At 37.0% G+C, this 576,716-nt stretch overlaps 1 long non-coding RNA gene across 1 annotated transcript; it reads right to left on the bottom strand.

Moving 5' to 3' along the window:
* Window positions 1-125,670: 125,670 nt before the first annotated feature.
* On the bottom strand, window positions 125,671-489,459 carry LOC124509956 (uncharacterized). Its single transcript, XR_006961547.1, has 4 exons — window positions 489,353-489,459; window positions 488,472-488,509; window positions 483,404-483,451; window positions 125,671-125,793 (listed from the first exon to the last, which is right to left on the bottom strand). It is a non-coding gene; the product is annotated as an uncharacterized LOC124509956 (long non-coding RNA).
* Window positions 489,460-576,716: the final 87,257 nt, after the last annotated feature.

The raw sequence follows: 576,716 nt of genomic DNA, 5'->3' as shown, positions 1-576,716 counted from the left end.
TATGTAAACTACTTAAGAGAGTGATTTTTTTTCAGCATGTGTAATTCTGATTAACAGTGGAAGTAGTAGTATTCCCTGGACTTCATTTAACACAGAGTACTCTGAATTGGCAATCAGAGAACTGAGGTTTATATCAATCATGGCTCTGCCTGCCCCCTATCAATATTAAACTTTGATAAGGTACTCTAATTGGATCTCAAATTTCCCATGTGTGAAATGAGACAAAATAGTTTGCCAAGATTTCTAAGGTCATGAAGGCAGTTACAGATTCCTCCTAATTCCTAAGAATTTAGACAAGTTTTATATTCTTCCCCACCTTGAATCTTTTCAAGGGAGGGCAATATGTTCATGTCTCTCATTTCTTTATTTTTAAATTTTTTTTAATGTTCACTTATTTTTGAGAGAGACAGATAGAGTGTGAGTGAGTGAGGGGCAGAGAGAGACAAAGACACAGAATCCAGAGCAGGCTCCAGGCTCTGAGCTGTCAGCACAGAACCATGTCTCTTTAGAAATGTTTCTTTAGAAATGGCTGCTGCTTGTGATTTCCATCCACTCTCAGAAAAATTATCAGAAGGCCAGGTATACAGCCTAACATCTCTAGAGCAAAAGACACGACGAAAACACCTTTATCCAAGAAAGGCTCTGATTCCTTTATCTTCCCTTCTGGATATAAAAAATTCCTTCTAGACAAATAAATCTACCTTCTTCTTATAAGATTCTTCCATTTATTTTTCAGATTATAAGTACTTAATACAGTGGACAGTTTTACATAAAATTTTCCCTGATTGCTCATAAATGATTTGGGAAATATTACACGTATGAGCATCTTATTTTAAATATTTGATGCATTCGTCAAAAAACCATAATCTATATTTTCAAATCACATTTTCAATAAGATCATTTAATAAAAGAAAAACAGTTCCCCAAATAGTTTCTACCTTTTCTACCTTTTTCATGAGTCTGTTTTTGCAAAACTTTGCATAACCATTTAGAATCACAGAAGATTAACAACATATTTTGATAGAAAGGTATCACTGCTACTGATAATGGTGATAATATGACTCTTGTTTAAATTTTGCAAAATAAATAAACAGTATTCTCCATCATAATATAATGAATACTTACTATGTATAAGGCACTAACCTAGATTCTGTGAGGGCATTGTTTACAGTTCTGAACACTTTACTATCCTGTGATGGTATGTAAATATTTATAAATAACTAAAGCAAAATGTATGTGACAACTCCTATTATAAAAGTCAGAATCAGCAGGTTTATAACATATAGAAAATAAATGTCTTGTGACTTATCAGGTGAGATTTTTTTGGTAAGGACAAATTGAATCTAGAAGTATGTTAATTTTTTAAGGAAATAGAATATAAAAATTCTTTTTTTTTTTTTCAACGTTTATTTATTTTTGGGACAGAGAGAGGCAGAGCATGAACGGGGGAGGGGCAGAGAGAGAGGGAGACACAGAATCGGAAACAGGCTCCAGGCTCTGAGCCATCAGCCCAGAGCCCGACGCGGGGCTCGAACTCACGGACCGCGAGATCGTGACCTGGCTGAAGTCGGACGCTTAACCGACTGCGCCACCCAGGCGCCCCTAGAATATAAAAATTCTTATCAAACTATAACAACTTAATTTCCTCAGATTTCTTGTGTGCTGGTTCCTTGTTCCAAAACTCCCTGGAAATCTTCAAATGCTAGTATTCACAAAACAGTCCGAACATCTTAACTCTGGCTATTTAGTATTGTTATTTATTTTCATTGCAAGGTAATAAACAATTTGGGGTCAAGGGAGAAGTAGATTTAGGCCACTAAGCAATTTGTCCTTCATTTCCCAACAGAGTTGTTGTGATCTTTTCATAAGGATGGCACAGCCTCTGGTGACATCTGGTCTCCCTGTGATTTCCCACCATGCCCTTCAAATCAATTGAGCCACTTGTCTCTACATTTGGTATCTTCAGCACAGTTGCTAAAACATAGTTGTAATGCAATAGAGGCAAGTGTAGTCATGTGTGTGTGTGTTTCTTATTAAGATCTAACCCACATAATTAAAAAAAAAATAAATTTTATGGATGGTATTTTCCATCACATATTTTCAATTAATTATTGTTTGTAGAGGTAAATCTTTCAATATACTCAGATTTCTTTTTTAATTCAATGAGTTTTCTTCTACTAATTGATTTTTTTTCCTTGATTTGGATATAGAAAACCCAATTAAATGCAAATAATTACAGATTTCTTCTTTTATTTCTAAGAATTCTCTTATCCTATAATGCAACATTTCCAACAACAATGGCAACACCTTTATTTTGTTCATGACAGTGCTTTTAAAAATACACAAATAAAATCATGTACTAATATATTTATAGAAGTAGAATGCAGATAAGAAAGGAGATAGAAAATTTGAACTAAATTTGAGGTGAGCCAGTCCATTTAAGGATGCTCTAAGGCACAACTTCCACTTGCTTCTCCATTGATCATTCCTAGTTGTAAAGGATGCTGCAAAAGTTTGCTTTTTACGTAGGTTCATAACTGTTCAGAATGAGATCTGTTTTGTTTTAAGAAAACAAAAAAACATATTGGGTAGGCAAGTAGCAGTCTATGCAACAACTGCGAAAACAAACTAAGACTTGAAGTCCTATGATTTCTACAAATAAATTTGATTTTTAAAAACTGCATTCAGGAATTTAGTATCAGAAGTAACCTTTCTTCTTGAATCAGCTCTCCCCTATGGAAATATTCAAAGTATGTTTAATCAATAAAAATTCCATATTTAAAAATCTACCCAAAGTAAATTTAAAGACTTTGCAAAATAGATGAATATTAAAATGTTAATGCATTGATTTAATGTTGCTCATGATCTTAAGGGTAATCCTCAATTAACTAAATTTCCTGCATTTTTAAGCCAATGTAAATAGAAAGTTAGATAAGTGCTATTGATTTTATTTACGTGGAAGATGACTTTCAGAATTATTGAAAGAAAATAAATGAAGAAATTATCTGTTAATCTGAAAGTTTCATAGAAATCAACCATAATACTGTAGAGAATGTTTGCCTTTTTTAGGGATAATAGTATGATTATTAGTAAACTACATAGCTATAGGTCTCTTTTTGTCAAAGATCTTTAATAATTATAGTTCCTCCAAAGAAAATAAATAATTAAATACAACATGTCCACAGAATATCACAATCTTCTCTTTCTTTTTTTCCCCCTTCCACTGCTATCTTCCAAACTGTATGGAAATGTATCTACAAAAGTAGAAATTTTATGTCTGTGAATTTTCTGTTGTTCCATAAAGGCAGAATGGAATTCGTTTTTTTGAACATTTACTTTTTGAAAGTCACTTGGAAATTCACTTGGATCTCTATACTATAGAATTAGAGTTAGAGGATTCTTCAAAAGTACTCCTCAAAGCAAGAAATAAATAAAATTAATTTTTGGCTATAACCAAAATTAAACACATTGTTTGTAAGACTGAAGATGATATGTTGCTGAATCAGACAGGGAAAATTAAAATAATACATTATAACAAGAAAAGACAATGAGCTCAGAAAAGACTGGAAAATCTACCTGAACTCAGGGCATTTTAAGAACCAAATGTAGTTTTATGCTTCATGACTAAAGTGGCAGCACTCCCCATATATTTGCCTACCTATACCAGTATGCATACACAAGTATTAATGTGTGCCCTTTCTCACTATCCTCTTCTAAATGTGTGGACAGTACTTACTTTCATGTTTGTGGCAGTAAAACATAAGATATATCTAGGAAAATTTTTGTTTTTGTTGATATAAAGTGAAAACAGTTTTAGTAGTATCTAGCTATGAGTTAATTAATTATAAATAATAAATGTGTCAGAACTGAGAGAAGTCTACTAATGGCTGATATTCAAAATTTAAAGAATAAAAAGTAAATAGTTATGGTTAATTGGAACCAATGGAAGTCTGAAAAGGCAATGAGTCCACAAATGTTATCAAAGAGAAAACAGAATCATGCTACAGAAAAATTCAGTTCAACAGATTATTACCTGAGTGTGCAGACAAAAAAAAAAAAAAAAATTGAAGGTTGTAGTATGAGGATCATTCCACTGACAAAGCAATTGGAAAATACTTCATGTTTTCATAGCATTTCTATTGAAATTTAACAAAACTTCAGAAAATGACACAGATCATGGTTGTATTGATTAGTAATTTTTTAAGTATATACTGATTACTCAAGAGTAACACATGATATTGGATATTTGTAGCATCCTGAAAGATCTCTCCTAGTCGTCACTGAACATTTGGCATTATCTTTTGTAAGGAGATATTCACTTTATTACTTTTCTATTTGATTCTCTTCCTTTTTCTTATTTGTGGGAGTAAATCATATATTCTTAATATTAAACCTTTTTTTCAGATATATGTATTACAAATTTAGTCATAAACTGTGATTTGCTTCTTTAATAGTGAATTTGATTAAAATTTTTTTTAAATTTCAATAATTTCTAATTTACTAACTGCTTTCTCTATAATAGGTTCTTCCAATCCTGGCTTCCCTGGAAGCTCCAAACTCTACTTTTTATCTCCAGTCTAGGAGGCCTGCCACATAGCTTAGGTCATTATGTATACAAACTTTATCATTGAAAACTAGCAAATTTCCTGCATGGAAAAGTAGCATAAAATGTAATGCTTACCCTAATGAGTTTTTCTTCTTTCTGGAATCGACTATTGGCTATTCTCTAATATCATAAAATAATGAGTGAGCAGGAGTGGGAGAGGGGCAGAGAGAGAGGGAGACAGAGAATCCAAAGTAGGTTCCAGGCTCCAGGCTGTCAGCACAGAGCTCAACACAGAGCTTGAACCCATCAACCATGAGATCATGACCTAAACCAGAGTTGGATACTTAAGCAACTGAGCCGCCCATGTGCCCTATATTTTTTTAAAATTTTAATCAGGTTTCATATTTCTTGAGAATATGATTAAAGCTATTTTGGCATCATCAAAAAAAGCCCTACTGTGATTATATAACCCAATTACATATCTTATTCTGATAAAATTTTCAAGTTTTTATTGTAATATCAGTGGTAGGTGTTTGTTTTGTTTATTTAATCTATTTCTGGAAGAGTATAACTTAAGAGTGTATATATACTGCAGTTCCTAACAACAACCACTAAAATAATAAGACAGCTGTGAGTCTACAGAGTCCATAGCATATGAATTTGAACACTAAAAAATATAACTTTGATTAAAACAAAATAAGACAGGAGAAAAGTAAATAAAAACAAAAATAATAAGAAATACAAGAAACAAATCGCAAGATGCTAGATGTAAACCCCAAAATATCTATAATTACACTAAATGTAAATGAACTAAACATCGCAATTAAAAAACAAAGATTGTCAGACTGGATAGAAAAGCAAGATACAACAATAAACCAATTAGAAAATATGCACTGTACATATGTAAACATTAAATAAAACAAAATTTATAATAATATATAGAATGAAAACACTAAACATAAGAAAGAAAAGTAGATTAATTGTTGTAAAAAATCTATATAAGAAGAATTAGAGACATGAGACAGATTTTTATAATGATAAAAGATCAATCCATGAAGACACAAAAATCTTATATATATATATGTGTGTGTGTGTGTGTGTGTGTGTGTATAAAGTTTATTTAAAAAAATTTTTTAACGTTTATTCATTTTTGAGAGACAGAGAGAGACAGAGCTTGAGAAGGGAAGGGCAGAGGGAGGGAGACACAGAATCTGAAGCAGGCTCCAGGCTCTGAGCTGTCAGTACAGAGCCCGATGCAGGGCTTGAACTCATGAACTGCAAGATCATGACCTGAGCCAAAGTCGGACGCTCAACCGAATGAGCCACCCTGGCACCCCAAAGTTTATTTTTAGATAGTGTGAGCAGGGGAGGGGCACAGAGAGAGAGAATCCAAAGCAGGCTCTGCATTGTCAGCATGGAGCCTGATGTGGGGCTCAATCCCAAGAACAGTGAGATCACGACCTGACCTGAAACCAAGAGTTGATGCTTAACCAACTGAGCCACCCAAGCACCCTGAAGACATAGAAATTTTAACTTTAAGTGAATCTAATAAGCAGAATTTCAAGACAGATAAATTAAAAACAGAACAAAAGGGTGAAATAAAATCATGAATATATTTAGAAAATTTAATACCTTCCCCCCAAGTGAGTGAGACAATGCACAGGAAAAAACTATTAAGAACATGGGAAATTTGAACACCATGAACCAATTTGATTGAACTGACATATATAAAACTCTATACTCCTAAACTGCATAACATTAAATATTTTTAAGGGCACAGAGAATATTCAATAGGAAAGACTATATGCTGGGCAATAAAATATTACATAAATTTCCAAGTATTACTATAACTTCTCAACTAACAGAATGATAAATCATAAACAGATACCTTGAAATTCCCAAATATTTGAAAATACATAAGCATTTTTAAGTAAGCCATAGATCAAGGAAGAAATCACAAGGAAATTAGAACATATTTTGAACTAAATAACAATGATATTGCAATGTAAAACGATATGGCATGCAGTTAATGTTTCACTTCAAGGGATTTTTTTCCTTAGAATGACTATATCAGAAAAGAAAAACATAATTTCAATAATCTAAACATCAAATTAAAAAGGTCGGAAGAGATGATCAAATTAAGCCTTAAGTCAGTAGAAGGAAGGAAATAATATTGATCGGAAATCAACAACAGCCAAAAAAAAAAAATCAATGAAGAGAAAACTTGAATTTTGGATTCATAAATACATAGCAACTCTAATGAGGAAAAGAGGAAATAATCACAGTAAACAATTCAGGAATAAGAGAACATACTTTAATGAAAAATTCCACCATCATTAAAATGATAATAAAGAAACTTAAAAATAAAAAGAAACGAATACATAAATGGACTTATTTCTGTAAAAAAAAAAACTGCATTTATAACCACAACTTTAACAGAGAAAACATCAGACCCATATGGTTTCACTGATTAATTCTATCAAACATGTAATAAAGAAATAGTTGTAATCTTAATGGAACTCTTTCAGAAAATTGAAGGGGAAGATTTCCTAAAACATCTTATAGGGCTAACATAAGTCTGTGCCAAAACCTGACAAAGACACCACATACATGCATGCACACGTGCATGCGCACGCACACACACACACATCCTTCGTGAGTATAGACGTGAATATTTTTCATTGACTTTTGGCAAATCAAATGCAGCCATATATAAAAAGCAATGTATCATAAATCATGAAAAAATGGTGTTTCTTCCATAAATGTAAGGTTATTTCAACTTTTAAAAAAATTGTAGGTGTAATAGTAAAAGAATAAAAATTAAAATTATATGGTTGCTTTGAAGATCACATGCTTGATTTCAAGAATTGCTATAAACCTATATGAAACAGGAAAGTGTGGTGATGGTATAATATAGATAAGCAGATCAATAAAACAGAATAAGATCCATAGACACATAATCTTATCAGAAAAAATATAATAATATAATCTTGCCCATTAATTTATGATAAAAACATCAAGGCAATTTAATAGGCAAAACATATTTATTTCAACAGATTTTACTGGACCAACTGAATGAAGAAAAAAAAATTGACCTCTGACTTACAGAATACTCAAAAATTAATTCTGATATATCATAAATCTAAGCATAAAAGCTAAAACTATAAAATTACACAAAGAAGCTTAGGTTAGTACAGAAAAAATCACTAACTTTTCCACTCTGAACAAGTCTAGCTCTGCAAAATTATTTATTTACTCAAAATTTAAGACATCTCACCAAAAATTATTAAGAAAATGAAAAATATTTGTAACTATAGGAAGAGATGAATGTTAACCAATCATATCTCTTACAAGATATGCATGTCAAGTCATTATGTGGTACATCTTAAATTTATACAGAGTTTTGTCAATTCCATCTGAATAAAACTAATAATAATAACAAATAAAATTTCATTAATTCTTGGGGGAAGAAAAAAATGAAAGTGCAAAGCTAAAACTTGAATAAATGGGCTTAAATATCTATATCTGACAAAGGACTTCTATCTAAAATATATGATTCCTACAATCCAATAATAAAGTAGACAATCTGATTAAAAATGGACCAAAATACTGGAATGAACACTTAGAAAGATACACAAATTCCTAGGCACAACATGTTCAACATATCATTAGAAACTGCCAATTAAAACTACCAGGAAATATCACCGTTGTCACTCTAATGGATAAACATTCAAAGACTGACAAAACTAAGTGTTGGTGAAACTATGAAACAACTAGACATCTGAACCTTGTTGGATGGAGTGTAAAGTGATACAACTATTTTGTGAGATCATTTGACAGTTTATTCTAAAGTTAAACATATATACACCCTATGACTGAGCAATTGCTTCCAAGTATTTGCCCCAAAGAAATTCAAATATATATCCACAAAAAACTTGTATTAGTATACTAAAAACAGCTTTATCCCTAATTGCCAAAAACTGGTTAGAGCTTACCTTCTATCAGCAGGAGAACGAATAAACAAATTTTGCCATCTTCATAAAATGGAATACTACTTATCAATACAAGGAACAAAGTGATGATGCACAAAAGAACATGAATGAATCCCAAAAACATTACAGTGAGTAAAGTAAGTCAGATGCAAAGGAGCACACAACATAAGATATCATTTAGATGACTTTGTAGAAAATGCAAAACTAATGCATTGTGATAGAAAACAGGGAAAAAGGTCATTAATTAAAAAGGTCATGACAAAAATGTACATTGGTGAACATGTTCTATATGCTGATTAGGCTGAGGAATGTATATGTATAATGTACATGTATGATATAATTCTATATGTTTGGCAATATAAAATCATGCATTTTTAAATATAAATTATATCCAAAAAATAATAACAACATTATGGGTGATACAGCCAAAAGTGAGAAAAACACCAAATGCAATCAAAAGGTACAAAGAAATTACATGGACAAATTAGATGAAATATGGTGTTTTGTGAAGAGAAGATATATTCAGAGTTAAAAGTGTTTTAGATATATGTCTCCTTTTACCTTTTATAATATAATTTAGTTCTCTTTTGAGTTGGATGCTCCACACCAGAGTTCAAGTTGTTATTTTTTTTCGAATATGATTTCACACCAGAGTTCAAGTTGTTTTTGTCTTGAATATGATTTCTCTGTTACATGGATTATTCAAACAAGTAAGATAAAATTCTGCATCAGATTTGGGTAATAGTAGGCTATACTTGGTAAAAATAGGTAACTAAGATCATAAGTTAAAATTTGAACACTACACGGTATACAGACAATATTCAACGTTCGTTCACTTTACAGTGTGACCATGCCCTTCTCTACACTTTTTTTTTATGCTACCATCCTATACCTATTTCATGGCACAATAATTTTATATTAGACATGATACGGAGATGGCATATATTCAAAGTTGACTAGTCAACGTGAGGACTTATTAAAAGAAAGCAAAATTATCTGACAAGAAGAGATTTAAGACATTACAAGTATCTAACTTGATTGGAAATTTATACTCTGGTCTTATATTTTCTTTCTAATCTATTTCTCTCCACTTCCCCAACATCTGCTTCATTTATAGTTCCTATCGCTTTCCACAAACACTCCCAGCTCTATCCCATCTTAATGAATTTGATCACACACTATCTTCTACAGAACCCTTGTACTTTATCTGAACTCCCATAGCATTTAAAAGTTAGTATTATTATATTTAGCTTTAAACTATGCAATATTCACCTATGATGTCTGGTGTCTTACCTTGCTATTTAGATTTTAAGTTTTTTAGACCTTTGTTAGATATATTTATAAATCTAAGTTTTACCGTCCAAGTATTTAATAACAGAAATAACTGACATGTTTTTATTTTTACTCATTAGAAGCCAAACCATGGTGCAATACAGGGGGTACAGCATCGCAGTAGGAGCAGATGCACATATTATAGACCTTTCTCTGTCACATACAACAAATGAGGACTCAGTAAAATAATTTCAAACCCTATTTTCTGTTTTGTTTTACTAAGATGTCAGCAACAATACCAAATATTCCTATCTCACACATGCACATACACTCACAAAAAAAAAATGCTTGTAAGAATCACATAAAATATGTGTTTAGAGAATTCACATTTTATGAAGAAAAGTGATTTTAAATAGCAGTTGATTGAAAGAGAAGAAAAATAACAAAAAGAGAATGTGGAGGGAGAAGAAAGGAGAAGAAAAGGAGATAGAGAAGGAAAGAGAAAATAGAGAGGAAAGAGAAGGCCAAAGAGAAGAAAAAAGTAAAATTTTCTCATGAAGTTAATATATAACATTCCAAAAAAAATTAGAATTTCAATGGAATTCGATAGACTTAGCATTGTTTAGTCATTCAAGATGCCAAATCATCACAAAGCAAGTAATAGGATGAATATGTCTGCCCCCCCTTTTTTTAATTTAGCAGACTGTGCCATACATTTTCTCATTGTATTACTTTTAAAATCTAACAATCCTGGAAAACATATACTTTAGTTTTGAAATATACACTCAGTGTGGTAGGCAGGATTGTCCCCAAAACTCCCACCCCCAATTATTCAATCAAACACTAGTTTGAGAAGAGTTTTTGTAGATGACAGCTTTCACAATAGGGAGAGTATCTTGGCTTATTCAGGTGAGCCCAATCTACTCACAATGAGCCCTTGAAACAGAGAACTTTCTCCAGATGGAGTTAGAGAGATGTGGTGGAAGAAGCAGAGAAACAGGACTCAAGGAGAAATGGGACACTCAAAGCGTGACAGGAACTAGACACACAGTTGTTGGCTCTGAGATGCAGGGGCTGAAGTGCAAAGGCCAGTAAGAGGCCTCTTGGAGGTCATGGTAAGCATAGGTAGAAATGCTCAGCCTCAGAAAGCAAAGACTGGCCCTTTATCTGACATCCAGCAAGGAAACTGAAACCTCAAAGACCGGAACTGCAAGGAACTAAATTGAACTGACAACCTGAATGAGTTTTAAAGAAAAATTTTCAATAGAGCCTCTCCTAGGGAAAGCAGCCTTGTGGACATCTTCAATTTAGCCCCATGAGACCATATGAAGAACAATGAGATACTTAATGGGTGTTGTTTTAAGAAACTAGATTTGTGATTGTTAAGGAAGCGACAGAATACTAACACACTTTCTTTTTTCTTTTAGTTTAAATCCAAGTTAGTTAACATATAGTATAATAATGGTTTCAGAAGTAGAATTTAGTGATTCATCACTTACATACAATAATACACTTATTAAACTAGCTTTCTAGACTACAAGTAAAAAAAAAGTTTTAGAAGGTCTAACATAAAATGTTTTTCTAAAATTTCCAAAACACATGTTCTAAATTTTGACTAATATAAAACATCCATTAGTTCAAAAAAGGTACACTTAGTTTTATTCCAAAATAATATCCACGTTATTTCTGTTCTACTCATTTATATGGGTGTAAATATAACTTCATTCGTTAGAGAGAGAAGAAATTGCTTGATATTCCAATAACTGCACTGGATCAACCATTACTATTTTACAAGACATCATCATATCTTATAAAATGTAAACAAATAATGTGAGGAAGCTCATTGCATTTGCATCTTAGAAAGCTACATGAGCCAAAGACAAGACATTTTAAAATAGTTTGCCTGTTGGGTCAAAAAGGCATGTGGTTATTCTTGCATAACATGGAAAGGCCATTATATAGATGGAGATAAATTCTTTCAATGTGAAAAACATGCCACGTGCCATGTGGCTGTTGAATTCATGATCCAATTGTAAAACCTATTGTGTGTGACAATGTGGATGTTTCTTTCCAGGTATTTAGGTAAGACTGAAATATTTCTCTTCAGTAATTCCATCTCCTTTCTGGTCAGTAAATCCGTTTTACTTACACAATTATTCTTACCTTTGTAGTCTTAAAAATAGAACAAAACATTCAGACAATAGCTGGTGTCCATAGCCTTTGGAGCAGCCCCCTACATACAGAAGCATGCCAAAATAGTATTACACCCATCTGGGTTTCAGAAGAGTCGAAGAGATGTGGGCCATGCACATTTGACAAAACGATTTGATAAAACAATAATACATTACAGAACAGTCACATAGAGTTATTTTTAAATGTTGTTTCATTTTAAAACAAGGCCATCAATTGAAAATTAAAATATTTTACACATCGAATGATTTCTAAATATCATACTGAATAGATATGCTGCAGATGGTTTAAATTATTTCAAGCCCCTTCTACCAACACCTGCTAAATACTAGCTTCAGAAGAAAAATCACGTTGTGTAAAACTAATTCACCATGTGATTCCTATGAAAAAACTCTTCTCTCTGTTATATGAAAAATATTTTACTTTTCATTTACTTATTATTGTAACAAATATCGAGTTCCTTTATCTGGGACAGTGTTCTTGGTGTACGGGTCGCAACAAAGAACAGATCAGGTGAAGTCCATGAAGAGTGATTATAACACCAAAAGTGAGTGAGCTATGGGTGGTGATAGCTGTTACTATTTTTAGTTCAAGTGTTCACAGAAGAAGGATGTAGGCATGAGAACTGATAGAATGAGTCATGAAGATATCTGTGGGTAAGAGTTTCAGCCACCAGAGCCCGATATGGAAGTGTGATTGGCTTGTTGGGAGATACCACAAAGTAAACAATGCATGCTAGTGAAGAAGTTGAAGGTCATGATAAAAGACATAGCCAGAATTAGATTACATAAGACCTCCTAACTATCATAATGATTTAGATCTCTATTATAATTTTTTATCATAAAAAGTCATGGCAAGTGATAAACCACTTATATTTTAAAAGCATTATCCTGACCATCCTAAGGTAAATAAATTGGTGTGAGAATGGAAACAGTGAGTCTAGTAAAGTGGCCTCTGTAATAGTCCAAACAATGAGGATGGCATGGAAAAGCATAAGAGCTATGGAAGTGCTGGAACACAGAAATATTGGGGAAATATTTTAAGGAAAGAGTAAGAGTTTCTGGATTAGATTTAAGGAATGAGAAAAAGAAGGGTTCAAGACAGTCACTAAAGTGTTTTCCTTTAGCAATTCGGTGAATGGTGGTGCACATGTCTATGTTGGGGAGTGGTGAGGGACAGTGTGTCAACAAACTATTTTTGGATTTGTTGAATTTGAGATACATAACAGACAACCAAAAAATATATCAAGTTCAAAACTACATATATGAACGCTGATCTCAGGAAAAAAGCTCTGACTTGAGATTAAATTGAGGAGTCATTAGCCTTCAAATTATAATAGATTGGGGCTAGATGACTTACAGAATAGATCTGGACAGAAGTGACATGAAGTCCAAGTTGTAAGTCATAAGACATGATAATATTTAAAATGCAGAAAGTGGTGAAGATATCGTTCAAATCAGGAAAGAAACCACTGCTGAGGTAGGAGAAAAGCAGGAGTGTGTGTTCTCCCATAACAAAGTGAAGAAAGAGTTTCAAGAATGATACAGTGATCAACTGGATATTTTTGAGGGTAGAGTAGGTTGAAGACTGCAGACAGAATTTTGGATTTGGCAATGTTTGAAGTCCTCATTTAAAAGGACGCAAGAAAAGAGGAGGATAAGGGAATACAAATAGTGAGTGAAAGGGCTAAGGATAATCCCAGTGAAATGGTAGTTGATGACGGACTGTAGTGTTGCACACATCAAAGGGGCAGTGGTTTGCTAGGGACTGGGTGGTAACAATGGCCTGGGGTGGCAATGGTACACAAGGGGAGTCTCTACAAACCTTAGTCCAAGTAATTTATGATAAGGGAAGGTATTGTTCAAAGAAGAACTTAAGAATACAAGGAAATGTGAGTTCCTAGAGAGCTCATAAAAGGTTTTGAGAGGATAGGAAATGGGTTGAAATCAGGTCAGTGTAGGGTGTGAATCTAAGGATAAAGGTCCAGGTGATGAGAAATGACCTAGGAAACTACGACTTTTTGAGATGATTAAGGGAAACAGCGTTAGATGGCATTATACTGCTAGAGATGATTATTGTTTTAATGGATAATGAATTCTAATTCCACTTGGGAATTATCTCTTGGGCAGTGTGTAGCATCACGGTTGGAATTGCTAGTAAGGAAGGAAGGATGGGGTATAAAGTCTTTCCAGGAGTATGGCTAGTTCTGCTGAAAATAATATTGAAGCCAACTGAGGGTCTCTGAAACAACTTTGTAGAGAGACGATAATTATTTAAAGTGTGTGTGGGTGAGTGTGTACATGCACACTTCTCTCCTTATTTGACAAATATATTTTGTACATTTTCCATGTGCTAGATTCTGTGTTGGGTGCTAGAGATGTAATAATGAGCAAAGGTGACATACTTCCTTTAATATTACAGTTCTTCATTTTATCTTCATTATGGCCTAGATGGATTTCAAGATTGATCTATTTAGGTTAAAATGCCTAAATAATATGTTGCCTCTGAAAAATGTTACATTATCCACTTTATTCTCATTTAAATTAATCTTAAAAAATACAATCCCAAAATAACATCTGACAATTTTTTATCTGGGAATAAAAAAATCCTACTTAGTAGTTTAGTTTTCCATTAAATTGTATGTACTTAACATAGAATCAATATCTTAAAGTCTCATGTTAAGTTTTGTGCTTATGATTTCTCTTAGCGTTGTTTCTTAAACGTCTATAAAATCTCTCCACATCAGAAATTGCACAGAATAATTAAAAAAAAATGAAATTCTGTTTAGAGATTCTGATTTATAAATAAAAAGACACTTACTCATTTGACTTTCCTCTAGCTCCTGGGAGTAAGCTAATTCAACAGTTTAAAACATTCCCTCCAGGTATCTAATCCTTAACAAATTTACTTAAGAGATTTCCTATTTGACATAATAACCTTGCAAAGAGACAAGATTGCTTAATTTAGGTGGGTTTAATTACATTTATCACCACAATTTTGAAAAAAGCATTCCAAAAATATTGAATATCTTACACCTTGGCTCTTTGAAAAAATAATACAATGCTTCTATTAATTCTGAGTCTACACCAATGAGGCCTACTATTCACAACCCTTAATTATAAGAATTGATTCATACCTACAACAATATAAAAGGGAATACAGTTCTTTGTTTTTAAATAACTAAAATTTAGTTTTCTCTACAGACCCTGAAATATTTTCTATTATGAAACTCTGACACTATTATTATTAAGAAGTAAAATGTGTAAAAATAAGCGGAATAAACCAAACCATTCATAATTTTGAATTCGTCATGAAATTTTTGTAAATCAAAAAGAAAAATTAAAGGCATTTCAACGCTTAAGATCTTTTCCCTAAAATGGCAAGCAACTGGCATACTCAACATGTCAGATTTACATGGAAAGGATGCAGGAGACATTTGTAGTAAATTGGATGTGATCCGGACCACAATGACCTTAATTGAAATTGAAAAATTCACAGGAGACTGATTACAGAAGTGGGAAGTTAAAGATATGGAAATTACACTTGATAGACATGACACAATTTTAGCTAAGAATGAGAGCACTAAAGGCTATAAAAATGAAAAGTGATGGCCTGGAAAATAAGCAAGGAGCATGCAGCATCCACTGCTTTTTTCTAGATATAGGGATTTTTTTTTCGTATGGAAAAATTATTATTATTGCCCTGATTTAACTCACTGAAAACCAATGTTGTATTAACACAAAATGTAGAATTTTCAAGACATCTGAAAATGACTAACTAATTAAAATTCATGTGAATACATTTTAAGAACTTTCTCCATTTGGAAAACTATATTATTGACTACTAATGAGGGAGGAAAAGGAAAGAATTTAGTTCACAAGTTAGCGCCATTTACATATCTTAGATGTTATATATTCTCAAAATATTTATGATTTGGAGGTGAGCTCAAGTTTATACTGTTAACTTCTTGAAGGTGATCGCAAAATCATGTATAATTTTTTTAATACCAATTCCCCAAACATCACTGATGATTCTTTAGTCTAGAGTCTTATATCTTCTCCATTTGGCCTTATATGTATAAATGTGGACAGCTCAGAACTTCACTCAGGGCTCTTCTACATTTATTTCTCTTTTCCAAGATCATGTCATTTTTTTGTCACGGATTCTAATGCTTTAACTTATCCGTTAAGTCCAAGACTCTATGTACACAGTATACAATAGCCTTCACTATCTCCACCCTGGAAGTCAGATCGTTATTTCACAGTTGATACTGCCAAAGAGAATCGTATTTTTTTTCCTCATCCCCAAAACCTGCTAGCCCTCCAAATCCCGCTTTTCAATAGATGGCATCATATTCAAGTACCTGGTATAAAAGACTATGATACTTTGATATGTTGATATCTTTCTTTCTATCACAGTCCGTATTCTGGTCATTAGCATGTCATATCAGCTCTACCTCCAAAACATTATATAAAATTCAAATTCTCCCTATCTCTTTTTAATTCAATCCTCCTTGCAGTAAAATGTAGACCATTGACATTTAAATAGAAACACAACTTATCACTAGGAAAATCAAAGTTTCTGCCTAAAGACCTACAACTTGAACCTGTGATCAATTGATTTCAAGCAGCATTTATTCAGTAATTAAGTACTGGGGATTATAGAAATAAAATAAATATGACATTTAATTTTTTTCAAAACTTATTTAACATCAACTGTATGAAATCACTATTAAAAACACAGTGCTTACAAATATTAACTCTTTTAATCCTCATAGGATTTTGCCCCCCAAAATTGGAATAAAGCTCCTAACCTACCAGACACATATATTTTCAAAAGCTAAAAGATAACAATGAAAACGATTATTGGCAAAGGTAGAATAAAAAGATGATTTCATGTAACTGTGGAGGAAGTATAAATCAATCCAATAATCCAGAATACAATCTGGTCATGTATACTAAGGGTTACAAAGTCTATCATGCTCTTTATCCAAAGATTTATATTCCTAGGAATATATCTTAGACCAATAAGTAGAATTTTGAATAAAGTTTTACAAACAAAGGTGTTCTTGCAGCACTATAATATCAAACATAAGACTCAAATGATGTCCACTAACAAGACAGCTGTTATGTACATGATAGGATAGTTATGGAATATTTATATGAATAATATTAAAAAATTATTTTAACACAATATTAAATGAAAATTATAATTCATAATTATATAAACAGTATCATCTATATAATTATTTTTAAAAGTTTATATACAAATCACTAGAATAGAAACACCAAAAGTACATTAAAGTGCTACCTTTATGGTGTAAGCATATAATGTAGGCTTATTCTGTAAGGCAAGGGGACACAAGAAAGGGGGAATAGCAAAGACGCTGAAGAAATGAAGTTGTGAAGAGAAAGAAATATAGTGTTAAACAGAAGAAACTAAGGAGTTCACAGAAAAACAATTACTTGTAATGTGGAACAAATTCATTTACATTATATATCAACATTGACTATAGACAGTATATAAAAAACCGTATCTCATGCAATCCGTACAACTGTTAAAATTGATGTCCTTTTTGCCACAAAAGTAAACAATATTCTATATCATCATTATCTAAAATAAACATCTTGGACAAACTCTCTACTCCAACAAGAAACTGATCATTTTTTTTAGAAAAGAATTAACCTTTCAAGTAAAATGTAGCAGAAAAAAGATGAACCAACTACCCAATCATCCCATCTAAGAAACTGCTTAACCTAAGGAAGAAGCAAAGACTCTTGGAGGTAATTCAGAAAGACTTAATACAGACACTCTAAGGAATTACCCTAACATCCATTCCACACCCAACTCACATGAATCAGCTTAGAATATGTCATAGATACTTCCTTTACCCTTTTTAAACTTATTCTTCTTTCCCAGGAGCCCAAATTTCTGCAGCAAATATTTTGTCTGTGGGAGCATGTAACATTTGCTAAGTGTATTACAAATTAAAGTGAACAGATATCCCACAAATTTGGGAACTTTGCAACTGTGAAAAAATTTAAGGGGTGTGGCACATTTCATGGTTTTTTTGTTCTCCCCTGAGTGAACGCACCAATTCTTTTGTGAATTAATTTTGTGTCAGAAATGGAGATAAGACAGCAAAGCTCAACATAAACTTCCTTTTAATTTAGGTCATAAAATCTACTCCTAAAAATAATTTCTTTTTTGAGAGACAGAGTGCGTGTGTGCAAGAGGGGGAGAGGGGCAAAGGGATGCTCAGTGTGGAGCCCAACATGGTGCTCGATCCCATGACCCCAGGATCATGACCTGAGCTGAGATCAAAAGACAGACACTCAACCAAGTGAGCCCCCCATGCACCCCCAAAATGATATATTTTTAATAAAAATTTAATACTAACATTGGTAGAACTTTTATTTCGATGTGTTAATAATCAAAATGTAGGAGTAACAGTAAAAAACTTGTAGCAAGTAACATTGAATGACATACAATTGACAGAATAATCAATACAAGTGATAGTTTTGTGACTAGTTGAAAATGTGATAAAATAAACAGAACATTATCCTCCCAGGCTCTAGTAAGAGTTCTAATTTTAGGATGCGAGCTAATAGGTTTTAAAATAAAAATAAATTGTGTTATGTGCAGAATAAAAAGCAACAAGATAAATTAATATGTTCCTCTATTAGAAAGACACATGGTGAGGAAACAAAATCCAATGTAAATCCTCTACAAAATTGGACTTAAGTTAATGGACATGTAAAAAAGGGCCCATCTAAGTCAAAAATCAATATGCTGAATTAAGCTGTTCCTTCCAGTCTGTTATAACTATAAAAGTCAAGTATCTCCTTCAGTTGAAATGCCTCAATTTCACATTAACTGAAGAAAAGTTTATATTGGGGAAAAACAGAATCAGTTGAGGAAAAAAAAATACTTTAGGATAAAATAAATAGTAAATGTTAGTATAGTTATAAAGATATATAAACAGATACAGAAATACAGAGATAGATACATGTTTAGTCAACAAATACTGAGTTAAAAAACAATTTTTTTTAACATTTATTTATTTTTGAGACAGGGAGAGACAGAGCATGAACGGGGGAGGGTCAGAGAGAGGGAGACACAGAATCTGAAACAGGCTCCAGGCTCTGAGCTGTCAGCACAGAGCCCGACGCGGGGCTCGAACTCACAGAGTGCAAGATCGTGACCTGAGCCGAAGTCGGCCGCTTAACCGACTGAGCCACCCAGGCGCCCCAACAAATACTGAGTTTAAATGACCTATTTAATAACTTCTTTATAAAAAAAAAAAGGCAATGGAGTCATGATTAGCACAGTATATTCAGCTTGCTGGTTACTAAGTCACTTTCAATTTTTTTCTCAAATGTTCTCTATTTTTAATTACTTACAATTAATATCTCCAAAAGTAGACACTACTAAAATTTAACTCCATCCATTTTACTGCTTATCAGCCCGTTGGATGCTGGATGAGGAGGAGGTATGTAAACGCATGATTAAAGGGAGTTTCTCCATTACCTCCACTCTCCATCATTATCAGTATTTGCCATGCCTCCCTTTCATTAATATGAAAGTGAACAATTATTAAAAGTTTCTCAGAAATGTATCTCTACATAAATACATAAATAAAACTTATTAATAGGTAATTTACATTCATTCTTGTTTCTAAAGAAACATCATTATTCCTGATCTCTTTTTTATTTTAAGTTTCAAAAATTCCATCCAACTCTAACCATGTTTTAATATCTTATAAACAGGCATTCACTGTATAGACCACCCAGCCTAATTTATTACAACTGATTTAAAGCAACAGACTTGCATGACAGAAAATTTTGTACCACCCATTGTATTTTGGATTAATGTAACACCAGAAATCCAACCTGAATGTCTGTCTCAATCCCACATCAGGTTCCCTATTCTCTAAATTTTCCAGATATATTTTTCCAAAGCAAATAACATGCATTAACAGAAATGAAAGTTGTCTTAATTCTTAACCTACACTGTGGATCTCATTCCTTCCTTTCGTTATGAACATTATCAATTAAAATTCCATCTAGGTCTTGAAGATGTAACCCTTTCCACATCATGGGCTCTTTCTTCCTTACCTATAATAGAGTCATGCCTACCCTAACTTAACAATATCTCCCTTTATCCATATCCTCTTCTCCTAACTTCTGCACGAACTCCTAAAATTGTAGACTCCATGCAACAAATGTTATTTCCTTGTTAACAGTGCAATTCGTTTTAATGTTAAACTTCATCTGTGGAATTAATTTTTATCAATGTTCTGCAATAAAATACGACATATATGAGAAACCTGAGCCTTGAGATACCTGTGGACTCTCTCCAGCCATATTAACAAGAAGGTACATGGCAAATACAGGCTAGGCAGGCTATACTCCTAATTTTTGAATGTGCAGTTATTTATCTGAAGCTTTCAGATTAATGGTTATACCAAGAAGTTTATATTATTTCCTCTGAAACATAAATCATATAAACACAAAAAACTGAGGTACTTTTTCACTCACTTCTTTCACTGGCAAACTTTTTAATTGATGATGTATACCATCTATCCCAATTTCTCACAGTCCTTGTTTCTTTACCCTCTGTAATTTGACTCTCAGTGAATGCCTCTACCAGCGATGAGGGTGAGGAAGGCTCCACTGACTTCCTACTTTACAAATTTACCTTTTTGAAAATTTCTCCTCATTTTGCTTCCACGAGACTGGACTCCTACACTACATCAACGTTCCTTCTACATCATCACTCACCTCCTCTCCCACTCCACTTGTCCATTATACTCCTTGAAAAGGAGCATGCTTCAAGGCTGTCTTCAGCACTCTACGTCTTAATCTACATTTGTTTTTCAGAGATCACAACAAACTTTGCAGCTTCGCTTTATCACTATTCATGTGACATATAAATGCATATATATATGTATGTATGTGTGTGTGTGTATATATATATATATATATATCCATAAACTTGTGCCTACATACAATTGCATGAATGTACATATATGCATCCACATATATTTCATGTGCATAGGCCATTTCTGTCATTCATGCGTATGTAGGATATGTGGTATATCCTACTACATAACTGAATGGTATATGTCTCTCCTGAGTACAATGATCTAACAATCTTCTCTATGTATTTACCTCAATGCCCTGTCATGCCAAATATTATATATTAAAAACAAGATCTATTATAATTTTCCTCTCATGGAACTGCCTTTCTCTGTCATCTTTTAGTTGCATTTAGCTCATCTGTTTTTTTTTTCCATAATGCAACCAATGATTTCATAGCAGCACTTCCTTTTCTTTTTCACCACAGCCTAATCTAGATTTTTAAAAACCAATGTCACCTATATTTACAATTTCTAATAATAATTGTCCATAGTTTCATAATGGGCATTGTAATTTATCCCTATTCCTCATAAAATATAATTAGGGCACTCTGAAAATAATTATAAAAAATAAAATAAGTATTAAAGTGAGCAAATGGAATTTAAAAGCATTATTTTTCTGACCACTCAAATCTCAAAGTTGTATATAGTCTTCACCTTTTTCACAGGAGCTAAAGTAGCAAGACAATTTTTGTTTACCTATCCCTCCCCCCCCCCACTGGGTTCACTTGATTTCTAAGGCAGTGGTAATATCCCCCTCTCCACCGCCTGAACTGTGGACATAAAATGAGGGCTTTCAAAATCTTACAAGCATTTCCGCAATACCTAAGATATAGATATGACTATATCTTTGGATCGTTGGATATTCTGAAACTATCTGCTTATATATTATAGACCTGATAGAGAAAAAAAAGGAACAAAAAATAAGACATTTTATTTGCATGGCAAGACCTGCCATTTTTTTTCTCCTGTATTTCTCTTACAAAAAGTCCCTCCTCCTACCTGAAAGATGATTTACATTAATTTCTGCATTATGATTATATTATCTGTGACTAACATATTTACCTAGTTAATTTTGGAATGGCCTAACTACAAATATATCACAATGTCCATTTTGATTGATATTCAGAATCACATGAAAGTAAAAACAGACACATATTTCTCATCTCCAAGTTCTAATTTCTTACATTAGACAAGATTAAGATTTGGAGAGTTGACCTAAACTACCCATATTGCAACATAAAAGCAAAATGATTTCACGTTTCATTTAGACTGCCACACAATGAAGACTTCTGTATTGACTGATAATAAACACACTGAAAATAAAAGCAAAATGCAAATATCTTCTAAAAGATGGTCCTGATTATAATCTAGATAGTAAAAATAAAATGAAAAATGAAAAAGAAAATGAAAAAATTCAGTCAGTATGAACTGACTTGTCTGAGCAAGTTCAGGGAAGGTAAATCTCTAGTCTTTTAGGTTTTTTTAAATTGTGTTTCCTCCATACTAAGCTGATTTTAATAAAACCACTACAAGGGGCGCCTGGGTGGCGCAGTCGGTTAAGCGTCCGACTTCAGCCAGGTCATGATCTCGCAGTCCGTGAGTTCGAGCCCTGCGTCGGGCTCTGGGCTGATGGCTCAGAGCCTGGAGCCTGTTTCCGATTCTGTGTCTCCCTCTCTCTCTGCCCCTCCCCCGTTCATGCTCTGTCTCTCTCTGTCCCAAAAATAAATAAACGTTGGGAAAAAAAAAAAAAAAACACTACAAGAGATATCCCACAATCATTATGATTATTTTTGTTCCATCCTCTAAATCTCTTTTTCTCTCATCGTATGTTTATCTTCCTTTCATTACACGTATCAGAGCACAGAATGTACAATCTATAATAAAGATGTCGCTGTCAAAGGCAACATGGGAAAGATTCTGGAAGAAATTTTAAGATATTCTATTCCTTCTTTATATAGGCTAAAAAAAATTAAGGTAAATTCATTTTTAAAGATGAATCATGCTTCCTTGGGATCATCACTCAACCTCAATTTCATGGATAAAAGAGCTAATTCAGCATTACTGAATGCAATATCAAGAATTATACATCAAGAATTATCTGTATAGGGGTGCCTGGGTGGCTCAGTCAGTTAAATGTCCTACTCTTGGTTTCAGCTCAAGTCATAACTTCACGGTTCAGTGAGTTCAAGCCTTGTGTCGGGCTCTGCACTAACAGTGCAGAAACTGCCTGGGATCCTCTCTCTCTCCCTCTCTCTCTGCTCCTCCCCTGCTCATGCTTGCTCTCTCTCACTTGATCTCTCTCTCAAAATAAATAAGCTTTAAAAAAAAAGAATTATCTGTATAATAGAAAAACTATTGAATGAATTGGCAAATGTTATATAAACCTTTATTTAAAACAGCTACCTGTTTAAGGGCTATATACCTCAAGGAATATTAATTTAAATGTTTTAAAGAACACAGTTATTATCAATTTGAAACTTAGTGTAGATGAATATATAAAGCTTATTTTTATATGTACAATAAATATTTCACATCTTCTTGCAGCTCTATAATTTCACAGAACTTGCAGCATTATTACAATATGTGGATAAACATTAAGAAAAAATAATTATAATTGAATGTAGATTGCAAGAAATAAAGGCTAAAAGGGAATGGTGTTCAGTATATAAACAGATACTAACAGGAGATGTTTACTTAATTTTATCTAGGCAATATTGCTCGAAATTAAAATTTTAATGAATGTAATTACTAGTGCACAAGCAAAAGAATATTAAATACGGATATAATATTTCATTAGAGGTTTTAAATCAGTTCCTTTTTTATTTTGCTGTATAGTCAAAAAATATCAACTCATAAAATATTGTTATTAAAATAATTATTATCTCTTTTTATGTAGTTAACAACTTAATCTATATGCATAAAATATTACAGAATAATTAAAGAAGTTATAAATGTTCCCATGTGCTAAGTATCAGCCAAACTGAAGAAATTTAATAACAATTCATTGCCTATTTACTATTCTATTATAAATGGAAAAAGAAGTTGCTTATAAAACATTAAGATTCCATTTTCATCTACTACAAAGCTATGAATTTCCATATTTAAAATAAAGTCCTTTATAAAAGAGGATGTCAGCAGTTATTCAGCATCAAAAGCAAAAGATATTTCAAAAATTTGAACCTGTCACTCTTGACCTATTTTAGAAATACATAGGGCTTAAAAATTGTTCAAAAGGATTGCCTACAAATAAAAGAATATAAACCTGAAATGTGTGGAAACAAATATTTTCATATGATATATGAGAGCAGGTCAACAAAAGAGAAACTAAATATTCACTGGTATTCAAAGGCATTTAATAATATACCATAATTTCTCATAAAGTTGAAACTACTTATAGAACAGAAACTCTTATATGTGTATTTGCTATGGCTTTCCAATTTGCATCTATTAGACAGTTAGATCCTTAGTTTATGTTAATGTCTACAAGAGGCAGCAGTATTACCTCAAGACTTTCTGAAACTCATTTGCAAACTCTTCTCATATAATAATGTAGATTCCCAGGCCTTACGTGGAAAGTCAAAATACCTGGGAAACAATGAAATGGCAAAGGCACCCAGTTCCCTTTTACAGGCACCTGAATGTCTTAAAACTCCATGTACTATGAAGCAAACTAAAAATCAGGTAAGAATGCAATTAAAACTTTAGTCACTTGTTATGTATATCATCAGCATGACCTGTATTACCTTGCTATGACATGTAATCAATTAATAACAAACATGTCATTTTGTGATACAGAAAACAATATCATATTTTATTAAAGGAAATATTTTATTAATAGTGATATTAACTATTAATAATATTGATGGTAACATTATTAAGTTGGATACATTTGCTTTTCAAATTATGCTTATATAACATCTTTTAAGACTATAATGAGGGGGGCACCTGACTGGCTCAGTCGGTTAAGTGTCTGACTTCAGCTCAGGTAAGGATCTCACAGTTCGTGGGTTCAAGCCCCGCGTTGGGCTCTGTGCTGACAGCTCGGAGTCTGGAGCCTGCTTTGGATTCTGTGTCTCCTTCTCTCTCTGCTTCTCTCCGCTCACACTCTGTCTCTGTCTCTCTCTCTCAAAAATAAACAAACATTATAAAAAAAAAGACTATAATGAGATGTGGGACACCTGGGTGGTTCAGCCTGTTAAGCATCCCACTCTTGATCAGGAGATCAGGTCATGATCTCCTGGTTTCATGAGTTTGAGCTCTGTGTGGGGCTCTGTGCTGGCAGTGGGAAACCTGCTGAGGATTCTCTCTCTTCCTTTCTCTCTGCCCTTTTCCAACTCTCGCTCTCTCTCTCTCAAAATAAATAAACTTAGAGATTATAATGAGGTATAAGGTAGTGCTTCATGATATTCAACCTTTATCCTTCATTAGTAGTAGCAAACATTCACCCAGCACTTGTGTGTTCACATTGTTCCAGAAGGCCTACAAATAGCGACTCTTTTAACCCTTATAAGCCTTATCGATTATTTTACAAATAAGGAAGGCACATAAAAATAAGTCCTCTGCCCAACATCACATAGCTAGTATATGACAGAGTAAGGATTCTAACTCCAGTGGCCTAACTCCAGAACCAGACACTCAGGTTAATTACACAACCATGACTTTTCTTGGTGTTTTAGAGTGTTTAACTTTGGATCAAGTGGATTAGTATATACAAAAATAACTGCCACCTAGCAAGCATCAAGTCAAAAAAAACTTTTTTTTTTTTTTCCTTTCTGTTCTGGGCTGCACATTCACCTTCACAGTAGGATGCAAGTTTCTGTTTTCATCTTCAACACAATCTCTCTTCATGACGCACATATGGTATCTTTTCCATAGGAGGCTCCAATTCAAGACTTATCTCTGAATAAGTACAACAGTAAAGAGCATTTACTACCTGCTGGTAACTTGGCTCCAAGTCAGTTTCCTTTCATACAAAGAAGAACACAGGCAAAGATTTATAACAAATCATCTTTATCTCCAATTAATCAAGGCTAGGCATAATTTTTCCCTCCACTTTATAAATAGCAGATGTAGATTTAAATGAAAACCAGATCCCTTTTTTCCATTTTTTAAAAATTAAAAATACTAGGGGCGCCTGGGTGGCGCAGTCGGTTAAGCGTCTGACTTCAGCCAGGTCACGATCTCGCGGTCCGTGAGTTCGAGCCCCGCGTCAGGCTCTGGGCTGATGGCTCAGAGCCTGGAGCCTGTTTCCGATTCTGTGTCTCCCTCTCTCTCTGCCCCTCCCCCGTTCATGCTTTGTCTCTCTCTGTCCCAAAAATAAATAAACGTTGAAAAAAAAATTAAAAATACTGTGGCACCTGGGTGGCTCAGTCGTTTAAGTATCCAACTTTGGCTCAGGTCATGATCTCACAGTTCATGAGTTCAAATCCTGCATCAGGCTCTGCATTGACTATGCAAAACCTGCTTGGGATTCTCTCTTTCTCCCTCTCTCTCTTTGCCCCTCCTCCACTCACGCACACTCTCTCTCTCTCTCTCTCTCTCTCTCTCAAAATAAATAAACTTAAAAAATATTAAAATTAAAAATACTAAGGGCATGCCAGATAGCAGACAATTTGATAGTAACCCCAGAATTAAAACTGGATATTTCGTTTTTGACAAAACAAGATGTCTGGCTCTTTGTGAGATTTTAAAATTTACAAGACAGATGAAGAATGAACGACAAAATGGATAATAGAATAATGCACTGAAGTTAACTAGTCTACATGATGTGGAATTGTACCAGGGATTGGTACTTTGGCAGGATAAAATACGGTATTTTATGGGACATTTTCCCTGATACTTGATAAGCAAATCACCAACAACAATGAAAATTTTACACTTAAAATAACTGCTGATAATTTATTTGCACAAAGGTAATTGTCCTTACTAAATACAACATTCCAGATAGACTATGAAGATTTACTAAGTGTCTTTTCCAATATTGAAAATGATTTGCCGATTTACTTGTCTATTCTCTCCCAATAGTCACCAGCTTTTCCAGGGGCATCAATTAGCATTTCCATATTTCTTTTCAACGGACTCTGACTGTCCATGCTTGGAGATCCTTTCCAAGAGCAAATGATCCCTCTGGATCCTTCAGCATCTTAAGGCTCTAGACAACCACCACTTTTTATTTTTAAACCTTCCTTTCAGCGATTGCACAGCACTAAAGTTAATGGCTTGCTAAACTCTTGAATACCATTAAAAGCAGGAGTCTGCACATTTGTCTTTTAACTTTGTGTCTGTTCTACTTTCCATTCTTCTTTAAACATTTGTTCTCCTGTAAAGGCTCAGTAGGGAACTGTTCCCCACAGACTCAATCGAGTATTCACTTTCACTGAGCTTTCTAGCAGCAGATTTAATACACTTATTTTGACAAAATTAGGATCTTGGAATGCGTGGTGAGCTCTCAATGTGACTAACAACAAAACAAAAAACAAGCCAAAAAGATAAAATAGATCCTGTATTACCAATCTTACAGATCTAACATCTGTCAGGTATTTCTTAATAAATTAGTTTTAAAGAATCAAATGTTACAACTCCATAAACAAGGGAGAAACTCCAATATATCCCCTTCATATGAAAAATAAAAATAAAAATGCCCTCTATAGTTTTTATATCTCTGCCCATTTTGGAGGAGAAACTTAAATAACAAAAAACATTCTGTATTAAAATATTTTAAATTAATGACCATACCTAAATTTTTAATGATAGCGTATATCTAAAAGCCATTCAAATTCAAGAAAAATGGGTATTTCCTACACCAGGTTAATACCATGTTAATATAAGTCAAAGCTTCTATCCTAAAATATCAGCACTATTGATAACCAGCCAACAATATATTGAGTGTTACATAGAACATTTCCAAACTTTCAACTACTGATACTTGAAGGAGAGTGTGTAAACCATACCACGTCCAAACACACACACAAGACAGTAATGATAATTCCTTGTATTAAAAGTAGTGTTGGAACATACAAATAAACATATTGGAATCAAATATAAGAAATGAGTACACAAACACAGAATCTTAATTAGCAGGCTAAAGAAGATAGTACACCGTAGCTTGTGTCATTATAAATAGGACCTGGTTAGTACCAATGAACTTTATGGCAACATGATACATAGGGCCTTATGAGCAGTTTCAACTGGACTCAACACTGAGTTAGTAAGAGTTTTTAAAACCAAACATCATGTTATTTTGATATCTTCTCTTGAATGCTGGATGCATAACTAATGAAACCAATTCAAGCAGAGGATGTGCAGTACTAAGAATGAACTGTAAGAAACTATTCATCTCATCAGTCTTGATACAAAATCACGTGGAGAAGAAAAGGCCAAGTCAAGGCTGTTCTATTTGCACTATAAATGATTTGATCACTTTAAAAAAATGGTAGGGGATGGGTGGATGTGGGTCAAGGGGAAAAGGGAACATATAATAAATCTCAAATGCCATTCATGAAAGGTTTTGATTCTAGAGTTATTGCTTTATTAAACATTGTCTACCTTCTCCATACTTCTACACAGAAAACAAATACGACGTAATACATGACCCTGCGATTCCATCACAAATCTCACTAAAAATGTCATCCAAGAGTTTGAAATGATATGATTTCATTTGTTACTTCTAATTTGGATTCCTTGCTAAAAATTTATTTCAATAATGTTATTTTAACAATGTTTTACCACATAATAATTAAAATATGCTGTCTAATAACGGTAGATACAACTTTTTAAATTGTAAAAAAGTCATGAAAATTAAAACTCACTCCCTGTGTTTACGTAGGACAGATAGGTTTTGAGCACATTATCATCACACTATGCACTGGAATATGTCAATGACACAGTTGTAAGTGATGAGATCTTCAACTGTTAAACAGTCTGACCTAGCAAAGTGCTTCCATTTGTCATAACTAAAAGTCCTTGATAGTGGAGATGGAGCTTTAGTCTGCAATGGTATTCAAATTCTCTGTTCATAGTGCCCAAATGCAGACATTCCCAAACAACTAAGCAGCTGGTATCATATAAGAAATACCATATACTTCTAAGTGTGTTAAATCCATTTGGTTGTTGTACCACTCTTCAATTTACACCAAAATGTATGATCCCCAACACACAATCTATGTGAATCAAATAAAGAGTAGCAAGTCAAATCAGACATATCTTTCCAAAAGTATATTTAAATGCTACAATTAGTTGCAGAGGAAGCCTCTGCTTTAAAACAAACCAAAATGCATTATTTTCTTGACTGCTAGGGACAACTGATTCTTTTTCTAGAGTTCAGGAAAGGCTGCTCAAGGAAACAAGGGTAAGGCCAAGCAGAGGGTAACTTGGGTTCTCCTTTATCATCTATTTGAAATTTTGTATAAGATTTTGTTTAGGAAAGAAGAAAAAATTTCTATTACTTGAATGTAATGTGAAATTTTCTGCATTATACCACAAATTGTATCACTACCTTCATAAAGACTGGAGAGGAGACAGAATAAAGCAAAGACTAGTCAATGAGAACAAGAATTTAACCTAAAATTATAGAGATATACAAACGGTCGAGTACACAATGACTCAATTTCCTGAATAAATGGGAAATTTCAGTCGTCATTTCCTCATTGTGTAATTTCACTCTTACTTTTACCGTAATCCACCTTGTCTCATTAGAATATGAGATATAAACAATTAAGACTACACCTGCCTACTAAGAGGTCATTCATTGCTCTTGCCAATGAAAAGGCACTAAATCTGTTGGTGGTCTAAATCTGTTAAAAACTTCCTTAGTAGTAATCTGTTAAAGGAATCAAGTAGATCCCATTCATACATGATATCAACACTGGGATCTGTTAATATTTTATAGCTATCATTGTAATAAGACCCTAATTCTCCAATATTAAAATAACTTTTTTCAATTTAACAAATCATTCTCTTTCAAAATAAAATAACTGAATATCTCATTTCTATCATAAGCTGTGTAGGCAGGAAGTGCCACTGTACTCCGTGTTCTACTGAATCACAGTATTGTACTCTAAGAACTGTCAACATTATTTTAATTTTCCTCACTGAAAAGTATTTGAAAATGTTCATGCTCTTATAAAACAGTTGTGAATATATTCTAAAATATCCCATTAGCTTGTGGTAAATATGACTCTTAAACCATAAAGTTTTATTTTTCACCTGAGGAACTGCTTTTGAAACTGAAAACTGATTCCATATACCACATGCACTGGATTTCTGTAGCAAATGCTTTGTGGCAATGAAAACTATTTTCTCACCCTGAATGACTGTGAACTTCATACAGAACTGAGTTAGCAAGTTTTAAAGACAACACACTGAACACCTAACCAACCAAGTTTATTACAGATCATAGAGACTTCTCAGGATTACAGGCATTAGTGCGGCCAGAATGAGATAGTCCAACTTGGGCAATGGTGTTCCATCTACCTAAATTTTTCATGTGGTTTCATTTAACTATGTAGCCTTCCTTTGCTGTATTATTCTGTTGTGATTTTATACATGATAAACAATTGCTGAATTTACTGATGGGAAAAGTAAAAACTGAGTAAACACCCTGTATCAGTGTATCAAATACTATAGAATCATTGAAAAGAAAAGTGGATTTCAGCACACATTTAAAATAACTGCAGCTATATTTCAAAGAAAGTTTTAGATAAACTTATTTCAGATGTCAAAAATCATGGAAAGCATATGGAGCAATTTTTTTTTTCATTTTCATCATTCATACCATGTCTTCTCAAATAGCATGCAGATTCTTAAGATTAAGGAGAAATAAACTCTTAAAAATATAATCAATAAAATGTGTTTGTTTTAAATTTTACTTATTTAATCTGAGAGAGAAAGAGAGAGAGAGAGAGGCAGACAGAGAATCCCAAGCAGGCTCCATGCTGTGTGTGCAGAGCCCAGTGCAGGGCTCAGACTCACAAAACATGAGATCATGACCTTAGCTGAAACCAACAGTCGGATGCCTACCTGCCTGAGCCTCTCAGGTACCCCAGTGAAATTTAAAAAAAAACAAAATTACAAATAAAAGGTATAACTTAATACCAGTATATAAGAGGCAACATATAAAATGAATAATTCTGTATAAATTTTTATTTGTAAATGAATAAACTAAATTGATTTTAATAACTTAAATGCATCAACTAATTCAATACAATAGCTGAAAAAGTACAAATGTACTAACAGATTGAATTTAGGAAATAATAAGGTCATTAAAGAAAATTCTGTCTTCCCACAGTGTCTAGCCCTTTATCCCCAATACACACACACACACATTAACATCCATCAAAAATGACCAGGACTGGATAGATTTTTTTTTAATTTTTTAGATTTATTAATTTTGAGACAGAGAGAGAGAGAGAAAGAGAGGGGGGTGGAGACCATGGGGGGGGGACAGAGAGGGAAAGAGAATTCCAAGAGGGCTCCTTGCTGACACAGAGCATAGCCCCACAGGGGCTTGAACCCACAAACCATGAAATCATGACCTAAGCCAAAATCAAGAGTTAGATGCTTAACTGACTGAGCCGCCCAGGGGCCCAAGACTGGATACATTTAATACTATATTAGGTCAGGCTTGTAAAAAAAAAATACATATATATATATATATATATATATATATATATATATATATATAGCATTTCTATCATTGCATTACATTTTCTAATATTTTAGCAAATGGTGAGAAATTATAATGAATTATTTTAATACCAAAACTTGATAAAGCTGATATGTATATACACATATATATATATATATATATACACACACACACACACACACACACTTGATAAAGCTGACATATGGTATATATATGACATATATGTGTATATATATATATAAAACATATTTCCAACTAAGTCTTTACAAACATAAAATAATATCCTGAATGCACCAACGCATTAATAAAAATAAAACATGACCAATATGTCTTAACAAGGAGTATAGAGGAAATAACTTCTATTTCTCTATCCCTTCCACCTTTTTTTCTCTGTTTTCATCTTTGTCTTTCATGTTAAAACCTTTCTCAGATATCTAGGGACCCACATATCTTCCCATATTTTAAGGTAGTGGTGAAAAGCTTAAAGGAAGCTCTGTGTTGCAGAGAAAGGAGGTTTTAATTTGTTGGAATTTACTACAGAGTGATCCTACTGGGCCAATCCAATGAGGGGAACACTGAACAATAGTATATTTATATTGTTTCTTTGGGACTAGTTAAATTTCCCAAGGGAAAATCTATCAATTCCCTTCCTGGAAACCACCACAACTATGGAAACCTAACAGTGAAAGAGGAATAAGTGATTCATTCTGCAGTACATAGAATAGATTTGGTTTTCCTTTCATATATGGTATCACCAGCTCAAATTCAACTTGGATCAGCTACTCCAGAAAATAATCCTCTAGTCTTTTGCCAGCATTTGTATGGGTGTGGGTATGGTTGTGGGGGTGTGTGTGTCATCTATGAGAGGTATAATACTAGTGGTCTAGCAACTTACTAAACAAAGATTCAATTGATATATTCCTGTTTATATACCCACATTCACCCCTCATTTTCAGAGAGCCTTAGCACCATCACTCCTGAGTATCTGGTGCGTTTTAAGAGCAAACATGTTGGGGTTTTTGTATTGCTAGCTTTATTTCATGCTCTCCAGTCATCTATGTCAGTTACAACATATGCTTTAGAATTTCACAGTCCAAGATTTTGTTGCTATTTTCTCCTCTTCAATTTCCTTTATCTTTGTGGATTTGATTTTTTTTTTAAATCTACCTAATGGTATTTAGTAGTTTCAAAGAGTACAGAGCTTAACCTTTTTTGAAACCCCCTCTATAGATTACGTTTGACTCTTAATATGGTAAGCCCATACATGGAAATATCTTGAGAATCCAAGGGTGTTGGCCAAATTCTATGCATTCTAAGCATTTGAAAGTGTCTATTATTTAAGTAAAAACAAATGAGTAACATTCATGTAAATAATACTGCTTGTGAAAAAATGTCAGTAGGGTGATGTCACTAAGAATGAAAGTGTAGGAGCACTGAAGTTCCACTCCTCCACTGAAACAATGACTGATCTGGCAGAAACTGTCAGAAGAAATTTTGTAGAACATTGGGAATCTAATAGGAATCTTAAAACAATCAGAGGGGTGCTTAATAAAAAGAGCACCGGCTAGATTTTGTTTGTTTACCTGCCTAAACATTCTCCATCATCTAGTTTAGTGATGGCCATACAGATGGCAGCATCTCTTCTTCGTGAAGCTTCTTGGTTCTCTTGGAGCATCAGTATAAGAACTCAGAGCTTATTTTCAAATAATTATGATTACTCATTGGACTCTGTCTTGTGGCTCCCCAATGAATCTGCTCAAGGACTTGCACTTAATGCACCTCGTTTGAAAACTCTCTTGGGGCTGGAGAGATCTCCCTGTGGCATTTGCTGAGCAAAGAAAGGCATATACTACTTGCCACTTGATACAAGCTACACTGTGGGGGCAAGCAGCAGCCCAGAAAGCCTAGGAAAACAGTAGCTAGGAAAGGAGATACACTAGGAAATAAAGTTTTTAGAGAACTCCTACACCAGGGATTCCAGAAGGGCCAGCACATACTCAGAAAAGATCTGAGAAGACCTTAAGTTCCACTTCTGGCTAAACTCTAGTCTCCAGTTAAGCAAAAAAATGAAGGTTAAGGCAGAATTGTAAATGGTCTGGCTAAACACTGAATGAGGAAAAAAAAACAACTGATGAAAATAGCTTAAAACTTCCAAAATTAGGGGCGCCTGGGTGGTTCAGTTGGTTGAGTGACCGACTTCGGCTTAGGTCATGACCTCGCGGTTTGTGAGTTTGAGCCCTGCATTGGGCTCTGTGCTGACAGCTCAGAGCCTGAAGCCTGCTTTGGATTCTGTGTCTCCATCTCTCTCTGCCCCTCCCCCACTCATACTCTGTCTCTGTCTCAGTCTCAGAAATAAACATTAAAAAAAATTTTTAAAAACTTCCAAAATTGGATGAAAGATATGAATATATAGACCCAAGAAGCTGAAAAAATTCCAAATGGTATAAAATAAAAAATATCCACACCAAGACATATAATCAAACTATATAAAGACAAATATTTTCAAAAGCAGCAAGAGGGTGGCTCAGTTGGTTAAGTGTCCGACTTCAAATAAATTAAAAGTGAAAAGATGTAAAATTATATCCCATGCAAATAGTGACCAACAGAGAGCTTATATAGTTATACCAATATCAGATGAAATACTTTAAGTCAAAAATTGTCTAAAAGACAAAGATGACATCATATTTTCATGAAAGGGTCGGTCCATCAAGAAATTATAAACTAAATCTCAAAACAGTGCCCCAGAATATATGTAGCAAATACAAACAGAACTAAAGAGAGAAATGACAGTTCTATAATAATAGTTGTAGACTTCAATGTCCCACTTTAATTAAAAAAAATTAATCTTTATTTATTTTTGAGAGAGAGAGACAGAGTACGAGCGGGAGAGGGGCAGAGAGAGAGGGAGACACAAGATCCAAAGCAGGCTCCAGGCTCTGAGCTGTCAGCACAGAGCCCAAAGTGGGGCCTGAACTCATGAAGCGTGAGATCATGACCTGAGCCAATGTTGGTTACTCAACCGAATGAGCCACCCAGGCACCCCAATGTCCCACTTTAAATGGACAGAAAGAAGTTCAACAAGAAAGGAACTGAAAAGCTCTGTAAACTGGACCTGAACAGACAAATACAGAACACTCCACCCAACAACACCAAAATATGCATTCTTCTCACTGCATATGGAACATTTACTAAGAGAGGTCAAATGTTAGGCCACAGAACAAGTCTCAATAAAATTTAAAAGATTAAAATCATACATAGATATTTTGCAATTTTATATGCAAATACATTTTATAAAATGTTGATCATTAATTCTATTATTAAAATTGAACTTATTTTAAATAAAATATTTAGTCATTCCTCAATATTCATCATCAAGTGGCATTTTGAATGAGCAGTGGAACTTATGACACATGTCTTCAGCAGCCACAAGAGAATAAATTTCTACCTCTGCCTGCCACAATTTTAAATGTTTACATAGAGGTCTTAGCTGGGTTCAATCCAGATGGTCTCAACCACACATTGCTCTCCCAAGACTTCATCCATGAAAATGGGTCCAGTTGTGGGAACGGTGGGCAGAATGTACATTCAAAGAACAGGAGAGGGGCAGGGAGCCTCTGAATGCCCAGGTACAGCTCGCGGGTTGATCAGCAGTCACATCCTCTCCATGACCTCATCCAACACTCAAGAACTTACCTGACTTATCTAACGTGGTATGTTTTCCTTTGTGTTTTATTTCTCCATTTGATACTATTTAGTTGTTTTCTCCACATCAAATTGTTAGGTCTATAAAGTAAGGATCAACTAATATCACCATGTTCCTCCACAAGTGTGCCTGACCTAACACAGGTGCCATCAGTGCATGAGAAACAATCACTGTTCCGAAGCAACTCTCAATCTTTAGAAGATGGATATTTGAGGGGCACCAGGGTGGCTCAGTCAGTTAAGCGTCCGTATTCAGCTCAGGTCATGATCTCGCGGTTCATGAGTTTGAGCCCCGCACCAGGCTCTGTGCTGACAGCTTGGAGCCTGGAACCTCTTCAGATTCTGTGTGTGTGTCTCTCTCTGCCCCTTCCCCACTTGCACTCTGTATCTGTGTCTCTCAAAAATAAATAAACATTAAAAAAAGAAGATGGACATTGGACTAATAGCATCACAGCACACCTGTAATCAGTGCTACAATGGAGAAACTTTTATAAGAAAGAGAATAGAAAACTCTATCTGGAGAGATCACATAATACTATTTTAAAGTATTTGCTTTGAGGGCATCACAGGTGTTTTTCAGTAGGCAAGATCAATAATGATGTTTCAAGGAGGGTGTTTTCTCTGTAAAGACTGGGGATGTTGTTTGAGGACCAACAAATGCTTACACATGATACAAATATAGACATATGCTACCTATAATTACATATATTTAAAGCACAAAACATGGGGATGGGGTAAAGGATACATTCAAAGAAATAGGTAAAATTTGGTATGTATGATGGAGAGGGAGAAACAGGCAAAAAACTATAAAACCTCATAAGGAAAAGGGAAAAGACTCCATAAGGGAAACTTAGAAGGAATGATCAGGAAGATGGAATAAAATAAAAATTGCTTAAGTACAGTTCACTACAGTCATCTCAAAACAAATATACCCAAAAGCAGAATTCAGGATAAGCCACAATCCACCTCCCACCTATTCCTCCCAAGTCTACTTCATATCAGAAAACAGCACTGCCATTCAGCTGGTATAGCCAAAACCCTAGAAGTCATCACTGAAGACTCTCTTTCGGCCCCTACATCCAATCCATTAAAATCTTACCAGTTCTACGCTCATATCATACCATCAATGTGTCCACTTCTCATCGTCTCCAGTGCCACTCCCCTACTCAAACCACCTTCAGCTTTCATCTAGTCCTCTGCAATAGCTTCCTATGTGATCCCCTTTTTTCCATTTTTGCTTTCCTTAAATACATGTACACAGTAAAAGAAATAATCTTTTAAAAATCAAATCAGATTATGCCATTCTTCTACTCAAAAAATTCTAATTGCTCCATATTTCATATATAACACAATCTACCTCCTTATAAAAATATGTAAGGCCTTTCATTACATGGTCCTATAAATTTCCTAAATAAATATAAGCAGAAAAAAAAGCCCACATGATACAGTATATATTGTGATTATAGCAGAAATAGAAGTAGGGGGTGATGGTGAAAGCATACTAAATCCTCATCTTCCATAGAAGATGCCAGCAGGTAATATTTAACCTCATTAAATAAAAAAGAATAAAATTATATTTAGGAGTACAAACACTAAGAGAAACAAATAAAAATATTTGAAAGTTTCAGCAAAAGACCACTGTTTTCTACTGTAAATTATTTAATAAATGCAAGGTGATTAATAATACTTAATTTCCAAGTGGGAAGTAATTCCTTAGGTTTGAAAATATACCACAGTATAGAGCAGACTGCCTCCTACTTCATTTTGCAATGCTAGCTTCCATTTATTATCACAAACTGATATAGAAAATAAAATCGCAATTTTATTTATAAAAAGATGATAAATTTATAATGCATGATTAACAACAACAACAAACCCACCAGCATTTAAAAGAATAATGCATAGACAAATTAGGACTTACTCCACAAATGAAAAAATGATTTAATCATTAAAACATTGACAAAATTCCTTTTATTAAAATATTTAATAATTAACTTTATGAAGAATCATTAGAAAGAACCTGATTTAACACCCATACCTGAGTAATCTTTAAACAAGACTGACTAGAAAGTTTCTATACCAATTAGTACCAAGGAAGAAACCAAAGGTCGAAGTCTACTTTTCATACACATTTATTAAGGAAACAGGCAGGGCTGTCATTATTCCTTCTGATGCTGAACAATGATGTGGACTTTCTAACTAATGCAATGAGAGAAGGCAAAGAAATTAAATTACAAAATCCTAGACAAAAGTAGAGGGCAGCATTATTTTTTTTTCTTTTGGGAAATGATGAGATTATATCACTAGAAACCCAAGAGACTCAACCAAAAATATCAGAACAATTAGAATCCAACAATAAATAATTTTCTTTTTGCTATCATTAACCAAAAAGATGGAAAGAGCAAAAATCAGCAAAATTATAAAATGTCACAGAATAAAAGCAATAACAAAACTCATGTGGAATCACTACACAATTACGTTCGATGGCAAAACAGGACCCAAATCATGGAGAAATGGATCATCTTCCATTACGTGAAGACCTATTATTATTAAAACAACAGTTCTTCCCAAATTAATACATGAATTAAATTGCAATTGCTGCTTCTTGGAAGTGGGTGACAGGAATTTGACAAATTGTTTCTCTAAATATGAGTCTCAATCACAGGACTCTCATTTCCCTGGATGGTGATCAGTTAAAAAATGAGCTTATGAATTGTTGCTGGTCAGTTAGACGTGAGAGAAAGCCTGTTTGGGCAAGACTTTTGGGAACGTATATACTGTTCCTAAGACATGGGGCGGGGGGGAACAGCCTCAGCCCCATCTTCCTAGGGATATTGCTTCCAGATATGAAGCCTGGAACTGGAATGGGTATTATCCTGAAAACCTTCTGAAGATGAAGTTAACAAATAGGATGGGAACACGAAGAAAACATGGGTACCACTGCTGATAAAAAAGAATAAATCTCCTTATCTTTTAGGCCAGTTTGAGTCAAGATTATTTGCTACTTAAAGCATCTCAAAAGACATACTGAATTGCAGATTTGAAAAGCAAAGCAATACAAGTAAATCTAAACAGTGGACCTGAAATTTGCTAGGACGCGATCAGTCAGAAAGCTCTGTACGAGATAAAATAGATCGTTATAAAGGCAGAAAATGTTGAAACACGACTTTGAAAGTAGCTACCAATAATACAGTATAATTGAGGTCAATACATATTCACCCAGCATAAGAAGCATAGTATTGTGTAAGCTGTACAATTTTTTCTAACATCTCACATTTCTTCTTTTATAGATAAAGTCAATCGTGCACATTTATATGCCATGAGATACCAAACACCTACAGAAAAAAGTGTGCTACAATACAGAAAATAGTACAGTATCTCCAAATTGTGATTGCTCTTCCTTTTCCTCTCTTGATTAAAAACAAAACAAAACAAAACAAACCCTTGAGTATGTTTTCATATGATATGTATTTGAGATGGGGAAGGGGTGAACTGACATGGGATTTACAATGTGAATAAGGGATTGCATTAATGTGTGGAAATCATACATACCTTTATGAAAGTTCACACATGGGATCTCAATTAGAATTTGCATGGCTTGTCCTCAACATGTTCATCAGTGTAGCATATAAATATATTTTCTGAAGAAACTACAAGTTAAAATATTTTGTTTTCACAAGATTAACATAAAACCACTGGGTTACTATTTTTACTATGGGAGGGTAGAAGGCTAGTCCTTAAAGCAGCTACATACAACACTTGGCAGAAAAATTATATTTCCAGAACAATTAAGACATTGTCGCCTTCAATCACTTGCACTGATGAATCTTTGTGAATGCATGACTCTGTTTCAGTGGAAATGCAACCCTAGTAATAAATTCTCTGCCTGAGGATGATAGATTATAGAGAGTTAATTATTAGTTGATTCTTTTTTTAAGTGAAAATTGATTAGGCATCCTTGGGAAAACATACTAAATACTTAGCCAAAATTAATTTGACTTACAATAAAAATGTCCCTCCAAGCTTAACCGGCATTATAAATCGGTAAGTATTCAAAGATACTGAGAATAAAAGGCACATTAAAAATAAAAGAAAGGGGGGTGCCTGGGTGGCTCAGTTGGTTCAGTGTCCAACTTCAGCTCAGGTCGTGATCCTACAGTTTGTGGGTTCCAGCCCCATGTCAGGCTCTGTGTGGACAGCTCAGAGCCTGGAGCCTGCTTCAAATTCTGGGTCTCCCTCGCTCTCTGCCCCTCCCCCACTAGCACTCTGCCTCTGTCTCTTAAAAATAAACATTAAAAAAATCATAATAAAAAAATAAAAGAAAGGTATACAAATAGCAAAATAACAGTGATCAAAGAACTGGAAAGAGATTCTGTATCATTATCTTTTATCTCTGCTTCTATAATAAATGATAAAGAAGCATTTAAGATTTTAATTCCAAAATAAATATCCTACCTTAAAATGACACAGTGCATATTTTATATATAGGTATATTGCAAAGTTTTAAATGACCTGAAAGTTTTATTGCTTTGTTTGTAAAATGATTGGAATAAAATTAAATTTCAGCTGTGAGCTTAATTCCATTGTCTTTAGTCAAGTATAGACTCTCAGGACTACATTATTAGTTCAATATGTTAAATGAATATTAAAAGAATAACTTAAAAAAAAACTAAAAACGTGGAACTCTAAAGCATAAGCTAATGCAACCTGAGGACAGAAAAACGCACAGCATAAATGTAGAAAATCCTTTCACTCCTCTCTGCTCCAGTGAAGCCTAAAACGCCAAGAAACAAAAACTGAGTTATCTAAATATAAAGTAATATAAAGTTCCATTGATATTCTGAACTGCTATAGTTTGCTAATAATAATTTTATTTTAAGAAGTATTCTGATAAAAAAATTGGTAAAACTTTTACAAGTATTCCACCCTACTGATTCCCATAGAACTAATAAGAGTCTGTGCTGGAAAAGTTTTTAAATTATGAACACTTCTTTGTAGTAGAATTTTCATTTTTAAGCTAGTTTGCATAGCTTATTTCCCTTAGCTCTTATGGAAAACGAAGTGTTTGCTTTTGGTATCAACTGCCCTGTCCAGTGACAAAGTCCACGATTCTGTGAGCTCTAACAAGTTAAACATTTGGCATCTCATACATATATCCATGGACCAATTTTGCAGTGTTTTGAGAATTAATGAAGTTTCTAATGAAATGAAAAGACTATGCTAACATGAGGAATTAACTATTATTTAAAAAAAAATTTAACCAAATATTTACTTCAAATTATGAAGACTAAAACACCAAAGCTAAATATGATTTCACAGTTTCTTTTATTTGTAATTTGGGGCCTCTTACAAAGTTACCCTATAATATAACAATCCTTGTCATTTCACTAATTCAATCCCTTTGACTGTTTCTTTGGTGCTACCAAATAAACACTATACATCACATCACACTCTTTTACTATTTTAATTAATGATGCTATGCCAGTGTTGGTTAAATGCTTTCAAAAAGCCAAACCAAACAAGCACATATGGTGATATTTGCTGTATCTGTGTACAAGCAACATCTAGTAGTAAGCTGGAAAAACAAACATACACAGAGGACAGAGATTCAGTGACTGATGTGTACTAAAACACATGTGCGGCAGGGTGTTGGCAGGGCAATCTGTCCAAAAAATGATGCACCTTAACAAGAAAGTCACTATGAATATGTTACTGATCTCAGTAGGAGTTGACATCGTCACAAATCTAGTCCCTTCATTAAAAAACAAACAAACACACCTCAAAGTCCTTGCCTTAATATGAAGATCAGTAGCAGTATTTTTGTAATAATAATTTTAGCTAAAATTATTTATTATCTGTCAGCCACTGAGCTAAGCACTCTACATGTATTGCCTAATTTAATGCTCACAGCAGTTTTCTGAACCTGTTCTGTTACCATCTTCATTTTCCATATGAAGAAAATGAGATTGAGGGAAATTAAATAATTGCTCAAGGTCATGCAGCTATAAGAACACAGAATAGAAATGTAAAATTGAAATGGAACGTCATTAAAAAATAATATGTCAAAAATATGATGCTATTAAATTTCAATAAAGCCTAAAGAGATCTACTGAATCCAATCAAGCCTTGCAACTTTAAATAGTAACCAGGAAACACTGAGAAACCTATCTCGATGGAAAGAAATATATTACAGTTCACCTATTTACAGAGCAGTTATTAAGAAAATAAAAGAGTCATCATATAATATACCTCTCTGGTGAGGTAGGGTCATCCTGAAATCATGTGGTGTCCATATGTTGTGCCCTCACATAAAGTCTACGCTTGATACACAATTGTATGCCAATCCAGATCTTTAACCCTCAATCTGAGACAATAAAATTAGCCCTAATAGTTGAGTCAGTAACCTTTCAACTTTGAAAAAATAAAGACTTAAATAAAGATGAAAAAGCATGTCAAGTCCATAATGCAAATATTTCCATGTAAGAGTATAAACAAAATGTGTGTATTTATGCACAATGTGGCAAAATTAAAACAAATCCGGCATGTTAGGGCATCTGAGAGATTGGACTCGTGACTTTTACTTAAGGTATGGAAATGACTTTATATTTCTTATTTGATATTGAAAGAGGTAAGGCAATGGGTCTAATTTTGTAAACGATATTAGAAAACTTAGAATTTACTGTCCCAAGTTTAATTTATTCAATTTAAAAGACTTGCCTAAACGCTTAGGTAAAGTTTCCTTGTAAGAACCTATTTGGCATTTGAAGTACTTAAAAAGAAAACTGAAATCATTAATGTGTAATGCAACTTTAAATGTTATAGGCAATATACTCAAGATTATGAATAAGACTACTTATTAAACCAGTTCAATTTAAATAAAACATTAATCAAGGATCAATAAAAAGTGATTGTTCTACTGTTTATATAAAGATTACCAGATTTATAAACAATGTCAAAGTAATGATCAGGTAAGGACTGAAAAACAAAAAGAGTAAAGTGGTATAGCTTAAAGCCATACATAAGTAAAATAAAACTCTATAAGTATTTAAATAAATTAAAAAAATAAGAAGGGGGAGGGGGGGGAAATACAAGCAAAGGGTACAAATAGAGAAAATAATGAAATTATGGATTACAATCCAAACATACTAATAATTAAATTATCAATAGCATAAATACTCTAATTGAAAGGCAAAGACTATCAGAATAGATACATGACCCAATTACATGCCATTTACAGGAAACTAAATATAAAGAAACAGGATAAAAATAAATAATGAGGAAAAAGAAATAGCATGCAAATAGTAAGCATAGAAGTCTGGAGGACCTACACAAAACACATATTAAATGTAAAGGCATAAATATTTTAAAGGTAAAAATGATAGAAAAAGATATACCATGCTAATAACAGTGAAATAAATGCTGTAGTTGCTTTATTAAACAGTGTAGATTTCAGAAAATAATTAACAGGGGTTAAAAAACAGACATTTCATAATGATAAATTATGTCATCAAAAGAACCTAATAATCCTAATTTTTCCCACTAATAACAGAATTCAAAATACATGAAGCAAAAAGTTTTGTTGATTGTTTCTTTTGCTGTGCAGAAGCAACTGCACTACTAGGTATTTACTCAAAGAATATAAAAAGTACTAATTCAAAGGGATACATACACCCAATGTTTATAGCAGCATTACCTACAATAGCCAAATTATGGAAACAACCCAAGTATCCATCAGCTGATGAATAGATAAAGAAATGTGGTAGAGGGGAGCCTGGGTGGCTCAGTTGGTTAAGTGTCTGACTTCCGTTCAGATCTCCTAGGTCCTGAGTTCGAGCCGCATAGGGCTCTGTGCTGACAGCTCAGAGCCTGGCACCTGCTCTGGACTCTATGTCTCCCTCTCTCTCTGCTCCTCCCCTGCTTGTGCGCTCACTCGCACTCTCTCTCTCTTTCAAAATAAATCAACATTAAAGAAGATGCAGTATATATATACAAGGGAATATTACTCAGCCATTTTAAAAAGAATGAAATCTTGTCATCTGCAACAACGTGGGTGGAGCTAAAGATAGAATTATGCTAAACAAAATAAATCAGTCAGAGAAAGGCAAATGGAATTTAAGAAACAAAAAAAAATGAGCCAAGGAGAAAAAAAGAGAGGGGGGCAAACCAAGAAATAGACTCTTAACTATAGGGAACAAACTGATGGTTACCAGAGGGGAGGTAGGTGGGAGGGATGTGTTAAGTAGGTGACAGGGATTAAGGGGTACACTTGTCAAGATGAGCTCTGCTGTGTGGGAATGCTGAATCACTACACTGTGCACCCAAAACTAATATTACACTGTTAACTATGGAATGTAAGTAAAACCGTAAGAAAAAAAAATAAGCATAGGGGTGCACGTAAAAAAAAAACAAAAACAAAAACAAAACTATCGTTTGCATAACATGAGAAACATGGAATCCATGGGAGTAAATCTGAAAAAAATGTGTGAAACCCCCCACATTAACAACTAAAAACATTGCTGAGAGGAATTAAAGGCCCAAGGAAAGAGGGAGATAGACCTTTGTTGTAGGTCAGAAGACTCAAAATTGCTACAGTGTCAATTTTTCCTTTGTTGATTCCTTGACTCAATGTAATCACAATCCAAACCTCAGCAGATATTTTTTTTTATTTGGTAGAAACTGGAAAACCAGTACTAAAATTGATAAGGAAATGCAAAGGACCTAGAATATCTGAAGAACAGCCAAAATAATTTTTTTTTAAAAAGCAAAGACAATGTTGTGTTTGCATACAGATAAACAAATAGACCAACACACATGCACACAAATGGACAATTTTTGACAAAGTTGCAACAATAAATCAAAGAATATTTTTTTTTTCAAAAAAAGGCTCTAGAACAACTGGCTTTCCATAGTCAAAAGGAAAAAAAAAAGAATTTTATACTTCATACCAAATACCAAATAAAATGAATGTGGTAATGGTTTCACGGCTGTACAAACACATAGTAGCTCAGCAAATTGTACATTTAAATTTGTAAGGTCTATTTTTTTTTATACTTTAGTAAGAGAAGGTGAATTAATACAGACATCAGATTATTTATTATGGGAAAAGGAACACAATCTAATTTTCTTCTAAATCATTTGTAAAAAAAAAAAAAAAGAAAGAAATTAGAATGAAATCTAGAATTTGAATACAGAGTTAATAGGAAATAATTTAAATTGAATAAACAATAAATAGTGAAAAGCTACAGGTACATATATTTCCCTAAATTTATTTATTTTCCTTCATAAAATATATTTTAGCCCATATATTTATCTAAATATATGTTGCATCTATTTCCCATGTTATGTTTTCTTTCAACTCTATGATTTTATTTTAACAGTTTTATTACACTATTCACAAAAGAGAAATAAGCATTTTAAAAACTATAAAAATACAGAAAACTTGGAATAATATAGCATAATTTGGAATATAGGAAACCCTTTACATCTACACAAACATCTCAACATTTCAAAATTTTTTGAAGTTTGTTTGTTTATTTATTTACAGAGGAAGAGAATGCAAGCAGGAGAGGGGCAGAGACAGAATCTCAGGCAGGTTCCACAACATCGGCACAGAGCCACAAGCGGGGCTCAATCTCACAAACCATGAGATCATGACCTGAGCCAAGATCGAGAGTCAGACATTTAACCAACTGAGCTACCCAGGTGCCCCAAACATCTCAACATTTTAAAAGAAGAATTTAAATAATTAAGAGCTCAAAAGTAGACCTCTTAGGAATTTATTTGTATACAGTATAGTATATAGTATGAAATAGAATCTAAAATATTTAATTCTAATCATCATATAATAAATTCTCTTACATGCTTGTCTCTATTTCTACATTCTTCATTCTGTTCTATCAGATCGTATACCTACAATTGTATCAAATGTCTTATTACTATATGTTTTTATAAAATTTCATAGTAATTAAATTAGTTCCCAGTCATTGTTCTTTTTTCAAAAAATTACTTGGCAATTTATTTACCCAGATAAATTTTGTTGTATAATTTTCAAGCTTAAAAAAGCACAACTTTGAATTTTATTAACTTTAATTAGTTAAATAACTAAATAAAAAGGATTGACATATTTATTTATCATGTTTTGTTTTCCTAATCTGGAGCATCAATTATTGGGGTTGTCCTTCATGCATTCAATGAAGTAAAGCCAATTTCTTCATATTGTTGTCAATTCACATATAACTACAAATAGTATTAGTAAACGTGCTTGCATATCATATTTAATAACATTGAAAAGAATGGTTTTCGCAATTTACCAAAACTAAACCCACTACCAACAACAACAAATAAAGAAGGGTGGGTTATCTTTAGAGAACAGAAATATGCTTCCTATGCAAAACCCAATTCCAGAAAGTTCTAAAATGTTCTTTTAAAAATAACAGTATTATTGGAATTATCTGTACTAAATTCTGTATAGCAAATTACTTTGTAGATGAAATTTATTTTATGTAACTGTACATATACTGGCATGTTTATAAAGAAAAACAAAATTAGTCTCTTTATTGCTGTCCCTTATGTATCTTTGTATCTCCCAAGGCCCTTGTGGTAGTAATATAACCTAAAAAAAAAAATGCACAAATTTTTTGTGATTTTTTTTTTTTGTTCAAAATATATAGCCCTCTCTGCCATGGAGATAGATAAGGTTAGGGCAATCTCCTCTCTGTAAACTGCCTCCTAAGAAAGTAAATTATCTACTAACTGTAGCTACAACAGTTGCAAGAACAAAATGTGTAACTCTGAAAGGCCCCATTGCAGTAAATGCCCTCTAAACACTGAGAAAAATAATTGCTTAGTGACTGATCAGGTAGGGTGTAAGAAAACATTTCACTTTCTGAATGTGAAGTTATAAAGTTTTGATCCTGTTCCTTATCTTCCCCAGTGACTCCAATAATGTGGTTTCATCTCCAGTAGAAAGGAGGCTAACTTTTTTCCATCTAACCTAGAATATCTTCAGCTATTTCGTACAGAGTCATCTTGCTGTCATTCAATACACAGAAGCAGATGTCCTTTTGCTCCTATTTCCCACTTTTCATTGTCCCTGCTGCAAATTTTTCAATGATTCTTTTTATGGGCTCAAGACAATTTCATTCTATCAGCCTTTTCTTTTTATGAGCATTCAGGGACTACAATAAGACAGGGCACAGTGTAAGGAGACAGAAAGTAAGGCATTATGTTCTGAGATGTGAAGTCAACAATAAGGTGAGAAAGAGATAGAGCTTAGGGAAACACTCTAGTGCTTCCAAGAAAAGTAGAATGGCAGTTCATACATATTATTTAGGAAAACTTTCTACTTATAGAATAAAAAGAAAAGCAAGAATTGTGAGCAGAATCATTAAAGGCTGGCACCATCTTCCATCCAATTCTATGTCTCCTTATTCCATAACAATAGGGTCTGGAATTGAGCATATACTCATCAAGCTACAGACAACATTATCTAACTTCTCTTTCAGCTGATGATAGGGATATAATAAAGCTCTCAACGATGATATGTCAGTGGAGATGATGCACGAGTAACTTGCTTAAAAGAAAATTACCTGACCTTCACTCACTTGCTCACTTTCCCTTTCTCTCAGACTGAAACATGGTGAGGTAGCTGTACAGCTTCGACTTGACAGATAAGGAAAATGTTATTTGAGATGAACAGACAGAAGGAACCTGGGTTCTTGAATGGTCTTGTCGGGTACAGTCCCCATCAGTCTCACTAACCTCCAGACAACTTTGGGAGAAGAACGAAATTTCTATCTTATTTAAGCAACCATATTTGGGGGTCTTCATCAGCCTGGTCTTAATTAACCCTAACTGAAACTGGGACTTACGTACAAACCTGACATCTAGTTTAAAATGTGAAAAAATACTACTGTGCTTACACTCAGATTGACAGTGAGGATACATTCAAGAGTGACTAAAAAAGAAAACAAAAGGGGGAGTATGAAAAAAATTGTTGGCAATCCTCTATCCATGAGAAAAACGTTTTAAAGGTTTAATACCAAAAACGAAAGAAAAAAGCCAAATAATTTGTATATGTTATCAGAAAAATATAAAATAAAAAGTTGGACTGTAAGACACAGAAAATAAAACATGCAATGCAAAGTGACAGACGGGTACATAAACTGAGGTGAAAGGGACGCTAACTAAAATAAGCTGAGAACACAAAGAAATGAGAAAGTGTAGTGAGAAAACACCACAATTTTAAATCAGATTTCAATCTGCCTATTGGAAGTTTTAAAGAATTAGAATCTCCTCACAGAAAATACAATCAGTTGTGCAGAGCACAATGGATAAGATTAAAATGAGGGAACAAAATAGGCATTTTAAAATTTTCCAAAATAACCATAAATATACAAGAAAAATATCGCTGAGCTGAAATAAAAACGTATGGTGGCAATTTTTTTTTTGAGATACATGTTTAAAGAATAAATTTCTACAAGGGTTTAAAAACAGAGGGAAAAATGGGCTATTTACAAAGGAATGAAAACTAGGCTTAGGCATCTTATATTACATCCAAATGAATAAAAAAAACAATAATTAAATGCTGTTCAACAGGCAAAGAGAAGAGATTGCAAAAAACATACTCAATGAAGTCATCATTTTTCTGTGAAGGTACTGGACTTAAACTCACTGATATGTAAAGTCTCAGAAAACATACTATGCACTGATTCTATGAAAAGTACTTGAAGAGTTAATCCTGATAGTCTTTAGATGAATCAAATAATAGATTTTAAAAGACTAATCATTTATACCATGTAAGTATTTTTAATTAGGGAAAGAAATAAAAGAAGTAAAAGAAATGAGATGAGGATGTGTACTTTCAGAGCAAAACATTAGTAACAATAGGTAGACAGTAGAAACCAATGCTACCTGAGAAAATACCCAAATCCTAAAGTCCTAAAGGAAGCATAATGCTCAAACTAATATAGGGGACATCCAAAGACATCTTTCTATCCATGATGTTTCCTCACAAAAGACATCTATGGTAACTGTGCATGCTTAGAGAAGGAACCATACATATCTGCAATGCTGGCAATGTTTTACCTCTGTGGATGGGACCTGGTCACACACTGTTCACGTAATGTTCCAAACAGACTGAGTACTCAGGTAGCCCATGTGGTTCCCCATAGACAAGTCATAAATAAATAATAACTTAAAATCTTGCAAAATGTATTGTTTTCTACATATTTGCAAGAACTGCTGGGAGCTGACAAACTAAAGATATTATGTTAACTCTTAAGCTAAAACACAAAGTATCTCTAAATAGATACTGTGAATTTTTTATGTAAATGATATAAAAGAATTTCTAAGGCTGAACAAAAATAATTTTTAAATGTATCAAATAATCTATAGAATTAACAAGTTTTACAAAACAGAAGTTCAGGGAGAATTAAGTTTCCAAGTTTGCATAAAGGGCAGCCAAAAGTTAAAGATTTATTCTTGGATGTCATGTGATTAGAGTTCACTACCAGGAAAAGAATGTTACACTGATCTGAAAGTCTTACACCTTCTGTTATTATATTTAAAATTCTAGACCACTCCCCTTCTTGAGGCACTCTTTCCCCTGGTATTCTGTTACATCACATCCTGTTGGCCTTCCTTTCTTCTTTACCATCCTTTCCTTTACCTTCCTTTCTTCTTTTGTTTCTTTCCCATCTTCTCAACCAATGGCTAATAACTATGGCCTTGGGCTAAACGTAGCCTGTTTTTGTAATGAAACAAGTTTCATTTAAAATAAATAAACAGCCTTGCTTATGTGTTAATATATTGTCTATGGCTGCTTTCATGCTACAATGGCAGAATTAAGTAGTTACAACAGAGACCACATGACCTGCAAAATGTAAAAACATTTACCATCTAGCCCAATGCAGAAAAAAAAATTTACAAGTCCTGCTCTTCATTAATACCATTCCTCAGTTTTGTCCCAAGCCTTCCTCTCTTCTTATTCTGTATACTTCTCCATGTTCATTTAACCGACTCTACTCCCTTCATTTCTTCCACCTCACAAGCGTGTAGCTACAAGCCAGACCTTTACCCTTAACCTCCAGATTCCCGTGTCCAACACTCTTGGGCATATCCACCTGGATGTTTTCCAGTTCTCTTGTTCTTGGTGCATACAAAAATAAATCCATCATCCTCTTTCCACCAAATCCTCATATTCTTGTTTCTCAGCAGATGTAGCCACTGCTTACCTGGTCTTTAAATAAGTAATTTGAGAACCTGTGCTGACTCCTCCTCTCCTCCTCCCCCTCCTTTCCCTCTTCCTCCCCTTCCTCCTCCCCCTCCTCCCCTTCCTCCTCCCCCTCCTCCACCTCCTCCCTCTCCTCCTCCTCTATCTCCCCCTCCTCCCCCGCCCCCAGATCATACATTCACTACAGTATGTTGCCGTATTACCTCAAATCCTTCTGATTTTCCTCCATCGATCCCTCTAGTCCCAAATACCATCATGCCTTCTCTGAATTACTGAAACACTCCTTAATTGACATGCATATGGTCTTCCTTCTCTCTAATCCCATCTTTACACTAAACCAACATTATTCTTTAGACATAAAGACCAAACCAATTCTGGTGTTCTACTATAGTCTCCGATATCTAATAAGTGATCAGTATTTTTGCATGCTATGGTAACTACAATACCATATTGTTAAAAGGAATAGAAGAAATAATAAATAGATGTGAGTCCACAAGCTCACTTGTGGACAGAGCGCAGAGAAGGATGGTATAAATCGAAAACTCTCATTTCAGATTAAAAAATATATATCATTTAAAATAATATAGCAGAGATTCCAAGCAGATTAACAAATCTTTTTTTAATGCTTATTTATTTTTGACAGAGAGAGAGAGAGAGAGAGTGAGCATGAGCGGGGGAGGGGCAGAGAGAGAGGGAGACACAGAATCGGAAGCAGGCTCCAGGCTCCTAGCTGTCAGCACAGAGCCCGACGTGGGGCTCGAACTCACAGACTGCAAGATCATGACATGAGCTGAAGTCAGACGCTCAACTGACTGAGCCACTCAGGTGCCCCAAATCTGCTTCTTATTCTTTCTGGACACACAGCTAGACTATATCCCCCACCCCACCTTTTCTTTTCTTTTCTTTTCTTTTCTTTTCTTTTCTTTTCTTTTCTTTTCTTTTCTTCTCTTTTTTTTTTGCTGATTTTTCAGTTATATTTGGATATATAAAATATTTCTAATCAGTAGAATGTGAGGGAATGAAAATGGTCACTTCTAGGCCTCACCTTAAACACTTTCCATTTGTAAGCTTCCATGCTCTTTCCCCTTCCTATTTGATGCAAGAAAAAATGGCAACTTTGGGATATTCATGCTTAAGATGACAGAGGCAGAAAAAGAAATACCCCCTGAATTTCTGAATCACCACTTAACAAGAAAATATCTCTTATCAAAAACATTGTGGTAGGGGGTGCCTGGGTTGCTCAGTCAGTTGAGTGTATGACTTCGGCTCAGGTCATGATCTTGCGGTTCGTGAGTTCGAGCCCCACGTCAGGCTCCATGCTGACAGCTTGGAGCCTGGAGCCTGCTTGGATTCTGTGTCTCCCTCTCTCTCTGCCCTTCCCCTCCTTGTTCTCTGTCTCTCTCTGTCTCTAGCTCTCAAAAATAAATAAATGTTAAAAAAAAAATAAAAACACTGTGGTAGGCTGAATAATGATGCCCCAAATATGTCAGGCACTAATCCAGTTAACCTGTGAATGTAAGCTTATACTGCAAAAACAACCTTGCAAATATGATTAAGTTAAGGTTCGTGAAATGCAACCTTAGCCTAGGTTATCTAGAGGGTAATCTAGGGGCCCAAGATAATCACAATGATCCTAAGAAGGACACAAAAGGACACAGGGTCAGAGCAGAAGACAATGTGATGATGAATGAAAGGAAGAAAAAGGAAAGTGACGTGGGACCATGATCAGAGAATGAAACAGTCTCTAAAGGTAGAAAACATTAGGAGCGGATTCTCCCCTAGAGACTCTAGAAGGAACCAGAACTGCTGACACTTTGATTTCAGTCCTATGAGGACTCATTTTTGATTTCTGATCTTTAGAATTATAAGAGAATGGATTTCTGTCATTTCAGCCACTTAGTTTGTGGTAATTTGTTGATTTGGGCAACATAGGGTCCTAGCTGACTCTACCAGGGAAAGATCAGAAAAGGGTTCTGAGATGAAACTAGATGGAGACAGGGTATAAGGACATTTGAGGATATGGAGACAGCAAATGCAAATAACATTTTCATAAAAAGTGAAGACTGAATGAAAGAAAATAAACTTAAATTGATGTGTTCTAGAGCATATGTGGACTCTGAGGATTATCTTTCATTTGAGACGGACAAACAGATGATGCAGGGCAGAGTGGAAATGACTGGAAGAGAAAAGTCCTTGAAAAGGAGGAAGGGGGTCTGACTGGAATCGAGTGAGAATACACTGTCCTTTGATGACAAGAGGGACACTTGCTCTTCTTCAAGATTGCAGGAGGAGATGGGTGCAGTTGCTTACCGATAAATAATTTGGTGACGGCCTTTACAAATGAGAAGTTCCATTTTCCCCATGAATAAAAGAGCATCAGGTAAAATTACACATAGAATAAGGAGTGCGATGAGTTATGAAAGAATAGGAATTTCATGAGTTTACAGAAAATTTAGTCTTGTTTCAAGTTGATGATTATGCATTTCTAATGATATCAACAGGGCTGTGTGTTTGTGCTGTTTTGTTTTTTCCAAAATATTTAGTAACACGGATGTAAGCATAGAGAAGGTATAAGTTTGGGCTCATGGAGGGCTGCTGAGTGAAGAGAAGAAAAAAAGAGAAAAAATATTTGAGAATATTTGCAAAGCAGCAATAAGTGATAGAAATAAGACATAATGATCATCACAAATGATGGGACTCCAAACCAGAAAAGAAGAGTAAACAGGAGTGGGTGGTGGACAGAATAAAAACGGTATCCATAAATTCAAGATGTCTATAGAATTACTGAAACAAAAGATCTTCATTGTCAGATGTCTCCAAAGAGGACCTGAGCTACAGCTGAAGATTCAGGAAAAACAAACAAACAAACAAACAAATAGGGCAAGACATGGCAGCTGACAGGGTATGTTTAAAGCTTACACACTCCCAGTAGGAGCCTCTCTCAATAATGTGGGGTGGAGGACTTTGAAAGGGAATTTTTGCACCCAATGTTAGGACCTAAAATAAAAACAGTGAGTAAGAGCCAGAGGCACAGAAATACAGTCTACTACTACTCTCTGATTTCATCTTAACTTTCTCTAAAAATTAGAAATACTTATTCATGAATCCATATGCTCACGTTGGGATGATTACAATGTAATAAACGGCCCATCTGGCCTCTCACACTGACATTCAAGACCTTCATAAATTTTCCCTGCTACAATATCTGTTCCTAAACCTTTAATGAGAAACCCTACTTGTTAATGCACTCAGAAAAGAAGCATTAGCCAAGTTTGCACAAGTAAATATAAAAACAGAATGAAAATATAAAAGCATTATTAAATATAATGATCAAAGTATCCCCTCCCTAAAGGAACACTGACATTGGATAAGAAAAGAAAAAAAAAAAGAGTTTATAATTATACAATTAGACAAGTGAAAATAGGCAAAAGAATTATTTAAGAGTACCTCATGTTTTGTTTTTTTCTTTTTATTTTGAGATAGATGCTAGAAGTGTTAAATAGCACTCATTTCATCCATTGCATGCTAGGGATGTTATTGCCAAAAGAATTTTAAAATTGAATAATTCACTGACTTCACCTCCCTGACCCTATGTAAGTACCTGATCTTCAGGTAACAGCACACCAGTCCTGAGTTATTTTTTGTGCATCAGCTCAGCAACCAAATAATGACAATAAGTTCTGCCCATTTTATTTGTAGGAAAGTAAATGCACATCATGGAGCCCTATAATAATGATAAGTTCTTCCTATGAGTCTCCTAAGGAAACAGTAACCAAGATATTACAAACAGGGATGAGTACGGAGAAGGGGAGAAGAGTAGCTCATTTTAAAATACAATGAATCACAGTGCCTGGGTGGCTTAGTCCGTTGAGCATCCAGACTCTTGATTTCAGTTCAGGTAATGATCCCAGGGTCATGGGATCAAGCCCCACATTGAGCTCCGTGCTCAGCATGGAGCCTGCTTAAGATGCTCTCTACTTTCTCTCTCTCTTCCCACTCTGTCCCTTTCCCCCACCTGCTCTCTCTAAAAACTAAGAAGAAAAATAAAATAAAGTAAAATAAAATAAAATAAAATAAAATAAAATAAAATAAAATAAAATAAAATAAAATAAAATAAAATAAAATCAATCACTACTATATTCTACTTCAGAAACTGTAAGTGATCTAGATGAACATGGGGGGAAAAAAACCTTTGGTTCTGAGCCATTCAAGAACTGGAAATATGTCAATTTACGACATTTCCATGAAATAAAGAGAGTGTTTGTTGTTATTTTCCTCCATTAATTCTAAGCATTATTTACTTTTTACTTAATTTTACCATAGGAAATAACCAAATAAAAAATAGTTTACTAAAAGTCAAATATAATTTTTCTAATACTTGAAAACATAAAGTAAGGAGAGCAGGGAAGAAAATGTGCAAGGAAACACAAGAGGAAATGGTTATCAAAAAGGGTAAAGGTAAGGGGCTCTTGAGTTCCTCCATTGGTTGAGAGACTGACTCCTGATTTCAGCTTGGGTCATGATCTTATGGTCATGAGATAGAGCCCTGCATTGGGTTCCCATGCTGGGCGCAGAGCCTGCTCGGGATTCTCTCTTTCCCTCTCCCTCTGCCCCTCCACACGCATGTGTGTGCTCGCTCTCACTCTAAATAAATAAATAAATAAATAAATAAATAAATAAAATATTTTTTTAATAAAGGGTAAAAGTAAGTCTCCTGAGTGCCTCTTATATCAAGGTAAAAGCAAAGTGAATATGGACAGCAGACATATTCCAAATATATTTATACTAGATAAGTTCTTCCTTCCCCTCTATTTGCATTAAAAACTTATGTCCATGCATTACTTACTGGAGGTCTCCAATTAATTCATAATATTTAGTGGAGTACTGAAGTTGTTCCTACCTATAAATAAATGGTACTTGTGCCGTTATGCATCCCTGTAGTGATATATCTGAACAAGGTAAAGATCCGCTTGAGATCTTTGAGATGCAACCCCCACCCCCGCCATCCTCACAAAGTTTTTATTCCCTCTTTTCTCCTAACTATCCTTGGCCTGTTGGCTATATAACTCATCTTATCCCTCCCACTCACCAAGAAACTGGTGATAGCTCTAGATATTCATGCTACCTAACAAATCAAAGTCAGTTTCCCAGGCCCATCACCACCCTGGTGGCCCAAGGTCAGGTAACGTCCTTGAAACATGCTTTAAAAATCCACCTAAACTTAGCTCAACACAGAGACCTCCAAAAAATCACATTTAGGTGAAAGATTAATGATATAGATTATTTAAAAGGATTCTTGAAGAATTTTTAAAATGGGTCAGGGCTGAAGAGTGTGTTTCAATTTTAACCATATACACAAAGCAAGAGAAAACTGAATTACAACAGAAAAATCTTGAAAATGATATGTAGATAAATATGTAAACTAAGAAATCACCCATTAAAATAGGTTATATGAGAAAAAATATACATTATGTACAAAACTAGGCCCTAGAAAGAAAAAAATATTAAAAAGTAAGTCAAATAATTATATCCTAGCTTTATTCAACATTACCTATCAAAGCTTGAAATTAATAAAATAATAGCAATGTACTAAATGAAAGTCTCTTACAAATAGAAGTTCTATGCTAGCATTTGAAAAAGAGCCCAAGATTATACTTAAAGCTGAGATCAGAAACAGAAGTTTTAATAGATCAAAGTAATATCTTCTATTTCATGTCTCTCTGCAGAACAATTAAGGATTCTGTTATTAACCATCTGCTAGGTTGGGGCTTTTTTAAAAATGAAATTAAAAAGAACAGGACATACCATCTCATGACTGTATTTGAGTCATCATGTGTAGAGTTTGTTTACATCAGAATGACAATTTTTTTTTTTTTTTTTTGCCAAAGAGTTATTAAAAGAGGCTTTTGAAAGAGCTGGTACATTATATGATGTGCTCAGATAAGGTAATGGAATGAACCAGAAAATCTCTCATTAGATAAGGTTCTGGGAGCTGAGAATAAGATGGGCATCATTTAAAATGTCCAAAAAGCTAAAACTAAGATACAGCAGTACATTACACAAGGGTGGCCCCTCTCCTTGATTTTCAACAAAGTTGGAAACAATTAAGGGTTAAATATTTAAGCTTGAAAAACTAGGCATTTTCTGTCATAACTGGAAAATGCACTAGTTGGGAGAAAATTGTTCCTAAGATTTTGGAAAGCAACCTATTTGTTTTTTCCAATGGCAACCTTTATGGAATTTTCTGGAAAACTGCTTCTTGCTTTAACAAAATATTTTTAAGTAATAATACACCATATGCCTTGGGGGAAAAAAGAAAAAAGAAACTAATGAGAAAAGAAATCCATCATTTGCATTTTATTAATAGAGAGTTCAGAGAAACATTTACATATCCAGAAAAGAAAAAAAAAAACCCTTTAAACAAAACACATAACCACATTTGGTCAGGTAACCAAAAAATGTTTTTAAGTGTTTGTTTGTCTGTTTGTTTGTTTTGAGAGAGCGAGAACATGAACAGGGGAGGGGCAGAGAGAGAGGGAGAGACAGAATCCCAAGCAGGCTCCACAATGTAAGCATAAAGACCTACACAGGGCTCAAACTCACAAACCGTGAGAACATGACCTGAGCTAAAACCAAGAGTGGGAGGCCCAACTGACTGAGGCACTTAGGCACTCCACCGATTTTTTAATCTTCTGTTCTCTTCTCCTCTGCTCTCCTCCTCCCCTTTGAAATCAGGGGCAGCTGTATGTTAAGTTTCATTCTATTCCATAGACCTTCATGATAAATGTGGAGAGTTTATATAGAGGCAAGTCACATTTAAAATTATTTGAGATGTCTCTCTACTCCAATTCTGAAGGTAAATGCCTGGAATAAAAATTGAATGTTAACTTCTAGTTTAATTGGTAGATTTCACTAGAGGAACAATACAGAATCCTTTTTTTTTTTATGCACAATGCCTTTTTTTTAATTAAAAAAATTTTTTTTGTTTATTGATTTTTGAGAGAGAGACAGAGACTGAGCATGAGCAGGGGAGGGGCAAAGAGACAGGGAGACACAGAATCAGAAGCAGGATCCAGGCCCTGAGCGGACAGCACAGAGCCTGACATAGGGATTGATCTCACAAACAGCAAGATCATGACCTCAGCCAAAGTCAGACGCTTAACGGACTGGGCCACCCAGGAGTCCCATATGCACAGTGCCTTTGTATGTCACTCTCTGTTCAGAAAACAGAATTATAAAATGTAACATCCATAAGATATCCCAGAGAATTTCCAGCCCATTAAAAAGATTAGTCTCCATTAAAAGATTAGTATAGCCGAGTGTAGGAGAGCCTAATCCTGACTCCTACCCCCAAACCAGATACCGAACAGCCCTGAAAAACTAAGATACTCAAAAATGCCATAGGTCTATTTGCTAGCCAATTAAGATTCAACAGAGAAGGAGTATTTACTCTACTAGAGAAGGGAGGAAGTACGTTATAGCTTGGCCACTTTCTCTCTGAAAAGCAAAACAGGGAAGGCTGCGGATCCCATAGTCCTGCTTGTGGACTTCTTTCTATTTTCACTGCTGGTTTCATTCCTGCCTTCCACTGTAACAGCATTCCAACTAGTTTTAAGTGTTCACTTGCTTCAAGCTCATGCACCTTGCTTGTTGACCTGAGTCCCTTGATCTGCAGCAGAACTAACTTACTTTTTTGAGATTTGCAGACGATGGCCTGAAGGAGTAAAGGACCTAACCTTCCCAGAAGACAGGGCCTGACTACATTTGAAAACAGCTGTGGCAGACACCAGCAAATCAATTCAGGGTCATGCCACATACGACTGGCTGCCTGGACACCTGCTTCTCCTGCATGTAGTGCTCCTCCCCTCGCTTTTTCCCATGGCTTCTCTTTAGAACTTTCAACTTTGTCTGGACGGGGAGGATGGTCTTTGAAACATTAGTCCACTATCTTCCCAGGTTGCTGGCTTCCTGAATAAAGCCAGTTTTCCTTTCCCACCATCACTTGTCTTTTTATTATTTATTTTCAGTCAGTGAGCAGCCAAACCTGAGTTTGGAAGCTATTCTTTGTCTGGTAACCCTACCATGTTCAGTGTCCATAAGCTGGGAATATCTCTGCTCCAATTTCTCCAAAAAGTAAAGCTCCTCTCACCTCGTGGGGAGTGGGAGAGGGTAGTTGCTTGGCTGCATGGAAAAGGGAGAGCATTGGAAATCTAAGGTTTTTGTTTACAGACTTCTGAGTAGTCTCACCTATCTGCTGCTCCCTGTGCCCTCTGGAGTACTTGTTACCTCTAAGCACAGAATCCTTCAAAACTGTCCAGGAACATGTTCCCCCACCCATAGGATCCACGTGTCCAAACTCTGACATAGACAATGCATACTGTTTTTATTTTGGTCAAATATTACTTCTCCGTTCTTTTGGAGAATATTCAGATTTAGACTCCTTTGCTGTCTTTCCTGTTATTTTTATCCCTGTTGCTTAATACCATTCTTGTTTTCTTATTATTTTCACTGTAGTAGAGTTTTTATAAGGCACAAAACATATTCATATAAATTACCAAATTTAATATTTTTCTCTTAAATAAATGTGTATTTTTTAAAGCACAGGCATATAATTATATGTGAACATAAAATTCTATGAAAACTATGTCTGTTCTGGCTTCCACTGTTTCCTCATCACCTAGAACAGGGCTTAATCCATAATTACTTTTGCATGAATGCACATACACACATATCTACAAAACATAATTTCTCTGTGAAGTATTTTAACATGGCAATTCTATATCATGTTTTTATGGATATTTAAGTTGCCATTAAAACATGTAAATGCAGACTAACATTACTGCTAAAAGCAAACCTATATTCTATACAAAGATTCAGAATTAGAAATGACTGCAAAAATGTGTGTATGCATATATATGCACATAGACAGATATATAGATATATAGCTATATCCTCTGATTTAAATTAACAACAGCTTATTCTTATGTTTATCCTTAGCAGTTTAGCTCAACTATTTCTGAGCCATATAAAAAAAAATCAGTCCCAGAGACAGAAAACTTGAGCAATGCTTGTGGTTTGACATAAAAAGTGGACCGTAAGTCACACAGTACACCATTACTCTATGGCAGATAACCGCCACGTGTATTTTAGAAAGGTCCTTCATATACTTTGACTACATAGACTCTGGTCTATTACATAAAATATGCCCAAGGTCAAGTCCAACAGGGAAAAATTAGAACGTATGCCTCTTTCATCATTGTTTAAAAAGTTTAAAAATCCTCGGAGGCACCTAGGTAGCTCAGTCTGTTAAGCATCAGATTGTGGCTCAGGTCATGATCTCATGGTTCATGAGTTCGAGCCCTGTGTCGGGCTCTGTGCTAACAGCTCAGAGCCTGAAGCCTGCTTTGGATTCTGTGTCTCCCTCTCTCTCTGCTCCTCCCCTGCTCATGCTCGTTCTCACTCTCTCAAAAATAAACATTAATTTTTTTAAAGTTAAACCCTCAAAATATTGCATTTATTTTTTCAATTTTTTAAGTTACTGGAAATATATACTACAGTCCAAACTGAAGACCAGTTCTTCCTTTTTAGTATTCTCTTCATCTGATCCATAACTTTCTTTCCCTTTTTTTACTCTTCTGCCTTCTGGATTCCTTCCCCCCACCCAGCTTTCAAAATTGTTCCTCCTTTTTCTTTTCCTTCTGTCCTTTTTCTATTCCCTCTTCCATTATTTTGCAGTGATGAACATCTTTTGATCATTGAAAGCTTGAGAGTCATGCTCCAAAAATTATATTCCTTTTGTGTTTTGGACATGCCTGATTTGTTGAAGGTTTATTACTTTAAGATGAAAAGGCATTAAAATGGCACTATTCAAATAAAGTTTGAGTCACCTGAGACTCAATACCCTGAAAGAATGGGGGTGGGAGATTGGGAAGCATTTAGGGAGGTACAGTTGTGTTGGGATTAAGAAAAATCTATAACAGAATATATGGGATTAATCTTAATGCCATTCATATTGTACTATATAGCTAACTACCATGAGGCACAATTAAATGGAAATGTTTGTCTGTCTCTTTCACTCTCCACATATCATGACACACACGCATTCTCTGTTTTTCTCTCTGCATCTCTACATGTATACGTAGCATAGTGGTGAAGATCATGGGCTGTTTCGTCATAAAGATACAATTTGGATCTTGACTCAGCTATTGAGTATTCAAGTCAACCTTGAGCAAGTGACTAATTACTCTAAACTTTAGAACTCCTTTACACAATGAGAACACAAATACCTAATTCTCAGGTTGTTGTCACAGTATTTAATTAATATATCTAGCTGTTGATCTGGCATAGGACCTGGTAAACACTCAAGGGTGGCAAAAACTGCTAGCTATTCACCAAAATCCATGTTCTCTCTTCCTTCAGACCAGAGCAAGACCACAATGGCTAGCTGCCTTTGAAGATAACAGAGCTATGTGGTGGAGCTATTTTGAGAAGATGGGGAGCAGAAGTGATATGTGCCATTCTGGCCAATAAACACCTTGTATGTATCATTCTCTCTGCTCTTTCTCTTTCAGCTGGTGATGAAGCTTGACCTTAGAAGCTCTGTTTATTCTCTTCTTGCTCCTTTGAAATGTATGTAAGTCTTCTCCCAGACTCTTTCCAGTGTTATGACTCAGAAAATATCTTTCTCAAAGACCTCTGAATACGATCTTTGAAATATAACAATGGAAGGAGATAACACCCCTACAGAACAATTACTTTGGGAGGTAGGTAGAAAGAGCTAGAATGTTAGGTGTTTAATTCACTCATTGCTGCTTATATTCAAGTCACACAATAAAGAGGTGAACTCAAGAGAGAGTTCCTGGTTTGACAGCAGAGGTGAAAGAGAACAGAGTCCTAAATTTCAGGATCTTTAAAATCTGAAAAGTAAATTGTTTCTGTAGCGTAAGAATAGGAAATAAGACTGAAAGAACATTTAAGTATTAAAAAATCCCTTTGATTTTAATGTTTATCAGAGGAATGGACATATGAGGCATAGCCTATTCAAATGAACTCAACTACCATTTAGTTAAGAAAAAAATAAAAGAAGGAAGGAAGAAAGGAGGTGGGTAGGAAAGCAAACTTTCTATTGTGACTAAGCCAGAGTATATTCTTGGAGTCCAGATACAAGAAATTCTATACCAACTCTGAGAAAATCATATGGGCATGCTGACAAGAACCAACAGGAAACATTTTCATATTCCTCAAGCCAATATAATACTGGGAAGGGTCTTGGGATTTTGACCTAGGTCTGTGCTGCATCCTTCAATAATTCATTTAACTGTCTTTGTTTCCATTTCTGTACTTGTAGTGAATGTTGAAATTGATCATTTAAGCTATTTTACATGATTTTTTTTACTTAAACACAGTCTAATAATGGCAATAAAAATATGACTAAACTCATAGGTAGGAACTCAAACCTTACAGTCAATTATTTTAATCCAGTTCACTTGAAATTTAAAGGACCTCTGCTCTCTGGCAGGCCACTTTAGCCAGGTGAAAAAGCGTTGACTCACCAGCATTTGAGCTCCTCATGAAGATAAGGGGATAAGGAATACACAGAGATGGAGGCTTTAAACAGATATATTCTATACTATTAAAAAAAAAAGCTTTTAGAATATTTTCAAAGCTGAATGGTGTAGCAAAATATTTTTCCTTTGTAGAAGAAACCAGCAAGAACAAACAGTATTTCTTTGTTCATTATAACATGACATTTGTATACAGACCCTTGCAGTTGATTAGAGTAGTGCTAAATTTCAAAGAACAGCAATCTAGTTTTTATATAGTTGAGTGGCCTAGATATTAATAAGGATATACATACTAATGATGATGAACCAGCTGTCCATGGAAAAGCTGATTTAGAGCATATCCAGTTTTATCATTCTGACAGCTCGCACGGGAAAACATACCATATTCATTCCCCTTCCTTGTGCTAGAGTCAAATTAGAATTTCATTTAAAGATAAGGAGCCAATATCATACCATTTTACATTCTCATCTTTATGACCTACTTATTTTTCATACTTGCTGTTAAGAGATGGGCATTCTTCAATGTCAGAAGGGAGTGGTTTTATTTCTCTCTATATTTTCTGTTTTAGTGAACTTTTGAAAAAAGGCATTTCTTCCGTCTATCTCAAACACACTTTAATGTATCTGAGATCATAATGATCTTTTTTTTTTTCTATTTAAGCATTTTTTTGGTTGTGGGCCTCTTTTAGCATTTTCTTATTTCTTATCAAGTATGACTTCATTATATTTAAGCCCTTATTTAATAAAGTGTCATTCATTTCTAATTAGTGGTAGATGATTTCTAATTTGAAATAGATAATATATGCCTCTGTAATATTTTAAATGACTATAATAACAATTTGATCAGAAGAACTAATTATTAGTCCAACTTTTTAATGCTCTCTTTGATAACAACTGAATTAGACGGGATGGAAATAAACAAACTGATCTGGGTAGGGAGATCAGAGAAAAAGAGAAACAGAGTTAAAATTTCATACATAAATTTTCCTTGGAAAATGCCATCATGTTAGTATTAATGATACTTGTAACAAGGGCAAGGTAAAGCTGTGAAATTTCTGCTGAGTTCATAATGTCCTTTCTATTGTCCGCTCTTTTTCAACAGGGTACAATGCTCTTGAGAAACCTAAGAGCTTATATTTTTTTCATGAAGGCAATGCCCACCCAACCTGCTCTGCAAAGTGTCCAAGAACACATGCTACTAATGCCATGCGGTACACATACACGATTTGCTGGTGCACAACTCACAGGCAGAGAAGCAGTGGAACATATGTGATCCTCTAAACTCTTATGGTCTTACAGCTTAGGCTGGGCACATATGGTCTGAAATCATCATGGCCAACAATCCTGTTGATAGAGATCCCAAACCTGTAATGGTCTATACTTTTAGTGGAACAGATGTGGGGGTTGGGGGTAAGGTGGGAGACAGGAAACATTTATACTACAAAGGAACAATAGGAAATGGCCTTATTTAAAAGGTAGAGTCATGGAACACAATAGCTGGAATTGACCTAGGCTTTTTGTTGAGCTAACATACCACTGAGCCACTCTTGGCTAACTTTGCAAAGTAAGGAGGAAACAGCATCTAGAGCTATCCAAATTGGTCTTCTCACAGCCTCACAAAAATATTCCTACCTGTCTCCTGTTTCATAGGGCCCTACTGTCTGCTAGAGAAGTCACAAGTCAATGATGGTTGTTGCATTAAAGCACTGTAAGTTGTTACTTCATACAGGTAATGTAATAATTATAGTCATAGTCATAATCATAATCCTCATCATAAAGTATATACAGTGTTTATTGAATCCTTACCATGTACCAAGCACTATGCTAAGCACTTTATGGACATTAAGTCATTCAATTTAATCCTTCCAAGAATCCCATATGACAAACATTGTTATTAGCCACAAAATATTTAGATATTAAAATGGGAAAATTAGGGGCACCTGGGTAGCTCAGTCAGTTGGGCATCCGACTTTGGCTCAGGTCGTGATCTCACAGTCTGTGGGTTCAGGCCCCACATCGGCCTCTATGCCGAGAGCTCAGAGTTTGGAGCCTGCTTCGGATTCTGTGTCTCCCTCTCTCTGCTCCTCCCCTGCTCATGCTCTGTCTCCCTCTCTCTCTCCCAAAGGTAAATAAATTTAAAAAGTAAAAATTTAACAAAGGGTGCACTAGTCAATTAAGCCTTCACCAAAATAACTTAATTTAAAATGGAGAATTTAAACACCATCACTTTTTGGATGGGAAAGACATCTGAGTGGGAAATACACTTTCTAGTTTTATCCAACTCATAACCAATTCTTATTGCTTTTTACTCCTTTGAAGAGGCACAGATCAGCTGGCTTTCCAGAAATATACTACACTATCTGGAAATCCAGGTGTGAAGAACAAATTTCTGTGCCCTGGATATTAAACAGAGATGGCCTCCTTCATAAACTAACCACAGCCAATTTACGCAGATACCCACTGCAGAAACAGCACAAAACAGTATAAAGTAAGCATTCTTGTCTTCCATTTCTAGCAGCTCTGTCTTCTGCAAATACATAATTCATGCAGCTATCAGGTCACTTTCTTGTCAGCGTCACAAAGGAAAGTGGGAAGGAAGGGCCATTTTCATACTAATCAGTCAGAGAATATTTTGCAATACATTGTATTTTGCAAATACATTGCAGCCAAGTGCAGCTCCCTCAATGTGCACACTTCCTGCAAAAGCCTCAATGTCTTATGAGTTATTAAAGCATCAAGACTAAATTGGAACGTTGGCATTTTTAAAAGTAGACTATAAAAAATTACCATTCAATTCCCTTTACCCTTTTCTCCCAGCCATTACTTTCCCGTTAAACAACCTGAGGTCTCTCTAATAGGCCTCTCCTTCCTATACTCTCCTGCCACTTTTGCAGTAACCACTTTGGAATCTTGAAGCTGAGACCAGTCACCTTTATTTGCCCTTCTCTTATCCAGCAACAGATCGCTACTTAATCCCCATCCATTTTTAAAAGGAGTTCACCAAGACGTTTCAAGTGGAAGAAAAGAATACTGAAGAGTCTAATGGCCCTCAAAGTACTATTTCCACTGCCAGTTTTCACCGCAGAAGCACAGGAAACACCTCAAAGTCCTGCAAAGAGATGGGTACAACCTCGTGGACAACTGTTGGGCCAATGCTTTGGTTTTCGGCGGTACACAAACAGAAAGGTCCTGGGCAGCAAGTAACAACATGAGATAAGAAAAGAAACCCTACTGGGGTGCCTAAGTGGTTCAGTTGGTTAAGCATCTGACTCTTGATCTCAGCTCAGGTTTTGATCTCAGGGTATGAGTTCAAGCCCCACATTGAGCTCCATGCCCCGCCCCCCTCCTCTCCGCCCCCCCCCCCGCCAAAAAAAGAAAAAAAATAAAAGAAAAAATAAAAGAAACCCTGGTACTTTAATTTCCTAGTCCCCAGGTCAAAGAAACCAAATCAGTGAGTCAGACCTAGTCAAGCTTCTATAGCATCTATTTTGGTTTTTATTTTTGACACTATGAGGTGTTCTTTTTGCAGCCTAATTTCATTTATTCTGTGTGCCTCAGGGAACAGGACTCCTCCCAATTGCTTTGGAAAAGGATGCCATAGTTTAATAGATGTCACTAGCACAGAGGAACTTTCATGATGTTGTGACTAAATTTTTCTTTTCTTAATTGCATACCATTATTCCTAATTATGTTTACTGGTATGGTGCTAAGTAATTATGCTCCCTTCTTCCTGTTAACACCCTTCAGATATTAGAAGCAGTTTTGTCCCTCATTAATTTTAGCTGAGAAGGCTATGTATATTTAATTTTGTATTATTTTCCAGATTTGTGTCAAATTTTCCTCCTCTCCCAAGATGTTTTGCTCCCATACAAAGTGCTTCTCTGTCTTTTAGAGTACGTAATGGTCATCCCTCTGATCTCCTTGGCCCCCAGTCTTAATGGGGATTGGCGTTTCACTTTTCACTTTGTTACCTAATCTCTAGCAAAAGCCTATCCTTGTCTCCATGGTCTTTTCTACAAATTATCCCTGCCACCTCTTACCTGCAACTGGGTTGTCTTCACAACCTCCCTAAGTGTGTTGAGGCTGCTATAACAAATACCATAGGCTGGGTGGCTTATAAACACCAGTAATGTATTTCTCACAGTTCTGGAGCCCAGAAGCCCAAGATGAAAGCATCTGGCAGATTTGATTTCTGGTAGAGCCTGCTTCCTGTTTCATAGTCTTCTGATAATGTCTTCACATGGCAGATAAGCTAAAAGGCTATCAAGGGTCTCTTGTATCAGGGCACTACTCTAATTCAAGACCTAATCACCCCCTGAAGACCCCACCTCAAAATACCATCATATTGGGGATCTAGGTTTCAACATACAAGTTTTGGGGAGACACAAATAGTCTATAGTGCATCCTGTTCAGAAAACTGTCCTCCTCAATGCTTTACCTCTCTATCCACATGTGTATCGTTATGTTCTGGGCCCCCTCGGCTCTTCTATCTTCAGTTCCAACCTGCAGATAAAGCTCTCTCTTCTGCCAGGGCTTTCTGACTACCTTCATGCAGCTACTAGACAGTCTAAAAGTGCCTGATCTTAGGCCCAAGCTTCTTACCTTTTGTCTCCAGCCCTGAGGCTTCTTTGTTGGTACCTAAGTTCAGAGGCCACAGGATTCCCAGTACTCACGGGTGATGTGCAAAGAAAGGGGTGAGTTAGCACTCCACAGTGTAAAACCTACACCAGTGGGGATAGAAGCTGACAAATAAACCCTCCCTTCCTTCCTCCCCACCAGCCCCCAGCCTCTTGGACTGAGAAGTAAGGGGTCTCACTTAGTGGAGCCCAGCTCAGGAACACACCTTCGCCTGGCTCTTCTGTTGCTCATCCCTACTCTCCTGCTCAAACTCCTTAAGAAAGTAGGATCAACGAAGCCATGGCTTCACACTGGTCTTTCAGGTGCGCCCAGGCTAAGACAAGTCATTTGTCATCCTTCATAAAATTACTTCAGGAAAAAAGAATAACTTACTCAATTTCACCACTCTCTACCTGTATATCTTTCTTTGGTTGATTCATTCAAAAATATTGAAGAATGCGGAATGTAAAAGAGGAACATTAAGGGGAAAATTGCAAAGAGAACACCAGAAAGAGAAAGGAGAAAGCAAGACAGATGAAATGCACTGTACAACTTCACACAGTGTACAGACTATTTGCTATCTTATTTAATTTTCACAATAATCCTATGAAATAGAGTTCTATGAAATAGAATTTGGCCACATGCTTGAAAGCATAAAGGCTGAGTAGCAGACTCTTTCTTTTCATGAAATTGAAGTTTTCTAATACAGACTACTTATACCCTTATAACCTGTATTAATTATCTTTGCTGCACAATAATATCTTTGCTGCATTTAAATAAATATCTTTGCTGCATTTAACCCTCAGTAGGTTAAAACACATATTTACTATCACATGGTTTTTGTGGGTCAGGAATTGGAGCACAGTTAAGCTGGGCCTTCTGCCACAGGATCTCTGAATCAAGGGGTCACCAGCTAGGCTATGGTCACCTTAAGGCTCAGCTAGAGAAGGATTTGATTCCAAGTTCACATGGTTATTGGAAAGATTAAGTTCCCAATGGGCTGTTTAATTGAGGGTCTCAGTTTCCTCCTGACATCTGGCCAGAAGCCGCCCTGAAGTTTTTGCCACCTCAGCCTCTCGAGGACGTCAGCTTGCTATATCAAAGTGTACAAGCTGAGAAGGCAATGGAGAATCTGCAAGATGGATGCCAAACAGTCACTTTCTAACTGTTTTCTAACCTAAGCATGAAAGTGGCATCCATCAATGCTGGTGCGTTCTACTGGCCAGAAGCAAGTAATTTAAGGGAAGAAGATTCCACTAAGTCACGAATGCCTAGGCAGGCAGAAACCTTTGGGGCCATCTTAGAAGCTTTCCTGCTGTGCATTTCAATTTAGTAAACAAGACACAGCAAAACTACAAAATGAAGAAGGAAAGAGAGGATACAGTTCTAGGGTACAAATTATAAATTATATGCTATAATATTTAACATGACTCCTAATTTACAGTCAGTTTTTCTGAGTCCATAGCTCCTTCTCTCCCTGCCAAGCCACATCACATTTCTAGAGGCAGAGTGTTCTTACTGTTGAGACTTGTTAGAGAAGGCTAGGCAGGAATGCAGAAGTCCTTGGCTCCAGGCTGGAAAGTTTGAATTTATGTCAGCTTAGGGATTTGGCAGTCTCTTAATTCTTTACTTTAAAACTGGTGTATTCTCAAGAGATCTATATGGTGAATTGCTTGCAAAAATGTTCCCAATTCTCCACCCCTTTGCTATACTCTTTGCAATGTGATTGAATATGGGCTAGCCTTTTGGCTTGTTATAGTCAGTAAAGTGCAAAGGAAGTGACCACATGCTTGTTGAGCTAAACCTTAAGCAGATTTCCATTCTTTCACTCTTCCTTGAACCCAGAAACCTGCATGAGAATAAACCCAAGTGTGCCTATGGAGGTATGGGAGGCCATATCGAGCAGAGCCAAGTCAGTTCAGTTGTCCAGGAAAGATGCCCTACATGATACAGAGCCCAGCAAAGATCCACAGAGCTACCTAGCTGACCCTACGCTGATCAAACACACAAGTGTAAGTCTTTCTCAGACCAGCCCAAGTCACTAGAAGAACCTTGCAAACTGGGAGACTCACAAGAAAAAGTGGTTGTTACTGTAAATCACTCATTTTGGAGTGGTTCATTCTGTAGTAATATTTAAATGATATTCAGTAAGGTAGTCATAAAAAAGGTCAGTTTAGGAAGGAAAAACTGAAATCAAGCCATAACTAGAAAACTACAGTGTGAGTGTGAAGTAATAAGGCCCTAACCTCCTAGCAGCAGTTAGGAGGCATCCAACATTTGAGAGACCAGGTTTTAATAACAGTCTCTGAAATTAAGTTCAGATGCCACTGAGTATACAAGGGACCAGGGCCTTAAAAGCTGAAAAGAAAATGTTCCTGAAGACAATTCACAGAGACCATCTTACTCCTAGCCTCACTTTATATTTTGAAATCAATAGTAAAAACAACTGTATTTTAGAAAAGACATAGAAGCAATTTTAAAGGAAAATCACAAAGAAGACACATTTTTCACAGTATCTGTAGGTAGCCTCCATAATACATAAAAAGGGCACCCCTACTAGGTATGTGACTGGTTTTCTGTGTTTTCATACAATAAGAGCCGTAATTGAAAGAGGATACCATCGAAGAGGAATTGGAAAACCAGGACAGTCCTAGAATTAGTCTCAGGTGTAGAAGGAACTTGAAGAGTCATTTAACCAAACAGGTTTTGTTAAACAGATTCCCTAGATGATATTCCTTAGTGAATGTAAGAACTTCCGTTGGCCACCTCACCTGATTTGGGCTCCACATGTCAGCTTTTTCTTACATTTAACCAAATTCAACTCCTCATAACTCCCATTCATTTATTACTGCTCCATCCCCCAGAGCAGGAGTACCATGAATGGGACCCCTCTTCTCTGTCATTTTTTTCAAATATCTGAAAGCAGCTAGTGCAGGCCTCCAAAGTCCTCTCCTTTTAAACAAACTCCCTTCCTTACCTTGCATTTGACCAGTTCTAAGTCCTCCCAATATTCTAGTGGATTTCCCATAAGTAAATTCAAATTAAAATGAAAATAAGCAAAATAAAAAATTGTAATGCAGTGTGTAAAACTCAATAGTCCAGTTCATACTGAACTTGAATAACTAAAACTCCATGTCTTTTCTCTAAGTAGCCCCATCATACCCTCCATTCTGATGTTCTCCAACCTTTGTGCAACTTGTACTAGGGAACTAGATGAACTGAGATAGAGAGAGAGAGAGAGAGAGAGAGAGAGAGAGAGATTCCCAGAATGAATGTACTATGTCTGTGTTACATACATATATATAATTTTTATCTGTAAAATTAGACCACAAGTACCAACTGTTTGACCCCTATTTTCAGTCTCTCCTTGCTTCTAGGTAATCACGAACATTCTTTCAGTTCTAAATAAATAAATAAATGTTAACAGGTACAAAGACTATAAAGGAGACTTATAAAAAGTCTCCACAGTACTCCATCGGCTGGCACTGATCCATCAGTAAGAACTCTGGGTACAGTTTACCACCTATTATGAAACCACCTAACTGTGCCCTTGTTCTCTCCATTTGTGCCAATCTCACAGTCGGTGATGTTAAGTCAGTGTCGATATATACCTTGCCTGCAACACTTCTATGACTGACTCCTCTCTAATATTTAAAAACATTAGAATGACAGGTGCTGATTTTGTTCTTCATCCATAACATAAAAGCATAAAACTCTACTCACTAAACAGCTGTGTGAGTTTGAATAGAATCTTTCTTTTTTTTTAATTAAGTTTCTTTACTTATTTCAAGAGAGACAGAGACAATAAGAGTCGGAGGAGGGCAGAGAGAGAGAGAGAGAGAGAGAGAGAGAGAGAGAATCCGAAACAGGCTCTGTGCTACCAGTGCAGAGTCCAACGCAGGGCTTGAACTCATGAAACCTTGAGATCATGACCTGAGCTGAAACCAAGAGTTGGATGCTTAACTGACTGAGCCACCGAGGCGCACCAGAATCTCTATTTTCTAATCACTGATACTTTTAAATTTTCTGTTGTATCTTTTTTGTTTATATATTTCTCAAGTGGATTTTCATTTAACTACTAATCCTATGACCTCATAACTATCATCTCACCTCTTTACCTTTTGATGTGACCCAACTACACTGAGAAACTTCACCATTATTAATGTTCCAACCCTGTGTTCATTAATATGATTTTCTTCAAAATCGTGTCATTTGTAGACAGGATAGATTCAAGCAGAATGATAGATTCAACCAGATTAATGAGCCACAATCCTTAAGTAAAATAAAAACCAAAATCGATGATGGAGCGGTGGGGGAGTGGGGGAATGATGGGAATGACTTTGACTAAGTTTTAATAAAACAGAAATCAACAAAAATCAATAGATATTTACTAAATGCCTACATTTCAAGGCTGTTAGCTAGGAACTTTAGAAAACATACAATATACAAGTGCTGCTTTGTTAGAAAAGAAAACACATAACCATGTGAAGTAAAAAAAAAAAAAAACCAAAATATTTAAATAACAGCACCAGACAGTTATAAAAGAGATGTCATAAGGCAGACATGATTCATTGCCAGATGAATTATTCAGACAATAAATTTTACAAGAGTTCAGAAGAGGGAGGGATCACTTTGGGCTGGGGTGGTCAGGTCCATGAAGATAGATGCTAGCTAGGACTGAAGCTGGATAAACAGTTAAACTTCAGACAGGGAAAGGGCAGGGGGAAGGCACTGTGGGAATTTGGCATAGCTTCTGTAAAAGTATTTGCTGGAATGAATGGAGTGTTAGTCAAACTTTTTTTGGAATGGTTTTTAGAAACTGTCAGAAAGAAAGAGGAGTAGTCAGTAAGTTCTTGGAGACGCTGGTGACATATTTTTGGAAATAAGATTGAGAAAGCTATTTGGAGAGAGGTGATGATTTGTGAAAGGGCTTCGGATGCGAGGAGGCAGGGAACATGAGCTCCGGCAAGGAGGGAGTCTTGTCAGCAGTACAGTGTGGAGTAGCAGAAAATGAGAGAATGGAAAATGAAAGAGACAGAAAATGCATCTGGGCTGGCACTAAAAAATGGCCAAAGATTCTTCTACACTTTATCTTTTATTTGCTCAATAAATATTGAACGGGAATTGCATAATTCCTCATTCATTTGGTTATTTATAGTTATAGACACATGAGACCATCACTTGTGGATCTGATATGATGGATCCCCCATCCGTGGAACCAGTTAGTGAAATATCTGTGAGACCAGGACCAGCAAGATTTCCTCTTCCCTAGACTGTGCAGGAGGCAGACGGAAGTCAGATAAGGATTTAGAATCAGTCACTGATAGTGGCAAGGGCCGGAATGAAACACCAAACCTAGCGCGAAGAGCAAAGTGAAGGGCAGGAGAGCTGGAGAAACCACTTAACAACAAAGGACACCGGTGTTCCGAAGAAAAATGTGGAGTAGGTGCTGCTATCCACAGCTGGCTTTTATGTCACCACAATGGTGTAAAGAGCCACGAACGGGAAGACAGTGTTGCTCGCAGGGCAACCTGATTTTGTGACCTTTGGATTCGGATGATACTACACTCAACCACAGAACGTCCACGGCCCACCTCTAAGATACACGCAAACCCCTTGCTCCGTCTGCACAGCTTCGCTCACTGCGCCCGAGGCTGCCTCAGCATTCTCACCCTGCATTCACTCAGAGGCCACCACGTTGCTTCTTCCTCTCTCTCATTTCCCACGTGCTGCGAATCCCTTCGGACCTAATCCAACCTCCCTCCAAGCTGCTTTCCCCTGAAGCGAACTCTGCTTTCTCAAAGGTCCTTCTTGCACAACTTGTGCCCATACCACAAATATGACACGTTTGCCACGGATCCTAGGTTACTCTTAGTATGTATGTATTCAGTTGTATGTATATTGTTAATTAGATTGTAACTTCTTATATGCATATCTCCGTACATATATTTACATATGCACCTGACTAAATGTCTTTTCTCCTACATATATACAGTGTGTAATGCATATCTGATAAGCTTTGTGTATACACATAAACAGGTGCACATGCATGCAATAAAAACACATATCAGTTCTAATACATCACGCAAAAAGCCCTGTGAAATGTCGAGTAGCAAAATATGTTTTAAAGCAAATGTGTAGATTCAAGATTTTTTTCCTTAGCCTCATTTCAGTAGTTCAATCATAAATAATTATTTATATGGTGAAGCAGGTAGTCCACAATTAAGTGTTCATGAAATTACTTCCTTTACCAAGTGGTTTCTGAAATGGCACTCCTGTTGGTCTTTCCCTAAGATACCCCACAAACACATTTTAGTTACTAGATTCCAGCTAAGAAAATAAGCAGGTTTTCAATCAAGATTCTTAGAAGTATGTCTCCCACTGATGAATAAATTACTAGAGAGGACAATAACAATTAAATTCCCCACAGTGTACAGAAGTTACTAGAAGAATGATTTAAATTACTGGTAAAAGATTTTGTATGAAGAGCTCTGTAAACACAAAGCAGAGATGATCTAGATGGTGTGTTTTTAATAATTAGGTGTACATTATTTATTTTTCATAATATATGCATATACACATTTTCCCAGTATGCTTATTATTCTAAACCAAGCAAAAAAACAGACTAAAAAATTCAAACAAATGAAAGCCTTTGTGTTAAAGAAGGTAACACTAACAGAGGCACAGGAATGTGCTGGCATGTAGCAGGCTTGAGGCTGTCATATCATTTTTGATGTAGAACAGATGAAATACATTTGACCACAATGCCAGGGAACCTACCACTTATCTTTTAAATATGTTTCTACATCTACAAAGCACTAAAGGAAGCTGATTATTTAAATGATAGAACTAATGTAATTGTTATGTAAATGTTATATCTAATTATCTAAATTATAACCAAAAAGAGAAAATTAAAATAGTATTTTTTATATATTTGAGAAAAACTGAAGCAATGTAGTACATGGAGAAATCCTAAGTGTAATGAAAATAAAAATGTCTACTATAGAAAACTTATTTTATAATAATAAAGGTATGACAAAGAGAGTAACATTTTTTAAATATTTAACAATTGCATTTCCAGGTGTGAAAGATAAATTTTAATCACAAATTGCGCTAGTTCTCACTATAGATGGCACGTAAAAGGTGATTACTGCAACTCCCTATATAACTATAGGGAGAGATATGAAGCCAGACAAAGGAATGTAAATTCACAACCGGATTCTGACACAAGAATATCTAGCCTGAAAGAGATCTCAACCTTCCTGTTGTAAAATTATGCTACCATGTTTTCTTCTTCTTACCACTGGGAGTTGTGTAAGAGTCAAATGAAATAATTTAGAGTGTTTTATGCATGTAACATAATTGTTTTTGTCATGGACAATTTTAATATGTCTCAGTTTGTTGACATGACACAGCAGAAGTGTCCCCTGACCCTTGTTCCTCTCTCTTTTCCCTGGAAATACATTTTTTTTTCTTTCAGTGATTACTATCCTGGGCCCAGGGGATAAGACAGGTAATCACAGGCCCTGCTTTCAAGACCTCTCCAACTGGTGGGAAAGGCAGAGAAGGCAAGTTATTCACTAGAACTTACACTCTGCTTTCCAGACTGAGGCACTGCCCAGGGAGGGAGCTGCCTAGACAGAGCTACATTTCCCAGCCCCTGTTGCACTCAGGTTTGGCCTAGTGCAGGGTCAGCACTAGGGTGATGCAAAATTTAAGGATGCACTTACTCTCGCAGGGTCTTGTTAGCTCTGACTTATGCAAACCTAAGAGAATGTGCAGCCTTAAATATCATGCCTCAGGTGGCTCACCTGCCTGACCTGAGATTAGCTCTCACCAATAGAATATGAGAAATGATATATGTGACTTTTGACCAGAGTGTTTAAAAAGTGGGTTGCCCTGTCCACTGTCTGTATGGTAAGTGTGTGCTTAACTTTTAAGAAATTGCCAAGCTGTTTTCCACAAAGGCTGTACCATTTTACATCCCCTCCAGTAGTGTAATAAGTTCCAGTTTCTCTACATGTCTATGGACACTTGGTACAGTCTTTTTAGTGTCGCCTTTCTAGTAGGTGTGCTGTGGTATCTCACTGTGGTTTTAATTTGCAGTTCCCTAGTGACTGATGCTATTCACACTCCTTGCACTGGATTTTTCAAGGCCACTAATTAGGACCTCACCAGTCACTTTTCTGATATTATTAGTCTGAACATTATATTTGCTACTTCTAGGAAGACTGTGTGTTTTCTTTTTTAAATTCATTTTTAGTATTGACTCCTAGATCCCTTTTAGGAGGACTGCTTCGCAAAGGGCTTCCTCTATCATGAATACTGTTTCTTCTTCTCTCTAATCACTGGACTCTTTACGGTTTACCGTGATGTTATTTTGTCTGCATCAGGTTTTAGGTTCAGCTTCCAGAGCATTCTAAGCAGCAGTATTCTGGTGAGAAGGGTACACTATGGGTTCTGTCCTTGTGGGCAGCGGTACAGCAGCAGGCAAAACGCCACTCTCCCAGCAAAGCGCCAAAAGGAAACCATTTTTGTTTGCACATCTCTTTAAATTTTCCTAAACTCTATGGCAGAGAGAATCATCCCATCTACTTAGTGCCTTCTCATATTCTGAAGCAAGGGAGAATGGGCACACTGTCCTATTTATATCTGTGACAACACCTTTTCTTTCACAACTAATAGACTCTACCTTTTACCTAGTCTTCTCTGGGTCATAATTTCAATGATTTACCCATTTATTTGGTCAGTTAAACATTAACCAGGTCTTTGTTTTATTTAGCAAATTCACTAATTTTTTGCCTCATTTTTGTTTCAATTTTCATATGGCAGTAGTTCTTTGAGTATTTTCCACCAAAGGTATACTTTGTAAAAATTCTCAAGTTGCATTTCTAAATTGTCTTACATTTGCTTCTCTTGAGAGTTTGAGGATTATCACATTTTCTCTTTGCAATTCTGTCATCAAGTTTGAAAACCATATTCTGGTTTCCAATGTTGCGGAAGAAAAGCTCACAGCTGGTATGATTCCATTTTCTATTGTAATATGCTCCTTTATTCTTACAATGTTCTTAGAATTCAGAAAATATTCTGCAAGAATTACTCGTTTCTTCATTAATCCTTTTTAATCCACTAATAAGATCTTTTATTCTCACAGGTGATCTCAAGCATTTCTCCTGTAATTCCTTGATTAATGAATGCTTCCCAATCTTTGCTTTCTTGAATTAATTTTCCATGGTGTATCCTCCAGTATCCATCTTTTCAATTAATAACAAAAGATTTAATATTAAATATTTATGCACTTATTTTTGTGTGAAGGCAAGGCCATACCCTGAAGTTAACTTTAGTTTGTCATTTGTTCAACCTAATTTACAGGTTTAATTAACTATTCTTTGTTTGTGACACACTGTAATCTCTGGCTATACTAGGAAGACCCCTTCCCCTCACTGAATTTATTTTACTTTTTGTCCTAATTCCCCACATTTATTCCTTCACCACTTATGTAACTAGTCTAAAGCCTTTTGTGCCTTTCCTTTTTATTATTCTATGTCCTCATAAAACATTACATTGTTTTTATGTATTGTTTTTGTATATTTTTAACTTGCATAAATTGCATACGTGCATTTAACTTGCATACGTGCCTCAGACCATTCTTTCTTCCAAAAGGATTATTTTTTATATCTGTGTTATTTTGTGTGCTTCTAGTAAGTGCTTCAGAAATGTGTACCTACGACACTGCATTATCACCAACACCAGAGACAGATACCAGGATTGCCTACAACTTCCTGCTTCTAAGGAAAGGCTGTAATGAAATCCTCCTGTGAATTACTTATATGGACCTGTGAGAGAGTTTCCCTTGACTATATACCCAGGAGCCTGCCTGACTGTTGGTCACAAAGTATGCATATGCCTGATTTATTACACTCAGTTCTGGCAGATAATTCTCCAGAATGACTTTTCTAGTCTACCTCCCCAGTAGGATACCATGAGGATTCCTACAATCCAACATCTCTTCCGACATTTAGTGTTGTTCTGATTTATAATGTTTACCTACCTGATAGATGGAAAGTAATAGGTCATTCACACTTTAATTTGCAGGGGTTTTTTTAAGTGAGTATGAATTTAAGTATCCTTTCAGCACTGTTAGTGATTTGGTTTTCCACTCTATGAACTGCCCATTTGTATCATTGGTTCATTTTTCTACTCAGTTTCCTCCTTTCTTCTGAAGGATATGTCAAAAAAATTAATGTATGAAAGGAAAATAACCTACATAAAATAAAATGTACACCTAAAATATATGTACATACAAGATGAAAAATTTAAGAGAACAGTTGTACAACACGTCATGGCAAGCCTCCTAAGGAGAAAAAAAAAAAAAAAAGGATATGTATGGGGCAGGGGAGCGACTTCATTTAAAAAGTGAAATTCCAAGTCAGAAGGAAACTCCAATATTTAGGCATGTGAAAATTATTAGTTCTAGTTTGTTATCTGAATAAATGACCTCACCGCAAAATTATTTGCTAGAGGGAAAAAAAATCAAATTAAAAAAGGAAATCTGCATATGACACCTCAGGTTATAGAAAATGTTTTAGTGGCTATTTGTACCTTTTAGGTTTAAATTTCCTTCTAACCAAAAATCAACAACTGGATTTTATCTGGTATATTCAAAAGTTATTAATACTATCCTCTCCAAAAAAAAAAACAAGTGAAATTTAACAATCAATGTCAACAAAACAAAGAGCAGCCATTCTGAATTCTACTTTTTGCACTTTCCCATTTCCTCTCATTTGATTTTGTGCCTCTTCTTCAGGAGAAATTACTCTTTTTTAAAGCATCTGAATGATCTTGCTTTCTTCTTTTTAACTAAGGAACCTCCTTGTAAACAAGTACTCAAATAGGAAAGAAGTATGTGGGCTACAGGTAATATGCTGTATCCATTGAACACTTACAAACTGACACTTATTTGGAGTAGGACAGTTCAGGTTTCATGAAACATGGGGTATCTGCACGTTAATGTCCCTAAACCAGTCCCTCCACTTATGCAATGTGAATTGAAAACACTTATCTCAGCTACATTATTTTGGCAGTAAGATAATTAACACAAGGTGTATTTCATATTGCCTCCCTTCTCAAATTTTTGAATCCTCCCTTTTTTCCTCCTTTTCAACCACTGGCCTCCTATGCTACAGAAGGTGAAAATCATCGAACACTAACACAAGAAGATAGATGCACTTCCTTGCTCCCATGTTCGCTGCGGCATGGCTTAACCACAGCCAAGACATGGGTGTAACCTGTGTCTAGCAATGGGAAAATACAAGGTGGTATATATATATATATATATATATATATATATATATATACATATACATATGTATATATACACACACACACACACACACACACACACACACACACACATGATGGAACATTATTCATTCATTAAGAACAAAAAAGGAAATCCTGCCATATATACATATACATATATGTATATATATACACACACACACACACACACACACACACATGATGGAACATTATTCATTCATTAAGAACAAAAAAGGAAATCCTGCCATTTTCAACAGCAAGGATGGTCCTTGAGGGTATTATGCTAAGTGAAATAGATCAGACAAAAAAAGACAAATAAATGTTATAATTTGTATCTTTTTTTTTTCTCTCCTCTTTATGTCATGGTCCTTTTCCCTCTGGCTGCCTTAAGATTTTTGTCTTATTAGTTTGAAAATTATATGTCTAGGGTGTGTATGTGTTGTTTGTTCATGTTTTTGTATTATTCAGTTTGGTGTTTCCTGAGCTTCTTGGATCAGTTTTGTGGCTGTCAATTGTGGAAATTTATTGACCATTATAACTTGAAACGTTGGTTCTGTCAGTTTTGTTTCTGGAAATATATATGTATATTAGGTTGTTTGATATTATCTCATAACTCTTGAATGCTCTATTTTTTTTTCTTCACTTTGTACTTCAATTTGGGAAATTTCTTCAGATTGCTTTTTAAATTCACTGATTCTACCTTTGACTGTTTCAAGTCTACAAATAACCCCTCTCAAGCCACACTTCCACTCTCTTGCTGTGTTTCTGGTATCCTAGCATTTTCTTTCAGATTACCTTAAATTTCTTATCTCTATGATGAACCTACCCAGCTGATCATGTGTGTTGTCCACTTTTTAACTAAATAATGTATATATATTAATAATAGTTATTTTGGGGCATCTGGGTGACTCAGTTGGTTAAGCAGCTTTTGGTTTCAGCTCAGATCATGGTTGCAGAGTTTGTGAGTTTGAGCCCTCTTATCTGGCTCGAACTGGCAGTGTGGAGCCTGCTTGGGATTCTCTGTCTCTTCTCTCTGTCCCTCACTCACACACACACACACACACACACACACACACATGCTCTTTCCCTCAAAATGAATAACTAAACTTAAAAAAATAATACTTATTTTAACTTCTGTTTAATTCCATCATCTATGTTACATCTAGGTCTGGCTGTAAATTGTTTTACCTCTTAACAGTCTTTTCTCTTGATTTTTCACATGCCTTTCTTGCTTGTTGAAAGTAAGATATTTTGTATAGGGAAATAGAAACCAATTTAAAAAAATAAAATTTGAGATTCCTTATGCATAAACTGTGACCTGAGGAATATATTTAACCTTGCTAAGCCTTATTTTATCAGTGTATAATATGGCCATAATACTAACCATACCAAAAGAGTGTTCACATTAAAATTTTAAAAATCAGACATTGTAGGGGTACCAGGGTGGGTCAATTAAGCGTCCAACTCTTGATTTCGGTTCAGGTCATGATCTCATGGTTTGGGAGTTTGAGCCCCATGTCAGGCTCTGCACAATGAGCACGGGGCCTACGTGAGATTCTCTTGCTTGCTCACCCTCTGCTCCTTTCCCACTCATTCTTCAAAATAAACTTTAAAAAAGTATACTAAAAATAAAAAATAAAAATCAGATATTATAAAGTCCTTAAAATTATACCTAATATAAATTTTCAATAGATTTTACCACCAGTATTATTATTAGCTGGTTTCATTATTACATGAAAGATAGTACTTGTCAGATTATGGATATCACATGTATTACAAAACTAATAGTCTCTGTAAAGCATGAGAACTTACTTTTAAATTATTCATGACCATGACCTGTACTAATTTTTTTCCCTAGAAAACAATTCTATGTGTTTTACCAAAGGTACATTGCATCAGGTGGAAATAAACAGGCAAAGACGACTTTACTCAAGACTATTGCAATTGGGGAGAGACTGAACCCAACTCTGTTGAAAAAAAGGCAGGGAAGTTTTTGAGTGTTGAGTAAGCTAGTAGAAAAGTACTGGAGAATATTTGTGGGGAAGTTGTCAATGTGACCAAGTCATTTGTGTTTGCTAGTTGGTGCTTATGACAGTTAGATTCCTATCTTTTCACAGAGACTAGGAGATAGGGGCCTTACCTTTCCTGATGATTACATTTCAAAAGGATGGTTCTCAGGTCTCTGTGAAAGATACCCCTAGGTTTTAGTACTTCCTCAAAGGAGCAGGGAAAGCATTTATAATCGAAAACTTTCTAAAGTAAATGCTCTAAGGAAAGGGAAGTAAGGAACCTACAGTCAGGAAGAAACCTGCCTAAAGTTTAGACAAGCTGAGGGGGAACATTAAGGCCAACTTTGTCAGTATTAAATACAGGGATATATCCCAACTACTCCATTATTCAAAATATTGTTTTTACTTAAGTTATATTTAGGCTCCTGAGATGAGAGCCATGATAATTATATTACTGTGTAAATAACAATCCCCAAACTCAGTGCCTTAAAACAACAACTTATTCTTGCACATGAGTTAGCTGAGTGAGACTGGATCGAAGCTGTGAGTTTTACTGAAAATTGGGTCCAGGCTAACGAGGCAGTGTCTACCCAGGAGAAGGTCTTCCACATGTTATTGATGGAAGTGTGAAGATTAGCTCCCTGTGCATGCACAAATCAAGTTTCTACTTATGCTAATGTCTCCCTAAATTCCCTTTAAACAAAGCAAATAACGGGACTGATCTCAAAGTCAAGGATCCCAGAAGTATAGTAGGACCACAGAGGGGGGAGTGAGGTGATGATTTGCTGTACAGTAACCTAAAGTAGTATAAGAAGTTTCTCAGTTTCCCCATTTTTATCTCTGGCCAGATCCTTTTAGAAGATATAGTTATGATGGCTTCCCACATTTCCATATTTACGGTTTGATCCATTTGTTTTCATTCCTATTTATTAATCTCTCAGCATGTGACAGGTATTGCTTTCGAGGCTGAGCATACAATGGTAAGCAAAAACAGACATGGCCTATGCCCTTATAAAGAACACTACTCAGTAGATGCTACAGACTATGTTTATGCTTCCCAGAATTCAAGTACTGAAAATCCCCAATGTGAGGGTATTTGGAGTGAGGGCCTTTGGGAGGTCATTAGGTTGTGAGGGTCCTCCTCATGAATGAGATTAGTGCCCTTATAATAGAGACTTCAGAGAGACCCTTTTCCCCATTTACCATGTGAGGACACAGCAAAAAGACAGCTGTGGGCCCTCACCAGATACAGAATTTGCTGGAACTTTGATCTTGCATTTCTCAGCCTCTTGAACTGTGAGAAATAAATTTCTGTTGTTTATAAGCCACCCAGTCTATGGTATTTATATTATGGCATCCCAGACTAAGACAGTGGGAAAAACACAAAAAATATACAGAAATTCTTAAAATTTTGACTGTGAATGACATCATGACAGAGCAATGTCTGGTGCCATGAGAGATTTTAATGCAAGAATTTAACCTACTCAGAGATCTAAAGAATCTTTCTGAAGTGATCATTTAACTGAGACCTTAAATTCTAGGGGGACATAAAGTGAAGAGATCATTGCAAAGACATGGAGAAAAATAAGTGCTCCAGATAGAAGACATAATACATGCAAACGCCAAGTACTATACTTTATAGGAACTGAAAGTAGTACGTGAAACTGGGGAAGAGATGTAAAAGCAGGATTCTGGTTTGGACAAGTGCTGCCTAACAAAACTATCATGGCAGAAATTTTTGTGGTTTTAAATTTTCTCATAGCTACATTAAAAAGGTAAAAAAAGAGGGGCACCTGGGTGGCTCGTTTAAGCACCTGACTTCGAGTCAGGTCATGATCTCTCAGTTTGTGAGTTGGAACCCCACATCAGGCTCTGTGCTGACAGCTCAGAGCCTGGAGCCTGCTTCGCGGATTCTATATGTCCCTCTCCCTCCCTCCCTCCCTCTCTCTCTAAAATAAACATTGAAAAAAGTTTTTTAAAGGTAAAAAAGAATCAGATATAATAAATTTTAATAATATATCTAAATGAATATTTCTAACATATTACCTTTTTAACACATAATCAATATAAAAAATATTAGTGGTATATTTAATAATGCTTTATATTTTCATGTAAAGTCTTGGAAATTCAGTATTTTACATTTACAGCATATCTCAATTTGGACTAGTTCTGATAGGGAAAAACCTGATATATGATGGCCAACAGGACTGATAAGGGAATTTTCAGTCCCTGCCTGAAGACTTCCCTTCTGGGTTCTTCTTCCCACCCTGCTTGCCTCAGGTGCAAAATTACTAATACTGAGGAAGGTGGGAGTAAGGGACTGTAAATTGTCCCCTCTGTTGATGCTCTGGGCTCAGACCGCTGGAGAATGATCTCCTCTGAGCCCACCGGTGTAAAATAAACCTCCTGCCTTCCAAGATCTCCGAGTGCCTCTTGGTTCTTCTGCCGAACGATCCAGACCAGTTTCCGTAATGGTTCTATTTCAAACCAATATGCTAGTGGCCACCATATCAGACAGTGCTAGTCTAGACCATCAAGTAACTTTCAGGCAATTCTAAGGATAGTGACATATGTCCTAGTAACATTGACATTAGCACTGAATATTTTAAGTATAGTGTATGTGGAGTACAGGGATGGAAGTAGCATGATTAAATCTTAAACAGATCACTAGCTTCAGTGAGGATAGACAGAAGCAAACAGTTTTGAGAGATACATACATGGTAAACCTGACCTACGAGGGATTAAACATCAGAATGCAGTAAATAACCCTTAATTTCCTGAACCGTTTAACAAAAATAAATGAAGATGGTCATGGGAAGAAGATGGAAATAAGTTCAATTTCTGACATGCTGAGTTTTGATTACTTTTAAAACATTTAAAAAGAGAGAGAAAAAAATTAGTGGCTGGCTATACCAGTTTTAGAAGAGAAACAGTGGGCTGGAGAAATAATTTTATAAGTCACTTCTCAGTGACTGGCAAAGCCACAGGCATGCATCAACTAGCCTAAGGAAAAAGTATAGAGTAAGAACAAAGGAAAAGTTGACTTTAAAAAGAGCTTAAGTGTTTTATATTGTTTTCTTGTCTTCAGCTGCTTAACTAGAAGCATTGTCTTGAATTAGCATTCTCATTAAATCTCCTAGGGTAGAAGCACATAATTCTGAAATGGGGAAAAGAATGAAGGACTCTGAAATGCCATTCTGTTGCCTTCCTTAATGGGGAAAGACTGAACGTTCGGCATATGGCTGCACCCTCCACTTCCTTCAAGAGTGATTGCTTATAACTAGTCTCAAAATGTTCTCAAACAAATACAGAATAAATCTCCCGGCTAAGTGCTTTTTGTAGGCTAGGTTAGAAAGAACAGAAAATACAAAATGATTGAAAATAATGGAATTAAGAAGGAAAATGATAGTTTTTATGAGTATTAATACTGAAGTGTGAATGGGGATATGTATGCCTTTATTTTTTGGCAAAATGTAAGTGAATAAAACTCAGGCTACTTAATTTCCATAAATTTCAGCCAATGTGATTCGTTTCTTCTTTGAAAATTATAAACTCCAATATGCCTTAAAAAGATGGATAAATCTAGAGGAGATGATAAGGGGCAAGACTGATGTCCAGACCCCTAGGCTACCTTCCTGGAGGTACCCCATAAAAGATTTCATCTTGCCATGGGGATGATTTGGGGAAATATGGGCCATGAGACTATGCTCTCCAAGCTCAGTTGTGGCATTTTCCCCAACCACCAACCACCATTGTGGACCCTCCACTTTTTGTAGGTGATTGTTTTCTGTTATCATTCAGATTGCTTCAGATAAAAATGACAGAACACCTGACCTAAGGCAGCTTATCAATAATGGGAATATATTATTTCACTTAACCGAAAATTCCGGCAACAGGATTGGCTTTAAATACAGCCTGATCACTGGCTCAAAAATATCATCAGGATGTGATTTTTCTCAGTTTCATATCGTGGATACCCCATTTTCAGATCTGCTCTCTCTAAATGGGTGAAATGTTATTGCAGAGACTTCCTGTCATCTTGGCTTCATTTTCACAGGAAGGAGTTAAGCTTTTTCCCAGAAACATGGTGATAAGACTGCTGGCCAGTGCAGAGGGCCCCTTAGCATTTGAAATTTACAGAGGAACTGTTAAGACTCATTTCATTTTCATTCTCTGTTTCACAAAATCTTATCCTTTTGTACTTAATAATACTATAAGAATATATAAGGGGAATGACTTTATGACCTGTGCTATAAACATACTGGCTTATTAAAATACCTTCATTTGTTTCTTTAAGCATGGTACAGGCTAAAGGAAATTAACATTTTATCATTATAAATCTATCACTGTGAGGTATGTGAGGTGTGGTCAAAAGTTAATGACACTATTATTCAGATGTGCAAAGAAAATGTAGCATGTCTTCCATAACTGCTCATCTTTTTCTCACAACTCTCTACCATTAGAAAAAAAAAACTTAAGCTCCCCAATTAATATTATCCCAGCACCTTCACACTTAAGTAATCTATGCTGTGAGTCAGCCAGTTCAGCCTTTTATTTTTTTAAATCTCCCTCATCTGCTTAGACATGGCATCGGAATGCACGGGAAGAAGGTCGCTATATAATCTCAAGCAGTGGGAAAAAGTAGGTGTTGAATTCCTGAGTGTTTTCTGGAATTTCAATGACCTGTTGAAAGATCGTCCTTGTCTAGTTCCACAAATAGTAACAGTAAGGCATTATGGTCCTACAGTGCATGCCGCTTTAAATAAGGGTTAAGATCACTTCGAGAGAGTCCATACCGCATAGCATTTACTTCCAGTCACAAAGCCAGGCAAGCAAGGCCACCTCCTTGTCCAGATTCCAGCCACTCTGTAGCTGCTTAATGGCCATTTGGAAATTCTGCACCTTGCGTCCAACACATGCTGTCACAGGAAAGCAGGAAAACCATCTCGGTCTTACCTATCTGGACACCACTCAAGTTGACAAAGGACACATATCTCCCAGAATTCTACAGAGAGCAGTCATAACCCCTTTTTTTTTTTTTTTTTCAGATTTCCCTTCAAGTTACTAACAGTCCTCACTTCCCATCCCCCATTCAAAGAACTTTGGATTAGGGCTGTGTCTTACGCATCTCTTTGCCTGCTTTGCCTCAAAATGGCTACTTTATCCCTTCCCTGAAACTACCTAGCTAGAAGGCAATGAGCTCTTCACATATTATTTCTCTCTCAAGAATTCCTATCAGATCATACGTTCCATTTTCCTTGGTCATGTTCAATCTTAAGGGTGGTGGAGCCATCCTTTCCAAATTGAAAGAAACATATAATTACTCCATTTGATCTTCTTCTTAATCAAAAGAAAAAAATCCTTTCTTTCTCAAGGCTGTATCTCAACAGAATTTTCACAAAAATGATAATAAAAGAACAACTCCATTGTTCTTCAGATTAACAAAGTCAGATGGTTTATACATATACATACACATATACACATATATACATCATATATATCATAATGAAATATATATTATAAATATTACACATAAATATTATGTGTATATATGTCCTTATATATTCATATATATATATATATATATATATATTCATACAAATACACACACACATTCATTTAAGCTCTTAACGTCCTTTGGAGTTACTATTCTAATTTTATACAGAAGAATCACAGAAAAACACAGGGAGTTTGAGAATCTCGCCCAAGTTCCCCAACAGTTGACATAAAATTGGAATTCTGAAACTTAAAACTAAAGCTATTAGTTTCAAAGTTGACTCCTCCTCTAAACTGCAAAATTTATACAATGACTTTTCCTCCTAACACCATGTGGAAGTTTTTAGGACACCCTAGCTAGGAATGAAATGTGACCCAGGGTACAGAGAAGTGGTTATGGTTGAACTTTGCAGACTCATGTGGAGACTTCAGGGGGTTGATGGCTCTGAAATGGGTCCCATGTCTTACACTCAGGGAGGCCTGGGAAGCTTTATGACCTGGCCTGCATAACCAGGCAATGTGCTTAGAATTCTACTCAGACTACCTCCCAGTTAAATCTTTCTGCCTCTAAAGCCAGTGTTTTTCAAACTGATGTGTTTCTCAAACAACCTTCATGATTCTGTCATCTCTTTATTGGCATAAATTATCCAATTAATATTTTTACTTAAACAGCATTTGTATATTTGAACAAGTTTATTTTTAAGACAAATATCACTACCACCAAGGGAAAACTGGTAGCATTTACCATAAATAGAAGATAACCATAAATAGAAATACAGAGAGAAGAATATTACATTTAAAAAGCATAAATTAAAAAAAAGTAATAAAATGATTTCTTTATAATGTATTTTTTCATTGAGAAGAATACAGCTGCTTATAATCAGCCATACATTTATATTTGCTTAGAATTCCTTAGTTTTATTAATAGTCCTGCATTACTAAGAATTTATTACCCTAAAATGTTGATCCCAACCAGAAATCTAACATAGAGAAATTGCTAGATTTAAGCCACAAATCTGATTCTTCAGTAATCTTCTCCTGCACTCACATTATCCCCACTTACAAAACCCCTCAAGTCTTTGCAACTCTGCACTGGAGCCTACTGGGTGCCTGAGTTCATGGCTAAAGTGAGGATCTTTCTCCTCCAAACAGGCATACCTCTCACTGCCCGGGCCACACAAAGACACCACAACATCCCACCTGGGAAGAACATTCTCTGGTTTTCTGGCCTGCTGTGCTCCATTTCTAAATGCTAGAGTAGGTTTAGAGGACAAATTCTTAGCTAGACGTGAAATACAGCACTAATTTGGGCCAGAGAATGGTATATGTAAGGTAAAGAGCCCCAGTGCTTTATTGTGACAATCATTTCACAATATATATGTGTATCAAATCATCATGTTGTACACTTTAAACTTACATAATGTTATGTGTCAATTATACCTCAAAGATGGGGGGGCAAACAGTATACCGAATAGCTAATAAAACAGAATTAGGATGTTTGTCATACTACCCAAATTACATGGTCTATAGCAGTGTTGGTTATTCCAACTAAAACCTACTGAAGATTGTATACTTACGGACAATTAATGTTTTCTTTTGGAAATGTATGTATGCATATTTGTACAATTAAATTGATTCCACTTAAACTGGGGAGAATGTTTACTCTCTACTTCACAGTAGTGGCATCACAGATGTTAAAGGGAACTGAACCTGGCATAACAAAGCCCCACCCTGGAATGTTCTTTTGGTCATGGAGTGTTATACCTCACTGGGGATTGTCCAACTATGGCCAGTGTTCCCTCACAGAGCCTCCCACATCCTTCTTCCTACTCTGCACTCCATTACCAAAGAGTAAGATGAACTGAGCCATTCTGACCTTCAAGTACTTAAAATTGGTTGCTGAGAAGAGGAAGTAAAATGGATTGTACCCCAAGGCCAAAAGCTGAGGATAGGGTTTTGCTCCTGGATCAAGTGAAGATGAAAACTTGAGGAAAAATGAGCCTTCACTAGCAGATGCCCATGAGCGATACAACCTATGAATGGCTAACATGCTTTCCACTTGAACTACTCTTATGTAATATACACTCCAAACAAAGTCTTCCCCTTTTGGGTTATGTTAATCATCCCCCAAGTTTTCAGTAAAACTGAAGACACTTGAGACACTGTAAAGAATTAAGTCTATCAAAACAAATGTGGCTTGGCCCATATTCAATCACCTGCCATGCGTTCATGGAGGCACAAAGATTTCAGTCTAAAGTCCAACATAAGTCAAGAGGAGGAGAACTGGGATGGGTGGAAAATGGCCTGTGATATCAAACTGTAGTTGTCCAGGGCTCAAATGCTGCCCACATTTTCCATCTACAAAGGGTGAAAGGACCCACAAGGAGAAGGGAGTTGTTGGAATGACAAGGGAGATACCATGATAGTGCTAAATAATCCACTTTTTAAGTTTAGAGTGCTATATAGCTGCTTTGGGTTTTTTTTTTTTTCATTTGTTTTTTGTTTTTGTTTTTTGTTTGTTTGTTTTTTTACCAGAAACAAATTAGGATGTCTGTTCTCTTTCAGGTCAAACAGGTTAACTGTTACATAGTAATACATAGGAGTAACTATTACTCCCTGCGTCTAAGTTGATAAATTCAATTTGGCCTTTACATCTTGCTAAACAAGGAACAAATTTGTGTGGACTGCAGCAAAATATACTTGAGGCGAACTTCTATGAGGTTGATAACTTATAAAAGAAATCCTTCAAACATATTCAAAATTATCAGACATTTTAAGGACTGACTGAATTCTTAGAAATCTGAGACATTCAAACTTCTGCATCACAGGAAAAGAGTAGAAGTAACCTATTGATGAATTTTTTTAAATAAACTTTTGATTTGGTATTTAGAATACATTTATTTTTATCAGACTTTAGTGAGAAAGTAACCCAATACATCACTTTAATGAATTTGTGGCTATAATTATAAATATATGCTATTTACAAACTATAAATTTAATATGTATGATGCAATATGAATGTAATATGGGAATTCAATTTTCAGTGTAATTTTATTTGGTTAGTACAGTAACAACTAAATTCCTGAGATATCAACAGAGCAAAACATTCCAGCAGGCATTTTACTGTTCTTAGCTTTCAGCTGTTGGGAGTTTGAGTAGCAAGTGAACTGTGAATAAATTTTTAATAAACTTTACATTTAGAATTAATACTGAATTTGCTTGAGTAAAATAACAGAGATTCAGTATAATGCAAAGAACCTCATAAAGAGTCTCACTCTTTTATTAGCAGTACATAAAAATATGCATCAAGATATCTATGCAGACAAAACAACCCACGTTCCCCCTCGTGATCTGCCCCTGCCCACCCACAACCATAAGACTGTCTGAGCAACAAAATCTGCTTGGCTCACCTCACTGCCACCAACAAGACTTCTGTGTTGTGAAGTATCAAACAAATCTATTCTCTGAGACCAAGAAGGCAAAGCCGAAGCAACTTGGAAACTGAATTTGGAAAGAAAGCAAAGCCCCCAGAGGAGAGAGAACATATATGAACTTTTTCTTTTTAAACTTCTGGCATGGTCAGGAAGAAAAAAAGCAACCACCAGGGTATCATAGAAGAAAGAAAGATTAATTAACAAATGTATAAAGGCCAAGTTTAGGATAGAGTAAGAGTTTAAAATTCTCAAGAGCCCAGACATAAAGGAGGTATCCACAGTTATTCGCCAGCTCTTTCCCAGTGTTTCACTAACGCTCATGAGAAATACCGGAGGCAGAAGACCTAAGAGTGCCGTCCTCATTCCCTGGAACAAAAACACAAAGCTCCCCAAACTATATCCTTCTTGCATACAAAGCAGTAACAGTAAGCTACTGGGGGAAAGGCAGGAAAACTCATGGGCTGTGGTCCCAGAGAATAATCTACTACCTCCTGGGGAGGAGTTTCAACAAAAGCTTCCTGGTGCTGGTGGAGCAGGCAGCAGATCCAGGCAAAGAACCACGGCTGCTGAGCAAACAGTAAAACAAAAGTTGTCTGCTGCAGGCGGGGGGGGGGGGGGGGGGGGGGGGGGGATATGTATATTTGCAAATACATCTGAGCAAAAGGATCTTCCTAAGAATATGAAAAAAGCTCCGACAATGCAATTCAATAATAATAAGACCATCAATCCAATTAAAATAGTGGTCAAAAATATTTGAATACATATTTTATCAAAGAAGATACATGAGTGACAAGCACACGAAGAGATGAAGAGATGCTCATCATCATTAGTCATTAAGAAAATGCAAGATACACTATATGCCTCCTAGAAGGTTTTTTAAAAAGATTAACTGTATCAATACAAGGGTTTTAGCAAGTGGAGATTCTATACTCTGCTGGTAGAAATTTAAAATGGTACCATTTGGAAAAGCTTTGCAATTTTTTATAAAAGTAAACATAGAAGGTCCAATTCCATTCCAACATATTTATCTGTATAATGAAAATTTGTATCCACACAGAAAGGCCTGTATAGCAATGTTTATAACTAATTTATTTCTAATTTCCCTAAATTGGAAATAATACATAGATCCATCAACTGGTCAATGTATAAACACATAGTAGTATATCTATCCCATAATAATACTTATTCAGCAATAAAGAGAACTACTGAATACATTCAAATATGTGGAAAATCTCAAAAGCATTGTGCTGAGTGGAAAGTGTTAGAAACCAAGTGCCACCCACCTGATAATTCCATTTATAAGACATTGTGGGAAAGGCAAAGCTTACAGGGACACAAGTCAGATCAGTAAGGGCTGAGAATATAGGAGTGCTTTGACCACAAAAGGGACATGAGAGGACATTTTATAGTGGGTGAGACATAGGTAACTGTGTAATTACTCCATACATTCATCAGATTTCATTAAACTGTACAGGTAAGAGAGTAAACGTTTTAGCTTATGTAAATTATTCCTCAATAAACCTGAAATCGAAAATTAGAAAAGCATCAGCATATGGGACCAGAACAGAGAAGATGTGTCAGGTATCACGAACAGCACAGACAAAAATCCAGAAGTGTGAAACCAAGGCACGTTATGATGCTTCAGCCCACCTAGTGTGGCTGGAGAATGCAGTGTGAAGATGAGAACAGTGAGGGAGCTTAAAAAACTTGAGAATTCCAATATTGGCGGCCCTCAAATGCCACGTTGAGTAACTCGGGGACTTCTGTATTTGCCAACGGAGTTATAAGCAGTAAAGAAATATGAAATAATCTGTATTTCAGAACAGTCACTTAAGACTGAAGCATGGGAATAAATTTAGGAAAACAATACTGAGTCACAAGTATCAGTGTAAATTAGTGTTTGACTTCATTTTTGATGTTTGCTGACAACTTTCAGGTCTCACCTTCCTCTCTTCCCTCTTCCTCTTTTCACTCACATCTGGTGCCAGCAGAGGTATAAACCATGTGAGTAAACCTGCACTCCTGCATGGAAACTCTGGCCCCAGCCCCACCCCCTCTAAGAACAATAAAATTAGGTCTCCTTTCCCTGCTCTCTGAAGCCATTTTTGTAGCACTTGGGAACCTGCCTCACTCTCCTCAGAAAGCCTCATTATGTGAGTTACAACCTTCTCATACCCTCTTGGCACATATTTCGTAGTTCAGTCTCCACAGTCAAACCAAAGTTTGAGTTGGGGGGTTTGATTCTGCCCACCACGAGGGGACCAAAACCTAGTTAAGAGACCGTTGTTGCATTCCAAGTGACTATAGTGGAAGAGGATGGGTAGGTAGAGGGCAGAGTTCAGAGATGCTGAAGAAGCAACACAGGGAAAGCAGCATGGGTACAACAGAAACTTCCAAGAATGTCTTGGGCTGAGAACTCCAGGTTGAATATTATTTTATTTTCAGATACAATAGCAAAGGATGAGGAGCATGATGATATTTAATTAAGTCTGAGACATTCTGAGCTTCAGGGGCCCATGGGATCACTAAGGGGAGATATATAGGAGGTAACTTTATGTTACGGTCTATAACCAGTTAAGTCTGAACACTGTAGCAGCTGGCCCCTGCCCACCTCTCAGATCCCATCTGTGGCCAATCCACTCTTCAGTCACTTCCTTTCATCATCCCAGCTTGTTTCAGATCCTTATGGCCCTTTCGTACATATGCCCTTGGGAATGCTCATCTTCACACTCCTGTCCCTTGTCTTCCATCTCAGTTTAAATATAACCTCCTCAGGAAACTTTGTTATAACCTGTATTTTCTCTCATCATCCTTTTCATCTCCTTTAAAATATTTATCTTAATTTCTAGTTGCTTTGTTTTTACTTAAGCATCACAAGTTTAGCAATCATTGTCTAGTTTAGTTACTGTGGTATTCTCAGTGTGGACAGAAGGCCTACAACCACCTGGTAGGCTTTTGATAAATATTGGTCGATTGAATTAGTATTAATATTTGACACAGAGCCTAGCTGATACAAGTAATGTAATAAATTTTCAATCAGATTTTTTGTATCCTAAGATAAAAGAGGACTTATTTGTTTCTTTTAGATTAAGGTCCATTTTGATACTCAAAAGGTTTTATAAATCACATATATATACAGAAATCCAATAATGTGATTATCCTTTAATTAATAATAAGTCCTGGTCTAATGGATATTAGTATGAAACTTTAAAGAAATCAGTGTCAAGTCTCCTTAAAATTTAAGTTCAAATCCTTGGGCTATAACTCTCAGCCCAGGGCTATATATAAACTTGAAATCATCCACTTGCAACATTCTGAGACAAAAACTGACTTGGGAAGAATAATTCACACTTCTAACCTAACAACAAGATGAATCTGCTCTCTGAAAAGCAATCACAGTTTGGCCATAAAATAACGGTCATTTTTGAGGGTGCCTTTATTTTTTCATGTCTAATATTTCAAAATATATTGCTTTCCAAATAACAAAAATGCACTAATTATTTTATGATGCTTCATAACGTTTTATGCTTTCTTCCAGACACAAATCTAATTAGTACATATTCCTCAGGTCTAAAGTAAGAAACTTTATTAAACACTTTCAAACTTGTTCCTGAACTAGTAGAATAGCGAGCCAAGTGAATTTCAAATGACATTAAAAATAATCACAGCAAAAGGCTTGAGAAAAGATGACACAGTCAGCTTTAAATATGTATTTTCTTACCAAATGCTAATCACACTTGCAAAAGTTGTAGAAATGCTTATTTGGTATCATTACTTGCTTGAACTACTTACTACATTCTTGAAGGTAATTAGTCCTTCATAAAAATGACTTCCACATATTCTTCTATATTAAGAACAGGTGGAATATACTTTTATATCTAGAATTAAAATTTAAAGAGAAATCTCTCCATAATAGCTAAGAAACAGATGCAGCACAACTACTGTATTCCATAAATACATTGTTTTCATTTTTAAATGAGTACCCGAACAAGAAATAGCATAAGTAATCATTTAAAAAATCACGGTAGACTTCAATGGCTCAAAAGAGGGTTAAGAAATTCTAAATAACCATAGGTCTTGTCACTTTTAAAGATACTTGGGTTCTCTGACATCTTACAGCATATCTGTTCACCTGTCCATCAGTTCAGATGGTTTCATTTCGGTCTCTCATAAGACTAATCACTTTGTATGATCAAGAGAGACTTAAATCCACTAACATATTGTTTTCAATAGTCCTAATTCTGCAATAATTAATCATACATGCTAAAACTTAAGCACACATTGAACATTAATCTCTGAACACATGTTCTCTACACACAAAGATCTCAGAGAGGCAATTACAGAAGCACCTAAAAATAACAGGACAGTTAAAAGTTAATGAAATCAGAAAGAATATGTATAAAGGTTAGAAAGGATTTAGAAGTTGAGAAAGAAAAAGCATAGATTAAGAGCAATGAATTATTCGGCTAGCAGTTTCCTTTGACAAATGTAATTGGGTCTCAGCATCCTTAAGGATTTACAATGAATTCATTAAAAGTTAGTATAAAAACAGAAGCAAAGGCTGAAGTTCAGATTCTTTTTAGAATGTATCAATGAATCAGAAGTCTTTCTTAAAATGCCTTGAGGAGTCAAAAGTTCTTAATTATATTGATTATTTATTCGTTCTCCATTGGCTCCTTAAATTTTGAGAAGATATTTGAGTAGTGTAAGCAGCAACAAGAATTGAATACAATACCCGACTACTTATTTGGAAAAGTTTCCTTGTATCACTGTCTTATATTTTTCATCTTAATTCTATTTTATGTGCTTTTATAACTTCCTCTGATTGCCAACAAATAAGCTAATGAGATTTTAAAATATAATCCATTTAATTTGCTTATTTTCCTACACATTTCCCTTTCTATTTCTTCTTTTTTACAATTATTTACAGTTCTTCTAATCTTGTTTTATTAAGCAATTTGAGTCTAAATATTGTTTGAAATAGATGAGTCAGGAGAGATGTTCTCATTTACTCTATAGTGAGTTCCCAGATGTTGTTCCCTCCTAGATAGCTCCAGGCAGACTTGTGAACTATTTCTTTGTCAACCACAATGTTTCTTCCTCATTTTTTAAAAATTTCTCATCCCCAAATCTTTCATACTGATAGTTCCAGTAACATTTGTCCCCACTGCAGAAACAATGGCCTCCTGCATCACATCATCACTTACATATGTGATACCCTCATGAAAGTGTAAGTAAAAAACACCTAGTAGAAAAAAAAAATGTTACTTTTTACCAACTATAGCTACCTTAATGAGGAAAACACAAAGGTTTTAACCAAAGGAACTAAATATGTCCTAATGACTAATTTTTAAAAAATCAATGAATCATTTAAGAACTGTTGACGTCTCTTAGGTGTGCAACAGAATGAGGGGAGAGGGGGTGAACACGGAAGTTTAGTGTTGATGAGGATGCTGAAAACATGACTAGTATTCTATCTCCAATTCATCTACCTACAAGATAACTCACACACACACTCCTCGGATGTGTTTCTGCATTACTAACAGAGTAAGCAATTACACCATAAACATTATCATCCCTGTGCCAGAATATCCTATATGCATGCTAGTCATGTTGTGAGACAGTGAACATTATTTTGTTTGTGTGGGTATTGCTGTTCTCTAAAAGAATCAGCTGAACCAAGAGTATATTCCACTAATACAGAGGGATAAAAGATTACAAGAGAGTGCCTGATATAGTCGGAGCAGTGTCTGAAACACTTCTCTCAGTCTAGTTAGAGAGCTTTGATTTCTGTTGTAGGATATGAGCCCTTATATTCAGTTGTCTCCAAGTGGGATAAAATAAAACATTTCAAAAATTATCAATGGACCATCAACCTTCTGTTCAATGCTCTGAAATATCCAAATGATAAGAGTATTTGAACCAAAATCCATGCTTCTTAAGTCACCTATGTGGTACATTACCAAGTATAAACATAAGAATTCTTATGTTATCCATTAAAAGTTTCAACAAGTCTCTGTAAAAGATTAAACTCACATCAACAATAACAACCTCCCTCCCCCCCCCCACCTACCCCCCACCGCCAATGTTTGCAGATTTTCTTCAAAATCATTTAACATTATGCCAATTCAGGGTGTCTGACTTCAGGCCTTTTGAAATAAATGGCATATTTTTGCATATAGTTTCCCAGAAGTAATTATATTTTTAAGAAATACTTTAAAATCAAGTGAAATATTTCACATTCTCTTGGATGTAATTAATTACTGTCTGGATGGCATTAGCTTTGAACACTCCGGGGCATCATTTGTGAAATTACCATGACAATGCATCATTCCCATGTTAGTGACATGAGAATATTAATGTGTTTCTGAATGTCCCTCACTAACCTGGGAAAGCAATTATTCAGAAGCATGATTTAGAAATATATATAGGACTTCAGCATCGCCAAATGTATTGTTTCTGGAAAAAAACATCACTCAGATCTAAGCTGAAAGTTTAATTGTAAAATCTTGAGAAATAAAGAGCAATCACTGGTATGTTTTCCAAATATCATCGGAACTAGTCATAAAAATGCCTTCTGACTTTATGAACAATATATACATGATCACTAAGTTTTACTACAACCTAACATCTGCCCACAAATTCTATTTTCTGTATTTTCATTTGTTTACATGGTATTTTCATAAATTATAGAAACGTCTTTACAAAATTAGCACTTATCATTTAAGAAAAGCTCTTTCAGACTTATCACGTAATAGCATAATACCCAGAGAAGCACAGAATTCTATCACCACACTTGTATCTTATTATCATGATTTTTGTAGCAAAGATGACCCAATCTTATTAATGGAGGTTTTATGTCATATCACTTTTCTTAATGATGCTGTTAGTGGGAAATGAATTTAGAGTTGTTCGAAACTTTATGAACAGACAAGATTTAAAATTCATCCTTCAAATGCAATAAAATAAGATGGTCTAAATGAAAATAATTAGAGTATATATTTTTAATTTTTAAGCAATATACTGAAAACCATATAGGTTTGAGTGTCCAGTGCTTCTACAGCCTCCACCTATTACAGATAATGACTTGACACAACTGGTTAATAATTTAAACCTTTTATAGAGGCTTCCCATCATTCAAGCTGAAAATACTCAGACTCAATATTTCTGACCTTTACATAAAAGTAGAAACAGGGGCGCCTGGGGGGCTCCTTGGGTTAAGCATCTGACTCTTGATTTCAGCTCAGGTCATGATTTCACGGTTAGTGGGACTGAGCCCTGCCTCGGGCTCTGTGCTGACGGTGGACAGCCTGCTTGAGATTCTCTGTCTCTCTCTCTGTCTCAAAAATAAATAAATAAACTTAAAAAAAAAAAAGTAGAAACAAGAGTAGATGCTAATGCCATATGGTTGTCCACATACTTCAGGTCAGCTATAGTCGAAGTAAGCATGCAGAGAATAACCTCTAGACAGAGCATGAATTAAGAATAAGACACTTCTGTGTAGGCCTAAAGTTTCCTCTGATTAGCATGGAAATCATAGGCAATACGTACTCTTTTTAGGGTTTTTATCATTTTCAAATGAAATAACATATGAAAGCACTTGATAAATGCTGAAAATGCAGCACAATATAAGGCATTACTATTTACATTCTGTGATTAAAATATATTGAGTGAACATCAAAATAACATGTATGTACTCCTGAACTAAAACTTGTTTGATATAGAATTTATGAAAAAGATAAATCAGACACATTTATTCACACATACTTCTATCATCTTCCACATTTTCCAATGAAAAGAAAAATAACTCATAGAGTGCATAGAGATGTGCTGTAATCACATTATTGCATTTTATTGATTACTGTTGATATTTTCAAACAGCAGAATCTAAATGAGCCTAATTAAATAGAAAAGGGCTCATGGAACTATATTAAGTAGCTTGAGGACTCTCTGAGAGGTCAGACAATTTGACTTGCATACAACCAGCTAGAAATGCTGGCTACCCTAATGTGCAAGCACAATACAGAACTGTTCTATAAACCACCACCGCTCCACCCCCGCGGTTCAGGACCTATGGGATCTGGGACTGGGTAACAGAAATTCACCAAAGCTGCCTTGGGACAAAAGGATGTTACAGCTATCATGCTGCCAGAAGATCAGGTTTTCCAGTATGTGACTGAATCTCCTTGCTCACTTCCTTCTCAACGTGTGCTATAAGCAAATTTACACACGGGATCTGATATACTCAGTCTACACTGGAGTATATAAATCCACGCTTTCTTTGCCATTTATTTACCTCTTACTCTGTGCCAGATACACTGGTAGGCATTGGTGATAACGTGGGAATAACACAAGATCCTTGCCCTTGATAAGCTTACAACCTAAAGGAGAGCAGTATGTAGTAACTAAAAGTGAAAAACTTCACATGAGCATAGAGCATAAGAGACAGAGAAAATATCAGCAAAACCAAAGGGGTGTGTGTGTGTGTGCATGCAAAAGTATCTTCAATACTTACTATTTACTAAAAGTACTGAATATTAAAAAAAACACACAAACATATGTATTTTTTACTGGAGGGAGGGAGGGAGGGAGAGATGGTGGGGGAGAGAAAGACAGAGAACGCACAAGAGTGCAAGTGGGGGAGAGTGGCAGAGGGGAAAAAGAGAACCTTAAGCAGGCTCCACAGTCAGTGCAAAGCCAGATGTGGGGCTCAATCCCACGACCCTGGGATCATGACCTAAGCTGAAATCACGAGTCAGATGCTCAGGTATACTTAACAGTAACTGATTGTAATCACAGACATGTTATATTTATGTGCATATAAAAGGCATACAGATACAACCAGGAACATTGCAAGAGAGTAAATTATCAATGTAATTAAACAAGGTGTTTAATAACTCATGCTTTATATAACATTTTAAAAAGAGCAAAGTTTTTTTAAAAGTACAAATCACTTAAGTTCTTCCAACACATTTATTTTTTAAAGATGGAAAGTTTTGATTCTAAATGGGAAATGTTTACAGCAAGATCATCTGTCAGTAAAAAAAGAGTGAGCAATAAAAGAAAAAATAATTATCTTATGAACTCAGATCTTACCACGTGATAAAATTTTTCCATTGGGAGAGATACAATTTGCTGACATAATGAACCATCAATTTTGCAAAGATACAAAAGGATCTTCTTGTAAGGTAGTATAATTTTAACAAGCCATCAAATCTAGAGTATTTGTAGTGAACATAATGAACTCATTAAAAAAAGAAAAAGTTAAAGAGAAATGGAGAAGGAAGAAGAAGAAAAGGAGAGGAAAAAAAAGCAGCTTCTGAATTCCAAAATCAGGAGAAATGGATTTTTAGTTAACTCTGCCTTCCACCTTTGCTTTCTGTCCAGACATATTTTAATGGGCTCTCTTCTAAGTAGCAAAGTCTCCCAGGGCACCAACATGTTGCAGCAAGTTGAATAAAACTTTCAATTCATTCTTGGCTCTAATACCCAATACAGTTAGATGAAATATCTATTACATCTCCCGGAAAAATCTGATATTCAGTGATTTTTAAAGTGACACTTAAACTTTTTTAAAAAGTAGAATATTTCCCTTGTGTTTTTCCCTGACACACAGGTCTGAAGTTTTTGTCTTTCCTGATAAAGCCAGATTTATAGGCTCATTTAAAATGTTCTTTGACTTTAATCATTCTTCATTTTTGGCAAAACTGTAGAGTTGACTATGAATGTAGCACTTTATATTTCAATTAAACACAGTATGTTTTCAGAGGCCATGAATGCTCTTTGCTCCTTAAATCCCCAGTGGGTTTAAAAAGCATATGAAAATATATCTGTATGTTTATGAGAACAATTCAGGCACTGAAGATTTTAAATTTGCTAGAAAGGTATATCACTAACCAAAACACATTAGCTATGAATTTAGTTCCTAACAGTTCTTCAATAACATGTTTCTTATATCGCTTTTATATAAATAACATATAAATGTCTTCAAGATTGCACCTCCAAAAGACACGTTAGAAAATATTCATTCACATCCGTAAATTATAATCTTTGTGTAAAATTTTATTAATTTCATGTAAGTAGGACAAATAAATCCAATTTTATAATATTTTTTAAAAAATTAGAATTCAAGGTTATGAAAGAATTTGAATGATTTAACATTTTGCCTGTTGTCCTCCTCACTCAATTTCTTGAATATTTAGAAGTTGCCTTTATCATTACTTATTGGTTCCTTTTCTTCACCGTGCCTACCATGATATGGTTTTCCCTATAGAAAGGTAAAAAAAAAAAAAGCCAGGCGCCTGGGTGGCTCAGTCAGTTAAGTGTCTGACTTGCTTTCAGCTCACATCAAGATCTCAAAGTTCCTGAGTTCAAGACCCATGTCATCTACACTGACAGTGCAGAGCTTGCTTGGAATTCTCTCCCTCTCTCTCTGTCCCTCCCCAGCTAGCATGCTTTCATTCTCTCTCTCTCTCTCTCTCTCTCTCTCTCTCTCTCTCTCTCTGTCTCTATCTCTTAAAATAAATAAACTTAAAACAAAAAAAAGGTAAGAGGCAAAGTGGAGACAAAACTGTGCAGTGGTAAGAAGTACTGACCCTACTAGAACCTTTTTATTACAAAAAACTTTTAAAAACAGACCCTCATTTCCTTTCTCCAGAACTATAATCTCCAAGAATAATTCTTTCAAATTGTATAAAAGTAAGTCTTTGACTACGGGAAGCTAATACTAACTTGAGATAAGAAGATATGAAAGAGCTCATTAATTCCCTTATGGTCCCTTATGGTCATTGAACTTTAGGCATATTTATTTATTTATTTATTTATTTATTTGCTAGAAATAGAAAATATAAAAAAGAAATTATCTCAATGTTAAACTTAGAAAAGTTTCTTCAAATTAGTAAAATGCTTACTTTAAAAGACATGCGTGCTCTCTGGTTCCAAGCGAAATGAGACTGTTACCCAGAAAGCAACTGAGTTATTCAGGATGAAAACTAATAGGGAAATTTACAGGGGTTGCTGGTAGATCAAAATTTTACTCTTGAATCCAATTCCAGCAGACCAGAATCACTCACCCTGCTTCCAATTCTGCATTTTAACTATTTTATTTCATTTTATTGTTATTTTTTATTTTTTATTTAAGTAGGCTTCACACCCAGTGCAGAGCCCAATGCAGGGCTTGAACTCAAGAGATTAAGACCAGAGCTGAGATCAACAGTTGGATGCTTAACCAACTGAGCCACCCAGGCGCCCTGCATTTTAACTATTTTTTAAGTAGAAAGGTATTTAATAAACTAACTAAACTATTGTTATAACCTAACAATAAGAATAAGGAATGAACAGGGAATCCATGCTCTAGGCAAATTTCTTGTTTCTTCTTCTGGTTTGAACTACTAAAAAATGTGAATTTGTATCTCTTTTCCCCAGACACCCTCAGCCTCAACACACACATAGTATGATTGATAATATATACACTATGAACATTTGAGACTTACTGACATTAAGTCTTCAAATAGAAAACCAAGGAATGGTTCTGAAGAGTACAGAATAAAAGAATTTTTCCAGGACCTTAAAAAATAATAATGCATCTGTAACCACTGAACATGCATGTATTTACATGACAAGAATATGTGATAAGCACCAGGAATACAAAGACCAAAGGCACAATCCATGAACTCAAAGAATTCATGGTCTCTTGAAGGAGACAGACAAGTATCCAGTAATTACACTGAAGTGTAGCCAAGTGTTATAAAGGATACAATCACAGGGAACTATAATGGTACAGAAAATACTTTATTCCTATGAATGTGTCTGCTTGCATACTCTTTGACTTTTAGCAATCCAAGTGGTACTGAATGACCTGAACTTCAGTATGCCTCTTACAGTCATAATTATCAGTTCTATAATAACCATTTCCTACCAGTAATGAAATTTCACCAAGCCTTGCTTTCCAGCCTTGACCTGCATGGATCTGATTGCATAACATCATGACATGCTCTGACTGCTCCATACCTCCTTTTTTTATTGCCTTGGAATATGGCAACAAGCAAACCATAAACTTGAGGGAAGTAGGGTGGCTGAGGATAAAACAAGGTCTACATGGGGCAGTCCAGAATGACTGGGTTTGTTTGATCAGGGGAAAACATCAAGCTTATAGATTATAGAAGAGGACTGAGTAGTCTAAAGTGAACGTGGTTAGGAGCAGTTACCTCAAAGGAAGGAAAGGGTTGCTGAGACACAGTTTTGTTTAGTTTCAAACTTGCCCCCATACTGTGCTATTATCTATGTTTATTAATAATGAGGATTATGTGTAAGTGGTCTTGCATTTAAAAAATATTAACACACCTGATATGTTAATATTTGAGTTTATTTATTATTTATTTTGAGACAGAGATAGAGAGGAAGCAGGGAGGGGGAGAGAAAGAGAGAGAGAGAGAGAAAGAGAGAGACAGAGAGGGAGAGAGAGAGAATCCCAAGCAGGATCCTCACTGTCAGCACAGAGCCTGATATTGGGCTCAAATTCACGAACCGTGAGATCATGACTCATGAGCCGAAGTCAAGAGTCAGACACTTCAGTGACTGAGCCACCCAGACACCCCTATGTTGATATTTTTTAAATGCAAGACTGCTTACACAAAATCCTCATTTACTTGCAATGTATTTATGAGGCAAGGAGAGGACCTACAGCCTGAATTTCTCCCAAACAACTGATTGTTGTTAGAACTACACAATAAGAATTACTATTAAACTCAAAATGTTATCTGATATAATAATACATTATCACATAATTATCTTTATTAGACTAGTTACTAAGTTACCTCAAATGATCATAAGGGAAAGGGGAAAAGAGCTAACACATGGATATTGGTTCCTCACAGAGATTTGAGATAGAGACAAAAAGGATCGTGGGAGAACTGGAGTTCAAGCCTCTGAAGTTTAAAATATCTGGGAGTGTACAAAAACAGTGAGAGGGAGGGTATTTTTTGCCACAAAATAATGAGACATTTAATTTCTACATACTATTACTTCATTAGACATTTGGGGTAAAAGCCAGACCATGAAGTCCTTGGCACTATGATTTTTCAGTAAGTGAGCAGGCCTCCAAAAGGTTTCAGTAATTAACAGAGTCTTTTCTCCTTGGGTCATTTCTCATTTGCCCCTTCCACTGCCAGAAAGAAATCCCAAGAAAATAACCTTCTGGCCTCAGATAGAATTATGAAGGTGAAGATCAGAGCCCAGAATTCTTTTCATTTTCATTTAAACTAGTTCTGAGGCCCTAATTACAAATGTTTATTGTTATCCAATCACTCTTCCTATTAAAATAAAGCTTAGATTCCAAGTTCAAGATACTTTTAACGTATAAAAATACCTGAATAAGAATGATCAGTTTGGAAGATGGCAGAGTAGAAGGACGGTGAGCTCTCCTGGTCCCACGATCAAACTAGGTAACACTCACATAAGTGTAAATAACCAGAAAACAACCTGAACACTGGCAGAACAAACCCCACAACTTAAAGTAGGGAAGAAGCCACATGGAAGGAGATAGGAAGGGTGAAGACGTGGTCCATGGCCGTCCATGGTGGGGAGGGAGGTAGCAGTGTGGAGAAGGGAGGAAAACAGACTTTCACACCAGGAAGCCCACAAAAAGAGGACAAATCCCCATAATATTTGCCTCTGAGGGGCTGAATTTTGTGAGTTCTTAAAACTAGCTGGACTTAAAGCTGGAATTTTAAAAATTGGCGGGCTCAGCTCTGGGAGTGCCCAGGGGGTTTTAGGAAGCAGAATCCTTGCACTTAAGAGACAACATGACAGGAGCGCCTGGGTGGCTCAGTCGGTTGAGCATCTGACTTCAGCACAGGTCATGATCTCACAGTTTGTGGGTTCGAGCCCCGCGTCGGGCTGTGTGCTGACAGCTCGGAGCCTGGAGGCTGCTTCTGATTCTGTGTCTCCCTCTCTCTCTGCCCCTCCCCTGCTCATGCTGTCTCTCTCTGTCTCTCAAAAATAAATAAATGTAAAAAAAAAAATTAAAAAAAAAAAAGAGACAACATGACAAATGGCCCATGCAGATGCACCTTATAACTAGCAGTTTGGAAAACACCAGGGGCAGACCAGAGGGACAGTGGTTTCTTCATCTCAGACCGTGGGTCAGAAAGACAGGGATCATGGGAGACAAGGAACAAATGTGCTGGCAGGTGACATTTCCCTCCCCTTCCCCCCCAAACAATGGCCAGCTGTGGCAACCAGTCTGGTGCCAATACTCCTTACCCCTTACCACTTGCTGGCCCCAAGCCACCACTGCCCTTGTTGTCTCCTAGCTTCAGCAGATCTGCCTTTCCCAGTCACACTCTCCTCAGTCTGGGCACTGTGGACCCCTCCGCAAATCGAGTGGCTTTGCCAACATCACATCTCCTATTTTGGGCGGGGTTTGGGGGGCCTTAGTTCCAGGGGATCAGAAACAGATCTTGTTTTGCAAACACACATTATTAAAACATACCTTACCCCTGCTGGGAACCAAACACTGCCCACAATCGGCAGAGAAAGCCTTTGCAGACAAGTGGACTGAAGGAAAAAGAAGCCAAGACTCAACGGCAGAGCACACACACCACATAGGAGACACTCCCTCAAGAGCCAGGCCCTAGGGAACCGGCATCACTGCAATGCAGGGCACCACAGGACCTCTTCTTCCTAAGGCTATTAGTGTGAAGAGCAAGAGAAGCAGCTGACTTTTCTAACTCACAGAAACACATACATGACAGCAGACAAAATGAGGAAACAGAGAAACATCTCCCAAATGAAAGAACAGGACCAAACCACAGCAAGAGACCGAAGTGAAATAGATACAAGTTATACGCCTGACAGGGAATTTGAAGTAATGATCATAAAGCCAGTGGATTTGAGAAAAGACTAGAAGACATCCATCAGTGAGACCCTTAACAAAGAGATAAAAAGGAACCAGTCATGGATCAGGAACACAATAAAAGAAATTAAAAATACATTTGATGAAAAAAATAGCCGGCTAGATAAAGAAGAGGAATCAATTAGCAACTTAGAACACAGAGTAATGGAAAGTAACCAAGATGAGTAAAGGAGAAAAAAGAAAATTATGCAAATTGAGAATAGTTTTAGGAAACTCAGTGACTCCATCAAATGTAATAACATCCACATTAAAGAGACCACAGAGGAAGAGAGACTAAGGTAGAAAGTTTATTTGCAGAAATAAGAGCTGAAAGCTTCCCCATAATGCAGGGAAGATCAACGAGACACCAGAGAGCGCCTCAAAAATTCAACCCAAGGAGTTCTGCACCAAGACACATAGTAATTAAAATGGCAAAAAGTGGCAATAAAAAAAATTTTAAGTCACAAAAGAGGACAGTTACATATAAGAGAAACCCCATTAGGCTATCAGATGATTTTTTAGCAGAAACTTTGCAGGACAGAACAGAGTGGCATGATGTATTCAAAGAGCTTGAAAGGGAAAATCTATAGCCAAGAGTACTCTATCCTGTAAGGTTATCATTCAGAATAGAGAGAGAGATAAAGAGTTTCTCAGACAAAAAAAACCCAAAAAAAACAAAAAACAAACAAAAAAACTGAAAAGGCTTATGATCACTAAACCAGCCATACAAGAAATATTAAAGGGGACCCTTTCAGTGGAAAGGAAAAACCTTAAGTGGCAATATGAAAAATAAAAAAACACAAAGACAGTGAAAATAATATTTCTGGAAAAAGCAGTCAAAGTTCTCATAAAATAAAAAGGATATAAATATAATACTATATACCTAAAACGTGGGGGGAGGGGGTGGGGAGGGACGAAAGAATGGGTTTTAAACTTAAGCAACCATCAATGTAATATAGATTGCTACATACAGAAGATGTTCTATACAAACTTAATAATAATCACAAATCAAAAACCAGTAATAGAACAAAAACAGTAATACATATGCAAAGAATAAAGAGAAAGAAACCCAACTATATCATTAAAGAAAGTCAACAAAGCATGAAAGAGAGAAAAGATCAGAGAAAAGCTATAGAAACAACCAAAAAACTCATAACAAAATGGCAGTAAGTAAATATTCATCAATAATTACCAAAAATTTAAATAGACTCAGTGTCCCAATCAAAAGACACAAGGTGACAAAATGTATAAAAAAGCAAGACCCATCTATATGCTGCCTATAAGAGACTCATTTTAACTAAAGACACATGCAGACTGAAAATGAAGGGATGAAAAAACATTTATCATGAAACTGGATGTCAAAAAAAAAAAAAAAGCCAGCCTAGCAATAATTAGATCATACTAAATAGACTTTAAAACAAAGATTATAACAAGAGACAAAAAGGACACTATATAAAGATAAAGGGGACATCCAACAAGAAGATACAAAAACTGTAAATATTTATGTACCCAACATGAAAGTGCCCAAATATCTAAAACAGTTAATAACAATCCACAGTAATACACTAACAGATGACATTAACACCCCAGTTAAATTAATGGACAGATCATCCAAATAGAAAGTGGAATGATTTTCCAAACAGAAAATGTCTTTGAATAATACATTGGACCTGATGGATTTAACAGACTTATTCAGAACATTCCATCCTACAACAGCAGAATACATAGACTTTTCAAGTGCACATGTAACATTCTCTAGCATACATCACATATTAGGCCACAAACCAAGTCTCAACAAGTGTAAAACACAAACAAACAAACAAAAACCACGAAGTCTTACCATGCATCTTTTCTGACTAAAACACAATGAAACTAGAAATAAACCAAAAGAAAAAATCTGGAAAAACCACAAATACATGAAGGTTAAATAGCATGCTATTAAACAATGAATGGGTCAACCAAGAAAACAAAGAAAAAATCAAAAATTATATGGAAACAGAGGTGCCTGGGTGGCTTAGTCAGTTAAGCATCTGACTCCTGACTTTGCCTCACATAATGATTTTGTGATTCATGAGTTCAAGCCCTGTATCAGGCTCTGCACTGACAAGAGGCTTCATGTGCATGTGTGCACCCTCTATCTAAATAAATAAATAAATAAATAAATAAATAAATAAATAAATAATTTTTTTAAATCATATGGAGACAAATGAATATGAAAACACAATGGTCCAAAACCCATGGAATGCAGCCAGAGTGGGTCAAAGAGGGAAGTTTACAGCAATCTAGGCCTACCTCAAGAGGCAAGAAAAGTCTTAAACAAGCCAACCCTACATCTAAAGGAGCTAGACACAGAACAAACAAAACACAAGCCCAGCAAAAGGAGGGAAATAATAAAGATTAGAACAGAAATAAGTGATATAGAAACTAAAACAATAAACAAAAACATAAGACTGATCAATGAATTCATGAGCTGCTTCTTTGAAAACATCAATAAGGTTGATAAATCTCTAGCAAGTCTCATTTACAAAAATAGAGAGAGAAAGGACCCAAATAAACAAAATCAGTAATGAAAGAGAAGTAGTAACACCACCACAGAAATACAAACAATTGTAACAGAATATTATGAAAACCTATATGCCAACAAATTAGACAACTAGAAAAAAATGGATTAATTCCTAGAAACATATCACCTAGCCAAACTAAAGCAGGAAAAAATAGAAAATTTGAACAGACCAATAATCAGCAATGAACTTGAATTGGTAATCAAAAAAGCTCCCAAAAAACAAGAGTCTAGGACCAGATGGCTTCACATGTAAATTCTACCAAAAATTTAACAACAATTCTATTTTTCTCAAATTAGTCCAAAAACTAAAAGAGGAAGGAAAATTTCCAAATTCATTCTATGAGGACAGTATCACCCTGATACCAAAACCAGAAGACACCAGAAAAAAAGAGAGCCACAGGCCAATATCTCTTACGAATATAGATACAAAAATCGTCAACAAAAATATTAGCAAACTGAATCCAATAATACATTAAAAAAAAATCCATACACCACAATCAAGTGGGATTTATTCCCAGAGGCAAGGGTGGTTCAATATGCACAAATCAATGTGATACGTCACATCAGTAAGCGAACAAATAAAAAAAAAGTATGATCATCTCAATACATGCAGAAAAGCATCTGACAAAGTACGATATCCATTCATGATATAGATGCTCTCCAAAGTAAGTCTAGAGGGAACATATCTTAACAGAATAAAGGTCTAATATAAAAAACCCACAACCAACATCATCCTCAATCATGAAAAACTAAGAGCTTTTCCCCTAAGTCTTGGGATAAGACAAAGATATCCACCTCTCACCACTTTTATTCAGCATAGTTCTGAAAGTCCTAGCCACATAATTTAGACAACATAAAGAATTAGAAGGCATCCAAATTGAGAAGTAAAATTCTCACTATTTTATGACATGATGCCATATATATGGAAAACCCAAAAAAACTAGTAGAACTAGTTAAAAATTCAGTAACAATCCCAGGATACAAAATCAATGTCTAGAAATCTACTGCATTCCTATATACTAAAAATGATGCAGCAGAAAGTGAATTTAAGAAAACAATCCCTTTTATAATCACACCAAAAATAAACAAAAAAAATGTTTAGAATAAATTTAACCAAAGAGGTAAAAGACCTGTACTCTGAAAACTATAAAATATTGATAAAAAAAATTGAAGATGATGAAAAGACATCCCGTGTTCATAGATGAGAAAAACAAATATTGTTAAAATGTCTATACTGCCCAACGTGATACACAGATTTAATGCAATCCCTGTGAAAACACCAACAACATTTTTAACAGAATTAGAACAATCATAAAATTTGTATAGAACTACAAAAGATCTCAAATAGCCAAAACAATCCTGAAAAAAAAATGGAGTTATCACAATTCCATATTTCAAGTTATATTATAAAGTGGTATACATTAAACTCTATGGTACTGGCATAAAAAATAGACACATAGATGAATAGAACACAAAACCCATAAATAAATCCACCATTAGATGGTCAATTAATCTTTGACAAAGGAGGAAAGAATATGCAATGGGAAAAAGAAAGAAACTGGACCACTTTCTCACACCATACACAAAAACAAAATCAAAATGGATTAAACACCTATATGTGAGCACTGAAGCCATAAAAATCCTAGAAAGGAGCACAAGCAATTATGTCTCTGACACCAACCATAACAACATTTTTCTAGTTATCTCTCCTGAGGGAAAGGAAATAAAAGCAAAATAAATTATTGGGACTACATCAAAATAAAGAGCTTCTCCACAGCAAAGGAAACAATCAACAAAACTAAAAGGCAACCTATGGAATGACATATCTAATAATGGGTTATTATCCAAAATATATAAAGAACTTATACAACTCAACACCCAAAAACCAAATAATCTAATTATAAGTGAGCAGAAGGAATGAAAAGACATTCCTCCAAAGAAGACATCCAGATGGCTAACAGAGACATGAGAAGATACATAACTCATCATCAGGGAAATGCAAAACAAAACCACAATGAGATAACATCTCCTATCTGTCAGAATGGCTAAAATCAAAAATACAAGAAACAACAACTATTGGTGAGGATGTGGAGAAAAAGGAACCTTCTTGCACAGCTGACTGGAATGCAAACTGGTGCAGCCACTGTGGAAAACAATATGCACATTCTTCACAAAATTAAAAATAAAATTACCCTATTATCCAGGAATTGCACTACTGGGTATTTACTCAAAAAAACACATGAGCACTAAAAGGGATATATGCACACCTGTTTACTGCAGCATTATTTACAATAGCCAATCTATAGAAGCAGTCCAAGTATCCATCAATAGATGAATGGATAAAGAAGAAGTGACATATGTCCATATATACATACTCACATGCGCGCGTGCACACACACACACACACACACACACACACACAATGGAGTATTACTCAGCCATAAAGAAGAATGAAATCTTGGCATCTGCAACAACATAGAGCTAGAGAGTATAATGCTAAGCAAAATAAGTCAGTCAAAGACAAATACAATATGATCTCACTTGGGTGTGGAATTCAAAAAACAAAACAAATGAGCAAAGGGGAAATGAGAGAGAGGGTGGGGCAAACCAAGCAACAGACTCTTAATTACAGAGAACAAACTGAGGGTTACCAGAGGAGAAGTGGGTCGCAGGATGGGTGAAATAGGTGATGGGGGTTAAGAGTACACTTAGCATAATGAAAAAAAAAGAAGAAAAAAAAAGAACAAGCAACTTACTGTTTCAAATTTAACGTTAGCTTCTGTGGTAATGTCAGTGTTTAGCTATGCAAAGTGCTATTAAGTGTGAGTTTGTTACAAATATTTCCTAAAGGACAGAGGAGAAATACTAAAATTCTTCAAGCTAGGAATCTAATGGAAAGGCTTTTACTTGCTGATCAGCTTCAGGTATAAGCGTTTTTTTCCTTAGTTAATAATAATAATAATAATAATAATAATAATAAGCTCCATGGTATTGGCTTCAGAATTGTGCTAAATATTAAAAAATAAAATTAAGAAAATGAATAGTTTGATGCAAATACAGCCTTCAAATCTCTGTAGGAAGCTGAACTCAAAATCAAGACATGAAATCATTTAGGGGACATTTCTGACAAGGGTAAACCTTCAGGACCACAATTCTCTGACAGAAAGAAGCACCAATTTCAATTTGCAAACATCCACTCAGGTGTGAAATGTGTCTTTCTCCCAGAAACCTTTATTTCAGTGGTACAGAGCTCAGGCAGTATCCTGTATCCTGGCATCACCCCAAGCAAAACAATAAAATGTGTGCATGTTCTCTATTTTAAATGTATCCAGCCATGACTACATTAATTGTGAAGCTTCAGTGACTTTATTTTAGCTTTGAATATTTTCAGGTGTTTTCATTTGGCAGTTCTTATTAGTGATATACTTAAGCATAAATCATTGAGAAATGCTACTTTCAGAGAGAAAATGGCCTGAATATCTCACATATTTACTCAGCAGCCAGTTGACAGGTCTAGTAATTTCATTGGTATTTACTGTATACTCTTCTGCGAAGAGACAAAATAAATTTGTTTTCCTCATTCACTATAGTTTTATAAGAATGCAGTCTTATGAAATAATTCAGAGCAGTTCATGGCAAAAAGTACAAAGGAAAGTAAACCTTCCTTACTCGGGCATATTAACTCTCACACACAAAATGATTAGGTAAGAGTTTATATTCAAGGAGAGGGTGAAAGAGAAACAATGCAAATTCACAAAGTGTCCCAAGTTGTTGGGTGAATAACAAAAAAAAAGGGGACAATTTGTGGGGTAAATAACAGAAAAAGTCAATTGTATCATCCCATAATATAATAAAATATGATATAGGAAAACAAAGTAGTATTGCAAATCAGAAACCCTAGGTTGGATAACAGCTTCAACACCATCTAGAAGGACCTGAGAACAGCATACAACTTCAGTTGGGTTCAGCTTCACTATTTGTAAAATATTAAAGTATCTGTGTTTTAGGGATGCCTGGGTGGCTCGGTCAGTGAGCATCCAACTCTTGATCTCAGCTCAGGTCATGATCCCAGGGTCATGGGATCAAGCCCTCTATCGGTCTCTGTGCTGATCATGGAGCCTGCTTAAAAGATTCTCTCTCTCTCTGCTCCTCTCCCTCACTTGCGCACTCTCTCTAAAATGACTGATTGATAGATACATAGGAAAAGTATCTGTGTTTTAAAAAAAATATAAAGCTTAAGGGTGCCTGTTGGTTGAGTGTCCAACTTTGGCTCAGCATGATCTCACAGTTCATGAGTCCGAGCCCCACATCAGGCTCTCTGCTCTCAGCACAGAGCCTGCTTTGGATCCTCTGTCCCCTCCCCTCTTTCTGCCCCTTCCCTGCTGGTTCTCTCTATATCTCAAAATAAATTAAAACACTTGAAATATAACATAAAGCTTAAATGATTATCTGAGCGCTATGGCCTAGAACATAATAGTCTCTCAATTAAACACGAGTAATGAGTATTTCACTTCTAATCTTTTCTGATTTTATTTCATTTTTCCCCTATTTCAGTAATATGCTAGGTACCAACCAATGCACTTAAGGTTAATAGCTGTACATTGGAAACAACTACAAACAGGACCCTACACATGTTTTGTGTCATCTCTAATCATTTTTTCCTAAGAGTTCTCAAGTGAATTATAGTCACTCATTCCTGTCAATTAGCTTAGATCTTAAAAGTATAGTGTTTATACTTTTGTAAAACTTGCCAGCTGACTAGGCACAGAAGATGCTATTTGATTGCAGAAAAGTACAAATCTTCATTTAAACAAAGAAATAGTTCAATGAATATTCTAATATTAGCTTCCTATTAATAGGCATTAGCCAAGCTACTGAGCCACATAAGATAATATATCTGAGGGAGGAGAAGGGAAGGCAGGAAAGAAAATCAAGCAAAAGTCAGGATTCATGTATATGATTATCATAGGAGACTATTTTCAAAATGAGAACACTTAACACCCAGTCTACGATTAATAGTTACTCTTTAATTATTGAAATTATCTTGGTATTATGGAAAGAGCACTGGATTTACAGCTAGAAGATTCATTTGAGTCGAATGTCTTCTATTATCACCATATATACTTGGTCAAGTCTCTTAATATTTCGCAAAGCAATTTTTGTCATATTCAAAATGGTAATAATTGCCTGTCGTGGGAACCTCTCAGAGTTGTTATATAATGTAAGATATTGTGCGTGAAAGGCATGTGAAAAGGCTTTGTAAACAGCAGGCAGTGTACAACTCTAAGTAATTACATTACTGGTATTGGTGCTGTGGAAGATCTTGCCCACAGGAAAGATGGAGAGGGCTCCTTACACTTAGTGAGTGGACATCCACACAGGAAAGCACCACACAATGGATGAAGAATGAACCCATGTGGCCAAGCCTCATCCTTTCATTTTCTTGTTCGTGAATTGAGGATTACGGTGGTTACTTACTAAGGCCGTAGGTTGTGGGTGAAATACCACACTCTAATGGTCTAGCCAAGTACAAACACTCTCCTACAATGCTCTCATTTTACTGTTCATTTCTACAACCAGCATTGACCTCAAGCAAAATGATGAAGTACTTGCCCTTAAGTGACTCAAATCTTTTTCCACTGGAGGTGAACAAGCTGTCATACCATTCCTAGATCCCGACCTTTCAGTAATCACTCTGTGTCCCCACAGTCAAAAGTCTGCCTAGTCTTCAGTCAACATTTATGGAACACCTATTATAAGCCAAGCACAAAAATGACCAAAACACCTGCCCTTAACATACCCCAATGAAAGCAGAGAGGTACCTGATGTTCTAGGCTGAGGAGACTTAAAATCAAAACTAGATTTCTTGAGCATGACATTAGAATATGATACCATCCATACAAGACCAAGTCTTTTCTGCTCTACTTCTCTGATACCCTTTCATAACAAACAACTCTCCAGCCTGTGTTTCTTTATACTTGTAAGGAATTTTCAGTAGATGTTGGGTCCCATTTTAGCCATAGGGACATGTATTCCTGCTATTAGAAAAATGTATTTGGATGCCATGGAGAAAAAGAATAATGTAGATGGAAAAGATCTGTAATAATATTTAAATGGCTGGTAGTGACAATCAAGGTAGGTTCTCAGTCCTAAGAAGGAACAAAATGTCTGGGAAAAGCATTAACGCTGATAACGTGCCTTTAGGGACATATTTTCATTTCATAAACTTAAATTTTGCAAACAAACCCGAAGTTAGAAAGATACATTGAATTCACTAATTTTTTATTCATAGGACACAGGAAAGAAGAATTCTGGATAGAAGTATCTGAGTTTCTTTAGTCATCACCAACATGACAACAGCTCTAGACTTTAATTTAGCTACTATTTAAATGGCAAATTTCAGAAAACTGTTGTATTATACAGAGAAATACAGGAAAGGAAATATTTCAGTGTGAATTTCCCAAGGACTTATTATACTAGAAAGGCTGCACATTAATGGATAAATGTGAGAAATTAGGGATGGATCCCAAGTGACAGAATGATTTAGGAGAATACTAAGCTGCTTTAAAGCTTCATAAACAGTAACAGCAAAACATAGGAGCTGTGAATCTTAAGGGAACTAATCCAGTGTCATGTGAAGAAAACTTTAGCATAAAAGGATACATAAATAGCTAATTAATCATCTTTGATTTAAAAAAAAAGATTACCATAGAATTCAAACGCTTGTATAGATTTATTAAAGGATTGTGTTAACTTCATTGTATTAGTATATATATTTTGACTTTATTAAAAGATTAAGATCTCAAAGAATATTGATGAAAATTAGCCAAGCATATTAGGCAAACCTTAAATATATCATAACCTAGACTTTAAAAAATTAATTTATCTTCATGCATTGGTATACTGAGGGCCATATATATGAATCTATGTAGCTTTGCAAACACATATAAATGCAAAAATTAAAAACAAGATTTGTGATCAAAATATTACTTTCAAAGTATTTGGCATTAATTCAATGGAATTTTGAGATATGAATGATATATTTACTAAGTAAATCTATTTACTACATTTGCTCATTTCCTTCCTAATTTTAATGGTATTTTTTGTAAAAAAAAAAAAAGGAAATATATGTTCTTCTTTCATTTTATTTCCTTATTACAAACAAATTAAGATATAAGATTTGGTTTCAAATATAGTTTCACATAACTAGGACTATAAACATAGCAAGGAAAGACAGACTATTGCTATGGACTGTAACAGTTAAGATATATAGCTTAATACAGATGTAATGAACAAAAGAGCTGTTTTAGAATCTATACCAGTAGGGATTATTCTAGCTTGTTTATTTTGTTTCCTTTTTGTTTTTTTTTTTCACTATATATATTCTCCAATTCTTTCTGAGATCAAAAATATTTTGAATTATAATTGTCCACAGAATTTAGGAATAATTCTGTCTTCGTCTCTCAATGTGGAATTCAGATCAGTAATGAAAATTTAAGTGTTGTTGTTTTTTTTTTTTTACATAAAAAGCCCATTTAAGATTTTAGAAATCCAAATTTCAACATTCCCCATTTTGACGGATTCTCATCTTTCTTCTCAAAGTTAGGAGGTGAGGCTTACTGACCATGAGTCATGATGGAGGTGTAAGCCTGTGAGGCTTATGTGGTCTGTAGCTGTTCCTTTATGAAACTCCTGGCTGCCAACATTTGTAGACTATTCTGGTATCTGGGGCAGACTGATAAATGGCAATCACTTCTATTGTCCTACCTTCCCACCCCTCAAAATAACCATTACTTTAATGTTTCAGCTCTGCTTACATGTGAATAGCACGTCTGATTTATCCACTCCCTTGCTTCTGCCAACCTCCTCATTACCTGGACAGGCAAAAACATTCATGTCTATTCCATACCATTCTCAGGCCCAAGGGAAGCTTCATAGGAACCTTGTGCTTCTATCCTGTTAGCTCTTTCTCTCACATTAGAGCTGCTGGACAGGTCTATAAGGCTTCTGTCTTCACGCAGCAAAATCCCAGGATCTTGATACCTCCTTCAGCTCTCCGACATATATAACCTTTTTCTATTTCCTCTCTTCTATTCCCTGCCCTCCACCTCAAAGACAACTGGAGGCAGGAAAAGCAGTTAGCTTACTTTTTTCCAAAAATTCTCTTCCCAATTCCTTCTCCTCCTCTTCCAACCTGAAACTCAGTCATACCATATTCTGTGTTGTAGAAGGGGAAGCAGCTTTCTCCTCTTTTCATATGATCCCCAATCTTTTTTATCTCACACTTGGTAGTGATTTACTTTCTCTTGACTTTATTGAGGTACAATTTAAGCACAATAAACGGCTTGTATTCAAAGTAGAAAGATTTACCCATGAAACAATCAAGCGGTGTTTTCTAAACAACCCATCCATAATCCAGCCTTTTTATGTCATTGGTCAACATGAGAGTCATTCCGAGAATAGAATCCATCATGGAATGTCTTATATATTAAATCTTTCACGATATTATTTCTGGGCATCATTCCCTCTAGATAGTGTAAAAATGTTTTCAAAAAGTCATTCATGTTCTAAAGGTTTCAACTGCTTGGGTTTTACCCTTTGGGCAATAATCCTCAAAACATTTCCTAAAATAAACCGGACAAATGAATTCATATGTTTTCAGTGTAATCACAGCACATCTGTGTGTTCTTTCCCATATTAAAGAAATATGTTTGAGGAAGCAATTCTACTCAATTTTTTTTATAATCAAAAGCTAATTATAGCCAAACAGTTCAAGTTTCTTCTATATAGAATTCACAAACAGTTCTAAAAAGGTAAAGTACAAGTTCTTCACATCTAGGATTGGGATCATTAATTTTTACTTTTGTTCTCCTAATGAATTATTATTAAGTCCTCAGAAAATTAATTCTGTTTCACCAAATAGTGTTACTCAATGGTGATTACGAACTATGTGTGTGTTTGGTTAAAGAGGCCAATGTACCACAAAACATACTTTACAAAGAGACCATGCTTTTGTTTTTGCTTTCAACATCTAGATTACAACTATTACTTTACGAGAAAGAAATTTTTCTGAAAATTACGTTACCTGAGCTCAAAAATCTTTGTGTGATGGAAGAAGTATTTATGAAATCTAATCAAAATTAGCCCCAAAATATGGTTAATTGTCACTGAAATCTTACATTTGTCTTCATTTTACTGAATTTACTCTTGGGGACTGGAAATCAACAGAACAGGAATGTAGTTAATGACCAGTTTACTTCTGGTCTCTAAAATTTCTAAAGCATAAGGAAATGAGTGAGGAGTGAGGTCTCCTGACATAAAAATTGACACCAGTTCAGGAAGGAATTTTTTTTAATTCTGAAATGTCAATTTACTTGCTACATATATGGCTTTTCAGTCCTCATAGCTCCTAATGTAAATATTCCTTCTGTTGTGATTCCCCCGCACCCCAAATTAACAATTATTTAAACTACTGGTCAGTATTCAAGTGTCTCTGAGCTTACTGTCTGAGATTACACAACTACTGCTTGACCTCTATCCTCTAAATATTTGTACCTTTCGAGTTGAGTATTATTTATCTTCAATATCAGAGAAGATAGATAGGAAGAATAGGTAACAGACACAATTCAGAATCTTATTCTCTGATGAACATTTAAATGATAATGATGATGGTAACTACCATTTATTAAATACTTATAATATTCCAAGAATTTGTCTTACTTCATTTTAACCACAATCCAAAGAATTAATTTTATTCCACTTACCTTATAAACAAGATAGAGAAGGCTCAAATAGCTTAAGTATGTTACTTGGTGTGTATATGTTTGAACCAGAATTTAAACCCAGACCTACCTACAGATGTCCATAAATTTGTTACTGGGAATGCTATATATCTTCTCCCAGGCTAATTTTCCACTTTATTGGTGTTCATTGAAAAGGAGAAAGTCAAACTTCATGATTAGACTTATAATCTTTTCACTCAAAGCACAAACTCTTTAAATTTGTGATTTTACTTAAGAGAATATTTCTGGAAGGCAAAATTTAAAATTTCTAGGGTTTACTTAAATGATATCTGTTGAATATTCTTTTCCTGCCCTGCATACCACCTCATATACCCAAATTTAGTCTCCTCGGAAGCCTGGTAGACACGCTTTAAAGCATAACATGCTTAACATCTGGAGCATGCGAGGCACCAGGTCTCATTGACAGAATAACCTTTCCTTCCTGTGAGCAGTGACATGAGTGACACAGACAATACTACTGGGAATGCTCCATGCAAGATAGTTGGCACATTTTATTCTTTGGAACTGAAAGTCTGTAACATAAGGAATGATATAAATGTGAAGGGCACCATAAAATTCCTGGCTGTCTTCTACAGTGAGAACTTTGTTCTTCAGATAAACCTAATAATGAAAAGTTGCATACTAGAAAGCACTTCTATATTCTTTCCTAATACACAAACCATTAGTCCTTCCAAATATATGCATGGCAAATAAACTTTCCTTCTATTTATTTAATATTGCTAAGATAAAACAAAGGAAAAGACTTATAAAAGAGACTAAAAAAAATGGCTGATACCCACAAACCAGTTTTTCTCATGATGAAGCAATGAAAAGGAATCTTTATTCCTCCATAATTTATAGGAGAAAAAAGTGCATGTTTCTCATACAGGCCATGACAAAATAAAAGCCAGAAAGGCAGAAAACCAGCTAGCCTCCTGACATTTTACATCACACTCAAGAGGGATGGCTTGAAGTAACATACCTCTGAAGAAAGAAACTGGAAGAGTTCTACCACATGTTCCCTGGCTAAGAGATGTATCTTAGGATACGAGACAGAGAAACTTATCCAAAGTAACTGAAGACATGATACCTCCAGCAGAGGTGTTTTTATTTTTGGGGGGCGGAAGGAAGCAGAAGAAATAGAATCAATACTGCCCTACCTAGGGAAAACCAGTAACACATGAATTCAAGTTAATGGAGACCACTCCTTGACTCCTATATCCCTTTCCTTTTGTCATTTGGAATCCTGGAGAAGTCTCAAGTAACCTAATGCACTGGGACAGAGCAGTAGAAATGCTAGATGGGAACATGCATAGGAAGTCTACAATGTTTTCTTTCCCCTCCACAGCTTCCTAACCTCCAACAGTTGGGAGAAGAAAAAAACTTAAACTTTAAATGAAGAAGGAGTTTATTTTTATTTTATACTGAACTATATATGATAACTGCTAAACTGGTAATTTTCTTATAGAATAACCAGAGAGTTGTTGATTATCTGCAAGAGAACCCCCAACTACCACAACCACCACCACCCCAAACACAAGCACTGGGTATGCCCAAGGGCAGAAAAAGAACTAGCCACAGTTAAATGAATTAAAATGGACCAGAAGAAAATGAAAATATTTTCTGCCTATAAACCACATGTCCTGTTATTTATACTTGTAAGTCTTGAACTGCCTTTAGGACATTCTTAAAGCCCTTTAAAGTCTATCTTTTTTGGAATCCTCTGTCACACAGCTGTCATCTTTACTTTTGGGGGACATTCTGCCTAGAGATGCTTATTCTGAACTGGGGCTATACCATGTTTTGTCTGTATCTTTGACATTTCCTATTTTATATATCCCAGGTGTCATGACTTCTGAATGGAAGAGTAGCCAGCAAAACAGGGAACAAAATTTAGCTCTGCTGCCAATCTTGTTCTAATTAGACATCTACAGAGCTTCATGTTACATTGAGGGAACTGCCAGAGGATGGAGGAAAACCTCTGCCCTGCAATCAAAAAAAGAAATTAAAAGGAGTCTGTGGGGGCACCTGGGTAGCTCAGTCAGTTAGGCGTCTGACTTCGGCTCAGGTCATGATCTCACAGTTTGTGAGTTTGAGCCCCTTGTCAGGCTTTGTGCTGACAGCTCAGAGCCCGGAGCCTGCTTCGGATTCTGTGTCTTCTTCTCTCTCTCTCTGCCCTCCCTGACTCATGCTCTCTCTTTCAAAAATAAACAAACATGAAAAAAAAATTTTTTTAACTCATTCACAGTTACACAACTTTTCTTGTTTCAGGAGAAAGCACAGTTACATCCTTTGAGACACATCTATTTGGAAAGAATAATGGGAAAGTAAGAAGTTAAAATGAAACTCAAGGCACCTGAAGCCTGCCCTAGGTTTGTCCCTAATTAATTTTCTGACCTTGGAAACCATATAATGTTGCTATGACTCTCATTTTATTGAATCTACTTTTATAAGATTATTCATATCCTCTAGAAATGAAGAAATTAAACAGTTCTTACACTCTCAAATTAGGATAGGTATATTCAATCTTGCCCACTTCATAAAGCTATTATGAAGGTCAGAAATACATGTGAGCAAACTTCTAAAGGTATGAAGTGCAAAACAAATGGTAGTAAAGGCTAAATTCTCAATAACATTTTGGATACATTTTGCAAATGCACTTCACAGGACTTATTTTATTAATCCTCACAATAATGCAGGCCCAGTACTTTCACAATCCTAATTTCACAGAATACAGAACTATATTAAGATGACATAAACAATAAACAAGTTGTCAAGTAACCAAAAGCAGCAAGCCCTAGAAAACTTGACCCCAGAAATATCTTTCTGAAAAAAAATAGTATATTCAAAATTTGAAGTTAGGGCATTAACTGAATTTAAAATGCATAAAAATTTAATATACCCTTAATATTTAACAAAGAAATCTGTGTCCTTCTTACAGTCAGCTACATTTCCTTTGGAGTATCAAATGACACAAATGAAAATAATTGTGTGTTCATTAAGGGGGCAAACCATAAATTTACTATTTCCAAATCTGTAATATAAAATATAAAATTCCACTATATCTGCAAAAAGAGTACTAATGATTAATACAATAGACTTGATATTGAGAAATGTGAAAGAGGGGTACATCAACCATTTGCACAATTCTGAATTTGATCAGAGTAGTTAGTGATGTGGAGGATGTCAAACCACAGGAAAGTAGGAACTGACAAATCCAAGACCAGACATCCTGCTGCTGCTATTGGCCATAAAGAGTGTCCATATTCTGATATGCCAGTATCAGAGTGATCTTCCAGAATGGAAATACAGATGGTTCTCTTTTTTTATAGAATTATGATTTACCTAATGGGTTATTGCCATACTTCCTCAAGCTTGGTTTGGTAATGTTTACAAAACCTTCTAAGGATTCTCTTAAAGGTCCATAAACTAGTAAACCAATCCCTAAATGACTCCTTTCATAATATTTTGCAAACAACTTGACTAAATTCCTTCATTTCTTTTCCTTACCACTTATAATACCAGAAAAATCATCTTCAAAAGATTTTCACATTTTCAGAAAGAGCAAAAGCATCATACTTCCCATCTGATGAAGAGTTCACAGACCCGCAAAAAACGAAGAGCTGAGAACAATGGCCTGCTGTTTTGAAAATTGTTTATGAACCCCAAACAAGGACTACCATCTGATCTTGTCTGCTGTAGTGGGTATTCTGCACAGCTCTGATACAATCCTGGAGTTCTTTTTGTAACCCTTTCTTTAACATTGATCTAGAACACTGACTTTAGTCCCATGTATTCTTATACAATCCATGTGCATATGGTTGAAGGCATTTAGTAAACCCTGATTGAGTTGAATACAGGTTATCACGACATTACAGTAAGTACCAAGAAAACTCAGTAAGTACCAATGACACCAATAATAAAACCATGCCCATGAGGATAATGGAATTATCTATTTGCAGGTCAGTATCTTGATTTGAATTAGAGGAACATGGTAATCCTATTGATCTTGACTCACTTGGAAGACAAACAAAATTAACAGAGCACAGAAATTGGATTGACTTGTTTAAGTCAACTTAGCACTTCTTACTAAAATGTCAAATACAGTATCTAAAAGTTCTAAAAATCCTGTGATTTTCTTTGTGGATTTCATTTCATCTGTGTTACTAGTTTTAGGCTCATAATAATATTGTAGCAGTTGGAGATGGGTTATTATCACCCAAAATACATTTCATAAAACCTCTCTGTGAAAGTTAATTATTAATTGCCAGAGACTTATTACCTGGACCTTGTTGTTTTATATCACTCTGAAGGGAAAAACAATATATTTTATAAGTATATTTAAATTTAAGTTTCAAAGGAGTTTTCAGAATAAACAAATATAAATCAACAGATTTCTTCAAAGTAGCATTTAAGAATTTTTGTATCTCTCCTATTGACATTGAAAATATGTGTGTAACAAGTGGTGAAGACCCAGAATAGTACAAAAGCCCAAAATGTAATTCAGATATTAAAGCTCTCAGCCACAGAAATACATACACCACATAAATATTAGAAAGAGTTATTAAAAGACTTCCCACTTCATTCAGAGGATATAGCTTCCCCTTACTTCCTAATGTAGAGAGGAGAAACCATGTATCTGTAAGCTCTATGAGTGAACTGGCAGGACATGAACTATTCAACTGGCTGATGGACCTATTCAGATCCTGAACCTTTATTCTCACTCCAGTCCTCACACAACCAGCAACAACACATTGATTAGAATAAAGCCAACGTGAAACTGGTGAGAAACCTGGGAAACGAAGATTCTTATTCTCCTTTGTAATAAAAGAGGGTCCAGTGACACTTTCTCCAAGAGAAATAAGAGACAACTGCTGACAAATGTCCAAGGAGAAATAAATAAACAATATCCTAGTTGGAGTCACAATAAATTACTTTCACAAAATCACTTATGGACAAGCATGCTGTAATAACCCACTTGGTTTCAGAGTGGTTTTTAAGGCAAGATTATGATGGAATGGAGTTGGAACATGAGAGAAATAAAATGGAAGTGAGTATAATGGAAATAAGGGAGGTGAAGGGGACTCCTGAGTTTAGATAAGATAAATAGGCCTGACTTCAGGAGATTATGCATGTGTGTGTGTGTGTGTGTGTGGGTGGGGGGGGGGGTTGTTTGTTTGTTATGGGTTTTTTTTGTCTACTTTTTTTTTTTAATCATAATGGCATAATGAAATCTTTTTTTTTTCCTTTATTTTTAACATTATCAGTTCTTGTTCCGAAAAATACTCGTACATTACTTCAGGAAAATGTGCAGCATCATTGATCACCTAAATAGAATCAATGAATATATGCGATCTAGGTCAATGCCTTTGACATGTAATAGATGCGAAACTAAAGCCCATCTACTAGGCTTCTGACATACCATTATATCAGGGGAACTTCGCATACCTAAAAATCCTGAGAAATGTTTTCTTCTAAAGCTTAGAGTTTCTATGTTTCTATGTGTACTTTCATATATCATTTGCAATCATACCATATGCTATATATATATATATCTCATTTATTTATTCTTCACAATGGCCTCATGAAAATGACTATTAGAGTTTTATTATTAAACAAATTAAAATTACAAATGTACTTATTCAATAAAAAACAGTTGACAATTTGCTAAAATGAAACTTTCTCTTAGGTCTGTAAAATAATTTTCTATTTTAAAAAGAAAAACATTGGACACCTGAGTGGCTCAGTCAGCTGAGCACCTGACTCTTGATTTGGGCTCAGGTTCCTGAGATGGAGTCCCACATCAGACTCCACACTGAGGGTGAAGCCTGCTTAAGATTCTCTCTCTCTGTCTCTCTCACATTCGTGCTCTCTCTCTCAAAAAATAAAATAAAAAAATAAAATGAAAACATAGTCATAGATATACACATCTCTTTTCTCCTATGTCTACTGTTATTCTAACTGCTCCCTTCATCTTTGACTCTAAACTCTTTCCGTGGACAAACAATATTTAATTCCCATGAATTAGGAGTCAGTACCTCTTTTAGAACATTAATATTTCCTATTCTATTAGTTAAGTTATGAATGATGTAACCTGGTTATTTTTATTGTAGTTGATTTGTTAGCAGAGATATTTTGCTACACAATATATAAAATAACCTCAGTGTATAAATAAAACCAAATAAAAACCAAGGAGAGGAAGAGAGGAAATGTTTTGGGAGCTGGGATTTGTGTGTGTGTGTGTGTGTGTGTGAGTGTAAGAATGTAAGTGTTGGTATGAGAGTGAAAATTTAGACATGTTCCACCTTTTGCATAGCTTAGCAGAAATAATAACATTTCTCTGCAAGAATGTCTTTTTCTTTTAATAGTATCTCCCAACAACCATACCAAACTTTCTCTTAAACATCTTTGTGTTGCCATCGTGCTATTTTTTCTTCACATAAAAAATTCATTGTATTAAGACTATGTCTCCTATATTGCAGATGAGCCCATATCTATAATTCTATTACAAAAATGCACTGGTGTTTTTATGCCAGTGGCTTTTAGATAATTATGTTTTTAACACAAATTTATCAGCATAACAACCCATTCCACAAAATAGAAAAGAGGCAATATTTACATCAATGGTGCTTTGAAACTAACATTTTCCCTCAGGGATTCATAGCCACATAGTCTCTAGTCTTTTCTCTTGACAGGTTATAAATATTCTCAGAAGTAACTGTTTTGATGTTGCCTTAAAAGCAGGAGGGAGAAAGTAAAGAAAACTGGGACTACATGCATTTTCACATAAATTTCTCTATCACATTTGACAGTTTAATTATATTGTTGTTATTTGCATTTCTCATGTTACTTCAAACTTTAGAGTTCCAGCTAATGGATTTCCATAAAGCAATACTTCATAGTGTTCTTTGTTGAATGAAATCTTATCTTAGTTTCTTGTTGTGCTAGATAAATTCAATCAACAACAACCATATGTTAAGAACTTTGAAGTTTGTTTGTTAGAATCAACAATTTCTGAAAGCCTTAATGCTTGGCTATACATAATACATGCCCTCAAATAAAATAGCATTCCATGACAGAAAGAATTTAAAAAAAATGACTATGGAAATTTACTGCGGGGCGGGGGGGGGGTAAGATTGCGTTCATATTTCCACACAATTTGGAAACACTTGTATACATTCCCTCTGTAGCAACAATCACCTAAGGATTAGAAAAATTCCTGCCATGTCTCACCTCTTCTCAAATTTTCCATACTGGAATCGAAATATAACTTATAGAAGTATGAATTATTTAAATATTATTTTGTGCACTTTAATAAATGCTGACTTCCATCAGACTGCAATTAATACAGTAACAGTTTAGTCTTGTTAAGGGTTAAGTAGAATCACCCCTAAGTATCTGATGGAACAAAACAGAAGAACCTAATCTGAACTGACAAAATTGCATTATTTAGTTTTACTCTGTGATCAGCCATGCTAACTGCATTTTCACCATATTTTCCTATTTTTTTGTGTGATATTGACAACACGGTAGACATCTAAGAATAGGGCCTTCCAGGTCCTTTTTTTCCTACCAAGAAGAAAATACCAGGTTCTAAACCTTGAGCATGCATTTAGCACCACCTGGAAGACTTGTGAGAACAGATTCCTGGGCCCTGTCTCCGAATTTCCTGAATCATTAGCTCTGGTTCAGGGCCCCAGAAATTGTATGTCTCACAAGTTCTCAGGTGATGATAATGCTGGTCTGGGGAACCACACTTTGAGACAACAGAATGAGAGGAATCCTGGGCAGAGAACTGGACTCTTCCCAGAAACAGTTTGGCTAATTTCCTGTAGGGGAGGAAAACCTTCCCTCATCCCTTCTAGATTGTTTAACTGGTCTAATAATTAAACTGACATAAAGCCAATTGACAGGAGAAAATTTTAATTTCATACACACAGGAGCTCATAAAAATAGGGAACAAAGAAGTGACCAAAGTTAGCAGTTTTTATACTTTTAAGACAAAGAAATGATAAATTTGTTGAAGAATTGTTAAGACGAAAAAGTTTGCGTTTGGGGTAGTTTATTAGTGAAGTGACAGGCTCTGTTTATGTGGCCTGCTTGGTCCGGAATTCCCCATCTCTGGTGATAAGGATGTCTTCTTGACCTCCTGCTATGAGAAAGGGTACCTTTCCCATAGGAGATTTATTTCCTGCTTTCAGCAGGACAAAAGAGGGTCAAGAGTGTTCTTTTCTGGCACTGGCTGTTTCTTAAGTTAAACTTTAATTCAAAATAATCAATATGCCAAAATGGCATACTTTGGGGTGATATGCCCTGAATCCCAGCATCCCTCATGCCAAACTAATTAAGTAGATCATTTTTATTAGTAACTGTGTTCTCCCACCCCTTAAAATGACTCCAAAGAAAACTGAAAAATCAAAAATTTTGTTTTATTAATTCAAGAGCTCAACATTAGTAAAGAGACAATTCTCTTTTCATGACAGAAGATCAGAATAATTTTTTGTTTATTTATTTTTGAGAGAGACAGAGCGTGAGCAGGGGAGGAGCAGACAGAGAGGGGGAGACACAGAATCTGAAGCAGGCTCCAAGCTCGGAGCTTTCAACACAGAGCCCAAAGTGGGGCTTGAACCCACAACCCATGAGATCATGATCTGAAGTTGGACACTTAACTGACAGAGCCACCCAGGTGCCCCCAGAATAATTTTTTAAAAGAATGGATGGATGGAAGGAAAAATAGAAGAAAGGAAGGAAAGGAAGAATGAATGGATGGAAGGAAGAAATCAGGTAACTTCCAGTTATCTCTAGGGAGCCAGTCCATCTTATCGTTACAAAAGTTAGGGTCATACTTCGCTTTTCTCACTCTAGCACCTCATTGTAGGTATGACAGATTATTCAGAACCTTGTATTGTTCAGGCCAGGGATGGAGTATCTAAGGAGGGAGGGAAAGAAGAGAGAATGAAGTAAACAAAGAAAGTAGCTTCAAGGGCTTTACAGAGAAAGTGGTCTCAAATAATAATGAGAGCAAATTAAATGCAATTTCCCCTAAAAGGACAACTTAGGAAGAACACCACAGAATCTGCCAATTTTAATAATTTTACAACATCCAATATATTGTCCTCAAATACTTTTATCTTTAAATTCTCAGCTGCCACAACTGAGTGGTCAATTAGGATAATTTGTTGATAGGATCATTAGTAATTTCATTTGGGGGACTCTGGTTAAGTTCCTAACTCTGGTTAAAGTAAGAGATTTCTAAAAATCTTATTTCAAATGAACACTCCCATCAATGACTACCTATGAAACCAGTCAATTTTAAATAGAATATTTTTGTAAGTTTAAAACATTTTGCAGGACACTTTCCTAACTATTAATCTTGTTTCCTTCATGAAAGAATAATTGAAACAAAAGTACTCTAGCTACTGCAGATAATGGTTGCCTGGTGCAAAGATTGAGCAATCTCACCTTAAAATGGTGTTTCAGACATTACTGAAAATATGTAGACATTTAAAGCAGATTGCCACAGAAACCAGACTCTATTAGTGAACTCCCTTCCAAGCCACAGTACTTTTTCAGACCATAGTAATAAAATGGAATGTAGTATCACCCACCTGTTGGCTGTTTATCATGTGCCCAGCATCCCCTAGACTTGACACAGTGCAAAGAATGTAAAATGGAGTCTCACACTTAAAAAGATAACCATCTATGGAGAAGACAAGGTAACTACATAAAATCAGGAGGGAAAAGGTGCTTACGTGTCATAAAAAAAAATAGAAGTGGAAAAACTGGTATGGGTAAGTAAGAAAAAAACCTCACTTTAATTTGAAAGAACAAGCCTCTGGGACACAGCTGGCAGGGACTGAGGGGTGTTCAGGTGAGATGCAACCCTACTCATCTGAAAGGATGGCTCCACTGGGGAGCTAGCCCACCATTACACCAGTTAACGCCATGGTTTTCCCACCTTGGTATCTCATCATAAATATGGAATATTATTCTTCAGTATTGTCAGGCTCTAAGATGTTAATGGTGGAAAAAAATAAGCTCCAGATAGAACTTAATATTAGAAGTACAGTGAGACCTTAAAGAAAATTTAGGTCTTTGTCGTTGAAAATAACAACTATTCAATATTAAAAAAATGATCCCTGTGTAGTTCAAATTAAATATATTTGTGTTTCTTTATTTTTAGAGCATATGCTACCTTCTTCTCAAAAGCCTGTGCTTAGACTTTGCAGGCCTTATGCTGTGTGTTTGTTTTCTTGTCGAGTGTGTTACTATTTTGTCATGCTTTGTTTTGGGCAAGGTATTGCCTATTCATTTACATTGTGAGTATTAAAATAGGTTTGTATAAACTACATAGCTAGCTCAAAATTTATTGGCAGAATTATTCTTTCTGGGTCATCAAAATGTAAATACCTCTCTGGATCCATAATTGTACAAGTGTGCATGTGAGAAAATACACACTAATGTGACTCACTTTTGATGATGTTTAAGAAGCAGCTGTCAGTCAGTCTGGCTGAGCACCTGGAAGTTTCTATACAGATGAAGAAGTCTGAATAACCATTGGATATTTTTCACGGAAATGTTCTGCAGATGTTGGCAAAGAGATAGAATCCCTAGAAAAGGACAAATGTGCATTTTCAAGTGCATGTAGAAAGATGAGGCCTCCAGCAGGCATAGCAATGAAACAGTCTTTCAAAGAAATAACACTTCTATTAGTTCTGCCAAATCCAGGGAAAAAGTGAAAAATACCCAGTAAACAAAAATTTAGCTCCTAAAATGACGTTCTTTAAGCATCTCTTCTATAGGATATGCATACTTTGTTTAGAAAAAACTATACAGAAGCTAGAAAAGAAACAATATGTGCCTACATATTGGCATTTCAAAAACAGAATCCATAGGTTTTAAAATAAATTAGGAAATCTGTATATTTCCAAATCAGCTCATCACAGATATTTTAGAAGCTGGAAATCTTCCAAAGAAACATATTTCCAGAATATATGATGATTTTACGTAACTTATTCTAATGCAGAATCTGAAATTAAGACAAATATATTTATTACTAAATACTATTGCAAATGTTAGTGATATACATGGTTCCAATACCATCACCAAATGTCACATCACCAAATCAGAATTTAGTTAATACAACATACCTGTGTATTATAAAAATCTTTTACCTAAAGTATGAGACAATTTCATTTTGGCTGATTATAACTTGGAATAATGTAAAAACATTTAAAGACAGGTATCGTGATTAATTTCTACTCTCTTTTATTTACTGGCTATGTAGTCATGTGGAAATCACTTCAGGTACCTGAGCTCAAATTTCTTCACGATTACACATTAACAGCCCCTGCCAGCCCTATTTTTTCAAGCATGATTTGAGATAATAGATGCAAAAGTAATTTGTAAAGTGTAACACACTAGTCTAGTTAAAAAAAAAAAAATCAGTGGACTTAAAATCAGAATGGCAGGTTCAAATCCCAGTTCTTTTAACTGTTGTGTGAACTTGGAAAGGTCATCATTTCCCTTCAAGCCTATGAGCTTCTTTGATCTTCCATACCTATAGTTCTCAAAGTGTAGTCCCTAACGTACAGCATCAGCATCACCTGGAAACTTGTTAAAAATACAAATTCCCAGGTCTTCCCGCAGACCTCCTGAATCAGAAATTCTAGGGGCAGGACCATCGTGCTGTGTTTTAACAAGCGCTCCAGGTGATTTTAAGGTATCTTAAAGTCTGAGAGACGGGGCGCCTGGGTGGCGCAGTCGGTTAAGCGTCCGACTTCAGCCAGGTCACGATCTCGCGGTCCGTGAGTTCGAGCCCCGCGTCAGGCTCTGGGCTGATGGCTCGGAGCCTGGAGCCTGTTTCCGATTCTGTGTCTCCCTCTCTCTCTGCCCCTCCCCCGTTCATGCTCTGTCTCTCTCTGTCCCAAAAATAAATAAAAAAGTTGAAAAAAAATTAAAAAAAAAAAGTCTGAGAGACACTAAACAATGGAAACAAAATGAAATCTCAAAAGCTGTTGTGAGAATTGTTAGAATCCCTTAGGATATATATGTACATATATACATACTGGCCCACATATAACACTCTGCCCACCCAGACTAATTAAATCAGAATCTCTCAAGATACAAACCCAAGAACCAAAATTTTTTAAAAGTTCACAGTAATTTAATTTAGGTAGTGCTAGTTATTTCCAGAGATGTTACAGGTGTTCAAACTGCCTGGGGGTTCACTCTAGTTACTTTCAACTGGCTACTGCAGTTATGTCCATTGTCCAAGGTCATGGATTCTCTGGAATTTGTGTATCCAGTATTTTTTGCCAAAATAACCAGTAAACTGTATGAGGAGTCTGAGGATTGTGGAGACAACAGTAGAGCAGAGTAGTCCCCCTTAAGTGCAGGGGGTGTGTTCCAACACCCCCAGTGGATGCCTGAAACTGCAGATAGTACCAAACCCTATATATCCTATGATTTTTCCTATACATATTTATGATATAGTTTAGTTCATAAATTAAGCACAGTAAGAGATTAACAACTACCAATAAAACCATTATAAAAATGTGCTGTAATAAGGTATATGAATGTGGTCTCTCAAAACACCTCACTGTATTCACTCTTGTGATGTGACTGCCTACATGATGAGATGAAGTGAGGTGAATGGCGTTAGCACTGTGACATAGTGTTAGGCTACCAGTGACCTTTTGATGATACCTCAGAAGGAAGACCATCTGCTTCCAGACAGCAACTGACTGCAGACAACTGAGACCATGGGAAGTGCAGCCACGGATAAGGGGGCTACCATAGTTTAAGTGCAATGCACAGCCTTCCTATCCCCTACCCCTGTCAAATTAACCACTGACCCAGAACCACACAAGAAAACGGGATTCTTCTCTCCATAGCTGCTTCCACCATTTTCTTTAGCAACTCAGGCTTTGGGACCTAAAAATTCAGACAAGCACTTTTGATCTTCAAGGAGTGTCTACTTCCGTTATGGGATAAAACTCCTATTAGACAAAGAAGTATAAAGCCTGGGAAGAGCAAGCACATGTTATCACACAATAAATTATGGTCAAACTCTAGTGTAGGGTACACTAGTTTAAAGCAAATACCTACAGAAATTTTGTTTTTGTTCTTCATCTAAATATGCAGAATTTGACCCAGAGCATAACTGAACAGTCTGAATGTCATACTGGTTTTTAAATTTTTTTGAGAGATGGAACACACACACATGATCAGGGGAGGGGCAGAGAGAAGGGGGGATAGAGGATCCAAAGCAGACTCTGTGCTGACAGCAGAGAGCCCAATATGGAGCTCGGACTCACAAACCACAAGATCATGACCTGGGCTGAAGCCAGATGCTTCTGATATCACATATATATTAATCTGATATTATATAAATGCCATGTAAAACTTAACATAAAATTGACGGCACTTATTTTTTTAATGTTTGTTTATTTTTGAGAGACAGTGAAAGACAGAGCTTGAGCAGGGGAGGGGAAGAGAGAGAGAGGGAGACACAGAATCTGAAGCAGGTTCCAGGCTCTGAGCTGTCAGCACAGAGCCCAGTGCGAGGCTCGAACTCATGGATCACTAGACTACTTAACCAACGAACTAACCAATCCAGGAGCCCCAAAATTGATGGTATTTAGATGGTGTTTTTGAGAAGTAAGTTTACCAAATAATATAAACCAACATGGCTCCAAACTCAGCCACTCAGGCTCAAATCTATTTTTTAAATCAAATCGTTTTATTTAATGATTTAGTAAATAGAAAAAAGAAGTGTTAGCTCTATACCTAAAAAGGCTTTGACTAAATCAGTTAAATGATCCAGTGAACTGTCCATTTATGCCACTAACACCCGTCTCACGATGTGGGCTTATATATGGCAAGGATCTGAAAAGTCACACCAAAAAATGGCACATTATACTGGAGCATCAATTTTATGCCATGATGTGAGCAGAAACATATCTAAAACAAGGAGATAATATGGACTATTACAAGTATTTCAAGATTTAAATGAATCAGAGAAAGCTCGTGCTTGCACAGGTGAGCTTTGCCACCAATCCATCTGCACAGACACCCCCACCTCTGTGTGCTATTAAGCTTTTTTTACCAATAACAGAATAAAAACAGGAAAATTTGAGCACTCTATTAAAAAAAAGAAAATGAAGTAGGGGAGTAATTCAATTACAGAGCTTATCCAGGCTATAAAAAATACTATGTATGAACTATCTGCATAATTGAGGTCAAAGAATTATAGTAATAATTGCTTAAAACGTTCAGCTCGCATGCATGTAAAATAAACATCAATTTCATGAATGTCAATTCCAATCAGTTAGTAGAATACCAATGTTAAATGAAAATGCTGTCTCATGAAAACGAAGATGACACTGGTGAACATATTTTTTTGCTATTTCAAGAAGCCAAGAATAATGTAAACAGTGTTCACTCTACACAAGTACGTAGACACACACACACACACACACACACACACACACACACACAGTGCTCCAACTGCATTTTCACCAAGTAAAAATTAACATGCTTTTCAGCTGATAGCCACATACAAATGAACGCGACTCATGAGAACCAAACTTTCATTCCTGCAACAATTCAATATAGTATTCAAAACTTTGCACCAAGTGCCTCAAATATAAATCCCAATTAATATACTTTAAATTAGTGTTTTTCTCTAAATGAAATTAAGAACATTTTAATAGCCAAGGAATGATTAAGCGGTCTGATATTATAGAAACACCATGTAAAACAACATAAAATTGATGGTATTTATTTTATTTTTTTAATGTTTGTTTATTCTTGAAAGACAGAGAAAGAGAGAGCTTGAGCAGGAAGGAGCAGAGAGAGGAGACACAGAACCTGACGCAGGTTCCAGGCTCTTAGCTGTCAGCACAGAGCCCAATGTGGGGCTTGAACTCACAGACCGGGAGATCATGACCTGAGCTAAAGTCAACACTTAACCAACCAACCAACCCACCCAGGAGCTCCAAAACTGATGGTATTTAGATGATGTTTTTGAGAATTATGTTTATTAAATAATATAAACCAACATGGCTCCAGATGCGTGTGATGATATTGGGCATGTGGTATACATAAGTTATTAAGGATTATACACAAAATAGTCAAAGTCAAGCATCAAAAGAAGTTATACCTTTTGTTCTTGGTAATATTGTTGTTTACCTACATGTCCCCTAATCTTAATGTGTTTTTATTCTGCATGATAATTAATGAAATACATTTATACCTGTAAGACTGGAAAGCCAAAACAGAAATGTGATGGTGCACAATTTTGGCAGGGTAAGGAGAAACAGGTGGGACTGTCAAATTTGACACTATCTGTATAACACAATTCAGTAATATCTGTCAAAAATACACATGCTGACATAGTAATTTTGCTATAGTTACTTATCCTGTTATATATATACTGACATACATACAACATGAAATATGTACAAGGATATTCATTCCATTAGTCATGAAAGGAAAGAATGGGGTGGGGAGGAACTTTACTGCCCCTCAGTGTGCTACTGGTTAATGATTTATTCACTAAAAGGAAATAATATACAGTTATTAAAAAGAATAGCTCTAAACATACTACCGTGAAATATCTAATACATAACATGAGGTGAGAACCATCTTTAGGACAATATACATTAGATTTAACAATTTTGGTTGCAGAAGCAAGTACATAAAGTACGTTTGTAAATTTGTAGCTGTATTTGGAAATATACTTAAGAACTTTTGAGGTTCCTCTTGGAAGCTATCTAGATGGTATGGGAACAACCAAAAGAAGTAGGGAATTTTTCAATTTATATTCTTGGTATATTTTACATTTTATACATTTACATGATTACATATTTTTAAAAATTAGGTGTAGATAGGAAGAAAACTCAAGTTTACTTTTCCAGAGTCACCAGAGAAATGGAATACATTTGTGACGAGAACCTGGCATTCTTCTTCATACATCTGTGTGTGCCATGCATTTTTTTTTAACATTTATTTATTTTTGAGAAAGTGTGTGTGAGCAGGGGAGGGGCAGAGAGAGAAGGGGAGAGAGGGTCTCTCTGCAAGTAGGCTCTGCACTGACAGCAGAAAGCTAACAAGGGGCTGGAACCCACAAACCATGAGATCATGACTGAGCTGAAGTCAGACATTCAACCGACTGAGCCACGCAGGTGCCCCTGTTGTGCATGTTTTAACTAGATCCTGTCTCTATTTTTGCAGACGAGAAAGCGGAAGTTCAGCAGGATTCAGTAATCACCTCAAGTGACTAATTGTGCCCCAGCAATTAAATGGCAGCACCCAAAGGTGTGATCAACTCCATTTAGTTCTCAGTTTGTGCCCTTAACCACCATACAGTACATGCTCTTTAGAGACTGGTTACAACTAGGTATCTTTAAATGTTAGTTTTGAACTTTTAAATTGATATTCAATGCCAAATTGCCAAATTTAACCTTATATTTTCCCAAGAATGCATTATCATCAAATAACTCAGTGTCTTTTACAGTAAATTTTAAACTTTATTTCTGCATCAAGTAGCAAGTTATAGCCATTATCACACCTATTTAGAAGGCCTTTCTGAAGCACTGACCCTTTTACTTTCTGAATTATGCTAATTTTGCTTTAAATAAGAACCTCAAAAACAACATGTTGATCATTTTGGTTATTAACACACAAGAGGAAGAAATGAGCCCTAGTTGATAGTGCTAGAAATTAATAGTTTCAAATTCTGAACTCAGTTCATAGCTTCACAACTGCTTTTGAAGTGTGACTTCTTTCAAGTCTCTTAACCCCTGGAAACTTCATCTCTAAAAAGGGTAGCTGCAAAATGTACCATCCTCCGTGGGATATTATGAGCTGTCATTAATTAATGTTTTGTAGAGCACTCTGAGATTTCATTTGAATGGTGCTACATCAATGCTAAGTATCAGTAAGCTACTTAAAAATCAAATTGTCACCTGCTCCAGAGACTCAGGCAAAGCCTGTAGTTTGCTGATAATGAAGTTGGCTCTTGTATGTTTTTTTTGAAGCTAGTTGGGGTGGAGTTTACTAGAGCATCATTTTAAGACTATTTGTGAGCCTAACAGAGTAATAGAGGTGTGTGAATACTGTTAACTCTCAATTGCATGGGCAGGGGTCTCTTTACCTTCCCACTGCTGCTTAATGGTCAGCCAGAGGCTGACTGATGATGCTTGAAATACCTGGTCAGAAAGCAGAAAAGGGGTGGAGCCACATAAGGAGCCCTCTGGCTGACACTGGGAAGTCTGGACTACCTAGATCCCTTATTCTCTCTCTCTTAGAGAAGGCCAAGGCCAGAGGTTTGGCTTTGATACGTATTACGTGTTCAGGAGGAACACTTGATCTCAGTTTGTCCGTGACTACTAATGCAGAACTTCTCCAAAAATGATAAATTCCCGTTACTCTGCTGTGCCTTATGCAAAGTAAACCACAAATTTGCTAATCCACCCCAACTACGTCCTCAGAAAACAGTGTTGATTTTATTTTAACCAGTCGTCCAGGAGATGTGATCTCAGGTCCACAAATTAGTAAGACTTCACAGATGTTATTACTAACAGCTAACAGAAGAATATACTCAAATTATTTTGAGAAAAAAAAATTTTTGAGGCAATTGTTTTCAAGAGAAAATACTGATTCATAATCTCCAGTGTGCTGCTCTTTTCCCTGGCATTTTGTTAGTGTGTATGGCACAATTGTTAAACAGTTAATTTCTTCCCTGCTAACTGAAACAACTTTGTCATAGTTCTTGTGCTCACAAATCTGGCTTTGCAACCACAATTGTTTACTTTAGTGTACTCATTGTTTATAAATTAAGGAAGATAAGTTTAATTTAAGAAAATTAAGACAAAAAACATTTAAAAATTGTTTGGGGATCACAAAAATAACATGTTGCCCAATATCTTATAAATACTTAAGAAAATAGTTGCTAAAACTGCCTGCTAACATGTAAAATATAGCAGTAAACAGGGGCAAAAATATATTCAACCTCAAAAATTAAGACATTATTTTAAATTTGTCAAATATTGGGGCACCTGGGTGGGTCAGTCGGTTGAGCGTCGACTTCGGCTCAGGTCATGATCTCACTGTTCGTGAGTTCGAGCCCCGCATCAGGCTCTGCGCTGACAGCTCAGAGCCTGGAGCCTGCTTTGGATTCTGTGTCTCCCTTTCTCTCTGCTCCTCCCCTGCTTGCACCCTGTCTCTCTCTCGCTCACACCCTCTCTCTCTCAAAAATAAACATTAAAAAAAATTTTAATTTGTCAAATATTAAAGATGCATTTATGGTAAAATTATTTTAAAGAAATCAGAGAAAATGACTTTTTACATGAAGGTATTTTATGTTATTAAAAACTTTTAGTCTGAGAAAATTTGATGTTTACTAATACAGTATAATTAAATAAAATTAACTTTCAGAGGTTCAGAAATTTCTATAGAGGATAGTATTTTCTATTGAAGAGACTATTGATAGTATTAAAAAGCATGACAGGTTTTCTGGAAATAAAAAACTGGCAATCAATATCAAACCAAATTCTAGTTGTACTATTTCCTACATAAAGAAAAATTCTGTAATATGACCAAAGACGAGGCTTACCTATATTTTTCTGTGCTTTCTGTCAGCAAGGATGTTGGCTAAATCTGAGAACAAAATTGACATTTGTCCTGAAATTCTGTACAATCAAGTACCAGTGAATCCAAGCAACAGAGATACAGTACATCACATGAGAATTAATGTTCCAACACTGAAACTAGTTCACAGGACAGTGTTTAAAAATACAAATTATTTTTAAAAATATAACAAGAGAAAGTTTAAACACAAATATTTTTAAAGCAGAAGGAAAAGGAAAGATTAAAATTTAATGGCCAAAACAAAACCAGGAAAATTTTGACCATTTTTTTTATACATATAAAGCAGATGTACTATCAGACAAACTAGACTTTAAAGCAAAAATCCTTTCAAGCTATGGTAGGCAGACTGAAAACATCTCCACAATGGGCTGCCAACTCCTTCCATCAACAGAAGTCTATTTCCCCACCCCTTGAAACTGGACTAGATTTGAGTCTTGCTTTGACCAATAATCTGCTGAAAGCGAGGTTGGGGGGCTGCAGAGCTTAGGTAATTATAGTCTTTTTGCACTCTGCCCTCACTTACTTGGAACTTCAAGACCACAATGGCGCAAAAACTGCTAATCCACTTTACTGAGGGATAAAGTGCTACACCTAGAGAAGATACACACTGTTCCAGCCAACAATCTGCTCCAACTGCCAAACAGATTGTGAGGCCTTCATGGATCCTCCGGACCCACTCAAGCTGTCAGATGACTCCAACCTCCTAAGTGCTCCCAAGCTAGAAAAACAGAAAACCTGAACATGTTGCCAACCACAAAAATCACAGGAAACAGTAAATCATTGTTATTTTATTACGTTTGAGGACAACTGATTTGTCTTAACTAACAGCGAACATCAACTGTCAAACAGATCAAGTGAGATCATCTTGGGCCCTCTAGACCCAGTTGAGCTGTCAAATGGCTGCAACCACAGAATTGTTCCAAAGCTAATATAACAGAAGAATCCCCTCACAAAAATTTTGTGTATGAGCACAAGACAGGCAAGAGAATATTTATAGCTGTACTGTCCAGAAAAGCAAAAGTTAATAAATACATAAGGCAAGATGTCTGTCATGGTGGAATGGATAATTGTATTTTTTTAAATTTTTTTTTTTTCAACGTGTATTTATTTTTGGGACAGAGAGAGACAGAGCATGAACGGGGGAGGGGCAGAGAGAGAGGGAGACACAGAATCCGAAACAGGCTCCAGGCTCTGAGCCATCAGCCCAGAGCCCGACACGGGGCTCAAACTCACGGACCGCGAGATCGTGACCTGGCTGAAGTCGGACGCTTAACCGACTGCGCCACCCAGGCGCCCCTGGATAATTGTATTTATAATCCAATGCTAGCATTTGATTCACTCCATAGCAGTGAAAATGAATAAATGAAAAAAGTTATAGCAGTTGATGTCAGCAAGATGGCAGCATCAGAGATCTTAGCCTCATCACTCCACAAAACACAACAGCTGGACAACCATCCATGAACAAAAACATCTCTAGAGGAGTTCTGGAGTCTACTCAAGAAGGTATAGCAACATAGTAGGGGGGCGGGGGAGAAGCACAATAAGAAAAGGGTAGAAAGAGAAATGTCATTTCACCTACATCATTCTATCCCCTAGGCCAGCACAGGTCAGTGCCAAGTGGGTCTACCCACAAGTTCTCCTAGGAGAGGAAAAGGAAACCAAGATGGGCATCAGACCCCCTCAGCTTTCCAGGTGCTGCCTGAAGGACCTGCGGCAGCTTCACCCTATCCAGATCACTGGGGAGTTCAGTGTGGCTCAGACACCTAAAAACAAAGAAGGGCAAGGCTATTAGTATTAACTACATAGCAAATGACACCACAGGCCACACTACCCTGATCTGCAGAAGACCTCAGAAGCCTTCCCCATGTGGGCTTGAAACATAGCCACCACAGATGCCTGTGACTTTTACAACCAAGGACACTAGTGTTCACAGCCGTGGACACCAGCTACCTGCTTGCAAAGGAACCCAGCATCTTTCACCACTGAAGAATCAGCAGCCATCACATCTACTGGAGATTCTCCCTAAAGCTTTCACCACCAAGTGTGCCATCATTTTTGCCTTTAGAGATTTCAGCTGCCTGAGCTGGAACTAATCCCCTCTCTGGGCCGAAAATGCCCCAGCAAGCACCATCGCAAGAACCTTGGGACTGAGTTCCAGTGCAGGTGCAAATGGCCCCAGCTGTAACCACTGTCTGGTTCTCTAAACACACTCTCACTATACCATCCAGCAATCATGCTCCTTTGTACTTCCCCAAAAGAGTTGAAAACTTAAACTTATGTCCACACAAAAACCAGAACATGGATGTTTATAGTTTTATTCATAATTGACAAAATTTAGAAGCAAACAAGATGTCTGTCTATAGATGAAGGGATAAACAAACTGTGAGACATATAGACAATAGAATATTATTCAGAGCTAAAAGGAAATGAGCTATCGAGCCATGGAAAGACATGAAGGAAACTTAAATACATATTACTAAGTGAAAGAAGACAATCTAAAAATGTTATGTACTGCTCAACATCTCTATTCATCAGGGAAATGCAAATCAAAGCCACACTGAGAGATCGCCTCGTACCAGTCAGCATGGCTATTATCAAAAAGAAAAAAGTTAATAAACATTAACAAACATTGACAAGGATGTGGAGAAAAGGGACCCCTTGTACAGGAGTGATGTAAATTGCTACAGCCATTATGGAAAATAGTAAGGAGGTTCCTCAAAACATTAAAACTCAAACTACCATATGATCCAGCAACTCCACATCTTGGTGTATACCCAAAATAATTAAAATCAGTATCTTAAAGAGATACCTGCACCCTCACGATCATTGCAGTATTATTCACAATAGCCAAGTTATGGAAATGACCAAAGTGTCCATCAACAAATGAATAAAATGTGAGATATGCATATGTATACATATACATGTGTATTTTTATGTATCCCCTGCTACTCAAAAGTTTGTGTCACATCACTTTACTTTTACAGAAGACCTGTATTAATACCTGTTTTCACTAACAAATCTGAAAATGATTTTCACTTTTATGCTAAAAGGCAAAAAGTGAAAATAGCATTTGCCTACAGGAGGTTACTTGCTGGGTCTGGGAATGCTCAAATATTTTTCCATGTAATTAATGTTACTTGTTTCTATACTTTATGCCACCGTGGCTTATGAAAGGTTTCATAGGGACACTCTACTTTTGGATAACAGGGGAAACGTGTATATCCAATACAGTACTATTCATGTTTAAAAAAAAGAAATCCTGCCATTTGTGAGAACATGGATGGAACTGGAGAACATTATGCTAAGTGACATAAGCAAGACACAGAAATACTGCATGATCTCACTTTGCAGAATGTAAAATAGCTAATCCATAGAAGCAGAGTAGAATGGTGATTGACACGGGCTAGTCACAGGTTAAAATTTTTCAGGTATGCAAGCTAAACAGGTTATAGAGATGTCATATACAACATGTTGAGGATAGATTTGGTTTTTCCTTGAAATTTATAAAGGTGATCTTAAGTTTTCTTGACACATGCACACAAAATGGTAATTGTGTAAAGGTGATATGCTAATTAGTTTGATTGTAGTGATCTTTTCACAATGCATACATATATCAAAACATCAAGTTGTACACCTTAAATATTTATAATTTTATATGTCACAGATACCTAGTAAAGCTGTTAAAAAGATTCTAACTAAAAAAAGGGTTTCAGTCATTAAAAGGCATCCTGAGCAACCAAAACATGTAACAATTACATGTATGACTGTCAGATATCTTTAGGGTGCTCAAACTCCAAAAGGAGAATGACAAAATAACTGACATTATAGATCATGTATAAAAAACTATTGGGGCGCCTGGGTGGCGCAGTCGGTTAAGCGTCCGACTTCAGCCAGGTCACGATCTCGCGGTCCGTGAGTTCGAGCCCCGCGTCAGGCTCTGGGCTGATGGCTCGGAGCCTGGAGCCTGTTTCCGATTCTGTGTCTCCCTCTCTCTCTGCCCCTCCCCCGTTCATGCTCTGTCTCTCTCTGTCCCAAAAATAAATAAAAAACGTTGAAAAAAAATTTTTAAAAAAAAACTATTTAACTGCACATCATCATTTCTATTAATAATTTCTATTTAACATGGTACATTATTAAAATGTTAAAGGTGGTATTAAAGGAAGAAAATAAACAATCACCTTTAATCCTCACCCAGAGATAACTTTTAACATTTGAAATTCAAATGTATCCTAATTTAAAAAAGAGAGAGAAATAAAGAATGAAAGTAGGGCTATATGGATAACTAGAGATAAATATCAACAATATAATTGTTAGCAAGCCACTTATAAAAGAATAAATATAGTATGGGTTCACGAAAGTGGCAAATCTAAATAATATATTGTGTTGGATGTGGGTATATTTCTTTTTACTATTATTTAGTCTCTACATATATATCATATATATATTCATATATATGTATATATTCATATATATATATATATTGCAATATAAAGCAACAAAGCATTTTGAAAGGAAAAAGAAACAATCTCCTGAGACCTTAATATAAATTGATTTATTTTGACTTACCAAGAATAGTTCTGCCTAATATTCTCTACGTTAAAGAAGAGAGCACCATCAAAAGCCAAATATATAAATAATAATTTTAATGAATAAGTTTATCATGTCTTAATAGAAAATAATTCAAAAGATATTAAGTGACCTTAAAGAGAGACCTTCTCATAAATTTACTCACTTTTCTGTTCAAAGCACCTAATGACTCTCCATTCCCTTCAAGTTCAAAGCTTACAATGGCCCACCAAGCCTCCCATGATCTGTGTGCCTACTGTTTCCCCTCGGTGTTTTCTGTATGCACTATCCTTTTCTTCTGGTCACTTGGCTCCAGCTGGACTTTGCACTGGCTGTTCCCTGCTTGCAGTGCTCTTCCTCCTGGAATTTGTATGGTTTACACCTTAAGGCCTTCAAGCATTTGCCTGACTGGTTGCCACCTTCTTAGTGAGGCTGCACTTTGCCACTTTATTTAAAAATACAACCTGTTCTCTCTGCCCTCTTCTCTTCCAATTCCAGGCACTCTTCCTGACGTGTATTATGTCCCCTTTTTTCCATATCATTTTTACCTTCTAATGTGCTCCATGATCTAGTATGTGCTATGTTTTATGTTTATTGTTGCCTCAGTTCTAAACTCTAAGAGGGAAGGAATATTTTACCATTTCCCTTTTCTCAGAGATATATGCCAAGTACCTAGAACAGTTTGTTACAAATAATAGATGTTCAATAAATATTTTTTGAATGGATGGATGAGATGTCCTAGGCAATTAAGTGGAGAAAACAAAAAAAAAAGGAATTTAAAGATTGGCAAAGAAAAAATATTTCTAACAAATGACATAATAGGTCACGTAGAAAAATTAAACACAGAAAGAGAAATTTTTGGAATTAATGTGATGCTTAAATTACGAGCTGGATTTTAAAAAATCAGCCAAAATAAATAAAATTTTCCCCACATTCCAGCAATTCACTTTTAGGGACAAAATGATAAACATCAATATAGTTTAAAGTAGCATTAGAAATATAAAATTCCTGGGGCTCCTGGATGGCTCAGTTGGTTAAGCACTGAACTCTTAATTTCAGCTCGGGTCATGATCTCAGTCATGAGATCGAGTCCAGTGTCAGGCTCCACACTGAGAGTGGTACCTACTTGGGATTCTCTCTCTTTCCTTCTCTCTCTCTTCACCTTCCTCACTCATGCTCACGTTCATGTGTGTTCTCTTGCTCTCAAAATGAATAAGCATTAAAAAAAAAACATAAAATTTCTTAAATCTAACTGAACATGTGTCATGTCTTTCCTAATCAAAGTAAACAAAACAAATGAGCAAGGGGGAAAAAAAGAGAAAGGTAAACCAAGAACAGATTCTTAACTCTAGAGAACTGATGGTTACTACAGGGGAGGTGGTTGGAGGGATGGGTGAAATAGAGGATGAGGATTAAGGAGTGCACTTGTCGTGACAAACACAGGGTGATGTATGGAAGTATTAAATTACTATATTGTAAACCTGAAAGTAAATATAGCACTGTACGTTAACTGGAATTAAAATAAAATTAAAAAAAAAAAGTAAATGAAACTGACAGACAGCAGTATGCCCCAAAATACAAAGAAAGCAGGTTATGAATATAATATTAAAGTAAGATTCAAGACTAAAAACATTAAGTTTTTTAAATATTAACTTTAAAGAGGTCATTTTCTATTGACACAAAGTTCAATCTGTAGTAATTATATAAAATTAAGAACATTTTAAATAGGAAAAATGTATAAAAATTGTCTTTGATTCTCAGATGTTGGACTTAACAAAACCCATACTTATTTTCACACTGACATCCTGAGTCCCTATTTTCAGCTTTCACACAGTAGCTCTCTAATGATAATTTTGATCTATCCCAAAGTGGCATTGCCTGCCAGCCAACGCTTTAGGGATTCCAGTCTTTGCCAAGATAGCATGAGTGTTGATAGGTGAGCACTATTAATGGCACCAATTTCTGGCAGAGATGAGATGGTCCCCTTGCCACATGTAACATTTTCGAATCACCTCATTGGTACCCCATGTGAACTATCAATTATCCATAAGAATGAATAGAAAGCATAAAAATTATTTAGAAACAAAACTTTATTTCAGTCCACAGACTGTTGGAATGCTGTTCTTTTTTCTTTTTCTTTTTCTTTTTTTAAGAGTACTCAGGACAACAATTTGCTAAATGCTAAGTTGAGGACTTGGGTAAAACAGTTTTAGGTGTTTATGCTTAAATAAAGAGATTCTATTTGCGGAAGTAGTCATTTGGAATATAAGTGTTAAGTATGTAAGATAAAAAGCCCAAGGTATTGGACTATTATGCTCCATTGGTTCTCCTACCCGTAGGAGGCTTAAGCTTTTTGTGCTGTGTACCTCAGTCATGGCTGTGTAAGTTGCTGTCAAACTAAGCAGCGGCTGTCAAAGAAGGGAGGGTGGAAAAGACTCCGTGTCACTTCCTAGCAGACACTGTAATAGCCAGTGCATGTTTTGACAATTTCTTTTCTCCCTCAACTATAGTTACTGCCAATGTTCAGATTGATACATTATTCTGGATTCCAGAGTGAACACTATGATGAAATGAAGCAGAACCCCCCAGGCCAATTCATCACACATGCATATGGCATGTGCAAGAAACAAATTTTAGTTGTTGTTTTAAATTTATCAAGACAGCTAGAGCCTCTATTTTGAATAATAAACCGAACTGGGAAAATTGGTCCCTAGTTCAGACTACTGAAGACAGCTGACCCTTTCCGGCATCCCATATTATTCAGAGCAATTGAACGAATGCCAAAATGCACTTCAATTTGTAGACAGTTTTAATTGACACAGCACTGCTTAGAGTGGTTTTGACCTATGAGAGCCCTAGAAAACATTCATGAAGCACTAGGGGAAATATACACATTCACATCTTACGCTTCACTTAGCCTGTGGTTTAAAAAATTTACAATTTGCTGTGCCCAGAATGTAAATTCACTTTAAATGACAATATATATTTTTTTAAGGAGACTCCACACCCAGATCAAAGCCCAAAGCAGGGCTTGAACTCACCACTCTGAGGATTGAGACCTGAGCTGAGATCAAAAGTCAGATGCTTAACTGACTGAGCCACCCAGGTGCCCCTAAACAAGATTTCCACTAGGCTTCCTTTCGATTCTTATCTTCAAATCCTCTAATTTTTAAAATGTCACTTTTATTCTTAATTACTTATTTGACCTGCCACAATTAAAATTTTTAAAAATCTGGAAAGACAATGGTTGCTTGTTTTCTTATCTACCTTAGGTGTTAAAAAAAAAAAAATCCCACCTGAAAGCTATCCAAAAAGAAAAAAATGATGTGCTTTTTGTTTAAATTTTCGGTGACTGAATTGTAAAATAATCAGATACACATATCTTACAAGATCAAAACAAGGTAGCCAGCTATTCTAATGAGCTAAACAAATTAGGTGATAAAGAGCTACATGATGTATCAGTTTCATAGATACTACAGTCCTAACTTCCTGGGTGACTAAGTTTTTCTTTACATTACTGTAACATTTTCAAAGATGTTTGTTCCCTTTCATCTTATTCTCAAGACAAAATCGTGAAATGGTTAATTGTTATATATTATTACATAAATTTTCACAAGAGAGATAAGATTTCTTGGCCAAGAATACACTACATATTGGGGGCATAAAGGCAACATCATAGTTTTTTTTTTTAAGATTTTGTTTTTAAGTAATATATACACCCATCATGGGGCTCGAACTCACAACCCAGAGACAAGAGTCGCACGCTCTACCAACTGAGCCAACCAGAATACCCAACATTACAGATTTCTAGTCTAGTTCTTATGCCTTAAAATAGCCATATACTTTATATCTCTTATTTGATTATCCAATTCCACAACTGTTTTGAAAATTTTCAGAATCACTGGTTATCAACTTGCACTTCACTTGCTTATACGCCCTAAGCATCTGCAACAGGCTTACCTGAATAGTAGTCGGGGCGGGGGGGGGGGGGGGATGTTTTATTGTGTAGGAAATATTTAGTGGTCCAAGCATCACTGGAAGCCTGAGTCACAGACTCCTAGTTCTTTTGGGAAGTACAACTCTTCCAGACATTTAATGAGCTTCATATCTAGCTAATACCAATCTTCTTCATATGCCTATAATCACACTCAGAATTCTGTTTTTCTTTTGTATAGATATACTAAATTTCTTTGGTCTCTTGTTTATGTTTCTCTCTGAAATTAATGGAGAGGCACTTTGAATTTCTGGCCATCAGTAGAACCAAAACCTTAAGTTTTTGCCCTTAAATTATTTTATCTAATTAAGAACTTTTATTTGGCCCCATTGTCTTAATGCTCAAGTTCAAGTTCATTTGCCTAAGGCACAATAATACAATGAAGATAATTAACAATAGGTGTTGAAATCATATTCTTAATTTGGTCTTTGAAAAAAGGGTGAGCTTTAATAGGAGAAGGTCACTCAAAGTTTTCTCAAGTGGTTCTCATACTCCCTTACTATTTGGTGAAAAAACAGTTGCCTTTTTCAAGCCCCAATGCTAAATGTTCTGTATTCCTTTTCATCCTTGCTTATACACTGGCAGATTCTAATTTCATCTCTATGACCTATGTTAAATCCAACAGCAAACAAGATGAACAGAAACTATTATTCTTTCACCTTCTCCCCAAAGCCAGAAATGAATTTCATACATGACCTGCTGCCAATATTTCTAGAAATAACTATTTTGCCATATGACTTGCCACTGAATAACATGAGAAAACATCGATCATGCCTTCTGGTAAGCTAAAAACCTATATTTTAATTCTGTTGTCACAACACCCATAACCTAGTACTAATTTTTGTGTCAGTATCAGAGTAACTTTTTCTTTTTTTTAATTTTTGTTTTTATATTTATTTATTTTTGAGAGACAGAGACAGAGCACAAGTGGGGGAGGGGGAGGGGCAGAGAGAGAAGGAGACACAGAATCAGAAGCAGGTTCCAGGCTCTGAGCTGTCAGCACAGGGCCCAACACAGGGCTTGAACTCACAAGCCGTGATATCATGACCTGAGCAGAAGTCAGACGTTCAACCTACTGAGCCACGCAGGCACCCAAGAGTATCTTTTACTTAATGAATTCTATTTCTTAATAATTTTGGAATATGAGCCTGTTATATGACTTATCCTTTTTACTTTTTAGTGATGTCTTTGATGAAATGGAGCTTTTGGTATCAGTGTAACAATGCACTTTAATTCACTTTGGCCAATGAACCATTATAAATTACATGAATCTAGAAATTTGGGGGTAGAACTCATAATCACTAACAGAAATTGGCTAGTTAATTTAATCAGACATCAAAACATCTATGCTGGTACAACTTTCCTCTATTCACTCAACACCCAATTCTTAGAAGAAAAAAAAAATTTTGGCTTAAACAACGGAAATTTATTCTCTCAAAGTCTGGAGGCAAGAAGTTCAACATCAGTTTCATTGATCCAAAATCAAGAACCACCCATTCTCTGGAGGGCTGACGGGGCCACAATCCCATAGGAAGCTGTAGGGAAGAATACGTTCCTTGACTCTTCCACCTCTAATTCTTTGGTTGTGACCAACACACTCAAATCTCTGCATCCATTGTCACACTGCCTTCTCTTCTGTGTGTGTAATCTCGCTCTATCCATGTTTTTCCCAACTTTATCGGAATTTTGTTAGGGATTGCACTGAATCTACAGATTGCTTTGAGCAGGATGGACAGTTTATTGTTACTTCTTCCAGCCCACGAACAGGACATATCTTTCCATTTATCTGCATTTTCTACATTTTTTCATCAGTGTTTTATAGTTTTTTATTGTATATATCTATCACCTCCTGGTTAAATTTATTCCTAAATATACTATTTGTTTTCTTAATGTCTTTATCAGATAGTTCATTATTAGTGTACAGAAACACAACTGATCTTATGTGTTAATTTATATCATGAAACTTTACTGAATTTATTCATTAGTTGGTTTTTTTGTTGTTTGTTTACACAGTCTTTAGGAATTTCTACATATAAGGTCATATTATCTACAAACAAAACTGTTTTACTTCTCCTTTCTGATTTCCATGCCTTTTATTTATTTCTCTTGCCTAACTGCTATGGCTAGGATTTCCAGTAATAAGTTCAGTATAAGTGACAAGAGTGAGCAACCTTGTCTTATTACCAACTTTAAAAGAACTTTCTGGGGGCACCTGGGTGGCTCAGTTGGTTAAGGGTCCGACTTCGGCTCAGGTCATGATCTTGCAGTCCGTGGGTTCGAGCCCCACGTTGGGCTCTGTGCTGACAGCTCAGAGCCCAGAGCCTGTTTCAGATTCTGTGTCTCCCTCTCTCTCTGACCCTCCCCCATTCAAGCTCTGTCTCTCTCTGTCTCAAAAATAAATAAACGTTAAAAAAATAAAATAAAAGAACTTTCTGCTTTTCAGCATTGACTATGAGGTCTGTTCTCCATGGCCTTTACCATGCTGAGGAACATTCCTTCTATATATAATTTCTTTTGTTTTTTATCATGAAAGGATGTTAGATTCTGGCGATGATATTTTGGCATCTATTGAAATAATATTTTTATCTTTCATCCAGTTAATGTGGTATATCACTTTTACTGATTTGCATATGTTTAGCCATCCTTGTAATCCAGGGATAAGTCCCACCTAATCATGTTGTATTATCCTTTTAATGTACTGTTGAATTTGGTTGGTAGTATTTTGTTGACGATTTTTTTTTAATCTATGTTCATCAACGATATTGGCCTGTAATTGTTTTTTCTTGTAGTAGTCTTACCTGGCTTTGATAATCAGGGTAATGCTGGTCTTGTAAAATGACTGTGGAAGTGATTCTTCCTCTTCAGTTTTTTGGAAGACACTGAAAAAATCGATATTAAGTCTTCTTTTAAATTTTTGAATTTAAAAATAGTATTCACTAGTTTTCACCAAATACTGGTGATAGTATTCACCAGTGATGCTATCTGGCCCTGGACTTTTCTTTGTTGGGAGATATTTGATTATCAATCCAATCTCTCTACTTGTTATTTGTCTGTCCAGGTTTTTTATTTCTTCATGATTCAGTCTTGGTAGGTTTTATGTTTCTAATAATTTATCCATTTCTTCTAGGCTATCCAATGTGTTGACAAGAATTGTTCACAATAGTCTTTTATGATATATTGTATGTTTTTGCTATCAGGATAATGTCTCTTTTTTCATTTACAATTGTATTTATTGAATCTCCTTTTATTTCTTGGTTAGTCTAGCTAAAAGTTTGTCAATTTTATTTATCTTTTTAAAAAACCCTTAGTTTCACTGATCTTTTGTGTTGTTTTTCTGATCTCTATTCCATTTATTTCTGCTCTGATCTTTTTTTTTTTCCTTCACGTTACTTTGGCTAGGCTTATTCTTTTCTCATTCCTTGAGTTATAGAATTATGTTGAGATCTTTCTCTTAGTTTAATGTAGGCCTTTACAGCTATAAACCTCCCCCCTTAGAACTGCTTTTCTCCGCTCCCTATGTTTCAGTGTGCTGTTTCCATTTTCATTTGTTCCAAGATTTTTTTCTATTTCACTGATTTCTTCTTTGAACCATTGATCTTTTTTGACTCATTGACTATTCAGGTATGTATTATTTAATTTCCAAGGATTTGTGAATTTTTAGATTTCTTCCTGTTACCGGTAGCTACTTTCATGTCATTATACTCAGAAAATGTACTTGTTTATTGTTAACGACTTATACCACCATTGTTTTCTAACTGTTCAGTATTTCTTTCTTCCTCTCATGCTTTGTGATTGATGATTTTTCTTTAGTGGTATGCTTCTTTCTTTCTCTTTAGGTTTCAGGTTAATTACTATAGATTTTGCTTTGGGGTTACCAGGGGGCTTACCTAACACATTTTGTAGTTATAATAGTTTAAGTTGATAATTTTGGTCACATACAAAAACTCTACCCTTTCACCCCCCCCCATTTTATATTTTGATATCAAAATTTGCATCTTTTTATATTGTATATCCACTAACAAGTTATTGTAACTGCAGTTATTTTTAAGACTTTGGTCTTTTAACCTTAAACTACAGTTACAGGTGATTTATATACCAACACTACAGTATTAGTGTTTCAAGTGTATATACTTTACCTTAACCAGTTACTTTTACACTTCTACATGTTTTTATGTTGTTATATACATTCATTGTGTTCTTCAGTTCCAGAATTTTTTAATAACTTCTCATTTTATTCATAGACAACTCAACAAAATCTGGAAAATGATATAACTATGTTCTCTCACAGATCTCTGTCTTCCTCAAGATAATTATTTTTAAATCCTTGTTGGGCATAGATATCCCTTTCTTTAGGGTCAGTTGCTGGAAAATTGTGTTCCTTTGGTGGGATCATGTTTTCTTGATTTTCAGTGTTAAGTGAAGTTTTGCATTGCTGTCTTTGCACTTGAAGAAGCAGTTACCTCCTCCAGTCTTTACTGATTAGCTTCACCAGTCAGCCCAATTAGGGACTCTGAGGCTTTCTCAGACCTTTTCAGTGAATGTGCATGCTCCACACCTCTCCCTACCTCTTTCAGGAAAATCTTTAAGATTGCATGCCCCCTCCCGATCCTGCAAAGCCAGGCCAAGTATTGAGAGGCTTCTATTTGTTTTCCCTAGGGCAGTTCTCTAGGGAGCTCAAGTTTTTGTGTTTTCTCCCAAACCTGCAAAGTTGAACATGCTTTTTGCACATGCTCACAATCCATCTGCAAAGATTTGCTCTCACCATCTGTGGGGGTGCATGCAGAGTCAGCCATGAGGTAGGACTTGATGAATCATGTGGAGAAATGGGGTGCCCATAGGCCAGTTGGGAATTCCACAGGAAAGGTATCCCAAATAGTTCATGGGCAGCCTTCTTGATGGAGACCGTAATACTTCCATTGTCTTCTAATGAGTTCCCAAATTCCTGGCTGCTATGCTCCCAGCCTCTCCCAACCTCTTGGCTGTGCTGATCATCTCTGTATTCTCAGTGGGGCCAGAAGAAGTGGGCCTTTTGGTGACTGTTCTGCACATCTGGAGAAGACAGGCACTCACATTCTCTATCCTTTCAATTTCCTCTGAGGGAGAATCGTGGGCCAAGAGGGTCTTGAGCTGAGTTGCCTTGGGAGAGGAGTGACGCAGGAGAAGTAAAACTATTCTCAGACTCTTCAAGGTGTCTTTCTTGGGGTTTTACCCCAACAATGTGCTATGACTTCTCCACTAGACTCCTAGACTCCCACAACTGTATTCTCATCTGTAAGTGGTTGACAAAATCAATGTCTGTGGTGGGATAACAGTGACAACTCCTATTCTACCACCTTGCTGACATCACCAAAAAAAAATCTTATTATAAAAAATGTAGAACACTCAAATGCACATATATTACAGGTGTAATGGCAATGTCTTTACAATTCATCATTATTAGAACTCTACTATTTGTAAGCTCTCATTTTTAATATTACACATAAATATGAATTATGTTTAAAAAACTCAAGGTACTCTTTATTGCCCAGTTTCTAATTCCTTATTTCTTTAAACTGAATTAAAGAGAAGTACTTCAAAAGCTGTGACAGACATCACAATCAATATTTAGACATTATCCAGTTCCTATCAGGCACTGTTGTCTCATTAACAGGCAACTTCATTACGGGCTTTAGAAATCAAGTATCTGGGATCAAACTTGCCAAGGAACCTCCTTTAAGACTCAGAAATAATAATTGGAAGAGACGAACCATATAAACAAATGTTGAATAATAAAAACATAATGGCATTTTTACATATAAAATCTGACATCAGGATGAATAAGAGGACAGCATTACATAAATTCTTAAATTAAGAATTGAAATTCGCACAATCTTTAAAAACAACATCTTAGTTTCCTTGCCATAATATTCACCTTTTCCAACCTTGAAATTTTCCTTTCCAAACTTCACATTAAACCCTCAGAGTGCCTGACACAGTCTTTAAACCCATATTGATTTAATGTGAACAGAAATCACTCTATCCTTTCTCTTTAACCTTTTATTGGAATAATCATCTATCCAAAATATATACAAAATCTGTGAAAACTTTGTACAAAACAGAAATATAATTATTTTCAAGTGCAGTTCTTGAAAGGCTATAAAATATTTAATGCATCAGTAGTACATTTAAATGTGTGAATCTCAAAGAACCCTGAAAAAACAATATTCGTCATCAAAATAGGCAGTTGAAACTAAAGTAAGCAGAAAAATATAAAAGTCATGTAGTCTATTTCTGTTTGACACCTTTTTAAGCCCTTTACTGAAGCCAGGGGGAAAAAATAACACTTTAATAAGAGAATATTTAATTCTTATTTCAGTATTCTCAAATTTTCAAATGACTAGTTTGGATGGTTGACTTGCTTTCCATTCTGTTTTAGTTACAGGTGGAAGCACTCACATTTCACAACACCTAAATAACTAGTGTTTACAAGTAATAGATCAAAAATACCTGAAATTGTCAAATAATTTCAAAAGGTATGTTGGCATAATGCTAAATGTTTAAAGTACTTTTAAATATCAAATTTTATAGAAAAAAATCAAAGAAATATAAATTAACCTATTAAGGCAGGAAAAAATATTGGGAGGAGGAAAAGGAGAAGGAGAAGGGCAAGCAAGAAAGCAGGAGTAAAGAAAGTATAGAAGGGAGCAGAGGAAGGAGGGTCGGGGTGAAGGAGGAGAAGCTAGGAGGGAAAAGAGAAAGAGTAAGCAGCCTCGAAGGCAGAGTGGGTAGAAGGAAGGGGAATAAAGGTAGGTAGCTCACTGGGAGACCTGAATACCATTTTCCCAAGAGATAATTATGCTTTAAAAATATGATATTCACTGACTGTAATATATATCAAATAAAAATTTCAATCTTCGCGTAAAATTAAAAGTCTTACGTTATCTGACTCCTGTTCATTTTCTACCCTCAACACAGCATTTTCCAGTATAAGCCTTCAACTTTAACCACACCAAGTTAGCTACATTCGGTGACTTTCCCCAACATTTCTCAGACCACTGGGCACTTGTTATTTGATATTTCCTTTTTCTCCCCATTTCTCTTCCTTTTCCACGGTCCCTTCTCTAAACTCCTAGTCCTACTATTATTCTTCAACTTCAGCTCCAATCTTGACCGCTCCGTTAAGTGTTCTCTGACCTGTCCTGCTCTTCAGGAAATGCCGTGTCCTTCCTTAATGTCCACTTAGCAACTTGAAAAACCTCTATTCTGGCATCTAACGCCTGCAACGTGCTGCACAAATATGAGCTTCATGAGTACTAGAACCAAGTCTTAACCATCATCATACCCTTAATGATGGATACCCATCTAAAGTTTTAAAAAGCAAAAAATGTTTGAGAATTAGTAGACATTATGAGGCCAAGTGAATGATTAAGTCTAATTATGAATTAGATTCCCTTTTGAAGAAAGACAAATTAATTACACTATTCATTTATAGTGGTCAAATTTGCTTGATAATTTCCAATTCTTCCTTAAAGTGTGTTGATTATAGACCAGGACTAACATTTAATTATTGCAAAATGAACTTTTCATAAAGTAGCCTGAATGCTGTGAATAAGAAGTCTACAGAGAGTCACAAAGTTCAAAAACATGCCAATTTTGTACAAAATAAGGTCTGTGGAGCTCAGGGTGCCTTTGCTGCTGAGCTTGCAGGAGTGTTTGATAATTAATCTGAGCTTTGGGGAATTTTCAATGTTGGCAAACATGTTTTAAATTTTAAATCTGATGTTTGACGGGGCATCCCTGAGTAGAGGTCATGCTATGGGAGAAAAAGATGTTTAAGCCTAACTGGCGCTTTTTATTTGGTCCAATGAGCACAACAAATATTTGTGGAATATAGTTTGATTTCAAAAAAGCTCGCTTGAGAGCTCTGGTGAATACAATACGAAGCATTTCTGTATAATGGTTCATTATGTATGAGTTAGCTACCCGTCATAAATTTTTAACTTTCTTACACTGGATATTACATGATTTTATAATATTATTCTAGGGTTCAATCTAAGTTCGTTTGGGACCATCCGTCATAGAAATGCCAGTCTATCTGTGGGTATTGACTGGGAAGCTACATAACCCTTTCTGCAGTATAGGATCAAATATTACCAAACCAAGCAACCACAGGGAAAGAATCAATATGCAAAATACATGTTATGTGCAAATGAGCTGAAATGCATTCAACTGGGCACCTCAAAACCAGGAAGCTAGAAAAGATCTGGAGGAATTTCAGAGAGGCACAGCAAAAATGACTTTGTGAAGAATGAGTGATTTATATATTAGATTAATCCTTAAATATGTATGGCTTGAGTGAAAGACAGCTAAAGATTAAGAGCACCTGTTACAAATACTTGAGAAGTATAAACATCAACAAGAAAAGGAAAAATGGTTATGGTCATAAAGTGTAAACCATTTAAGATGTAAAAAATGAACTTTGGCAGAAGGACAAACTAGACCAAATAACAGTCCTTCAGTATAACTTATAAAAATTTCTGAGTAGAATAATGTAAATCAAATACAAGATTAATATATAATTCTAGTTTAATACAGAATATAAAATTATAGCTGTTTATTTTTGGAAGGGACTTTGAAGGTTATCCTTTCAAGGTCATATCCAATGCTTAATAGCTTGAAAACTTCCAAAGATAAAATGATAATATACAAATTATATTCACTGGGGGGCAGGGACTCTATTTACTACCACTTTTCTAAGCTCTAGCAATAACATATTAAAATAGATACATAAATAAATGGTTACAATACAATGAGAAAACCCCCACTTGCCCTTCAGGATGTGAGACTTCTTCCTATGTCACTCCTTATCTGCCAAAAACACAGAGAAAGTTAAGTGTTCTTTGTCTCTTCACAAATAGTTCTATGCTTATTTCTACCATAGCACTTTCCACACTGTTAGGTAATGTTTGACTGCATTCTGAGTGTACCCCTCTGAATGTAAGCTGTTTAAAGACTTTATTTTTATTGGGGTGCCTGGATGGCTCAGTGGGTTAATTATCTGACTTCAGCTCAGGTCATGATCTCACAGCTTGTGAGTTTGAGCCCCGCATCAGGCTCTGTGCTGACAGCTCAGAGCCTGGAGCCTGCTTCAGATTCTGTGCCTCCCCTTCTCTCTGCTCCTCCCATGCTCATGGTCTGTCTCTGTCTCACAATAATAAGTAAGACGTTAAAAAATATTTTTAAAAGACTATATTTTTATCACCCTATTTGTAGTATATGACACAAAGCCTGGAAAACCATTAGTTACTCAATAAATATTTAAGACTACAAATATGGGAGTTTGGAAGGATAAACTCATTGGAAATTACAATATTTGGGTAAAGCATTAAGGAAATATTAGGGCTTGCACAGATTCATAGGTGTAGACTTCAGATAGTTAGAAGTGAATGAGGACACTCAACATGAGGAAATAATAAAATACAGTCAGGTGTCTGAATTTTCTATGGCATTTTCTATCTTTAGCTACCATTAGCAGAAATAACTATCTAAACTTTGGATACTACGTTAATCTTTAAAAGTCTATGTAAGCATATATAAAGTATGGCATAGGAAATATAGTGAATAGCATTGTATTAGTGCTGTATGGTGACATGGTAGCTAAACTTTTGGTGAGTACAGCAGAAGGTTATATACCTAAAACTAACACTATGTGCCAACTATACTTCAATAAAAAAAATTACTATGTAGTATGCCTAAAATGAAAGTAACATTGTATGCCAACTATATTCAATTAAAAAAGGCTATATACGCATAAAGAAAATTTTTCTGAGGATTCAGAGAACTAATTTTCCCTATTTACAATACAGTAAGCACAACTGGAAATTTGGCATGATATTTTCCATGTCCCCCTTTACCATCCTCCCCGTTAAAAACATGAATAAGATTAACATGGGTAGTTGACAACTTATGCAAATACTAATTATTTAGTGAATAACTTATTTAACTATTGTATATAGGTTCTCCCCCCTTCCACACACACACACACACACACACACACACACACACACACACACAAAGGAAAAAAAGAAAAATGAAAATCATAAGACAGGTCTAAAAGGAAACCCAGCAAAAAAAAAATAAAAAATAAAAAATAAATAAATAAAAACACCTCATTTAGCAACCTCTCACAGGTCCTGGGTATCTTAACTGCTGGGTCCTGGGCTGGTAAGAAACATTCTTGTGGGAGGGCCCTTCCAGTAGAGTACCTACTCATATACATTTCACATGTACATTTTTTGAATCCAATGCATTCTTCATACTTTCACAATGCGAATAAAGAAATAAATGTTTCATTCTGGGAAGATGGCAGCGTAGGAGGACGCTGGGCTCACCGCGCGTCCTGCTGATCACTTAGATTCCACCTACACCTGCCTAAATAACCCAGAAAACCGCCAGAGGATTAGCAGAACGGAGTCACCAGACCCAAGTGCAGACGAGAGGCCCACGGAAGAGGGTAGGAAGGGCGGCGAGGCGGTGCGCGCTCCACGGACTGGCCAGAGGGAGCCGGGGCGGAGGGGCGGCTCGCCGGCCAAGCAGAGCCCCCGAGTCCGGCTTGCAAAAGCGGAGGGGCCTGACGGACTGTGTTCCGACAGCAAGCGCGACTTAGCCTCTGGGAGGTCATAAGTTAACAGCTCTGCTCGGAAAGCGGGAAGGCTGGAGGACAAAGGGAGGGTGAGCTGCGGAGCCCCCAGACGACAGAGCTCAGTTTGGTGGGGAACAAAGGCGCTAGCCAGCGCCATCTCCCCCGCCCATCCCCCAGCCAAAATCCCAAAGGGAACCGGCTCCGGCCAGGGAAATTGCTCGTTCCGCGCGAACACCCAACTCTGTGCTTCTGCGGAGCCAAACCTCCGGCAGCGATCTGACTCCCTCCGGCTGCACAGGGCCCCTCCTGAAGTGGATCACCTAAGGAGAAGCGAGCTAAGCCTGCCCCCCCTGCTGCCGTGCACCTTGCCTTCCCACCCCAGCTAATACGCCAGATCCCCAGCATCACAAGCCTGGCAGTGTGCAAGTAGCCCAGACGGGCCACGCCACCCCACAGTGAATCCCGCCCCTAGGAGAGGGGAAGAGAAGGCACACACCAGTCTGACTGTGGCCCCAGCGTGGGCTGGGGGCAGACATCAGGTCGGACTGCGGCCCCGCCCACCAACTCCACTTATACACCACAGCACAGGGGAAGTGCCCTGCAGGCCCTCACCACACCAGGGACTATCCAAAATGACCAAGCGGAAGAATTCCCCTCAGAAGAATCTCCAGGAAATAACAACAGCTAATGAGCTGATCAAAAAGGATTTAAATAATATAACAGAAAGTGAATTTAGAATAATAGTCATAAAATTAATCGCTGGGCTGGAAAACAGCATACAGGACAGCAGAGAATCTCTTGCTACAGACATCAGGGGACTAAGGAACAGTCACGAGGAGCTGAAAAACGCTTTAAAGGAAATGGAAAACAAAATGCAAACCACCACGGCTCGGTTGGAAGAGGCAGAGGAGAGAATAGGTGAACTAGAAGATAAAGTTATGGAAAAAGAGGAAGCTGAGAAAAAGAGAGATAAAAAAATCCAGGAGTATGAGGGGACAATTAGAGAACTAAGTGATACACTAAAAAGAAATAATATACGCATAATTGGTATCCCAGAGGAGGAAGAGAGAGGGAAAGGTGCTGAAGGGGTACTTGAAGAAATCATAGCTGAGAACTTCCCTGAACTGGGGAAGGAAAAAGGCATTGAAATCCAAGAGGCACAGAGAACTCCCTTCAGACGTAACTTGAATCGATCTTCTGCACGACATATCATAGTGAAACTGGCAAAATACAAGGATAAAGAGAAAATTCTGAAAGCAGCAAGGGGTAAATGTGCCCTCACATATAAAGGGAGACCTATAAGACTCGTGACTGATCTCTCTTTTGAAACTTGGCAGGCCAGAAAGAATTGGCACGAGATTTTCAGGGTGCTAGACAGCAAAAATATGCAGCCGAGAATCCTTTATCCAGCAAGTCTGTCATTTAGAATAGAAGGAGAGATAAAGGTCTTCCCAAACAAACAAAAACTGAAGGAATTTGTCACCACTAAACCAGCCCTACAAGAGATCCTAAGGGGGACCCTGTGAGACAAAGTACCAGAGACATCACTACAAGCATAAAACATACAGACATCACAATGACTCTAAACCCGTATCTTTCTATAATAACACTGAATGTAAATGGATTAAATGCGCCAACCAAAAGACATAGGGTATCAGAATGGATAAAAAAACAAGACCCATCTATTTGCTGTCTACAAGAGACTCATTTTAGACCTGAGGACACCTTTAGATTCAGAGTGAGGGGATGGAGAACTATTTATCATGCTACTGGAAGCCAGAAGAAAGCTGGAGTAGCCATACTTATATCAGACAAACTAGACTTTAAATTAAAGGCTGTAACAAGAGATGAAGAAGGACATTATATAATAGTTACAGGGTCTATCCATCAGGAAGAGCTAACAATTATAAATGTCTATGCGCCGAATACCGGAGCCCCCAAATATATAAAACAATTACTCATAAACAGAAGCAACCTTATTGATAAGAATGTGGTAATTGCTGGGGACTTTAACACCCCACTTACAGAAATGGATAGATCATCTAGACACACGGTCAATAAAGAAACAAGGGCCCTGAATGAGACACTGGATCAGATGGACTTGACAGATATATTTAGAACTCTGCATCCCAAAGCAACAGAATATACTTTCTTCTCGAGTGCACATGGAACATTCTCCAAGATAGATCATATACTGGGTCACAAAACAGCCCTTCATAAGTTTACAAGAATTGAAATTATACCATGCATACTTTCAGACCACAATGCTATGAAGCTTGAAATCAACCACAGGAAAAAGTCTGGAAAACCTCCAAAAGCATGGAGGTTAAAGAACACCCTACTAACGAATGAGTGGGTCAACCAGGCAATTAGAGAAGAAATCAAAAAATATATGGAAACAAACGAAAATGAAAATACAACAATCCAAACGCTCTGGGACGCAGCGAAGGCAGTCCTGAGAGGAAAATACATTGCAATCCAGGCCTATCTCAAGAAACAAGAAAAATCCCAAATACAAAATCTAACAGCACACCTAAAGGAAATAGAAGCAGAACAGCAAAGGCAGCCTAAACCCAGCAGAAGAAGAGAAATAATAAAGATCAGAGCAGAAATAAACAATATAGAATCTAAAAAAACTGTAGAGCAGATCAACGAAACCAAGAGTTGGTTTTTTGAAAAAATAAACAAAATTGACAAACCTCTAGCCAGGCTTCTCAAAAAGAAAAGGGAGATGACCCAAATAGATAAAATCATGAATGAAAATGGAATTATTACAACCAATCCCTCAGAGATACAAACAATTATCAGGGAATACTATGAAAAATTATATGCCAACAAATTGGACAACCTGGAAGAAATGGACAAATTCCTGAACACCCACACTCTTCCAAAACTCAATCAGGAGGAAATAGAAAGCTTGAACAGACCCATAACCAGCGAAGAAATTGAATCGGTTATCAAAAATCTCCCAACAAATAAGAGTCCAGGACCAGATGGCTTCCCAGGGGAGTTCTACCAGACGTTTAAAGCAGAGATAATACCTATCCTTCTCAAGCTATTCCAAGAAATAGAAAGGGAAGGAAAACTTCCAGACTCATTCTATGAAGCCAGTATTACTTTGATTCCTAAACCAGACAGAGACCCACTAAAAAAAGAGAACTACAGGCCAATATCCCTGATGAATATGGATGCCAAAATTCTCAATAAGATACTAGCAAATCGAATTCAACAGCATATAAAAAGAATTATTCACCATGATCAAGTGGGATTCATTCCTGGGATGCAGGGCTGGTTCAACATTCGCAAATCAATCAATGTGATACATCACATTAACAAAAAAAAAGAGAAGAACCATATGATCCTGTCAATCGATGCAGAAAAGGCCTTTGACAAAATCCAGCACCCTTTCTTAATAAAAACCCTTGAGAAAGTCGGGATAGAAGGAACATACTTAAAGATCATAAAAGCCATTTATGAAAAGCCCACAGCTAACATCATCCTCAACGGGGAAAAACTGAGAGCTTTTTCCCTGAGATCAGGAACACGACAGGGATGCCCACTCTCACCGTTGTTGTTTAACATAGTGCTGGAAGTGCTAGCATCAGCAATCAGACAACAAAAGGAAATCAAAGGCATCAAAATTGGCAAAGATGAAGTCAAGCTTTCGCTTTTTGCAGATGACATGATATTATACATGGAAAATCCGATAGACTCCACCAAAAGTCTGCTAGAACTGATACATGAATTCAGCAAAGTTGCAGGATACAAAATCAATGTACAGAAATCAGTTGCATTCTTATACACTAACAATGAAGCAACAGAAAGACAAATAAAGAAACTGATCCCATTCACAATTGCACCAAGAAGCATAAAATACCTAGGAATAAATCTAACCAAAGAGGTAAAGGATCTGTATGCTGAAAACTATAGAAAGCTTATGAAGGTAATTGAAGAAGATTTAAAGAAATGGAAAGACATTCCCTGCTCATGGATTGGAAAAATAAATATTGTCAAAATGTCAATACTACCCAAAGCTATCTACACATTCAATGCAATCCCAATGAAAATTGCACCAGCATTCTTCTCGAAACTAGAACAAGCAATCCTAAAATTCATATGGAACCACAAAAGGCCCCGAATAGCCAAAGGAATTTTGAAGAAGAAGACCAAAGCAGGAGGCATCACAATCCCAGACTTCAGCCTCTACTACAAAGCTGTCATCATCAAGACAGCATGGTATTGGCACAAAAACAGACACACAGACCAATGGAATAGAATAGAAACCCCAGAACTAGACCCACAAACATATGGCCAACTCATCTTTGACAAAGCAGGAAAGAACATCCAATGGAAAAAAGACAGCCTCTTTAACAAATGGTGCTGGGAGAACTGGACAGCAACATGCAGAAGGTTGAAACTAGACCACTTTCTCACACCATTTACAAAAATAAACTCAAAATGGATAAAGGACCTAAATGTGAGACAGGAAACCATCAGAACCTTAGAGGAGAAAGCAGGAAAAGACCTCTCTGACCTCAGCCGTAGCAATCTCTTACTCGACACATCCCCAAAGGCAAGGGAATTAAAAGCAAAAGTGAATTACTGGGACCTTATGAAGATAAAAAGCTTCTGCACAGCAAAGGAAACAACCAACAAAACTAAAAGGCAACCAACGGAATGGGAAAAGATATTTGCAAATGACATATCGGACAAAGGGCTAGTATCTAAAATCTATAAAGAGCTCACCAAACTCCACACCCGAAAAACAAATAACCCAGTGAAGAAATGGGCAGAGAACATGAATAGACACTTCTCTAAAGAAGACATCCAGATGGCCAACAGGCACATGAAAAGATGTTCAGCGTCGCTCCTTATCAGGGAAATACAAATCAAAACCACACTCAGGTATCACCTCACGCCAGTCAGAGTGGCCAAAATGAACAAATCAGGAGACTATAGATGCTGGAGAGGATGTGGAGAAACGGGAACCCTCTTGCACTGTTGGTGGGAATGCAAATTGGTGCAGCCGCTCTGGAAAGCAGTGTGGAGGTTCCTCAGAAAATTAAAAATAGACCTACCCTATGACCCAGCAATAGCACTGCTAGGAATCTACCCAAGGGATACAGGAGTACTGATGCATAGGGGCACTTGTACCCCAATGTTCATAGCAGCACTCTCAACAATAGCCAAATTATGGAAAGAGCCTAAATGTCCATCAACTGATGAATGGATAAAGAAATTGTGGTTTATATACACAATGGAATACTACGTGGCAATGAGAAAAAATGAAATATGGCCTTTTGTAGCAACGTGGATGGAACTGGAGAGTGTGATGCTAAGTGAAATAAGCCATATAGAGAAAGACAGATACCATATGGTTTCACTCTTATGTGGATCCTGAGAAACTTAACAGGAACCCATGGGGGAGGGGAAGGAAAAAAAAAAAAAAAAAAAAAAAGGACATTAGAGTGGGAGAGAGCCAAAGCATAAGAGACTGTTAAAAACTGAGAACAAACTGAGGGTTGATGGGGGGTGGGAGGGAGGGGCGGGTGGGTGATGGGTATTGAGGAGGGCACCTTTTGGGATGAGCACTGGGTGTTGTATGGAAACCAATTTGTCAATAAACTTCATATAAAAAAAAATAAAAAAAAAACATTTAAAAAAAAGAAAAAAAAAGTAAAATAAAAAATTTAAAAAAAAAAAAAAGAAATAAATGTTTCAATAGTAGAAAGCACATGAAGGAATATAGGTATATCAAGAAGAAAGATATATACATCAGGTCAGGTGGGGGGAACAGATTAATAAAATGGGGAGAATAATTTTATCAATTATTGGCAATCACCATGATGCATTTTGGGGCTCAGCATAAGGAAGATATTACTAATAATTAAAGCAATTCAAGATGAAATCATCTCAGAAAGTAATGAACTCCAATGACAGGAAGTGCTCAAGCAAAATCTAAATGACCATCTGTCAGGGATATTGTAAAAAGGAGACTTTCATTGAGCAGGAGGTTATGCTAAATTATCTCTAAGGCTATTTCCAACTCCTGAGATTCTATAACTCAATGAAGTAGAACTTGAAGAAAACCCCAAAGAACTATTAACTAACTCTGTGTACTCAATATATATACATATATATCAGCAGTTAATTTCAAACCAACCATTAACTTTATCTAAGCATTTAATCTGTCTCAGAAATTTGAAGAAAATGGTCATAAAGCAGGAAACACAAAAATCCCTTACCTGCATGGATGATCTACTTAAATGATTTTCAAATTGGGCTCTCCAGATTTTTGGTAACAGAGAGAAACCTTGGAGCTACTTCAGAGGCAGCCTTGTGGCAGGAAAAACTGGAGGGCAGAAAAGGGAAGCTAAGCAGGTGAGTTCTTAGTTCCCCCAAATCCACTATAACCAGGGCAGCTTAGCCTATCTTCATATATGTTACTTGTGAGTTACATTAGGAGAATTTATAGCTTAGGAATTTTTATCAGAATATAGTTAATTCCAGTATTACACAATCAGCATAGGAAAAAAATAGCAAGTAAAAGAATATTACAGATCCACTGAAAGTTCTAGAAAGAAAATAGTTCTTCCCGAATAGGGCCAATTTAAATATACTATTTAAGAGGCTATTTCAATAATCAACATTTTGTTGATCCACACTAGAATGTGTGGGTCATATGTTAGAGCATCAACAATTATGCATTTTGCTCATTGATATATTCCTGGAATCTAGAAAAATCTAGATCCCTGAATCTTGGTACAGAGTCAGTGATCATTAAAGTTTATTGACCTAATAGAAATGTCCATGTTCTTTCCAATTTAGCCTAATTTTTTAAATATTACATTGAGAGTTCTGCTTTTAGCTAGGATATAGTTCACAAGAAAATACTGTTTCTGTCTTAATTCTGAAGAAAACACTGGATAATATAAAATATATTTATTTAAAGCCACTAAAGAACTGTGGGTGCAAAGAATTCCAGAGGCGGAGGAGTTCTCCATTAAAAGAAGGCTTTCAAGCATGGAGTATTAGCAAATTTTGAGGGCACACTGACAAGGATTTAGTCTTCTTTGAGGAGAAAAAATTTGCTGGTAAAAGGAGGAACTACTGGAATTTTAATTGTCATTCATTTGCTGCTATGGAGGATAGGAATCTGAAGGAATCCCAAATACAGAGTTTGTCCTTCCTGTCCATTCATTTTACCTCAAAGAACATTTGTAGAATAAGTGACATTACTGGATACCAAGAGAAGGTTTGGACACAAGATCATTTTACAATTTAATCATAAAAGTAGAAGCAGCCTTATCTCTCCCCTAAGACATTTACAACCTGAGGTGAACTGACAGTCACTAATCCAACCCAAACTCAGTTCAATGCTTTAGATTAAAACATACACACACACACACACACACACACCAAAACAACGACAACGACAACAAAAACCCTCCACTCTAGTTACCTGACAAAGGGAAGGAGAATTTATTTCTGAAAGGAAATATTTGCCTCAGTCTATGTTCTTTTAGATGCAATCAATAGCACACAATAAAAATTTACACCAGTGAAGGAATAGAAAAACATAACCTATAATCAAGAGAAAAAACTTGGTTTGGTTTTTTGTTTGGGTGGGTTTTGTTGTTGTTGTTTTGCTGTTGTTATTGTGGTTTTTTTGTAGAAAAACCTGTTAACAGAAGCAGATCCAACAATGACCCAGACCCAGATGATGGATTTAGCATTTATCGGCAATTTGTGTGTATGTGAGTCTACACATATGTAGATATACGCATATGTGTGTGTGTGTATATATATATATATATATAGAGAGAGAGAGAGAGAGAGATAAGAGAAAGAGAATATTTTTCAAAATGTATTAAAAAGATGAGAATTCCATAAATTATAAAACTAGAAAATTCAAAAACTAGCTAAAAAACAGTATTCAAAAATGCATATTTGAATAAAGAAAATCATTGCATGGGCTTCCAACAGATTAGATGGAGTGGAGAAAAGAGTAGTGAATGCAAGGAGAGGTAATAGAAATTATTCAAATGGAAGCACAGGAAAAACAAAACAGAGCCTCAGAGACCTATGGAATAAGACATATTTTTAAATGAAGCCCAGATTTTGAGGAGAAACAGCATGAGGAAAGTTTTTTTTTTTAACTATGGTCATGATTTTTCCAATTTTACATACTTAAAGAAATTCATCAACCCATATGATCAATAAGCACAGTGAGCTCTTTGCAGGACAAAGCAGAAAACCACCCATAGGCATATCATAATTTAAAAACCAAAAAGAAAGGCATTTAAGAGTGGGTCACACTATGTTCAAAGTGACAAGGATAAAAGCTAAAAGACAAGAAATTCACAACTTTAAAATGCTGAAAGAATATGTTCATCTTGAATTCTATACCCAGTGAAAATATCCTTGAGATATGAGAGCGGTTGAAGAAACTTTTGACAAATAGAAGTTGAAATAATTTGCTTCCAGAAAAGAAAAATGTTAAAAATTCTAAAGAATATTGTTCTTTCAAGGAGAAATTACACAAGAGGAGAGTTCAGATGACAAAAATACAGACAATCAGAAAAGGATAATAAATGAGTAAATATACAATATAACTTTAGAAAAATACTGTGTTAAACAAATATAATAATATTATTGTGGAATGTACAACATATGCAAGAGTAGACTATCCAGAAATAGCTCCAAGAACAAGAATGGTAGTGCAGTGAAGTTTCTATATTATGAAGTAGAAAAGTATTAACTCAAAATGGACTGTGGTAAGTACTTAATTTCCTGCATAATAACTAAGAATACAAAGATAAGATGAATAGCAAAAGATCCAATAGAAGGATAAACTGGAATACAATTCCAATTAATCCAAAGGAAGGGAGAAAAAAGGTGCAAAGAAACTGAGAATAAGTGACACAAACAGAAAACTGAGAATGGATTTAAAGTTCAATCATATTAAATGTAAACTGACTAAACACTCCAATTAAAATATGCAGATTATTAGATTGCTGTTACAATTATATGCTATTGATGAGACACACTTAAATCTAAGGACCGAGATGAAAATATCAGAAAAACCACACAAGGACTGCTCATAAGAAATAGAGTATGGCTCTGTAAATAACACACGAAATGAACTTCAATATGAGATAGTGCACAGATAAAGAGGGGTATTTCATAACAGTACAGCAGTCGGGAAGCATTTTCCTCTTTCTCCTCTCAATGTCCTGGGTTTTCCCACATCATCTCTTTATCTTGAGCTTCAGGGTGGCTTCAACCTTCAAACAAATCTGCTACTGAACATCCAGGACTGCAGCAAGAAATGTGAGACATTTTAACCAGTCTTCAGAAATAACTGAATTCTCCATCATTTTTTTTTACATAGGAACTCGCTTTCACTCAGTAACTTATACTTTTTTCCAAATTAAATTTTTACTGGATTTTAATTCTCAGAATAATCTTTGGTAAATAAACCTGACTGAAATATTAAGAAGTCATTTGATATACCAGTTAAATGACAAAGCCCTAGGGAGTTCAAAGATAAATACCTCCTGTCACTGAGCAGCCCACAGTTTAGCTACAGAGACAAATAAGTGGGTAATTGCAATGCTTTAGGAAAGGTATGCAGGGATAGCTCAGAAGAAGCTATGGGAGTACAGGCAAAACATCTAATTCATTTTAGATTCTGGGAGGAAGGGTGGTCAGGGAATGTGCGATGCTCTGTGAGTGCTCTGTGCAATGCATGGTAAGTTGGAAGACCATCAACAACAACTAATCTTTTCTGTGCTATCTTACAAGTAGCTTACAATTATTTTTAATTAAGTGAGGGACAATTTTAAAGATGCAACAATATCATGCAAAGAGATTTTGATCGATATGAGATACAATTCACTAAAATTCTATTTAGCTAGCCGAAAGTACACTCTGAATGTATACTTTATCATCCTGTGTATGACAATTTATCCTCATCCCTGCAAATTAGTATGAAAGCCAAACTGTATAAATCATATTTATCTTGAACTACTTACATGTGCTATGTTTATGTATTTTTTTCTTTTTAACTGTATCAATGGCCCTAAGAATGTATCAAAAGTGATAATCAGCACAAAATTTTTAATAGTCCAATTTCACACATAATAGGAAAAAATGAAACTGCATAGATAGCATAAACAAATGTATGAATTCAAAATACTCACTTTGGTCAATAAACTCAATATCTGATGCAATTAAGCATCATAATAGCTTTTTTTTTTTTTTTACCTCTTCCCTTTGTACTGCTCGCCATTTTTGAAAGGGTAGAAATAACATCAAAGTGGCCCAAAAAGTACAAAGAAATAATAGATGTAAGAATTACTTGGCAAGTACAAAAATTATGTATTGGTGAATACTGTACATTCAATATAAACTTTTACGTTGAATTGGCTAAAGACATTGCTACCTCAATTTCAAGTCTATTTATAAGTAATGGTGCTCTCAGCTGTGACATCATTTTGTACTGTAGTCCTTGCGGAAGCTCCCTGCAAGCTGAGATTTAATTTAAAGGGAGTTTCTCTCTGAGAGGATACATATCTCTGCTTCTGACAGGCAATACTATATCCAATTAAAATTAACTTTTTGGTTTCAAGATTTTAGGGCCAGCTACCCAGGTAGCACAAATTCATCACTGAGGATGGGGAAGCTGGATACCAACTAAATGGGAAGATAATTATTCTCATTCATTGACTGCCAACATTAAGTGGGCTGTGGTAATTCCAGTTCACTCTTACTTTGAAGAGATGCTTTATATTCAAACTCTAATTGGGGTTGGGGTCAAGAAGGGTATATCAGTTTCCTATGGCAACTGTAACAAATTAGTGCAAATCTAAGGACTTAAAACAATACAAATTTATTATCATACAGTTTGGTAGTTCTAAAGTCTGAAATGGATCTCATCTAGCTAGAATCAAGGTGTCACAAATGCCAGGTTTCTTTTTGGAACCTCTACGGTAAAATGAATTTCCCTATCCTTTCCAGCTGTCCAGATTCTTCAGTTCCTGTCCTTCTTCCTCCACCTGAAAGCCGGCATTGGTTGGTCAAGTCTGCATTACTTCAATACTGACTCATCTGCCTCCCTCTTCCACTTTGAAGGGCATTTTTGATTACACTGAGTCCACCTTAAGATCAGCCAATTAACAACCTTAATTACCCTTTGCCATATAACATCTTTAGGGATCCCATGAAATAGGACATGGATATCTTTCAGTGCAGTCACTATTCTGCCTATTACAAAAAGTCTCTTCTTAGACTTTTGTCCTTGAGTGGACACTTGATTTTCTCCATTGTTCTGTAAGCCCTGAAAGTCATGAAGAGTGAAGTTCAATTTCACCAGATTTGTTAAATGCCTTCAAGGCTAAACCTGGATCAATGCTCTGCTTGCCACTCTACATTCCCTAATTGGCTTAATATTTTCTTGGATTCTGCCTATTTCTTAAATTCTTGGCAGCCCACTGATACATTTAACAATGTATTTTTTATAGTTTTTCTTTCATTTTAGATGTTTTGGGGAAAAAAGTTGATCAGGATAACCTGTCCACTATACTACTATAAATAGATGACACTATAGTATTTATGTGAAGGTTCTTAGTGGTTAACTGCAATCAAAAATAAAATTAAATAACCAAATCTTTACTACAATGATCTCATATATGTGTGTGTATATATATGTATATTAATCATAGTAAGCTTATCTTGTTTCACCTAAAATATTTTTGTTTTTTTTTATTAGTAGAAATTAATCAAAGATAATTTGTCTTCCAGCCATTTCATTGCTGACAGGATTTGCTAAGGTCCCATGTCACCATCATTTCCTAATATACTCCTTGACATGTAGAAGGGATTCTGGTTTGTTCTTCAATTTATTTCCACTCCACAAACTTTTAATGAATACCCATCTAACAATTAATTTACTAGAGTTAAAAGAAAGCTAAATTAAATAGAACATTACCCCTACCCCCAAAGAACTCTGAATCTAATACCAAATATAGTATGTAAATATAGTAAGGCTATGATGTTATACAGGCAATAATAAAACATTGTTACTGAGTTAAATAGCAACACAAAAAGTTACCTACTACACTTCGGTATAATAGGAAAGAAATCACCAAGGAACTGAGACTTTAAAAATGTGTGATATGTGCCCAAATGAGAGAAAAGGAAAGTCACATTCCAGGAAAAAGGATGAATTTCAAGTAGCTCAACATAACCTGAAGACATATGACATTTCACAGAGTAGTGAACAATTCAGTGAGAAAGGCAGGCCAGGATCATATCTTAGAAGGTATTAACCACACAAAAAATGTAAAAAGTTTTTCCAATAGTGGTTTGCAAACCTGGATGCTAATCAAAATTTCCTGTGGAAACTGTTACATATATAGATTGCTGAACCTATTCCCTGAACTTACTGAATCAGAAACACCATGGGGTAAACAATTTTAACGAGCATTCAGATAATTGATATTAATTGTATCATTTAGGATGCTTAAGGCTACAGGCAACAGAAAACTTTGCAAGTAGCAGCTTAAAAAGATGTATTATATATGTATTATGTAGTCTCAAGATAGGATAGCTCCATTATTGAATAAATTAGTAGCTTGATAATATCAATAAAAATTCAGATTACTTGTGTTTTTCTGCTTTGGACGTTATAGTGTGTCAGCCACTCCACCTCTCTGTTCTGAGGTGGGTTCAAGAGCTTTAGGCTTTTTACCTTCATACAACAATACTCAATGAAAGAAATCTTGTCTTCTACGTATCTCTCTTCTTGTGAGCAAGGAAAACTATCACAGAGATACCCCCTGCCAGTAGACACTTCCTTATGTTTCACTCTCCAAAATGTCATTATATATCCACTTTTAAACCATTCACTACCAAGGGCAAAGGATTTATTGTTATTGCTAATCAATACTCATCCCTTATTTCTAAGGAAAGACATGGGCTACCATGAAATACATAGGCACCCAATATCTGAATAATATAAATGAATAATATCAAGATTCTGATATAATAGAAATGCAAAATACTGCTGTGGGGCAATCAACAGTATCTACCATAAAGAAAGTCATTGGACCATTCTTTGGGAACTACTGCTTAAATGATATTAGAGTTTTATCAGATGCCATGGTTAGGTTGGCATTTTCAAAAAAATCAGTGGGCATTTTGAGAATCATACAACTAAGTCAGATCTTTCCTACTTTTCAAAGAGAAGAATAGTTACTAGAATATTTTAGTAAGCCAAAAAAAAAGATAAGTAATATTTTTACCTAAGAAAGTAATATTGGTGATGAACAAAAGATGTATAAGAAACATTTTGTACCCAATGGGATCTCATTGAATTACAGTGGTTATGGAGAAAAGAAATGACTATTTCTACCAGGTTCCTCAGTGGCTGGTTGGTTGGAGCATTAACCAAAGAATCACAAGTAGCTTATAAAGTGAAACTTATCTTAGTAAGAAGAGAATGACCATAAGGCCAAATACTATGAGGAGGTCAAGTAGGCTAAGGGCCAAGAAGTAGCTTTGAGCAAGTCACTATCGACGCTTCAAGAGCAATTTTAACGCGGTAATAAAAGCAGAAGCCAAGTTACAGTAATTGAAATGGATATTAAAAAACACAGATGATGAGATAGACTCTCTCTTCAAGTACTTAATTGTGAAGGAAAAAGAGCAATAGGTTGAGGGCTAGAGCTGGTCAGCTTGAAGAAGGGAGGTATTTGGATGGCAAGTTTTTAAAATGCAGATCATTCATAAAAAATCTCTGAGGATACAGATGGGCACATGAACTAAAATGTAGGTAAAGAGACTGTTCCTGTGCAGAAGACTCTTTTCCCTAAAAAGTAAATAGAGATAAAAATGAAAGCAAATATAGATACATTTGGAGGCTGAAGTAAATTAAGGTGATTGAAGAAGTTCTTTATCAAGTACAAAAACATGCACTGATAGAAGTTGGGATAGGGACCATGAGAAAACTAATGAAAGCCACAGTGTTCTCCATAGGCAATAGCAGAGCAAGCTGGCCACAAAATTAGTGAGGATTGCTGAGTGGGCCTAAGTGTCCAGATGTCCAGATGTCCAGATGATACACACACACACACACACACACACACACACACACACACACACACACACACTTTGGGGACATTATCAAAAAGTTTAGAGAAATCTAAATGAAGTAGCAGAGGGTAGACATTAGATTGAAAATGTCCAATTTGAATAAAATCCAAGAGCCAGACAATGAAGGAGTTGATGTATTTTCTGGTGTTTGGGGGGACATTCACAGAAGAGTAAGAAAGAATATGGGGTGTAGAATAATGTGGAAGACTAGTTTAAAAAGGGGTGAGGAAACTATAAAATTAGGAGACTGTGGGTATCAACAGTCTCCTTTCCCATTCAAGATTTCACTCCTCACTTCATTTGTCGAAGACCTTGTTAGTTATACCAGCTACTCTGACAAATTTCATATAAAGTGTTAATGATTCAGAGTAGTTGTAATGTTACCCTTTTGAGTGTAATACTCTTTACAAGTTGAACACAGCCTCTGAAAGCTTTAATTTCAGGAGTAACTGATAAGGAAGTTTCAAGCCTAGCATAGCAGAGATATTGTGGGCAGAAGACCATAAAACTAACCTTCACTGGGAACCACTCGTGGTTTACATCTGTTAAGGTAAAGCTCTCTTCTATATCTCCCACTTCCATGAGGTGGGAAGGGAAGGAGGGTACATCGTGTCCAACAAGTTACTTCACTGAAAGGAGTAGCACCACATGACAGGAAAACTAAGAACAATGTTTGGCTTTCAACACAACTTAGAACACGTTTCCGAAAAGCCAAAAAGTGCATGTGTTACTTATAGTAGAAAAATCTCACAGGTTTGGGAAAGTCATAATGAAATTAAATCTTATGACTGTCAAAAGAGTTATTCCATCTCCAACCTGGGGTCCACATGCCATACTTGTGCATGTTATCCAATTCACTGATGGAATTTACTTCTCTTTGAAGGTAACATGTCTCAAGGAAGACACCCAAGTAGCTATTGTTTTGGTTAGAGCTAATTCTTGAATTTTCCCAAGTACAGCACATACACATACTTCTTCACATTCAACAGGATTAACATATTTATAAATGTGCTAAGTGATCTCTAAGCATGCTGACTATAAAACAGAAAAAGAAAATGACAACAACAATTCCACCTAATCTCTACTTTAAATCAAAGTGGGCTACAGTGAAATGATAGGGAACTCATTAGAGGTTAGTGCCTTTCTCAGGATCTGCACTGAGAAAAGTATTAACTGTCTTCTTGTCCAAAATTCCTTAAAGATGTATTGGGGATTTGTTGTGAAATTTTAACATCACTGAAATATAATTTATAAGTAGGCATTTCATGGTCAAAATTCTGTTGTCATAGTATTAGGACACAATTTTTAAATATCCTCTTTTCTTCTTTTCATGCTTTAATTTTCCCTTGCTTCACAGATTATAGAAATTGTCCACTTACTGGAGTAGACACATAAAAAGGTATATACCAAATCAGATTATCTTCTGTGATAGGACAAAGTAACAGCTGTCAAATTGTGACATTACAAATCCATCTGAATCAGAAATCCAAAAGCAAACCTGAACACTCCAAGCATTACTTTGATTTACAAAATCTCGAGGGAATTTTGGGTCCATAAATCAAAAGAGATTACACTAGAGTATTTTCAACAGTAACAAACATAACTTTGTTCCAACCCTTTAAACACTATTTAAAATACAACAGCATTCATTTTGCTATACTCAGCAGTCTTAAAGGTCAAAGATTTTTTAAAATTTCTCATTAGGAATATACTGTAAAATAAATGTAAAAAATTAATGTAAAACATCAAATTACCATGAATAATTATATACTAATCAGATACTTCAAGGGAAAAAACATGTACAAATTACCAAGATTATATCATGGGTCTTGAATCCAAGATATAGGAAATCTTCTTAGACTAATAACAAGAATGAAAGTTGAATTAGGAATCAAAACTCTCCCAGCACAGAAAAGCCTGAAACCACAAGGTTTCATTGGTGAATTATAACAAACATTTAAAATAATAATAATTAGGGAATTAAAAGCAAAAGTGAATTACTGGGACCTTATGAAGATAAAAAGCTTCTGCACAGCAAAGGAAACAACCAACAAAACTAAAAGGCAACCAACGGAATGGGAAAAGATATTTGCAAATGACATATCGGACAAAGGGCTAGTATCTAAAATCTATAAAGAGCTCACCAAACTCCACACCCGAAAAACAAATAACCCAGTGAAGAAATGGGCAGAGAACATGAATAGACACTTCTCTAAAGAAGACATCCAGATGGCCAACAGGCACATGAAAAGATGTTCAGCGTCGCTCCTTATCAGGGAAATACAAATCAAAACCACACTCAGGTATCACCTCACGCCAGTCAGAGTGGCCAAAATGAACAAATCAGGAGACTACAGATGCTGGAGAGGATGTGGAGAAACGGGAACCCTCTTGCACTGTTGGTGGGAATGCAAATTGGTGCAGCCGCTCTGGAAAGCAGTGTGGAGGTTCCTCAGAAAATTAAAAATAGACCTACCCTATGACCCAGCAATAGCACTGCTAGGAATTTATCCAAGGGATACAGGAGTACTGATGCATAGGGGCACTTGTACCCCAATGTTCATAGCAGCACTCTCAACAATAGCCAAATTATGGAAAGAGCCTAAATGTCCATCAACTGATGAATGGATAAAGAAATTGTGGTATATATACACAATGGAATACTATGTGGCAATGAGAAAAAATGAAATATGGCCTTTTGTAGCAACGTGGATGGAACTGGAGAGTGTGATGCTAAGTGAAATAAGCCATACAGAGAAAGACAGATACCATATGGTTTCACTCTTATGTGGATCCTGAGAAACTTAACAGGAACCCATAGGGGAGGGGAAGGAAAAAAAAAAAAAAAAGGACGTTAGAGTGGGAGAGAGCCAAAGCATAAGAGACTGTTAAAAACTGAGAACAAACTGAGGGTTGATGGGGGGTGGGAGGGAGGGGAAGGTGGGTGATGGGTATTGAGGAGGGCACCTTTTGGGATGAGCACTGGGTGTTGTATGGAAACCAATTTGTCAATAAATTTCATATATATAAAAAAAAAAAAGATCACTTTTCAGCAGGACAAATTCTCTTATCCAATTTATGAAAAACTTTAAACAAAGTTTCTTTGTTTGTTAATGTTTAGTTATTTTAAGAGAGAGAGTGAGCAGGGAAGGGGCACAGAGAGAGTGAGAGAGAGAATTCCAAGCAGGGTCCGCACTGTCAGCACAGAGCCTCACGAACCGTGAGATGTGGGGCTTGAACTCACGAACGGTGAGATGATGACCTGAACCAAACTCAGATGCTTAACCAACTGACCCACCAGGAGCCCCTCAGATGTATTCTTTAACAATTAAATGTTTATTTCCAGAACTAAAAAATAATAATAATAATAATAATAATTATTATTATTATTATTATTAATGACCATCTTTATGAAAATCTTACAAGTAATGGAATAGAGAGAACACATTCAAAATCATTCCTTGAGTTCAGTACTACCCTGATAGCCAAGCAGGAAAATAACAATACAAACAAAAAAGTCTAGTTTGTCCAATATAAGTATTGATACTCCAAGTTTCTTTTGTCATCTATCTTTATCTTTGTTTTGATATCTAAATGGTTCTCCACACCCTCACTTTCAATCTGCAGGTGTCTTTAAGTCTAAAATGAGTCACTTGTAAGCACATAGATGGGTCTTGTTTTTCTTTCCACTTTGACACCCTGTCTTGATTGGTGCGTTTAGTCCATTCACATTCAGAGTAATTATTGATAGATCTGTATTTATTGTCATTTTATTATTTGCTTTGTCATTGTTTCTGGAGATTTTCTCTGATCCTTCCTTGGTTTTGACACCTTTGATCTCTTCTTTGCACTCAAAGAATCCCCTTTAATATTTCTTGAAGGGCTGGTTTAGTGGTCATGAACTCCTTTAGGTTTTGGTCTGGGAAAATCTATCTTTCCTTCTGTTCTGAATGATGGCCTTTCTGGTGTTCTTGGCTGCAGATTTTTCTGTTTTATCTGTTGTATTGTTTTCTTTCTCATTTCTCATTTTGGTGCTTTTTCTTAGTTAATGCAGTTAAAGCATTGCCAATTTTTTTTTTTTTGGAAAAACTGGTCATTACTTTCAATGTTAGGTTATTGGTTATTCAAGTCTCTATTTTATTTATAATTTTTCTTTATTTCCTTTCTCCACTAAATGCATACTTGAAGAAAATATGTATTCTATTTTCTTAGATGGAATGTTATATATATATGTGTGTGTGTATATATATATATATATATATATATATATACACCTTAGAACCATGTACTCTTAAGTATGCTTCAAGTAAAAAGTGTTATATTGAAAAAAAAAAGTTAACTTTAAAGCCTAAAAGAGGGGAAATGGATGGGTGAAATAGGTGAAAGCGATTAAAAGTACACTTACCTTCCTGGGCACTGAGTAACATGTAGAATTTTTGAATCACTGTATTGCAAACCTGAGACTAATTTTAACACTGTATGTTAACTATATTGGAATTAAAATTAAAACTTAAAATATAAAACATCAAAGCATATTTGAAACAACTCTTTTTCAAATCTATTATGGGTATACTTGTAGTAAAAACCTCTCCCACATTTCAAAGGAAGGCACATACAACTGACACACAAACATTTAGAATAAGTCATTTAATAACGCAGGGGAAAAATCTTTTACTATAGATGGGACATATATGATTTTGGCACATTGTCATATTTGAATACTTTTTTTTGTGATTAATGCTAATAAAATTTCAAACATTCTCTTAAACTCTTTTCATAAGAGTAGATCTCTTGACTTTCTATTAAGTAATCTAAATAAAATCAAGTTTCCTTGCAACCAGACTTAAATGTTTACTATTTATTTTCCCATTTAACCAATAAGGTTAGGTAAATAATCAAAGTAATTTGTTCAGATAAACCTAGCTATAATTTTAGTTCACTTTCTCTGACTGTACAACAACAACAAAAAACACCTAATGGTTCCTACTTAAAGCTGAGTAAAGCTTTTACAAGAACTTGATATAAAAAAGAAAACCCAAAATTTATCACAGTCTCAAATTAAATAAGAGAAATGCATCTTATTAAGTGGAAAAGGCATAGATTTTGAAGTAAAAGTTACCTTGGTTTAAATTCTCACTCTGATGTTTATGAACATGTGATTTTAGCCAAGATACTGCAATTTTTAGCCTCAGTGCCCCCACTTTTAAAATGGGAACAATGGCCATTGTGCAGGACGTTCATGAGAACAGGCATCAAGTATATGAATGCATCACATTATCTGACATTTAGTAAGCAAATGAAAGTTATTAATTGAATATAACAAGGTAGTTACAGATGAGACTGAAAAATTAAGGTTTTGTACCCAAATGTATCAAAGTTTATGATTTAGTCATTGAACTAAATAATGATGATATTTACCCTTGAAGAGAAGTTGATATATCCACTATCACCCTGTGAAATAATCTTCATGACAAAAGGAAAGGAAGGGGGCTGAGGTGGGGGAGTTAACTCTGAGCAGTGCATGTCACAGGCCTGACACCTGTTTTGCTGCTGCCCCATCCCTGGAAGATGGCCCTTGATGAAGGGCCCTTTCTCCATGTCCTTCCTCAGTGCTACCTTAGTCAAGCTTACCTACTGAGTCTGCTGGGACCCCAGGTGTTACAGCTCTGGGTCTCACTACCTTTCCAGCTCACATTTGTGTGTTTTCTTGAAGTCTAGAGCACTAGCGAGGCTAAATCAGGAACCACATGCTTCAATACTGAATCAGAAATATGACAGAATAACCTATGTCGTTGAGTCCTGGGGACCAGGCCCAATTTCATTTTTTTTATATGCTAAGTTCCATGATGCCATCTGGAAAAATGTGGGTGAATATAAAACATGTTTTGGTGTGTGTAATTAGAGATCCTACCCAAATTCCTTTAGGCTAACCAACTGTCTCGGTACCATTTATTGAGTAATTTCTCTTCTCCTCATTGATATGAAATTGCATGTTTATCACATGATAAATTATATTAATCATTAAATCAGCTTATAGAATGGGACTAAATGTAATACTCTCTGTTTAGATTAAATGGCACCATTTAGATTATTTTATAAATGATCTGAAAAAAATAAATAAATACTAAATCCAGGTGGGATCTTCTCAAGCCATTCAGCATAAGGCTACAGACACTATCAGTACAGGATCTAGGAATATAAAGTGTTAAAACATAATAAGAAAAGTAATTAAAACACAGGCTTTAAAATAGCCTGCTTACATTTTTATTTTAATGCATCAATTTCTTATACAAAGATCTAATGTGTACATTCCTGCCTTCACTGCTACCAAGGAAAACTCCACACTACAGTTTGAGTCTGAGATTTGATTGGATGTAATTGAGTTTCTCTGCCTTGCCTAATCACTACCAGAGAGGGAGAGGGCACTGACAGTTTTATCACTTTCAATTCTCTTCTAAATTATGCAAATGCTATTGGTTCTTTTAAATAGTCCTCGGCATCATCCCTTATAAATTGCTTAAAAACCCAAGACTGATTAACCATCAGAATGAGTGAATATGCTGAGAATGGAGTTAGCTACCCATTATACTCAGCCGCTTCTCAATTAGCCTAAGATAGACTCCAGCCCACTCAGCTGTGCAGTCTTGGATAAGTTCCTTAATTGCTCTATGCTTCATTTTCCTCATCTGTAATATGGGAATGATAATAATAGTATCTACCTCATGTGATTATGAGGATTGAATATGTTAATATTGTAGAACATTTACGGGGAAAAAAGCCTTGCACAAACTAAGTACTATATTACTTTTTGCTATCTAATTGAATTTATCTTTAATAATCTGTATCTTCTGTTTTCCGCACTCATGGTATTCCCCACCCAATCCCATGTTCCTCAGTATGCTCAAAAGTCACATTTTGTCTCACGAAAGGATTCAATGGTGTCATTAAAGTGTGAATATCCAATAAGGCTATACATACTGGGCCTGGCATGGTGAGTTTGGATTTAAAGAAGGAATAAATTACTCTCTGATGTATATTTAAATGTTTAGAGGGAGTTAGGTAGCAGAAGAGGCAGGTACACAGAAGGAATCTTCCAGCATTTCTGAAACCCTATCGTAAAGCAGCTGCCAAGTACAAGGTCCCTAAAATTAAAGGTACAAAGGTGGGAGGCAGAAAGGTCAATTTCTATCACTTATATAATTCAATACTATTTACATTAGCATCAAAATACACACACACACACACACACACACACACACACACACACACACACACACAAATCCTGAGAAGCAACTCTGCTGTTTCCAATTCACAGTGAAAATTAAAAAACCCAACTGAAATATGCACAACCATAAACATGGACCTTCTTGGTATCAGTGCCTTAACAGATGAGCCAGGATGAGTCTACCCCGAAAGAGAGACCTATATTACCAAAGACTATGGCTGTTTCCAACAAGAGACAGAAAAAGTTGAGAAGCAAATAATCTCATTCCCTACCTGCTCTCCTAAGCTCCTGAAACAACCTTATCAGCTGACCTATAAGAGAGCAAAGCCTTTCTTCCTTTCCCCAAACTCTACTCCCTGCATTATCTCAAGAACCAGAGGACTGAAGATTAATTCTTTGGGACCCCCATGTCAAATACTGTTCTTGATCACCCCTGCTGTTACCTAATTTGTTCCACATTCTTCAGTAGTGTCTTCCACCTGGTTCAAATTATCATTGCTTCCCCCTTTATAAAACCATTTGGCAGTGTCTTGGAAACCCCTCAATTAGTGGTCACCAATCCTCCCCTCCCCTCATCCATCTCCTCAGGGCCTATTTGAAAGCTGGAATTCCCCTCAGCCTTCTCCAATGGAAGCTACTCACTCTACTAAACCTTATGTATTTACACTACTGCTTCAAGATAATTTTACCTCTACTTAGTTAAAATCTGTTACTTTGAGGCTCATACCGTCTTGCCAGAATGTCTTGTCAAGGTCATCTCAGCCACTCATTTTCATCAAGTTTTAGATGCTTCCTTTTCTCCACATCTGTCAGACATTCTCTTCCCTGTTGAACCTATACCTATAATCAGCCACATCAGTCCTGCACATGTCAACATCCTCTGTTCTACTCACTTCTGCCACATATACTCCTGACTAAACCCCAACTGGAGAGCATCGCTAATCTAAAATGTTGAATGATGTTGGAGAAAATAACAAAAAAAAAAAAAAAGGCAGTTACCTACCTTCAAAACTTCATTCACTTCCCCTTAATATGAATATTGACCAGGAAGTCTTATATGTTCCCATAATCACCTTTTATGATATTTTTCTTAAGTATTAGAGATTGAGAATTTTTCCACTCTTTCACTACTCCCCCACACTCTTAATAGATAATCGTGACATCTTTAGTTACAGAGGAAATAAGAGATATGACACATCTTAACTTTCTCCCCCTAAAATATGTATCCAAGACTTAAATTTTTATTATGCAACTTTCAACAAGAGACATAACCCGGTCCCTCTTTGGTGGCCTTTGAGTCACCTTTTGAACTGTATTTTTGGCCCTCAGGCCTTAGAGAAGATTCTGGGTCCTTCCATTTTCACTCTATTTTGGAAACAGTAGAGTTGTTTTTGTAATTAAAAACCAAAAGAAAAAGATTGCCAGATGGGTAAAGCCAACTTTAAGACAATTTGGAGCTTCAAAGTCTTGACAATTAGCCTTTATGTTGTAAGAAAAGATGAATTCTTGAAATGCAAAATGTACCCAAGCCTTGCATGGATTCTAGAGACATGAGAAAAGGCCCAAATATTACATGCACTTTAGAGGCAGAGGTATGAGCCTTTCCAGGTAGTCTGAAGAAATAGCTGCAAGCATCCTAGCTCAAGCAAATAACCCAGGAAAAGTGTGAAAAGGAGGCTGAAAAGCCACCACTCCTCCCTTTGGAGGAGGGAACTCCTCCTTTTCTAGAAAGAAATTTCTAGAAAGAAATTTCTAGAAAGAATTTCTTTTCAAGAAATTTGGGAACTCCCCTTTTCTAGACAGCACAAGCATCTGAGATTCTTGGAATTCTCTTCATCCTGCCTTTTCTTCTAAAACAGAGCCTTGTCCAAGTTCTTACAGGGCAGCAACACACCTAAGCAGTTGTTTGTAGATTCCAAAACTGAGGTCTTGCCAGGTAGATTTCTACCTCCTCAACTTTCAGCCCACACCATTTTATAATTATCCCTCAAAAACATCCCCTCTCACTGACAGTTCTTTTCCACTTTATTCAGTAACTATAATGAACTATATATATATCATAAAACCTTAGGCTGATCTGCAACATAAAGTTAGAAGGAATAAATGCCATCAAGAAATAAAGGTAATGTGGGGTGCCGGGGTGGCTCAGTCGGTTGAGTGTCTGACTTCCACTCAGGTCATGATCTCAGGGTTCGTGAGTTTGAGCCCCACATTGGGCTCACTGCTGCCAATGCAGAGCCGGTTTTAGATCCTCTGTCCCTCTCTCTGCCCCCCACCCCGTTCACCCTCTCTTTCAAAAATAAATACTTAAAAAAAAAAGAAATAAAGGTAATGGTGCAAAGAAAGATGGGGGAGAACATGTAATCTTAGCCAAGTTAGTCAGGAAGGCCCAAGGGGACAGTTTATGAGTAGTGACCTGAATGCAGTGGGAGAGTGAGTCATGCAGACACTGCAGTAAACAATAGTTTTAATAGGCAAAGGGAAACACGCCAAGTCAAAAAAAAAAAAATAAATAAAGACAGAAGAGCATTTCACATATTTAAGACAGCAAGGCAGCCACTTGGGCTAAAGCTGAGTGAGCAAGGTGAAGTGTGCTGTGAGATGAAGCCAAATCATTAAGGTCCTGGTCCACTGTTAAGCATTTGTATTTTATTCCAATTAAAATGGGAAACCATCAGAGTCTGAATGTGTTACATGTATTTTTTTTTTTTACTTTCTGTATATTATGATGTTTTGATATATCAAAAAAAAAAAAAAACCATTCAGCTGGGAGAAATTGCTAGCCAATTCTTATAGATAGCAAAGAGTCTAGGTGGGACCATGCCTTTCATATGCAAACTCACCAGTACGGATCATACCTCCTCTATCTGACCCACAAGCCCTACAAGGCAATAAACCCTGCCTTACTCATCCAGAGCCAGGTAGTGGACAACTAGAGACCACCACTATAGCTGAGAGCTCACCAAAACTATTCAAATTAGCCAAATCTAAACTGTTTACCCTGCCCTGCCTTGCCTTTCCCATGGAAAACCCAATAAAGTCCATGGTCCAGGTTCTCCCCTGGTTCCTGACCCTTCTGCCTCCTGACCAACACTAGGGTTGGCGTCACCAGTCCCACAGAGGCAGTGATCCTGCCCTTCTGGAACACAGGAGTATATTAAACTTTTTTCTTCCATGCTTCATTCTTTCCTCCTGCTGCCATATCTGCCTTTACCATACTACATTCAACATTCATATTCTTAGAACATGACTTGTTATGTTCTTAAGATGACACTCTGTTTTATGGAGCAGACAGTATAGAGGGCATTGGAGGAAGCAGAAAACAGTTGGAAAGCTCTTTCAGTAGTCTAGTTAGGGGGGAAGTGACCAGCTATTCAAAGTTCAATGCTGGAACACTGAGTTAGAAAAGGACCAAATCTGGCAATATGCTAGTCACTAGTGAACTTGAAAAGAGTGATTTCGACGGGGCGCCTGGGTGGCGCAGTCGGTTAAGCGTCCGACTTCAGCCAGGTCACGATCTCGCGCTCCGTGAGTTCGAGCCCCGCGTCGGGCTCTGGGCTGATGGCTCAGAGCCTGGAGCCTGTTTCCGATTCTGTGTCTCCCTCTCTCTCTGCCCCTCCCCCGTTCATGCTCTGTCTCTCTCTGTCCCAAAAATAAATAAACGTTGAAAAGAGTGATTTCGAGAAGTGAGGGCAAACCTCTCATTAGAGTCAATAAAAACTGAAAGTAGAAAAACCAGAGATAGTGGGTAAATTCTTTTTCCTTCTGTGAGAGAGGGGAAAATGGTAATCAGCTGTAGGGAGCTGTTGGTTAAGGACTAGTTTTCAACTGGAGATTACAATGTTTATGTATGCTGATTAGAAGAATCCAGTAAAAAGGAAAGCAGTGATGATGAAGAGGTGAAGGGAATCCTGCAGGAGCCAATCACGGAGTAGGAAAAAGGGGGTGGAAGCCAGGCACAAATGAAGAGTTTAGCTTTGGCCACAAGGAAAGACAGTTCCATCATACCAATGGGAGGGAAGCTGGGTGTATAGAAAGATGCAGGAGGAGAGAAGTTTGTAAACTTGGGAGTGTAAGGATACAGACTTTTCTCAAAAGTGTTTCTATTACCTAAAGAAAGAAGGTAGGTCATCGTCTGAAAGCAGAGGGGCTATTGTTTCAGGCTTCAGGAGAAAGAAAAAGAGTATGATTCACACCCAGTGGATACTGGAGCTGGCTGAGTTCAAGACAGCTGAGTATGCATCTCTCTTCCCAACTCCACCTTCAGGGAAGTCATAGTGGCAATTGGAAATCAGCCTGTGACTTCACATCACAGAAATCAGCAGAAGTTACAAATCGGGGCTTCCCCCCCCACCCCCGGAAAGCTAATCTTAAAGCATTTACCAGCACATCACTGGAATTAGTCATCTGTATCAAAAGCAAAATGAACTCCTTAGGGATATACAGTGTAAAAGGATTACCAGGAAGCATGGAGGGCTCACGTGAGGTTCATGGCACTGGATTCAAGGCAACAAGAGTCAGCGTGGGCGTGTGTGTACATGTTGGTCTTTCTCCAATCATATCTAAGTGCTCAGGTGAGGCTCTGAAATGCTTACTTTAACCAGATTTGGGGTTTATCAGCTGTGTACATACAGAGACACTAAGGAATTAAGAAAGTAACTACAGTGATGGGCCTGAGAATACATGTAGATAAGGAAGGAAAAGTGGCATGACAGATAGGATGCATCATGAGAAGATAATGGGTTCAACCAACTGAAAGTTCTGGTGGAGTCAGAGAACTGTACGTAAGCACCAGAGAGAGGTCAGTGGGTTGCTGGAATCCTAAATCTGGAGATTCCATCTACTTGCTCTGAAATACGAGCAAAGAGCCTGGCACATACAGAGATCTCAATAATGTTCATTCTATGAAAAAATAAGAATCATGAAGAATGAAGTGCCACAGTCTTTGTTGTAAGTTATATAAATGCTCTCTGTGGAGGATCGTGGTACTTTGCTCGGAACCACAAAGGATTGATTAGGAGGGATTGATTGCCCCAACTACTTAGAGTACTGTCAGAACCTTAGGGATGTCCCCAGCAACAGAGCCACCTCACCCAAGTCATATCCCTTCTAGGGTGGCTCATACCCAATGAGTATTTGATGCAGGTATATAAAGGGCCAGCCATTTCAGCCTACTCCAAGAGAGTCCACTAAGAGTGTTGTCAGGATGGCATTTCAGTTCAGCTTCTTCTTGTGTCAAACTCTGCATCCTCTCCCTATTGGGATTTGCCTCCCTAATAAATATCTGACACACTGAACTCTGTCTCGGAGTCTGCTTCCTCCCAATCTAATCTGATCCCTTGCAGCTTAATAAAGCTATTCTTCTAAGATGAGAGAATGCATACACAATGGCATTTTTAAGCCCCAGATTAGACTATGTTTAAACCATATGATTCCAGTTTACATGGGCTGACATCTTCAATGATCAACAGATGCTTGAGGGATCACATTCATTTTTTACTAAAAAGTGAAAGAATAGGAAACAAGTAAAGAAGTAGGTTTAGAAGGGAACTTAATGGAAACATTTTTCTTCCAAATACTTTAGTTCATCTAATTGTTTCAATTTATCTTGTTGACTTTTTCCTTCGAATAATGACATTGAGTAAGCAGTGGAATTCACATTATGCAGTCATGAGCTAAGTCCATGCAATATTCTTTTTATTATTATCCACTTAAGAAATCTATTAACTGTCTCTTAATTTCATAGGTAATGTAATCTGTTGATGTTTTCCCACCACTGCATAAATATTACTAAACATTCAGTGAATTTCTTAATCACAGATCTTTGTTAACTAAAATCTATTAAGAACAAAAAGAATGCCTTTGTTTCACATGACAATTACACTTTTTCCAATAGCCTTCAAAGAAATTAATCTTTGTCATTTTTTAAAGTTTATTTATTTTGAGAGAAAGAGAGAGACAGAGAGACAGAGTGCATGAGCAGGAGAGGCAGAGAGAGATAGAAAGAGAGAGAATCTCAAGCAGGCTCCACACTGTCAATACTGAGCCTAATGCAGGGCTCAAACTCACAAACCATGAGATAATGACCCGAGCCTAAATCAAGAATGGGATGCCTAATAGACTAAGCTGCCCAGGCACCCCTCCAATCTGGTCTATTTTAACAGAATATTTTTCTGTTGGTACAGGACGACTTGAATAGATTAATAAAGAAAAAGGTATTAATATTATTTATGCATTTGGAATTGTTGTACCATGCCAATGGTACAATTTCTTGCTTAATATTATTCATGCCACAGGATTAATGTCACACACCACATGCAGTGACAGTCAAATACTACCAAAAACTATTTTTTAAGTCTCTTTTGTATTTGGTATTTGAGCCATTAATGAAAGATTAGTTTCCAGGGTGCTTGGGTGGCTCAGTAGGTTAAGCATCTGAGTCTTTATTTTGGCTCAGGTCATGATCTCATGGTTTGTGAGATCAAGCCCTGCATTAGGCTCTGTGTTAACAGCATGAAGTCTGCTAGGAATTCTCTTTCCCACTTTTTCTGCCTCTCCCTGGCTCTTTCTCTAAACATAAATAAGTAAAACTTAAAAAAAATACACCAGATAGGAAAAGATCTTTACAAAAATGTTCTGCATATAGGCAAACTATTCTAGGACAAGAAAACAAATAGAAAAGAGTAAAACATGAGCTAAGTACTGACTTCTCTAAGTTGTAAGGGTGTGAAGCTAGACTGACAATTGAATCATGGAACATTCAGAAAATGAGAGGGCTACAGATCCCAACTATACCTACAAACTTAGGATACTGAGGTCATGACAAAGAGCTCGTTAGTGGGAAATACAATTACTACACTCTAGACCAGCACTATCCAACAGAAACCTAATGTAAGCCACAGGATTTATTTTAAGTTTTGTAATAGCCACAACAAAAAGAAACAGGTGATGCCAATTTTAGTAATATATTTAACTCAATATATTTGAAATGTTATTTCATCATGGAATCAACAAAAAACAAAGTAGATGTTCTGTATTCTTTTTTTAACATTAAATATTCAAAAATCCAGTGTTTTTCATACTTAGAGCTCATTTCCATTTACATTAGCACATCCCAAGGGCTAAATAGTCACACGTGGATATTAGCCACCTGTATGAGTGGCCTAATATAGACAGCACAGTTCCAGGATCTCTGGATTGGCCTTTCAGTACTTCTTAAATCACCATGTACCCACAATCCATTAATTTTCTCCCATCTGTTAACAAACAGATATATTTTAATCTACTTTCAAGAAAAAAAAATTCATCTATCTTGTAAGTGCTATTTTAACACATTTTTAAAACTATTTTATGGATTCAGATGAAGTAGTATTGCTTTAATATGCAGTGTTCTTGAATGTAAGTAATTTTTGTATCTTTCTACCTTTTGAAAATGTTTGTGAATCTTATGTTTTTGTTATTTAGAGTTCAATTGAAGATACGCACAGAGGCAAGAGGTACTTGCTTCATTTTATAAGCTATTCTCATGGTTATTTATTTCATTTTCAAAGACCACTGTCAGAGAAAAAGCATTTCAGTCAGAATTACTCAACACTGACGTTAGAGGTCTTTTTCTCTAGGAAGTGAGATTGGAATCACTTCCCAAAGACATGGTTTAGGAGTGAGGTTATATGGTACAGGTTAGTATGCTAAAAGTACCTGGGTAGCTAACTAAAAAGAGTGTTCATTATCATTATCACTAATAATACATAGCATTCTGCACTTGACTGTGGTAACAGCAAGAAACAGGCAAATCCAAAAATGATTTCAAATGTGCCGGAACACTGAATAAGTGGGAAGAGTTTCTGATGCCATCACATTATGTTTTTAATCCCATTAGCATTATCATCAGAAAACAGAAACTACAAACTATTACGTTAGACACCGTAATCGCTGTTTTGCATATATTATTTATTCCTTATTACTGGCATTGTAATAATTGTTTTATATATATTGTTTTATGTATCCTTTATAATAAACTTTAATAAAATCTGTATGTTAGAGATTAACATCCACATTTTAAAGACAAAAAAATTTACTTGAGGGGTAGGAAAATGCATCCAAATAATATCAAGGAGGAAGAATTCAAAAGTATGTTTTTAGAAGTAATAAAAAAAGAATTCAAAGAGCACTATTTCTCTTTTAAATCCTTGATTTAAAAAAATGATGTAGCACAAACACAGGCTTGGGGAGATTAGCAGAATCTAGCGGCTTAGCAAAGTTAGTATGAAGTGTGAGTGTTTACCCATCTCACACATTTGTTCTGGGGATTAAACGATACAAAAGATTATGTATTAATTTGAAACACTGTACAAAAGTGCCTTGAACATAGCAGGCACTCAACAAAGATGTGCTAGAATAAAAAATTATTTCCCTAATAATTGTCAAATTTTTTAAATAGCCCTCAAAGGAGACATCAATGCAATGAATATCAATTTGATGTAAGGTGATACAATCAGTTACACCTGTCTAATGGTATTATCAATTACCCAGGCTTTATTTCACTATTTTGTGCAGAAATATATCATAAGATTTCTCAATGAGAAATAGTGGGCAGATATTTTCTCAAAAACCTCATCATAGTGACCATGATTTTTTTCTCACATTTTAAAAGAACTCTATTGTGATATAAAGACTGAGTAACATAGAAACTAGAAATCATGACGTACAATGCTGGCCCAAAGCTATATTCAGAAGTATACAATACGGAAAAAAATGCATGATTAAGGGTAAACCTTTTTCTAATGAATATTTTTCTCCATATTCAAACCTCCCCCTCCTGTGTGTTGTCATTGCATTAAATAAGGCATCTCTCTGGATGTGTTTTTAAAAGGTTTGCTTTTTTTCGCCACTGAGAAAGTGCTTCTTCACGCAGTCAAGCTGCAACACATTGAAACTCAATAAAAGTACATTTTAGAATGGCTTAGTGAGATTATAGGCAATTGAACTTTACAAGCTTCATTTTAATACAAATTACACTTCATTTTAAAATGCATATTTTTCACCTTATTAACCATATGATTCATTTGAAAAAAATTATGTTCATACCAAGTAAAGTTTAGGTATATAATGAAATATGATTTCTATTTTCTAATAAAAACATAAATACATTTTTTCATGGACATTTCCAGATCTAACATAATAAACTATAACATGTGGAAGAAAGGGAGATACTCCAGGACAAAATTATTCTTCCCTGTTTCTTTGCATGGCTGGCTCTTTCTCAACCTTGAGTTCTTGGTTTAGTGCTAAATGACCATCCTACCAGATTAGGTCTCCTCATTATACTCAATCACATAACACTATTTGCTTTACTGAGCCTATTTTTTAATCGATATGCAAATGCCATTTCCTGCCACTAAAATGCAAGCTCTCAGGAGAGAGACAGGGAACTCATTGGGCCCTTTACCACTGAAGACCAGGATCTTGCCTGGCCCAGAGTAGACATTTGCTAATGAACAAATTTTGAGACAGAAATTGCCTCTTATTATTTTTAAGGAGATACTATCAAATACATTAAATACTATTCAAACTGTTTTTCTTTTTTTTCACCTAGTAAGTCTCAAAAAATGCTTTTCGTAAACTTCCATGCCCTAACATGTTAGCCGTTAGACATTCGTATCCAGATGCATCTATTTCCCAAATAACACCCTATTTTTTGTAATGTTTGTTTATTTTTTGAGACAGAGTGTGAGCAGGGAGGGGCAGAGAAAGAGAGAGGGAGACACAGAATCTGAAGCAGGCTCCAGGCTCCCAGCTGTCAGCACAGAGCCCGACACGGGGCTTGAACCCACAAGCCGCAAGATCATGACCTAAGCCAAAGTCACTCAACTGCCTAAGCCACCTAGGCACCCCAAACAACACCCTATTTTTAAATTGCACACAATTTATGGGATAAATTTTAGGTTTGTACATGGTTTAAATTTTATTTTAAAGGCTTAGATTAAATTGACCTATAATAAAAATAACTGGGTTTTTTATATTTTTTTCCTTAGTTCTCCATAAATTTTATTTAATTGAGCATTTTCCCTTTTTTAGTGAATTCCAAACAGACAACATATTTTTCTATTTTAAAGAAATGTAAATGTCTTTACCAATATATTTAGTTTTCCAGAAAACTAAAAAAATCTGGATATGGCATAAGAGTCACAACAAATGATAGTTGGGTCAATACAAATAAAATGGTAACTTGCCTTTATAGACACAACAACATGTAGGGCACATTTTAATTAAGATGATTGAAATCCTTTTTTTTTCTTCTGATTATTATTTCATCATGAACAAATCTCTTTACTACCATTTAGCAGAGATATAAACAAACTCTCTGAGCCCATGCTTTGTCATCTTGTATATTTAAGAGCACGAGCCCCCCGAGGGCAGGATTGACGCTTCCCACTGAAACCTGTACCCACCTTGATATACATACAGCACAGTAGTGGGTAGAGAGTGAACATTCAGTAAAGACTTCAAGTGTATGGATACAACCTTAGGCTAAAAAAATGCAGCTTTTTATTAAGATATTATTTATAAAAAATATAATAAACAAGGTACTGATAATAACAATGCCCATCTTTGAAGCCTACTGCTAGCAACAAGTTAAATCTCTTGGCAAGATTATTAAAATAATAAGCCACAAATTATATAAGTCAGTTTGTTGCATTGTTTCAAGGCTCTTGGTTTGTACTGTTAAACCTGGCCTGCCGAATGATCAAAGAATTACTGGCAAGAGAGAAGACATAGTCTATTATTAATCTATCTCCTTTACTAGAAAAGCCAAGAAGCATAACAGTTTGTGTCAGTAGGTTCATTTTCCTACACGAACTGTAAAATGTAAATCTAATATCAAGCTGTCACCAATTCAATCCTAAAGACATTTATCAAATATCTATTCTACGCCATGTACTAGATACAAGGGAGATCCGAAACTCAGTGTAACCAATTCCTTCATTTATTTGATCTTACATTCTAGTTTGTGTGACAGACATGTAGACTACCAACTATAACAGATATAAAAATTAAATAAGCTAAACATAAAAGGGTCATGCTCTGGAAACACATAAAATGGAACAAATAATTTTACAACAGCCTATCTGAGATAACTACACATGAGGGATCTTTTGGATAGACTGTCAATAAAAAAGCAAGGACTGCCAAACTAAAAATGACCAAGGGCTTACAGGTATGAATTTTGATAGGAGATTTTCTAGAGCAGCAATAACTTCCTATGCTGTATTATGGGCTGAAGGCTAAACAGCAAACCTGAAGGTGTAATCTGTGTTAGGATCATGGAGGGCATTGAAGGCCATACCATGTAATCTCAAGTTCAAGTGCTTAGGAGTAAATATAAATTTATGATCACAAATGTTAATGCTAATATATGTTGTTAGTCCATTCTCTCCCATCTTCCATACCAACTATGCCAAGCCCATGTTGACTACCCTGAACTCCACATGTTTCTTAGACATAGCTGATGAAATCACTTCACAAAAAAACGTAGAAACTTTCAGAATCGAACTTCCCACCAATACATCTACCTTCATCAGCACTCATCTTTTCCTTATTTCCCACATGTTCAATGGAAGCTGCAGTAGGTTAGGGAGGGTGCTCCAAAGTTATGTACCAATCTTCTTCAACTTAAGATGAGGTTATGTCCCAATAGACCCATCATAAGTTGAAAAAATCATTATATCAAAAATGCATTTAATACACCCAACTTACCAAATACCATAGCTTAGCCCAGCATTAGTCTACAGGTAGGCAAAATCATCTAACACAAATCCCATTTTATAATAAATTATCTCATGTAATTGTTGAATATCATACTGAAAGTGGAAAAGAGAATGGTGTGAAGGTACCAGGTGATTATAAACGTATTGGTCGTTTACTCCCGTAACCCTGATGCTGACTGAGAGCTGTAGCTCTCTGCCACTGCCCAGCATCAGAGACTATTATAAAGCATATCACTAGCCTGGAAATAGATAAAAATTCAAAATTCCAAACATAGTTACTACTGAATGTGCAACATCTTGCACCCTTGTAAAATCAAAACATCATAAGTTTAGGGGCACCTGTGTGTCTCAGTCAATTGAGCATCCATCCAACTTTAGCTCAGGTCGTGATTGCATCGTCCATGGGTTTGAGCACAGCATCTGGCTCTGTGCTGACAACTTGGAGCCTGGAGCCTGCTTCAGATTCTGTGTCTCCCTCTCTCTCTGCCCCTGCCCTGCTCACGCTCTGTCTCTCATTCCCTCAAAAATAAATAAGTATTAATTTTTTTTAAAAAATCATAAGTTGAACCATTCTAAGTCAGACACCATCTATACCACTGGAAGCTAATGGAATGTGATTTCTACTTTACAACAAAAACACAGATACATTTCCATATTTGGAAACAGGGTCTTTGTGGTATAATGAATCAAGAAAACTTGAGATGAACCCATCCTGGATGTGGGATGGGTACCAAATCCAATGACTGGTATCCTTATAAAAAGCAAAGAAGATATAGAGGCCCAAGAGAGAAGGAACAAAGAGAATAAAGCAATGGAAAGATGGGAATAGTTCATTTATAGGCCAAGGGACACCTAGGATTACAGGCAACCACCATCCCATAAACTAAGAGAGCCATGGGGCAGTTTTTTCCTCTGACCCTTCAGAAGCAACCGACTTGACTGACATCTTAACTTCAGACTACTGGCCTCTTGAACTGTGAGAGAAAACAGTTGTTTTAAGTCACTGTTTGTAGTCATTTGCAATGACAACCCTGGAAAACTAATAAAAATTTTGATGCCAGGAAGTGGAATGCTGCTATAACAAATACCAACAAATGTGAACATGGCTTCAGAGCAGGGTAAGAGTCAGAGGCTAGGTGAATTTTGAAATGTATAAGTGATACAACTACAAAGAATGCTAGAAGTTACCAGGAGCCACTAGAAGCTGAAAGAGAAGCATCAGATTGTTTCTCCCTCAGAGCTTCCAGAAAAAAACAGCTTGACAGACATCTTGATTTCAGATCTCTGGCCTCTTAAACAGTGAGAAGACAGATCTCTGTTGCCTTAAGCCACCTAGACTATAATAACTTATAATACATATTATATAGGTGGCACAGTAGATATCTATAGTCATATCACCCACATTAGAAGCATCATACTCACAGGGTCAAATAGGCAAACAAATTGACAAGGTTAGTACCTCATTTATCAGGACATTAAAAAATCTGTTGAAAGAAACTCTTAGTCAGATTTTTAATTTATTTTATTCAGTTGAGCTAAATGAAAATTGATTACCAAAAGGACCTCATTTTCTCAGTGAAATATTTTCAGATGTATCATTTAGACAAAAAAATCAGTATCATAAAATAAAATCTTTTCTGATGCTTAAAATGCCTTTTTAAAAATATGTTTGATGCACTTTCTATGTCTTGTTTGGTATTTCCCAATTCTGTCAAATTTTACACTCATTTAATCTTGAAATTTCCCTTGACTAATCATAGCATTACAGTAAGCACTTCCTCTGACTACCTGCATGCTTGACATTGTGGTATATGTGTGGGTGGGCCGAAAATAGTGAAGTGCCCTCCAAGAACACTGTAATAAAGCCATTAACCTTATTATATGAAATTAAAACAAAATGTCAACAAAAAATACTTTTTGAAAAATTAACTTAAATAAAAGCAATGTCACTCAGAACAGAATCACTTCACTATAACTTGACTAAAATTTTAGTAATGCTAATAATGTTAATAACAACTAATATGTGAGTACTTAATGGGTGCCAGGCATTATTCAAAGTTCTTTTAGACATATTCTATCACTAATCATTACAACAATACTGAGAGATGGGTGCTCTTATGTTTTTTATATATGTGACAAAAGCAGTAGTGAAGCCAAGCAACTTGCCCAAGAAACCTCAGTAGTAAGTGTGAAAGTGTGAGAGAACCTGAATTAGAATCCACACAGCCTGTATTCCTAACCACTAAGGCAAGTAAAAAATCACTTATTCCAGGAAGCCAAGAAGAACAGCTGAATGAGAAACATAGGAAGTTCCAGTAAATGCAAACAAAGGTAAAAGGTAATAATACAAGACCCGCTATGGCCACGTGGCAATTTATATCCCTAGCATAGAGAAGGATGCATCCAATTGTGATACTATCAAATATTAAATTCCTATGGTTATCTCAGGTTGTTCGGATCCCATGCTCTCCAATCATCTGATTTTAATACGGTTTCCAATACAATGTGCATACAAGCATGTGTGTTGACCAGAATAACTGAATATAAATAAAAATATAAATATATTCCATTTAGTTGGTTTATTTCTCAATGTTAATGAATAAACTGGCATCTGGTTTCATCCATCAGTCCCATGTAAACTTCACTGGAGTGTGTAAGCTTTCCGGAGTGTAATAAACACTGGCAGGATGATAAAGTCATGTTTGTGCTATGCAGAACTGAGGCTTGGACTGGGCTAGATGTCAGCAATGATGTGCAACTGTGAGTTCAGGAGACTTCCATTAACAATGTCTGCTATCTTGATAGGGCCATGCCCACTTTTCTGCAGAGCTCTAGACTGTTCCACATAATCTAAATCACAGAATTAAAAGATTTAAAAGTTCAGGATCTGAAAAGATTTTAGAGATTTCCTAGTTGCTATCTGGTGCATGAGTGTCCTCTAAAATATCACTTACAGATGGTTCCTGAATCAGTGCTTGAAAACCCCTAACGGCCTTCACCATTTTCTGTTTCCCTGATACTTGCACACACAGTCAGGAACTGCTTAAACTAGGCCCATTCTCCTTCCCTGGCAAACCTATAGTGTCAAAAGAAACTTCTCATATCTGCATGAGTCTGTTCTTCTCGAAGCTAGGCGTCTCAAACTTTTTAGTATCTTGTAAACAGTCAAAGTTTTTACCTTGTCATTATCCAAGTCACTTTCAAAATACCCATGGAGTTTAACCAATCACCGTTTAGAGTGTAGTCAGCAAAAAGTTACACTGTGAACTGACTAGTACAAAGAATATTTTCTACATAATTTGATTCTAATGTGCTAGAATTGCATCAGAATTATTGAGTGCACATAAGCATAAAATATCAGGCCACTGAAATTGTAGGATTTGGCTTGATGTAGTGGTATAATACAGACATGTCTAAATCAAGTTCAACTCATGACAACATCATCACCTTCTCCACTTCATTCAAAATTAAAACAACACACACAGGAATACAGGAACTACAGAAACATTTATTAACACTTAGAAAGCAACATTTCCATCACAATCCCATTTTTCCAAAGTCTATGAAGACGCAACTAACAGTTAAACTTTAGTAATGGAACTTAAGACAATCTAATGAAGCCTATAAAACAGGTGGAGGGCCTCTCAAAATTGGGAAAGCTAAGCATGGTCTCTTGAATCTATTCTGGGCAGAAGCTGGGATATCTGGAGGCTATTTGGGAAACATTTAGTTTTGCTTCCTGGATTAAAACATAAAATAAAGTTCTTTAGTCATTCTGACTCTACAGCTGCAGGCTTTTGAGCTTGATAATGGGAAGACAGGACGTTAAGAGATGCAAAAGCTAACTTGTAACCATGAAACAGACCCATGAACACATGGCCAGTACTTTGATGACAGCAATGAATCAAGTTGTCATGGAGCTGTTGAATGAACACTAGAAGCACTTACTTCTAGACTGCTATTCTAAGGAATAATCAGATGTTATTTTTAATCATGTAGGCCACTGTTCATTTTGTTATACCATTACTTGCAGCCCAATGTTCTTAAAACAGAGGGCAGTAAGATCTAGCTACCAGTCAAAAGCACAAGTCGTTACACTGTAATGAAAATATTAAAGGAAAGTTTAAAATATAAAAACTTATTAAATAAATGATTAAAAACTTTTATAAACAGTAAGCACACATGAGCTGTCTTATAATATCACAGGTAAAAAGCCTAAAATTAAGGACCACATCACACGTGCTTTGTTCACTTATATCTACATACACATGTTAAGGAAAATAACTAGTCTTGGAATAGGTCAAGACATAAAAGGCTGAATAATAAGAAATGGTCTGAGTTAGACGTTTATTAAGGCAATCAGTTTTTTATTTACTTCATCTTTATCAATGACATACATTCAGAATGCCTTCTAATAATTAAATTTCCAAAATTATGAATAAGGATCTACATAAGCCATGATTCTTGTAGCCTAAATCTTCATAAACCAATTCATCCTACAGGAAGAAACTAGAGAAATAATAAAATCCGTAATGAATACATGTTTCTAAGTTCTATTCAGAAGATCCTATGTGTGCTAAGTGCAAGAAAAAGTGGTCCTACCTGTTTCAGCTTTGAAGATAAACGATAAAAATAATGAGTAGGTACTTACATTTGAAAAAAAGATGAATAAATGTCTAAATAAAGGAATGGGAGCTACGGCTATAAATCTCTTTGCTTTGTCAGCTTGAATAGGATAATGTGAGATATGATTCATGTTATTTTGATATTGCTATTTGTATTCAGTGGACTCACAGTCTGATTCCATGAAAACTGCAATAAGATGTCAATTTACGTTGTTCTCAAAAATGTAGATTTTATCATTTTCTATGGGCACAGCCCTAAAATATTACTATACTTGATACTATTACAGAGAAAAGATATAATAAAATTTCAATGGAGTTTTTGTGCATCAAATAAAACCTAAATTTATGGCTATAATCCATTCATCAGTTTTAATTAAGAAATGTTTAGAGGGGTGCCTGTGTGACTCAATCGGGTAAGTGTCCAACTCTTGATTCTGGCTCAGGTCATTATCTCACAGTTTGTGAGTTCGAGCCCCACATCAGGCTCGGTGCTGACAGCTCAGAGCCTGGAGCCTACTTCAGATTCTGTCTCCCTCTCTCTCTGCCCCTTCCCCACTGATGCTCTGTCTCTTGGTCTCTCGCTCTCACTCTCTCTCTCAAAAATACATAAAAACATCAAAAAAAAAGGTTTAGAGAAAAAACAGGAAATTCAAACATATACATGGGGACAAAGTAGTATTGAGAAGTCTGATACCACTAAATAAAACGTGGAGGCAATACCTGAGAAAGATCTACACTAAAAAATTATTTCAAGTTTATTTGAAATTCCAATTTAACTAGATATCCTGTTATTTTTGCTTTGTTAGCTTTGAATATGACAAGCCTAGGTAACAATAAATGTTAGTAAAACTTTCATTTTTCCTCCATTTCTTTGGCATTATTGTTACCGCTGTATTGAAGCAGTATGTTACAAAAGTCAAGTCAGCAGACATTTATTTTCTTTCTTTAAGTACCAAGAATTGGAAATACATACATACATAAGATACGGTCTCTAACTGCCAAGAATTCCCTCACTCTAATGAAGCAGTAATCACTGGACTCTTGGATCCTTCAGCATGTATCTTCCTGAGAACAAATTTGTGAGAATAATCTCAGTGTCTGAAGGACCACAGGGCCCTCTACTATAAACCTGCATCTATTCTCATTCGCGATTATTCGATCCCCCTACTACCCTGTGGTACCCACTGCCTGCCCAACAATCTGGCCTCCCAAGGATATGAGGGCCCTGCATAGATATATGTTTTATCATCAGTTTATCTACAGACTGAAGGTATTCTTCCCTGTCCATAGGGTTGTTCAAATCTTAATTTTAACTTTACCTTTAATCAAGAGGTTCTATTTAAGGAAATTTCATTCATTGCACTTACCCTTCTCCAATATTCCTCATTCAAGGTCAGCCACACAACCAGCCCCCTGGATTATTACTACCACCAGATGGTTCATAACTGCCAACTCTCTGTTTTTCACATTTGTATAGCAGAAAAATGTCAGACTTCTCAAAGAAATGTGAATCCAGAAAAATCAAGATCACATGATATACAAGGGAAAAAAGACAAAACAGCAACTGATAAAATTACATATTCATGCTCCTCAAGCTGTATATCTGATGTTCATTTAAATTAAATTCTAGAACACACAGTTGGGAGAAGAGAGACAAAGAGTAGAAAATTAACTAAAAAACAGGCCTACATGTCATTTACATTTCTGGCACTTAATGTCATCACCTTTTTAGTATTTCTTATATATATTTTACAGTTCTTTCTGCCTGAGTTTGTCAATTATAAATACCACCTATTCCATTACAACAACCAGGACATTTGCTGGCCTTTTCCCTCATGATGATAATATTCTATTATAATATGCTAGAGTGTGTTCATGTATCTAAAGGTAGCAATTTTTTCACAGAAAAGATTAATTTGAAATACAAATCATTATAAATCTCTTTAAATAAAACATGTGGCTTTCTAAGTTTCCTCATTTAAAAAAACTTATAAAATATTTCATGTGTTGGTTGATAAACTAAAATCATGTACCCTAAAAGTATTTTATAAATTTAAAAGCTCTATGTAAATCCAAAGCAAGAAACAGAAGCATTTTTAGTATTTTATCTATTTGGTATAATTTCATATAATTGTAGGAATTAGTAAAGTTTTTACATATCAATCAATAGATATCCAAATTACAATGGAATGGATTTTCAACTTATTATAAACTCACTACAAATTTTTAAAGTTATAAATTCAGCTTTATAAGTTTTTGCTACCATGGCTTATTCTAAATATGTGATGCTCCATAAACATGATATTCCATATACAGATTTTATAAACTTAGTGTAAAAAGAACCCTTGACTTAGAAGTTTGTCTATTTCATTATTAAAGTATTTTAAATTAATTCCTTGGATGTTTTTATTAGTCAAACATTTTTGAATTTAACTTTAATTCCCAAGAATTAAATAATAAATCATATAATCTTATTCTCTGATGTATTCTCCAATACAGGGCTAGTATGACTTTTAGAATTAAAACAAAATACCCATGAAGTGAAGATGCCAATGATCCACTGATACATCATGATGGGCTAGGTGACAGTAACTTAACACATACACCTCACATTACATGACCAATACAGATGACATTGGGTGGGAAACTACTCGAAGCCCAAGCTAACAGGGGCAACTCCAGGCTTGCCAAGAGTTGCCAAGGCAACTCTTGCCTTGACAGAGGCAGAAGGCTTGCCTCTAGGCTTGCCAAGGCAGAAAAAGGGAACACGGTGAAACGTACAAAAATATTTAAATGTTGAAGAGACAGGAATTATTTCAACTATATTTCACGATCCAAAGAAAATCACATGGCTTCACCTGTATTCAAAGATAGCAGAGAAGTGCAATTCTAGCACCCAGAAGAAGAAAAACTTGAGTGTTTAGAAATGGTCTCATAGTATAATACCTCACCTATAACCATAAAAATACATTTGGAGATTCACTGTTTTCTATATATTTACATAAGTTTTTTTATCCTTACAAAGACTCTGATCTGTCCAAGAACAGTATTAAAAGCCATCTTATTTTATTGATTGATTGATTTTGAGAGAGAGGGCATGCACACAAGCAGAGGGTGGGCAGAAAGAGACAGAGAGAGAGATTATCAAAAAGGCTCCACGCCCGAGCACAGAGCCCAACACAGGGTTCGATCATGACCTCCATTGTGAGATCATGACCCAAGGTGAAGTCAAGAGTGGATACTCAACAGACCAAGCCACCTACGCATTCCTAAAGGCTATGCTTTTCAGCCTCAACTTCCTTGCTCTCCTCCAGTATTTGATACCATTGACAACTCCATCCTTCTTGTAGCACTCTCTTCCATTTGTTTCTATAAAGCAATTTATCCTTGTTCCCCTCTATTTCCCATTCTTTCTCAAGTTCCTTTATGGTTTCTTCTATCTCTAACAACTCATATGGAGTGGTGTTTCTTCAGAGACCTGGTATTCAAATGCTTCTCGTTTGTTCTATGTAACCCCCAGAGTAGTGTAATAGTCAGGAAAAGGCAACCTGGATCTAGAAAGGCTAAATTTGAACGTCAGCTCCTCCCTAGTTAGTTACGTTTTGGACAATTATCTTCTCTGGGTTTTTGGGGTTTTTTCAATGATAAAACAGAGATGATAAAATAGAGCCTACCTCACAGAACTGTGATAATTTAATGAGTTAACACATGCTTAGTTCACAGCAATTCTTTTATGTTAGTTCTTAACTTTCTGGGTTTTACTTATGTCACAGTTTTCCTTACTATCTTTTGACTGATGACATTCCAATCCATGTTACAACTTGAGAACTGACTTCATGAATTACACAACTATACAGTCAATTCCAGTGAAGTTATCTCCAGCAGTTCAAATTCAGCTCATCAACAAAAGGAAGCCATGCTCTTTCTTCCCTAACCTGCTTTTTCTATCTGTGTTTTCTACCTTAGGTAATATCAGCATCCGCTGTGATATCCAAACTAGAAAATATCACACAAATTTAATTTGTAAGCAATTTTATAACTTCCACCTTAAAATCCATCCTTTTCTTACTTTTCCTACTGTTATTTCTTGATTCATTTTTTTTTCTGTGACCTCCTAATTACTCTGTTTTCCTCCACTCTGGTTCTATCATGTCTGACTACCAAATATCATTACCAGGAAGACCTTTCTAAAATTTAAATCTCATCCCAACCACATTCTCTAGGAAACTCAAACATGGCATACCCAGCTTCTCAGACTTTCCTCTACTGTGTAACTTCCTTTTCATAACAGGCATCCAGGCAGATGTCTCAGATCTGAGAAAATACAGACGTGGGGAGTGCCAGCATTGTGCACTGGAAAATGAAACAAATCAGAACTCACAATCCACAACTCAAAGAAAATAAAAGTTTCAGAACATGTCCCCCAAGGGAGAAGCCAGGAAACAAGAACTGAATCTGAACTAAATTGACTTCTATAAAATGAAAAAGCAAATAAAATCAGGAGATGAGAAAAAAATTTTAGAGGTAATAATAGGTATTGAGAGAGATTTTCTGTGGCAAGAAGGTTACAGAAAGAGAATTTAATTTTTGCCTACCACTTCATTTTCATTTCTTGCCACCACCTTAGAAGCATCCTTACCACAGTAATAGCAATGCTGAACTACTTTCCCAAATGCAGCATGATTTTTTTTCACCTTATATATTCTGTTTTCACTATATGGACAAACTCCTCCTCCTCCTTTCTCTACCTGACTCACTCACTATCACCTACTGCTCTGCTGAGGCACTACTCCCACCAAGATTTTTATAACTCACCTGATGGGCCAAATTTTGGCACCCTCCCTTTGTGTTTTTACCTACCCATAATGCTATCACAGTTCTTTCTATGACATGGTTGTCACACTTTATTAACTTACCTGTCCAACTCTAACTCAGTTGTGAAATAGTTGTGGGCAGAGGCTCTCTTTATCTGTACCTACTATAAATGTTTTGGAAACAAATTCTCAAAGAAACTATGTTTTACAACTATGAATACTAAATCAGCAAATAAATTAATGAGCTGATTAATATATAATAGGAGGGATCTGAATCAATCTGTCCATTGTACCATTCACATATTTAAACTGTGATCAGCCAATAGGAAATTATAGGGATGTCAAAATGCTATTTGGAAAATTGAACTTGGCTTCATTAGTGTTATGTTTTATGGGAAACCTAACTGAAAGACTTCACAAAAGGCCTGACTATAACAGTGAATCTTAGTTTTCCTGGATTTGTTTCTTCTTTTCAAAGACCATTCTTATTAATTCCCATCCATTTAAATTCCAATTTCTCAGACAATATGAGCCATTAATGATTAGTTAATTCAATTCAGACTATCAGAGTAATAGGGACACTCCACAGAAAGTAACAGAATACATGCAATCTAAGCAGAGCAGATAACAAGCTAAGATATGCCAAGTTCAAATAAAGAAGAAAGCTATGAAGAAAATATGTTTTACAGCCTTTTCTTTAGATTTAATGGGAAGTTTGATTCTTACGTCTCTAAGGAAACTTGAAAAACCACCAGACTTACTTATCTTAGATTTGGCTAATAACAAAGATTGTTGTGAGAATACAATGTTTTCAATATTGCATGAGTTCTCAAATAGAGTAAAAGCATGAACTTGAACAATAACGGCATTGTAGGATAGGCTCAATGCTGCACTGTGCACGCTGCAGGCATGTAGGCTAAATGCTCGGCAGGCACTGTCTGATATTCTCTTTGTCCCTCTACATTTCAAAACAATAAAAGCTTTCATAGAACTCACTTAGGCTTTTCAGTCTAATAAATACAGACAAAACCTTACAATATATTCCATGACTAAGATTTAGACTATTGTTTTCTCCCTCTAACTCGCATCATCCATTATTCAGAATGATTTCTTAATATTTTATCAATGTATATGTATCTGAAACATCTTTCCTCAACATTAGATATTACATATAATATTTCTAAATGATTTAAGCTGCCTGCCATTTGAAGTTATCTTCCTTTTGGAACTTTATTCCATCAGGGAACTTTTATTTATTTAAAAATTAAAGACTCTCAAAAGTGACAAAACAATGAAATCATTTTGTGAATAATCTCTTAAATCACCATTTATATGTATTTTTTCATCTGATACTGAAACATTAAACACTCCTAGTTTTGTTAGTTTAGCTTCTCTGAGAAAAGGTCAAAATAGAACTAGATGTGTGTATGTGTCAGTCTCCTATTGCTGCTCTAACAGATTACCACAAATTTAGGGGCCACAACAACACAGATTTATTATCCTATGATTCTGCAGGTCAGAAGTCTGAAACAGATCTTTCTGGCTAAAATAAAAAAGGCTGTGGTCCTTCTGCATGTTCCATGGGAGAATCCATTCTTTGCCTTTTTTGGTTTCTTCAGGCTGCTGGAATTCCTTGGCTCCTGGCTACAGGACTCTAACCCTGCTGCCATCATCACATCTTTCATTCAGCTTCTGTTGGCATACTGCCTTTTTCTCTCCGAACCTTCTGTTTCCCTCTTACAAAAACACTTATAAATGTGTGGATCCAGCTAGCCATTCAGGAAAATCCCCCATCCCCAAATCCTTAATTTAATCACATGTTCAAAGTCTCTTTGCCATGTCAAACAACCTATTCATAGGTTCCAGGACCAAGGACATAGACATCTTCAGGAGTTATTATTCAACCTACAATAATTTGCAAGCACTTCATTGGGGGAAATGCCAAAAAAGAAAAAAAGGGTTGGGGAGAGAGTGCCATCAGACTATGACAGAGATCTGATGCCTGTGAAGGAAAACTGGGTAGGGAAGAATCTGATTGCAGTCCAATGCTAAGAAAGTTTTTCCAGGTCTGTGGAGAGTCTCAAACCAAAGTTGTCTGTTAAAAGAATGAATGAATAAATATAAAAACTCTTGCTGGACTAAGCCTACATCAGCATCTCCACTCGCCAGAAGCAGCCTGAAAAACACCTCACCTGGTGAGGGTGAACCCAGAAGGGCAAGAGCTGGGGAATGCAGGCAATTTTGCTACCTGTGACAGGAAATATGAGTGTTAAGTTCCTGCATGATGGTTAAGTTCCTGTATAAGTTAAAAGAACGTTAGAGGGGCGCCAGGGTGGCTCAGGCGGTTAAGCATTGGACTTCAACTCAGGTCATGATCTCGTGGTTTGTGAGTTTGAGCCCTGCATCGGGCTCTGTGCTGATAGCTCAGAGCCTGGAGCCTGCTTCAGATTCTGTGTCTCCTCCTCTCTCTGCCCCTCCCCTGCTCATGCTCTGTCTCTCTCTGTCTCTCGATAATAAATAAACGTTAAAAAAATTTTTTAAATAAAAAATAAAATAACGTTAGATTCTATCCTAGCCCATTCTTTTTCTTACTTATATATTCATACATTTCATTTTTACTTCATTTCAATAAGCACTTATAAGATGCAGGTAATGGGGCCCAAAATTAAAATACATAATCACCACCCACAGAAAGCTAGCAGGATAGTGGAAAATATAAAAATACGTATTATGCTATCCCAAAACAAAAACACTATAGCATGACCATACCTCCCAGTTTACCTAGAAAAAATCGTTTATGCCCATTTTTCAGTGCTCCCTCCAATTAGCACTTCCTTTGACTCTCAGAGAGTCTCAGTTAAGATAATAATTTAAATGATCACTTTAATCATGAGAGCACATACACTTAATACAGATCAAGGAGAAGGAGTAAATAATGTCCTGAATGAAGTGATTACTCTCATAAGAGAATATGAAAATGATTATGGAAAGATGAGAAGGGCTATGTGGAGGCATGCTTCAGACCAATGACAATAATGACAATAATATTTTGAAAAATCAATGGTTTCTACCAATAAAATGAATATTTAAGAATATCCAGATAGAGGTTATACATAGGATAGAGGTGAGAAACAAAGTAGAGCAGGTCACCTAAAATCAGAACATAATGATCCTTACAAAACTTGCTATGAACTAAATTTATTTAGTTACTATTTATTTGCCATTTAAATTCAAGAATAGAAATACTATCACTGTATGAGAACTGAGGAAACTAGAACAAGTACTTGAAGTTAGGATAACTTTCTTCAATGTTAAACTTAGGAATCACCCGCAGAGTTAATCTTACGGAAAACAAAACATTGTTTGCACTAATGTATAATATAGAGATCACTACTTAGAGATTAATTTTAGCTTGAAAAATTTGAAAAGAACAACCAAATGTCTAACTCAGTTATAGAAATAAATAAAAATATATCTATAAAGCATTCATAGAATACCTACCTTATAAAACAGTGCTACTTCCTACTAAACCTTCCAAGAGAGTCTTTTTGGAGAGAAAATAAAAGTATCTGAAAGAGATGACCTGATGTGTCACTATTTTCCATAAATTACTTTTATAATGATGCTCCCTAAAATAGCTCAGTATTTTTATTTTTATTTTTAACCCTAATCGCAAATAACAATTAGACACTTTGTCTAGCTATGTGTTAAACAATTCCTGAATTGACATAATACCACCAGATTGTTATCATATGATAAAGGTAATTTGTACACCAGGACCCTAAAAAAGAAATCTGATCTAGATCGCTTTTGCAGTAACTGTCACAATATGACATACCCCTAAAACATGGAAGGGAATGGAATAAATAAATACCATACCCCTAAAACATGGAAGGGAATGGAATAAATAATGGGTTACAATTATAAGCAACTATCAACTTAATATAAACTGCTATATGCAGATGTTATATATAAACCCAAGGGTAACCACAAATCAAAATCCACTAACAGATATGCAAAGAAAAAACAGAGGGAGGAATGCAAATACACCACTGAGAAAAACCAGCAAACCATGAAAGAAACGATCAGAGAAAAATTACAAAAACAACCATAAAAAAAGTAACAAAAAAGCAATGCATATATATCTATCAATAATTATTTGGAATGTAAATGGACTAAATACTCTAATCAAAAGGCACAGGGTGACAGAATAGATACAAAAACAAGATCCATCCATATGCTTCCTATAAGAGACTTATCTCAGACACAAAGATACCTGCAGATTTACAGTGCAAATGGATGTGAAAAGCAAGCTGGAGTAGTGATACTTATACTGGACAAAATAGATTTTAAAACAAAGTCTGTAACAAGAGTCAAAGAAGAACATTATATAATGATAAAGGGAAGAATCAAACAAGAAGATATAATAATTGTAAATATTTATACACCCAATATGAAAGCACCCAAATACATACAACAGTTAATAACAAACATAAATTAATCAATAGTAATACAACAATAGTAGGGGAATTTAACACCCAGTTAAACCAACGGACAAATCATCCAAATAGAAAGTCAACAAGGATGACTCTGAATGACAGATGAATTTAACTGATACATTCAGATCATCCCACCTAAAACAGAAGAATACACATTCTTTTCAAGTGTACTTGGAACATTCTCCAGAACAGATCACATATTCAGCCACACAAGTCTCAACCAATTCAAAAAGAGCTAAGTCATACCATGCATATTTTCTGATTGCAATGCTATGAAACTAGAAATCAACCAGAAGAGAAAACCTGAAAAGAGCACAAACACCTGGAAGTTAAATAACATGCTACTGAACAATGAACAGGTCAACCAGGAAATCAAAGACAAATTCAAAAAGTACAGGAAAACAAAAATGAAAGCACAATGGCCCACATCCTGTGGGATGCAGCAAAAGTGGCTCCAAGAAGAAAGTTTATATAGCAATACAGTCCAAAATCAAGAAGAAAAAATCTCAGACTAACCTGACATCAAAGAAAAAAAAAGAACAAACAAAACCCAAAGCCAGCAGAAGAAAAGAAATAATGAAGAGTAGAGCAAAAATAAATGATATAGAAAATTTTAAAATATCAACAAAATTGATAAACCTCTAGCCAGACTGATCGAGAGAGAGAGAGAGAGAGACACACACACACAAAGAGGACTCAAGCAAAATCACAAATGAGGAAAAATAACAACCAACACCACATAAATACAATTATAAAAGAATATTATGAAAATCTATATGCCAACAAATTACACAGCATATGAGAAACTGATAAATTCCTATAAACATATGACCTACCACAACTAAAGCAAGAATAGAAAATTAGAGCAGACCAATTACAGGACGGAGACTAAATCGGTAATCAACGAACTTCCAACAAACAAAATTCAGACCAGAGAGCTTCACAGATGAATTCTAACAAACATTTAATGAAGAGTTAATACATATTATTCTCAAACTATTCCACAAAATGAAAGTAAAACTTCCAAATTAAATCTGAAGCCAGTATCACCCTGATACTAAAACCACATAAAAATACCACAAAAAAAGAGAAGTTAAGGCCAGTATCTCTGATAAACACAGATGCAAAAATCCTCAACAAAATACCAGCAAATCAAAACCAACAATACATTTTTTAAAAATCACTCACATGATCAAGTGGGATTTATTCCTACACATGGCACAATATTTGTGAATCAATCAACATGATAGATCACATCGGTAAGAGAAAGGATAAAAACCATACGATCATTTCAATAGACACTGAAAAAGTATTTGACAAAATACAACACTCATTCATGACAAAAGCCCTCAACAAACTAGGTTTAGAGGGAACATACTTCAACACAGTAAAGGTCATATATGAAAAATCCACAGTGACCATCATAGTCACTTGGGAAAAATTGAGAGCTTTCCCCCTAAGGTCAGGAACAAGATAATGATGTCCATTCTCACCACTTTTATTAAATATAGTACTGGAAATCCTATCCACAGCAATCAGACAACAAAAGAAATAAAAGGCATCCAAATTGGTAAGGAAGAAGTAAAACTTTCACTATGTGCAGATGACATGATACCATATATAGAAAACCTGAAAGACTCCACCCAAAACCTACTAGAACTAATAAATTCAGAAAAGTTGCAGGATTCAAAACTCAATGTACAGAAATCTGTTATATTTCTATACACCAATAATCAATCAGTAGAAAGAGAAATTAACAATTCCATTTATAACTGTACCATAAATAGTAAGATACCTGGGAATAAACCTAACTAAAGGGGTGACAGACCTGCACTCTGAAAACTACAAAACACTGATAAAATAAATTCAAGATGACACAAAGAAATGGAAAGATATTTCATGTTCATGGAAGAACATTGTTAAAATGTATATACTAATCAAAGTAATCTACAGACTTAATGCAATCCCAATTAAAATACCAACAGCATTTTTCACGCAATTACAAAAAACAATCCTAAAATTTATATAGAACCACAAAAGACCTCACATAGCCAAATAACCTTGAAAAAGAAAACTAAAGCTGGAGGCATCACAACTTCAGACTTCAAGTTATATTACAAAGCTGTAGTAATGAAAACAGTATGGTACTGGTACAAAAACAGACAAATAGATCAATAGAACAAAATAGAAAACCCAGAAATAAACCCACAATTATTTGGCCAATTAATGTTAAAGAAAGGAGCAAGAATATGCAATGAGAAAAAGAGTCTCTTTGACAAATGGTGCTGGGAAAGATGGAAAACAACATGCAAAAGAATGAAATTGGACCACTTTTTTACACCTTATACAAAAAAAAAAAACTCAAAATGGATAAAGATATAAAAATCATAGGATACAGCACAGGCAGTAATTTCTCTAACACTGGCTGTACAATATTTTTCTAGATATGTCTCCTAAGACAAAGGAAATAAAAGCAAAAATAAACTATGTGGACTACATCAAAATAAAAAGTTTCTGCACAGTGAAGGAAACAATAAAACTAAAAGACGACCTACTGAATATTTGCAAATGACCAATCTGATAAAGAGTTAGTATTCAAAATGTATACAACTGATACAACTCAATATCCAAAAAACAAATAAGCCCATTAAAAAAAATGGGCGGAAGACATGAACAGACCTTTCTCCAAAGACAACATACAAATGGCTAACAGAAACATGAAAAGATGTTTAATATCACTCAATATCAAGGAAATTAAGATCAAAACGACAATGAGTTATCACCTTGCACCTGTCAGAATGGCTAAACAAGAAACAACTGTTGTGAGAATGTGAGAAAAAGGAACCCTCTGGTACTGTTGGTGGAAATGCAAACTGGTGCAGCCACTGTGGAAGACGGTATGGAGGTTCCTCAAAAAGTTAAAAATATAACTACCCTACTACCATCCAGGAATTGTACTACTGGGTATTTACCCCAAAACATAGGTTTATTTGCAGCATTATCTACAAAATCCAAATTATGGAAGCAGCCCAATCATCCATCCATAGATGAATGGATCAAGAAGTGGTTATATATGTACAATGGAGTATTATTCACATAAAAGAGAATGAAATCTTGTCATTTGCAATGGCATGGATGGAGCTAGAGAGCATTATGCTAAGCAAAATAAGCCAGTCATAGACAAATACTGTATGATTTCATTCATATGTGGAATTTAAGGAACAAAACAAATGAGCAAGGTGGAGGAGAAAGGCAAACCAAGAAACAGACTCTCAACTATAGAGGACAATGTGATGGTTACCAGAAGGGAGGTGAGTGGGTGAGATGGGTTAAGTAAGTGATGGGGATTAAGGAGTGCACTTAACGATGCACTTGTGATGAGCACTATGTATGGAAATATTAAATTACTATGTTGTACACATGAAACTAATATAACACTGCATGTTAGCTATACTGGAATTAAAATTAAAAGAAAAAAAACTAATGTCTTAGAGAAAATTGGGAATCTCAGCTGTTTACCACCAGAGTAACACTTGTTTTTGGAAGGCAATTTAAGAGACTAAGAAAAAAATAAAACAAAAAAAATCTTTTAATTGCAAGTATAAAACTCATAATTCCTCACACCCAAATTAGCTGCATTCTTAGAGTTTAAATCTTATTAAGAATGACTTTTGTTTTCTTCTAGTTTGAGCCATCTGTGTCTAGAAAAGATCAACAAAAATATTACTGATAATATAACTACCTATTGTCAATGACATTTAGATTTTTAGTCTAAAAATGAACAAAATGTTTAAGTACAGTCCATCATAAGGAATATATCTTCCACTTCCATTCAATTCTTTGACAATATTCTTGTCTATCTTCTCACTAGTGTATTGAATTGTATATATGCAAGTCCTTTCCCCTATCCTGTGAATGTAACCTTATTTAAAAACTGGATCTTTGTAGATATAATCACATTAAGTTAGGGTCATAATGGATCATGGTGGGCCTCCAATCCAATGACTCGTGTCTTTATAAGAGAAAGGAGTGGGACATTCGAGCACAGACACAGAAATGAGACACTCAAGGAAGAGGGCCACGTGATAATTGTTAAGGCAGCCCTGGGAAACTAATACATTCTCATTTTTAAACAAAGTCTCAGTCATCAGAAACATACTGGATCTATAGTGAAAGCAGTTATAAATGACGCTTATTCCAAAAAAAACTTTAATCTCACATGTTGCAAAGAGAGGGTTTTCCGTGCAAAGCAGTTTCTGTGTAGTTTTGGTACAACAGAGAAGTTGGAGAGAGATGCTTAGGGAACTCATGTCAGTTGGCATTACTGTTCTTCCTGTATTAGCATTATTATTATTATTATTACCCTATGGAACATGCTTATTAAGAATAGTTACAGTGATAAAATAAAATTTGCTTCTTTGAGTAACTTTCCTATCTCTAGAAAGCATCTACTTTTATTCTAAATCAAATCTTAGAAAGTTGAATTGAATTTAGTAAAAGAAGGGGCACCTGGATGGCTCAGTAGGTCAAGCATCTGATTACAGCTCAGATCACGATCTCACAGTTTGTGAGTTCCAGCCCCGCATTGGGCTCTGCGCTGACAGCTCAAAGCCTGGGGCCTGCTTCAGATTCTGTGTCTCCCTTTCTCTCTGCCCCTCCCCTGCTCGCACTCTCTCTCTCAAAAATAAACAAACATTAATTTTTGTTTTTATTTAGTAAAAGGCTTGGAGAGGAGTGCCAATGAGAATTCAGAATACACTGCCAATGCTCCTTACAGAGTTGTCTTCAGGAAGGCAGACATAACAGAAGGCATTAATTAGCAATAAATTTAGAATTATTTGAGACAAATTAATGACACTCAACTTGAAATAAACCAATAGCAGCTTAATGATTATTTATTACACTAGATATTTCCATTAATTACATTATAATGAAGGGATTTTTACAGGTTTTATTGATCATGTTTGATATTATTTCTTTGACTTATAAAATAAGTAGTGAAGTTTTGGAATAATCAAGTGGCTAATCAAGTTGTGGAATCATCACCTTATTTTCCAAGACTTGACCAAGGCAAAGAGCCTCTTCTCCAAGGTCTAGCCCTAGCAAAGATACAGGAGCCTTACAGCAGCCAAAAGAGAAAAGTGCCACAGGCCTGGATGTGTGAATAGTTAAAACACAAGCGATTATTTTTTGTAGACACTTAACACAAATTCTATAGGTTTATATTCAAAAATAATAAAGTAGAAAGCAGTATTAATAATGGTGCAATATAAAACAGTTCTAGAATAATTTAGTTTTAGGTTTTTAACATAAGAATTTTCAGTACATGTTAATCCTTAGACCTGGATAATTAATCCTCAAAAGGTAACTATATGCCAAGACAGTTTGGGATGCTCAAGAGTTTTTGATCATTCGAAATGTAGAATTTTTTATTTTAAAAAACTTTCAATGTTACATACCTAATTTTAATATTTTAAAAGTTATAACTGAGTCCCTTGAGACTGTCTACTTTCTTCCACATAAGTCCAATTCTCACTTCACCAGGATTAAAAGTCTTGCCACTTATAACCCAACCACTGGTACCCCAACTCAATCATGAGGCCTTTTCTGGACTCAGGTTGTGTGATCCTTTATTTCAAACAAAAATGACAACAGAGAAAATCAAACATACAGGATACAATGTGCATTCATGTGTTGGCTCTCAAAAGAAGGAAGAACCATTCACTTGCTTCTGAAACAAAGAAATCTTTGACAAAGGTTTTATATTTCTTTTCAGAAACATAAGAATAAGTTCGTTCTGGCCCTAACAACCAAAATTTAAGCCCAGTTGATAGTTTTGAAAGAAAAAAATGACCAGTTCATGCTGGGAATTAGAAGAAATGGCTTTATTGCTGTAACACTAAAAGAACTGTGGTCCTCTTTTAATGATAAAGCCATCTCTGAAGTGAGCCACAAAGACAATTTTATAAGGCAATTATAGGTTTCATTACATGTCTTTGTAATCTTTAAAAAAGCCTGGATGTCTTCGTTGTAATGATATGCAAAGCATCTCTATTTCCTATCAGTTTCTTTGACTAAAAAAAAAAGAAATTGAATCTTATTAGAATGATCAGATGTCTTAGAGGTGAACTTTCACAAGAACCTTATTCATTAATCAGTTTTTAAATGGGTTTTTAGGGAAGCCCTTGGAGCTAGAAATAAATCTTTTTCTCTAGTTTTCAAGAAGCCTAGTTCACTGAGTGTTTTTCCAGATTTGCTTTTATTTGAGCCTCAGTCATAATTCCAAGGCTCTTCCTTGATGTTGGCAGGTAAAAGAGAATCCATCCCTTTCTGTTCACTACAACAGTGTTTAATTTATTTAAAAAAAAAAAATAGTACTGACTTACTAAGGTAAAATGTTTTTGAGGTAAAGAAAGAAAATATTCCTCTTTTATGTGACAGGGAATCACCAACTAATTAAGAGACCACAGGCACAGCCTGGCTGTCCGGTAGCTATCACAGTTCAGGTTCCATACTAACACTGATTGTCAAGAGTTTACGTGGAGCCAACTGGACTTAGCCCATAACACTCTCCTCGCCCCCAGAATCAAGACTGAGCCAAAGTTAATACAGTAAAACTCTATCATTCCTGGTTTTTTGCCCCCATATCTCATAAAGAAAGTAACAGTGCTCTCCAGTGAAAAACCTTACCCAAAACTTGCTAACTTTTAAAATAGCCTGAACAACAGATTTACATGTCATTAGATTTGAAACTATATTCTGTGTATATGGAATATCTAGTAAGTTAGTGTATTTAGAGTATATAAAATTTAGTCTCTAATTTAGAGTATATAAAGCATTGGTATTTTTTAAAAAATTTTTAACGTTTATTCATTTTTTTAATTTTTTTTAACGTTTATTTATTTTTGAGACAGAGAGAGACAGAGCATGAATGGGGGAGGGTCAGAGAGAGGGAGACACAGAATCCGAAACAGGCTCCAGGCTCTGAGCTGTCAGCACAGAGCCCGACGCGGGGCTCGAACTCACGGACCGTGAGATCATGACCTGAGCCGAAGTCGGCCGCTTAACCGACTGAACCACCCAGGCGCCCCAACGTTTATTCATTTTTAAGAGAGAGAGAAAGAGCATGAGCGGGGAAGGGGCAGACAGAGAAGGAGACACAGAATCTGAAGCAAGTTCCAGGCTCTGAGCTGTCAGCACTGAGCCCGACGCGGGGCTCGAACTCAGGAACTGCGAGATCATGCCCTAAGCCGAAGTCGGACGCTCAACCAACTGAGCCACCCAGACGCCCCAAAACATTGGTATTGTTAAAGCTTATAAACTACCTCTGTGTCCATCCAGATAGAACTGGATCAGTAGTATTCTACAGGCAAACATATCTGCAGTGACTGAGACTGCTCTTTCCTGCTCAGCTGACTGCTGGTGAAAACTGGCTTCGAGAAACTGTGCAAAGTGCTGAGGAAGCAGGCTTGAGAAGAAAGGTGCTGATTTGAAATGTGTATTTGCATGAATATAAAAGAAGAAAAATAATAGCTAATAGTAAGCATTGCTCTAAGTGTTAATTCATTTAATACACCATAGCACCACTATGATGCTGGTAAGACCACACTATGAATAGAGACATTCTATTTTAGGCATGAAGGAAAGAGAAGTTTAATCAACCAAAATAAGGCTCAGTGATGAGTAAGTGACAGAACTGGAATGTCAACTGAAGAAATATGACTTGGGAATCCATCCTCTTAACCAGTGTTTTATTGCAATTTAACAGTTAAAATATCAGTAATGGTCTCTGGACTTACAGACTAGAATTTTTATCATTCTGTTGTAAATACTTCAAATTTTCTTACATCAAATACCTATCTGTCTTGAATCTACTGCATTTTCCTAATTCTGGATCTGACATCATTGCAAACAATGATCTATGAATAATTAAAAGATAAATGTTTCTTAAAATCTTAGACAATCTTAAAACGTCTGTCCGTCACTTACAGAGAGGATAAACAGTGCTATATTCATACAACAGAACAATATTCTGGAATAAAAAAAGGACAGTACTAACAATTCACATAATAAGCATACGAATCAAAAGTATCAAAGTAAAAGAAGTCAAACACAAACAGCCATAATGTTGTAAGACTCTATATGAGACATCCTTGAAAATGCAAGGCTATGGGGACAGAAATCATAACGTAGGTTTCCAGGGGTTAGAAGTGAAGAGAGGACACTGATGACAAAGGACACAAGGAAAATTTGGGGGGAAATGGAAATAATCCGTATCTTGATTGTGGTGGTCGCTAAAGGACTATATCTTTTGTGAAAACCATAAACCTAAACATAGTGGATTTTTGTTGAATCACTATATTGTACACCTGAAACTGATATTATGTTGTATGTTAACTGGAATTTAAAAACTTTTTAAAAAGAGAATGGATTTTACTGTATAAAAATTCTATCTCAGGAAACCTAATTTTTCAAAAAAAAAAATATCCCAAAACAATTTCTAAGTAGCCAAAATATTGTGTGACTATATCCACTTATAAAATATTATGAAATTTTCCACTATAAGAATTCATATTTGATGCTGAGAATTTAATTGGTTTATATAAATATATGACTTTACATCAGCTGACCATCAGAAGGACCTGATGATTATGAAGATATATTTGGCTAACTCGAACATTTTCTCTCATATCTCCTTGACCATCCACAATAAATCTAAAAATTACGGGGCATTGGCATGAAACAAAGACACCAACAAGGCACATCGAAGAATAGAAATCAAGGCCAAAGCTATGCAAATAGTTTATACTCGCTAAAAGAAATTATGGGCTCATGTACACAGTAAGACTATGATTAGGCCAGACATATCTAAGAAAGAAAAAGATCGTCGTGTCCATCCAAGTAGGTTATTTTTAATCTAAAACAAAAATAAACACAAAACAGAAATAAAAACAAAATCTTGGTAATTTAAAACCACAGTTTGACTATATATATCCATCCTGCATGAACAAGAAGCCTCAGCTCATCTGAGTCTCTCAGAAATCTAGGCTAATAAAAAAACCACTATTACAAATATTACTGGGTATGATATGAGAAGGAAAAGAGTATGGGGAGGCATGGAATGTGTTTTAATCCTCCAAGGAGAAATGACATATGCTCACATTTCCTTAAGCAAAGAAAATCTTGGCCAACTCTAAATTAAATGAGTGAAAAAATTCAATTCTACCTATAAAAATTTGAATAATTCAAGGGAAACCAATTGTTTTCCTAACATCACAGTTTTAGATTTTTAAAATCAACTTTCTTGAGACATAATTTATACACAATTAAAATGCACCAATTTTAAGTACAGAATGTTTTAGACCACATGTGTGTATATAGATATCTGTATAACTACTATCACAACAAAGAACAATTCTACTACCCCCAAAAAGTCCTCTAGGGCTCCTTTGCCATTATAATCATATCCCTAATGCTCCAAGCAAACACTAATCTGCATATTATCACCATAGATGATTTTCCCTCTCAGAATTTCATGTAAATCACACAAGATGTGATCTTTTGATCTGGCTTCCTATATTAGCAAACCGGTTCTGAGGCTCATCCAAGTCATTGTATGCATCTACAGTTCATCTGCTTTTACTACTAAGTAGCATTCCGTTGATACAGACACACCAGAATATATTTAGCTATTTACTTATGAGCATTTAGGCTGTGTCGAGTTTTTGAAGTTTTAAATATTTAGATTGCTTTTCAGAAACATGTATCTGTGTAGACATTTGGTTTAACTCCTTTTAATGAATGTAGAATTGCAAAGTATGCCATTGTACATTCTCACCTGTAATGTCTGAGAGTTCCACTTGCTCCACATTCTCAGCAATTTTCTTACGGTTTTGATTTTGCTCTCCTACCTAGAAAAATGTTGCCTATTCCAAGTTTATGAAAAAGGTCTTCTTGGTTTTCTTCCCAAGAATTGTTTAAGTTTAGCTTTCATATTAAAATTTATAGTTCAGTTTTGTATATAGTATGTGGTAAATTCAAGGTTTATTTATTGCTAAGATATCCAGTTGTTCAAGTACCATTTGTAGTAAAGACAATCCTAATTGTATTAAGAGCTTTGTAATATCTCAAATGACACATGTGTATTTCTGGACTCTATTATGTTTTACTGGGATACATATATACCTTTGTGCCAAAAATACATTTTATTACTGGAGCTTTATAGGTCTTAAAATCATGTAGTATAAATCTTCAATTTTTTTTCCAAAACTATTTTAGCAACTACACAAAGATCCTTTTAATTTTTTTGGATTTTAGAATTGACTTATCAATTTCAACAAAATTAAAGTCTATAAAGATTATATTGATTATACAAATCAGTATTTTGGGGCACCTGGGTGGCTCAGTTGGTTAAGCGACCAACTTCGGCTCAGGTGATGATCTCGCAGTTTGTGAGTTCAAGCCCCACATCAGGCTCTGTGCTGACAGCTCAGAGCCTAGAGCCTACTTCAGATTCTGTGTCTCCCCCTCTCTCTACCCCTCCTCTGCTCACGCTCTATGTCTGTCTCTCAATAATAAATAAACATTAAAAAAATTTTATACAAATCAATATTTTAGTGCAATCAATATTTAAACAATACTGACTCTTAGTCATGAATATTGCTTATTTCTCCATTTAGGTCCGTGTTAATTTCTCTTGGCAATATTTTATAGTTACCAATATAAATGCCATCTACAGATGTTGCTAAATTTATTCATACGTATTTCATAAAATTACTGTTTTTTTAAACTTCCATGTTTGATTACTAGCAACAGAATATTGCTAGAAAATCAAACCAATATTTAGTTAGCATATAGAAACAGAACTGATTTTTTTTATATTGACCTAAAATCTTTCAATCTTGTTACAAAATTCACTTACTTGTGATAATAGCCTTTTTATAGATGACATAGATTTTTCTATGTACATGATCATATTGCCTGCAAATACAGTTTTACCTCCTCGTTTAAAATCTGTATGGCGGTTCCTGGGTGGCTCAGTCGGTTAAGTATCCAACTCTTGGTTTCAGCTCAGGTCATGATCTCACAGTTGGTGAGTTCAAGCCCCTCGCAGGACTCTACATTGACAGCATGGAGCCTGCTTGGGATTCTCCTTCTCCTTCTCCTTCTCCTTCTCCTTCTCCTTCTCTCCCTCCCTCCCTCCCTCTCCTTCCTCTGCTAAATTTCTCTCAAAATAAACACACACTAAAAAAATAAATAAAAATAAAGCCTGTTTGGCCAGGGTCATCTGGATAGCTCAGTCAGTTAAGCATCCAACTCTTGATTTTGGCTCAGGTCATGATCTCACAGGTTCATGAGTTTTGAGTCCTGCACTGGGCTCCACAGTGACAGTGCAGAGCCTGCTTGGGATTCTGTCCCTCCCTCCCTCCCTGCCCCTCTCTTACTGTGCTCTCCCTCTCTAAATTAAAACTTTAAAATCTATGTCCCTTGGGGCACCTGGGTGGCTCAGTCAGTTAAGTGTCTGACTTCAACTCAGGTCATGATGTCATGGTGAGTTCAAGCCCCACATAGGGCTCTTTGCTGTCAGCATGGAGGCTGCCTCAAACCCTCTGTCCCCTCCTCTTTCTCTCTGCCCCTCCCCCACTTGCACTCTCTCAAAATAATAAACCTAAAAAATTTTAAAAATAAGATCTATGGGCCTTTATGTCATTCTTTGCCTTATTACACTGGCAAGAACCTCCTGTGTAATACTACATAGGAGTGAATGTGAACATTTTGGTACCTGAAGGAAAAGAATTAAAATTTTCACCATTAAGTATGATACTGGTTTAGGATGACTGTAGATTATGTCTATTAGTATGAAGAAGTTTCCTTCTATTCTGAGTTAAAAATTTTTTTAAATCATGAATTAGTGCCTAAATTTTTATCTACAAAGATTACTATGATTGTTTTGTTTTTTCTTTTTGTTCTTAATAAAGTGAATTACATGGGGTGCCTAGGTGGCTCAAACAGTTAAGCACCAGACTCTTGGTTTCGGCTCCCTTCATGATCTCATCATTCATGAGACCAAGCACCGCATGGGCTCTGCATGGTGGAAGGGAGCCTGCTTGGGATTTTCTCTCTCCCTCCCTCTTTCTACATCCCTCTCTCAAAATAAATAAATAAAACATTTTTTCAGATGAATTATATTGATTTTAAAATGTATAACCAACCTTTCATTACTGAAATAAACTCCACTTGGTCATAGTGTTTTATGTTTATATACTGCTGGATTCAATTTGTCATTATTTAAAGAATATTTGTATCTACTCTTTCTTGTAAGTCTTTGTATTAGGATTATGAAGACCTCATAAAACAAGGTGGGATGCTTTCTCTCTTCCTGTATTTTCACCCAAAATGTTTGTGTAGGCTTGGTATTATTTCACTAATGTGTGATATATCTCATGTGTGAAACCATCATGATCTAGACTTTTTGCAGGAACATTTTTATTTACAAATTTAATATATAGGTGTTAAGAGCTAGACTGTATCTCTGCAAAATTTGTGTTGAAGCTCTAACTACCAGTATCTCAAAATGTGACAGTGTTTGCAAATAGGGCCTTTAAAAAGGTAATTAAAAAGACATCATTATATATAAAAACAATGGAATACTACTTGGCAATGAGAAAGAATGAAGTAATGCCATTTGCAGCAATGTGGATGGAACTGGAAGGTATTATGCTGAGTGAAATAAGTCAGTCAGAGAAGGACAGGTATTGTATGTTTTCACTCATATGTGGATCTTGAGAAACTTAACAGAAGACCATGGGGGAAGGGAAGGGGAAAAAAATAGTTACAGAGAGGGAGGGAGGCAAACCATTAAGTGACTTTTAAATACAGAGAACAAACTGAGGGTGGACTGGGGGGTGGCAGAGAGGGAAAATGAGAGATGGGCATTGAGGAGGGCACTTGTTGGGATGAGCACTGGGTGTTCTATGTAAGCCAATTTGACAATAAATTATATTTTAAACAATAAACATTAAAATAAACATAAAAAATCATTAGATGACATCTAATATGACTGGCATCCTTATATCAAGGGGAAGTTAGGGCAGATACACACAGAGGAAAGACCATCGGAAGACAGAGAGGAAGAAGACACCCATCTACAAGCCAAGGAAAATGGCTTCAGAAGAAATTAAACCTGACTACACTTTGATCTCACACTTCTAGACTCCAGAATTGTGAGAAAATTAATTTCTGTTAAGATTTTCTATATCTTCCTGTGTCAGCTTGGTTATTTTTCTGTTTCAAGAGTCTGTCCATTTCACCTGTCTAGTTTAATGGCAATATAATTGCTTATAATACTCATTATCCACTTAATTTCTCTATCATCTATAGGACTATCCCTTCTTTCGTCCCTGCTGTTCATTTGTTTCTTCCCCCTTTTTCTTTATCAGTTTGGCTATAGATTTACCAATTTTAATTATCTTTTCAAGAAACAGCTTTTAGTTTTTTGCTTTTTGTCTATTATTTTCTCTTTTATTGATATCCTTTTTCCCCCTTATTCTACATATTTTGAGTTTAATTTGTCCTTCCAACTTTTTAAAATACATGGTTAAATCACAGATTTTATATCTCAATTATCTTCTAATATAGGCATTTAAAGCTATAAATCTGTCCAAAAACTGTTTTAATATTTTAAGCTTTTTTATATTTTGTTTCCATTATCATTCAATTCCAAATATTTTCCATTATACCTTTTGGTATCTACTTTGAGCTACAGGCTAAAGTAGATTCTAGGGGCACCTGGGTGGCTCAGTTGGTTAAGCATCCGAATTCAGCTCAGGTTATGATCTCACAGTTTGTGAGTTCAAGCTTTACATCAGGCTCTCAGCTGTCAGCACAGAGCCTGCTTCAGATCCACTGCCCCCCCCCACGCCCGCCTCATTCTGCCCCTCCACTGTTTGCTCTCTCTCTCTCTCTCTCTCTCTGTCTCTCTCTCAAAATTAAAAACACTTAAAAAAATAAAGTAGATTTTAATGATTTATGAGAACTTGTTTAAGCTGGATGGAGGCATGACTGAGGTCAAAACTGCAGGCTGGCCACGTTCTGTTGTTTGAAGTCCTACTGGTAATAATTAAATGTTCCATGAGATAAACAGACTGAATTTGGTCCAAGATGCTGACAGCTACATAAATCAAAGTGGCAAACAGAGTGGCTTACTCATGTGAAAATTTACAAGACAAAATGATACTGCAATGATGGTGAATATTGTTGGGACACAATATTCCATAGGTCTTTCACATTTCTGCACATGTTGTGAACAAGCATGAATTGTCCCTTGTTTTGTACTCTTTTCAATGATATTTTAATAGCAACCAACCTTGGAAGATAGGGAAGTGGTCTCCTCTGGAGAAAATGGCAGGGATTCTCACTGTCCACTATGATAGAGATAATGTCTACCTCTGAAGCAAAGGAAAGGCACACTTATTTCCCATTATAAATGGTTCGGATTCCTTATGATCTGGACTCCTCTCCTGTACCACCATCACTGATAATTCTCTGCATTGCCTGTGGGAGCCGAGACTCGGGAAAACCAACACAAAATACTTATACTCTAGTTACTATTACTGCTTCAAATAATATACTGTTCTTTGTCTCAAATCCAGTAGTCTTGTGTCTCCTGACAGCCTCCATGAAAGTATGGCAGGCTAAAAGGTTAACATACAAGCAGGGCAAAATTTCACTCAAATTCAGACTTCCTGACACTAAGTTTCTTGCAAAAATAGTTTAATCTTTACAAGGCTTGTTTTTTTTAAGCTGTGTTAGTGTGGTTGGTTCTAGGGTAAGCTTTACTCTCTAGCAAGTTGAGACATACTACTAAGGTGTGAGACCTTTATCGTTTATTTCTCAAATGTCTGTGATATTTAAAGAGATATCTTGGCTCTCGTAGGAATGCAGATATATCCCAGGCATGTAGAAGTTATGGCTTCCTCACAACTGTTCATTGCTTGGCATTGTGGAACCTCCTCCTACACAAACACTTGCCAGGTCCACTTGGCTGACTTTTGTAGCACTCTACGTAAATCACAATACTCTAAACTCTGCCCCACAAATTCCACCTGCTATGACCTCCCAAAGTTACTGTCTCTATGTCCTCAATTCAGCAGGAATGCCAGAGTCTGTTTGGCTACGCCTCCCCACACTGCAGTCCAGACATTTCCATTGCTCAGAAAGCCATGCTGAGTAGAGATCACCATGTTTGTTTCCCTTCTCTTCTGGATCAAAATCATGTACTGGCTTTCTATATATCAAACAGATGCTTCCTGTATTTTGTTCACTTTTCTAGATGTTTAGTATCACAAAGGCCAGTCCACAACAAATCCTCCAGCAGCTTCTCCCTCAGCATTGGAGGGCTTTGTTTTTGTTCTTTTTATGAGGTATAGTTTTCCCCTTAAGTCTCTTCCTCAATCATTAATCTATATTTTCCATATAGAATCTGTTTTTCCTAATTCCAGCCTTTGGGCATCTATCCCTCTTCCAAACACAAAATACAATTTCCAACTTTTCAGCCTTAACATAAGTATTTTTTCTCTTGCTGTATGTTTAAGCTCACAAATTATGGCTTACATTAAATATCCAAGCATTCTTTCAAGTAGAAATAAGTCTTCCATCTAAAACTAATAATTTGCTCCAGCTCTATGAATAATCCACATTCTATGCTCCACCAATAATTCCTTTATTTTCTTAAACCAAAATGAAGGAATACAAATTTAATTTAATGCTCTGTTCAGTTTAGACACACTCTGTTGAATTCCACATTTAATTTTCACAAAAGTAGTGCTAAAGCTTATGCTTTCATTAATTTACCAAACACCTTCTCACAATCCATGACGTGGTACTGTCTATACATTATTAAGGGAACAGTAGAGTGCCTGATTTCATCCACAGTGAGCAAACAGAATGAGGCATACATTAAAAAAAAAAAAAAAAAAAAAAAAAACAACTAATGGGACACCTGGGTGTCTCAGTCAGGTAAGCATCCAACTTCGGCTCAGGTCGTGATCTCGCAGTTCAGGTGTTCAAGCCCTGTCTTGAGCTCTGTGTTGACAGCTTGGAGCCTGGAGCCTGCTTCAGATTCTGTGTCTTCCTCTCTCGCTCTGCGTCTCCCTCACTCATGCTCGCTTGTGCGCTCTCTCTCTCTCTCAAATAAACATTTAAAAAAAATTTAAAAACTAAGAAAAATATACCTCATTTGACTAAAAATATGTAACCTTACTCAGCCCATGGAAATACTCACCAGAAACTTGAATCCTGCTTAGGAGAATGATAGTGAGTCTCTATACCATATTACCTCACAAAAAGTATGTTTAAATGGAAATACTTTGTCGGACTCCATCATTATTGAAAGTCACTAGAGATTATCCTGTTGAAAATGATGAGATTATTTTTCATAGCTATGTCTCTCTTGTTCCAAAATCTAAGTTTAAAACCTCTCCATTTGATCCAGGGTAGTGACAAAGGACTATCACCAATGTCAGCTGACAAATTTAATATTTTTTCCCCACACATCTAATGACTCCCTTGAGAAAAAGAAGTCATCTGTGCTTCTAGTTTAACCTTATAAGCATGTCTTTCTTGCAAGCAACTATATTTTTAAAGAATATAAATGTAGCCGAGATTTTTAAAATAATTCTATGTGACTATCAATTCAACTTAGTTCCTAAAAGACAATTGTTGCCCAAATAAAAATAACAAAAACAATATATCCAATACTTCTTTGCATTGAACAATTTCATTGAGGATAAAAGGACATTCGCCCTTTTGCGTTGTCACTTGGTAAATCTCTACCTAATGATTTGGGGCTACTGCACACAGCAGCTCCAGGCTTGTCTCTCAACCTCTTCTTATAGTCCTACCAGTTCCTAGTTCTTCTCTAGTTGAGTTTAATCTGCTTTGCTACACAGGGGAACCAAGTGATGTTCCCTTCTCTCCAATGCCTATCTATGTAAGGTGCTATACTGAAATTCAGAAGATCATGTAAGTGAACTTTAACACAGATAAGGAAATTTTAAAACTGGATCCCAAATATTACTGTCTCCAGAGTCTCTTCACAGACAAACGGCCCTAGGCTGACTATATAACATCCAACATGATGCTATGATTATTCCCCTGCAAGGTAAAGTTTCTTTCTATCATGTCCCTATTTCTCCCGACACCTGGGTGGCTCAGTTGGTTAAGCATGCCCCTATTTCTCCCTTACAGACTCATGGTTGTTCATCTCCTCAGCTGCCTATCGGATTCATGGATGCAGACTCTCTACCAAATATACTGTAGGTTGAGATATGAAATCAAATTGGCACTTGACTAAGTAATTTTTAGAATATTAGTGACTCATAGAACAAGAAACCAATACCCTCTGACCAGTACACTCTCAACCTTAGTGCACGTCTCAGAAACCAATATACAAACTGAAGATTACCTGATATCCACAAATCAGAAGAAGGTAAGTGAGACATAAAAATCAAATGTTTAAATGGCATCAGGCAACATAAAGCATCCCTCTACACCCAAATAATATATGCAATGCCTATAAATCAGAGCATTCTCCCCAAAAGTTTTGGTATGTTGTGTCCCCATCTTCATTTATCTCATGTTTTTTTTTTTTTTAAATTTCTCTTTTGATTTCTTCTTTGGCCCATTGGTTACTCTGGAGAATGCCATTTTATCTCCACATATTTGTGAATTTTCCAGTTTTATTCTAATTATAAATCTCTACTTTTAGACAAATGTGGTCAGAAGGATGCTTGGAGTGATATCAATCTTCCTAAATTTATTAAGACTTGTTTTGTGGCAGAACATATGATCTATCCTGGAGAACATTCCGTGTGTAAAATGTGTACCCTGCTGCTGTTACATGGAATGTTTTGTATAGGTCTGTTAGGTCTCTCGGCTTGAATGTGTAGTTTAAATCCAATGTTTCCTTATTGATTTTCTGTCTCAATGATCTATCTATTGTTGAAAGTGGAGTATTGAAATCTCTCGCTATTATTGTATTGCTGTCTATTTCTTCCTTCAGATTTGTTAATATTTACTTTGTATATTTAGGTGCTCATATATGTTGGGTGCATATTTACAAATGTTATATCTTCCTGATGAACTGACCCCTTTATCATTACATAATGACCTTCTTGGTCCCTTGTTATAGTCTTTGGCTTAAAGTCTATTTTGTCTGATAAAAGTGTAAAGAAAATTACAGGATGCAGGAAAGCAGTTCTAAGAGGGAAGTTTATAGCAACAAACACCTACATTAAAAAATAAGACAGATGTCATACAAAAAAACCTAACTTTACACATCAAAGAATTAGGGGAAAAAAAGAGCAAACTAAGACCAAAATTAGCTGAAGGAAATAAATGAAATAGAGATCAGAAAAACAATAGAGATCAATGAAACTAACAGCTGGTTTTTTGAAAAGATAATTAAAACTGGGAAACGTTTACCTAAACTAAGAAAAAAAAAAGAGGGGACATAATACTTGATAATGCAGAATACAAAAATCATGAGACTATGATGAATAATTATGTTACAACATATTGGACAACCAAGGAGAGATGGATAAGTTCCTAGAAACCTAACAACCTACCAAGCTGAATCAGGAGAAGCAGAAAATCTAGAGGCCAATAATGAGCAAGGAGATTGAATCACTAATCAAAAACCTATCAACAGAAAGAGTCCAGGACCAGACAGCTTCACTGGTTAATTCCTTCTCAAATGGTTCCAAAACAACAGAAGAGGAGGAAACACTTCCAAACTCATTTTATGAGGCCAGCATTACCCTAAAACCAAAGCCAGACAAGGACACTACAAGAAATTAGAGGCGAATATCCCTGATGAACACAGAGGCAAAAATCATGAACCAAATATTAGCAAACCATACTCAACAATACATTAGAACAACACATTCAACAATGCAATACATACAACACGATAAAGTGGGATTTATTCCAGGAACAAAAGAGTGGTTCAACATCTCCAAGTGAATTGACATGATACACCACATATTAACAAAATGAAAAATAAAACTCATACGATCATCTCAAAAGATGGAGAAAAAGTACTTAAGAAAATCCAACATCCTTTTATAACAAAAATACTAACAAACTAGGTATGAAAGGAATGTACTTCAACATAATAAAGGACACCTATGACAAGCCCACAGCTAACCTCACACTCAATGGTGAAATGCTGAAAGTTTTCCTCTAAAACAAGGAACAATACAAGGACACCCACTGTCACTACTTTTATTCAACACAGTATTGAAAATCTTAGCACAATCAGACAGGAAATAAAAAGCATCCACATTTGGAAGATGTAAAACTGTCTATACACAGATTTTATGATATTATATATAGAAAACCCTAAAGATTTCCAAAAAAGAACAAAACTGTTAAATGAATTCAGTAAAGCTGTAGGATACAAAATCAACATACAAAACTCAGTTGCATCTCCATACACCAACAACAAAATATGAGAAAGAGAAATTAAGAAAAATAACCCCATTTAAAAGAGCATCAAAAGAAAGAATACTGAGGAATAAGTTTAACCACAAAGGTAAAAGTTTCATACACTAGAAATTGTAAAACATTAATGAAAATGAAACTGAATAAGATACAAATAAATAGAAAGATATTCCTTATTTATGGACTGGAAGATTTAATATTGTTTAAAGTCCTTAATACCGAGACTCAATGCAATCCACATCAAAATTCCCAGGGTATTTTTTCACAGAAAAAGAACAAACAATCCTAAAATGTGTATGAAACAACAAAAGACCCTGAATAACCAAAAAAACTTGGGGGGGGGAAAAAAGCACAAAGATGGAAGCATCACATTTCCTGATTTCAAACTATATTAAAAAGCTACTGTAATCAAAACAATATGGCATGAGCATAAAACAGATGCACATCAACCAATGTAAGTAAAAGGCCTAGAAATAAACTCACACATATATAATCAATTAATTTATAACAAAGGAGCCAAGAGTAGGGAAGGGATAGTCTCTTCAATAAATGATGCTGGGAAAAATGGATAGCCACATGCACAAAAGTAAAACTGGACCACTATCTTATATCATACACAAAAATCAACTCAAAATAGATTAAAGACATGAACACAAGACCTGAAATCCTATAACTCCTAGAAGAAAATATTAGGGATAAACTCCTTGACTAAATAATACTTTGACACCAAAAGCAAAGGCAATAAATAAATAAAGCAAGCAAGCAAAACTAAACAATTGGGATTGTAGCAAATTGAAAAGCTTCTGCACAGCAAAGGAAACCATCAACAAAATGAAAGGGCAACCTATGAAATAGAAAATACTTACAAAAATATGTCCAATAAGGAGTTAATATCCAAAGTATATAAGAACTCATGTAACTCAGTAGCAAAACACATATATACACACAGAGATGCTTAAAAAAGAACAACTAATTTTAAGATGAGCAAAGTATCTAAAACATTTTTCTAAAGATAACATCTAAATGGTCAATAGGTACACGAAAAGGTATTCAACATCACTTATCAGGAAATGCAAAACAAAACCACAATGAAATATCACCTCATATCTGTGAGAATATTTATTATCAAAAAGACAAGAGACACCAAATGCTGGACAGGATATGTAGAAAAGGGGACCTCATGTACCATGTGTAGGAAAGTAAACTGTTACAGCCACTGTGGAAGAGAGTTAAGGAGGTTCCTCCAGAAATTAAAAATATAACTACCATATGATACAGCAATCTCACTTCTAGGTATGCACCCAAAGGAAATGAAATCATCATCTCAAAAAGGTATATGTAGTCTCATGTTCATAGAAGCCTAATACACAATAGCTGAGGTATAAAAACAATGTAAATGCCCATTAAAGGACTAATGGATAAAGAAAATGTGGAATATATATGTAATAAAACATTATTCAGTCTTAAAAAAGGAAGTAAGTCCTGTTATTTGCATCAACAGAGATAAACCTCAAAGGCATTATGCTAAGCGAAATAAGTCGGAGAGAGACAAGTACCATACAGTATCACATAACACATGGTATCACTTACATGGGGAATAAAAAAAAAGGAAAACAAAACAAAAAACTAACTCCTAGACAGAGTAAAAAAGTGATTGCCAGAAGCTGGGGGGTTGAGAAAGAGAGGTTAATATAAGAGAACACAAACTTTGTTATAATATGAATAGGGTCTGAGGATTTAATGTATAATATGGAAACTACAGTTTATTACGTATTATATAATTGAAACTTGCTGAGAGTTTAACTTACATGTTCTAATCAAAAAAGAAAGAAAGAAAGAAAGAAAGAAAGAAAGAAAGAAAGAAAGAAAGAAAGAAAGAAAGATGGAAAGAAAAAAAAAAGAACATTCTCTTCTCTCAGCACCACTGAGTCTTCTTTGCATGTGTCTGAATCACCAATTGTCTTTGGGCATCCTTCCACTACTGACCAGCCCCTCTCCTGAATGACAAATTCATCCTTTAAACAGATCACTGCCTTCAAATTATTTTAGTCTCAAAAGTAACTTTGGCTGTGAAAGCCATGTGTTCCCTAACCTAATGTTGAGTATCTCTATTTTGATACATGATGTACTGACTGTATAACTTAGCTTACAGAAAGCAACCGTAGTCCCACGTTGTTTTTTTATGTTTATTTATTTATTGATTTACTTAGAGAGACAGCAAGCGTGAACAGGGGTGGGGCAGAGAAAGAGGGAGAGAGAATCCTGGTGCAGAGCCAGGTAAGGGGCTCAATTCAACAAACCATGGGATCATAAACTGAGCCGAAATCGAGAGTCTGGCACTAAACTGTGACACCCAGGTGCCCCTAATGGCACATTCTTGACAGGGATCTCTTTTTCAGTAAATCTAACAGTTGATATATAGTCAAAAGATAGAAAGAAACTGTTCACAACTTCTCGTGTTCCTATAACTACCATAGATACTTGATTTCTTCGGAGTAACCCTGCTAAAATATAGAGAAGAGTCTAATTCTTTGGGATTATGTATGTATCCCTTGCTTAATTTGGGCACTGGACAATTAGGCATGATATCAATGTACAGTCCTATAAAGTCTTTAAACATTGTTTAGAATCAATCCTGGAAGGAACAAAGAATTAGATTTAACAATTAGCAATACACTTACTCCCTGGACATTTCTGAGAGGTTTCCTTTAGAGATTTAAAAACAAAAACAAAAACAAAAACAAAAAAAAACCAACCTCTTTTAGCCTACCAAAGTTGAGTCATTTATTTTTTTTAAAGCGCCATTTGTGGTGTTTGAAACAACACTTTTAGTGTAGTGGAAGGAACTGAGAACCCGCACAATAAGTTCAAAGATCTGGATCAAGATTCTACCTTACCATTCACTGTGTGCCTTGAACATTTGAACAGTATCTCCCTAGTGGCTGAAATGTTTTCTTAATATGTAAAATGTGAAACTTTTAGCAGATGGCATCTAAATTTATTCTAGTTATTGACGCTGTGTGAAATGTGCCTTAGAATAAAACCTGTTGAAAGCCATAAAAAAGGTAGGACCAAGCAGCAGTAATTTATAAGGAGAGAGAATTTGCCACTCCACTTCCCACATTTATTCACCTATCATTCATTACTTAATTGAAATACGTATTTATTAAGGATCTATCAATTCTAGGCAAATCTTTGTTATGGAGTATCCTACCACCAGCCAGTCTTCAATGCATTCACGTTGTTTCACATCTTCATTCCTTATTGAGGATGCCCCACCACGAAGTTTTAGTCTTTACAATGCCTCCTTTCCAGTTCCCATTCCCTTAGCTAGTTGGAACCTCAGTGTCTCCAAGTTATCATTAAGTGTTAAGAGGTAATCAGGATAAAAGTAAAATAAAAACAGTATTAAAGGTATTCACTTTTTTCAGGGGTGCCTGGGTGGCTCAGTTGGTTAGCATCTGACTCTTGATTTTGGCTCAGGTCATGTTCTAGATTAATATGCCTCGCATAGAGCCCAATTAATATTATCTCTCTCTCCTCTCTCTCTCTCTCCCCACTTCCCCCATTCACATGCATGCTCACTTGCTCTCTCCCCACCCCCAAAAAATACTTTTTTTAAAGATTCCTATTCTAATGAAGATTGCACAAATAGATCCATACATATATATTCAATTACAACCAAGTGGACAAAGTTATTCAGTGCAGAAAGAGCTTTCAAATAGTGCTTTAATAGCCATATGGAACAAATAACTATGTGGAGCCATAAGCATAACCATATGGAAAAAATAAATGCATCTTGACCTTTACCACACGTAATATACAAAAAGTATCTTAAAATGGATCAAAAACCTAAATGTAAACGTTAAAACTATTAAGAAAATTACATAAGAGAAAAATTTTCCAACCTTGAGCATAATCAAAGATATTTTAGATGTGACACAAAAAGCATAGGCCATTAAAGAAAAATGTTAATAAACCAGACTTGATCAAAATTTAAAACTTCAGTTCTTCTTTATATACTAATAAAAGATAAGCCGCTGAGAGGGAAAAAAATATTCTATAGACATCAAAAAATTTGCACCATAAAATATCAACAAACTCTCACAAATCATTAATACAAACACCAAGCAAAAAAAGAACAAAATATTTCATTGGATAGTTTGCAAAATAAGATTAAGTGACCAAAATAGAATAAGTGTTCTAAACTATCAACCAGAGAATTTCAAATTAAACCATGAGACATGGTTATGTACTAGAAAGGATAAACATAAAATATCAAATGGAAGGACATAAAGCAACCAAAGCATTCATACATTGCTGATAGCAATGTAAAACAGTAAAACTACTTTGAAAAACAACTTGGTAATGTCTTATAAAGTTAAATATGCACTTACCCTTTGACCCATCCATTCTTATTCCTAGATATTTACCTTAAAAATAAAAATTAAAACCTATATCCATTCAGACTTGTACACAAATGTTCACAAAAGCTTTATTGATGGTCCAAAACTGGAGACAACTCAAAAACCCATCAGCAGGTAAATGGATAAACAACCTGTGGTATATCCATACAACAGATACACTTAGTAATAAAAAGAAACAAACTACTGAAACATAAAACAACATGAAAGAATCCTTAATATATTATGCTAAGTGGAAGAATTCAGACAGAAGGTAAAGACCATATGATTCCATTTAAATGAAACTAAGAAAGGCAATATAATCAGTCAATTGCAATAGAGTATAGAACAGTGGTTGCTTAAGGCTAAGGATTGGGGATGAGTACTAACTAGGGAGTTATACAAGTAGAACTTTTAAGGTGATTAAAATGTTCTAGATTTTGACTGAAATAATTATTGCATGGTGTATACCTTCGTCAAAACTCATCAAAATCTATACTAAAAATGAATGCAGTTTATCTTGTATACATTATATATGAAACACTTGGCATTTTAAAAACTAATTTATCTTCACAAAAAAAATAACCTAATTTAAAAACAAATTATTATTTGAAAAGTATATGTTAGAGAGAAGGGTAGCTTTCTTTTTCAGAACTTTCTGGTCTTTTCCCTGGAACTAAAAATATTCTTTGATTATTTACTCACCACAGATACTACACATCTTCAGAGAAATTTTACCTAGAAATCTATTTAAGACCTTGCTGTCTGGAATGGCTGAAAAACCTCTGAAGACAAAAGCGATAAATGTATCCCAACTCATAAATATAAAATTTATTTCATAATCTTTAAGTAATTTTTAATCACATATAAAATGTATTAGATAAATTATTAGATAAATTTTAACACATTTACATGTATTGGCACACAGCTCCAAGGGCTAGAATGAGAACAATAATTTGGAATGCTGAATCTTTGATAAAACAATTCTGAACACATTAATAAATCTTACTTTATGGACTGTCAAAGGGCTTGTTTTCAACATGTCATTAAACAATATTTTATAATGTAGTATATTCTATTATTTAAAAATAGTAATAATACATGAGCTATTTGCATATCATGAGAATTTATACCATAGATATAGTAAATTAGTAAATATACTAGACTATTACATCAGTTTTCTATTGCTCTATAATGAAAACCCCAAAATCTATAGGATAAAAACCACCACCATCTTACATGTTCACAGTTCTGTGGGTCAGCAATTTGGGTTGTGCTCAACTGCACAAATACCCTGCTGGTTGCACCTGGGGTCATTCATATAGTCGTAATCACCTGATAGTGCAATTGCAACCAAATGGTCTAAAATGGCTTCAGGGGCGCCTGGGTGGCGCAGTCGGTTAAGCGTCCGACTTCAGCCAGGTCACGATCTCGCGGTCCGTGAGTTCGAGCCCCGCGTCAGGCTCTGGGCTGATGGCTCAGAGCCTGGAGCCTGTTTCCGATTCTGTGTCTCCCTCTCTCTCTGCCCCTCCCCCGTTCATGCTCTGTCTCTCTCTGTCCCAAAAATAAATAAACGTTGGAAGAAAAAAAAAAATTTAAAATGGCTTCAAACACTTGTCTGGCAGTTAGTGGTCAAGTTGGGCCTCTCTCCCATAGTCTTCGAAAACCTTCAAAGAGGCTAGCCTGTTGTCTACATGATGCTGACAAGATTCCTTAAGAGTAAGAGCAGAAGCCAAGAGGTCTTTGAGATCTGAGCTTAGAACTCCATGAAGCTTCTGGGTGGCTCAGTCTCTTGAGCATCTGACTCTTGACATCAGCTCAGGTCGTGATCTCATAGTTGTGAGATCCAGTCCCACATGGAGCTCTGCAAAGACAGCAGGGAGCCTGCTTGGGATTCTCTCTCTGCCCCTTCCTTCCTCATGAGCTCTCGCACACGCTCTCTCTCTCTCTCTCTCAAAATAAACATTAAAAAAACCAAAAAACTCCTATCACTTCTGCTCTCATCTACTGACCAAAACAAGTTACAAAATGAGCCAAGATTAATGGGAGTGGAGAAAGAGACTCCACCTCAAAGTACTAGGCCTAAGGGTGTGTACATAGAGACATGGGAGGAATTAGTAGCAATTTTACACAATATGCAAAAATACTAGTAGTGTGAAAAATGAAAAATTTTCAGAGTAACTTTTAACCTAGTTATGAGTAATATTTCCTAACCCACACTATATTGGTCACATCTTTTACTAATAAGCATTCAATTTTCTAGCTGTTTCTCTCCTAGAATTACTAAAAGGTCATTCAGATTTCTGACCTAACCATAATACCATCATAATTCAAAAACTTTCTTTTTTCTGAAATTACGTACAGTTACAAGGGAAATTTTCAGAGTTCCACAAACATCAACTTCGGGCAAACTTAAGTTTCAGACTTCAAAATCCAGGAAGGAGCAGCATAACGCATCTCAGATAAGACAGAATCCATGAGTAAAGAGGTTCTCAAAAGTGTTGAGCAGATCACAGATGGAAAATTTGAAAAAGTGACAACAAAAACATGTTTTTGAAAATGAGAGGTTTACCTTGGAGAATGGGAGCTGTGCTCTTTAATGTGCCTGGTTCACTCGAGAGAAGAGGTAGTGCATCACACACAAACACACACAGAGTAGAACCACGTGTGCAGGAATCAGTTTGTTTGCCATCTGGGTTGGGGCAGGAGGGAGGTTTGGGTTGTAAAGATTAGAAAACTATGCCTCCATCACCAAAGGAACTTCTTTCAAAAAGTTATGAAAGGGAAGTATAACATGGTACAGATTCAACACAAAGGTACTCTAAGAAAAATGTAGAAAATAAAATTATTACAGTGTAGAAACAGCGAAGAGAAAAAAACGTGCTACAGAGATGAAATGTATGAATATAAATTCTACTATTAAAAAATAAGCAATTGCTATCAACAGAGACTGCAAAACTCACATGCTAGAACTCAGTATAAAGACAATAAATAAAACAGGAGAAAAAATTGAACTGACATGAAAAGACTTGGAGAAAACAAATTCACAGTAATAAAATAGTAACTAGAGTTTACACAAATAATAAATACTTCAGGAAGCATAAGATGATCATAACTGAAAAAAATGAGAAAATAAAAATAATTGAAAGGAGGAGAAAATAAAGACAATATGTAAAAGATACATAAAGCAGATTCAACATATTCATGTTGGGAATTCTCAAAAAAACACGTAAGTATGGCACAGAAAAAATTATAATTTACTATTAAAAAATAGTCCAGTTAACTATAGTCAATAATACTGCACTGTATTTTTGGAAGTTGTTAGAGTAGATGTTAAAAGTTTTCATCAAAAGAAAAAAATATGCTATATGTGGTGACAGATGTTAACTAGACTTTTGAGGTGATCATTTCACAATATATACATACACCAAATGATTATGTTGTAACACCTGAAACTCATATAACGTGTCAATTATATCTCAAAAAGAAAAAAAAATAGCCCCATGAAAGAAGGCTTGAATCCAGCACTATTAAAAAGGACACATGGCAGAGGAAAAGGACCTAAAACTTTCTACCTGAAGACATGACCTGGTAAAGTTACTGGACATTGAAACAGGAATACAGAGATCCTTAACACTGTGAAACACTGATGTTCTGCCTAAAAGGTAGGTTTATGCTTAATGGGGAAAATCTACAGGCATTTCCACAGAAGTCAAGAACAAGCCAATGCCTACTACCACCACTGTTATTTAACAGATTACTGAAGAAACTAGCCAGTTTAATTAGTTAAGAAAATAAAGGTATCTATGAAATGAAGATGTAAAACTAACACTATTTACTGATGATATAACCATATATGTTGAAAATAAAAAGAATAAGCTCAAAAATGATACAATGAAACAATTTAATGATAGGGTAAATAATTGACACACAAAATTTAATAGCTTTAATTAATGAAATCAACCATGAACTTGAATACATAGATGGAGCTATAGAGAAAGCCCTCACTTATAACACCAAGGTTAAAAGACAGTCCAGCTACAAGTTTTAAAGAATCATGCAAGTACTGTACAAATAAAATATCAAAACACTACTGATGGGTATGCATGGTCTTAGATGAAGAGAATCCAGTTTATGAAAAATTAGTCATTTTTTTTCTAAATGAATTATTTTATTATAAAATATTCTTCTAAAATTTCTCAGAAAATTTTAGAAAAAGGGCTTAGAAGAAAGAGTTGATTCCACATTTCCTGTGGAAAAATAAATATGAATGGCCAGGAAAAGGTCTGAAAAGGAAGTGCAATGAAGAACGACCACTACCAAATCTCAAAATGTACACAGTTTCCACAATTCATATCGTTTAACAGTGATACAAAGGCAAAAAGACCAATGAAACAGGAAACACAGTGCAGAATAGGAGGCAAATATGTGTGATTATTTGTATATAATAAAGATGGAATCTCAAATCATTGGAGCAACAGGAAATTATTCAGTAAATAGTACTAAGACAACCAAGTAGCCATTTTGTGAAAAGGCGGCCAGCTAGGTCTGAATTTACACAGTCCATACCAAAATAAATTACATCAACAAAGGCTTAAGGGCAAAAAACAAACTATAAAATGAAAGCTAAAAATGAGTGAATTTCCTTATAAGTGAGAAACGAATCTAACATAATTCCATTTCTTTGTCTTGAATATGGAATGGATATAATTTACGGTTTCTGCACTAAATAATATTAGGACCACACAAAAATATCTTGGCTGCTTTCTCCAGGAAATAGCTGCTAAAAGTTAAGATTATAAACTTACTTATCAAGATTAACAGATGTTTACCACAGCTCATGTCAACATTCTCATTTCAGTAGTCCCAATTCAAACCAATTTTATCATATGTTTTGCCCAATCTCAGATAACTCCTCTCCTGTTAAGACCTGCCTTAAATTCACTCACCCAGACCCTAAAACCCTATAAATACTCTTCCTTAATTTCCTCATTTTGAGATCTTACTTGAAGAACTCTTGGTGTTCTCCCCCTTATTGCAGTAATTAATTAGTTTAACTATACTTGATTAACAGATTTTTTCCTACTCTTTTGAGAAGTCAACATTCAACATAATCATGCCTCAAAATCTAAAAAGCCACAAAAAAGAGATTGATACATTGCGGAAGAGTGAATGAAAGCTTCCATACAGCAAAACACCAAGAGAGAAATCAAAACACTAACCACAAACTGGGGAAATATTTATGGCCAAGGGCTAAGTTCCCTAACATATAAAGTGAGCCCTAATATGAGAAAAACTAAAAAAAAAAATCCAAGAAGAAGAAGAATGCATAAAGGACATAGTTTACAGAGAAGATAATACACATGCTTTTTAAGCATGTAAGAATACCTAGCTTCACTCCTATTAAAAGATAAATAAGCAGAAAATTTCACAAGAAATAATTGTTAGGTAAAAGGAAAGAGGAACAGAGTGAGAATAAAAGCGAGTTGGGAATGGGAAAACCTAGATTCTAGTCTATAATATTCCAGGGCCTGGAAAATATTAGACACTATTCTTTCATGTGTTCATCCATGTAATTGTTAATATAACAAGAATCTTTGTAGCATTCTTGAAATTTTATTATGTAGGGGCGCCTGGGTGGCACAGTCGGTTACGCGTCTGACTTCAGCCAGGTCACGATCTCGCGGTCCGTGAGTTCGAGCCCCGCGTCAGGCTCTGGGCTGATGGCTCAGAGCCTGGAGCCTGTTTCCGATTCTGTATCTCCCTCTCTCTCTGCCCCTCCCCCGTTCATGCTCTGTCTCTCTCTGTCCCAAAAATAAATAAACGTTGAAAAAAAAAAATTTTATTATGTATCAAGGACAAGATCTTGATCTTGACCAAGCTCACAAACACTCAAAGAAGAACAGACTGACATCCAGGGGATTTTGATGGTGGGAAGCCTCTGAAGCTAACGTAAGGGAAACAAAATTAACCTGAGAAACAGCCCCTCTCCCAACACATCCACACACCCACCCCTGGCTTCTCACACTCCTGTCAACTTAGATGCATACCAGAATTTGGATTCATCCAAAGACTGAAAACGACATCAAACTACATGGGAAAGAGGAAGTGGCTAGTGAGGGTACTCTTTGGAATGTATTTATATCAAAAGATTAAATTTCCATTGAAGTTTGTAACCAGTTAGCAGAAACGGAAAAATAATAAAACTTGAAGAAGAGAAGATATCCAGTGCCTGCAGAATATTTACCATATTCTCCTAGGTTATGCCTAAGGCAAAGTCTCCTCAACACTCTGGGTCATTTGTTACAGAAAGACACTAGTCTTTTAGTTCTCTTCTGGAATATTCTCTGAGTCTGGGTTTTTTCATTCTCCTCCAGTCTTTTAAGTCCATATCCCTTCCTTCAAACTTAAAGTTGATTCTTTATCATTCCCTTTACTCCCACTTTCCTACTAATCTTGGTGTTTACTCAATCCTCTGGACCTGGAATTTTTTCTTTGTCTTCCACTGTTCCCAGGGAATGACTACTCACCTTCTTTTGACTTCCTCTACCATAAAGTCACCCTTACTCTAGTACGCTAAAGTACACTGTGCCTATGTTTTACAGAGTAAAACATAATTAAATGAGAACATTTCTATTTCTCTCACTCGAAAGTATGTCTTATTTATGTATCTTCCCCTCCTAGAAAAGGATCACACATAGAAAATACAGGCTTAGTGAATAAATAAAAGACAAACTAGAAAACTATACAGTAGTCTCACACCCTGTATTGTGGTATATAAACAGGAACATAACAGAGCAATACTTTTTTTAATAAAAAACAAAACAAATGTATTTTTAAAATGCAGCAATCATCTAAAGGAAATGGCTATCTACACACGACTTGAAAATGGCAAGGAAGAAAAATGGCTTAAGTATTACTAGAGAATAGGTTTATGTCATTTTATGCATTCATCCACTCATTCATTCAATAAATCTTTATGTGAACATGTATTATGAGCCAAGCAGTTTGGTCTATTCAAAGGAATACCTTTATAATTTAGATAAAACTGGTTGCCATTTGATGATGTCCGATAATTTTTACCTGACAACATCAATCAACCAAAGAATACTTCATTAATGTTTATATTAAAGAATCACTTGGAAAGATTTAAAGCCACAGTTGGTATCAAGACCTAGTCAACCCACACAGGGCTATTCTAATATTCAAGCTCAAAACGTAGCAAATCAAAGTGGCATGTTTATGCTATCTTTGAGATTCAAATAAAATACCGATTTATGCTCAATATGCTCAACAATAAAAAAGAATTTTAAATGTTAGGGTGTATTAAAATAAAGTTAAATACATACAATAGTTTCAAATACCCTCACTTAAATCACCAAGCCTCAACTGCATGGAAAATAAAATTACTTCAAAATATTTCAATGTGTGAAGGTTCTGATGTCTCAGTGAGGAAACTAAGCACGAAATCTACATTTGACTCTTCATATTGGCATTTCATATAAAGAACACAAACAGTAAGCCTATACTATAAAAATACATTTATTGAAAAAAAATCTGTTTCCTAATTTCTAAATGTTCCAAGTATCTGTCCTGGGATTGTTAAAAACCAATTATGCAGTGAGGCTGAGAAGACAGTAGGCATAAATACACCTGTGGGAACCAGTACAGCACTCACTCCCTAACTTGCTTATACCAAGCTTCACACCGCAACCCCCACCCCCAGGCTTCAGTGGGTCTACCCTTTCCAGTCACTTTACCTTACTCCCAGTGCTGTGATTTATCTCCCCCCAGAACCTGTGCAAACCCTGCCGACTCTGCATCTCCTGACCCAAGCAATTTGTGAGGCCTTGGTACTGGTGCATCAGCAAGCCCTATGAAAGCCCCAGGGGCACCTTGGGAAAACTGTGCTCCCCACCCACGTTGAACACTTTGCAGTTCCACACAGGCCTCCCCAGTCCCAGGGAGTTCGCAGTGGCAGGTCTCATTTCACAAGCAGACCCTTGTGGACCTTGTTACAATTACCTGCCAACCCTGGCCGAAGATCAAACATTGCCCACAACAGGCAAAGAGAGGCTCCACAGATGAGTGAACTGAAGGGAAAAGTAGCCAGGACACAACACAGAGGAGATACCCCTGGAGAACTGGGCTCTGTTCAACAGGGGGACGCTGCACTGCAGTGTGCATCAGGACTTCTTCTTCATAAGGCCATTGCTATCAAGGGCAGGAGACACAGCTGACTTTCCCCACATACAGAGACAGACACAGATTTAGACAAACTGGGGGAATAGGTCTCAAAACAGAGGAATAGGTCTCAAATGAAAGAAAACAAATTCCTCAGAGGAATGGGTCTCAAATGAAAGAAAAGGACAAAAGCACAGCAAGAGACATAAGCCAAACAGAAATAATTAATATGCCAGATGGAGAACTTAACGATAATACAGGTAATCACTGGATTTGAGAAAAGAGTAGAGGACATCAGAGAAAACCCTTAACACAGAGATGAAAAAGACCCAATCAGAGATGAACACAATGAATAAAATTAAAAATACACTTCATGGAATAAATAGCAGATAGAATAAGCAGAGGAATTAGCTAATGACCTGGAAAACAGTGATGGAAAGTAACCAAGCAGAGAAAAAGAGAGAAAAAAAATAATGCAAAATGAGGAATAAACGTAGGAAACTCAGCAATTCCATCCGGCACAATAGTATTTGTATATAGGGATCTCGGAAGAAGGAGAGAGAAAAAAGGGGGCAGAATATTTGAAGAAATAACAGCTGAAACTTCTTCTCATCTGGAGAAGGAAACAGATATCCAGACCAGGAGGCACACAGAGCTCCCAAAAAAATCAACCAAAAGAGATCAACACCAAGATACATAATAATTAAAATGGCAAGAAGTGGTAATAAAGAGACAATTTTAAAAACACCAAAGAAAACAGTTATATATGAGGGAAACCTCATAAGGCTATCAGGTTTTTCAGCAGAAACTTCACATGCCAAAAGGAAGTAGCATGATATATCCAAAGTGCAGAGGGAAAAAGCTGCACCCAAAAATACTCTATCCAGCAAGGCTATCATTCACAATAGAAAGAGAGAGAAAGAGTTTCTCAAATAAAAGCTAAAGGAGTTCATGATCACTAAACAAGCCCTACAATAAATATTAAAGGGGACTCTGAGTGCAAAGGAAGATCTTAATCAAGAGTAAGAAAAATAGGAAACACAAAAGCAGTGTGTGTGTGTGTGTGTGTGTGTACACACACACATATATTTATTAGAGATATTATATATATATATTTTAGAGATACTTGTCCGGGGGTGCCTGGGTGGCTCAGTCCAGTAAGCGTCCAACTCTTGGTTTCTCACTGTTCCTGAAATCAAACCCCGCACTGGGCTCTGCGCTAACAGCACAGAGCCTACTTTGGATTCTCTCTCCTTGTCTCTCTTCCCCTACCTGACTTGTGCTCACTGTCTTGCTCTCGTTCTCTGAAAATAAACTTCGAGAAAAATGTATGTATCTGTAAAAGTCAGTGAAGGGATTCACAAAATAAAACGATGTAAAATATGACACCATATACCTAAAATATCAGGGTGGCGGAAAGCAGAGAGTAAAAAAAATGGGTTTAAAGTCAAGTGACCATCAACTTCATATAGATTGGTATATGCAGAAGATAGTATATACAAACCTAATGATAATCACAACAAAAACCCACCAATAAATATGTAAAGAGAAAGAAATTGAATTATATCATGAAAGAAAACCAACAAACTATGAAAGAAACAAAGAATTGGAGAAAGTCTATAGAAACAACTAAAAAACATACAACAAAAGGGCAATAAATATGTATCTATCACTACCTTTAATATAAATGGACTAAATGCTCAACTGACATAGGGTGACCAAATGGATAAAAAAAAAAAATAAGATCCATCTATATTCTGCCACAAGAGATTCATTTGAGACCTAAAGAAAGACACATACAGATTGAAAGGGAGGAGATGGAGAAACATTTATCATGAAAATGGTTATGTAAAGAAAGGATACCAACAATAATATCAAAAAATAGGCTTTAAAACAAGAACTGTTAACAAGACACAAAGGACACTCTACAATAATTAAGAAGAAATCCAACAAATATAATAATTGTAAACATATACACATGCAGCATGGAAGCACCCAAATACATACAAAAGTTAACAACAAACATAAAAGATCTAACTGATAGAAATACAGTAATAGTAGGGGACCTTAACACTCACTTAAACCCACAGATCATCAAAAGAGAAAATCAGGGCACCTGGGTGGCTCAGTTGCTTAAGCATACAAGTTCAGCTCAGGTCATGATCTCATGGTCTTTAAGTTTGAGCCCTGCATCAGGTTCTGTGCTGACAGCTCAGAGCCTGGAGCCTGCTTCAGATTCTGTGTCTCCCTCTCTCTTTTCCCCTCCCCCACTCATACTCTGTCTCTCTCATTCTCTCAAAAATGAATAAATGTTAAAAATTAAAGTTAAAAAAACCCAGAAAATCATCAAGGAAACAGTGGCTTTGAATGACACACTGGGCTAGATTTAACAGACATATTCTAAGCATTCCACCCTAAAATAACATAATATACATTATTTTCAAGTGTACAGGGAACATTCTCTGGAACAGATCCATTTCAGGATCTCCACAAATTCAAAATGATCAAAGTCCTATTATACCATGCACCTTTTCTGACATCACTATGAGACTAGACATTAACCACAAAAGATCTGGAAAGAGCAGAAATACATGGAGGTTAAATAACATGCTACTAAACAACGAATTGGTCAACCAAGAAATCTAAGAAGAAATCCAAAATAATAATAATAATAACGTGGAGACAAATGAAAATGAAAACAGTCTAAAATCTTTGGGATGGAGCAAAAGCCATTCCAAGAGGGAAGTTTACACAATATAGGCCCACCTGAAGAAAAAAAATTCAAAAAAAAAAAAACCCTGACCTTATGCCTAAAGGAGGTAGTAAAAGAACAAAACACAAAACCAGCAAAAGGAAGGAAATAATTAAGCTTAGAGCAAAATTAAATGACATAGGAGAAAAATAAAAAAGAACATTCTTGAAACAGGAGCTGTTTTTTTTTTAAATAATTATAAGCCTCTAGTCAAAAAAAAAGGACTAAAAATCACAAATTAAACAAGGGAATAACAACCAACACCACAGAAACACAAATAATTTTAAGAAAATATTAAGGAAAATTATCTGCTAACAAATTGGACAACTGGAACATGGATACACTTCTAGAAATACATAACCTACCAAAACTGAAGAAAGAAAATCTGAACAGGCCAATTGCCAGCAATGAAATTGAGGCAGTAATTTAGGAATTTCCTAGAAACCCAAGTCCAGGACCACACAGCTTCACAGGTCAATTCTACCAAATATTTAAAGAAAATTTAATAACTATTCTTCTCAAACATTTCGAAAAATACACAAAAAAAACTTTCAAATGCATTCTCTGAGGCCAGCATTTACCCCGACACTAAAAACAAACAAAAAAAAAAAAAACAAAACAAAAACAAAAACGAACAAAAAAAAAAAAACCCACCATAAAAAAAAGACAGCTGCAGGCCAATATCTCTGATGAACACAGAGGCCAAAATCCTTAACAAAATATTAGCAAACCAAATGCACTAATACATTAAAAAAATCATTCACCATGATCAAATTGGATTTATTGCTGGGATGCAAGGATGCCTGAATAATTGCAAGTCAATGTGATACATCTTATCAATAAGAGAAAGGGAAAAAAAATACACAGTAAAACCCTGGGTTGCAAGTAACTTGTTCTGTGAGTATTCCAAGACGAGCAAACATTTCTAATAATTTAACTTGATAAATGAGTAATGTCTTGCAATACGAATAGTACATGAGACTGAATGTCACATGATCATAATTGAGCCAATGGTTTTCTCTCTCTCTCTCTCTCTCGCTCTCGCTCTCGCTCTCGCTCTCGCTGTGGGATTGTGTGTGATTGTCTCTCATGCTCCAATGCTCAGTGTCAAACTGTGATGTTTGGCAGAAATCAGTGATTTTTCAGAACGTTGGAAGGTGCCCACAAGTGTCACTATGTATTCTGTCACTCCAAAGCACCTATGGACAGTTCTTTGTTTCTCCACACAAGAGGAAGCTTAGGAATGCTTTGCTTCATTCTAGGTCAGGCTGCCTGCAGACATAGACCCTTTCCTCTGCTGCCTTATTGCCAGTTACATTAAATACAGTATATGACAATAGTTTATTAATACTGTACTGTAGTCAACTTCTGTGTGAGCATATACAATGGCTCCCAGGCAGAAAAGAAAGGCAGTAAAAAAAAAAAGGAGATGATTACAGTGGAAGTTAAGAAAGAAATCATAGAGAAGTATGAATGAGGTATGAGTGGACAAAATTGCAAAATTTTATCAGAAGTCGACATTGACAACTTGCACAATAAAGAAAAAACAAAAAATAAGGGGGCTAAATGCAGCACAAGTAGTCACGAGAATATCAAAGCAACAGCCACGTATTCTGGATGATGTGGAAAAGCTGCCATGAAAGTTTTCAAAGGTAAGTGCAGGTTAATTTTTTTTCTTTATATTTTGCATTTTCTTTATTATTTTGTACTATAGTATTGTAATCATTTTTGTGTGAATATTTTTGGGTTGTGGCACAAATCATCTGAGGTTCCATTATTTCTTATGGGGAAATTCACTTTGATATGCAAGTGCTTCGGATTATAAGCATGTTTCCGGAACGAATTATACTCACAAAGCAAGGTTTTACTGTATTTCAACAAATGCAGGAAAAGCGCTTGACAAAGTACAACGATTCATGATAAAAACCCTCAACAAAGTAGGTTTAGAGGGAACATACTTCCAAGTAACAAAGGCCTTCTATGAAAAACCCATAGCTAACATCATCCTCTATGGGAAAAACTGAGAGCTTTCCCCCTAAGACTAGGAATAAGACAAGGATGTCATTCATTCTCACCACTTTTATTCAACACAGTACTAGAAGTCATAGCCACAACAATCAGACGACAAAAATAAGTAAAAGGCATCCAAAATTGGCAAGGAAGAAGTAAAATTCTCACTATTTGCAGATGACATGATACTATATATAGAAAACCCGAAAGACTACCAAAAAACTACTAGATCTTGACAATAATGGAGCAGTACAAAGAGAAATTTTATAAAAACAGCAGCCCTGTTTACAATTGCACCAACAATAACACCTAGGAATAAACTTAACCAAAGAGGTGAAAGACCTGTACTCTGAAAACTATAAACACTGATGAAAGAAACTCAAGAAGACACAAAGAAATGGAAAGACATTCCATGTACACAGGGTGGAAGGACAAACATCGTTAAAATGTCTACTCTCTCCAAATAATCTATAGACTTAAGGCAATCCTAATCAAAATACCAGCAGCATTTTTCACAGAATTACAACAAACATCCTAAAACTTACATGTAACTACAGAAGACCTCAAGTAGCCAAAGTAGCCTTGAAAAAGAAGACCAAAGCTGGAGGCACCACAATTCTAGACTTCAAGTTATATTACAAAACTGTACTGATCAAAACATTATGGTGCTGGCACAAAAACAGACACATAGATCAACAGAGCAGAACAGAAAGCCCAGAAATGAACCCATAATTATATGGTCAATTAATCAACAAAGGAAACAAGAATATACAATGGGAAAAAGACAGCCTCTTCAACAAATCATGTTGGGAAAACTGGACAGCAACATGCAAAAGAATGAAACTGGACCACTTTCTTATACCATACACAAAAATAAACTCAAAATATATTAAAGACCCAAATGTGAGACAGGACCACCAGAATCCTAGAAGAGAGCACAAGTGGTTATTTCTCTGACATTGGCCATAGCAACATTTTTCAAGATATGTCTCCTGAAGCATCAGAAATAAAAGCTAAAGTAAACTATTGGGACTACATAAAAATAAAGATTCTGCACAGCAAAGGAATCAACTAATACTCAAAGACAACCCAGTGAATTAGAGAAGATATTTGCAAATGATATAGCCGATAAAGGGTTAGTATCAAAAACATACTTAAAAAAATGGATACAACTTAACATCAAAAAAAAAACACAAAAAACACAAATCCTATTAAAAATGGCAACACATGAATAGATCCCTTCCCAAAGAAGACATACAGATGGCTGACAGACATATGAAAAGATGCTAAATCAGTCATCACCAGGGAAATGTAAACCAAAACTATGAGTTACTACCTGCCAGAATGGCTAAACTCCAAAACACAAGAGACAATAAGTGTTGGTAGGGTGTGGAGAAAAAGGAACTCTTGCACTATTGGTGGGAATGTAAACTGGGGCAGTCACTGTGGCAAACAGTATAGAGGTGCCTCAAAAAGTTAAAACTAGAACTTCCCTACTACCATCCAGGAATCATACTATTTACCCAAAGAATAGAAAAACATTAATACAAATGGATATATGCACCCCTATGTTGATAGCAGCATCATTTACAGTAGCCAAATTACAGTAGAAGTCCAAGCATCCATTCATATATAGGTAATAAAGTGGTAGTATATATATACAATGGAATATTACTCAGCCTAAAAAAAGAATGAAATCTTGCCATTTGCAATGGCATGGATGTAGCTAGGGTATTATGCTAAGTGAAATAAGTCAGTCAGAGAAAGACAAATATCAGATGATTTCACTCATATGTGGAATTTAAGAAAAATATAAACAGAGGGGGCAAACCAAGAAACAGACTCTCAACTACAGAGAACACTAAATAATACACTTGCTGTGATGAGCACTGGCTGATGTACACAAGCCCTGAATCACTATATTGTACAGCTCAAACTAATAGTACACTATCTGTTAACTAACTAGAATTTAAATAAAATTCCTACTTGCAGAGGCACATAGTTATCTGGATTCTCCCACACACATTTTTACAAGGATTTAAAATACCACCTCCAAAAGTGTTCAACTTTTTGGTAAGAAGCTCTAATGTAAAAAAAATATGTATTTTTCTTATATTTAGGTATTATATGACTCCATCTAGTATCCTTAAGTTTATTCTCCTTAGTTACAGAGAAACAATTTACCTCATCTTTTAAAATATATACTAAGGAAGTTGTTATGGTCCTCATTCTTCAAAATTCATAAACGAGATTTTGAGTTTTTCACAATTTTCATCAGTCTTTTGAAAGCATGAAAGCTTCACACAGAGCACCAGAAAAGTGTACAACAGATTGCACTTTATTCAACAATAGAAATATTTTGGACACATCTATTTTCCACTCAGCTGAGGCTTAGTAATTTCAAATGAGAGTATCTAAAACTATTATATGTATTTAAATCTGTTTTCATCATAAAGTTCTAAATTTTTTTCATTTTAGAATAAGTACACTAAACACAAATTGATCCATTTTGAAGTGACTAAATTTTGATAGAAGACTCCTAAACTGCTACCACAGGGAAAGTTCAATAAAGATGTGCAGAAGGTCAAGTACTTCTCATATCTTGCCCAATGGGATGTCCATTTCAGTTTTGAGCTCAAAGCCAATAGGATAGGTACTTACCCTATCAAAAGTGGTAGAAAACAGCCATCAATATGGCCAATAACCAGATGCAGAACACAAAGTAAATAACCTCAGGATCACACAAACTGAAAACACACTGCCAGAGAAAGAAAAACAGGGGCTGACCGTATAGTGTGGTCAAAGAGTTTACGCTCTAGAGCACATGACCTGCTTTGGGTTAAGCATGGCTGTCTTACCTTGGGCACGTCACTTAACCACCTCAAGCTGATTTCATCATCTGTAATTATTAAAAAAGTAATGACATCTACATGGCAGCACTGTTGTATTAAATGAGAAAAACTGCATAAAGCACATTTCACAATTTTTGAAATGATATTCACCAGAATATCTTACACATACTCTGATTTTATGATCACAAAATGGAATGTAATTATTTCCCCAACTGTGAGCTTCGGAGGGGTAGGAACTCTACCATGCTCGTGAATATTTAAGAGTGTGTATTAAGAAACTGATGAATAAAATAACTTGAAGCAGCTAGAGATACAGCATACTAGAGTTTTCTATAATAAGAAAAAATGATTTTTAAAAATCCATTAAGGAATGGTTTGGCAGTAAAAGCACTGGATTCTCAGAATGAAATCATGAATTAATATTGAATTGAATCACATTTAACCATACCTGGTCTAATGATTTTTATCAGCTCCTTAATGAGGAGTAACTATAAGTTTATGAGACTATATTAAAATACATTATTGTTGGATACTGTTAAATATTTGCTGCTCTCTTGTATGCTTACCCCACTGGGGATAAGATTATTCATTGCCATGCTGCTGAACTCAGACATCAGAGAGGAAATGGTTGCAGAAGAGAGGTATGTTACTTCTGAACCAAACCATAAGCCTTAAGTCCATGGTTTACCGTTTTTCCCCCTCTGCCTTCAGACCAGCATTTTCCCAGAGAAAACCATTCAGTCAGTCTGGTGCTGGAGTGGAGATAATAAGGTGCAGAGAAAAGGCCAACCTCTGTCAGACAGAAAGACAACTTTGGTATATCGAGCAATTGCGATTTGAGGGCTACCTATTTCCAAAACGTATCTTAACCTGTAACAGAGAAAAACAAAACCTCACTGAATATGGTTTACATATACTTGTGTATAATTATGCTTAATTTTATGAGAAAATGCCTACAGTTTTCATTCTATGCTGTAAATCCATGTACTTTATACTAATCCTTAAATTACTTTCCTGAAGCATTAAAAAAAAAATTCCCCCAGGGGTGCCTGGGTGGCTCAGTCAGTTGAGCATCTGACTCTGGATTTTGGCTCAGGTCATGATCCCAGGATTGTGAGATCAAGCTCCACGTCGGGCTTCACACTGAACATGGGGCCTGATTAAGATTCTCTCTCTCTTTCCATCTGCCCCTCTGCCCCTCTCCCGCTCGTGCACTCCATCTTCTAAATTAAAATTATACTTAAATATATAAATTCCCCAGATATTGCCAAATAAACCACATCTGATTTTTGCTAACCAAGTATTAGTAAGTACTATGGAGTTGGTGAGGGGTATCTTAACAGTTCTCGTACAGAATGCATTTAAACAAGATTTCTTTTTCTCTGGGTTACTAATCTTCAATATCAATGGTATGTGATTATAATTATACCTTGTTCCTGAGATGACAAAAGGACATAGAGATATCCAATTGGACACAAAAATCACCATAGAATTACATATTTATATCCCTTTTAGTTACATATATAAATACTTCTGGAATCGTGCAATGTAACAGTTTTTAGTGTTTTATAATTATTTTTTCAATTCCTTATAAGATCTCTGCCGGTTTTATTAGCCTCTATTCAATAAGCAAAACCTTGCATGTTTTGCTAGTAATGTACAAGAACAATATAATTTTGGACTAACATAGAACAAATAATATACAAGTATAGTAAATAAAATCAGCACAGTAAATTGTAGGATATGGTTGAGAAGTAAAGAATTCCAGTTAAATGTCTTATCATTTTCAAAATAAAAAAAAGTTAATAAAGCATGTTTCACATAACTAGTTTTAAGAGTTTTATATGCTTCTTTGATGACACAGAAGACCTGATTTTTATGGTACCTTTGAAATATCAAGTAAACATTGTACTATAAGGACACAAAAGTGCCAGTTACCAGAGTATACTCTGAATTGATTAAAAAGCAAAATAAACTACAAAAGAAAGTTTTCTACATTTTAATTACTAATCAATTAACATGAATAGAGGCTTACATGATGCAGACTTTAAAAACAGTCTCCAGGGGCGCCTGGGTGGCGCAGTCGGTTAAGCGTCCGACTTCAGCCAGGTCACGATCTCGCGGTCCGTGAGTTCGAGCCCCGCGTCAGGCTCTGGGCTGATGGCTCGGAGCCTGGAGCCTGTTTCCGATTCTGTGTCTCCCTCTCTCTCTGCCCCTCCCCCGTTCATGCTCTGTCTCTCTCTGTCCCAAAAATAAATAAACGTTGAAAAAAAAAAATTAAAAACAGTCTCCATGGTAAGTTGTGTTATTTCTAAAATGTTGGCATTTGTCTATACGGAAAGCTCTAGTTTCAACATCACTCTGTTTTTCCCAAAGACCAGTCTTTTCAGGTCCAAAAATACACACACACACACAACTTCACTCCACTTCCCTGTTCAAAAGTCACTAAAGAAATAACATTAGCCAAGAATTGGTTGATGCTCTGGTAAGGATTCCCATATAGTAAGATGAAATCATTCAGGGAATGTCTGATATTTCACAATGATTCGATTCTACAACAGTGGGTAAATCCAAATGAGCACAGGAAATTTCCTATTTTTACAAACTTCTCCCTGGGGCAGTTCTGCAGTATCTGCTATTACCACTTCATTGCAGAACAAGAACTTGCAGAAACTATTGAATTCCAGTTAAATATACTTATGTGATTTTAACTGACACTTCCCTAATTTTAAAAGAGGAAAATGTCCTTATAAAATATTTTAATGATCAAAACAAATATAATTTAAGTAAGAAGTTTTGAGACTATTTTAAAGAATTCAATGGTACCACAGAATAAATCTAGAAGTCTTTATCCAGATGTCACAGAACCATCTGGTTTCTCGTAGAATCCACTTGATTGATTTGTCAGACATGATAGAAATCACACGGACTTATTTAGTGATCCATACCTTGATTACTCACAAATGCCAACATACCTTGCACAGTTCATTATTGTACTTAAGAATAGGACATATTTATCTTTCCATTTTAGTTGGTTTTCCTCCATCTCAGGTTATCATTCCTCTCAGCTTTAGTACCCAGCACAACCAAGATGACCATAACAATTATATTTTATTTCTTACCGTGTTCACCACTCTCCCTATGCTGTTTCACTATGGATGAAATTAAGGCAAGATACCGATTGAATTAAAAGGTATGGTCCATCAGAATCCCTGGGGCAAGAAGGGATTCTTCAAACTACATACTCCCCCCGCCTCCTCAGAGGGAGAGAGAGAATGCTTTCTTTCCTTTACCCTATTAAAAATAACTGCCACCAAGATCCATTTTTACTAATGGTCTTGTATCATACAGTTCTTGTGTGTTGGGAAAGAAAAATCTGATTGAAGACTACAGATCAAAGGGAAACTGATGGCTCTTCTCTCCAACCATTTTATCTCCTCTGCAATACTCTGTCCTCCATGCAAAATTCTATCTCTAAGGAGAATGGGGTGCCTGGCTGAGTCAGTCAGAAGAATATGTGACTCTTGATCTTGGGGCTATAAGTTTGAGCCCCACACTGGGAGTAGAGATTATATAAATAAAATCTTTAAAAAAAAAAGAAGAAAGAAAAAAAAGTACTGTTTGGGTTGAGCAGGTTTTAAAACATTTTAAATACATGAGTCACTATGTGGAATTATTAGTCATCACATTTGGCTTGAACTGGCTCTCTTTGGATACTACAGATATATGTCTTAGACCTGCATCCAAGATGTAACTGCCTTGAGAACCGCCTCCTCCCCATCATCCCTGCTAAATGTTGAATGTTTTCCTCCCCTAAAATTCATATGTTGAAACATAATCCCCAGTGTGATGCTATTAGAAGATAAGAACTTTAGGAAATAATTAGAATGTAAGAGTGGAGCCCTAATGAATGGGATTAGTGACCTTATAGAAGAAGCCAGAGAGCAAGCTCACTTTCTATCCACCATGGGAGAATACAAAAAGAAGTTGGCGGACTGCAGCCTGGAAGGAGGCCCTCACCAGAACTCATCCATTTGGCATCCTGATCTCAGGCTGACAGCCCCAGAACCGTGAGAAGTTTCTACTGTTTATAAACCACCTGGTCTATGGTACTTTGTTATATCCACCTGCACAGACTAAGACAATCCCTAATCAACAACAACAACAACAAAAACTGGCACAGGTGATTCCATAAACAATTGGGCACATGTTCCTTCATTCTTAATTTCTTCTTTTTGCCATATGAGTAACTGATCTTCTCTTACACTGAAATAGTCACCTCCAGGTTTGAGATTTAGGTTAAAAGAGTAGAAAAGAGGATCGAATCCCCCAGCCTGCTTCGGTTCTCCCCCTAAAAGGTGCATAATCTCCATCCAAGACTTAGTTGATCTATGGTTTCCCCAACCATCCAATCCTCAATGATCAACCCAAACTATAGAATGTCTAGATTTAAGTATTATTTTCTCACTTATTTGCATGTAATAATGTTCTTTCATGTGTATATATAGTCTAGAATTATAATTAGTAGGGTCAAAGAGCTCACCTGAATGAACCATTCATATATACATCAATAGGAATCACAAGTAATTTAATTATGGATATCAGGAAAATGTAAGAAATGTATAATTCATCTATTTATACTTGCCAATATAAAAAAATTATTCCTTGTTGAAACTTTTCATGTCTATTTGATTTTGCTATGAACCTGAAACAAAGGTCAAACTTCATTTTTGTATCCTAACTGTATCTAGTACTTAGCAGTAAAAATGTGGAGTATTTAATTATTTATTGACTTACTTATGGGTCATCAACCACAAATATAAGGATGTATTGATTTATTCAACAAAAATTAGTAACTACATATCTGTGTTAGGCAGCGTTCTGGTTACAAACAATGTTTACATAATTTATAATATACTGGAGCACCTGGGTGGCTCAGTCAGTTGAGCGTCCAACTTTGGCTCAGGTCACGATCTCACAGCTGGTGAGTTGGGAGACCCACGCTGGGCTCTGTGCTGACAGCTCAGAGCCTGGAGCCTGGTCCAGACTCTGTCTCAGTCTCTCTCTACCCCTCCCCCACTCATGCTGTCCATCCCTCCCTCTCAAAAATAAACATCAAAACAATTATAATATATTAATTTAATGCTATCCACTTAATTGATCTTGAATCTTATGGAAATAAAGTAATCATTTCAACTTGGGTATTCTAAGAAAGAAAAAACACAAAACATAGTGTATTCTTGTGGGGATAAAATTTGTATGTTTAAGATTATTGATAGAGTAACAAGCCTTCACCAATATTAGAGCTGTTAACCTAGAAAGTTTAGTTTTACATTCACCCTCATAGGTGCTGTGTGTTATTGCACAAGATACAGACTATTCATTATTGTATACAACTGCACTATTCCTAGATACTGCAGGTTTAAATAGATGATTTTACCAGATACTGAGATTTAGATGAGACTTTTTTTATTTTTCAGAAATTAACATATAACTTTTAATTAAAAAACTATCTGGAGAAATGGGTATCCATATGCAGAAAAAAAGAAATCTAGACACAAACCTCATGCCCTTCACAATAATTAACCAAAATGGATTACAGATGTAAATGTAAAATGTAAAACTACAACTCCTAAAACATACAACAAAACCTAAATAACCTTGAGTATAGCAATGATTTTTAGTCCTAACACCAAAAACATAATCCATGAAAGAAATAATTGAACAAGGTGGACTTACTTAAAACTTAAAAATTCTGCCCTGTGAAAAACAATGTCGAGATAGAAGACAAGACACAAAGTGGGAGAAGACACTCACAAAAGACCTGTCTGATAAAAGAATGTTATCCAAGCTATAAAAAGAATGCTTCCAACAATAAGAAAACAAACAACCTAATTAAAAATGGGCCAAGACCTTAAGATCCCAAAAGAGAAATACAGATGACAAATAAGCACTGAAAAGATCCACCTATGTCATAAGGAAGATGCAAATTAAAACGATAAGCAATCACTGCACACCTATTAGAAGGACCAAAATCCAGAGCACTAACACCACCAACTGCTAGCAAGGATATGGAGCAACAGGAACGTTCATGCTTTGCTGGTGAGAATCCAAAATAGTACAGCCGCTCTGGGAAACAGTTTGGCAGTTTCTTACAAAACTAAATATACTCTCACCAAGTGATCCAGCAATCGTGATCCTTGATATTCATCCAAAAGAACTGAAAACTATGCCCACGCAAAAACATGCACACATGTTTAGAGCAGCTATTTATAACAGCTGGAAGCAACCAAGATGTAGCTGACTTGATAAAATGGATAAATCAACTGAGATACATCCAGATGACAGAGTATTATTCAGCGCTTATTTTTTTTTTTTAACGTTTATTTATTTTTGAGACAGGGAGAGACCGAGCATGAACGGGGGAGGGTCAGAGAGAGGGAGACACAGAATCTGAAACAGGCTCCAGGCTCTGAGCAGTCAGCACAGAGCCCGACACGGGGCTTGAACCCACGGACCACGAGATCATGACCTGAGCCAAAGTCGGCCGCTTAACCGACTGAGCCACACAGGTGCCCCTATTCAGTGCTTTTTTAAAAAGGCCTTCAAGGGGCGCCTAGGTGGCTCAGTCGGTTGAGCTTCCAACTTCAGCTCAGGTCATGATCTCGCGGCTCCTGAGTTCAAGCCCTGTGTCGGGCTCTGTGCTGACAGCCTGGAGCCTGCTTTAGATTCTGCATCTCCCTCTCTCTCTACCCCTCCCTCGCTTGCAGTCTGTATGTCTCTCTCTCAAGAATAAATAAACATTAAAAAAAAATTTTAAAGGCCATTAAGCCATGAATACACAGGGAGAAATTTTAAACGCATATTATTACATGAAAAAGCCAATCTGAAAAGCCTACATACTGTAGGATTCCAACTATATGACATGCTGGAAAAGGCAATTACTATACAGACAGTAAAAACATCAGCAGTTGCCAAGGATTGGTGGCTATGATAAACAGAGGCAACACAGAGGATTTTTAGGGCAGTGAAAATACTGACACCATAATGATGGATACATGTCATTATACATTTGTTCCAATCCACAGAATGTACAACAGGAAGAGTGAACTATATTGTGAACTGTATTGTGTAGGTGACTGTATTGTGTCAATGTAGGTTCATTAATTGTAACAAATGTTTACTTCAAGGGATGCTAATAATGGGGGAGGAAATACATTGTGGGAGCAGGAAAAATCTCTATTTTGCTGTGAACCATAAAATGTTCTAAATAAATGAAGTCATATATATATATATACATATATATATATATATACACACACACACACATACATACACATACATACACATATATACATATATATATACACATACATATACATATATACACACATACACATGCACACACACATATACATATATACATACACATATATACACACACATTTATACATATATTTATTTATGCATATATATTTCAATGTGTGTATGTATACACACACACATACAAAGAATTTTGGAGGTAGATCTGCTATTTTCTGAAAGGCAAGTCCATATGAAGATGACATCTACTTGTAGATGCAGACCTGACCTTATCCTCAATCTCTGAACCATTTGCCTTTTCTTAGTACTCTCCACTAAAAGTCCATACCATCCAGAGATCTTACAAAAACAGGTTAAGATTGCACAGCCTCATGTTTATTCCTTTCTCTTCTGTGTAACTGAAAAGACATACTGAGGTGGCAGGTTAGATCAAAGAAATATTAGGGAAAAGTAAATGTAAATGTTAAGAAGTTAAATGAAGCAACGTAAACGCCCACTTAATGAAAACTAGGTGGCTGTCAGAATCCTACTACAACCTACTAGTCCACTTTGTATTCTAAATGTTCTTTTAATAATTACTAGGCATTCTTTAGAATGTAAAACACTATTTTAGGTAATGTATATGTATCTCACACCAGAGAAAACTGTATCTGTTTACCTACAGGATTAATTAGAGGTATTGTAAAGCACCACACCTAGCTGTATTACCAGAAAAGACAAATATTTCATGCCTTCCATTTTGGATTCCTGTGGTCTGAGATCATATAGCAACCTCAATTACAGAGGTTCATTTCAAATTATTTGATAAAGGTACATAGTGTTTCTGATGTGCCGCCAGTGGCATCCAGATTTTAATGAGGTGGAACCTGTGCCACGTTGACAACTGAGTCATGGCTGTAAGAAGCTCAGCTCAGATAAGGAAACCATAAATCAAACTGGTGAACCGAAATCATCTTTGCCTGTAGTGAAAGTTGCAGGAATTGCATCATTAGAGAACGCGGTGTTTTATAAAAGATTTAAAGTAAAATCAAAAGCTCTCAAGAAGCCTCATAAGGAAATTGGGGAATTAAAACTACCTCTTGTAAGTACCCCCTTGGGAACTTCCTTCAGGGTTAGTAAACATGTGGAGGTGTGTGGAACGTGGAAGCTCCACGCCCTTTCCTCATACCTCACCCTGTGTCTCCTTCCATCGGCTGTTTCTCAGTTACATCCTATTACAACAAACTGGTGACCTGGGAGGACACCACGTGAACATGAAAGCAGAAACTGGATGATGCTTCTATATGCCGAGGAATGCCAAAGATTGCCAGAAAACCCCCAGCAGCTAGGAGAGGAGGCTGGAACAGATTCTCCTTTGCAGCCTTAGAAGGAACCAACCCTGCTCACACACTGACCTTAGACTGCTCGCTTCCAGAACCATGAGACAAGCCAGACCTGTTTAAGCTGCCCAGTGTGTGGTGCTTCGTAACAACAGCCGAGAAAACTATCACTATCAGTATGAAAAAGTTTTCTATGGACCAGGAAGCGGTGTCCAGTAGAAATTTTACCACGAACATTCATTCACAATCCTCTTCTCATCCCAAGGCCTAACTGATGACACTAGGAAGTGGTTCCAGGTCATGATGCCTGGGAGAAGTCTGCTGCTCCCCCAGCACGTGCCCCCCCTTCTCGAGTGACCTCTAAGTTGGGGCCCAGTAAGCCCTTGCCCTGAGAAGTCTCCTAGGATAGTGGCCTCCACCTGTTCTCCCCAGGCAATTTCCCAGAAGCTGCAAACATCCTGATTTCTAGGCCCCATTACTAGAGACTGAGGCCAAGGGTGTTGGGTGGGGCCTGGGCACCAGCACTGGTAAAAGCCTCTCAGAGCATTCTGTGAGCAGGTTAGACTGAGATGAAGAAGGTGTGATGAAACCTCACCAGGTGGCTCCTAGAGAGGGACACTGGGAGGTGGACAGCTAGGGACTCCCTGAAAGTCTTTCTAGGAGAGGGGTGTGGAACTGGGCTGTGTCCAGCCTCTGAAATAGTATGATTCCAGCCAAGTGATCCCATCTCAAAATGGTTTATCTCTGTGTGAGACAGTTACGTGCACATGAGGGTGTAAGTAATAGTTTGGCTTGAGTGGGAATGTGTATGTGTCTCTTATTTATGTCTGTCTACAATTTGAATTAGGTTATCTTATGGAGAACCCACTCTGAAGGCCCCTTTTCATTGAGCTAATAACTCAGTGCAGAAGACAAACAGGGAGCAAGCACTTGCAAGAATGGTCGTGTTTTGTGAAAAAATACAGGGAACCCTGTGAGTGGTTGCCTTGCACCTATTTTTTTTTTGTATTTTTGGACTTGATATAGTTTTTAATATATCAATTAATGTGGGCTCCTCTGGAATTATTTTGCCAATACATAATACTTTTTAATGTCAATATATAGGTCTTTCCTTTTTAAAAATTACCTGCTTGACAGTTCTGCATTTTTAAGGTATTTTGTTAACAACTTAAAAGTTCACATTCAAAAATACATATTCAAGGTTTATGTAGAGCAAAGCATGATGCATTAGAACAATTATTCATTTTTCATGGTAAGAACAAGTAAACTGGTATTAACATAACAAAAAAGTCAAAATACAAGGCCATTGTTAAAAATATATTATTTTTACTATAAAAGACAAAAACGCAGTACAAATATGACCTAGGTCAAGACAGAAGAGGTAAAAAGGAAAACCTTCCCTTGTTTTAAAGACTGAGATCCAGTTTTACTTCTCCACATAAACCACTGTATCACAATACTAGTTACTGAAAGATCTTCTGTCCACTGAATTGAAATGCCCCCTTCACATAAATGAATACTGACAGGAGCCTGTTCCTAGACCCTATTCCATTCCACTGAGTTACTATCTGTGCCAAAATTCTGTAACCAGAAACCAAGATTTTTATAACCAGAATTTCCCAAAGAATAGGGAATTACTGGATTTCACACACAAAAGAATCCTAGCATGAAATTAGAGGGTGGCATAAAAGGCCCCATTACATCATGTATAAAATACGTAAGAAAAAAAGCGTCCTATTCTATTTCTGTACCACATTTTATAAGGGTTTAAAACGCAGGATATGTGTCAATCTATTCCCATAAAGAGAAAAGGTCACACACTGTAGCAAGTTGAGAGAACCAAAAACAGATTTTGTAACAGGAAATAATGTCTGATAACTGCAAGATGCTCTCTACCAAGAATTCCACTATGACCTTCCGGTAATAATCAAGACAGGAAAATGGTAGAATAGCTCTGGATTTGAAATCAGGAAATCTAGTTTCATGTTCTAGTTACTCAGCAATTAACCACAGTGCAAGTAACTCTGTAAACCTCACCAATAAAGTCAGGATACTCACTTCAAAGTTTTCATGAACATCACATGAGATTATACACTGAACTTACTCTATAAAACATCAACACTTCTGGGGTTTTACCCAAAAGCAACAACACTAACTCAAAAAATACACACACCCTATGTTCACAGCAGCATTGTTTACAATAGCCAAGACAGAGAAGCAACCCAAGTGTCCATCAATGGATGAATAAGTAAAATGTAGCATACATACACAACGAATTATTCAGCCATAAAGAATTAAATCTTGCCATTTACAACAATATGGATGGGCCTCGAGGGTGTCCCACTAAGTCAACTAAGTCTGACAGAAAAAGACAAATTATGATCTCATACGTGGAATTTCTAAAAAAAACACAGCACAAACGCACAGATACAGAGAACAGACTGGTGGTTGTCAGGGGTAGGAGGTGGGCAAAATGAGTGAAGGAGGATAAAAGCTTTCAACTTCCCATTATAAATCATGAAGACATAATGTACAGTATGGTGACAACTGTTAATACTGTGTATTTGAAAGTTGCCAAGATTCAATCTTAAAAGTTCTCATCACACACAAAAAATGTTGCAACCTATGTATGGTGACAGATGTTAGACTTACTGCAGTGATCATTTTGCGATATACACAAATATTGAATCATGTTGTACACCTGAAACTAATATTATGTCAGTTGTATCACAAAAAAATTTTTTTAAGTAAAATATAAATCATCATACCAACTATAACATCATCTCTATCATTAGTTAAGAACAGGGTTTTAGTCAAAAGTATGCAGATCATTTCTCAAAAATCTTGCCGTTCCCAGTAGATGTCAGCTGACTTCACAAGCTGGGAAGCTAGCTTGTTAATAGGCGCTCTGCAGTATATAAAGTCCCAAGCTGGCCCTCTTCGACTCAGTCCTGCATCGTGAAGAGCAGAGCAAAGGGTGCCTGGGACTAGCCTTGCCTTTTTGTCTTGCTACCCTTCATCTGTGTTTTGTAACAGAGGAATCTTAATCCAGAATTCTCTGTACTGCCTCTGCTTCCCCTCTCCACACACCCCCCAAAAAAACCTGTTTTTTTTTTTTCTTCTTCTTTTTTAAAGTATCAGCAACCAACATGACTTTCATTAACCCAACTACAAGAAATGTTGAAAAGGAGTGGGGCAATTTGTGGAGGAGTTTACTGTAATTACAAGTTTTGAAGGCCTCCTTAGCCAAGCATATCACATCCAATCTTGTCACCTTTGCCATCTGGGTCATTTAAAAACAATTAATTCTGAATCTAATCATGGCCACTAAAATACATCCCTCGGCTTAATTGTCTCATGTACCCTGCTAGCCTGCACGTTGACAATCAACCTACACAATACATATTATATGGGATTTGAGACTTTATTAAAAACAAATGCAATTTCTTTATCCAGAAAGGTTAAACTAGTTCATTTGCCTTATTTTAATCAGAATCAAGTATGTATGACAAGCTGAGGCAAATCATTGCTGCTCAGGGGGTTGATGAAATATATTTCTTCCCACCTCTAATTGTTTGTTTTTCAGTTCATTAAGAAGCTCTCAGGAACACTGCATATACACTTGGTGTATTTTACTTGAAGCAGGGAATTAACACTTCACATTTCTTCAAGGCTGAGTAAAATAAATTTATACAGCACTCCCCCCACACTCCTTCTGCTCACGTTGCCTGACCAAAATGCATTTCACTTCATCAATCCAGGACGCTTTGCTGAGAACATTTAACAAGAAAACTGTCTGAGAAGCTGAACTGAAGGCCCACAGTTCCAACAAGAGTACAAGAAGGGCCTCTAAGACAAGTGGTACCTAAGTCTACTTTGAGATAAAGCCTGTCAACCTATGTTTATTAAAAAAACAAAAACAAAAAACACCAAAAAACAAAAAAACAGGCTATGGAGGGGAGGGGAATGAAAAGATGGTTGCCTTGGGGAGTGAAAAGGAATAGCATTACCACTAACAATGGTCAGAAGTGGAGTTCAGTACAAATACTTAGTTTCCCAGGTACTAGTTTTCTCACCTATAAACCAGGAGAAAAATATTCACATTCACATGGCTTCTGTTAGAAAACCAGTCATCATGAACTCCAGAAATAAATACCATTCCAACTCTTATTGTAAAAAATATTCTAATCACATAAGATAACAATCTTATGATAAACAGATTTTGAGGTTAGTGTTGATTTTTTTTTTACTTTTCCTTTTGAATTTTAAGTTTTTTTTGGCTTTGTTTGCCTTTAATATTGAAATGGACTAGTTAAATTTATTTCATAAGCTCATGCTTATACAACATGATAGTTCACTTGTTCCAGAAAAGTAATAGAAACTTTTGTAAGAATAATATAAAAACAATGGCTGATTTGATGGAGATAAGAATTGAAGGAAGACCTATCAAACCAATTATATTATAGAATTAAAGTCATAGCATTTAATTAATCAGCTTTTTAATAGAATTTGTTAGAAGAAAATATTTCCACCACAAATAGAATATTCTGACTTAAAAAAAAAAACAAAAAGTATATGAAAATCCTTAAATCAGAAAAAGATACAGCAGCGGCATCTGAGTTAAGCATCCAACTCTTGATCTCAGGCAACACACGGGGCACGCAATCTACTTAAGAAAAAAACAAGTAAATATATAGCTACCACAGACAGATGCACTGAAGGATCAAGAGGTGACAAATGACTCTAAGAAGGAATGTACAGAACTATAACATAAAAACTCAATGGGTAAAAAAAGCATAGTATTTGAGGTAGCACAATATAATCCTGTATTCAGTGAAGTCCAATAATTATGATGTCATAATTACTCATGTAATGACCCCCACGATTTATTGATTGGTTCTTATGTGTTGGATACCATGCTAGGTGCTGGAAAAACAATGGCAAATGGTCCCTAGTTAGTGGGCGCTCTGCAGTATATAAAGTCCCAAGCTGGCCCTCTTCGACTCAGTCCTGCATCGTGAAGAGCAGAGCAAAGGGTGCCTGGGACTAGCCTTGCCTTTTGTCTTGCTACCCTTCATCTGCGTTTTGTAACAGAGGAAACTTAATCCAGAATTCTCTGTACTACCTTTTTGTCCCCCCCCCAAAAATAACCAAACAAACAAACAACTGTTTTCTTCTTTTTTTATATATATATTTACCATCTCACAAGGATGGCAAACTACACAAGACCACAGGCAAAAGGACAGTGATCATGAGCCCCTGTGGTAACCTGCAAGAGAGGAGACAGGGAAGAAGAGAACTTTAAGTGTTTACACCTTTTATATTTAAAATATGATTAAGGGGCGCCTGGGTGGCTCAGTCGGTTAAGCGGCCGACTTCGGCTCAGGTCATGATCTCATGGTCCGTGAGTTCAAGCCCCGCGTCGGGCTCTGTGCTGACAGCTAAGAGCCTGGAGCCTGTTTCAGATTCTGTGTCTCCCTCTTTCTGACCCTCCCCATTCGTACTCTGTCTCACTCTGTCTCAAAAATAAATAAACGTTAAAAAAAATTAAAAAAATAATAAAATGTAAATAAAATATGATTAAGATTTCACCCAACCAAGAGTAGGGGAGGGCATTCCAAGCAGCATGACACTATGTGGCAGAGAAAAGTGAAAACTAGATCTGTATTTCTAGAACCTAGGGCAGAATGAGGCCTGAAAAAGAAATACAAAGAGAGAGGTCTACAAGGACCTGAAAATCTTATCTGCTACACGGTGGATGGAGTTCGGACTTTAATCCTGAAAGCTGAAGAAAACTACTGAAGGAAGTACAAACTGTTTTCTATGTAGTAAGCTATCTCTGGAAGTCTTATAGAAGATGGAATTGGGAAGTTTAATGCTGAAGACAGAAAAAGACTCAGGACCCAGAATCATCAGAAAAGGACTAAATTTCAGAAAGGAATATAACAAATTCAAAACTTATATAAAAATGTTTAAAGCTTTGATACTCAAAGTATAAATGCTCAGCCATCTAGAGCCCTTCAGTACTTAGAATTCATTTCCAAGCATTCTAGCTAACTCTTTCATCATGATGTAACAATTGTTGGAATCACAGAATTTAATTTTTCATCCTTTTTATAAGTAACATATCTTATAACTGAATCTTCGCAATCTAAATTCTTGTGTAAATATAAGATGGCCATTAAACATTCTTTTGGGGAAAAAAAAATGTAGTACATGGTAAACCACTCCAGTTAAACCTGGAAATAAAACAGCTACTTTTGTTCCATTAAACACACCAAGTATAAGCCTTTAAACTATTCTGATTTTCTTATTTGAGAGAGAGCCCAAGCATGGGGGGGGGGGTGGAGAGAGAGAGAGAGAGAGAGGGAGGCAGGGAGAGAATTACCGAGCAGGCTCCACCCTGTCAACACAGAGCCAGGACGCAGCGCTTGATCCCAGGAACTATGAGATCATGATCTGACCTGAAATCAAGAATCAGATACTTAACCAGCTGAGCCACCCAGTCACCCATCTGATTTTATTTTTAAAATGTTAAAGTGTAGGCTGAAGAAAATATGAGTGACTATGTATTTCCTATTTTAATGAGATTTTAGCAATATATAGTGAAATTAGTAAATCTTAAGACCTTCACATGTTTTTGTTCTTTTGGAATAAAGAAAAATTGAAAATATAGTTCAGAGAGTCCTCATACACCCCTTCACCCAGGCTTCCCTCTCAAGTGTTTCTAAGGAAAAGAAATCAATGTGAGCTTCTCCCACAGCTTTCTAGCAGTTCTGTTTAAGATGCTAGTGTTTTCACAGCTGCAGAAATTAAAATGCCCAAAGGAAAGTCAGGTCAGCAAAGGTGCAAAAGAGAAAAGAAATCTCTAATGAGAGAGATAACCTTGTTTTCAAAGAAGTATTAAATGTAGCACCAACTGTTCAGATATCAGTAAAATGGATCAACTATTTCTAGTTATGTGTGACCTGTAGTTTACATTCCACATTCCTTTAATTCATGTATTAGCCCCTTTGTTTTTATGTAGTAAAGCGAAAATTCATGAGTTGACTCCAATTTACCATAATAAACTTCTAGAAGCATTCTCACAAGGCTACAGAGATAAAACCTGAAGCTTTGTGGGTTATATAAACTGGAGAGGTCAAATAATGATGTTACTATTCCCAGAAATATCATCAGCTAGTAATATTATTGAGGGTTTTATTACATAAAATCTCCAGTAACTGGGCTTTTTTGCATCCATTTGGTTCATATTCTGAATGGTTAATGAAAAACTGAATAATTACAAAAATTAATATAACTTCTTTGGATTTGCTCTAATCAGTAAAGAAACACTTAAGCATTATGAAAGTTCCTGTCACAGTTCTGATTTGTATTTTTCCTGCATTAATTAAAAGTTGGTTTTAATCCAAGTATCAAAGAGACAGAAGAGAAACAAACACTTTAGAAAATTAATAAGGTCATTTAAGGAATCCTGTGGTAAAACTTCCTTAAGATTTTTTTTGAAGTTTCTTCTAATTATGTTAAAACACAAATATGATGGTACAAATTTTCAAACTTTAAAAAGCATATATATGAAAACATCTAATATATGTGTATCTTTTATCCAAAAGTTTTTTTAAAAAATAGGTCTAAATGACAATTTTCATGTTAGAAAACTATATTATAAGCAACCAGCAAAATCTGGACTTGGGAAAACAGGACAAATGGCCTAGCTTCATAAAATGGATAAAAGAGAGAGAGGGGAAGAAAGGAGGAGGGAAGAACCTATACATTAAAAATACTTAAGAGATACAACAAATCATACCATATAGACTTTATTTGAATCCCAGCCAAACAAATGAAGTATAAAAAATGTTTAAGACAAACAAGGAAATGTGAACACTCACTGGACATTAAATATTATGAAGGAATTACTAAGGTGTGATAATGTTACTATGGACATTTTGTCTCTGTTATTTACAGTTAAGTGTTGAAATGTTTACAAATGGAATTATATGATTTCTGGGATTTGCATAAAAATAAGCTGGGCACAGTGGAGGCTGGGATAGGTGCTAATAAAATACTGGCTATGAATGGAAAATGCTTGAGGATGCTAATGGAAACATGAGATTTATTGTATTATCTCCTCTAGTTTTGCAAATGTTTAAAATTTTCTATAATAACAGTATTTCAAAAATGTATTGTAATACTAGTTCTGTGACTAAACACAAGACCATGAGAAACTCAGTCAACCCCTTTTGTTTCTTCATTGGTAATATAATAGATGAAATCTAGTTTAATCCACATTCGTTCAGTACACATAATACTCATTCCTACTCCAAATCATGTGACTTTTGGTTTCTCAAAGTTCATTACAATTGTGGGGCGCCTGGGTGGCGCAGTCGGTTAAGCGTCCGACTTCAGCCAGGTCACGATCTCGCACTCCGTGAGTTCGAGCCCCGCGTCAGGCTCTGGGCTGATGGTTCAGAGCCTGTTTCTGATTCTGTGTCTCCCTCTCTCTCTGCCCCTCCCCCGTTCATGCTCTGTCTCTCTCTGTCCCAAAAATAAATAAACGTTGAAAAAAAAAGTTCATTACAATTGCTATTAAAAATAGAGACATCTGACTACAATGTCAATTTAAGAAACACTGATTTAGTGATTTACTTATTCAACCAATATTGAGAGCTAGTCAATATACCTGAAATAAAGATACAAGGATAAAAATAAAGACATCAAATCCTGACCTCACTGTCTCATAGTGTATAGAATAAACATAACTGATGCAGTGAGACAAATCAAAAGTATGTGAGTTAAACTGGACTTGTTTTTCTACCATATAAAAAAACAAGATTGGAGACACCCACCCCCACAAAAGCCTCACTCATGCTCATCATAAGCATCTCTACTCCACTAAAAAGAGGGAAATTCTCATTCATGTTGGCCAAGAAAGAAAGGACTCCCTTTCATCAGGCCAGAAAAATACCCTTCATCCTTAGGGCAAGACACAGTGGGGATTTTACAGATAGAGAGATTCAACAATGAGGTCTCTGTTCCTCCATCCTTCCCTCTTTTCCTTTAGAAAAATGAAAACGTATCACCAAGGAAAAAGACGGAACAGACCACAGAGAAGATGCAGCTGAAGGCACAACGCCTAATCCTCGCTCCATTCTCTAGGGCATCACCACCACTGTCAGTGCCCCATCAAGGTTTTCTTCTTTTCAGTGATTAGAAATAGGCCAGCAGGGTTGAGCAGGCCCTGCACAAGACAGGCCTGAGCCTTATCTCTATGGATTGAACAAACAGTCCACTCGGCTCATTCACAAAGGGTCACAAACAGCGTGCTGGTCCAGAGCCTGTTTAATTAAGATACACCCACTACCATTTTCTAACTCTCAGTGAATGTAGATAAACAGTGTACACACTGCTCTCCCTTTTTTCTTCTCTCCCTCCCTTTCCCTTCTCTTTTTTTCTCCCCTGACCCAGTAACAAACCAAGTATGAAAACTTTAAAATGTCTGGTGACATAGTTTATCTCAAAGCATTGCCTGTATACAGTAATAGTCACTGACTTCTTAGACCTTGCTGGAATGCAAAATATTGTTAGGAAACCAAGAGACGTTACACATCATCTTCCATGTAGCTGGTTTTCTTTTTCTATTTTAAGAAATGTTTCTTTACACTGTCAGGCTTTGTGGGTGGAGACAGACAGATACAAGTAGGTGCCTTAGTGAAAGCAGTGAGATACAAACTCAGATTTCAAGAAAGATGTTAAAATGCAGACATCACAGACTGGAATTTACAGGTGCATCAATAGTTGAATCTTTCAGATACTGTATTCATCTAAAATTTTTAAAGCATTATTTTTTTCTCTGGGTGCAGTGAAGACTCCTAGATTTATGTATATTTTAGTTTGAATCATTCTCCATACTCTAATATAGTTTGAAAATTGTGATGGTTTCCTTAAACCTTTCATCTGCCAGTGTAACAATTTCTACCTCATTACCATCTAGAAGAAATACAAAAGAATAAGTATATTGTGCCTGTTTATTTTGGATTTAAATATTTTTGATGCATGTTACTGACCTGATTCTCTTTAAATCAGCTTTTCTTGACCCCTAGACTCCACACGTTTTTCCTCTTTTTTTTTAATTTTCTGCCATGTATCCATCCTCATTAGTACCCCTCACCTGGGATCCTGATTATTTAATATCTTCCTATTTCATTAGTAATGCACATTTAATATTTTCTGAGCCAAACCATTCACTGACACAGGATCTGGACTCAGAAAACGGAATGGGGTCACTTTGGAGCTCAGAGCCACACATGGTTTACTAAATCCATCATCACAGAACGCTCCCAGATACACAGTTTCTTCCTCTTCACCAGGGTTCTCACATATATGGAGAGGGTCTGGCTGGCTTAGTCAGTACAGCATGTGACTCTTGCTCGCAGGGTCATGAGTTCAAGCCCCATTTAGGTCACAGAGCTTACTTAAAATTTAAAAAACAAAAACAAAACAAAAATCTTTAAAAACAAAATTGCCAGGAGAAACTATTGGATCATGGGTGACAGGGCCGTAAGTCTGAGGCAGGTCTGAGAATTTGTATTTCTTACAAGTTCCCAGGTAAGGCTTGGGCTGCTCTCAGAACCACACTTTGAGAACTGCTCTAGATGAATCCTTGATTATTCTCTTTCTGTTGTTTCCATTCAACTTACTTCATACTTACTTCTATTTTTTTCTATATCTGGAATAATTCAACAGATTCCAGTCTAAAAATGATCCCATCCCACTAAAAACAGTAAATGATAATAATTATCTATGAAATTTTATTTAATTTCAGTAGCCTTTATACTTAATAGTCACTGATACGGTCCATACTGGTAATACTAAATAAATAAATAAATAAATAAATAAATAAATAAATAAGAAAAAAACCTTTATCTACTTTATCTGTTATATACTTACAATTTTCCTACGGGTTCAATTTCATAGGTAAGCAATTTGGAGCTCAAAGAGGCTGAGCGCCTAAGGCAAATCAGTCAATAAATGGAACTAGGATTTAACCTTAGGATCTGTGTAGGCTATGCCCCCTTTCATCCCTTCCTACTTCACATAGAATACTCAGACCAAGAGCACTGTCCCCACCTGGGAACTTGTTAGGAATAGAGACTTAGGTACCATCTCAGACCTACTGAATCGGAATTTGCATGTTAACAAAATCCCCAAATTTCCCAGGTGAGAATTACAGTCTGAGAAACACTACCCTGCACTACTGTGCCTCCCTAAAAACAAGTAACTTCAGTGAACTTCTTCCCCCAACCAATTTGAGTATTTGTTTTCACTGTTCTGCGCAATGCAGAAGATTTCTTCTCACTCAGGCTGGGGTGTGAATTTCAGTAAGCATGTATGTGTAGTTTAATTTCTCCCAAGCCAAAGCAATTTGCAGGCCGTATCCTAGGTCATGTTACAATTTTATGTACATCTAGCTATTTGGAGATTAAAGATGGATACTAATGTCTCCAAATAATTTTAATTACAAAAACAAATGAGAGACAAATGTTACGGTGTTCAGAGAGGGTTAAATGGCTTACCTCATCCTCCAAAGCCCCTCCTCCAAGGGATCTCATACAAAGTCACAACCGAACATCCGTTTACTTGCACAAAATTGGACAACAGATGCAATATACAACTATAGTTTATTCTTGAGCACTTTACAAATTAAGTAAAACTGAATTAACCTTTATTTTCAGATAAAATCCTTCACCAAAGATCAACTCAGAGAACTTGTTATCTTAATAAATATTATTTTTTAAGCTAAAATAAAGACTCAGGCCAAGCAAAACTGTATCAATACTATGCCAGAAGCCTTCAAACAGGCGTGGAGATCTACAAAGCAAATTATATTTTCTGTTACTATCTCAGACTCATGACCCTATCCCTCAACCCTTCATCTAAAATTGCCACAAATGTTCTGTAACTGGGTCAGGGCATACTTGCTTGGGGGAAGAAAGACATATTAAAGAACATTCAATTATGTCTCAGACATAAGGAGCAAGTGGAGCAAATGTAATATCCTGTCATAAGATTTGAGCATAATTTTCCACTGTGTCCCAGCTTTCATCCTCAATTGTCAACATGTGACTGTCTTCCCTGACACTCACCAAGAATGTTTTGACTAAATCGCTAGAACTTATTTTTATTCAGTGTTTGTTTTGTTCCACAGATGTATTATTTGTGTTGTCTATGAAATTGGGCTTCCCATGAGATCAGATCAGCATCGTTTCTATGTATTCAAGTCTGAAATATGTTCCACGGTTCTACTATCTTTTCCATTCCTCAAGATTATAGTTTGATTTTCCTTAAATGCCAAACTAGTGCAGAGACTGACAAATTTACCGTATCGCATGAGGTCATAACAAGGTGGGCACTTGAAACTCAGCAGGTAAGTGCTAAATTGCCTATTCAGGACTCTGAACTTACTCAAGGTCAACAGGAAAAGTAAAGCACAGTAACTGGCAAGCTTAGCTGCATCATTCATGACTCTTCTGCTGAATCATTAGCTCCTTGCTGGCACATTCAGCAGCTTCTTATATCAAACGTCCCAAAACCGCAGTCTCTTGACGCACACATATACTCTAGGTATTCAGTGAGCCACAGTCAGTAGAAGGAAGAAGGCAAAAAAAAAAAAAAAAAAAAATCAGAACATAACATAATATCTTAGCATAAAGTAACAAGACTGATTTCATAAGCCAAAGAATTAAGTGACACAACAATACCGTTAAAAAATTATAGGCACATGGAGCGCCTGGGTGGCTCAGTCGGTTAAGCGTCTGACTTTGGCTCAGATCATGATCTCACAGTCTGTGAGTTCGAGCCCCATGTGGGGTTCTGTGCTGACAGCTCAGAGCCTGGAGCCTGCTTCGGATTTTGTGTCTCCCTCTCTCTCTGCCCCTCCCCTGCTCATGCTCTGTCTCTGTCTCAAAAATAAATAAAAACATTAAGGAAAAAATTTTTAAATAAAAATTAAAAAAATACAGGCACAGATAAAGAAATAGATTTAGGTGCAGGTATCTGTACAGACATAGATTAAATATGGATTGAGTTATTTTGGCAATAGAGCTAGCCTATAATAACTTCCATGAGATTTTTCTTAATACTCGTCTTTGGGTCAATAATAAGCTCTCATGCATGCCTTTACTGCAACTACTAAAAGACAACATGTAATGCTCCAGATAATCTATAAATGTTCCCACATAGAGAAGAACAAAGGAAAAGACAAGGCAGGTGAGCAAAGAAGCAATGTAAACCTGGACCAACATGCCCAGATTTCTTCCATCACTGACTGTCACCAAGAAACGATTTGTTACACAACACAATGGTTATCCACCATGCTGTCAACCTCTACAAGTTAGAAATATGCCCAAAATGCAACTGACTTCAGTTCTTATGAATATTCTTTCTTTTCACTTTAAAATTTTTCACGTTTTTAAATTTTCAGTCTATATCTGTGTTTACTTGAAGCAGAAACCTCAAATTGAAAACTTCTAAAAGTACCTCCTTCTAATGCAACATCTTTTACTATGGATTCGATTTACCTGTTCAGTTCTATACTTCAACAATACACCCCTGTTCATCATAGCTTTTAACTCATTTACTTCCCAACTTAGTTCTGATTCTCTTAGTATTTCCTTATGTGAAGAATCCTCTCTTTCCTTTTTCGGTTATTTACCAAGGACTTTCTTCAGCCCTTACCACGTCTTTCTTGGGATATGGTAGCCAACACTGCTGGCAGCATTCCAGACAGCACCACAGGGCATATCGTGAGTTGAAATCTCAGAACTGCAAAAACCAAAGTATCATCATCAAGTAACATGTAAGTGGTAAGCTGTCGGGCCAAAGTGTGATGATAGCCTGTCAATAGTCAAAATGTTCAGAAAACAATTCCCAATCATCCATCTGCTAACTCATTGACAGTCAAAGTAAAGATTTCTATGATTAAACCATCATAAACAGATGTTAGAACAAAGAGTACATATGGGAGAAGAAAAACGTTCTTGCCAATTAAAAATGAATGTAGGGGTAGCTTCCCATTAGACTAGAGAAGGAGAAAATTTACCTCCTTTTTGACACTTTAGGAGTTATATTCTGTAGGCTATTTCTATACCCAGTCACTGAGCGGCACTTACACAACTGAGTCTATTTATTGTCTGAAATTTAAAAAAAAAAAAAAAAAAGATGGTCTTCAGTTCATTCCTGTGTTAATTCTCATGATTTACCAAAGTCTGCAATAAATAACAGGTAAGAGGTTAGCTGTCAGATTACCACAGAATACAGCATAAACTATATGTATTTCAATCTTGTATTAGCACAATTTAAGTCCAAAATAGCATCATTAAAGGGAACAATTACTCTCATCATTCCTTCCACCTAATTCTCACCTCTCACAAAGTGTGTATCATATGTATACTGTAGGAAAAGGCACTGAGAGGCAAGAACATGTGATATACTTAAAGGCACACTTCCCTATAGTGAAATAAAAGTGAAAACCTGTATTCCATGTTAGCTCTGAAGCCACTCCTCATCTATGAAATGCAGATAATGGTAACTCATAGATTTTTATGACTAACAAGAAAAACTGCATATGCCCAGCATTTGCTATACCAGACTGACTTCATAGAGATGTTCATGAACATTGTATCTTCATCAGTGTTGTAGAACCTTGGTTCTTAAGGCAGACCGTGCAAGGGGGGATCGTATCAAAGTGTCATCTTGGGAATATTTGGAGTTTAGGGAATCAAAGGCTGAAGGAGACAGTTTTCCATTTCAGACATTATTGAAGCATGATAAAATACTTCACATATGCTGCTCTGCCCAGCTGCGTGATCTTAGACAAATTATCGAAACATTTCTAAGGTTGTCCATCTCTTAAAAAGAAATGATAGCACCTTTCCTGTATAGTTTCTGAGGGCACTCAAAATGATCAACTATAAAAGAAACATGACACATAATAAGCACACAACAAACACTAGCTATTATTATTAATCAATAATCTCTATACATGCATCCACAGATATCTACTAATAGGCCTCTGCACTAAATATTTGATCCCTATGGATAGATAGTGCAATAGAAACACAGCAAAGCTGCCGAACTTCAACTCTAGTAAGGCTTGCCTCATGTTTCAAACACTAAATTATATCTGACATTTCATTTAAAAATATCAGAGTAACTTAATGGAAGCCAAACCCCCACACTCACTTTAGAAAGATGTGATTTTGAAAGGAAATAAAGTCCTCCCCATTATTACTTGGACAATGGTAACTTTAAAACAATTCTTTGACAAATTTTTCTCTTATAATGCTTAGAGTTTTGAATTATTTATTGATATCTAAAATGTAAAAAGGACAACTCTACATCATGAAAGAATTTCTGTTAGCACTGGAGAATGGATTTTAGAACAATGATTTTAAAAGCTGGAAGGAGCACGTGGGTGGCTCAGGCTCAGCTGGTTAGGTGTCTGACTCTTGATTTCAGCTCAGGACACGCTCTCATGACCCATGAGATCAAGCCCCATATTGGACTCTGCACTGGGATTCTCTCTCTCCCTCTCTCTCTGCCCCTCCCTAGCTCATGTGTGTATGCACGTGTACACACTGTCTCAAAAAAAGTCAACAAACGTTTAAAAAAATAAAATAAAAAGCTGAAAATCAAAGTTAGAAGAAACTTGATTCTAGTTATCTGGGGAGATGGTAGGGCAGGAGGACCCTAAGCTTGCCTTGCCCATGGCCACAACCAGATAAAACCCAACCTCATCATAGATACCCAGAAAAATGAACTGAAGACTGGCATAACAAACTCCAAAACTAGAGGGGGAGAAGAAGCCACATCACACAAAGTAGACGAGCAAAGGCACAGTCTGGGAGCAAAGCAGACCTTGGCTGCCAGTGGTGAGGAGGGAGCCAGTGGCATAGAGAAGGGCAGGAAAAAGACACTTTTCACATCAGGGAGCCCACAAACAGGGTGGGCAAATCTCTGTTAATATTTGCTTTTCAAAGTGAGAGGGGCTGGGGCGCCTGGGTGGCGCAGTCGGTTGAGCGTCCAACTTCAGCCAGGTCGCGATCTCGCGGTCCGTGAGTTCGAGCCCCGCGTCAGGCTCTGGGCTGACGGCTCTGGGCTGACGGCTCGGAGCCTGGAGCCTGTTTCCGATTCTGTGTCTCCCTCTCTCTCTGCCCCTCCCCCGTTCATGCTCTGTCTCTCTCTGTCCCAAAAATAAATAAACGTTGACAAAAAATTGCCATTTTTTTGATTAACAGATCTATTGATCAATTTGAAAAAACTTTGACTTATCTATAATACTGAGTCATGAAATACTGAGTCATTTCAATTTATGTAGATCTTCCTTAGTCTCACTCAATAATGTTTTGTAGTGTATTTAGAATAGAGATCTTGAGGGGCGCCTGGGTGGCTCAGTCAGTTAAGCCTCCGACTTCAGCTCAGGTCATGATTTCACAGTCCGTGAGTTCGAGCCCCGCGTCGGGCTCTGGGCTGACGGCTCAGAGCCTGGGGCCTGTTTCCGATTCTGTGTCTCCCTCTCTCTCTGCCCCTCCCCCGTTCATGCTCTGTCTCTCTCTGTCCCAAAAATAAATAAACGTTGAAAAAAAAAATTAAAAAAAAAAAAAAAAGTGAGAGGGGCTGAATTTCATGAGTTCTCTGTATCAGCAGGACTTAAAGTCTAGAATTTTAAAAATCAGTGGGCTCAGTGGGCTCAGCTCTGGGAGAGCCCAGAAGGCATGAAGAAGCTGAGTCCCCACCCTTGAAGAGACAGCACAACAACAACCTGGTGCAGATACAGCACAGAAGGAGCAGTCTGAAAAATGCCAGGGGTAGACAGGAAGAAGAATGAGTTGCTCATCTCAGAGGACGGCCCAGAGACAGGGACAACAGGGAGACCAGTCCAGGAACAAAGGATCTGTCAGGCACCATTTCCCTTCCCCACCTCCCCAATATACACAATTGCCACCTGTGGGCCAGCCCATCGCAGACCCTCCTTACCCTAACTTTCTTGCACCAAGCCCCACCCCTCCTAGTCACTTACCCCCAGAAAATCAGCACAAACCCTGTCGACACCACATTGCCTGACTCATGCATTTTGCAGGACCTCAGTTTCAGCAATGGCAGGGATGCAAGTCTCGCAAGCAGACCACCACATAATCTGCTGCCCACGAGAGTCAAAGAGAGCTTCTGCAGACAACTGGACTGAAGCAAAAAGAGAACAAGACTCAGCAGCAGAGCACGCACAACACATAGGAGACACTCCCTGAAGTGCCAGGCCCTAGGACCAGGGGACACTGCACCACAGGACAGAACAGAACCTCTTCTTCATAAGGCTATTATTAAGTCCAAGAGAAGTAGCCGAGTTTCCAAACACACAGAAATACACACCCAAAGTCCAGCAGGATGAGGAGATAGAGAAATACCTGCTAAATCAAAGAACAGAACCAAACCACAGCAAGAGACCAAAGTGAACAGACAGAATACACCTGACGGAAAACTTAATGATCATAAACATACACACTGGACTGGAGAAAAGAGTGGAGGACATCACCGAGACCCTAACAGAGACAAAAAGAACCAATCGGGTCAAGAATACAATAAATGAAATTAAAAATACACTTGATGGCTGGGGTGCCTGGGGGGCTCAATCGGTTAAGTGACTTCGGCTCAGGTCATGGTCTCTCAGTTTGTGAGTGTGAGCCCCACATCAGGCTCTGTGCTGACAGCTCAGAGCCTGGAACCTGCTTCAGATTCTGTGTCTCCCTCTCTCTCTGGCCCTCCCCTACTTGCGCGCGCTCTCTCTCTCTCTCTCTCTCTCTCTCTCAAAAATAAACAAACATTAAAAAAATATTTTCTAAATACACTTGATGGAATAAATAGTGGGCTAGATGAAGCAGAGGAACAAATTAATGACCTGGAAGACAGAGTGATAAAAAGTAACCAAGCTGAGCAAAAGAGAGGAAAGAAAATTATGAAAATTGAGAATAGTCTTCAGGAACTAAGTGACTCCATCAAGTGGAATAATATCTATATCATAGGGATCTCAGACAAAGAGAGAGATAAGGGGGCAGAAAATTTATTTGAAGAAATTATAGTTGAAAATCTCCTTAATCTGGGGGGGGAAAAACAAGATATCCAGATCCAGAAAACAGAGAGAACTCCCTAAAAATTCATTCCAAAGAGGTCCACATCAAGACACATAGTAGTTAAAAGGGCAAAAAATAGTGATAAGGAAAAAAAATTTTAAAGCAGCAAAAGAATACAGTTACATAGAAGGGAAACTTTGTAAGGAAACTTTGCTGGCCAGAAGGGACTGGAATGATATATTCAAAGTCATGAAAGGGAAAAATATACAGTCAAGAATACTCCATCCAGCAAGGCTATCATTCAGAATGCAAGAACAGAAAAAGAGTTTCTCAAACAACAAAAGGTGTTCATGACCACTACATAAGCCCTACAAGAAATATTAAACTGGACTCTCAGTGGGGAAAAAAAAAGTAAGACCATAAGTGACAGTATGAAAAGTTAAAAACAAAAAGCAGGGAAAAATAAATATTTCTGTAAAATTCAGTCAAGGGGTTCATAAAAGAATGCAAGATGACACCATATACTTAAAATGCAGGAAATGGAGGAGTAAAGAATGGGTTTAAATTTAAGCAACCATCAACGCAAGAAAGTCTACCTAATGCAGAAGATGTTATATACAAACCTAATAGTAACCACAAATCAAAAAAACACTAATTGATATGCAAAGAATAAAGAGAAAGGAATCCAAGTAGGTCACTAAAGAAAGCTAACAAAACATGAGAAACAGCAAGAGAAGGATCAGAGAAAATCTATAGAAACAACCACAAAACAAGTAACAGAATGGTAATACATACCTACCAATAATTACTTTTCATTTAAATGAACTAAACACTCCAATCAAATGACACAGTGTGACTGAACTGATAAAAATACCACTGTATAAGAAACTTCTTTTAGACCTAAAGGCACATGCAGATTGAAAATGAGGGGATGGAAAGACATGGATCAAAAATATGGATGTCAAAAGAAAGCTGGGGTAGTGATACTAACACAGTACAAAACAGACTTTAAAAGTCTAAAATCAAAAACTGTAACAAGAGACATAAAAGAATACTATAATAAAAGAGCTATCAAGAAGATACAAATGTAAATATTTATGTACTCAACATGAATATCAAAATATGTATAACAGTTAATAACAAACATAAGGGAAATAATTGATAGTAATACAGTAACAGCAGGGGACTTTAACACCACAGTTACATCAATGGACAGGTCATCTGAATAGAAAATCCTCAAGGAAAGAGTGGCTTTGAATGACACACTGGACCTGATGGATTTAACAGACATATTCAGAACATTCCACCCTAAAACAGTCTAACACACATTTTTTTCAAGTGCACATGGAACATTCTCCAGAAAAAAATCACATATTAAGCCACAAGTCTCAAGACATTCAAAGGTATCAAAGTCATACCATGTATCTTTTCTGGTCACAATGCTACGAACCTAGAAATCAACCACAAAAAAAAAAAAAAAAAAATCTGGAAAGAGCACAAATACATTGAAGTTAAATAACATGCTACTAAACAATTAATAGGTCAACCAAGAAAACAAAGAAAAAATCAAGAATTACACTAAAACAAAAATAACAACACAATGGTTCAAAATCTTTGGGATGCAACAAAACTAATTCCAAGAGGGAAGTTTATAGCAATACAGGCTTACCTAAAGAAGCAAGAAAAATTTCCAATACCTAACTTTATGTCTAAAGGAGCTAGAAAAAGAACAAACAAAACCTAAACCCAGAAGAAGGAAGGAAATAATAAGGATTAGAGTGTAAATAAATGACAAAAAAGCTATAAAAAAAAGAAAAAAGAAACACCAGATCAATGGTATTTGGACACCACAAACAATAAAATATCCAGGAATAAACTCAACCAAAGAGGTAAAGGACTTGTACTCTGAAAACTATAAACCACTGATGAAAGAAATTCAAGAGGACGCAAAGAAATGGAAAGACATTCCACGCTCATGGATTAGAACAAGTATTGTTACAATTTCTGTACTTCCGAAAGCATTCTCTATCAAAATATCAAAAGCATTTTTCACAGAATTATAACAAACAATCGACAATTTGTATGGAAACAAAAAACCTAGAAATAGCAAAAGCAAACTTGAAAAAGTAAAACAAAACTGGAAATAGCACAATTCCAGACTTCAAGTTGTATTATAAAGCGGTAGTATTAAAACAGTATGGTACTGGCAGAAAAACAGACACATAGGTCAATAGAACAGAAAACCCAGAAATAAATATACCATTTTATGACGAATTAATCTTTAACAAAGGAGAAACAAATATGCAATCGGAAATAGATGGTCTCTACAACAAATGATGTTGAGACGCCTGGACAGCAACATGCACATGAAGGAAACTGGACAGCTTTCTTACACCATACACCAAGATAAACCCAAAATGTATTAAAAACCCAAATGTGAGACCTGAAACCATAAAAATCTTAGTAGAGAACAGAGGCATGAATGTCTCTGACATTAGCCATAACAACAGTTTTCTAGATACATCTCCTGAGGAAGGGAAATAAAAGCAAAAGTAAATTATTGGGACTATACTAAAGTAAGTTTCTACAAAGTGAATGAAACAATCAACAAAACTAAAAGGCAACCAATAGAATGGGAAAAGATATTTGGAAACGACATAGGTGATAAAGAGTGTCTAAAACATATGAAGAAATAGGAGCGGCTGGTTGGCTCAATGGGTTGAGCGTCTGACTTCAGCTCAGGTTGTAATCTCTCAGCTCATGGGTTCAAGCACCACATCAGGCTCTGTGGTGACAGTTCAGAGCATGGAGCCTGCTTCAGATTCTGTGTCTCCCTCTCTCTCTGCCCCTCCCCTGCTCACAGCCTGTCTCTCTCTCTCCCTCAAAAATAAAGATTAAAATGTATGAAGAAATCATACAAATCAATATCCCAAAATCAAATAATCCAATTAAAAATGGGCAGAAGACATCAATGTCTCCAAAGACGACATCCAGATGGCCAACAGACACAGGAAAAAAATGCTCAACATCACTCATCATCAGGGAAATGCAACTCAAAACCACAAAATATATCACCTCACACCTGTCAGAATGCTAAAATCAAAAACACAAGAAACAACAAGTGCTGGCAAGGATGCGGAGAAAAAGGAATCCTCATGCACTGTTAGTAGGAGTGCAAACTGGTACAGCAACTCTGGAAAACAGATGGCAGTTTCTCAAAAAATTAAAAATAGAACAATGCTATGATCCAAGAATCACACTACTGGCTATTTACTAAGACAATATGAAAACACCAATTTAAAGGGACATATGCACCCCTATGTTTATTGCAGCATTATTTATAATAGCCACATTATGGAAACAGCCTAAGAGTCCACTGATAGATGAATGAAGAAAGGGTGATATATATTCAGTGGAGTATTATTCAGTCTTAAAAATAATGAAATCTTGTCATTTGCAATGATAGAGCTACAAAGTGTAATGCTAAGTGAAGTGAGTCACAGAAAGACAAATACCATATAATTTCGCTCATACATGGAATTTAAGAAACAATACAAATGAGTAAAGGGAAGAAAAGAGAGAGATAAGCCAAGAAACAAACTCAAGTATAGAAAACAAACCGACAGTTACCAGAAGGGAGGTAGGTGCCAGGATTGAGGAAATAGGAAATAGGGATTAAGGAGTACACTTAACATGATGAAAATAAAATATTTAAAAAGCTACCGTGAGCATTCATGTACCAAAAACAGACAAAACTAAAGTTGGCCTTTAAAAAAAAAAAAAAGGAAAAAGGGAAAACTCAGTGTGAATCCCTACTCTGATACTCACTATACCCATGGGACTCTGAACGACTTTATTTTCCAAAGATAGTTACAACACTATCTTTCACCCCACCCATGCTCTTCATACAATGCACCTTGACATTTATCCATTAAGTGGTAAGGTAGATAGATATCCTTTCCCCTTGAATCTGGGCAGACCTCTGTGATCATCTCAACCAACAGAGTACTACAAAAGAAACATTTGAAACTTTCATGGTTTGATCATAAAAATAGCCCACACTTCTGTTTTGCTTTTTTCAACTCTTCTTGGATCTCAGCCCCCATGCCTTGAAGTGCATGTAGACAGCACATGGAGAGGCTGGCCATGTGTAGGTGTTCCAGTCAACACATGATCTGAGAGCCCAATCAACAGAAACATCAGCTACCGTTCATGTGAATGAAAATGTCTCCAAACAATTATAGCCCAGATGTCCATTATCCCCAGCATTCAAGTGTTCCCACTGAGGCTTCACGTATCATATTCTCACCCTGCCCTGACCAAATTCCTAACCCCCAGAATTTGTGAGACTGATAGTTATTTTACACCATTAAGTTCTGGGGTGACTTGTTATGAGCAATATTAAATGGTATAGTACCTGTGGACAAGTTATATATTCTCCCTAACCTTCATTTTCCTCAATCTGTAACAGAAGGAAAATAGTACCTCTAACACAGGGCTAAGGTAGAATATATGACATAGGTAAAAATATTAAAGTGTAAATAATATTCACAGCCTTCTCCCTCCCCAGGCTGCTCAGTAAGATTGTGTTGATTTGCTCCAGGGAATTCATGATACTGATTAAGATAGTGCATAAAAATGGAATAGTGAAAAAAAGATGAGAGAGAGAATAAAAACACCAAAAGACACCTTGAGAATAAAAATATCCACATATGTAAAGACTAATTTTAGGAAGTTTTGCTAAGAAACATATTTTAGGGTATAATTTTAAGAAGTTTTGCTATGTAACTTACTGCCATGTACCTTGAAGATACCTTCAGTATTTTCAAGACAGCTCTGGGATATGCAGACATTACAGTCCTCTGTATAAATAGTTGTGTTTACATTGAATGAAACTGGGCTGAATGGCCTTAAAGCAAGAGCCACACGACTAAGCTTCACTTGGTTGGGTTTCACCAAGTTAAACACAGGGCTTGTTACACAAAAAATTAAAAATCTCATGGATAGCATCTCAAATAATAAGAACCCAATAAAATAATACTTAACAATTAATCTTGGGGTCTGATATATAAATCTGTATTAGCATTTTCCTAGCCACATAATTTTATTTAAAATTACCTTGCTAGAAAAAAAACAAAGTTTTATTTGAATTTCATTCAACCTTATTTTTTGATTCAGAAAATGCATTCTTTTAATTCTATGAAAACAAGAGTTCTAAAGTATAGATTGTTTTTGAGAAGTATTGAGTGAATGCCTTTTTTTTATACTATGCACTCCCATTTACCAAGAATTATACAAAGGAGTATATGCATTTTCCCTTCAAAAAGTCTATATTCTATTTGGGAATAAAAGGAATAAGAATATGAATGAGTAAACAAGTAAGTGTCAGATTAAAATTTAAGAATAGAGAAGTCTTCATAAAAAATGTGAAGAAAATACAGATCAAAAATGTAATGCACTCAAATAATGTCCATATTCTGAAAAGATGTAGAAATTTTTCCTATAGGCAAAAAAAGGCATTCTGATGCAGAGTATAGAGCTGAAAAGCTTTTTTTTGTGTGTGTTGGTTCCTCATTTGTTTTGGTTTCCTTTTAGTAAAGTGGCTGAAGCAGAAACCTTATGAGAACTCAGTAACAAAAGTTATTTAAAAAAGGTGGGGGCTGGGGTGCCTGGGTGTCTCAGTCGGTTGAGCATCCAACTTCAGCTCAGGTCATGATCTCACAGCTCCTGAATTCGAGCCCCATGTCAGGCTCTGTGCTGACAGCTTGGAGCCTGGAGCCTGCTTTAGATTCTGTGCCTCCCTCTCTCTCTGCCCTAACCCACTAGCATTCTGTCTCTGTCTCTCTCAAAAATAAATAAACATTAAAAAAAAGGGGGGGGGCAGATAAAGATGAGTCTATGGTGAGTTTCTCCCATAGTTAAACCTTGAACAACACAGGTTTGAACTGCATGGGCCCACTTATACACAAAAGCTTTTCAGTCAATACAGTACAGTAAATATATTTTCTCTTATGATTTTCTTAACATTTTCTCCAACTTACTGTGTTATAAGAATATAGTATATAATACATACGACATACAAAATGCATGTTAATTGACAAGGTCTACTATCAGCAAGGCCCAGTCAGCAGTAGGCTATTAGTAATTCACTTTTAGGGGAGTCTAAAGTTAAGTGCAAATTCCCAACTGCACAAGGCAGGATGGCACCTGAACCCCTGCCTTGTTCAAGGGTCAACTAATTGTCATCAAGGAATAGCTAACAATTTCAGAAGCAAACATCAGACGACATCTTTTGCGATGCCTGTTCTGAAAGCAGTGTGTAGGATGAACTGGAAGAAAAATTGAAAGCAGGGTAGCTATTATTAGTTACCACCAAGTATGTGATAATATAGACCTGAATCATCCAAAAATTGTATTTTGATATCACTAAGTATAATGCCTTGATTTAGAAATGATGAAACTTCAAATCACATGACTACCTGAGCTAAAATGGGGCAGAGGTAGACTAGAAAGTTTTTACATTTTAATTCCACTCTTTCTTTGATACCATGAAATACCTGCTAAGTCTACATTGTTAATGCAATATCCTGACAATTGATTACCTAACCTCAGTTTTCAACTGAATAACCCATCTCTGGAAACCAGAAGTCAGGGCTCATGACACTTCAAGAGAACAGATTTTAGTATCTCTTTGAATTTTCATGTTCCAGAATTTCTCTGTAAAATAACATCACATCACTGCCATTAAATTACATTAGAATAAGAGTAATACATTTGTATGAGCCTTATCACAGTGAAGTTTATATAAATCACAACTAGACGCGTCTGTCGTAATAAATTCAGTATTGAGATAGTGGGGCAATTTACTTACCACTCTTGACATTTAAGGACTTCTCTCCGGCAGGCATCCAAAGAGTGTCTACATGAGGACATGTAATAACAAATTTTGTGTATGTCTTACTTTCATATATCCATTTGTTGTGTTTCTGCAATGTGCTTAGAAGACTAGAAAAAGTGAGAAGGAAACAACAGAAATGGAGGCTTGACCTGAACTCTGACATAAACTGTGGAAACATCCCAGTTAACACTGCAGAGACAAAGTTATTCCCAATGCCCATACAAGTCACAATTCCAGAATAAGCATTGTGAGTACATTATACAAAGAGCTTTCTGATAAACTCTGAAGAAATGAACGGGTTTAGAATAAGAACAATTTCATATGTGTAGGGTTAATTGTAGCTAAATGTTATTGCTTTAAATCTTGCTCTCTGTCGTCTGTGAAATTCCTAATGCTAAAGTTTAACCCATTTATAAAAACTTATGGGGTTTTTTATGCTGAAAACATGACTATCTCTGTATAGAAAACATGAGATTGCTCTATGATCATGGCCAAAGTCAACGCATCACTACCAACTGGCTGCAATATACTGAATTACATGCCAATTATTTTGAATAGTAAGGTTTTTTTTAAATATGTCATAAGCTAAACTGAGCAAACTCATAAATTAACATGGTCAGGGTCACAATCATCCTCTTTAAAAAACTTAATCAAAATTTTTTAAAGTGTTGATGGAGTCATCAACACCATCTCACTCAACATCATTTCACATCCTTCTTGGTCTATCCTCCAAATGAAGCTATTTTGAAATACACTTTGTAACCACTACATTTACTTACACACACATAGTACATATTATGTATATACTATCTAATAATGCTTTTCATATATGTGGTTTATAAATTTAAAAGTAAATTCAGAATCTTGCATGCAGATACTATTTAAAAATATTATAAAATTACCTTTTTTCCTCCAAGTTCACTATGTGCCGAGTGTATTTTTGACTATGTTCTTTTATGCTATTTTCTAGTAAGTTATTTTACATTTTTACCATTTTTCCAAAGAGCAGCAATCCTCAAATCAGGCCATTGTAGTATATGTCCAGATAGTAACATGTAAATATACATGAAGAGTCAGAGGAAAGGTCTTTCTGAGGCTGTTTTAAACAACTAGAATAAAGGGGAAATGATTTCAGCAGTGAAAGAATCAGCAGGGACAGGAAAGTGCCAACTCTGATTAGAAGCCTTGAAAGCACTAACTGCACATCTCAAGGTAAAATAGGATTTTCAATAACTCACCCTGCATCACAGCACTTGTAAGTGGTGAGAGGTGATTGGAGGGGGAAATAGAATTTGACCTTTTCTTAGTGAAGTAAAAGAAGAAGTTCATCCATTGAACTGGAAGCTTTTAGTGGAGTTACTGGAAGACAAAGCTACAGCTTGAAAGGAACACAAAGTGCAGAGCTTGGCAGTTTTATCCGAGAAGGTGCTTCAATGGGTTTACATTTGATTGAAACTCAAAGAATTCCTACAAAACCAGTACACCTTTAAGATTTAAAATTTCTCACACGTTTCTCTACGAAATTCAACATACATAGAACGTTGCAAAATGCACTAAGTCCTTCAGAAAACATTATGCATTGTATAGCATAACAAAGCTTCTTAAAAATTATCTATATAATTTTCTACATATAGGAAATAGAAAAATAGAGCTTGTGATATGTTAAAGTAACTGTCTTGTACTGAGTTGTATACAAAATATAGTCCCTTCCTCTTTCCATGTAGCAACTTTTTTTCATTTCATTGGATGTGATTGGTGTTAGAAAGTCTCAGATTTATTTCCCATTGGATGAAAATCCAGTTTTGTTTTAAAGTTTATTTACTTTTGAGAGAGAAAGCGCGCGAGCGAGCATGCAGGGGAGGGGCAGAGAGAGACACAGAATCTGAAGCAGGCTCCCGGCTCCGAGCTGTCAGCACAGAGCCTGATGCGGGGCTCAAACCCACAGACCATGAGATCAGAACCTGAGCTGAAGTTGGATGGTTAACCAACTAAGCCACCCAGACGCCCCTCAGTTTTTTAAAAATCCATTTTAAGTTAACGATGGTACTGAAATGGCAACACACTGCAGAAGCTAAATGAGGTTCGGTTTTGTTTAGGTGTATGGCAAATTCTGTTTCTTGAAAATAAAGTTTTAACACCTATTTAGGATCTCTATCATTTGTCACTTTAACCACAGTAACTTCACAAATCAAAATAAGTAGGGGTAAGTAATAACAGTTCATCACCCTACAGTCTGTCTCTTGGAAGTGATTTTCTTTTTTTTTTTTTTTTTTTTTTTTTTAAATGTTTATTTGTGTTTGAGAGAGACAGAGACAGAATGTGAGCGGGCTAGGGGCAGAGAGAGAGAGGGAGGCACAGAATCTGAAGCAGGCTCCAGGGCTCCGAGCTGTCAGCACAGAGCCCTACACGGGGCTCGAACTCACGAGCTGTGAGATCATGACCTGAGCCGAAGTCGGACGCTCAACCGACTGAGCCACCCAGGTGCCCCTTGGAAGTGATTTTCAATAATTTCAAAGAAGGAAAAAAAAAGGACCATTTTATATCTAAAAAATCTGATGTGAGTCATTACTGATTTCTTTTTACCCAGCATCTTTCACCAAAAGGCAGTAAATCTTAGTTTCACGAATGAATAATAAAAATGAAGAAGTAGGTAATTGTGTGAACCGCAGTATTACTTATCACTAGAAGCAGATATATTCACCAGAAACCCACTAAGAATCCATGTAAGAGAAATGTCACATTCCAAAGAAAGCACTAAGAAATGGGGAAAAAAATAATAATGTGAATGAATAAAATGATCAATCAGGAATTAAATAAGTCAAGCAATGAATGAGGGTGGTGGTCAAATAATGGCTACCCAAAAATGTTCACGTCCTATTCCCCAAAACCTCTGAATATGTTACTCTATGTAGAAAAAAAAATAATTTGCCAAATTAGAGATCTTGAGGTGGGAAGATTGTCCTGATTTATCCAGGTATACCCAATATAATCATCCTACCAGGATCCCTACACGAGCTAGGCAGGAGGATCAGAATCAGAGATGTAACAGAGAAGGCAGACGTCTGAGCAATGCAAATGTCGGTACTAAAGACAAAGGAAGAGGCCATGAGTGAAGGAATGCTGGCATCCTTAAAAACCTACAAAGGGCAAGGAAACAAAGTCTCCCCTTCAGCCTCCAGAAGGAATACAATCCTGTCAAAACCTTGATTTGGGCCCAGTGAATTCCATTTCAGACTTCCAACTTCCAGAACTATAAGGTGAGACATCTGTATTGTTTTAAGCCACTAACAACAGAAAACGAATATACTTGGCTAAACATTACTCCTCAATTTCTAAATCTGTTTTCAATTAAAAGGAGTCATGTTCATTTAAAGAAAAGTATGAGCAGAAGAACACAAAGAAATATGTGAAATTTTCTACTCCATCCATTTTCAGTGCAATACTACCCAATGCAATCAGGTATATAATGTATATTCACTGTGCATTTGGGAGGTGTGGCTCATGTTAAGGGACAATCTATTCATCTATGACTTTTAAGTCAAAATTAATTAAGCTGAAAATGCCACCTCACCACCTGAAAGTTTATCTCACTGTTCAAACTATGTTAACAAAGAATACTTCAGCTTTTCAATTTAGAAATGACTACTTTCTTCCTTGTTAGATCCTAATCGGCAAGGGAATTCATAATTAAAAATAACTCTAAACCTTGAGAGATAAAAAGCCAACAGTCCTATGATTCATATAAATATGCAAATTTTCTTTATGATTCTTTTAAACGAACCTGCTTTCTCTACTGTGCAAGGATGATAAGTATCCTATTGCACTAATAACCTTTCAATATTATTAACTATGTTTTCCTTTTAAGGTCTGAAATAAGTACCTGGTTGCTGGTTAAGAAAAATCTCCTGAGAGGAGTGGCTGCTAAATTGTGTTTGTTTCTATAAACACAAAATATGTCATTAATCCAGTTTTATCCCAGAGAGGATATTTGTTTTCCATGCATTATGGTGATTTTATTGTCTCTTATTAAGGAATAATGGCAAACTAAAGCAACTGCATTAACACAGTCTTGTAATAAAAAGTAACGTTTTTGCTTTTCTAATTAGTTACACTCATTTTATGAGAGAATGAAGCCAGATATGTTTGGTTATGTTTGAGCTGCAAAGTCTGTATTTAAAAAAAAAAAAAAAAAAAAAAGCAAAAAAAAACAAAGGAATGCCTTCCATTGATTTTTGGCACAGGTGTGCTAAGCTTCTGTGCACAACTGTTTCAAAAGCAAGGCCAAATATTAGCTGGAAAGAACTCCTCTTACCTCAAGAGGTATCCCAACAGCTACGTGCCAAAAAGGAGGGGGGCGGGGGGGAAGAGCCTCCCAACAAAAATTGTGTACTGAAATAATTGCTCCCTTGTGTAATTAATTAGGTATATAGCGGGCCACTTGCCTTGCTGTAGGACCAAATATAGGCACAATTAGCTGCATTTGACCAGTTACATACCTGTGGATTTGGAGTCACAAGTGTAAAGACAGTAGGTGCTTTGAAAAATTGGTTCTCAGCAATTTGTAGTTCACTTCAAACACAGCTACATATATTTTAATAACTTACCTTTCTTTAATATATGCAGCAGGTATGTCAATGAATTGCTTTCTCCTCCCCAACACCTGCTACTTTTCATAATCTTTACTCTTCTCTAAGTAAGTGACAAGATCTACTCTGCTGAGGATCTTTTTGTGAACAGAATGTAAAAAAGACATTTGCATGAAAACAGTTACTCGGGTCATTATAAATGTCAGCCTTCCTTTCTCTAAGTCGTAACTTTTATGAAATTTGATTATTTTTAATAAAGTGAAGGATTGATTCTTATTTTGCTTTACCCTAAAAGAAAAAAAAAATCATCCATCAATTTAATGGGAGATTTGTGTTATCTTGAGTACATTCACAGAAACGAAATGCCAACGAACTGTGACACACTGGAGGCAGAAGTGAGTTTCACTGCAGCATCCGGCTAAACCTAAGGGTTGCAGTTTATACCTGACTTGCAGCCCACATACCAGTCAGCGGGTCTGTTCAGAATCACCAGTCAATAGGTCCGTGTATGTGTGAAGCAGATCCCAGTTGCCTTTTCATAAACACATGGTAAAGGTGGAGGGACAGAAAGCTCAACAGTGGATTGGGAAAAATGGCCTAACAGAACTGAACTCAGAAGCAGTTTTACTACATCCTTGACATATGACAAGCAGGTGCTATTATGTGTGAGCACATCTCTTTTTACTTACAAGTTCCTACAGAAGGTGTTCAAGAGAAACTGTCAACTACCAGTGGAAAGAAAGTCAGCATCAGGTGAGAAATAAGTCTGAGTTTACACAACTAAAGTCTCCATAGTAGAGAGAATTTCCCAAGATCTAAGTTCTGTTAGACGTGGACAAGAGGCCTGCATTCCTCTTACTGACCAGCACACTCCCAGCAACCAAAAACCAGGCCTGGTCCGTGGTAAATATTTGTTGAATGATGAATGTGTACCTAATTTGAATCAATGTCCAATAAATTCCAACTGTCAACTCTTTAAGACCTTCAGAAAAAAAAAACAGCTTTGAGCAAAAGTATGATTATTATACCTACTATGTTAAGAGAGAGAATCTCCGTGATCCATTTGTGGTAGCGTCCAAAAGGAAAAGTAAGTTAACCATATTTACTGAGTCTTAAAAGACCAGGCTAGGTGATTTGGGGTTAAATCTTGCAAAGCAGAAAACTGGGTAGAATTGTACAGAGTTTATGACAGAACGGTTAGGACTGTTGGATGGAGTGTGGCAACCACCTTGAAAAAGTCTTGATAAGCAAACTTATCTTAATGTATTGGTCAGGGTTCTCCAGAAAAATAGAACCAATATATACAGAAAGAGATTTATTATAAGGGAATTACCCAATTATAGAAGCTGGCAAGTCCCAAGATCTGCAGGGTGAGTCCCAGCAAGTTAGAGACCCAGGAAAATTGATGGTTTAGTTCCGTCTGAGACCAAAGTCCTGACAGCAAGGAGACTCACTGGTACAGCTCCAATCTGAAGACCAGTAGGCTCAAGACACAGGAAGAGCTGATGTTTCGTTTGAGTCCAAAGGCAGGAAAAAAAGCCAACGACCCAGTGCAAAGGCCATCAGTCAGGAACAAATCTGACTCACTCAGGGAAAGGTCAGTCTTTTTGTTCTATTCAGGCCTTCAAACTGACTAGATGAGGCCCACAGACATAATTGGGGGCAACCTGCTTTACTCAGTTTGCCAATCTAAATGTTAATTTTATCCAAAACACCACCAGAGAAATACTCAGAAAATGTTAAAAGTAACCATCAGCCTCAATACGTACACTAGTTGGTGCACATTTTATCCTCCAGGAGCCAGTGGGTAGGTTCTATTTGCTTGTTCTCAGGACAGTTTCACAAAGGGAGGACTGAAAAGTATTGTCTTGTCCTTATATTATTGAAATATGTTCATTTCAGTTCCCAAACTTTTATCTTACTCTTGAAATCTCCTGTTTAAAAAGATAAATCCTTAAACCAAGGATTTGGTTTACATTTCCCATCCATAAGATTTCATGGTGATCTTATGACCAGCAAATTTAACATGTGCCTCTAAATGTTTGGGGCGCCTGGGTGGCGCAGTCGGTTGGGCGTCCGACTTCAGCCAGGTCACGATCTCGCGGTCCGTGAGTTCGAGCCCCGCGTCAGGCTCTGGGCTGATGGCTCAGAGCCTGGAGCCTGTTTCCGATTCTGTGTCTCCCTCTCTCTCTGCCCCTCCCCCGTTCATGCTCTGTCTCTCTCTGTCCCAAAAATAAATAAACGTTGAAAAAAAAAAAATTTAAATGTGAAAATCACATTAGAAGATTGGGATTAAGATTTCCTACAACAGTCTCACAAACTGCACGCAGATAATTGAGGAAATACTCTAGAGCGTAAAACATCTGGATAACTACCTCAGTCCACCGCAAATGGTGAGAGTGCACTCCTATTTCCCTGCCACATCAATCTTGACAACAAAAATGAAGGTAAATTCCATAATTCCCCCAAAATTGTCATCAAAATAGAATTCCTAGTCAAGTAATTCAGGTCCTAAAAGAAAATATTTGTTCTGAGAAATCCATCTGGGGTGATTTACCAAATCTCTGCTGTTGTAGATCAAGTCCTTGCAAACTACAGCCCCAGGAGCCAAATCTTGACCCCTTAATAGTTTACAGGAACACAGCCGCTATTGTTCATTTACATGCTGTCTCTGATTACATACTGTCTCTCCAGCACCAAAACAGCCACAAAGCTGAATCACTGTAACAGATTCTATGGCCTGCAAAGCCTAAAATATTTACTATATGGCCTTTTACAGAAAAAACTTGGTTAACCTCTGGATCTACATAGACACAGAAGTTTTATAAATGGACTTTCTCTGCAGAACAAAGCTAAATATTAATCCTGTAAAAGATTTTTCTCCACCAATTATCATAAAACTGCTTTTTCTTATTATCCTTTTATTTCCTTTTCATATTTTTTTATATGTGGTTTGTTAAAATTCTAAGATCACTTGGCCTTCTCAGTTTCCTCAGTAAGAAAACCACAACTTTACATGTGAACTAATAATTATAAGGAGCTTAGTAAGATATAAAAAGTAATGAAAATAATGATATTTAGCTGTAATATACCAAAAAATGTATCTATGTATGTATGTATGCGTGTGTGTGTGTGTGTGCACACACTTTTATATACTTTGGACTCAATATCCTGTATATTCAATGAATTGTTAGAGATACATAATTGCCCCCCAAATGCCCAGTTATTGATGAAGTAATGCTAGCTTGTTCTCATAATGACAAAGCACCAGAGATAATTACTGAATGATTATTAATCTGGGATGAATATTCATTTAATCCATGTCTTTACAAGAAGCTTCACTACTGACAGGACACTAAATAAGTTTCTTTATGCCCATTTTAATTCTGTTTATTTGCTTTTCTACACTGCCATGACTTTAAACAAAGTAAATTCTGTTTGTAGCTTGACTTGGGAAGCCTTCGTTTCCTCTGTGTCCTACATCAGCTCCCTTAAACACAAAATACAACTCTGAGAACAGTGATTAATTAGTTCAAAGATTTGCCATCTGTTTCACTTAAGTCCTACAAGGTGAGAAATGACAAATTTGGACTAAGAGAAAATAAATGTTAATGAGGCTGTGATTCTACTCTTTGAAACAAAAAAGAGTGGTGAGCCTCTCATGTGAGTCAGTGGTATGTCAGCAAATGTTTAACAATTGCCTTTTGCAGTTTGAAGTGGGGGACTTGATTTGTAGTGTTTGCCTATTTTTGAAGGGTAAATACTCCCACAGCCAATTTCAAGCTATCACCCTAATGTCACCGAATGCAGAGCTGGAAAGAGCTGCCCCATAGCACACTATATTACAGTTTCTCCTCCACACAGGTACAATACATGTAATCGAACTCAAGAACATAGAGAATGAAATGTGGTAAACTCAGGACATGATGGGTATCTAACATTAATTTGATTTTCGTATAATTTACTTAATTATAGACTTATTGTTAGTTTTTAATAAACAGCTGTGTTTAACAATCACCTCACAAAATTCTTGAAAATTTAACAATCGTCTCCTACCAGCTGGTTCAAGTCTCCTTTCAGGAGCGGGTACAAGCCAGCTCCAACACATCACTGCTGTGAGACTGTATTTTGCATAAAATATAACCGCACTTTTTTTTTTAATGAAAAAGAACCTTCTTCATTATTAGCCTTTTCATTATTAAACAAACTCCCTCAGCTTCACCTACTCCCTGTCATTCACAGACACACATAGGTACATACATGCACACAGTTTTATGGAACTTAACATCTCCTGGAACAAGGAATATAATACACAACGGTTGTCACTATGGAATTGACAATTTCTCAGTGTTTTTATGGGCTGAATGCAAGACATCATTAGTTTCCAGTTTTGAAGGGTCTTTATCAAACTGTAAATCAGCATGTAAACTTCTAGTGAGTCAAGATAAGAATGTCTTAACCTTTGCAAATGCAATGCATGACATAATGCACCAGACATCACAAATACTCAATAAATACTTGTGAAATAAATAATGAATCAATTAATGTTGCTCTGAAAAAAGATTCCATATTGTTCCCCCCAAATTTCCACAAACCAAATATTCAATAACAGACTGCAGCTAGCTCTTTGAGAAATCTTCAGTGGAAATATTTTATCCTGCAGCAGTACAGATTTCAAACAACTGCAGACACAAATGAATTTTTAAGTACTTTTAAGGATTCTATATACTTCAAAGGTTCGATTTAAAGATTGAATTACCCAGGAAAATCAACAAAGCCTACCACTGCATAATACTAAAGGCTTTACATATTTATAGAGCACCTAGAAAAGTATCTAGTTTATTTAAACTTCAATAAACTTCTATTGAAAGAAAAACGCCTAATTTGGCTAACAAAGAATTATAATAATACCACCGCATTATTAAATAAGAGCTCCGGAATGCTAAAACTTTTGTAAAAAAGAGAGAGAGAGAGAGAGAAACTTAAGCTGACCACGTTCTTTTCTAAAGATAATGCTCAGAAGACTTGATTAGGCTATAATTGAAAATATTAGAATCTTAAATCATTGTGTTTTTTCAAAACATTTTGGAATTTTTGTGAAATATATATAAATTAGTCCTTGAGTGTGTGAAAGTGGTAGGAAGTCGGGGAAATGTTTTTATTTAGTAGATATTGAACACCAAGTCTTGTCACCCAGGAATAAGTTTTTCAAAGGAAAAGTCAAAACACTATCAGTCTTTCTTAGCCTGTTAATGTGACTTACTAAAGACACTCACCCCTGTATGATTCCCAGATAGAACCTTCTACTCTCAGGTCAAAAACCCATCGTAGGCCTCCCAAATATCACAGCAACATTCTTGTTTGTTTGTTTGTTTGTTTGTTTGTTTAATGGAGACCCTAATTTCTCCCTCCTCCATCAGGAAACTTCTCAGAAAACCAAATTTTCTCTCTTCTGATTTTTGCCTCTCTTCTTCCTTTGAGTTTTGCCTGATTTCATCTACCCACAATATTGGCAGCTAATAATTGTTTTCTTTACCCATGCCAGCTTCATCTCTGGCAATTCTCTAAATAGGTTCTCCAATCTCTGATTGCTTAACACTGTGAACACTTACACAAAAGGTGACTGTGTTGCATACAATTCTATAGGACCTTAGCATGGGTAGAGTACCGTAAGCCCTTAAAGATACCCTTAAAAGTAATTGAATTGGTATAACTGGAAAGCATTCCAACATTCAAAAAGAAGGACCATCTGTTGTCAAAACATCTGTAATTTAGACTGAAATAAAGGAAGATTTTTACCACCAAAATCTATGCCTGTTGAAGTTATTTCACAACCCTATTCTATTAAGATTTCCTGTAAGTATATACATATTCACAAAACTTTAAAATAAAAATGTTTCCATAAATGTGGAGTTTATTAATATTTGGGCATAGTTATTTAAGAGGTGTTTTATTACCTTTCTATGATAAGATACAATTTTTTATTTCTCTTTTCACAAAGCTATTAAAAAATAACTTTTGAGACTTACAGTCAAGGCCAAGCAAAGAACAGCTTGGGTAGAAGAAACATGAGAAATAGAATCATATCTTTCACTACCATACTTTTGTCAATGAAAAGCTTACTTACAATAATTCATCTAACAAATATTGAGAATCAATTTGTAGCAGAGATCATATTAAGTACCAAAGTTATAGCAGTGAATGAAACTAGAACAAGTCTCTTAATGATGCCATGCCCTCAGTGTTTGCAGGTATAAAATAAGGAGTTTATGATAATAAGCTTCCATCTCTAAAATATTATAGTCTATGAAATAGAAACAAATCATATCAGATGAATTCCTTTTAAAAGCCACATTAATAGTTCTCTTCAGCATCTTTATTATAATAAACAGGAAATGAATGAAGGAAGTCCAAAAGTACAAGCTTCCAGTTATAAAATAAGTCACAGGGATAGTATGTACAGCATGGTGACCACAGTTAATAACAAAATAGTAACCAACTTAAAACTAATGTACTGAATGGCTTGTTAAAAATACTGTGGTTTTTGACATGTTGGGGGAAGGTGGCTGAGTAGGAGGATCCTAAGTTCACTCATTCCACAGACACAATAAGGTAACACCCACATGGGTGTAAATAACCCAGAAAACTACCCAAAGACTGGCACAACAAATGTTCCGTAGTAAATGTAGAGAAAAGTGTACCTAAAGAACACAGAAAGGGTGGAGACAGGTCAAAAGCCAAATTGACTTGCAAGACTCTCCACTGGAGAAAGGCATGGTTGACATGGAGAGAGGGGAGGACCAGAACCCCATGCTGGGGACCACAAAAATGAAAGATTGATATGGGAAAGGTAAATTCCCCCTAACACATGGCTTTGAAAACCAGAGGGGCCTAACCATCAGTGTGGCCTAACACTTGGAAATTAAAAAATCAGCTCTGGGAGAGCCAAAAGGGTGGAATCCCCACCCTTCAAGAGACAGTACGACAAAGAGCCCCATTGAGATATGATATAAAAGCAGCAGTTGGCAAAATGCCTAGGGTATACAGGAAGATTTATTCACTACTCTCAGAACACATGCTGGAGGTACATGTATCTTTGGGAGACTTCCCCAATAACAAAAGATCTGGCAGGTACCATTTCACTCCCCCACCCCCAGCCTAGATACACCAATACCTGTGGGAACCAGCATAGTGCAACATCTCCACCTAACTTGCCAACAGCATGCCTACATCCATGTTCTTCTGTGGGGTATATAATGATAAGTAATATGACTGATAGAGAATTTAAAATAATGGTCATAAAGATACTCACTGGACTTGAGACAAGAGTGGAGGACCTCAGTGAGACCCTCAACAAAGAGACTGATAACCAAGAAGAATCAGAGATGAAAAACTCAAGGAGTAAATTAAAAATACACTAAATGGAATAGATAATAAAGTAGAGGAAGCAGAACAGACCAGCAACCTGGAGGAGAGAGCAATGGAAAGCAATAAAGCTAAACAAGAGAGAAAAAGAATAAAAAGTAAAAATAGACTAAGAGAACTCAGGAACACCATCACGCAGAGTAACACATGCATTATCTTAGAAGAAGAGAGAGAAAAGGTAATAGAAAGTTTATTTTAAAAAATAACTGCCAACTTCCCAAATTTGGAGAAGGACACAGATATAGGCATAGAGAACCCCCAAGGAAGTTCAACCAAGACACACAGATATTAAATGGCCAAAAGTGGTGACAAAGAATTTTAAAGCAGCAAGAGAAAACAAATACATACAGGGGAAACCCCATACGGCTATCAGCAGATCTTCAGCAGAAACCACAGGCCAGAAAGGAACAACATAATATGTTCAAAAGGTTGAAAGGAAAAAAAAAAACCTCCAACCAAGAATACCCTATCCAGCAAGGCTATCATTCAGAATAGAAGGAGAGATAAAGAATTCCCTGAACAAAAGTTAAAGGACTTCATCACCACTAAACTGGTCCTACAAGAAATATTAAAGGGGACTCTCTGAATAGAAAAGGAAACACCATAAGTAGGAATAAGAGAAGTAGAAAACACAAAATCAGTAATATTAAATATATCCATAAAAATCAGTCAAGATATTCACAAAATAAAAGGATAAAAAGTATGACACCTTATACCTAAAATGTGAGGGGTGGGGGGAGAAGAATACAGAAAGGTTCACAAAGAATACAGATGGTTCACATCTAAGCAACCATCAGCTTAATATAGATTGCTATATGCCTAAGATGTTTTATATATAAGCCTAACGGCAACCACAAATCAAAAACCATTAAAAGACAGCAAAAGAAGAAAAAAGATTTCAAGTATATCACTAAAGAAAACAAATTGTGAAAGAGAGCAAAAAAGGAACAGAGCACAACTACAAAAACAACCATAAACAACAAAATGGCAATAAGTATATACCTATCAATAATTACTTCAAATGTAAATGGACTAAATGCTCCAAAAGACATAGGGTGACAGAATGGATAACAAAAATTACCTCTATATAAGATGGGTGACATCTATAAGATACCTAACAAGACACTCATTTCAGACTTAAAGACACATACAGATTCAAAGTGAAGGGATGGAAAAGCATTTATTGGGTCAACAGATGTCAAATGAAAGCTGGGATAGCAATATTTATTTTGGACAAAATAGACATTAAAACAAAGACTGTAACAAGAGACAAAGGAGGACATTTTATAATCATAAAGAGAACAATCCAACAAGAAGACATAACAATTCTAATTATTTATACATGCAACTTCTAGTTATTTTATACATACATAAAGCAGCGAATAATATAAAGGAAAGAACTAATAGGCATACAGTAATAGTACAGGACTTTAACACTCCACTTATACCAATGGATCAATCATCGACATAAAAAATCAGTAAGCAAACAGTAGCTTTGAATGACACACTGGGACTACATAGACCTAACAGATATATTCAGAACATTCTATCCTAAAACAGCAGAATTCACATTTTCAGGCATACACAGGACATTCTCCAAAACAGATCACATATTAGGCCACTAAACAAGTCTCAACAAATTCAAAAAGACCGAAGTCCTCCCATGCATCTTTTCCAACCATAACACTACAAAAACAGAAATTAACCACAAGAAAAACACAAATACGTGTTCTCTGGAAAGAACACAAACACATGTACGTTAAATAACATGATGCCAAACAATGGGTCAACCATGAAATCAAAGAGGATATCAAAAAATACATGGAAACAAATGAAAATGAAAACACAAAGGTCCAAAATCTCTGGGGTGCAGCAAAAGCTATTCTAAGAGGTAAATTTATAGCAATACAGGCTTACTTCAAGAAGAAAAAAAAAATCTCAAATAAGCAAACTAATCTTACACATAAAGGAGTTGGAAAAACAAAATCCCAAACCAGTAGAAGGGAAATAATAAAGATTATAAGAGAAATAAGCAAAATAGAAACTAAAAAACAGAACAGATCAATGAAACCAGGAGCTGGTTCTTTGAAAAAATTAACAAAATTGATAAATCTTTAGCCAGACTCAATGACAACCAAAAACAAATCAAAACACAAAAAACAAAAAACAAAAACAAAAAAAAAGCATGCACATGCAAGAGAACTCAAACAAAATCACAAATAAAAGAGAAGAAATAAATGACACCACAAAAATTCAAAGGATTATAAAAGAATATTATGAAAAAATATATGCCAACAAATTGGACAACCTAGAAGATTGGATAAATTCCTAGAAACATAACCTCCCAACAGTGAATCAGGAAGAAATAGAAAATTTTAACTGAATAGAGCAATGAAATTGAGTCAGTAATCTAAAAACTCCCTCGAAACCAAAGTCCAGGAGCACAGAGCTTCACAAGTCAATTTTACCAAGCATTTAAATAAGAGTTAATACCTATTCTTCTCAAACTATTCCAAAAAGTAACAGAACAAAAGGTTCTAATTTCATTATATGGGGCCAGCATTACCCGGAAACCAAAACTAGTTAAAGGCACCACAAAAAAAGAAAAAAGAAAGCTTATAGGCCCATGTCGCTGATGAATACAGATATAAAAATCCTCCTCACCAAAATTACTAGCAAACCAATCCAACAAAACATTTAAAAAATCATTCACCACAATCAAGTGAGATTTATTCTTGAGAGGCAAAAGTGGTTCAATATTCACAAATCAATGTGATATATCATATCAACAAGAGAAAAAAATAAGAACCATATGATGATTTCAGCAGATGCAGAAAACAGCATCTGACACACTACAATACCCATTTATAATACAGACCCTCAACAAGATAGGTTTAGAGAGAACATACCTCAACATAATAAAGGTCATATATGAAAAACTCACAGCTAACATACTCAATGGGGAAAAACAGAGAGCTTTTCTCTTAAGATCAAAAACAAGACCAGGATGTCCACTCTCACCACTTTTATTCAACATAGTATTGTAAGTCCTAGACAGCCATCAGACAACAAAAAGAAAGGGCATCCAAATCAGGAAGAAGTACAACTTTCACTATTAGCAGGTGAAATTATACTCTATATAGAAAACCCTAGAGTCCATCAAAAAAAAAAAAAAAAAACACACCACCTGCTAGAGCTTATAAATCAATCCAGTAGCACTGTAGGACACAAAATCAATGCACAGAAATATACTGCATTTCTAGAGACTAATAAAGAAGTAGCATAAAGAGAAATTAAGAAAACAATCCCATTTACAATTACACCAAAAATAATAAAATATCTAGAAATAAACTTAACCAAGCATATCTAAGTCCTATACTCTGATAACTATAAAACACTAACAAAAGATTGCACACACAAATGGAAAGATATTCCATGCTCATAGGAATATTTGGGAATAACAAATATCATTAAAATGTCCATACTACAGAAAACAACCTACAGATTTAATGCAATCACTCTCAAAACAAAGAACATTTTTGACAGAACTAGAATAATATTAAATTTTCTATGAAACCACACAAGACCCCACTAAGCCAAAGCAAACTTGAAAAAGAACAAAACTGGAGGTATCACATCCTAGATATCAAGATACATGACAAAGATTCAGTAATCAAAACAGTATGGTACCAACACAAAAATAGATATATACATCAATGGAACAAAACAGAGTGCCCAGAAATAAACCCACTATTATATGGTCAGTTAATCTTTTATAAAAGAGACAAGAATATATAAAGGAAAAAGTCTCTTCAACAAGTGGTGTGGGAAACCTGGAAAGCTGCATGCAAAAGAATTAAACTGGACAATTTTTTTTCACTATACACAAAAATAAATTCAAAAAGGATTAAATACCCATTTGTGAGACCTGAAACCATAAAAAATCCTAGTAGAGAGCACAGGCAGTAAAATTTCTCTGTCACCAGCCACAGCTATATTTTTCTAGACAGGTCACCTGAGGCAAGGAAAACGAAAGCAAAAGTCAACTACTGGGACTGTATCAAAAGAAAAAACTTCTGCACAATGAAGGAAAACAACCAGCAAAACTAAAAGACAACCTGATGAATAGGAAAAAATATTTGCAAATGATGTATCTGACAAAGGGTTGGTATCCAAAATATATAAAGAACTTCTACAACTCAACACACACACAACACACACACATACGTGCACGATCTAATTAAAACGGGTAGAGGATATGAACAGATGTTTCTCCAAAGACAACATCCAGATTACCAACAGACACGTGAAAAGATGCTCAACATCACTCATCATCAGGAAAATGCAAATAAATCAACAGCACAGTAAGATATCAACCTCACACCTGTCAAAATGGCTAAAACCCAAACCACAAGGAACAAGTGTTGGTGACCATGTGGAGAAAAAGGAACCCTCTTGCAATATTGGAAATGCAAACTGAGTGCTCGCTTCGGCAGCACATATACTAAAATTGGAAATGCAAACTGAGGCAGCCACTGTGGAAGACAGTTTAGAGGTTCCTCAAAATATTAAAAGTAGAACTACTATGTGATCCAGGAATCGCACTACAGAGTATCTACCCAAAGAATATAAAAACACTAATTCAGAAAGATATATTCACTTCTGTGTTTATTGCAACATTATGTGTAATAACCAAATTGTGGAAGCAACCCAAGTGTCCATCAACAGATGAATGGATAACGTAGCAGTGTATTCCGTGAAAAAGAATGAAATCTTGCCATCTGCAGCAACAAAGATGGATCTAGAGGGCATAATGTTCAGGGATATACGTCAATGGAAGACAAATATAATTTAATTAATATGTGTAACTTGAGAAACAAACAAATAAGGGGTGCCTGGGTGGCTCAATTGGTTAAGGGTCCAACTCGATTTTAGCTCAGGTCATTATCTCATGGTTCGTGAGATACAGCCCCATGGTGGGCTCTGAGCTCACAGCACAGAGCCTACTTGGAATTCTTTCTCCCTCCTCTCTGCTCCCCCACCCAAGCACACACATGCTCTCTCTCAATTAAAAAAAAATTTTTTTTAAAGGAACAAAACAAACGAACAAAAAGAAAAAGACAAACCAAAACACAGACTCTTAACTATGGAGAGCTGATGGTTACCAGAAGGCAGGTGGGCAGGGGGATGGGTGAAACAGGTGAAGGGGATTAAGAGTACACTTATGATGAGCACTGAGTCACACAGAAGTACTGAATCATTATGCTGTACACCTGAAACTAATATAACATTGTACACAACTATACTGAAATCAAAAATTTTTTAAATAATCAAAAAATCCTGAACTTGTTTTTAATTTTCAGATTAGGGTGTTTTTTTTTATTAAAGGGACCCTTGAAAACTAATTTTAAGAACTGTTTTGTTGAATATGGTTACAGAAAAGTTTACAAATCACCCAGGAAATATCACCAGGTAAATAAATCCACATAACCCTCCAGATCAAGAAACAATGCCCTCCATGAGTCTTCTTTGTGTACCCTCCCAATCATTACCCCTTTCCCTCCTCCCAGAGGGACCTTTATCATGAATTCTAATACTTACTACAGTTGGAATTTTCTATAAATTGAAGTATGCAGTATTATTTTTGCCAGACTCCTTTATTTCATAAGTTTATGTGTGCATTGTTGCTTCTAGCTTTAACTTGCCCATTTTCATTGTGTAGAGTATCCCACTGTGTAGAGTATTCCATTGTATCAACGTCTCACAATGTACTGATCTATTTTTGAAGAACATTGGAGTCACGTTCAAATTAGAGCTTACATGAAAAATGAAGCTATGCTCATTTTTACTCGAATTTTTTGATGCACATGTACATGAATTGTTCTTGGATATACATCAAAGATAACATGCTGAATCATTAAAGTAATTTAAAGCAAGAAAGTTTATCTGTCAGGGCTTTCGTTTGTTTTGTTAATATATATCCTAAAAGTATTCCCACATTCATGTGTTTCCAAATAGATAAGCTAAAATTAAAACTACAAAATTAATAATTTAAAGACATGATAGTTAACCCAAGCAATCAGAATCCTTAAGGAGTAACCAGTGTTGAGATAAACACACACGCGCGCGCACGCGCACAATTGGGTTCTAATGTGTTATTGACATTACCTTGAAATGTAGTCATCAAGGGCCAAAATTTTAAAATAAACCAAGAAGTTCCTCAAATCCTAAAATTTAAGTGATTTCAAATTGTTTCATAATTTTTCAGAAATGCCTCTTTAATTCTTATAATTCAAGTTAGCTTTATTTTGACCATATCCCATTACTTGGCATACACTACAACTTTTGGTTTCTATATGTGCTAAATTTTTAAAATGAGTAATTGTAGGGGTGCCTGGGTGGCTCAGTCAGTTGAGCATCCGACTTCAGCTCAGGTCATGATCTCACAGTCTGTGGATTCAAGCCCCACGTCGGGCTCTGGGCTGACAGCTCAGAGCTTGGAGCCTGTTTTGGATTCCGTGCCTCCCTCTCTCTCTGCCCCTCCCATGCTCATGTTCTCTCTCTCCCTCTCAAAAATAAATGTTAAAAAAAAAAATTTAAAGAAAGACTGTACTCTGTAGGCTGTATTTTTTTATCTAGGATAATTAGAATTATTCTTGAAGTTTTTTTTAATGTTTATTTCTGAGAGAGAAAGAGAGCAAGAGGGAGAGAAAACAGGGGAGGGACAGAGAGAGAGGGAGACACAGAATCTGAAGCAGGCTCCAGGCTTCAAGCTATTAGCACAGAGCCTGACGCAGGGCTCAAACCCACAAACCTCAAAATCATGACCTGAGCCAAAGTCAGACACTTAACTGACTGAGTCACTCAGGTGTCCCATAATTATTCTTAATTCTACTGCTACAAGATCTCTCTTAAAGTATTCTGATAGTACAATTGATGGCTGGAACGGCAAACTGAATATTGTGGCAGATAAAACAGTAGTATGCCTTAATCATTATACATGCCAACCACAGTTTTTGAAAGGAATTGCTAATTTTAACTCTGCAAGAAATCCTTACTTAAGGATTATGCAAATTAAATTTCAGTGAATCCCAACACTGCGTCCACAATCCATAAGAGTAAATTAGTTTTAGTTTCTGGCAACTCTAGCACTTACATATTAGCCTTTTTCTTAGCGTGTGTCCCATGTGTGGGCTCCCACTGTTTAAACAAGTATGCAAGTACACACTTAGAGAAATCAAAAGACTAAGACTTTATTACAAATAGTTATAGTCACTGTCCATTATCAGTAGACCAATGACTACTTAGAGATTGTGTAGCTGGCAAATCATGTACTACACAATTCTTATCACTGTCTAGTTGTAGCAAGTTTATTTTTTCAAAAATTAACACTTATCCCCTAGAACATAGGAATAGAAGAAAAAGTCAAACTTACGCAGGTGGCAAAACATCTGATATTTTCAAAATCACGATAAAAGTCAGCAATGCAGATGCACAAATGATAGGACCAGGTTTTTCAAGTACTACTTGAGAGAAGCACTACCACTTAGCTGCAGATACTCTGATTAAATTAAATGATTCATCTTTTAAGGCGCTGTTTAAATCTGAATTTCCCTATTCACATGATGAGAAAGGGCTTCATGTGTCACCAATTACAGTGACCTTGCTCACCGGTGATAGAGAATAGAATATAATGCAGTTTCAGCTATAGCCTCCATTATAATATGGACAGGATTAAACATGACAGAAAATTGATCATTTTCCAGATAGTTTAGGCCAGTCACAGAGTAATCAATCAGGCTGTTGTACAATTGATGACACAGAGGTCAGACAGTCCATATAACTAGGTTCTTTTTCATCATACTATAGTTCACCCAGGTAATTCAGTCATTATGACAGCCAAAATTTGTGATTGATTAGGTGATTTTCAGTTCAGTTCTGAGACAGCCGACATCAACCCCACTGTTTACCATTCAGTACATTACTTTTCCATTTGAAATGAAACTGTCTCCAAGTAAATAATAATTTTTGAGGCCAAATAGCTTTAATAGCTGCTGAGTGGAAATGCTGGCTGAAGACCCATCAATCTAGCTTAATCCTAGTACTGCTTTAATCCACCTCCACATGTGCTTTGGTTTCAAAGGAACTAAACAGTAATAGTGGGACAGTAGAACTCTAAGAGTGCAACTAATCTTTCCAATTAATTGTGCAATGGCCAGACGGAGAATTCAAATCATTAGACTGATTAATAAAAATCAAAAATTAAGTTAAATTCACGTAATCCAGATCTCCAAAACAATGTTCAACTGTAACATAGCCTGGGGGTCTCTTTCAGTTATGAAGATTCCCTTAAGAAGATGCCACTTGAAAAGAATTTTAAAGGGCTCATGGCAGCAGGATGAAACACAGTGGGAGTTTATTCCTAGCAGAGCAAATTTCAGAATCATAGGTAGAAGGCCATGCAAGGGCACACTGTGACCAAGGAATAACCCATAGGTCAGCACAGTTGCAGCAATGCAGGAGACCCAGCCAGAGGGGTACACGTGGGTTTCAGACCTGAATTAAAAAGCTAACGATGCATCATTAAAGTATGATGATGATGAGTTTTAAGAAAGAGAGGTGCTCTGAAACACGTTTTAAAATTACCCTAAGGTATCATGCAGCGAGGATTAAAGCAGGATACGTCTGCAAATACAAGCACTTACAGAAAAGGCCGCAGTCCAATGAAGACATAAATTTGAACTTGGGCAATAACTGGGATGGTCAGGAAGGTTCAGAGAAGAGTTGTTTAAAAAGTTGAATAATGAGATTTAATGATCAACTGAAAATAGGCAAAGTAAAAAGAACATTCTGGAACGATATCTAAACCTCTGCTTCTGCGGGAAATACATGTTCAGTTTGAGATGAGAAACTTAAGGTTCCTGAGGTACTTTCATATGGAAGTCTCCAGTAGGCAGCTAAGATATAGGTTGTTGGACATATGAATGAGCCGATTATTGGCATACACAAGTGGTAGTTGAAGGCATACAGGTGGGTGAGGCCACTTTGGGAAAGTATACTCAAAGAGAAAAGTAACAGGACCCTGTGGAATACCGATAAGGCTACAGAATACCAAAAAAAGGGGAAGTAAAAAGTGATACAGGTCTGTTTCATCAGATAAGCTTTGACATAACTATAGTGGTACAAGATAATTAGTCATTTTGACAGCCTAGCATTTCTGCTCATTTCGACAATTACCAGTTCTACATAGCAGGAACACTCCCCAAGCAGTCAAGGGTGGGGAGAATTTCAAGTTGGCAGGAGTAATCAGCAGTGGCAAAACCATCAGGAGGTGGGTACTAACTACTGTGACGTGAAAATGTTTACTAGGTACGTCTCTGTGGAGGTTTTTGTTGAATCCAGCAGTAGTGGGCAGAACACACATCCTGATAATACAAACGGACACTTGCTATGTGTTGAATTGTGTCTCCCAAAAGGCTATGTGGCAGTTCTGATGTCCAGGACCTCAGAATGTGATCTTGTTTGGAGATGGGATTGTTGCGGATATAATCACTATCACTACATTAGGGTTAGTGTCCTTATAAGCAAACAGCCACGTGAAGACATGTGTAAGGAGACCACCGTGAGAATGACAGAGGCTGGAGTAACACAGCTGTAAAGCCAAGGAATACTAAGAATTGACAGCCGACACCAGAAGCTAAGGAGGAGAGCCAAGGAAGGATTCTCGCCAGCCTCAGGAGGAACATGGCCCTGCTAACACCTGGATTTCAGACAACTAGCCTCAGGAATAAAGCGAGAATTCATTTGCTGTTTTAAGGCACCACATTCGTGGTGCACTGGTACATTGTTACAGCAGCCCTGAGGTAAAGGGACGGTTCTGAACCAGGATATGCTTGATCGCTTTTCACGTAGTCTCCTGATCGTCGGATATCTATGATCTAATTTCAGCAAAAGGTCTGAGTTAATTCAAATTTAATTGAGAAATCATTCATCTTTGTATTTTTAATCACATGATGTCAATAAACAAGTTAACTGAATTTGTACTTCAAAAATATATATATTCTTCTTGTCGGGTGCCTTACTTAACCGTTGTTACACATGGAAGGTTAACTAGATAATTAAAGTCGTTTCCTGGAAGATTAAGGTCAGAAAAAATAATTAACCTGAATCATCTAGGTGATAAATTTTTTAAAAGATAAAAAAGGGAGGATCGGTGGTATTTTCTCTTGACCTGTATATAAAAATGCTTCAATTTTCAGGTGACTTTTTTCATGTAAGGAATATGCAAAAGTTCTAGTTTTTAAAGATACCCATTAAGCTCTCAGAGGTCTTACTTTTCACATATATTTTTCATTATCACTGTATCTCTCCTAGCAGCAAAGAATATTCTAATAATTTTTTTAGCTAGAATACCGTATCTTGAAGTTCTTGGAATAACCTATGTGTTTTATGTTTGCATTCTTTCAGGAGAGAAAAATATATATATTTCAAGAAAGAAAAAATATATCCAGCACCTGAGGCAAAATGTAAGGAGAGAACGCGCCAACAAATCTAACTTGCACAATAAATCTGTTCTGTCAGATCCTTGACAGGCATGTTTATGTTGACCTCTTTTTGTTTGGAGAGGAAAGAAACTGGTGTTGATCAAGGGTTACAGTAGAATAAAAAATAAATTGGGACATGAAATAGCGACATGGATTTCCCCCCCCCAACCCCGCCATCCCCAGGTCAGGACTCTGTTTATTTTTGTTAGTTTGTTATGCTTAGAAATGCAAACTGCAGTGAATTTCCCTTTATACTTTCTTACAAATGAGAAATATTCCTTTCTTTGCAAGTTTCACAGAAGCTGGGAATGCTAATACAATAAATATTTCAATGCTTGATTATGGTTGTACCTGTCTTCACTATTCAAAATATTTCATTCTGACAAATAAAAACCCTAAGCCATTGGTGCGATTTAGTATAACAAGCAGCTTTGTATCATACCTATCTGTTCACTCCATCCAAATCTCCATTTGAAAGGTAAGTCATAGGACTTAGAAGTCTGTATATATGTCCATGAACAGATGTATATGCGCCCTTTGTTTTGTGTTCAAGATCTTGGATACACTAGACAGAAAACTTTTTATTGCCACCTTTTTAATGAAACACACTGGAATCCCAGATCTCTTTTAATCCTCTTAAAGTGAAAAAAGAAAATGTCTCTATATATAAACAGATCTGGATTTCACAAAGCACTATTATAAAAATATGAGATCTAGCACAGTAGCAAGAAAAAAAGGAAAAGTAAGAGGTACTGGAGATCAGAAGTAATGATTATTTTACATCTATGACAATTCTAATATCCTCTCAGGAAAGGACTCAGTATTATCAAGTTTTGTTTTGTTTTGTTTTTACATAAGGTTGTAACACACAACATGACATAAAATTGGTAACAGATATGCATATCCTATGCCTAAAACGTGGGTTTCGTTAGTGAGTGAATGCTGCAGCTCGGTGGTGTGGGGGTGTATATTTGGGCGTTAGCCCCACAAAAAGCCAGCCTGCACGACCTCTTCTCCAGCCTTAAAGCCGTACAGCTGGGCAGCCAGGCACCTAGGTGACCACTAACAAAATGGCCACTTGTGTGCCCTCTATGTAACAAGTCCTGGGCTGGATGCTATAGTGATCCAGAGACTTGGACAGACATAATAAAATGCAAATTATACATTCCCTAGGAGCCACACAGATAAAGGCATTTGGGAGAAAAGAGTACCTCTTTCAGTTGGGAAGATCAAAAAAAGCTCTGAGTTAACTAAACTTACCATGGCAATCATGTTGCACTATACACATACATCAAATTATGATGGTGTACATCTTAAATACAATACAAGAGAAAAGAGTACCTCTTTCAGTTGGGAAGATCAAAAAAAGCTCTGAGTTAACTAAACTTACCATGGCAATCATGTTGCACTATACACACACATCAAATTATGATGGTGTACATCTTAAATACAATACAAGAGAAAAGAGTACCTCTTTCAGTTGGGAAGATCAAAAAAAGCTCTGAGTTAACTAAACTTACCATGGCAATCATGTTGCACTATACACATACATCAAATTATGATGGTGTACATCTTAAATACAATGCTGTATGTCATTTAGAGCTCAATAAAACTGGAGAAAAAAAAGCTCTGGGGAAGAGATAACTTTTAACTGACTCTGAAGGATATACAGGATTTAAAAATACATCAATGAGGGTAAAACAGCATCATGGGCAGAGGAAATATGTAAAAGTGGGGATTATAAGAGTATCTATTTTATAATAAATGAGAGGGTCAAATAAGATCCTTTCCAAAGTAAGAAGCTATTTTCCAAAATCTGATTTTATTATATGATTATTAGTCAGCTGAAATGGTAAGGTGGACCCACCACGTTCAGAGACTTGATAATTCCAATAATTTTCCAGTTTGTTCACAGGACCTTCGGAGCCCTGTTTAGGGGAAGCCCTATTTAAAGAGAACCACAAACCTTTGTTGAGAGATCCAAAGGACTTCCAAGAGCTTGAATACATACTGCTAAAATGCATTAATTTTCATAACAGTTTATAAATTTAACACAACTCCAATAGACATTTTTTAAATTGACAAAATGCTCTAAAATTATTCTGAAAAGATAAAAGGGCAAGGATTTAAAATTTTTGAAAAAAAAATAAGAAATTTTTAACACTTAAACTTGTGGAATCAAGAATAACAAGGCTCTATATAACAGGGACATTTAAAAATACTTAATTGAAGAGAATAGAAAAAAAAATTTAAGACCAACAGAGCTAACTAATCTGTATTTGGTGAATATAACAAGTCAAATATTTGAGAGGAAAATGTACTTATCAATAAGTTTTGTTACATCAATGGGATCCCACCAGATGCATCAACTTCAGAAAACACTTGGTGGTTTGCAGCTGATCTAAAGCAAAATCTATTAGAGGCTTCACTGAAATAAACAAGTTCTGGCTGGAGAGCAAGAGCTCCCAACCAGTGTCAACACAGGCAACCTCCAGACAGCTTAGAGCATTCTGGACCAGAATATGGGCATGTATTCTGTGCAAGCACAAGCCCACTAATAACCCAAGATGCTAGAGAAAAACAAAGCCCCACATAAAAACGACAGATAAATAATTTTAAAGCAAAATACAGAGCTGCAGGTATTGTTGAAAACAACTTTGGCAAACAAGATCCCAGGAAATATTTATTTGTCTATGGATCATACGGCCAACTCTTGGGTAGTCCACAAGGACTACGATAATGAGAAATAATGCAAATTCCTCAAAAATATTATATGGTGCTTTTATATTGCCCAGTTTTTCCCTCTCCCCTCTATCCACAATCTGAGTCCCCTTAGGGGCAGGTATCGTGTCTGTTCATTCTTGTTTCTCCACCACAGGAGAGAACCTGATGCATGATTGGAAATTAATCAAGACTTAATAAACATGTGAATTAACCTTTAAGTTTATGAGACCTCTGTTTTTATAATATTCTCCACCAAATCTTTGTTATTAATGTTTTCCAATACGAACACTTTCTTTTTTGGTCTTACGGCTTCACACCTCCCACAGAGTACACGAATGATGGCTTGCAGAACTGGTTGATGTAAATCACCATGTTTTGTGATTTAAGCCAACAATGCACACTTCCTCTTCTGGGTTTTATAGTGGTTAACAAACCTAAGCTATTTCAAATTACTTACATAAAAATTATACTGCTAATTTTTGAAGTAAAAAATATTAAGCTCTATCTCCAATAAAAACAGAACTCTTTAAGAACTGAGAGACATAAATTAGTTTTCTCATATTCTGTTCACACTAATGCTCCCAAAAGATAAGTTTTTTTTAACGTGAGTCTTTTTAGTGAAAAGAATACATTTCAAAAACACTAGCTTTCCTCTGAAGAAGCACAGAAAACTAGTAATATTTAATAATTGCCATGGAAAGCTATAGCCTCACAGTGCAACTCCAGCAACCCCTGCTCCCTTTCCCTGTGATTCCAGAATTGTGTCTCTCTTCACTTGATTTATTCACTACCATATCAAAGGCCTATGATAATTCTTACTCCTCCAGAGCTCTGAGAGAATAGCAGAAACATTATACTTCAAAGAACCCTGCTGCAAAACCATAGAGCCACCACAGAAGCAGTCAGATCTTTATTTCCCTTTTAGGGTGACTGATAAGAGAGCAAGATTATAATAACGGCTAACCATTCTAAAGTGCCTACCATGTATCAGATACTGCTCTTACTCTCGCTATATATACACAGTTCATACACACACACATATACATACACACATTTATATGAATGCATAATATACAGTTTATACAGACACACACGTGTGTGTGTGTTTGTGTGTGTGTGTGTTCCACTTAATCCTCAAAACAACCCTACAAGACTTTTGTCATCATTGCCTTCATTTTATGGATAAGGAAATTGAAGTACATAGAATAAGATCATTGAGTTAATAATTGGCCATGACTGGGATATGGTTACTGTGATCCCAGACCTGACACTATTAACACAAGGCTCTACTGCCTTACTGGGGCAACCATTCAACCATCCAGTCTTTTACACCAAACCAAAAAGATCATTTTCCCCTGTCCCTTTTTCAAAAAATTTTAACATTTACTTACTTTTGAGAGATAGAAAGAGACAGAGCATGAGCAGGGGAGGGGCAGAGAGAGGGAGACACAGAATCCGAAGCAGGCTCCAGACTCTGAGCTGTCAGCACAGGGCCCGACACAGGGCTCGAACCCATCAACAGCAAGATCATGACCTGAGCTGAGGCCAAACGCTTAACTGGATGGGCCACCCAGGCACCCCTCCTCTGTCCTTCCTTAATGTATGCACATTTGATCCAGGAATTGAGGTTTTCCTATTTTTAGATGGTTAAGTGGTTGAGGATTATCTCTCCCATCAAAATGATATTCCCCATGTGGTTATGTTGAATAAACTTATTAACAGCAAATTTTCTTCAGGTAAACTTGAGCTTTCACAAAAATAGCTGATCTCCATAAAAAACCACCTTTAAGTGGTTTCAGTCACAGCAGGTACAACTAGATATTTAAAGTGTCCCATTACAATCCAAGGGATGAAGTCTTTTTGACCAAGGCTTTATCTCCTCATCTGCTCTTGTTCAATCCCATTAGTAATTAGATGATTTCCTTATCAAGCTCAGGGCCTGGTCAAATCAGAGTCATTTCTACATTATTTCCTGTCCAAAAGGCAAACTTGGCTCTTGTTCTAACAGCTAGGCTTAATGCATCTTCACCATCATTCACCAGCCAGTAATTTCCACAGGTCTTTGTTAAGAAGAGTAAAAAACAAAACAAAACAAAACAAAAAAAACAAAAAAATGACACCCATAAAGCCTATAGGGAAATAATGGTTCTAAAATACACACACACACACACACACACACACACACACATACACACACGTTGCTTTTTAATATGAAATCAAAGTACGCAGCCAATCTGCATGTTCTGTACACTTCATTCCTTTTTTATGCCCATTTTCTGCCTCTACGTGTTTGGTGAATTACTACTGTCGGTCACACATTGTATTAGGTACCATCTTAGGGAATACAGAAGGAAACAAAGTTCCCTAACCTTTTGAAATGTACATTCTATGGGAGCAGACAGAAAACAAACTCATAAATAAATATGTAAGCAAGCTGATTTCAGGTAGTAATAAGTGCTATGAAGGATATAAACAGTGTGATGTGACAGAAAATGAGAACCAACGACTGAGGAGGGAAGGCAGGATGTAGGGTGGCAGAGCATAGATGGGGTCAGCCTTACTCAGAAGAGACCCTTTTAATTGCGATATGAAGGGTGATAAGGACGCAGCCATTGGAAGGGCTGGGAAACCATATTCTAGGCATTGCCTCATTTATACCTCCACGTGACCCAGTGAAATAAGCATTTTAGAGAAAGGGACACATTTCATAGTCAAAAACATTAAGTTTTTTAAATGATTTACCCAAAGGTGCCCACCAATGTACCTATGAAAGATGTGGTAGGAACTAGGACTCAAGGCCACCAGGCCAGGGCTCTCTTATCAATTCTCAATAATAAAATATCTGCCTACAATAAAATTCATGTTACTTTTCTACGTGTGGTTTTCCAGATGATTTAAGAAAAAAAATGAATGACTCAAAAGGTTATTTTATCCCTTGAATAACTACAATCAAAGCCTGAATCATCCTATAAATGATTTGTGGTGACTTACCGTTGGACAATCAATAAAAAACAGTATGACAAAAACATAACTCTTGGTTTTAGAAGGTCCAATTTCTGCTATCTTATTAATTCTATTTGCTTTGTACTAAAGATTGTTCAATAGGCTATAGTATAACAAGAAATAACATGTATTTTAAATACTTAAATGCAGTCATCGTTATTATATCTAATGTACGGGAAATGTAATATGAAGTAACTACTTAAATGTATAAATGTTATGTTTATAAACATAATGTATTTCATAAATGGTTTTAAAAAAAGCCAAAATAATGAATTCTTAGCATGCTAGGTAGGACCACTTTCAACTCACTGGTGAAGTAAGTATGCGTTTCTGAGAACCTTCAAATTGTATCTTCAAATACTTGAACAATGAGAACACAAAGTTTCAAAATTTTTAAACTGATATTTATCCTTCACCTGCCACCACCCCACCCCACCCCACCCCCGTGCACACAAATATACATACTAACTTCCTTCTTAAAGTCTAAAGTCTAAACTATTTTGCTACCCTCAAAAAAGGACGAAGAAAAGAGAGGACAGGCCAGCTCATGACTTTTGTGTTGTTGCAAAAATGAGAAATGTAAGAAACAGCTAAAAGTGTTCAACACATAATACAAAACTTGTAAAAGTGGAGGGGGGGGTTGTGCTTCGATGAGAGAAAAGGGGAAAATGATAAGTACAGAGGCATTCTTGAGGACAAAGGGGCCCTTAACATCTACCCAACGAAGGCACTTGGACCCTAAGAGAATCACTCGGAATCTGTCTGCTACCTGAATTTAGATTACGGTCACAATACACTAGTGGAGTTCTATTATTCTCTAAGTACTCCCAAGTCGTTCTCTTCTCCATCCTCTTGATCCTAAGGATTTTAAAGTTCCACATTTTGATAACTTCCATTTTAGTTCAAGTGAGTAAAAGTATTGAAATAAGGTGTGTAGAAGAATTTAACATATTTTTTTTTAACGTTTATTTATTTTTGAGATAGACAGAGCATGAATGGGGGAGGGTCAGAGAGAGGGAGACACAGAATCCGAAACAGGCACCAGGCTCTGAGCTGTCAGCACAGAGCCCGACGCGGGGCTCGAACTCACGGACCGCGAGATCATGACCTGAGCCAAAGTCGGCCGCCCAACCGACTGAGCCACCCAGGTGCCCCTAACATATTTCTTTAATGGTAGACTCACTTCAGTACATTCCAGTGTCAACCAAAGAAGGGTCTATGTAGTGAATTTTAGAGGTTTAGCACCTGCTCTCCCCAAACTAGCTGAAGGTTTTCAGTAAGGCCCTGGGGAAATCCACCCCCCCCCCAACCCCCGGCACTGACCACAGAAAATCAAATTCCCAGTACATAGATAACATGTAGTTGGGTCTGAGGTTTGAGAACAATCAGTTTGATACATGGAATGTACTTAAGAGAAATCTGGATTCAAATCTTTATTGTGACACTCATACATGTGTAACCTTGTAAAACAAGTAAAATAAAGATGTTCTTTGACCTTCAATTTCCTCATTTGTAAACATTAAGCAATACCCCAATCTTGCAGGGTTATTTCTATGATAAAATGCTCTATCGTAGCAAAAACATTAGGATTAGTCTTAAAAATAACACTTCAGTTGTCCAAAAGTGATTCTCATTTTTCTTTTAGTAGTTGGGGAGAAAAGAGTTAATGCACCTGGTTTAATATCAATTCACTGTGCTTACTATCAGAAGTCCCTGGGGAAGAGCAAAGAAAGCAGATGATCGCATCTAATCTCTTTGTCAAGAGGATAACTGGACCTTGAAGCAAATACAGGAATGATATTAGCTATGAGGAAGGATCTTATCTATTGAATGTTCTTAACAGGATATCCATGGTCATGAACTGCTTATATAAAATAAGTCTAGCATTGATGGATTCATGAGAAATGAGTCCTTGGTGTAAGTCACTTAAGTTAGGGTCCTAGATATTTGATTTGTCACAGGACCCACTGTCCCATCTTCCATCACCCATCCCTCAACTTTTGAAAATATACAACATTAAGGCAGAGCTAGGTTAGGTAAGGTAAAACTCAACAAGGCACGTTAATTAACTGGATTTTGGTCTACATTTGACTCTAGATATGGACTGTAGTATACATCCATTAGCTCAGTGTGCCTTTTTTCAATATTTACAGATATTCTGAACAGTACTTTGTACAGATGTTGAAAAGAAGATATTCCTATAAGCTGTCCAGCCATGTTAATTTTTTGTTTAGAATTTTTGAGTTTTTTTAAAGAAAATTTTCAACAACTACAATGCAATGATCTGCTTTATAAAAATATTTTGGAAATTATGATTCATGGACAAAAACATCCATGGATTTCCATGCATTAATTGTGACCATTTCCTAAGAGACCGGAGTCCTAAAGCCTGTGAAACTATGGAAGGATTTAACATTTCTCTGGGTCCATTTTCTAACTGAAACCAAAAGAAAAAAATTTCTGCCCCAATTTTCTAACTTCACAAGGATGCTTTAGAGTCTCCTGATGACAGATTATAATAAAATATTTTAACATGTCAGTGATCACTATACAAAACAACGTGAGCCACAGAATGAATAACGGGAATTACTAAAAGCACTCTACTGATTTATACACTTTTCTTACATATATTATTTAATTCTCTAAATAGGCCAAAAGATAGGTATAATTATCCACATTTTGCAGATGAGTACATTAGGTTCAGTGGGGACAGCTGGCTAATCCCAAATCCTATATTAAGGAATATGAAAGAGACACCTAAAATAGTATCAACTGAGTAATATTAGAAGATCTAAGAAGAGGGTTTTGGAATCATCAGGAATTGTGAAAGGTCTGAGATTTTATTCTACGTTAAAGCTATGGAGTTAGCCTGTCATTGTTCCATGGTTACTGGTAGGATAGAAGACGCCTGGGTCAAAGACAAGAGACAGCTTATCACTGCAATAGCAGTAGCCAGAATGTCAGCATTTGCGCTATTTCCCCAAGTTCCAACTCCAACAGAGCAATACAAAGGGGCTCGGGTGACATGTGTTCACCCAGTGGGTTGTATTCACAGCACTGACGTTAGTGAACCATTCATAACGGACACTGAGAATGCCTATCCTTTGCACCAGGAGGAGACACGATATGCAGCTCCTAAGGCTGCTGACTACAGAAATATGAAAAGATAGTCCAGAACAAAGGATGTCAGTGCCTCACGAGGCATGAAGAAATGTGAGACGCCCACGGAGAATTGTTTCCCAGTGATGTATTACTTGTTTCACAGTCCCTTTCTATTTGCTGACAGTAATTAAATGTAACGAAAAGCAAACACAGGTGGCAGCAACAAAATGGCAGAGATCTTGAACCGTTCTGCAGCTCTTCAGGCCTCCACATGCAACTGATAACACGCAACCATTTTCCACGCTGGGATTTATGCGGTATTTAAAACGTGATTAATAATCATATGATAAGATGAAGAGTAATCTGAGAACTCTATCCTTGTGAGAATGTTCATGGAAATTGATTATAAGATACAAAGGATACAAGCTAAATTAAAATATCAGGTTTTGGATACCATGACATTAGCATCTTTTTCACGCCCCCATTTGACATTCTTTTTTTTTAACCAGAGTATTAAAACAAGTTTTAAATGACAGAATTTTCCAGCTAAAACCAACTATGATTTCTCTTTACTAGGATGACTGTTGCTAAAGCATCACACTGAGAGGCTGTCTCAACTTGCTGTATAACTTCTGTATCAGAAGAAATTCTCATGGAGTTTAAATGAAACAACCTTGACTTAGCCATAATTAATCTATTTGATATGTTCCTTTTACTTTCTGTGAGCAAGTAACAAAAGAGCTCTAATTGACTAAAATTATAAATGCAATGCTGATATAAAATAACCATTAGCAGATATGTGGCCTATTTATAATTCTGCTAAAGCTGCCAACATTACCCTAATTCTTAGTATCAAATGACCAGATTAGTAGATGACTTTTTACAGCTGATGGCACATTAAATGGTTATGATTAGAAGAAAAAAAAATTTCAAACCTAGTGTCCTAGTTGGATTGTTTTACAGACTCTGCCCCTCTGGCACACTGTGGCTTTTCTATTATTAGTTTAAGTCCTTACAGATATATTTTTTAATAATTCCAGAAAACACTAATTTTAAAGTTCTGCTCATTGACTTAGAGGATTTTGAAAATGTGAACATAATATTGCAGCACAATGGTCTTTCTACCTAAAGTGTTAGGGTCTTAGTAGGTGACCAGGATATTAGTCAGCTGGACATTAGACCAGCTTGATATCAGTGCCTTCTATCTCTTAGCCCCAGATTTCTTCAATTGCCGTGGTGTCCCCACTTTCCTTGGAGGTTCACTTCACTGAATTGTGATATTTGAGTATTTAAAGGTCTCATTTAAAGGCATCCTGTCTCTCTGTACACTTAGTCACCAGTAGGTTCATAAAAGAATGAGGCATGTCAATTTTAAAAGTGGTAAACTTTGAGTAAAAGGCAGGAGAAAGCAGACATATGGTGGACTCCTTCTTTCCTTTCCATCAATTACCTATGTAGATAAATCTGCAGGAATCCACAATCAAGACCCCATTTCACAGAGACCAGGGAGAAAGGAACAGGTTCCTCTGTGAAATTAATATATACCCTCTAACATCCCTACAGTCTTAGTAGGGATAAACAGACATGTAACTGCAGTAACAGAAAAATAAGTAACACGACCCGGGTCAATGGACTATGCCATGGATTCTCAACTGGAAACAACCATAGCTGCACCAATGCAGCAATCCAGGAACTGATCGAGCAGGCAGAGAAGCAGTTTCGGGGAGCCAACAGAGAACATTTGGCAGGATTTCTAATAGTGTGAAAACCATGAGAAGAAACAAAACTGCATGTAGCCTCAGGATCAATGTGTGCATAAAACAAATGCATTCTTAGCACAGATATAACCTATGTATCCTCTTTTTCTATATGTGGTTTCCTCACTTGATGGTTTTTAACTGGAAGTTACGTATATTAGGAACATGCCATCTCATCCTGTACTTCTAATTGTTTCAGAATAACAACACATATTTTTTGGCATTATCTGTGTGCCAGGCCCTCTCATTCATGCCTCACAACAGTACTAAGAAATAAATGCCACTACAATTATCCCCAACTTTATGGATAAAGAAATCAAGACATGAGGATATTTAGTAAATTTCCCCAAATCATAAAATTAGTGGATGGTATTGGCTGGGATTCAAAACCAACCAGTCTGTCTGCAAAGTCTATCACTTAATCGCTGAAAGTGTTCCCCGTTTAGGGAATGTTTACAAATAAGAACATATCCCAGGTCAATAGCTCACAGAGCTGATTACTTCAGAAAATTATTAGCATATGCACAGTCCGACATGCTACAGAGCTATAAATAGGTGTTCGTATGTATGCCTGGTATGTGAATTTATTTAAGAGCAAAGGATGGAATTTATTTGTGCCCACAATATCCAGGCACCACAAGGACTTTGTAAAGAAGCAAAAGCTTTAAGAAAATTCTTCTTTCAGTATGTAAATATCAAGTATTTTTCTTTACAAACTTTTTAATACACCGAAGATGTATTGCTGTTCCCAAGACACACACATTTGTACACACATATATCCCGCACCTGGTACACTGGAATAATGTCAACTGTGTTTGCTTCAATAATTACCTTCAACAAACACATGTAGTGATTTTATCTGAATGTCAGCTCCCACATGACACTTTCCTTGTCTAGCTAAGGCCTTGAGGAAATAAATTAATGGATCAAAACCTGGGAAAATTCTAATCCAGCTCTTGCAACATTAAGGAGATCCAGAATTTCTAAGATTTCCCCAGAGGTACTACATTTCTTCTTTTCAAGTAACACTAATAAAAAGGCAGTTAAATCATACAAGAAAACAGTCATTAGAAATAACAACATGTTACATACCCCAAAACCAGTAGGAAATTATTACTACAGTGGAAATCGACCACTTTTTATCTGTTAACTTTACAAAATACAGATGTCTGGGTCCTCTCCTAGAGATTCTGATTTCATTAGCCTTGGGTGTGGCTTAGATAGTCAGGATGTTTTACAGCCCCTGGGCACTTCTCCTGTCTAATCCAGGTTGAGAATTACTGCTCTTAAAGGAATACTTGACTTGTGTGAAAATTCAACCTTATGGCCTACGCAGATCATTAGCTATTGTACTTAGGAGTCAGGGGTCATGTAGAAAGTTGGCTGAATAGTACTTATGGACCATGATCATGACTAATAAATGAGGGCTTAATATTCTGAGGTTCTTACCCACCTGGTTAACATTATGTAAGAGCTCGGATGATGTAGGTTCCCTTGACTTTACTACAAATATAAGCATAAAGAATCCAACCAGGAAACCTATAACTCATGTTAATTCCTCTCAGTGAGCCCCCCACTGCAAACATTACATGACAGAAGCAAAAGCTTTAAATGTGGCAGGATCTGCAGTTACCCCTATGACCTCAACTTCTACTTCCCCTTTCTTCACAGTGTATGTGCTAAGGCCAATCCAAATGTAGGAGAAATTCCCCTCCAACTCATGCCACTTCATGACTCCATGCCTTTGCATAAACAATCCCCTATGGACTGGTGAGGAGTTTGCAAAGTAGTTATGAATATGTGTGTTTTTACTAGTTCAAATTTACCAGCACTTATTATTATAAATTGTGTTCACCTTAGGATGGACCCTAATACCCAAAGAGAAGAAGAGGTTGCATGACCTGGGACCCAGGCAGACACAGATTCCAGGAAGCTGTAATTACACCACCTGGATTACACAGCTTCCTCCCACCTGTGCCAAAGAGAGGCCGGATGGTTTGGATACTAATCTTCTCTGATTTGGCACCACTTCCATCTATAGGCTAATGTCCAAAATGAGTGAAATAACCCCACCTAATTGTAAGTAGGCTGGGAAGTGAGACACGAGGTATGTTAAACAATTGAGCATCACCACATTAATTAGTGATGCTTTTACAAGACTAGAGGAGGGGGTTCTGCATGTGTTTTACAGTCCACAGTTAAAAAGCTAAATTGATTTCACTTAGGTCAATTAGTACTATAACTCACCACCAGCTCTCTATATGCTATAATCCCAAACACAGAAACATACTATTTGGGGGATAACTTGCAATAACATTTGGCTGATTATGAAATTATTTATAATTAGATTATGTTAAGAGGGCCAAGGTTCCAGGGCGCCTGGGTGGCTCAGTTGGCTGAGCATCTGACTTTGGCTCAGGTCACGATCTCCCAGTTCGTGAGCTCTAGCCCTGCATCAAGATCACTGCTGTCAGCTCAGGACCTGCTTTGGATCCTCTGTCCTAGTCTCTCTGCGCCTCTCCCCCACTAGCACTCTCTCAAAAATAAGACATTAAGAAGAAAAAAAAAAAAAAAAGACCAATATTCTAATTTAGTCACAATGTGATCCAGTAGTTTCATATACTGCACCTCTAATGCCAGCTAACCTAGTTTATACCCAGCATCTGATAATAATGACACAGCCTGACTGTGTCATTATAACCATCTCAGTATCGTTACCCAACACTTAAAGTATATGCTCTATTGTAATGTTTTTTTTTAACCAGGATGCTTATACTCATTGATCCAATTATTTTGTTGTCAATTTCTGCTTTTAGGAAATTCATTCCAGAGCTTTTTATTATTCACCCATTACTTTATCTGTTTGGACTATTTTTCATAGCAGGAAAAGTACTCTAAAAATACTCTTTTCCTTTCTGAAATATGTTTATAAAACTGGAAATCTAGGCTTAATGAATGCCTGCATATATAACTTAATTCTAAATAGTTGACACCAGATCTTTTCAAAGTAAAAGGTTTGGAGATTAATACATTTCAGTATTCTAAAACCACCTTAAGTTGTTCACCACAAACAGTAGTACTCAACAGTTATATGAAACAAATATTGCAACTTTTCCTACATAGTTATTCAGATTAGCCATTGAGACTACAGATATTAAATAAATTTTTGATTTACTGGCATATATAAACTATGTGTAAAGTAAATTAACTCATTATTAATTGAAACATTTCACTGATTTTAATGTAAAATTTTCTGTGGCCAGTGCACATTTTATGGACTCAAATTTTAAATAACTTGGTGCCATGCTTTATGGAAAATTCATGGATTGATTAGTTTCCATACAAAACAGGTTTCTGATGAGGAAACAAAAAAATAATTTTTTCCTCAATGCACAAAAGCATTAGAATATGGAAAAAGACTATTCTTCCCAAATACCAATGTACTACTGCCAATGTTAAGTGTAATATATTTACCCTACTTATAGCTAGATAGGTTTTTTAATTTTTTAATGTTTATTTTTAAGAGAAAGAGAGAGAGTGCACATGCACAGTGGAGGAAGGGAGGGAGGGAGGGAGAGAGAGACAGAATCCAAAGCAGGCTCCAGGCTCCAAGCTGTCAACACAGAGCCCAACACAGGGCTTGAACTCACGAACCGTAAGATCATGACCTGAGCCAAAGTAGGATGCTTAACCGACTGAGCCACTGAGGCGTCCCTATATATTTTTAATTTTTAGAATGTTTTCCCTCAAGAGTCTTAATACAAAAATATCCCTTTGATTAATTACATCAACCAATAAGGTGGCATTTTCCAAAGTACTGAGGTTGTATAGTGATTTTGTTTAACACAGCTATGTGTCCTGAATGGTGATTCAGTTTAGTATGTGGATGATAAAAGGGACAGAAATTAAATAGGCTTCATAAAGCCCCTAAAGTTATCTTCTGCAACCTGAATACAAGACTGTTATAGAGTGAAAGGTCATGGTCTCTTTGAACTCAAGGGAGAATAAAGTATCACCTCCAAAGAATTTTAATCCTCTGATTTACTATATGATCTATACTCAACATGCCAGCATAAACTATGAATTCTTCCATAATTAAACTCAAATTCAATTAAACTTTCTAATTTGAGTAGTAAAACAGCACCTTCTTTCAGAGGTAGGCCTTGATTTGCATGCTCCTTCACACTGACATTACTTGCTATTCCATGGCAGGTGTACAGTTTCTTTCAACTTGTCCTAGCTGAAATCTGACTCTCCTCTGCATCTCTCCCTGTCCAACTCACATCCCATAGTCCTCAAGATCTCATGTCAATGATGGTATACTCCTTTTCCCCCCCTCTCATCTTCTGAGTCATGTAGGGTCTTGTAATTCACTGTAAGCTGTTTCAAGTGAATCAAGGAGGCACTGGAGACTTGGATAGAGGAATGAAATGATGGAACTTGTTTTAAAAAGATAACTCTAGGGGCAACTGGGTAGCTCAGTCAGTTAAGCATCTGACCTCAGCTCAAGTCATGATGTCGGGTTTCGTGGGTTCAAGCTCCACGTGCGGCTCTGTGCTGACAGCTCAGAGCCTGAAGCCTGCTTCAGACTCTGTGTCTTCCTCTCTCTTTGCCCCTCCCCTGCTTGTGTGCTCACTTGAGCATGCTCTCTCTCCTAAACAAACATTTAAAAAAATTTAAAAGAAAGGTAGCTCCAAGTACAATGTTGAGAACAGACTGAAGGGATGGAGGAGTGGCACCAGGAAAACAATAGACTGTTGCAATAACTCTGGTGAGAAAGAATGCTACCAGGGTGGTAACAATAGAGGTGATAAAGACAGGTTAGATTCTAGACTCATTTTGAAAATTAAGCCACCAAGATATTTTGACTAAGTATATGAAGTATGAGAAAAAGACAAAACCCAAGGATGACTCCAGCTTTCCAATACGAGCAACTTAAAATAAAAAAGGAATTGCCACCATTGAGTTTAGGAGGCTCAGGTAGAGACTTAGGGAGAGGGAGATTAAGGATTTGGTTTGAAATATACAATATTATGACGGATATGTCTGTTATATTTCTAGGTGGACATGCAGGCAATGGTCATAGGACACTGGAATACAACAAAGATGTCTGGACTGATATAAATTTGGGATATAAAGGATTTTTAAGGATTAACTAACACTACTATATAGTCCCACCTAAGACGCTACTCCCTTACACCTTGAATTACTTATAAGATACATCTTAATAATGTAGCCATCATTAAATTAAATGAGAAATGTTAGAATTAGCCTAATTGCTTCAATCAAGCCCTTTTAAATGTTTTACTTATTTACTTTGAGAGAGAGAAGGCATGTGCGTACTGGTGGGGGAGAGGCAGAGACAGAGGGAGACAGAAAGGATCCCAAGCAGGCTATGCGCTGTAAGCGCAGGCCCGACATGGCGCTCGATCCCATGAACCATGAGATCATGACTGAGCCAAAATCCAGACTCATCACTTAGCCAGCCGAGCCACCGAGGCACCCTGAATCAAGCACTTTTAAACAGAAAATAAACATGGTCTATCAACTACAGTGAAAAAATTAAAAGTAAAACAACAACAACAACAACAACAAACAACAACAACAACAGCAAAACATCTAGTTGATCTCAGTTGAGCTTGCCTATGGCTCTCTTTCATCAGAGGCCAAAACCGGGCACAACTTAACAGTAAATAATTTTTGTTTTGTTTTTTTCTTTTTAATTTTTTTTAACATTTATTTTTGAGACAGAAAGAGACAGAGCATGAATGGGGGGAGGGTCAGAGAGAGAGGGAGACACAGAATCGGAAGCAGGCTCCAGGCTCGGAGCTGTCAGCACAGAGCCCGATGCGGGACTCGAACTCGTGAACCACAAGATCATGACCTCAGCTGAAGTCGGACACTTAACCGACTGAGCCACCCAGGAGCCCCAGTAAGTAATTTTTAATTCACTGCATTAGGTCTCTTCAGTCATTTGCATGAAATAAAAATCCAGATTGATCTTGAAGAGCCAACACGTGTGATCTGGCAGTGCATCTGAACAATCAGTATTTGGAAATTATACTTTTAACTTGATCAACTGAGACTCTTAAGGCAAGTAACTCAGGCTCAAAGGTAGCATTGCTTAAGAAACATTTAATTTTTGAACTTAAAGGTCCTTTATTATGTATTAATGCTATATTACACTGTTTCCTCATTGCTAGTTAGAGGGGGAAATTTACCCTATTGTACTTTAATGTTTATTAAAACCACTTTATATAAGTCCTCTCTCTCTCCCCTCCAAAGTAGAACAGGCAAGAGAATCCTAAGTCACTCTCAAATACCAAATGAAATTAAGAAGAGGGAGAGGACAGGAAGATGGCGGCGTAGGAGGATGCTGGGCTCACCGCGCGTCCTGCTGATCACTTAGATTCCACCTACACCTGCCTAAATAACCCAGAAAACAGCCAGAGGATTAGCAGAACGGAGTCACCGGACCCAAGTGCAGACGAGAGGCCCACGGAAGAGGGTAGGAAGGGCGGCAAGGCGGTGCGCGCTCCACGGACTGGCGGGAGGGAGCCGGGGCGGAGGGGCGGCTCGCCAGCCAAGCAGAGCCCCCGAGCCCGGCTTGCAAAAGCAGAGGGGCCTGACGGACTGTGTTCCGACAGCAAGCGCGACTTAGCGTCTGGGAGGTCATAAGTTAACAGCTCTGCTCGGAAAGCGGGAAGGCTGGAGGACAAAGGGAGGGTGAGCTGCGGAGCCCCCGGACGACAGAGCTCAGTTTGGCGGGGAACAAAGGCGCTCGCCAGCGCCATCTCCCCCGCCCATCCCCCAGCCAAAATCCCAAAGGGAACCGGTTCCCGCCAGGGAAATTGCTCGCTCCGCGCAAACACCCAACTCTGTGCTTCTGCGGAGCCAAACCTCCGGCAGCGGATCTGACTCCCTCCGGCTGCCACAGGGCCCCTCCTGAAGTGGATCACCTAAGGAGAAGCGAGCTAAGCCTGCCCCCCCTGCCGCCGTGCACCTTGCCTTCCCACCCCAGCTAATACGCCAGATCCCCAGCATCACAAGCCTGGCAGTGTGCAAGTAGCCCAGACGGGCCACGCCACCCCACAGTGAATCCCGCCCCTAGGAGAGGGGAAGAGAAGGCACACACCAGTCTGACTGTGGCCCTAGCGGTGGGCTGGGGGCAGACATCAGGTCGGACTGCGGCCCCGCCCACCAACTCCAGTTATACACCACAGCACAGGGGAAGTGCCCTGCAGGCCCTCACCACACCAGGGCCTATCCAAAATGACCAAGCGGAAGAATTCCCCTCAGAAGAATCTCCAGGAAATAACAACAGCTAATGAGCTGATCAAAAAGGATTTAAATAATATAACAGAAAGTGAATTTAGAATAATAGTCATAAAATTAATCGCTGGGCTGGAAAACAGTATACAGGACAGCAGAGAATCTCTTGCTACAGAGATCAAGGGACTAAGGAACAGTCACGAGGAGCTGAAAAACGCTTTAAATGAAATGCAAAACAAAATGCAAACCACCACGGCTCGGATGGAAGAGGCAGAGGAGAGAATAGGTGAACTAGAAGATAAAGTTATGGAAAAAGAGGAAGCTGAGAAAAAGAGAGATAAAAAAATCCAGGAGTATGAGGGGAAAATTAGAGAACTAAGTGATACACTAAAAAGAAATAATATACGCATAATTGGTATCCCAGAGGAGGAAGAGAGAGGGAAAGGTGCTGAAGGGGTACTTGAAGAAATTATAGCTGAGAACTTCCCTGAACTGGGGAAGGAAAAAGGCATTGAAATCCAAGAGGCACAGAGAACTCCCTTCAGACGTAACTTGAATCGATCTTCTGCACGACATATCATAGTGAAACTGCAAAATACAAGGATAAAGAGAAAATTCTGAAAGCAGCAAGGGGTAAACGTGCCCTCACATATAAAGGGAGACCTATAAGACTCGTGACTGATCTCTCTTTTGAAACTTGGCAGGCCAGAAAGAATTGGCACGAGATTTTCAGGGTGCTAGACAGCAAAAATATGCAGCCGAGAATCCTTTATCCAGCAAGTCTGTCCTTTAGAATAGAAGGAGAGATAAAGGTCTTCCCAAACAAACAAAAACTGAAGGAATTTGTCACCACTAAACCAGCCCTACAAGAGATCCTAAGGGGGACCCTGTGAGACAAAGTACCAGAGACATCACTACAAGCATAAAACATACAGACATCACAATGACTCTAAACCCGTATCTTTCTATAATAACACTGAATGTAAATGGATTAAATGCGCCAACCAAAAGACATAGGGTATCAGAATGGATAAAAAAACAAGACCCATCTATTTGCTGTCTACAAGAGACTCATTTTAGACCTGAGGACACCTTTAGATTCAGAGTGAGGGGATGGAGAACTATTTATCATGCTACTGGAAGCCAAAAGAAAGCTGGAGTAGCCATACTTATATCAGACAAACTAGACTTTAAATTAAAGGCTGTAACAAGAGATGAAGAAGGACATTATATAATAGTTACAGGGTCTATCCATCAGGAAGAGCTAACAATTATAAATGTCTATGCGCCGAATACCGGAGCCCCCAAATATATAAAACAATTACTCATAAACAGAAGCAACCTTATTGATAAGAATGTGGTAATTGCTGGGGACTTTAACACCCCACTTACAGAAATGGAGAGATCATCTAGACACACGGTCAATAAAGAAACAAGGGCCCTGAATGAGACATTGGATCAGATGGACTTGACAGATATATTTAGAACTCTGCATCCCAAAGCAACAGAATATACTTTCTTCTTGAGTGCACATGGAACATTCTCCAAGATAGATCATATACTGGGTCACAAAACAGCCCTTCATAAGTTTACAAGAATTGAAATCATACCATGCATACTTTCAGACCACAATGCTATGAAGCTTGAAATCAACCACAGGAAAAAGTCTGGAAAACCTCCAAAAGCATGGAGGTTAAAGAACACCCTACTAACGAATGAGTGGGTCAACCAGGCAATTAGAGAAGAAATCAAAAAATACATGGAAACAAACGAAAATGAAAATACAACAATCCAAACGCTTTGGGACGCAGCGAAGGCAGTCCTGAGAGGAAAATACATTGCAATCCAGGCCTATCTCAAGAAACAAGAAAAATCCCAAATACAAAATCTAACAGCACACCTAAAGGAAATAGAAGCAGAACAGCAAAGACACCCCAAACCCAGCAGAAGACAAATAATAAAGATCAGAGCAGAAATAAACAATACAGAATCTAAAAAAACTGTAGAGCAGATCAACGAAACCAAGAGTTGGTTTTTTGAAAAAATAAACAAAATTGACAAACCTCTAGCCAGGCTTCTCAAAAAGAAAAGGGAGATGACCCAAATAGATAAAATCATGAATGAAAATGGAATGATTACAACCAATCCCTCAGAGATACAAACAATTATCAGGGAATACTATGAAAAATTATATGCCAACAAATTGGACAACCTGGAAGAAATGGACAAATTCCTGAACACCCACACGCTTCCAAAACTCAATCAGGAGGAAATAGAAAGCTTGAACAGACCCATAACCAGCGAAGAAATTGAATCGGTTATCAAAAATCTCCCAACAAATAAGAGTCCAGGACCAGATGGCTTCCCAGGGGAGTTCTACCAGACATTTAAAGCAGAGATAATACCTATCCTTCTCAAGCTATTCCAAGAAATAGAAAGGGAAGGAAAACTTCCAGACTCATTCTATGAAGCCAGTATTACTTTGATTCCTAAACCAGACAGAGACCCACTAAAAAAAGAGAACTACAGGCCAATATCCCTGATGAATATGGATGCAAAAATTCTCAATAAGATACTAGCAAATCGAATTCAACAGCATATAAAAAGAATTATTCACCATGATCAAGTGGGATTCATTCCTGGGATGCAGGGCTGGTTCAACATTCGCAAATCAATCAACGTGATACATCACATTAACAAAAAAAAAAGAGAAGAACCATATGATCCTGTCAATCGATGCAGAAAAGGCCTTTGACAAAATCCAGCACCCTTTCTTAATAAAAACCCTTGAGAAAGTCGGGATAGAAGGAACATACTTAAAGATCATAAAAGCCATTTATGAAAAGCCCACAGCTAACATCATCCTCAACGAGGAAAAACTGAGAGCTTTTTCCCTGAGATCAGGAACACGACAGGGATGCCCACTCTCACCGCTGTTGTTTAACATAGTGCTGGAAGTTCTAGCATCAGCAATCAGACAACAAAAGGAATTCAAAGGCATCAAAATTGGCAAAGATGAAGTCAAGCTTTCGCTTTTTGCAGATGACATGATATTATACATGGAAAACCCGATAGACTCCACCAAAAGTCTGCTAGAACTGATACATGAATTCAGCAAAGTTGCAGGATACAAAATCAATGTACAGAAATCAGTTGCATTCTTATACACTAACAATGAAGCAACAGAAAGACAAATAAAGAAACTGATCCCATTCACAATTGCACCAAGAAGCATAAAATACCTAGGAATAAATCTAACCAAAGATGTAAAGGATCTGTATGCTGAAAACTATAGAAAGCTTATGAAGGTAATTGAAGAAGATTTAAAGAAATGGAAAGACATTCCCTGCTCATGGATTGGAAAAATAAATATTGTCAAAATGTCAATACTACCCAAAGCTATCTACACATTCAATGCAATCCCAATCAAAATTGCACCAGCATTCTTCTCGAAATTAGAACAAGCAATCCTAAAATTCATATGGAACCACAAAAGGCCCCGAATAGCCAAAGGAATTTTGAAGAAGAAGACCAAAGCAGGAGGCATCACAATCCCAAACTTTAGCCTCTACTACAAAGCTGTCATCATCAAGACAGCATGGTATTGGCACAAAAACAGACACACAGACCAATGGAATAGAATAGAAACCCCAGAACTAGACCCACAAACGTATGGCCAACTCATCTTTGACAAAGCAGGAAAGAACATCCAATGGAAAAAAGACAGCCTCTTTAACAAATGGTGCTGGGAGAACTGGACAGCAACATGCAGAAGGTTGAAACTAGACCACTTTCTCACACCATTTACAAAAATAAACTCAAAATGGATAAAGGACCTAAATGTGAGACAGGAAACCATCAGAACCTTAGAGGAGAAAGCAGGAAAAGACCTCTCTGACCTCAGCCGTAGCAATCTCTTACTCGACACATCCCCAAAGGCAAGGGAATTAAAAGCAAAAGTGAATTACTGGGACCTTATGAAGATAAAAAGCTTCTGCACAGCAAAGGAAACAACCAACAAAACTAAAAGGCAACCAACGGAATGGGAAAAGATATTTGCAAATGACATATCGGACAAAGGGCTAGTATCTAAAATCTATAAAGAGCTCACCAAACTCCACACCCGAAAAACAAATAACCCAGTGAAGAAATGGGCAGAAAACATGAATAGACACTTCTCTAAAGAAGACATCCAGATGGCCAACAGGCACATGAAAAGATGTTCAGCGTCGCTCCTTATCAGGGAAATACAAATCAAAACCACACTCAGGTATCACCTCACGCCAGTCAGAGTGGCCAAAATGAACAAATCAGGAGACTATAGATGCTGGAGAGGATGTGGAGAAACGGGAACCCTCTTGCACTGTTGGTGGGAATGCAAATTGGTGCAGCCGCTCTGGAAAGCAGTGTGGAGGTTCCTCAGAAAATTAAAAATAGACCTACCCTATGACCCAGCAATAGCACTGCTAGGAATTTATCCAAGGGATACAGGAGTACTGATGCATAGGGGCACTTGTACCCCAATGTTCATAGCAGCACTCTCAACAATAGCCAAATTATGGAAAGAGCCTAAATGTCCATCAACTGATGAATGGATAAAGAAATTGTGGTATATATACACAATGGCATACTACGTGGCAATGAGAAAAAATGAAATATGGCCTTTTGTAGCAACGTGGATGGAACTAGAGAGTGTGATGCTAAGTGAAATAAGCCATACAGAGAAAGACAGATACCATATGGTTTCACTCTTATGTGGATCCTGAGAAACTTAACAGGAACCCATGGGGGAGGGGAAGGAAAAAAAAAAAAAAGAGGTTAGAGTGGGAGAGAGCCAAAGCATAAGAGACTGTTAAAAACTGAGAACAAACTGAGGGTTGATGGGGGGTGGGAGGGAGGGGAGGGTGGGTGATGGGTATTGAGGAGGGCACCTTTTGGGATGAGCACTGGGTGTTGTATGGAAACCAATTTGTCAATAAATTTCATATATATATAAAAAAAAGAAATTAAGAAGAGGAAAATAAAGAAAACTATTTTCTTTTAATAATATGTGATTATTTAAAATTGGTAATTAAATGAAATAAAATCAATTCTTTTCTGGCATGAAAAATACTATGCCTATTTTGACAAACAACATCAGAAAATATCCTTTGAAGTAGAGAAATATTCAGAGAACATTCAACAAAATATCAAAAATACAGACTGTGCTCTTAAAAGGTCATTCATGTTTTGAGGAAACAAAAAAAAAAAAAAAACCTGATAAACAACAAAATGGACAACATTCCAAATGGCAAAATTAGATCTAGAGGTCTTGTACTTTTCCCCAGTCACAGTTCAGAACAGAATGTGAAATGAAAATATTACTATATTAGAAAATTTTGTATTTGCCAGTGATTCAAAGTAATGAAAAGGCTAAATCTGGCCAACTGACAGATCTTGCTTTTATTAGAGTATTCTGGTTTGGTAAATTGGAATTTGAGGCAGTTTATCTTCAATGCAATAATACCAGGTTATACGGAAAAATAATAAAAAGCACTGTTTCTACTTTACTGTGAGCAATTTACTTTTGGGGGCTAAATAACTTGCTTCACATGAATTATGCAGTACCCATTGTCTTATTGGTATAATGGAAGAAGACAATCACCACCACAAGATTAACTGATTCTGGGAAGCAAAGGACATTTCCTTCGGGATTTCAAGAAGGGCAGAGCATGTTTTAGCCATGTTGATTTTGCACAGCCTAAAATGTGTGGCCATTTGATTATTGTAAAGTATGTTTGAAAAAGAAAAAATACAACAGAGTTTCAGGAGGTACAATTTCTCACAAACTACAAACTCGGGTGGGCAAAATTATATTTTTCTTTCCTATAACTGAACTTAATTTCTTCCTGACTTTTCATTTCCCCAGAGAGAAGGAAACTTTCTCTAGTCACATCCAGATAAATCTGGCTGTTTTATTACCTGAAGTTTAAACTCAGTAAGCTTGAGGTCTTCCTTCTCCTGCTCTTCCTGGGGGGAAAGGGGTGTGGATGGGAGGCAGGAGGGCTGGTATGGGGTCAGTGTGGTATACCCACTTCTTAGTTTTGATCTATCCTGGCCTTTCATCACTGAGATGTATGATCATTCCATCACGGTATGTTCAATCACACTGTCACGGTTGTACTCATATCCACATCGACCATTTAGGTGCCTGCATTCTCCCACGCAAGAATCCACAGAGGATGGTCTGTCCACCACCTGGGCTCCACTTACCCAACCCATGTTTCCAACCATGCCTGTATCCTTGTGTCATGCCTGTGAACCTTCCTCGGACCACCAGCTCTAAGCATCATATCCATGCCTCCCTAGGCACATGAAATAATATTTAAGTGTTCTTTGTCCCCTACTAGGGTATTCTAAAGCTGCCTTCAGTCCCATCTGCCTAGCTACTCCATACAGTCATCTCTATCCTGCTCTTTCCACCTAGAGTGGTAGAAGTCTTTTTCTACCATACTTACAGTTTCCTAGGTAACCATGGCATAATGTAAGCTCTAATACTCTCCTCTTTTCTCAATCCCCATGACCTGAAGAGATCAATCATCTTCTCCCAGAGGTTTGGAGGTGAATGTAGAGCAACCTATACCAACATCTAACTCTCTTACTTAATAGCCAAACTTTCCCCCCTTTACCATTAATTTACAGGCCCTTCTCTAGTCTCATTCCACCAATATATTCTTCTTCCAATGTATTTCTTTCTTACACCTGGTTTCAGGCTTTAAAGTGAACAGCCAATGTTTTAACATCAAGTTCTACAGTTTCCCCAAAGAACCTTTCCATCCTCTCAGTTGGGACATGTTGCTCAAATGGAGTACAATCGTTGAATTTCAAGACCTAGTCTTCATGGATTTTACAATAATCCAAAAAAAAAAGTCACAAAAATAAAGATACTGTTATATAATGTGAATAATGTTATAGAGGTAGATGATCCTAATCCCACGTTGGATCTAAAAGATTCTCTAACAGTGTTATGAGAGCTGAAGAGTGAATATGAGTTAACCTGGTAAAATGGTGAACCAAGTGATGAGGACAGGAACCTTCTTGGCAGAGGGAGCTCCCATTAAGACAAGGATAGCTGCCGTGCAGAGGACAGGGGAAAAGAGAAGCCAGATGGGGTTGGAGACTCATCCGGATCAGAAGATACAATGCCCAGTAGGAAGAGGTAGCCACTGAAAGGTTTTATCCAGGAGAGTGACATGATCAGATTTTCATTTAGTTTAAAAAAAAAAAAAAAAAAAAAAAAAACCTCTGGCTACAATATGGAGACACTGGTGAATACAAAATGCAATCCTTGCCAGCCCTGCTTCTCCACCTCCAAAATAAATACAGTAATATGAAGGGTTTATTATAGAAGTCAATAAAATGCTGTAAAAGTAATAATGGCATAATGCTTGACACAGAGTCAATATTTATAAGTGTTGCTACAAATGATCAACAAAGTTTCATAAAATTAAAAATCCAGATTATCACAGTGCATTAACAAAGAAAGATAATCAGCTTTGTAGCCAAATATGCATATTTATAATTTTTGACTTGTTGACCATGAATTTAATTACCCCATCTGAAACTACATTTCTTCACACAGAATCAGGGACAATTCCACTTATCTTATAGTATTCTTATGAAATGCATTAACTTGTGAAAAATGGCAAGCACTGGTCTGATACAGTCATTTTGGGCAAAGATTTTGTTTCCCCTCTTTCTTCCCAGAAGAATTAACTCTTCAGAAGTTATGTGGGTCATTTATGAAGTTGTATCAGACATCATCCTTGACAAACTGCTGCTTTTTTACACTTGCTGGGAGACTGCGGGTCTGAAAGCATTAATTCTATTTCCAAAAGTACCTAACTTACTGCAAGTTTACATGGTTGGAGAACAGGGCTCATTATAAAGAGGGGAATGGAAGGAAGGAAGAAAATGGAGAAATAGCAAGAGTTATCTCAATTTTAGCAGGAAGACAGTCATCCATCTCAAGCAGAATGGGATGAGCAAAGATTAGAAGAAGTACACAAGTTTTCCGTCTACCCACTTCACGTTTGGCGATGAACAGAAAAACAAACTCCTCAGAGCAGTCTCTGATACACAGCATTTTCAACTTCTATTTCTTGAGAAAAACTGTTTAGATGCTAATTTATGGATGTTTTCAAAGTGTTAACTACTTTCATCTTGCTAGTTTTATGGCCAACATATGCCTCTTCCAGAAAAGAGGGCGAATACTCAAAATCTTCAACAACAAATCTACTTTTCTGAAAGAGACACTGTAATTGAACAAATGGGAATAAATTTAGTCATTTCCATGGCCTTTCCAGTCAGCCCTATCCTCTAACGTATAAATTAGAGCGGCAGATGCGCCGGAAGTTTTCCACGTTGGTTTGTTAAAAGGTGAGCTGCCTGATGCCAGCAATACTGCAAACCGGACAGGGGTGATTTGGCTTTCACAGGTCTGTGGGCCAACACTAAGCATAATTTAGAAGGAAAAGGCCATTCACCCAGTCACTCAACCATTTGCCCCTGAATTCTCAGAGGCTGCTTAAATTTCACATTAGTTCTAGGAATGTGGGTCAATGCCAGCGTCCACGGCTATAAAAAATTGGGGCAAGAGACAGAAAAGACTGTCTAATCCATGTTGTTCATTTTAGCAAAAACACAGAAGTGTTTACCCAAAGATTTAAATCTAATTTGAGAAAAATTTAAGACTAAAACCAAGATAAACTTCCACCAAAACTATTAACCAAGTTCAAGATAATGATGAATTATTATTTTGCCTTCATAATGTTACTCTGTAATTTTTAAGTATTTTTTTTTCGTTTATTTATCTTGAGAGGGAGAGAGAAGGAGGGACAGAGAGAAAGGGAAAGAGAATCGCAAGCAGGCTCCGCACAGTCAGCACATAGTCCGATGCGGGACTCTAACTCACAAACCATGAGATCATGACCTGAGCTGGAATCAAGAGTCTGAAGGTTAACCAACTGAGCCACCCAGATGCCCCATATTCTGTAATTTTTTAACAACAAACCTCGATGTCAAGAATTATCATTAATATACCCCCAGCTCTGAGATTCATCTTTGTTACAAGATATTTTGCATTTTCTGAAATTGAGATGCATCTTATAATTGTTAAGTAGACTTAATACAGTGTCTATTTTTGTCCACCATCCATTAGTCAGGGTGCATTCAAAAAGCACTGAAGTCCAGGAGTCAAGGAAATACAGATTTCTTTTTTATAAATAGAAAAACTGAGGTTCAATAGGAACCATAAAAGTTATCCAACTTCACATACTAATATGTGAAAAAATGAGGCCAAAAAGCATATCCATTTAACATGAAAGCCTTGAGCTGTTCTATTTCCCTCAATCAGCCTGAAAGTTTTAGTCAGTGACAGAGCCCATGTCATCACACAGGACAATGATCTGTTGTTTGCCCAAGACCCATCTCCCCATGCCCTCTACCTACGATTTTTTTAAGGAAAAGGAGGTCCTCAGCGTGTGGGAACCATGTAGTTTGGATGATAGAAGTCAAGGAATACAATCTCATTCATTTAATCACAGTGGTTGCTTCAGAAATGAGTGAAAGCTGATGGAAAAATATGGGTTTCCCCTGGACACAGAGGCAAGTTCAGGTTGAAACAAGCAGGGTCAAATCCAAGAATCTTGATACTAAGTATAGGGAGCAATCACCTTTCTCCTCCTGAATGTGCAAGGCAAAGCATGTAGCCCTGATTATTGCTGGCAGTCACAATGCAAGCATGAGGGATATCAGTCTGAGATTAAAGCAGACACATAACAAAAGACAGAGCTGAGACAATCAGAAAAACCTGAGCCAAAGCCTAATATTAAACCATGTCTGAAACCTGACTTGGCTCCAGGGATTACAGTGAAAGGACCAACAATTTTCCTTTATTGTTTAAGCCAGTTCAAGGTGAATTTTCTGTTCTTTGCAACCACTGTAAGAATCCTACCTCTTTCACCACAAAGAGTCCAACCTAATGCCAAACCAACATCAAAACCCTATCCCATTCAAAACAAAGGTGTTGCCTTTAAGATGACCTACTGCTCAACAAAACCGCATGCCCCATCTAAGTCCAAGCCCAAACTTGTAACTACACTATCATTCTAATAGCAAATGTGCTAGTAAAACATCAGTTTGTATTCTAGCATGTAACCTATCATTTTAAGTTTAGTAACAGTGACCAAATCATCTCTAGTAATGATTTCCTTTATATAACCAACAGCCAATGAATTTACTGAATTTTTATACAAGTTTTACCACTGTATAAGTCAAACTATTTGTTTTATCTTCCAACAAGAGTGAATAGGATTAACTATGGATAAAGTGCTCCTCTGATACCCCACACAGTCTTTTGACTTACTCACTGCCCTTCACCTACTGTCCTTGTATCATTCCTGCTGCTCAGTGATCCTCACAGCTCTACCTAGCTTCACCAGTCCCTCAATAATTCCTAATCTTCACCTGCAATTAAAATAGAACCATTTTATGGACTTTTTGGTGGCTCAGTTGGTTGAGCATCGAACTCTTGATTTCAGCCCAGGTCATGATCCCAGGGTTGTAGAATCAAGCCCCACACTGAGCCATAGTCAGCACAGAGCTTCCTTGAGATTCTCTATCTCCCTCTGCTCTTCTCCCTGGCTCACACTTTCTCTCTCCAAAATTTAAAAAAAAAAAAGAAAAAGAAATATAACTATTTTGTGTTCCACTTGCTCAAAATTTTGTCTTCACTATCACAAGGTGTCAAATTTTACATCAATTTTTAGTATGTGCTAGTAAGTTAATGGAAAACTGTCTCTACTCACTCCCCTTTCAAAAACTTCTCTCACTTTCCCCAATAACGTATACTCATTTTGAGTGACCATTTGAACATAAAAGCAATATGTTGTTTTTCTAACTCCTTAGTGATCTTATTGCTGGAAGTTTTATTTCAGTTACACATTTAAAAAAGCAGACAGAAAACAACATGACTACTTGATTTAATATTTGGAAAGTGGAAGGCCTTATATACACCTCAAATCATACAGTACAAATTACTGTCAATTATTAGAGTCAGCTCTAAAAAAAAAAAAAAAAAAGAACTTCTGTTTACATATCTGACTTATAAACTCGGCACCAACTTCTGATCTTCCCTAAAATGGAATTACACATGTGCCTGATGAAGACTTTTGGTCAGCTTTGCTGAGGTAACAACTCCTAAATGTCAATGACTTTTAATGACGAACACTGACCCTACCACAGCCCAACATGATGGCAACTGTGGGCTGTCCATAGCCACTCCAACTCCTGTCAACTCTACTCAGCTGTTTGGCTCTGCTCTAGAGGTATTCTCATTCCAGAACACAGACTGATGGACAGGCTATCAAATATGTGTGAGACATGTTGTTGTTTTTATGGTACAGAGAAACAGCAAAGAGCCAAACACACAATGGTTCATTAAGCTTCTGCCAGAAGGTAGTATAATTTGCATCTCATTGGCCAAACAAGTAGCATAGCCAAGTTTGATTTCAATGGAGAGAAAAAAATATATGCCTTCTACAGTAGGGGACACTGCAAGTTATATGGAATAAGGGATAATGTATAATCTCTCAGAGGCAAGCATCAAATAAACCATTGGGACAAAACTACAATCTACCAGAGAAGTTAAGCAAACCTTTGTTCCTTGCTTATTTAGCTTAGTTTCCTAGGAAAGACTAACTAGTTGCCCCCCCAACCATTTCTCTTTTCCTCCTTGACACAGCTTGGTTACATTTCCCAATCTCTGTTACATGTCTCATGTTGACCAGGTTCTGGTGAATGAAACATAAGCTGAACAATGTGAGTCATTGGTAGGTATGGCCTAAAAAAAAAACACTCCCCACATACAACCCTCCATTCTCTTTCGTCCAAGGACCTAGCTGAGTACAGGGCCACAAGATGGAAGGAACCAATCTCTGAGTTACTGTTTGGAGAAGAGCTGCCTGAAAAGGTCATGCCAAACCACCGTGGGAGTGAGAAGTAAGTTTTTGTTGTGTTAGGTCACAGAAATTTTAAGATTTTTTTCTCAGGGGGAGCCTATTCTGGCTAACTCAATGCATAAATCTAAAGACCTCTTCATGTTTTCTTTTGATTTTCCTGTTTTAAGGAACTGATCTTTTATTTGTATGTGAGCTACCGTAAATTACTTTTCATCTTCTTTACACATTCTACTTAAGTTAGTAGGCCACCCAAAGAAGGGATTGCCAGATCAAGGGAGAATGTCGACTACATATTCAGGCAACAACTCAAATCTAATACATCCACATGCTATCATGATACCATCCAGAATGACACTAATCTCTCTCTTCAGAACACTGTGTATAAGTAAAGCCATTTCCTTCCTACCTTAAAATCTTGTTCATTCAAGAGCTAATAAGCTAGATTCTCAGGCCAGGGTCTAGTCCAGAAATGTATTTCTCATCTCATGAGGAGGAAGCAGCAGGCCAGGATACAAATCAGCAAGCTATCTCAGGAAACAATAGCTCACATTCCTGGTAAGCCCTCTCACATCAACTAGTTGTACACTTTTGGTTAAGCAATAAATGAAGGATGAGTAGAAACACTTATTTCTTACTCCATCCTCACTAAATCCTTGCAGTGGTATTACCAACATCAGAGCAGTTGAAATAGTCTCTACTCACAGCTTTGTTACGACAATCACACGAGTTAATATTTATAAAGCACTTAAAATAGAAGTAAGCACATAGTAAGTGCTATAATAAGCAGCAATTTTCTAAATTATCCCCATTTTAGAATTAAGGAATTGGAAACTCAGATACATTTTTACAAGATCATGTAGCTCATGACCCATACAACTAGAACTCAGATTGAGGTCTTTTAAAGCTTTCAACTCTATACTGTGTATTTTATTTTTTTAGCACATAGGTAAGTACCTAAAACCAGATTTACAGACCAAGTTTGTTGCTGTTGATTCAAAAACAATACTATCTTCCCAATTACCAAATTCCATCTGGCACAAGGTACATGCCAAACTCAAGTCACTATCCTAGGACTGAAAATGTTTTCAACACTAGAGCCTATGAGATGTAACTGTATTTGTATAGTTATGATGACTGGCTCACTCTGACTCCAGAAGATATACTGTCCTTCAGGATCTCTCTGGGCGAAGCTGGGAAGCCCTAAATGAACCATATAATAAAATGAAACCCCTTGGAAGGAAAGTATTTAAAACAAAATGTCAACCTTCACTCCATTCCACAGACAGCACATTAATGAGGTTACCTGCTGAGAGAAAGAGCCCAGTCTTCATTCCTCCTCACTTCAGCAGTTCTCTTCTGGGGAATTTCTGCTTTGCCTCTTGAGGCTCATAAGTATGTTTCAAAATGAGAAAGTATATCCATTCTTTTTAATATAATGCTTCTCTCCCCCAAGTGTTTTCCTTAGAGAACAATAAATTTCTTATTAGAAATTGAGTCTTGGCATGAGGCTTCTCAATTTGCTAGAAAAAGGAAATACACTATGGAAGTAGGTACTAGAGTAGAGCAAAAGCTCTGTCTCCTGGGCCCACGGATGAGCAGAAATCAAGACCCCCCTAAAGGAAATCAGGTAATTAGTCTAATGAAAAACAAAAAAGAAATTCACTCTGGCTCTTTTTGCTGGCCCATCATGTCAAATATCCTTAAAGTACCCGTATTGGTGGAGGACGTTTACCATCTTCTTACCAGTGGAAGAAGAGCAATTCTTACTTATTCAGCTCCATCTTTACCCATTTATCTCTTCACCTGAAAACCTCTTCCTAAATTAGGTTTATGCTTCTGGGAAAGCCTGTGCTTTCTCTTCTCTCTTACACAGAGAGTTTCATCTACCCAGGGACTCTCTTCCTGGTCACCTGACAATTTCTACTCACCAGTGGGTTTTGTCTTAAACATCAATGTCCCCCACCACCCACAACATCTATGCCTAGCTAATGTCTCTATGGCTTTGTCAACAATCTCTCCTCCCTGTAAACTCCAAAAGGACATGGCAATATCCATCCTGCATGTCACATGCAAAGGGCTCATAATAAATATTTACACAATGAACTAGAATTTAGTTGGTTGATACTATACTCAAACAATGCTTAACATGTGAATGTCATGCAAAGCCACCTAAACTTTGGGACACTTCCAAAATAAAATAAAATGTTATGGAAATTGTCACTAACCTCAACATTCATTTTGGCAATTTGAAGGGTTCACTCTAAAAATCCGGGCACCAAAAGAGCTGGATATAATTTAACATTTCCTTAGAAAAGACATAAGAAAAAAAACGTGCCTGGTTTTCTATTAATATGTGAATTTTTTTGTACTGCATAATTTTTAAAACTCCGGTTGCAATGGCATGTGGCAGGGAACTCGATGTTTTTATAAATCTTTATCTTCTGGTTACCCGTGTTTCAAAATGCTCAGACTCCCATTTAAATATGTGACCAGTAATTTTGCCTGGTTTCCTATTGTTGTTTTGTACATCCTAGACAATCAATCAAAAATACAATAAAAAATCTGATTAGAGGGCAAGAAATAACCTTTCATGACAACGTCTAGGCCACATATGATTTGTTTCCTGAAATTGAGGTCCTAAGTGACAATTCTGTTTTTGACCTTGTATTCATTCGAGGTTTTATGTCTGTACTTGTAATGAGTTGCCCAGCCTTGGTCTTTGCCTCTTCTGTTCTGCGGCACGTCATTATCTCTTTCTTGTTTCTTTTCTGTTGTTTCAGTCTATGATTTGCTAGGGCTTGTTCTTTTAAACCACTCGGTTGTTATCTGACACAGATAGCTTTTTTTCTGGGTACTTTCTCTTCACAATTCTACTTCCCACTAACCAGAAAAAAATGTCATCTGAAATATATGGGCCTGTTTTCTTCTCTGATACAGAATATACAGATCCACTAAAAAAATCTTTACTTAACAAAAGCCTGAAAATATTCTTTTAAGTTACCACTAGATTTTCTAAAATTAGTAAACAGACACCACTTAACCTCTAAATATACTGAAATTACTCCTCATTTGTCCACAACAATAGGGAAGAAAGCACTCCTGTTTTAATAATCTAGTTAATAGCTGTTATAAAGACTAAATGGGTTAATTTATATATATATATATATATATATAGAGAGAGAGAGAGAGAGAGAGAGAGAGAGAGAGAGAGACTTTTTTTAATTTAAATAATTTCAAAGCAGGACTGAACATTAATTCATCTATCCCTATGATCCAGAAATCATTCAAGTATCCTGAATTCTCTCAGCTAATTATTGTGAACATCAATAGGCCTTGCACTAAAATATAAAATTCATCTTTTAAATTGAGGCTTTCTGAGATCTGAATTAATGGGACTTGAGTGAAATATAATCCAGACTTTACCACTTTCTACCCAGATTTCACTGCAATAGCTTCCTAATCAACTTATGCAACTTCAGTCTTTCTCTTCACAATGACTTATCTTCCTTACTTTTTCATATTATTTCCCATTCTGCATCAAAAACTTCCAATAGACCCTAGTTTGTAATGTGTCACGTCCTACCTACTCTGCCCAGTTTTCAAGACCTTCCATTATTGAGTCCCCTACTTCCCAACCTTATTTCCAATCCTCCTCAAATTAACTTGTTATATTATAGTTAATTATTTTTTCTAAAAATGTGATTTCTTGTAAATAGACTCCCAAACCAGCTCCCTTCTACCTACATTAACTCTCAAAAACAAGCGCATGTCACACGTTTTTTCTCTCCATGGCACCAAATGCATTAATGAGTGGGTAAGAAAGGAGAGAAACTACATTCCCCATCAACTAGATGCCAGACACATATCCAGGCTTTTGCAAGCCTATTAAATTGAAACATGCAAAGCAGTTAGCACAGTTCTGTGCTTAAAAGGAGTTCAATAAACATTATTATTACTATGTTATTAATCTTATCCACAATTTGTAAAGAGATACAGATGGGGAAGCAGAGCTCCAAGCTGACACCTTAAAAAATAGTACTGGAATACTGAACCAGAAGGCTTTACTTAACAAATGAACTACAACTCTAAGTGATTTAAATAAAAAGGGATTTTATTACTTCAAACAACAAAGAAACCAGAAGCGGGGTAACTCCATGACTGGTTAATTCAGTAGCTTAATGATGTCATCCAACCAGGTACTCAGATTCCCATTCTGCCTCACTTAGTGGGTTAGCTTTGATCCTCAGGCAACTTCCCCTAATAAACCAAGTATACCATGGTAATTTTAATCTAAAAATGCAGACACGATTAAATTCAAAAGAAGAATGGGCACTTCTCACCACTGCAAAAACCTTCTGTAGGAACTCTAGAGCAAGGTAACCCTCCTGTTTTATTGACCAGTGCTTTAAACAATTGCTAGCAAGGAAAATGGGGCCAATGATGACTGGCTTGAGCCCAGAAGTACTCACCACTCTCAAGGGTGGGGATAAAGTAAACTTCCTCTAAAATGTATAAGAGGAAATGCATGGGGGAAAAAAAAATCAAAGCTCTGTTATAGAGGATCAGAGGACCATGGCACCATCCAAAGGCAGCACCCATGACATGGATCATGTGGGAAGACAGATTTCCTACATGGAAATCCCACGTCTGCCACTTACTAGCTATACCACACAGCCAGCTCCTAACCCCTCCATTTCAACCTCTCGTCTGTGAAGATGAAATAATACCAACCAACATTTAGGATTTAGAGGATAATTTACCTATGATTTAAAACAGTGCCTGATGCACACAGTGTCCAATCATCATTAGATATTAATGGGATCCCAACAAAATAATGTTTTCTTCTGAAAATGTTTTACTTCCTGTCTTCAGTGAAAAGCCTAATAAAAGAGTAATAAGCTTGACTCAGTCCCTGGGTGTTAAGTCACGATGGCTGATTCCCAACCCTTCTAGTACAGTAACAGGAGAGCTGAGAGCGCTGGAGGTCAGCAGACAAAAATAGATCTCTAGACTTACACTGCGTTATCTGCTCCCTAGAAGACATGCTGGTACCACAGCATCCTGGCCAATCCTCAGTAGAAGCAGAGATGATCAGATTTATTCTGTCTTAATGCTCCCTTGCAGCTGCAAAACAGCTTCAAACCCAATTGGCAGTTGAACACCCCAGGCAATTTGCATCCCTAGAGAACAGTTTATGGTTAAGATTCTGAACATTTTTAAGAGAGAAATACCTAATGTCACTATTAAGGAACAGCACTGTTAAAGTACTTGTTCACCACCACTAGAGTTTTATTAAAGAAGTAAGCTAATCCTTTTCATTACTTGCCAAGCCATTTTTGTCTGATCTGAGGAAGAAGCCTTGTGCACAAAGTCTCCTACGGCTTTGGAAAGCACAAATGGCCTCAAGGAGACACAATGATATAGATGGAAGTTGGCAAACCATCCTGATGCATTCTGAATGCAAGCACCTAGGGCACTTAGTGATACCCCCTCCAAATGAATTCCCACAAGTACCTCCTTTGCTACACTGAGGACAGCCAAGGACCTACACAGACTGAGTTCCTAGGCAAAACCCAGGAATCCCATAGGTCCTGAAGATGAATAAGTAAATTAGACACCAATAATATCACAGGATTATTACAAGTAACCTCAGTAAATATGGCTTTATGGTAACTTGGCAGCATCTAATGAGCGGCACAACTATGTCCTCAAGGAGGTAGTGAATTGAATCAACGCTGCCACTTACAGGTTTTAAATTTGAGGCAAATTTTCAATTGACGCCACTCACCGCCCACAGGAAATTTTAATTCACATTTTAATCTCCCATATCTAACCAATTCACCAACTAGTGTTTCCATTAAATCTTTTAGTAAAATCTGCCCTAGTCAGTTCAGGCTGCCATAACACAATCCTATAGACTGGGTGGTTTAAACAACAGAAATGTATTTCTCACAGAAGAAGGAGGCCAGAAGTCTGAGATCAGGGTGCCAGTAATGGTCCAGCTCTGGTAAAAGTGTTCTTCCTGACTCGTGGATGGCCACCTTCGTGCTGTGTCCTTCCATAGCAGAGACATCTTCTTCCCCTCTCCCCTCCCACTTTTGTGTCCAATTATTTACATATAAATGTTACTAAACATCCCCACAGTCAGAGAGAAAACAATCACATTTGTTCAATTTTAGTATGCAGTGAATGCATGGATATGAATTCATGTTTCCTACTAGTATTTTAAAAAGCTAATCAGGCTATTTTTGTTTTCCTATGTGAAGTTTTCTCCATCTGCTACATTTAACTTGTGGGAAATCACATAATAACTTTTTTGAAGAAAACATAAAGTTACCTATAAGTATAGAGATCAATGGATTTTCACAAATCAAACCCAAGTAAGTAATCAGAACACAGATCAACAGTAACTAGTATCCCAAGCAACCCAGCAGAACCAGACCTTGCAACCTCAATCCCTCCAGCTTCTCTTCTGTATTCCTGCTTAGTCCCTCTTTTATTATTTTGAGAGAGAGAGACAGACAGACAGACAGACAGAGAGACAGAGGGAGGGAGGGAGGATGAATGTATCCCAAGCAGGCTCCATGTTGTCAGCGGAAAGCCCAACAGGGGCTCAATTCCACAAACCGTGGGATCATGACCTGAGCCAAAATCAAGAGTAGGATGCTTAACCAATTGAGTCTTCCAGGTGCCTCCTGCTCAGTCCCTCTTTCTCTCAGGAGTAACCAGTATCCCAAACCTAACACTATCAACTTGGCCTATTTTTGTTTTTAATTCAAAGGTATGTAACATTTACTTTTTTGTACCTGGCTTATTTCCCTCAATATTACATTGTGACGTACACACAACCATGAAAACCAGTTACAGATTGTAGATCTATAGGTGAAATGTATAATAAAAGGAGGACATCAGGTTATCTTTATGACTTTTTCATTGGAAAAGATTTCTTAAATAGAAGGCAAAAAACACCCCAACAACCTATAAAGTAAAAGTTAAATAATTGGACTATGTTAAAATTTTAAAAATTTCTTGTTAGCAAAGGACACTTTTAAGGGAGTGGGGAGAAAAGTAGGAGGAGATATTTGTAATACATATAACAGACAAAGAATTCTTATCCAGAATATATAAAATTCTCCCAGAAATCACTAAGAAAATGTAAACTCAATAGAAACATGGGGCAAAATCTTTAAGCACTTTACAAAAGAGGATAACCACAGAGTCAATAAACATATGACAAGGCACACAACTTCCTTAGTCTTCAGGAAAACACAGATTAAAACTACAATGTTACAGTACTACACGTTCAACAAAAAAAAATAACACATCAAGTGTTAGCGAAGATGTGGACAAATACTCCTGTGCTTTTGTAAATCGCCATGACCAACTTAGAAAACTTGCATCCTCTCACAGCCCAATATTTGCATGCTGTATGAGCCAGTTTTCTTCACAAGTGTATACTCCTGTTAGGTAGGATTGTGTTTATAGTAGCACTGTTTAAACTGAAAATGACCCAAATGCCCGTTAAGAGTGAAATGGATAAATCACTTCAGATCTATTCGTATGGTGACATCTTCGACAGTACAGAGTACAAACAACTATTACAAGACATGACCATGTTAATATACTTCACAATGTTGTTTCATATGGATAATTACATCTAGCACCATTCATTGAAAAGATCATTCTTTCTTTTACCACACATCAGTGCTGCTTTTTTCCTAAATCAAGTCCATGTACATGGTTATCTTTTAGGCTTTCTATTCTGTTCTGTTGGTTTATATATCTTTATAAAATTGTATTATCCTGATTACAAAAGATTTTGTAATGACTTGATTTAGCTTTATTCTTCTTTTAAATACTTGTCTATTCCTGTACTTTGAATTTTCATAAAATTATAGAATAAGCTTGCCAGTGTTTACACACACACACACACACACACACACACACACACACCTGCAGAGATTTTTATTATAATTGCATTAAATCTATACATCAATTTCTGAAGGATTGACAAATTCACAATAGTCTTCTAATCTATAAACATAGTATTTCCCTCCATTTGCTTAAGTCTTTAATTTCACTCATGAATGTTGTGTTTTCATTAGTTTTAGGTCTAAGTATTTGAGTTATGTTACTGAATGCAATTTTTTTAAAAAAATCTTTCCAGCTGTAATTGTTTTTTTGCTGGTATACAGAAATATACTTTTATGTATAATCTCATTTCTAGCAATTTTGCTAAATCCATCTGTTAATTATACCACTTTGCAGATTCTTTCAAACTTTCTACACACACAACTGTCTCTCCTGTGAATAATGACTATTTTACTTCCTCCTCCCTAAACTTTCCAACTCCAAAAAGAAGAATCATGATCTAATTGGATTCTTTACCTCAGCCAGGAGAGAGGAACTTCATGATGCCTGCCTGGCAGAATTTCATCATCGCAATGGACAAATGAATGCTATATATCTCTCATTGTTTTCCTCAAATGGGAGTTTTCAATATGGTTATCCTGTCCCTGCTCCACCACTGGATGAGGGTGAGGAAATGAGACAACTTGGTTATGAGTTCGCAGGTGGCTAGACTACAAGGAGTAACATCTTGACCTGAAGGAGCAGACCCTATCTCCAAAAGATTCTTGACTTCAAGCTGAGTACAGGAACAAAATAGACTTCCTTTGAATTACTTCGCTTGGAGAGAGGGTAGGTGTTACATCTACCTGTCTCACATTCCTCAATATTTATTTTCTTTATTGGCCACTGACCTCACCTGACTTTCCTCCTACCTCTAAATAACTCTTCTCAGTGGCAGCTCTTTCTCGGCCGGGCCATGAGGCAGCTCCTCCCAAGATTCTTGTGATAGGTATGCTCCATTTGGATCTTTCAGTCCCTCCCCTATTGATTTTTATGTGATAGCTAGCTCCAAGTATCTCACTTACAAGGTTTCTAGGTTGAACCATTTTAGTGATTTCCAAATTCTACTTGCTAGAAAGTTCTTCTTTGAAAGCCAACCAGAATTTCAAAACAATCTGTTCAATATCAAAATCATAATTCCTCAGCAAAACTGTTCCTATACCTCTCTTCCATGTTTTCTAAAGGGTGACACTATTATCCCCATTTGTAATGCTCAAAAAAATATCAGAGTTACCTTTGAGTTCTCTCTCTCTTCCTCCATCTCCTTTCCTACATCCAATCAATAGCCACTGACACAACCCAAGCTCAAAGCTGAGTCCCTGGAATCCTAAAGTAGGGAAAAGAAACATGACTATCTTGCCCTCCATTAATGACCCCGTCACACTGTAATCACGTCTGTATTCTCAATTCCATGCTTACCCTCACCCAATTCTCAGTAACTATGTTGTTTTATACGCAGGCATTCTGGCACATAATGAAAGCTCTCTATGTCTTTGTGGGCATAAAATCACAGTGATGGGACACACTGGAGACTCTCACTAAATTTCTGGAATTTTTCCAACTCTGAGACTTCCTTCCTCTATTACATTTCAGGGAGATATCCTAACTAAAACTCTCCTCCCCCGTCCTATTCTGCCTATATTACACTTTCCACAAGTCTGTCTCATTTCCTACGGAGACTTCCATCAGGTGTTCTAATGTTTGCTTAATTGACTTGAACAGCTGTAATCCCCTTCCCAGGGTAATAAAAAAAACCTCAACTACTGAAGTATGACTTTCAGCCTCTTCCCCACCCATTTCAGAAGTCTTGCATTGCTTAAAATTTGGGGAGACTTTAGAGGCTTGAGAAAAATCTAATTTCCAGCCTGAAACTTCACAAGCAAGCTTCCTGGGCTTTCTTAGTTAACACATTCATAAAGTGTTCACAGTTGAACTCATGAAAAGCCCGTCTCAGCAGGAACGGTGTCAGAGCCATCAAAAACATCAACAGACCCCCCTCTAACCCAACAACAAAGGTGAGGGAAGTGATCTTTCTTGAAGCAGGAATGAGGAGGAAATTATATAACACAACACAAATGAAAAAATTCTAAAATCCTCTCTCCAAATTAAAAAAAATTAAATTAAATTAAATAAATAAAATAAAACCCTCTCTCCAAAAATTTAAACCACATCATAGTAGGTATCTCTCTCCCTACCCTACCCCACTCTTGCTTCTTCCTTAACCTTTGACTCTCTTCCCCTTCCTTCTCCTCCCTCATCAGGAGCACCCTTTTGCTCTCCATCTAGCTTTTTCCTTTAAACCAATCCTGTTATATCCCCTGACTCTGATTTCCTCTTTCCTAACACTTTGCTACTCACATCTAACCACCTTCAAAGACTGCCACACCTAACATCCAAACCTCCCATCTGCCCAATTTCCTAAGAATTACACTTGACCTTTGAACAAAGGGGTTAGGGATGCCAACCTCTCCCCATGTGCAGTTTAAAATTCATGTACAACTTCTGACTCCCCAAAATCTTTTTCTAATAGTCTACCGTTGACTATAACACACACTGCTAACAGTATTAACATACTTTGTGTGATGTATGTATTATATACAGTATTCTTAGAATAAAGTAAGGTAGAGCAAAGGCAATGTTAAGAAAATCCTAAGAGAAAATACATTTATAGTCCTGTATTATATTTAGGAAAAAAAAGTCTATGTATAAGTGGACCCATACAGTTCAAACCTGTGTCGTTCACAGGACACCTATTTATTTTATCTGCTATTCTGACCGCCTGGTGAATACATTTCGTACCTCACTGCAATCCATCTTCTGCCCTGTGTTTTACTTGTTGCATATTCTCAACGTTAGTCAAAACTACCTTCATCCTGTGCCCTCAGACTAAACTCTCTGAAAGCAGAAACAGACTGTTGCTTTATAATTTCTACATTATCACGCTTATTGTTTTATGAATATGAGCTCCACCAATATTTAATAAAATGTAAATTTTTGAACATAAGTTATAAAAGCATTTTAATTTATGCAAAAGGTACAAACTTGGAATTCAGTGCAGTAGATAAGTACAGTTGTATTCTTTGTATTTGTGAAAATACACACAGCCAAAGAAGCCACGTACTAGATCTGTTTTCTTCCATTTGTTCATTCAATTTCACTCCCCATAAAATGGGTATTATGATATACTTACTGTGACTACTCACAGGGCTGGTAGGAGGTTCAGTTAATTAACATTTGGTGAAAGCTTTAAAATTCGTAAAGATATTTTATGGTTCCAAGATCCCTTCATCTTATTCTACAGTAGTAGCATGGTCTAGTTTGTCTATTTACAATGAAAAATGGAAGGACGTAAAGAATGGAAGCATATAAAAGACATTATGAATGCTGAAAACCTTGGAAGCATTTAGTCCTAAGATTTTGAGATATTCATTTTAATACATTTTGAAAGTGTATTTAAAGCAAAGATGACTTCTGAGTTATGGAACAGTTTCCTTAAATTACAGCTCAGAAACTAGCACAAAAGTCAACTATTTTCTCCCATTAAGATTTCCGAAACAATACTGCATAAAGGAGCAGCTTCTGAGTTCATTTAATGGTTAATCTAATTTTAAATATGTGTGCCAATGTAGTGCTCCTCATTGGGGGGAAAAAAAAAAGAAGAAGAGCCTCCAATTAGGTGAATCAGATGCTTCTTTCCTAGTTTAATATTATAAGAATCTATAAATTCCCTGGTAAAATACATACATTCACACCTTAACCTCTGATTGATACACACAGCATATAACACACATATTCCACACATACACATATTCCACATGTATACTCACAAACGCCTTTATGAAAATCAGGCAAAGATATAAATACTATATTAATGTACTGACAATAGATATTTACATAAATAAGGCAAAATCATTATGGAATATAAGTACAAACAGTCTTCTTCTAAATTTTATCATCATTCAGTTTGCAAATAAATATACAAAGATGGAGATGTCACAAATATAAGTATCTTCCTAATATAGAAGGTATACATCTGTGGTGGTTTCTTGATCAATTATAAAATTTTGAAGGTGTCTATCTTATTTTTGATGAAAGTCAGATAAATTGAAGCAGAATGAACCTTCAGTCAAAATGAACACAGTTTATGTCTCACATGGTACACCAATGATCCCATGAATCAGAAACAATTCTTTCAGTTGTATGTTTCTGGAAAACATTGATCACAATATTTTAATAGCAACAGCCTATAAATTTAACATTAGGCTCTTGCTAGAGACCTATTAGTTCAATATGTAATATCCAATTTTTTTAATGTTTATTTAGTTTTGAAAGAGAGAGAGAGAGAAACAGCACAAGTGGGGGAGGGACGGAAAGAGGGAGACACAATCTGAAGCAGGTTCCAGGCTCTGAGCTAACAGCTCAGAAGCAGGGCTTGAACCCATGGACTGCAGGATCGTGACCTGAGCCGAAGTCCAATGGTTAACCAACTGAGCCACCCAGGTGCCCCTGTGATATCCAATTTTAAAGGCATTATTACTGTCTTATAAATGCCACTAACAGAGCATCTCCTCCAAGCTGAGCCTCCAACTGTCCCAATCGTCACCTGCAACACAGGCTCCGTTTTGATTACTGTTTCCTTCAGGTGTTCAGGCTTATGACTGTAAATGTTGAAACAGAAGCACCTTACACATATGCCTTCTTCCACTCCTATTCATCTCCTAGTTAGAGCCACACCTATGCAATCAACCTGGTATCTTCTCTTTCCTGACTTCTTTTAACAAAATAAAGCAAGGATGCCCTAGGCCCTTTTTGTCTTGACAGCCTCTGTCTTTTCTTAACAGTATAGTCAAAAGCTATTTTGAACCAAATTCTGTTTTCCTCAGTAGACTCTTACCAAATCGCAGTTTCTTCAAGATGCAATTGATGGAGTGTTTCTACCCCTTTCACAAAGTTTTACAAAGTTACTTCTAGCCTTCAGTGACTACTGCTGCTGAGAGTTATCTAATCCAGCCACTCTCAACACTTATTACACAGCAGTCTGGCTCCATACAATGGGTGTTGGATGGAAAAAAACCTTTCTTTACTACTGGAATTCTCAGAGTTTTTAACATGTGAATGTGTAGTATGTTTCTTCATTAAGGGGAAAAGACTAGTAGCACTTGCAGGAATGAAGCTCTCACTGCAGAAACAATGTCTTAAAAATAGTGATCCATGAAACATCCTTGGGAAACACTGTTTTAAGCCATTATTCTAAAACTATACTGATGTGTCTCGTCCCCTGCTGTTGTATTTCTCTTCTAGACTCAGCTGGAACATTTAATGCACAGAGGCAGACTTAGCTCTACCCTCAGGCTCCAGCTACTAAGAGGTCTCAGATGACTCGACATCAACTCATCTTGCTGCTCTTTCCTGACATTTCCAAGCGTCCCAATCCTGGCCATTAGGTCTCTGCCAAATTACTAAGCCCAAAATCAGTTTCCAGGAATGGCTCCCTGGGATGCTATCTTCTTCCTAGCTCCAAAGAATCGCTTTCTTCACAACTAGACTTTGAGTTGCTCTTATCATTTATTCTCAACTCTATGCCCTGTCCAAGAGACAAAGTGAATTCTAGCTAAGGCTTGGAGTCGTACCGACTGTGAACAACAGATCTGGTTCTCCACATGTTAGATATTCTACCTTCGCCGCAGGTGTCTGGTACTGACTTTTATCTGTACAGTTACATTTTCCATATAACCTTCTCCATATTCTTTAAATATCGGGCTCTATTTGCAAGTCTGGACTCTCTGTTCCAGCAACAAGGTCTTCCCCTAATTCATATTCTCACTGTACCAGGGTAGGTCCCTGACCCCAGGCCCCCCTGACCAAAGCTGTCCTTCATCCTAAGGCCCAAGCCACTGTCCTGGCACTAAAGATATAGGTTTTAAAAAAAGAAAACCAGAGGCATGAATCTTAATTTCGGCTCTGGTCATGATCTCATGGTTTGTGACTTCGAGCCCCGTGTCAGGCTCCACAGTGACAGCACAGAGCCTGCTTGGGATTCTCTTTCCAAATATAAAAGCTTAAAAAAATAGCCGAAGAACAAAATTTCTCGCCTTACTTATTGTACTCAATGGAATATTTTAATTTAGTAATTTTACTAGAAAAATAGTCTAGAAAATTTTAACATTAAATATCATACTAGAGATGGCCATCTAAAAAATTCTGCTCAAAATCTATTTCTACAGTAAATACAACTGCCAAACTATTTCCATTTGTTTACTATGTCATTGAGGTTTAACTGATAGATAAGCATACCTTATTTTATTGTGCTTTGCTTCACACTTCACAGATCTGCACGTTTTTTGGAAACCTAAGGTTTGTGGCAACCCTGTGTTGAGCAAGTCCATCAGCACCATTTTGCAAAGGCACTTGCTCACTTGGTGTCTCTCTGTCACATTTTGGTCAGTCTCTCAGCATTTCACAATTTCATTATTATTAGGTTTGTTATGGTGATCTGTGATCAGTCATCTTTGTGTTACTACTTTAATCGTTGTGAGGAGCCACAAACCACACCCATGTGAGACAGCTAACTTAACTGATGCATGTTGTATGTGTTCTAATTGCTCCAAGGACGGGCCTTTCCACAGTGTCTCTCCCTCTCCTTCAGCTGTCCGTACTCCCTAACATACAACAATATTGAAATAAGGCCAATTAATTACCCATAATAACCTCTAAGTGTTCAAGTGGAAGGAAGAGTCACTGGTCTCCCATATTAAATTAAAAGCTAAAAATGATAAAGCTTAGTGAGGAAGGCATGTCAAAAGCCCAGGTAGGCTGAAAGCTCGGCCTCTTGTGCCAAACAGTTAACCAAGTTGTGAACACAAAGGAAAAGTTCTTGAAGAAAATTAGAAGTGCTACTCCAGTGAACACACAAATAAGAAAGTGAAACACCTACTGCTGATATGCAAAAAGTTTTCAAGGTCTGGAAAGAAGATCAAGCCAGCCACAACATTCCCTTAAGCCAAAGCCTAATCCAGAGCAAACTACTAACTCCCTTTAATTCTATAAAGGCTGAGATGAGGAAGCTGCAAAAAAAGTTTGAAGCTAGCAGGGGTTGGGTCATGAGATTGAAGCAGCCACCTCTATCACATAAAAGTGCAAGGCAGAGCAGGAAGTGCTAACATAGAAGCTAGAACAAGTTATCAAGAAGATCTAGCTAATTAAGGTAGGTGGTTACACTGAAGAACAGATTATCAATGTAGACCAAGCTGTCTTCCATTAGAAGAAGAGGCCATCTAGGACTTTTCTAGCTGGAGAAGAGAAGTCAATGCCTGGCCTCATAGCTTCAAAAGACAGGCTGGCTCTCTTGTTAATGGCTAATGCAGCTGGTGACCTTAACTTGAAGCAATACTCATTTACCATTCTAAAAATTCTAGGGCCCTTCAGAATTATGCCGAATTTACTCTGCCTGTGCTCTTTACATAGAAAAACAGAACCTAGGTGATTGCACAACTGTTTACAACACAGTTTACTGAATATTTTACGCCCACTGTTGAGACCTACTACTCAGGAAAAAAAAAGATTCCTATCAAAATATTACTTCTTGTTAACAACATACCTGGTTACCCAAGAGTTCTAATAGAGATGGACAAGATTAATATTGTTTTCATGCCTGCTAATACAACATCCATTCTGCAGCCCATGGATCAAGGAGAAATTTCAACTTACAAATATTATTTAAGAAATACACTTTGTAAGGTGACAGCTGCCATATATAGTGATTCCTCTGATGGATCTAAGCAAAGTAAATTGAAACCTTCTGGAAAGGATTCACCATTCTAGATGTCATTAAGAACAGTCATGATTCGGGGCGCCTGGGTGGCTCAGTCGGTTAAGCGTCCGACTTCAGCTCAGGTCATGATCTCACGGTCTGTGAGTTCGAGCCCCGCGTCGGGCTCTGTACTGACAGCTCAGAGCCTGGAGCCTGTTTCAGATTCTGTGTCTCCCTCTCTCTCTGCCCCTCCCCTGTTCACGCTCCGTCTCTCTCTGTCTCAAAAATAAATAAACGTTAAAAAAAAAAAAAAAAAAAAGAACAGTCATGATTCACAGGAAGAGGCCAAAATAACATTAACAGGAGTTTGGGAAAAGTGGATTCTAACATTCATGAATGACTTGGAGGGGTTCAAGACATCAGTGGAGAAATAAGTGCAGGTGTGGTAGAAACAGCAAGAGAACTAGAACCTGAAGTGAAGCCTGAAGAGGACACTGAACTCCTGCAATCTCATAGTCAACTTTCATGGAGGTGGAGTTGCTTCTAACACATGGGCAAAGAGAGTGGTTTCTTAAGATGGACTCTACTTCTGGTGAAGATGATGCGAAGATTCTTGAAATGACAACAAAGGATTTAGAAGATTATATAAATTTAGTTGCTAAAGCACAGCAGGTTGTAGGATGATTCCAGTATCTAAAGAAGTTCTACTGTAGGTAAAGTGTTATCAAACATCATCACTGCTGAGAAATTATTCATGAAACCAAGAGTTAATTGACATGGCAAACTTCTTTTTTCATATTTTAAAAAATTGTCATGGCTACTCCAGCCTTTAGCAACCACCCACCACACTAAGTCAGCAGTCATCAACATTGGGGCAAGACCCTCCCACAAGCAAAAAGACAACAACTCACTGAAAGCTCAAATATGTTTAGGATCTTTTAGCAATGAAGAACTTTTTAATTAAGGTATGTACATTTTTTTAGACATAATGCTGTTGCACACAATATTGATTACAGTATAGTATAAATGTAACCTATATGCACTAAGAAACCAAAAAATTCATTTGACTTGCTTTACTGCAATATTCGCTTTACTGTGGTAGTCTTGAACCTGCAAGATCTCCAAAGTATGCCCATATAAAAAACTGCAAGTATTTAATGGATACAAGTTGATGGGTTTGAACATGTATATATGCATATATACATATCATCATCACAGTAGCCTCAGAATTAAATTATCAGTTTGGATATGCTCTAGAATAGTTTCCCAAACCACCTCTCGTGTAGTACCTTCAAAGTATGAGAATTTTAAGACAGTTGGCATGTTTTCTTCCAATACAATCCCTAACCATTGATTCTAACTAAAAATAGTGTACAACTGCTTTCAAAACTCTAAAGAATCACCTGAGAAAACTGCCTCACATTTAGTGATGAAATTAGGAGATGTCAATTTAAAACTCCTTTGCAATATTTTCAAATGTTTACCAGTTCACTTGAAGCTCTCCTCAAACTGGGACTGATTTCTGGAGTAATACTACAGAACAAGCACCATTTAACACAATTTCCTCCCACAGATACAGATCAATCAGAAATGATTAGAAACTATCATTTCAAGGGCACCCAGTGGTTCAGTTGGTTAAGTGTCCGACTCTTTGTTTAGGCTCAGGTCATGATTTCATGGTTCTAAAGTTTGAGCTCCATGGTGGGCTGTGTGCTAACAGTGTGGAACCTGCTTGAGATTCTTTCTCCCTCTTTTTCTCTCCCTCCCCCACTCATACTCTCTCTCAAAATAAACCAAAAAAAAAAAAAAAGCTATCATTTTATCTAGAGTATGTTATTTTTCCCAAACTGAAACTAGCCACCATGGGCACTTAATTTTAGAGCATAAAATATGTAGCTGACGTGGGACCCTTGCACCCATAATCCTCTCCTAGACATCTGGCTTGTCTGTGCCTGCAGGCTTTTTATTTCTCAGAACCTCCATGACCTAGAAGAGTTCACTACCAGGAGCTGTCCTCAGAGACTCAAGAATCAGTGTGTAAATATCCAATTCCTTCATCTAATAGGTAGATTATTTCTGAGATATATGTTGTGTTCCATTTCACGAAGTTCTTCTGAGAGACGGAACTCTGGGTACACATGACACTGCCCTAATAATGCTTAAAACTGGCTACACTTGCTTTCTTGTTTCTCTTCCCCACTTTGCTCTGAAATATTTCCCATGATCTTAGGCTTAAGGTAAAAGGGATTCTTGCTGTTGTCTAGTTTTTTCAGCATCAACCTAATTTATGGTGACCATATGTTCATCGGGAGCTGGTTTGCCTCAGAATGTCTTAATTTAGGCCTCTAATTGTGGCACGCTTATCAACAGCATCCCCTTTCACTCAACAACGTCCTGGTTTGGCAAAAAATTATATCATCACCCTTCATGGTCCTATTACTCTGCTGGCTTCTCAGTTGTGCTAACCTTATGAACAGACTAAAGTTTACACCTTGCTCTGCCCATCCTTACAATCTTTTCTATTTATGATTTCTTACCTTAATTTCTCGATTTCCTCAATTCTGGTTCTTCCCTTGGTACGTGACAACTCAGTACACTCATATCCTGGTACAGAAGACTGCATAATTATTAACTATCTTAATTAGGAATCGCTATTTTCTGGTTTTATGTAATGTGTAGAACTGGTTCTCATTAATATTTCAAAGGTAAAAGAAAATTTTTTTGTCAAGTTGCATACCTTAATCATAACCCATGTGATCTGACTGAAGACAATCTGGGATGCCAATGGCAGACCAAGAGGGTGAAAAGAATAATCCAGCATTCCATGGGGTCAGGGTGGAACTATGAGGGAAGGAGCCACAAGATTTTTTTTTTTTTAATTTTTTTTCAACGTTTATTTATTTTTAGGACAGAGAGAGACAGAGCATGAACAGGGGAGGGGCAGAGAGAGAGGGAGACACAGAATCGGAAACAGGCTCCAGGCTCTGAGCCATCAGCCCAGAGCCCGACATGGGGCTCGAACCCACGGACCGCGAGATCGTGACCTGGCTGAAGTCGGACGCTCAACCGACTGCGCCACCCAGGCGCCCCAGGAGCCACAAGATCTAAAGGAAAATGACAAACAGAAGTTCTGTATGAGCAAGAGAAAAATAATAGTATATGTTTTGACATTTTATAAGATGTTATTAGTAAAATCCTCTTCTATTTAGTTTAACAGTTGACCACTGGCTAGTAAGTTCTATTTTTCTGGTACAAAATGTGAGGAAGAACATTCATATTCAGAGTCACAAAGATGAGCACATGTGGCAGTGTGGAGCTAGGTGAAAGTCTGTTTAACTAGAACACAGGTATTACTAAAGAGAGCAGAAAGAAGTATTTTACACCACTGCACCTAATTATGTTTGACTAAGGATGCTTCAGATCTACTTTTCCTGATTGCCTTTTTTAATATAATTGGGAAGATGTAATTTTTTCAAACCTGTCATGCTACCAATTTTAGCTTTTGATTCAAATAAATACAAAAAACTCAATGCATGCCTATTGAGTCTCTTATTATAAAAGAGAATTTTTAGAAGACAGATATCAAAATGTTTTACTAACAATGATCAAAAAATCAATTATGCAAATACATCTCAATGTATCTTTTCCATGCATATTGAGAAACATGAAGTACCAGAAATGTACAAGTAGTTTCTATTCCATGAAAGATGTTGGCCTGAAATATTAATACATATTCTTAAATTATTTGTGATTTTTTTCCTTCTCATTTCTTCTAACACAAATGAAAGTAATATCTTACTGTTCCTTTTTTATTTAAAAATGCACAGCTTCCAAATTACAGAAATAGTTGAAGCAGATTTCTGACACTAAGGACACCTTTTAAAAATTGCCTTGATAATGTAGAAGGAATCCAGAGAGAAGGTCTGACAGAGTTGGCTGAAAAAAATAAAAAGCTTTGTGTTCAAATAAGTTCACTTCCCAAGTTTAATTGATCATTTTCAGTGAATCTTTCTATATCACCCTAACTACCAGTATCATACCAGGACCATTTAACCAATATAAGCACGCACACATACATACACTCACACACACAAACATTTGCCATTGCCAGGCCTAGACAAACTCTCCTCCACAGTCCTTCACACACACACACACACACACACACACACACACACACACACTCTCTCTCTCTCTCTCTCTCTCTCTCTCTCTCTCTCTCAAGTCCATCTTCCAGCAGCCAGGTTCAGACAATTTAGTGAAAGCCTTCAAGTCCCACAATACTACAAAGAATCTACATGGAGGGAGCCTAGATCCCTGAACGACTGACACTACCTGGCACAAAATCTCCGAGCAAATCCTGACACCAATTAAAAATAAAGATTTATTTAGTGAAACCACTATTATTTACCAAACACAAAATTACTCTGCATTTTAAATTATGATAGGATTAAATTGCCCTCCAAAGAGGTTGAGCTGATTTACACACTCATCAGAAATATACTGAAGAACTTATTTAAGTACCCTAATAATTTGGATAATCTTTGTTATCTCCACCAATTTTACACATGAAATGGTACTGTGCTGCAACACTGACTTGTATTTCTCCTAGTGTGAGTATGACCATCTTTGCTGTAAGCTTGATTTATCTTTTCATTTTTCACCTATGTTCTATGTCTGTTTTCTAGTGTTGCTAGTTTTTCTTGATCTGTAAATATTCACAATACAATAAAACAAGTACCACTACACTGTATGTGTGACAAACATTTTCCCACTTTGTCCTTTAATTTTGATACTTTCTTTACTGTAGAATAATTTAGTTTTTATTAATGTATTTATTTTTCTGATAGCTTATACATTTTGTACCATGCACAGAAAAACTTCTCCCATTTATAAATGTTAATATCCTGTTTTCTTCCAGATTTTCTGTTCTAGTTACTTGGTGCTGCATAATAAATGTCCCCAAAACATAGCTTCTTAAAACAAATGTCATTCTTTTATTTTTTCAGTTTATTTTTTAATTTACATGCAAGTTAGTTAGCATATCATGCAACAATTTCAGGGGTAGATTCCTTAAAACCTCTTACCCATTTAGCCCATCCTTCCCCTCCCACTACCCCTCCAGCAACCCTCTGTATGTTCTCTATATTTTTAAGAGTCTCTTATGTTTTGTCCCCCTCCCTGTTTTTATATTATTTGTTTCCCTTAAGTTCATTGGTTTCCTATCTTAAAGTCTTCATAGTAGTGGAGTCATATGATATTTGTCTTTCTCTAATTTCACTTAGCATAATACCCTGTAGTTCCATCCATATAGTTGCAAATGGCAAGATTTCATTCTTTTTGATTGCCAAGTAATATTCCAGTGTGTGTGTGTGTGTGTGTGTGTGTGTGTGTGTGTGTATACACCAGGCCAACATGTGTGTGTGTGCATGCACGTGTGTGTATATATATGCGCACACGCACACACGCACACATACACACACACCTTCTTTATCCATTCATCCATCGATGGACATTTGGGCTCTTTCCATACTTTGGCTATTGTTGATAGCATTGCTATAAACATTGGGGTGCATGTGCCCCTTCAAAACAGGACACCTGTATCCCTTGGATAGATACCTAGTAATGCAATTTCTGGGTCATAGGGCAGTTCCAATTTTAATTTTTGAGGAATCTCCATACTGTTTTCCAGAGTGGCTATACCAGTTTGTATTCCCACCAGCAGTACAAAAGAGATCCTTTTTCTCCACATCGTCATCAATTATCTGTTGTTGTCTGAGTTGTTAATGTTAGCCATTCTGACAGGTGTGAGGTGGTATCTCATGGTGGTTTTGATTTGTACTTCCCGGCTGATGAGTGATGTGGAGCATTTTTTCATGTGCCTGTTGGCCATCTGGATCCCTTCTTTGGAAAAGTATCTATTCATGGCCTTTGCCCATTTCTTCACTGGATTATTTGTATTTTGGGTGTTGAGTTTGATAAGTTCTTTATAGATTTTGGATACTAGCCCTTTATCTGGTATGCCATTTGCAAATATCTTCTCCCTTTGCCTTTTAGTTTTGCTGATTGTTTCCTTTGCTGTACAGAAGCTTTCTATTTTGATGAGGTCCCAATAGTTCATTTTTGCTTTTGTTTCCCTTGCCTTTGGAGACATGTTGAGTGAGAAGTTGCTGCAGCCGAGGTCAGAGAGGTTTTTGCCTGCTTTCTCCTCAAGGATTTTGATGGTTTCCTGTCTTACATTTAGGTCTTTCATCCATTTTGAGCTTATTTTTGTGTATGGTGTAAGAAAGTGGTCCAGGTTCATTTTTCTGCATGTTGCTGTACAGTTTTCCCAGCACCATTTGCTAAAGAGGCTGTCTTTATTCCATTGGATATTCTTTCCTGCTTTGTCAAAGATTTGTTGGCCATACATTTGTGGGTCCATTTCTGGATGCTCTGTTCTTCCTTCGACCTATGGGTCTATTCCTGTGCCAGTACCATACTGTCTTGATTGCTATAGCTTTGCAAGCAGCTTGAAGTTCAGGACTGTGATGACTCCTGCTTTGGTTTTCTTTTTCAAGATTGGTTTGACTATTCGAGGTCTTTTCTGGATCCACAAATTTTAGGATTGATTGTCCTAGCTCTGTGGAAAATGCTGGTGTTATTTTGATAGGGATTGCAACAACTTTCATTCTTGTCTCTCGTGACTCTGGAGATTTACCTCATGGGATAGTTCTCACCTAGGACCTCTTCTATGATTCCAATCAGACAATGCCTTGAACTTGAGTCCTCTCAAAAGTCTCTTCACTCATGTTATCGGACAGTTGGTTCTACCTGTTGACTGAGACCTTTCCATGTGACTTGTACTTCCTCTTAGGTCAGAGGCTGAGTTCCAAAACATTAGCATCTCAAAAGAGAAAAAATGCAAGCTCCAGGGTTTAGGTCCTACTGTACCAGTCAGTAAGAGCCCAGATTCAAGGGGAAGAATACAGATTCCACCTTTTGATAGGAGGAGTGTATAGCAATATTGGAGACATGTTTTAAAATTGCCATTATCTTTAAGGGCTTAATTTGAACATAATCAGTTTGATGGCAGAGTAATTTACATATAATTCACCCATTTTAAGTTTCCACTTGGATGAATTTTGACAAATGCTTGCAAGCATATAACCACCACAACCAATACATAAAGTATTTCTATTATCCCCAGAAGTGACTTTTCTGCATTCAGTCTCCCCCCTCCATTCCTGGCTCCCAACAACAGATCTACTTTCACTCACTCTACTTTGCCTTTTCTAGATTTTCCTATAAATGGACTCATACAGTACATAGTCTTTACAGTGGCTTATTTCATTTAGCATAGTGTTTTCAAGATTCGTCTGTATTATACGTTTCGTAGTTCATTCTCTTTAGTGCTGAGTAGTATTTCACGGCATGGATAGATCATAACTAGTTCATCCATTCACCTGTTGTTGGACATTTGTATTGTTTCCTACTTGGGCTATGGTGGATAAAGCTAAGAATATATGTGTACAGGTCCTTGTGTGGAAGTGTCTTTTTATGTATCTTTGGAAAATACATAGAATTTGAATTTCTTAGTCATATGTAAGCGTACATTTCACTTTGTAAGAAACTAGGTCTTCATTTTTTATTTATTCAAATGATTGGCCTATTAGTTATTTTTCTTTTAAGGAGGGAGTTTCTACAATTTGTTTCCCTGATAGCTGGTCAATTTTCTTAACACCATTATAATATAACACTTCCCTTATTGACTCAATAGACCCATATTACATGCCAGTTCTCCTATATATTTAGGTCTATATCTGGACTTTCTCTTCTATTCCAATTAGTGGGGTGCTGATGAAGATGGTAATGCTGCTGCTAATTCACATTGCTTTAAACACTTTGCATGTGTTAACTCATTTAATTTCTAAATCAATTCTATGAGATAAACACTATTTTAATAGTTAGATTAAACAAGTAAGACAAAACCCAGAAATACTAAATAATTTCCCCAAGATCCCACAGCCAGTAATGAATGGCAAAGGCAGGACACAGAGCGAGGCAATCTATCTCCAGGGCTCACACATCCAACCAAGCACTAGGCCACTCTGACTCATCAGTGTATTGCAAGTACCTCACTGTACATCATTCTAATATTGCATTAATCCCTGTGTGAATATGTCCCATCCCATACTTCGTTTTCCATATGAACAATTTAATTAGCTTGGTTACTTCCCTTCAAAAACTCTTTTGGTATTTTTATTGTATAAAAATTATAAACTAATTCAGTCAGAATTAGCCCTTTTATAGTATTAAGTATAGTAATATTTCTCTTTCTAAATTCCTTTAAAAATCAGAAAATGTTTTTCTCAGTGTCAATTTCACTTGATATATTTTCCCATGTCAAACAAAACCTGCTTTAAAAAAAAGTGAGTACTCTCATTTTCTTAAGGAGAATGAATAAATAATAGTTTAGGGGAATTGCAATGTCAGGAATGTAGTAGTCAAAGCTGTAAAGTAAGCAAAGTTCTCAACATGTACACATACATGCTTCTCAATCCCTCTCCATTTTTAGTACACCTTATATGAGCATCTGATCAATGGATCCTGACCTCCTCAGGTGCACGCACCATTACATTCCTCTTCCACCACCCCATGCAATCCATTAGTACTCCTCTCAAATCTCATCCTTTTTTTTCCTCTCTACAAAGTATACAAGGTAAAAGCTAACTTCCCAAACCCATCCATGTTAATATGCAGCGGATAAAAGTCTAGAACACAGCCAACATCCAAAACAACCTAGCTCTTCAACTCTCTGGAAATCCAAGTATGATTCAATGGAGTCTTTCTCAGGGCAATGCCCTATTTCTGTAATGTCACCAACATATATGAAAATTCATCCAAGTGGGGAGGCGGGTACAAAGTATTTGCAGGGGGGTAATCATGCCATGCCCTCTTATTTATGCACACTGGCTTTACTTATAGCCAGACTCAGTCCAAACCTCTTCATACTGAATCTGTATTCTTATTTCTAATTTTAGACAATAAACACAGCATTATTCTCCATAAACCAATTATTAAATTGCCCAGAAACTCTGTTCACTATCTTTCACACAGAAAGTTTACAAATTTCAAAGTTAAATACCTATTAAGAGAGTATATTAAGACAGAGGAAGTGGATTTTCTATGACCTGTAATTTACAAAAAAGATAAATAAATGATAATCAAAAAACAAAAGTCTTCCTAAGAAATCATTATCTATACAGGTGCCTTATGCATACATATATAACACTTTTGATTTGCCATCAGTGTAAGGTGGTTATGCCAGTTTTGAATTAGGTTTTTCCTTGTGTAAAACCATTTCTCCTGGGGAATTCTTCCAGAACAGCCACTTATATTGAGACTTAGGGATGCATGGGACAGTACAGTTTTGTCCTGTGTCAAAGTGTTATTTATGAAATGACAGTACTCTAGAAATGGAGAGAATATTAGGGGTCATATAATTTGACTACTTATTAAAACCCAATTATTCCCTGAGCCAATGATGAGCAAACTAAAGTTCAGAGAGGGGAAGTGACTTGCCAAACATGACAAAGCGAGTTAGCAGCAGGGCTGACAATGACCTGAGAGCCTTGACTCAGAGTCATTGCTTCCGTGTGCTGCTCAGGCAGCCCCCAACTGAGTTTTGTCTGGTTCAAAGACAGTATATACAAGTTGATGTGTCTTTCCTAAAAACAGTTCTTTATTTTCCAAAATGGAAATATACTACTGTTTCATTAAAACAAGACTGAGTGGTGTGTTTTTGGGGGGTTTTTTTTTGTTTTTTGTTTTTTAATCAAGGCCTTTAGTCTTCTTATGCTTTATTTACATTCAAGTGTATCCAGGGACTTCAAGGTCAAAAATTAACCTTCAATAAAGTTTGTTATGTTACATGAATATGTTCTAGAGATTTGCTGTATTGAACATACAGCCTATAGTTAACAATATTGTGCATTTAAAGATTTGGTAAGAGGGCAGATACTATGTTAAGTGTTTCTACAACAACAACAAAAAGAACACAAGGAAATTTTGGGTGGTGTTACTTATGTCTATTACCTTCACTGTGATGATGGCATCATGGGTGTTTGTCCAAACTCAAATTATATACATTAAATACTGTAATTTTTGTATATAAATTATACCTTAATGAGCTATTAAAAATAATAATAAAGTGCATATGAGCAATCTTGGTTCTAATCTATAAAAGTAATATCTGGGAATGAGGAACATATAACAAAAACTTGTATGTATGTTCTTTGGAGCCTTTTAACCTAAGGGAGCCAAGAAGACAGAGTCTTACTTTGAAGGAAGAAGAGGAACTCACCAGAAGTCAAGTCTCCTCCACACTTTCCTTCTTGACTGCAGATTCTAGGAGGAAAGAGTCTAAAGCAGACTTGAATCCACCACTCTGCCAATTATCAATATTTAAAAATAGCCAAATGCACTCACCAAAAATATAAGCATTATTACACTGAATTGTGTAAGTGTAATTGTGTAAGTGTGTAAGTTTCACCTGAAATGCTAACACACAAAAAGGCAATCTTTTGGGATACAAAGACTTCCATAATAATACAGTCTCCCAAAAAAAAAGCTACATTTTGACAGATGGTTACTAATGTTCATGTATTTTCACTTTTTAAAGATGGTCTTATCTTTGCCCCTTATAAAAATACTTAATAATTCCCATAATGAGTCACGATATCCTGACTCTATGATTTAGATCTTGCAAATGGTTGATAGCATTGTTCAACCCCAGGTGAATCTGTCTACTGTGCTACCTCACTGACAAAAACAGGACAGCTTTCTTGGTCAAAATTTATGTGTCAGAGTAAAAAAAATTAAGTTTTTGATTCTGCCCCTCACCCTGCCCCCTCCCACAGTCTCTTCCACCCCCAGTAAATAGCACTTCCTTCATCCAGTATTCAGAGCAAAAACTCTGGCAAGATCCATGACTCGTCTGTCATATTCTACATCAAATCTATCAGAAAGTCTAGAGGATATTATCTTGAAAATACTTTCAGAATGCTCACTCCCCACCTCCATCTTTGCAGCTTGCCACCAAATCACCATTTGGTAGCAGGGAGTAAAAGGAACCAAACTATTTTAATTATCTCCTAAGTGGTTTCCCACTTCCCCAGTAGGCCCTGTGGTCATTCTCCACACAGCAGCCACAGTCCTAATAAAACTCAAGTCAGATAGGGTCATCTCTCAACTTAAAACCTTCTCATGGTTTCCTTCTCAGAGAAAATTCCAGAGTTTTACAGTAGCCAATGAAACTTCGTTACTGGCCACCATCTCCTTTATTCATTCCTTAGATCTCACAGTCCTCCTACTGGTCACCCAACATGTCAAACCCACCACTACCTCAGGACATTCACACTTTCTTTTACCTCTAACTCCAATGCTCTTCACAAATACACCTGTTTGGCTTGCTCTCTCCTTCAAGATTCTTTATGATCATCTTGTATAAAACAGTACAGGGGTGCCTGGGTAGCTCAGACAGTTAAGCGTCAGCATCCAACTCTTCATTTCGGCTCAAGTCATGATCTCACAATCATGATATCGGGGCTACATCACACTCCACGCTGAGCATGTAGTCTGCTTAAGATTCTTCCTGTCTGTTAGGCTCCAGTGGCTGGAATCTAACAGACAATTAAATGTTTTTCAAATGACTGAATGTATGAGAGTTTATGTATGTACTTACATACGTACATATTATACGGATGGATGGATGGATGGATGGATGGATGGATGGATGGATGGGAGACTGAAGGTATGAGAGTTTATCTGGCATATGTATATACTTGGATGTCCACCTACACCTACGTCTTCCATTTCCTGTGACATGTATTATATGTACCACTTCATCTGACAGCCATGACATTCTATTTGTGCCGTTTCAGGAGTTGGACTTCGGATTTGTTCCAGAATTCGACAATGTTAGTAAATCTGAATCTATTCGCTATCATAGATTCTATGGTTCAGTAGCACTATATGACCTCAGAAATACTATCCCATGAAAGGATACACTTCACAGCAGCCTAGGCAGTCTGTTCTCCAATTACACATCCCAGATCTACTGTTATCCACAATTTTCTCTTACTGGTGGCAATTTATAATAAGCATTATCATTACTATTAATCATAATCTAAATCAAGAATCCACATTTTTTTCTGTAATAAGACAGATGATAAGTATTTTAGGCTTTGGGGGTATAGGGTCCCTGGCACAAAACCATTCAATTCTGCAATCATAGGAAGAAAGCAGCCATTGACCACATGCACATGAATAGGCATGGACAGATTTAGGATGTAATGTGCTAAATAAACCCTGATCTAAATTGTTTATTAAAAATTTGGTCAGGGGCGCCTGGGTGGCGCAGTCGGTTAAGCATCCGACTTCAGCCAGGTCACGATCTCGCGGTCCGCGAGTTCGAGCCCTGCGTCAGGCTCTGGGCTGATGGCTCGGAGCCTGGAGCCTGTTTCCGATTCTGTGTCTCCCTCTCTCTCTGCCCCTCCCCCGTTCATGCTCTGTCTCTCTCTGTCCCAAAAAAAATAAAAAAAAAAAAAAAAAAAAAAATTTGGTCAGTGTGGTTGCTGGGCAGGGGGCAAGTTAATGAGGGCATAAAGCTAAGCAAAGGACAGAGGATTTTTAGGGATTCTCTCATTCATTTACAGTAACTTTTCTGTAACTAATCACCTGGAAGGTTTCACACAAACCATCTTACTTTATGGACTATCTGCAATAAACAGAACACTAAAATGATGTATCTGTCCCCTCCTACCAACAGAAAAGAACAGGAAACGTTAGTCCATAAGGATGTGATTCTACACATGATCTTAGCCAAAAGGCCGAGAAGCGATAAGGATGTGATTCTAGATGTTAGTCTAGATTGATGTGATTGGTTAATGTTTTTTAATTAATGACTATGGGCTACAAAATAGATACCCTTGGTGTTAGATTTCGATAAAACATTTGATACAGTACTTCCCAAAGCTTTAAAAATCCATTCAAACTGAGTTTGATAGGATGGCTCCTGAACAGACTGCAAACTGTCAAGAAGAACACAAACAATGGGGCATGAATGAAAAATACCAGTCTGTCACAATAAGGATCCTATCAACTGTAGTGCCCAGGGATTGGTGTTGAGCCAGGTCTTAACATTCATTTATGATCTGAAAAAGAGAGTAAACAGAGCTTTTTCATTACACTTGCATATGAGGACTTGAGGAAGAAGAGTGCAAACCAATAAATAGCAGAATAAATATGGCGAGATTACATTAAGATAGTGTTGGGGATGCAACTGTGAAATAATACAAGTTAATATTTTCTGAGATTGTTATTCAAGGAGATGAACACAAAAGTAGGGAAAAGAAATTTAAATGGAGTTCATTAAAAGATAATTCCTATTTCAAGACAGAAGTAATTGTGTCCTGAATAGAAAAACATCTGAAAAAGAGACATCTGCGTCACTGACTTGGGAGACACAGGGACGTCTAAGGCACAAAACCTCATAATTCCCTCATCAAGGACAAATTAATTTGCTACAATTATATAACAGACAAGTAAAAATTTTATCATTGTATTTTTAAATTATTACCAAGTAATTCACTGGGTTTAACTCTCACAAGACAAATATACTGCATCAAATTCTTAGCCCTTTCTTTTGGGTTTTAATTGTTCATTTTTGCTACTACAAAAAATTCCAGAGGATGTGGTCCATGTTGTTTCCTAAGCCTAATCAAATATAAATTGCTAAGAATTTCCTGCAATGCTGGATGTAAATTAAAATTACTCCTATAAATTCACTGCTCAAATTATCTGACAACTGCTGTTGTATTAATTTTACTGCTACATATACTAAACAATTGCAAATTTGCTTTCTTGATAACATGATAATTACTTTAGCTGTTGTTCAGGTATTGCCACTACATACATAGGCATTCACATTTAATATTTAAAACCTATTTAAAGCCAAAGATTTATCTCTGGTAAATGACCTAAGACAGAGTTCCTTCACTGCTCACCAAAATTACAGCTACCGCCATAAAGACAGACCACACCCACTGGATCAAGACTAGGATAGACCTAGCACAAAGTTTCAGAGAGATTCTTCATGCATTAAATTTTAGCACTGACATCTTCAATTTCAAGCAAAATTGTACCAGAAGCAAACCCCCCAAAAAATCCCTGAATATCTAATACAAATGATTCTTCCAGTTGGTGGCCCAAATGCAGAGAAACTTGGAAAATGTCACTTCCATCCTCACAAGAAAAAAAAAAGGGGGGGGGAGGGGAAAAAAAACAAACCACCTTGAAAATGAACAGCTTTTCTTAGATCTACCAGAGAATTAAGGTCACAGGGCAAGGTGCTGCCCCAAAACTGAAACCACAGGCATATACAGAGAATCACAGCTTACTGGCAACAGAAGCCCAGAGGCAGAAGCCCACAGCTGGAGCCAATATCCATGGGGACACTTTGAACTATGTTTGAAGCACTGGTTCTTGGAGGCTCAGTGTGGCTTAGTTTGAGAGTTAAACATTCTGAGGAGGCCTAGTTTGGGGAGTCCCCACACTTTCCTGAGGTTCTCACTGAAAACTACAGAAAAATTCCCTTCCTGCTCTGGTCTGAGGAAGGAAAATTACCGTTTTGAAATACACCCAGAGCTCTTTTCTCCTTAACAATGCCTACTTCTTGCCAGAGTCTAACCAACCTTGGGGAAGGAAAATTTCCAATTCCAGCTCCCTCTAGCCTTCCACACGGGATCAAGGCAATATCCATCTTAAGCCCACAGTAGCCTTACATGTAGGAAAAGGGAAAGACAGAACTCAAGGTCACTGAAAGACTGAGACCTTATCATATAAAATGGTTCCTCTCCCCCCTTACTCATCACTAAGGGCTCAGATGCTATCACAGAGATTAAAGCTAAAAGAACCAGCCCCAGACCCTATTTAAAAAGTCTTTAGAAAAATTCAAAGACAGCAGTGAAGACAAAAACAAAGACTCTAACTCAAATTTGAGCCTTTGACACCGTAGCCACAGCAAACAGAGCCTAATTCCTAACCAGATAAACCTAAACCTCACACTAGAAGAGTATGTATATGAGTTGCTTTTACCCAACCCTTCATTGCCTGCTCTCTAACAAGAAATAAGGCAAAAAACACACTCTGGAAAAACAAAGGAAGTATCAGAACCTGACTCACATATGGCCGAGAGCTTGGAATCATAACCGATGGAGATGTTAAAAGCTCTAATGGAAAAAGCAGACATCTCACAACAGACAGGTAATGTAAGCACAGAGAGGGAAGAAACTTCAATAGAATGGTAGAACTCAAAAATACTAACAAAAGTGAAGAATGGCTTCCCTGGTCTCATTAACAGACTGGGCATGGCCAAGGGGGGGGGGGAAATCAGTGAGTCTGAAGTTATATAAATAGAAGTTTCCAAAACTGAAATGCAAGGGGAACAAAGAAAGAAACAAGGGACTATTTAAGAACTGTGGCGCAATTGTAAAAGGAGTAAAATGAGAATACCAGAGCAAAAGGAAGAGCAAATAGTTTAAATAATAAAACAAATGAAAGGGAATCTGCTCTGGGTGAAGAACAAAGCCATTCACTTTACCTAATCCTTGAAGTTTCCTCCAGAAAGCTCTGTCAGAACCAGTGAGAAAGCAAAGCTAGTTACAACAGGCATTCGAAGTCATTTCCTGAAATCTTGAATCTCTGTTCCTCTTGCACCCGCTATACGCTAGACCTCCTACAAATTAACATGGTGACACCCAGACAATAGGCATCCGTACACTCTATTGAACATGCCTATCAACTCTATTATCCTTAAGGAGATTAACAGCACAGCACTTATTTGTAACACAAATGTGCTTCTATTAAATTTATATGCTCCCTCTACCTGGATGGGGGGTGGGGGGAGGGGGTGGAACACCATGTTTTGATCCAGTGGCAACCTTCCTCTAACCCACTTGTAGATATTTGGTTAACTTAGTACTTGTCATAGGGGTGCCTGGGTGGCTCAGTGGCTTAAGCATTGGACTTCGGCTCAGGTCATGATTTCTCATGAGTTTGAGCCCCATGTCAGGCTCTGTGCTGACAGCTCAGAGCCTGGAACCTGCTTCAGATTCTCTGTCTCCCTCTCTCTCTGCCCCTCCCCTGCTCATGCTCTGTCTCTCAAAAATAAACATTTTTAAAAAAATTTTAAAGAACACTTGTGATAAATATGGCTGATAAGTTTTAATACAAATAAAGCTTGTATTTCCAACAAACATTGAATAATGCAAGTGATTTTTAGCCTAATAAACTTTTTTTAAAATAGTTTTAGATTTCCTCCCAAATTACAAAAATACAGGAGTCTCCTATATCCCCCACCTACCTTGTATTATTAACATATTAACACAGCATATTTGTCAAAATTGACACACAATAGTGATACATTATTAACTAAAGTTCATACTTTATTCAAATTTCCTTGGTTTTGTCCTTAACGTCTTCTGTTCCAGGACCCTATCTAGGATAGCATAATACATGTAGAAACTGTGTCTCCTTAGGGTTCTTATGGCTGTAACAGTGTCTCAGACTTCCCTTATTTTTGATGACTTTAAAGGTTTAGGGTACTAGCGATCAGATATTTTTCAGTATGTTCATTTACTGAGGTTTGTCTAATGTCTTTCACATAATTCGACCAAAACTATAGTTCTGGGGAAGAAGACCACAGAGCAGTGCCATTCTTATATATCAAGGGTAAATGCTATCACGTGATTTAACATTATTCTTGATCATCTAGATGAGGTAGTGATGTTAGGGTTCTCCACTACAAAGTTACTCCTTTTTCCCTCCTTTGCATACTGTATTCTTCACAAAGGTTAATTTGTTCAGCCCACGTTTGAGTTGGAAGTTATATGCCACCTCCTTGAAGGTAGATTGTCTACATAAATTATTTGGAATTCTGCCTTGTCCCTTCTCCTCCATTTATTTATTCTTATATATCAACGTGGACTCATGGGTATTTATTTTGTACTTTGGATTCTTCTCCAATAATACTTTATTTTGATGGCTAAGTTGTTCCAGCTTTGGCCACTGGGAGCTCTTTCAACTATCCCCTGTGTACTTTCACATACTCTCATCACTGTGGGGTTTTCCGGGGAACTTCCTTACCATCCTGGCACTAAAAGATGCTTCAGGTTCATCTTACTTAGACTGCTTATCCCAGTCTTAGAATTAGACATTCTTCCCAGGAACCCTGGTTCCACTTACTAGAAAATGGTATTAAAAACCAAGATATGAACACTAAGTGTGCTGGTTGCCACTGAAATGTCATTGTTTCCAGGCTCTCTTAATTGTCAAAACAAGGACATATATGCACACTATCCCAAATACATGGATCTATAAATGTATCTACATGTAACTACATGTACATATGTTAAAACACAGGTGCATACTAATTTTCCAACTCCTATCCATTAACACATAGACCATTTCATCCTCCTGTCTTTATCTGTAACCTTCCACTACAACAGCAAGAAAACCAGATCCCATGGTCTGCCATACATTTATTCAACTATCCAACTCCCCTACACATGTATAGCAGTATAAGAATAGCTTACCTACACACCCACCAGAGACAACTTTATCAACCAGCATACAGTGCTTATGTACAGTTCCTTTTGCCTTTGTCTTACAGGCTAGAGTTACTTAGGTCCACGCTTTTTTTCCCCTCACACACTTCAGTAAAATTGTTTCATACATTTGTAATAATTAGATTGTTTTTGTTACATTCTATTTTCTGTCCTGCAATCCCCCAACTTTGTAAAGGTGACAACAGAGGTTTGAACACACAGGGTTTTTTTTTTAATATATAAATACTGTATAACACTGCAAGTGTTATTTTCTCTTCATGATTTTCTTAATACTTTTTTTCTAGCTTAACTTTATTGTAGGAATACAACATATAATCCATGTAACACGCAAGATGCGTGTTAACTGACTGTTTATGTTATAGGTAAGCCTTCTGATCAACAAGCTATTCAATTCTTGGGAAATCCAAAGTTATATGTGAATCTTTTTCAGTAAGCTCCACACCCCAATGTGGGGCTTGAACTCATGATCCCAAGACCAAGAGTTGCATGCTCTATTGACTGAGCCACCTAGGCACCCCATACATGGATTTTTTAGCTGTGCAGGGTAGTAGTGCCCTGAGCTGCCATGTTGTTCAAGAGTTCACTGTGTATTAATACCTCCCAGAAAATCAAATGCTAGGAACATAGAATTCTACAGAAATGAGAAAATCAGTCTTTTGAGAATATATCTCTAGTACGTTTGACACCACCACCTGCTAAGCAAAGTCATATTAGGAAAATGACATCTGAATCCCTCAAGAGGCATTCAGGGAAAAGCCTGGACTCTTACAAGTTCCTTGCAGCTGGAAGTCAATCAGGTACATGGCCAAAATCTCCAAGAAATTGGGAGGGGTAAAGAGGATTTAATATCCTTAAGGAGAGGACACAAAGAGCTTCCTTGAGACCCCAACAGGATCCAGTATCTACTTTGGGGGGGGGGGGGTTGAAAGTAATAAAGCTTGCCATCAGCTAAGAATGGTGCTACTTCTGTGCATTAAGTTGTATCCTTCACCTACATTAAGAAAACTTGTAACCTTTGGCTCTATTTTTATAGCTTTCTATCACTACACAAGTGTACCCTAAACAACAATTTTATTTTTTTTCAATATATGAGGTTTATTGTCAAATTGGTTTCCATACAACACCCAGTACTCATCCCAAAAGGTGCCCTCCTCAATATCCATCACCCACCCTCCCTCGCTCCCCCCCCCCCCCATCAACCCTCAGTTTGCTAAACAACAATTTTATAGCAGTTTGGGCCATGCCAGGAGAAGGACAATCACCTGAATCAGAAAAACATCAATAGAAAACAGTATCTCTCTAGTTTGACAGTCTGTGAAAGATGCAGTCCTCTCAAATGTCTTCTCTAAGCTCTCTGGGAGTTCCTATCGCAAATCTGACATGGGTCTGAGTGGGTTTCTAGCTAATCTCTGATAAGGAAGGAAAGCACAGTTATCTACCATGATGGCTGCTGCAAAGGCCATGTCAAAAGTGACCATTCTCACTTGAAGATCACCTTAAACGTGATGATTTCACCACAATGTTGAAAGGTCATCAAGAAGGTCATGAAGAGGAATGCCTTGGTGGATCAGGTGGTTAAGCATCTGACCTCGGCTCAGGTCATGATATCCTGGTTTTATGGGTTCAAACCCCATGTTGGGTTGTGTGTGTCAGCTGTGCTGAGAGCTCAGAGCCTGGAGCCTGCTTCAGATTCTGTGTCTCCCCCTCTCTCTGCCCATCCCTGGCTCATGCTCCCTCTCTCCATCTCTCTCCATCTCTCTCAAAAATAAATAAACAGTAAAAGTTTTTTAAAAGAAGGTCATGAAGAGGAAGGCCATGAAGAGGAAGGCGAAAACCATAGATGCCTTCTTCTAGGGTTCCAATGTCTTCCACCAAAATGATGAAAAGTGCTTCCAATGAAACAGTCCATTTAGGTTTTACTAATGTTTTTATTTCAAGATCCTGTTCAGTGGCCTCTGTTATGAATCCACAGGACTGAGATAGTAGACAATCTCGGAAAGATATCTGTACATTGAAAAATTCCCCTTCCCTTGAAAATGGTGCCTTAAAGAACACATATATAACTGTTTGTTCCTTAGAATGGGGAAGCTCAGGGGCACCTGGGTGGCACAGTCGGTTAAGCGTCCGACTTCAGCCAGGTCACGATCTCGCGGTCCGTGGGTTCGAGCCCCACGTCAGGCTCTGGGCTGATGGCTCGGAGCCTGGAGCCTGTTTCCGATTCTGTGTCTCCCTCTCTCTCTGCCCCTCCCCCGTTCATGCTCTGTCTCTCTCTGTCCCAAAAATAAAAAAAATAAACGTTGGAAAAAAAAAATTAAAAAAAAAAAAAAGAATGGGGAAGCTCCTCAAAGCCTTAATGTAAGAGCCCTTTTGAAATATCACGTTGAGACATGCCCAGACTGACACACAACTCATATTTTTCATGAGACACACACACTCACACACACACACACACACACACACACACACACAAACACACACACCATCTCACTCCCCTGAACTAAATTTAATTATCCACTCCCACTTCATATCAAATCCTAGCATTATGGATAGATTTTTATTTGCATTTAAGACAAAGTAATTATGAAGCTTTGGTCATACTCATAAATTAAACCAAACTATAAACAGAGATGAAGGTAGCTGTCACCAAATATTTAGTAAATCCAAGAAAAAGCTTTGGTCTCACTTGGATTTTTTCTATAGTGGACTATAGTGAGGAGTTTGGGTTCTGAATCCAGAGACATAAAAAATCAGCCACAAATCTCTTTCATTACTATTTGAAGTATAAATTTCCATAATATCATAGACTGATATAGGTCAGGCTACTAGGGAGGTTAGAAATCATCTGTCACGTTTGACAGATGAGAAAACTGAGGCTCAGATAAATGAACACATGTATATTCAAAGATAAGTACTAAGAACTGTGTTAAGTCCATATATAAATTTACTGAGGATTAAATTCATTTCTGATCCTCTTCTTTATAGGAAGGTAGAATACTAGACCGTTATTAGAGATACCAGTATAGATTAATTGCATTTAATCACTATTCCTTCAATATGAAATGCTTTTAACATCTAAAGATGTTTCCTTTTCTCTGTAAGATGTTGCAATATCCATGAGACCTCTCAAGAGGTAAAAGCATATTCCATTTTATTCCAGCTTTCATATCTGAACTCATAGAATCTTATAATTCTTTTCCTATAGGAAATACAATTTTATAGCAGTCTTCATCTTATAAATGGAGCTGTTTAATTTAGAGCCACAAAATGATCCCAGTGTGTTCACTGCACATTTATTGAATTTATAACTATAATGCCTTTGGATATGTATTATATTTGCCATGTATTCTATTGATCCATTGAAAATATTTTGCTTCTTATAAAAGGCACAAGGGGGCATTCATAAAGAAGTGAAATATGCCTGATACTTCAAGTTCTAACATTAAATATAATGGATTGGTGATACAAATAAAAGACTGAGCCAATACCTGATATTTTATTACTAGTTGTCTGTAATAGAATTCAGTTATCCTTTTTCTTGATACCTTAATGCAGTTGCCTTTAAAATGGGGTACAAATGCCCTGGGGGCACACGTGGACTTTCCAAGTAGTAGGGGGAAATGGTCAGTTTTAAGGAAATCAACGTTCAAGCCTGCCTAAACTGTATGTACTCTTTTCTAAAACTGATTTGCCCACACACCCCCTGAAATAAAAAGCATCATTCACACTGGACCTTCTTATTTCCTTTTTCACAATCTCTTTTTCTATTTTACAAAAGAAAGGAATAACATCATCCTAGTGTGTAACAAGTTTCTGAGGCACCCACCAAGAGGAAATATTAAAATTTTGATGTTGATTATGAAGAAAATGAATAGCTTTAATAACAGGTACTATCTTCCTACAAGTCAGGTATGTCCAAATGTTTTGCTTTGAATACAATTAGAGGATCCAATCCCAAGCAGTGCTGTTGGCTGATAAACATGTTTTGCTGATAAATGTCCAAAATAAATATCACATGGTCATTTAACTTGAAAAAGTGCCACAGCAGTGAGTGCCACTGCTATAGACAAACTTCTGTTTCCATGGTTCCTTAGGACTCATATCCTTAAAAATGAAAACCAGAATTAAAGTTGCTTCTGAGCTCCCCCGCATCTAGCAATAACTAATGTTCAACTAAAGATTTATGAGCTAATTGAACATACTACATTTGTTCATTTCAGTAAAACATGCATGTAAGGTTGTTTTTTTTATTTATTTAATGAATCCTCTAAATTTGTGTTCTTTTGATCAATTGTGTACTAATGACAATTGCAACCATAACTTCAAACAGTTTAAATTTTTATCAATTAAGTCAAAGGAATTTTCTAATTAAATTTGAGGTGATAAAAGACTTTTAACACATACTACAGGACATAAATATTACAAAGTTTATGAACTCAAAGTAGAAAAAGGGAAAAATATGTCTGATTTTTAAAGAAATTCTTGTTCGCTTCTTTTTTTAATGGCTCAAGATGGAAATCAAAGTATCTGTGCATTTAGGTAACACTGGATATACAAAGGAGTGATGCAATATTTTTAAATGTCTCTCCTGACAGTACACTGAAAATTTCATCCTTTGCAACTATTTACATTTATAATGGAAAAGTTAACATGTCAACTTATAAAGGAAGGAGGAGCATATAGGTTGTCAAAATACTTTTTAAAAAATGGGCGACTTAAAAAAATGTTTGAAAACTACTCCCATTAGGTAATAATATCTAAAGGGAAGAACAAGAGATTTCTAAGTAACACATTCAAACCTTCCCATCATTGGCTTGCAAAACACTTCTGTCATAATAATCATTTCACTATTAGTGTGCATTCATTGTCCATATTCCTGGAGTTCCAAGAGGTTGAGAACTTTGAGTTCCTCCCACATACGACCAGTCCCAGTATTTAGTACAGTGTCTCCATTAAAAGCACTCCATTATACTTCAGCTAATAGTATTTTATACCTCCCACTTAGTTATTTTCATTTAGAAAAGCCATATAATGCTCTGAAACAGAAAATCTAGGTGGGTGCCATTTTACAAATACCTCAAATCACTTTGGAATTCTCACTCAAAGCATGCACAGTTTTAAAAGCAGGCAAGAGAAGGAATGAGATAGAACCTAGATGGTACTTTGATTTATTCAACACAGATATTTACTGAATACTTTCTATATACCAGATACTATCCTAGGTAAAGGACACTAGCAGTTAGGTCATGCCTCCCTATTTATGAGGGGTCCGCCTGCACCATTCCCAGGAGCTGAAGCAACTTGAGAAGCATTAGATTCCACAAGCATTTGACATGTAAACAATTTAATTCTTCTATCTGGTTTGCCTGTTATTAGCATGTTTCGCAAAGTATTTCACCTTGTACCTTGGGTTTTTAACGTAGAAAGACCAACTTTAGAAATTGGTCTAGGATATTGATTCTGTAATTTTTCTGAATTCCAAAATTATTCTTTTTTGATTTTATGGAAGGCACAGTATTTCCAGGTTTCAGTTCCCTTCAGTACAAAATTTGAAAATACAAATTAAGGATTTGACACTACTTAGTTTCTCAAGATAATATATAAGATTAAAGACTGTTAAGGCCTTATTTTTTATTAAATAATTTATCCAAGCATGTAAACACTTAATTCTACTTCTTCAATCTTGATGAAATGCTTTAGAAGAAAATCATCACAAGAACTGAACTATATTAAGTCATTGAACTTGCCACTTTAATTTTTTTTCCCATTTTATTACTTTTACTAAAGTTTTCCCAAGTCTTTCTTGTTTCTAAGCTCTAGCTGGGCCAAGTACTGTTCCAAATTCATCTCTTCCAGAAGACTTTTTAATAATAATGTGCAGGTGTTTTCAGAATCTAACTCTCACCAACATATTTTAAAAGGTAGGTCTTCTTATGTTCTCAGAGAACCTCTTCCATATCACCACCTTATGCCCAGAAAGTGGCTCGATTACACTGTTTCATGTGAAAGGTCTGATCCCAGAAGTTACAGAAACACAGGAATAAATGCACTACTAAAGAAACTAGCATAATTAAGCACTGTTCATTGATTGCATCAGCTATTGATTATAGACACAAAATACTTAAAAATGCAATCAAATGTGGCTTAAAAAATTTTAAGGCAATTAGTAAAAAAAAAAAAAAAATCATGGTGGGGGACAGGTTTTTTAACCTCATACAGGGGTCTTAATTCATATGGTAGTCTCAAATGTAAAACTGTAAAAGTAAACATTTAGGATCATAGAAATTGAGCTATAAAAAATAGAATTGGGTAGAACATAAGAATCCAAATATAAATTAAACATTCTCCATGTGCCCCAAGGATGCAAAACGTGAAAATGGATTTAGAGATGGAAAATAAGCTAACACAGGACCAGGAAAAAAGGGTGAAATTTGCTATTAGAATTCATAATTTCCTACACATTAGTTTTAATTGGGTAATACTAAAAGTATTTTTAATATCTGTGAACGTACAATATTCAATTAGAACTTAAAGATACTTTAAATGCAAAAAGCACAGTTTTAAAACTGAAGCTTCCATAACCAAAAAGGACACTGGCCTTTTCCTTTACTGTTAATCCTTTTGACTTTCTGGTAATAGCTTCAGATTTAGGATTATTACACACAAGGCAGTAGTGGAGTCATGTATATCCTTCCTTGTGCATATTCTCCCACCCATCTCTATGTATGTGGAACCGACAAAGAAGTTTTTAGAATAGTAAATTCATCTGCTCCAGTACATATTTTTATTACATCAAAATTACCAAGATTTCCTTCGAATTCCCAGGAATATACGTCTCTCCATCCCCCACCTTCTTTTCTTTTACATGCCTTATCAGTTTCCAATTCCCCCATTATTTAGGTCTCTTCTTCCAGAAAGTCTTCTCTGAAAGTTTTCAAAAAAAAAAAAAAAAAGAAGAATTTCAGAGTATTTAATATTTTAGGTTGTTATTGCACATTTATTATTAGGGTTATTCCAATGACCTCAAAAGCTCCCCTCCCTCACCCTCAAGCACCTCTGAAATGTCCCTATTAGCTACCCCCAGAGAGAATATTGTCTTTAATAAAAACACAAAAATATGTGTTATAGAAGTCACTCATACTGACAAGTCTCAGTTGTTTTTATGGAAACCATACACACACACACACACACACACACACACACACACACACACACACACACACAATTGAGGATGCCAAACAGAATAGTACTTTTTTCTTACAGATTTGAGACAGAAAGGCAGGAAAGGGGACTTGGGACTTAGTTGAAGCAAAAACTCCACTTCTTGCTTAAGCACCAGGCAAAAAAGCCAAGAACATGGAAATATATGCACCATTTCCTGGACTCTGAGGGCATTTCTGATTATTTGCAAAAAAGGTTTTGTGGGATTTTTAAAATTATTTGTTGTATATTTTTGGCTTTTCTGGTTTCTGTTGATGGACTAAATAGGCAGGATTTCCAGCCATCATAGGGGTTAATGATGGGGTTACACTTCATTAACACCTCTCTCTTTCCTAGAGTGTGAGCAGTAGGAGGGAAGGTTCACAGTATTGCTCAGCATTGTACCTTGAAACACAGTACTATGCCTGGCATGTAAAAGGAATTCGATAAATATCAGTTCATTATTTGGGGGGCAAGGAAATAATCACCTTAAGCCGTGAAAAAGGCCAAATGCAAATTAATGCAAACCCCCAATTATAAAAAAAAAAAAATTAACAGGTCATCTATTTTGGAAATCAATATAAAGCCATTCACACAAGAAAGTACCAGGCAATGAATTTATCTGATCATGCAGGAGCTCAGAATTAGTGTTTTTACAACAGAATGATATTTCTATGCAAGAGTCTAGAAAGCATGTATTTTGGTACTCTTAATTTACAGAAAAAGCGATTGACCCTGAAAGGGTTCAGTTATTTGTCTAAGTCACATAGCTGGTTAGTTACAGAACTTGAATAAGAACACAGGTCTTTCTCCTCATTACCCAACCAGTTATTTAGGGATGGAAGACAGAATATATCTGTGTAAAAGAAGATACTGTAAGTTCATATTTATAAGTCTTTTGACATTTAAGTATAAGTTTTGTTGTCAATATTAAGAAATGGAAATTGAACACAATGGAAAGTGATAAAGAATGAATCACTATACACTGAGTTCTGAAATAAAATTGGGAATTATTTTTCTGATCTCCATTCTAAAAAGAAAAAGGAAAAAAAATCTGTTCCTCTACTCACCCCATTTAAATAGGCCATCTTCACTCTCTATTCTGAAGGTAATACTGTTTACCTTCTAACAGTGTTTTTCATACATACATGATTTTTTGGGAAGGAACAAATTGGTAATTATCTCCACTAATGAAATGTGCAATCATTTCAGTTAGATTTTAAATGGGGCACAACTCGCATTCATAAGGCCCATTGAATAAATGCCTATTAGGTACAGTTTAATGGCTTAATGCTTGATTCATGTTTTTTCTCCCTGTACTTGATGCTTATTGCACATTCAGAGCAATTAGGAAATTTGGTTTCCCTTCCTAGTGTATATCTAATCCCCGTATTCAGAAGGCTCAGCAAAATAGCAATATACAAATCAACATTTTACCTGCGGGAGGGAAGGTATCTCTGTTGATGATGGTACTCAAGATTTTGGCTAAATTCATTCTGTCAAAGTAAACTCTTGTTGAGCACTAATATGTAACAAATCATAATTATCATGTGCCTCAGAAATTGATTCCCACAATACTTGAAAAAGAGCATTTCTTTCCCAGATTTAAGTCCCAACTAAAATTTGCAAAGTGTGTTGATAATTCAAGGAAAAAAAGTTTCCAATGAGAATTAAAAGCAACCTTTGAAAATATCCCATTATATATGAAACTCTTCTACAAGAAACAATATATATCAATGCATTATAATATGCCTCCTGGTTTCTTTTTTTTTTTTTTTCCAAATGTACACACATTGTGTTAGGCTATAGATACCAATAATAAAACAAGCCTGTTTTTATAGCATTTAAAAATTCTTAATATTAGTTAATAACTTCAAAGAGTGAAAAACTATTATATAAATGTATGAGAAGTTTTGTTGTTTTTTGTTTATAACTAGGCTCCACAACTGACATGGGAATCAGACTCACAACTCGTAGATCAAGAGTCGTGTGCTCTACCTACTGAGCCAGCCAGGCACCCCTGAAGAGTATTTTCTTAGATTTACAAAGTTGGGCTAACACTCTACACACATTCAGACTAAGTTCTGCTGCTTCCTTTAAGATGCAGAAGTTATTAAGTTGATGAACCGTTAAGATTTGAATATCTGGCAGGTGTAGATTTTGCATGCTACTATATTTACTTTCATAATTTTCCCCTTTTTTCTTCTGATATTCTCTCCCTAAAAGAGAAGGAAGTAAGAGGATCATATGAGCATCTAACTCTGGTTCACACTTGAGATTGTCACTTCCACTTTCAAAAGAAGAGCAACTCGTATCATTTGCAACGTTAATCAGAATGTGGGTTTGCTAATGTTTTTCTCTTCCTTCAGCAATTTTCCATATTCCTAAAAAGTACCTCTAGATTGAAATAACACTTTAAATGAGCATGCCTGTTTATGTGTTAAAGACAGATGGAGAAGGAGAAAGGAGGGGGATAATTAAAAGGAGATGGAAAATATATTGACATTTAAATGTTCTTTCCTTTCAAGTGTTCATCCTACATCCCCCTTCATTTGTGCTAAGATGAAGGAGGCAGTGGAGACATTCCTAGTTCATATCTGGCATTCCCTATGGGCTCACTAAGGGGTTGATAATCTGCCTCCCTAACCCAAGAGTAAGAGAAAATAGAATGAGGACCAGGGGAAGAAGGGCCAAAGAATACTGGTTTAGTCATGATCGTCCTATGTCGACATAGCACATTCTATCACCAGAGCCTCTAATAGCAACAGCTACTATTGTGCACACACGGGTGCCTGTGTATGTGCCAGATATAGCACAGTCAGGGTATGTGACAGAATGGAAAGAAACTTAAGGGAAGATTCTCGTGACAGACCTACAGATAAGACAGAGGGAGCTACAGACTGACATGAAAGACTTTAAAAAAAGCATCCAATGGAGTAAGAAAAAAACCCTGTAAAGAAATAGAACCTGTGATAAGATTCAGAAATAAAAGCAATCATCTGAATGTAATAGCAAGGTAAGTTTTTAATCTGCTTTAGTGTATATTTTTAGTTTGTAGCCAAATTAACAGTGTGTAGAGATGTACTGGGAGTATTATGAGTGGAAAGGGGGTGGGGGTGGGGGGGATGGAGAGAGAGAGAGAGAGATTGAGAGACTGAGAAATTGAGAATGTGATTTTACAAAAGAATTTGTAGTTTAGGTTAGGCCCAGCTCATGGTCTGTTTTTTCAAATCATGTTGTGGTCAAAACCTATGCCAAAACGACACATGAGTGAGTTCTTTCTATTATATAAATTGCTCTTGGGAATTCTAGAAACTAACCAAAAGTCATACAAAAATTGACTGCCTAGGATATACTTCACTTCTTCCCGTGCCCCATTTTTCAAGCAACTGCAACCCGTTATCTTTTTGCAAACTATTTTAGTTACATAGGCAAGAAACCCTGCAGTTTGGTTACCAGTAGCTCAAAAATCAAAACTTTAACATGATACCATCATCAGATTAGATCACCACAAGAGCATTTTTGTCAAAGAGTAATAGGTCATTTCCCCATTAATGTCTACAGTACATAAGGATGGCATCTATCTTCCCATGATGTCGTGGGGAGCAAAATGAGGCAGAGAAAACAAATTCTCCTATAAAGTCACTCCCCATAAAACTCTGACCACTGATCCTTCAAGACCCTCCCCATCACTCTGCTGGGTCAGAGCCACAGTTTTTAATCCTTTCACACATCTCTGCCATGATTCTTGATGGCAGTGTCCATCTATAAACTAATTCAACTGCATGGTTTTTCTTGTGATGTTAGCGATCTGCATCAACATCTTCCTTCATTGGCAACAACAGAACACGACAATATTCACCGACCATGAAGTTGAAGTGGAGTACAGGACAGGATCAGGTGAAAATTTCTGCTCCTGATCTCTCTTGCTGTAAACTAGGTATTTAGGAAAATTAGACACTAAGGTGCCATTTAGTAAACCACTCTCGTCCAGCAGGAAGGATGAATGGACCTTGCAAAGTTATTTGCTGGCAACTGTAGGTCTCTTTGCCAGAACCACAGGCTAAGGCGATCACTTCATAAAAATTCAAAAAGGTGGTGGTAAGATAAAGAGAATAGGTGATAAATTAGAGAAGGAGGCTACAGCACAAGGAGAAACTATATTCTGCATAAACTTGTTTCCTCTCTCATCGCTCTCCCATTGTAGAAGCTAGATTTTGAGGGAGGACCCTGGGACCATGAGCAGAATCAGAGCCCAAGCTCCCCAGCTCTGTCAGAGTTCCTGAGGCGCATCAGGCACGTAGCCTGGAGAAGCACATGGGTACCGCCAACAGTTGTGATGCAAGCAATTCACTCTCAAACAACAGAGCTCACTAGGCTCAAGCAAGTCATAGCCACAGAATTACAGTTCCCATGAAATGTTTCATTACCCTGTGAGCTAAATATACTCACGTTTTCTTCGAGTATCTCAATTTGGTTTTATCAGCAGATTCCTTCTAAATACTTACTCAATGTCATCAGTACATAGAGGTTATCAAGAGATTTCCCTAAGTACAAAATGAAGAGAGATTGTCCTCTAAAAGGAAACTTTAAAATTCCACTCAGCTGCCTCTAGAATAAACACTCTTACATACTCAAACATGCACATAAGAGCCCTGTGGACAAAATCCCACCCGTATGTTCTTCTCTATGTTTAAGATGCACTGTGCTAGATTATATAGATGTTGAAATGAGAAGAACCACAGCTCTAACTGGATATAAAACAGCACTTTCCTTCATTGGGCAGTTTACAATTGACTAAATAGATAACTGTTAAAAGACTCAGTTATGGAGTCTGGAAAGCACAATTCATCTCCTTATCCTATAGAAACATGGGCAATAATTTTCCATTCTTGGAGCCAATTTTGCCTTATCTGTAAATTGGGGAACACAGCAATATCCACCTCATAAGGCGACTAAGAGGGCCAGATGAGATGATGAATACAGATACCTGTCAGGGATTGTGTCATGTAATGGGCTCTGAGTACATTTTTTGTGCTTGCAAAGGCAAAACCTTTGTAATCAAGGAGATCTGAGCTTCAGTCCCAGCTCCAGCACTGACCCATTAAATGAACTTGAGCGAGTTACTCAAGGAAGCAGGACTAGAGAAGTCTTATCTCTAAACAGGCCCACCAGTGGGGATGATACAGGTGAGATATGAGGACATGGGAAGTCCTAAAGAGCACTAGGCCATTAGTCATTCATTTCTATAATAAAAATAAAGAAACGTATAAAATGTTCTAAGCATTCCAGACAGAGGCAATACCAAGAAAAAGACGGCAACCACATCATTTGCTCTCAGCAGGTTTGGGGCCAGCCAGCAAATTTGGAAGAAGCCTCCCTCTTCCCCATCTTTTGCACCGAATCTTGTGAATTATGCCTATAAATACCTCTCTATAATCTGTCTGCCTCCTCACTTCCATCACAGCCACAGACCCCTGTTTTTTGCACTCTCAGCCACTGTAAAGCCTCTCCGACTCATTCCAGGCATTCCTCATACAGTAAACAGAATGATATTCTAAAAAATTCAGTCATCATGTACCCCTGATTAAATCCCTTCAGAAGCTCCCCATTGTCCCTGGGATAAAATCCAAACCTCTTAATGGGACCTCAGTCAGCTTCTGTCACCTCTCCTGCTATTTCCTTAATGGGCTAAATGCCAAAGATTCTGAGTGCACCACATCACCTTGCTCCCAAATTTCACACATGGCTCCCTCTGACCCAACGCTCTCCTTTCACCTAACATCCGTCCCCCCCCCCCCCCACTCCTCCTCTCAGCTGCAATACCACTTACTCAGAGAGGCTTTCTTGGACTCTACAGGAGGCAAAGGACCACTAAATGCTGTGGCTGCATCCTCTCCTCCTCCCAACACCTCATCCTGTAATCTTCACTTACACTATGGCTTTAAGCCCATGTTTCTGATAGATTCTAAGTTCCTCCACCGTGTGTGCCTTGTTAATCGCCACATGTCCTGTGTATTGTGCACGTAACTTGAGATGGAGAAATAAGAATTACAGTCCAGTTTCTAAGGGGTTTTTAATGTTTTCAGTACTTCTGATGGAAGAAAAATTGAAAGCCACTTCTAATTCATTCCCTTTCCTGAAAAAGCAAAGAGAGAGAGAGAGAGAGAGAAAGAGAGAGAGAGAGAAAGAGAGAGAGAGAGAAGGAAAACTTTAATTCTGAGCATCTTTCTCTTTCCTCCCCCCTAACACTCAAGCCCCACTTTCACGGTTTGCTCACAGAGGTAGCAATTCTGGGCTTTCAGCAAAGATTTTTATATATAGATCTGTAACTTCCTTAAAGCTGGTAACAAGAAACAAATATGAAAAGAAATGTCTCTTGGGCTCAAACTCCTATCTGCTCCCATCAGTAGCCACTGGGTACACAACGCTCCCCTCTCCCCCCACCAGCCCCCCAGCCAGAGGAAGAGCCTCTCCTTCAGCACCTGGAACACAGCATTCCCTGCAAGGCAGCAGGAGGAAAGAGCCAAGCACTCCAGGCAACTGCCTGTGTCACCCAAGCTAAACTCCACCTCTGGAAAATACACGAAAACATTCCCTTGGAGAAATATTAGATCTGCTTCACCGCTCTTTCTGGCACAGCTTATCCTACTTTGTCCTCCTCTCTCTCTAAATGCCATGCTCAAAAACCTTCTCTCTCAGTAGGAAAGCATGCAAGTCAAATGCCATCGCAATCACTTTGTGTTTCCCTGCAGAGGGAAGGGAGGACACTCTTGCATATGCAAACTCATCTGCTCCTAATGGAATGGAGTAACTTTTAAAGATGACAGGAAGCGTGAGATTAGAGGTAACACAACACGGAACCAAACCACGGAAGAGCATAAGCCTGTGCCAGACCCTTGCTTTGCCTCTGGGCCACCTCCACATTTCTGAGATTCTACAAGCCGCACACTCATGCTCTCTGCTACTGAGCCTGGCCCCTGGCGCACCAGCAGCTGGCTGTCTTCAAGACATCCCTTCTCCAGAAACACCACCATTTTCAACACTTTGAAGTGTCTGTGTTTTTTCTTTATTTTAAAAACCCAATGATTAAAAAGCCACTTAGTCTGAAGTAAAACAATGATGAGACTCATATAAATATAATTTGAAAGAAAGCTATGTATTGAAATATTTGCCTCAGGTCACCAACCTTCTCTGGCCAACCTTCTGAAATGTGGTCTTCTAAAAATGGCCATATTGTGGTGCTTTGCCTCAAAAGCTCCTTTAGGAAAAGAAAATGATATTTTTACAGTCTCGGTGATGAAAACCAAGGTGAAAAACTTTAGAGCATTTTGGCAGTTTTTCACATTTATTTCAGCAGAGAAATAAATCCAAACTAGATCTCTATCAGCAAGAAAGAAATATTATTTGAAAAATTATGTGCTAGTACAGGAAACATGAAATTTCTATTTTTGAACTAATACTATTTATTAGGTATGTTTCCCACTGCTCTGTATTATTAATTTATACTTCATTATTTCTTGGGTTACTATGCTTATGTTTCCCTTTATGGATTTTTAAAAAGCTGATTATATAGTTTTTCAGTTAATTAGGTCACTTTGTAATTCTAGAATATAAAAAGCACTTTGAAAACAATAAAGGAAAACATTTCCGATGTGTGATGACAATCAAGTAAATCATAATAATGCTTTGCATTCTTCCCAACATATCAAATTATCAGTTACTTTTCCTATTTGGATGGGTTGCTAAATATAGAAATAAATGTAACACATTCATCTATTAGTGTACTCTCAGAAGAGAAATTAGGATTTCAGATCCTAATCAAATTAGGATACGAGAACATATCATTTAGCTAAAATTTTACTAAACAAGTTTGGGGGTATCTGCCTAAGCCATTGCCCCTACTCCAGAATCAGCCCCCACCTACAGGACTTGCCAAGAGAGCTTAGATATAGGAGTATTTCAGGACCCCCGTTCTTGTGGCCATGACACAGCGAACCAGGTGTGGGACTGTGGCACAAGGAGGTCATAGCCACAAGCTGCACTGAGTCCATTCTCTCTCAATTTATGGGGCACCTGGGTGGCTCCATTGGTTAAGGGTCCGACTTCAGCCTGGGTCATGATCTCATGGTCTGTGAGTTTGAGCCCCGCATCAGACTCTGTGCTGACAGCTCTGAGCCTGGAGTCTGCTTCAGATTCTGTGTCTCCCTCTCTCTCTGCCCCTCCCCTGCTCACACTCTCTCTCAAAAATAAACACTAAAAAAAATTTTAAGCATTTAAACCTACTTAAGACACAGAGTGGTTACTTATGGTAGAGACATGAATATTGAAGAATGAAATAGTATTTTGGGTCATATGTCTTCTGATGAGTAAGTACAGAAAGCCAACAAACAAGGAAATACAAAAGAATGGTACAGATATCAATAGAAAAGCAGACTAGAAAACCTATCCTTTGGTGGGGTGGGGGGAAGAAGCAAGGCGGGAAGAATAGTTTCCCAGTTCCAAGGATGTGGTATAAATTAAACCTACAAGTATCATTTGTACCTGCATCACTACATCCCACATCCCTGTTTTGGAACACATATATTCTTGATTTTCGTGGTTTACCTTTTTTTAAACAAAAAATATCTCTTTCATTTAAGCAAGATGCAGTGAATTTCTCTTGCATGCAAATGAATAATCCCTGGTTTAAACAGCACAGGCACACACAAATCCCTTCATATGAGAGAAGAAAACCTTTGCCTTAGAACTGTTTTTTGAAAAATCAATGGCATGTAAAGAAAAATTCAAGTTAGATCCAAATCGGCACTTGTAGGCTACAACACTGCCATAAACAGAGTAAAGGATTTGAGTCCATTTTCTTTTGTCTTCTTGTATTGTAAGAGTTAAACGTTGATTTGTAGGCCAGACAATGCAAAAATGGACGAGTAGTATGAATATAAACCAGCTTTCCATTTATAAATGAGGTGTATCTGAGGTATAGCGTTTAATCATTTCTGTAATGTAAATATTCCCACTGTGTCCAATTTCAAGCTACCACTAGAACATCACTAAACATGCAGCTGAAGAGAGACGGCCATCATTAGCTCTCACCAGCCCATGCGATCCACTGGATGGATTCAAGCAAAGAACACTTCAAGAGTCAAAGTAAGCAAGCAAAACATTATTGGTTTTGCTTGCTTACTCAGAGAAGTAAGCCCTCAGAGAAGTTAAATGACTAGTCTTGGTCACACAGTAAGTGGCAGAGCCTAGAGTCCCATCCTAGTGTCCTGATCTATATAATTAAGTTAGAGTACCAAATATACCCAATAAATTAATAAATCTTTACAGGTACACCCCACACCCCAAATTTGCCAACTAAGGCCAATCAAAATAAAACACACATACTATTCGATCGTCAATAGATCTTTATTTTTGTCAGGTCCTAGATCAAAGTCCAAAAACACTTAAGTCTACTGTTTTCAGGGGAACCAAGAAACTAAACCTAATTATATGGTACCTTATAAGTTGCTACTTAATTTAAAATTTTCACTAAGTGTAATTTATACCCATAGCCCTACTACTCTCATCCATTTCAGTTCATTTTACCCTACACATCACAAAGAAATTATTTGGCATTACTGAATATATTGTGCTTTTTAAAACTATACTTTCAAAAATTATTCCCACCACTCCTGACTAAATTTTGCTCATTCTTTAATTCAGCCAAATGTCAACTCATCCATGAATCCTTCTCAAACTCCTCAGACTGAGTCATTCAATATAGTCTTTAGTTTAAACAGCCCTTTCATAGGTTCATTATGGCTATGACTATGGGGGCACAGTCATTTCATGTTTACACAACTGCCTTGCCATTGAAATCTTAAATCTGAATGTTTAACACGTGCCTGAAAGAGGTATTATACCTATATTGAATGAATGAATGAATGAATCTGTTGATTAAAAAATATTTGACGCCCTTTCGCTAAGGAAAAAAAAAAAGTATCTCTCAAGCATAAACGCAGAGATCAAAGAAATCATTGTAAATCAACGACAAAAAAAGTTGTTTTCCTATTCCAACTAAGTAAATTTATAAAACAAGCTGGAAGAACATTTAGTAAAAGAATTGTATTTTCGGAATCAATTTGCCTACCACAGAGCTTGCATTTACAATGCTACTGTGTAAGTCACCACCAAAGGGAGGGGGGAATAGTCTTCTGGTGGTCTTGACGTTAAGAAAAGATTGAATTCACTCAGTGCTTTAATATGGCACTCAACCAAAGACCTCACCATTTAATAGCAGCTGTTCTACAGTTATGCAAACTATTTCTCCTAATAACTTCTTAGAAAGACTTATATGTATATGTGCATGTACGAGAGGGGTGAGGGAAAAGGAAAGGTAAATGAAATGACAAAATCTTAACAGGAAATTATTGTGGTACCCTGTTTTACAGATAGAATAAAAAAGTGAACTTATCCAAGGGATACAGGAGTACTGATGCATAGGGGCACTTGTACCCCAATGTTCATAGCAGCACTCTCAACAATAGCCAAATTATGGAAAGAGCCTAAATGTCCATCAACTGATGAATGGATAAAGAAATTGTGGTATATATACACAATGGAATACTATGTGGCAATGAGAAAAAATGAAATATGGCCTTTTGTAGCAACGTGGATGGAACTGGAGAGTGTGATGCTAAGTGAAATAAGCCATACAGAGAAAGACAGATACCATATGGTTTCACTCTTATGTGGATCCTGAGAAACTTAACAGGAACCCATGGGAGAGGGGAAGGAAAAAAAAAAAAAAAGAGGTTAGAGTGGGAGAGAGCCAAAGCATAAGAGACTGTTAAAAACTGAGAACAAACTGAGGGTTGATGGGGGGTGGGAGGGAGGGGAGGGTGGGTGATGGGTATTGAGGAGGGCACCTTTTGGGTTGAGCACTGGGTGTTGTATGGAAACCAATTTGTCAATAAATTTCATATATATATAAAAAAAAAACCAAAAGACTGTGAATTCTCAAAGGAAAAAAAAAAAAAGTGAACTTCAGAGAAACTAACTTAAGCAGACACTGAAGCTGTGCCCTCTCTCAACCCCAGTCTTAACATCCTTACATGTAGCAGCACCTGATTGCCTCCTGTTCCTTTTTCTTTCACTGTTACCCTCAGACGAGCCCAAGTCCTAAAAAATGCAGAGTTAGCACAAAGTATCAGAAGACGTCACAACAGACCAAGCTGCCATCCAGAAAGGAAATGCTTATTCTAGTTACTCAAACTCATTCTTGACCTTGAGAAAGTCAATTTACCCTGGGTATCAAATGATCAAACTTAAAACAAGAACTGTTATTCTAACACCTTTAGTAATGGATTCGATTAAAATAAAGGAGCACTGTGTGTAAAAACTTATTTTGTCCTTTCAGCCCAAGACGGTTGCCAGGAGCAGGATCTAGAAGTCTTTATGATTTAAAGCTATCAAACTTTTCAATTTAGTGTATAATCTCACCAACTGAATATGTAATCAGGGGTCAATGATTGTCAGATACAAATAAATGCATGTTTAATTGAATGTTTACAACCAATGTATATATCAAAACAAACTAAATAGACACTTCTAACGTCTTTAATTTATTGAACATGGAGCTCCAGTAGTTCGTATTTCCTTGATCTGAGCAAAAAACAGCCATGTCTCAGAAGTGAGAAACGTGTTCTGTGAAAAAGCAGATAGGAAATGTTTTCATTTTTATAAATGACTTGCCGGTACAGTTCTCTATTATGTATTAAATGGCTTCTCTGATTTGAAGAACTTCCAAGCTGAACCTACAAGCCTGCAGTATTGCCCAATATAAACAGTCATTTGACAGGATGAAAAAAGTCATTCCATCTTCCCTTTAATCTTTATGCTTCCTGCTCTGCCCCCTTTCCATTTACAACATAGAATGGACTTCAGACTATCAGTCTTAGCTCTTCTACAATGCAGCACTTCTTCTAAGAAAAGTCTGTGTGTTATAAACTGACAGGAAATGAAAGTGTGTGCCAACAGCTGATTAACTGCCTATCGATATATTTAAACCAGGTTAATTTTCCCCACAGAATTCAAAAATATTGAAAATGCCCTTGAGTGACGTTCCTAACCTGAATCCCATTAAGGGAGGCAGGAGAAACCCCTTCCTACCAATTCTTCCAAAGTCAAGAGACAAAGCCACCCCCAATTCAAGCTAATGAAACGTTGCAAATATGTGGGAAGCAAAACTAGAAAACCCAGCCAAGCAAGTTTGGTTGTAAAAGCTGCAGAAGATCCCAAGAACTTAGTAGCCTAATAAAATACCTACTATCAGGAATGATATGTCTATGTTCTTAAAAAAGGTATTCTGTGATGACACAGTTTCTGTACTTGATTAAGAGTATCTATGCCTTCATCTAGCTTTGTCAACGTATTTTTTTTTATTCCCAAACAGTGTTTGCATCAATAGCAGCTCAGTATCACTTGTGATTAGCGCAGAAGTAGTCCTTCACTTTTCTGGACTCTAAAGCTGACACAGAGGAGAAGACTGGCTTTAACTCTATTAACACCTAAAGGCATTAAAATTTTATACTGCAAATTCAGGCTGTCCAATGGCAGCCATACACACATTTTTCCTCCGTCACTGCTTCTCTTTGGTGATTCTGCATCCCAAAGGATCTTGATTTCTTTCAAGTCTCCATATCCTCTTACCGTGAGCTCAGAACTTCATCTTAAAAATTTTAGACAGTCCATCTCACGTGTGCTACCTCAATTTTTCATCTGTCCATGTCAAAATAAAAATGTTTCCACATTTTTAGTCAGCTGATCTCTTTTTCCTTGAACTTTGGAAGAACTTTTCCTCCTTTCTGGAATTAAATCCAACCTGAGCCCTGCCCTCTGCACATTTTTTCAGAATCTTGCTTCATCAAGTTATTCCTCTTCATCTTTGTGTTTCTCCCTCACATTTCCTTTTTCTTCTTGACTAGATCTGTGCCCAATTTCCCAAGCCCCAAATCCTCTCCATCTTGAATTCATTTAGTCACTGATCTCTCTTTGGGCTATTGTCTCACATCCATTCACATGTTTTTATTATAATAGTAACCATTGTTACTTAAAAATTACAAAATAGAAAGTTAAAGAGAAAACTGTATTATCTCACCACCCAGTAATAACCAACATTTAAAGGTATTCACCAACACATAATATCTTTAATAACCATTGATCATAACTGTAAACGTAGGTCTCACTGACAAGTATTTTCCATGTGAATTAAAGAAAATCTTCATCACCATTAAAATGGTTCTATTTTATTTGACGTATAGAGTATTTAACCAAATCTCTGGTATTGGTTAAACTAATTGTTTTTTAACCACTTGTCCAATTGTCCACTATTGTCAACAACGCTGCAGTCAACATTTTTCTCCCTGCATCTTTGCACAATTGTGTGATTATAACCTTAACACACTCTTGAGAAAAAAAAATCCCATGAAACATTTTTAAAACCTTGCATAATACATGTGGGTGCACTCTGTTTGCCTTATTATCACCTTGGCTCTTCACTGTAATAGAGGTTTGGTTATCAGCACTCTAATGAACTAACTCTAAGAAATGTGACCTTAATTATCAAATAACAGTTTTCATACCAGCTATTATTCTTGATGTCTACACATGATCTGATCATCATTCCTTTCTTCCTAAAACACTCTTCCCCCAATCATTTCCATGGCATTACTACCTCAACTTTACCTCTGTCATTCTTATTTTTCTACGCATGGTTTCATCCTTCTTCCATACAAATCTAAGTCCCTCTTTCTCTCCTCATATTTTATCACCTTATCCTTCCTAAATTGAGAGTCTTGCCCATTCTATCACTTCTATTTTTTCCCCAAAGATGCATATGTAACCTAGCCTCCCCAATAATTTCCTGATTCCTCCCAGATATATTTATCCTTATATCCCATGGAAAACAAAAAATTAGCAGGTTTAAATGCACATTCTCTTAACTTACTCCTCTTTCTGGTTTTCTACTACTGTTGAGATCTCCATCAATTCTGTAAGTTAGAAACTTGGGCTTGAGTTTAAAATGTTCCCACTTATCTCCCAAAAAAACAATCCCCAAGAATTTCTGGTTTTGCTCGAGCATGTAGTCCCTGATCCCCTGCTGGACACACTGATGTTACCTATTTTTGTGCTTCTCTTCCTGCACCCTAATCAGGAGGAATATCAAGGACTCTGTTTTCCTCACCAGTAAACTTGAATCTGGAGCTTACTCGGGATTAATCGAATTCAATTGATGGTAAGGTTGTGCCTCTGGGTATCTCTTCTCGGTACTCACCAATTTTCCTCAGACTGGTGAGGAAGCAGGACATGGCCCAATAAGAGGAGTATGGAAAATCTAAGATGTCAAGATCCTCTGAATTCTCAGCTCCCAGATCAGGAAAATACAAAGTATGCTACTAGAGCTACGTGAGTCCCCAGGGAACAAGTATGTTCTAGGTTGGTTTTCATGGTGATTTTGACTTGGGTCTTTCTGCTAAAATAAAAAAAAGGTGAGAGGCCCCTCTGAGGACAGAACAGCATTGGCAACATCACTACTGAAGGCAGCTGGCATCAGACGCTATGACAGCCTTGGTGCAACTGGTTGTGCTGGAACAGGTGGCAATTTTGTTGGCAAAGCAGCAGCGGGAAGTGTGCAGGAGGCTATGAAGATACCAGCAGTGGCCTTGGCAAAGGCAGGGGTAGAGGTGGAGGGCAGTATAGAAACTCTAGGCATTAACAAGGTCCGTAACAGACCACACAGTCCCACCACACCAAAATTACAGATTATGTGTAGCAGTTCACCCATTTTGAGGGTTCCCTAAGACACAATGGCACACTTTCCTAGCCCAAGATAGCACAGAACAACAGCAAAGAAGGTGACAAAAGCCATAGTGTGATTCAAGAACACCAGAACTGGCACAGGATTTCCAGAGCATGTTGTCCAATTTCTTCAAAAAGAGAAGTCAGTTAAGATGTTGAAATGAACAACATTCAACATGAGACAGAGATGGCGTGCTCTCACTACGATGCAGAGATTGAATTTTATTGTTTGAATCTCTAAGTCAGGTTTGTGATGGGCCGTGTACATGTCTCCTCCCATTCAACTGACTGGCAATAGGCTCCAGTTTTCTGAAAATAGCTTATTCTTCACAAATCCTTCAATAAATATTCAGGAGATGGAGTTCATTGACAATCCCCCCTAGATGTGAAGCTAATTAGCTGCTGATACCTAAGCTTAGCATTTAGCTCTCTAGTACCAAAAAGGATTCTTTTAAAGGTGTTTATTTTGAATGTAAAAGATAAACTGGAAAGAAGTATGGATTAAGACCTCAAAATTGTCCTCTCAAAGGGTTCTCTTCTTTTTTATCAAAATACAAAGAAGATAAATAGGAAAATCAAACTACAGGGTGAGGGAAGGAGTCTTTGAGGAATCAAGTGTTTCTTGCTGTTTTTTTTAATGCTGTCAGCATTTTAAGCTGTTAATTTTCCCCCCATAGGTTTTAAAACAAGCTCATCAAAAACTTAGGAGTTTAAAAACTTTAATAAGTTAAAGATTACTTTTCTGAAAAGAGGATTTCAACCCACTCACTCAGCTTTATTTCCCTGTTGTGCATTATTTCCACACAAAATTTGGTCTCTGGGCACTACACTATGGTTGCAGGTTTGCATTGCTGTTGTATTCAATCCCCAAAATAAACTCAAGAAATGTTGGTCAAACATCCAGATAGTAATTACAGTGCAGGGGTGGGGGTGGGGGGCGTGGGGAAGCCACTCATGTAAGGCACAATTTGTCTCATAATCCTCCTACATTTAAAATAACAGATGATTGGGGCGCCTGTATGGCTCTGTCAGTTAAGCGTCCAACTTTCAGCTCAGATCATGATCTTGTGGTTTGTGGGTTCGAGCCCCACATCAGGCTCCGTGCTGACAGCTCTGAGCCTGGAGCCTGCTTCAGATTCTGTGTCTACCTCTCTCTCTACCCCTCCTCTGCTCACGCTTGCTCACTCTCTCTCTCTCTCTCTCTCTCTCAAAAATAAAGATTGAAAAAAAATTTTAAATAACAGATGATTTTGTTCATTGACTGCTACATGACCTCTTCCACTCCTCTCTGCCAGGCAACAACAACGGAGACCAAAAAAAGATAGGCTTTCCCTTTATGTACATGAGCTTTCCTTTCACTGCAGGATAAAATTTGTGATACAGTTAGTCTGTTTCCATTTTAGATTTCTCATATGAGACGAGTTCTCATTAAAGACTCTGAACTGAACACCACACAGATTAAAAATCCTCTGAAAATTCAATCAATGATGTTTGTGTTTAAGAAAACTGAGGCACCAGCACTTCTCCAGCAGGCTTAAAGTCAGTGAGAGGTTCTATCCTACCAAAGTCCACCCAGTGATCTGTCTTTACGCTAAAGAAACCGATGAGTTCTTAGTTTCTATACTCTCTACTATACTCTATACTACTATATACTATATACTATACTATACTCTATACCGTTCTTGTGATTCTATACTCTCCATGATATACAATGGGTGTTTTGTACAAGAACTTCCATTAACAAGTCTAATCAGTGCAACTAGATCAAGGTTCAGGTAAAACAAACAAAAAAAAAACTGTTTGGGCTATAGAAAATAACCAGTTAACTGATTCCACCCCACCCCCCAATTCCAATCACTTAGTGTCATACTGCAATAGCCTCAGCAAGTTCATCGGTCCCCTTAGAAAGGGACAGAAAATCACATACACACACACCCCACACATACTCCCATATCTTCTCAACTCAGTGTGCATCGTTTTACCTCAGGAAAGTTATGCCTTAATGGAACAGTTCCCCCACTAAACCCTCAGCTGTAGAACGTCACTGGAAACCTACAAATCTTCAGGAAGCAATCAGAATCTTCTCATACAAGCAAGGATTTATCTAGAAGTCTGTGAAAATAGGTTTTTTAGAACTTTACTTTGGCCAGATATCTTCTGTTTCCTTTCTTTAGATAACTGAGAACCAGGTCTCTTACCAGCAAATTTATGTACTACCATAAAACATAAAAGAAAACTAAGTGTATCTCCTATTATTGTTAAGTCCGTCCTCAGTAACGCTTTTGTTTAATTTATAAGAGTTGTGGTCCTGTGTGATTTACTGCAACATAGATCTATCGAAATAAATTTGAGAATTTTCACAGTGCACTTGGTAGGAGGTAAAGATTTTTATTCTCCTACCTCAAACTGGCATCAAGAATTAATGATGAACAATTTGTTGGATGATTTACATTCTTACTAGTTTTTAGTCTTCACTTAATAACATGCTTCAGCTGTGCCTGTCCTCTTAAACACAACCCTGTCTTCCTAAATGGTGTAGGGGATGTCACACCTGCTCAAATGCAGGAGATAAAGTCACACACACACACACACACACACACACACACACACACACACACACACACCAACAGGGGGAAAAAAGACATTAAGACACAACCAAAGACACAACGCAGAAGGAAAGGATTTAAGAACAAAAGACAAAGCACAGAATGGATGTTAGACTCTGATGACAACCTCAGGGAAACTCATGGTTTTTATTATGATCATAATTCACAGATCTTTAAATAATTTAAGTTACCCTTTCCTCCCTGTTTGGCCTCATTCCACTGGAGCCTTACATTGCCAAATCACACTTCCTTAGACTCAAGTGTTGGTACAACTATAAAAAAAGATGAACGATAAAACATAAAATTGTTAGGTTTTTTAACAAACACACATCTAAATGGCTGTTTACTTCTTGAAATTGGTCATCTGGGGGAGATACGAGGTTTATTTTAACAATGCAAGCCATATTCAAAATTCTTGAAAATTGCCCTTTCGCATTGCCTTCAAAACGTACAGCATATTCTATTTAATATCCTCAGTGGGAGCAAATTTTCATCTTTTGAAGTTATCCTGTGAATAAATTTGAAGATCCTATTGGATGATATTGGGAGTCTTTTATAAGATTCAACTTAGATCTATGTAAGAAATTACATATTTAGCTATTTTTAATGCACATACTATGCGAAAGGCTGGATATACACAAGTGAATAAGAGAGACTCCTCGTGCCAGAAAAGCATGTTGTGTGGAGGGAGGGAAAGACCTGTAAGTCTATCATTTCAACATTATGCATACAATCCCACGTGCTCCTGGAACACACAGGGCTACTTAACTCAGTGTGAAGTCTGGAGCCTCCAGGTGGAGGTTTCATAGGGATGAAGATACAGAAACTGAGACTACAGAGATGAATAGGAATTAGATGAAAAAGGGCAGAAAGGACATTCCCAACAGAAAACATTGCATGATTAAAGGCAGCCTGATAGATGGTGAAAAACATTTTAGAAGCACTACAGCATAAAATGCAAAGGTTGGTCAAGACAGGAAAAACAGGAAAAACAGAAAACACTAGAGAAATAAAGCAGGGGCTGAGTCATGGTGAGTTTCTGCTTTTTAATAGGTCCTTCTCAAGAGGTGTTCTAACAGTAAGCCAGGGAATGAGAAGGTCAGAACTGCATTTTGAATAGCTCACTCTAAAATCATCATTCCCTTGTATCCGGGGTTCTGGGAACCACAGCACTAAGAACAATGATAGAACAAATAAGAGTGGATAAGTTAACAAGCATTTGGGAATCTAAAATTGGAAAGATATAATCACCTACTTGGTCGTAGGAGGCAAGATGAGGACTCTTAGGTTTATGTTGTAGCAACTAACTGGGGGGTAAAAGCACTCAAGGAGAATCTACCACCATCACCCCCCAGAAAGAGGGAAGCCACCTGGGGAAAACAGAGCCACCCTTCAGCAGAGCACCGCCTCAGAAACAAAGGAAGGACACTATTGTCTTGTAATTTGGTTTCAGCCAACCACGTGGAGAATTAAGAAATATCTGGTATTAAAAAGCCACACTCTGAACTACAGCAGAAGCTAATATAGAAGGAAGAGCAGAGAGAATGTGAAATGGACGAGAATGAAGACAGCTCCCTGAGACATAGTTGCCAAAAGTAACACCAATTCTCTGGTGAAGAGATGTTAAAATTTAACACCAGAAACATGTTGGACATCATTTCAAGTTTGCCAATTTCATGTGTGCATGCATGTGTGGGTGTGTCTATGATTCAGTGAAGTATGTAGTGTATGATATAGGATGTAACATTCTCAAGTCACATCTTGTTATCTTTACAGTTACAAAGTTACTGTTCTTCATACTGCTGCTCTATTTAGACAGAAGACCACAACGAACAACAAAATTGCACAATTCTGGTGGTGAAAAAGGCAAACTAGGTGAGTATCATCACTGTTGGAATATCTGCGGAGATAGTAATCCAGTGTACAACCCTGGTAAAAGTAAGCATATCTGCCCAAAAGGCCTACAGTTGGCCGTAGTACTCTGTCAAACGTCTGAAGAATACAAATGAGTACAAAAATGCCAATTTAGCTATGCCACCTCAATTAAAAGCAGTTATTCCTGTTCATCATTTGTGGTTAGCTCTTACTGACTTTGGTCTAGCCATTATTTCATCATTTTTAACAGGACTTTTGCACAAAGACACATCCAAAGCATTTTAAAAGCTTCTCTCATAGGTATTAAGAAGCCAAAATAGCTTCTTTCTCAATTTTTTTAAACCTCCATGTTTTGAAATTACTTAATATTTTCTGACATGCTAGGACAGGTTATCGAACCACTTCAAGACATTACCTAGGAGTAGATTTTGTAATTAGGTCATAAGCAAAATGCTGTCAGGAAATTAAGGTGGAAAAAGGTAACAGTGAAATACTTTTAGATTGAGAACTGTTTAATGTCAAAGTTTTTCTGTAGCTCAATGTCAACTCCTCTATTACTCATTTAAGGAAACCACATTTTAAAAAATTTGAGAAACTAGCAAGAAGAAAATACATGTGTTTTCAGTTTACCCAAGAAAACAAAATCTTATCAAGAAACAAGGAGGCCACAGAGGATGAAGGTGGTGTATTTCAGAACATCACCCTGATAAAGTTCTGTACCAAGAGACTCTAAGACATCCATCACAAGAAGGATGGGGGCATGGAACATAAACCTTATACCTGGGGTCTGAAATATAATAAGGAATGAAGAAAAAGGAAGTGATGTGTGGATAAATCTACATAACAATATCGTCTGAGTAACACAACAGTAGCAATGCCTGATGAGTGGGGTTAAAAGGAAAACAAAATAGAAATAACATAGACCAAAACAGGATATACATCAGGAGCAAAGAGATCTGAATTAAAGGCCCTTTATTGGGAGATAAGACATATTGATTTTAAGTCTGACTTTAAATAATTAAGTGTACTGATTTCTTGGGTACATATTTTAAGAATAGGAATAGAAGTTATAAATAAATACCACCGGGAAGAAATGGAAAGAAAAAAGTAATTGAAACATGGTAAAAAAAAAAAAAAAAAAATTGGAAAGTGAAGGACCAATAAACTGTTAGAATGGAAAAAGACTAGATATGTAAACCAAATTAGCTCATGTATCTAAGTGAATAGCAAATATACTTGAAAAAAGCATTACTAAATGCCAAAATGCATGTATAATTATAATTGCTCGAACAATCAGGAAGATACAATTCTAAACATACATATACCTAATAACATAATACAGCAGGAAGGCAGCCCTCATCAGAAATCAACCACACTGACACCCTTATCTCAGACTTCCAGCCTCCAGAACCAGGACAAAATTTCGGTTAAATCACCAGTCTGTAGTATTTTCTTAGGGAAGCCCAACTTGACTAAGAAAGATATTTAGAAAACAATTTAAAACAGAATCACAAAATTCTACATATCAAAATTTGGGGGATGCAGCTAAAACAGAGCTCAAGGAAATTTTAAAAATCCTTACTGTTTATATCCCATAAAAGGCTGAATTAATGAGTTAAGCACTCAAATCAAGACCACAGAATCTTCCAGAAAAAAAAGGTACAAATAAACAATAGAAATGAAAAGAGGACATTAGCTAAAATATTTTTAATGATATCATAAATGATATTCTGCAAAAAATTTTGGAAGTACTGAAAAAACACACATTCCTAGAAATAGTAACTTACTATCAGGAGATAAGAAGGGAGGAGAAATATCTGTGTATTTGTTTCTCCCACCACCACACTACCACCCTCTCTCCTACCTGCCAGGTAATGAACCAAAATTAGGATTACCTGCAACCCCAGCTTCTTGATGCTTTGTAGCATCCCAAAACTAAGGTCAGGCAAAGAATAGGTCAGACCAGGACAGACTCAGACTTACCTGACTCAGATCCCTGCTTCAAGACGATTATCACAGAGCCCACTGCCCCTGGGGCTGACAAGAAAGTCATTCATTTAATACTAGTTCTCATCTCCCTTCCCTTTCAAGGTCAACAGTGAAGAACAGAAGCTAATTTTCCATCTATAGAAGCTGATACAGTCCTATCACCATTTCAAGGAATATCTAGACTGAATTTTTCTTTCACCCTTAATTATAGAGCAAAAGAGATGATGGAACTTTCTAAACCTGTGTTCTTTGTGCTTTAACAATCTGCTCATTCATTTTAAGAGACTCTTCATCAATGACCACCAAGACTCCAGCCCAGTACAAATCAGGGGCCATCCAGGAATACAGATAAAACACCCCTGGAGGATTTTAATGGGAGTTGTCTCCACACTGAGAACACACTAAACCAAAAGACTCAGTCTGAAAGAAGACAGGCTGTGGTCTAGATTTCTCAACTTTCGTATGTTTACATCAACAGAAAAGCAACCACTAGACCAAAGAAGAATGATTTGAGACGTCAAGTGAATGGAGTTTCACTTTCCTGACCTCCATTTATTAGGCAATAGTGATGAACAAAGCAAAATAGACAATTTGGAAACAATGTCAAGGACTTCCTAAAATAATTATGTCTGGCCTACCACTATAGGTATATAAACTTGAGAAAAAGATTTGATACAATACAGTCTCCTGTAGATTTCCCCTTTTATATTGTATCCAACTCTCTCCAAGCAGTTATAAAAAGAATATCCCAACCACTTTGCTTCCATGTTCTTATCTGAAAAATGTCATCTGGCATGAACTAAGATAACATGTAGGAAGCACTTAAAATACCTGCCACAACAAACATTGCTGTTCTCTATCTTCACTTCCCATCAGAGAGACTCAATCCACTGAGGAGAGGCTACCTAATTAGAAACCATCTAATTTATCAAATCTTCTAAAGTGATGCACATTGATGTTGAGCAGCCATCACTAACAAAACAATGAAAATAATTATTAACATGTATTGTTTATTACTAGAGATCCACCATTTAGGGATTAAATAGGTATCAGTTTGAATTTTGATAAAATAATACACACATAGCCAACACTCAAATCTTAACGCGAAAGTAGGCTCTAAAACCCATAGAAAGGATGGGAGGGTACCAAAGAGAAAACAGCAAGATTTATACATCAAAGCACTTGCTCTATCATTTTTTCTTTAATGAGAACATTGGAATTGAGAACTTCTGAAATTCTGCAAAGAGTCTTGGGCTGCACCTAAAAAGAAAAACGAAAAATAACGTGGGCACTAGGGGAAAATATAAAAAGCATGCAGAAGTTTCGAAAAAGGAAGAAAAAATCTGAATAAAGGGTCTCCTCAGAGGATGAGTGAAGGGAATGTAAAGGAAAAAAACATGAAGTGATTCAAGCACTAAAACGTGGAGAACAGTTTGTCGTGTGCTATGGGGATGGAAACAGGCAACCCCAGAGTATCAGCTCATCCCCCAGGCCCTGGAGAAGACTTTTTGTAAAATCTCCACTACAGTGTTTCCACATACCTGGAATCGGGGAAAGAGGATTTCTAATGTTAGTACTACACAAATTCTTTGACTTTTCACATAAAAATTTCAAATTTAATGACTAGACAATTCATTTCTTCCATGTCTAAAATAAGATCTTAGAAGGTCCATAAGCTCTACTGGATCAAAATCCCAAAAGAGATTTACAAGCTCTTATGCTGCAATGATTCTAATTCAGGGCACGAAAGGAAAATGGAACAATAAGAAAATCCACCCTAGGATGTAGAAAGGTTACCACACAGTAGCTAATGGAGTAGAAGGGGGAGAATTCATTTTAACATTTTGATGAAAAACTGTCAAAGAGCAAAAATCATACCCTTGAAGAGTAGACAGGTGAGCTCCATTTTCACTTCCATTTTTTATGGCATCACACAGAAGCACACAGGGGTTAAGTGACTACTGAAACCGCAGTTAATGGTCACAGTTGGTCAAACTTTTCAAATGTCCCAATTTCAACCTAACAAATTACTTATAAAATGGTACCAGGCAGTTAGGGAATAGAGAGGGAATAGAGATGTTGGATGAAAACAGCGGAGTAAACAGGTAATAACACAAGATACACAAAGGCAAGAATCACACAAGAACAGAGCGCTATAGAACAGCAAAGTTGAAAATGGTCTGTGTGCAACCGAGAAATCAGGTTCTGTAGGTTCTGCTAAGATCAGCAGAGAAGACCAGAAAGGCATTTTTACAGCTGGCAGCAACAGAAAAAGAACTACATTCCAGCTAGAGAACAAGGCGTGAAGACATGGGAGTAGAAAACAGGAATGTCACAGCACAGATAGTAGTACAATCTGGTACAACAGAAAAGCATCATAGGAAAAGGCTGAAATCAAATGATGGCAGCCTTCCATGCCAAACTGGGGTGGATGCACGGAGTAAAAGCCACAAGAATTTTAGAAGATCATTAACTTGGCAGCTGTAAACAAGGCAAGCTTCACTAGGGAGAGAAGAAAATATGGGGAGACCATTCTTCTAATCATTAGGTATAGCGGTAACGTGAGAAGGGCCAAGTGCCAGTTTTCGATGAGGCTTGGTGAGGAATTATTTAGTAAAATACATTTAAAGATTCAGAAAAAGTGTGGTTTAATACACTAAATAATTGTTTTAGGAACGAGTGAAAGCACACCTGTTGTTGAAATACCCCCCAAGATTATCTAATTATGAAATCTGGAAAGCTATAATGGAAATTGTCAGTAGCTAACTCCAATGCATGCTCTACAGCATAAAGACGTTATTCCAAGTACACACTCAAAGCCAACACCTAGGCTTGGTACTGCGTCTTTGTACCCATGTATACAGATTTTTCAGACAACCAGAGAAAGGGGGTCTAAGGCATTATTTTTCACTTCACTTAAAATTCATAACTTTACCCTTGAGAAATCAGTAAGTCAGGAAGTATTAGGTGCTAACCATGGTTGATGCATCCTGGGATGAAGTGTTTGTAATGTACCAAGACCCCACACAGGAGGAAAGGAGTCGAAATGCACATTGCAAACTGCAGCTTCCTCTGTACTAAATTGTTAAGTATCAGAAAAAGACAGTAAGGAGGAAAGTGAAGACTGCACCCCAATCCAGTAGAGATGCACTCGTTGGATGCCTCTGACAGTGGCATAGGACTAAGGACTGTAAACATAAAACTGCTCTCGAGGTAGAGATACGGGTTGTCATAGGTCTAGCTTTTTTTTTTAAATTTTTTTTTTTAACGTTTATTTATTTTTGGGACAGAGAGAGACAGAGCATGAACGGGGGAGGGGCAGAGAGAGAGGGAGACACAGAATCAGAAGCAGGCTCCAGGCTCTGAGCCATCAGCCCAGAGCCCGACGCGGGGCTCGAACTCACGAACCGCGAGATCGTGACCTGAGCCGAAGTCGGACGCTCAACCGACTGAGCCACCCAGGTGCCCCAGGTCTAGCTTTTTAACTAAAAGGCTCAGAAATAAGGTTTCTGCCCAGGAAATACTGTGACCTAACGTATATGGGAGAGTTCTTATTTGCTAGGACTGAATTATGCTACTGACTTATAGTCTTACTGGCTGGCAAGCAAGTACAGTCTAACAAAAGGCCAAAAAAGGTGCCATATTATTATTTTAAGAACATAAAATAGAGAAGACAACATACACACACAAAAATTAGGCCATTTAAAAAAAATGTGTAAACAACAATATCACTCACAAGCAGCAACTGAAGACAAAAATACACAGAAAATGATGGGGCGCCTGGGTGGCGCAGTCGGTTAAGCGTCCGACTTCACCCAGGTCACGATCTCGCGGTCCGTGAGTTCGAGCCCCGCGTCGGGCTCTGGGCTGATGGCTCAGAGCCTGGAGCCTGTTTCCGATTCTGTGTCTCCCTCTCTCTCTGCCCCTCCCCCGTTCATGCTCTGTCTCTCTCTGTCCCCAAAATAAATAAACGTTGAAAAAAAAAATTAAAAAAAATATTAAAAAAAATACACAGAAAATGAAAAGCAAGAGGAAAGTCAAAGATATATTAGGTGGAACAATAAAATGTATGACCATACCTATATCAGAAAGAGTCAAATTCAAGGCAAAGCTATCTTCTGTCATAAAGAGGGTTGTTTTATATTAATACAAATGCAATCTATAAAAATGATTTGGCCTGAATGGCTACTTATCAGACACCCTAACAGTGAACTACATAAAGCAAATGCTTTTAAAAAGCAGACAGAAGCATGGACAAGCCATCCTCAGGCAAAGACCACGGGGTCAGAAAAAATAAGGATGCAGAGAATTAGAAAACTATAACTAATAAGGATGACTTAATAGACACTTACCTTTAAGAAGTCTAATGTTGAGCCCTATAAGCACTGAGTATACTTCTTTTCAAGGGTCTATAAAACTTTTCAAAATACTGTTTAGGAGTAGGATAAAAATACTAGCCTAAGGGACAAACAAATGAAATAAAGAGCCTAGTAAGAATAAGATCCTGGTATATAAAAGAAATCATAGGACCTTGTGATATGAAACTAGCACTGTAAATCTGAATATATAAATTAATAAATTCACACTTATTTAATTAGATGGGGAAAAAAAACTACATCTACATCTTCAGTTAAGAATGTATACAAACATTTGATTTACCAACAAAATAAAAATTGGGGTGCCTGCATGGTTAAGCATCCGACTCTTGATTTTGGCTCAGGTCAGGATCTCACAGTTCATGGGATGGAGCCCCAAGTCGGGCTCTGTGCTGACAACACAGAGCCTGCTTGGGATTCTCTCTCTCCCCTCCCCTCCCTCCCTCTCCCTCTCCCTCTCTCTCTGCCCCTCTTCCACTCACAAACACACTCTCTCTCAAAATAATATTTTAAAAAATAAACTAAAATAAAAATAAAAACAAAATACTAAATAAAATTTGGCAAACATTTACCATATATTGGATAAGCAGTTTCTTTCTACTTAAGATTAACAAGGAAGAATCTTTAAAAACAAGATTGATAGATTTGGCTATATAAGAGTACAAAGCTTCATTTCCCAAAAAAAAAAAAAAAAAAAAAATCAAAGTTGAGAGGCAAAACATACTGACAAAATATGAAATAATGTTAACACACTTGGTATGTAAAGAGCTAAAATAAATTAATAAGTTGCCAACTATCCGAACACAAAATGGACAATTCACAAAAGAAAAAAAAGCAAAGATAAAACCTTATTAATATTTACAGAAGGCTGGGAAGATGGCCAAGTAGGAGGACCCTAATCTTACCTTGTGCCCATGGGTACAACTAGCTAATGCTCACATCAGTATAAATAACCAAGAAAATTACTGGAAGACTGTCAGAACAAACTCTACAATTAAATGTAGAGAAGAGGCCACATGAAGAGGGTAAGACAGGCAGAGACATGGTGAGGAGCTAAATGGACCCCACGGGTCTATCCACAGGAACCCGAGGAAGAAAGAGAAACAGTCTCACACCAGTGAGCCCACACAGGAAAGATGACTCCCCATATCATTTGCTTTGAAAACCAAAGGGGCTGAATTTCTTGAGTTCTTACAACCAGTGGGACTTAAAAACTGGAACTTTAAGTAACAGCAGGCTCAGCTCTGGAAGAGCCAGGTAGCCAAGAAGCAGCTCAGTCCAGGCCCTCAAAGAGATAGCACAAGAAACAGCTCTCAAAGATACAGCACAGAAGCCCCAGTTTGAGAAACACCTGGGCATAAGGAGGAAGAATAGTTTACTCATTTCAGAGGGACAGAGATTGCTGGGAGACTCCCCAAGAACAAAGAGGCTGGCAGGTGCCATCTCCTTCCCCCAGCCCACCACATAAACACAAGGCCACCTATGGAAACCAGCACAGGGCTGACCCTCCCTGACTTACACCAAACCCCTCCCTAGTGCTAGGCTTCGGCAGATCTGCCCTTTCTAAGTCAGGCTTTCTTCAGTACTGGTACCGAAGGTACCCTCCCACTAAGACCAAAACAAACCTTCCCAACGCTCCAACTCCCAACAGGTACACTTTATGAGGCCTCAGTCCTAGGGGTAGCAGGCCCCCACCTGTGAAAGACCTGCCTTGTTAAAATTGCACACCTGGGCTGATTCAGAAGCACAACCTCTCTGCTGGTGTGCAAACCTCATAAGTACCACGTGTCCTGCTTTCTAATACACTCTTGGCCAGAGCCCATTCAAACCAGGGCCGCAAGTCTGGCAGTGTGCAAGCAGCACCCACAGGGGCTAGCCTAACTCCAAATGACTCCTGTGCTGGTAAGAGGAGATTAAACACAGGCAGGATTCAGACTGCAGCCCCAGCAGTAGACTGGGGGCAGACAGCTAGTCTCACTTCAGGCTCCTCCCACCGACAAAGCTTCTCAGGGACAACAAAGGAAAAGCACCCTACAGTTTAGTGCTCCCGCATCTCTGGCAAATGCCTATAATGACTACACTCAAGGCCAAGGAAGCCCTATACTGGTTCACTAATACCACAGGGATCACAACGCCGGCTCAGGTCCTGATTTCGCAGTTTGTGAGTTTGGGCCCCACGTTGGGCTCTGTGCTGGCAGCTTAGAGCCTGGAGTCTGCTTCAGATTCTGTGTCTCCCTCCCTCTCTGCCCCTCCCCCACTCACGTTCTGTCTCTCTTTCCTTCAAAAATAAACATTAACAAAAAAAATTTTTAAACCATTCAAAACCATCAAGTGGGATTTATTTCTGGGATGCACAGGTAGTTCAATATTTGCAAATTGATCAGTGTGATACATCACATCAACATGAGAAAGGATAAAAACTGCATGATCATTTCAATAGATGCAACAAAAGCATTTGACAAAATACAACATCCATTCATGATAAAAACCCTCAACACAGTAGGTACAGAGGGAACATACTTCAACATAGTGAAGGCTTTACATGAAAACCCCAGCCAACATACTCAATGGGGAAACCAGCGCTTTCCACCTAAGATCAGGACCAAGACAAGGATGTCCACTCTCAGCACTTTTATTCAACACAGAACTGGAAATCTTAACAAAAGCAATCAGAAGAGAGTAAAATCTTCACTACTTGCAGATGACATGACAGTATATACAGAAAACTCAGAATACGTCACCAAAAAATTACTAGAGCTTATAAATGGATTCAGTACGGTTGTAGGATACAAAATCCATGTGCAGAAATCCATTGTATTTCTATTCACTAATAATGAAGCATAAAGACAAATTAAGTAAACAATCCCATTTATCACTGCACTAAAAATAATACCTAGGAATAAACTTAACCAAAGAGGTGAAAGACATATACTCTCAAAACTACAAAACACTGATGAAAGAAATTGAAAAGGACACAAAGAAATGGAAAGACACTCCACACTCATGGGTTGAAAGAACAAATATTGTCAAAATGTCTTTGCCTACACTTCCCAAAGCAATCTATGGCCTGCATGCAATCCCTATCAAAATACCAAAATAATTTTTCACAGAACTAGAACAATCCTAAAATTTGTATGCAACCACAAAAGACACCAATAGCCAAAGAAATCTTGAAAAACAAAAACAGGGGCGCCTGGGTGGCGCAGTCGGTTAAGCGTCCGACTTCAGCCAGGTCACGATCTCGCGGTCCGGGAGTTCGAGCCCCGCGTCAGGCTCTGGGCGGATGGCTCAGAGCCTGGAGCCTGTTTCCGATTCTGTGTCTCCCTCTCTCTCTGCCCCTCCCCCGTTCATGCTCTGTCTCTCTCTGTCCCAAAAATAAATAAGCGTTGAAAAAATAAAAATAAAAAAAAATAAAAAAAGAAAAAAAAAAGAAAAGAAAAACAAAAACAAAACTGGAGGCACCACCATTCCGGACTTAAAGTTATATTACAAAGCTGCAGTCATCAAAACAATATGGTATTGGCACAAAAAGACACACAGATCAAGAGAATAGAATGGAAAGCCAGAAAGAAACCAAAAATTATATGGTCAATCTTTGACAAGAGAAAAGAACAGGCAATGGAAAAAAAGACAGGCTCTTCAACAAATGGTATTGGGAAAACTAGACAGCAACATGTGAAAGAATGAAACCAGACCAATACACAATACACTGTCTTACACAATACACAAAAATAAACTCAAAGTAGAATAAAGACCTAAAAATGAGACCCAAAACCATAAAAACCTATAAGAGAGCATAGGAAGTAATTTCTCTGACACTGCTTGTAGCAACATCTTTCTAGTATGTCTCCCAAGGCAAGGGAAAGAAAAGCAAAAATGAACTATTGGGACTACACCCAAAAAAGATTCTGCACAGCAAAGTAAACAATCAACAAAACTAAAAGGCAACTTACTGAATGGGAGAAGATGTTTGCAAACGACATATCCAATAAAGGGTTAGTATCCAAAATACGTAAGGAACAGATACAACTCAACATCCAGAAAACAAATAATCTAATTAAAAAATGGGCTAAAGGAAGAACAGACATTTCTCCAAAGACATACAGATGGCCAAGAGATACATGAAATGGTGCTCAAAATCATTTATAAAGGAAATGAAAATGAAAACCACAATTAGTTATCACCTCATATCAAATGGCTAAAATCAAAAACTCAGGAAACAAGTATTGGTGAAAATATGGAGAAAAAGGAACCCTCGTGCATTTTTGGTGGGAATGCAAACTGGTGCAACCACTGCAGAAGACAGTATGGAGGTTCCTCAAAAAACTGAAAATACATGGGGCGCCTGGGTGGCGCAGTCGGTTAAGCGTCCGACTTCAGCCAGGTCACGATCTCGCGGTCCGTGAGTTCGAGCCCCGCGTCGGGCTCTGGGCTGACAGCTCAGAGCCTGGAGCCTGTTTCCGATTCTGTGTCTCCCTCTGTCTCTGCCCCTCCCCCGTTCATGCTCTGTCTCTCTCTGTCCCAAAAATAAAAAAAAATAAAAAAAAACTGAAAATACAAGTACCCTATGATCCAGTAATTGCACTACAGTATTTATCCAAAGAACACAAAATCACTAATTCAAAGGGATACATGCACCCCTATGTTTACTACAGCATTATTTACAATAGGCAAACTATGAAAGTAGCCCAAGTGTCCATGGATAAATGAAGGACATAAAGAAGTGGCATGTATACATATAATGGATTATTCTTCAGCCATAAAAAAGAATGAAATCTTGCCATTTACAACAACATGGATGGATCTAGAGTGTATAATGCTAAGCAAAATAATCCAGTCAGACAAAGACAAATACCATATAATTTCACTCACACATGGAATTTAAGTAACAAAGGAAGTAAAAAAGACAGACTCTTAAAAGATAGAGAACTGGTGGTTACCAGAGGGAAGGTAGGCAGAGAATGGGTGAAATATGTGGGGGAATTGAGAGTACATTGATCATCATGAGCACTGAATAATGTATAGAACTTTTTAGTTCTATACCGCATTCTTGAGTCACTATACTGTACACCTATACTAGGAATAACTTTTTTTTTTAATATTTGAGAGAGAGGGAGGGAGGGAGGGAAAGCAGGGAAAGAGCAGAGAGAGAGACAGACAGACAGACAGAATCTGAAGCAGCTACATCCACGGCTCTGAGGTGTCAGCACAGAGCCCAAAACGGGGCTTGAACTCAAGAGCCACAAGATCATGACCTAAGCCAAAGTCTGACACTTAACCGACTTAGCCACCCAGGCGCAAATAATTTTTTAAATGTCAGAAAAAAGTATATTATAGAGGGTTGCCTGGGTGGCTCAGTTGATTAAGTGTTCAACTCCCGGTTTCGGCTCAGGCCATGATCTCACAGTTCATGAGATTGGGATTCTCTCTCTCCCTCTGTCATCCCCTCCCCCTCTTATTTATTCTCTCTCAAAATAAACATTTAAAAAAGTGTGTTAGAGAGAATATGTTTAATAATATGAAAAATATTTATGAAGTATTTGGTATCAGGTAAAATCATACTTATACTATAATTACAATTTGTAAGAAACAGTTACAATAAACATTTCACAAAACTAGATGGGTATACACAAATATATTAATGGTATATGTGGACAAGAAAGGTTTTATAGTTTGAGAGCATCTTTTTGTTTGACAATATATTTAACAATGAACATTCTGGTAGTTAATCTCTTAACAAGAGAAACATTTTATAAAGTTATTTTAAGAATACCCAAGTTGACTAGTAAAGAGAAAACAGTCTTAAAATCTTCATCAGCTAGTTCTACTGAGCCTTGTTTATATAAAAATTGTACTTTTAACCTTAAAAAAGGACCCCTTTCTTATATGAAATCTAATGTGAAATACAATATAAAAATGGCATTTTACTAATAGGAGTGTTTTAGTTCTACCTTAAAATATTACAACAACAATGAAAACAATGATAAATTTACTGCTTAATCATATATTACTTTCCCATTGCTGCTGTAACAAATTACTACAAACTTTGTGGCTGAAAACACATGTTCATTATGTTATAATTCTGAATGTCAGAAGTCCAAAATGGGTCTTAGTTAAAATCAAGGTGTCCACAGGTCTGCAGTCCTTCTGGAGGCTTCAGGGAAGAGTGAATATCCTGGTCTTTTCCAGATTCTACAGGCTACCCACATTCCATTGCTTGTAGCCCCTTTCCAACTTCAAATTAGCAACAGCTTTCTTCTTACTTTCTCACATCACATCGCTCTGAGATGGACTCTTCTGTTTCCCTCTTTCACATTTAAGGACACTTCTGATTATACTGGAGCCGTCTGGATAATCCAGGAACATCTTCCTATTTTAAGGTCAGCTGATTAGCATACAACCTTAATTCCATTTGCTACTTCAATTTCCTCTTGCCAGGTAAAGGTAACATGTCCTCAGGTTCCAGGTTTTAGGAGGTAGGCATCTTTAAGGAACAATTATTCTATCTACCACAGATAACTACCAATATTTGTAATCCATGGATATATTTGTTTCACTAATACAGTAAGTATATATTGAAACCTTGCTCATGATGTAAACTCTTCTACAGACCGGGGATAACAAAGACAATGAAATGGAAATATTTCTTCAAGGAACAATTACACACTTCATTCTCCATTTGTTTCAGATTTTTGCTTTGTATGCATGATAGAAAAATACTCTTACAGGTTACAAATGACGTCAATAGTCATTCAAAAAGTATTTACTGACTATGACCCATGCACCAATAAACACACCAGGCACTGGAGATTAAAAAATAAGGAGAGAGATGGTCTCTGTTCACATGCAGTAATTTAAAATGTAAAGAGTTATGAATGAGATGACAGATTTGTTTACAACCTCTGGCAAGAGAATTTATATAAAATACCAATCAAGAAATGTATTACACTGGAAAACCTCCTTTGTGCCAGTTGGTATTATTTTAAGAAACACACTATTTGGAGGGTGTATGTTAAAATTGTTTTTTAGGAACTTATTAATTTATTTAGGAACACTAGAGGGTCTTTTTGTGTGTAATTCCATAGACATAGCTTTTCTGTATAATTCCACAGACCACCCAAGGATGGTCCTATATCTCCCTCCTCAATCTTCACCAGAAGTGGTATACCATGTAAGCTTCTTGCCGCTGGAGTGCCCTCATCCAGCAGATGGCCTTATGGGCAATATTTGCAGCATTCATATTGCCCACTTAACTCAGAGGTAATTTATCTTTGCAACACCAAATCATGAGAATGCAGACTGTCCTCTGGAACTGCCTGAATTTCAATTCTCCCCTTCCTCTCTAGCCTCTTTCTGTAGTCATGTTGACTTTTAATAAAGCCTTCTATTTATATATAAATACATACATGTACATATACGTGTAAAATACCTACATATATATGCACATATTGCTTAGTCAAAGCCAAATCAGGGGCTCCTGGGTGGTTCAGTCAAGCACCCAGTTCTTGATTTCACTCAGGTCATGACTGCACAGTTTGTGAGATTGAGCCCCATGTGCTGACAACTCAGATCGTGCTTGGGATGCTCTCTCTGCCCCTCCCCCACTCACCTGCATGTACTCTCAAAATAAACTTAAAAAAAGAAAAAAAACAACTTATGAAAGGGCTCTGCTGAAACTTTGCTATCAGAAGAATTCACTTTGAAATCCAGTGCTTCAGTTAGTTTGTGGACAGGCTTATTGTAATCCTGAAAGGAGATTTTTCATATAATGTTAGTTTTCATGCTTCTTTCCTTAATTTTTCTAAATGTGTCATCTTTGCTGTAGTTGGCTCCAGACATCCTTCTGGGATGGCAACAGAGTTCTACAAGAGTGAGACTACGTATATGGCTTTGAACTTTTATAAATAGGATTTTGAAGCGAAGCTTGAAGATTTGCTATATTCCTTTAGCTCCCTCATCAGAATATCATTAACAAGGTAGAAAGAATTTAGAGCATAGAGTTCTACCTGCACAGAAAACATCTCTGTTTACTACTAAGAATCATTCAACAGATTGGAGTTGAGAAGAAGAGTGACCAATTCATCCCAATTGGTCTGGGACTTTCCAGGTTTTAATACTGAAAATCCTATGTCCAGGGAAACCCCTCAGTTCCAAGCACAATCAGGACAGTCGGTCGCTAATTCTGTCCCTGAGAGTTAGGAGGCAGAGAATACAGAAACAGAAGGGAGGAAAGTAAAATAAGCAGTCAGAACTCGCAATAATGGAAGGTGGGGAACATGGCAGGCAGAGCAGCCCCTCCCTAACCTCGAGAAGGATACATGGCAGCAAGCACAGTGGGGGCCTATGTCGTCACACAAGCAGAAGCACTGAGGACCACTTCCTCCAATGCCTTCTCTCTATGTACTGGATTCTGAATTGAGGAAGAGTAGCCAAGCAAAACAGCCCCCTGCACAGTCTGGACTGGATTAGAAAAAGGCAAGACCAGTGGGCTGCAGGACATGCAAACAGTCGGAGACCTGTACCTAACAAATTAATCTGAAAGAGATCACACTGATGGTTACATCAGGCTCAGATTTCATCTACAAGTGGCTGCAAGGAAAAGAGCCCAAGTAGGTAAGTGGTATTGCCGCAGATACCAGAAGAAAGCAAAGATATTTTCCCCATGGGCTCCAATTCTTCTGCCCCAGTGTGATACTGCATAGCCATATCCCCTTCCCTCATGTATCTCTACTGGAACTCACAGAATGAGCATTTTTTGTTATTTTTTCTTATTACGTTTCTTTATTTTTGAGAGGCAGACAGAGACAGAGCACCAGTGGGGGATGGGCAGAGACAGGGACACACACAGAATCTGAAGTACGCTCCAGGCTCTGAGCTGTCAGCACAAAGCCCGATGCGGGGCTCGAACACACAAACTGTGAGATCATGACAACCGACTGAGCCGCCCAGCAGCCCCCAGAATGAGCATTCGTATCCAAGAAAGGGTGGGTAATACCCAAAAGGAATTCTTACCAGATCACACTAAGCTTTAAATCAGATTGTTTACACATAAAACCAAGGACTACATTTTTCTGCATATCCGAGTTATAGCAGAAGTTTCACGTGTGATCCTGCTAAACTTAGAAGCTACGTGAGGCCTGACAGCTGCTATTGTAACAGCTGATACTGCAGCCCCATCAAGAGATGCCAGCCACCCAAAGTAAGTAGCTGTGGTCTGGCTCTACTTCCTAGCAGTAGCAAAGTTCTCTGGTATCCTGTCAACAAACATTGAAGTGCCTTCAAGGTCCTTACCTCGTGTTGTGCTTCATTCTTATTTAACACGGCAAGGAAACAAGTTAACAGCTCTTGTCCTAAAGTTTTTGACTAAAATAGGGTTCAGAACCAATTTCTTACTCCCCTTGCATTCATGTAAGCAAGGCTTTTTTCGACCCACAGCACTGAAACTGAAAGGAAAAACCTCTCGCTGATTCACATTACCTACTCAGAGGCTTCACATTCCAGCTGCCCAAGAGACCTTTACTAGCCCAGACCCCCCTTTGAAACAATCGTGAATCCCTTTAAATCTAGAGACTAGGTTTCCGAAAGAATGAAATAAAAAAAAAATCCAAGAGTCAGTATTTTTGCTTGACTTACTAGAGTCAAGCCAGTTTATACTACTCAAGATATGTTTACTCATTTTCATAAAACATATTCTAGGGGCGCCTGGGTGGCGCAGTCGGTTAAGCATCCGACTTCAGCCAGGTCACGATCTCGCGGTCTGTGAGTTCGAGCCCCGCGTCAGGCTCTGGGCTGATGGCTGGGAGCCTGGAGCCTGTTTCCGATTCTGTGTCTCCCTCTCTCTCTGCCCCTCCCCCGTTCATGCTCTGTCTCTCTCTGTCCCAAAAATAAATAAACGTTGAAAAAAAAAATTTAAAAACATATTCTAAAGACCCAGGTGACAAGTGCAGTGCCTTCCAATCAAAATTGCAAAGTGTTTTTTCTTTAACCTCATGGAAATACACTGGATTCAGAGCCAGAACAGTTCCCCCAACACAACCCATGATTTTTCATCCTTTCATACATTTTACACAGTTTGAATAAGTTGACAATTGTAGACTGTCAGATCGCTTTTGTCACAAGGAATAAAGATGATTACTTTTCTAAGAAAGAGAAAAAAATAAAAAGCAATCCATACCCAGCCATTCCATCAGGACAAATCAAGCTTTTCCTCACACTCGCCAAAAAGCCAATGCCGACACAATCAGGAGGCTGAGAAAAATCTAGTAGTAATGAAGGAGGGATACCTGCAAAGCATATCCACAGAAAGTGAAGCACTCAAAGCGCGGACATTGAAAATGGATTATCATTAAAAGAGGAAACTTGCTGATCACAGTACCAAGGCCAGAACAAGATTGTTCAACAGAGGTTTGTGCGACCAAGACAGATGTACATAAATTCCATTGTGCAACCACCTACCACCAGGTGGTCCAGATGAGTGGTGACACTAATGGACATTAGTGCAATGAAGGCATTTATGGTGGGAACCTGGGAGAATGAAATATGGTTATGACTCCAGTGGCTGAACGGAATTAGAAAAGCTAGGGCTAAACCACTGAAGATTATGAAAAAGTCATCTTTCTATGGGTTTTTTTTGTTTCTTTGGTTTTTTGGTTTTTTACTGAACAGGCCATTTGTATTATTATAACCAACAGGAAATCGGAATGTAAGCTGAAGTTACTCAGTGGTGAGTCATTCCCACAGGGAGCAAACTTGAGAAAAATACTCTTAAAAGATGAGGAAGGATTTGTAGGTATGTACAAAGTGTACTATGTTTAAGATGCATTTGAAAAACTAGCTACTTCATTTTTAAAATACATATATGTGGGAAACTCAACAGATTCACTCTTAAAATCAGATTCTCTTAAGACAAAATATTTTAAAAATATATTGTGCTAAGCCCTTTTATAAAAATGAAGATCCTACATTAAATAAAGTAGCATCCATTTTATCTTTGTAAATTTTTACCATCAAATATAGGCTGTCTTGCGATAGGATATACAATTATCCAAGCAGGTATGTGAAGAAAGTCCCAAATCTCATCTGCTTCAAATAGGGTAATACTTAAAGCATTTCAGAAATACTATTTTCTGTTCTACTCTTAATAACTCCAAAAAGATTAGGAAGCAGTCATTTTCCCCTGTTCTATATATAAAGAAATGTTATTTAGGGACTCTGAAATAGAAAGTATGTGGATTGGCAAGGATGAGGCCTTTCATACTCTGAAACACTGAATTATATATACATAAACTTCTCTAAGTGAAAAATTGGAAGTATAGTGTATCTATATTAAAAGTTCAAACTTTCAAGTAAAATTTCTAAGGATCTCTGATCTTATGGCCTGCATTTATTTCATCCATTTATTTTAGAAAAGTCACCTCTTATGGATTGGCCTGGAGAAGCCAATGGACATTTATCTGCAGCCTCCATTAATTAATACAAGGAGATGTGCTTTTTGCTACTTAAACCTGGAATCTCCTACATCTCCTCTCATGGGTGCCTCTGGTTTGAGGCACCAGCTGGAATGGGAGTGACTATTGCTGACCTGCAGCTCTGGAACAGAATGAGCAGGAACTAAACAGTATTGTAGGTAACGACAAATGTCAACCGCAAAGGTGCCACAGGCAAAGCACCAAAGGCAGGTCCTAAAACAAAGGCCCTTGAACTAACCAGAAGGAGCCAGTTGCTAAGGGCAGGGTTTGGGGGCGTGAACCAGAAGCAGAGCCAGGGAAGGTTTCCAGTAACATCAATTCAGATAGGGAAGATCCTGGAGAAGAAACGCTGGCCTTGCCCTTCAGCAGGAGGAGCTGCTGAGGGAGCTAAACTGTTCATATTAGGGTTAAGCCAGCCTTTCTGATGGTAAACTATCATAGGTTCAAATCGGCTCATCCTGCTTAGATTGCCTCCTTCAACCGTTTTCCAATCCCATTTCTCTCCACTGCAGAGCTGAATTTATTGCTTTCCTGAGTTCATGGCACCCTATCACCATGGGTCCAAAACAAGACCTTTGTTTTGTTAGTTCCCTTTGATTCCCTTTTCCCCACTCTCCTGCTACACAGGAAGCATTCCAATGTGTAAAGACCTGCACTTTTGTTTGTTCACGATCTGGAAATTCCAAGTTTTCACGCAGTGTACAGAGATTTAATTTACATAAATGCAGTTCTGCTTTGTATTCCCTTCTGTTTTTACCTTTCAAGCACTACTGTTTTTAACTCTATCCATGTAGCTATCTGTTCATCTAGTCCACTAGAGAGCATCCACCTGGTTCTCCATAAAGTGTATCTACCACATTTTAGCCATCCACCGCCCCCCCCCCCATAAAATTGACTGTTGTCGGTCCTCACCAGTCTCAAAGATGCCGCCTATGGACTTTTGAAAGAATGTCTGGAATATTTGCACAAAAGCAAAAGACTCAGTTGTAGGGTATTTAGTGAGACACAGTAGTTAATACAAGGTAATATTAAGACAGGTAATACCTGGTTGCCACATCAATCTGTATTCCTACCAATACTGTGTGATTATTTCATTATCTCCGCATCCCTGAAAAACGCAACAGGGTCTATCCTTCTAATGGTTGGCAGTGAAAAGGGTTGCCAACTATGGCCTGTGGGTAAGCCACCTGTTTTTGTAAAGTTTTATTGGAACACAGTCATGCCTGTTCATTTACGTATTATTTACAGTTCTTCCATACTATGATGACAGAGCTAAGTAATTTTGACAAATCTAGGAAGGTCTGCCAAGCTTAAAATATTACCTGAATCTATAAGAAAAAGTTTGATGACCCCTAAAAAAGGGATATTTGTTGCTTAAATACTCATTTCTTCGATTACTTGAAATTGAGCATCCTTACATGCCCACTAGCCCTTTGGTTTCCCCTCTTTTGTAACTTCTGTCTATACCTTTTGGACTTCCTTCTCTTGTCAACATGCAGGGGTTATACTGCAGATGTTAACTGCTTCTTAATATTAGGCTTTGCAGTTGCACAATTAATAGGCAAGTAACAGAAATAAGGTATGCGGTAACCTTTGTGAAAGAAAAAAAAAATCTTAATGTGAGTATCAAATTAATCACCGTGTGCCTTACAGGTGGTGACTTGGAGGTTTAAAAAGTCCTTCACTGCACAGTATTAGTCTTTATCAAGTGTTTTGACCAAGACAATATTTCTCCTTATATGCATCCTTAATGCAATGGATCACATCAATCAACTTCCTGGACTTAAGTATTCCTATGGCTCTCTATTATCTGAATATGCTTTGTATTCATCTTCTATTACATGCATGTATATTCTCACTCTTGTTCATAAACTCTTAACAGAAAAAAAATGCATTCCATGTTGCAGGGGATCCAATAACGTCTGTTAAAATTACAAAAGACTGGTGTGGCCAGTATGAAAGGGAACCCAGTGTATTCTATCAGACCAACTCTATAAATCTATTGTGAGTATGCGGAGAACACAGAAAAGGATATCTAAACACTGCTTAGTAGTGTGAGAGAAGACTCGTGCCTAGTAATCATCAAAATTTTAAATTTAAATAACCAAATACAGTTTTCCTTTTGATGTATACTTAGCATTTCAAAATCCATACTTTTTACCATTTCTATTCAACCAACATGAAAAATTATTCCATTAAAATGCTCCTGTCCAAAAGAACTATTGCCCAGCCACTCTTTCATGTGTACATTTCCAAATATTTTTACCTTAACTCTTATGTCAGTTGCTTTGGTCCTCTTTATTAAAAAAAGAAATGTGAGATTTTCATTACCTTTCTTATGTCTTTATGCCCATATTATAATATCAGAGGAAGAATCAAAAATACAAACAGCTTTCCTTCATTTTTCGTCTAGTAAACCAGGTTGAATTCAGACTGAGCAATGGCAATTGATATACGATAGTATTAACAATACTAAGAAAATCCAGTTTACAAGCTCCACACCAATTTCTGCAGTCGTTAGGTTTAAATGCATTACATCCAAACTCTGTAATAATTTACCAGTGTTTCAGACTCCTTTCACCTCAGAGCCAGAGTTTTAGGAGAGTTTCAAACTGACAACATTCCAAAAAAATGAAAGAACCAAGTGTTTTAATAGGAAACTTTGGTACAAGTTTCAGGATTGCAAGACTAAATAGCCATGGAATTAAGAATAGTAGAGGACCTACACTATGAAATTTCCAATATTCACTTTCTATGTAAATCCCTATGTAGTCAGACATGATCTATTTTTAACTGGGTATGTAGGTTTTAAACTTTGGGGTCTAAGAGAAAAGAGATAATCAGATGGAATATGCCAATATTCACTCTCTGGTGGAGATCATCTCTAAGAATAACCATCTGGGGTTCGGTGAAGCCCACAGGACCCCCTAAGATGCTCCATCATCTGACAGACCTGTCTTTACTTATCTTTATTTCTTGTCTAGGAATTGACCAGTAGCTTGTGCTGCTCCAAATCAGACTCCTGGAACTTCTTGCTTTGAATAATTCCCCTACTGTTATGTAAAATAAGCCTGTGGTTCTCCTACATGTCATGCTGGATGTACCAAGAATCCAAGGCACTGACCCTCTTTTCCAGTCCAATTTTCAGCATTGTGTCCACCATGAATAACCTTAACAAATGAAATTACCTCCATCAAACAAAGGTTTTGTTTACTGTTTGATATTAGAAGTAGTGGATTCCCCAGTGTTCCTCAGCCACAATGCAAACCCACTGTGTGCTTACATTATGGCTGATCGATATTATGTCACTTCCATAGGACCTAGGGTCAAGGTGATCTGCTACAAATATGCTGCGGATTGGTGCACCTGGGTGGCTTAGCTGGTTAAGCATCTGACTCTCAGTTTTGGCTCAGGTCATGATCTCACGGGTTTGTGGGTTCCAGCCCCGCATCAAGCTCTGTGCTGGCGGTGCAGGGCCTGCTTGGGATTCTCTCTTTCCCTCTCCCTCTCTCCCTCCCCTGCTCATGCTGTCTCTGTCTGTCTCAAAATAAAAATAAATTAAAACAAAAAATATGCTGTTGATCCTGTTGCTTGCTGTATCACAAGCAATCAAGCCCTCTGACCTGGTAGTATTCTATTTCCTGCCAGCATCAAGGAAATAGTAACAGACTAACTTATTAACTTCTAAGTAGGTGAAAAAAAAACCTCACAGATCCAGTATCTATAACAACTCAATTTTAAGTTTCTGGTCAACTAAAATCTATAAAGAACCCAAAAATCTAGAATAAAAAGCAGTATGGAAAATTCTTGGATTTCTATCTCTTTCATTCTTTGCCTAATTTTTTAACTTAACAAAAATTTAAAGTTTCCTAAAGTACCTATCAATTGTAAACTATCTTTCTTTTTCCTTCCCACTTCCCCAACAAGAAAGTGCAACTTTAACAACCCTTTTAAGAGCAAAATAAAGCCTAAATCAGAACCTTGAAGAATTTCTTTCTCTAAATTTATTTGAATCACGGAGGTATATACAATAGTTTCCAAGTTCAAAATTCTACGCTCAAGAAATCACGTAAGCCAGGAACATGATTCTTGGGGCAACAGTACAAGCTGAGAAGGTGGAAATGTCAGAGAAAAGAAATCAATAAGAGACTGTTCATAAAAAGACAGGCTTTAAGATAGGACAGGAAAACAAGAGAAAGGACACTTATTGAAGGCAAATAGGAAGCTGATCCAACCTTAGCAGGTGTCCACAAAGCCAAATGTTACATAAACGAAGTCTTGTAGAAAATAATGTGTCAAGGAGGAATAGGCCTTCCAGGGCGGGAGCTGTAGCTCAGAAGGGTATAAAGATCCACGGAGAAGCATTAAAATTCTTGAAATGTTTATAACATGGCTACTGTTTTATTAATTTAATCAATGAATAGCTACTGAACTTCTATCATAGGTCAGACCTGCTTTAGGATCAGGGGTTAGCTATCTAGGACCTGATGGCCAAATCCAGCCCACCACCTGCCTGTGTAAACAAACCTTTGTTGGAACACATACTTAAGCATTCTCTGAATCTGCTCTCACACTACATCAGAGCCACGTAGTTGCAGCAGAGACCGTATGACCTATGGAGACTAAACTATCATCTGGCCCTTTACCAAAAAAGCATGTGGGCTTATGGTCTTCATGACATGCCTACCACATGAGCAAAATAAGTCGACATTACAGAACTCACTCCAGCGGGGTGCAGACTAGGAACGAGTATATACACAAGAATGTAATCTATTCTCAGGTACTGAGAGGGGCTATGAAGAAAAAAATTAAATCAGGATAAGGGGAAAGGGTTTCTGTATATTAACATAAGGCATCTGCTATGTTGTACTAATATTTTAAGGTAATTTATGTTGAAATCTCATTCTAAAAGGGTAGGTTTAAAATCAATGCATTTTCTATTTAGGATTTGTAGTTTTCCTTTGTTACACTAGACTTTGATACTGTGCATCAGCTGAGGAAAAGATGTTACAGTCTTTATTTCTACCCTACATGGACTCCATTTATCAAAATTACCCACCAGTAGAAAACTTTAATGTCCTCTTCTACATAAATGGTCATCTCATTACAGATTAGAACTTAAGGAAAAAGGTCCAAAAAATTTTAGAAAAATTCATTTGTATCATGGAGTTTTAGAAGTGTAAAAGCTTAGAGATACATGTATGGCACTGGGGCATATGGGAAATTTCTTTACCTTCCTCTCAATTTTGCTGTGAACCTAAAAATGCTTTAAACAATTAAAGTCCTAAAAATAAAATATAAAGGGAGCTAAGAGATCATTTTGGTTAACTTTTTGTTCAAGGAAGAGGGAATCAAGTCCCAGAGAAGCTACACCAACCTAGCTCGCCAAACCGGGCAGTGGCAGAGGCAGGCATGGTACCAAGGTCTTACCTTCCACATCAACAGGCTTCACTTAGATGCAGCCACACACGAGGCACAGTGGAGAGCTGCGTCCCCAGCCTGTCCCACCCATACATTAAGCATCAGGAGACCTGAATTCTAGTCTGTTTTGCCAGAAACTATAGTTATTTCTTTTTTTGTTTCAATTGCAGGTTCACATACCAGTTTCTGTATTTACATTGAATTTCTCAGGCCCCTCCCAAACCTAGAACCCTAGAGTAACACTACAATGTATAAGGTTAAGGGTGAGGACTCTGTGGCCCAATTGCCAGGTTTCAAATCCTGCCCAGTTCTTTACTCCCCCTCAAATATATCTGGAACCTAATTGCAGACATGGATAAAATCTTGCCCCATGGTGCCCCACTTCCTACTCTGCATAAAAGCAATTTATATAAAAACAAAACACAACAATCCTCTTTCTTTAAAAGAGAGTAATGTTAGGGCACGTGGGTGGCTCAGTCAGTTTAGCCTCCAACCCTTGATTTTGGTTCAGGTCATCGAGTTGGGCTCCCAAGTTGGGCTCCGCAATGAGTGTGGGGCCTGCTTGAGAATCATATTCTCTCTCTCTCCTCCCCACTCCCCCAACTTGCACTCACTGTCTCTTAAAAAAAAAAAAAAAAGAGGGTAAATCCTAGTTACCTACCCTCCTAAGGTTATTGTCCAAATCAAATTAGTTTATATATGTAAAGTGCTAGATAGAATCTGACATATAGAAATGCTAAATAATAATGATAATAATAAATAAATAACATCAGTTACTTAAAATTCTACTTTTGAAAAAGGAGTGTGAAAACATCTAAGCCATAAAAAAGTCGAGGCTTCTGCAAACTGCCACTGGGCCAGTTGCTTATTTCACCATACCTCTAGCTTTCTAATTCCAACTCCTGACATGCTATAGGAACTCAATACGTTCTTCCATTAGACTCCTCCAAGCAAACATTTAGGTTGTTACAACGCCTGCTAATTATAAATGAGGTCCCAATTTACTCAGAGGGAATTTAGTAATTAATAAGCAAAGGCTTTATTTAAATGTCTGTTTTGTGTGCATTGCTCCTGGGTCAGCTAACTCAATCATTTTCAGGGTACGTGTGTTTGGAGTATGGTTAAAGCCAATTAAATAGTAAATATATCAGTGCTGAATACAGCTAATCAACTGAATAAAATCCTTCACCATCACAGTAGAATCCCACATGAAAATATAAAAATCTTAAATCTACAACCATGAAAATGTTGATTGCCAAAACAGCAGCTTTGAAAAGATCAGGGCAAATGTATAAAAGCCAGAGACAGCACAAAGAGTAATTTTGTATCTTAGGAAAACACAACATAATATCTGGAGCTGTACTTTTTTATAGCTATGTTGCTTTTCTTTACCAGGTGCTCATAAAATCAACAGACATCAAGCTCAACAACTGAAGGGCTCTATTTATCCACTGGCCTCTGGACCTGGTTGTCTTCAGTAAAGACAGGAGAATAGCGCATCTAAATGAAAAGCCTTTAACACTACCAAGTTCTTTTGTGAAAAAGAAATTCAATATTATAATATCTTATCTGGAAATGGTATGTTTCCTGGTCTAACTCCTATGTGATGCCCGGAAACGGGCAAAGGAGCTATCGCTCAGACTTCACTCCCACCACAAGTAGTTACACATTCCACCCCACACTCTCAAAACTGCTTCAAGCTTAAGATCCATGACTTTTCACTACGGCTATTTTGCAGGAAAACATTAGCAACACTTGTTATCAATAGTCATTCCAAGCCCTGTGTGTGGGAAAAACTCTTCAATAATGCATTGCTTCCTAATGATTTTACCAACAAGACAGACATTGATGAATTTCAACTCAGGTCTGGAACAGCACGGTCCACAAGTCAGTATTGAACACTGCACTGGAAAATGGCTAGATTCATTAAGACTCCAGGAAAGCCTCTCATTAGGTGAAGAATAATGGCTTTGACAGCAATTTTCAAACCAGGTTGAAAATATCACTTCCAAAAGCAAACTCTTCTACCAAAACAGTAACCAGTTTATTATCGATTCCACTCAAAATTAAAAATCCAATGCACTGGTTCATGATCTTTGAGACTTCCAACTGTCATTTTAACAGTAAACATTAGCTGTAGAGTATCATAACCACTTATAGAAACATGATAGTCCAGTGTTATGCGACACCAATTATGAAATCCCTCAATACCAAAGGCTATTATGAAATAGATCAATTATTGAACATTATTGTTCATTATTAAACATTAAAAAGGACAAGTAATACCTACATGCATATCAGTTTCATTTTGAAGACGCTATTAAAAACAAGGCTGAAATTTTTTCAAGGATTCTGATATTTTTCAGGGCAAATTACCAATTTTCTTGGTCGTTCAGATGGAAAAGTTCATGATATAACTAATCACTAAAATTTTTTTAACAGTTCTTACTGACAAAAACTGTTGTTTCAAATCATATTCTCAGCCTCTACACAATAATCATTCTGAGTCTAGTTGCTTTTCTGTAAGTGATAATATTGTTTACTGGAAAAAAGGGAAATATGCTGTGTTTTTAGATACTGTATATCCATGTAACTACACTTCCAAATAAAAATAATTGCACCATAAAAATCCATTATTGTATACGATTTATTTATGTGCCGCTTAAGGAGGGCGGTTGAGCTAAACATGCATTCTATCCCCATTATTCATTCTGCCTGGAACGGGGGAGCTTACCAAGCATCTCTTTCTTTCCTTCCAACTCTCTCCTTGTCCTAAGGGATGGTGAAAGATACAAGAGCACAATAGAATATAACAGGAATACAAATGTATGTATTTTTCAGCCCAAAGGAAGGGTTGGCAACTGAGTAGATTGCAAATAATTTCTCCTGTTCCATATTCCATGGAGTTCAATTTGCACTTGCTAAGAATGAACCTGAGTAGCTGCCTTTCCTGAAACTCTAATATATTTAGTAATTTAGGTCAAAATATCTTCAGGCACAGATTAAATCCAAAAGTGAAGGTACGTATCAGGAAAGTTTGTTTTAAATCTTCCTTATTCCTCACACTGTGCCTTACTGCAGATAAGAAATGCAAAGTATGTCTCTTGGCACCTGTGAAAGACCTTGAGGAAGCCACAGCCACGTCTAGCTTCTGTATACCAATAACATGTTAAATGGAGGGGAAATGAATGGGAGAGAGAAATAGGGAGGGTAAGGGAGAAAACACAAAAGCCTACTCAAAATAAGGTACTCAAACGAGAAAGACTAAAGCTGAAATCTTTTTTCATAATTAACACAGCTGTGCTGTAATTTGATTTTTATTCTAATGCCGTTTAGCTATTCCTTGAATATTAGAAATGAACAAAGCATAGGATTATTGATCATTTATAAGTCATCTCTATTGGGTGTTTATTTCCTGAATTCTTTTTTAAAATAAGTTTTCATTAACTAATGTATAGTTCTAAGGGCAGAAAGACGTGAAAGGTGACAGAGAAATGAACTCATTTTAACCCTAATCTAGTAGTATTCAACATATTAGTATCCCATGCAGTGTTTGTAAAAATTTATAATGTGAGGGCTCTACCCAAGACCAACTAAATCAGAAACTTAGTGGATGGGTTAATAGTTTTTTTGGGTTTTTTTAATTCTTCAAATGACTAAAATACATAGCCAGGGCTGAGAGACACTGCTGTCTGCCAAGTGCATCACGCCAATGTCTTTCTTGGGTAAGATTGTCAAGTCAAAGAGTTTCATAAAAAGTCTTCTAAACACTTCTGCATGTTTTTTTTTTTCTGGAAAATGAGGCAGAAGGTTCAACACTGAAATATACTCTAGTGCATTTGAACCTTCACTCAGACTTTGATCTAACTGCACCTTTTTTAATAATGTTTCATAAACATCTGAGAAATATTGATTTCAGAATATTTATGAGAATTTAAAACTAGGTATTTTAACATATTTGTATAAGACAACTCTGAACATTGAACTTTTCATCCGGTGTCACTAATAATTATTTTAGAAAAACTGAGAAGCAGATAAAAAAGCGAGGATTATGTCAAGTCCTTCAGTTCTGCATAAAGCACCCTCCAAAGCAAACTTCTCTACCTTTACCATTAAGGGGTCACTGGTGACATAGTTAATGTTTTCCTGACTCCTGGTCCTCCACCCCAAAAAGTGACTTTGGAATAGTGTGTCAAATATAAGACAGGCACTCATAATAAAAGTGAGTTCAATTACACCTTTGGAGGAAATTTTGCTTCTCCTGGCATCACACTAAGAAATACCAAGTACAGAGAAGTAGGCAGCCCTGGAGTCAGATGGTCTGTCCAGCCCTGGGTCAACCGCTTAACTGAGGAGCCTTGGGAAAGCTGCGTAATATGCCCACCTGTTAACTCACCTGGGAGATGAGAAATACAGTTCCTGTCTCAGTTGCTGTCAAAGTTACATGAGCTTATGATACATGTGAAGTGCCTAGCAAAGCTCCTGGGATGTGCGAAGTGGGAACTCATTACTGCCTGGTCATTATACAGGAATTGAATGAAGAAACGAATAGACAGGTGAAAGAATGAACGACGTTTCTTATGAAAAACTTTCTAATCTTTCAAGTTGTCCTATCCAAAAAACTTCTACCTACAGGGTCACATTCACTCACCCCTAATGGGCACTAAAGACAACATAAAAATGGCAGGATACTCCTTGATGGTTGAGGCACAGCATGAAACCAGGGACACCAAACTGAAAAGCGCCAAAGAGAAACTGCCTGCGTTTCTCTGTTTTGCATAAGCCAGCCCTGCAGGTGCCTGGACTGATGCCCAGACATTCCCAAAGAATTGCTCAAGTAGCATAATTTTCAGTGCCTAAGAAATATAAATCGTAGAGGCCTTCAGAAACCAGAAAATACTTTAACAGAATTTTAATAGTCATATTCCCAACTTCACTCAATCCATGTGTCTTCAATACCCCAACGGGCTACAGAATTCATCACACGAGTGTACTAAGGTACTGAAAAATATGCAAAAACAATCATCTCCTACACTCTATTCACTGTCCAACAAATCATTACAAAAGCCAATACACTTAACCTCACTTAACCACGTTTATGGCCAAGAGAATCAGAAAAAAAGACATTTTGAAATTATCATTAGACATTCCGAGTACTTGTGTTTTAATGATGAATTCTTACAAAAGTCATGGCACTGCTGTCAAAGATCCTCATTACTGAAGTCCATCATAGGGATTAGTACTTAATTCTAACCTAAACACAGGGAGCATTCCATGGGGCTCAAGAGCCACTCTGCTTAAAGAAACAGCCAGAAGTAAATGCAAAAATGGATCCCAATACTTAAGCACCTCAAAGTACTTGAAAGAGACTCCAATTTTAAACTCACAGTCACACTTGTAAAATGCTCTTTTCCTCTCCTTTCTACAGGACTGCTACTCTCCTGCCCTACAGGGTTCTGGTTCCCTGCTCCCACATCATGGGTGTCAATGCATCCGGCCTCCTCTGCTCCCTGTACTTTCCTATTTCACTGATCATCTTTCCCAATTTTTCAGAATGGAGGAGACCCTAGGAGCTAGGCAGCCAGCAGGAGTTCTTCCCCTTAAGTGATCTGGAAAGGTGAGAAAGAGTCTGTAACAACATTTCTTTCAAGATTTAGATAAATGGCTGCTATCAATGCAATAATACCCCAAATACTGATAGATTTTCAAAGGTTTAAAGGTTTCACTTCAAATTTATCAATTGTTAACCTTGATTTATCTTCTTCCGAACCACTTAACACCGATTGTCATCAGGTGTCTGAATTTTAGTTTTTTGGCTTAGCATTTAAGATTTTTCTCTCGTAACCGTTTTCTTTACAAGTTTTAAAATGGCATCTCCAACAGTTTTTTAAGTTCCAGATATTGGGACATTCATACAAAGCACATCCTCTTGTCTTTCTGAACTATTCAGTATTTTGACCTATTTCATTTAATCAACTGCCTCCTTTCATCAAAATAATTTATTCAAACTCTAATTTTTCAAGTAATCCCTCACTTTTCCCTCAACATTTTGGAAATGAAGAGCATGGGGACGTGTGAATCTTATACTTCTCTCCTCCTCCTCCAGAGTTTATTTTAGGTGTTTTTCTTCATCGCATCTTCAAGAATAGATGGTCTATTTGTGCTCATTAGCTAACTTCTGATTGCTTAGCAATTCCCTTAGGCGGAGTAAAGATTAGCCTTTTTTCTCCCGCAAACTCAGTTCTGCGTCTTGCCTATCTGCCATCTTTCTAGTATTATGGAAGAGGAGAGAGATGACAGGAAAAGAGGTGGTTCCAAAAATAAAAGCAAGTAATCACTGAGACAGGCTCTTTTCCTGCAGACATGTCCTGGAATACAAAAGCTCCAGGTGGCATTCCTAAAATGCTCAACATGCTTCTGACCTTACAAAGGCCCAAGAGGGGCTGAAGTTTATAAACGTATCCAGGAGACTCTTCAGCACAAGGGGCAGCAAACAGAACACAATGCAATCTTTAAATCCTAAATGATCTGGTTTTTATTTTCCTAAGTTAAGGTTTGTTTCCATGTGGGGCCAAATTTTTCATCTTATCTACAACAGTGCTACTTTCACTTCAAAGCTATGCTCCCAGGCAAGTATCACAGCTGCTGGTCTATCTGCGCCACATGCTGTATGCCTGTTTTTGGTTACAACACAGAAAGACAATATTCTATGTACAGGGAAAATTAACTGATTTGATAGTTTTTTTCCCCCCAAACACCATTCTCATTTTCCTTCTTTCTCAGTGCTCCAGATATTCACTTGGGACATTTTAGCTTAATAGGCATAATTCTAATAAATATCCCCTATCACCAACATAAAATATAGTGAAGCAATGAATAAATATTCAGTTAATCCTATCTGGGTAAAAGCCAAGACTGAGATATTCTGCATAGGAGACTAGGTAATCTCTCTTCCCAAAAGGAACTGGGTGTTTGGTTCTGTTTTTGTCACCCTGCTTTGCATGGGGTAGCACGTGAGGGACCATGGAGAGGCAAGATTTTAAGCATGTCCACAAGTAACTTTCTGATCCATCTGACGTACGTGGCAAGGGCTGGGAGCTTTAAAAGAGATGAGCCACATGGGAAAGGATCTCGGTAAGTAAGAACTCTGGAATCATAAGCCAAAGACGGCAACATGGCCAGAGGCAGAGGAATGCAACTTCAAGCACAGAGTAGTGGCTAGAACTGGAACCCATCCTGACTCAACCATACTCACAGGAGGTGTGCACTCAGGTAAATAAAAGAGATTGAAGCAGAAAAAAGTTGTCCCACCAAATACAAACACTTCAGGGATGCAAGCCACCCTGCGGAGGGACCCCACGATATGGAAGAAATCAATGTTTAACTTACTTCAAAGAAAGTGCTGAATATTCCTAGCACCAAAAGGGTGGAGAGCAAAAGTGAGTAGGGTAAAAGTCCTTTTTTTTTTTTTAACGTGAAAGAAGAGGTTACAGACAACTATGGGGAAATAGGAGAGGTCAGACTAGACATAGTACGACAGACAGACCAATTCAGGAGATTCGTGTAAGGCCTTGCACACCTAAAGAACTCCCAGAAACACCAACTTATCTTTTGCTGCATAGGCTCCCAGACCACAGGAAGTCAAGTGGACCTGACAGAGAAGACTACATGTCCCAAACGGGTCCCAAAGTTTGAGCTGGATGCATGACAAACAGATTTCGGGTTTTCTCTTTTGGACAAGGGAAGAAGTGTGTGAGGAGAAGTGTGCATAGAGGTACTTGGTAGCCAGAAAAGAGGACTGTAGCAGAGACAGACTGTCTCCCAAAGATTCAGGCTCCTATTCAAGGTTCACATGTACTCAAGAGCTACATTTCCAGCTCCCCTAGGATGAGCCTTCTAACTGAGCTGCAGGCAACAGGCTATCCGCAGGGATGATGTACACAGCTTCCACTCCTGGCCAGGAGAAAAAAAAAAACAAAAAAAACTTCCAGGGTAATTCTCCCACTCTGCCACCTGAAAATTATGAACTAAAACTCTCAATGATTCTGTCAGCCTAGGTCTCTGAATTCTCCATCAAATTACCACCCTCTTTCCACTACCAACAAGGAAATTTACTTAAATAAATTTCAGCTATTTTTAACACACTGAGCTTTCAGTGTTCATCTATTACAGCAACTAATATGAATGCAAAACAAACAAAAACAAACAAAAACAAAAACAAAAGACAAAGAAAACATTCCAGGGGCACCTGGGTGGCTCAGTTGGTTGAGGATCTTGATTTTGGCTCAGGTCATGATCTCAGAGTTTGTGAGATCAAGCCCTATATCTGGCTCTGTGCTGACAGTACAGAGCCTGCTTGCTCTCTCTCCTTCTCTCTCTGCCCCTCTCCTGCTTGCAAGCACTCTCTCTCAAAATAAATAAACTTAAAAAAATGTTTTTTAAATTGCATCAAACTTTTTTTTAAATTACCCATTTAATCAAAAATGAACACGGGGATGCAATCTATTCTACCTGAATAAATTTGTCATGTTAAATTATCTATGATTCTAATTATAATAGAAACATACACTTGTATGAATTTTAAATATTAAGCCAAGTAAGAATTCTATATCCAGCATTATAACGGACTAGATCTCCTTCAACTGAACACCTTTAATAGGATATATTTTAAAGTATCTTTTTATATTCATCTGATCTGGAAAGAAAAATGGGAAAGTCTTCAGAGGCCAAAAATGAGAATAAATCCAAAAGGAAAACCAAGTGCTGAAGCCAATGGCTCTCCAAAACCATCTGTAGATCACTTGCTTTTAATTTACTCAACATGAAACTGGAAAAAATAAAAGAAAAAGAGAAAACTAAAAGTATCCAAAAGATGACAAGTCAGATCACAATTGTTCAAAAGGCTTGTACCCCCCCCAAAATGGGGTGAACTATACAAATAAAAGTACCCACAAAGAAAGACGACTTAGAAAATTGCCTGACCAAGCATATGCCATGGACAGAGAGAAGAGGTCTCACCTGAAAACTAATAAGGCTAACTTCATAACGGATGCAGGATTAGAATTTACATCATTTTTATGGTCTGAAAAACCTCAAATAGAAAATTAGGTTAAACTAGCCCAAATTGTGGTGCCTCTAGATACTTCAAAGAGGCACACACAAATCCTCTCTGGAGAAATTACCTCTAACCCAGGCTTCAAACAATTCCCAGAGATAAAAGACTCAGCCATCACAAACTCACAATCAAAGTGGAAACTCACAACAGGAAACAGTCTTATATGAGTGCAACTCCTACAACAAACAACTAATCAGGCCCAAAAACACTGCAGGTGTTTAAATTATCAGACAATATAAAATATAAATAATCAATTTTACAAAGGCATTAAAAATATGATAAAACCATCAAAAACATGATTTGGTAGAGTAGAAAAGCTCTAAGCAGAAATGAAAAATCTAATATTAGAAATTCAGTAGATGGGTTAAAATAACTTACGTGACACAGAATAGAAGACAGTTAATGAACTGGAAGAGCTCAAAACTAAATGCAGAAGGTAACACCAAGAGACAAAAGGAGGAAAAATACAGAGGTCTAAGGAGCTAGGCAACATGAAGTTCAGTCTCAAGATACAATAAAGATCTATTCAGATTTCTAGAAGAAGATTCTAAAAAGAAATGAAGCCTAACTGAAGAAATACTGATGGGGAACTAATGAAAGACACCCATCCTTAGGTTTAGGTATCCCCCAAAATCTCAAGCCAGGTTAACAAAGAAATCACACCTGGACTTGTTATGGTGAACTTGAGAGAATAAAAAGGTCTTCAAAGCAACCAAAAACAAATAATAAAAAAATGAGATTGAAAGCCAACTCCTTAAAAACTAAAGTGGAAACTCAAAAATAGCTCAATAAAATCTTCAAAGTAATTGACAAAAGACAAATTTTAACCTCCAATGAGTTTTGAAACAAGTACTATGACCAGTCAGCAGGGAAAGGGCAGTCTCTTCAACAAACGATCTTGAGAAAACTGGGTATTTCCAGGCAAAAGAATGAAGTTGGACCCTTATGTTGCACTATACACACAAATAAACTCAAATGGATCAAATACTTAAACATAAGACCTCAAACTATAAACCTCCTTAACAAAAACAAAAAACCCTCAGGGGAAAAGTTTTATGACGTGGAATTGAACAAGAACTTCCTGGATGTGATATCAAAAGCACAGGCAACAAAATAAAGAAGAATCAGGTGGGACTACATCAAAAGTAACAACTCTGCATCACATGACAAAAGCAACAGAGTAAACAGGCAACGTATAGAATGGTAGAAAATATTTGCAAATTTTGTATCTGATAAGCAGTTAATATACAGAATTTAAGATATGCCTATAACTTAACATCACAAATAACTAAAACAAACAGCCAAGGAGTTGAATAGACATTTCTCCAAAGATGATATACAAACAGCCAATAAGGACATGAAAAGAAACATAACATCAGTGGGGCGCCTGGGTGGCGCAGTCGGTTAAGCGTCCGACTTCAGCCAGGTCACGATCTCGCGGTCCGCGAGTTCAAGCCCTGCGTCGGGCTCTGGGCTGATGGCTCAGAGCCTGAAGCTTGTTTCCGATTCTGTGTCTCCCTCTCTCTCTGCCCCTCCCCCGTTCATGCTCTGTCTCTCTCTGTCCCAAAAATAAATAAACGTTGAAAAAAAAAAATTAAAAAAAAAAAAAAAGAAACATAACATCAGTAATCATTAGGGAAATGTAAATCAAACCACAACAAGATACCTACCACCTCATACCCATTAGAATGACTACGAAAAAAAAATAAGTTGGCAAGGATGTAGAGTGATTGGAACCTCTGAGCACAGTTGGCAGGAATGTACAATATCACGGCTGCTGTGAAAAACAATATGGCAGCCCCACAAAAATTAAAAGTGGAATTACCCTACAATGTAGCAATTCTACTTCTGGGTATATATATCCAACAACAACAAAAAAAACTGAAAGCAAAATCTCAAAGAGACAAGTTCATAGTAGCCAAAAGGTGGAAGCAACCCAAGTGTCCAAAAATGAACAAAAATATGGTATGCACATACAAGGGAATATTATTTAGCCTTAAAAATGAAGGAAATTCTGACAAATGATACAACATGGATAAACCTTGAGGCTGTCTTGCTAAATGAAATAAGCCCATCACAAAACAACCAATAACATAGGATTCCATTTGTATGAGGTACCTAGGGTAGTCGAATTCAGAGAAGCAGAATGTAGAATGGTGGCTCCAGGAGGCTGGGCAGTTGGGGCTGGGGGCTTGGGTCGGGGAGGGGGGGGGGGCGGGGGATGGGTATTGCTGTTTAACAGGTAGTTTTATACTATGAAAATATGCTGGAAACTGGATGCACAACAATTTAAACATGCTTAACACTACTGAATTATATACTTAGAAACTAAACTTCGCATTTTTTATCACAATGAAAATTTTTAATAAATATATACATACATAATTCTTGTTATAGAATACACAGCTATCTTTCAAAAAGGAAAGCAAAAAAATCACCCAATAATTACTCAAATATTATCAAATGTTTCTTTGTTTTAATGTTTAATCCTCTATTTTTTTTTTTAAGTTTGTTGCTTTATTTTGAGAGAGAAACAGTGTGGGAGTAGGGCAGAGGTAGAGAGTGGGAGACAGAGAAGCCCCAAGAGGCTCCACAACGTCAGCATGGAGCCCAATGCAGGGCTCAAACCCATGAACTGTGAGATCATGACCCCAACCAAAATCAAAAGTCAGATGCCCCTCAATTGTATTAGTTTTTACACTTAATTCTACATGTAAAATTTACATAAGAGACACTTTAATTTTTAAGACTTTCAAGTTGTTCTTTAAATTAGTTAACATACAGTAATATCAGTTTCAGGTGTAGAATTTAGTGGTTCATCACTTATACACAACATCAAGAACACTGAACCCACCACTATCTTAAAATAGAATAGCATCAATAATTTTAAACCCTTTGTGTTCATTTACCCAATTGCCTCTACCTCCTTCCTTTCCCCATAGTCATTTTCCTTTGTATGTTAATCACTGCCATATTTTTCCTTAATAGTTTAAACTCCCATGACTTTATCGACAAGTTTTGACTGTTTTTCAATTTTATAAAGATGATTTTATATATATTTTTTCTGCAGCTTACTTGCTTCATCCTCACTGACATACAGAGCAATAAGTTCATCTGTTCTCACACTATGTATTACTCTACTGTATGAATATCACACAATTTACTTACTATAAAGTTAGATGCACATTTGGCTTGTCTGCACTTCTTTTTTTCCTAAGGATAACGTTGCTATTAAACATTGATAGAAGGGTCTCCAGATAAATATGTGTAAATTTCACCAAGCTGTAGTGCTGCATCTTAGGCTGGGTACTCAATATTTTTAAGAAATGCAAAACTACAAAAGGCCATATTTCATTTTTTCTCATTGCCACGTAGTATTCCGTTGTGTATATAAACCACAATTTCTTTATCCATTCATCAGTTGATGGACATTTAGGCTCTTTCCATAATTGGGCTATTGTTGACAGTGCTGCTATGAACATTGGGGTACAAGTGCCCCTATGCATCAGTACTCCTGTATCCCTTGGATAAATTCCTAGCAGTGCTATTGCTGGGTCATAGGGTAGGTCTATTTTTAATTTTCTGAGGAACCTCCACACTGCTTTCCAGAGCGGCTGCACCAATTTGCATTCCCACCAACAGTGCAAGAGGGTTCCCGTTTCTCCACATCCTCTCCAGCATCTATAGTCTCCTGATTTGTTCATTTTGGCCACTCTGACTGGCGTGAGGTGATACCTGAGTGTGGTTTTGATTTGTATTTCTCTGATAAGGAGCGACGCTGAACAACGTGGATGGAACTGGAGAGTGTGATGCTAAGTGAAATAAGCCATACAGAGAAAGACAGATACCATATGGTTTCACTCTTATGTGGATCCTGAGAAACTTAACAGGAACCCATGGGGGAGGGGAAGGAAAAAAAAAAAAAAAGAGGTTAGAGTGGGAGAGAGCCAAAGCATAAGAGACTGTTAAAAACTGAGAACAAACTGAGGGTTGATGGGGGGTGGGAGGGAGGGGAGGGTGGGTGATGGGTATTGAGGAGGGCACCTTTTGGGATGGGCACTGGGTGTTTTATGGAAACCAATTTGTCAATAAATTTCATATATATATATATAAAAAATAAAATAAAATAAAATGCAAATAAGAAAGTTAGAAAAATTAAAAAAAAAAAAAGAAATGCAAAACTATTTTCCAAAGTGATTTTTACCAATTGACACTAAGCAGCAATCTGAATGTTCTCTTTCTTTAAAAGTTTATTTCTAAAGACATATTTTTTTAGGTTTATTTATTTTGAGAGAGCAAGCCAGCACACATATGCATGAGCTGGGGAGGAGCAGAGGGAGAGAGAGAGAATCCCAAGCAGGTTCCACATTGTCATCACAGAGCCTGACACGGGGCTCAATCCCACAAACCGTGAGATCATGACCGGAGCTGAAACCAAGAGTTGGACATTTAATCGGCTGAGCCACCCAGGTGCCCCTGAATGTTCTAGTTTTTTAAAAGTAACATTCCTGCTTAAACTATATTGTCTAAAAATTGCTCATATTTTCCCTGTAACTTGGAATGTCTATGCTGTATGGCTACAAATAATTCATTTGGTATATTTCTTTGTAAATGAAAATTCAGTGTTAGTAAATAGCTGTACTGTCTATATACTCAGTCTCCTTCATGTGTAAATTCTCCCTATTCCCTACACATTCTACTGATTTTTACAAGTTATAAATACCATGAATATAACCTCCTGTGACATTATTTAATACCAGAAATTGTTGGTTCAAAAAACTTTATGGTCACGTTTTAAAAAAATGAATGTGTCTTAATGAATGATCATAACCTTCCAAGAAAGAAAAAAAAAAAACATGTATTATACCACACTTTTTTTTTCAACCACAGTTTAAGTAATGGTGCCTGCTTAGCAACCCCCCCTCCCCCAGGTCTTTGGCTTCCTCAGCCTACATGCCTGACTACTTATCACCAAAGACACCTGGCATTTGAGTTCTAGTCCCAACTCTACCTCTTAGTACCTGTGTGATTTTAGGAAAGGTCAAGAGACACCTGACTTACATTTTTTTTTTATTGGTGAAATGAGTAACATAATTTCAAAGGTTCCTTCCACCTGGAAAATTCCATTGCTCTAGGATATTATGTCACTGGCTGGCAGTTAGCAGGCTCTATCTCGGTCTCTTCACAGGGCAAGAGTCTTTATTAATGTTGTTCCTCTACCCTAACTGACCATCCATCAGTAAGTGTGCAATCCCTAGTTTTCTACAGGGTCAACTACTCCTAAGTGCTATAACTGATCCAACATTCACATTGCCTTCCTAGACTTGAAACATTCGAGTAATTTTAATCCTTTTTCTACACTGAAAAAATTACATAGATATATATTCTTAATTCCTGTATAGTTAATATATAGTGTTGTATTAATTTTAGGGATACAATATAGTGATTCAACAAGTCCATAGATTACTCAGTACTCATCAAGGTAAGTGTACTCTTAACCCCCTTCACTTGGTTCACCCATCCTTCTCAACCCACCTCCACAATGGTGATCTTCTGTTCTCTACAGTTAAGAGTCTTTTTTGGTTTGTCTTTTTCCTTTTCTCATTTGTTTCTTAAATTTCCCACAAGTGAAGTCATATTTGTCTTTCTCCAACTGGATTATTTCACTTAGCATTATATTCTCTGTATCCATCCATGTTGTTGCAAATTTCTTTTTTATGGTCAAATAATATTCATATATATATACATATATATATATGTATATGCCACATCTTCATACATTTTTCAGTGTACACTTAGGCTGCTACCACAGTTTGGTTATTGTAAATAATGCTACAGTAAACGTAGGGGTGCATGTATCCCTTCAAATTACTGATTTCATATTCTTTGGATAAATAGTCATTAGTACAATCACTGGCTAATAACGCAGCTCTGTGAACATTTTGAGAAGCCTCTATATTGTCTTCCACATTGGCTGTACCACTTTGCATTCCCACCAACAGTGCAAGAGGGATTTTTTTCCCACATCTTCACCAATACTTGTGTTTGAGTTTTTTTATTTTAGCCATTCTGACAATTATACAGTGATATTGCATTGTGGTTTTGATTTACATTTCCCTAATGAGTGATGTTGAGCATCATTTCATGTGTCTGTTGGCCATGTGTATGTCTTCTTTGAAAAAAATGTCTGTTCATGTCTTCTGCCCATTTAACTGGATTATTTGGAATGGGTTTTTGGTGTTGAATTGTGTAAGTTCTTTATCTATTTTGGATACTAACCCTTTATCAGTATCTCATTCTTCTCCCATTCTGTAGGTGGTCTCTTAGTTTTGTTGGTTTCTTCCTTTGCTATGCAGAAACTTTATTTTGATGCAGTCCCAATCGTTTATTTTTGCTTTTGTTTACCTGGTCTCAGGAGACTCATCTAAAAGGATGTTGCTATGACAGATGTCAGAGAAATTACTGCCTGTGCTGTTTCCTAGGATCTTTATAGTTTCAGGCCTCACATTTAAGTCCTCAATCCATTTTGATTGTACTTGTGTATAGTTTAAGAAAATGTTCCAGTTTTCCAAACACCATTTGTTGGAAAGATTTTTCCCATTGCTTATCTTGCTTCCTTTGTTAAACACAATTACATGGTCAATTAATCTTTATTTCTGGGCTTTCTATTCTGTTCCATTGATCTAGGTGTCTGTTTTTGTGCCAGTACCATAGTACTTTGATTACTGTAGCTTTGTAATAGAAATTGAAGTATGAAATTCTGAAACCTCCAGTTTTGCTCTTCTTTTTCAAGATTGCTTTGGCTACTGGTGATTTCTGTGATTCCATATAAATTTTAGGATTGTTGTAGCTCTGTGAAAAATCCTGGTTGTATTTTAATAGGGATTGTAGATTGCTACAATCTGTATGTGTAGGTTAAATGTGTAGATTGCTTTGGGTAAGACAGACAGTTGAACGATATTTGTTCTTCCAATCCATAAGCATGGAATGTCTTTCCATTTGTTTGTGTCATCCTCAATTTCTTTCATCTGTGTTTTATAGTTTTCAGAGCACATATCTTTCACCTCTTTGGTTACACTTATTCCTAGCATTTTATTTTTGGTGCAATTGTAAATGGAACGGTTTACTTAATTGCTCTTTCTGCTGTTTCATTAGCACATAGAAATGCAATAGATTTCTGTACATTGATTTCGTATCCTGCAAACTTACTATATTCATTTAGCAGTTCTAGTAGTTTTTTGACAGAATTTTTAAGGTTTTCTATATGTAATATCAGATCATCTGCAAATAGTCAAAGTTTTATTTCTTCCTTACCAATATTTTATTCTTTTCTCTTATCTGATTGCTGTGGCTAGGACTTCCAGCACTATGTTGAATAAAAGTGTAAGAGTGGACATCTTGGTCTTGGCCCTGACCTAAGGGAAAAAGCTCTCAGTTTTTCTCCAATGAGTATCATGTTATCTGTGCATTTTCATATAAGGACTTTATGTTGAGGTATGTTCCCTCTGAACCTACTCTGTTGAGGGTTTTTGTTTTTTGAGAAACAGAGAGAGGGAGAGAGGGAGGGAGGAGGGTAGCAGGTGAGGGCGAGAGGGAGAGAGAATCTTAAGCAGGCTACACACACAGGGCAGAGCCCAACTCAGGGCTCATCTCACAACCATGAAATCATGAAAGAGGGCAAAATCAGGAGTAGAATGCTTAACTGAACCACCCAGGCACCGCTGTTGAGAGTTTTTAATCATGATTGATGTTGTACTTTGTCAAAGGCTTTTTCTGCATCTATTGAAAAGATATCATTTTTATCCTTTGTTAATTTGACATATCATGTTGATTGATTTGTGAGTATTGAACCACCCTTGCGTACTGGCAATAAGTCTTACTTGATCATGGTGGATGATTTTTTTTAATATAATTGTTGGGTTTGCTAATATTTTGTTAAGGATTTTCACATCTGTGTTCAGGGATATTGGCCTGTAGTTCTCTTTTTTTGTAGTGTCCTTATTTAGTTTTGAAATCAGAATCATTCTGGCCTCGTAGAAACCTCAAAGGTGTCTTTTTTTGGAATAGTTTAAGAGGAATAGATAGACTCTTCTTTATTTTTTTTTTTAATTTTTTTTTTAATTTTTTTTTTCAACGTTTATTTGTTTTTGGGACAGAGAGAGACAGAGCATGAACGGGGGAGGGGCAGAGAGAGAGGGAGACACAGAATCGGAAACAGGCTCCAGGCTCTGAGCCATCAGCCCAGAGCCTGACGCGGGGCTCAAACTCCCGGACCGCGAGATCCTGACCTGGCTGAAGTCGGACGCTTAACCGACTGCGCCACCCAGGCGCCCCAGATAGACTCTTCTTTAAGTGTTTGGTAGAATTCACTTGTGAAGCTGTCTAGTCCTGGGCTTTTGTTTGATGGGAGTTTTGATTACTGATTCAATTTCACTGCTGGTAATCAGCCTGTTCGAGTTTTCTATTTCTTCCTGCTTCCACTTTGGTAGGTTGTTTCTAAGAATTTGTCCCTTTTTTCTAGGTTGCTGAATTTGACAGATAGTTTTTCACATTATTCTTTGTATTTCTGTGGTGTCGGTGTTATCTCTCCTCTTATTTATGATTTTCTTTTTCTTAGAGAGGGAGGTGAGTCTGGCTAGAGGGTTATCTATTTTGTTGATATTTTCAAAGAACCAACTGCCTTCTTTGATCTGTTATATTGTTTTTTGGTTTTTTTTTTTTTTAGTTTCTGGACCATTTATTTCTGCTCTAATTCTTTATTATTGCCTTCCTTCTGTTGATTTGGTGTTTTATTTGTTCTTTTTCCAGCCCCTCTAGGTTTAAGGTTAGGTTGAGATTTTTCTTGGTTCTTGAACTAAACCTGTATTGCTATAAACTTACCTCTTAAAACCACTTTTGCTGCATCCCAAAGACATGGAACCGTTGTGTTAGCTTTTTCACTTTTTCTCCATGCAATTTTCAATTTCTTTGATTTCTTGGTTGGCCCATTTATTGTTCATTGGCATGTTATTTAACATCCATGTATTTGTGCTCTTTCCAGGTATTTTCCTGTGGTTGATTTCTAGTTTCATAGCATGGTCATCAGAAAAGATGCATGGTATGACCTTGATCTTTTTTAATTTGTTGGGACTTGTCTTGTGGCCGAATAGCTCCTCTGTTGTGGAGAATGTTGCATGGACACTTGAACGTGTATTCTGTTTTAGGATGGAATGTTCTGAGTATATCTATTAAAACCATCTGGTTCAGTGTGTCATTTAAAGCCACTGTTTCCTTGTTGATTTTGTGGGACTGGATGATTTGTCCATTGCTGTGAGCTGTTTAAGTCCCCTACTTTATTGGATTACTATCAATTAGCTCCTTTGTACCTGTTAGTAACTGTTTTATGAATACAGTAAATATCCTTATCCTTCAAGACACTAATATTTATAACAACTAATTGTGTAGCATGTGCCTTAGAGCTGACACAATGTTTTTCCGTGCATTATGTCATCTTTAATTGTCATCCAGTGATCATTTTGATGACGGAACATTTAGGGCATCTATTTCCCAAATATTAGCAAACCAAGTCAAAATGCCTTCTTTTGTAATCCACAAACACAATCTCATACGGGCAGTAACTGTGGTACCTCTCTTTACAGAAAGGGCCAAACTCAAGTTGCCAGCTTCCCACTGGTGACTGGGGCAGTAAGCCAGGATACAGAGAAATGAAGTGGGATCAGGTGCTCTTCAGCAAGTGCCTAGCTCTGCCCAGAATCAGTCTGGAAGCCTCCTCCAGACAACGCAGAGAAGCCAAGCTGAACATATGCTCACAGAAGGGGAGTCAGGAAACAACTAGGACGTCAACATCCACATCTTGGCATAAGCTACTAACCCTTAAACAACATTTCCAACTTCTCTCCATAGGGAAGAAGAAAGTCCTACATTTCAGTGAATTTAGTGACACATCCCAAAATATACCTTCCCTAAATTCACAACCCTGGAGAGGAGTCCACACAGGACATTTATAAGTTGGCATTGTCTCAAAAGATCGCTAGTCTTGTGTTAATGTGTTTATTTGGTTTCAAAGGATTGTCTTGCTCACCCACAGGCAGTCAAAAGAACACACAGCATTGTCAGCCAGATTGGCTGTAACCATTATCATAACCTTTACTATATCTGCTGACATTCTGTTTTTGTTCCCAGTCCAGATGTCATGTATAATGGAGTATATTCTCTCATTATGTGCATTAGTGTCCAGGAATGCCAACACAATTCAATGAACTGCTTGATATTTGAAGAAAGAACTTCATTTTTGTAAATTAGTCAAATTTTTCATCAGCTACCTATAAACCAGGGCATTCACTGTCTACTTACTCTCTCCTGAACTTGCCCCTGATATAATGCTCAATTATGCTAAAAATAGTATGGTTTTCTATTAACCAAATCAGCTTAAACATAGTATAAGATAGTAGAATGAGGTTGTTTCACCACTCTTCTGTATTTAACAATAGGTTTGCTGGTAGAAATTCTAATTCCCAGTCTTATACCCAGTCTTATTTCAAAACACAAGAAGATCATGCAGGAGTAGCCTCAAACCATGCCTGGGAGTCAAAAGCTGGAGCCACACGTTTTCTGGTCTCCTTAAGGAACTCCTACTTGTATTTCTCCACACATGTTGGGGTAGAATATCATCATGTCACAGAAGGAAAAACTCATTTCCCACTGTCTATACAACTTACTCCAACTGAGCTTCTGCCCTCACCATTATTTGAAAACCATTCTTTTTAAGGAAGGTAAATAATGATCTGTTTTCCTTTTGTTAATTCTGTAGGTCAATTGTCCTCTTATTAGGTGTTCTGCAGCATTGGACACAACAGGTTGATTCTGTTATCCCTGTATTCTCTATGCATTTGTGTCACTAAATATTTCCACATTTCCTCCTAGTCAACTGGTTTCTACTTCCCAGTTTTCTTTGCTAACTCCTCCCCTGCCAAATTATGTAACATTTTCTTCTTGGCCCTCTTATCTTCCTCTTATTAGTCTTCCTAGACCATCTTATGCCATCTCGTAGCTTCAAAAAGCACCCATATTTTTATGATCTCCAGGTCCAAATATTTAGCCTCAATCGTTCCCCTAAGATCCAGACTCCAATATGCAACTACTCCCTATCTCCACTTGAACATGTAACAACACTCCCCACTATTGTATCTAAAAGAAAATTCTTGATTTTCTCCCCAAAAGTCTCTTTCCATGGTCTTTCCCGTCTAAGTAAATGACACCATTATCCACCCTGTGGCTCAAGCTAAAACCCAGCAGTCATCCTTAATTCCTTTCCCCCCTTATACCCCAAACCCATCTACCAGAACATCATGTCAGTTCCACTAAAACTAACCCCACAGTGGGGCCAATTCTTGCCATCTCCACTACTTCAATTTTAATTCAAGACATCATTCCTCAGTTAAACTAACAGCCTCCTGGTGAGTTTGGTTTTCACGCTTGCCTTCCAAAGGGCCATTCTCCACACTATAGCCAAATGATCTTTATAAAGCAAAAATTGGGTTATACCATTCCCCCCATTACAATCTAATACAGTTTCCGATTCAAGTAGAGTCAAATCAAAATGTATTACTTCACTCACAAGGTCCTATATGATCAGAGCCTAACTCACTAACTTTAATCCATATCATTCCCCCTGCTTACTCACTACCCTCTGTCCACAGTCAACTACTTTGCCTTCAAACACACCAAGGTCATCCCCATATCTGGCCTCTGTATTTTCTTTTCTTCCCCTGATTTTATCACTCTTTCCCACTCGTCTTGTCACTCTGCTCTCCATTCAAACATCAATTCCCAGAGAAGCCTTCCAGCACCAACCTCAAATGATGTTTGAGGTTGTCAATCCCAATTTTTTTTTCCTCTTAGTTTTAAAATCTTTAAAGCATGCTGTTTGTTCACTTATTTACATATCTCTTGTCTTCCTCATAGAACAGGCTATCATTAGAACCTGGCATTTTTTCATTAAATGCATTGCCAACTCATAGAACAGTACCTAAAACATAGTATGCACTCTAACGAAGAAACATCTGACAATGTATCTAAGAACCCATGTTCAATTTTTTTCATAAGTAGAATATTAAATTATAATCTCTTCTGGAATTCTAGGAAACAGAATTATGTTAGAACATTGGGAAAATCCAAAAGATACATCTGTTTCATAGGAAGAAATGTACTAGAATGCCCCACAGTGAGATGTCATTTGTCAGTTGTTAGCACATTTTCCACAACCAGCCTTTGCTTATTTGGGACATGATCAAAAGGATTTAGTTGACCTACAGTACTAGACATGTATATTATTTAGATCCTTTTTAATGCAGTGTTCGTTCCCCCTGCGCCTGCCCAGAACCATCTTATTCAGCAGTATGGTTTGCGGACATCTTGTTTAAAACCCTCAAGAATGTCAAACATTTTCACTAAAAGCATTTCTAGTTTTCAAGTTATCTGGTGTGATACGTAAAGCTGAACTGAATGGGGCTCATTCCTTCAGTCCTTGGAGAATGTGAAGGTACAACCATAAAACATACAACGCAGTAGACAGGCCCAGGATCTAGAGTCAGATCGCCTAGGTTCTACCATTTTAGCTCGGGCAAGTTACTGAACAGCTTTAGGCCTGTTTTCTTCTCTAAATGGAGGATAAGAATACTAACACAGCTCATACAGTTAGACTCAGGATTAAGGATATAATAGATCTTGGGGAGAATTCATTCTTAAAAATAGCAATCGCAATTTAAAAAAAAAAAAAAAAAAAAAAAAAGGGGCGCCTGGGTGGCGCAGTCGGTTAAGCGTCCGACTTCAGCCAGGTCACGATCTCGCGCTCCGTGAGTTCGAGCCCCGCGTCGGGCTCTGGGCTGATGGCTCAGAGCCTGGAGCCTGTTTCCGATTCTGTGTCTCCCTCTCTCTCTGCCCCTCCCCTGTTCATGCTCTGTCTCTCTCTGTCCCAAAAATAAATACACGTTGAAAAAAAAAATTAAAAAAAAAAAAAAATAGCAATCGGGGGCCTCTGATAAGAAACTGAGGTCGTTAGCACTGGAGCAAGTTAGAGCTGACAGACACCCAGCGCTCATCGCTGCCTACTACAGTATTCGTATACAGCAGGGGCCGAAAGGAAAGGCTACATTCCCCAGACACTTCTGTAGCCAGAGTTCTGGATACAGATTAAACTCCACCAATGTGACATGCTCATATGAAATTTTGAACGCCTAAGTGAGTCAGAGATCCTTCTCCTGCTACTGCTTCTGCTAAAAGCAAGGCCACAGAGTCATCCAAACTCCACATCTCACGTGCAGACGTGGCCTCAGTGGTGACGACAGCATGGCAGCAGTCTCCTGATCTCTGGATTGCAGCTACTCAGGAAGGCTTGAGCCGGTGCTCCCGTCCTGAACCTTATTCAAACACTTCTTCATTAAATGCCTTTTTATCTGAAACACCTAGTATGGTTTCTGGATCAAGTACTTAAAAGTTGATTTACACTTTATCATCACGACAGTGATATGAAGTGTGACTACGTACAGGCATTGTTTTAAGTCTTTGCATAAACTGACTCACTTAATCCTTTGACAAATCTGTGAGGTACATCCTATCACTGTCTCGGTTTTGCTCAAGTAAAGAAACTGACAAATAGATTAACTTGCTCCCGTATAAGTAGCTACTATGTGGCAGGGGCAGGATTCAAACCCAGGCAGTCTGGTTCTGGTGGCACACGCTTAACCATTCCTCACAAAACAACAGCCCAGGCTTCCAGTGAACAACTGTTAACAACCAAAAAATACAATCACAGAGAGGTAGCTCTGAAAACAATCCTGGATACTATTTAGTCCAGCCCATTCATTTTATATATGGGGAAACTGAAGCTCTGAGCAGTTGTAAGACATCACTAAACTCACACAATTGATAAAATCAAGGGATGGAATACAAGTATTTTAACCCCAACTGTAGGATCTCATGATGCTTTTAATCTTTCCATTTACCCAAAAATATTTGATTACTACTGATATGTATACACCTGGAGAGGTATTAAGCTTCAGAAAGAAGCAAGATTCTAGGAAATGTCTATTTTTAATAGAAGAGGAACTGTCCACAGAAACATGAAAGGTTCTAATTTTAAAACTCAGTGTTTACCAGTGAACTTCTGTATTTTAATCTGCATGAAGAAAATGTGACCTAGAGCTATTATAAGCAGCACATAACTCATAACTATATCATTTCCACTTCAATTTTCTGCCATTTCATATGGCAAAAATCGTGAAAAATCTGTAAGGGTTAATAAAGTGCTGTACTTCTTAAAGACATGCAGTACATGGTCTTTTCAACAAATGTAGTATGCATTTTTACCTCTGATAATTAGCAAGATATGAAAAAATTTAATACCCATGGCCCATGGATAAAAGTGCTAGTGGGCATTCATGTCCCCAAATTTCTCTGGTTTCAATGATAATTAGAATCCAAAAACACATTAACATTTTCATCTTAATAACCTTAGGAAAAAAAAAAAGGAAAATCAGATCAAGCCCATAGATTTTTCCCATGATCAAAGATTATCATTGTTGCCTTATAGAAATGACCTTGAAGTGATCCGGATTTTGAAAACTCTTAAAAATAAAACTAGGAACTGACTTTTGGAGGTTTTATTTGTGTTATGCATTTTTAAAATTTATTTGCTCAACTTTAATCTCTTGGATTGGAATTCCAAATCCCTGATAATTAAAAAGAGAATCTGCAACGAGATAACATTTTCTCTCTGCCAGATTGCCCAAGTAGCAACCCGGCTGGGCAACAGCAATCATGGAAAATGATGCATACAAGTCCCAGAACAGTAATAAAAATGCCAGCATGTGTTTATTCCTCAGCAGTAAATAAAACCCCAATTATTCACACTGTCTAAAGTGCGTCTCCCTAAGGAAACCTTTTCTCCCCTAGCAGCTTCAGCACAAACTCACACAGCAAGGCTGCAGGTAAAACTGGGAGGGGCAGCTGGCCTGGAAAAGACTGGTTCCTCAAGCCCCATCCTGTGTCAATAGAGATAATCAGGCAATTTAAACAATTCCATGCATCAAGCTGTTTGGGTTAAGAAAAATCCCATATTTCCAGCATAAGTAAGAAGCCATGACATTAGTAGAGAAATTCTGGCAATAGCCCCCAACTTTTTCATTCAGTGTGTTTTTGTTAACTTCTTACCTCATGCTGTAAAACACTACATTGTGAATATGTTAAAATATAAATAAATGGATCTTCACTTAATAGCAAGTTTAGCCAGTAGAGCCCCGATTAACACAGATTAACAAAATCCCAGACAAAAGCAAAACACAACAGTGTTTTACTGAGATGTGCAGTATGATCAGGAGGAAATGCCTGATGTCAATTTCCATCAGCCTGATGGAAAAGACTTTGAGGACCCCCTGTTATGCCTTAGAGTTCCCTAAATACCTGAAAAACCTAGACTGTTGGAACCTTTGGGTTCTTTTAAGGCAAAAAAATTAAGGAAGAAAACACTCAAATCATCCCCAGAAACTATCAAAACAACCCTTAACCTGACGCATCATATGGTGCTTCTCTTTTATTGCCATTGCCTCAAAAATAAGAGGTGCTCTTGGGACAGCCATGGCTGTATTCTTGAGTTATAAAAATTCAGCATAGCACAACACTGTGTTTGAGAAGATTCTTTCACCTCTTCTCGGGTAAACAGTAGATAACGCCACCACTCAGCAGTCTCAAGTTGCTTTCTGTCCATACTGGCTCTAAGGCAGTCTTTGCTTTATGAATGACAGCACTAACTACTACAAAAATCTGTGACCTACTGATGGGTTCGCATCAACCTGTCAATGGATCGAAGTGCTCCTCCAAAACCTCATTCTGCATTGTAGACTCACAGGTATAATCCCATTCTATTTAGTAACCTGTTTTGTGTACTGTTTACTCACTGAAGATCCAGGGAGCATCCCTTCTGATGCTGTGAAACAAGTAGTGATTTCTAAGAAATTAGTCATTGGCAATAGTTAATGACTTGTTTGATGGTCGCATCCAAAGTCAAAGGCCAATGAGCTCCATTTACCTCTAACAGGTTACTCATTAACTATATTAACAACCACTTTCACCAATGAAAACTATAATTAACAGTGTGCTGGCAAACAAACTGCCAGCAAACATAGTTAAGTAATTGCAGAATTAAAACGTCTGGTTTCGCTCTTGAAAATTTAAACGATCATTGAATACAAATGGACGACACACTGAAAGATCATCTTCATTCGGGCCTTCTATTTTTTTCAGCCGTTGGTCTATTTCATGCTTTTTCTCAGTGAAACTACTTTCGGCCTTGGATCTAACCATGCAGCATCCACCTCGTCACACTTTTAACCCCTGCACCTGAAGCTTCCCCTATCACCTTCACAAGGAGGCTTTCTAATGCTAGCCACTTTTTCCAAACTAAACCCAGATGCCAGCTGTTTCATATACTATTTTTTACTTCCCCTTTCTCAAACATTGATCTTTAATTTAGATAACACTACGTTGTTTCTCTAATCTTTCTACTATTTCTCTGAATATTTGCTGATGACTCTGCTTCACACCTCAGATTTACTGAGGAAATTTTCTAAAACTCAGTCCTAGGCCCTATGTCTTTTTCCACATAGCACTGACTGTAAACTTCTCTAGAAAAATTGAGTGCTTTGGCTCTTACTGAAGGCCAAGCCTTATTTAGAGGGAAGTACTAAATCTTAACCAAGCTTCCTGGGGAAAAATGTAGGGACTTCAGACAGACATATTAAGCCCCCTAAACATTTAGAATATAGAAGCCTAAAACCTGAGGCTGGGGAAGGGGAGGAGAATGTCAGGAAGCCTAAACCTGAGGCTAGGAAAGGGAGGAGAATGTCACAGGCACCCAAGAAAAATATAAGGCAGGATGTGATAATGCTAAAGGGGCACAATGTGCTCTCCAATTCTAAAACTAAAATGCTTCCATATGTTGTTGCATATTTGGAGCCTTTTTAAGATGAAAAAAATTCTTGACTACATTACTGTTATTTTACATTTACATCACACAATAGCCATAATATAGCAACAACTCCCATATACTGAATATTTTACCAAGAATCCAACACTGGGCTAACCCTTTAAATGCTTATTTCATCTGGCAATAAGCTTCTGGGAAAAAACCCTATTCATTGATGAGTCACACACACACAAAAAAATCTATGGATCATCTTCCACATCTCAGGTCTATATGATAGTTACCTAGACCATGAATATGAGGCAGTAGAGCCCCTCATTCCAGGGCAGCAGGGTTTACAAAGTGAATTAATATATTGTACCTTCTATCTTTATAATACAGTGAAATACATAACACAAGTGTATTAGCCCATGTTACTAATGAAAAAATTGACAAAGGTTAAGTGAAATTCAAACTCTGGCTTCTTGAGTACAAGTGGTATCATTCCATGTTTACAACCATATAAAGTAGGTAGGTAGTATTACTCTCTCCATTTTACAGACAAAGAAAAAGGTAAACATTAATACCACATACAAGGTCACACAGATGCTAAATAGTAGAGCTGGAACTACAACATCTATCAATCTGTCTCCAGACCCCATGCTTTTCATTACTGCCACTGGTAAGGACTTACAATAAAACCTTGCATGAAACCTGTATGTTCAGCACTGAATGTTGACAGGTTGAAAGCATGAGTGGGTAAATAAGCAAAGTCTACCTTCCTTCCTAATGATATGCCAAAGTGTTTCCCAGTAGTAAGAAAAGCTTCGATTCACGACTTTAAAAAGCCCAATACTCAGAGTATCCAAAGAGCTATACATCTACCAGTAAGAATCTAGCATATTTTAAAGGTTCTCATAAAATTAGAAATGTTATATGTTAAAGTCTGTATTCAGCCAAACTGTTTTGATTCAGTATTTCTAGTACATCTACAAACATTTGACTTTTGGGGGGGACTGTATAAAAATATATTTGCTACCAAACTTGGGATTGTGTAAGTCATTCTAGGTGTTCCTAAATTCTCATGGGCAGTTCCTTATGTTTTTATCCTTATTCATGGAGATCTTCAAATTCCTGGCTTTCCAAGTTCTAAGTGCTAAGCTTGAGTTCTATTTGTGAAAATCTAATAAAAAGCAAGAGAAAGTCAAATCCTTCCTCAAAGTGAGCTATTGGTTTATTGCCCATGTCTACCTTGAGTATTTGTCTTTTATGCCCTCTTCCATGTTAATTTTAGTTTTAGCAACTCAGACAAATTTGATGAAAGAGAAGCAAAAACAGGATATAATAGGAAACAGGCATTTTTAAGTCTTCTAGGAAACAAATAAGATGATGTGCCAAAGAAAGGAGTCTTTCAACGGTTTTAGTTTTAAAACACAGACTAAATTCCTCTTTTTTTTTTTTTTTTAAGTTTATTTTTTTTTTTTTTTTAATTTTTTTTTTTTTCAACGTTTATTTATTTTGGGGACAGAGAGAGACGGAGCATGAACAGGGGAGGGGCAGAGAGAGAGGGAGACACAGAATTGGAAACAGGCTCCAGGCTCTGAGCCATCAGCCCAGAGCCCGACGCGGGGCTCGAACTCACGGACCGTGAGATCGTGACCTGGCTGAAGTCGGACGCTTAACCGACTGCGCCACCCAGGCGCCCCTTTTTAAGTTTATTTTGAGAGAGAATACGCGGGAAGGGTAGAGAGGGAGAAAGCGCTCAAGCGAGACAGACAGAATCCCAAGTAAGCTCTGTGCTGGCAGCACAGAGCCCTATGTGGGGCTCAAACTCACGACCCAAGCCAAGATCAAGAGTCTGACGTTTAACCAACTGAGCCACCCGGGGCCCCTAAATTCTTATTTAAATAATGCATTAATACTCATTTTTCTACAAGTGCTATTACTAGGCACACACTTAGGTCTTTTGTTTTGGGAAGAACTGCTATTGACTTTGCCATTACAGATTTATTCTAATGTTCAAAGTAAATGTTGACTGGTCCAATGTTCCAGCATTAAAATGGGCACACAATGTAATTATCTGCCATTTGAAATTCTCCAAAACCTATTTAAAAACTAAGAGAATGTGTATCTGTGTACCAACTATTAGCATAGAAATCAAAAACTTTTTCTCCATCAATCCTGAACACTATTAAACATTTTGTAAATGACAGGACAATTTCATTTCAGTGGCAGAAAAACTAGGAAAATTTTAGATTGCAAAGGCAGCATTTAAAAAAAAACAGAGGGATAAGAAGGTGACAAAGCACAAAAATCTAAAGGACAAAAAAATCTAGAGGACAAATGACACTACTGAAATTTATTAAGGTTTTATTAAATAAATAATACCACAACTTTGTACTTTGTGGCATTTCTGATGAGTTTTACAAACATTATTTCCTTGGGGTCTCACCACCATCCCACAGCATAAGGTCAAATAGGAAGTAAACTCATTATGCTTAGAACAGTAATTTTTGCTTCCATTCTGTTCAGGAAAAAAGATTAAAAAAAAAAAGAATTCATTACTCTGCACCTTTTTCAAGGTTTCTCATTCCTGAAAAACCTTTTCTCTATTCAACTATTTGGCAAGTTCCTATTTATCCTTAAAGGATTCTTTTTTTTTTAATTTTTTTTTATGTTTATTCATTTTTGAAAGACAGAGAGACAGCACAAGCAGGAGTGGGGTGGAGAGAGAGGGGGACACAGAATCTGAAGCAGGCTCCAGGCTCTGAGCTGTCAGCACAGAGCCTGAAATGGGGCTCGAACTCATGAACGGTGAGATCATGACCCAAGCCGAAGTTGGACACTCAACTGACTGAGCCACCCAGGCACCCCCATCCTTAAATGATTCTTAAAGCTACCTTCTCTGAAGTATTCCCTGACTTTTCTTCCACCCACAGAGTAAATCACCACCTTTTAGTGCCACCTTTACTCCTTGAGCAGATATTATGGTGCCTATCACACTGTATTGCAGTTATTTGCCCATGTGTATGTCTTACAGAGCCTGCAGTCTAACAGGGAGTTCCTTGAGGGCAAGAACGAATTCCAATTTCCTTAGCGCTTAGCAAGTGCTAAATAAAAACCTATTAAGTAGGTGAAAATATTCTAGATGGTATGAAGATGGATATGGGAAAGACTTTTTTGCCATTGATTGAAACAAATCTCAATCCACAATCTCAGGTGACCAATGACTCACTCATTTCTACACTGAGCCCCCCTCACTTAACCTCAATTCATTGTTTCCCCACAACTATAACATTTTCACCTAGCTTCTACTTAATTCCAAGTCTTTGTTGAGGGACATCAAAGTTTTATTCTGGAGAGTCTGAGACATTCTTGTTTTGCTCTTGGTCCCCAAGACTTCTCCAGGTCTGGGGACTCTCTTTGCTTCTTCCATGTAAGTCTCAGTCATGGGTGATCCCTCTTCTGCCCCCAACTCATGCCGGGCACTATGGAACTGGTTCTTTATACCTCCCTGAGCTCTCTTGGGGCACAGGAGCTTAAGTCCCCATTGCTTTGGGAACTCTGCAAACCTTCCAGGGTTCCATCACTTCCTCTTATTAAGTTACAGAACATAAGGTCATTTTTTTAAGAGCCACTAAAGTTTAAGGGCTCCTCGCTTCATGTCCTGTTCTCGTCTCCATACCCCAAACAGAAAAATATTTACTTTGTCCCAGCAGCATGAAGCTCTGGTACTAATTTAGTTTTTCCATCCTTTAAGTCCCTCTAGAGTCCAGATTTGGGGCTATGGAGCCTTTTCTCTGCTTTCCAAAGTAGAGGTCTTCCTCTGAAGCCATGCAGAAATTATAATCAAGATGTGCTAATGGAAGAAGTGCCATGGGATGACTAGAAGTAACCACAGGGAAAGTGATATCCTACCACACCTCTAGTGCAAATGATGTGCACAGATAACTGGGCTTCCTTTGTGGCAGTCTACACTGGTTGACCTAAGGACAGGACCAAATGGCACCCACAGGTCTTGAGCCAATGCTCTGACTGGGAAAATACAATTCCTATTTACTCTTTGGGTCCATTCAGTTCTCTACTCTGAAAACCTTCACTGCTAGAAACACTTTTCCACTTCCTATGCAGATCTGCCTGTACTGACTACACCAAGTGGTAGAAAGAATCTCACTTAGAAAGAGGCTGGCTGCCTTAGCCCTTTTCCAAAAGTGATCTCCAAATTAGGCTCAACTAGGCCACTGATGTATCTGGTCAATACATCCCCAAGTCCCTGCTGCATCCAACAGATACCACTTAATTAGGATCTTTCAAGGAACTGTTGGCATGTACTGTTCTCAACCCTATTACTTGCAGTTTTTATTCTGGCATCTCGTTCTCAAGTCCCACTAATATGTTTTAGGAGCTTAAAAATACCAAGTAAAAACTAAATCTGTAGGATGAAAGTTATTTTACCTTTATCAAAAGTGATCAAAGCTGCTGATTCAACAGAAAGATAAAATTGAAGCTATTTCAGGAGTGACCATGAATTTGTACTACTCCCTCCATGCTTTCAACTGAGGTTGCTTATATGGTAAAGTGGCATGCATTGTCTAGGTTGGCAGTCACAAGTAAACTACACAACGAGTCTTTGCTTCATTACCATGGTACAGTTAACTATTCATGATGTTTTCATGAGCTGTGCCATCAGACTATGTTCGAGGGAAAAGTGACATGGAAAAACAAAAAAATTGGACTTTGATTTTCCAAAAAAGAAACTGCAATGAGAAGTGGTTCCTAAAGTGGATAATTTTATAGTATTATATTGCATGTTAAATAATGGCATAGAACATTTCCAATTTACACTTTACTAGAAGTAAAATGGTATCTATTTTAGAGGAGTTAAAATGCCAGAGTAGTAAGAGGACTGTGGGCTTATGCTGTCCCTCAAACACAGCTAGAACAGCAAACCATTTTGAACACCTAAGAAATTGATCAGAGGATTAAGAGAACAATCTACCAAATTTGAGGCAGAGAACGCAACAGGTATGTGGTGCGGATAGGTGAATCAGGGGAGAGAAGAGCCACAGTGGAGAGGAAGCCATTTTCATGGACAGCAGACAGAGCGAGAGAGGAGAGCAGTGCATTGGGTTTGCACAAGAAAGCACAGCTCTTTGAAAGCAGGTAGAGACAAAGTGAAAATACACACAAGGGACTGCACAAGGAAACTGCTCCCTCAAAACACTGACAGTGGGAGAAAGTGAGGGTTTCAATAGCACCATTTTTTTTTTAAATGAACAGAAGAGCACAGAGCCTGAAGTTTTCAGAGGTCAGCCCCTGGTGGTGCTCCGACAAGGAAGCAGGGAAGAGCCCCAGGAGTAGGAAGGACTTCGTGAGGCTCTTCCTGGGTCAAATGGGGAGAAGTGGTTCCCCTGCTTGGAGGACATTTGGCAGGGGTGATACAGCCTCTCTGGGGACAAAAGACCCCAGTGGACACCATCAAGCCACAATGTTCACCCATACAGGTACAAAGACGTCTGCTGAGGGCAGCAAACCCTGGTACCCGCTGTGTATTGCAATTTACCATAAACTCTGAGCCACTGCCACTGCACAGTGGCACAACCATTTCCTGGGACAAGCTGGCCCTGGCCACAGTATGGGGAGATCCTTCCCCAGAAGATCACTGCGGTCCTAACTGCAGGGGTCTCAGAAGTGTGAGGTTTTGAAACACAGCCACGCCTGAGAAAACTGAAGAGAGGCGCCACCTGGTAGGTGGACAGCTAAAACACAGACAGGGGAAAGAGGGGAGCTGACAGACGCAGGGCACACAGGAGAGGTGACTGATTGCACATCTTTGAGGACATGAACTTCCCACTCTGGAGACTAGAGAGCGAGATGAAGTCATTTTCACCATTAACCCACCAATACCGATTGCCCCTGTGAGCTAAATAGTGCCAACAACTGGACAATGGAGCCATTACACCAAGCCCTGCCCCACTGTGCCCTCCAGGCACATCTCCACTATAGCAAATCCACCTGAGAATCAGAGATTTTAAAACAAAGACTGTAACAAGAAATGAAGAAGGGCATTATATCATCAAGTGGTCTATCCAACAAGATCTAACAATTCTAAGTATTTACAAGCACCCAACAACTGTAAGTATATATTTGGAAGAATCCAAATATATAAGTTAATAACAAACTCTCAGAAAATAATAAATAACACTCCATTTGCAACAATGGATAGTGCATCTAAGCAGAAAATCAACAAGGAAACAATGGCTTTGAATGACATACTGGACCCAAATGGACTTAATAGATACATTCAAAACATTTCATCCTAAAGAACATTTCATCCTAACATTTTGAGTGCATATGGAACATTCTCCAGAACAGATCACATATTGGCTCACAAATCAGTCCTCAACAAGAACACAAAGATCAAGATCATATCATGCATATTTTCAAATCACAATGCAATGAAATTTGAAGTCAACCATAAGAAAAAATTTAAAAACTAAATAAATAAGAAAAAATTTGGAAAGCCCTCAAATACATGGAGGTTAAAGAACATCCTACTAAAGAATAAATGGATTCACCAGGAAATTTAAACAGTTAAAAAAAAAAAGCATGCAAGTAAATGATAATGAATACACAACGGTCCATAACCTTTGGTATATAACAAAGGCAGTCCTAAGAGGGAAGTACATTGCAATTCAGGCCTATCTCAAGAAACAAGAAAGGTCCTGAATACACAACCTAACCTTACACCTAGAGGAGCTAAAGATAACAGCAAATAAAGCCTAAATCCAGCAGAAGAAGGGAAATAAAGATTAGAGAAGAATAAATGATATAGAAACAAACAAAAAATAGAACACATCAACAAAACCAGGAGCTGGTTCTTTGAAGGAATTAACAAAACTGATGAACACCTAGCCAGACTTATCAAAAAGAAAAAGGACCCAAATAGACAAAAATCACAAATGAAAGATGAGATACCATAAACACCACCATGTAAATATCAACAACTGCAAGAGAATACTATGAAAAATTATATGCCAAACAGGGCAATGTGGAAGAAATGGATAAATTTCTAGAAACTGATGAACTACCAAAATTGAAACAGGAAGAAATAGAGTATTTGAACAGACCCATAAGCAGCAAAGAAATTGAATCAATCATCAAAAATCTCAAAAATCAACAAGAGTTCTGGGCTAGATGGCTTCCCAGGGGAATTCTACCAGACATTTAAAAAAGAATTAATACCTATTTTTCTCAAACTGTTCCAAAAAAAAAAAAAAAAAAAGAAGAAGAAGAAAGAAAGAAAAAAGTAGAAGGAAAACTTCCAAACTCACTCTATGAAGCCAGCATTACCTTGATACTCAAAACAGACAAAGCCCCCATTAAAAAGGGGAATTACAGGCCAATATCCCTAATGAATATGGCTGCAAAAATTCTCAACAAGGTATTAGCAAGTCGAATTCAACAGTACATTAAACGAATTATTCACCATGATCAAATGGGATTTATTCCTGTGCTGCAGGGCTGGTTCAATACTCATAAATCAATCAACATAATATACCACATTAATAAAAGACAGGGTATGAACTACAGGATCCTGTCAATAGATGCAGAAAAAGCACTTGGCAAAATATAGCATCCATTCTTGATAAAAAGTAGGGATAGATGGAACATACCTCAACATCATAAAAGCCATATATGAAAGACCCACAGCTAATATCCTCAACAGGGAAAAACAGCCTTTCCCCTACTGTCAGGAACAAGAAGGACATCCACTTTCACCATTAGTATTTAACACAGTACTGGAAGTCTTAGCCTTAGCAATAAGACAACAAAAAGAAATGAAAGGCATCCAAATCAGCAAGGAAGAAATACAACTTTCACTATTAGCAGACATGATACTCTATGTAGAAAACCCAAAAGAGCACCAAAAAATTGATAGAACATATGAATCCGACAAAGTCACAGGATACAAAAATCAATGTGCAGAAATCTGTTCCATTTCTATACATCAGTAACAAAGCAGCAGAAAAAGAAATCAAGGAATCGGTCCCATTTGCAATTGCACCAAAAATCATAACATACCTAGGAATAAACCTAACTGAAGAGGTAAAAGATCTATACTCTGAAAAGTATAGAGCAATTATAAAAGAAATTAAAGAGGACACAAAGAAATGGAAAAGCATTCCAGGCTCATGAAAAGGAAAAATAAACATCATTAAAATACCCATACTACCCAAAGCAATCTACTCATTATGCAATCCCTATTAATTTACCACCAGCATTTTTCACAGAGCTCGAACAAACAATCCTAAAATTTGTATGGAATCACAAAAGATCTTGAATACCCAAAGCAATCCTGAAAAACAAAACAAGAAATCAAAACTGGAGGCATCGTGATTCTGCATTTCCAGCTATATTACAAAGCTGTAGTCATCAAGACAGTATTAAACTGGGACAAAAACTAACACATAGATCAATGGAACAGAATAAAAAGCCCAGAAATGGATCCACAACTACATGGTCAACCCGTCTTTGACAAAGCAGGAAAGAATATCCAATGGAAAAAAGTCTCTTCAACCAGTGGTGTTGGGGAAACTGGATTGTGATATGCAGAAGAATGAAACTGGACCACTTTCTTATACCATACACAAAAATAAATTCAAAATGGATGAGTAACCTGAATGTGAGATAGGAAACCATCAAAATCCTAGAGGAGATCCCACAGGCAGCAACCTCTCTGATCTTGGCCATATCAACTTCTAACTAGACATGTCTCCAAACACTAGGACTTCATAAAGATAAAAAGCTTCTGCACAGTGAAGGAAACAATCAACAAAACTAAAAGGCAGCCTACAAAATTGGAGAAAATATTTGCAAATGACCTATCAGATAAAGGGTTAGTATCCAAAACCTATGAAGAACTTATCAAACTCAACAGCAAATAATAATAATCCAGTTAAGAAATGGGCAGAAGACATGCATACAGTTTTCCAAAGAAGACATCCAGACGGCTAACTCACACATAAAAAGATGCCCAACATCACTGTCAGAGAAATACAAATCAAAGCCATGATGAGATGCCACCTCACACCTGTCAGAATATTTAAAATTAACAGCACAAGAAACAACAGGTGTTGGTGAGGATGCAGAGAAAGAGGAACTGTCTTTCACTGTTGGTAAGAATGCAAACTAGTGCAACCATTCTGGAGAACAGTATGGAGGTTCCTCAAGAAACTAAAAATAGAACTACCTCATGATCCAGCAATTGCATTATTAGGTTTTTACCCAAAGAATACAAAAATACAGATTGAAGGGATACATGCACCCCAATGTTTATAGCAGCATTAACAACAATAGCCAAACTACGGAGAGAGCCCAAATGTCCATCAAGTGATGAATGGATAAAGAAGATGTGATATATGTATACAATGGAATATTACTCACCCATCAAAAGAATAAAATATTGCCATTTGCAATGACATGGATAGAACTAGAATGTTTCATGCTAAGTGAAATAAATCAGAGCAAGACAAATACCATATGATTTCACTCACATATAGAATTTAAGAAACAAAACAGATGAACATATGGGAAGGTGGGGAGGGGGAGAAGAGAGGGAAACAAACCACAAGAGGCTTAACTATACAGAACTATGGGCTGCTGGAGAGGTAGGTGGGGGATGAGCTAGATAGGTGACAGGTACTAAGGAGGGCACTGGTGATGAGCACTGAGTGCCATATATAAGTGATGAATCACTGAATTCTGCTCCTGAAACCAGTATTACACTGTATGGTAACTAAAATTTATATTTAAAAAAGGAACAAAAATAAATAAAAATTAAAAATAGAAATGGTAAAAAAAAAAAAAGTAAAGACTGATGAAAATAAGTGATTTTTTAATCAATGGAGTATCCTCAGTTACTTAAGTTTTTCAATTTTACTGAATCACTGAGATGTTAGCCAGCTACGTTTGCTATCATTATGTGATTGCTATAAAAAAGTTTAATTAAATCTTTTCTGAAGAACAAACTCCTAAGAAACTGAAAAATCATTGTACTCAGGCAAAGTTTAGTGAGCTCCGAAAAAAGAAAATTTCTGATTATCTGAAATATGCATTTAAAAGATCAGAAAGGTTAGCATCATACACATTTAATATATTCTCTCTGCCTATTACTATTTTTTATGGTGTCTATATATCCTTCTCTTAATCACATTCAGGTGCCTGAAACAAATTTTAAAATAAACTCAAAATATGTACCACTTCCCCCTTACTAGATTTCTTCTTGGTAACACACTAACCACTTACTACTTATTTTTATTCTGAGACCCCTGCCTTTTTGAGGGACATTACCTATTTATCAGGTATGCCTAAATACTGCTTGATACAAATACTATTTGTTGCATGGAAGAAATGCATTTGAAAATCATAAAAATAAAAAACAAAAAAAAAGGAGTAGGTAGCCAAGAAGTCAATAGCTTTAAAATGCCCCAAATGTAATTCAACTTTTAATTTCTACCACCAGTAAAGTCCAAGAATTTACAGTTTTAATAAGCACAGTAGGTGATTCTTATACAAACCAGGGTTCGAGAGCCACTAGCTCAGGAAGACATCTTTTAAATTCCTCCAGGGAATGCATAAAAAAATTAAAAATAAATAAATAAATAGAAAGGGGCACCTGGGTGGCTCAGTTGGTTGAGCACCAACTTCGGGTTAGGTCATCATCTCACAGTTCTTGGGTTCAAGCCCCGTGTTGGACTTTGTGCTGGCAGCTCAGAGCCTGGAGCCTGCTTCAGATTCTCTGTCTCCCTCTCTCTCTGCCCCTCCCCTTCTCATGCTCTCTCTTTCAAAATAAAATAAGCATAAAAAATAAAAATAAAATAAATTCCTCCAGGGAATGAAGTATGCAGTACTCTTCAGAAGAAAGCAGTTTTCTTTAACCTGCTTCAAGCTAAACATGTTCCAAAGGAGGGACAAAGTAGGGAAATTTTTTAAGCAAATTAATTCAGGGAAAATTAAATATCAAAGGAGATAACATACATAAATGAAGCCCAAAAGTACACTTTTACATAAATAAATGACCTCTGCTAGACTTAAGATTCTCAAAGTCTATCTTTACTGCATGAAATTATACTAAGGATGGTCATACATCCCAGGTACCCCCAATTTATGCCTGCTGTTATCCATACTGGAAGCTTAGACTTTATTTAGAATTTTTAAGTGAAATATTAATAGTTGCATTAAAATAAGCTTTTCTCAAAGGGTTTGGCAAACTGTACTTTGTACATGCCATTCCTACCATGGTCTTGTCTGATAGTGTATGAGATGCACAACAGTGTTCACACAATAACATGCAGTTTCATAAAATCTGAAAGATAAACAGAGGTAACCCAACCCTTTTCCTGGCTTTTCTTTTTTAAGCTCTACACCCAGCACAGAGGCCCAATGCAGAGCTTGAACTCACGACTCTGAGATCAAGACCTGAGCTAAGATCAAGAGTTGGACACTTAATCGACTGAGACACCCAGCTGCCTCTCTTGACTCCTTTTAGATGCATCATAACTAACTTTTCCATTTCAAGGTCTGCAAGCAAGCCCCTTGCCAATATTAATAATATAAAAAAAAATATGTGAACAGCCAAGAGAAGCCATGAACAGCCACCTTCCTCTAGTGGTAGGAGGGAGAAATATTTGATGCTGCTGCTCCTGCTAGCCACTTGTACTACCCAGGTGAGATGTGGCCCACACCACAGACCATGTTTATTTTGCAGGAAATCAGGCAGCTACCAACAGGCCAGAAACGCATTAACAAGCATATGAGAAATAGAGACTAAGCAATCCAGTACAGAGTGTAAAAAATGCATCCTGAAGCAGAAGAGAAATTAAGAAAATAATCCAACTACAATTGCACCAAAAATAATAAGATACCTAGAAATAAACCTAACTGAAGAGGTTAAAGACCCACACTCTAAAAACTATGGAATACTGATGAACAAAATTGAAGATGACACCAATGGAAAAACATTTCAGGCTCATGCCTTGGAAGAATGTTGTGAAAATATCTATATTGCCCAAAGCAGTCTACAGCTTCAGTGCAATCCCTACCAAAATACCAATACCATTTTTCACAAAACTAGAACAATCCTAAGATGTGTATGAGCCACAAAAGATACCAATTGCCAAAGCAATCTTAAAGGAAAGCAAAGCTGGAGGGATCACAATCCAGGCTTGAAGTTGTAATCATCAAGACAGTATGGTACTGGCACAAAAACCAACACATACATCAATCGAATAGACTAGAAAACCCAGATATAAACCTATTAACTTTAAGGTCAATTAATCTTTGGCAAATAAAGAACATGCAATGAGAAAAAGACCGTCTCTTCAACAAATGGTGTTGGGAAAACTAGACAGCAACAAGCAAAAGAATGAAATTGGACCACTTTCTTACACCATGCACAAAAATAAATTCAAAATAGATAAAAGACCTAAATTTGAGACCTAAAGCTATAAAAATACTAGAGGAGAGCACAGGCAGTAATTTTTGACATTGATCATAGCAACATACTTCTAAGATAGGTCTCCTGTGCCAAGGGAAATAAAAGCAAAAATAAACTATTAGGACTACATTAAAATAAGCAGCATCTGCAGAACAAAGGAAACAAAACTAAAAGGCAACCTACTGAATGGAAGAAGGTATATTCAAATGACCTGGCCAATAAAAGGTTAGGATAAAAATATATAAAGAACTCCTAAAACTGAACACCCAAACAAAACCCAAAAACCAAATAAGCTAAAAGTGGGAAGAAAGACAGTTCTCCAAACACTACACGCAGATGGCCAACAGACAATGAAAGGATGCTCAACATCAATCACCAGAGAAATATAAATCAAAACTATAAGGAGCTATCACCCTACGCCTGTCAGAATAGCTAAAATCAAAACCAAGAAACAAGTGTTGGTGAGGATATGGAAAAATAGGAACCCTCATGCCCTGTTGATGAGAATGCAAATTGGTACAGCCACTGTAGAAAACAGTGGGGAGTCTCCTCAAAAAGCTAAAAATTATCCCAACAATTCAGCAGTCACACTACTGGTTATTTACCCAAAAAAATACAAATACACTAGCTCAAGCACCTCCATATTTATAGCAGCTTTACTTACAATAACCAAATTATGGAAGCAGCCCCAGTGTCCTTTGATTGATGAATGGATAAAGAAATGTGGTACATATACCCAATGGAGTATTATTCAGCCATAAGAATGAAATTCTGCCACTTGCAACACGGATGGATCTAGATCTAAGCAAAATAGGTCAGAGAAAGAAAAATACTGTATGATTTCACTCATATTTGGAATTTAACAGGCAAACAAGGAAAAAAAAGAAGCTAAAAAAACATACTATCAACTATAGAGAATGTGATGGTTACCAGAGGGGAGACAGGTGGAGGGATGGTGGGAAAAGGTGATGGGGACTAAGGAGGGTACTTGTGATGAGCACTGGGTAATATAGGGAATTGTTCAATCAATATAATGTATACCTTGAACTAATATAACACTGTGTGTTAACTATACTAGAATTGAAATGAAATATAAACAAAAAATGCAACCTGAATATGCTCTTGCTATGTGGTTTTATTATTTACTGTGTAGTATAAATGTAGGACTACTTCTTTTGTTTGGTAGCTTTCTTCAGTTAATCTTTTCAGCCTCAATTATTTTTTAAAAACTACATGGTTAATACAAGTTTACTATTAAATTTCCATTTGTTAAGACTAGTTATCAGGAGTAATATACATAAAATATCAGCATTTACTGTCCCCCACAAGGGCTATAATACCAACCTTAGAAAACTCAGAAGACAAATGTGAAGAACCAGCGTCAACTTCAAAAGTTAATAACTATTTCAATAAAGCTGTGACCAGAGGTTATAACTTGACACATTCAGCTACACGAGATGAGTTTAGATATCACTCTGAGAAGCATGATTTTTCATTTAGGTCAAATGCTATTCTTTTAATATAAATTTTCCTTATTTTCAATTCCAAGTTTTCTTGTGCAAAAAGAACACTGAAACAGTAGCTACTCATGTTTTAGTTCCACTAGAAGAATAATGTAAACCACTGAATGATGCCAGTCTTACATCAAGATCATTAGATGGTTTTTAAAAATCGGTAAACAGCGGGAAGGAAAGAAAAGACTAAGAACCAGAGATTTTTAGGATGATGAAACTATCCTGCAAGAGACAGCAATGGTGAATACATGTCGCTATGTAGAGGTCAAAACCCAAAGAATCATACAACCCAAAAAGTGAACCTTAATGTAAACCATATGCTACAGTTCATGACAGTTATCAATACTGTTATATCAGTTGGTACAAATGTACCACCCTAATACAAAATATTAAAAATCATGGGGCACCTGGGTGGCTCAGTCAGTTAAGTGTCCAACTTCAGGTCAGGTCATGATCTCACCGTCCATGAGTTCAGCCCCGTGTCGGGCTCTGTGCTGACAGCTCAGAGCCTGGAGCCCGTTTCGGATTCTGTGTCTCCCTCTCTCCCCCCCACCCCGCCACCGCCCTGCTCACACTCTATCTCTGAAAAACAAACCTTAAAAAAATTTTACAAATTAAAAAATTGACTCTACTCATGGTTCAAGTTCTTTATCCAATTCAAACAATGTAAGAAAATCTTTTAGTGATTCATTCCATAAAAGATAAAACATTTGGGGTGCCTGGATGGCGCAGTCGGTTAAGCGTCCGACTTCAGCCAGGTCACGATCTCGCGGTCCGTGAGTTCGAGCCCCGCGTCGGGCTCTGTGCTGACTGCTCAGAGCCTGGAGCCTGTTTCCGATTCTGTGTCTCCCTCTCTCTCTGCCCCTCCCCCGTTCATGCTCTGTCTCTCTCTGTCCCAAAAATAAATAAACGTTGAAAAAAAAAATTTAAAAAAAAAAATATAAAACATTTGAAATTATGAATGGTATTGAAATTCACTTAAAAGTTGGTGAATACATGCACAAGTATTTTTTGCCATGATAATGTGAAAACAAATTTTAGTGGAAACACGTTATAATAAACATTACTAAATTGAGAAACTTATGAACAGAAATATATCTGAAACTAGCTGTAATGTATAGATCATTTATAACTAGTCTACCAACCAGGATAAAATCTATAGATGTGAAAATTTAAACTACTTTACTATATTTAAAGTTCAGTTAGAGCAAGGCTAACTACGGGCTACAGGCCAAAACTGTACTTTCATCTAATTTTGTAAATAAAAGTTTACCGGAGTGTAGTTGATTGAATTGTGTGCCCCCTCCCCAAAATAACATATGTTCAAGTCTTAATCCAAAAGCACCTATGAATGTGGACTTATTTAGAAAGGAGATCTTTGCAGATCACGTCAAAAATAAGGTCACAATGGACTAGGGTGAGCCCTAAACAAATAACTGATATCTTTCTAAGAAGGAAATTTGAACACAGTCCCAGAGATATCAAGGTAGACACACAGGGAGAACACCATATGATAGAGAGAGATTGGAGTAGTTATGCTACCACAAGTCAAGGAATGCCAAATATTGCCAACCACCAGAAGCTAGGAGACAGAACAGATTCTCCCTCAGAAACTACAGAAGGAACCAACATTGCCAGCATCTTGATTTAGGACATACAGCCTCCAAGAATGTGAGGGAACAAATTTGTTGGTTTAAGCTAGTCAGTCTGTGGTACCTTGTTAGAGCAGTCCTAGGAAACTAATACATGCAACCACACCTGTTTGGTTACTGTGGTCTATGGCTGCTGTCCTGCTATGGTGACAAAGCTGAATAATTGCAACAGAGACCATATGGCCCACTGGGTCTAAGTCACTGTATCTGGCTCTTTACAGAAAAAGTTGGCTGACTCTGAAGGTAGACATACTGAAACTCAAAATGTTTTTAGTATCACCTATGTTAAATACAAAAATATAGTTCAGGGCAGTACATGCTTTCTCTCTTTTGCTGACCATCATCAACCAGGTTTTAGTAATAATTATACCACTAGAGAACTAATTTGTACATTATGTGATATATCCAACAGTGACTTTTTTCCCAGTCATCTAAATTTTCAGTTAGATTTTCCTTAAATCAGTTGCAAATATTTAATCAAAGTACTAGTAAATGGAGCATCAAGAAATTTCAGCTTTTGAAGCTTTTAGTTAATTTTCATTATCAAAAACAAATCTTACAGTAAGAATTTAGATTGGCCCTATGAAATTAAGGAAGGGCTGAAAAAAATAAGAGCTCAAATAGAGAGCAAGGTTTAACTTAGAAATTTAGAAATTGTGCTTCAAATTATCTCACACTATAGGAGGAATCTTTCAATGAACATACTAATTTTAATTTTCAAATTTTGATATCTGCACCTACAGAAAGCTATTATATTTTAAATTCTACAGTATTTAAATTTGGAACAACTTTTTAATCATATAGAGCTAAATTTTTAAAAGAACTATATACCTTGTGAAAATATTTATAAGGAAAAAATATATATAAATATATAAATATTTTGAAGGCAAAAAGACCTTACTAGTAAAAATATTTGGGCTAAAGTAATCACATATTACTATAAAAATCTAATTGAGAATATCTTCAGTTAGCAGTATTTATTCTCAGGTTACCCAACACCTATAGAGAGAAGCCACCCAACTCAAAGTAAGATCTATAGAAGGGACAACTGAAGGTATCGACCATCTATAAAATCTATTATCTTTAAAATGCAACTCAATTTTATGACAAAACTAAAAATACGACAATTTATGGGAAATTGTTTAAATAGACAAATGGTATAATTTCTAAAAGAGATTCAGCTAAGAAACTGATTAAATATATACCAAGACTATCCTGATTAGTTCTAGTATTTTTTTAAATATTTTTGAGAGACAGAGTACAAGTGGGAGAAAGGGAAAAAAAATAGAGGGGGAGACACAGAATCCAAAGCAGGCTCCAGGCTCTAAGCTGTCAACACAGACCCCGACACTCTGAGATCATGACCTGAGCCAAACTCGGATGCTTAACCAACTGAGCCACCCAAGCACCCTCATTAGTTCTAATATTTAGATTATAAACATGAAGGCTCTTTAGTGTTTTAATGTACACATACATTTGTAGGCATAATCTTATTTTTGATAAGTTTTTTGGTAGAGTGATATTATAGGTCCACCATTTTTACAATTTTTAATAAAAAGGTTAAGATGTTTCTATTACAAGAGACAGTGCATTCTATTTCCTTACCTGTAAAATGAAGTTAAACTAGATGGCTCCTCAGCTTCCTTCCAGGTCTCCCAAATTTTTTTTTTTTTTTTTTTGATGCTAACCTAACCCTCTTCATTTGATAGATGACAAAACTAAAACCAGGGAAGGTGGGGAAAGCCAAATAACATGGAGAAGAGAAAGACTAAAGCCCAAGGCAGCTGGACCCTCAGACTTGGACTATTTTTGTTATACCAGGCTGTATATACAAAACCTCTAAAGGAGCTTTCCGTCCAAAGACATCTATAATTAAAATCAAACTGGACTTGATTCCAAGAACTTTGAGTATTTCCATCTATAAGTCCCAGCACTGTCATAGAAAGACATTTTTCATGTTTCAGCTAATCTGAATATTTTAAAGAATAAATTAAATAAACATTGTTTATCTTACCAAGCTTCAAAATCTATCATGCTTTACTTCTTAACTTGGATACTCCGTATTTTAAGGGAAATGTCTGAACAACATACTCAGCTAAATTATCTGACAGAGAGGTCAATGCATACTGTCTAGGATACTAAACACATAATTAGAGACCCATTTATCTTAACAAGCACAGTCTTAGTGGATCCTACAGATGAACTAATTTAAATCATTTCTAACGTAAGAAATCATTATCATGCTTATGTCGTCTTTCTGTTCAGTCTAACCTAGCATCTCAAGAAATGAACAATGAGTGAGTTTAATCAAGGAACACTTATTAAACTCTAGGTTGAAACCTTTTCCGGGGAAAATATTTAAATAGAAACACACCATCATTCTGGAAGAATTATTTTAAGTCTGCCATACTGATACAATAAAATTCAGTACAGCTGAGTAAACGTGAATTTAAAAAAATATATAGGAATTCACAAAGAACTAAGAGGAAAGGCACAATAAAATTTAAAGAGAAAGTGTCCATGTATCTCTTTAGAAGCTATATTTTTTTGCACTATTTGTTACACCTATATTCTGGTTATCTTTTGTTGTGAAATGAATTATTACAGAAATTAGTGACTTAATCTTTTATCTCATTGTCCTGCGGGTGCAGAATTCAGGCAAAGCTCAGATCAGCAGTTGGTTCCATGGGAAACCAACAAAAGTTATTCAACAGAATTCAGCAGGGTGATGGGGCTGATCAAGACAGTCTAAGATGGCTTCACTCTCATGTCTGACACCTTGACACAGATAATTAGACTTGGCTCAGTTTGGACCATTAACCTGAGTACTTCCGTGTCCTCTCCAGTACTGAAGGTCTCAGGGGCCTTCAACAGAAGGACTTTTATGCTGTGGCTGGGGCTTCCAGAGACAGCGGTCCAGGAGGCACAAGCCAAACTGGCAATGTTTCTTATGACCCAGGCTCAAAAGTCCCGGTCTGTCACTTCTATCATATTCTGGTCACAGAAGTCACTAAGGCCAGCCCAGATTCCAGGATAGAGGAAGTGGACTCTTCAGAGTAAAAACAAAGAACTTATAGCCATCTTTAATTTCCTCCATCTACCTTATTCCTCTAAAGGATTTGTGAGATCTTACACACACAAAAATTAAGTGGTATAAATATGTTTAAAGACATTAAAAATCAGATACTTAGAAAATATATCCTGGCTCCTGCCTACTTTTCTGACTTCTCTTATTTAGGTCACTGATTAGGACTTCCCATATAATGATGCACACAAATGGTGACAAGAGACATTCTTGTCTCATGCTTGATTTCAGAAAAAACGTATTTGACATTGCTCTTCCAGCTAATCATGTCTATTAAATTTCTTCATTCAGTTATAATTAACATACAGTATTACACTGCATACCTGAAACTAAGATGATTCCACAGTTCTATACATTACTCCCTGTTTCTCACAAGAAGTGTACTCTTAATCCCCTTCACCTGTTTCACCCTTTCCCCCATCCACCTCATCTCTGCCAACCACCAGTTTGTTCTATTTCAGAGTGGTTTTTGTTCTTTGTTCATTTGTTCTTTGGTTCTTCTATTCCACGGAAGTGAAATCGTATATTTGTCTTTCTCTGACTTATTTCACTTAGCATTTATACCCTCTAGATACATCCGTGTTGTAGCAAATGGCAAGATTTCATCCTTTTTATGGCTGAGTAATATTCCATTGTATATATACCACACCTTCATCTACTCATCTGATGGACATTGGCGTTTCTTCCCTATATTGGCCATTGTAAATAAAAAATCTTGGCAATAAACATAGGGACACATGTATATTTTTCAATAAGTGTTTCTTTAGGTAAATACCCTATAGTGAAATTACCAGATCATAGTGAAGTTACTGGATGATATAGGAATTCTAACTTGAGCAACTTCCTTACTGTTTTACACAGTAGCTGCACCAGCTTGCCTTCCCACCAACAATGTATAAGAATTCCTTTTTCTCCACATCCTTGCCAACACCTGTTACTTCCTGTGGTTTTGATTTTAGCCATTATGACAGATGTGAGGTGATCTCATTCTGATTTTTGTTTGCATCTTCCTGATGATTAGTGATGTTGAACATCTTTTCGTGTGTTTGGTCCACTATAGAATTTTTGTAGTCTTATTAGATTAAGGTAGTTCATTTTTTTGTAATTAAATCCAAGTTGTTAACATACAGTGTAATAATGATTTCAGGAATAGAATTTAGTGATTCATCACTTATATATAACACCCAGTGTTCATCACAACAAGTGCCCTCCTTAATGGCCATCACCCATTTAGCCCATCCCCACACCTAACACCCTACCAGCAACCCTTAATTTGTTATCTGTATTTAAGAGTCTCTTATGGTTTGTCTCCTTCTCTGTATTTATCTTATTTTTGCTTCCCTTTCCCTATGTTCATTTGTTTGTTTTTTTTAATTCCATGTAGGAGTGAAATCATGATATTGGTCTTCCTCTGACTTATTTTGCTTAGGATAATATCCTCCAGTTCCATCCACATTGTTGCAAATGGCTAGATTTCATTCTTTTTGATCGCAAGTAATATTCCATTGTGTGTATATACACCACACCTTCTTTATCCAATCATCCGTCGATGGATATTTGGGGCTCTTTCCATACTTGGGCTATTGTCAATAGTGCTGCTATCAACACTGGGGTGCATGTGCCCCTTAGAATCAGCATTCTTGTAGCCTTTGGATAAATACCTAGTAGTGCAATTGATAATTCCTGGGTCATAGGGTAAGTTAGCTCACTTGTATTCTTAGTTTAACTTTTTACTCTGACAACTTTTAACTATGACAAATGCTATTCCTGTAACCATTGGGATTATGATTTTTGTCATTTATTCTATAAACATGATGCATTACACAGACTTCATTTTCTAATACCAAGTGAATATTGAATTCCTAAAATAAACCCAACTTGGTCACGATCTATTTATCTATCCTGTTAAAATAGCATTTTGATTCAAGTTCTAATATTTCATTTAGGTATCTTGCATCTGTGTTTGAGGGGCTGGCCTGCAGTTTTTTCTATTTTCTAGCATCTTTGTCAGATGTTGCTAAGAGTTTATTTGGCCCGGGGGGGGGGGGGTGGGGGGGGTAGGGAGGAGAGATGAAGGAAGACAGAGTTGGGTTCACTGCTCTTCCTTCTCCTGTTCCTTCCTTCCTCTTCCCTTCCCATTGTAAACAATCCAGTGCCCAAGTCATAAGGTGAAGCCAAGCAAGGAAAACATCCAAGGCAGCTCAAAAAAAAAAAAAAAAAAAGCCAGAGTCCCAGCAACATGAAAAGGGTATCCACATAGTGCCATGTGCAGCACAATGTGTCAGACTGAGACAACTGAGGTGATCTGAGGAGGAGGATTTATTCCGTTTCAGTCTCTCTTTTCTATTGGACAGGCACTGAAGACTATAAAGACTTTAAAGACTGGTTTAGTGGCATCCCACACACACAGGAAAGTATACCTATTTTCTTCCTGACTTTTTACTTCTATGTATAGTCTAGTTTCCATTAGAATTTCTCCAATTTATGAATTGTTTAGAAATGTGGTTTGTTTAGTTTCCATATATGTGCCAACCTGAATTATGACATAAACTAAGCTGCTATACCATAACCTAAATATAAATAAGCTAAAAAAAAAAAAAAAAAGTTGATTCTCCTTTCAGAGGTAGGTGGGTGAGCCAGCCTGTAGGGACTGCTCTGCTGGAGGAGTCTGTCCATTGTGCTATCCCAGCCCCTAGGGTGCTGCCGTCTTTTGCAAAGGAAAGTTGCTTCACTAACCTCCATCTACATTCCAGCCCATGGACAGGGAAGAATTTTCTTAAACCCATTTCCTTTCTAAATCAGGTCCCCACAAAGTTGCACCAAGCACCTCAACCTGAAAGCAATCTCCAGACCCAGTTGCAAGGCAGGCAGAACCACCATGTTCCTGGCTCAGTGAGTTCCACTCACAGACTAAGAAGGGGCACTGGATACGGGGGAAATAATTAGCATTCTCTGCCATGGAAGTTTTTAGTTATCTTTATGTTAGCCATTTTAAATTAATTACATGGTGGTCAGAGACTGCGGTCTCTGTAGTCTCAATCATTTGAAATATATTGATGGCACAAGGCCTCCTAAATGGTCATTTTATGTTTCCTGTGTGTTTGAGTATATGTATTCAATTGTTTTGTGCAGTGTTCCATATACATCTACCAGATCAATATTGTTAATTGCATTGTTCCAATATTTTATATCCTGATAGACCGTCTGCTTAACAATTACTGAAATGGTTTTATTAGAGTCTCCCACTATCATGGTCAAAATCATTTTCTTTGTGCTGTCAATTTTTGCTTTTCATATTTTAAAGCTATTAACTGTAGATATATTTAGAGTTAGATCTTCTATGAATTTTAATCCTTCATCAATATGAAATATGTTCCTGTATCTCTAATGATATTTTAAAGGCTGTATTGTTATATTTGAGTAACTACAGCAGCTTTAATTACTATCTTTCTCCATTCCTTTTACTTCAAACCTTTCTATACCCCAACGTTTCAGCTTTGTCAACAAAAGCTCTACTGGAGTTACTTTCAAATCTAGCCCAACGTCAGGCCCGCCTGGGTGGTTCAGTCGGCTAAGTGTCTTGACTTCAGCTCAGGTCATGATCTCACAAGTTTGTAAGTTCGAGCCCCGCACTGGATTCTGTGCTGACAGATCAGAGCCCGGAGCCTGCTTCGGATTCTGTGTCTCCCTCTCTCTGCTCTTCCCCTACTCATGCTCTTTCCTTCAAAAATAAACAAACATTAAAAAAAATGTTAAATCTAGTCCAACTTTTGTCCTTCAAATAAGGAATTATACATATGGTTATTACTAAAAATGGATTTCTAACATCATGCTTTTTATTCGATGTTCTTTTGCTGTGGGTTTTTTTTTTTTTTTTGCATTTCCTGTCATCTTTTAGCTTGAGTTCTGCCTTTCAATTCATTTTTCTATTAATTTTTATTATGTTTCTGTTCTCTCAGAGTTGCCCTAAAATAATTCAGTAACCACAGGTAACTTTTACGAATTTAGACTTATTTTTTATCCATTTTCTTACATGGTATGCCAACCTTTAAATGTTTTAACTTTTAGCTCTGGTCTACCTCTTTACCCAATAGGTTATTTCTGTCCATATTCTAATTCTAGTTTTTAATACTCACAAAATCAAGCATGTTTACCTTATACAGTCAGTGTTTGTTTATATTTACCATTTAGTTACAGATTTCTTTCCTAGGCATTCCTTTTTGTGTTCCTGATGCTTGCTTCTGCAGTAATTATGTTTCTTTCTGAAGTACAAGTGTTAGATATGCTAAAAATTGGTACAGACATCCAATTTTATTTCTTGAAAATATTTTGCCCTTGCTCCTGGAAAGTGGTTTACTTACCGATTTATCTTTTTTTCCTCTTCCCTTTGAAGCTATTTTTGTACTCTGCAACAGCAAAGCCAAGCCAAGCCAAGCCCCTTATTTCTCCCTGAGGCTGCTCTGTAGTTTTTCTGCACAATGTCTAGTTTTACATATCTACTTCCTTACCCATTTGTGAGTCTCAGAAAAGGTATCTTTCAGCAATTCTAGAAAAATGTCATTAGTTTGTCTAATATTTTGTTGCTCCTGTTCTCATTTGTTCCTTCTGCATTTGTTATTACACTAACTTCTCTTTTGTAGAAGTTAGATTTCCCATCGCTTTGTCTCTCTGCTGGCAATTCTATTTGTGATTAAATCTTTCAATTATGTCTAAACTTCTGTTTAAACTATCCAGTAAAATTTTCATTTCCATTATTGAAGTTTCTCTATAAACTCTACATGGCTATCTTTCCATCTGGTCATTTTTTGATAGCTTCTTATTCTTTGATCTTAAATCTATTTTGTTTCTTTAAACGTTAGACATTCACAGTTTATACTGCATGTATATGAATTCTATTATCTGCAAACTTTGCGGTTGTCATTCATAGTTTGTTGTTGGGGCTAATTGGTGACAGTTTGTATCTCCTTTGTACTTCCATAATTGACTACAAGTTCATCTTATTTGGAAAATCATCACTGAATATTCCTGAGGTTTGGGTTTGAAGTGCATTTCTCAAGAAATGTTTTGTTTTTCCTATACACATCAGAGCATAACCAGTCCATTTCAAGAAAATTTGCCATGAGTATTCCCACATTTCTGCAGGGTCTGGGCTTTCTGATGCAACGCTGGTACGCTTTATTGAAGGATAACAGAATAGCAAACATGTCTTGCAAGCTACAGATACTGTATTGTTCCAGAAACATCTAGAGATTTATCTCCTCCAGAGCCATTTGCTTACATTTAAGAGTAAAGGTCCCCCTATCCCTCTAACCCCTCCCTCTCTCCCTACCTAGAAAAGAATGGGCCGATGTGCCAGCCATCCTACATAAGCTTCTAGTCTCCTGATTGAGGTTCTCCAGTGTTGCAGGGCAGTATCAGGCTATTATGTCCCCCTGTGGAAATCATGGCTTAGGAAACCAGTGCTAAGATGCTTTGTGAGTGATCTTTTTTCTGATCCAGAGTCTTTATGTTTCCTTTCAGAGTATCTATATTAAAAAAAAAAAAAAAATCTGTGGCAGAATAATATATCAACTTCCAAGTAGTATAGAAACTAAGATGCTTCATTTCTAACTTATTACAGCCCAGCCCCACTTTAAGCTAAGCTTCCAGGTTCAGACTTTTTTGAGCAACAGAGTAAACTTTGACCCCATACTCTTGCAAGGGATGGCTTTTAGTTAGGAATCTGCAGAAGTGACTTTTTTTTCATTCAGAACCAAAGCTGAGAGAAAAAAAAAGTAATCCCTTTACTATTTCCCTCTGTGGGTCAGATATTTTTCATTCCTAGTTAACTGATGTCACCTTTTGTGGATTCCACCTGTATCTTGATGTACTCCTATCTTGTATGAACCTCCAATTTTCTTCTTGTCATACATGTAATTTATGAACAATCCAGAATCAGCAGCTACCCCTGGAGCAGTATCTGCATTATCGCCAGCTTCCTCTCCCCTCTGGCTTTTTTCCTCCTCACAATTTATGGACTTTAAGAATTTGCCTTACATTTCTACCAATGTCATATAAATAAAAACTTCATTCTACATTTTGCCTTTTGTCATTTTATAATGTCAGTTTTTAATGCTTTTAATCGTAGGTTTTACACTTATTATTAGCATTATCAGGGTCTTTCGGTTTGAAAATGCCCGGCATTCTTTCCCTATTTACTATTAAACTACCAATGGGGGTGGGGGAGTGGATTGTAAATAGCACAGTTTTGAGCTCTTACAACCATAGCTCACAGGAAAATTTGATCCATTCACATGTATTGTCACATGTGAAATGTTTTATGCTTCCATTTTAGGTTTATTTTTAGTATAATTTCATCTTTTTCCTTCCCTTCATTTTTTTTTTCTGGTTTGATCAGACTGCTGATAATTCTAGCCTTTTCCTTTTCAGTAGAAATCTTGACTTTATTTTGGTGACTATTTACTCTGCATCCATCAAATACATGGAAGTCCATAATTACTTGAAACAAAACATCAACTCTTTCCTCCATTATGCAGTGTATACATTGTGCCCACACAAGGTCCATTTTTCCCATCCTCCCTTCCCTACTTTAATAAAATGACTCCTTTCTTTCCCTCATTTTCTCCTACGTGCTTTGAAATTCTTTATTTCCTGCCCTCACTGCCACACACTAGGTTTTTGCAGAGGTAGTTTGTGCTTATTAAAATTTCCACTAGAATGCCTCTTTAATCTCAGTAATTTTTTAAGCAATTATGGTTTTCGTCATCCATTTACATTTAACTTACAAACAAAACTACATGCATGTGCACACACATAAGCAGACACCTAACATGTACTGCTGACTTTCATCATCTTTTTCTTCAACTTGAGGTCTATGGATACATTTGATTCAACTCTTATTTGCCTCAGACACAATACATGGGTGATTATGGTGGTAGCCATTAATGCTTTTTCAAAAATATTCAGATTTTCTTCCTCCCAGACACATCATAGAATTACTCTTCCCTGTTCCCTCAGAAGTGAGTCATGGCCACATGACTGGCTTTGACCAATAAGATGTAACAGGAAGTAATAGGTTTCTTTCAGGATCACTCCTTTCCTATTACTACAGTGATCATGAAAGCATGCATTAAAACAGATCCTCCATTAGCCTGAGTCCTTAGGCAGAGACTAATACTAACCCATGCAAGATGTATAGCAAGAATATGAAATAAGCTTGAGTGTTAAGCCTGGGAGATCTGGAGATTGGTAGCACAGTTTAGACAAGACAGTCCTGATTGACACAAACACTCTAACACCTTCCACAGTTCCCCATAGCTTTCTTTTTCCTTAACAGGTGAAGGATTCCTTGGCTGAGTCTAAACTTGTTGATAAAGCCCCCTACTTTGTCATTTGTAAACCTTATTCTATGCTTTTCTGACTTCCGGTATTACATATGAGAAGTTATATCTCAGTCTGGTTCTAACATATCTGTTCTGTCTGTGAAAGTTTTAGTCCCTTATTTAATTATTGCCTCTTTTATTTTTATCCCCTAGAACTGCTAATCCAGGTTACAACTCCTCATGGAAAAGCTCACTTTATTTTTCCTCTGGGCTTTGATGTGTTTCCTGAAATTTACCTTCCAGTTTATTAGAGGTGTAACTAAATGATATAGATGGAAAAATTATGGCTTTAGATCCAAAAAGTGTTTGTCCCCACTGTATTTGAATCTGAAGTGTTTAATTCAAGTGTTAATCATGTCCTTCAACAACTATGAACACCAACCACGTGACTGTTCCACTTATGTCTCTGGCTTCTGAGTCTCCCTTAGATAATTATTTCTCCAGCGGCTCACTGACAAGTTTGTTTTGTTTTTTTAAGTATCCTAGAAAACAGAAAACCTGCAAGCAGAAGAGGGTGAAAGAATCCCCCGTTGGACCTGAGGTATAAAGGCAGGCTCAGTCCTCTGCGAAGAGTCTTTCATGCTCTTTGGTCTCCTACACTCCAGTCTCAAGAGGCAAGAAAGACAGCCCATCCCATAATCCTTCCTGACCTCTTAAGATCAGGGAAACCATGAAATTCCAAGCTCCCCATATGCAATAGCTTTACAACTCCAAGAATAAGTTTGGTCCATTGGAAAGAATTCTGCACAAGTACTCTGAGAGTCCAAGTCATAACTAAACCCAGCTACCCACAGGTTACAGCAACCATCAAGATCAAGATAGGTATGAAGTTTATAGTTGGAAGATAAGGGCATCAGAACCAAATGATCCTTTTCCCAGCATGTTCTCTTTCCTCCTGGTCATTCAAGTCTCAGATCAGAAGTCATTGCCTTTAAAGAAGCGCTCCCTAACTATTCCTTTCTAAAAGCAGCTACCCACAATTCTCAAATACTTTATGATTACCCTGATTTATCTCCTTCAGAGTACTTAATACTCAATTTTTCTAATTTCCCTGTCAATAGGTCTGTTTCCTACTAGGATTTATATACCATGAAACAGTGAACTTGTCTGCCTCAATGTCTCAAACTATATAGTGCTTTAAAAATATTTAGTGATGGGGTGCCTGGGTGGCTCAGTTGGTTAAGAGTCCGACTTCAGTTCAGGTAATGATCTCACAGTTTGGGAGTTAGAGTCCTGCAACAGGCTCTGTGCTGATAGCTCAGCAGAGTTTTTTTTTTTTTTTTTTTTTTAACTAGAATCTTATACTCTTTCCCTTAGAGTATAAGCTTAGATATTTCAAGAATTCTCATGTTAACACCTCTATTTCAAATGCCCAATTTAGATTCAATCATATGTTTAGCCAGAGTCCTCGTTCACAATGCTTTCCTCTCTTCCTCTATCTTGAAAGTTCTTCTGAATCATCATTTGATTAAATTACAACCCCATGTATTTTCTTTAGGATTCGTGGTACTTCTAAATCCCTGTATGTGCAAAAAGGTCACATTCATTTACCCTTTAGATCCGTGCTTCTAGGAGTATGTAAGATTCTTGAATTCCAGGCCTCTCCTTTCAACAGTCTGTAGGTGTTTTTTTTTTTTCCCACGTTGTAGATAAGAAAGCAAAGCCCAATGCTAGAACAATTGTATTTCCTCTGTAAGTCATAGGTTTTTCTCTTTAAAAAAATAACCTGTCTCTCTTTAGCCTAGAAATTCAGGAATTTCACTTAAAACTGACTCTTGTTAAATATGAAAGCACGGTTATGAAAAGTAAATATACTGTTACACTGCACTAATTTTAAGGGGTCAGCATCTAAGGGCATCAAACAGTGCCCTATGGAAAAACAAACCCTGGGTAAGCCAAAAGACTAGGTAAGGCAAGTTTGGTTAAGGTGCTCTCTTTCTCAGTTACTCGGATTCACGGAGATAGTGAGGGTGGGAATCAGCACTATCTTCAGAAAGTTACCATTAGCTGAAATTCACCAAGTAGTAATGCAGGTCAGAAGGAACAATTCAACTGTAATTCATCTTACATCTGAACTGTAGTTCAGAATTAGCTGCACCAGCTCCAGAAAAATATATTTGGTTCAGTACACAAAACTAGCTAATAAATAAAATTTAAACGGTAGTAAGGAGGGAATACAAAAAATAGTAAAATCATTACACAAATTATCTGAAGCCTTTTCCTGACTATTGCCTTCAGTTGTGATTGCCTCAAAACCTGAACAACATGACAACTGAAACTTTTTTTTAACCAGCAGTAAAAAACTAGGAGTATTGTGTTCAGCATTGTGAAATACTAGGAATAGAGCTACTTGAGAAATAAACCTAAAAACAAAGTATAAATAAATAGAAAATACAGACAACTAATTTCTTCCATTAAGGGTTCTCACTCAGTGAGCTTAAATCCTAACTTATGCCTTTGAAAACCAAAATTTTTATGTAATTGTTTATATTCAACGTGGAACAAGATTAAAAGTCATTAATCATAGTGTTTTAAAGAGCTATACATAGGTGCTACAGCAATGATTTTTTTCTTCAAAATACTTCAATATACAGTAAGTTGAAAATGTAGTCACTATCCCCCACGATTATGAAGCATAAGCTAGAACCTCGAATTTACTCCAAATTTCACTGATATATACACATTTTAACATGTCTTCTAATCACCTACATTCCCAGAGAAATTCCCTTAGAGTTCACCAAGACCATCTGAGTATATTCATTTCTATTGTCTCCATGTTCCTAATTTAGGTCACTAAACTCTGTGCAATCTAATACCACCGCACATCTGGCTTTTGCCATTTGTATTAAAAAATGGGAACATTGGCACTCTAAGTATTAATAGGTTTCATCTTCCATTTCTCAAGTATTTTAGTGGCCTGTCTTGACATTCTTATAATGCATTTAAAAAAAAAAAAAAACCATTATCTGTGACTCAACCACAGTGACCTTATTAAAAACCATTACCAAACTGATACTATTATGGGAAAAAAGAAAAACAAACGTTTGAAACCTAACTCTCAGTAGTGTTATGCTTGGCTTTAAGAGAAGTTAAATATGAAAAGAAACCAAGTTCTCCTTACTAATGGAGATGATTCAAGGTGGGATTAGAAAAACAATCTACCTGATTTATTTGCTGCCCCTCATCCCCATCCCTGCCTCACATCTCCTTAGATGATTTCCAAGGTTTCTTCCCCCCCCCGACAGATTTAGACATAGAAGAGTCCTATATAAATTAGCAGAGAACACACACAATGAAAAAGAAAAGCTGCGAGGTACAACAGCAGGTGCAATTCAGGTCCCTACTGCAGACTCTTTTGCATTTAAAAGATAAAAAAGAAACCAGAAGCTTTTAAAAACTACCCTCCAAATAACCATGATACATGTGAATAAACAGGGTCAGTCTCAATAATCATTTACTCAAGTGCAATGTGGCTGCCAAATTCTTCCATCCCAGGAAATATTTTGCGAGTAGCAGATAATGAATTGTTGAGAAAAACAGTCTCTAACGAGCCCATGATATAAGTCATTAGTTTTTAGGTTCTCACTCTTCCTAGATAGAGGCTCACTGAGAAATTCTGACTTTATAAATTCCAGGCTCCAGAGGGCCAGGGAGGAAGATCTCAAATGAATCGTGGGTATCCTGCCTTAAGGGCAAGTGGGGGGTGGGGGTGGGAATGATTTTTTAAAGTAATTATAAAAGTCTCCCTAAATTTCTATTTCCGGCATTCTGACAGACTACATACCCTGAAAAACCCACCTAATTGCAACAGCTAAAAGGCTGGATAAAATATTTAAAAACACATTTTGCAAAAAGCATTGCTGAGTGGGCAGAAAGGGGTACAAATCCTCAGTTACCAAAAATAAAATGTAACTAGGAAGTGAGTATCAAAGCCACTTTCTACCATAAAGGTTCTGCTAAGCTCTGGACCCTACAACTTCCTGCTGATTGCTGCAGAGGACACCACAAGGGAAATCCAAGCCTGGGGCTCACCCAGAGTGAGGAACTTTAAAGACTATCTGGAAAAGTTGAATACCAAAAGGTCACTCATCCCTCATTGCAAGGTCACAGAAATTAATGACAAGAGTTATAACTTGTTTTCTATTACTGTTGTAACAAGATACCAACACACTTAGTTGCTTATGAGACAAGTGGATTATTTTAAAAGTGTGGAGGTCTCAAATGTAAAGTCAAGGTGTTGCCACGGCTGAGTTCCTTCTGAAGGTTTCAAGGGAGAACAAGCTTCGTTATCTTTTCCAACTTCTAGACACTTACCATATTTCTTGGCTTCTGGTCCCTGTCTCACATCACCCCAATCTCTTATTTCTGGCACCATTCTAGCTTTCTAGCTCTGATTCCTCCTGTGTCTCTCGTATAGATAGCTTTGTGTTTACATCGGACCCATCTTAATAATCTAGGATAATCTTTTCATCTCAATATCCTTTTTAAATTTTTTGTTAATGGTTATTCATTTTTGAGACAGAGCACAAGCAGGGGAGGGGCAGAGAGAGAGGGAGACACAGAATCCAAAACAGGCTCCAGGCTCTGAACTGTCAGCACAGAGCCCAACACGGGGCTCAAACCCATAAACTGGGAGATGATGAGCTGAGCCAAAGTAAGACACTTAACCGACTGGGCTACTCAGGCGCCCCTCATCTCAGTATCTTTAACAGGTTTACATCTGCTAATTCCCTTCTGCCACATAAGGTATCATTCATAGGTCTCAGGGATGAGGACAAGGACATTTTGGAGTATACGTTATTATCCAGTCTACTACAAGGCATTCAAAATAAAATCTGCAGTTTCATCGAGGAAAAGCCTCCTTTGAGTTTTATTGGTGTTCACAATGGTCTGCAACTTGAAGTCACTGTATCTGTGTAGCCCAAAATACGGGAGCTTAGTTGAAAGTGGTCCTAAGTATGTAGCGGCTACAGCTGACCGGTGGTAGCAAATGCACATCCTCTCTGGAGCACTGGACATCACCTCATGGCTCTAACCATTACTCTAGCAAACATCTGAGAAAAACAAGCAGCTTACAGACCAAAGTCAAAAAATGAAGTGGGGTACCTGGGTGGCTCAGTCAGTTAAACGTCCAACTCTGGCTCAGGTCATGATCTCACGGTTTGTGAGCTCAAGCCCCGCAACCAGCTCTGTGCTGACAGCCTGCTTCACATTCTGGGTCTCCCTCTCTCTCTCTCTGCCCCTCCCTTGCTCACACTCCATTGCTCTCTTTCAAAAACAAACGTTAAAAGAAATCAAAGTCTACAAGACACAACTTTCAGCAACATCAGTTCAGAAAAAAAATCTGATTATAAAATCATATGTAATATGTTATGTACAAAAGAATCCTGTAGATATGAAAAAGGATTAAGAGGCCATAAAGTATATCCAAGCAAATTTTTAAAGAACAAAAATAGGAACTCTAGACGTAATTTAGAACTCAGTGGATGTATCAAAAAGATTAAACACGATGACGAGAAAACAGTAAACTAGAAAAACAAAATCTGAAGAGATTATACAAAAAGTAACTCAAAGATAATACAAAAGTGATTAAGAGGCAGATGAATAATTTCACTTAACCGGAGTTTAAGAAAGTAAATACATGGAAAAGAGTCAATATATGAAGATGTTGCCTCAGTTTTCTAAGACTCTTAATACAAATGCTCCTATCAACAATAAGTGCCAGAAGAGTTAAAAAGATCAGTTTCTAGATACACAACAGTAAAACTGAAGAGCACTACAGAAAAAAGATCTTAAAAGTGGTTGGCAAGAAAAAAAAAAAATCTTCCAAGTAAAGAAGGAATAGGATTCCAGACCGAACATTTAAAGTGTAAGAAAAAGTAAGCCGATGAAGTCGGAAATATGGGAGGCTAGAGAAACCACTACTGGCTATATAGATATTACTATCGCTAGTGTTTTAATCTGGGGGCAGTGGGTCAAGATACAAGTACAATATTGTGGGAAATAAGTGTCATGTTGGTAGAGGGTGATCTGAGAGTCCTGGATTCAAAAATGGTAACTTAGACTAAAATGCATGGTAAGATAATTAAGAAAGCCCCTTTAAGATAGACACAAAATCGAAGTTCCTTAAAAATCACAGCAAGAACATGGAATGAGATTAAGGAGACTAATTCAATTGGGCAAAAATAAAGAAAAAAGCAGAGAGGAGAAAGATACAGAAACCACATAAGGTGGTATAAAATGAAATCCTATTTAACCACAATGAATATAAATGGACTTAGTTAGCACTCTAGTTGAAGGACAAAGATTATCATTGCATTAAAAATGGAATCCAGCTATAAATGATAATGCAACTATTTAATAGTAATTGGTGTGGTATAGGCACTGACTAGTCGAAATGCATTTGCCAACAAATCAGAACTTTGGTCATGTCCAGTGTGCCCATATGGGATCACACCAAGTAGCGGCCCTGAGTCCAATCATATGCTTTATTCATGTATCATCTCTAAAACAGACACATAAAATGTTAAAAATCTAAGAATGAAGGATGTACTAGATAAATACCAAAAGGAAGTTGATAAATGATATTAACAAAATAGACCAAGACAAAAACAAAACAAAGCATTACCAGAGCTAGATAGTCCCTGTATGATCTATCTAATCACACAAAGCACACAAGTGTGTTAGCACTGTTGCCTTTTCACTTCTTGCTGTTCACTGCGGCGATTTAGCCTGTGCAGGTCTCACAGCTGTTGGTAGTTGAGCCACACATGCTGAGGGTTGGAAAGAATTCACTGATGTACCCACAGGTTTTTCATTGGCTATTGTAATTGCTTTGGTCTATAAGCAGAGTTTGGGGAAAGTTATACAACTAAGGGGTCATATTCATGTTGCACTCATTTTGAAATTGTTCCCTACTTCACTGTCACATCTTTTCCAGTATTCGTAGCATTTTATTTGCCTTTCACCAAGTGCGCCACCCTGGAAAGACAGACACCAATCTACATGAGCTGCCTGAAAGTCACTGGTCCTACTGAATCAGGTAGCTTTACTCTCCACAGTTCAACTGCTTGCCAAATAAAGAAGAAAGAAGACACATTATACTCTGCTCTTCATTAGGTAGTTAAGAATGAATTGAAATCTGAGAACTGGAATGGAAAGAACAATTTACTCTGCTTACAGTTTCAATAAAGAGGAAAAATGCTTTGTGTGGATGCCAGCAATTATCTTGTATATTTTATTGTAATGTAAGCAGCCAAGCCTGGGTAGTTAACGCAATAAAGGGAAATGAATAAATCCCTGTCCTGTTATTATCTTTCAGATCCTGTGGATCTGTAAACGTTGTATGGGAGAAAAGAAATGTTAGTCAAATAACTTGAGGAAATGTTAATGAAGAAGTTCTGGGAAGCTCTGGAACCATTTAATTCTTCCACTGATGGCTACGTCAGTCACACATTACCCAATTAACAGGAAGCTCAATGTGTTTTTCACATGTAACAAAGTGGAAAATTTTATTAACTTTTAGAATTATGCTGATTTACAAAAAACTTTTAAGATTATTATTTGCAAACAAGTGTTCTTTCACTTCATGAGGACGGGCATTAGAAAAAACCAGGGAAGGTAAAAATTAATGTATAGTGAAAGCAAGTAGATCAGTGCTTATCTGGGAATGAGGGCAGGACAGAGAGGGACCAAAGGAAGGAGTATCGAAAGGCACAAGGAAACCAAAGGGTGAGGATTAGGTTCATTTTCTTGCTTGTGATGGTTTCATGGATGTACCTAGGTCAAACTTTTCAAATTGTACACTTTAGGTGTGTGCACTCTATATGTCAATTATATCTCAAGAATTTTTTTTAAAAAGGAATGATAGGAATATACCACCTTGTAACCCCTAATAAATTATCAGACAGTCCCCATCAACAGAAGGCTGACAGCACCTGGAATTACCCCATTTCGGCATCACTAAAAACAGACCAACCAAGACATTGTAGCCTCTTTGTGAAACACTCCGTAACATGTTTGAATATTCTTGGCCACAAAATGAACATAGGTATAATCAAGTCCCTAGTCTACAGCTAACTTACACTTCTAACAAACAGGAAAAAGTTAAACAAGGAAGTAGAGACAAATCCAGACTGTGGAACATTCTGCAAGACAATGGACCCATTTTCTATACAAATCAATGTCATGAAAGGGGGGGTCCAAAAGGGTCTACTCTAGATCAATAAGAAGACTTCTGGGATTTAACTAAATCAAACTCATGGAATTTAAGTGAAGCCATTATTGCCCTCACCTTTGGGACCACTGTAACAATTTGGTTATGGACTGGGTATTCAGCATTACCAAGGAGTTATTGCTAGCTTTGTTAGGTATACTAGAATATCCTCATGGTATGTAATTAAATGTCCTTAGATTCATTTTTAAAGACCTAGGAGTGAATAACTTGTCTGGAATTTTCCTTAACATACTTCAAATATTAAAAAAAAAAAAAAGTACATAAAATGTAAAATCTTGACCAGATAAATCTGGTTGATGAGTAGGTGTTGTTCTTTATATTAAAGTGACTTTTATGCCTACTTGAAATGTTCAAAAAAATTTAATGAAACTAATTTCTTCATGAAACTGACCAAGTTTAATTATTATAAAGTTACCTGAATTCTTATAAAATCTAAGTATCTACAGCCATCTAAATTGTTCTATTAAAATCATGACTGACTTACAAGAATACTTGAACTGTTACCATACCCAACTGATTTGCTTGGGAATATTTACAGCGTGATCACAGGGATCAATACAGACTATTAAGCTCAACCATCATTGTCCATAATGAGCACGGCAGCCAAGTGTTCAACAAAATGTACCCTCAACATATATCAATACCTCACTCCACTTTAACTCTTACTGCATCTTAACTCTAGTCACCATACTAGTCACTTCACATATACTATTTCTAATCCATCCCAAAAGTATTAAGAGGTTGCTATTATTGCCTCCATTTTACCGAACAGAAAACTGAAGTTTGTTAGGTAACTTGCCCAAGGGCACAGTTCCCAAGTCTTTCTGAATCCTAAGACAGAATCCTTCTACTATCCACACAGTAAGAACTCTACTAAACATGATTTCCTACAAACGTACATGTATGGATTACATAGCTTCTATTAGGATTCTTGTCAAAGAAAAACAAAGATGACCAATATGCAGAAAGTTGCAAAGAGTTCAGTGTATTTTGATCCATTCAAATTTGTCCAAATGCACAATGTAGTTTGCACAAAGCGTCCTGGTCTCTGGTCCTGCCTGAATTCCAGTTACAGCTCTGCCACTCACAACCTAAGTGGCCTTTGGCAACTTAACTCCTCTGAGTCTGTTTTGACATGACTGAAATCTGATGGTAATATCAAATGGTTGTTGCAACTATGATGGTAAATGGTGAAACACGAAAAGCTGATTTAGTGCCTGGGACATTGCTGGATTCTAAATATGAGCACCATTATTTTACTCACCTTTTGTGATTTGTGCATAAGAGAACAAATCCAATAACAACTACTCTTTGAATGCTAACCCTGACTGCCATCAGCAAAAGAACCATCTGTTGCTCAAGTTATTGCTTTTCTTGGCCCAAGGCATGGTTGTCCCGAATCTTTCCATCTAAAATTCTGTTTTAACTTAAACATTATCTGTAAGTCAGGGTTGCACTGCTCTACTCAAGAGTGGCTGTCAATGGGCAGCAGCATTTACCTTCAACACAATGTCACTTAAAAAGATGCTTTAGGGGAAATTGCTCCATCTGCAAGGTTTGGTCCTGCCCTGTTCCCTTCCCCAGTTAGCAAAAACTTTGGCTAAGCCAGAAACTCTGCAGCACACAGACTACATTCACCAAGAGTCGAGACAGTGAGTCCCAATAGGAAAAGGAAATAAACTGACAACCATTTGGAGGAAGACCTTTTTTTAATTAAGAGCTTTTTATTATGCTACAGCCTGGGTAACACTGAGTCCAGTATCTAAGATTTTAACCTAATACACACCCTTTCAAAGACCCCTATATGGTTTTTGAGTTAATATTCAGATCAATATTCATCCACAGGAATAACACCCTGAGGAGAAAACCCTCTACCCATCAGATCCAGAAAGAAAATTAAAATATCTTTAAAGAAAAATGTCTGCACATTATTTACTAGTAACCCCACTAGGAGGCTCAATTTGGCCCAAGAGCTAAAAATTACTTTAAAATATATGTAGGGCATCTACCGCATCTCTGAAGAAGTACCTATGTTCCAAGATGGCAAATTTCTTTTCATTTCATCAAATCACAAAAAACTGACAAAAAGCAAGGCATCTGAAACCCAAAATGCCACCTTCTCTACTTCTGAAATTCCCAGTTCTTACAGTCATGTTTGGAATGGTGGACAGAAGGAGGTAAAAGGCAACTTACAGACTCCCCTTCACTCTCAATAAAGGATTCTCCATTTTCATAGCTCCAGTAAGCTGGCCATCCAAGGAGAGAATTAAGGAGAATTAAGACTTCTATAGACATCAAGTAAGTCCTACAAGTTCTTTAATGGGTGCTCAAGAGACCTGAATATGTTATATAGCTCTAACAGCTGCCAATATTTATATTTGAAGTCATCACCCACCAGGGATTAAGACCATAAGAAAACTTTAATTGCAGATAATAAGCAAGATAAAAGTTTACATGGTATATAGCTGACACCCCCATTGGAGTCCTGCAGAGTTTTACAGACTTGTAAAATAAACAATCACATGAACCTCTGTTATATATAGTAGAGAGCAATATCAAGACAACAGTGTAGAAATTATACTATGAAATGTATTATAGTTCACAAAACTTTATATCCTATCAGATGGATAAAAGTAACTCCTTAAAACTAAGTATTGATTCACTCACCACAAGAGTGGTTGTCAATTTCTATGTATATAAAAGTTATAATGGGTAAAGATTTTGAATCTAGGAAGCCAGCCTCAGAGGCTCTGATTTAGCAGGACTTGGAAAGGACACTAGGAATCTGAATTTTTAATAGGCATTCCAAGTAATTAAAATGCACACGGTCTGAGAACTGTACTTTGAGCAACACTTCAATAAAGAAGAAAAACCATGAACTTGATGCTCAGTGTAACTAGAGCACAGAAAAACCCAAAATTTTAGATCTGTACAGAAGGACTGCCATCAGCAGTGGTGATCAAGTAAAGCAGTGTTTAAGAAACTGAAATGGAGAGCAGAGAAAGAGCTCAAGCTAGCCATCACCATCTGCCTCCTGAAGCTAAGGGATATACATTGAGGTGCAAAATCTGTTTTTGTTTTTGTTGGTTTTTTGTTTGTTTTGCAAAGGAAGAGGAGGGTGTATGAGTAAGCACCAGCAGGTTCACTGGACTGGATATGGCTGCCAGCAGACAATGAAGCCCCTTAGATGGGCTTTATCTGCAAAACTCAGTGGCCACCAGAGGAGAAAAAAGAAACTTTGGAAAGTGAAAAAGTTCGGTAACTGCCTATTTACTTTGATTAGGACAAGTCAAAGCAAACTCAGTAAGTGCTAGGGAAGAAATTTCATCTTAGAGCAAACTCACAAATGCTAGGTAAGAAATTTCATCTTTACCCATCCCCAACTTAATCATCCTTCGACATCTGATCCAGGAAATACCTGTTTCAAAAGATGAGCAATCAAAGAAAGCAAAACAGGGGGCACCTGGGTGGCTCAGTTGGTTGAGCATCCAACTTCAGCTCAGGTCATTATCTCACAACTCATGGGTTAGAGCCCCACGTTGAGCCCTGTGCTGACCACTTGCTCAGAGCCTGGAGCCTGCTTCAGATTCTGTTTCCTTCTCTTTCTACCCCTCCCCCACTCACACTCTGTCTCACAGTCTCTCAAAAATGAAGGAAGGAAGGAAGGAAGGAAGGAAGGAAGGAAGGAAGGAAGGAAGGAAGGAAGGAAGGAAGGAAGGAAGGAAAGACAGGATCTATTGGAAGGTACTGGAAGGAAGAAAAACAAATAACCCTCACTGGAAACCTTTCACCATGAAGCAAATAAATTGTCACCAAACCTTCTACCGTGAGTTTTTAAAACTCAGAAAAGTAATTACTTCTACGAAACAAGAGCACAATGCAGAGATGAAAGATCTCAGAGTAGAAATGGAGGAAAAATATGAAGAGAAAACAGGACTAGCAGAGTTTAAAAAACATTGAGGGGGCAGGGGAGTGAGAAAAGTCATAGAACCATGATTGAAAACCAAAACTAAAAGAATCACAGAGAACAGTTGAAAATCCAGAAAGAGATACAAAGTGAGAGAGAATAAAATCCAAGATTTTAAAGTAATTTAGAAATAAAATGCCAGTTATTGAGGAACAGTGTATGTATAACTTGCTACCCAAGTGGGGGAAATGAACAATAAAGAACACCTAGAGACCTAGCAAAAAATAAAGTCTTCAAGTGAAAAAAAAACGAAGCTATACTGAAAGAGTACTTCATGTTCCAAAGAAAATTAACCCAGAACAGCAAATCCCAGGAATAGTCTAGTGAAGTTTGTGTACTTCAAAGACTCATTTGAGCAGCCAAGCAAACATTGCCCAAGTGACCTAGAAGGATAACCAAATCAGCCTAGCCAGCCTTTTCCACAGAAATATTCAACTTTAGAAGACAGTGGGATAAGTCACACAGATTCCTGAAGCATTAAAGTATGAATCAAGAATTTCATACCTAGCCATAGACATTTGTTGGGATTCCTTTTACCTATTTCAAATAAGCACTGTTGTGTCTTGTTTTTTATTTTGACTCCAAGTTAGTCACAACATTCTATTTTCTAAGTAATTTTTAACCAATACTTTTGTGGTCTTCTTAAAGATTGCTAAAATTGTATAAGCTCCACAAAACCTGGATCTAACACCAGCAAGACAGCCTATTAGAAGAAGAAATTTTAAATGTAAACATCTGCCGAAGCACACATCAGCTGCAACTGCCAGCACGATGGGTTTGTCTTCTGTCTTACAAATCTCTTGAGAATGCTTCTCATTGGCAGAAAACAGAACCCTGCTGGCCAGGGAACCTAAGAGTTTCCCTCAAATACCAGGGCTAGCATAGAAAGGACCAAAAATGGTAAAGAAATGCTTAAGAAAAACCAAGAACTATGTCAGCTGCTCAGAAAAACCTCAAAAGTCTAAAAAGGTATTCTTGCTCTTACTGCCTCTTATCAACCAAAGAGTTATCAATGAATTAGTTTAGCTGCATCTTTTTAATTACATGCCAATCATCCCACTCATAAACTCATGTTTAAGATTCACTGCAACTATCAGCAATAAAAACACCAGCGACATCTTCACCATTCTTAAAAATTAGGGGCACGTAACCATCATGGTGAACACACAGAACACGGAAGGGGGCCACCATATAGAAACCAGCATAGCCTTTCCTACAACTGCTCACTTCTCCCTAACGCTGAATGAAATCTCAGGTAAAACCCAAAACTATCTGGATTACTCCTGAGCAACAGAGAAGTTCCACCTGACCCAGGGGATATTCGCAGGTCAGTATTTGCATTTTCCAGTCTCATGTAATCATCAAAACCGCCAACTTCATTTAAAGATCAGCTTCTTCCCAAACGTGCCTGGCTCTGCCCACTTTGAGCCAGAAGCCAACAACGGCAAAGGCACGGATGAATTAGGGCCTCCATTCCCAAGGCTTGGGCTGCTTCTCCACAATTCAGAACCAACTGTATGTTTCTGCCTCTCTAACATTAGCATGAAGGGAGGAGGAGATAGGAAACTTGAGGGTCCATGATGGCTCTTGTCTGGTACCACCATGATCTGGAAGCAGCTTTGGGGCTCAGATGGTATTTCAAGTAGATATTCTCTCATGGAACACAGAGTTCTTTGGAGATCTCACAAGAATTCTCTGACCTGCTTTCCTGCTAATTTAAGTAATGTCCTGTCTGGCCAGAGATTATGAGGTTACCTTGCCCCACCTTCTAACCATCCCTCAGAAGCAGTCCTCTGCTTAAAAGGAAGACATCATCCTTTTAAAAACAAACCTAGGCCAACATCTTCAGCATGCATGAGTGGCACTGTATGGGAGCTGCTCTATTTCCAGTTGAAGTGGTCTTCATAGTCTAAAACAGAAGACTCGGACTTTTGAGACAGATTTTCTAAAGGTTGTATTTTTAAGATTCCAAACACTAAGACTTACAGTTGGTGGGAAGGAGTTAGGCAAGATGCTTGAGAAGGATGCCCACTGAACCCCTGTGCACTGTTGGGGGGCTGTGAACTGGCATATCCATTATGGAAAAAAAAGCATAGTTTCCTCAAAAAGTTCAAACCAGAAATACCATACAATCCAGCAATTCTACTTCTGTATATTTATCCAAACACCAAAGACACTAATCTGAAAAGATACACGCATCCCTACATTTACTGTAGCATTATTTGCAATAGCCAAGATATGGAAGCACCCTCAGTGTCCATCGATAGACGAATGGACAAAGATGTGGCATATATACACAAGTGGCTATTACTCAGCCATTAAAAAAAAAATCAATAAAATCCTGCCATTATTCACAACATGGATGGACCTGAGGATATTACACTAAGTGAAATCAGTAAGACCAAGACAAATACCACATAACTTCACTTATATATGGAATGTAAAATTTAAAAAAAGACAAACACTGCAAACAAATTGGTGGTTGCCACAGGGAAGGGGGATAAGGGAGATAACAGAAATAGGTGAAGGAGATTAGGAATAACAAACTTCTAGTTACAAGTCACAACGATGACAAGCACACCATAGGGAATATAGTCAATACTGTACTAACTGTGGCAACTTTTACACTTAACCTGAGCACTTTGTAACATGTGCAGTTGTCAAATCACTATATTGTACATCTGAAACTATTATTTGTCAACTGTACTTAAAAGTTTAATAAAGGAGGATGCCCACCGGTCACCAGTAGCAGGACAATGCTACATACCTCCCCCACCAGACACACACACACACACACACACACACACACTAGGACAACTAGAAGTTAGAGTGGTAACCTACGTTCTTACTATGTTCTTAACCAGGCACTGCTTGTTCTCAACTCCTAGCTGCTAAAGTTGGAGAAAAAGCAGATCAAATTGCCTCCCCACCCTAGATCCCCCAGCCAGTGGGGGCAATGGGGTCGGGGAGATTTGAATCCTATAATAGCAATACTAATGGTCTCAAGCACATGTAGCATTTATATGCCAGGAACTCTTAAGTGCCTTACAGGTTCTAATTTCATCCTCAAGTTTTAGGAGGTGGAAATTAGTGTCCTTATGCAATAGGGTAGAGATTTAGTTTACACACAGCTATGAGCCAAAAAAAAAAAAAAAAAAAAGTGTCTAGCTCTCAGAAGTCTATATTCTTAAGCAGTACTCTCTACTCAAGAAAAAGTCCAGCTCTAAACGGCAGAACTAGACTAAAAACAACTGGGAAGCAGACCATCCCAAGATGCCCTTATAAGGGAACACAGTTGAATAGAAACAGGGGCTGTGGATGAAAAATAAAACCATTTCATACTAAACAGAGACTCCAGAGATGAAGTCACTTCTCAGGCCAGACAGAAAATTGGTAAAATGGGTTTTACTAGTCCTTACCCTGTTCTTGTCATGCCAACTATTGCTGGGCCCCAGGTCACTTCTTGCTGACACTCCTATCCCAGCGAGGTCTCTTAAATCCCACCACTTGGATGCCACCTGATTGTCGGTCACGTTTCTCTGGAGCCCCATTGTCTCCACACTGTGTCTAATCTCCAGACCTCTCCTCCCTTCGAACTGCTCTACCCTATCACCCAAAGCTCTTATCCATATTTACTCTAAATCTCTATTTTCCTCTTTTTCAACCCTAAGAATTCCAAGTTTACTATGCATCACTGTATACTACAAAAACAACATAGACCTAGAAATTAGGGCAAATTTGGAGGACAGAAAAAAAGGCTCAACCTAGATCCTAGCTCTGTAACTCAGGATTCATGAGAAGTAAGGGCCCCCAAAAGACCCCTCATCTCAGGCAGATACTGCAATTCCTTTAACTTTTATGGCTGTATCGGAAGCAAATTTCTCCTGAATAATGGGTATGCCCTGCAGCACATCTGTAATACATAAAAGACCCAGCTCCTCAGAAGTCAGGTTGTATTTACACAAAGAAAAAAAAAATCTCCCCAAATCCTCAGACATGCACACACATGTGTGCACACACACAGGGTAAGTTAAAATATATACACATTCTGGGAAGACTTTATAGGGATTACAGCTCATTTACCAGTACCTAAGACAGAAAAGCTTGTCATATCTTCTTAGATATTCCCCTTGAGGTACTACAGAAATTGGCTTTTGTTTCAAAACCATTTTTCTGAGATGCTCACTACCCGTACTTCTTCCCTACAGTAACCCTTGTTACAGCTCAGGCCTGAAATCTGTATATGGTTGCTAACCGAGGACATGCCTGAGGAGTTTGAATTTGCATGATCACATCAGGAAATCTTTCCTGTAAGGACGCGTACTGACCTCATGGCGGATTTTCATTCATGCAACACTAAAAATGTTTTCCTGCAGTGTCGATTCAGCTCTGTCCATTAGAAAGCAGGTCACTTGGCTGCCCTACTGAGCTCCTCCACAACCAGTCAGGGAGAAGACAGAAATGAGTCAGCATTCAGCACAGACTAAAATGCTCCACAAATTTGTTTTCCAAGGAGAATGCCAGTACCTGATAGCTATCCCTAGACTTGTTAACAATACCTTCAGATAAGCACATTCTAACATCATTATGGAGCTATCAGCTAGAGCCAAGAACTTAGAATTTGTTATGCATCAGGCACATGGTATTTCACTTTCCAAATACTAAGTTATATATGCTTCATCACAAATAGGACAGACATTAAAATAAATTGGCAATATCGTCTTAATTCTACCTCAGAGAGTAAATATTGAGCACTACATCCCACATCTAACCAATAGTGTTGCCAATTTAGCGGAAAATTTTAGCTTTCCAATTTTGCTATGTAACTACCATTTCTTAGGCTTTAAGCAGGAAAAAAAAAAAAAGATGTAGGTCCTAATATGACTGTCAGAATATGAATCAGTGCACAACAGGTGCTGAAATGCTAAAACCTTAAGAAGAAATCTTGAATACACTGAATGTCTCCATGTGATTTTTTTAAGCCACGCAATGCATTGTTCCTTCTATCCTGAGCTATTTAAGCCACTGCTCTGATAAGATTCTTGCCATTATGACACAACTCAGCCAATGACCTGAAAGGCATGAAAATAATCCAAATGTCCATATAAAGGAAGCGCTTATAACACTTTTAGATTGGAAGTCATTTTCACAAACTTGGATCCACACCCTGTAACATTCCTGAAGACTGCTGTTTTCTGAAAAGGATCATTTATGCCAGTTGAGAAGAATATTTCATTTACAGACACAGCTTAAAAAAATGTGAGCCAAAATTCTTGTTTATGATTATTTACAAAGTTATTTTACCTGTGTGCAATAAATATGCACTATATGTAAGGAAGATGAACTTATTTGATAGTCACTACAGTTCTTTAACATTACAAAGTCAACAATGGAGTAACTGACCATTAAAATTGTCTGTTTAGAAAAAGTGAACAGACCTATGCCTTAAAAAAAAAAAAAAAAAAAAAAACCTTAAATACATTCTGGGGATCTCTTCCAGGTTACAATTATGTATCCTTATCTACTTAATTCATTCTTTGCTAATTTGTAATTTAACCATCTAAATAGGTTGCAAGCCTTTAGACCACACTAAGCAGGTCAGCTTCCAAGGCAAGATGGTTTCAACAGCACGTCTCCCTAGAAGGCCTCCCACCAGAAGATTAAACCAAGCTGCTCCAGGTCCTAGCTTCTCTTAGAAGTCACCTGTGGAAACAATCTAGAGGCTCCTGATTCTTCCATTTTTAAACTTTACTTTAGAGAGGGACAGGAGAGAGGCAGAGGAGAGAGAGAGAGAATCTTAAGCAGGCTCCACCCTTAGCACACAGGCCAATCCCACAACCCTGGGATCATCACCTGAGCAAAAAGCAAGAGTCAGGCACTCAACCGACTGGGACACCCAGGTGACCCTCCCATCTCTATAAAAACAGGGCTTCCAAGTAAAAGCTTGCACACTTGAACGAAGTTTCCAAATCCAACATGGGTTCATAAGCACTCACACGGTGTACTCAAATGCTCGGTCAGCTTTGCTGCCTCCACTTCATTCACCCTTTGTCTCCTCTCACCCCGCCTCCAATTCACCACCACAGGCTGCATTACAGTAATTAGAGAAATCCAATGCCTGACCCTAAAAACCTCTGTCCCCTACCTCCCGTACGAGAATGGCTTACCAGAACCATTTTGCCACTTAACCAGGATGACCTGAGTCACCTTTCTGAAGTTAGATTTTTCATTTGAGAAAATTCAAAGATAAATCGACAGTAGAATCCTATATAAAACATTCAGTCATCAAACCTCCGTTAAATGCTCGACAGATAAAGGTATTTTAAAGTCACTGTATTTCCCTTTCTTTACTAAAGAATATGTTACATTGTTGATGCCTATTGTTAAATAAGATACCGAACTTATTTTTGACATTAAAACATTTCCTGAAAAATGTTCCTTTTCAGGCAAGTTTAGCTAATTTAAATATCTTTTGAAAGGATTAATGTGCTTATATTCACATCAGCATAATATAGAGAGAAATACTAAAGTATCTATGCTAAGCTTGAGAAAATTATTTTCTCAATAGTTTATATATAATGAGGTGGGTGAGAAAGAGGATTTGAAATGTGTAACTAGAAATTATAAGGTTATTAGAATAAGTTTTGTATACTTCTCACCAATAGAACTAGATTGAATTACAGTGTGTGAGGAGTTTTGAACAAAATTTCCACTTCTGAGTAGGAAGTACAAAACACATCTATTCACAATTACTCCATATATAAATGTTTGAAAAAATTTCTAAAATGGTGTTCAGCTTATCTAAAATTTCACACTGAACTCACATAAGTTCTAGGATTTAAGATTATGTCTGTCTCCCACAGGGCATCAAAATAATTCATCGAGTAAGAGCATAATTTCCACCTTAAACCTTTAAAGAAAGAGCTCTAAAATGGATAAATTGCAAGTGACAGAAACCCTATCCCTAAACACCAGATTATTTGAAAAGAAATTTGTTCACTATTAACAAGTGCAAGAGTGGGTCAGTCTAGAGGTCCATATGCTGGGAAACACGTCTCCCACCTCTCCGCTGGTGTCCACTACAATTAAGTGGACCTTCCCAACAAGGTGAGAATGAAATTAATGACAACTGCAAGCTCACAGATCACCAGTTCAGCAAGCCCAGCAGAAAGAGCACACCTTTTCCCGATACTGCCAAAAGATCGAGGTTGAACGGACTTAGGCCTGGAGTTGTAGGCAGATCTGTCCCACCCAGGCCACGTGGACCAGGGGCAAGCCAGGTATCATCTTCCGAAGACAAATCAGGCCCTGCTTCCACCCAATAGACACAAAAGCCCATTTCCCCCTCCATGAAGCCCTTCAAGAATATGGACTACTCACCCATCACAGAGCGTCTCCTGAAGCTGGCAATCCCCGACCGCCTCATCTGGCTCACCGTGACTCTTCTCTACGCCTTCCAGAAGGCCAAGGCCGAGCTCAGACTACCAACAAGGAGTTTCAGCCGCAGGAACGGTGGGACTCCCAGCCTATCACCTGCATCTGGCAGAACTGCACTGTCCGCGTGCACACTAGCGCTACTAAGCACATCAGACACCTCCCAAGCCCAGGCTCCAAGGCGGCAGCGAACGCGTGGCATGACTGGGGTGCTCCCGGCCTCTGCGGTCTTCTACCAGTGCCTGGTGAGCATCCCTCTGCGCATGTTCCACCTCTGGGCCTTCCTGGTTGGGGATGCTGAGCTGGGGCTACGACTGCATTCCGGTCACGTGGCTGACGCTCACCCTGCGCAGCCGCAGCATTGACGTGCTCGCGCACGTCCAAGACCACTGCGGGCTCACTACGATGCAGCCCTGCCCTCCCCTCTGCTACCTGGTCCCACTTCATTGCGGGCCTTCTGGGGGTGGGACGGGCTGCCAACTGCCCATCTCTGACCCCTGGGAGGCCTGTCTGCCTCTATAAAGGTCCCTGCTGCCCCTCCAGGGATGGCAGGCGGGGCACAGGCCAGCATCCGCAGAAGACAGCAGCACCCTGGGGAAATAGTGCTGATCCTGCCCAAGGGGCTCACAGTGGCAATAAAATGCTGGGGGTAGGGTGGGCATTCCTGCAATACCTTGACATCAAATAAATAACATGAGAAGTCTTAAAGGAATAAAGCCAATCTCCTGCATCTACCAAGACAAAGAAAAGAAGCGTCATTCAGCCACACAGCAGAACAGAGAAGCCTGTTTTACAGAAAAATACGAACCTCGTCTTCTGGTATCTCCACATAATGCAAGGATATAAGGTTCTCACATCTAGAAATTCAAATCTGAATAACCCAGCCACAAGACTTAATTCTGGTAAGAAATTATCTGTAGATTTCAACTGGGTATTAATTATAAATTATAATTGCCCAAGGACATTTCTTCTCTGTTGCCTTTAGCTAGAAGTTATATTAACTTGTATTGTTATTTACTTCTGTACCTATTTTAGGACAAGCACTACGCTTGACCTATCATTTTTCCCTCATGGAATGCTGTCTAGTACAATATCATTTAGGCATTTATTATTTAATATTTATTGATGTGCCTTGGCATTTAATATTCTAAAAAAGATCTGGTTCTCTTTCGGTTTCCATCATTAGGCCCCATGAAGAAGAGAAACTGCATAGGGAAAGGAGCAAAGTTTGTGAGTGCAGGCATATCTGCATTTTTGAGAGCTCATTATTTAGATTTTCTACAGGAAAAAAAAATGATTTCTCTTCAGCTTGCACGTTTGTTGCTTGAAAGTTTGTGGGCTGCTTACAACACAAATACAAAAACTGAATTTAAGAGAAATAATGCATTCTTACTTCTTGATAAGTCACTTTATAGCATTGGGACCAAAATGCAAATTGTAGTCATTTGCTATAAGTGGTTTCCATTAAGATAACAAAACTATAAAACATTGTGGGTTTTTTTTTTTTTTTGGTCAAATCTTTTTATAATTTATACCTAGCACTGTTAAGATACATTATTATTTAGCCCATTATTTGTACTAAGTGTTTTGCAGATGCTTCATTATGCTTTTCTAAAACTGATTATTACCATTTCTTCACTTGAATCAATTGAGACCTAACTTTCTCTATTTAGGAGACTAAGTCTAAATCAAGGAGGTTGTGTGTAATTATTATAATTCACCTGTGATCATTGAGGTATGTTGAATGAGAATATATCACAAATTCTAATGATCAAAAAACCATGTTACGGGGCGCCTGGGTGGCTCAGTCGGTTAAGCGTCCGACTTCAGCCAGGTCACGATCTCGCAGTCTGTGAGTTCGAGCCCCGTGTCAGGCTCTGGGCTGATGGCTCAGAGCCTGGAGCCTGTTTCCGATTCTGTGTCTCCCTCTCTCTCTGCCCCTCCCCCATTCATGCTCTGTCTCTCTCTGTCCCAAAAATAAATAAACGTTGAAAAAAAAATTAAAAAAAAAAAAAAAACCATGTTACAAGTCAAAAAAGTCAAAAAGCTAATAAATCTATACTCTTAAAACAGGTTGGGCTTTTCACGCCACTCTGAAGATAAGACCACATTCCTGCCTGTCATGTTGATAAGCAATATTAACATCAACTCAAGTGACCACATTTGTTTAGAGCCTGAGAAAGGACCCCCTTCCAAAATTTGCTCCAACAGCAGCTTGAAACCTTACCATTCTCCAATTGTAAGGAGAATTAGTCCTTCAATTCAAGACTTTGTGGGGGAGGGGAGAGGGTAGACGAACACACCAGGAACAGTTGAAGGAAGCAACTAAAAAGAGAGTTGAGGCCACACCAAGTACTTCATACCTTCCCTTAGGTCAACCCTCACTGCTCCTTCATTTATACCCATGCACAAAAGCAAGCACAAACAGCCAACGCTCAAGAACTGAAAGTAGTAGTCAGTAAAATAGGTATCACTGTAACACTGATCAGCCCCAATTCCCAGACCTCAGTCCAGGTTGGAAGAGGGAGTAGTGGCTAGCTGGGGGCTGGAGGGGTAAGAAGTGATTTTACTGTACCTGTGTTTGGATGCCTTTGAAGACTCATCATAAAATGGTAGACTTTCCCTGGGGGGGAAACAGCACATGAAAAATGAAATTAGCACCATGTTAAACTTTACTACACATTTTAACTTTCTTTCCAGTATAATATGTCACAGTAGTAAGAATTCAGATAGGTAGACACAGATAGAATCTTTAAAATAATACCTTTTGAGTAGGTCCTAGAAAATTTTGAATTTGTTTCCTTCCCCTTAGCCAACAGTAGCACTTATTTTTTTAAGAGAAATCATGTTTTTTTTTTTAATTTACATCTTAGTTAGCATATAGAACAGTAGCCCTTATAGTCCTGCGCATTGTTCTGCACTAGAAAGCAGAGTCCTTGACAAATTCATTTAGATTAAAAATCTTATTTTCCCTATTTAACCAATGACTCTACATATGGTAAATAAATTTGATTACAATTCTTTAATTTTTTACTGTATTTTTTTTTAGACAGTGAGAGACAGAAATGAGGGAGGAGCAGGGAGGGAGGGGGGGGAGAGGGGGAGAGGGGGAGACACAGAATCTGAAGTAGGTTACAGGCTCTGAGCTGTCAGCATAGAGCCTGACATGGGGTTCAAGCAGTGGAACCATGAGATCATGACCTGAGCTGAAATCAGACATTTAACCAACTGAGCCACCAAGGCGCCCCTGATTAGAATTCTAAGGGTCATGATCTGTGAATCACATTTTTAGGTTATTCCCAAAATTTTTTAAGCATGAGAGTTAAACACTCAAGTATACTTTTTAAAAGTCACCAGAAAATGCCCCCCAGAACAGCTGGACACCATGAAAAACCATGATCCATATTGTTCGTATGAAAATGAAACAGTACAATCTCCTGATTTGGCCTTCAATATTGAAGTAACATAGCCAATTACAGAGGAACATTCTGATAGGTATAGGAAAAGGAATCATTTATTCAGAAAGTTCTTTGGAGCATATTCTATTCCATATGGCTCTACCAAGGAAATCCCAGATTTGAAGAGAGCAGCCCATTCATTTAGGTAGCTTCCAACATATTTTAAAAATTAATGTGTAAAGAAATGCCCTAGGAAGGCTTTTCATTTTTAAACCGAGTAACTTGTCTGTATTAGCTGCCACCAGAATACTCATAATAAAATCTGAAATTTACAATGTTCTAAGAACTCTACAAATGTGCATATTGTTTAAGTAGTTGTGACAGAAACCACATGATCTGCAAAGCCTTAAATATTTACTATCTGGCTTACCCCGCTGGAAAAGAAGTTTGCTAACCCAGGACCAAACGAAAGCTAATGATTTTTTTTAACCTTTTCCCTGCTTCATTGCTTTGGTTAAATGTTGGTTTCTATTGTTGAGTAGTCAAAACTATCAGTATTTAAATTCTGCAGTTCGAATCTACTTAAGAAACAACAATCTCCCATCAGCTGTCATAAATTTAAACTTTGCTGACAAAAATCTCTACACAGCCCCTTCTCATCTGGATCATACACCTGCTTTCTAGGTACTCCTATGATGCAGGTCTCATCTGACTTTTATAAGGAAGATACAGGACCACCTTGGAGCTATAGCATCTGTTTCCAATTATCTAACAGCAAATGATTAGGCAATTAGACATTTTAAAGTCTATTTTTTATCTATATAGCTAGTAAACTCTAAATTTTGGTCCCTAATCTCACTTGTAGAGACCATGTTTTTTCCATGAAAGGTGGTGGTTTCTGGGCCAACATGCCCTTAGAAGGGGTCAGCACTGAAAGAATCCTTTTAAGGGACTGAGGTAGCACATTGGGAAGGAAAATGTGGACTAGCTATTTATAATCTATTTACCCCTTCATCTGAACAATTGAAAAACTCCTACAGCCGCCTGCCTATCCATCTTTCTATTTCTCTTTTTTTCCTTTTCCTTCTTTTCTCATCTCCTGGAGAAAAAAAAGAGTGGATCCAGATGATCAGAAAAGAAAACGCAAGAGAATCATTAGTTCAGTTCCTTCTCTGCTTACACGCTGGCCGCAGCCCTGTCCTTAAAGCTAACACTGCCATGCATTTTGCTGTGAGATAAGTTACAAACTCAACGTAAAAGTCACCAAAAAAACAAAAACAAAAACCACAAAATGTCCTAGAGATTTCAGCCACATGCATTATGTACTCACTAATTAACACAAAGCCTAAACAGTAACCTATAGAAGCAATTAGGTCTAAACCAAAAGGAAATCATACTGTTTCAAACAGAAATGTTAATAAATATGGAAATCCTGACCTATAGCTCAAGGGTGTTGTCAGTATTCAAATTACAGTTTGAGTCAAGGCAGGAAGAAACAAGGTAAAAAAGAGGACAGCACAGAGATTAAGAGGATGCTAGAAGAACTATTGAAAATGTGGCATGATCTTCAGGAGGAATGACCTTTACCTCTGGCAATAAAGAAGTCTTTGGAGACTTTAGCTCAGATCCTTTCCACAGAGCAAAGGGAGCAGAAGGTAGATATTCACACCCATGGAAACTAGAAGTAGAAGCAGACTCTTCAGATCCAAAGGACAAAGATAAATAAAAGAGTAAAGCTTTAAAGCTTAAAAACCCAAGGCTCCTTCGTGTCCATGTTTCATACTTTCCTATCCCTCTGCAATACAGTAGCCCTAATTAAAAGCAGTAATTGAAAGAGGGACAGAGAGGAAGGGTGACCAGAGAAAAGGAAAGGAGAGTAGGCCACGGGGCAGGTAAAGAACATGAGCAAGAATGAGCTGGATACCCAGAGTCGAAGACAGAAAGCTGACTGGAAAACAGATGGGATTGGGAAACAAATTTAGTAGAAAAGCAGATTTGTGGAAAGAGGGAAAAACAGCACTGGGGAGGCAGGAACGGATGGAATGAAAAACAACAGAGAAGGACCTATGGAAAATCCCCAAAAGGCAGCAAGGAGGAGGAGGAAGTAAAAGCAAAAATAAAGAGAAGGGATTAACCCAAAAGCAGTTTAGGTTTGTTTACCAACTAGTATTACAAAAAAACTAGTTGAAAATAACCCCAGAAATTTGAAACCACAGTGAAGCTGTATGTTATTTTAAATTTTACCTCAAAAGAGAGTGATACTAATTTTAAGATCTTAGGCTCTGGATGGGAGAAGATTAGGATGAGGCTAAGATTTGAAGTACAGATTGTGTAAATTCCAGAGAGTTCAGGAAAAGAAACCTCTTTCAACATAACTGGCTATTCAAGGGCAGTTACAGGAAAAAGAATCATCAAATGTCGAGAATGGTGTTCTTTTAACATGCTCTAGGGTAGAACGCATCTTTACTAGTCAATCCACCTGCAGCAAGAAATGGAGAATAAAAAATTGCACTGTTACTGTGTGCCCAGCACAAAGTAAGGGCTCATTAAATATTTACTGATAGAATGAACTCATCTTTTTCATTATTACGGTGAAATAAATATCATGGGTTAAGGACATTTGAAATCCCAATTCAGAGTTGTAAGAGGCAACTAAATCTTTCTAAAACTGTAACAAGGTATGAGCCAAGGTATTGCTTAAAAGGGATCACCACTTGTTGAACTACTATGTGTAGAACAAGATTCTAAGCACTTTCTTATCTTATTTAATCTTCCCAGCACACCTGGAAGATGATTATTCTCTCCAATCAACAGTTTCAAAAACTAAGACTCAAGGAATTTTAGTGTATCACCCACTAGCCAATAAGGACTTTTGAGGACTGGAACTTGTGTGCCAGAAATAAATTACACAAAGCCAGGGGTTTTAGCCTATTTTGGTCTCTGTTGTTTCTTCCTAGATAAATGCCTGACACAAAGAAGAAACTAGACAAGTACTTATTGAACGAATACATAAGTGAATGAATGCCTATGTATGATCAGACAACTGATCATATGGCTAGGGGAAAAAAATACATAATCTTGCCGACTGGTCTCATTTTAAATTCATGATGGTTAACCTCCAAAGTGGACTCCTAGCCTTGACATAGCAATCCAAGTTCTTTCAGTCCCGTGTGTGTGTGTGTGTGTGTGTGTGTGTGTGTGTGTATGAAAGTATTTAAAACTGTGAGTCAGGATGAGATCACTTCACGTAAGTGCGGGGGGGGGGGGGGGGGGAAGATCTAATGTTTAAAAGCCAGAGAGACCAGGAAAAAAAAATTGAAAATAATTTTAAGAGCAGCTAGTGTGGCAGGGCAAGACTTAAGAGAATGGTATCCCAGCAGCAAAGAGAAGGCAGTATCTCAAAAAGGGGATAATTAGTCGGTGTCTCTAAGAAACACATGTGCATGCAGGTTTCCTAGGGACTGCTCTCAGGATTAGCACCTGTAAGGAACTGGGAAACACAGGACAGTGCACAGGGCTTGACTAACGTACAGGGAACTGGAAAGTTAGGATAGATAGTCCCCTACCCTCTTGAAGCAAGATGCCCGCATACACCTCTCATTGGATTCAGCTGGTCTCAAGATTACCTAATACTTCTCCTGCTTCACTTTCTATTATCTAGATTCACCTTACCCTGGGAGTAAATCCCAAATTCCCCTCCAGGCGAATAATTAAAGTCTCAGTACAACCTGAACAGAGAAGGGCTAAATCTGCTGAGAAAGGGACTTCACAGAAAAGAGGGGCAGGACTTGGCAACATGTTTACTCTTCCGTTTTCACTGTAAGTTTCCTCCAACACTGGGTTGTGTGTAGTCTACATCAGTGACATAGTGCTTGCCCTCTCACCTTGAGCATTTATGCCATCAGATGGCACCAACTATTTTACCTCCTTACAGCAGCTATAAACAGTCTCAGGGAGGCCTGCTCAGTCCTCGAGGATTTTGGCTTCTGGGCTCCATACCATTCTTTCCAATACTATTTTGGTCCTAATTCTTAGAGAGCTCAATATCCACAAAGCTCATTTCCGTTGCGGGACCTCTCTTTCAAGGATCCCGTTGTCTACTTTGTCTTACCCATCCACTCAGGTGTTCATACCTGAGAACTTAGCAATACCAAAAACTGAAACCATAAGCTGTCTATATCAACCAGAGAAACAGAACCACTAAAAATTTAACAAATAGAACAGAAATGGGAGCTGGTTACTCACCTTCGGTAAGGCTGTTATCTTCATGTCCAATGCTAGAACTGTCCACAGGGCAGGCAGTTAAAAAGGAAGAATATAAAAATGGAGAGAAAACAAATTAGAACCCACAAGGACGGATGGGAAGCCATTTCAGTCTCTCACCACTTCCAACCTTAAGTTGGGCACCTTGCTGCTGGAGATACTGAGGCCCTCCATGAAGGAGTGAGACACATACCTGACCCAAGGGATGGAGAAGCTGAAGGAGAATCCAGGGGGTGTTGTGGTGGCAGTCTAACTGCTGCCCAAAGCAGTGAGATAACCCAGCAAACAGGCAACAATGTACATGAGCTACAAAGCACGCACCCTGTTTTTGAGCATAAAAACAAGATGACTGTTGCCTTGATCCCACCCTCCCCCTAAATACAAACACGCCAGAAGGTAAGGTGGTTCAGCTGGACCAAATTGGCTCATTGAAAAACCACCATCCCCACCTCCCATAGTTTTAATTTAAACTAGGTACTCCCTGGAAACCAGCTGCTATCCTTCCAGCTCATTACCTCTAGAATTCTTCCAACAGTTCTTTGCTACCACTCCAAAGTGTCCAATAATCCAGCGATCCTTTTAAGGTGCCTCACAGTCACTATATCCTCATTTCCTCTGTACCCAGTTTATTATTGGTATCACCCCCTTGCATAAGCCCATATCTCACCTTCCTCTCTCTTTTCATCATGCTCACCTGCTCAAACATCACACACACCGCACATACACACACAATTAAATCCAACTCTCCACTTGTTGCCTGAACCAGCACAGCTGGACTATTACTGCAAAAAAAAAAAAACCAAAAAACAAAAAAAAAAAACCCACATAACCATTCTAATAGACCTTACTTTGAGTTCACTCACCTCAGATGAAGTCCTCATGCTCTCCAGCAGCCCTACTATATTTCCCCAGGATACATAGATACACCATCTCAAACCCTCTCCATTTCGGGCTTCTCTTTAACCTTCAAACACAGCCTCCATCTTTCATGCTCAGCTCATGATCTTGCTGCTATTTGTGTCTGTTATCTACTGCTGCTTAATAAAACATACTGAAAGGTAGCAGCTTAAAACAGGAACAATGATTCAACTCACTGTTCTGTGACTTGGTAATTTGGGCTGTGTTTACTGTGTTCTCAGCTGGGTTCACTCACAGGTGTGGGCCTCAACTGAGATGGCTGGGAAGGCAGAGGCAGCTGGGCGCCCCGTCCACATGGATTTTCACTCTCCGTCATCATTTCTAGAATGAGAATGGAAGCTTCACGACTTCTCAAGGCCTAGGGTTAGAACTGGAAAAATATCACTTCTGCTGCATTTATGGGACAGAGCAAATCACAGGTCAAATTTAAAGAATTGTGGAAACAGACTTCACCTCTTGATGATAGGTCAATCTATGGCTATATTTAGAACCTATCAAATTGTTTTATTACCCATGAAAAGGACAATGGATCACAAATAAGGACAGAAAGCAAAAGAAATGCCATATCCATATTTTTCATTTTACCTATTTTATCAACATTCTCATATAAATACAGATTATCAAAATTTATTCAATATTTGTGCTTTGTGCTTTCTTAATTTAAATATTTATTGAATTAGGGGTGTCTGGGTGGCTCAGTCGGTTGAGTGTCCAACTTTGGCTCAGGTCATGATCTCACAGTTCGTGAGTTTAAGCCCCGCAGCAGGCTCTGTGCTGACAGCTCAGAGCCTGGAGCCTGCTTTGGATTCTGTGTCTCCTTCTCTGACCCTCCCCTGCTCATGCTCAGTCTCTCTCTCTCTGTAAAATAAATAAACATTTAAAAAAAATTTTTAATAAATAAGTATTGATTGAATTGCACATTAAATATTCTCTGATAGGGATCAGCATAGTATGGTCCACAGGCCAAATACAGACAGTGAATAAAACTTTTGTAAATAAAGTTTTACTGGAACACAGTCATGTTCATTCATTTATGTAAATCTATAACTGTGTTCATACTACAGCAAAGGAGTTGTGTAGTTGCAACAGAGATAGTATGACCCATAAAGCCTAAAATATTTATCTGGCCTTTTACAGAATAAATTTGCCAATTCCTGCTTGATGGCATCATTTTTCCATCTCTGAGTAAGCCTATTGATTCTACAAATTCTAGCAGACATGATGTCCATTATTCAAATCCCAGTGGTTTATGCAAAAGAACTACCTCAACAGTGCCACACTTTATAGGCTCAACCTTTGTGTTCCAAGAAATTTCTTTGGTAGGCTTTTCAGATGCTGCCACATAAAATAAAATATTTATTCCATATAATAGAACCAAAAATCCCCTGCAAAGAACACTTAGTACAGCCACCTTTTCAAATAGCACTAACCCTAAGTAATGCATAAGATCGTCTTTTACTTTATCAAACCATTAATCAAGCATAAAAGAGTAATACTTAGATAGAGCTCTAAAGTATTATTGCACTTCAAAATCATCCAGGGAAGTTACTAACAGGCTGATTCTCAAGCCCCATCCCTCAGATACTGCAATCCACTAGGTTTGAAGAATGGCCCAGGAACCTGCATTTTTAACAAGCACTACACTGATTTTGATGCTGGTGGTCCAGAGACCTCATTTTGAGAAACTCTAAACTAACTAGGGTGAGTAACCAGAAATAAATGAGGCTTAATTAATCATTGCTTTTACTGCTTTGTTTTCTAGGGGGAAAAAAATCAGTATCCCCATAGTTTACCAGGTAAATAATGTAATACATCATTTCCTTAGAATTTTTGCCAGCGTTGAATAGAAGGTCATTGTTAGGCAGTTTGGAATCTATTCCAAAAGTTACTTTGCTCAACCTCTTTATGGTCATCCTGATAATATTGATTATATCTATATTTTACCAGCATTTTAAAATTATCAGAACTATTGGACCTTTTTAGCATTTTGGAAGGCACTTCTCTATTCCCCCCTCTCTCCTTAGAACCTATTACAATACAGTTTGCTGAGATTTTTCCTTTAAAAACATGTAATGGAAAAAGAATTGAAATTTAAAAATTAGATGTGTCATCTGTGTATGCAGACTCAAAGCAAATTTCTCACTTGTAACATGAGGGGATCATACTGACTATGCTTTGCTATACCTCACATATTTGACAATGTGTGATTTTCTGCTCTTTACATTTATATCAAGACTGTAAAGATGAATTTCAAGTGTTCACATCTATACTTATTTAGGGAATAAAAGTAGATTAAGAAAGTTCTCATATTGTCACAGATATTGTACTGTCTTTAGTAGGTACCTAAATAAAAAAATAGGAAACTGTACTTTAAATTGACACCCATTGGAGGAAATGGTATTCTTTTTTTTCCTTTTAAATCCATGAATACATGGAAAGTTACATTTCATTACAATTTCAATTTTGTATGACTCTATCACTGGAATGCTGCTCATGAAATGTAATGACAGTTTAGGCCATTGGTTCACCTATGAATAACTCAGATGTTTTAGCTGGACGAATTCTCATTCCATGTTGACTATTTTGCTACTACCATAAATAATGTTCAGGCAGAGCTTTGTGGAGGAAAATGAAGAATTTTTTTGTAGTACTTTTGATAGTGTACACATGGAAATGCCCAAAATTGTTCTCCTTCTTTATTATTTTGCATTTATATAGCACCTTCTATATGACTTAAAACCCATAAAAATTGAAGGCAATGAATTGATGCCTGAGAGAAATTTAATAGAATAGGACCCAGAATGAGGCACAGAAGAGAAACAATGCTCCTGTGATTACGACTTTATAAACAAATCCAATTGCTTTTAGCTGTGCGGGTTTTTTTTTTCCTATTTGTATACCCATATCTACACATATGGAACAATAAATCCAGCAGTTTCCAGCAAAGGCATCAAATAGCCTAGATGTCAAAGAGACAAAGGAATGATACACTCTTGAAAGTGGCCATGAATGTCACCAACTCAGAAGCCACAGCTTTTTGAGCAGGGTGTCCCTGAGCAAATACACTAACAGCAACACAAGTAACACTTTCTATTTATATACTGCTTTTTTAGGTAGTAGGCATTACCCTAAGTATTTTACGCGCCTTATATCATTTAATTTTCACAAAACACAGAATCTTATTAGGAAAGTATCATATCCCACTTTTAGTGATGAGGATTTCAGTGTTGGAGGTTAAAACTTTGGGTGCCAATTATATTGTCAGAAAGATGCGGAGCCAATGAGCAGATCTATGTTCAACCACAGGTGTATCTTCACTCAGGCAAGTAATGACTTTCTTCTTTTGGAGGATTCGCTCTTCATCTTTCCCATTCTCCAACCCAATATCGCATCCACTTTAGAGGCTATTGCCTTGTTTCTGTTTCCATTAAGAGCCCACCAAACTCCTCAGCACGCAGTAGGTCCTTAACAAATGGTTGTTCTTTTCCTTTTCTCCCCACTATGAATAATTACTCTTCTGCCTGGCTCAGCTCTCTGCTCTCTGAAGTGGAAGCCATGTGGCTGATAAACATATACTCGGTAAAAAATAAATGATGAAAACCAATATTAATCAGTTACCTTGGTATGTTTACATTTTAACATGAGATTGCTGAAAACACAGCACTCAGTCTAAAGGATCCATTTCAGACTCTGTGACAGGCTAGTGGTAGAGATGTTGGAGGGTAAAAAGATCTGAGTAACCAACCATCCCAGTTTTCCCAGACCAAGAGGTTTCCCAGGACATGGGACTTTCAGTGCCCAAATTGGACCATCCCAGGAACACCAGGGTCACCCCACCCTAACTTCTCTGAAATAGCTCCAGTGATATTCCCTTAGGGCTAATCCACTAGTGTGGGAAAGGCCATACATTGTTTTGTCCACCCAAACAGATACACATAAACATTAGCTGAGGAGAAACTTTAAAAGGAATGGATAATGGTATAAGTGTGTGAAGCAAAAACAAAAATATAAGACCCCAAAACATGCTTTTAATATCACTGATCAAATTTCATTTTTAAATACTAAAGGGGACCCTAGGATCATGGGAATTCTATACAATTACATGACACAGTTAATTTGTATTTTTATTCCCCCCACCCACCCTTGGGTTGATTTCCAGGAAACTTATTCAAATATTGAAAATTTGTTCAATATAGATAAACTGACTCAAAACTAAGCTTACTAGCATCATGTGTGTCTATAGACACACTTACTACCTTGTGACATGAGGAGGAGTTCATGAGACCAACGTAGTTACTTATTTACTGTGACCAAAATGCTCAGTGATTTGTATTTCAAGGTAAACTATAATATTGAAACACTGTAATTTCAGATTTTAGAACCAGGTCAAGATTTTTTCTGTAAGATAGTTACCCTTAAAACTTTATAATATCTGTGTCCTATATCTTCTAGAAATTCTGGGTTCACACACTATATATCAATGAAGTGGGAAATACAAAGAATTTTTAGATTAAGGCAATAAACAGAACAATGTAATTTTTGTCTGAACTTTCTTGAACTACTTTCTTAGGAAAATGGAATACCTGATGGCATTTAGAACATCATTTTTTTGTAGACCCAAGTTGCTAGGAATAACAAAACACAAGCAATATACTGAGGAAATTTGATGTCCAATTTAAATAATAAAATATCTATACACATTCTAAAGTCTTTCTTAGAAAAAGCATTACAGTTGCCTTCACACTTTTTCAAGTCCACGAGACTCTCTCTCCTGAGTCTGATGCTAGTAGAGGAAATACTGAGAGAGAGAAAAGAAGAAGAAATAAATAATTTAGCATTTATTAATGTATTTTTTTACACTAAATGATACTGCACCATTGTTCCCAGCTCTTCCTGGACGTGGGCATAAGGAAGTGGAAATAGAAGGAGAGGAAGGTAAGTAGGGTAGAGAAATGAAGATGGAAATTTTTTTTGTTACTTCCAATCATTCAGATTGTGGTACCACCTTTTCCCCACCACCACCCTCCCATAAAAGACTCCAAATCATAAATACTGCAAAGGCAGTATTAGGTTATTCATGCTAACTGTAAGTAATGGGCCAGAGAAGTAAATTAAAGCATAACATTATGAAGTTTCTTATAGCTAATACCTCTCTATCATTTTATTAGAAAAGTTTTTGTAGCAAATTAAATTTTCATCACTGTACACTCAATGTTATTATTTATTAGATTTCCAGTGAGTAATTAGAGTTTTTAATTAAACAATAAACCTTCGAAAACTAAATGTAGGTACTTAGGTCTAAAATTAATGGAGAGGCACCTGGGTGGCTCAGTCAGTTAAGTATCTGACTCTTGATTTCAGCTCAGGTCATGATCTCACAGTTCGTGAGTTCAAGCCCTGTGTTGGGCTCCACACTGACAGTGCAGAGCCTGCTTGGGATTTTCTTTCTCCCTTTCTCTCTCTGCCCCTTTCTCTTTCTCTCTCTCTCTCAATATAAATAAACTTAAAAAAAAATTAAAAATTATGGAGTGGGATCAAAGGGTAAATGATATCAAGAACGTCTTTTATTTCTATCAAAGTCACTTCTTTTCTACTTTTGGTCAGTTAGCGTATGTTATTCCCCCACTCTGTGCGTGGAGAATTGAAGCAACACAGAAGGAGGAAAATGAAGTGTGACTTGGAGAACTAGCCATAGCCTAGACCTACAAATGCTGTCTACTTTTGCTAGGCACTGATAAATACTGTAAATATTTTACTGCAAGTTAATATCTACCTCATTAAGGACTCACCCCATAAGGAAGATAGTATTATTATCCCCATTTTACAAATAAGGGTATTAAGGTAATGAATGCTTGAGTAACTTACCTGAGATGATATGTCTAATAAATAGAAGAACTGGGTTTTTATCACAAACATCCTAGTTTCAGATTCCATGCTCTTAATTAACCACACTCCTCTCTCTGAGAAAATGGCTATTCACAAGTATAGTATCAAATTAAGATAGTTAAAAGGTAGCAGGTGAATGAGTGAGCTAAAGCTCTGTGCAACAACGTGGATGAATCTCACAGACACAATACTGAGTAAAAGAAGCCAGACTGAAGAGTACATGGGGTATTATTCCGTTTATATTAAATAACCAAAATCAAGCAAAGCAAACCTGTGCTGTTAGAAGTTAAGAGTGGTAGTTACCCTTGGGAGTGAGGGGTGGTAACAGGAAGAATATATGAGGAGTGGTTCTGGAGCTGTTAAGTCTGTTTTTTGTTCTGGGTGTTGATTACGTGGTGTGATCATTTGTGAAAATGCATCCGGCTACGTACTTAAACAACATGTGCCCTTTTCTGTACATAATTACAGTCAATAAAAGGTTTGAAAGAGGGGGAATGGGAACTTTCAGGTCACCTTAGATAAAGCAGTGAATAGGCCTCTCCTCACTCCTATTAACTCTCTGTCCCATTCCAAGGCAGGGGATCCTGAAGTATCATATCCCCATTATACCTTCCTACCTTTCTTTCTCCTTCTTTTCTTTAATTCTCTCCTGCAAAAAAAGCTAAAAGCAGGAAAAGCTATTTCTAGTTTCCTCTACTAAATAATAATTTGAATATCCCACCTCTATTTGGGATAAAGGGTTACAAAGAAAGTTAAGAATGATAAAATTTCTGACCCACCAATAATTTAAAAAGTTGTCAGTAACTAAATAGCTTTTCTCCAAACATCAAGACTGATGGGTAAATTTGCCTCAACATCACAACAAAGTTCTTTCCTTACTTATGCTGTTCCATCCAGTACCAGAAGGGGAAGAGAGGGAGGTGGTGTTGCAAATTGGGCTTTTTGTTAGTATTGGGAAGAAAAAGAAACCCAGAATCCACATTCTGAATGGTTAAAAAAAAAAAATGTAAAATCTATGATATCTGATTTTCATGGCTTGAAAACTCTCAGAACATTGGTTTCAAGCAGGATGTATATTTCACTAAACTGCCGTATAAGCCTTTTGAGTCTGAGACACCTAATAATGAGAAAAATAAGGAAGAAAACACACCACATTCTCAGAGATTGTTTCTAATGGAAACCTAGTTTTGACAACCCTACCACCTGCTTTATATCATTAAACTGAAGGAGACTATGAATAGGAAGGGGGTGGAGAGACATTGCTAATAAAATATTTAAGAACATCAGGAAGAGCCATGTCAGGCTTTTAGTTTACCCAGAAAAAGCATCTTCCTAAAGTATCAGTCAACCAAGATTTACTGTATTAATAAAATCACCTTCAGATTATAAAGGTAGAAAAAATGCACAAAATGCAGACAGATAACCTATTTTTAAAGTCTGGAATAAGAGGGCAAAATGTCCTAGAAGAAAGGCAATGTCAAGCATCTTGCTCTTTGTGGCTGCGGGATTTACTTTGACCTCATCATTCGCAGGTGATTGGGACTGAATACCGATATTTGAAAATCATCTAGGAGCCGTATTCTAATGGGACAGGAATGTCCACATAATGTTAGAGAACATTTGGTATCTTTTGAAACAAACAAGCAAACAAACAAAGAAGCAGGGGTGGCTCCATAGTTAAATTCTGAACTATTATCTCCTCCACAATTATTTTTGCTATAGGAGATGAATGATTGATTGCATACGATGGAATTTACCATCTTTCAAATGTGCATTTTCCTCTTGAACACTGAAATAATGATGGTCCCAGAGAGCCATGCAGATTGCCCAATCTATCAGTGTTTTTCTCTATGTTTGACTTTCATCCCTCTGCATTTGATTGCTTCTGAAATAATGGTAGCAGAATTGAAAATACTCTTTCTATTCCCCAGGTGATTTTCATTTGTGATAGATAAGCAAATGCAATTTTCCCTATTACAGGAACCAGAGAAAGACACCCCCCAGACATTAGTGAGCTCAATAAATACCGGGGAGGGGATCCCATTGGGCCCACTAGCCCACTCCAATGAGAGGCAAATAGGGATTATGCACAGCTAAGCAAGCAAAGTCAGTGTTCATCCACACATTCTCAGTGACTGGACATCCCATCTAAGCATTAAGAGTATATTTCATTCTAATTCTGGCGCGTATTTTCTGCATAGTAAAAATGAGATTAAGCAGAAATCCTGTGCTATGATTTTGTATTAATTTAAAGTGATATGAGAAGCTTGAATTATCTATCATTTCAGTACATTTGAGTTGCTGTCTCTGTCTGACTTCAGTTTCCCTGCAATGGAAGTCCCTCTACCCGGTCCTTCCCCTCACCCACACACCAAACCAGTCAGTACTGAACAATGGGAAATAGTCTTCTTTATGGCATTTACTGTTTATCACTGACTGCAGAGGGGTCTGCGTAGGAAAATTCTTGAGGGTTTTGCAAGAAAATGTGAGCTGTCAGCCTCACTGATCTGCATAAAATTCCTCCTCAGTCTCAACTATTTTGCTTTTGTTTTGGGTTATTTTAAATGGGGAACAAACATAAAGGAAAATGTTTTAAAAGCCCAACCTTGGGCTTCTTTCACTCCATATTTTGTTACTTTCTTTTTTCAGTGAGAAAAACTTAATTATGTAAAGTAGTGACAGCTCACCCAGATCCTTCACTGATCCCCAGCACAGATAAGCAATTTTGAAGAAGCTAAATATTCAGTGAAGATACTGCTAATCACTACCCCAGGAACAGCCCAACAGAAAGATTATTCTTTGCATTGTGGATGCGCTTGTCATTTGCAGAGCTTTGCAAACACTCCAAAAAGGAGAAGCTTGGGGAAAAATAACTCTCAAAGGTGAAAATGCAAAATATACACCCTTTCATAAATTATACCATTATGGGTGTTATAATGGTCTTAGAAACTAAGGGAGAGGCTCTTATAATTTCAGAAGGAAATGAAAAATCTTACATGAGATGGAAGCTCTCCAAATTAAGCCATTACACTGAGAAATATATACAATGCACCATTCTTTTCTTTTAAAATTTTTTAATGTTTATTTATTTTTGAGAGAGACAGACAGATAAGACAGAGTGTGAGCGCTGGAGAGGCAGAAAGAGTGAGGGAGACACAGAATCCGAAGCAGGCTCCAGGCTCCGAGCTATCAGCACAGAGCCCAACATGGGGCTCGAATTCACGAACCGTGAGACCGTGACCCGAGCAGAAGTCCTACTCTGAACCAACTGAGTCACCCAGGTGCCCGTACAATATACCATTTTTTAGAAATAATAATTAATACATTCTAAGAGCAATTCCAACTAAAGCTAGAAATGCTTTTCCCCATTTTTGATCCAACACTCGGCAAAAGTAGTCTCAAGGTTGATACCTACATGCACAATACCTTACTTCATCACATTGTACTTGGGCCATAAATTATTATTAGAAGAACTTCCTAACCTTGAAATTCGATCTTTTCTATTTGGGTAATTTTGTAGTTTTTAGAAAATTCATCCATACCTAAACTTAAAATTTAAAAGCCCGATGAAAGTATAATGAAGAGCATAATAATGTAAATAATATATGAATGATAAGAAGATACTTGAAAATGTAAGCAATACCACTCTAAATGTCATCATTAGAGATGTCCTTTGGCAAGTCCAAGAATAATTAATCATATATTTGTAGCATTCGTGCCAGGCCCTTCCTACACAAATGTCTGAGATGCTAACTTCATGAAACTTTGTAGATAGAGCCATTTCCACGTTTTCAGGGGCTTAGGTGTCTGTGACAGACTCCAGCGTGGAGCTCCTGCCTCCACATTCTTGGCTTTCATGCCTTGCCCCTATACCTTAGGCATCCTCTTGTCTCTGCTCTGAACCGAGCCAGACACAGAACTCATCTTCTCTTCACTGATTTCCACCCACAAAACAGCTACAATTTTCCTGAAAGTTCAGGGAGACAGAGAAGCTTTACGGCCAGAAACACAAACAACTGAAAATTGAACAGTAGCTATCCCTATTCGAAAAGGTGCTTGGGAAAACCACTGCCCCTTCTGCTTCGTTCCCTCCCTTCTCTATGGTGCTCACTTGTTCCAAACTCCCAGCCATTTCTCTTTCAGAGCAGTTTTACTTCTTTTTTTCTCCTTTCAGACCTTGCACTTCCACCCCCGAGGAAATTGTCAAGATATCTTCCTTACAAAAGACGATTCTTACCCAAAGGCGATTTCAGAAATCCGCTTTTAAGATCATTCTTTTACCCCATTATTTCTCTCAGTTGATTTCAACAGTGCCTTGTTTTAAGCAGAATTGATATTATTATATTCCCATTTCATACACAGGAAACTAAGGTTAAGAAAGATGAAGTTACTTGCAAGGGTCACACAGCTAAGTAGAGTCAAAACCAGAATTCAGGTCACCTGTACTCCGGAGCCCCACTTCGTTACAAGCCAAGTTTCTGGCTCTCTGTCAACTAACCTTTCTCTCCTCTCCCTCCAAGAAAGATTGGAAGTTCTCAAGAAATATAGTCCTTATGTTATGTGTTAATAAGTGTAGCAAACATACATCAGTTCAGTGGATTCCAAAGCATTGCCCCTGAATCAGCAGCATCAGCATCTCCTGGGAACTTATTAGAAATGCACATTCGTAGGCCCGTTCCAGACCTGAATGAGAAACTCGGGGACTGGGGTCCAACAGACTTGGTTTTTACACTCCTTCCAGGTGATGTAGACTAAAATTTGAGAACCACTGGACCAGATGCATATCAAACCAGTTCCCTCTTCTTCCTAGGCAGAGAACTAGATAGACCACATTTCCCAGACACTTTGGACATAGCCAATGGAATATGAACAAAATCAATGGACATTATTTCCTGGTTACATTAATAAAAACTTCCCATTAATTACAATCCATGTTTCCCCTTCCTTTGTCTTGTTGCAGGGTAATGTTGATCCCGAAAGATCTGTATGGAATATGGTGGAGCCACAGGATAAGAGGAAGCTACTTGAAAGAAAGCCACCAGTTGGTCAAGAATACCCAAATTGTGTAAAGCCACCTGAGGCTTGACATTTATCTGTTATAGCTGCTAGCATTAACCTAACTCATATGAAAGTGTTAATTTTTTTAATGTTTATTTATTTATTTATCTTGAGAGAGAAAGAAAGTGAGCAGGGGTGGGGCAGAAAGAGAGGGAGACAGAATCCCAAATGCGGGGCTCGAACCCACAAACTGTGAGATCATGACCTGAGACAAAACCAAGAGTTGGAGACTCAACTGACTGAACCACCCCAGCGCCCCTGAAAGTGTTATTGAAGGTGGGCATGATTTCCAGGATTCTAAGAGAGAAATTAAGATGTGTAGAAGGTAAAGCTAACCACTCTAGCCCCATCTGCCCAAAGAAAAAGGTCAGAGAAAATTTTCTTAAGTTCTGAAATAGAGGCAAAGCTATCATATGGGTTCTGACTTGCTATCAGCAGGGAGGTGGGCCGATTGTGAGAAGGCAAGTAGAAGGAAGAGATACTTAGGTGCATACAAAGGAAAGAATAGAGATCATAATAACAACAGCCATATGCCATTTCTCACATAAATTCCATAGGTGCCTATCCACCTAGGATTGAAATGGATTTGTGGGAATAAAATTCTTTGAAGTCAGAAAAATTTAGTATTTGGAGCTGTTATGGACAGTAAAAAATTATCAGATTAAGTCCTCTCACTTTGCAGGGATTTCATTAACTGCCCAGGATTCTTAGTGACAGAACCAAGCCAAAAAGCAAACTCTCCAACTTCAAGCCAGGGATTCTTTTCTATCATCTAACATTTTTAGCTTATTTTTAAACTTCAGGCACTTTCCTATAAATATCATTTCCCTCTCTTATATTTCACTCCCAGAACTTACTACGGAGGTTAAGTACACTGAACTTGGCTCTACTGTCAATATTTTTAAAATTCTGACAGCTTTATTGACTAGATTTCTACAATAATAGGGGATGCATTTGTCCATGAGAAGCTACAGGTAGAGAAAATAATCCCCAAACTCTCTTTTTTCACGAAAGAGTGTGCAAAACCTAGACAGGACTGAGAAATGGAAAGGCTCCTGGGCCTAATGGAATGCTTACTGAGATCTATCGATTCTGATGCAGCACATTGGTTGGCCATCTACCTCCGCACTCTGTAATGTCTAGCCAAAAGAAAAAGTATGGCAACAGATAAAAGATGTCAGCAATGTCACCAGCTGTGATCACAAGTTTCCAAAAGGGATTGTGACAGTTAGTGAAGCATCTCTGTAATGTTAGTTCCCAGGAATATACTGTCAAGTATTCATCTCAGTAGGATCCAGAATGGCATCTCAGACATATCTACTTTAGAGTCTTAAGCACTTTTAATATTTAGGTCTGCCTGGGTTTTTTTTACACATTCACTTACTTGTTAGTAGATATTGCCATCTGAAGAAAAGTTAAAGAAGTAAGAGACTTTTAGGAAGTCCTTTACTACAATAAGATTTTATTTCATCAATCGCCCAGGTTTCCAACTCTCAGGGTCTGAATGGATAAAATTAAACAGGTCATGCAGCAGCATGGCACTGAGACCTAGATGGATTGCCTGGGTTCAAATTCTCACATTAGTGCATAATAACTGTGTCTTTGGGAAAGTTATATAACTTAATTTGTGCATCTGCTTCTCCAACTATAGGAAGGGGATAGTTAATAGTACCTAATTTCTAGGATTAAATGAGTTTGCATTTTTAAAGTGGTAAAAACAGTGATTGGCACCTAATAAGGATTTTGAGAAGGGGTGTTGAGAAGAAAGGAAGGAAGAAAGAAAGAAAGAAAGAAAGAAAGAAAGAAAGAAAGAAAGAAGAAAGAAAGAAAAAGACAAACACGGAAGCCTGAGTGGCTCAGTTGGTTAAGTGTCGGACTCTTGATTTCGGCTCAGGTCAAGATCTCATGGTTTGTGAGATTGAGCCCCATGTTGGGCTATGTGCCAATTCTCTCTCTCTCTCTCTCTCTCTCTCTCTCTCTGCTCACCCCTGCTCATGCTCTCTCTCTCTCTCAAAATAAATAAATAAAGTTAAAAAAAAAAAAAGCAAGCAAACCAAGATAAGTAACATCTAAACAGCTAGGCTAACCTGGGGGTACATCAGACTCCATTACTATTTCAATGCTTCTGGGCAGACAGTATCACAGAGTAAAGTGAGTCATTCTGCCACCAGGTAAAAAGATAAGACTTGGCCTTTTGGTTTGTCAAAACCAAAAAAGGTGTTGGAATATTATTAAAAATTCCTTTACTTCCTACTAACCCCTTCAAGTAAACTTGTAGAAACCAAAAACCAATTCATTTTTCCTGTCTAAAAACAAAAAAATACAAGAGCAATCAATTTCCTTTATTAGGAGATATTTAACCTCAGATTAGCTAGCCTATGCCACTCAGCAGGCTCCCCAACCACCAATTACCATGTATTCAGGGAGTTCAAAACAATTAACCTGAGCAAACATGAATTAAAAGGTACAGCCCTGAAAGGTGAAAAACAACACAATGTTCTCCAAAATGATTACTCCCTATATGAATTGTAATCTTCATTGATTCTCTCATTCCCTTCTCCTTTAGTCAGGGTGGCCAATCAAAAGTTGACCATATGCTATTTTTATATAATGCTAAATGTTCCTGACGGATGTGAGAAATAAACAGAGCTAAATATGGCTATATTAAAATAGCAGTCAAAATGATGTACCACAGGAAGGCAATAAATAAAAAAATATGATGAGGAATGAAAAAGAGATGAACTAAAACAAAACCACTTACCCAACCAGAAAGGGAAAAAAAATCACTATAATAAGCAACAGCTATATGATTTGTAGGGCCCATTACAAAAAGAACAGGCAGAGGTCCTTGTTCAAAGCTTATTAAAAATTTCAAGATGGTAACAGCAGAGCATTACACCAAGCATGAGGCCCTCTCAGTGTGGGAGCCATATAACCGCACAGGTCTCATGCCTACGAAACCTGCCGTGATTATGAAGGTGTGAGCTTGTAAGTAAAATGAGAATAAAGACAAGCACATAAATTCAGATGAAAGTCCAGGAATATTTAAGGGAATGGGAAAGGAAAGGATGGAAGACCTGATAAAAGGTATTAGATTAAGGAAACATCAGGGAATAGAGAGAGAAAAATAGGAAATTAAGACGAAAGAAACAGATAAGAAGGACAAAAGGAAGAAGACAAACCTGAGTCATCCCAATCTGCCAAAGGCACACCAGAAATATGGACCAAAAGAAGCAAGTTCATATTTGAATCTCCATATTAAGCAACAAATAAGTTGGTACTGTGTGCCCTCACTCCAAGAAAAGGATAATTCCAATTACCCAAGAAGCCTGATTAGAAGCCAGGGGAGGAGGGATTGTAAAAAGGTCAATGACTAAGTATTATGGAAAAGTTCTTTCAAAGTCCTTTGAGCAAGAAAACATCAAAGGTTGGGGCTCCTGGGTGGCTAAGTTGGTTAAGCGTCTGACTTCGGCTCAGGTCATGATCTCACGTTCGTGAATTTGAGCCCCGAGTCGGGCTCTGTGCGGACAGCTTGGAGCCTGGAGCCTGCTTTGGATTCTGTGTCTCCCTCTCTCTCTGCTCCTGCCCTCATCACACTCTGTCTCTGTCTCTCAAAAAGTGAATAAACGTTAAAAAAAAAAGAAGAAGAAGAAGAAGAAGAAGAAGAAGAAGAAGAAGAAGAAGAAGAAGAAGAAAACATCAAAGTTGGATCAATCTATTTTTTGGAATGAAGAGGACATCTGACTATTGAAACTAAATTCCCTCACTGTCACAGCTAGCTTTGCAAATAATGAAAAGATAGGGCACTTGAACGCAAACAGACAAAACTATTCATTATGAAATATTGCTTTATATTACATAAAAATCAGGAGTTAGATAGCTGCTATATAATTGATAGCTAAAATGGATTGCTAGCCACTACACACAACCAGGAAAAACAAAGAATTCCCAAAGCAGGGTTACTTCATATTTCTGTTGTGAACAATAATCAAAATAATCAACTTCTGGTTGAAGTACATGCTTTGATGTTTAAAATAATTCCAGTGTAAACATTTATATCAAATTAGTTGAACCATTCAAGTCTATTACTTTGAAAAAAATTATCGTTTCTGACCAATAAAGCTGCAATTGCTCAAAAAATTTTTAGAATTGTCTTCTTCATGGATTATTTTTAACCCCCGAGAGTTTTAATTTGTTCTTTTTTAAATCAAAATCCAGAGAGAAGGTTGTCGGTTCTGAAGGTAAGACAAAAAAAGAGTTCACAAAATATTTAGAAATGATGACTTGATTACAGAGTAAGTAGATAAATTATCTAGCTCCATATTCTCATAATAGGTAAATCTAGGGGATGAGAGAAATTTAGAACTATAAACAACCTTAAAGACTATATAATCTAGCCTCCAACTTCCTATTAAATGGGTGAAGAAACTGAAGCCTCTATAGATTTGCCTGAAGTTCCACATTTGGCTCATGGAGAGGCGTGGCTTGAACTTAACTCACATTTTTCCTTATGAGTGGTCTTTCTACATCACTGAGAACCATTGTCAAAACTGTTTGACCTTCCAGAAAGTCTTTGAGAACCACAGGTATCATGTACAAACATGCTGAATTGTTACCATTTCTGAAAGACAAGTCAGTCAGTCCTGGTTGTCATGGCAATAACTCTTCATACTCACAGCCTGAGTAGATTGCATATGTAAAATGCAGCCGACCCAGACAGGAATAAGCCTTATTAAAACAACATTCTAAAATTGGCACGGCTTACCTGGTTTGCCCATTCTGAGTTCCAGAATCTTGACTGCAATTGTCATGTAAGTTCAATTCAGTCCAGATATCTATATTTAACAGTATTGGGAGATATTCTTTGTCCTGAGTCTCTAGGGGGGAAAGAAAAGCAAAAAGTGGTTGAGATTAACTGAACCCAACATTATGAAATCGAAATTTAAAAGGTTATTGTACATGCATTAGCATAATTGCAAAAAAAAAAAACCTGTAAATAAACAATGAGATTCTAATATTAAACTCCCTAAGAATTTATGAAGCCCCCAACCTCTTACCTCTCTTGCTTCTTTCTCTTATTGTCCATTTTGTTTCCTGACCCCATGCTGTTCTTTCCCTATGCAAGTTATGTGGCCAATTTCTTGTATGAGAGTGCTTATACAGGCTCTATGTCGACAAAAACTCAGAATTCAGACTCAGTATAACAGAGTTGTCTCCCACTTGTTTTCTAAGGAGATGTTTTGCCCTCTACAATGGAATCTTAAAAAAAAAAAAAGTTTATAAGCAGCTGCTAGAAATGTGCTTTCTATTCTAACTTGAAAATTTCATTCTCTAAGCTTCAACCCAACTTCTCTTGGTGAGAAGAGAAATTTCCAAGTTGACTTCAACCTAAAAATTGATCCCCTACAGGAGAGAAGCAGGAGTCCTATGAGATTCCTTAAGTGCCATGACCTAAGACTTTACCATTCAAACACTTCATGATACACACAAGTACAAGTAGTAGTTCAAACTTTTCAAACGTGTATGAAAGTCTTCTGTGTCACAGCATGGTTTTTACATAAATTTTCTTTGTAGGTATATCAAGGTCTAAGAGTTGGGCCAATGACACATTTGTGTTCTCCATCACCTCAGTAGGGTCTCATAAGAGAACCATCACTATCTAAAACCCAAGACATCCAGTGTCCACAAGACCGACAGCGTATCTTACATCTCCTAACTAACCCCTTCCTCTCCCTTTCTCACCCATCCACTGTGCCTTCTGAAACTCTGGATCTATAACAAACTCACTCACACTCTTCTCTGAATGCCCCTTTGCCCATATGCTAATTTGAAATTGTTCCCTGTAGTTGTCTCAGGGACAGGAAAGAAGCCTAAATACCCGTGTGTCCTTTTTGATCCATATTGCTACTTCTAAACCATGTATTTCTCCAAAAGCTTTTAAAGACCACAGTTCCTCTGAAGCTATGCCATCATGCTATGCCACCTACCTTCTTGTTTCTCTCCTCTATGGTCCTACTTATATGGACCTCTCATTTATTGAAGACATTTTTTATTTGACTACCTACATTCCTTCCATCCCTACACCATTCATCATTCCTTGGAATTTCAGCAGCCATGTGGGTGACTCATCAAAAACTCTGGTTTATTTACCAGGTCTTTGATCTCACTTTCATCTGCCCGTCTTCCACCTTAGCCATCCACTCCTACTGTTACAACAGAGACCTTGCATTTGTCTGTAAATGCATCACCACCAAAATCTCCACTCAAAACAGCCAACTCAGATCATTCTCTTCTAGGTCAATCCCTCTAAAACATCCACTTCATCAATTTTTCTACATCACTGTGATCTCCATCTATGGCCTCATTACTTTATCACGTCTTTTCTGTCTTCACTTTCCTTCTCATTCAAGTTAGACCCCATGGTCTATGACTATATCACCCTCCTGGAAACTCTCTCAAATTCCTTGTCATATCTTTATTGTATTTAACTGAAACAATTCTTTTTTGCTCTCTTCCTTTTGTCTGCCTGCCACACAGTGGCTAGCTAGTGCTAGCAAATATCATATACTGGCTTATTGGTTTCACCTTAACTTCATGATAACAAACCTAAAATGATCAGTCATCTGTTCCCAACAACTTTACAATCCTTCCCAAATAACTTCATGTCCCTGTTGCTAAAATTACCTAATATTCTCTCTCAGCAAACCTCTTCTCAAACCCTCTCAGATAAGGATCTTTCTTAAAAGTCATTGAAAAAGATAGAAACTACCAGATCGGAATTCCATCATAGTGCCACCATCAACTCTACACATGCTTCCTGTTTTCAGTTTCAAAAGTGTCTTTACGCCTATTAAAAAACAATTGTTTCCACACGTGCTTTTGCTCCAACACTCTCACCTTCTCAAGAATTTTGTAGCTTTAGGAATCTCCTCATGCACTGCTATCCATCCACTATTTCTGCTGGATCATTTCCATCAGAATGCAAATATTTTTTCTATCTCCCATCTTAAAAAAACAAAAACTCCCTTGACCACATACTCCCCAGTCCAGCAAACACTTTCATTTTCTCCTTCTTTCCACAGCAAAACTCCTTGAATGAGTCACCTATATCTGCTTCCTTATTTTCAATTCTCTCTGCAAACTTTCCAATCTATTAAGTCACCAAAAACTTTTGTTGCCAAGTCCTTGCTCATGTTTTATGTTCTTATTACAATTATTTTTTCAGCAGCGTCCTTTGATGGTCACATTTAGTCCCACACTTTTAAATCCCCTCTACAGTAACAACTTCCAAATGTACACCTAGATCTAAATCTGGACCTCACCATGCCTACTTGATTCTGGCATCCCTCAGAGAATATCTGAGGGATTATTGAGGCTACTCCTCTTGAACGTGTATTAGGCCTCTCACAACACGAAAACATAGCTCTTCCTCCAACTCTTTCCTATTTCAGGAGACAGAACCACAATCCACTGAGTCATTAAAGCCAGAATCAATGATTTTTCCTTTCCCTATTCCTTCTAATCTGTCTGCAAGTCCTGTTGGTTCCAGCTCCAAAATACATCTCAAGTCAGTTCACTGTTCTACATTTGTATTATCACCATATTGCAAGACACCACCATCTCTCCCTGGGACCACTTCCAGAGTCTCTGAGTTGCTTTTCTGTTGCGTCTCGCTTCTGACAACACCAACTACCCATGCTCCCTAAAACAGCCAGATATTTTAAAACATAAGTTAGATTATGTTACCTCTCACTTAAAACCCTCCAATGGCATCCCATTTCTCTCCAAATAAAGCCAAATTCCTAACCATGCGCTCGTGCCCCTCTTCAACCTCCCTCTACCCAGTTTTCACCTTTGGTCACCATAGCCCAAGTACATGGTCTTCCTATTGCTTGAACACACCAAACCTTTTCTTACTTTTAAGCCTTTGCAGTTGCTCGTCTTTCTACTTGAAATTCTTCCAGTCCTTCCTCTCTGCCCCCACCATTGCACTTGACTGGCTTGTTCTTATCCTTAAAGTTTGGCATGGATGTCACCACCTCAGAGAAGGCTTCCCTGATCTCCATCTAGAATGGCCTCTTACTGCTACTATCTATATCATCACTCTGTTTTTCTTAAATCCTTATTACAGTCCATAATTACCTTGTTTTTATGTTTACTTATTTTTTCATTGTCTTGTCTTTCTCATTACAGTTTAAGGTCACTGACATCAGAGAATCTGTCTTAATTACTGATGAATCTTCTATATCTAATGCTTGGGCACATCGTAGGAACTCACTAAAGATCTGCTGAATAAATGAAGGAATTGGTACCTGATAGGTTTCATTTGGAATACACACATTGAGAATATCTGAGGGATTATTGAGGCTATGTCCTAGAATTGCCCTATTAGTTTTTTCAATTGTACATTATCCTTGATTTTAAAGTTTTGGGTTTAAAGACAGTTATTGTGCTGTTAATGACATCTTTATGTAGCTTGCTATTTTCTTGGAATGTTAGGATGTTTTTACTACCTAGATTTAGATAAGTATTCAATAGCCCAGGTTGTAGTACACAAACATAATAAGATTAATAACTAACATTTGCTGAGAGCTTACTAAGTGCCAAGTATTGCTCTAATCTCATTATGTATATTAAACCGAAGACACAATTATTATACCTATTTTACGGATGAGGAAGTCCTATATACCTTCTGATTTGAAGCAGCCTCAAGTAAGGGGATATTTTCTAATTCTCTTCACTAGAACTCAATAGAAATAATTATCAGGAATGACTAAAAAACAGTACCAGTATCTTTCTTCAAATCACACAAGTTGAAAGGCTTTCTAGAATCTTGATTTAAAAAGACGTCTGTGCTTGATGTAATGAAACACAAAATGTATTTACAGCAACAAAACCAAATGATTAAATCAAATATTTAAATGTATATTTATGTGCATTTTATGAATTTCTGTAATGAAAAAAAAAGGCATCCTTTGATCAGTGGCTTTCCTTTCATTTCCACTGGGTCCAGTATTGTGCCTGCCCATTGCACAGATTACTAAGATGGACAATAGCAGCTGATGTGGGATTGATTACTTTATGACACCACGCATTAAATACTCACTCTAATAAATTGTTCTCCCAGTTCCCTCTGAATCTGTGATTGGAAGGAGCATAGCTGCTGGCAGAGCTCGGGGTAGAATATCTCTTCATCATCTCTCCTTATGTGGATAGTGAAAAAGCAGAACTCCACTACCAACAAATAGTGAAAGATGTGGGCATGATGGGGAAAGACTCAAATTGAAGACTACTTATAAATAGATTTTCTGTTCTCTTTTATATAGCATATACCTATATGTTTTCATAATATTAATGAGAATTTATATTTTGAAAGAAAAATGATTTTTATATTTTGAATCTTTATTAACAAATCCAAATAGTCGTAATTATTGCAACTCTAATAAATAACTTTGAGGGACTAACAAATTAAATTTATATAACAATCTAAAATTAATAGGTATTTGTGAAGTGAAGGAAAGAGTGCATTTGAACCCCTCCTTTTTTTTTGACAGAAACTACACAGTGTGAAAGCATCTGAATTCAGCAAAGGAGTCCTGGATCTTGGCAAAGGGATGATGTATCAATAACTCCACACAACACCCTAGAGCATGCTCTTTAACGTCCCCAACTCCTAGTCTCATGTTCCTGAAGCATCACTGTATTGGTACTTCATGTGCACCATTACACATCTTCTTAGCCACCCCCACTCACACATGCACATACACACACACACACACACACACACACACACACACATCCTCATTTCAGCCACTATTACAGCAATCATTTCTCTTCAGGCTTCCAGAAACCAACTTCCTCAAATGTAACCTAAGAATGACCCACTAGCCTGTACTTCTTACCCCTTGCTCTTGCCCCAGGACTTTTCTGCACCTGATCATGGCTCAGGCATGTACTACCTTGGGGAGAACACAGTTAGTCCCTATGGGACTACGATTGACCATAGAAATGATGGATTAAGACTTCCATTTCTCAGTCCTGCATGGACAGTTTTGAAAGGTATTTCATTCCTCAGAAAATCCCAGCAAGATAATCACCAGTCAACCTACACCAATAGCCAACTTGATAACTTACCTTTATTTTAGCTTTCCTTTCTTATTTCACATCTCTCTGGCTCCTGCAATTAAATAAACTACTTACAGGCAAGACTTGTCTTAGCCTCTGCTTTCAAGGGAAACCAGGCTAAGACATTCTTTTTCTTTCAAAGAATTTTTATGTTGAAGGAAAAAGTTAACTTTATTCAACTTATAAGTAATTTTTAACATTATTTTTATAATTCTAAATATATTACGAAACAAAATGCACATTTTACATTTACTTGTATTTTAAAACACAAACCTTTAAGTTTCATACTTTGAATGGGTAACATAGGAATGCCATCTCAGAAACCAGTTAGTATAGTAAATGCAGAGTAAGTCCCACAGGGGTAACAACTTACGCTGGCACTTTCAGTGTCTGTGGGCCAACCTTCACCTACCTGTCTGAGTCTCATTGTCTAACGGCTTTTCTCTGAAGCTAATGAGAGCCCATTCTGCCTGAGCAAAGAGTGAGACAGGAGTTTCTGGAATTAACCTCTGGAGCAGCCTTCCTCCACTGACTGGTGGGAGTGGAGAATTAATACACAGCTCCCTCGAGAAAGAGGGAGAGGTAAAGAGGGAGAAAGAGAGAGACAATGTAGGTAGGTAGATGTGATAGAGATAAAGATAGAGATGTATAGAGATAGAAAGAGAGAGTTAGGTATATTATTATGCCTGAATTGTGTCCCCCCACCCCCACCAACCCAATGCAAAATGATATGTTAAATCCATAAACACCAATGTGATAATATTTGGAAATGGGGCCTTTAGAAGGTAATTAGGTTTAGATAATGTCATGAGGATGGGGCCCTTATGATGGAATTAGTGACCCTATGTGAGACACCAGAGAGCTTGCTTACTATCTCTCTCTCTCTCTCTCTCTCTCTCTCTCTCTGTCAGCACACTCTGTCCTCACACAGTGAGAAGGTGGCTACCTGCAAGGCAGGAAGCAGGTCCTTACTGGGGAACTGAATCATCCTGCACCTTCATCTTGGACTTCTCAGCCTTCAGAACTGCGAGAAACAAATTCCCCTTGCTTAAGCCACCCAGTCTATGATATTTTGTTATGAGAGCCCAAGCTGACCAATGCAGATAGAGATATTCCACATCCCTGGGGTCAGAGATCTCTGGGATGTATATTCTACACCATTTCCCAGATTTTCCTCTGGGATTAAGTGCCAGCAGACATTAGTAGTAAATGACTTGATAATACCTAATACTGGCTGCCTTCTCTTCCCTGTCTCACTTCCACATTTCCAAACTGGTGTTTCATACATTTCTCAAATAAATTACTTTGCCTTAGGAAACGGTCTCAGAATCTGTTTCTGTGGGCACCCAAATGGAAACCGTTTTGTTGTAAAAATCTCATATAGAGCACTGCCCTAGGAAATACACAATGAGAATACTCATACAAAGCTAGTTCAGCACTTTTACTCATTAGTGTTAAGCCAGCTTAAACAAGATCTAAAAATGAGATATCAGAGCTTAATTCACAAGAGGATCTGTGAGAAGAAATTCAGTATGCATATCTATTCTTAAAATAGTTGCACCTCAGTGCTTACATGACTTATGGCTAAATTGGGGTGACTTTTCTTGGGTTGGGTTTTTTTTAGATTTTTTTTATGACTTAGTGCTAAGTGTCATTCACACTCCTAACAAACTGCTTATTTCAAAATATTTTTACCAGAGTACTGTGAACTGTATATTCTACACTGCAGAACAAACAAAGAATAACTAAATTGATTCCAACCACTTTTCCAATCTTTTCATGATAGTCTCTTCAAAGTCAAACCACTGTCTGAGGTATATAGTTTTAACATCCCAACACCCTAGTGTGTTGCTTAAGACCTCAACCCTCACCTTTCTCCACAGACATATCATATTTCTGAAAGATCAAATCAAATCAAGGAATTTGCCTGAGGCAATGAGATGAAGATGGAAATACCTGGACTAGGTTTATGCCTACCCAAAGTGAAAAGAACTATTATCAAGTGACCTCTTTGGAATTGGTCACATTAAATTTGGTTTTGATGAGCTCCTCCTCATTGCCAATATGTAGACAAGATTATTCTTTGAGAGTCTTTCAGCCTTAGCTATATCCACAGATTTCCTGAGATTCTACTCTAAGAATAAAGAACCCATATGAGGCAGCCAGAACAAAAGAAAGCTGTTAAAAGTGTAGATCTTCCAAATGATCTTATCCAAATGCAGTGTTTTAAGATAGCGTTGGATGGCGAGATGGGGATATAAGAAGAAAAAGTTACCATTAATCATTGGAGAAAAAGAACTACCATATGGCTGCTCTGGGTAAATCTCTAAAAAAAATATTTATAAGTATTTATGGGACACTTTCTATGTGCTTCTTATTGTACTCATTCCCAAGAAGTCAATATTTAAAATTTATATTTATTTAATAATTCTTAAAAGACAACAGTGTATTATAAAAGCAGAAAATGTAAATCCCAGATTTCACTATAGTATTATAAATGTGGCAAACAAGCTCTTTACTTGGGTGTGAAAGAATCCCAGGAAGCAGCCTCTCAATGAGCCTGAAGATTCAAATATATGTGATATACTTCTTTCCTACCATGACATAATGGAAAAATCCACTCCCCCATCCCTAGGCCTTCCAAAACTGATAGCAATCTAAAGGAGATTTTTTATTCTTTATTACCATAATAAATAGGCTGTATATAATGGAGCTGAAATAGAACACTTGATGTAAGAAAATAGTATCAGATAATATATAACCCCATTGCCCCACCAAGATATTCTTACCTTGAAGTATGAAATTGAATTCATCTATCCTAGCAACTAACATTTTTTCCCCACAGACTTTGCTACACAAGTATTTAGGCAGTATTAGGTTCACTAAAAAACTGTTTAGCTTCCTTCTTTCCTTCAGCCCAGCTCCAGCATTACCTCACTGAACTTTCTGAAAACACAAAGTCCAAGCCATGACTTTTAACAGACTACTCAACTGGTACTATGAGATCACCTTAGCACCACTGAATCATATCACTGACTACCAGACATGTCACCAGGCACCAGAGATAAACAAATGAAGGAAAATTCTCTGTCAAGATCCAGAAAGACAGACAATTATGATGTATTTTCCCACAGTGTAAGGGTTTTGCTATCATGGAGACAGGTGAAAGATGCTACAGGAGGGACACAGCTCAGCAGAAGAGGGGAGAGATGACAGTAAAAGATTTCCTGGAGGAGGTGAGATATGAGCAGTCTTTTAAAAGGATCTGAAGTTAGCTATCTATAGAAGGGTGAAGGAGTTACCCCTTCAATGGGCTGCATTCCTTCTCACCTTTAAAGGCTCCTCAAGAACCTTGGAAAAAAGATGACAGTAGAAAGCATCCGAAGTCATGAAAGCAAGGACTCCTATGCAATCCCATTCACCAAAGAGCTCATGGAAACATCATAAAGGGCAGAGGTGTAAGAAAAGTCTTGGACAAGCTGAGATCAATATTCTCTATTCAAATAAATCTCCCTATTTGGTTCCATCTGGGTTTACCACCTAAAGAAAAAACAAGGGTACTGAGGAAGTATCTTGAAAATGTAAAGTTTCTGCTATCAACATGATTTACTAATTCCACAGAGGCCAGCAAGAGAGGCTTTTATAAACATATTCAGAGTTGTGCCTTGCTAAAGAACAAAGAAGTAGAGAGTTTTGCATACACAGTAGTCCCCTTTATTGGTGGGAGATACTTCCTGAGACTCCCATCAGTGGATGCCTGAAACCACTGGTAATCCTGAACCCTATACATCCTATGTTTTTTCTTATACGTACATACCTACGATAGAGTTTAATTATAAATTAGGCACAGTAAGAGATAAAAACACAATAAATAATAATAAAATAGAACAATTAAAACAACGTACTGTAATAGAAGTTATATGAACGTGGTCTCTCTCAAAGTATCTTACTATATGGTACTTCTTGTGATGATGTGAGATGATAAAATATCTAAACATGATGAGATGAAGTGAGGAAATGATGTAGGCATTGTGATGCAGCATTAGGCTACTATTGACCTTCTGAAGCTCCATCAGAAAGAGGATGAACTGCTTCTGGACTGTGGCTGACCCTGGTCACTGAAACTGCAGAAAGCAAAACTGTGGATGGGAGGGGATGTATTTGATCAACTCACAGTGAAAGGAGGGACTTGATTCACATATACACACATTTGAGAGAACATTGAACACATAATGTTTTCAAAGGTAAACAACACTCTATACATGTCTTGTGTTTTATGCACTTTTGCAAGTTAGTTATAAAACCAGTCTCCTTTTGTCATTGTCAAGCCCCAAGAATACGTAAAGATGACAGACATTTGTCTCTTGAGTCAAAATAAGGCATATAAGAACTAACCAAATCATAGAAATTGTAGCATGCTTTTACCTCTTCATGAGCAATTATTATATTTTGGTCAACACATGTGATATCTTGCTGAAAACTGTATCTTTAATTTCTTTACAATTAGAGAGTGGAAAATATTCTGATATAAAAAATGGTCATAAATTTATCCCTACAGTAGGAATCCATTAATGTGTGGGCTTCAGCCCTTATCAAATTTACATTTACTCATGACATATATATCATTTAAATTTTAAAAAAATCAGGGATGCCTGGGTGGCTCAGTCGGCTGAGCATCCAACTCTTGATTTCAGCTCAGGTTGTAATCTGAAGGTGGTGGGATCGAGCCCCCTGTCAGGCTCACCCTGAGTATGGAGCCTGCTTACGATTCTCTCTCTCTCTCTCTCTCTCTCTCTCTCCATCTTCCCTTCTCCCCTGCTCTCATGTTCTCTCCCTCTCTCAAATGAATTTTTAAAAAATTTTAATTAAAAAAATAAATAAAATAAAAATTATTGCTCCATTGTAGGAAAACGTTTATCTTCAATAGCTTTAACAGTATTAATGAGGATGAAGAAGTCTCCATTCTCCGAAAGAGAGAGAAACTATAGAAGAGAACTATCACCTAGGCTGAATGGCTTGGTGGAAAGCAGCCATAGATGGGCAAAGTTAGATTTTTAAGATGCTGCCAAAATAAAATTAGAACTCGATAGCCTTGACCTGAAGCATTTGTAAACTATCAATGGCAATAAAGATTAGACGGTTAATGGCAAAAGATGAACAGCTACTTATATTTAACCCAAATATAGTGAATACATCAGCATCTAGGAAATAGTATGTTATCAGCCTCATAGAACCATCAAGATGGTTCCAAGTCCACAATCTGATTTAATAAGCATAAAAACCAGAAATTTCCCAAGATTCCTGGGTGGCTCACTTGGTTAAGCGTCTGACTTCAGGTCAGGTCATGATCTCATAGTCTGTGAGTTCAAGCCCCACAGTGGACTCTGTGCTGTCAGCACAGAAGCCACTTCAGATCCTCTGTCTCCCTCCCTCTCTGCCCTCCCCCCACACTCGAGCTCTCTCTGTCTCTCTCAAAACTAAATAAATCATTTAAAAAAGTCAGAAACTTCCTTAAATTGTCTACAGTTTTATCATCAGCTCTCATTAATTTACTTTAGAAACTTGCTAGCTGTTTTCAAGCAAATTTGTGTTTAGTTTCATGCTTCATAATTTGTTTTGTTTTGTTGGAATGTTAGAAAGGGCAGTGGTGTAAGTGAAGCCTTGGACCAGCTTCACACACAGGTAAAAGATCCATTCAAAATGCAAAATAGGCCAATGCATTTTAATATAAAAGAGCACAAGAAGTTTCAGATGCCACATAGCAGCTAACCTTTAAGAAACCTCCATTTGTTGAATGTTTGTGTACTATTAAAGGAGGAAATCCACAATTATCTGAAAATGCTATTACATTACTCCTCACTTTTCCATCTACATATCTGTGTGAAGCTAGCCTATCTTCATATACTTCAACCAAAACATCATACAGAAACAGACTGAATGCAGAAACAGGAGAATCCAACTATCTTCAATTAAACCAGTCACTAAGAGGAGTTGTAAAAATGTGAAGCAATGCCACTTTTTTCACTACAGTGCTTGTTTAGGAAGAGTTATTTCCCATAACAATATGTCAATGCATAATGGGTTTACTATTTTTAAATGAATTAATGAATATTCTTAAATTTTCATTTTAAGTTTTATTATAAGTATCAAAGAGATATAACATAAACAAAACCCCTGAGATTGTTAATACTTTATTTTTAAGTTTATTTATTTATTTTGAGAGAGAGAATGTGCACGCATGCCAGTGAGGGCGGGGGAGAGAGCATGAGCCAGAGGGAGAGAGAGAGAGAATCCCAAGCAGGTTCTGTGCTGTCAGCACAAAGCCAAAGGTGGGGCTCAAACTCACAAACTGTGAGATCATGACTTGAGCAAAAGTCAAGAGTTGGACGCTTAACTGACTGAGCCACCCAGGCACCTCTTGTTAATATTTTGTAAGAGTAAGAGATCCTGAGACCCCGATGTGTTGTTAAAGAGCACAAGTTTAGAATGCAACACAGGTTTGAGTCTTACCCCTGATAATTATTTGTGTGACCATGCATAAGAACTGAACCTCTCTAAATATCAATTTCCTCACATGGAAAGTGGAGATAATAGCTGCTTCAGTGGATCGTTGTAAGTTTTGAATCAATAAATAAATAAATAAAATTTTATTTATATCTATATCTTGTATATCTAGGTAGATAAATGGAGAGATAGAAAGATAGATAGCCCCTGGAATGTAGCAAGTGCTCAGTAAATGAAAGTTCTTACTGTTATATCCCTAAAGCACAAGGTAAATATGTGATAGACATGTAATGAATACCATAGTACTGTGAAATCTAAAACAAACAGGTTTCAAGATGAGATTTGTCAATAGTGTCTAAAGCTGGAGGGGTTAAGAATTGTGTGATTCCTTGGTGAACTTTGAAGAGGTCAGTCTGAGAAATAAGGTAGTATGAAATGCTAGATTGCAAGGAGCTAATATGAGTGGTAGTAAGAAAGTAAGATGGGAATAGAACTCCCCTTCCAGAGCTGCCTGGGCAGCTGTGGGTCCTATGGCACACATTCAACAATATCCTTGACTATGAAATCTAAGTTGAACAATGATGTGAGAGTCCCTGAAGACTGAAGTTCCCTTGCAGCAGAAGATTAGCGAGCAACCCACGTTGGTATATAGGGTGCTCCTTTCTTATAATTACTGTATTCTGCCTTATATTACCATCATATGTGGGCCAATATTTTACCTCCACCATCTCCCCCTTGGAATTTATGATACCAGCAGCGTCTATTAAAATGCCTTCCCCAGAATACATATGAGGTAAAAAGTAAAATTGAATTGGGGCGCCCAGGTAGCTCAGTTGGCTAAATGTCCAACTCGATTTCTGCTCAGGTCGTGATCTCACCATTCATGAGATTGGGCTCAGCACTGACAGAGCAGAACCTGCTTGGGATTCTCTCTTCCATTCTTTTATCCCCCTCCTTGTTTGTGCACACACATGCTCTCTCTCAAAATAAATAAATAAACGTTTTTAAAAAGTAAAATTATATAAGTAATTTCTACAGCTTAAACATATACAGTGACCCAGACAAGTGAATGGTACATAGTTGCAAGGTGTGATGCTAGAAAATTTCATCAGATGCTTTTGAACCACCTTTAACTTGATCTCTCAGTCTCCAAGGCAAATTCTCCTTGTGGACCCATAATCTGTTAATAGCAAGGACAAAGATTTTATTTTTATGTGCATATCTATGCAACAAATTTACTTTCAGTTATTAAAACCCTACTACTCTTAGCCTTTCTGGCCTACTAATGGCTTTAGTAACATGCTGCATTTATAATTTTTGATTAGGTTTGAACCCAGATGCCCTATATATGACACACAATTAAACTTTATTAATTTGGATAATACTAATTCAGATTTTGCCTTTATTCAGGTATACAATTAAGTTTGCTCTTTTGCTCTTTAGAAGAAAAGATTTTATAAATAACTCAAACTCCAACCTGTATCACATAGTATTTTTAATAAATTATTTAAAAGAATAGACAACTTTTCAAGCTGTCAGTCTCCTCCTTTAAAATAAGCAAAATGAAAAAATAAATAAACTAAGCAAAATGGTTGTGTTTCAAACAGTGAGATCATTAGAACCATCCGGAGAGATTTTAAAATACAAAGTACCCTTAACTTTCTGACCCAAGCCTACTGAATTATAATAAGTTTAAATCTATAAGTGAAAAGATGTACTAGTAAATCTTAAGATTAACCAAGATTGAGAACCCCTGGACTGCATTATTTAAAAAAAAATTCTTTATTAGCCAATTTAACCTAAGCTATGCTAAGGCAATAAATTACTCCAAAATCTCTGTGATTTACAAGAACAAAGTCTATTTCTTATTGTATATGTTCATTATAGTTCAGTGGAAACTCTGCTCATATCTGTCATCTTCATACCTGGGCTCAGTGCTGATAGAGTAGCTTCATCTGGAACTTTGACTGCCTTATGGCAGAGGGAAAAGAGATATGGAAAACCATGAGCTAGCTCATAAACCTTTGTTAGGAAGTGGTGCCACTTCCACCCACAATTCATTAGCCAAAGCATGTCCTATGGCCACTCCTAAATTCAACAGAGTAGGGTTGTACAGTCTTCCCACAAGGAGAGTAAGTGAATAATATCAATGACTCCCCTATATACATTAAAAAGTGATATTGATTATTAAAAATTATTCACTTATAAAATGGTTCCTATAATATTTAGCCTGGAATCTTAATTTTGGATCCTCTAAACGCAGACCCTAAAATAAAGACTTAGAGGTGGACAGATTGTTTGGAAGGTAAACCCAGGAAGACATGTTAGGAAGTTAGGAACATGAGACAGGGAGGAGAGAAGTGCCAATAAAAAGCAAGAGGGGCTTAGTCTTGCTGGAGACCTTCTGAGAAACCTTGTGAGACAAACATCAGGACTCTCCCACCAAAGAACAGGGAGTCTGGGGCATTTGTCTACCACTCCTGTCACCATTGACTGAAGGTTGCCTCCCAGAAGGTTAGCTCTCTCAAGCTTTCTGGTTTAGCTTTCAAGTGAGTAAGCTCTAGTAACACTGGAGGAAACCCTCAGGCAGAGAAAGGGGAGAATGCAGGTGTACCTAAGGTGGGAAACTATCACGGGGTGGGAGTTTTCCACAACTGCAAGAAAACTCAGGTAGCCAAAGAGACATTGGCAGATTGTCAACGGCATCTGCTATACCTAGTTCAGAGTTGGCTTCCACTTGTAATTAGATATCTTATTACCATACATTTCATTTCTTTAAGTCAGTCTGATCTATCCCAAAGTTAGTCCAAATTGATAACTTTTTTTCTATCCACTATTAGCACTTAATAGTACCTTAGTTTTCACCTCAAGTATTAACTCAGGTTAAATGTGAATAATCACCTGAAACACAGATTGAAAAAGATCCAAGATCAAGTTTTGTGTGTCTTAACCAATTAAGAATTTCTTCCATGGACAGAGGAAGGTTATACATAGTTGTGCATCTGTTATCCTTTCATTTAGTGTGATACTGGGGGAGGAGGTAGTGCTAAATAAATTACTGGTTGACTTGAAGCTTTGTAATATTTATTATTTACATTATTCAGAATGGCAAGGGATTTGGGTAATAATGATCTATGATTTGATTCTAAAAACTTAAGCAACATACAGAAAGTAGGAAGTAAGAAAACATATAACTCCTGGATTTGGGAATATCCTAATGTCAAGAAAAGCCATTCCCATATCCTTAAGGATGAAGTGACTACCACATTTTCTCTCCATAGAAATAAAAATCGATTTCCCAACAGGAATTTGAAAATGTAAATTTCCCAACAGGAACTTCAAATGATTGTGACTGTTTTCTTTCTTGCTTCCAGACGTCTTATTAGGACTTTACTGTTTTTCTTTCTATAAATTGTAAGCAAACCTTTAGCAGACTGAACACCCACCCCCTGTCTTACCTCTTCTGCCATCAACTATTAAGCAGGCCTTGGTGAGGACAAGGTGCAAGCTGGCATAGCCTCACTTTTTTAATTCACTAAATGTGACTTTTACAGCTTCCTCAGCTTAAATTTCTTTCTCTGATTTGAACTTCAGCTTCATTAACCAAATTTTGACCTGACCCGTTATGTAGATTCTGAGTCTAGCTTTAACTGATTTAAGATAGTTAACTCCATGTCTCCTGGGTCAGACCCTTCCCAGGCAGGCATTCTATTATTTATGGTCTCCACCTGATACCAGCCTTTTTCCTGTCCAAGGTTCTGCTGCCTTTTGCACTCTTGACATTCCCTGACCCTTAGTCAGCTTATCACAAAAATTAGACCAAATAGCCAGTCCCTCAGGGAAAAACAAATGGAAGTGTCTTGCCCTTTTCCACAGAGAAAGGCGTCTTTTACTCCCTGGTCAAAATTCAGCAGCAGAGTGCAACGAAGAACATTTTCTTTTTTCCACAGGAAATGAAAACCTTAAAAATTTGTAGCCCCTGAGTGCTTTCATAAGATGATAAGGTTTATGATCCAGCCATCATTTAGCCAAAAGCAACTTTTCAAAAGGCTTAGGATATTTGATAGAGTGTGATTATAAATTTATTTCAGCTCTCGCCAATGACATTTAGATTATGTAAACTTCCCTGGATTTGCTCTGAGAAGATTTCACATGAATATGAAAATGCTACCCATTAGTTGTTGTCAAGGGCCTATGCTCTGGAGTCAGAACCTCCCCAGCTGTGTGACCCCGGCCACGCTACTCAACCTCGCAACATATCAGTGTCTTCACTTGTTAAATGGTGATGATAATACCAATGTTATAGAGTGGTTGTGAAAATTACCTATGTAAATAAGAATATATGGATTTTACATGTAAGGCCTATAGATATATAGATTTTTGGCTATATTTGTCTTCACCAGAAAAGCAGAGAAATATTATCATTTATAAATTATAAAGATCAAAGAGCTAAGAAAGAAGTTTAGAAATTAAATGATTAGAAGTGCTTCTTAATTTAGTAATTGTGATACTTGTATTATTTTAAGTTTATTTGTTTACTTTGAGAGAAAAAGAGAGTGAATGGGGGAGGAGCAGAGAGAGAGGGAGAGAGAGAATCCCAAGCAGGCTCTGCACTGTCAGCATAGAGCTTGATGCAGGGCTTGGATTCACCAACCTGGAGATCATGACCAGAGCTGAAGTTGGTCACTTAACCGACTGAGCCACCCAGGTACTCCAGTAATTGTGGTACTTTTAAATCATGGCCCCCAAATTATTTTATACTACTCCCATTAAGATATGGTGTCTATATCGCCCTCTGCCACCTTGATTGGGGTGGACTTGTAGCATTTTGAACTCTGCAGGAAGGCAGAAGTGGCAGTCAGGGTCATAAAGGCCATGCAGCTTCTGCCTGGTTCTCGTGAAGTACTTACCTCATACGCCTTTTGGAGATGCTGCCTCTCAGAACGCAGTTCCATGCCGTAGAAGCCCAACCGACAATGAGAGGCCAGCGCTTTGGTCAATAGGCTCAGCTGAGCCCAGGCTCTGAAACTTGTCAGCTCACACATGTGTGTAAAGGAGCACCCACATGATTTAACCCCAGCCATTTCTGAGTCTTTCCAGTAGAGGCCTCTGTCATGGATTTTCTTTAAATCCACCTCACTCTACCTTATCCAAAGTCCTGCTCTTAGAATCTATGAGCATAATAAAATGGTTGTTTTCTCTACAACTAAGTCTGGGTTGATTTATGACCCAGCAATATATAGCCAGAGCAGCAATACCAGCAAAATAATGGAAATAGTCCAAAAGGAAATAGAGGACTGGGATCGTTCATATTGAATACTTTGAATTTAAGAATGGACAACACTAAAGGCACCTGGGTGGCTCAGTCCATTAAGTGTATGACTCTTGATTTCAGATCAGGTCATGATCTCATGGTTTGTGATATTGAGCCCCACATTGGGCTCCATACTGATGGCCTAGAGGCTGCTTGGGATTCTCTCTCTCCCTTCCTCTGCTCACACTCTCTTTTTCTCTCAAAATAAATAAATAAACTTAAAAAAAAAAGAATGGATAACACTAAAACATCAAGATTATTCACACCTTATAAAATGGTTCTGCCTCAATTTTGGAACAATCTTCTCTGCGGCTATATATATCATTATACAAACTTCATTGGAAATTCTGCTTATCAACCCTAATCATTATTGTCATAATGCTCTTTTTAAGTAAATAAATTTCAATGATATATGTTATAGTATTAACTACTTAATTTAAAAAAGATGTATAAGAGTCTAAATTACTTAGCACACTGTGAGGCAGGAGATTTCAAATTTTAAAGTGTTAAGAATAACCTTTGGATGCTTGTCAAAAGTCTGATTCTAAGGCTCTCCCACAGAGACTCTGATTCAATAGATGTGCATTTTTGACGGAGATTCTGATACTGGTTAGTCAGAAAAAAACTTTAAAAACATTCCTGAAGAGCCAATAGGGTACACAAAAGAAGTACGTAACATAGCCTCTGCCTCAATAATTTAATGTGAATTCATAGAAAAGACATAAAAAAATATAAAAACAGCATTTAGGCTTCCAGTTGTGTTTTGGGTTCTAATCCACCAGACCCAACATTTTTCTTCTTTAATTTGAATTGTCAGGTAGGAGAAAAACTAGGCCCAAGAGTGTGAAGTTTTTCCAACTGACAGAGAATTTAAGTGATTTACTTAGTGATGGATCTGATTAACACATTTTGTTTCCAACTCATGAGCTCTATAGTCTATAGATTACGTGAAGAATTTAATGTCTTAAAGTTTAATGTTACTTTCCAAGGAGAGCTCTGTGTTTCACATTGAGTGAGTATCCCAAGAAGAGCTTTGAACTGAATATACATTTATGTTTCTGAGCCATATATGTAATGGCTCAAATACAATAGAAATTTATATCTCACTACATGGGAGCTCAAGGAGGGTAAGGAGATCTCTTCCATGCAATAATTCAGGTGTCCATGATCATTCCATATGGTGGCCCTACCATCCCCTAGTTCGTCACTGTCATCTGCATCCAGTCTGTGGAAGGGGAAAGAAATACAGAGGAAGTTTCACAAAAGCCTTGGTCCCAAAACAGTACACATCACTTCTGCTAATTACAATTTGTGAGAATTAGTTAAATGGCCACATCCTGTTGCACAAAGACCTGGAAACTGTGGTTCCTCATCTATTATCCGCTTTCCAGCTTCCACTGTATACCACAGAAAAGAAGAATGGATTTTGGTGGACAGTTAGCCACAACTGGCATACATGAAGGCATATCACTATATTTCAAATCACCTGAGATAAACACCAGTTTCTAAAAGCTTCCAGAGAGAGAAAAACAAGGCACTTACAAGAAGAAGAAGAAGAAGAAGAGAGGAAGAAAGAAAGAAAGAAAGAAAGAAAGAAAGAAGAAAGAAAGAAAAAACAGGAATCAGAATGTCATCAAAATTTCTCAAAAAGAAGACAGAAAGACAATGGAAAAAAGTCTACACAATTCTAAGAGAAAATAAGGGTCACCCTAGGATCCTATACCTAGCAAACTATTGACATGTAAAAAGAGGCAGATTTTGCAGACTTGGGCAATCCCAGAAGATTTACCTCCCAAATACTTCCTCAGGAAGTTACCAGAAATGTGCTCTACAAAAGCAAGGGAAGAATCCAACAAAGAGGAAGACATAAAATGCAGAAAACAGAAGGTCTAAAAACTAAAAGTGAAATGAACTGAATTCCAATAATGGTGGTGAAAAGATACTCCAGTGTGACAGCTGGGCAGCAAACCTAGACAGCGAGTTCTGAATGGAGCAATAAGATGGATTCCAGAAAGGATAAGCTTTCCCACTCTGACCACCACACCCATCCCCCTCCCCCACCACACACAAACATTGAACTCATAGATTCCTTGTTGTGTCTGACTCTATTGAAAGAAGTTTTAATGTTTGGTCAGAGGGTATGGGGTTTAACTAGTGATAGGTACATAAAAATTAAGTAACTGAAAAGAAAAGAAACATATTACAGTATACTATGTGACTCATCTATAAATTATATTAAGGCAGTTATAATAACATAAACACTGAATGTTCATTTAATGAAAAATTGTGACAGAACACGTGGAGGGAAAGAGAGTGAAAAATGTATGGGGTTGGTAGGGAATGGAAATGTAAGAGCACAAAATCCTCATCTTTCACATACAAAAAAAGTCAACTGATAATGTCTTAAATTGAAAAATTGAGAGACAACAGTTTAAATACACTATTGGGAAATATGGAAAGCCTTAACCTGGGCTCCCCAGAAAGCAGAGCCTGAGGCAAAGGCTGATACACTGCCTTTATTACAAACTTCAATGACAGAGAAGAAGAATGAGAGAGATATGAGGGGAGGGAAGTGAATAAAGGGGAAGCACTAATCAAAGGTGACTGTCAAGTTGTAAACCAAGCCAGCCACTCTTGATATCAAGCACCACTGATGGCTTCTTTTCACAAGACCATCCTGTGAGAGGCTATATAAATGACTGTGACTTGAGACAGTCCATTATAGTGGGAGTAAAGAGAAGATTTAGCCACAAGCTTCCATATCTTATTGGTCAAAGTTTCACTTCATATTTTTGAGTTAAGCAAACATAATCATCAAGTGCCAGGCAAAGCTCAGTGTCAATAGGGAAGCCCTGGATGTGAAGCAAGAGGCACGGGAGGTGGGCTGGAAGTGAGAGCCTCTTTGGTCATGACTCTGGAGCCCACACAGAGCTGGTCACTGCACAGGTGACAAAACAAACTCTCTAGAGACAAGTGAGATTGTATGACTCTGAAGATACGCATAAGAGGTGTTTGATAAAGAAGGTGACCAAAAAAAAAAAAAAAGAGAGAGAAAGAAAGAAAGAAAGAAAGTATAAGAACTAAATGGAATCTCTCACAGAAAAGAGAGAATTAGGGGTTGTACAGATTGGGATAGGATGCTTAATATATAATTTTATTTTTTAACTAATGGGTATGTATTATTAGATTAAAAAGACAAATTTAAAAATAATTAAAAATACTTTACATAGAACAATTTATTCCAGACACTTATCATTGCAACTAGGAATTGCTTTTAATTTTCACAAAGGCTAAATCAAAGTAATTTCTTTAAGACATTTCTATTTCCATGTTACTAATATACTGAATGTAATCAATTGCCAAAATTCATAGACTTGGCCAGCAATTTGAAAACTCTTTGGTCTAAGGACTTCTTTTCACTCTTAAAATTTCTGTAGGTTTTAGTTAATGATATTGACTACATTAGAAAATAAAGCAGATGTTAAGAAACATTTGTGTATCAACTCACTTATCAATAATAAATGTTGTCATAAATAACATATTTTTATTTTTAAAAAGTCATATTTTCTAAACCAAAATACCTTCAGTGAGAGGAGCAGCATTATTGAACGTTTTCATTTCTCTCAAACTTCTAGCTTGTTAGAAGACATTTCATTTCTTATATCTGCTTCTGTATTCAGTTTTTTGTGATATGCTGTTCGGTTAAAATACATGAAAAAAAAAGTAGCCTCACAGAGATAAGTTGTTAGAAAAGTAAGGAGTGGTTTAACAGTTTTTTCAGATGATTATAGTTATTCATTGATTCTACACCAAAATGTGAAATCAGAAACCATATCCATGAACTTTTTGTAGTCTGTTACATTAAAAGCCTTTGGTCTATCTTGCACTTTGAGTGGAACTTTTTGTTAACCACACATGATTAGTCTCTTGAAAATCACTGATCAACTGAGGTATTCAGATCTTTCAAATGCTAACCCATTCATTATACAATGTCAAAAAATCACATTCATCAATATGATCATTATTCTCATTAGAAAAGTCTTTAGGTATTAGGAAACTCTCTAGTTCATGAATACAAGTGAATACAAGTTTTCCAAATTTTGAATTTTTGTGCGAAAGCTCAAATTTTTTCACTGGCAACAAATAATGTCAGTTGCTTCTTTAAAATGATCGGCTCACTTCATTGAGTTTCAAGAAAATATCTGCCAAATAAATCAGAATAGCCCTAGTTTGCCTGACAGTTCCAACTAAATATGATGTTCCATGAAAAAAAGGGGCTGTTTCAGCATATAGGTCAAATATACACGTTTTTCTCCAAGACAGCCATCGTAGTTCAGTATGCAACTGAAGCACTTTATTTTTGCCCAGTTTTATTGAGATGTTAATATATTGTATAAGTTTAAAATATACAGTGTAGTGAGTTGATATATGTATAAATTGCAAAATGATTACCACAATAAAGTTAGTTAACATATCCATCACCTCACATAGTTACAAATTGTGTGTGTGTGTGTGTGTGTTTGTGTGTGTGTGTTGAGAACTTTTAAGATCTACTCTTCTTAGCAACGTTCCAATAGACAATATGGTATTGTTAACTACAATCATCAGGCTGTACATTACATCTCAGAACATGTTCATCTGATAACTGGAAGTCTGTACCCTCTGACCACTTTCACCCACTTTCCCCCTCTCTTACCCCGACCCCTCACAACCACCACTCTGTTGTTTTGTGATGCAGAATGTTAACATGACGTGCACGCAAAGGCTGAGATTTAATAAAATTAATAACCTTTACTTCTTTATAAAGATATTCTGAAGTGTAACTGGCATTTTTAACTGCAAGTGTATGGCAATGAAAACTCAGTGACTACCGGTACAATTTGGTACCGCGGCCTCAATTCGTGTTGACCTTCCAGCAGCTTTACCTACCGTCGCTTTTCCAACATACTTAGAAATGTCGCCCGAGGAAAAAGGCAAATGACATTTTACTATTATTATGAAAATAATTTTTCCCTTGAAGACACTCAGAAAGGATTTCAGGGACCCGCAGGCTCTAGGGACTGATGTCCACAGAGAAGTACTGAAGTACTGATGTGAGCTCTGAGTGTCATAAAAGATTATGAGCAAAAGTCCTCACTTTTTTGCCTGGCTGAAATAAGAATTGAGTTAAGGCATTCAAAGTTGTGCAGATTGTACATAGGCAGTGGGATACAAGAGCAATGACACTTGATCACAGCTTGGAGGACCTAAATCCCAATGTTGTCATTCACTAGTCATAGGGCCATAGATTAGTCAACTATGCTCCTTTGAGTGTCATTCTCTCCATTTATATATTAGAAGTAATTCTATCCACCTCTTAGGGTTGTTGGATACACTAAAACTACTCAAACGGTGATCCCTTAGGGGTGCCTGGGTGGCTCAGCTGGTTGTCAGATTCTTGATTTTGGCTCAGGTCACGATCTCACAATTTGTGAAAATGAGCCCCAAGTCGAGCTCCGCACTGACAGCACAGAGCCTTCTTGGGGGTCTCTCTCTCTCTCCTCTCTCTCTACCCCTCCCTCTGGTCTTTCTCCTTCTCTAAATAAAAAAAATATATACGTTAAAAAAAAAGGAGTATGATCCCTGAAGCTTCAGCATCAATATCACCGGGGAACTTGTTAGAAATGCTAATTCTAGAGTCCCAATCCATACGTGTTGACTCAGAATACTTAGAAAGGAGGCCCCCAAATCTCTCCTTTATCAGGTTCTCCAGGTGATTCTTCACCCACACTAAAGTTTAAGAAGCACTGATGTCATAGGAAACTGTAAACATTATGAATTTACATCATCATCATAATAAGTAGAAAAGAAAGTCTTTCCCATCAAAGAACTATATAAGATAGTTATTTGTGTTTTTGTTTTAGGCTCCCCCACCCCCATCATGACATTATTAAACATACCTTATTCATAGTTGCATCATTCACCATAGGGGAGCACTGGTCTTCCTTTTGTTAAAATATATGTATTCCATAGAAATGAACTTTTAAAATACAGAGCCAGGAAATAGGCTGGAGTAAGGGGAGATAGCAAAGAGTATGTGTGGAGAAGCAGTGGGAAGTCATGCTGGATGTGGTTAAAGTAGGGGATGAAATGTTTAGACTATTTACAATGGGCAATAAGGAGGCACAGATTCTTGATTCGTAAGGAAACATGGTGAAAGGCATGTATTAAGAAATGGAAAGTGGTGCCTGGGTGGCTCAGTAGGTTAAGCGTCAGACTTCCGTTCAGGTCATGATCTCAGGGTTCACAAGTTCAAGCCCCACATCGGGCTATCTGCTGTCAGTGCAGAGCCCACGTCAGATCCTTTGTCCCTCTCTCTCTCTCTCTGCCCCTTCCCCACTTGCTCTCCCTCAAAATCAAATAAACATTTTAAAGAAAGAAAGAAAGAAAGAAAGAAAGAAAGAAAGAAAGAAGAAAGAAAGAAAGAAAGAAAGAAGAAAGAAAGAAACTTGGAGTCACAGTTCAAAATGAATTGGAAGGGAAAGGACATGAAATCAAGGAGTATTTCATCAGGACCATGCATTCATTAGTTTCCTCTCGGTAGAATTAAAAAGCCCTCCACTGAAGTTGGACGAGATCCACACATTCACAGGTATTTGGTAGAAGTAAAACCCAAGATACAGACAACTGCAAGGATGAGTATGTTATATATTCAGGATTTTCCCTGATGCAGTGTTTTCACCTTCCATATCACTTCCAAGCCCTCCTGTTAATTCACTGCCCTTGAACACTTGTTCACAGTGGACTCCCTCCCCATGTGCCTTCCTTTGCTCAGCACCCCTAGTTTTCCCCTTGCAGTGAAGAATATCTTTTATTTCCTATCCTTTAATTCTCTCTGCCTACTATAATTTCTAAATGATAAACTGTTTTTGCAGGAATTTCTATGCTAAAGGAGAGGAGATATGGAAAAGCCATATGTCACGGTCAGAGGCTGCCTCTCTTCCCGCACATATAAGTAGTTAGCAACAGCTTTTTTAAGAGAATGCACTGATTCTGGTATTTTTTTTAAAAGAGAGGAAAATTGAGGGTTAAGGAGAGAGGATAAAATGAAAGCAGGAGAGAAGCAATCTCTGTGCAATGCAGACTTGGAAAAGATGAACAAGTCAAAAACACAAGGACCTTGACTCTGATGTGGGGTTTATCTGTGTGTGTGTACTGGGGACAGAACCAGGTCAGAATGTCCTGCTGGGTTTTATCTGTCCTGGAATGGAATTACCCTGAGTAAAACTAAAAACATTTACTGTGGGGTAGAGGATAGCAATGGTTGGAGAACCCTCAGCTTTGACCCTTAATTAAGCCAAGCTAATTACATTAATAAAAGATTATCCAAAGCTAACCCCGTCAAAAGTATTCAAATTGCTCTGCACTTCTGGCTGCAATTATACTGGGAAGCAAAAGCTAAAAAGAGGAGAGTATCCCAAATCACGTGACATTAAAGCTCTGAGGGAAGGCAAAACGTCAAACTCACAGAGTGGGGAGTAGATCCAAGAGTGGGGGGGACTTAGCATCTTTGATACTGCACAAAGATGCATCCTTGACTTAATTTAAATCGAATCCAAGTGCTCAGAGTCAGTTACGTGGGGTGAAATATAAAGCCTTTTCAATGTTACCTAAAACTTTTGGATGAAAATTCAATGAGGAGGTGATTTCTTTATAGCAGTATCATATATATGAAAAATGAAAGTTAAAAAGAATGCTTGAGAATGGGATCATGACCTGGGTGTGGTCTGCATTGGGCTCTGCAATGAGCATGGAGCCTGCTTAAGATTCTCTCTCCCTCTGAGCATCGTCCCCACTCTCACAAGCTCTCTCTCTCTCTCTCTAAATAAAAAAAATTTTAAAAAAACCAAGACCTATTTATTGGAATTAAAGCATGGTAAGATTAACATAACCGTAATCAATTTGGTCCCTTTTTACTCATTCATAAATAAGACCTACCACCGTTCTAGGTAACAAAGATACTGCCATGAACAATGCATAGACAGGGTTTCTGTCTCATAGAGTTTATATTCTAATAAGGGAGATGAAGGAAAAAGAAGTAAACACGTGACTATAAATATACAACTATATAAACATTGTAAGTGCCAAATAGAAAGAAAAGTGACTAAGATAGAGAAGAATTAGAAGGTAAGCTTAAATAAAATGGTTAGAGGAGGCATCTCTAAGGTGATATTAAATTTGAGACCTGAGAATAAGATACTGTGTCTGCAAAGGGTGGAGACATGCTTCCTCCTGCAAAGACCAGCAGCACATAGGCCCCAAGGAAGGAAAGAGCTAGACGTGTTCAAAGCTCTAAGAGAAGACAAGTGTGAGCAGAGCATGGTGGACAGAGAGGGGCAAAGGATGAGGCTGGAGAAAGAGGCAGGGCTCAGACTATGAGGACCTTCTGAGCTATGCTGCTGACACAAAGTAGAGAAAAATGAGGACAGGAATGTGTCCAGCGGAGTTGACAACCGCAGTATGATGGGTGACATTAACCAGAGCAGATGCAGTGAAATAGTGAGATTCACAATCAAGCTGGAATGAGTAGGAGAGAAAGCAGGTAAGAGAGACTCATACTTCTCTCTCTCTCTCTCTCTCTCTCTCTCTCTCTCTCTCTCTCAAATTTGGCTATGAATGGGGAGCAGAGGATGGGAGAATTGCTGGAGGGAATATGGGGACTCAGAAGGTTTTGGGTTTTCTTCCAAATATAGAAAAGACCAGAGCATGTTCTTGTGCTAATAGGATTGGGAATGGTCCAGGGGAGAAGGAAGAGTTGATGAGAAGCATGGATGGGATCCGGAGCATCAGCAAAAGATTGGATGTGAGCAGAAACAAGGTAGGAAAAGAGACCGTGTGGATACGGGTCAAGGTGCGAAATTCTCTGCAGAAACTTTGACACTCTCCTCTACCCCCCTCATCTCCACATGACCTCAGAATCTCTGAACTATTCCTTCCAGTTCACTTACTCTTTTCCTCCTGAAAGTCTCTCAATTTAAACTATTGACACACCTTATCCGCTTTAAAATCCTTAAGAATTTCATTGAAATAACCGATCATTTTTCTAAATACCCAAACATTTGCAAATATTGCACTGCCAGTCCAAAGCAGAGGTTATTTTTATACAATTTTTTAAACATTTATTTATTTATTTATTTATTTTGAGAGAGAGAGAGAGAGAAAGAGAGCAGGGGAGGGGCAGAGAGAGAGGGAGACACAGAATCCGAACCAGGCTCCAGGCTCTGAGCTGTCAGCACAGAGCCTGATGCAGTGAGCCAAAGTAGGATACTTAACAGACTGAGCCACCCAGGTGCCCCCAAAGCAGAGGTTATTTTTAACAGATAGTCCTGCAATTTTGTTTATATAACATAATGTGGTAAGTGAAACATCTTAGAACAAAAGATAAATTAAAGGTGGTCCCTCCTCCAAAAAGAGGCAAAACCCAGAATCACTACATGCAGTTTTCCATACATTATTCCTCCGTTCTTTTTATTATATTATCAAGGTTTGATATTCATGTTTCCATCCATGGCACTTCCACTTTTCAGATCAGTGTGGCATTCAAATCATTTCATGAGCATAATATCCCCAATGCTTTACAAAATGTGTCTCTTCTCTTAAAATGTGTATTTACATATTCCTATACCCCCTTCACTTACTTTCCATTGTTGAATTAAGAAAGAAATAATAGGAGATTTAAAATAAATCATATTACCCTGCCTTGTCCAACTGGATAGGTAGGTCATTTTCAAATACAATCACAAATGCTGTTTTAGTATAAAAGAGTTCTTAATTTTTCAAATCCAAATCACTGCTACCATCAGTCAGTTGCCTGATGTGAAAGAACATGTAACTTAGATAAAGCTGGAGCGGCCAGAGCAATCACCACAAATCACCAGTTAGAAGGCTGCTTGCAGCAGTGATACAGGCTGGAAAGTTCTCCCCTCCCTCAAAAAACTCCATGAAGAAGCTGATGTGGTGTTAAAGCTAATAGTTTACAGTGGCTTCATGCCCTCTGTCATCCCACTGGACCACGCAAGTAGGAGATGAGAGGAAATTCATCCTTTATGCTGATGTTACACAATGTCATTTTGTAATTTACAGGTATTGATAAATTTCATTTGATATCAAAATTAATTGATAAGTTTATAATTGAAAGCAGTGTTGAGAAAGTTTTAAATAAAGTTTCAAATGTTTTTAAATTGACCAAAAACCATCTAAACTTTAGAAGCATTTCTAATCTTCTACAGAAAAAAAGAATTTCCTCTATAGTGTGAGTTTTAGGTAAGTAATTTTATTTGTTCAACTGGTCCTGTCTCCACTAAGAAACATCTGCTCATAGAAATTATGTCTGGGGGAGGGGGAGGTGCCTGGCTGGCTCAGTCAGTGGAGGGTGAAACTCTTGATATCAGGGTTATGGGCTTGAGCCCCACATTGGGTGTGGAGATTGCTTAAAAATAAACTCTTAAAAAAAATTATGTCTGGGTTCACAAATGCAGGTAGCATGCCAATTTGAATAGACTTTTTCCAAATACCAATTAAACTCAAAATGAAATTCCACTACATCCCCACCAGAATGACTAAAATTAAAACCAAGGTAGCAAATGTTGGTGAAAATGTAGACCAAATGAACTCTCATATTGTTGATGCTAGCATAAATTTGTAAACTGGTAAAAAAAAAAAAAAGAAAGAAAAGAAAGAAAGAAAGAAAGAAAGAAAGAAAGAAAGAAAGAAAGAAAGAAAGAAAGAAACTTGGGAAACTATAACTAATAACTAAAAAAGCCAGTGATGTGCCTATAAATGTTTAACAACGGATTCTCAGGGGAGGGTGAGGGGGTCTGATTTGTAGCCTTTGCCTATATCCATGGTGTATAACTCCTCTGATGGCCAGTTTTAAGTACTAATGTGACATCACTGAACAGCAGATTCAGCAGAGATGTGTGAAATAGATTCATGTGAACTGGTACAGACTACTCCATCTTTCCTTTGACTAGAGCTGAATCTTCACCTTAACCCTGAAAAATTCCTCCTAATTATAATCCCCCCAAAGACGCACATATATGTTCACCAAAAGCTATCTACAAGAATGTTCATAGCAATAAAATTGTTAAAAGCCAGAAACTGGAAACAACCCAAATGTTCACGTATAGGGGGATGAATAAGTTGTGCTGTATGCATACAACAGAATAATATTCAACAAAGAACAGACTGCTGCCATATGCAACCTCACAGGTGAAAATCGAGAACACAGTGTTGATCAAAAGGGCCTGACAGCAAAGAATAACGATTCCCTATATGTAAAGTTTAAAGCCAGACAAGACCAATCTCTGGTGCCAGAAATAAGAATAATGGTTACCTTTGTGGAGTGCTGGAACCTGTGAAGAGGGACAAAGAAGCTTCCTGAGCAGGTGATGGAGACACAGGTATGTTCATTCTGTCACACTTCCTTGAGCTGTGAACCAATGACGGTGACCTTTTCTTCCGAATGCATGTTACACAACAATAAAATAATTCTACTTAGGAAACTTTTCTGACATAGCAACTGTGCAAATTCATTTTCCTCAGTGGTTTCTCACTATATTATCTTAACTGTGCATCTTTTTTGTTAATTTTTTAATGTTTCTTTATTTTTGAGAGAGAGAGAGAGACAGCACAAGCAGAGGAGGAGCAGGGAGGGAGACACAGAACAGAAGCAGACTCCAGGGTCTGAGCTGTCAGCACAAAGCCCGACGCAGGGTTTGAACACATGAACCAGGAGATCATGACCTGAGCCAAAGTCAGATGCCTACCTGACTGAGCCATCCAGGCGCCCTTAACTGTGCATCTTTGAAAAAGAGCAGGGACTTTAGAAATAGAATGGATTGCAGGTCCTGGCTCTCTGACTTACAAGCTGTGTGAATTGGCACATGTTTCCTTTCTAAGTTTTTTTTTCATTTTTTATATGAAAACCATAGTAATATCTCCTTCATCAGTACATAATGAAGATTAAAAATAATATATTAAATTGCCAATACAGTGTCTTTTCTACAATCCATAATCCTCAGAGCAGATGGAGTAATAATTTTTTTAAACAAAATATACATCGTATTATATTAGTCTCCTGCTTAACCCCCCCCCCCAATTACTTGGAATAAAATAAAATCCTTAGCATGGTCTGCAAGGCTCTACATGGCCTGCCCTCTTCTGTGACTTCAGTTCCTACAATATTCAGTCTCACTCCCTGCCCTACAACCATACTGCCTGTTTTTAAACACAACTGGCTATTGCCACAGAGCCTTTGCTCATGCTGCTGTCTCTGCTTGGAATCAAGCCTCACATCCATGCAGGTTCAATTCTATCTCCAGGCCAGTCTTACATCAAAAATCATCTCAGGAAAAGACCTTCCCTGAAATCTCAATACAGTAGTCTCCTCAATCTCTATCCTGTTGCTCTGTTTTACTTTCTTTTTTTTTTTTTTATATGAAGTTTATTGACAAATTGGTTTCCATACAACACCCAGTGCTCATCCCAAAAGGTGCCCTCCTCAATACCCATCACCCACCCGCCCCCCCCTCCCACCCCCCATCAACCCTCAGTTTGTTCTCAGTTTTTAACAGTCTCTTATGCTTTGGCTCTCTCCCACTCTAACGTCCTTTTTTTTTTTTTTTTACCTTCCCCTCCCCCATGGGTTCCTGTTAAGTTTCTCAGGATCCACATAAGAGTGAAACCATATGGTATCTGTCTTTCTCTGTATGGCTTATTTCACTTAGCATCACACTGTCCAGTTCCATCCACGTTGCTACAAAAGGCCATATTTGATTTTTTCTCATTGCCACGTAGTATTCCATTGTGTATATAAACCACAATTTCTTTATCCATTCATCAGTTGATGGACATTTAGGTATCTGTTTTACTTTCAAAACTACCTTTACTGCTTGTTGAAATTACTTCAGTGTATTGTCTTTCTTCCATCATGCAGCCATTCACCTCAACTAAGCCAAAAGAAGAGGGTGATAGTGTTTGTCATGCATTACTTTATCTTCCAGCACTAAGAGAATGCCTGGCAGACAGGGGATGCTCACTAGCTGGCTGCTGATTGAAAGAGTGGATTACCTGATGACCAAACAATAGATATTCCCCCTGTCTGCCTCCATAAAAAGAGTCAGTGTTTCCTTCAAGGATCCTCTCAATACAAATCTGGACTGGAGATGAGGAGAGGACCCCTTGGAACATCCTTGTATCTCAAAAGAGTTTATGAATCCGGAAGTACACTGACTACAATTGCTTCTTGAGCCATTCAGTCTTTATGTGACGATTCTGATTTCCTTCCTATTATAGACCTTTGCTATCAGGGCAAGTTCACGGGGAACCTAAAAGAAAAATGTGGTATACCACCTTATGGTAAAATGTATTCATCTGACAGTATAAACAGTTTGAAATTGTAATCACTAAAGACATTGAACCTCATACATGGGATTCTGTGTTAAACATGATTTTTGTAACTGCACTACAGCTTTTAGAGAACTGTGCTTAGGGCCCTTTATCCCCCCTGGTATTTCAATGGAGAAATCCTAAAATCCCTGCCTTCAATGTGGCTCTTTTAAAAGCAGCTCTTCTTGCTATCCCTGGGAAAACAGATCTTTAAAATCTTAGTCATTTTTCCAGGTGTAAATTGAGCAATCCTTTCAAGACACCAACAATGCTGTTAATCCCCCACTGTCTCTTGTCTACTACAATTTGTGTTTTCTTCCTTATTATCTAGTCTGGGGCTAAAATAATTAATTAGAATTAAAACCAATCACCAATATGTAAACCAAATCATCAGAGGGAGTTTTTCCAATGTGTCTCTAAACTGAATATTTAGATCTACTCTATTCAAAATCACTTATGTCTGAAATTATTTAAAAACATGTTTGGTTTAACCATCCCCAGAAGTATGAAAATGATATATAATCATTCTACCAAGTTATGAGAGCTGATACAAAAAATTTTGTGTCACCTGATTAATTTGGGAGCCATCAGGAGGATTATTGTTTCAAACAACAATGAATTGTACCTCCAGCTGCAATATTTTTTAAAAAACAACTACCTTATTAAATGGGGTTTTAACTTAATCTGACACAAGAGGAATCTGCTTCTTTATAGCTAGCATAGATAGAGATGCCCTGGGAGTAGGGCAGGAAAGGGTGCAGAAGAGGGAAATGGAAACACACAACAAATGATCTGGAAGCCTGATAAACTCAGCCTGGCAGGGGGGTGTCTGCTTGAGAGAGAATTAGTATAGAGGAAGAAAGATGTTGATGCCTTTGATCTCTGAGAAACCCTGGAGAGGCAAGACTTACACAGGTAAGGGTTAAAAAGAGATTAAAAACAAAATGCTTACCGGAGATGGGGTGGCAAAGAGAGCCAGAAATTTTTAGAGAAATAGGAGCCACAAACACAGGAACTACGATCAATCTCTACCTTTTCACACTTCATTCAGAGCTTTCTTCAAAATGCTGAAACCATGTGACTTCATAGCAGTTGGGCCAACATTATGAAATATTTTTTTAAAGTGACTCGCAGAGAATGAAATTTCCCTTCAGTATCATAATTAAATAAATGTTGTTAAAAGGAAACTCTTATAATGAGTTTAGAAATTAGATCATTTCTTTCCTCAAGAGGCAGCCTTATTTTATAGTCCAGATGGCAATGCTGACCCTTATTAACACAAATTAAATTGCACATATCACCTAAATTGTGCCACATAGTTTTATCCAAGAAAAACAATGAATATTAGCAGCCCAGCTTTATACAGAAGTTCCTTCGCTGATGAAAGAAAGGACACTCATCAGAAAAGATTAATCTTATCCTCTGACATTGAGATCTGAATCAGCTAGATAATTATTACATAAATATGAGAACATAATTTTTGTATCAAATATGTGTTGGAGAAAACCAAATCAAACTTATTACTCTAATTTCAATTGCTTTGAAGAATGACATCACTAATACATTGGATGGTCCAGTACAGTTAAAGACTAATTAAATTGAGTGAAGAGAAAATGTTTGAAATGTTTCATTCATGAAATCCAACAAATGAGAGTGCTCTTTATTTAAAGTAATAAAGTTCTCTTTCTTGAAAAGTTTTAAAAACACATTTCAGTTGGATAGTAATCACACTGAAAAATATTCCTTACACAGTCAAGAGTGAGAAGCTCTATAGAATGAACATCATAAGACATCTACACAATGAGTAACATGAAATTCTGACAAAGTCAAACAAGATGCAGAGAAAAGCAATGATACCTAGCGTGAATACGGTAATATCCCTAAGTGCACGAAGCACTGACTGAGTACAAGAAGAAATTCACATTAGGCACCTGTTATTTTATAGCAATGGTCCCATGATTAACTTAACGATGGGTGTAAATTGTAATAACTTTTCCATCATGTAAGACACACTCAGAATATCAGAAGAATCAAACTCCAGATTTGACTAATTTGGAGTATGACAATCAAAATACTACCCAGAGAGGCTGTGGATGTACTGGTTAGGGATGTGGACTCTATGGGTGAACTCACAGATTTCCATTCCACTTCTGTTGGCATTGGCCTTGCCCAAGCGACCTGACCTCTGGGGGCGTCAGTGTCTTCACTCAAACACAGGGATAACACTATTGGCAGCAGCACTAATCTTATATACAGATATAACAACATCTTTTCGCCATTCGTTTTCTGATTTTACCACAATACACAATACAGAGCCGGGTTCTCCACTTTGCAAGACCAGAATAGGGTCTTTGTCAATCCACCTGGAGTCCACCAGGTTCTCAATAATAACTTTATCATAACTAAAACTGCAAGAGATTGTAACTAGGAATGCCAATCCTTAAAAATAATCCCCTGAGGTAAACATTATTATACTTGTGTGTCACGAGAGAAAACTGAGGTTTTGAAGTTTAATGCTCCCAAGATAACAAAGCAACTCAACGGCAGAGCTGCTCTTTAAATCTAGCCTGTAACACTCCAATACCACTCTGCAATAGTAGTTCCCATAAATGTTTTTATTCTGCAATAAAGATGTATAAGGGCACCCATATTTTTATAATCTAGCACGGTGTTTCACAAAGTGTGATCTGAGAACTCCTGGGGGTCCTCAAGACCTTTGCAGGGAGACCGTGAGGTCAAAACTATTTTCATAATAATACGAAAACATTGTTTGCCTTTTTATTCTCATTCTCTCATGAGCATACAGTGAAGTTTTCCAGAGGCTATATGACCTGTGATGTCACAACAGATTGAATGCAGAAGCAGATAGAAGGATCCAGCTGTCTTCTATTAAGCCAGACATTAGAGAAACTTGCAAAAATATAAAGCAATGCCAGACTTCTTGCTTAAGTTCTATATTTTTAGTTTTAGAAAATAAGATTATTCTTCATTAAAATGTTATTTCTGTTACCATGTAAAGAGTTTGTTATTTTTAAAATAATCAATACATCTTTCAAAAATTTCTTCAGTTTTAAGTTTGAATATACAAAAAATCTCTAGACATAACACACAGACAAAAGTGCATTGGGGCCTCAATTTTTAAGAGTCTAAAGGGATCCTAAGAACAAAAAGTTTGAGAACCTTGAAGGACACTCATAGTATTTATGACATTGTCAGCACAAAAGCATAGGTGAGAAAATGAGATGATACAAGGAGCGGTTTTCAATGAGCAGCTAATTTAGCTAGACAGTTATCTGGGCACCCTGAAACTGAATGTCCTTTTTATCACTGCCTCCACCCAAACCGAGGGCATTTTTCCATGATGACAGAACTTCCAAGAGATTATTGCCAGGTGATACTCTGTGGTTTTTAAAAACTGTATGGGAGTAGAATGGAATATGAATTAGGAAGTGAGAAGTTGAATGCTTCCATCATGAAATTTTATTGTGTGTGTTTTTACAGGACTTCAAATTTTAAAAGATTATCAAGGAATTCCTTCAACACGATATACTGAAAGAGGGTGAAGAGCTTAGCTTGCCACGAACTGTGATGAGCCTTTAATTTAAAAAAAGGTATACACGTATGTGAGTTACAAAAATGTAACCATAATGAAATTGTATATAATTGCTCTTATATTATATCACAGCATGTGTTATATACTATGAGATAGATATAGATAATAAAATAAAAACAGGTGACAGAAGAAATTAGGAGGTTCACCTGATCAGTGTGACAACTTCCTTGATGTGTGGGTAGCTAGCTAAATGTTCACAACACAAACTTCTATCCCTACCCAGAACATGCGTATATTTAGATGGTGTTTGTCCCCTCCAGTTTATCAGCAAAGTAACCATAGAAGATTTTTAGACCAAATTTTTTTTTCAATTTGTACTATGTGTACTTTGGGGCTTTTTAAAATCTTTTCTGCCTTATTTACCCTATGTAGAGAATAGTAGAGCATAGAAAGAAATAATTCTCACGTACTTAGACCAGTGCTAATGGTTAAGAAGTGTAAAACCAAAGCCTTCGAGAATGACAATGATGATGACTCATCCATCAAGATGAAAATGTATTAACAAAAAAATACAAATTTGCTAAACAAAGTCTGGCACATCCATACATAACCTACATCATAATAGAGGGGTAGGAAGAATACAGTAGTAAAAATACTTGCCCCTTTAATAAAACAGGGTCAAAATACTTTACACCAGGCATTTTGACTCCAAAATTTTAGATCCACTATTTGACATAAACTATTTCAAGTAAGTATAAAAGAGCAAAATATACCAAAGGAAGATTGTGAAAAGGAAACACGTGCCCAACAAAAGGCCACAGCCTACTTCTCAAACACAAAGAAAATACCATCAAATGCTGTTGAGTCTTCCACAAATATAAAGTCATTTTCTTAAAGCAGGTGGTGGTGTGGAAGAAAGAGATTTGACTTTAATATTTAATGTTATTAGAGTTAGCAAGCATGAACTCAAGATTATTTTTCTCTTTGATTTACATAAAGGTCAACTCCTGACTGAAAAATTTGAGTTGCAGGTGGGATATTTAGTTTCCTAGATGACCTCTAATGGTCACCCGAGACACACATTGGCATGTGAAACTAGAGTTGTTTATATTATAACGTGCAAAATGATCAAATAAGAAGGATCCTGAAAATGTCCTTTAAAGGTATCAGAAATTTTCAGCTGATAAAATAAATTGAGAGTATATCAAAACATTTAAAATGCATACCATTAATCCTGAAATTCTACCTTTAGGAATGTATCCTAAAGAAAGAATTTGACAAGGGCTCAAAAATGTTATGAATAGGGAAGTTTATTTCAGGTTTCCTTAACAAGAGACTGTAATGGTCAGCAACGTCAACTGGGTAAACAGATTATGGTATATCCATATACTGAAATACTAATTCCTTGAAAAGAAATGTGTTAGCAAAATAATATTTAATTAAAAAGCAAGTTAAAATCAGGGCAAAATAGCATAATCCTCAATACTATCTTGGCTCAAAAATTATATGTGTGTTTATCTGGAAGGTATGTAATAAATAACCAGAGGATTCAAGGTTAATATTTGATTGGAGAAATTATAGCTTTCTTAGACAAATTAATTTTCTACTTTGTTCTATAATAAATAAGTATTGTTTTGTAATAATGAATATATTTCTCTGAAAATTAATATACATAGAACAATATTAATCCATGAGATTATAGCCAATCTCACACAGAAGTTAACAAAGAAGAATTTTCCCTGATCCAACCATTCATATCTACGACAGACATTGCAAATATCCTCAGGACAATCTTCCTGACTGACTGACATGTTTTTTCTTTCCCTCTAAGGAGCTGAAAGATAATCCAGTATCCTGTGCCCACTTTTTTCTTAGAGTTTTATTTTTCAAACCACACCTTAATTTATAAAACAAGAAAGCATACTATAGATTTATTTTTATTCTTGAAAGAATAAAGAGTTTTTATTTAGGTAACTTTATAATAGGGTAATACCTCTAAAGTTAAATATATAAAAATAATCGACCATTCTCTCCCATCACTGCCAACTTACTTAAAGCATGTGTTTTATCTTTTATGTACTGTTGAAAAGAATGATTTCTTCAAGGCTCCTGAGAACAACCACCAGTAGAAACGTCTGAACAAAGAGCAGACCTTCTTAAGATTGCATGTGTCTGGATGCAGAAATACTTGCTACACCTGGCTGATTACAAGTAATCTGAGCAAATAACAGATAATCAAGATCAATTTCTCTCTAAACAGACCAGCAGATACCCGGAAAGTTAGTAAATTTGACTCATGACTTAACAGGCTATGCTTATCCAATTGTCCATAACAATAATGTTAACAGAGTATTTATAACATTTAATGACAGAACAACAAAACAGTTATCATTAGGGTAAATTCTCATCTTCGTGAATAATTTTTTTTCTATTGTATTTTGACCAGTTGTACTGATCCAGCAGGAGTTGAAATTTAAAACCAAGTAATGTGATTTCTTTGTTAACAGGACCCAAGCTAATATGGATCATTGAAATTAGATGTTTTTTTCTTAAATCCAACTTCCTCCTCCACTGACCCTCTTTATCAAAACAGCCAGTAAGCCAAACTGCAGAATAACCTAAGCTTGCCTTCTGTTTTGGGTTGAAACGCTTAATTAGAGTGCCCTAAATACAGACCCAGAAGAAAAGAATCTGTACCATCCCAAAACTGCCCTTAAGCTAACAGCTAAATTATTTAGAATCAGCTATACTCATCAGAAGATGAAAACTACAACACTTTAACTGAAAAACTTCAAACCAGAGCCGTCCAACTTGCACAAAAACCATTGTTAGACCTGGAATAAAGTGAAACTAGAAGAAACACCACTCAGTTTCATCTAGTTTGTCTGGCAAAGTGAGTTGACTCCATAAACTTCAGCCTGACTTTCCTTACATACTTCCTCATCTGGATACATTAGCCCAAAGTTGTAGGAAGAAAATATGGCTAACTTACAGCACATATATCTGACACAATATCTTTAATCATATTTGTTTTCAGAATTCTGCCTGCCTACGATATGCCTTTTGAATTACAAATTACATAGGGTGAGGGTAAGCACGGAAAAATGTGTATCATGTAAGCTTGAAGAAAATTTTATTTGACAATTTCCGTCTGGCACATTGCACTTGACAGGGACAATCCTCATTCTCTTGTATGATGTGACGCATCCTGACTGGTATAATCCAGGCAGAGCATCTCAAAGAAGCACTCTGCCAAGAATACCCCATGGGAAGTTAACGTTTTTCATGGGTAATAAATGTATTACAAATAAATGCTATATTTTACGTTCCTTGACATGATATGGCCTAGAGCTATTACACACAAAGCATTTTTGTCAAATTACTTTATTTTTGTCATTTGGCTAGTGAGTAATTATGCATAAGGAAATATTCTAATATGATAGGTATATGTGTGAAATAAATAGATCATGTAGCTCAGGCTGGATGTGGAATGGGAGGAGGAAAAATTATTAGAAAAATAATGTATGGTAATAATATTGTATAATTCTGTTTTTAAAGTGTATTTATTTATTTTGAGAGAGAGAGAGAGAGATTGAGAGAGAGCTCACGCAAGCAGCGAGGGGCAGGGAGAGAAGGAGAGAGAGGATCCTAAGGAGACTCCTGCTGTCAGCACAGAGTCTAACACTGGGCTCAAACTCAGGAACCATGAAATCATGACCTGAGCCAAAATCAAGATTCAGACACTTAACTGACTGAGCCACCCAGGCACCCCTAATTCTTTTTAACTCTTAAGAGACATTTTATAAATATCTCCAATAATTGGCATCAAATTAACCAAATTGCATATCTCCACAACTCAAATTCACTGAGTAAATATTCGGCTTTTCAGTGTACCCATTGTTTTAGTTATGTATTACTGCGTAACACATTACCCCAAAATGTTAGGGCTTAAAACAGCATTTACTAGTATCTCACAGTTTCTCTGGACCAAGAACACAGGCATGTCTTAGGGAAGTACTCTGCGCATCACTCAAGGAAGACTTCAGTCATCCCAAGACCTAATCAGAAAGATTCACTTCCCAGCACACTTACGTGGTTTCAGGATTCAGATCTCAGCAAGTTGTTGGACTCAGGCATCGAGTCTCATGAGCTGGACATTTCCCTCAGTTCCTTGCCACGTAGGCGTCTCCACAGAGCAGCTCACAATATGGCAGTAGCAAGAGAGAGTTCAAGAAAGAGAATGCTAGCAATCCAAACCCAGAAGTGATAGTCCATCCATTTATCCATGTTCTGTTTATTAGAAGCAAGTCATTAGTCTAGCTCACACTCAAAGGGATTACACAAAAGTGTGAATACCAGGAGGTAGAGTTCACTGGAAGGCACGTCAGAAGCTGCCTACCAGTTTTACTCGACATTTTTGTTATAAAAAGGAATAGGCTGAATAATACTTGTATCCCTGTAATTAACACATATTAAATCATGACTCCCTGTTAGTCACGATGAAAAAGAAAGTGATTTGTTTTACAATAAAGCCAACCGACACAATTAGCAAAGAGTCTAAACTTCAGCCAAAGGAGAAAGAAAAGTTAGTTGATAATACAAAATAGACGTCAGTTTTGCAGAATCATTCTTTCTGGTTCTTTACTTCAGTCGTCTGTATCGCTTTCTTCCTTTCCCTGGCAAGATGATGTCAAAATTAACATTTAGTGCTGAGAGAATTGGTGACCTTTCAGCATTTAACGGTTCTCAGCCACATGCTCTCTTTTGAGATGGGCAATACCAGCATCAAAAGTTCATACTGACAAGCAGGCACCTGTTGGGATGAGCACTGGGTGTTTATGGAAACCAATTTGACACCAAATTATATTTAATAAAAAATAAATAAGTAAATAAATAAATAAAGCTAATAGAGCAGGAATTTCCTCTAGTTATTTAATAAACATACAGTGAAGTAATATATCAATAACACTAATATGTCCATATAATAACTAATTCATATTGACTCCTTACTATCTGTCAAGCACTGTTCTAAGAAAGTATTAGCTACTTAATACATTCATTTACATATGTACTTATTAATGTATAGATATCTACACGTAAACTCAAGAAATCCCTATTAATTGGTAAGTATTAATATTACTGATATATATATCTATATATCAGTAATACATTATATATTATATATATATGTATAGTACAATTAGATGAAAATTGCTCAACTTTTTCAAAGTGTAGAACTTCCGCCAGTCCCCTTCAATCAGCACTGATACCCACTAAGTAATAAAAGATGTCAAGACAATTACATACTAAATATAAAGTCACTCTGCTTACTTTGTACTCAACTAGACTGGTTTACACACATTTTGAATTTGCTTCTTTGAATTGAATAAAATAACATGCTTGGAGAGTTGGTTACTTTATTTCTGCTGAAGGAAAGTATCTTTAAATTCCTAGAATTGCTTTTTTAACCCTGAGGTTATTTGTTTTTGCTCTCCTAACAATACATAGACACATTTTGGTAGAATGTTTGAGTGCTTTTTCATTTACTTTTTCTGGTACAAAATTTATATTGATACTATATAAAATATACCCTGATATGTATGTAATATTTTTTAAACTAAAAAAAGTAAAGTAAAATAAATGCTATTATATCATCAGCTCTAAATGTTCCTTGAATGCTTACTACATTTAAGGTGCTCTACTAATGCTAATATGCTTTAAATTTTTCCACTTTTATAAGTTCTGCATTTTGTTAGAAATGTCAATACAAATAAATTCATGTGTTAATATTTTAAATAGCAGCAATATAAAAAAAACAAATGTCAGCCTCTTATACATTATTCAGACTTCTAATAGGTAAGCTCAAAAAGGCATATCTTACCACTTGCCTTAAAGACTAGCTAGTTAGTGAGTTGTTAGGCAATCCCAGAATCACTTTTTCTCCCATATTCATAAATGGTTGTATTGTGTATACATTTCTTTTCTTCATAAAGGGAGCCATTTTACTCTGAACACCATCTATGTTTATACAGAAGATAATTTCTACCACTACTTTCTTTGCAAAAATATACAGTAAACCTTGGTTTGCAAGCATGATTTGTTCCGGAAACATGCTTGTCATCCAAAGCACTTGTATATCAAAGCAAATTTCCCCATAAGAAGTAATGGAAACTCAGATGATTCGTTCCACAACCCAAAAATATTCATATAAAAATAATTACAATACTGTAATATAATACAAAATAAAGAAATACAAAAGAACAAAATGTAAAGAAAAATAAACAAATTAACCTACACTTACCTTTGTAAACCTTCGTGGCTGGTGTAAGAGAGACAGGAGAGAAGGGGGCTATTGTGTAGGATGACTTTCACTACACTAACAGAATCACTGCTACTTATTGCTCAATGGAATCTTTTGCTGTATGGAGGCCATTGTATATGCTCACATGGATGTTGACTATAGTATGGTATTAATAAATTCTTTTCATATACTATTTAATGTAACTGGCAATAAGGCAGCAGAGGAAAGGGTCTATATCTGCAGGCAGCCTGACCTAGAATGAAGCAAAGCATTCGTAAGGTTCCTCTGTATAGAAAAGCAAAGGACCGTCCATAGGTGCTTTCAAGTGACAAAAAACACACTAGTGCCAGTTGTGGCATCTTCCAACATTCTGAAAAATCACTGATTTCTGCCAAACACCATGGCCTGAGACCAAGCATCTGAGCATGGGAGAGGATAGCCCACACTCCTGCAGTGCACAAGGGAGAGAAAGAGAGAAACCATTGGCTCAGTTGTGATCATATGACATTCGGCATCACATGCTACTCGTATTGCAAGACATCATTCATTTATCAAGTTAAAACTTATTAGAAATGTTTGCTCATCTTGCAGAACACTTGCAGAACAAGTTACTCACAATCCAGGATTTTACTGTATAGACTTTCCCATAAGATGACTTTTTAGATCTGATCTAAATGAAGTTCATTATTTTTTTTAAATTTAAATCAGAAAAACATGGTGAACAGGAGGCAGGAGAGAGAAAGAATGTAGAGATAAGGGGGAAAATGTATTTTTCATCCAAGAAATATTTTGGTGCCAAATGACCCCTAAGCAAGTAGACCAATGCCAGATAAAACTGAGGTTCAAAGAGGTTAGGGATTTCCTGAAGTCAACCAACTAATCAAGAACAAAGTGAGGACTAGAATCCAAACCTCTTGGCAGCCAATCTGTTACGGTAGGTTTCACTGTACATAGTTTCCAAGATAGTTCATTGGCATAAAATTAGAGTCCATGATGCTTTCTCAGATTTAAAGAAAAGGATCTAAAAGAAAACAACACAAAGAATACAGCAAAAATCCTTTGTCCAGTGCTATTATACCCAATAGCTATGTTAAAAAGATATCAATATTCAGTAAACATATGAATTTTGGTTTGGCATCTTCAAAGTGGAGTGAGAATATATTACTTATTTAGCGAACACGTATACCGTGTTTCTCATATGTCGGCACTGTTCTAAGTGCGTTTCAGACAGTAACTCTTTTAGCCCTTGTCTGACAGAGCATTCAGCTGGTCTTTGTCCCTGGTTCTTGGGAAACAGCTGCCAAATCCTGGGAATTATCCCCAGTGAGAGGCATGTCCTTATTATTTATGGTTTTAATGTATAGGTACATATATCACTATATTCAACATTCCTATTTTCAGGTTACACGAATAATAAATTCCTATTTAGTGAGGGGATAATCCTAGTTTTTTCCTGTTCTTCTCAATGAAACATTTGGAGATACAGTTTAGCAGATGTGCCCGCTTATATGATGTTGAAGAATGTCCATGTTAAAGGGCAAAACAGAAAAGAACATTTCAGAGAATGAAGAGAAATGATTCTTTAGAGAAATCAAAGATGTTAGTAGGGAATGTAGAATTAAGAAAAGAAATAGCTTTCTAAGACCTTCTGGTGAATTTCACTTCAACATAGTATCTGCTAAAATGAATTAGAGAAAAGGGACTCTGCCAGCCTGCATGACCAAGCCCTGACTCATCTCAGCTCCTAAGCTACATGGAGGTCTATGGCTAATTAGACAAAAGTGACTCCAAATTTCATATGGAAGTACAAAGGATCTAGAATAGCCAAAACATTTTTGAAAAAAAAAAAAAAACACTGGAGGACTTAGACTACCTGATTTCAAACTTACTATAAAGCTACAGTAATCAAGACAGTGCAATATATATAGATCAATGGGACGGAATAGAAAATCCAGAAATAAACCCTCATATTTATGGTCAATTAATTTTCAACACAGGTGTCAAGGCAATTCAAGAGGAGAAAGAATAACATTTTCAATAAATGGTGCTGGGACACCTGGATACTCATATACAAAAAATACTCATATACAAAAAAGTACTCATATACTCATATACAAAAAAAAATAAACCTAGACCTTAACCTCACACGATGCACAAAAATCACCCTCGACGGACTGCAGACCAAAGTATAAGAGCTAAAACTATAAAATTTCCAGAAGAAAACATAACACAAAATCTTTTTGACCTTGAGTTAGGCAAAGATGTCTTGGAAATGACACAAAACATAAAACCCAGAGAAGAAAAAGTTGATAAATTCAACTTCATCAAAATGAAAAACTCTTGCACTTCCAAAGATATAATTTTTTAAAAAGAAAAAAAAAGATATAATTAAAAAAATAAAATATCAACACAGACTGGGAGAACCCTTCCAATGGTTGAATTATATAGATTTTTTAGTATATATCACTGAACAATACCATTAAAAAAAATCCTCAAACCAGGGCTTCTGAACACTCAGAGGTACAGGGTTAAACATAGTGTTACACTGAAACATTCATTTTACTCACCAATAATTTCAAACATTAATGTTAAACATTATTGTTTCATGAAAACAAACATACACGCTATAGAAATTGGTAATAAATGAAAACAACCCAAATGCAAACAGAGGATATTTATTCAGAGCTTGTTATAACAAGGAAGCCAGCACCCATCACTTGGGTTTGGTAGAAACCCAAAAGCAGGCACGGATGTCGGAAAGCTTTGTCGTGGAAAAAGGGAAGACTTCGGGTATGCTCTGGTTGGAGGTTGTTGCTGTGGTAAAGCAACTAATTAAAAGCAAGTGGGTCATCTTATGTGATTGGTTGGTAGAGTGTATCTGGCTTTATCTGGCTGGTCCTGAGTTGGAAGTAGAGGCAAAAACAGGGAACTTGACAGTTACTCAGTCCTCACCACTCTGAGCTGTCTGTTGCACAGGTTGTGGTTTGGTTTCCAGAACTGGTTGCTAAAGATATTGTGGTTTGGCATTCAGGTTTCCTACAGGGGTCAGAGTTCTATTGTCATATATGCTTTAGCCACTGTCTGTCTCTATAGCCAGTCTCTCAAGAGTAAAATGCAAAATCTGACTAGCAAAAGACAAACATTGCATTAGGTCGGATGAACCATACTTTGCCCCTTCGTTCTTCCTCTCTTAAAAGCCCCCTCCCACTTCATGCAAATAGACCTCCAGCAATTAGCTCTACTAGTTTTTCACATCATCTAAAATTGTCTTAAATCTAAGCTGATGTGACCACTTTCCCCAAATTTGACATGTATCCTTGATGAGGGGGACAAGAGCTTATCTTTAGAGAAAGCCCTCTTCATGCCTGTGGTCTCTTACATTTCCTCCCTCTACACAACCCCCTGAGAATAATGGTGGGGGTCACATTTGTATTTTGTGATTGCTTTATATGATTCTGCATATCATTTGGTTGTTATTCATAGTAATTGGAATAAGAAGAGTTACCAGCAACTTTGCAAGTGTTAATTTAATCCCATTTTATGAGATTATCATTATTATGCCACTCTGAAAATAGGGAAAGTGAGAAGCGCCTGGGTGGCTCAGTCAGTTAAGCATCTGACTTCAGCTCAGGTTATGATCTCTCAGTTCATGAGTTCAAGCCCTGCATCAGGCTCTGTGCTGACAGCTCAGAGCTCAAAGCCTGGAGCTTACTTTGGATTCTGTGTCTCCTGCTCTCTCTGCACCCACCCCTGCTTGTGCTTTCTCTCTCTCTCAAAAATAAATAAGCATTAGAAGAAGAAGAAGAAGAAGAAGAAGAAGAAGAAGAAGAAGAAGAAAGAAATGTTAAAAAAAAGAAAAGAAAAGAAAATAGGGAAAGTGAGTCTTGGTAAGGTTAAATAATTTATCCAAGGTCACCAGTGTCTGACCAATCAGGAATTCAACCCTAAGTTTGTGTGATGGCAGAGACACAACTTTAACCATAATTTTTGCCATTAGAGAAAGCAATGACGCATCTAATTGGAAGTATTTTTTTCTGGATTCAAACACAACAAATATTGCCTCACCCCACTCCTTCAGCATGTTCTGTGAATGCTCTGATCTTCTGGTGCTGTCAGCTCTTTTCCGCCCTTCAAGTCACACCTGGCACATAGTAAACCATGTCTTAGGCAATTTTCCTCAGACTCTGAGGCAAAATTCCTACAAAGTCTTAGAATCTCTGTTAGTAATACTAGTGGCTCCTAGTTTCTCAACCCTTAATAATTTGGAACAAGTATTGATTTCTAAAGATACAGATAAGGTACCGTATCTAATTTTGTTGGATTGGTTATTTGGATTTCTGCATGTGCCACTGAAAGTAGCAACCCAGAAAGCTTTCAGAAATCCTGGTTGTGAAGAAAGGAGGGCTAGAAGCATCTTTTCTCTTCAACACTTTCACCTCTTAATAGTTTCCTTTAGGGATCCTTCCATACCCAGCTCCCATCCATCCCATTTACACCCAACCCACAATCAAAATAAAGGAAGGTGCATCGGGTTATTGAAGGCATCCTCCAGTTTACAATGTTCCATGTGTAATTGCCCCCAGGCCTAGCCCACACTCACGGCTGGCACAGCTCACTAGGACAGTTAGTCTGTGACAGTTTTATTTTAAACAAGTCACCTGTAAAACCATGCATTATTCCTAAAGAGAACATGCACAGCCTTGGCCTACTAATTTCTAGTAATAAGACAGATTTTTACCCTCTTGATTATATTCCTTTCATAAATCTCACTTTTCCACACAGATCCAAATCTCCCACAAAACTGTGCTTTGAGGATTATGTTACTACAAACAAGCTGTTTGGTTTCATTTCAATTAACTTATCCCTCACTCTTCCTGGCTACAGTGGTTCTCTGAGCTATGCCTCCTTCCTTTCATCCCAGTAGACTAAGAACTGTTTCCTTATGAGCACCATTCACAGAGGACCTCATGAGACTCTCACACCAATCCTATGAGGCGAACTCACTAGCCATCTTCCAAGGGTGTTTTCTCTCTTGCTTCGTAGACTATCTTCTGTTGAGATTATGATAAAAAAGAGAATAATAAATACAGAAGAAGAGCTGTTACACCTCAAAAATCTAGGGTGTCCTCAACAGAATGTATCCCTTACAATCCAAAAATTTCATATTTTAAAATCAGTGCAGTAACTTCTTGCTCTCAGCTCCTTACCCTAGAAAATCCTCAACCAGTGTGATGTCATTAGTAATGAGGGGTGTTGAAATAATTTTAATAGTAATAATTAGAATGTCAATCACACAAATGATTTACTTTCTCTTCTAAATCAAAATAGAGTCAAGGTTATAGTATATAGTACCGCTCTCTCACTCACATGCTTTCCTACCTGCTTTCTAAAATTGGAAGAAATAGTTGAAGTTGCAGGTAGAAAGAATTAGACATAACCTGCAATTTATTTTTCCTCTGCCACATCCCTTAGTGAGCCATCATTAATGATATGCCATTAATAACTACAGCAATTATGAGTCATTATAGTGTTCTTGGTGCTGATTTTATGTTTGGTTCCATTTTCATTTTAGTTTTACCCATGGATAAATTTTTATTAAGAAAAGAGAGATAAAAAGAACATAGCAAGGCATTTATAGCAGAAGTTTTCAAGTATCTTCTTTGTAAAGGAAAAAGGAAACTTTTTTCAAAGGGAGACTTTTGTAGAATCCCAAAATATAAAACAGATAAATGTGAAATTGCTCTGATCCAAACCCTGGGCAGGGGACCAGGCTGCCTACTTAACCTCTAGCTACTCCCTTTTGCTGACGCCTGAGGCACATCCATGGAACCCCAGGATTCCACTGACCATTTTAAAACCAGTGATCTCCATTGACTTGATAAGTGAGCCACAGTGATGCTGTTGACATTGGTTGGCAGTTCAAATGACCAAATCAAGTGAAGACCAAATGATGATGGTGGTGATACTAGCCATGATGCTCATCATATGATGGGTTAAAAATCCACAAATATTCTTTTTTTTTTAATTTTTTAACATTTATTCATTTTTGAGAGACACAGACAGAGCGTGAATGGGGGAAGGGCAGAGAGAGGGACACACAGAATCTGAAGCAGAATCCAGGCTCTGAGCTATCAGCATAAAGCCCGACGTGGGGCTCGAACTCACCAACTGTGAGATCATGACTGGAGGTGATGTCAGATGCTTAACCGACTGAGCCACCCAGGTGCCCCAAAATCCATAAATATTCTTAATTAGCAAGAAGATATATTTAATAATAGTGCCTTCTTGAAGAGATAGCTACACTCCCATGTTCATTACAGAATCATTCACAAAAGCTAAGATGTGGAAACCACCTAAATGACCAACAACAGAATGAATTTAAAAAAAGTGATATATAAATGTGCATATATATATATATGCACACACGATGATACACACAGTGATACACACACAAACACACACTGGAATATTATTCAGCCTTAAAAAAAAAAAAAAAAGGAAAACCTGCCATATGAGACAACATGGATGAACCTGGAAGACATTATGCTAAGTAAAATAAGACAGACACAAAAAGAAAAATACATCATGTTCTCACCTAACCTGTATGTGGAATGTAAAGGAGTCAAACTCATAAAAACAGAAAATAGAAGGGTGATTGCAGGGGCGGGGGATGGGAAGGCAAAAATGGGGAGACATTAGTCAAAGGTACAATGGTATAATTGTGCATAGTATTCGTTGCTTTATAGCGCCATAACTTTTTCAGAAGGTCAACATCCAGACGTACCCATTTGAGTGTGTTGTGGCAAAAAACGAACATGTTGAAATAACCCATTTCCATTGTTTGAAGCACTTATTCATAATCTACTTTATCTTTTATTATCCTTTCATTCAGGCCTTGATTCAATTGTTACAAAACTGATTCAGTGAGTTCGTAAAATAGAAAAATGTTACAGTTTAGATAATTTACAAAATTAACCACATACGAAAATGTATCAGGAAAGAAAATTTGTCAGAGAAGGATTTGTCCTAAAATAGAATCTTTTGCATTTAGAAGTCAGCAGATCAGAAAAAGAGTATTGAATTCAGTACAGATCTACTTCAATTTATGGTAGGGATTACATCCCAATATTCCAATAAATCCATCATAAGTCAAAAATGCATTTAATACACCTGACCTACCCATCATCCTAGCTTAGCCTAGCCTACCTTAGATGAGTTTGGCACGCTTACATTAGCCTACGGTTGGGCAAAATTGTCTAACACAAAGTCTATTTTATAATAAAGTGTTGACTATCTGATGTAATTTATTGAATACAGTGAAAGTGAAAAACAGTATGTTGTGTATGCACAGAACTGTCATATTTGCATCAGTTTTTTACCCTCATGATCATGTGGCTGACTGAGAGCTGCCCAGTGCCATAGGAGAATATTTTACCACATATGAATAGCCCAAGAAAAGATCAAAATTCAAAATTTATGGTTTCTACAAACGTATGTTGCTTTTGCATCATTGTAAAGTCTAAAAGTTGTAAGTTGAATCATCATGATCCAGGAATGTGTTCTTCATTATTTTTCTAAGATCATTCTTTTTCTCCAAATTACACGGTTAAAAACTTGGAAACAATATCAACATGCTTCTAACTATGCTTTTTTTCTTCTGCAATACATCTTTCCTATAGTCTACTTTGCACCACACTCTGGGATGTGTAAGCAATCCCCATGGAAAAAAAGAGATTCAGCTATGCTCTGTGCTCTTTAACTTTATAATACAACTGTTTCAATACACATAAGTTAAGAAAAAAGAGAAAGGAAAATATTTCCCTCTTAGTTCAGACCTTGCTTGGAAAGTGGGCAAGGGTAGCAATCATAAATTATGAAGAAAGTTTAAAATGCAGATGGTAACTTTGCCAAGGCATATCAAAATCTTCCTAAAGGTTATCTTTCTCAAACTAGGCTTGCTATCTTTTTTCTGTATTTACTTTTCATATGGCCAAAGCAAGAATTATTCATAGTGTAAAGGAAAATCGTTGAGAAGTACCTTATATTTTAATTTCCAATTCATCCTTGTTAGGGTTTGTCTTCTTGACCCCAAAGAAAAATTCTATTTCAGAAGAAATAAACCATGGCTAGTTAGTAAACATCTAAAAAGTGGATTCCAAATTTTGCTAGCAAAGTGAGAACTGAATAATAAGTGCTCAATATATACATTTGTTCAATTAACTAATTAACTAATTAATATATTAGACCCAAGAATTTCCCTGTCTCACTGGCCTTATGACAGTGCATTAGATGGGAAAGAAGACACAAAACACCCAAACTAAGCTTGTTTCCTCTTCCTTCTGAGAAGCAAAAAGGTAATATTTTTTATCCTTAGAGTTACTGGAGAGGTTCCTTTTTCCAATTTATTCATCGTTCACTCTCTTTGTGTATTCTTGCTGGTCCACATACACATTAATAAACTCTCAACATGTGCAGAGATAAATTTTAGATTAAGATACAGACTATTTGTCTTGCTATAGTAGTGGACTGTTAGCCTTTTCAATATTGTTTCAACTTACGTATTTATTTATATCCCAATTCATCCAAATAGAGTTTGAAATTTCTTACTTTCCTAAGTCCTTCGCATACCTCATTTAATTAATCCTATCCAATACTTACTGAGGAACTGTGGGGTTTAAAAACATGAAGAACAAGTTGTTCCTGCCTTCCAGGAGCTAAAAATCTAGCAGAATAAAAAGATACAATCACAAACCGTGCTAATAACTGATATAGTAGGTCTAAGATAAAATATGCACTATGAAAGTATTGGGAAGACAAGAGGTATTCTATGATGAAGTCAGCTAAAACGCATAGCCATTCTACTTCCTTAACCCTGACAGCAGTTGCCAGTACTGATTCATTTCAATGTCTCACATCTTCGACATCAATATATAAGCATTTGTGTTAATAAGGATGATTTTGGATCATCAAGGTGTGGTTAAATTATTTAAATATATTTTTTATGCTAAAGTTAGGAAGTATATCATACAGTTTTCAGGATTTTGATTAGGTTGAGTTCAAATAATTTTTTAGCTCATTTTTTAACCTTAAAGATGTCCATAAATGGAGTTTACACAGAACACCTAATTCCCCTAGGACTCTGGATAAACTGAACGTGGCTGCATAGTCTTGTTATTTCACTTTATGCTCTAATTCTTTTAAGTATCACGTCTTTAAATAAGAATTCTCAATAGGATTATACACATTGTTTAATATAATTCTGGCCAAGTACTAGGCATTCAATGTTTCTGATAAGTGTACAATTTGAAGTATCTCAGTAAGTATTCATTGTTCATGCAAAATTCAGTGCAGTTCATATAATATTGAGAACAACATGCATTACATCTCATTTGTAAAGAAAACAAAATGGAACAACTGAAATACCCTTCAAGAAGAAAATAGTGAATAAATTACAGCACATAAACACAAAATATAGTGCTTCCTTTAATAAAAATTGAAACACATTGAAACATTCCTATATAGGAAGATGTCTTCAATTTTTAGCTTCTGACCAAGATGTAGTAAGAGAAACAAGATTTACATTGCCCCCCGCAAAGAAACCAACTCAAAAAACAGACAAAAAATACGAAACAATGATTTGCAAGACATGGGACATTAGGCAATGAACGACAATGGTCCTGAGTGATAGGTAACAAAACTTATGACTTTATTGCAAAACATTTCCAAGCTGAGGTACAAAGTTGGGGTACACAGATAGAGCCCATTAGTTAGTTCCCCCGAGTTAAGAAGAGAGGTCTGAAAGCCTGGGAAGTCAAAGACCCTAGAGTTCATAGGGTAGAGTGCTATAAACTAGAGAGATGCACACAAAGAGCTCTGAAGATTACAGAGGGTCCTCCTCAAGTCTTCAGCCACATACTCACCAATACTGACATGATTGTCTACATAGAAAATCCAGTGGATTCTACATAAAAGTTCTAGAACTAATAGATCCGGTTAGCAAGATTACAGGATCAAAACACAAGATCCACACACAAGAATCTAATGTATTTTTATATACCACCAACAAACAATTAGAAACTGCAATTTATCATTTTAAAAATATAGCATCATACCCCATGACCAAATGAAATTTATGCCAGGTATGCAAGGCCAGTTCAACACTCAAAAATCAATTAACGTATATGATATCAAAAGTACACACAATGAATGCAAAAATCAAGGAGTGGGACTACATGAAACTGAAGAGCTTTGCACAGCAAAGGAAACAATTAGTAAAACAAAAAGTCAACCAACATAATGGGAGAAAATACTTGCAAATCATATATCTGATGAGAAGTTAATATACAAAATATATAAGAAACTGATACAACTCAAAAGCAAAACAAAAACAAAAACAAAAACAAAAACAAAAACAAAACCCACAACAACAAAAACCTATAACCTGATTTAAAAATACACAAATGATCTGAATACACATTTTTCCAAAGAAGACACACAAATGACCAATGGGTATATGAAAAGGTGTTCAAAATTACTGATCATCAGGGAAATGCAAATCAAAACCACAATGAAGTATCACTTTATAATGTTAGGATGGCTGTTATCAAAAAGACAAGACACAGCAAGTGTTGGCAAGGGTATGAAGAAAAACTGTTGTATACTGCTGGTGGAAATATAAATTGGTACAGGCATTATGGAAAACAATGTGGAAAGTTCTCAAAAAATAAAAATAGAACTACTATATGATCCAAAACCCCATTTCTGGGAATATATCCAAAGGAAATGAAATCAATATCTCAAAGAAATATCTGCACTCCATGTTCATCTGCAACATTAGTCATAATAACCAAGATAATGGAAACAACCTAAGTGTTCATCTGTAGATAAATGGATTTTTAAAATGTTTCTCTCTCTCTCTCTCTCTTTTACACACACACACACACACACACACACACACACACAGGCACACGTGCACTCACATGCACAAAACAACATATTATTATTTAGTCATAAAAAAGAAGGAAATTCTGCCATTTAGGAGAACACGAATGAACATAGAGGACACTACACTAAGTGAAATAAGCCAGATATAGAAAGACATATACCAAATGATTCCACTTATATTTGGAATCTAAAAAAAAAAAAAGGCAGACTCATTGAACCAGAGAGTAGAACGGTGGTTACTAGGAGCTGCAGGTGAGGGAAATGGGAAAGTGTTGGTCAAAAGATACAAAGTTTATGCAGTTATGCAAGTTATACAGTCATGCAAAGTTATATAGTTATGCAATATGGATACTTTCTGGATATATAACATACGGCATAGTGACTATAGTTAATAATACTGTATTATATACTTGAAATCTTCCAAGAAAGTAGATCTTAAATGTTCTACACACACACACACACACACACACACACACACACACACACACACACTGTGTGAGTGATGGATATGTTAATTATTTTGATTGTGGTAATCATTTAAAAATACTCATGTATATTAAATCATCACATGATTAAAAATTTTGTACAACCTAAATATATACCATTTTTGTCAGTCACACCTCAATAAAGCTGGGGGAAAGAAAGAAAAAATCAATTAATATATTTTATCCACATCAACAGGTTAAAGAGGAACAATTACATGATCATATTAATAGATGCAGAAAAAACTGACAAATTCAATACCTATTTATAGTACCAACCCTCATCAAACTACAAATAGATAGGAACTTCCTCACCTTGTTAAAGAAAATCTACAAAAAACCTATAGCTAACATCAGACTTAATGTTGAAAACCTAGAAGCTTTCCCACTAAAATCAGGAAGAAAGCAAAGATTTCCTCTCTTACTGTTTCTTTTCAACATCACACAGGAAGTCCTGGCTAATGCAGTAAGATAAGAAAAGGAAGTAAAAGATATACAGATTGGAAAGGAAGAAATAAAACTCTTTGTTTGCAGATGACATGATTATCTATGTAGAAAATCTGACCAAAAAAAAAAAAATTCCTGGAACTAATAAGTCACTATAGCAAAGTTTCAGGATACAAAGTTAACATACAAAAGTCAATAACTTTCCTAGTACCAGCAATAAACAAATGGAATTAGAAATTAAAATTACAATACCATTTACGTCGGCACTCCCAAAAATGAACTACATAGATATAAATCTAACAAAATACAAACAAAATCTATGTATAAAAACCTCTGATGAGAGAAATTAGAGAAGAGCTAAATAAGTAGATATTTGATGTTCGTGTGTAGGAGGACTTAATATTGTCAGATATCAGTTCTTCCTAACCTGATCTATGGGTTTACTACAACCCAATCAAAATCTCAGCAAGATATTTTGTGGATATTGACAAACCAATTCTAAGTTTATATGGAGAAACAAAAGATCCAGAATAGCCAATACCACACTGAAGGGAAGAACAAAGTCAGAAGACTGACACCACCCCACTTCAAGACCTAACTATAAACCCACAATAATCCAAACAGTGTGGTATTGGCAAAAGAACAGACAAATAGATGAGTTAAACAAAATGAAGGGTGCATAAACAGACCCACACAAGTATAGTCAACTGAGTTTTGATTAAGGACCAAAAGCCATTCAGGGAAGGAAAGATAGTCTTTGCAACAAATGGTACTAGAACAACTGGATATCCATTTGCATAAAATGATTATAGATATAGACCTTCCACCTTTCACAACAATTAATACAAAATGATTCATAGATCTAAATGTAAAATACAAAACTCTAAGGTGAAACATAGGAGAAAATCTAGAGGATCTTGGTTTGGTGATGACTTTTTCAGATATAACGCTAAAGGCATACTCCATGAAAGAAAGAATTAATAAGCTGGACTTTATTAATATTAAAAACTTATGCTCTGTAGGGGCACCTGAGTGGCTCAGTTGGTTGAGGGTCTGACTCTTGATTTCGACTCAGGTCATGATCCCAGGGTTGTGGGACGGAGCCCTGCCCTGGGCTCCATGCTGAGAGCGTGGAGCATGCTTAAGATTCTCTCTCTCTCTCTCTCTCTCTCTCTCTCTCCCCCTCTTCCCACTCCCCTACTCTCTCTCTCTCAAATAAAATAATAAAATAAAATAAAATAAAATAAAATAAAATAAAATAAAATAAAATAAAATAAAATAAAATAAAATAATAAAGTAAAATAAAATAACACGCTCTGCAAAAGATACTGCAGAGAGAGCGAGAAGACAAGCCACACATTGGGGAAAATGTTTGCCAAACACATATCTAATAGAGGACTGTTATACAAGATGCACAAAGCACTCTTAAAACTCCATAATAGAAAACTAACAACTCAACTAAAAAATGGGCAAAAGAAGGGTACCTGGGTGGCTCAGTCAATTAAGCATCCAACACTTGATTTGGGCTTAGTTCATGATTTCAATGTTCATGACTTTGAGCTCTACGTTGGGCTTATGAGGAGCCCACTTGGGATTCTCTGTCTCTCTGCTGCTCCCTCTCCCACCTTAGCTCTCTCCCTCTCTCTCAAGAATAAGCAAATTTTTTTTTAAATGGGCAAAAGATCTGAACAGACGCTTCACCAAAGAAGATATACAGATGGGAAATTAGCATATGAAAAGATGTTCCACATGATACATTTTTAGGGAATTGCAAATTAAAACAACAAGAAAACATTGCCCATCTATTAGAATGGCAAAAATCCAGAACACTTACAACAACAAATGCTGGAGAACATGTAGAGCAACAAGAACTCTCATTCACTGCTGGTGGGAATGCAAAATGGTATGGCCACAATGGAAGACAGTCTGTAGTTTCTTACAAAACTAAACACACTCTTACAGCATTACCCAGAAATCATGCTCCTTAGTATTTAACCAAAGAAGCTGAAAACTTATGTCCACACCAAAACCTTTGTCAAGATGTTTATAGCAGCTTTATTCATAATTGTCAAAACTTAGAAGCAACCAAGATGTCCTTTGGTAAGTGAATGGATAAGTAAACTGAGGTACATCCAGACAATAAAATATTAGTTGTCACTAAAAAGAAATGAGCTATCAAGCCATGAAAAGATATAGAGGAAACTTAAGTATGTACTACTAAGTGAAAGAAGCCAATTACTAAGTGAAAGACCCACACAAATATAGTCAACTGATTTGGCTGTATGATTCCAATATATTTGACATTCTAAAAAGGGCAAAACTTATAGACAGTGAAAAGATCAATGTTTGCCAGGGGTTAGAGGGAAGGGAAGGATGAATTGTGGAGCATAAGGAATTTGTAGGGCAGTGAAACTTACTATATGATAGTATAATGGTGAATAAATGTCATTATACATGGGCTAAAATCCATAGAATGTACAATAATGAACTCTAGTATAAACTGTGAACTGTAAGTAATTATGATGTAATAGTATAGGTTCATCGGTTGTAAGAAATGTACCACTCTGGTTGTGGGATGTTGATGGTGAGGAAGAATATGCATACGTGAGGACAGAGAGTATATAAGAACTCCTGTACTTTCTGTTCAATTTTGCTATGAACCTAAAATTGTTCATTAAAAAAAAAAAAACTCTTCTTCTTTTTAAAGATGGAATCAAAGGGCACCTGGGTGGCTCAGTCAGTTAAGCATCTGACTCAGTTTCAGCTCAGATCATGATCTCACGGTTGTAAGATTGAGCCCTGCATTGGGCTCCATGCTGAATGTGGAGCCTGCTTGAAATTCTCTCCCTCTCTCTCTGCCCATCCCCCACCCTCACTCTCTCTCAAAATAAATAAATAAAAATTTTAAAAAACCCACACAACACCACTGAGAGGAATTAAGGATCTAAGTAAACAGAGAGATATACCATGTAACAAGGTGGAACATTCAATATTGTTAATATTTCAATTCTCCCAAATTGATGTATAGCCCATCACAATCAAAACCAAAATCTCAGCATAAGTTTTTGTAGATATTGACAAACTGGTTTGAGAATTCATATGAAAATGTAAAGAACCTAGAATAGCCAAAATAACTTCTAAAAAGAACAAAGTTAGGAGGTTAACATTGTCTCATTTCAAGACCTATTTAGAAAACTACAGTAATCAAGATAGTGTGGTAATGACATAAACACAGACAAATAAATGAAAGGAACTAATTATAAAATCCAGAAATATATCCACACATATATGGACAACTGAATGTTGACAGAAGTACCTGCAAAGGCAATTAAGTGGAATATAGGAGTGCAGATAATACTGACTGCATCCTTGGCCCACCATCTTGCTCAGGATGACCTCTCTTGGGGCTATGTGCTCCAGGCCCCCTGAAGATGAATACACATACCTTAGAAATGCCAACCATGGCTGGAATGTAGAGAGGCTTGCTTTGGCCATCTGTGAATCTGTTCGAGATAACACAGTCTTACCCCTTCCTGATGCACAACAGGTAGCACCATAAGATCGAGTTAAATGTTAGCTGCCAGTAAAGATCATGCAAACCCTTTGAAGGGCATGGGAACCCTCTGTTCTCACTACAATGCCCTCCTGGCATCCCCTTGCTCTATAAAATCTGTAGACTGACGTCTAAACTGAGCGGAGAATAGCTGCACAGCTCCAGATTGACATCCATCTGACCCTCCCTGCCAGTAAGTTACCCTGAACAAAACTCTATGTAAACTGTATGGAATTGCCTGCTTTGTTTTTTCAGTCTCAAATTGTCTTATCAGTTTGGAGGATGCTTCACAGTCCCTCCCCTCTTCCACTTTCTAACAATTAGCCAACCAGGTAGGAGATGGAAACAGAAATAAGCATGGGTCAGGGGCTGTGCAGGGAAAGCCCAGTGTCTGTGGGGGAAATCCCAAACTGACCAGCCACCTTCATGTCAGGAGGGTTGGCCAAGTCTTTGAGTGTTTGAGACAAGTAAGCAAGCTCCCTGAAAACATCCAAGGGATTGCTGGATAGCCCAAAGGTGGGGGAAAGGAAATGGAAACGGGTAAGTGATTAAGCTATTGCAACAGTAACCCCAGCCTTTGCTCTGTGCGTTACAAGACTCCACAGAAAAGGAATTATGAGTAAAGAGTGCTTTGAGACCTATCTCCCTATCTCCCTGCTTACATAATAAAATGTTCTTCGCTTTCAACACTCCTTTGGGTTATGTCCAATTTAATGTACCCCAAATGACGAACCATTTAAGTTGGGTTATAAATTTGGGCGACCCCGGCGAGACCTGTGGGCGGTTTGTGTGCCTGGGTGGTCTGAGAGCGGGAGCAAAGCAGCTGGCAGCAGACCTCATTCAGTGCTTACTCACTCTGGACAACTGTCACCTTGGGTTCTCAACTAGGACCATTCCATTTTGCCCCTGGTGACTCTGAGCTCACTGACCCCGTGACCTGAGGGGTGAAGTAGCCACCAGAACACCCTCTGTTCAGCACCTGAAGGGACCGACAGCTAAATGAGCTTTGGCTCCCCCACGATAATCTGTGATAATCAGTGCTCTCCGCTTTGTTAATCCAAAGACTAAAGGAACACTCTGGGGAAATGTTTTGAGAGAAAGACCCCTTCAGTAAAAGGCGATGTGGGATTAAATGTTTGTTCCTGTTGAGCCTAGAAATCCCCAGGTGAAGGAGGTCACAGGAAAGGTTTTAAAAGGATTATACCACAGACGATTTTAACTCTCAAGTGGCCTAAATGAGGATCCTTTCAAATACCTAATTCCTGCATTTGTGGACCCAACTTGAGAAAGCCAGCCACTAAACTAAACAATCTGGGATGCATATTTTGATTGGTATTTTGAAGCTTCCAAAAACACTTCAGGATACTATCCATGCAGGAAACTAATAAGTAAGATGTAACCCGAGGGGAAGAAGCAAATGGAGGAAAGTAGAATCAGATGAGTAGATGAATCTACAATGTCATTTGAGTTGCAGCCCAGTTCTTTGAAGATGTGAAAGCAATTTTGCTTATCTTACAAAATTTTACAAAGCTAGAAAGGCAACTCTGGAGGCAATCCAAAGTTCACCGATTCCTTTACTGATCCCAAAGCCTCCCCTATTTATCTTAAAGGCTTGTAAATTATTGGCTTTGAGAAACCAAAGTCCTTTTCAGGAAAACTTGTATTCTTTCTCCATCTTAAATTCTACAACTTGTCGGGTCCTGGAAATGCAAACACAGCCTACAATCACCTGTCACTGAAGGAAACAAAAAAAGTGGGTGGGAGTGGGGGTGGGGAGAATGCTTTTAAAAAAACCAAACTGCTAAGATGGCTCTTGTGTCCAAACTCTAGCACAGTCACCTCAAGACTAATTCCAGGGACAAATACAAATCTTGGAAATCTTCTCCACAACTATAGGGTCTTTACATTTGTCTCTGTGTGTATCCACATATGTGTGTTGTGTGAGATATTTTTCTGCCTCCCAATGGTATTGCTAAAATTAATTTGTAAAAGAGATCTATTTAGGTGGTTTAAAGGCAAGCAGTTACAAGCAACATTAAAATTATTAAAAAGCATGTTTCTAGAAATTATGAAATATATTTATAAATTTGCCAATCCAAAGAACTCTGGTGTAACAGACAGTTCACCATTGCTTACTACTTAGTTTTCACTAGAAAGTAAGGTTTCTAAGCATTAAGAATTCTAATAAATGTAATGAAGACTACTAGAAATAATAAGGGGGACAACTCTGTATGCAAGGAAAGTAAGGTATGCGTTTTTGGTAAGAAAGGGATAAGAGGTGGGAATACATTTTTGTTGAGGGAAAAGAAAGTAATTTTGTCCTAAAATGAGACTGGTTGTTTGGAGGGAAAACTTAGGACAAAATCTAGATAAAAAAGAAAGTTGTAGAAAGTTTGTGAAATAGGAATCTTTGGAAAAGAATTTTATGCATGGTCAGGACGAAGACTGAAATGAAAGAGATTTAAAAGTACGCTGGAATAAGATTGGAATTTGGCTTTTCTCAATTAAGGTAAAGTTTTCTTAGATTATTGGTCTATTCTTGATAAGAAATTGTAAACAAAGATTTTTTTCTTTCCTCAGACAAAAACAATAGTTTCTGTATTTCTTTTTTATCAGGTCTTCAAATACTTAAGAAAACTGAATCTTACCAACATTAAAAAACTAAGTTTTGTTAACAACTATGTATTTGCCTTAAGAATCTCTTATTGCCACCTTGGTTAATTAGGCAACTGAGTTTTAATTTTTATAATGATTTGTGCTCCTACTTAGACATGTGCTTTAAAACCTTCTGACATTTTTAACAAACTTTTCCAAATTCAATGACTGAGTGAAGTTCTCAACTCATTAGGCTCGGTATGTTAAGTTACATGGGAAGTAATGTCAAATAAGTGATGATAAACCTTCTCTGGTTATATTATCTTAGGTTATATTATAGTTATGCTATAACTATTCCAGAAATCATATAAAATTCTAAGATTTTGATATGTCCCGCTATAATGTCATCCCTTCCAATTCTAATTATTGAAGTGTTGTATGTCATAGAAATAACCAAATGTTCGTGTCAATTGCACTACAATGGATTTTCATCAGGGCTTTAACCATGGCCATTTTTGGGTCTTTTGTTATTTGCAGTTATTGCTCTGATGCTTTTGCAAAATGTGTTTTGTTTTCAAGAAGATTCATGGAGAGAACTTAAGACAAATGCAGGTTTCTTATACCCTTAAGATCATAAAACTAAGCTGAGTAAGAATTTCTGGAACTAATGGAAAAACTGAATTTAAAAGAGCAAGAATGATTAACATGAGTCTGAATGAATTGAGGAAAATGATTATAGTTTTTTATCATTCTTACTTAAAACATTACCGGTTCTCTAAGGCTTGGTCTTCCAGATTTAAGGAAACAGTGATCTTTTTCTCCCTACCTGATCCCTCCAAAATTTGGAAATTCTCAGTGAGCATTTTTACACTCATGGCAATTATAAGTACTTGCATATGTTCAGTAAGAATTTGTACGCCTTATAACAGGACACCATTGGAAACATTGGTCAAATTATCAAGGCTTTGACTAAAATGTCATTATTTGAGAGAGATATGCATAGACTCAGACCAGATAGCTTTAAGGAGCTAAAGTTGACTTTTTGGAATTAGTGAATCTCTTTGGGAAAATTGGCCTGGTTCCTTGCTTACAGAGTCCCTAGGAGCCTTAACAGGTGAGTAAAGAAGGTCACTTTCTGGCAGGCTCAGGAATCTCAGAATATTTGGTGGACCTCAAGAAGAGAGGAAGTAACCCACATGTATAGGTGTTATAGGCAAGTCTGGTGGCAAATGTTTTGCTTGGTTCTTAGCCTTAAAAGGCTGTTAAACACTCAATCTGAAATTCCTTATGGAAATTTCCAGCAAAGCAGATTTAAAAGAACCTATATGGCCAGCCACTATTTTTGCTGTACTTATGTAAATTATTAGGCCAAGTTTGTTAAAACTGGACTTGTCTCACAAACAGATTAGTTTTATTTTGGCTATCTTTGATGGAAATGAGGGTGATTTTAGAGAGGAAAAAAATTGTTTTAGTAACACACCTTTATGGGTGTTAGATTCTAGTTCTGATTAATTGCACTTGGATGTTTCTTGTTTACAATTAATTGTGTTACAATGTATAGGTTACAATGTGTCTTGTTTACCTATAAAACTGGGTTGGATCCTGAATTCTTTTAGTTTCCTTGCATATCTGGCTAATTTTCTGCCTATAGGCCCAATTTTGAAAGCTCACCTGTGGGACTGGCTCCTGAAACGAGACAACTGTTTAACCCAAGTGACCTCGTTATAAAATGAAATGAGATGCTATCTAAGACTATATATGAGAGTTCTAGGGGTACCTGGGTGGCTCAGTTGGTTAAGCATCTGACTTCAGCTCAGGTCATGATCTCACAGTTCGTGGGTTCAAGCCCCGTGTCGGGCTCTGTGCTGACAGCTCGGACCCTGGAGCCTGCTTCAGATTCTGTGTGTCTCTCTCTCTGTCCCTCCCCTGCTCATGCTCTGTCACTCTTTCTGTCTCTCTCTCAAAAAAGAAATAAACATTAAAAAAAAATTTTTTTTTAAAAAGACTATACATGAGAGTTCTAAAACAATGGCTCTTTTATTGGATGCAAGCCAGTTTCCATCCTCAAATCCTGACCTGTGCCCCTTTTCAGTAGGAAGTAGCTAGAGTGGTTATCACTCCATCCCTCCAGAATGAGTAATGGTGAAAATCCAAGGGTGGTATTGGTTCATGGAGACCGAACAGCTACTGTGTTGTTACCAAATGAAGATTTACCATATCTATTGGTCCTTTAAAACATTTGTCTTATTATCCCTGGCCCCACACTGATGTTGTCCCTCCCTGGTGCCTCAGGTAACCATCTCCCTGTCATGGGCCACCACTTAATGTTGAAAGTCACAATCACTCTGACTGCTGGGTCTACAGAATGCTGAACTTAGCGTCTCACATGCAAAAGGATATTGATCACGTGAAGATCTCTTTTGCTGATGCCTTCACTAGATGGCTCACCTCCTTTTTTTCTTAATAATTTTTTAAATGTTTATTTTTGAGAGAGCAGGTGCAAGCAGAGGAGGGGCAGAGAGAGAGAGAGACAGAACATCCAAAGCAGGCTTTGCACAGACTGGAGCAAGCCAGATGCGGGGCTTGAAATCTCAAACCAAAGTGTTTTGTCTTAATTAATTAATTAATTAATTAATGTCACGTTGCTGTCTTGTTACTGCAGCATCAGGATGCAAGTCACCTCCTGACACGTGGCTCCAGGGTCATCACAGGAGAATGGCATGTAAAAGACTGTAGTGGCCATAAAGATGTCAGAGGTGGAGTGTAGGAATGCTGACAACACTGACTCCATTCTCGCCTTCCATCTTGGTCTTGTCCAGTCAAGGACCTCTCTCGGGGCTACGTGTTCTGGGTCTTTGGAGATTAATATACGTATCTTAGAAATGCCAACCAGGGCTGGAATGCAGGAAGGCTTGCATGAATCTGTTAGAGAGAACATAGTCTTTCCCCTTCCTGATGCACAGGTGGGGCACCACAAGATCCAACTAAATGTTAGCCATCAATTAGGTGCATACAAATCTTTTGATCTCACTACAGTGCCCTCCTGGGCATCCCTTCAGCCCATAAAATCTGTAGACTAAGGTGTGGACTTTGTGGAGAATAGCTGCACAGGTCTGGATTGCCATCTGCCCAATCCTCCCTGTCAGTAAGTTACCCTGAATAAAACTATGTAAAACTCTACGAAGTTGCCTCTTTCATTTTTCAGTCTCAAAGTGACTTCTCAGTTTGGAGGATATTTTACAGTCCCTTCCCCCCTCTCCATGTTAGAACGTGGAGAAAGGATGGTCTTTTCCAATAAATAGAAAAAAAACAATCGGATGTCTAATGGAAAAAAATAATTCAATCCATACCTCAACAAACATAAAAACTAATTCAAAATGGATCACAAACCTAAACTTAAAACCTAAACCTACGGAGCTTTTAGAAGACAAGATGAGGTAAAACCCCTGTGATTTGGCTTAGGCAAACATTTTCTTACATACATAAAAACCATAATCCTTAAAAGAACAAACTTGCAGCAGCTACAGAAAACTGTACAAAGAGTCCTCAAAAACTTAAAAATAAAACTTGTTTATCCAGCAACTCCACTTCCAGGTATTCATCGAAAATTATTGAAATCAGTATCTCGAAGAGATACCTGCATTCCCATGGTCCCTGCAACGTTATTCACAAGAGCCAAGATATGGAAGTAACCTAAATGTTCATTGGTGAATGAATGGATAGAGAAAATACAATATATACATACAACAGTATATTATTCAGCCTTAAGAAAGAAGGAAATCTTGCCATTTGTGACAACATGGATGAACCTGGAGGACATAGACTAAGCGAAATAAGCTGGTCACAGAAGATACCCGCACGATTCCATTTATATGAGGAATCTAAAATAGACTCATGGAAGCAGAGATTACAATAGTGGTTGCCAGGGACTGGAAAGAGGGTGAAATGGGGAGCTGTTATTCAATGGGTATAAAGTTTCAATGAGGCTACATGAGTAAGTTGTAGAGATCTGCTGTACAACACACTGCTTCTACTCAGTGATAACGCATTGGGAGCTTCAAAATGTGTTAAGAGGCTAGATCTCATGTTAAGTGTTCTTATCACAAACAAAACAACATAAAACAAAAGGACACAAGGAAACTCCAGGAGATGTTAAATATGTCTTATCACCTTGATTGTGGTGATAGTATCAGCAGATGTTTGCATGTGTCCAAACTCATCAAATTGTACATATTAAATATGAACAACTTTGTCAATTATACCTCAATAAAGCTGTTTTTAAAAAAGAGCAAATTGATAAATTCAATTAGGTCAAAATTAAAAACTTTTGCTCTTTGAGGGGCACTTGGATGGCTCTACTGGTTAAGCTTCCAACTCTTGATTCTAATTCGGGTCATGATCTCATGGCTAATGATTGAGCCCACATCAGGCTCTGTGCTGACAGCATGGAGGCTGCTTGGGATTCTCTCTCCCTAGCTCTCTGCCCCTCCCCTAACTTGCACGCATGCACACACTCTCTCTCTCGCTCTCTCCCTCAAAATAAATAAACACTAAAAAAAAAAAAAACTTCTGCTTTTTGAAAGACACTATTAAGACAATGAAAAGTCACAAACCAGGAAAAACTATTTGCAAATCAGATGTCTGATAAAAGACATATCCCAGAATATATAAAGACCTCTTAAAGCCCAATAATAAGAAATAAGAAATAACCTAATCTTTTTAATAGGCAAAAGATCTGAACAGGCACTTCAGAGAAGATGTATGAATGCCTATTAGTACATGAGAAGATATTCAATATCACTAGACATTAAGAAAAAGCAAAACAGAACCACAATGAGATACTACTACTCGTCCATTAGAATGACTAAAATTTTAAAAAAAGACTAACCATAGTAAGTGTTGGCAAAGATATGGAGGAACTAAAAGTCTCATACCATGCTAGTAGGAACGTAAAAAGGTAGAACCACTTTGGAAAACAACATGGCAATATCTTTAAAAATTAAGCCTAGGGGCGCCTGGGTGGCTCAGTCAGTTAAGCGACCAACTTCAGCTCAAGTCATGATCTCACAGCTTGTAGGTTTGAGCCTCACATCGGGCTCTGTGCTGACAACTCAGAGTCTGGAGCTTGCTTCAGATTCTGTGTCTCCTCTCTCTGCCCCTTCCCCACTTGTGCACGTGCATGCTCTCTTTCTCTCTCTCTCTCTTTCTCTCAAAAACAAATAAACACTTTTAAAAAATTAAGCCTATATATGCCTTTTTATCTTCTGAATCCACTTCCAGGTATTTACCCAAGAGAAATAAAAGTATATGCCCTTATAAAAGCTTGTATGGGAATATTCACAATAACTTTAGATTCAATAGCCAAAGACTAGAGACAACCCAAATGTCCATCAATAAGTAAATGGATAAACAAAGTGTGCATATCCAAGAGTGAAACTACTAAGGAAAAAAATAACAATAAAAAAGAAGAAGAAACAAAGGAGGAAATGGAAAGGAAAGGAAAGGAAAGGAAAGGAAAGGAAAGGAAAGGAAAGGAAAGGAAAGGAAGAAAGGATGAAAAAGAAATTAAAAAATGAAATATTGACACACATAATGACATGGGTGAATATCAAAATAATTATGGTGAGTGAAAGAAGCCAGCGGAAAAATGAGGGCATACTGTATGATGCTCTTTATATGAAATTCTAGAAAATGCAAACTAATCTAAAGTGACAGAAAGCAGATCTGTGGTTCCTTGAGAAGGGGAGAAAAAAGGGACAAAAGGGAAGGCTTACAAAAGGACACGAGGAAATGTGTGGGGTGGTGGGCGTGTTCGTTACCTTGATGGTAGTGATGATTGGACAGGTACATAAATATGTCCAAAAATACCTAGATATGTGCAGTTTATTACATGTCAATTTTATTCCAATCAAGCTGTAAGGAAAAATAAATACAGATTAAAGCCCAACGACAAAATAAAAAGTCCTCTTCTGGGCTCCCCCACTTATATCAGTGGCGGTAGCTGGCAACTTGTTACAAGCCTCTGATCCGACAATCAGGGTGTCCGATGCCACCATGTAATTCTCACAACCGACCACTGACCATCTCTGCTCCCCTACAAGGTTTCTGGGATGGTCCTTTATGCCCCCACTAGACTGTATACACAACACCCACATAACACTCACCATCCCGATTGTGGTTACTTTCCCAAATGCCAAAGTTCATTAAGAACAATATAATGCTGGGGCACCTGTGTGGCTCAGTCGGTTGAGCGACCGGCTCTTGATTTTGCCTCAAATTCGGGTCACAGTCTCATGGTTCATGGGTTCAAACCCCATATCAGGCTCTGCACAAGACAGTGTGGAGTCTGCTTGGGATTCTCTCACTCCCTCTCTCTCTCTCTCTCTCTGTCTCTGCCCCTCCCCTGCTCATGCTCTTTCTCTCAAAATAAATATAAATAAACTTAAAAGAAAAAGAACAATATAATGCCTTGTTCATCTTTACTCCCCAGGTCTAGAATGATGCCTGTTGAGGAATAAATCTTTAAATCAGAGAACAAACTGAAAATCTTGGTGGAGTTTTTCCTTCTAAGGTGCTTACATTCTTATTAGGGATCTGCAAGTTTTGGCAAATGTCTTTTTTTCTTGGCCCCACATAGTACATACTGTGCCAAAAATAAATTCGAAAGCTGAAGAATAAACTCAATCAGAATTTAAGGGGTTATGTTTAAAGCTCAGACTCCAGAAGATCTTTCTCAGTCTGTGTACTCAAAATAAAAAAAAAAAATTAACTTTTGACTCTGTCGATACTACTGTGTTCAAAACACAACATGGTTTGAAAAAGCCATATTTGACACTAGGTTTCTAAACAGTCTTTTTCCCTCCTTGTGTAAATGGACCTTAAGTGGTTACCGTTTTACCTCAATGAAAACAAAGAGCAGGCAATTTTTCCAGACAGAAAATTGCTGAGAGATATGGTTAAAGTGTGTGAGATGAAGAACACAGAACTGACAGGCCACACAGCAGTTGGTAAGTAATGAAAACAAGATCCGAGGTAGAATGTCCAAAGAGAGCCAGGGAAGGGCTCTTAGCTTATAAATGGGGAGAAGTGATTTGCCTAGTAATCTAAAAACGTATTTGCCATGTTAGTGCAATTCAGTTCAATAAACACTTCTCTGAGAGAGTGCCCTTCATAAGCAGCCAAAGAACATTTTCATAGCGCCCGCCATAAAGGTAAGTATCTTGGACACAGAGAGACCATCTTCTGAAAAGATTTTATACTTAATTTTTATGATAACATACCCTGTAGCTTTCAAGGTACTTTTACAGGCTTTGTTTCGAATGATCTTCACCCCAAAGCCACGGAGGAGGTAAGGAAGGTATTTCACAGGGAGCTGGAGGGGCAAAGTATAGTGCCCAAGGTAACACTGTGAATTAGTGATTGAGCCTGCCCTTAAAACAGACCTGATTATTATAGCTATACTCTTTTCCATTCTTCCTCTTTATTTTGCTGACCTTTAAGAAATTTAAGGATATCATCTCCTCCTAATCTGGAAAAAGAAAAAAAAAATTCCTTACTTAAACCCTTCAGGCTTCTCCCTCTCTTCTCTGCCCAACTTTTGTTTGTTTGAGAAAGAGGATGAGCAGGGGATGGGCAGAGGTGGGGGGGACAGAGAATCTGAAGCAGGCTCTGTGCTGACAGCAGCAAGCCTGATGTGGGGCTTGAACTCACGAACCTGAGAGATCATGACCTGAGCTGAAGTCAGACACTTAACTGACTGAGCCACCCAGGCGCCCCTCTGCCTAACTTCTTGAAGGAATTCCCTGTTGATACTCACATGCCTGCCATCTGGCCTCCACCCTCACAACTCGTGCAATTGCCTCTCAAAAATTATCAACAGTTGCTAAATGCTCCCCACCTCCTTCAATGTGTGGCTCTGTTAACTATAGTTTGCTTTTTCTAAAAACTCAAAACCTACCGGATCATCAACACATAAAGACTGAGGAAAATTAAACAATTCTGAGGCTTTTTAGATTTCAAATAACAATAGTAAATTATTTTTAAAGAACCTTTATTATAGCCTCCTGTTTTGTAAGCAAGTACTAGATGATTCCATATATTGGGTCTCATTTTATTTTCACAATAATCCTGGGAAGCAGACTTCACCATCGCTCTTTCACATCTTAGAAAACTTGGATTCAGAGAAATTTAAAAGCTGTATCCAATGTAACAAAATTGCTAACTGACTCAGTTTCCTGATAATAGTGCTTTTTTCCTTCAAGTCATAGCTACATTTTCCTTCCACGACCTGGCACTGAGATGTTTTGTATAAATTAATTTTCCAAATAACAGAAGTTTACCAATAAAACAAACATTTAAAACAAAGGGTTTTTAAAATCATTTTTATACAGATACCTTGCCAAAAATGTGTTCTTATACAAAGATCATAAACATAATTTAAGTTCTCCTTAATGCCACAGTCACACTATGAACATCTGTTATATATTCTGTTTATATCCATTTTTTATATTTCTGCTTCCTCATTCAGCATTTCAGTCTTGTTAAGATCTGCTGATAGTTTGGCTTTTTAAAATTATTTCAAACTAACTAACATCTATTCTACATTGCTCTTTCAAAAAGTATTAACCAGGTAATAAAATAACCAATGCACTAGGGACTACTTGGAAAATAGAAGTCAAATTCTTTCTGTGTGAGATCAAAAGTACATTGTTTGCCTTTGGTTAAGGGCTACTTTGAGACAAGTTTGGGGAGAGGGGTTGTTTGTTTCCTTGTTTGTTTATTGGGATTTTGTTTGCCCTGTTTGGTGTTCCCTGTGGCATTAATGAGTATTTCACTGAGAAAGAATTACATGGGTAAATACATTTGGAAAATGCTGCATATGTCTTAACCTTGAATATTCGCAAGACACGTGAGCTTTTTTCTTTAACTGTGAAAAGTACTCTAGTATTTCCCAAATATATCTGACTGCAGGACCCTTTCCTATCTCACAAGAAACACTCTTCTACAAGTATGACCTTGTTGCAAGACCAACCTCTGGATATAAAGGATATAAAAAGTTCAGATAGTAACGAATATTTTTAATGTTATGTTCTTTATGAAGGAAAAATAAAAACAAACTTCACTACCGATGCCTTAGAAACTTTTTATAGAACATATAAATGTCTTTTTAAAGAACATAGAAATGTCTGTGACTGAAGTAACATCTTTTCATTATCATCAGTGAGCTTTATACAATTTTTCATACTTTGTTCGTCCCATTGGTCTTTATATACATAACTGTTAATAACTATCTAGCTGTTGATAGCTAAATAGATGAGAGACAGATATAAATACAGATCTAGTTATAGATGTAGATACAGATATTAGGTTTCTGTCTTGCTCTATTTTGGGAATAGAGTCTGACATATATCTTACAGTTAGTAAGTGCTAGCTACAAATTGATATTAAGTCAGCACTGAATAACAAATATTTGGACAAACCATTTTTTTAAACAGTGAAAACAGGATAAAAACATGTTTGAGCCATGAAATTTTACCAGTTCGTGGCGTTTTCACCATCTCTTTCAAAATTTACCACCATCATAATGATGCTGTGATTACTATTCCTTCCTTGAAGGCAGTGACCTGAATAATCATAATACTAATAACATGAGTAATAACACCAAATGAATCAGAATATTGACTTTCCCACAAAATGATGTTTTAGATCTGATCTAAATGAAGTTCATTATTTTTTTTTAATTTAAATTAGAAAAACATGGTGGACAGGAGGCAGGAGAGAGAAAGAATGTAGAGATAAGGGGGAAAATGTATTTTTCATCCAAGAAAGAATTTAGTGCCAAATGACCCCTAAGGAAGTAGACCAATGCCAGATAAAACTGAGGTTCAAGGAGGTTAGGGATTTCCTGAAGTCAACCAACTAATCAAGAACAAAGCGAGGACTAGAATCCAAACCTCTTGGCAACCAATCTGGTAGGGTAGGTTTCACTGTACATAGTTTCCAAGATAGTTCATTGGCATAAAATTAGAGTCCATGATGCTTTCTCAGATTTAAAGAAAAGGACCTAAAAGAAAACAACACAAAGAATACAGCAAAAGTCCTTTGTCCGGTGCTATTATACCCAATAGCTATGTTAAAAAGATATCAATATTCAGTAAACATATGAATTTTGGTTTGGCATCTTCAAAGTGGAGTGAGAATATATTATTTAGCGAACACGTATACCGTGTTTCTCATATGTCGGCACTGTTCTACGTGCGTTTCAGACAGTAACTCTTTTAGCCCTTGTCTGACAGAGCATTCAGCTGGTCTTTGTCCCTGGTTCTTGGGAAACAGCTGCCAAATCCTGGGAATTATCCCCAGTGAGAGGCGTGTCCTTATTATTTACGGTGGGCCCTGGTAGTTAATGGTAATGAGGTGATTCATGGTGGACCCCAGATTAGTTTCTGCTGAGGAGATGACTCAGAACTGGGGCTGGCCATGTCACCAAGACCACGTGATTAGAGGGTTGGGGCTTTGAGCCAGGTGACAGTACTCCAAACTCTGAGAAGCAGAGAGGAGCTGGAGATTGAGTTCAACAGCGCAGCCGTTACTTAGTCATGCCTCTGTAATGAAACCCTGAGTGAAACTGTGGCAGCAAAGCCGCTCAGGTGGGCTTCCCTGGTTGGCCATATTGCTGAGTACTGTCACACATGGATGTGCACAATGGGGCTCCACAGAGAGAAGATGCTTGGAATCTGCCTTGTATTTGGACTCCTCCCAGACCTCACCCTAGGCATCTCTCCCTTCAGCACATTCTGATTTGTATCCTTCTGCTATAATAAAAGCATAGTCATAAATGTAGCTCTTTCTTGAGTTCTGTGAGTCATTCTAGCAAACTCTCAAACGTGAGAGAAACTTTAGCAGAAATCCTCAATTTGTAGCTAGCTACTCAGAAGTGAGGGTGGCCTGGGGATCCTGAACTTATGGCTGGTGTCTGAAGTCAGAGAAGGAGTCTTATGAAAAACTGTGCCATTGACCTGTGAAGTTTGGCCTAACTCCAGTAGTTAGCATACAATATCGTTGCAGCCACAAAGCAACCTAATGAAACAGGCTATTTATTATCCCTATTTTTATAGATGAAGCAACTGAGGCACTGAGTATCACCCACCTACCTAGTGGGTGAAGTGGATTTCAACTCAGGCAGGTCTGGCTCCAGAGTCCATGGTTGTATCCTCACCATGATACTGCCTCATGCAAAACCAAACAAACAAAACAAATGCAAATGCAGGATGCTTCAATTTTTTTTTCAGTTCTTTATGTTTCTCTCACCCACATCTACTTGGAGAGCAATCTTTTTTTAGCAATTAAATTTTATTGCATCTCTACACATCATTCAACTTAAATTTTCATGGAAATGATAGTCTCATCTTTTTGCCTTTATATTTCATCAGTTTACGTTGTGTTTAAATAACTTACATAATTTCAGGTGCAACTGGCATAAACAGATTTGGGGAAAAACAACACCCTCTGTAGGCAGACAGTTCAAATGGGGAAAGCAAATGCGTCACAGCTTGCCGGAAAGTAGTCTTCTAAAGGTGAGTGTGCGTACGGCCAGGCATCAGATTTATGTACAGTAAGAATTATGGAGAGAATGAAAAGCGTTAGTGAAAAGGAGGAGCCAGGTCACAACAGGTCTAACGTGTGAAAGAAAAAGTCTGAAAGGACCACACCTTCTATTGATCCTTTCCACTGGCTCACTTTGTGAACCCTGTTCTCACTCATAATGGCATGTGTTCCTTTGGTTTTCTCTATTTTTCCACTCTCTTAACCCTTTCCAGATTCCCAACATTGATTGAGAGCCAATTCTTTATCAACTTATGCATGATTCCATCACTAAGCACGGCAATTTGACCAGCATTATTCCAGGTGCTTTCACGTCCATCACCTTCATTAGACCCATTTGACAGATGAGGCACGGCTGGGAGGTAAGTAGCTTCCTGAATTTGTTTCCCATCCCCCACACCCTCTGAGACCCTTTACCTCTCTACCCACTTTGGATCTTAACCTTTTTGGTGATGTTGTCACTAGTGCTCTGGAATCTGCAGGCCTTGAACTTCACTGTATTGACTTCATCCAACCTTGGGAAATATCCTGGGTTCCAAAGGACAAGGATGTATCAATGCTTTTAGCTATGGAATATTACAGGAGAAATGTTCCACATGCCCAAACTATCTGAATCATTCCCAGATTTCTCCAACTGAAAGAAATTATTTCTTCAGGGAAATTATCATAAAGTTTTATAATTATCTTTTAGCACTTAGAAGTATTTTTGCACATCTCTTATTTGCCTTTTTTAGACAACTGTTGCTCTAAAGCTCTTATCCGTTCGTTCAACAAATATTTAACTCATGCAGTTTCTTGTCTATTAGTATATGTGACCTTGATCAAATTACCTGCAGGTACAGGTGGGAGAGCTCCTGTTTGCCACTTTTCTACTTATGCTCTAAGAATCACTAAGGTGACATTTTCTGAGAATTATACAAATATCCTACCCACAAGATGGGCAGTAAATTCTTCAAAGAGAGAGCCCGTTTCCCATTAGAATTTAAGAGGCATATTTGAATTATTTTATCAATAAAGGGATAAAAACAGGTAAGAATTTCTGTATAATAATTTGAAGTTAAAGCAAATTTAGTTGCAGCTCTGCTTCTCAGAATCAATACAAGCAGAGTCACTGGAGTGTTAGTGATTTAGTTAAGCCTGCTTTTCCCCCTAGATAGCCCATTTTAAATTTCCCTTCTTCTTGATTTATTCCTCAGGTGGTAAAACCAAACTGTTCTCAAATATAACTAGCACTTGAGTCCTCTGACAGAACAAAAAGCTACGATACGACCATAACGAAGATTCCTTTCTAAATTTCAAAAGAGTACGCCTTAATGGTCAGTAACATAAAGGCTAGCCATGACCTCAGAAAGCAGCCCCACGCACTCTCATGTTAATTAACCTCTTCCCCTGGATCCAGAAGGATGGGATCCACCCTGTTTGAAAGATCATACATGCCCACAGTTAGTGGCATGGACTCCCACATTTACAGAACGCAGCCCCACGGAGCTACAGGAAGGAGCTGCTAGACAGAGA

This window comes from Lynx rufus, unplaced genomic scaffold, assembly GCF_022079265.1.
Source record: "Lynx rufus isolate CCGP_SWC_20201006 ecotype Redwood Valley unplaced genomic scaffold, mLynRuf1.p SCAF_15, whole genome shotgun sequence".
Taxonomy (NCBI): domain Eukaryota; kingdom Metazoa; phylum Chordata; class Mammalia; order Carnivora; family Felidae; genus Lynx; species Lynx rufus.
This window is presented reverse-complemented; position numbering and strand designations above follow the sequence as displayed.